This window comes from Homo sapiens, chromosome 12, assembly GCF_000001405.40.
Source record: "Homo sapiens chromosome 12, GRCh38.p14 Primary Assembly".
Taxonomy (NCBI): Eukaryota; Metazoa; Chordata; class Mammalia; order Primates; family Hominidae; genus Homo; species Homo sapiens.
In genome coordinates, this window is record NC_000012.12 from 96,446,118 (window position 1) to 97,008,094 (window position 561,977).

Sequence of the window (561,977 nt, forward strand, 5' to 3'; positions counted from 1 at the left end):
GAAAAACAAATTTCTAAGATTAGTCAGTTTCCCCTTGCAACTATGAAGTTGGTTCAGGGCCTCCGGCTGACCCTTCTCTCAGTATTTCCCTCTCAGAGCTCAGCTTTACATCATAGGCAAGATAAAGACTTGGCAAAGTGAACAACACATATTGTGTAATTCTTATAGGAAATCTTGGGTTCATTCATGGGAAAACCATCTATACAGAAGATTGTGTTTGATAAGCATTGAAGTCTCCTTTGACGTCTAGCAAATTCATTAATTCAAGAGAGTAAAAAACAAAAACAAACCAAAAAACCTACTGATAATAGTAATTGGTATACCCAAGCAGCCAGGTTATTTTGCTCCTTTCTCAGTATGACTAACAAGGAGCTGTTTCCATGGAGAACATTTATACAAAATTAACAAGGGAATCAAGTTAGTTTAGTGAAAGAGACAGGGTTGGACTACTTCGAAGAAGTAGTTATGTCTGTGGTAACCTGGATTTTGCTGGGTATTAGAGATGCTATGGCCTGCTGAAAAATATAACTAAGAGTCTGGCATCTGAGGAATCTGACTGGCTTACTTTGTAAAAGTAATTAAACTTAACAGTGGAAGTTGCCACTTAAAATATCTTCTCAGTGAACTTAGTAATGTGGAGTAACAATACTGTATTGAAATCCACATTGAATGAGAGTTACTAATTTAGCAGATGGATGATTCTTCTTTATCACCTTCTACTTCCTGTTTCTTCTAATTTACTTACTTTTAATTTTCCCTAGTAAATTTCTGTATCTTCTGTACTTCATAGCTGTTATTAAAATAATATTCCATCAATCTTCCTTTCATACATTTGTGTGATTTTTATTTTTATGTATTTTTTTTTGAGACAGTGTCTCACTGTGTTGCCCAGGCTGGAGTGCAGTGGCGTGATCTCAGCTCACTGCAACCGCTGCCTCCCGGGTTCAAGCAATTCTCCTGCCTCAGCCTCCTGAGTAGCTGGGATTAGAGGCACGTACCACTATGCCCGGCTAATTTTTGTATTTTTAGTAGAGAAGGGGTTTCACCATGTTGACCAGGCTAATCTTGAATGCCTGGCCTCAAATGATCCTCCCACCTCGGCCTCCCAAAGTGCTAGGATTACAGGTATGGGCCACCGCGTCCGGCCTATTTTTAATATTTATACTGTAGAAACTCCTCTAGCTAAGCCATACATTGTAATTGCTGAAATTAATAGTGTAATAAAAAACAAGAAAACAAGTGTATGGAGCTTTAGAATACGAAGAGTTGATAAACAGACTGTGAGAATAAATAGGCAAGAATTCAAGGTTTCACTTTAATGGCATTTGGAGCAGCCACTGTAATAGACATCTGACAAGTAACAGATGTGTGGGGGCTGTGACATTCTCCTTTTTTTTTTTTTTTTTTTTTTTTTGGTTAAGGACTAATTATCTATTACTTTACAGACTTGCTAATATACTGTGGAGCTCCTAAAACAGCTTGGTTGATCAACCAGCAGTAGCATTATTAAACTAACAAACAAAAGAACTTGTACATGGATAAAGGTCTAATAATCTTTATTAAGGGATCTGTAGCCCTTTTTGTAACATTTACAAGAAGAATTTACCTTGTATTTTCAAAGATATATCACATATCTGAGGAAGTTAAAATAGCCCCCCCCCCTTTTTTTTTTACTTAATTAGCCTGAATCAGTAAAATGGTTTCCATGATCATCACTCCTCAACACAATTATGTCCCATTTTAATAGTGGGTTCTGGGTGAATTTGCCTTGATCAAATTTGAGGACAAAAATAGGGCATAAGATTAATTATTATTTTTATTTTTGAGATGGAGTCCTGCTCTGTCACCCAGGCTGGAGTGCAATGGTGCAATCTTGGCTCACTGCAGCCTCTGCCCCCCGGGTTCAAGCGATTCTCCTGCCTCAGCCTCCTGAGTAGCTGGGACTACAGGTGCCTGCCACCACGCCCTGCTAATTTTTGTAGTTTTAGTAGAGACGGGTTTTTGCCATGTTGGCCAGGCTGGTCTCAAACTCCCGACCTCAAGTGATCTGCCCACCTTGGCCTCCCAAAGTGCTGGGATTACAGGCATGAGCCACTGCTCCTGGCCAAGATTAATTTAATGTAGGCAAAATTTCAGCTGATCTTATATATCCAGTCAATTCAAAATATTTACCTTTTCAGAGTAAGCTATGAATATTTTATAACATATACTTTAATAGGCCTATAAAAATTATGAAAATGTCTTGGGTTTGCTTTGCTCCTACCTCCCCTGCCCTGTTCCTTATGTGTTGACGCCAAGGGTGCTCCTTAATAAACATCCTGCAAGCTATAAACTCTGTCTCAGTGCCTGCTTCCCAATGAATTCAGTCTACTACAGTGACTCTGTTTAAAAGCAGCAGTGACCACCTGGACTGTGAGTCACAGGAAAAGGATGGAGAATCGCATGTCATATGAGGAGTGACTGAAACGAGAGTGAGAAATAGGAGAGAAAAGTATAATACAATGATTAAATACATAGACTCAACTCCTAGCTTGACTATCCACTTACTGGGAGATCAAGGAAAGTGTTTTTTGTTTTGTTTTGTTTTTTTTGAGTCAGAGTCTCGCTCTGTCACCCAGGCTGGAGTGCAGTGGCGCGATCTCGGCTCACTGCAAGCTCTGCCTCCCAGGTTCAAGCCATTCTCCTGCCTCAGCCTCCCGAGTAGCTGGGATTACAGGTGACCGCCACCATGCCTGGCTAATTTTTGTATTTTTAGTAGAGACGGGGTTTCCCTATATTGGTCAGGCTGGTCTCGAACTCCTGACCTCAGGTGATCTGCCCACCTTGGCCTCCCAAAGTGCTGGGATTACAGGCATGAGTCACTGTGCCCGGCCGTTTTTGTTCTTTTTAATCCTATTTTTCTGCAGAGAATCTAGGTTTTTGTTTTGTTTTTGTTTTTTAATTCTACTTCTGCTGGGAATCTAGTTTTAATAGATAGTTATTAAATTGCAGTTTAATTTGTTAATCTATGGATTAATGTATTATCTCCCATAGGGGGCAAACTTTACTAATATTATGGAAAAAATAACTCAAAAAGTGACATAACTGTTATTACTACTGCAGAATGTGGAGACAGTGTTTGGGGACAGGTAAATCCTTCAGTAGCTTCTTTTTTTCTTTTTTCTTTCTTTTTTTGAGATAGAGTCTCACTCTGTCACTGAAGTTGGAGGGCAGTGGCAGGATATTGGCTCACTGCAACCTCCACCACCCAGGTTCAAGCAATTCTCCTGCCTCAGCCTCCCAAGTAGCTGGGATTACAGGTGCCTACCACCACACCCAGATAATTTTTTGTATTTTTAGTAGAGACAGGGTTTCACCGTGTTGGCCAGGCTGGTTTCAAACTTCTGACCTCAGGTGATCCACCTGCCTTGGCTTCCCAAAGTGCTGGGATTACAGGCATAAGCCACTGCACCAGCCTTCAGTAGCTTTTAATTGCACAATGTAGTCAACCATTTCATTTACCTATGCATGGGACTAGTCCATGAAAGTTAATAATGTTAATGGTGGTAAATGGTGTAGTACAATACTAAAGAATATCGGCTTTGACATCCAGAAGATAGGTCTCAAATTAACAACCTTATAGAACACATAATAGAACTAGAAAAACAAGAACAAACTAAACCTAAAGCTAGCAAAAGGGAAAAAAAAAACTATAATTAGAGCAGAACTAAACAAACTTGGACCAAGAAAACCATACAATGGATCAATGAAACACAAAGTTTGTTACTTGAAAGGATAAACAAGATTGAGGCTGGGCACGGTGGCTCACGCCTATAATCCCAGCACTTTGGGAGGCTGAGGTGGACGATCACCTAAGGTCAGGAGGTCAAGATCAGCCTGGTCAACATGGTGAAACCCCGTCTCTACTAAAAAATACAAAAAATTACCTGTGTGTGGTAGTGGGCGCCTGTAATCCCAGCTACTCAGGAGACTGAGGCAAGGAGAATTGCTTGAATCCGGGAGGCGGAGGTTGCAATGAGCCAAGATCATGCCACTGCACTCCAGCCTGGGCGACAGTGAGACTCCGTCTCAAAAACAACAACAACAGGCCAGGTGCGGTGGCTCACGCCTGTAATCCCAGCACTTTGGGAGGCTGAGGCGGGTGGATCATGAAGTCAGGAGATCGAGACCATCCTGGCTAACACGGTGAAACCCCGTCTCTACTAACAATACAAAAAAAAATTAGCTGGGCGTGGTGGCAGGCACCTGTCGTCCCAGCTACTCAGGAGGCTGAGACAGGAGAATGGCGTGAACCCCGGAGGCAGAGCTTGCAGTGAGCCGAGATCGCGCCACTTCACTCCAGCCTGGGTGACAGAGCGAGACTCCGTCTCAAAAAAAAAAAATAAAACAACAACAACAACAACAATACAAGACGATAGACTGCTAGCTGGATTAACAAAAAAAAGAAAAAAAGGAGAGAGAGAGAGAAGATTAAAATAAGCACAATCAGAAATGACAAAAGTGACATTGCAACTGATCCCATAGATATGCAAAAGATCCTCAGAGACTACTACAAACATCTCTATGTGCACAAACTAGAAAATCTAGAGGAAATGGATAAATTCCTGGAAACATGTAATCTCCTAAGATTGAATCAAAAGAAAGTGAAAACCTGGACAGATCAATAACAAGTTATGAAATAGAATCCAACCAAAAAAGTCCTAGACCAGATGGATTCACAGCTGAATTCTACCAGATGTACAAAGAAGAGCTGGTACTAATCTTACTGAAACTATTCCAAAAAACAGAAGAGGAAGGATTTCTCCCTAACTCATTCTGCAAAACTCATTCTGATACCAAAATCTGGCAAAGAAACCACACACACAATAAAACAAAACAAAGCAAAACAAAACTACAGGCCAATATCCCTGATGAACATAGACACAAAAATTCTCAACAAAATACTAGCAAACTAAATCCAGCAGCACATCAAAAAGATAATCCACCATGATCAAGTGGGCTTTATTCCTGAGATGCAAGGATGGTTCAACATACACAAATCAATAAACATGATTCAACACATAAACAGAATTAAAAACAAAAACTATAGATGATCTCAATAGGTGCAGAGAAAGTAGCCAATAAAATCCAAAATCTCTTAGTGATAAAAACCCACAACAAACTAGGCATCAAAGGAATATACCTCAAGATAATAAGAGCCATCAATGACAAAGTCACAGCCAATATCATACTGAATGAGCAAAAGTTGGAAAGCATTCCCCCAAGAACTGGAAAAAGACAAAGATGTCCACTTTTACCACTCCTATGCAACATAGTACTGAAAGTCCTGGCCAGGGCAACCAGGCAGGAGAAAGAAATAAAAGTCATCCAAATAGGAAAAGAAGAAGTTAAATCATCTCTCTTCACTGATGATATGATTCTATACCTGGAAACCCCTAAACATTTCACCAAAAAGCTTCTAGACTTGATGAACAACTTCAGTAAAGTTTCAGGATACAAAATCAATGTGAAAAAATCAATACCATTTCTATACACCAATAATGTTTAAGCTGAGAACCAAACCAAGAACATAATCTCATTTACAATACACACACACACACACACACACACACACACACCCACACACACACACAGAGTTAGGAATATATCTAAGCAAGGAGGTGAAAGATCTCTACAAGGAGAACTACAAAACACTGCTGAAAGAAATCAGAGATGACACAAATAAATGGAAAAACATTCCATGCTCATGGGTTGGAAGAATCAATATCTCTAAAATGGCCATACTGCCCAAAGCAATTTACAGATTCAGTGCTATTTCTATCTAACAGTCAATGTAATTCTTCACAAAATTAGAAAAAAAAATGCTTCTAAGATTCATGTGGAACCAAAAAAGAGCCTGAATAGCCAAAGCAACCCTAAGCAAAAAGCCCAAAGGCAGAGGTATCACATTAACTGATTTCAAACTATACCTCAAGGCTAAAGTAACCAAAACATCATGGCACTGTTATGCAAATAGTTACATAAATTAATAGAACAGAGTAGAGAACCCAGAAATAAAGATGCATTACCTACAACCAACTAATATTTGACAAAGTCAACAAGAATAAGCAATGGGGAAAGGACTCTCTATTCAATAATGGTGCTGGGGAAATTGGGTAACCATATGCAGAAGAATGAAACTTGACCCCTACCTTACACTATATACAAAAGTTAAGTCAAGATGAATTAAAGACTTACATGTAAGACCTCAAACTATAGAAATCCTAGAAGAAAACCTTGGAAATACTCTTCTGGACATTGGCTTACGCAAAAAATTATGACTAAGTCCTCAAAAGCAAACACAAAGAAAACAAAAACTGACAAGCAGGAACTAATTAAACTAAAGAGCTTCTTGCACAGAAAAAGAAACTATCGATTGAGTAAACAGACAACCTACAGAATGAGAGAAAATATTTGTAAACTATGCATCTGACAAAGGTCTAATACTCAGAATCATAAGGACCTTAAACAAGAAAAAAACAACCCCATTAAGAAGTAGGCAAAGGACATGAACAGGCACTTCTCAAAAGAAGACATAAAAGTGGCCAAAAAACACATGAAAAATGCTCAACATTACTAAACATCAGAGAAACATAAATCAAAATTACAATGAGATACCATCTCATACTTGTCAGAAGGGCTATTACTACAAGTCAAAAAAATAACAGATGTTGGTGAGGTTACAGAAAAAAGGGAATACTTATATACACTGTTGGTGGGATTGTAAATTTGTTCAGCCACCGTGGAAAGCAGTTTGGAGAGATCTCAAAGAACTAAAAATAGAACTACCATTCGACCCAGCAATACCATTACTGGGTATCTACCCAAAGGAAAATAAATTGTTCTACCCCAAAGATACCTGAACTTGCATGGTTATCATATCACTATCCACAATACCAAAGACATGGAATCTCCTAGGTGCCCATCAGGGGTGAAATGGATAAAGCATATGTAGTACATATATACCGTGGAATACTACATAACCATAGAAAGAATGAACATGTCCTTTGCAGCAATGTGGATACAGCTGTAGGCCATTGTCCTAAGTGAATTAATGCAGAAACAGAAAACCAAATACCACATGTTCTCACTTGTAAGTGAAAGCTAAACATTGGGTACATGTGGACATAAAGATAGGAACAAGGCCGGGCACGGTGCCTCATGCCTGTAATCTCAGCGCTTTGGGAGGCCAAGGTGGGTGGATCACCTGAGGTCAGGAGTTTGAGACCAGCCTGGCCAACATGGTGAAACCCTGTCTCTACTGAAAATACAAAAATTATCTGGGTGTGGTGGCACATGCCTCTAATCCCAGCTACTCAGGAGGCTAAGGCAGGAGAATTGCTTGAACCTAGAAGGTGAAGGTTGCAGTGAGCCGAGATTGCGCCATTACACTCCAGCCTGGGCAACAAGAGTGAAATTCCATCTCAAAAAAAAAGATGAGAACAATAGACACTGGGGACTCCAAAAGGGGGAGGGAAGGGGAAATGGTTGAAAAACTACCTATTGGGTACTATGTTCACTATTTGGATGATGGGTTCAATTAAAACCATCATATTTCCTCCACATATAAAAAGTAATGTAGTACAGAAGCTACATTTTTTTTTATATGTGGAGGAAATCTGAGCTTGAGATGAAGGAGAAAATCAACCAGTTAGCCATCTTCAAGTTTCTAATAACAGCTAGAATAATGACCCCCATTTGTTGAGTTCCTACTTAATATGCTAGATATATATATATATATATATATATATATATATATATATATATATATATATATTTAGTTAAAATGATTTTTACAACAACAGTATATTACAAATTGTAAAACTGAAGTTTAGCTAGTGGTCACATAGGTAGAAAGGAGTTGAACGTGGAACATGGATGGAGCTGGAGGCCGCTATCCTTAGCAAACTACTGCAGGAACAGAAAACCAAATGCTGCATGTTCTTACTTATAAGTGGAAGCTAAATGATGAGAACTCATGAACACAAAGAGGGGAACAACAGACGCTGGGGTCTCCTTGAGGGTGGAAGGTGGGAGGAGGAAGAGAAACAGAAAAAAATAACTATTGGGTACTAGGCTTAATACCAGGGTGATGAAATAATCTATACAACAAACACTCATGACATGAGTTTACCTGTGTAACAAACCTTCACATGTACCCCTGAATTAAAAGTAAAAAAAAAAAGCAACTAGCTCTTCTTTCATAGACATTAATTTATAGGGTCAATATTTCAAACCTTAACTCAGAATACACTCAGGAAGGAGTTGATGAATGGATGAATATAAATAAATTTCAGTTATAGAGGCCACTTAGCCAAGGTTACTTCTCCTGCCTTCTCCTCTTGTTGAAGTGTGGCAGGATATTCTCCTTAGCTTGATTTTCACAGTCATGTCCCAGAAAAAGCTTGTCTCACCTTTTGTCATCAAGGAGTGACTCAGATACTGAAGAACAGGGCTTTATTTCATTGACAGTGGTTTTAAGAGGGGTTAGAGAGATGGATAGATCATCCTTGGAAGCTCTTGATGAACTAGTTTAGCTTTGACCATCCTGGCTGATGAGATAATCAGTAATGCAGCTGGTTAATCAATGTAGAATCAGAAAAGTTCTTGCTCTAAAGATACCATTATCTTGAAGTTGTTCTGAATTATATTAATATGTTTTAATATTTTTTATACATATGTATAGATCCATAAACAATAATGGGCTGTCTTGCATCTTAAATTTTAAGTGGTATAATTTTCTATGCATTATTCTGCAACATTATGTTTTGAGGTTTGTCCATGTTGATAGATCTCTCTTGTGTGTTTGTCTATTTATTGTTTTTCTGGAGTCCATATTATGAATACATTGATTTCAATGTTAAGATTAAGTTTGGCCAAAGATGACTGAAAAAAACAAAATAACAGTGTTGATAAGAAAATTTTCTCTCTCTTGTGTGTATGTCTAAAGATGGTTTTCTTTTCTTTGTTTTTTTTTTTTTTTTTTTTTTTTTTTTTTTTTGAGCTGGAGTCTAGCTCTGTCGCTCAGGCTGGAGTGCAGTGGTGCGATCTCAGATCTCGGCTCACTGCAACCTCCGCCTCCCAGGTTAAAGTGATTCTCCTGCCTCAGCCTCCCAAGTAGCTGGGATTACAGGCATTTGCCACCACACCTGGCTAATTTTTGTATTTTTAGTAGAGACGGGGTTTCTCCATGTTGGCCGGGCTGGTCCTGAACTTCTGGCCTCAAGTGATCTGTCCGCTTCAGGCTCCCGAAGTGGTGGGATTACAGGTGTGAGCCACCATGCCTGGCCTAAAGATGGTTTTCCAGGGATGGTATGGAGTGTCCTAAGTTTAGGGACCCTAGCTTCCTCAATCTTGTTACTCCACTGTGCATAGGCCTTTATGTACAAAGTCACCTCAAAATTCAAGGTGGTCATTCCACCTCTAGTGAACACATCTGCATTACTACAGTACAAGGGAGAAAGGGAAGAAGCCTCATTCCCCCATTTTGCTTACACCAATTGGTGAAAACTTAATCACATTATCAGCTATAATTATCAGCTATAAAGGAGAGTGGGAAGAGGAATTTTCATTCTAAGTGACCACATGCCTCAAATTTGATTGTTCTATTACTGATGAAGAAGGGGAAGGGGAAGTTTAAGAAACAAGTCTCTACCACAATGGATGGACATCTAGGTAATTTCCAAATTTCTGCTTTTTTTTTTTTTTTTTTCCGAGACAGAGTCATGCTCTATGTGGCCAGGCTGGAGTGCAATGATGCGATCTTGGCTCACTGCAACCTCCGCCTCCCAGGTTCACGCCATTCTCCTGCCTCAGCCTCCTGAGTAACTGGGATTACAGGCGCCTGCCACCACGCCCGGCTAATTTTTGTATTTTTAGTACAGACAGGGTTTCACCATGTTGGTCAGGCTTGTCTCAAACTTCTGACCTCGTGATCCATTTGCCTCGGCCTCCCAAAGTGCTGGGATTACAGGTGTGAGCCATTGCGTCCCACCAAATTTCTGCTATTATAAGCAATGCTGTGACAAACATTCATACATATGTCTTCTTGTGTTCACGTAGGACAGTTTCTCTAGCAGAATATGTTTCTGGTAATTCATGTTTTTAACTGTGCCAGATATTGTAGATATTGTCAATTGTCAATTGCTCTCCAAAATGGGTTGTTCCTTTTTTTTTCTTTTTTTTTTGAGACAGGGTCTCCCTCTGTCACCCAGGCTGGAGTGCAGTGGTGTGATTATGGCTCACTGCAGCCTCGACTTCCTAGTCTCAAGTGATCCTCCTGCCTCAACTTGTTGTGTTGCTGGGACCACAGGCATGTACTACCATGCCTGGCTAATGTTTTTTGTTTTTTGTTTTTTGTTTTTTTTTGTAGAGATGAGGTCTCACTTTGTTGCCCAGGCTGGTGTACCAATTTTTACTCCAGCCGTATAAAAGTTCTTGTTTTCCCATATATTCCTAACACTTGGTATTAGAGTACTTTTTTTTAAGTAAGTTAAATTTTTTTTTACAATGTGATGGGATCGTGGGGTGGTGACGTTGGCAAAGGCAGTTTTGGTAGAGTGGTGGAAACTGATGCCAGAGTGCCTGGGTTGAAAGAGAGTGGGAGAAGGGGAAATGAAACTAGTGGGGTATCAGCTACCCTTTTACTAACCTTAGCCATAGAGGGAAGTGAGAGGTAAACCATTAGATGGAATTGGTGGAGCATTTGTGTTACGATTAGAATCCTGGGCTGCTGGGAGTAAGGCAGTAGAGAATGTACCAGAGAAAGAGAGAAAAAGGAATTAATAACTGGAGCAAATGTCTGTGGGGTTTACAATTTCAGAGGTGGGGCATTTCCAGGTGATGATGAAATGGACAGAGTGTGAGAGTTGCTAGCTGTTATGGAACAATAAAGAAGCTCCTTGAGCCCAAGATGCTTTTCATTTATTTATTTATTTATTTTTTAAAACACAAGGCCTAGTTCTCTACTGGAGTGCAGTGGTGCGATCAGAGCTTACTGCAGCCTCAAACTCCTGGGTTCAAGTGATCCCCCCACTTCAGCCTCCAGACTAGCAAGGACTATAGGTGCATGCTGCCATGCCTGGCTAATGATTTTATTTTTTGTAGAAATGGAGTCTCACTTTGTTGCCCAGGCTGGTCTCAAACTCCTGGGATGAAGTCATCCTCTCCCCTTGCCCTCCCAAAGTGTTGGGATTATAGGTATGAGCCACCACACCTGGCCCCAAGATGCTTTGAAGCTTCAAGGGAGTTAAGTAGAATTACTCATTCAACAAATATTTTCAAGCACCTCCTAAGTGTCAGGCATTGTTCTAGAAACTGGAGTTACATGTTGAGTAGAAGAGATAAACACCATTCTCTGTAACAAGAACTGACAGCAAATGTGTAAACAAACAAGAGAACTTTTTTTTATATATACAGAAAATATAGCTACTAGGAAAATAAAACAGGAAAAGGTGTTGTTTTAGCTAAGATGAGCAGGAGTGCAGGCTGGATGTTAGGTTGAATGTTACTCTGGTGCCCTTGAGGAGGAGGAACTAGAGACTTCAGTAGCAACAGGCAAATGGCTGGCCAGGTAATTGGGAATGGGGTGGAATGACGGCTTTTGCGGATTACAAGGAGGTACATCTGCAGAGGGAATTAAGGACAACCTGGGTGTCCTGGAAGCCCATTTGAGTTGGAAACGGTAATGGTGGATTTTCCAGCTCTGATACTTTCTTAGCTGGAGACAATTAAGGAGAGAAGATAGAGGGACAGGCATTAATTAACACGAATTATTGCTTTAATCTTGAACTTAGAGCTATGAGCAATGGGCTTTTTAGAATTTAATTTCTTTTTTTTTTTTTGAAACAGAGTCTTGCTCTGTTGCCAGGCTGGAGTACAGTGGCGTGATCTTGGCTCACTGCAACCTCCAACTCCCGAGTGCAAGTGATTCTCCTGCCTCAGCCTCCCAAGTAGCTGGGACTACAGTCGTGCACCACCATGCCCAGCTACTTTTTGTATTTTTGGTAGAGACGGGGTTTCACCATGTTGGCCAGGATGGTCTCAATCTCTTGCCCTCGTGATCTTCCCACCTTGGCCTCCCAAAGTGCTGGGATTACAGGCATGAGCCACCGCCCTGGCCTAGAATTTAATTTCTAACATTCTTCTAAATAGAGAGTATTTAGTGTCATTAGCTATTTCTTCCTTATAACAAGTGATAAAAACTAATCAGCTTATTTTTATTTTTCCTTTTTCTTTCTACATCTCCTTTTGGTCCTGGACAAGAAGGCTATTTTTATTTCTTTAGAATGTGAAATGTGAAATATTCATTTATCTATTAACAAATTGTGAAATATCTCTTATCTCCCTTTTTCTTCATTCCTGCCCCCCCGCTTTTTTTTTTTTTTTTTTTTTTTTTTTTTTTAAATGGAGTTTCACTCTTGTTGCCCAGGCTGGAGTGCAGTGGTGCAGTCTCGGCTCACTGCAACCTCAGCCTCCTGGGTTAAAGTGATTCTCCTGCCTCAGCCTCCCAAGTAGTTGGGATTACAGGTACCCACTACCACGCCTGGCTAATTTTTGTAGTTTTAGTAGAGACAGTGTTTCACCATGTTGCCCAGGCTGGTCTGGAACTCCTGACCTCAGGTGATCCGCCCAACTGAGCCTCCCAAAGTGCTGGGATTACAGGCGTGAGTCACCGTGCCCAGCCTCCCTTCATATCCCTTTTTTTTTTTTTTTTTTTTTTTGAGACAGAGTCTCGCTCTGTCACCCAGGCTGGAGTGCAGTTGCGCGATCTTGGCTCACTGCAACCTCCGCCTCCCGGGTTCAAGCCATTCTCCTACCTCAGCCTCCCGAGTAGCTGGGACTACAGGCACCCACCACCACGCCTGGCTCATTTTTTTTGTATTTTTAGTAGAGACGGGGTTTCACCGTGTTAGCCAGGATGGTCTCGATCTCCTGACCTTGTGATCTGCCTGCCTCAGCCTCCCAAAGTGCTGGGATTACAGGCGTGAGCCACTGCGCCCGGCCCATACCCCATTTTTTAAACCTTTCAAATATTGCAATTTTTAGAATGCATCTGCAACACAGAAAGCCTATGACTATCAAAAAACAATAAAACAGAGAAAAACAATAAAAATAGAAAGAAAAGCATTCAGTTTTCTTTTTGTTTCTTTTCCTTTTTTTTTTTTTTTTGGAGACAGAGTCTCACTCTATCGCCCAGGCTGGAGTGCACTGGCATGATCTTGGCTCACTGTAACCTCTGCCTCCTGGGTACAAGCGATTCTCGTGCCTTAGCCTCCTAAGCAGCTGGGACTACAGGTGTGTGTGCAACCATGCCCGGCTAATTTCTGGTATTTTTAAATTTTTTTGAGACAGAGTCTCCCTCTATTGCCCAGGATGGAGTGCAGTGACGCAGTCTCAGCTCACTGCAACCTCTGCCTCCTGGGTACAAGCGATTCTCCTGGCTCAGCCTCCTGAGTAGCTGGGACTACAGGCTCACACCACCATGCCTGGCTAGTTTTTTTGTATTTTTAGTAGAGACAGGGTTTTGCCATGTTGGCCAGGCTGGTCTCAAACTCCTGACCTCAGGTGATCCACCCGCCTGAGCCTCCCAAAGTGCTGGGATTACAGGCGTGAGCCACCGTGCCCAGCTCCCCTTCACACCCCATTTTTTAAACCTTTCAAATATTGCAATTTTTAGAATGCATCTGTAACACAGAAAGCCTATGACTATCAAAATCAGTAAAACAAAGACAAATAGAAAAGCATTCAATTTTCTTTTTGTTTCTTTTTTTTTTCTTTTCTTTTTTTTTTTTTTAGAGACAGAGTCTCACTCTGTCGCCCAGGCTGGAGTGCACTGGCATGATCTTGGCTCACTGCAACCTCTGCCTCCCGGGTTCAAGCGATTCTTGTGCCTTAGCCTCCCAAGAAGCTGGGACTACAAGTGTGTGTGCAACCATGCCTGGCTAATTTTTTGTATTCTTATTTTATTTCATTTTATTTTTGAGACGGAGTCTCCCTCTATTGCCCAGGTTGGAGTGCAGTGGCGCAATCTCGGCTCACTGCAACCTCTGCCTCCTGGGTACAAGCCATTCTCCTGCCTCAGCCTCCTGAGTAGCTGGGACTACAGGCTTGCACTACCATGCCTGGCTAGTTTTTTTGTATTTTTAGTAGAGATGGGGTTTTACCATGTTAGCCAGGCTGGTCTCAAACTCCTGATCTCAAACTCCTGCTCACCTCGGCCTCCCAAAGTGTTGGGATTACAGGCGTGAGCCACTGCACCCAGCTAAAAAGCATTCACTTTCAAAGTTCATGAGCCTTACAGTGGAGAAATATTCTTTATTTTACCCAGCAGAGGAGTGATATGGATTATTCCAGGCAGTGGCCTAAAAGCCTGTTGCTCCTGATAAGTGAGTCAGTTGAGATGAAAATGTTAACATATTTGAATAAATAAAAGTCAGTGCTATGCTGGGGGTGAAAATAATCATGGTTTATTATACCAGCACACATATCACAGAAAACTGAAAAATAATGTGGCGAGCCTCAACAGATACAGCAACCAATTTTTAAAGGCTTCCTTTAAATTTGAGATAGTAAGTTTTACAAAAGAATGTTTTGTTGGGTCCATATATTTGGGTCCAGAATATTTAGATCAAACCTACGTAAAACAACCCTTTCTAGACATGCAATAATATGATTCTGATGATATTTCATTTTGTTCCCAAAGCAACCAAGTAGAGGCAATGAGACAGAATGAAATGGAACTCTGGGTTAGTTAGGACACTGGGTGGTAATTCTGGCCTTATCACTAATTACAGTAAATAGCTAATATGATGATGGGGAAGTCACTCGATCTCTTTGGAATTTCTTATTTGCAAAATGATGGATTGGCCTTGGTTGTTACTGCCCCTTTCTGATTTAAAATAATATGATTTTTGGATTATTAACTATAAAAGGATGCTCTATTATGACCCTGGAGTGGCCCATAATGTACCTGCAGCTGAGTGTCCAGGGTCATGTAGAAATCTCCACGGCACCTTTCCTGCTTTTATGACAGATCTTCTTCTAGCTTTCTAGATTGATAAGGCAGTGGGAAGTAGCGTGTGAATGTTTGACTAATAGGTTGAAGCTGATTGCATGACAACAAATCATTTGGACCAGAACCTTCTTTAATTCAACAAGGCACAACACCTGAGTTTGAAACAAAATTTGAAAAGCTTCTGGTTTATGATAGTTAACCGAGCTCATGTGTTAACCTTTCCTTCCTTTCCAAAACCCTGCAGAAATAACCAAATTAATATAGAAGTGCTAAACCCTAAGCACTCATACCCCTGTGTATGAGTGCATTTTGTGTTGCTATAAAATAATATCCAAGGCTGGGTAATTTATTTATTTATTTATTTAGAGATGGAGTCTCTCTTTGTCCCTCAGGCTGGAGTGCAGTGGCGTGATATTGGCTTACTGCAACCTCCACCTTCTGCCTCAGTCTCCCAAGTAGCTGGGATTACAGGCGCCCGCCACCACACCTGGCTGATTTTTGTATTTTTAATAGAGACGGGGTTTCACCATGTTGGCCAGGCTGGTCTCAAACTCCTGACCTCAGGTGATCCACCTGCCTCAGCCTCCCAAAGTGCTGGGATTACATGCATGAGCCACTGCGCCCAGCCAAGGCTGGGTAATTTATAAAGAAAAGAGGTTTATTTTGGCTCATCATTCTGCAGATTGTACAAGAAGCATGGTGTCAGCATCTGCTTCTAGTCAGGACCTCAGGAAGCTTTCACTCATGGTAGAAGGTGAAGGGGGCGCCAGCGTGTCACATAGTGAGAGAGGGAGCAAAGTCTTTTAAACAATCAGCTCTCGCTTGAACTAATAGAGTGATATGTCACTCATTACCGTGGGGAGGACACCAAGCCATTTATAAAGGCTACGTATGCCCCATGAACCAAAGGCTTCCTACCAGGCTCCATTTCCGATTCTAGGAATCACATTTCAACAAGAGATTTGGAAGGGACAAACATCCAAACTATATCAGCCTGGAAGAGGACTGTCATTACACATGAGGGATTCAGGTGGCCATTGAGAATATGAACGTGAGAGCTGGGTTCTTGGTAAGTTGCTTACTCTCTTTGCGTCTTCTGGCCCTTGAGTAAATTACCCGATCTATGCCTCAATTTTCATATTTGGAAAATAGAGATAATACAACCCACTCATAGTGTTGTTCCCGTGAGGATTAATACAAGTCATGAGCTTTGAACATGCCTGACCCAAAATGTTTTCATATCTCAGCTATAATTATTGTTACGATAGGTAACATTATAAGTGCTATGATAAATTTAATGTGGAATAGTAAAGCAGATGGGGTAGACATGGATGATAACATGCATCAGGGATACAAAAACCTGCAATCCTATTTAGGTGAAAGACAATAGTTCTGATGACCCCTGATAAGGAAACCTAAGATCCTAAGTAACAAGGGCAAAGGCAGGCAGCCAACAGGATAATTAATTACAGAGCTGTGGGGTAACCGTATCAGTCTTTTATTCTCCGAGTGCTTGCTGTAGCATTTGCCCCCAGATTAAAGCTATGAGTTCTGTTCTCTAAATTAACTGGGATATTTGCTGCCAAATACTCCCAGGGCAGGTGCTGGGGCCAGCGAGAGAAATGGGACAATATCCCAGTTAACTTCCATCTGTTGTATGAAAGATGAAAATGTAATCTATTGTCTAAAATGGGACACTTTTGAGTGAAAGAAAGCACTATTAATAATTATGCCAGAAAAAGAGGTATAACCTGTCACTGTGGCGGGCAAATCAGGACATCTTTTTCCTGGTCTTAAGGAATGGGGAGCACCTGTATTTGGAAAGCAAGCTACCTACGCCCCCTAAAGAAAAGCCTGCTTGGCCACATAGTCTCTCTCCTCTCCCCAGGAATTGCATTAATTGCCAAGAAAACAAGGAATGTCACAAGCTGAAATGCTCCAGCTACCTAAATAGGTCAATCTAAATCTAAAATTATAAGTGTGAATACATAACCAAGAAGTCACAAACATTCGAGGAAAAGCAACAGCATGAAAGCAGGATACCACACCATAGAAAGAAAAGAAATTCCCTGTGAGGCAACAAAATTAATGCAGAAAATAGAGCGATCCATATGGACTTATTACAACTGTAAAACAAAAAGAGGCTGCTATTTTTAAAAGACGCAATCTAAGTTCTGGGAAATTAAAGAAATAATTGCCCCTCCCTTAGGGTTGCCTGATCAAGCAAATACAAATATAAGACATCCGGTTAAATTTTAATTATTTCTAATTACCTATGCATATGGACATCAGACTAAAAAATATTGAATGGGACATACTTATGCTAAAAATTACTTTTTCTTTCTTTTTTTCTTTCTTTCTTTCTTTTTTTTTTTTTTTGACACAGGGTCTTGCTCTATTCAGGCTGGAGCAGAGTGGCACCATCACAGCTAACTGCAGCCTCGACCTCCTGGGTTCAATAATCCTCCCACCTCAGCCTCCTGAGTGGCATCTTTTTATTTTTGTTTTTTTTACATAGAGATGAGGTCTCGCTATGTTGCCCAGGCTGGTCTTGAACTCCTGGGCCCAAGCGATCCTCTTGCCTTGGCCTCCCAAAGTTCTGGGACTGCAGGCGTGAATTACAATGCCTGGCCTTATTTCTCATTTATCTGAAATAAATTATAAGTATCTAAATTACATACTTCTTCCTTTAATTATGTTTCCCTTGGCTCTCCTTAATAATTCTTTCCTATGCATAATTTGTTTATAAAATTTCTTGCAGTTACAGCTTATGTTCCACTTACATAACAGAACTTCTACCAATTTAGTAGTCACATCGATTTATTTCATTTATTTGTCCATTGAACTTTCTTTTTTTTTGAGACAGAATCTCACTCTGTTGCCCAGGCTGGAGTGCAGTGGCACGATCTTGGCTCACTGCAACCTCCACCTCCCGGGTTCAAGTGATTCTCCTGCCTCAGCCTCCTGAGTAGCTGGGATTACAGGCGTGCACCACCATGCCCGGCTAATTTTTGTATTTTTGATAGAGACAGGGTCTCACCATATTGTCCAAGCTGCTTTCAAACTCCTGGTCTCAAGTGACCCACCCGCCTTGGCCTCCCAAAGTGCTGGGATTACAGGTGTGAGCCACTGCGCTCGGCCCAATCCATTTCTTTTCTAGGCATTTACTCTTCTGAAACATTCAAGTTTAGACATAAAAATATTTGCAGCATTCTTTGTGAATATATTGGGGCAATCTGTATGTATAATAACAGGAGAATGTATTGCATGTATTAAAACAAATTCTTACCATGAAATACTATTCAGTCTTAAAAAAAAAAAAGAAGTGGAGAAAGAAGGTCCACAATATAATATTGAGTAAAATAACACAAACTGAAGGAGAATAGCTAACATCAGCTGAGTTTTTGCGGTATGCCAGGTTCTGCTTTCAGTGAGTGAGTGTTAATTTTCACAACAATGCTATGTACTAATATTATTCCCATTTTAAAGATTGGAATATTTTGGCACTGAGATGTGTAGTAACTTGCAAAATGTAACATAGCTAGTACTGGTGGAGCTGGGATTTGAATCAAGGTGGTGGTGCTGAAAGCCTATGCTCTCAAGCACTATGCTATACTGGCTTTGTGTATAGTACAATCCTATATATTTTTTTAAGTATTTGTATTTGTATGTGCTTATTTTTAAAAGTGTGAAAAGATACCATAAAATATGGTAGGGCCGGGCATGGTGGCTCACACCTGTAATCCCAGCACTTTGGGAGGCTGAGATGGGTGGATCACTTGAGGTCAGGAGATCAAGACCATCCTGGCTAACATGGTGAAACCCCGTCTCTACTAAAAATACAAAAAAAAAAAATTAGCCGGGCGTGGTGGCAGGCGCCTGTAGTCCCAGCTACTCGGGAGGCTGAGGCAGGAGAATGGCGTGAACCTGGGAGGCGGAGGTTGCAGAGAGCCGAGATCGTGCCACCGCACTCCAGCCTGGGCGACAGAGCGAGACTCCGTCTCAAAAAAAAAAAAAAAAAAAAAAGAAAAAACTAATGGTGGTGACCCCATCTAGGAGTGGGAGTTATGGAGAGTCTTTTACTTTTTGTTTCTGTATGGTTTGGACTTTTAAAAATAACATATATTGTTTGCAACACAAATCTTAAAGTAAAAGTTTACAAGTTTGATGACATATGTTGAAGTGATCCAGTGCTACAATGCAGCAATTAAGATTTAGTACCCAGCAAAACATCTTGATTATGGCAAATACTTGATGAAAACTTATTATATGGAAGAATGGCCAATCTCTTCTAGCAGACTCCACATTCTTCAGGTCTAGGGATTGCAGTTTATATCTATAATTGGTCCCTACTCTGTTATAGTGCTCTCACTCAATAAATGTTTGTCAAATTTATGTATATATACCCCTAAAGTGTAAATGTTCTTCCTTATTTCTTGCCATAGCTGTTTCCTCTTCTTTTTTTATCACAGCCTTAAACTACCTAATATTTCATTTATGTTATTGACTTAAAAAAACTCAAAGCCTCTGGTAACACATCCCATCAATAGAAGTTATCAGTGCATATTAAGAATAAATATTTGTAGTGGCATATTATGATTTTCATTCCTAATAAAGGGAAGCTAATAATATGAAACTAATCTATAAGTCATCTCTGAGTTCCAAGTTGTAAGATCACTCTATTGAATTTTAGAGTTTATGAGCTTTCCCTTGCTTTGGGAAACTGGTTTTAATTTGAACTGGTTGAAATCCAATAGGTACTGTTTCTTTGTTTTTAGATAATATTGTATTTGAAAGGCAAGAACTTTGCTTCCGATTAGAAGCACATCTTTCACATTTGAGAGCAATCTGGAGCCTCTGGAACATACTGTGGCAATCCAGTGCACTTAGCAACTGAAAGAGCGTGGGCTGTGAGTATGTGCAGCCTAGTGACATAAAGAAATCACTTTGCAAAGAGGTGGTTTGAAATTTGCAGACTTTCTTTGCAAGGTATTGTGAAGAGGTGTTGACATCACGAAGCAATTAGAAAATGACATGCATTTCACTGCTTGTATAATATTCTGTAGCTCAAATTTCCCTGCTCTCTACACATGTCTTCTGTTCCATTTTTCTTCTGTTCCAAGAGAATAACATCTTGTCTGTAGACATGAGTACAAGAGAAAAACCCTCTGTCTACAGTGTTTGTCTCTGATGATCGTTCCCTTCTTGAAAGCTATTCCTTCTTCAGGATTATTCACTATAAACAGATGGAGACTATAATGTACTCATAGATTTAGAAAGTTAAGGATATTTTCTCTTTTGAGGTTAAGGTAGAAAAAATACACTTTGTTGTAATATTAAATAGCTTCTAAAAGGACAGGAAGAACAAGGCCTGGAAACTTATTAAAGATATAATGAAGAACATGCCTGTAATCCCAGCACTTTGGGAGGCTGAGGCAGGCAGATCACCTAAGGTTGGGAGATCGAGACCAGCCTGACCAGCATGGAGAAACCCTGTCTCTACTAAAATTACAAAATTAGCCGGGTGTGGTAGTGCATGCCTGTAATCCCAGCTACTTGGGAGGCTGAGGCAGGAGAATCGTTTGAACCCAGGAAGCAGAGGTTGCGGTGAGCTGAGATCGCGCCATTGCACTCCAGCCTGGGCAACAAGAGTGAAACTCCATCTCAAAAAACAAACAAACAAAAGATATAATGAAGAAAAGTGTAGAACAACTATGGTCAAATATACCAATATTTCTGAAAAAGGAAAAGAAATCAGATTTAACATGTCCAAAAATGAATCAATCACCTTCCTCCATGTCTAATCAATGATTTTTGCCTAAGTGCATAAGAAAACAAATCTAATTGCTTGCCCTTCTCCCCAACAAGGTGAATTTGTTGGGAGGATATCCAGAAACAAAGGCAGGAAAGCAGCTGGACCTCTGGAGGGATTACAATCAAGACCAGAAAACTCTCACTAACATAGGCAATCCTCTCTCTCCAGCTTCTGCCTTTGCTTTTCTGAGACATCATATTTCTCTCTCTCCAGACTGGCTTTCTCTGCTTCTCCAAGCTCTTGACAGAAATTGACCACCTGTATATTCAGTTCTACTATGCCCAACAGAATCTCAGTTTCAGATTCTCCAGGAGAAAGAATCCGATTGATTCAACTGGGTCAAGTGTTTATCCCTGGTCCAATCAACCATGACTGGTGATGAGGTCATTTCATACAAGACTGCTGGGTGAGTGGGGAATGGTTTTTGGAGTAAAGGAAGTTTACATGCACTGGCTACCTGCCTGAAAGTTGTATAGCAAGTGCCTCAAGCCATCTCTTACAGTTCTTATCTTGACTGATAAAATCATTAGAATTCGTGCAGGTGGTCAGGCTTGAAACTTTGAATTTATGTTCAAATCTTCCATTTTCCTTTACCTTTCACATTGGTCATTCATTTTTCTGTGCTTATTCACTCATCCATTCATTCAACAAATATTTGTGGAGTAACTACTAAGTGTGAAGCATTGTTCTAAGCATTTGGGATACAACAATTAATACACATGCACAATCCCTGGCCTCGCTATCAAGTTTATCAATGTTTTACTGATTTTAACTTCACACACAGAGAGTTGAAAGACATTAATTTGTGATGAGGAACTGGAAAAAAAAACAAACTGGTTTTGTTGACAGTGAACCTAGTGATTTTTTTTTTTTTTTTTTTTTTTTTGAGACAGAGTCTTGCTCTGTCGCCCAGGCTGGAGTGCAGTGGTGCGATCTCAGCTCACTGCAACCTCCGCATCCTGGGTTCCAGCGATTCTCCTGCCTCAGCCTTCTGAGTAGCTGGGACTACAGGCGCGTGCCCCTGCGCCTAACTAATTTTTGTATTTCTAGTAGAGATGGGGTTTCATCATATTGGCCAGGCTGGTCTCGAACCCCTGACCTCGTGATCTGCCTATCTCAACCTCCTAAAGTGCTGGGATTACAGGCGTGAGCCACTGCACTCAGCTGAACCTGGTGATTTTAGCATTGTACTCATGACACTGTGAATAGGGTTTATTATGAAGATGAGAATTGAAAATATGATAGTAGATAAACAGAAATGTAACATTTCTTTGTGAGTTGGTAGGGTCCCCAAAACAACTCTTTTGAAAGAATAAATTTGTCACCCTAACAATTGCTCTTTTATATTTTTATTCAAAAAATTAGTGGCTCTTATAACATCTTGCTCCAATTGTTCTCACTCATATATTTTGTTAACAAATGATAAAAACTAACATTTATTGAACATTTACTTTAAGGTGCGTACTGTTTTTTTTTTTTTTTTTGAGACGGCGTGTCCGTCAGCCACCCAGACTGGAGTGCAATGGTATGATCTTGGCTCACTGCAACCACCATCGCCCGGGTTCAAGTGATTCTCCCATCTCAGCCTCCCAAGTAGCTGGGATTACAGGCACCCGCCATCATGCCCGGCTAATTTTTGTATTTTAGTAGAGCTGGGGTTTCACCATGTTAGCCAGGCTGGTCTTGAACTCCTGACCTCAGGTAATCCGCCCGCCTCGGCCTCCCAAAGTGTTAGGATTACAGGCATGAGCCACTGCGCCTGGCTGGGTGCGTACTGTTATAAACATTTTGCACTTATCAATTCATTTAATCCTCACAACAAATATGTGCACTAAGTTTAAATTTATGCCTTTGTGTTAGTCAAGTCCAATCAGTTATTTAAATTTCATTGATTTCTGCTCTAATATTTATTATTTCTTCCTCTCTGTTTGCTTTGGGTTTATTTTGCTCCTCTTTTTCTAGTTTTTTGAGAGGAGAGTTTGGATTATCAATTTGAGACTTTTCCTCCTTTAGAATGTAATCATTCAGTGCTGTAAATTTAATGTGTCAGTACTACATTGCCCAGGTCCCATAAGTTTTGATATGTTGTATTTTCACTTTCTTTTAGTTCAATGCATATTTTGATTTCATGTGAGACTTCCTCTTTGATGAATTATTTAGCAGTGTGTCGTTTAGTTTCCAAGTGTTAGGAGATTTTTCTGTTATTTTTCTGCTATTTATTTCTAGTTTGAGTCCATTTTGGTCACAGACCACGCTCCATATAATTTTATTATTTATTATTTATTATTTATTTTTGCGGGGGGAACAGTTTCGCTCTTCTCGCCCAGGCTGGAGTGCAATGGCACAATTCAGGCTCACTGCAACCTCTGCCTCCTAAATTCAAGAGATTCTCCTGCCTCAGCCTCCTGAGTAGCTGGGATTACAGGCACCCGCCACCACACCCAGCAAATTTTTGTATTTTTAGTAGAGATGGGGTTTCCCCATGTTGGCCAGGCTGGTCTCAAACTCCTGACCTCAGGTGACCCACCCAGCTCGGCCTTCCAAAGTGTTTCTCCTTCGTTTCTGAAGGATATTTTCACTGGATATAGAATTTTGGGTTGGCCATATTTTGTTTGTTTTCAGTACTTGGAAAATGCTGTGCTACTTCTTTATGGCATTCACACTTTTTGGTGTGAAATATATTGTCTTTCAAATTGTTTTTATCCTATTGATAAGGTATTGTTTCACTGTAGCTGCTTTCAGATTTTTTTCTTTGTTTTTAGTTTTTGGAAGTTTGACCGTGATGTGTCTTGGTGTGGATTTCTTTGGATTTATTTTGTTTAGATAAACCAAGTTTATTAGCTTTTTTATTACATAGGTTCATGTCTTTAGACTATTCCTTTTTTTTTTCAGTGTACTTTCTGTCTGATGTTCTAATTGGGTAATTTGTTTTATTCTTCAAGTTCATTGGTTCTTTCCTCTTTCCTCTCTATTTTACTGTTGAGCCTATCCAGCAAGTTGTTTTTATTTCATTTGTTATATTTTTCAGTTCCAAAATTTCCATTTGATTGTTCTTTATAACTTCTATTTCTTTGCTGAGACTTCCTATGTTTTCATTTGTTTCAAGTTTGCATGTTCATTGACTCATTCTTATGATGGCTGATTTATAATTCTTGTCTGAGAATTTTAACATTTGTGTCATGTTGGTGTCTGCTAATTTTTTAAAAATTCAGATTGGGATATTCTTTGTTGTTGGTATGATGAATGATTTTTAAATGAAACTTGGACATTTTTGCAATTATATTATGAGACACTGTATGTTATTTAAATCTTCTGTTTTAGCAGCTTCCTCTGATACCACTTTGGCAGGAGAAGGTTCTCCTTTATTGATGGTTGGTCATGGGAAGTCAAAGTCCCCATTGGGTCTCTGTTGATATCAGCATGGCTGAAAGGGACAAGAGTACCTTGCTACTGTTTCCACATACTGATTCCCTGAGAGAGTGGCTTTGTTACCACTGGTTGGGTATGAAAATCCTGATCCTCCACTAGCCCTCTGCTGACACAATCACAGTCAGGAAAGGGAAGGGTGCCTTATTACCACCAGATGAGGAGAAATACCCTGATTTCTTACTAGGCCTCTCTGGAGGTAGTTGAGGCACCTTGTTACATCCAGGGTGAAAAATCTAGGCTCCTCATTTGTTCATTGCTGGTGGGGCTGAAGGTGGGAGTTGCAGTTTCTTCTGCGGTATTTGGCTAGAATAGAATGGTTACTGTCTACAAGTTTATGGTCTTGCTAAGCTACCCCTTTCCAGGTCCTTTGTCTGGGAAGAGCAGGCTTTCCTTGCCTTATTTTTTTTTCTTCTTCTTGCTTCCATTGGAGTTTCTAGGTTGCCAGCTTCTCTAGCACCCCACCTGGAATATGTGAAGCAAAAAGAAAACTCACTGCCATCTTGTTGCTTGGGTCCCTCCTTTCAGAGTCTGCTTTTTGTTGTTTTTTTTTTTGTTTTTTTTTTTGAGTTGGAGTCTCACTCTATTGCCCAGGCTGGAGTGCAATGGTGAGATCTTGGCTCACTGCAACCTCCACCTCCCAGGTGCAAGTAATTCTCCTGCCTCAGCCTCCCAAGTAGCTGGGATTACGGGCACCTGCCACCAAGCTTGGCTAATTTTTGTATTTTTAGTAGAGATGGGGTTTCACCATATTGACCAGGCTGGTCTCTTGGCCAGGGTAGTCTTGAACTCATGACGTCGTGATCCTCCTGCCTTGGCCTCCCAAAATGCTGGGATTACAGGTGTGAGCCACCGTGCCTGGCCCCTTTTTTACACATACTGTCCAAGATGTTTATCTGTACTTTGTTGGAAGAATAGGGAAAAGTATATCCACTCCATCTTTCTGGAGGCAAAATTCCACAATAAATTATTTTAAATAGCAAGAATAGGAATTTAATGTGAGTAATTAGTTATATGGGAGGACTGCAAAGCCAAATAGAGGACAATGAGGCATCCTAGACATTAATAACAGCAGGAAGGCATGCCAGAGGGACAAAGGGAGGCCAGGAGTTGCTCATCCAAACCATGATCACAGAGAGCCTGGCCAGTGGGAACTGGAGTCATACAGGGATCAGGCTGTTAGAGCTGCTGCCCTAAGCTATTGAGGACATAGAGACAAACACTCTGGCTTCTCTCTTTCTTTCACTCTCAAATTTTTTACCGGTGCCTCTTATTGACCAAATCAAACTAGAACCCGATTGGGAAGGGCATGAGAGATGAAGTTCCCTGTGACACAGAGCAGAGAAGGGGTAGGGAAGGAATGGATTTGGAAGCAAACAGGCAAATGTCTAGCACTCCCCATTTCACTGATGAGTCAACTGAAGCATAGCCAGTTAAGTTACTTGGTCAGAGTTCCACAGCAAGCAATGTTGTGGTGTCAGATTTGAACTTAATCATTTGGTCCAGGGCCCATAGTCCACATCCTTGCACTTCAGGACACAGTGAGTCCCTGAGGACATAAAATTTTTGGAATTTCTGGGTTTGAAGAATTTAGTGTCAATTTTTATTTATCCTTTAGCAATGCAAGAAACATGGATTATTGGTTAAAATCCAGAAGTTTGATATGTTAGCTTGAAAATATTCTGGATCATGAGGGGAATTCTGAAGTCATTAAGAGTTGTGTCAAATATGATATTGACCCACATACTTTTAAAAAATGTTGTTATTTATTCAGTGCATATTCTGCGTCAGACACCATTTTAGGCACTTCAATAGTTTTATTAATTTAACTCTCATAACAACTCTATGAGGTAGTTACTGTCCTTATTATCCCCGGTTTACAGATGGGAAAACTGATGCACGGAGAGGTTCAATGAATTTTCCAGGTTACACAACCAAGGCCGCTAAATCAGACACTCTGGCCCTGGAGCCCACATCCCTAACCACTCTTTTATATGCCCTGTGACTGTTCCCACAGTGACCTTGGCAGTGAATTTAGTGACAGCAGAGAACAACCACAATGAGGGAACAAATAAGCAGCAGCTGTCAATCTAAACAGCACAAGGTAAACATGTCTGTTTATTTACTACGTGAATTTAACAGATCTTGGTGTCTCTTGTTTTTTGTTTTAAATCCTGAGTAATAACTATGTGAAACAGATGTTTCAGCAACACTTAAAACTAATCATGTGGGCGTGGTGGCTCATGCCTGTAGCACTTTGGGAGGCCGAAGCCAGTGGGTCACCTGAGGTCAGGAGTTCGGGACCAGCCTGGCCAACATGATGAAACCCCGTCTCCACTAAAAATACAAAACTTAGCTGGGCATGGTGGCAGGTGCCTGTAATCCCAGCTACTCAAGAGGCTGAGGCAGGAGAATCGCTTGAACCCAGGAGGCAGAGGTTGCAGTGAGCCGAGATCGTGCCACTGCACTCCAGCCTGAGTGACAAGAGCAAGACACTGTCTCAAAAAAAAGAAGAAAAAAAAATACATTGTAGGGGCTGGGCGCGGTGGCTTATGCCTGTAATACCAGTACTTTGGGAGGCTGAGGTGGGCACATCACTTAAGGTAAGGAGTTTGAGACCAGCCTGGACAATATGGTGAAACTGTGTCTCTGCTAAAAAAAATACAAAATTAGCCGCATGTGGTGGTGTGCACCTGTATTCAGCCACTCGAGAGTCTGAGGCAGGAGAATTGCTTGAACCCAGGAGATGGAGGTTGCCCTGAGCTGAGATGGTGCCACTGCATTCCAGCCTGGGTGACAGAACCAGACTCCATCTCAAAAAAAAAAAAAAAAATAATGCCAATTTGGGAAAAACAAACAGCTTTCTTTGACTGCTGAAAAAAGAGAAGTCTTGGCAAAGAGTACTCCAATGATAATGAAAGTTGAACAGATAAATAATACCTGCATCTTCCTTCAAGGTCATTTCATAAAGTGCAATAAAAGTCAAAGTTCACATAATAAGAGAAAATTCAAAGAACTCCCTGCATAGCAAAACTGAAAAGTAACCTCTTCTGATGATGCCATGAAAAAAGCAGAAACAAGAAGTGATAATGAACTGGGGAAAGAGTGAGGGAGAATGTTCTGAGGCTACCAGGCTGAGATTGGCTGATAGGCTGAGCCCCCAGAATCAAGCTGAACATAGGAAGGTGTGAGCGTTGTGGGGTGGTGGTGCTAGTGGTGGTATGGGTAGCGTGGGTGAGGTGTCATCACAGATGAACTACATAGTTGTCTTCAAACTTTTTGTTTACTTTGCCCCATAAAAATATTCCCCAAATTCTGTATTTTATTGCATATTTTAAAATAAGTGTATAGCATATTATAAATATTATATTGTCAATACATCTTACAACGTGTAAGGAGGCTGTAATGTGCCTTGCTTAAATAAATTGTTTAATTGTTCCATCAATGACTCATAGTAAGATTCCAGATGCCTTTGTTTTGTTAGGAGATTAGAGCAATGGTGGAAGGGAAGGAGAGAAGAGAACTTTGAGTGCAAGTGCCTTCGAAGGTAAATAAATATGCAGAGAATACAAAAGTCAAGGATCTGGAAATGGACTCTCCTGAAATCAGACATGCCCATACATTTGGAAAGTCTTGGTGTATTCCAGGGCTAGAAGGACCCTAGGTTGAAAACCAGTGTCTAGATCATTAGGGAGGGCTTTCTGTATGGAGATACAAAATTAAAGGCAATGGAGACCTATGAAAGGATGTCAAACTGGTTGAGTTTGCGTGATTTGATTTGCATTTTAAAAAGATCATTCTGGCCACTTTGAAGAATGGGTTGGAGAGAGGCCAGACTGGAGGCAGAAAAAGTGATTAGGAGGTTTTTGCAGAAACCTCACTGAAGGCCAGACATGGTGGCACGTGCCAGTGGTCCCAGCTACTGGGAAGGCTGAGGTGAGAGAATTGCTTTAACCCGGGAGATTGAGGCTTCAGTGATCTGTGATCATGCCACTGCACTATGCCGCGGGTGCAGAACAAGACCCTGTCTCAAAATCAAAACCAAAACCAACCAAAACAAAACCAAAAACACAAAACCCTCCCAAAAACCTTTTGAAAGAGGATGAAGGCCTAAGTTAAGGCTGGGACAGTGGAGATGAAGAGGAAAAGACAGCCTAGAGTAGCAATGTTCAATAGAAATACAATGCAAGCCGAAAATGAGAGCCATGTGTGTAATTTAAAATTGTCTAGTAGCCACCTAAAAAAGGTAAAAAGAAGTAGTCTTCATTTTAATAATTTATTTATTTAATCAAATATGCTCAAAATATTGTCATTTAAAAATATCATCAATATGGCCAGGCGCAGTGGCTCATGCCTGTAATCTTAGCACTTTGGGAGGCCGAGGCAGGTGGATCACCTGAAGGTTGGGAGTTCAAGACCAACCTGACCAACATGGAGAAACACCCCTCTCTATTAAAAATACAAAAAAATTTAGCTGGGCGTGGTGGCACATGCCTGTAATCCCAGCTAATTGGGAGGCTGAGTCAGGAGAATCGCTTGAACCCGGGAGGCAGAGGTTGCAGTGAGCCGAGATCATGCCATTGTACTCCAGCCTGGGCAACAAGAGCGAAACTCCATCTCAAAAAAAAAAAAAAAAAAAAAAATATATATATATATATATATATATATATATATATATATATATGTCATCAATATAAAATTTTATGAAGATATACATGTCGTTTTTATACAAAGTCTTTAAAATCGGTTGTGTATTTTACACTTATAGCACATCTAAATGTGGGTAAGCCACATTTCAAGTGCTCATTAGTCACAGGTAGCTAGTGACTGTTGAATTGGACAAGTACGGGTCTAGAGACTGGGACTGGAAATGGAATAAGAGGATTCAAAGATACCATTGTTCTTGCTTGGGTAACTGAATGGTGGTATCCAGTGAAGGGCCAAGGGGGTGAGTTGAGGGAACATTGGCCACTTCATAATTTCCATCAGCTCTATCAAGCCAACTTAAATGATCATACGATCTAAATGAAAACAATGTGTTTGCTTATAAGGCCAAGGCGGGCGGATCACGAGGTCAGGAGTTCAAGACCAGCCTGGCCAACATAGTGAAACCCCATCTCTACTAAAAAAAATACAAAAAATTAGTGGGGAGTGGTGGCAGGTGCCTGTAATCCCAGCTACTCAGGAGGGTGAGGCAGGAGAATCGCTTGAACCTGGGAGGCGGAGGTTGCAATGAGTGGAGATCGCGCCACTGCACTCCAGCCTGGGCAACAGTGCAAGACTTTGTCTTAAAAACAAACAAACAAAAAAACAAGATGCAGCTTCAAAACTAGTTTCCTAGCTCTTCCTTCTAACCTAATTGCCACAGCCCTCTTCTAGCAAGACATTAATTGCTTTTAACCCTCTTCTAGTATGAAAATTCTGGAGCCTCCACTAATGGCATCTGTTACTTGCTGAGAGACCGAGAAAGAAGGAGAGAGGAGTAAGTTGGGAAAAAGATATTTGTTACTTTGAATGATGTTAAATTTAAGATACTCTGGTAGATGGTATTATTGTTCAAAATAGTAGGTGCTTCTCCCTGTGGGGGATTATACTGCTCAGCCCCACTGAGAGCAGCCTTGAACATTTGAGTTGATTTAGAAAATGAAATGTGAGTGCAAGTGCTGGGTGCCACTTTGGAGACAAAGCTTTAAGATGCCCTGAATTGTTCCTCTATCATTTTCTCCCCTCTGCCCTGAGACTGGCAATGTCCCAGATATGGCTTGGTCCTTCAGCCTGGGACCCACATTATTCAGGAATGTGAGCAAGGGATAAAACTTTGTTTTTGCAAGCCATGGGGATATGGGATTGTTTGTTACTGTAGCATAATTTAGCCTAAGGAGACTGTTGTAGTGTTTCATAGTGTTTTGTACTGGAATTGGGATGTTGGGGTAATGAAAAACTTACAATGTATGGCACTGGCTACAGAGATGTTGCCGGAAAATGGGCTATTGATCCAGACTCCAAGAGAGAGTTCTTGGATGTAACACAGGAAGGAATTCAAGGTGAGTCGCAGAGTGTAATGAGAAGAGATAGTTTATTGAAAGTTACTCAGATACAGAGTATGGCACCCTCAGAAAGCAAGCGGAGGAATGCCTTGTCTTTAAGTTTTATTATACTTATACAGGGGTCTTGACTATGTAAAGACCAAACTAAGCTGTGTCTATGTTGGGTGGGCTGACAGCATGACAAAATTTATTATTCTATTCATTTAAAGAAAACTATCTTTGACATTCTAGTGTGTAAGTACATCAAAGCATAACTCTAGTTATCTTGAAAGCATATGTTGTTATGGGTATCGGGACATCTGGACATTGTGTGTTCATAGAAGTTTGTCCTTGCAGGTGTTACTAAACTGCTTCCTTAGCCTTAGACATCTTATGGCCATGGGTCGTGACTGGCAAGGAATGTGCCTTGTAAGTTTTTTTTTTTTTTTTTTTTGAGACGGAGTCTTGCTCTTTCGCCCAGGCCAGAGTGCAGTGGTGCGATCTGGGCTCATTGCAAACTCCGCCTCCCGGGTTCACGCCATTCTCCTGCCTCAGCCTCCTGAGTAGCTGGGACTACAGGCGCCCGCCACCGCGGCCGGCTAATTTTTTGTATTTTTAGTAGAGACGGGGTTTCACCGTGTTAACCAGGATGGTCTCGATCTCCTGACCTCGTGATCCGCCCGCCTCGGCCTCCCAAAGTGCTGGGATTACAGGCGTGAGCCGCCGCGCCCGGCCGTGCCTTGTAAGTTTTAAGATGGAGTTGATTTGAAAATGGTGTCACCCTGGCTCTCTCATGCTCCTGTTTCCCTGACAGAGCCAGATAGTGAGCAGCAAGGAAACTGTTCATGGGAGCCTAGAAAGATGGCAACTCATGCTATTCAGTGATGAAACATTTACTAAAACTGTTACCTGCAATACTTTGGTAGTGTTTATTAAGTATTTATTATTTATTATTATTATTAAGTATTAACATAATAAATTTGGGGGCATGGTGGCTCACACCTGGCTCAGCACTTTGGGAGGCTGAGGCGGGCAAGACCATCTGAGATCAGAAGTTCAAGATCATCTTGGGCAACATGGTGAAACCCTGTCTCTACTAAAAATACAAAAAATTAGCTGGGCACAGTAGCACATGCCTGGAATCCCAGCTACTTGGGAGGCTGAGACAGGAGAATCCCTTGAACCTGGGAAGTGGAGGTTGCAGTGAGCCAAGATCGTGCCACTGCACTGCAGCCTGGGCAACAGAGCAAGATTCCGTCTCAAAAAACAAAAACAAACAAACAAACAAACAAACAAAAAACTTGGATTTTTAGGTGAAGGGTTGGGGAATAAAAAATGTGTTGGTTGCTAGTGGTTATATTTGCCAAGGTAATAAAAAAAAGAGAGGGGCTCAGAAAATAATTATAGTATCTGATTTTCAAACAAAGAAGAATGAAACAGTCCAAAAACTCTGGGACTTTGCAGAATTGAAAGATACAACTGTTTCTCATCCCAATTTGGTAACAGACAAAATCAACGGCAATTAACAATCAGCCTTCTGGCAAGAACCAAATTAAAAGTAAAATCATTATACTCTTTGTATTTCTTACCGCTCATTATAGTAAAAAGGTTTGGAAATCATTAGACTGGGGTTTTCTCACCAACTCAGAGAGTCAGATAAAACGTTCAGTTTTTCTTTGATCAGCATGTTATATGACAGATAAGATCCCAAGAACATTCTCCTCTCAGTGCTCTTCCAATTTACACTCTGCTTAAGCTTTTCCTTAGGGAAGTTAGCATTGTGGATTGCAATCTCTATTTGCATATCCCCCCTTTACTTCCTGCCTTGTTGTAAGCACAGAGTTGTACTCTTTGTTTTTTATTATTTTTTTTTTAGAGACAAGCTCTCACTCTGTTGCCCAGGCAGGAATGCAGTGGCGTGATCACAGCTCACAGCAACCTCCAAGTCCTGGGCTCAACCAATCCTCCCACCTCAGACTCCCAAGTAGCTAGGGCTACAGATGCACGCCACCACACCTGGCTAATTTTTGTATTTTTTGTAGAGATAGAGTCTCATTATGTTGCCAAGGCTGGTCTTGAACTGCTAGCCTCAAACAATCCTGCCTTGGCCTCCCAAAGTCCTGAGATTACAGGTGCAAGCCACCATACCCTGCCTCTTCTTTAAATTCATGTTTAAAGAAGAAAGCTAGGAAAGACGATCCAAGTGAGAGGTAGGATGTACATTTAAAGCAATATGCCTATTTTGGGGGTTCATGTAGACCCTAAGTCTTGGAGTTTGGTCTTAAAACTGCGTAAATGAGTCAAAATATTTTCTGCTTTTTTTTTTGAGATTCAATAAATGAAACAAATAGTATATAGTCCAAGAATGTGCTCCTAAATGCTTTCACCAGAATAATGCAGTTAGTGGAAATTTTGTCTAATAAAGTCTATAGAAGTCTTATTTTTAGTTTATAGTACTGTTGTCATGTGTCTATATTTTTACACTTTAGGTAAAAAAGTATTTTAGCCAGGCGCAATGGCTCATGCCTGTAATCCCACCTCTTTGGGATTCCGGGGTGGGTGGATAATGAGGTCAGGAGTTCAAGACCAGCCTGACCAACATGGTGAAACCCTGTCTCTACTAAAAATACAAAAATTATCTGGGTGTTGTGGCACACACCTGTAGTCCCAGCTATTCAGGAGGCTGAGGCATGAGAATTGCTTGAACCTGGGAGGCGGAGGTTGCAGTGAGTTGAGATTGTGCCATTGCACTCCAGCCTGGGCAACATAGTGACATTCTGTCCCCCACCCCCTGCCATAAAAAAGTATTTTATTTTACAACAAAGGTAGTATATTTTCATTGTAGAAAAATTTTGAGGTACAGAAAAGAACATGGAGCAAAGATTCCTTGTAATCCCATCTTCCTGGGATAACAAACTGTTAATAGTTTTACTTTTACATTGACTTTTTTTTTTGTATTATTATTATTATTTTTTTTTTGGTAGAGATGGGGTCTCACCATGTTGGCCAGACTGGTCTTGAACTCCTGACCTCAAGTGATCTGCCCGCCTCGGCCTCCCAAAGTGCTGGGATTACAGGCATGAGCCACCACACCTGGCCCTACATTGACTTTTATATTTTAAAATTAACTTTTAATTACACAAGTAATACAGGAAGGTCTTTCTTAAACCCGCATGACACATGTTTACCTATGTAACAAACCTGCACATCCTGTACATGTACCCTTGAACTTAAAATAAAAGTTAAAAAAAGGGAAAACAATACAGACAAGTTTAAAATCTCATTTGATCCTATATTTTCAATTCCAGTTCATTCCAAAATGTAACCACTGTTAACAATGTATTGGGTTTTCTTTCAGAACTTCTCAACACATTTATTTTCACTCTCATTTTTGATCTCTCTCTCTTTTCTTCCCTCTCTCATAATACATACAAACATACATATAAACACAAATATTATAGTATCATTTTTGTGGTACATATAGATAAATGTTGGCGTACTGTTTACATTATATTGCAATTTTTTGATTTAAAAAAGTCTTAAAAATATGTTTATGTTAAGACATTAAAACCCACTACATTCCCTTTGGGTGCTGAGTAGTATTCAATACTATAGCTAAACTATAGTTTATCTATGCATTACTCTATTGATGTACATTTATATTGTGTTTTTTTGTTTTTGTTTTTGAGACAGAGTTTCACTCTTGTTGCCCAGGCTGGAGTACAATGGCGCGATCTCGGCTCATTGCAACCTCCGCCTCCTGGGTTCAAACAATTCTCCTGCCTCAGCCTCCCGAATGGCTGGGATTACGGGCATGCACCACCACACCCAGCTAATTTTGTATTTTTAGTAGAGATGGGGTTTCTCCATGTTGGTCAGGCTGGTCTCGAACTCCTGACCTCAGGTGATCTGCCTGCCTTGGCCTCCCAAAGTGCTGGGATTACAGGTGTGAGCCACCGCACCCAGTGATTGTTTTTAATGCTTTACTATTGTAAGCATTTAAGGTTAGCAATAAACATCTGCTGTATGTTCTGTATATATCTGTATATGCATCTTTATGCATATGTATGATTTCTAAAGCTGATTTCAAGAAATCAAGAAATAAAATTTCTTTTTTTTTTTTTTGGGATGGAGTTTTGCTCTTGTTGCCCCGATTGGAGTGCAGTGGTGTGATGTCGGCTCATTCCAACCTCCACCTCCCTGGTTCAAGTGATTCTCCTGTCTCAGCCTCCCAAGTAGATGGGATTACAGGTGCCCGCTGCCACGCCTGGCTAATTTTGTATTTTTAGTAGAGACGGAGTTTCACCATGTTGGCCAGGCTGGTGTCGAACTCCTGACCTCAGGTGATCCACCCGCCTTCACCTCCCAAAGTGCTGAGATTACAGGTGTGAACCACTGCACCTGGCCCAAGAAATAAAACTTCTAGGTGATAGGGTACAATAGTTGTAGTAAAGGGTTGGCACCTCCTACGAAAACCTCCAATCCCAGTACCTGAAACAAGGTGAAAGTTTATTTATTTATTTACTTATGTTTGTTTATTTTATTTTATTTTTCGAGATGGAGTCTTGCTCTGTCGTCAAGCTGGAGTGCAGTGGTGCCATCTCAGCTCACTACAACCTCTGCCTCCCGGGTTCAAGCGATTCTCCTGCCTCAGCCTCCTAAGTAGCTGGGATTACAGGCACGCATGACTACGCCCGGCTAATTTTTTGTATTTTAGTAGAGACGGGGTTTTACCATGTTGGCCAAGACGGTCTCAATCTCCTGACCTCATGATCCGCCCTCCTCAGCCTCCCAAAGTGTTGGGATTACAGGCGTGAGCCACCGCGCCTGTCCGCTGAAAGTTTATTTTCCTCTCACATAGTAAGTTGGGTGAGTGGTCTAGGACTCATACCAGGGCTTCACAGTGTGAAGGAATCCAGGCTCCTTCCATCTTGCTGCTCTCTTTTCCTTAGGGTGTTGCTGGCATTATCATCCAAGAGGACTTGTATACTAGACACACCTTATGCAAAGCCTTGGGTTTTCTGTCTTCACTGACTTTCTAGGCCCTCTACCACTTACTGCTTTCCAGCAACTGCTCTGATGACTGCCTCCAGGTTGGAGAAACCCCATCCTGGCCTGCTTGGTTCCACCACCTGAGGCCACTATGTGGCGTTTTTGGCTCCTTTCACCACTTTAAAAAAAATATTGAGATGGGGTCTCACTATGTTGCCAAGGTTGTACTTGAACTCTTGGGTTCAAATGATCCTCCCACCTTGGCCTCCTAAGTAGCTGGGACTATAGCCATGTGCCACTGTGCCCAGTTCCTTTCACTGCTTTTGTTGTTGTTGTTGTTGTTTTTGTTGTTGTTGAGATGGAGTCTTGCTCTGTCACCCAGGCTGGAGTGCAGTGGCATGATCTCAGCTCACTGCAACCTCCACCTCCTGGGTTCAAGTGATTCTCCTGCTTCAGCCTCCCGAGTAGCTGGAATTACAGGCACCTGCCACCACTCCTGGCTAATTGTTATATTTTTAGCAGAGATGGGGTTTCACATGTTGGCCAGGCTGGTTTTGAACTCCTGGTCTCGGGTGATCTTCCCGCCTTGGCCTCCCAAAGTGTTGGGATTGTAGGTGTGAGCCACCGTGCCTGGCCCTTTCACTGCTTTTGAACTGGGATGAAACACTATATCACAAGGTATGAGATTTGGCATCGTCAGTAGCTGCTGAAGGGGCAAGGTGATCCAACCTGGAAGTAGAGTGGTGAATCTTGACCAGGAGAAGGGCAGCAGGTATATTTTCTCTCTACCTTTTCCTCTTACAAACTCCTCTAAGATGTAGTATATAGAGATGTAGATAGCCTGTTGGGACACATCCCGCATGACTGAGCAACTCGTTGTGTTTCTTCATGATGTGAAGAAGGCCGGCATTGTACTTCTTTTCATCTGTCCCTGTCCCACTTTCTTTTCTCTTCATTCTTGCTTCACGGAAATTACACTACTAAGTGAAGCACTAGCACTTAAGCCTTTGCCTCAAACTCTTGTTTTTTAGGAAACTCAGGTTAACACAATAAAGTGAGGTGTAAAAAGTGGACACTCGGCTGGGCATGGTAGCTCACGCCTGTAATCCCAGCAGTTTGGGAGGCCGAGGCGGGTAGATCACCTGAGGTAGGGAGTTCGAGACCAGCCTGACCAACATGGAGAAACCCCGTGGTGGTGCATGCCTGTAATCCCAGCTACTTGGGAGGCTGAGGCAGGAGAATCCCTTGAACTGGGGAGGCAGAGGTTGTGGTGAGCCGAAATAGCACCATTGCACTCCAGCCTGGGCAACAAGAGCAAAACTCCATCTAAAAAGAAAAAAAAAAAAAAGAAAAAAAATTGGACACTCAGGATTAGATTTTAGAGTTGAATTGTCACCTATCTGAAGGCAACAGGGACCTGATTGTCTTAGAGCAGTTAATTCACAACTGAAGGCATGCTCTGAAAGACAGTGCCTCTACTGCAGCTTAGGACAGCTGCAGGGTAGATTTTGCTAAAGACCGGGTCCAGGATCTGATTATACAGCAGAAAGTCCAAGAAAAGGTGGAGGCCGAGAGACCTGAAGTGGAAACATTTAGGTAGACAAGCCCAAGAACTTTGAACCTCTAAATTTCTCTGAGCCCCCTATACTTGCAAAAATAGCCCCTAACCATTTGCCAGAGAAAAACAATCTCTGCTTGCCTGGGGGAACATATAATGACCTAATCTGAAGCAGGTGCCTTTCATGGTGAGACTTGTTTTCCTCAAGATGTGCCCCCAATACACTTCATTGCCTTCTGGCTGGAAAGGAAAGTCAGGTTTCAGCACAGCCTGAGCAGGAAATTACAAGCTCTGCTCTAAGAAGAAATTGCTTACATGGCAAAGGAATTGTGGGATCTGGCTAATAAGTAGTAGCTGAAACTGCAGAGAACATGTGTAGGAGTGAGTCTTGAATATGTTAGACCGGGGCACAGAATGCAAAAGTGACGAGGGTAGAATTCATTAATATGGGAATACTCACCCATGATTCAGAATTCCTAATAACTTAATGAGATGACTTCTTGAAGCATTGATCTGATAATGTTCCACATCAAATGAAGTGGAGATGACAGAACTTCCTTGATATCATATTGAAGAAAAGGTCGGAAGGCTCAAGGAAGTAGGGATGTTATACTGGATTCATTGCATATGTCCTGAGAACCCAGCACCTGGTTTACGGATTAAGAAAATGGGGCACAATGAGGTTAAGTAACTTGGAAGAAGTGAGGATTCAAACCATGCTCTTTGGCCTCAGAATTTGGGCGTTTATTTATTTATGACACAGAGTTTTGCTCTGTTGCCCAGGCTGGAGTGCAATGGTGCCATCTTGGCTCACTGCAAAGTCTGCCTCCTGAGTTCAAGCGATTCTCCTGCCTCAGCCTCCTGAGCAGCTGGGCTTACAGGCACCTGCCACCACGCCCAGCTAATTTTGTGTTTTTAGTAGAGACTAGGTTTCACCATGTTGGTCAGGCTGTTCTCGAATTTCTGGCCTCAAGTGATCTGCCTGCCTCCGCCTCCCAAAGTGCTGGTGATAGGGAAGGTTGGAAGGGAAGTGCTGGGAAAGGAAGGGCATGGTCCCTGGTGAAGGCTCCATCCCCGGCCTGTGCCCATGGACCTAGGTGAGGACAGGCACTTCTGCCTTCATGCCCAAATGTTGCATTTGCCAAGACAACCCTGGCCTGCCACGCCTCTATCCTGTGCCTATAAAAACCCCGAAGACCCTAGCAGGCAGACCTACAGGTGGCTGGACATGGAGAGGAACACATCGGTTGAAAAAGACACAAGAGGCTAGATGTCGAGAGGACGTCAAAGAGAGCACGCCAGCGGAAGAGCACACCGATAGACGTTGGCACGCCGCACGGCCATCCACTGGCAGAACGAGGCAGAGTTTGGCTGGGGCAGTCGGAGGAGAGCCCAGGCCGCTAAGCAGCCCCACTCCAGGGGAAAGCCATCTCCCTTCTGGCTCCCCCATCTGCTGAGAGCTACTTCCATTCAATAAAACCTTGCACTCATTCTCCAGGCCCACGTGTGATCCGGTTCTTCCCGTACACCAAGGCAAGAACCCCGGGATTCAGAAAGCCCTCTGTCCTTGCGATAAGGCAGGGGTCTAACTGAGCTAGCAAGCTGCCTATGGATGACTAAACTAAAAGAGCACCCTGTAACACATGCCCACTGGGGCTTCAGCTGTAAACATTTACCCCTAGACACTGCCTTGGGGTCAGAACCCCACAGCCTGCCTGTCTGTATACTCCCCTAGAGGTTTGAGCAGCGGGGCACTCAAGAAGCGATCCACACCCCCATCGCACGCCCTGCAAGGGGGACAAGGGAACTTTTCCGTTTCACTGGGATTACAGGTGTGAGCCACTGCGTGGGCTTTTAACATCTTTAATGTACTGTTTTTTTTTTTTTTTTTTTTTTTTTAAACAAAGCCTCTCTTGGCCGGGTGCAGTGGCTCACGGCTGTAATCCCAGCATTTTGGGAGGCTGAGGCAGGTGGATCACCTGCGGTCAGGAGTTCGAGACCAGCCTGGCCAACATGGTGAAACCCCATCTCTACTAAAAAACACAAAAATTAGCTGGGCGTGGTGGCGGGCGCCTGTAATCCCAGCTACTCGGGAGGCTGAGGCAGGAGAATCGCTTGAACCCGGGAGGCAGAGGTTGCAGTGAGTTGAGATTGTGCCATTGCACTCCAGCCTGGGCGATAAGAGTGAAAATCTGTCTCAAAAACAAAACAAAACCACAAAACCTCTCTCCTGAATACAGAACCAAGTCAAAACCAAGTCAGAATTACTCAGCATACCTTCCAACTCCCCATTGTATTTGATCACACTTCCCTTTCTGCCTCATCTTCTGCCTCCGGATCTATGGCAGCCTGTGGCTCACCACACTAGACAGCTTGTTTATTTAGACTTGCTGTATGTGTTTATGGCTTTGTACCTTACTCAGGCTTTTCTCTCAGTCAGGCATATCCTTCTAAATGCTCTTCATCTTTTTTTTTCTTTTTCTTCATTTGCTCATTCCAACAAAGATGTATTGAGCTGTACTCTGTGCCAGGTGCCAGATTTGGGTGCTAGGTTACCATGGGAAGAAGGTAAATGCTTGTTGCAAGGGTCTTTCTGTGAGTGAGAGGCATTTACGGTCTGGGGCTAAAACATCATCTCCTCTAGAATTCTCTGTTCTCTTTCCAGTTCCGAGATTCATCTTAGAACTCCCACAGTCTTCCTTCCCCCTTGCCCTCCCCTCCCCTGCCCCTCCCCTCCTCTCTCTTTTTTTTGAGAAAAGATCTTGCTCTGTAGCTCAGACTGGAATACAGTGGGGTGATTATAGCTCACTGCAGCCTCAAACTCCTGGCTCAAGTGATCTTTCTGCCTCAGCCTCTTGAGTAGCTGGGATTTCAGGTGCATGTGACCATGCCAGGCTAATTAAAAAAATTTTTTTTAAAAATCAGAGACAGGGTCTCACTGTGTTGCCCAGGCTGGTCTCAAACTCCTGGCCTCAAGCAATCCACCCACCTCGGCCTCCCAAAGTATTGAGATCACAGGCGTGAGTGACCACACCTGGCGGTCCCACATTTCTTAAAACCTTTCTCACAGCACATTCCACAGCATGCCTTTTCTTTTCTTTTTTCTTTTCTTTTCTTTTCCTTTCCTTTCCTTTCTTTTCTCTTTTCTTTTCTTTCTTTCTTTCTTTCTTTCTTTCTTTCTTTCTTTCTTTCTTTCTTTCTTTTCTCTCTTTCTTTCTTTTTCTTTTCCTTTTTTTTTTTTTTCTTTGAGATGGAGTCTCACTTTGTCACCCAGCCTGGGGTGCAGTGGCGCGATCTCGGCTCACTGCAACCTCGCCTCCTGGGATCAAGTGATTCTCCTGCCTCAGCCTCCTAAGTAGCAGGGATTACAGGCACATGCCACCATGTCCAGCTAATCCATAGCATGCCTTTTAATTATGATTATTTGAGTTTGTGTTATCTGCTTCCTGTAGGGAATGTATGGGTTCATCTATGCCTTGTATGGACACTAACAAAATGGTTGCATTTATCTGAATAAATGGATGAAGAAGTTTTAAAAAGTCTACATATTAGGTAGATCATATATATTGTATCTATTTGGGATAGTCCAAATGATTAACAACTAAATTGAGAATTGAAAGAGCACTAACCTTGCATATTCTTTAACAGTCAGTAGCTTTAGATAAAAAAGACTTTCGAATGGGCAAAAAGCTTCCCTGCAGCCTGCGAAGATGTTAATTATAAGAAATAGCAATTTACATTATTTATAAGGAAGCTATTTACAGTACTTAGGCTTGTCAGACACAGTAGTTGCACAGCTCCATTCTTTCATTACAGTGAGAAGAATAAAGCAAAGTGACAAGGAAAGAGAAAGATATTATAATGGCTGCATCTAATTACAAGGAAGATAACACCTCTAAAATGTTAAAAATGCCTCAAATTCAATTTATTTATTTTATTTTTATTATTTATTTATTTATTTATTTATTTATTTATTTATTTATTTTGAGATGGGGTCTAGCTCTGTCGCTAAGGCTGGAGTGAAGTGGCATGATCTCGGCTCACTGCAACCTCCACCTCCCGGGTTCAGGCGATTCTCCTGCTTCAGTCTCCTGAGTAGCTGGGATTACAGGTGTCCGACACCACGCCCAGCTAATATTTGTGTTTTCAGTAGAGACGGGATTTCAACATGTTGGCTAGGCTGGTCTCGAACTCCTGACGTCAAGTGATTCGCCCACCTGAGCCTCCTGAAGTGCTGGGATTACAGGCGTGAGCCACGACACCCAGCCAATTTAATTTAAACTAAATAAAATGTAAACTTCCATCTTATCATAATGATGATTCAGAATATAACACCCATTTAAATATTCAGACAAGCTTCCAAAAACTACTGCAAGTTAAGCATTGTTAGCTTTAGTGTGTGCAAGGGGGAAAGTGACTAAGATGCAATGTTTCATAATTCAGGTATTTGAATTTGCTTAGTCACATTTTCTTTTACCAGTGACTTTGAAATACAAGTGTCTGCCCTATGATAAAGTTTGTTTGTGACAGTAGCCAGATTAGAAGGAAAAACACCACTTTGTCTTTTATTTTTTTCTTTCCTTTTCTGTGACCACTTTAATTAATTTTATCCTGCTGTTTCACTTTCATCAATATAATAGATAGCACTCAGTGGCAAATTACACCAGTTTTTGATCTGCAATGGACAAGTCTGCCATGTTAGAGCAAGAAAAAGATGAGAAAAAAGAGAATTTACCAAGCCGACTTTTAAAAATGTCTATTAATATTTTTGTAAATGCCCAGTGATTATTTCTCTAGGACTACATTCTTTAAAGCCTTACAATTTTTGTTGTTCACTTAGAGAACAAGATAAAATCTTTGTTGATCAAAGGATGATATCTACATCCTGATTAGAGAATTGGACTCCTACAGTGAGGTGTCATTGCGTCTCACTGCTTGCCAGGAAGTTTCTCTGGCTATAATTAACTGTGCCGATGAGCAAAATTATTTTCCTTCAAAGAATATTAGGGTACAGTAGACATGACATATTAGGCCAGCCTCACAAATTAGCACAGGCCCACAGAGCCTGCATAAAATTAGGTCAGACTTGAAAGATATCAGGCTGTGGTCCAATAAGCTTCTTAGTCTGAAATGGAAAATTGGGTTCACAGGGTGTTAGGGTCACTGTCTTTATTTAAGTGTGATAGAACTGGTAACAATTTTCAGGGTTAAAGACTGATTTTTCTAAGCCACCAAATATTTCTGGTTCTTCTCTTAGATAATTTATTGTGTTGCATAATTTATAGAAAAGAAGGTTCTCCATTTTCTCAATACTCATACTTTAATAAATTTAACTCTGACTTTTGCCTATAATACACAGGCTAAGAATAAACTCCCCAAGTATTTCCCTGGAGGTCTGTAGTTTCCCCATCAGAAGTAAAGTCTCCTAAAAGCCCTGTTTAAAATGCAAAGTATTTTGAGAGTTAACACTTCAGGCCACTAGTATGTATTAATGTCCTATGGTTAAGGTTGAGCAAAATGCACATTAATTTAGAATACAGAGATAATTAAAGTAAGGCTGGAATGTGCATAAATAGATGTAATCATAATTATTAGAGGCATAGACATCATGTCCACAGTTACAGACCTCAAGGTACAAATAGAGGAAAGAGAATGGATCAGCTGCATATTCAGTACTCCCTGGCTATCTGTGGGGGACTAGTTCCATGACACCCGCAGATACCAAAATCTGTGGATGCTCAAGCCTCTGATATGAAATGCTGTAGTATTTGCATATAATTTGTGCACATCCTTCAGGATGTTTTAAATCATCTCTAGATAACTAGTAATACCTAATACAGTATAAATGCCATGTAAATAGTTGTATTTTGTGTTATTTTTATTGTTGTATTGTTATTTCTAATTTTGTTCTGAATATTTACAATCTGGAGTTGCTTGAATCCACAGATGAAGAACCCGAGATTTGGAGGGCCAACTGTATTTGATTCTTAAACTGCTTGTCAGATATTTCTCTAATTTCAATTTGATTAATAAGCTTTGTTTTGGGGAGTGATCAATACAGCCTATTCATTTTGAGCACAGGCTTTGGAGTCACAAGTTCCCTTTGGAGGACCTGGTCGCTGACACTACGGTTGTACGCTGACTTTTGTCAAATGACTTAACCTCCTTGAGCTTTGGTTTCCTAAACTGTGAGATGGATATACTAATAGTATCCTAAGTTGTAAAGTAGTTATGATGATTAAATGAGATAAATGAAAGTACATGTTTCAAATGCTTAATGCCTGACACACGTTAATGGTCATGGTCGTCATCATTATCGTTATTAAGTGGCCAACATGGATAAAGAGTATAGTCTGGATTTGTGACCTTAAATTTTTGGCTCTAATATTCGCCAGCGCTCTGCTCAGAACATTCTCTGTTCGCATTTCATACAGCGGTGCCAGCGCACAACCAGGCAACGCCCTCAGGAGCATCATTGTTTTCTGGACCTGGTTCTTTCTCGCTCTGCCCTCCAGGGGCCGCTGTGTTTCTCGGAATGCGCGCGGGATGCCCGGTTGCCACGAGACCGTCGCCAGGCAACCGCGTGTACACATACTCCAGGCGGGCCGGGGCGCGTCAATATGGCGGCGCAGGGCTCCCCCTCGAGCTCTCCGTCAGACGACTCTACCACCTCGGGGTCTCTGCCAGAACTGCCGCCGACCTCCACCGCGACTTCGAGGTCGCCCCCAGAGTCGAAGGGGAGCTCCCGGAGCTCGCTGCTTCAGTGGACCTGCCCCGAGGACTCATTGCCCCTAGCCGTGTTTTATGGGCCGCTGGACGCGAAAAACCCGCTCCTGGCCTCTTGTGAGAAGGAGATCCAGGAGTTGTTAGGCTTTATGAGGAAAAAGAAGGCTTTAGCCACCACGGAGGAAGAGAAGCACGAATTCCGCCGGCGTTGGTAAGCGCTGGCGGGGCACTGGGGAGGGCGCCGGCCAGAGGAGGGACCCCTGGAAAGGGCTGGAGGATGCAGGTGGTGGCCCCAGAGATGGTTCAGCGTTGCGGACGCAGGGGCTGGCTGAAGGGCCCAGGAGAGACAAAGTTTAAGAAGTGGAGACTCGTCGCTCTTAACAATCCTTAATTCCTGGGAGCTGTTATATCTTGGCTTCCTGCTCAGGTCAAAATAAAAATCTACACAGAAATGTTTCATAACTCACCATTTGTTATTTGACCAGAAAAGAAAGATGGTAACATAAGCAGGAAAGAACCTTAAAAAGAGTTCGCAGTTTGCAGTAATAACATGGTGATAGAACTCCCAAAAAGGCAAACAGTTGCGCAGAATGAATAGCAAAATTAAGAAAAAGTCACTGTAATCCTAATAGCAATATAAGAAGGAATTAAAGTGCACATGTTCACAGGATGACATACTTCATTGTATCAAGAGCTAGCTTCATGAACCTGAGCTACCTCGAAGTTATTCCTTTTTCTCCATATACAAATTTATATACTCATAACATGGAAAGTTGTGAAACCCTTGAGCGAGCCAAAAATTTATACATGAATACAAAATACGAAAATTAGCTGGGCATGGTGGCACATGCCTGTACTCCCAGCTACTCAGGAGGCTGAGGCAGGAGAATTGCTTGAACCCGGGAGGCAGAGGTTGCAGTGAGCTGGGATCGCGCCACTACACTCCAGCCTGGGCGACAGAGCAAGACTCCTTCTCAAAAAATAATAATAATAAATAAATAAAATAAAATATTTTTTATTTATGCATATAACAACTATTTATTGAGCACATACTGTATATCAAGTGCTGTTCAAGGAACTAGGAAAACATCAAGTTAACAAAACATATAAGAATCCATGTCCTTATAGAGCATATGTTTTTGTGGGTATAAACAACCACTAAACAAATATGTAAGTAAATAATCTTACAAGGAGATGACTGCTAGGGAGAAAAATAGAACAGGGAATGGTGTTGGAGGATATGAGATGAATGTTGCAATTTTATCTTTTTTTTTTGAGACAGGGTCTCACTCTTGCACAGGCTGTTGTGCAGTGGCTCAATCCTGGCTCACTGAAACCTTGAACTTGGGGGCTCAAGGGATCCTCCCACCTTGACCTCCCAAAGTATTGGATTACAGGCATGAGCTACTGCGCCTGGCCTGAGTGTTGCAATTTTAAATGGGGTGGTGAGAAGCCTGGTTAGGGAAGGTCAGGAAAAGTTGCTTTTGAGAAAGATGAGAAAGATATGGGAGCAATTGATGAGGATTTTTGTGCAAAAAGTAGGTCACACAGGGAGAATGGCAGATGGGAAAGACCTGGGGTGGAATTGTATTGTGGGAAGAGCAAGAGGGAGGGAGATCAAGAGTTTACTTTTATAAAAATTGAGATGTGATTCAGCATCCAGGTGGAGCTACTATGTAGGTAGTTGGACATTTGAATCTGGAAGTCAGATGAGATATACATTTGGGATTCATATGATATTTAAATGATGACACTTGATGAATAGCTAAGGGAGTGTGTGTGTAAATGGAGAAGGGAAGAGTCCAAGGATTGAGCCCTGGGATGCTCCAGCATGGACAGGGAGAGGCAATAAGAAGAAACCAACAGAGACTAAGGAGGAGGGGCCAGTGGAAAACCATTAAGTGCCTGGTGTACTAGAAGCAGGTAGAGAAAGTATTTCAGGAAGAAAGGAATGATCAACTGTGGCAAATTCTGCTGACTGGCCAAGTAAGATGAGAACCAAGAATTGACCAAGGAAAGCCCATTATATACCTACTCTATATGCTTTATTTATTTATTTATTGATAGGGAGTCTCACTCTGTACCCCAGGCTGGAGTGTACTGCTGCGATCTCAGCTTACTGCAACCTCTGCCTCCCAGGTTTAAGCGATTCTTGTGCCTCAGCCTTCTGAGTAGCTGGGACTACAGGTGCCTGCTACCACGCCCGGCTAATTTTTGTATTTTTAGTAGAGATGGGGTTTCGCCATGTTGGCCAGGCTGGTCTCAAACTCCTGACCTCAGGTGATCCACCCGCCTTGGCCTCCAAGATTGCTGAGGTTACAGGCATGAGCCACCTTGCCCGGCTTATACATTTATATTTAAATGGTTTTTATCTTTGAACTTCATCTCCCCATCTCCACTACCAGCGTTCCAGTCCAAACCACCACCATTTCACATTTTCCCTGCAGCCACTCTGTCTCCAATCTATCCTTCACCTAGCAGTCAGGATGATCTTTACAAATCTTATCTAAAGTCTTTCTATTGCTTCCCATTGCTTTTGGAATAAACTTAAGAATTCTGATACTCTCCAGGGGCTGAGGTGTTGACCCTGCCTGCCTTTCTGAGCTCAGCTCATCCCTCACTTCTCTCTCAGGACTTTCCAGAGAAACAGGTCCTACTGTTTCTCACCCCAGAGCCTTTATATTTGCCATCTTTGTTGTCTGAATGTTCTTCCCCAAGCTTTTCAAAAATCTGGCTCCTTTTTTCAGGCCTCAGCTCAGTTGTCACCTCCTTAGAGTGGCCTTTCCTATCGAATGCAGATTCACTCATAGGTTTATATTTTTTAATCGATTTGTTTTCTTGTGTATTGTCTGTCTCATTAGGATGTAAGCTCCCTGGTGACTTTGGATGTGTTTCTTTTTCATTGCTGTATTTCTGGCACTTAGCCTGGGGGTTGGGACATAATAAACATTCAATAAATATTTAGTATTGAAAGGATTCAAGAGTTATTATCCTTGGCCTGGTGCAGTGGCTTACGCCTGTAATCCCAGCACTCTGGGAGGCTGAGGCAGGCAGATCACCTGCAGTCAGGAGTTCAAGATCAGCCTGGCCAACATGGCAAAACTCTGTCTCTACTAAAAAATACAAAAATTAGCCGGGCGTGGTGGTGTGTGCCTGTAATCCCAGCTACTCAGGAGGCTGAGGCATGAGAATCTCTTGAACCCAGGAGGTGGAGGTTGCCAGTGTGCCGAGATCATGCCACTGCACTCCACCCTGGATGACAGAATGAGACTCTGTCTCAAAAAAAAAAAAAAAGAGTTATTATCCTTATATTCTCAGTAATTGTGACTATTACATATAGGAAAGTAGACATGGGCCAGTCTATAAGTACAGAATCTGCGCCATCTTTAACAAGACTATAAGAATCACAAGCATTGGATTGACATGTGCCTTAACAGTCCAACCTCTCACACAATTTTGGCCTTTATTTATACAATAATTTTTACTGAGTGCCTGCTATGTGTGAGGAAATGTACTTGACACTGGTTACACAGTGGTGAACAAAATAGATATGGGAGTCAGTATTCATGGAGCTTATAGTCTAGAGAGGGAGATAGATGTTCAATGAGTCATTAGTCAATTCACAAACAACAAATGCTATGAAAGTAACTGCTGAGCACTTATATGTGTCAGGCTTCCTACTAGGCACTCTGGATACAGCAGTGAACCAGACAAAAGTCTCTGCCTTCTCAGACTTTATAGTCTAGAGAGGGAACTAGACAATAAACATCAATTATGTGTATTTTATGGTAATTTAGGAATGATAAATGCAGCTGGGTGCGGTGGCTCACGCCTGCAATCCCAGCACTTTGAGAGGCTGGATCACGAGGTCAGGTATTTGAGACCAGCCTGGCCAACATAGTGAAACCCTGTCTCTACTAAAAATACAAAAAATTAGTCGGGCGTGGTGGTGGGCGCCTGTAATCCCAGCTACTCGGCAGGCCGAGGCAGGAGAATCACTTGAACCTGGGAAGTGGAGGTTGCATTGAGCCAAGATCGCGCCAGTGCACTCCAGCCCAGGCGACAGAGTGAGACTCCGTCTCAAACAAACAAACAAAAAAACAAAACAAAGAAATGATAAATGCTAGAGAGAAAAAGAAGATAATCTATTCCCATTAGAAATTAAAAAGAAAAAGAAAAAGAGAAGAGGTTATGGAGTGGAAGATAGGAAGTTGCAATTTTCAATAAGGTGGTCAGAAGTAGATGACACTTAAAGCAGAGGCTTAAAGAGAATGTAGTGGGGACTTGCTTTCGAATGATTGGTAAGGGAGGTGCCATTAAGCTGAGATTAGAAGGACACCTGGGATTTGACTAGCCAAACAGAGAGGATGAATAGGGGGACAAAAATGCAGGAAGATCCTTGGCAGAACAGATCCATTCCTACTTCGGAGGAATGGACAGAATCCCATTTAGCAGAAGCAGAGTGAAAGAGGTACAACAGTATGAGGTGAGATTTAGGGGAATAATAGGACTTTGGAAGGTTTTAGAGGCCATTTTAAAGAGTTTGCATTTATTCCATTGGGTAGTTTTGGCAAAGGATTACCCTTATGTAATTTTTTTTTTTTTGAGACAGTCTCACTCTGTCAACAAGGCTGGAATGCAGTGGTGCAATCTCAGCTCACTGCAACCTCCGCCTCCGGAGTTCAAGTGATTCTCCTGCCTCAGCCTCCTGAGTAGCTGGGATTATAGGCGCATGCCACCACGCCCGGCTAATTTTTGTGTCTTTAGTAGAGACAGGGTTTCACCATGTTGGCCAGGCTGGTCTCAAACTCCTGATCTCAAGTGATCCACCCGCCTCAGCCTCCCAAAGTGCTGGGATTACAGGTGTGAGCCACCATGCACGGCCTAATTTTTGTTTTAAGATATTATTCTGATGATCATATCCAAAGGGAACAAGAATAGCAGTGTAGAGACCAGTTAGGAGTACAGGAGGTAGGAGTTGCTTTTATAATATATTTGACAGATGGTTATTATTATTATTATTATTTTTTGAGACAGAGTCTTGCTCTGTCGCCAGGCTGGAGTGCAATGACGCAATCTCGGCTCTCTGCAGCTTCCGCCTCCCGGATTCCAGTGATTCTCCTGCCTTAGCCTCCCAAGTAGCTGGGACTACAGGCGCAACCTACCACGCCCAGCTAATTTTTGTATTTTTAGTAGAGACGGAGTTTCACCATGTTGGCCAGGATGGTCTCGATATCTTGACCTCGTGATCCGACCGCTTTGGCCTCCCAAAGTATTGGGATTACAGGCGTGAGCCACTGCGCCTAGACAACAGATGGTTATTTTTTGTATCAAAATTTGTTTTTCCTTATAACTATGGAAACTTCCATAAGCATACAATTCATAGTATTTAAAATATAAATTATTGTCATACTAGAAATATCTTTAAATAAGAGTATGATACGTTTTTAAAAATGTGCTTTTGCTATAAGCACATAAGATTGAGGTATTCTGCTTATATAGTTATGATTTTCTTTTCTTTTCTCCTTCCTTCCTTCCTTCCTTCCTTCCTTCCTTCCTTCCTTCCTTCCTTCCTTCTTTCCTTCCTTCCTTCCTTCCTTTTTCTTTTTTGAGACAGTGTCTTGTTCTGTCGCCCAGGCTGGAGTGCAGTAGCCGGATCTTGGCTCACTGCTACGTCTGCCTCCCGGGTGCAGTCAATCAGACAATTCACGTGCCTCAGCCTCGTTGGTAGCTGGACTATAGGTGCATGTCACCACGCCCGGCTAATTTTTGTTTTTTTTTTTTTAGTAGAGACGGGATTTCGTGATGTTTCCCAGGCTGGTCTTGAACTCCTGACCTCAAGCGATCTGCCCACTCTGGCCTCCCAAAGTGCTGGGATTACAGGCATGAGCCATCGTGCCTGGCTGATTTTCTGTTTTAGAACATTTTACATATCTAGCAACAGTCAGCAATCCCAAGTACATTAACATTTTCTTCTCAAATGATGTACATTCTATAGTATATATTATATATTTTTGGTTTAATCATTATGTAAGCTATTCCCAATGAGCAGCCTTAACCTGAACTTAGGGTTCAACAAAAAAAGAGATTTTTTCTTTCTTATTATATAATCTTGATTGATTTAACAAAGCTGGTATTTTTCTTTTATGAGTAACAAACCTAGTCATCATTATCTCATCTGTAAGGTTTAGAAGAATTAATTATTTCATCTACATAATTTAAGACTTCTAGTAAGACTTGGTGAATTTCTTGGATTCATTATATTTATTCAAATACCGTGGCATTTCGTGAAGCAGCAAATGAAAGTGAAAGAGGTAATAAAGCAAACAAAACACCTCTCCCCTTTTAAATGTCTGTGGTTTATATTTGCTATATTTATTTGTCATTGTTATTTATTACTTGGTATATGCATATATTTTTCTACCTAAATATATTATTAATCAGTTTGTGAAGGAGGAATGCATTGTCTCCTTCACTCAATCAGTGACTCAATCAATATTATTTAATTACCCAAATGAATTAATTGACAGGTTTCTGTTTAGATGTTCCATTATTACTCCAACACATACATCATAAGTATTAGAGCCATCTTCAGTTCTTAAGTTTATGTCCTGTATTAGCCAGCTCAGGCTGCCATAACAAAATACTACAGACCAGGTGGCTTAAACAACAGAAATTTATTTATTTTTCACAGTCTGAAGGCTGGAAGTCCCAGATCAAGGTCCAGCAGGGTTGGTTTCTCATGAGGACTCCTCTCCTGGTTTGTAGAAGGCTGCTTTGTCCTCAAGCATGGAGACTGTAAACAATTTATGACCATATCACAAAAGAGCAACCTCTCTGGAGTCTCTTCTTGTAGGGACATTAATTCCATCAGGCCAGAGTACTAATCTTATAATTTCATTTAACCTTAATTGCTTCCTTAGAGGCTCTGTTTCCAAATACAACCACACTGGAGGTTAGGATTTCAACATATGAATTGGGGGGCAGTGGGGGAGGGGTCACAAATATTCAGTCTTATCTAGAAATTTATGAGATAGGATTGGACACTTGTTAAGGGATATTCAGATTTTTCCTAGAGACATATATAATTTCTGAGGGAGAGGAAAGAAATAAATGTTAACTAAATGAATGAATAAAATAGGCAATGATCTGCTACTGTTTGAAACTCTGGTTAGAAACCATTTTGAAAATGCTGTTTGTTTTGTTTTTATTTTACTTGGTGGAGGGAAGTATAGCTCTAAGTGGATTGACTGGCCATTTGAGCCCTGAGCCCTTCATAAGAAAAAATAAAACAAGAACAAATAATGTTTTCTTCCCAATCCTTTATTCATTCATTCATCTTTCAGCAGATATTTATTGAGTACCTACATGTACTAGGTATTCACTACTGTTGGGGCTGGGCAATGAATAATATTGTTGAGGTCCTTGACCTCAGGGGAGTTTACTTTCCAGAGGACTGGCAAGCTCATTCATGTAGTCGTTAAGAGCATAGATGCACTGAGCCTCAGCTTAATCAACTGTATCTTTGGGATATTGATATTACCTTTCTTGGAGTTGTGAAAATGAAGTGAAAAAAGGTACATATATAGGCAAGAGACCCAAAATAGCTAACACAGCATTGAAGGAGAAGAAGAAAGTTGGAGGACTGACACGACTCAATTTCAAGACTTACTATAAAGCTACAGTATTCAAGATAGTGTGACATTGGTGAAAGAATAGACAAATCTATGGAACAATATACACAGCTCAGAAATAGACTCACATAAATATAGCCAACTTGTTAGGGAAACAGGAGCATAGGAGAGCCAGAGTAATGGCATTTTAAAATCAACTCCATTTTAAAATTAGCAAGGCACATTCCTTGCCAGGCGTGACCCATGGTCATCAATTTTTTACAGTTGAAGAAACAACCTAAAGATACCTGCAAAGACAAGCACCTACAACAGCAGAAAGTCCAGATGTCCCAGTACCCATAACAATATACGCCTTCAAGATAATTATAGCTATGCCTTGATGTACTGCACATGAAAACGTTGAGGATAGTTTCCTTTAAATCAACAGAGTAATAAATTTCGTTACACTGTTGGCCTACCTGCATGTAGACCTAACTTAGCTTGGCTTTTTACGTAGATAAGACCCCTATATAAGAAGAGTTTAAAACAAAGATAGTGTGTTCATCTTCCTGCTTTCTGAGGTTGCCCAACTCTGTAACTGAGTAGCTTTCAATGAATGATCTCTTCCCACTGCACTCTGTGACTTGTCTTGAATTCCTTCCTGTGCGAGATCCAAGAGCCCTCTCTTGTGGTCTAGATCAAAACCCCTTTTCTGGCAACAAACTGATCTTTGGCAAGTGAGCAAAGTCAATTCAGTGGAGAACAGTGTCTTCAATAAATGATCCTGGAACAACTGGATATCCACATGCCAAAAAATGAATCTAGGGGGTCTGGATCAAAACCCCTTTTCTGGCAACAAACTGATCTTCGGCAAGTGAGCAAAGTCAATTCAGTGGAGAACAGTGTCTTCAATAAATGGTCCTGGAACAACTGGATATCCACATGCCAAAAAATGAATCTAGACACAGACTGTACGCCCTTCACAAAAATTAACTCAAAATGGATCACCTACCTAAATGTAAAATGCAGTATTATGAAACTCCTGGCCGGGCACCGTGGCTCACGCCTGTAATCCCAGCACCTGGGGAGGCCTAGGCAGGTGGATCACAAGGTCAAGAGATTGAGACCATCCTGGTCAACATGGTGAAAACCCATCTCTATTAAAAATACAAAAATTAGCTGGGCGTGGTGGTGCGTGCCTGTAGTCCCAGCTACTCGGGAGGCTGAGGCAGGAGAATCACTTGAATCCAGGAGGCAGAGGTTGCAGTGAGCTGAGATGGCACCACTGCACTCAAGCCTGGTGACAGAGTGAGACTCCATCTCAAAACAAAAAATAAAAAATAAACTCCTAGTAGATAACATAGGAGAGAATCTAGGTGACCTTGGGTTTGGTGATGAGTTTGAATATACATTACCAAGGCATGATCCATGAAAGAAAGAATTGTTAAGTTGGACTTCATTAAAATGAAAAATTTCTGCTCTATGAAAGATACTGTCAAGGGAATGAAAGGATAAGCCACAAACTGGGAGAAAATATTTGCAGAAGACATATTTGATAAAGGACTGTTGTCCAAAATATACGAAGAACTCTGAAAACTCAGCAATAACAACAACCTGATTTTACTTTTTTAAATATTTTTATTTATTTATTTATTTACTAATTTTTTTGAGATGGAGTCTTGCTCTTTTGCCCAGGCTGGAGTGCAGTGGCCTGATCTCAGCTCACTGCAATCTCCACCTCATGAGTTCAAATGATTCTCCTCCTGAGTAGCAGGGACTACAGATGTGCGCCACCATGCCTGGCTAATTTTTGTATTTTTAGTAGAGACGGGGTTTCACCATGTTCACCATGTTGGACAGGCTGGTCTCAAACTCCTGACCTCAAGTGATCCACCTTTCTTGGCCTCCCGAAGTGCTGGGATTACAGGCATGAGCCACTGTGCCTGGCCAACAACCTGATCTTAAAAATGGGCCAAAGACCTTAACAGACACCTCACCAAAGAAGACATACAGATGGCAAATAAACATATGAAAATATGCTCCACATCATATGTAATCAGGGGAATGCAAATTAAAGCAACAATAAGATACCCTACATGCCTATTAGGAAGGCTAAAATCTAGAACACCGACAACACCAAATGCCGGTAAGGATGTGGAGCAATGAAGTCTCTCATTGATTGCTGGTGGGAATGCAAAATAGTACAGCCACTTTGGAGGACAGGTGGTTTTTTACAAAATTAAACATATTCTTACCATAACATTCACCCCTTGTGCTCCTTGGTATTTACCCAAAGGAATTGAAAACTTATGTCCATATAAAAACCTGCACATCGGGCTGGGAGCGGTGGCTCATGCCTGTAATACTAGCACTTTGGGTGGCCTAGGCGGGTGGATTACCTGAGGTCAGGAGTTTGAGACCAGCCTGGCCCACATGGTGAAACCCTGTCTCTACTAAAAATACAACAATCAGCCAGGCATGGTGGTGCACGCCTGTAATCCCAGCTACTCGGGAGGCTGAGGAAGGAGAATTGCTTGAACCCCAGAGGTGGAGGTTGCAGTGAGCCAAGATCGTGCCACTGCACTCCAGCCTGTGTGACAGGAGCAAGACTCCATCTCAAAAACAAAACAAAACAAAACAAAACAAAACAAAACAAAAAAAACCGTGCGCATCAGTATTTCTAGCAGCCTTATTCATAATTGCCAAAACTTGTAAGCAACCAAGATGTCATTCAGCATGTGCGTGGATAAATAAACTGTAATGCATCCAGACAATGGGATATTATTCAGTGCTAAAAAGAAATGAGCTATCAAGCCATGAAAAGACATGGAGGAAACTTAGATGCATATTGCTAAGTGAAAGAAGCCAATCTGAAAAGGCTTCCTACTATATGATTCCAACTATGACATTTTGGAAAAGGCATGACTATGGAGACAGTAAAAATATCAGTGGTTAACAGAGATTAAGCGGGAAAGGAGGGATGAATAAGTGGAGCACGGAGGATTTTTAGGATAGTGAATCTACTCTCTGATATTTTCACAGTGGATAGACATTATATACATTTGTCCAAACTCATGGAATGGATGACACCAACAGTGAACCCTAAACTATGGACTTTGGGTGATAATGATGTGTCAATGTAGGTTCATCACAACAAAGGTACCATTCTAGTGGAGATGTTGATAATGGGGAGGGCTGTGCATGTTTGGGGGCACAGGGTATATATGGGAAATCTCAGAATCTTCTGCTCAATTCTGTTGTGAACTTAAAATTGCTCTATGAAGTAAAGTATCTAAAAAAAATATGTAAAGGGCTGCAATCAATGCTTGGTACATAGGAAGCAATAATTTTAACTGTAATTACATTTATTATTAATAATTGGACATTAACAATAAGGCACATTGGAAAGGCTTTAGCATAAGGTAAGTTTTAAAGGATTGCTTGCAAATTAATTGGGGTTTCCTGCAGACTTTGACAATGTCGTTTTATTTTATGATTTTTACAGTGCCACTTCTTTGTTTAATATCTGGACTAAATACGCCCCCAGGCTGCCAGCAGACTATTACAACGAAAAGCTTCTGAAGGTTGGAGATAGCCTTTGTCAAATGAAAGTAAGTGCCTCTGCAGGAAAGAGCCAAAAAGAAGTTCATTTGGCTAATTATTATTACAGTATTTAGTCTGATACCCTTCCTATTTTACATGTTTTGATTTTTCTCTTAGAAAAAAATAAATGAGTACATAAAAATTTTAATAAGGCACAGTAACCAAAAAAGTGTTGCTTTTTAATTTTGTAGTTGAGATTTCCCAGAGGTGAGACATTCCTGAACAGCCAGGCAGCTGGCTGTGGATGGGCAGGAGGGTGGCCGGGTTAACAGAGGGTGTGGTAGGCACACAACAGGAAATGCTGAATCATCGTGTTCCTACCTTATACAAAGGAGCCCAGACACCACTTCCTGTTGTTTTTCATATGGCTGGCCTTGCCCAGTGGTCAACCTTCAGGGCTCTTGGCCTTGCAGCTCTGTTGCTTGCTTCAGTGCCCTGTTTATTAAACTCTTTCAACTCTTTCTTAATGTTTTGCTGTATGTAATTATAACAGTCATTCCATACATACCCTGTTTCTTGCTCAGTATTGTATTCCAGAATGAGTTTGTGTCCTTCTTTTAGTTCTACCTGAATGTCTAGGGCTTGGAATGCTGTGGACCGGTGGACTTGGTTTGCTGAGACCACAGCATGGCTGGGTTTTCCATTAATGATCATGTGAGTTTCCCCCTTAAACTCTGGCCTAGGTCCAGATTATTCTAAGTTATGTGAACGTCAGACAATGGGATCTTAGGCCAGCCGTGGGCAGTGTTCAGTGTTTTCTCAATCTTCAGTTTCTCAACTTCATTTTTCCCCTCTCTGTTTTCTGGACTTTAATCCTCTTGGTCTGGGAGACAAATTTACCAAATAGAGGATATGAGTGGTGGAACTTCATAATGAAGAACTAAGATCTATTTTCTTCTGCCAAAACTAGAGAATAACCATAGTTCCACATAAATGGACCATGGGTCTTAGAAACTTGAAAATACAGGGCTTGGTAAGCTACAGAAAAGAAACCTGGGTGAGATTCAACTTGGAAGCTTTATTCATGTAAGTGGAATAAGAGTTTTGACAAGAATTACAAGATAGCCCCCTTTCCATCCTTACACTTTTCAGTATAAGAAGCTGGTAATACAAATAAAAAGCACAGTGTAGGGTTGTTTGAGAAATGTCTGTGTGGGTGGAGTGGATATTAGTGGAGGGAGGAGAGAGGTGTATGTTAGAAGCTGATAAAGCAAGTTAAAGATGGCTGGTAGCTAAGGATTCAGAATGTTTTAGATAGAAAGGCCTAGATAGGATATTTTAATATTTAATTAAAGGAACAAAGAAAAAGTTTTATCTACTTTTCACTGAAGGGAATGTTGGCCAGGCTGGGCATGGTGGCTCACACCTGTAATCCCAGAACTTTGGTAGGCTGAGGAGGGCAGATTGCTTGCTTGAGCCCAGGAGTTTGAGACAAGCCTGGGTAACATGGCGAAACACTGTCCCTAAAAAAAAAAAAAAAAAAAAAAAGGTATTTATAATTCTGAAAATGAACTTGTTACTTTGGTTTCTAGGCTCTATTTTTATTTTAGTTGTAGTAAAGATCATCTTGTGGAAAATTTTTTTTAAACCTAGATTTGAATTTATTATATGACTCAAGTTAGAGCAGAAAAGATTCAGGATTAGTGAGCAAAAACAAATCTTTAATAGAAATTTAAACAAAACAGTGTTTGACTGAAGATGCCTCCCAAGGGGCTAGGTAACTGGACAGCCAGTTCAACCTTGGGCAGTTGCTTTTCCTGGGGATGAAGTTGTGGGGGAGGGAGCTGAGGAAGGGTTGCAAGTGACTCATTTTGAAAGCACTGCTTATGTCCCCTGCCCTGAAACCCTCCAGGTAACTGAGCCCTGTGGGTTACAGAAATGGGGCATCTGATTCTGTAATGGGAACATAAGCATGAATTTGAATGAATAAAAATCCCACTGCTCAGATGCTTTTTATTTGTCCTGATGCAGCTTTAGAGTGTTGACAGATGAAAGAGAGGCAAGTAGCTCACCTCACTCTGCAGTTTTTTCTTTTATTTTCTCTTCTTTGGTTCCCTCTTTCTTCCTCTCTTCCTTCCTCTCTCCCTCCCTCTCCCTTCCTTTCCTTCCTCTCTCCCTCCCTTCCTTTCTCTCTCTCTCTTTCTTTCTTTCTCTTTCTTTCTTTCTCTCTCTCTCCTTCCTTCCTTCTTTCTCGCTTTCTCTCTCTCCTCTTTCTTTCTTTCCCTCCCTCCCTTTATTTTTTCCTTCCTCCTTCCCTCCCTTTCTTTCTCTTTCTTCCTTTCCTTTCCTTTTTTTTCCTTCCTTTCTTTCTCTCTCTCTCTTTCACTTCCTTTCTTCCCCCTTCCTTTCCTTTCCCCTTCTCTTCCCTTTTCTTTTCCTTTCCTTTCCCTTCCCCTTCTTTCCCTTCCTTCCTTCCTGCCTTCCTCCCTCCCTCTCTCCCTTCCCTCCTTCCTTCCTTTCCCTTCCTCCCTTCCTCTCTCCCTCCCTCCCTCCCTCCCTTCCTTCTTTCCTTCCTTCCTTTGTTTCTCTCTCGCTCGCTCGCTCTTCGTTTCTTTTCTTTTTCGAGCCTATGAGGTATCAGAGAAGCAAGACTACTCATCCACCTCTCTAGGTATGTGGGTTACCATGATCTGATGATGCTGAATTTTGGAACCTGGGTTTTGAGTATTTGTAGGTATTACCATGCACAGTGCCATAGTAAATATTCTCATCCTTGTGGTCATGATGGTCCCATCTCACATAGGCTCATTGTGAGGAGAATTAGATGAAATAATGCACATACATTGTATAGTGCAGTGTCTCTCACATACTATGTTTTTGGAAAATGGAGCCAGTAGTAATGGTATAATTGTAATAATCAACCTTGATACTATTAGGAATAATATGAATATTACCTAATAATGATAAGCTAAATGATATTTTGGAACTTTAATCAAGTACTCCTTTTGTTTCAGGAATACAAACTGGCCCTTTTACAATGCTATGGAAGATATCTTCAGCAGTTCAATACCAATTTTGATGAGAATAAAGTGGATGTAACTCAATTCAAAGCTACCTTTTTCCCAAAAGGCTTTAAAGATAAAACTGCTGGACTTACAGTAAGATGAAAGAGCAGCTGAAATAGCTACAATTTATGATTAGCTATACAATGTATCTTTTAGTTGACAGCTTCTAAATGTCTTGTTGGCTTAGCATAGCATCTAGCTGTGTGCTATAAGTTGCTTAATAAATACTTTCAGTGCTGGATAAGAAAGTGAACTTATCAAGCTTTGTAAGGATGCTTTGGAGATTAAGTCACTGCAGTCACTCATTCATGTAGCAGTTGTTATTTAATAACTAATACTTGTAGAGTGCATTTAGTTTATAAAGTGCTTTGGAAAACAAATTTGATAAAGTAATTTTATGAGTTACATACTATTATCCCTATTTTACAGAAGAGAAAAATAAAGCTTATCACATAGTATAAAAAAGCGACTCAAGATTAAACATAAATCTATTGATATAAAATATTTATACTTTATTTCTAGTATACCAGTATTTTGTTAATTACTACCATTGATTCACTGGTTGAGCAGTTTTCATGTGCTGAGTACTCTTCTAAATACATTGTATGAATTATCATCTTGCAGCCTCATTAAAGTCCTAAGAGGTGCCTCTTTTACAGGTTAGGAAATGGAAGTTTATTAGCCCACTTAAAGCAATGGGCAGGGTTGGTGTTTGAACCCTGATCAGTCTGACTCTAAATCTATGTTACTTCAAACTTGAGGACTATTCAAGGGTTTGGGACCCGTATGTGGTTAATAAGCAGAAACTCTTAAGGCATGTTTGGGAGACAATTGAACAGTTCAATTTGGCTGTACCATAGGTACGTGAATGAGAATACTGGGCGATGTAGGTTGGCACCCTGTTAGGGAAAAGGTCTCTCCTACTCCCCTTTTTGTAGCCTTGACCCCCTACCTTCTGCTTTTTGCTTTTCATATTTTGCCAGAATTTATTTTTCTTTCTTCCTCTTTCTTTCTTTTTCTTTCTTTCTTTCTTTCTTTCCCTTTCTTTCTTCTTTCTTTTTCTTTCTTTCTTTCTTTCTTTTTCTTTTCTTCTCTTTCTTTCTTTTCTTCCTTTCTTCCTTTCTTTCCTTTCTTTTCTTCTTTTTTTTTTGGAGTCTTGTTCTGTTGCCCAGGCTGGAGTGCAGTGGCATGATCTCAGTTCACTGCAACCTCTGCCTCCTAGGTTCAAGCAATTCTCCTGCCTCAGCCTCCTTAGTAGCTGGGATTACAGGCGCATACCACCATGCCCGGCTAATTTTTGTATTTTTAGTAGAGATGGGGTTTCACCATGTCGGTCAGGGTGGTCTCAAACTCCTGACCTCATGATCCACTCTCCTTGGCCTCCCAAAGTGCTGGGATTACAGGTGTGAGCCACCGTGCCTGGCCAATTAATTTCTAAAGTAGAAACCTGTCATTTTGTTCCACTACCCATTGACTTTGCCTTTTGGCTAAAGTCCAAATTCCTTGGAATACATGGAATGCTCTCTCTCTTTTTCTGAGCCTGGGTCACCCCTATAATAGCCTCACTTTTTTTTTTTTTTTTTTGAGACCGAGGCTCACTCTGTTGCCCAAGCTGGAGTGCAGTGGTGCAGTCTTGGCTCACTGCAGCCTCCGCCTCCTGGGCCCAAGTGATTCACCTGCCTCAACTTCCTGAGTAGCTGGGATTACAGGTGCGCACCATCATGCCTGGCTAATTTTTGTATTTTTAGTAGAGATGGGGTTTCTCCATGTTGGCCAGGCTGGTCTCGAACTCCTGACCTCAAGTGATCTGCCTGCCTTGGCCTCACTTCTTTATTTTAAACCATCTCATCCAACCTTACAAAATACTTTCAATTCAGTGACCGCAGCAGTCCCTTCAATGCTGCATGAGCCTGGTGCATGAGCCTGTAACTGTTTTCCCTCCTCTAAGAGCAGTGTCCGTTTCTTCCTCATCCTAGAGTCTCTGTTGCCTAGCAGAGTGTGGCTAATAGAGGTGCTCAAGAAACATTTGTTGAGTGAATTGTGTAAATGGTTATAATCACATCTGAATTAATAAATAAGTTAAAATGCCACTGGGGAGCTTATAACAATTGATTCAATTCTGGCCGGGCGCGGTGGCTCACGCCTGTAATCCTAGCACTTTGGGAGGCCGAGGCAGGCGGATCACGAGGTCAGGAGATCGAGACCATCCTGGCTAACACGGTGAAACCCCGTCTCTACTAAAAATACAAAAAAGTAACCAGGCGTGGTGGCGGGCACCTGTAGTCCCAGCTACTCAGGAGGCTGAGGCAGGAGAATGGCGTGAACCCAGGAGGTGGAGCTTGCAGTGAGCCGAGGTCAGCCACTGCACTCCAACCTGGGAGACAGAGCAAGACTCCGTCTCAAAAAAAAAAAAAAAAAATTGATTCAATTCTGTATTTTTGGTAATAGGATTTGTTTTTCTTTCTGAATTTCTTGTGACTAAGGAAAGCTAGTCTTAACTAGATGGATGTTTTAAAGAAACCTATCTTTTTTTTTTTACACTAATCTATTAAATTAATTATCCATAATTGTTTCCATTTTAGTTTTTTACATTTTGAGAAATGCTTTCCTAAGTTATTTCTATTTCTTCCTTCTTTTTCTTTCTTTTCTTTTCTTTTTTTTTTTTTTGAGATGGAGTTTCTCTCTTGTCACCCAGGCTGGAATGCAGTGGCACGATCTTGGCTCACTGCAACCTCTGCCTCCCAGGTTCAAACGATTCTCCTGCCTCAGCCTCCTGAGTAGCTGGGATTACACGCATGTGCCACCACGCCCAGCTAATTTTTGTATTTTTAGTAGAGACAGGATTTCATCATGTTGGCCAGGCTGGTCTCAAACTCCTGACCTCAGGTGATTTGCCCACCTTGGCCTCCCTAAGTGCTGGGATTACAGGTGTGAGCTACTGTTCCTGGCCAGTTATTTCTATTTCTATTTCTATTTTCCCATGTGTTTCAGTTTCATGCTTTGAGTGGCAAAAATATGTGCAACTACCAGCTGGTCTGCGACAGTGATGAAAACCTGAAGAATAAAGAATCTGTGGTCCAGTGTCTGCATATCTTGTCCTCCTTAAGGCTCATCATGCAAGTGGCTCTGCCACAAGAGCATCTTTGCTGGATTATCTTCAATGGTATATGCTGATGTATTTTATTTTCCATTGTGTCTTTCAGAAAGTTACTTCAATGCTAAGTTTGACAGTAGCTTGAGTACCTTGTGATTTAAAACATACGCATTTCATAATAGGATGAATATATTTTTTTCAACATTCGTGTGACATGTTTGTCCTCGTAAATTGGGATGGATAAAGCATGTCTTTGGGTTTTCACTGGGGAAAGGGTCAGAGACTGTGGGAATAATCACTGTTGGGTGTTCAAAAAGCAGGGCCGCAGTTAACAAGTAAATATAGATGGAGAAGGGTCAAAGAACCAGTGCGGGTTAGATTGGCTCTAAGCATCACCCATTTACTGGCCCTGTCCTCAAACAACTTGGCTTTGGGTTTCTACAAAGTGACCTCCTCCTACTTTTATTTTGAGTGAGGACTGCTGAGGAACACACACACACACATACACACACACACACACACACACACATACACACACACATATGTACATTATGTGTATGTCTGAAGAAATGACTCTCAGCTAAAAAATGTAATACTTGCTTTTCTCTATTTTAAAGTTGCAACTTACTGCATTATTCTCTGGATAATATATTTTTAAAAGGAAAATATTGACAGTGTGTTCGATGTGCATAAGACAGGATCAAATAACTTCAAGGAAACATATTGGATTTTCCCTCATCCATGGCAACTGAAAGTATATTTTCTAGCCTTTTCCTTTCTCACCCACCCCCAAGTCATGTTTTGACATTTTGATTGAAATCAGACTTTACATTTGCTGCCAGAGATGAGGCCAACTTTGATGAGATTTTTTCAGTCCAGTGATTATTAAGCTTTTGTGTCTGATCATCCTCCAGAGATTCGATGTTACCTGCGCCACCACTGCCATCTCTCACACATCTTGGCAGGGACGGAGAAGGAGCAGCAGTTCCATGTTAGGCCCAGTGGTTGAGCCCTGTGGTCAGCCCTTGTTTGAGTGGTGGAAATGAGCATGATTCCCTGTCTTTACTCCTTTTAAGATCACAACCCAAACATAGTCTTTTTTTTTTTTTTTTTTTGTCTGAGACAGGGTCTCACTTTCTCACCCAGAGTGGAGTGCAGTGTGGCATGATCACTGCAGCCTTGAGCCTTGAACTCCTGGGCTTAAGCCATTCTGCATCAGCCTTCCAAAGCACTGGGATTACATTTCTCTCAATAATCTTTTTTTTTTTTTTTTGAGATGGAGTCTCGCTGTGTTGCCCAGGCTGGAGTACAGTGGCATGATCTCGGCTCACTGCAACCTCCACCTCCTGGGTTCAAACGATTCTCCTGCCTCAGCCTCCCGAGTAGCTGGGATGACAGGCACGCCCCACCACACCCGGCCAATTTTTGTATTTTTAGTACAGACGGGTTTTTACCATGGTAGCCAGGCTGGTCTTGAACTCCTGACCTCAGGCAATCCGCCCGCCTCCACCTCCCAAAGTGCTGGAATTACAGGTGTGAGCCACCATGCCCGGCCTCTCAATTTTTTTTTTTTTTTTAAAAGATTATTTCTGTATCCTTGATATCTTTTTCTTGGTATGTGCTTTTTTCCTTTTCTCTTTTTTAATACACATGGCATTGTGCTCTAGATTTTATTCTGTTTCCTTTTTTTTTTTTCCTGCTGAATATTGTGGGGTTTTAGAATCTAGCTAAGTTCCTGTATGTAAATCTAATTCATTAATTCTGCCTGCTGAATTATATTGCAGATATCCATACAGGCCTGGCGATGAGCACCTGGTTTGCCTGACCTCTCTAATTGCACAAATAATTCTGCAATGAATATCCTTACACATGTCCTTTTATAGACCTGTGCGAGAGTTTTCTGGGATCTGTGCCTAGGAGTGGAATTACTGGGTTCTGGGAGATACACATACTTAGTTTCAGTAACTACTCTTCCTGTTTTAATTTATTCTCTAACTTACTGAATGCCTACCATATGCTAGGCATTGTTCTAGGTGCTAGGGACACAGGAGTGGACAGTAGACAAAAACCACATTCTCATGCTGACTTCCATTGCAGGGAGATGCTAAACAAATCAAAACTGAATTGTGTCAGATAGTGACGAGGCTATGGAGAAAAGTCAAAGCCAGAAGGGGATAGAGAGAGGAGGGGCTGGGCTGCTGAGATGACAGAGGAACAAAGACCTGAAGGAGTTTGGATAGTGAAACTTCTGGGTATCTGGTGGAAGGGCATTCCACCTGGGGGATCAGCAAGTGCAAAGACCCTGAAGTTTTGACAGTTTGGAATTTAAGTAGTCAAAACTATATTTGACTGAAAATGTCAAATGTGCCTTGATAACTTATCAAAATACATTTGACCTTTTCAGTTAGACATTTACTCTATTTACTTTTAATTGACTGTTATACATACACACTCTTGGTTTCTTCAAATATTTAACCAATCTTGGTTTTTAAATAAAAATTTAGGCTGCACACAGTGGCTCACACCTGTAATCCTAGCACTTTGAGAGGCCAAGGCAAGCAGATCACCTGAGGTCAGGAGTTCAAGACCAGCCTGGCTAACATGGTGAAACTGGGTCTCTACTAAAAGTACAAAAATTATCCGGGTGTGGTGGTGCATGCCTGTAATCCCAGTTACTCAGGAGGCTGAGGCAGGAGAATTGCTTGAATCTGGGAGGCGGAGGTTGCAGTGAGCCAAGATCATGCCACTGCACTCCAGCTTGGGTGACAGAGCAAGTCTCCATCTCAAAAAAAAAAAAATCTAATTGGGTATATGGATATTAAGTAATACCTTACTTTTCAACTAAAGTGAACCCAACTAATTTAGACCCTCAACTAGATTATTTTGATGGTGGCCATTTTTAATGAAAAGGACTCACAAGACCAGGCAATAAACTCCTATTAGGGACTTGGTTAAAAATGAAACAGGCCCGGCATGGTGGCTCACGCCTGTAATCCTAGCACTTTGGGAGGCCCAGGTGAAAGACCAGCCTGGCCAACGTAGTGAAACCCCATCTCTACTAAGAATACAAAAATTGGCCGGGTGTGGTGGCGTGTGCCTATAATCACAGCTACTTGGGAGGCTGAGGCAGGAGAATTGCTTGAACCCGGGGAGCAGAGGTTATAGTGAGCCGAGATCATGCCACTTCCCTCCAGCCTGGGCAACAGAGCAAGACTCCATCTCAAAAAAAAAAAAAAAAAAAGAACAAAGGAAATAAACTTCCAGAAATACCCTGAGATCATAAAGATTCAGTCTGTGTTCCATCTGATACCATTTACTCTCTGAGTCTGGCTTTTGCAGCAGGAATTTGTGAGCCATGCCAAGATCTTGAACTGTCAAAGGACTTAGTTACAGTCAGAACATTTTAGTGCTGGAAAGGTGAAAGGCACCTTTTTGAAATACAGAGGGCCCTTGTCATTCTTGAGGGCAGTCTCCTGAGGCCTTCCTCAGTTCCCCAGTTCCCCGTTACTGGCATGTTTATACAGGCTCCTGGCTTACATCCTCATCACATGTTTTTTGGACAGGCATGTGTTTCCTGTGCATATTTTTACTTGGTGACTATTTTTTTTTCCTGCAAAGAAACACTTAGACAGTTTTATTTTTAAAGATGAAGAGTAGAGGCCAGGAATGGTGGCTCACGCTTCTCATCACAGCACTTTGGGAAGCCAGATTACTTGAGGTCAGGAGTTCGAGACCAGCCTGGCCAACATGGCAAGACCCCTGTCTCTACTAAAAATACAAAAATTAGCTGAGCGTGGTGGCGAGCGCCTGTAATCCCAGCTACTTGAGAGCCTGAGGCACGGGAATCACTTGAACCCGGGAGGTGGAGGTCACCGTGAGCTGAGATTGCACCACTGTACTCCAGCCTGGGTGACAGAGCGAGACTCTTATCTCAAAAAAAAAAAAAAAAAAGAAATGAAAAAGATGAAGAGTAGAGGTCAACAAAGCCTCGTTGAGATAAGTCTGCTGAGCTTGAGCTGTTATTAGTCGAGTGGTTTCTTCCCCAGTGGATCTTCAGTGGAATGAATAACTGCAGGTGCTGGGGGTAGTCACATGAATAATGCCAAGTCCCTGAATGTTAAGGACCAATTGCATTCTCTATGAAATTTAGGGTACTATACATTTAAATTTAAATTTTATTCAATTTTGGGGGTCACTGATTTGTGTAATTGATGTTTATTATGCTTATAGTTGTGTTCTAATCAAGTAATAGATGTTTTGGTGCAGTTGCCATTTTCTCACAAACTTTTTATTTATTTATTTTTTTGAGATGGAGACTCGCTCTGTCACCCAGGCTGCAGTGCAATGGCGCAATCTTGGCTCACTGCAATCTCTGTCACCTGGGCTTAGGCAATTCTCCTGCCTCAGCCTCCTGAGTAGCTGGGATTACAGGTGCATACCATCACGCCCAGCTACTTTTGTGTTTTTAGTAGAGATGGGGTTTCTCCACGTTGGCCAGGCTGATCTCGAATTCCTGACCTCAGGTGTTTTGCCCCCTTCAGCCTCCCAAAGTGCTGGGATTACAGGTGTGAGACACCACGCCCGGCTGGGATTACAGGTGCACACCATCATGCCCAACTAATTTTGTATTTTTAGTAGAGATGGGGTTTCTCCATGTTGGCCAGGCTGGTCTCGAATTCCTGACCTCAGGTGTTTTGCCTGCCTCAGCCTCCCAAAGTGCTGGGATTATAGGCGTGAGCCACGGCGCCTGGCCATCAGAAACTTAAAAGTTTAAACCTGAACATAGAATTCATAATTGTTGAGTTTTTATGGTTACGAATATTAGATACTTTATAGAAAATATTTAGACTATCTGTTACAATTACATGCCTTTTTAAAGCATGCTACCATCTTTTGGGTATGTTTATAGATAGATAAACTGCTTGTATACAGAGAGAAGTATGGTGATGTTCCCCACTCCTCTCTTCAACCCTCCCTCCAGCCTTCTATCCTCTTTTAATTAATGGTCTGACACAAAAGCATGTGTCCTTACTTAGGTGTTGGAAATGCTATTTTTTCACTAGAATGCTAGTAGGACACACCTTGATAATAGGAAAAATGTTATATGAGTCTGAGAGTGAATATAACGTGCCCTGTTATGCATTATGATTTTTAAATTATTATGAGTTTCCTTGTTGAGTATTTTGCCATGCTGATTAAATATGTATTCTGATCTTATTTGGAGATAAATCTTTAGTTTTTAAATGATAAGGAAACCATGGGAACCAATTTTATATATATATATATATATATATATATATATATATATATATATATATATGTATATATTTGAGATGGAGTCTTGCTCTGTCGCCCAGGCTAGAGTGCAGTGGCATGATCTCGGCTCACTGCAACCTCCGCCTCCCAGGTTCAAGCGATTTTTCTCCCTCAGTCTCCCAAGTAGCTGGGACTACAGGTGCATGCCACCACGCCCGGCTAATTTTTGTATTATTAGTAGAAACGGGGTTTTACCATATTGGACAGGCTGGTCTTGAGCTCCTGACCTCGTGATCCTCCCGCCTCAGGCTCCCAAAGTGCTGGGATTACAGGCGTAGCCACTGTACACAGCTGGGAACCAGTAATATTTTATATGAATTAATGAAAGCACAGGGTACATAAATTATGCCACTAGAATTATTCTTTTGTTCATTATACTTCAAAAGTTAAATGGCCTGTAAAATGAGACTAGAAGATTCCTGTGTCAACATATTTAAAATACGGCCATGTTAATTATTTTAATGATTTTGTTTACAAGTTACAAGAAAAATTATGATGAGTATAACTCTATATACCATTATCAGACTTCCTCATAAGATCACTTGTTTTGGGAACTACAGACTTGAACCACAGAAATTGGAATATAAAATTTCTATCATTTGACTGTAAAACATGTTAACAATCGTTTTCTCCATCCAGGTACCATTTATATTTACACCATTTGCAGAAAACTGATGGTCATAGGTCAGTCTTCCAAGGTATGAAATGTACTGACAAAATATTTTCCCCTCTATTTCCTGTTTTATTTTTCTTAAGGCTTTCATTACACAGTATATTGAATGTTAAACAAGGAATATTTGGAGAATTATATAATATAAAATTTAGTAAATATATATTATATAGCTTTATTATTCTTAGTTTTGCTTTAATAGGGATCATATGTAAAAATATAGATGATTTAATGAAAAGAAAGGAAATTCCTGAAAATGTTAGTATTCTCTGTCTCTCAGATAGTCATGCTTGTCACGCTTGATAGTAAACATCCATCTGGTTGCTATAGCTTTAGGTAGGGTGACCATCCGTCCTGGCTTGCCCAGGAAAGTCCCGGTTTATGCCTGTTGTCCTGTTAGTAATTATCAGTAGTGCCCACTTTTACTAGTAAAAGTGGCCTGGGCCGGGTGCAGTAGCTTACACCTGTAATCCCAGCACTTCGGGAGACCTAGACTGGCAGATCACTTGAGGCCAGGAGTTTGAGACCAGCCTGGCCAACATGGCAAAACCCCGTCTTTACAAAAAATACAAAAATTAGCCGGACCTGGTGGCACATGCCTGTAGTCCCAGCTACTTGGGAGGCTGAGGTGGGAAGATTGCTTGAGCCTGGGAGGCGGAGGTTGCAGAGAGCCAAGATCGTGCCACTTTGCACTCTAGCCTGGGTGACAGAGCAAGACTGTGTCTCAAATGAAAAAAAAATAGAAAATTAAAAAAAGGTGTCCTGGTTTGGATGATAAACTATGGTTACCCCCTTTATGTCATGATACGGAGCTTGGATTTCATTCTGCTTGAAGTGCTTCCACTTCTGGCCTGCATGCTAATCGGGTGAATGCACACTTAAACTCTAACCCAGTTGCATGACAAAGGCAAGGAGACTTTATTTTATAATAAGATTCTTACTTACCAGTAGTCACTGCTCAGTGTTAGCTTGAGGAAGTTGCTGACACTTCTATTGACTTCCCTACAATGTTGGTAGCATTTTTGTCCACGGGAGACATATTTATTCCCTGTATTAGTTTTCCAGTTATTGGAATGTAGGCCAAGAAGGGCGAATATACTCCCGTTGAGACCCTGCTTGAGTTGTTGCTGGCATCTGAAACATGACTACTTTATTCTTTATTCCATACAGAACCTTACCCTGAATATTCTAACACTCAGGAGAGATATGTTTTTTCTTATTTCCTCAAAGCATAGCCAAGTATCTTAAAAGTTGACAACATCTGAAAAATAAAAATGGAAGTAAAGAAATTTGCATGCTCAATGGATAACATTAATTATGTGTTCTCTCTCTGTTTTGCTTCTCAAATTAAAAAACTCTATGACAGACAGTGACTTGAAGAAGCTCTGTGCCAGCTTTCTGAGTGTGAATTAAATTGAGGGGGGACTCTCCCAGGCCTAATGTAAACTTGGCCCGCAGACTACTGCAATGATGCTACATTCAGTTCCAGATGATTTCCTAAAGAGAATTTGCATACTCTGGTTGCGCTTGGTGTAACAACAACAAACATGGCTTCACAGGACCATCATAGTTTGGTCTGCTGCAGTGCTTGCTGCCAAAGCTTTGAAGGGCAGAAATGTCTGTGCCGACATTTGACTGTTAGTGTTTGTGCTTGTTAACACTGAGAGAATTTTAAAGTGACAGTCATCTTAAAATAATTTCTTATTCATAACCTTTGTAAGACATTTCTTCTCTGCCTCATATACCTTGAGTTTGTCTCTGATAAAATAAGGATAGTTGAGTATTTTGCCATGCTGATTAAATAGGTATTCTAATCTTATTAGGAGATAAATCTTCAGTTTTTCAACCATAAGGAAACCATGGGAACCGATAATATTTTATATGAATTAATAAAAGCACAGGGTACATAAATTTTGCCACTAAAATTATTCTTTTGTTCATTATATTTCAAAACTTAAATCGCCTGTAAAATGACACTAAAATGAGTATAGTTCTTTTTTTTTTTTTTTTGAGACTGAGTGTTGCTCTGTTGCCCAGGCTGGGTGCAGTGGCGCCGTCTTAGCTCACTGCAAGCTCTGCCTCCTGGGTTCAAGTGATTCTCCTGCCACAGCCCCCTGAGTAGCTGGGATTACAGGCACCCACCACCATGCCAGGCTAATTTTTTGTATTTTTAGTAGAGATGGGGTTTCATCATATTGGCTAGGCTGGTCTCGAACTCCTGACCTCCAGTGATCTTCCCGCCTCAAGCCTTCCAAAATGCTGGGATTACAGGCGTGAGCCACGGTGCCTGGCCCAAAATGAGTATAGTTCTGTGGTGCCAGTCTTGTGGGATGGGGATGGGAGGTGAGGGATGCAATAATTTTGGGGGAGGGGTGGGTGGTTGTACATTTGGCACCTGAAGATCTGAATGACATTCTTTCTGTTTCAAGGAAATTAATAATTTTCACCAGTAATTCCCAAACCTCCAGTTGGTAAATTGATTCCTGAGCTGAGGCTAAAAATGGATTTGATGGGTCCATTTAATGGAGACAAGTCTTTGGAGGTCCCACCGTGTGTGAGATGTCCTGGGTCTGAGGGCTTTGAATACTGTAGTGACTTCAGAGTTCAAGTATGTTATAGCCTAAGACGGAAGGAGAAATAGACCTGGGCTCCTCATGCTGTCTAAACTCCCGTTTTTATAGGATCTAGGCATGATGGCTAGCTTTTGTTATTATTGAATCTATACCATGTGCTAGGTCCTGTGAAAGGCTTATGAGGTGGGCACTAGCATCATCATCATTAACATTGATTGAATGAATGCCTACCGTCATCAAGTATGCTTGTAAGCACTTTCATTTGTCATCTCATTTAATCTTCACACCACCACTTTGAGAAAGGTGCTGTCATTACCTCTATGTTTTTTTTTTTTTTTTTTTTTGATATGGAGTCTCGCTCTGTCGCCCAGGCTGGAGTGCAGTGGCGCGGTCTTGGCTCACTGCAAGCTCCACCTCCCGGGTTCACGCCATTCTTCTGCCTCAGCCTCCTGAGTAGCTGGGACTACAGGCACCCGCCCCAATGCCTGGCTAATTTTTTGTATTTTTAGTAGAGACAGGGTTTCACCTTGTTAGCCAGGATGGTCTTGATCTCCTGACCTCGTGATCCACCCGCCTCGGCCTCCCAAAGTGCTGGGATTACAGGTGTGAGCCACTGCGTCCGGCCATTACCTCTATCTTATATAATAGATAAGGAAGCTGAGGCTGGGAAAAGTTACTTTGCTTAGGGTCACACATCTAGTCAGAGATGTGCTGAGACCAGGGGCAGTGTCACTCTGTACCATTAGAATAATGCATGTCTGTTGACTAAATAGAATCCCGTCATGACCCATTCTATTTTGGTTTACATACTCAAATGGAGAAGCTGCAGGGAAGGGGTTGATATTTTCTGATATAACCCTATCTTCCTAAAGACATCCTGAAAACCAAAACTAACCAGGGGCTCTTCCGTAGGTGAGAAACACCTAATTTAGTGCTGCAGCAGGTCACCAGCATAAGCTTAGGGAATAGAGGGCGGTCGGACTTCTGAAACCTCTTTCCCTGAAGACATATGACCATTTTGCTTTTGTTTATGGAATAATTTAGCTTCTTTGGTGGCATTTAAAACTGTAGTATAGTACTCAGCAAACATTAAAGAATACATCTAGAATCTGTTCATTCTAAGAAACGATTGATTTCTGTTTCATTTTACTATGAAACTGAAATGGTTTGACAACGTATGTGGCTTGAACAGTTACTGTCAAATTATTTCACGTACCATTACACAAACTTTAAGTCCTAACTTTGAAATTGCTTGTCATTTTCTTTAAATGGTGTAAGCTGATATAAATGAGGCTGCAGCGCCATCCTGTGGCTGAGCTGATTTAATCGTATGTATATTTCCTGCTCAACACCTGCAACATGCTCTTACTGGGGCCATGTTTTAGATATGGATATCATTTGACTTTTTAAAGTTTTTTTTTTTTTTTCCATGAAGAGAATAGTCCTGATGTATCCTATTAAATTTTTTAATTAATAGAAACAATTATTTGTAGCTTTTAAGGGTAAGAAAAAAATGCTACAAATTGAGTCATATTTTGAAAATGGCTTTTCCTGTTTAAACTTGAAAGATGGTTTTTCATAACCCTAAGTGGTTTATGGTGAGCTTCTCCCCTTTGTCAGGGCTCCTCTGTGTAGTGGAAAGAACACTGCATTTGGGAGTTCAAAGACCTGAGTTTCAGCCCCAGCTCTTTTGATTAGAGTGAGTTTAGCCTCATGGAGTCAAGCTAGGTTACTTTTAAGATCTCTTCTGGCACAAAAAACTTTGATTTTCCATAGCAAATCAAATACAATGTGAACAATTGTTAACTGAAGCTATTTTCATTTTGAAATGTGAAATTTCTAATACCAGGAGTCCTGAAGGATTTTAGAAAGATGTGAATTTAAAGGGGAAATTTAGGCATGGCTTAATCATATACCACCCAACCCAAACCACAACAATCTAAATGCAAAAATCTGAAATAGAGATTGTTAGGGAGCAGCAAATGTGAGAAAAATTCGAGGGTTTTTGGTGATATGATTAATTTCATATCAGTTCACAAAGTTCACAACAATAGCAATGACAGCAACAACAAAAACAGCAAGGAATCAACCTTAGTCTAATTTAGAAGAGGTACAGTGTCCACAACCAGGGACTGAAAGCATTCACTGTACTGTGGTCTAGCCATACACCCTGAAAGGATGCTGGCAACCTGGGGTAAAGCCACAGAAGGCCAATCATGGTGGAGAAGGGCAGTGCAGTTCCGTGAGGGATGGAAGTGCTTGGGGATATTTACCCTGGACGAGAGAGCTGAGGGAGAGGGCAGGCTACATAAATGTTTTTAGATTTCTGGATGGCTGTAATTTAGAAGTGAGTTCTGGATTGCTTTGTGCTGTTCTGGAAGACATGAGGACCAATGCACTGGAGGTATATTAAGGTGGATTTTATTTTAGATTATGGAAGTATTTTCCTAGCATGTCATGTACGTTGTCACTTTCTCCATAACAGCACTATTGTAATGTGAAAAAATACCCATTTTACAGATGAGAAAATTGAGGCGTAAAGAGGTAAAATGATCCAGCCACTAGGTGGTAAAATTGGGACCAAAATCCAGGTTTATTTGATTCTAATCTTGGACCATTTCTACTAAGCATCACAGGCCCCAGGCTGTAAGCCTTTTTCATTTTCCTTACCTCCTATACCAGCTAATCTTCAGAATCATATACTGGTTCCAGGCCAACAAATAACAATTGTATCATTGGAGTTAATTCCTAGACTACTGTTGACATGGTAAATGTTAATAAAAATGAGCAGAGAGGCTTATAATAAGACAAGACAGGCCGGGTGCAGTGGCTCATGCCTGTAATTCCAGCAGTTTGGGAGGCCGAGGCGGGTGGATCACTTGAGGTCAGGAGTTCAAGACCAGCTTGGTCAACGTGGTAAAACCCCCTCTCTACTAAAATAGAAAAATTAGCCAGGTGTGGTGGTGCACACCTGTAGTTCCAGTTACTTAGGAGGCTGAGGCATGAGAATCAATTGAACCCAGGGGGCGGAGGTTGCAGTAAGCTGCGATTGTGCCATTGCACTCCAGCCTGGGTGACAGAGCAAGACTCTGTCTAAAAACAAATAAACAAACAAAAAAGACATTTTAGGATGTCTTCCAAAATGGCTTGAGATTTTGAGCTTTTAAATTATCTTTTACTTTTTAAATGCTTGTTTCTTCTTGACACGTTATTTATGGTATTTTTGGTTTGAGTAATCAGCAACTTGTGCTCACAACTTAGAATTTGATTATATTTAATACAATTATCATTATTAACTTCAAATGAAAACAAATCCAATGGTGCCCTTTATTTTGCAGGCCTTAGAGTATCTCCTGTGGGCCAGCATGTGTATGGAGTCCTTGGTCCCGCTCCTGTCACTCAGGTACTTGACATGGCGCGCTACTCTCTACACAGCTGTTTGCCAGTGCTGCTATGACTGCCATGCCGGGATTCACGGAGAGGTATGCTGCTTTTTAACTCTGAGGAGTCGAGTTTTTTTTTTTTTTGAGATGGAATCTGGCTTTGTTGCCCAGGCTGGAGTGCAGTGATGTGATCTCGGCTCACTGCAACGTCCACCTCCCAGGTTCAAGCGATTCTCCTGCCTCAGCCTCCTGGGTAGCTGGGATTACAGGCATGCGCCACCATGCCCGGCTAATTTTTGTATTTTTAGTAGAGACAGGGTTTTGCCATGTTGATCAGGCTGATTTCGAACTCCTGACCTCAGGTGATCTGCCTGCTTTGGCTTCTCAAAATGCTAGGATTACAGGCGTGAGCCACTGTGTCCAGGCCCAATATTTTAAAATAGAGCGTATCCAGCATTTTCTTCCTTAGATGCCTGCCAGGGGAAAAACAAAACCCAACCAAAGAATTGAAATGAAGAAAAGACAAAAGTTCAGCTTTATTTGCACAAATTGGCTTGGCTTTTCCATTGTTTTTCTCTCTCACCCTCCTTTCTGCTCTCTCCTTTATTCTCTATTCATTTTCACCTTCTTTGCTCCATTTCTGAGTAAGATTTTTGGAATTTTAAAAATTAAGATTTTTATTTTTAAATGACAAATAATAATTGTATATACTTATGAGGTACAATGTGATGTTTTGTTGAATGTATGCACTGTGGAATGATTAAGCTAATTAACATATTCATCTTCTCACATACCTTTTTCTTGTAGTGAGAACACTTAAAATCTATTTACTAGTAATTTTGAAATATGCAATACGTTATTGTTAACTATGATCACCATGCTGTGCAATAGATCTCAAAAACTTCTATCTGTTGTCTTTCCATCCTCACTTTGCTCTTGAATACAAGCCACCTTCCCTCCTCGTTTAGTTTTGTGTTCCTTATCACTTAGTATGTACACTCTTGTCTTGCTTTTCTCTGCTAACCACCATTTAGTACACTTTGTTTTTCTTTTGTTTTCTTTCTTTATTTTTTAAGACAGAATCTTGCTCTGTTGCCCAGGCTGGAGTGCAGTGGTCTGATCACGGCTCACTGCAGTCTTAGTCTCTGGAGTATCTGGGACTACAGACACACACCACTATGCCAAGCTAATTGAATACACTTTCTAATGACCATTTAATACACTCTATTTTTTGTTTTTCCTTCTTTCATTTCATTTTGATTGAGTACTTGAAATATAACTTAACTTCAGGCTGGGCATGGTGGCTCATGCCTGTAATCCCAGCACTTTGGGAGGCTAAGGCTGGTGGATCACCTGAGATCAGGAGTTCGAGACCAGCTTGACCAACATGGTGAAACCCTGTCTCTACTAAAAATACAAAAATTAGTCAGGCATGGTGGTGTGCACCTGTAGTCCCAGCTACTCGGGAGGCTGAGGTTGCAGTAAGCTGAGATCGCACCGTTGCACTCCAGCCTGGGCAACAAGAGTGAAACTCCATCTCAAAAAAATTTATATATATATAAATTTATATATGTGTCACTCCAGAGCTTCTATTGGCCTGTAGAGTGCCCCTGTATCAATTTGAAAAAGGCACCTTCTCTACATTATGTGACACCTGGCTTGGTCAGTGGATGGGACCTTGGTGAGAATGAGAAATAAGCACCCCTTCCTTTGGGCCAACACGTTCCTGCACAAGGGTGCATGGTTTGGTATGTGGGGCGTAAGCTGGATTTCTGCTCTAGTCAACCTCTTTGGCTGGAAGTCTTGTGTAGGACTGCCTTCATGGCTGTGCACATGCCTATTCATATCTTGTTAACGACCATAAATAAATCATCTGGCCAATTCACAATTCCATTTAGTTTTTCCTGCCTGAACTAATTCTGAAGGGTTTGATGCTGGTGGCACATAGGCAGAACAGCCTAATTTAACCTTCACGGGTTACTTGTGTAGCTCAAGATACATTCCAGAAAGACAACTCATCATGTATATATATAGTTAACTTCAGTGTACTAGTGGTGGCATATTTTGTTCTATAGCTATTAAGATTATTAGGGAATGGAACTTTTATAGCGTTTTGGCCATTTGATCCCTATTGGGATTTTTCTTTATTGGAAAATGTAACCCTTCATATATGTTAATATTTTGGTTGATCTAGAAGCATCTTCATTAAAAATTATAAATGATGAATGAAATATTTCAAAGAGTTGGTGAAATAAGGGACATGAACTCTTGTTATTGAGTTCTTAATAACTCCTTTGAACTCATTTGTTATCTCTAGAGGATTATAATAATGGTGATATGATTAAATAAGAAAGCCTCCCTTCTTCCTTCCTTCAGATATTTATTAAATACAGTGTGCTGCGTATTGGAGACACAAAAATGAGTAAGATCCTTTCAGGAAGTCACAATTTGATGGTCAATGTGAACAGTTAGGTAGATAATACAGCATGTCATGATAGGAAGGTTAGGATTTGAGAAGAGCAACTGAGGACGTGTGTGTGTGTGTGTGTGTGTGTGTGTGTGTGTGTGTGTGTGTGCGCGTGCGCACATGAGGACGTGCGGTGCCAAATGCTGAGAAGCGATAATCTGTATGGAGCTACTGTTTAAGTGATATTTCAGCTTTCCTTTTTAAAATTTCATAATTCCTAAAGTCACCTTATTCACAGTTTATTAGAGAGTTTAGTGGTTCTTAAATAAAATGATAGACTGGATAAAAGGAGTCAGCATTAACCTAGAGCTTAATTCACAGATTAAATCAAATGCCTGGGAGAACAAAACATTGTCTTTATACATTTTAATCACTATATTCTGATTTATGAATTAAATTTATTTTAATCACATGTAGGCATTTGCTCGGCGTGCTTTGGCTAAAATTGATGAGTTAAGGCAACTGGAATTAATGAGTTCCTCAAAATCCCAGGAAGAATCGCGAAGATATTTTCGAGAGGCCACAATGAAGGTATAAAAATTTCATGAAATAAAAGAAATTTACCACACTCTACAGCTGATTAAATACTTAGTAGTTGGGAAGTGCATCTCATTGTTATTTCATGTATAATTCTGCTTTTTGAGGCAGATGGCAGTGATGATCTTCAAAAGAGGAGTCTTTGAATCTAGAAGAAAAAACAAAGCTGTCTTTAGACCTAAGATAAGAATTAACCTAAGGGAAGTACAAACTGTAAGTCTAAACATGTCTTCTCTCTTTAAGACTCTTTTTGCAGTATATTTGTATTATGCTCCTATGTCTTTCAAGCCTAGTCACTCATTATTAAATTCTGCCCCCAGTTCTCTGCCCTAATGGGTAAATAGAGAGAAGAATGTTTTTCTAGTTTGCACGTAGCCTCGCTTCATCTCTTTCTCAAAGCTTTTGTGTCTTAGCACAATCCCAGTTTTGCAGCCTTAAAGAACAAGAGGCTGAAGAGGAGCCTGTGAAAGATTTCAATGAACTGGCTCTTGCAAATGAATAGGCCTCTGAGTGGTTCTGCACTTGCCTTTGTCTTTGACCACTTAGGGTTAGCTGAGCAGGCGAGCAGGCTTTGAGGCTGTGGAGAAGATGGAGGCACCTTTTCTCATCAGCCTTAGGTTTCACCCTTGGGAATGTTCAGGAGCTAGGTTATCCAGTAGCAACAAACAACACCCGTACCTCAGGTGGCTTAAAACAACAATTTATTGCCTACTGGAGTCATATGTTATTTTAGTTATCAGGGGCTCTGCCTTACAAAAGCTGCTCAGGGCCAGGCTGAAGAGCCGCCTTCATTTCAAACATTGCTGGTCATTTGGCCAGAGGGGATTAAAGAGAGTTCTGGGGGACCTTTCATGGGCATTGATGCTCAACATGGAAGTGACATGAGTCTGTTCTTCTCACATGTCATAACCAGTCACACAGCCCCTCCCAACCACAAGCCTATTTGGCAAACAGTAGTAAAGATGATCACAGGGCAGGGAGTAGGCAAAGTTACACCTGTGGGGCCCTCGGCCCTTTTTCTTCCCCTTGTCTTTTTCTTCTTCTTCTTCCCTTTGCCTTCCTGACTCTTAATATCCCCCAGGGCCCAGTTCTATATCGTTTTGAAGCTCTCCCTGACTGTTCTAGATGGATATACACCCTCTTCTGCGAGCTTCCATGTAGAGATTGAAAATGAATCTGGGGGGAAGGAGGTGAGCAGTTTCTTACAGAAGAGGTGTATCAAATCTCAGAACCTGGAAAGGATTTGGGAAACCATCTGGTTCAGTCCTTTTATATTACAGTTGGGAAAATAAAGCCTGCAATATTTAAATGACTGGCTCAAGGTCACAAAGGCAGCCGCTGGCAGAACCAGAACCAGCATCTCTAAGTCCAGTGCTTGGCCTCTACTCCAATCACTGCTACTCTCTTTCCTCATTTCTTCTTAACACATTTAGGAGTAATCCTTTTTCTTTCTTTTAAATGAATTACTATATTTAAATACAAATAAGTTTTTGGACATGGTACCTTTCCATTGCTACTTAGTGACAATATTGACTACTGAGCCCACAGGTACATTTTATACATCCCTTTTGAGCTATATCCCTTACTAACCAACAGTATATTAATTGGCAAGTATATTAATTAATTTATAGGCAATTCCTTGGATAAGCTTTTAAGCTGCCTGCATCTGGTATTAAGTAGTGATGCTATAGTCTTTGTAAAAGGACAGGGAACAATTTTTTTTTTCTCCCCGGCATTTTTTTTCTCTGAGCAACCAAATTTAAATATCCAAAGTTGCAAGACTGTTGTTACTTAGAATATTATTAGGACTTAACAGTTATCCTGGTAGCAAAACTAAATACATTTTCAAAGAAAAATGTTTAAAATTCCAGATAAAATTACATTAAAAACTAATTTGTATCTGATTTCCCTTAAGATAATTGTTGAATGAAAAGTTCTGGTGATTTTTTTTTTTTAAGAAAAAATTGTAATTGTTTAGTGAGTAGTTGTTTCAGAGGCTAGTCAACACATCCTTTTTATAACGTCATCCTATGTTACCTTGGCATATTTTGCAGAATGTCCTGTTTTCTGTGTATGAAATAATTTTATTATGTTTCTACTAAATAATTTCAATATGCATTGAACATATTTTCTAAAACATTTCTGGGTTTGTATGTAAGTTGTTAACTTATAGTAAATCATTTTGACTCTCAAAAGATTCTTTTAAAGGACTACTAATTCAGACTCCTAATGATTGATTAGTTAGTGATTTATTCAATAAATATTTTTTAAGTACCTGCTATGTGAACAAAATAGATGAGGATTACATTCTAGTGGAGAATTATATCATAAATAAATAAATAATTAAAGCTTGTGATAAATATTAAGAAATAAATAATGATAATGGTGAGGATGAAATGAGTTACATGTAAAGCCCTTAGAATGTTGCTGGCAGGTAGAAAGTAGGTCCTCAGTAAATATTAGCTATCATTGTTTATTTATTTTTTATTAATTCAACAACCATATATTGAGTATCTACTGTGGTTTCAAGTATAGTGGAATATAGAAATACTAAATTGCAGCCCTGGCTTTTTGAAGGGCCTTGGGATAACGGGCAGAATTTGGTTAGACAGGGAGAATAGAGAAAAACATTCCAAGTGAAGGATCAGAGCATGGTCATAGCTTAGAAGCCAGAGTAGGCAAAATTTGCTGGGGGTCAGTGATAAACAGAGCTTGACTAGGAATAGGCACTTGATGTTGGGAAATTAACATAATACATCTCCTAGAGTAGATGTCATGGAGACTGTAGTATTTAAAGATGGAACCAGACTGTACAGTTGTGCCATTCAGATTTTCATTCATCCTGACATTTTAAATAAGATAATATATCCTATGCAGTATATGTGTCATAATTTGTCTAATATTTTATCATTATTACTTTAGTTCTTTCAAATCTTTTTTTGCTATTATAAGTATTGACATCATCCACATCTTCAGACATGCTTATTTTTTTTCTTTCTTTTATTTTCTGTGGATAAAATTCCAGGTGTAGGATTATGGAATTGAAGGACATAAACACTTTATTTCTCTTGATATATGTTGCCAACTTGACTTCCAAAATGAGTATTCCTATTTTCAGGGTGACAACTTGCAAGTACGAATTTTATCACAAGCTGTTATTATTTTGATATTATTATTTGTTTAAATTTTTTTTTTGTTAATTCAGTTTTCATAAAATGGCTTGCCATTTTAACTTTATTTCTTTGAGCCAACTTTTCTTTCATTGTGTGAATTATTTTTCACAGTCTTTGACCATTTATTTACTAGGGATTTTAATTTTTAAAATATACTTGAATGAGCTCATTATTTTTATAGATATTATTATTTTGCTTTTCATACTTGACAATCCATTGTTTTCCTTATTGCTTCAGCTTTAATTCTTTTTTATAGATCTTTTAAATATTTATATTTCAAAATCTTTTAGTTAATATTTCATTTACAGCTCTGATAAATATTCCATTCTTTTTGCTGGTTTTTCTATGATGTTTTTATAAATAATTTCATTCTTTTATTCATTTGGGTTTTACCATTTCATTTTGAATACTTCTAATTATTATAAAGTTAATTATGCTGTTTCAATATGTATTTTTAAAAGCTCTGTTTTAACCTAAATAAAAATCTTAGGAAAAACTCTTACCTCTGTAAGAAAAGAGAAGGTAGGGCATGAAGTTCAAGTTTTGTTGAAGTTTTTTTGAGATGGAGTCTCACTCTGTCACCTAGGCTGTAGTGCAATGGCATGATCTTGGCTCACTGCAACCTCTGCCTCCTGGGTTCAAGCGATTATTCTGCCTCAGCCTCCCAAGTAACTGGGACTACAGGCGCGCGCCACCATGCCTGGCTAATTTGTGTATTTTTAGTAGAGATGAGGTTTCACCATATTGGCCAGGCTGGTCTCGAACTCCTGACCTTGTGATCCACCCGGCCTCCCAAAGTGCTGGGATTACAGGCGTGAGCCGCCGCACCCAGCCCCTTGTTGAAATTTTTAACATGTCAGTTGATCTATGGATTGAAAAGGTACACAAGCTTATGAGTAGGGAAGCTAGTGCTTGCGGGAAAGTAGTTCAAGGCAACTTTATCCCTGCTTTTGTTTTTCTGTCTTTCTGACTTTGCCCTAAGAAGAGAAATAAAAGCAAGGGAATTATGAGGAAATCTTCCAGCTGGATAAGGATTCTAGAAAAGCCTACTAAAACTACGGTTCTTATTTACTGGCAAACTAAATGCAGAGAACAGGTCATTTGATGGAGAGAAGAATGAAGTGTGGCAGGAAGCATGTGCAGGAAGTGCAGTCATTTTGGGCCAGTACAAAGCAGAATGACTGGGAACCCACAGCAGGTTCTAAACAGTCACTAGCCTGTTAGCATAAAGCTGATCAATTCTTTCTTAGAGTTAATTACCACAAACCTTGTTATTTATACTACTAAATACTGTTTCAAATTTTGGCTTGAAGACCTTCTGCATGAGAATATCCTGTGGTGCTTATTAAAAGTGTCCTAAACACTTATTAAAAGTGTCCAGACACACAAAATCTCTGGAAATTTGGTCTTGAATCTACAAAGCACCCCTGAGTGATTCTTAGGTAACCAAAGTTTGAATATCAGTTCCGAAGGCTATAATGAAGATACTATAAAGCATATGGAGATATATGCTTGCTTAATAAGCAAACCATAATAAACAACCTTTTAATGCTGCCTTGGAAACACAAGCATATGAAGAAACAACAAAGTCTTTGATGTAATGGCAGCATGATATCTCTAATGAAATCTGGAGTGACATCTCAAAAAACCATAAAAGCAGGTATCTAATTGTTAGACCAACTGCTCTCTGTTTTAGCATTGTAAGCATGCCTTACTTTTCTTTGCCTTATAACAGGTTTTTTTTTTTTTTTTTTTTTTTGCCTGAGACAGGGTCTCACTCTGTCACCCAGGCTGGAGTGCAGTGGCATGACCTTAGCTTGCTGCAGCCTCTACCTCCCTGGGCTCAGGTGATCCTCCCACCTCAGCCTCCCAAGTAGCTGGGACTACAAGCACATTCCAACATGCCTGGCCAATTCTGAAATTTTTTTGTTGAAATGGGGGTCTCACTGTGTTGCCCAGGTGGTCTTGAACTCCTTGGGTCAAGCAATCCTCCTGCCTTGGCCTCCCAAAGTGTTGGGATTATAGGCATGAGCCACTGCGCCCACAATATAATAGCTTTAACAAATGGACTGAACTTTTTTTTTTCTCAATTTCAGTTATCATGGCCACGAACTGTCACAGAGCGGCTACTGGATGAGATGTTTGATAGCACTGCATCCCAGTTTCTGGCTGTCTTGGAAGCTCTTTCTGATTCAAATAGGCGAATACTGCAAACTGGACCCATTGTTACAGATGAAGTGGAGATTCATGATGTTGTCTCAGAATTGTTTATGGCAGGAAAAGAACTTTTGATAAGTAAATAAGATGTTAAGATATTGTTTTATGATAGAATGATACACATGAGTAACAAAAATTTTAACATGGTAGTCCATACATAGGAAACTGATAACATTTATATTGTTTTTTTTTTTTTGTTTGGTTGTTTGTTTGTTTTTGAGATAAGGTCTCTCTTTGTCACCCAGACTGGAGTGCAGTGGCGTGATCATGGCTCACATTGCAGCATCAACTTCCTGGGCTCAAGTGATCCTCCCTTCTTAGCCTCCCAAGTAGCTGGGACTACAGGTGCATGCCACCACACCTGGCTAATTTTTGTATTTTTTGTAGAGACGGGGTCTCACCGTGTTTCCCAGTCTGGTCTCGACCTCCTGGGACAAGCAGTCCACCCATCTCAGCCTCCTAAAGTGCTGGAATTACAGGTGTGAGCCACTGTGCCAAGCTGATATAATTTATATTGATCTTGAATTCAGAAACCTTGCTAAGGTCAATTGATATTTCAAATAATGTATTAGTAGATTTTTGGGGGGACTTGTTTTGTATATACAGTCATCTATGAATGACTTATTTCTGTCCAATCCTTAATCTTTTAATTTCTCTTTTCTTGCATTTCTTGATGGTTGCACTGGCTAGGATCTCCAATAACACATGGGAAGAAGTGGTGATAGCAGACTCCTTTGTCTCATTTTTTTCCTCAGTTGGAAAGCTTTCAACATTTTGCCATTATTTGAGATATCTACAGAATAATTTTTATAGATACCCTTTTGCAGATCACAGATGTTTCTTGTATTCCTGGTTTGCTAAGTGTTTTTTTTTGTTGTTGTTTTTAATCTTGAATAGTTTAATTTTAGCAAAAGCTTTCTCTGAATTTATTGAGATTTACTGAGTCGATCAAATGGCTTTCTCATTTATTTCTATTAATGTGGTTGATTTTATGGATTGCTTATTTCTGCTTCTCTGTTGAAGGGAGAGACTTTTCTTTCTTGTAATGTTATTTTTAGGTTTCGCTCACAAGGTCATATTAGCCTCATAAAATGAGTTGAGAAGTATGCCCTCTTTCTCCATTATCTGTAAATGTTTGTGTCATATTGGTGTTATTTCTTCCTACATGTTTAGTTGAATTTTCTGGTGCAGCCATCTGTACCTGGAATTTTTTGTATGGCAATATTTTAAATGATGAATTCAATTTCCTCCATAGATATAAAATTTTTCAGATTTTCTTTTCAGTATTGGTCAGTTTGCTTTCTCTCTTATTTCATCAATTTCACCAGGGGTCCACCAGTTTCATTAGTCTTTGCAAAGAAACAATATTTGACCTTGTTGATCTTCCCTATTGTATGTCCATTTTCCATATTATTGATTTTTGCTCTTCATTACTTCCTTTATTATACTTTCTTGGGTTTGCTTTACTGATTTAAAAAACTTATTGACTTGGAAGCTTAGATCATTGATTTTTAGGATTTGTTATTATTTACATTAAATGCATATTAAGACATTTGTTCTAAATTCAGCTTTAGCTATGTATCTGAAGTTTTGATATATCATATCTTTATTACTATTGGAGTAAGAATATTTTCTAATACGCAGTGTGATTTATTCTTTGATATATGGGTTCTGAACCAAAATATGGGAGATTTTCTAATTATCTTTTGGTTACTGATTTCTATGTTAATTATACTATGGTCAGAGAGCACATTATGTATTATTTGGAACTGTGAACATTTGTTAAGATAGGCTTTATGGCCTAGCACATGACCAGCTTTGGTAAATAGTCTGTGTGTACTTGAAAGACTATGTATTTTTTGTTGTTGTTGGATGCATTGCTTTATATATATGTTGATTAAGTTAAGCTAGTAAATCATGTGGTTAGATCTTCTCTATCCCTACTGATAGTTTTTGTCTTTTTATTTTATGAATTACTCAGAGAAATATGTTAAACATCTGCTATGCATTTCTGTTGGTGTGGAATTGCAAGAGCATGGGATATTCCCATGTTGCTTCATTGGATACTGTTTTACAAAGTGGTTTTTTTTAGTTTGCACACCCATCAACATTTTATCAGGGTTCCATTACTCCAAATTTTCTCTGACACTTAGTATTATCTGTCTTTCTCATTTTGTCCATTTTGGTGTGAATTCAGTGGTGTTGCAGTATAAACTTAAATTTCTCTGATGACTAATAAAGTTAAACACTTTTTCATATACTTTTTTCACTATTGGATATCCTATTTTGTGAGGTGCCTATTTTAACCTTTTGTCCTTTTTTCTGTCGATTCATAGGAATTCTTTATCTATTCTGGATATAATTCCTTTATTGAATACATGTATTGCAAATATCATTTCTTACTTGATGGCTTGCCTTTTCATTCTCTTAATGATATCCATTGGGGAACAGAAATTCTTAATTTTAATATAGTCCAATTTATCAATATATCCTATATAGTTGATCCTTTGTGTGTTGTGGTTAAGAAGTTTCAGCTACCCCAATGTCGTAAATATATTCTCGTATGTTTTCTTCCATAAGTTTTATTGTTTCTTCCTTAAGTTTATGAGGTCTATAATTAGAAATTAGATCTTTTTTGTTTATACGAAGTAGAAATCAAGATTTATATACTTCTATATGTATATTCAGTTGACACAGCACCATTTATTGAAGATAACTTCCTTTAGTTGGCTGCAGTATCCCTTAGTCATAAATTAGGTGGCCGTATGTGTGTTGTCTGTTTTTTCACTCAGCATAATTCTCTTGAGATGTATCCAGGTTGTGTGTATTAATAGTTCACTTGGCGGGGTACCATGGCTCATGCCTGTAACCCCAGCCCTTTGGGAGGCCAAGACGAGCTGATCCCTTGAGCCCAGGAGTTCAAGACCAGCCTGGCTAACATGGCGAAACTCTGTCTCTACTAAAAATACAAGAATTAGCCAGGCGTCATGGCATGTGCCTGTAGTCCCAGCTACTTGGGAGGCTGAGGCAAAAGAATCATTTGAATCCAGGAGTCAGAGGTTGCAGTGAATGGAGATCACACCACCACCACTGCACTCCAGCCTGGGGACAGAACAAGACTCTGTCTCAAAAAAAATTTTTTTTCACTTGTTACTGCTGAGTATTATTTTATGGTATGGATACACCACAGTTTGTTTAACCACTTACCCTTTGAAGGACATTTGAATTATTTCCAGTTTTTGGCTACTAGAAATAAAGCTGCTATGAACAGTTGAGTACAAGTTTTTGTGTGAAGGTAAGTTTTCATTTCTCTGGAATAAAATGCTCAACAGTGCAATTGCTGGATTGGATATATGATAAGTTCATATTTAGTTTTGTGAGAACCTGTCATACTATTCTCCAGGGTGACTCTACTATATTTCCACCAGCAATGTGTAAATGATCCAGTTTCTGGACATCCTTGACAGAATTTGGTGTATCATTACTTTTTTATTTTAGCCATTCTGATAGGTGTGTAGTAATATCCCACTGTGACTTTAATTTGCATTTCCCTAATGGCTAAAGATGTTAAACAGTTTTTCATGTGTTTATTTCCCATCTGTATACTCTCTTTTTCTCTAGTGTCTTTTGTTCACTTTCTAATTGGATTGTTAATTATTTCTCTTGAGTTTTGAGAGCTCTTTTTATGTTCTGAATACAAGTCCTGGTCATTGCTTTTTAAGACAGAAAATACCTTTATTAAGATTTTTTTCTCCTCATCATTACTTCCCATTTTTCATTGCTTCTTTCTAAATTCATTTCTTTTTGCTGAAATACAAACTCTAAGAATTTTGAAGTAGTTTGGCTGGATATAATAGTTTACTTACAAGTTTCTTTAAGATTTTGATGCTCTTTTTTATAATCTTGTATATATAGTGTTTCTGTTGAGAAGTGTAATGTCAGTTTAAATCTTGTTGTTTTATAGATGTATCTTTTACAATTTTCTCTTTCTTATGACATTCTTACATTTTATTCTACTGGATCTAGGGGTGGGTTTAGTAATGCAGCAGATACTTTGAGGTCATATCTTTCTTTCATTTTTTCATGTTACTTTTAAATTTCTTTCCTTATATTCATTATTTAAAAAAAAAATCCTTCAAGGCATTGAAGATGCCATTAGACAGATGTTAACAGGATAGATGTTCATCCTCCATGTCTTATTTATTTTATTCTTTTCATGTCTTTATTCTGTTGCATTCTGGGAAGCTTCCTCTATCTGATTTTTCAGGTCACGAATTTCATCTTTGATTCTCTCTGTTCTACTCTTCTGTTTACCTATTTAATTATTTGTTTCAACAATGATATACTTTTTTGTTATTTTTGTTGTTTGTTTGTTTGAGACAGAGTCTTGCTCTGTTGCCTGGGCTGGAGTGCAGTGGCACGATCTCAGCTCACTGCAGCCTCTGCCTCCTGGGTTCAAACGATTCTCCTGCCTCAGCCTCCCGAGTAGTTGGGACTACAGGTGTGCACCACCACGCCGGGCCAATTTTTTGTATTTTTAGTAGAGATGGGGTTCCACCATGTTGGCCAGGCTGGTCTCAAACTCCTGACCCCAGGTGATCTGCCTGCCTTGGCCTCCCAAGGTGCTGGGATTACAGGCATAAGCCATCGCACCCGGCCATCAATGATGATGTACTTTATACATTGAATCCACTTGGTTCTTTTTTCACAGCAGTTGTTCTTGCCTTATGTTTCTAATATCCTCTTTTATTTTTCTGAGAGAACACTTTCACTTAAATTCTTGTTTGTGCTTTTCCATTTTCTTGCTTCTTGTGGTAAAGGATGCTTCATTTGTGGTTTTTCTTTCAAGATGTTTTTGCTTTTAATTTTCTTTTCCCATGAGCTTTCCTTCTTGGAACAATTAGCTGACTTGGCCTTAGTGTCCACCTGAGAGGAGGGAGAAAAGCCTAGGGTTAGCTCCTATGCCTTTAGGTGAGTTTAGTGTGTGGGTGTGGGCACATGTGGGTGCACATGTGTATGCGAATGCCCATCTGAATGCAGGGAACTTCTGGTGCCATAGTTTGGGCTCTTCTCTTCCTAAGAAAAATACAAGTTTTAGATAAGAATTTCCTTGACTTTCTTCACCCAAACCCCCAAATTTACCCTCATGCATATTGATCCTTTCCCACTATCTCTCATTTAAATGGAGGAGAGGGGATGTTTCTCTTTGTGTCTTTAAGCCTAATCCCTCCAAGTGTCCAAGTGGTCCCATTATACCGTGCCCTTTTTTTTTGAGACAGGATCTCACTCTGTCACCCAGGCTGGAGTGCAATGGTGCGATCATTCTTCACTGTAACCTGGACCTCCTGGGCTCTAGTGATCCTCCTACCTCAGCCTCCTGAGTAGCTGTGAATACAGGCATGTGCCACCATACCTGGCTAATTTTTGTATTTTTTGTAGAGGTGGGGTTACTCCATGTTGCCCAGGCTGGTCTCGAACTCCTGGGCTCAAGGGATCCACCTGCCTTGGCCTCCCAAAGTGCTGGGATTACAAACATAAGCCACTGTGACTGGGCCTCCGTGTTTTCTTTCAGCTTCCTCCCTATAGGTCTTCTTCTTGGTACAGCCAGATTTATTGACGGTATTGTCTGTTTTCATTGTTCCTAAGTATTTTCTTTCTACTTATACAGTGGGCAGACTCTAGCACTCTACTAAGAATGTCATGGACAACCTTATTGCTCAATCCAGGGGTCACTTTCAGTTACTTTCAGTTACTTTTCTTTTCTTTCTTTCTTTTTTTTTTGAGAGTCAGGTTCTTGCTATATTTCTCAGGCTGGACTCAAACTTCTGAGCTCAAGTTATCATCCTGCTTCAGCCTTCTGAGTAACAGAGACTATAGGTGCACGCCAATAAGCCTGGCTAGTCCTTTTCTTCTTTACTTTCTGTATCTATGTGTTACTGTTGAGTACTCCTTTCTTTCTAAACACTCACCTTTGCAGCCTTTATTCCCTCTGCTCTTCTCTTAAATGTTGGTGTTTCTTATTATTCTGTGCAAGGCAACATGATCCATGGCTGAATCTACTATTTACTGTGGATGTATAATGATGACTCTAAAAGCTCTATCCCCATTTTAGATCTCTTTCCCAAGTTTCCAACCTGTATCTAGGAACTCTTGCTCATTCTGTGTTTGAGATTCCATTCTCTTTCCCCTGAGTATCCTTCCCTAACTGCCCTCCTTCCCCACATCTGTGTTGGATGCCCTTCCTATTTGTCCCTAAAGCACCACCCTGTATTTGCCCACTAAGATTTCTTGTTTCCCCCACTAGAACGTAAATCTTATGAAAGCAGGGATTGTGTTTTCCTGGTGCCTGAAAGTGTCTATAGTGAATATTTAATAAATATTTATTTGCATGAGTGATATTCAAAACTCTCTTCTTCCTTTCCTAGTGTCAAATATTGGTGCAGATGGAATGCTTGATTTTCCAAAAACATCTCTTCTGGAACTTATGATAGGAAGAAAAGATGTTATTTCTGTGGATGCTGCTGTGAAATTTATAAAATTAGCTTTTACCTATGAGGAGTGGAGTTTATTTGAATCTTCTGCTGTACATCTTATTTATTTTCTCCAGGTAATATATGCAAAATTATCCTCCTGGTTTTTTTTTTGTTAAAATGACATCCAATTACTAATTAACGTGTGGGATATACTTCCCCAAGAGGCAGGATGATCCAGAGTCAAAGAAAGCAGAGAAGGATTTAACTCTTCTGATTGCAATGGAACCACTAATCAACGTGAAGAGAAACAAAGGTTTGATCTTTCCTTTGGAAAACTATAAAGAAGGACAGTCAACTCAAATTTATTTAAAAAAAATTGCTGTTCATGGTAAGTATTTATTTGTTTGTTCAAAAAATTTAGTTTGACGAAATATGCTCTTTTATAGATATGGTGAGAGAAAGGATGTTGAAGGCGGAGGGAGCAAGAGGTACAAAGGCCCTGAGACAAGAGTGTGTTTGGTGATTGCAGGAATGGCATGGGGGTATGTGTGACCAAGTGTGGTAGGTGACAAGGTTAGAGAAGTAGCTAGGCGCTAGATGATGTAGTTCCTGGGCTTTGTAAGGATGCTAGATTATATTCTGAGTGACAGTTTTGAGTAGGGGAATGAGGTTCTATTTACTTTCCGGCTTAGTTGGATAAGAGGGAGGCCCGCAAGGCAGTGAATCAGAGGACAAAGTCATCAGTTCATGTTAGGAAGGGAAGGTTTGGTAATCTCCTGTCTCTTTCCAGCTTGCAGTGTTTGCCATTCTAGGACTTTTCAAATCCTAAAAGTTATTGTGTGTATAATTGAAAACCTGCCGTGTCTGCTTTTTACACCAAAGAGAACTATTTAATTCCAGGTTTTTAATGTTTTGCCATGTTCTTAAGATATTGCATGGCTTATCAGTTGCAGTAAGTAATTTGTACCAAGTAATGATATATGTCTTCTAGTGATTTCTGAATCAATATTTTTATTATTTTTCTTTCAACTACCATATTTTATGTGCACTTTAATATTATAAGCCTCTTCAGTTTCTTTTTGGACATAGCATACAAATGTTGGAATGTTGGATTTATGATAATGGTCTATTTTAATTGGATTAGAGCCACTAAGATTAGTTTTCTTTTCTGTGTGTGTGTGTGTGTGTGTGTGTGTGTGTGTGTGTGTGTGTGTTTATTTATTTATTTATTTATTTTGAGTCACAGTCTCACTCTGTTGCCCAGGCTGAAGTGCAGTGGCATGATCTTGGCTCAGTGTAACTTCTGCCTCCTGGGTTCTCCTGCCTCAGCCTCCCGAGTAGCTAGGATTACAGTGACTTGCCACCATGCCCAGCTAATTTTTATGTTTTTAGTAGAGACAGGGTTTCACCATGTTAGCCAGGCTGGTCTCAAACTCCTGACCTCAAGTGATCCGTCTGCCTCAGCCTCCCAAAGTGCTGGGATGACAGGCATAAGCCATTGCCCCCAGCCAAGATTAGTTTTCATATAGAAGTATTTAACTTGTCTTATTGACATGATATTTGCCCGCCTATCATTTGTGTCATTTTTTTAGCATATTTGTGTTTCTGTGCCTTTTCTATTTGAAATTTTGTAAGTGATTTTTTTGTTTCATTTTCCTCTACTTTATGAACTTAGATACTTGTTTGAAGACTTGTGGATATTCAGAGGATATTTTCCATTTGGCAGCAACCTTGTATGTCTGTGTCTGCACTGCTCCCCAGGTGAAATAGCTATTTTAAATAATTTTTATTAGTGTGGAAGGAGGTTTTTGTGCCTAACTTAAGGCCGAATTTAAAATATCACAGGAATTACGCCTTGCTAAAATTTTATTTTGTTTAATCATTAGCATATAGGATTAAGTTAGATTCTGACTTGTAGTTTTAAGTTTCTTTTTATTATTGTTGTCATTTTGAGTGTCTTCCTTTTTGGGAAATTCTCAGGCTATGTTTCTAATAATGAAGGAAATGAGGCAGTGGTTTTTAGGAAGAGTTAATATGTTTAATGAAATACTGCTTTCAATCCATGAGTACAAAGCCTTGTTATTATTGGAAGTCACTTTGCACACAATGGCCAGTATTTTAAAATGACCTATAAGAGGGTACCAGTGTTCAGGTAAAACTATTATAATATAGCAATGGTTATTAAACAAATTTCAGGGATCCTCAGAAACCTAACTTTGTTTTGTTTTTTAAATTAATTTATTTGTTTTTAATTTTTATTTTAAGTTCTGGAGTACATGTGCAGGACATGCAGGTTTGTTACATAAGTAAACATGTGCCGTGGTGGTTTGCTGCACCTCCTACTTATAAGTGAGAATGTGGTGTTTGGTTTTCTGTTCCTGTGTTAGTTTGCTGAGGATAATGGAGAAGCCCAGCTTTAAGTAGTAGCTTCCTAATCTGTTTTTGTTACTTTTGTATATAACACTGGGATTCTGATGAAATTTCATTTGAAAATTTGGTTATATTGTCATTTTTAAAAAGTATGTAAACCACGGTTATAGAGCACTGTATTAACTTTTGCCCAGGTAAGTGAAGCACACTTGAGAAGTTCTGCTTTATAATATTTTTCATTTCTTCTGGGTTTGTCAGAATAAGTTATAACCTGTGACAGGTATTTAATTTTTGAAAGAAAGGTGTTTGGCAGTAAATAAATTATTACAGTGGGAGAGCTAACCAAAAAATAGCGATCAAGGCTTAAAAAGGTAGGGAACTTTCCTTTATCTGTTTTTCTTTGTCTTTTTCTTTTTCTTTTTTTTTTTTTTTTTTGAGACAGAGTCTCACTCTGTCACCCATGCTGGAGTGCAGTGGTGCGATCTCAGCTCACTCCAACCTCTGCCTCCCAGTTTCAAGTGATTCTCTTGCCTCAGCCTTCCGAGTAGCTGGGATTACAGGCATGTGCCACCATGTTTGGCTAGTTTTTGTATTTTTAGTAGAGACGGGTTTCCCCATGTTGTACAGGCTGGTCTCGAAATCCTGACCTCAGATGATCCGCCCACCTCAGCCTCCCAACGTGCTGGGATTACAGGTGTGTGAGCCACTGTGCCTGGCCCTCATTAATCTGTTTTGCTAAAATGATATATGTCTTAGTTCAATTCAATTCAATTCAATACAATTCAATTCAATTCAATTCAATTCAATAAACACTTATTGATATCTGTCGTATTCCCAAACATTGCAGGAAGGTGCTACATATGCAAATTAGGTCTTAGAGCAGCCTCAGAGAGCTCCAGGTTTGGTATATTTTAATCATAAACTCATTATTTTTCTAATTTAGCTATAATGAATAATAATTTTCTTTTGCAAAGGCAAGTAACTTGGATGAGAGAAAACATACTCATTATGGCTCATCAGTTGACACCCAGTGTGAGGTTCTGTTCAGCTTTTGCCTTTCCTTCTTGTCTCTACACTTTCCCAACTCCCCATTGCTTCTCTAGTTACTAGTTCATCTCCCCCTGCTCCAATTCCTTATTATTATTATTTTTGAGACAGAGTCTTGCTCTGTCGCCAAGCTGGAGTACAGTGGTGCAATTTTGGCTCACCACAACCTCTGCCTCCCGGGTTCAAGCGATTCTTGTGGCTTAGCCTCCCAAGTAGCTGGGACTACAGGCACACGACACCATGCCCAGCTACTTTTTATATTTTTAGTAGAGATAGGGTTTCGCCATGTTTGCCAGGCTGGTCTTGAACTCCTGACCTCAGGTGATCCACCCGCCTTGGCCTCCCAAAGTGCTGGGATTATAGGTCTGAGCCGCTGCGCCTGTCCAATTCCTTATTATTTTAATGCAAGAATTTTAAAAAGAGAAAAGTATATGTAAATTTCACAGTCAGGTGGAAGTAATTGGTTTGCAAACTTGCCTAAAAATGTTTGGGAATTTTCTTTTTAGAGAGGCGGAAGAGCATAGAGCATTCATTAAGAGTGATGGATCTAGGTGGGTCACGGTGGCTCACACTGTAATCCCAGTACTTTGGGATGGCACGGCAGGTGGATCACTTGAGGCCAGGGGTTCGAGACCAGCCTGGCCAACATGGTGAAACTCCATATCTACTAAAAATACAAAAATGAGCTGGGTGTGGTGGTGTGCACCTGTATTCCTAGCTACTTGGGAAGCTGAGGCACGAGAATCGCTTGAACCTGCTGGGATGTGGAGGTGAGATTGCGAGCCGAGATCTTGCCATTGCACTCCAGCCTGAGTGACAGAGTGAGGCCCTGTTTCAAAAAAAAAAGGAGTGAGGACTCTGGAGCTAGACTACTTAGGTTTGAATCCCTCCCATCTGCCACTCTTTAGTCATTTCATGTTGGGAAAAATCACTTAATCTCCTTGTGTTTCAGTTTGCTCCTCTGTAAAATGGGGAGGATCATACTAGGACTCCTCTCATAGGGTCATTATGAAGATTCAACATGTTAGTATTTGTAAAGCTCTTAGAGTGTTTCTCAGCACACAGTAAATGTTATATACATGTATTTTATTATTCCTACTCATTTACCTTCTCACTTTTGTTTTTAGGATGTTCAACCTGATAAAGAAATTGTTGTGGACACGATAATGTTCCTATGGCAGAAATGCAAATTAGGAATTCAGCGGCTCAATATATCCAGAAATGACTATGCAAAATTCACCCAGAAAATCAGTACTAACAAAGTATTCCTTTCGCATTCCCTTTCACGTGTTTTTTTTGCTATTGCTTATTCAAGTTGCCACACACATTTCAAATCTAAATTTTTCCTATTTTTCACCTGGTTAATGACTTTCATTTGCATATATACATATATAAAGAAGATATTCTTTCTAGCGCTGAGTGACCCTTTCTTTTAATGTGTGTTCCCTGCACTCCTGTTCTAATTTTGTTTGTTGTGAGGAGCGAAGAGGTGTTTCAGGCCTTTTTTTTTTTGGCAGAGTCTTGCTCTGTCCTGGAGGCTGCAGTAGTATGGTACCATGATCTTGGCTCACTGCAACCTCTGCCTCCTGGGCTCAAGTGATCCTCCACAGCTCAGCCTCCCTAGTAGCTGGGACTACAGGCATACACCACCATGCCCAGCAATTTTGTTTTATTTTTTGTAGAGATGGGGTTTTACCACATTGCCCAGGCTGGTCACAAACTCCCAGGTTCAAGCAATCTGCTCATCTCAGCCTCCCAAAGTGTTTGGATTATTATAGGCATGAGCCACCACGCCCGGCCTTTTCAGGTTTTTTTTTTTTTGTTTTTGTTTTTGAGATGGAGTCTTGCTCTGTCACTCAGTCTGGAGTGCATTGGCTAACTGCAACCTCTGCCTGCCGGGTTCAAGCGATTCTCCTGCCTCAGCTTCTGGAGTAGCTGCGATTACGGGCATCCACCACCACGGCCGGCTAATTTTTGTATTTTTAGTAGAGATGGGGTTTCACCATCTTGGCCAGGCTGGTCTTGAACTCCTGACCTCGTGATCTACCTGCTTTGGTCTCTCAAAGTGCTGGGATTACAAATGTGAGCCCCTGCGCCCGGCTTCAAGCTTTTAAGTGAAGAATAAATATAGTATGGGCCAGGCACAGGGGCTGACACCTGTAATCCCAGACCTTTGGGAGGCTGAGGCAGGTGGATCACCCGAGGTCAGGAGTTTGAGACCAGCCTGGTCAACATGGTGAAAACCCCGTCTCTACTAAAAATACAAAAATTAGCTGGACATGGTGGTGTGTGCCTGCAGTCCCAGCTACTCAGTAGGCTGAGGCAGGAGGATTGCTTGAACCCAGGAGGTGGAGGTTGCAGTGAGCCGAGATCACACCACTGCACTCTAGCCTGGACAACAGAGTGAAACTCTGTCTCAAAAAAAATAAATAAAAATAAAAAATAAATATAATGTATCTGAGGTCATATGAGCTTGGATCAATTCAAAAAGAAGATTAATAATAGAGAATACAGAGACGTAAGAGTGTCAGATTTTCTCCCCCTGCAATAATATATTTAGACCATTTAAAAGAGCTACTTTATAGGAGGGAGAAGGGTGAGCATTTGAATATTATAACCTGGAAACTTAGGAGAAAAAATTTAATAATAACAAATATTATAGCTTTGGTAATTTGGAAGCTGCATAAGATTAGCTACATTAGTATGCATAGGTGTGATTTTTATCATGTACTCTGTTAAGTAATAATGTGAGTACATAAATACCGTTTTATAATCTCAGGTCCCAAAATGTGATAGTTGGTTTTATGTGCTAAGCTTTGGGGATACAGGCATGAAAGACAATTTCTTTCTTTCTCTTTTTTTTTGAGACAGAGACTCGCTCTTTTGCCCAGGCTGGAGTGCAGAGGCACGATCCTGGCCCACTGCAATCCCCACCTCCCGGGTTCAAGCGATTCTCCTGCCTCAGGCTTCAGAGTAGCTGGGATTACAGGTGTGCGCCAATACGCTGGCTATTTTTTGTATTTTTAATAGAGACAGGGTTTCACCATATAGGCCAGGCTAGTCTCGAACTCCTGACCTCGTGATCCACCCGCCTCAGCCTCTCAAAGTGCTGGGATTACAGGCGTGAACCACCGTGCCCGGCCATGAAAGACAATCTAAGTCACCTGATATGGAGCCTGAAACACCTGCTTCCCCACTCATAAGGAGGATGTTGATAGTAATCATAATAGCTGCTTCAAAGGGACAGTGAGAACTTTGAGGATACAGATACTATTCACTGATATGTACAAATAACAGATCATAAATTTGCCATAATGGCTATAGATGTGCAGACTCTAGACTTAAATGAATCTACTTTATGAATTTATATAAACAGATTGATTACTAAATATCATTTTAAAAGGATTATTGAGTTTTATGTTATTTATAATTAAGGCGTTAATAAGGAGGGGTACCTGTGTAACATTTCCATATGATTAGAAGATGGTTGTTTCAAGGAAGTATAAGTTTTGAAAAATGTGACTGTTTCTACAGTTTCATATACTTTTAATTAATTTTGCTGTGTATTTTCTCTTTTTAGTGGATTTATCTTCTGTGGCAGATAAATGAAGTAATTCACTGCTATAAAATGGAAGACATTGACATTGTGGTAGTGGCAGAAGTCACATTACGGTTAAGTGAAATATTGGAATCTTTAGGAAGCCCAGGAAGAAAATTTAAACAATCTCTAGGTAAAATGTTGGCTGAAAAATTGTATACATATATAAATACAAATATATAGGTATGATATCAAATGCAGGATAACTCCTACTAATGGAAACTAGGCACTTCAATATTATGCTTCATTGAGGATTTATAATTAGAGATAGATAATAAGATAGTTTCATCAAGTGGATGTTAAGGTTTCATGCTCTCTGATTCAGTGAAGGACAAAATCCTTTTTGTCTTCTCATATTCCTTTTCTCTGTTCCTAATTACTGCCTACTCCCCTTTAGTCCCTTCTCTTTCTTTCTTTTTTCACTTTCTCTCCCTTTTTTTTTTTTTTTTGAGACGGAGTTTTGCTCTGTTGCCCAGGCTGGAGTGCAGTGGCACAATCTCAGCTCACTGCAACCTCCATCTCCCAGGTTCAAGCGATTCTCCTGCCTCAGCCTCCCGAGTAGCTGGGATTACAGGTGCTGGCCACCATGCCTGGCTAATTTTTGTATTTTTAGTAGAGACAGGGTTTCACCATATTGACCACACTGCTTTCGAACTTCTGACCTCAAGTGATCTGCCTGCCCTGGCCTCCCAAAGGGCTGGGATTACAGATGTGAGCCACTGCACCCAACCACCTCTCCTCTCTTTTATCTTCCTTTGTTTTTCCTCCCCTTCCATTTCCCATAAGAGTGAATGCTTGAAGGAAGACTATGTTTTGGACACTGACATATTCTTGGCACCCACCAAATCATCTGACACAGCGCAGGAGATCAAGTAAGTGTTGAATGGATCAGTGTCATTCTACTTTCTATCTCCTTTTCTATTTTCTTTCTTCTAATTCCTTCCTTTTAAAATTCTTTCTTCATTTATTGTTTCTCCTCCCCTTTCTCTTTTTCTTCTTATCCTTATCATCTTCCTCTTTTTGCTTTCATTTCCTAGCACCCCCTCCCCACCAGCCCCCATTCTTCCTGTCTCAACCCCTTTCTCTTCTCCATTCAGGAGATGTCTTCTCTCAAAGGATGGCCTTCTGCTCTGACCTCCTTGTTCTTTGTTCTGCCTCTGGTTGCAGCCCTGTACTATATTTCATGGGGTGGGGAATAATGTGGAGGAGTCCATGGAGGGTGTTTACTTTGCTGTTTCACCCCACTTATAGAGCATGTATGACATCTGGAGGACTTCGTAATAAAGTTACTCTTTACTTGGAGATTCACGAATCTGGCTCTGCCTGTCCTCCGCTGTTGAGTGTGGCCTTGCAGATGGAGTTTTAGAGCCATGGTTCTCAAATTTTGATTGTTATCAATATCACCTGAAAGCTTGTTAAAAATGCAAGGCCCAAGCTCTGTCCTACTTCAGCTAGCCTGGACCTTTTTAGTCTTTATTAGCTTCTCAGGTGAATTTGATATAGATCAAAGTTTGACAACCATCAGCTAAAAGTCTCTGGCCATCGAACACATTCATTGGCCTCAGGTTATATTTCTGAAATGTCCTGGATTAAAATGCTTTTTTTCCTTTTAAAAACTTTTGTTATGCAGAACTTTAAATATAAGGTGGAGAGAAAAAATAAATCACCATGTATGCATCGTCCGGCACCAATAATTATCAACATCTTTTCAATCTCATTTCATCTCTCCCTGCAACGTTTCCCCCTCTCCGAGTATTTTAAAACAGACACGTAATTTTTCCAGCAAATACCACCCCACCATGTGTATGTGTGTATCTAACTATTATCTGACAGATAAGGATTTTTCAAAACATAAAACCACAGTGCCATTATTATTATATCTTACAAAATGGGGAATAATTCCGATGTCCCTGATTGTATTAAAAAATATCTTTTAAAGTTGGTTTGTTCCAATCAGAATCCAAACAAGGCCCACACATTGTATTTTCTTGACATGTCTCTTAAATCTCTCTAATCTCTAGTGGTTTCTCTCCTTCATACTCCCCTTTCAAGACGTTTATCTTTTGAAGAAACTGAGTCATTATCCTGTGGGATTTTCCACATTCTGGATTTGGCCATTTCCCTCCATGTGATGTTGATTAACTTGCTTCTCACCTGGTAGTTAGAGCTGGATGCTTACTTAGATTCTGCTGATACTTTGTTAAGAAGAATTCTTGCCACTTGTCTTATTTTTCAGCAACAGTACTTCATAGGTAGTGCTATTTACTCCCTTGCGTTGAATCAGGAGGCACACAATGCCTAGTTATCCCACTTTTTGGGCTATAAAGATTTATCTGTGAGTTCAGGTCTAGGTTGGTTCCCCAGAAGGAGATTCTGAGACAATGATTTGAGTGAAGTAGTTTATTTGGGACCTTATCCAGGGAAGCACAGTGGAGAAGTGAGACAGCGGAGGAAAGGAAGCCCCATGTAATGCATGGTAAGTTAATGAGAAGGCTGCTGTTGTGAGTTCAGGGCCTGTTCCCATGAGGGACCTCTAGGATCCCATACAGAACAAATACAATGAAGTTGTATTTCTACGGCTTTTATCTGTCATTGGTGAAGGGCTGCTAGGAGACTGGGGGTAAGAAGCCAGGAGGGACTCCTAACTTCTTTCATTCCTTTTGCATTTATTATACTGAAGTCTTCAATGAAGAACTTAACCTCACACCTGTTTGGCTAGTCTGGTTATTTTTGAGTGTGTAATGGACATTATTGCTAAGCATTTTGTAGAAATAATTGAGGCTTTGGATGATGTTTTCGTTTTCTAGGGAAGATTTATGCTTGCTTTTACTAGATGCATGAAAGGCACTAATACTCTAGGATCCCATTATTCCAGTTTGAGGGATTAAGATATTTTGAAGCTGAAATGCTTTCTCCTTGAAGATCTATTTTCAGTTCACCCTAACTTCTAGGATGGAGTCTCTTTTGCTTCTCATCCTTGGTGGGCCCTGGATCCCAATCCCTGTTGCTTTTCTCTCAAGGCTATCAGAGGTATCACTCAGTTTCTCAGCTTCTCTCTCCAGAATTGATATAAGCCCCAGTGGGAAAAGTAGCTCTAATGTGTTCTATACTCTGGCCTCCCTTTCCAATATTCAGATGTGACTCTGTGATACTATGATATATGATATATATGCAGTTGACCCTTGAACAATATGAGGGTTAGGGGCACCCATCCTAAATCCATGTTTTGGCTTCTCCAAAACTTAACTCTAATAGCCTGCTGTTGACTGGAAACCTTCCCAATAACATAAACCATCAATGAACACATATATTTTGTATGTTTTATATATATATATAAATAATTATTGTTGTCCGCAGTTCCTGGCTCATGACTCCCTAGTTCTTATTTCCTAAGTGACTAAAACAATAAGCATACCTTTTGTTAAAGAGTGGCTTTTTGTCCTTGGTTCATGAAGTAGCTTCAGAACAGCTTTGGAGCAATAAAAGTGAAAGAGAGTCTTTTGTTATAATGTTGGGGCACTTTAGGCCTCCGAAGCAGTCCTCAGAAAACAGAATATCTCTCTCTCTCTCTCTCTCTCTCTCTCTCTCTGACTTTCTACTTTCCTCCTTTCTCCTGCTCCTTTTTCTCTCCAAGGATGGCCATAGAAACTGAAAATATACTCTAATCTTCTCCTGCCTCTCTGTCTTCGAGCTGATCATAAAGAAATTCTTTGACCTACCTTGTCTGATTGTAGGACATAAGACTCATTTCAGAAGGGGTCCTGCCCCATACCCAGGAGGAAGGAACGTGGCACAGAGAGGCCAGGAAGAATCTGAACAGACAGGCCTTGCTGGGTATCTTAGTCCATTTTCTGTTACTTAGAATACCTGAAACTGAGTAATTTATAAAGGAAAGGACCTTATTTCTTACAGTTGTGGAGGCTGAGAAGTGCAAAGTCTAGGGGCTGCATCTGGTGAGGGCTTTCTTACTCACGGAGACTTTCTGCAGTGTCTGAGGTGGCACAGAGCATCAGTGATAGGGGGCTGAGGAAGCTATCAGGTATCTCTTCCTTTTCTTTTTTTTTTTTTTCCCTTTGAGACGGAGTCTCGCTCTTTTACCCAGGCTAGAGTGCGGTGGCACGATCTTGGCTCACTGCAGCCTCCGCCTCCTGGGTTCAAGTGATTCTTTTGCCTCAGCCTCCCGAGTAGCTGGGATTACAGGCATGAGCCACCACACCCAGCAATTTTTTTGTATTTTTAGTAGAGACAGGGTTTCACCATGTTGGCCAGGCTGGTCTTGAACTCCTGACCTCAGGTGATCCACCCTCCTCGGCCTCCCAAAGTGCTGAGATTACAGGTATGAGCCACTGCACCCGACCTCTTCCTCTTCTTATAAAGTCACCAGTCCAGTCAGGGGGTGGGGAGCTAGGGGAAGGATAGCATTAGGAGAACTACCTAATACAGATAACGGGTTGATGGGTGCAGCAAACCACCATGGCACGTGTATACCTGTGGAACAAACCTGCATATTCTGCACATGTACCCCAGAACTTAAAGTATAATAAATAAAAAAGATACAAAACTCTGAACTGACATAAAACAGGGCCAGTAAGTAAAATATGAGTGAGTGTAAGATATTTTTTAAAAAACAAACAATATATTTCCAAAAAAAAATAAAGTCACCAGTCCCGCTCCCATGATAACTCATCAGTCCGTTAACCTGTTAATCCATTAGTCTATGAATGAGTTAACCTATTCATGTGAGGAGAGCCTCCGTGACCCAGTCATCTCTTATGGGATCCATCTCTCAATACCGCCACATTGAGGATTAAATTTCAACATGAGTTTGGAGGAGACAAATATTCAAATCATAGCAATGGGTTTCTAAAGGTTATTAGATCATACCCTTTTTGTCCAATCGCATTTCTGCACAGCTGTACATCCATCCAGTCATCAATTATGCATATCTAATGAAGTCTCCATAAAAGGTCCATGAGGACATGGTACAGAGAACTTCTGGATAGCTGAGCACTTGGAGGTTCCTGGAGGGTGGTGGTCCTGGGAGGGCATGGAAGCGCCATGCCCCTTCCTTTATGCCTTATGCTATGTATCTCTTTATCTGTATCCTTTGTAATAGCCTTTATGATAAAGTGATAAACATAACTGTTTCCCTGAATTCTGTGAGCCACTGTTGCAAATTAATCAGACCCAGGGAGGGGGTCACAGGAACTTTAGTTTGTAGCCAGCTGGTCAGAAGCACAGGTAAAACAAGCTGGGGCTTATGGTCAGCATTGGAAGCAGGGAGCAGAGTGGGGAAAACAGCAGTCTTATGGGACTGAGTCCTCAATCTGTGTGATCTGACTCTATCTGCAAGGTAGTGTTGGAAGTGAACAGGGTTGGAGAATGCCCAGCTGGTGTCCACCGCAGAATTGATTTCATGTTTGGTATGCAGGGACCCCCCACTCCACACTTAGTCACAGAAATCTGTGTTGATTGTTGTGGCATGAAAGCAGGGAAAAATAGTTTGTTTTTTTCTCCACACTTCCTTCCCAAGATCCTGGCCATGTATTTGTTTGTTTGTTTGTTTGTTTATTTATTTTCCACCATCTTCTTAGCTTGTAGATTTAAAATATATAGTTTCCAGCTTTCCTTCAGCCAAGAGAATTTTTCTACATTATGCATTACTGATTACTTTTTAAAAATGTCTATTTCTGGCCAGGTGCAGTGGCTCATGCCTGTAATCCCAGCATTTTGGTAGGCCAAGCCAGGTGGACCACATGAGGTCAGGAGTTCAAGACCAGTATGGCCAACATGGTGAAACCCTGCCTCTACTAAAAATACAAAAATTAGCTGAGCATGGTGGCATGTGCCTGTAGTCCCAGCTGCTCGGGAGGCTGAGGCAGGAGAATCACCTGAAGCTGGGAGGCAGAGGTTACAGTGAGCCGAGATCATGCCACTGCCCTCTAGCCTGGTCAACAGTGTGAGACTCCATCTCAAAAAAAAAAACAACTCTATTTCTTACTTAATGTTATTGTTTTATTTACTAGTTACTGTGGGGGAGATTATTGTTTTATATCATTATAAATGGGCTAAATAAAATTTAAGTTATTGATTGTTAAAATGTTTCATTTCTGAAGAGCTGATCAATATTGGAGCATAATCCATTTATAAATTTGAAAACTTCTATATTTATGTAATGAGGGGTTGTCCCTATTTAGATATATAAATTCTTATAACTTCTAAGAATGTTATTCTTAACACCTTGTTGCCACCTAAAACATAAAGTACAAGTCTTCTCTGATATTTGTCCAAATTGATAGGGTTTCTATGCTATCTTCTGAAAGCTTTTATATTTATTTATTTATTTTTTGAGATGAAGTCTCACTCTGTCGCCCAGGCTGGAGTGCAGTGGCATGATCTTCGCTCACTGCAACCTCCGCCTCCCGGGTTCAAGCAATTCTCCTGCCTCAGCACCTCCCAGTAGCTGGGATTACAGGCACGCGCCACCATGCCTGGCTAATTTTTGTATTTTTAGTAGAGGTGGGGTTTCATCATGTTGGCCAGGCTGGTCTTGAACTCCTGACCTCAGGTATCTACTTGCCTCGGCATCCCAAAGTGCTGGGATTACAGGTGTAAGCCACCGCACCTGGCCTCTGAAAGATTTTAAATGGACCTTATAGAATATAGAGAAAGATGATATTGACTTGTTGATAAATATTTGGTTTGTTACGTTACAAGATTTTTTTAAATTACCTTACAGAAGAAAATATTTAATTAGATGGAAGAAATAATTTGATGCTTAGTCAAATTCTAGTGTTGAATCATTTCTGAGATTATCGGTAATTAAAAAGTAATTAATTTAGCATAAAGTTTTTTATGATTATGATTCACTGCTATATTTCCATTTTTCTCTTTCCTCCTTTTTATTTCTCTGGTCCTTCCTTCTTCTTTCGTTTCCTCCTCACTCTTGCCCTGTCCTCTTCCTCTTCCTACTTTTCCTTTTTTTTCATCTCCTCTTCTCCCTTCCCCTCCATCCTTCATTCCCTTCCTCCTTCCTTTCTTTTCCAGATGTACCTTTAAGAGAAGGGACTAACAAATTCCCTGGAGCTCCAAAAGGGATCACAGAAATTCTTCCAATATTACAGGTATTACTACATATTTAGAAAATTTAGGTGAAACATGCAATTTTATTTTCAAATAATATTAAATTTGTAAATGCATAATGGTTAATTGTAGAAATAATTTTGAATATTTAAAATTTGAGGATTATATGGCTTTATATATTGAGAACTATAGGGACATTTTTCTACCTTTTATGAAGAATATTGTAATGAAGCCCCATTATAATTTACCATTTCCTCATATGCTAGCTTAAGAAACAAAATATTCCTAGTATAGATAAAACTCACCTCCTCTGCTACCCTCTCTTGATCACCTTGCCTTTCCCCTACCTAGGAGTAACTCCTATCCTAAATAATAATGTCTTCAAGATATTTGTATAAAAGATATTTATATAATGCATAGATATAAATGACTTTACTTGGTTTTTAATAACATGCCACCCCCCCTCACATTTATATTTGGGAGCCCCCTGAAATAGAAGAACAAGTGCTAATTTTAAAAGTGTTATTTTATCTATTCTCTTCCATACTTGGTATAATAGATAAAGTCCTAAGAAATGGTACCAGTCAAATGCCATCATGAATGTACAGGAGGACTGTGGGGTCGTTCTGAATTTACTTCCTCAAATGCACGTTCCTCTTCTAATGCTAAGTTTCAGGGGATGCCAACTGAGTACTTTATGCTGTCTTGTGTCTTCTGAAGAGAGCTAGATTTGAGAAATCTTAAATTGAGAACAGAGACTGACATGCATAAGAGATTGAGGTGGCATAATAGCTGTCTGCCAATGTTTTTCCCAGGGATCACTTACAGTGTCTGCTAAATATGCAGCTTCCTATCTCTCACTCCAGACATATGCAATCACAACTTCAGGTGTGAGATTCTTAAAAGTTCCTCCGGTAGATTTTTTTTTTTTTTTTGAGATGGAGTCTTGCTCTGTTGCCCAGGCTGGAGTGCAGTGGCGCACTCTTGGCTCACTGCAACCTCTGCCTTCCAGGTTCAAGCCAGTCTCCTGCCTCAGCCTCCTGAGTAGCTGAGACTACAGGCATGTGCCACCACACCCAGCTAATTTTTTGTATTTTTAGTGGAGGTGGGGTTTCACCATGTTAGCCAGGATGGTCTCGATCTCCTGACCTCGTGATCTGCCCACCTCGGCCTCCCAAAGTGCTGGGATTACAGGTGTGAGCTACTGTGCCTGGCCTCTCTGGTAGATTTTTAAGGACATTAGAGTTTGAGAATCACTGGCTTATGGGCTAGCACTTATTCTCTGAGGCAGAGTAGGGCAGACATAGAAATCCTACCTATAGGTACAAAGTGCTAGATTTTGCCTTGAGAGATAAATTTTCTGGCAATTAAAACCACTATATGAAATGGATTTCTTTTAAGGTGGCAATTTTCCCACAACAAAGAAACGAGACCATTTATGAACTGTTATTTATTTAAATAAGAAAAATGTACCCTCTCTTAAAGATAATTTATTACCATCTGCTGGGAAATCGTCAAAATAAATACAGAGAAGTCTGTGATGACAACAGTGTGAATTTTACCCCCTAAAGTTATGCAATACACAATCTGCTCAGCTGTACTGGGCATATGGTAGACATATTTTCTTTGGCATGGTTGAAGAGCATAGCATTTGGTGTGGAAACCTGTAGTTGAGTCTGGATTCTGATATTGACTATTTGTGTGATGCTGAATGAATTATTTTGTCTTTTTGAGTATAAGTGTCCTCATCTGGAAAATTATAATAGTACCTATTCCACTGAGTTGTTATATAGTTTAAATGAGATATTGTAATGTGGAAACTAGTACCTGGCACATGATAGCTGCTGTTTTTCTCTTATATCTTACGTAAAGCACTGAATCTCAACTTAGGGTTTTTAGACTCACTGAGGGGAATGGAGTTGAGGGGAAAAATGACGGTTTATTGTAAGGAGAATTCGCAATTCATAAGTTCACCCAGCAGAGTCTGTAGGTGGGATAAATTATATAACTTGCATATATGCATGCTACTATTTAAAAAATGTATGAGACACTATTGTGATTAAATGAAAGAAAACTTATTTCAAAGTTTTACTGAACACAGAGCATTTCTTTCTTCAACAAATGGGTTATAAAATTATAACTAATTTGTATCCACCTTATACTGGGCTATGGCAACTAAAAGATTATTAGTAAAGCATTTAGCCCTATACCTGCGACATGTTTTAGTTAAATGTCGACTGTGATGAGGATGATGAAAATCATAAAGATGATGGTGGTGGTAGTGATGGTGATGATGATGATGATAGAATGTGAGCGTGTGGGGTCTTTGAAATTTTTTGATGTTAAAAAGATACCCTGGCTGGGCGTGGTGGTTCACACCTGTAATCCCAGCACTTTGGAAGGCCGAGGTGGGCAGATCACTTAATATCAGAAGTTTGAGACCAGCCTGGCCAACATGGCAAAACCCTGTCTTTACTAAAAACACAAAAATTAGCCAGGCATTGTGGTGCCTGCCTGTAGTCCCAGCTACTTGGGAGGCTGAGGTGTGAGAATTGCTTGAACCTGGGAGGCGGAGGTTGCAGTGAGCCAAGATCGCACCACTGCACTCCAGCCTGGGCAACAAAGTGAGACTCTGTCTCAAAAAATAAAAAAATAAATAAAAGGGATATCTTTTAGAGACTTCTGTTTCTAGCAAAATGGCAAGATGAGCTGAACATCCTCCTGGGAGAAAACACTTAGAGATTTTGGACAGATTTGAACAAATATCCTCAAGCATGTTGCAGAGCTCATGAGAAAGTTGGGTAAATCCCAGGGGCCAAAATAGAAAAGGGAACTGAAAACTAGCATGGTAAGTTTATGAGTAGATGCTGCAGTAGGTTGATGGGCATAGTTTTTATACAAATATACTTAGATTTTTAACCACCATCCAGGGACAAGAGATGAGGCTTGGGCACATGAAAGATGGGGGTTGGAAAGGAGACTCATATGTAAAGTTAGAACCTACAAAAGATTATATCCTAGGAAAAGGTAGACTAGAAAAAAACTCTGGCCTGGGTATGGTGGCTCACGCCTTTTATCCTAGCCCTTTGGGGAGGCCAAGGTGGGTGGATCGCTTGAGCCCAGAAGATTGAGACCAGCCTGGGCAATATGGTGAAACCATGACTCTGCAAAAAAAATACAAAAATTAGCTGGGTGTGATGACATGTGCCTGTAGTCCTAGCTACTTGGGAGGATCGCCTGAGCCCGGGAAATCAAGGCTGCAGTGAGGCAAGATCGTGCCACTGTACTCCATTCTAGGCTGGAGTGAGACCCTGTTGCATAACAAAACAAGACAAAAAACCCTCCCCAAACCCAAAAAAACCCGCCTCTGCCTATGTATATAAGGAGATGCCTCAACTTGGGTAGTGAGAAGAGGAGTGGGTAGGAGAAAATTCCTCCTCCTAATGATTTATAACCTTGGGGCCTGCCCTCAAGTAGGTTTTTAATTTGAATTTACACTACTTGGGTTACTTAAGAACCTTCCTGAGCCTGCGATTCTTGAATGGGTATGTGTGTGTGTGTGTGTGTGTGTGTGTGTGTGTGTGTGTCTGTATGTATATATAGTATAAAATTGTTTATATTCTAGGAATGCCAGGATGATTTAACACTAGAAATACATAATGCAATACATTGCATTAGCTGATGAAAGGAAAACATGTGACTACTTCACTTAGACAAAGAGATGCAAAAAAAGCATTTGATAATATTCAACAACCATCTTCTTTAAAAGCAACCATCCTTTAAAAAAATAACTCTTAGTAGTTAGGAATATACAAGAACCTCTGTATCTAATAAGGGTGGCATCCAAAGACCTTGAGTAAATGCTATACCTATGGTAAAAGATTAAAAGCAGCCCTTTAATAGTGGTATAACCACATAAAGCTATCTGTCATTCTTCTGTTCAGCATGTCCTGGAAGTCTTAGACAGATGGGTAAAAAAAGAAAGCAGAGAAAAGGTGTAAGTACTGTAAAGAAAGTATGAACTTTGGGCTGGGCGTGGTGGCTCATGCCTGTAATCCCAGCACTTTTGGAGGCCAAGGCGGGTGGATCACCTGAGGTCAGGAGTTCGAGACAAGCCTGACCAACATGGAGAAACCCCATGTCTACTAAAAATACAAAATTAGCTGGGCATGGTGGCGCATGCCTGTTATTCCAGCTGCTTGGAAGCCTGAGGCAGGAGAATTGCTTGAACCTGGGAGGCAGAGGTTGCAGTGAGCTGAGATCACGCCATTGCGCTCCAACCTGGGCAACAAGAGCAAAACTACATCTCAAAAAAAAAAAAAAAAAAAAGAATAAAAGAAAGTATCAACTTTGTGTTTATTCACAGACAAGTACAATACATTGCAGCATATTTAGTAATAATAATCTTTTTTTTGTTGTTTTTTGAAACAGGGTCTCACTCTGTTACCCAGGCTGGAGTGCAGTGGCATGATCAGGGCTCACTGCAGCCTCTGCCTCCCGGGTTCAAGTGATTCTCATGCCTCAGTCTCCCAAGTATGTGGGACTACAGGTCTGCACCATCATGCCCGGCTAATTTTTGTATTTTTTGGTAGGGACACGGTTTCACGGTTTTGGCCAGGCTGGTCTTGAACTCCTGACCTCAGGTGACCTCCTGCCTTGGCCTCCCCAAGTGTTGGGGTTACAGGCGTGAGCCACCACGCCTGGCCTTAGTAATAGTAATCTAAATGTCCATTGGCAGAAGAGTGGATAAATTGGGACATATTCCTCCAAGTAACACCATTTCATTGTAGCTGTGAGGATAAATGAACTGGAGTAGGCTTATACTAGAGTAAACTTGGCATCATTGCAATTCCCTTCTATAGTTACCTTCGCATTATAGGGGGGAAACCTGGAACTATATTTCCAGCATCTCATTTCTGTATAGTTTTAAATTAGTCTTCCAATGAGGGGCATTTGCATGAATTTGTAATTCAGAAGAGAAGAGATACTTCTTAATCCATAGTGGCGAATAGATGATATGAGTTTACCAGGCATGCTGAGCAAACTCTTGCAATTCACCTGCTTCAGTGTAGTAGGTGCTTGAGGTTGTTGTCAGCTGCCTCCTAGATTCTTAGGTTCACAGAGGCTTCTGAGCAAACTCTTGAGAATTGCATGAAGCAAAATTGTCACTGGCAGCTTTCCTATCTTGGCTCTTTCATGCCTTGCAATGGTGATGAACACTTCTAATTCTGTGTATTAAGTCTTCTTTTGCTTGAAATATGTAGCGTAGTTTTGTGTTCATAACCAATCCCTGACTGACCCATTGAGTTACATATACCAGCAGGAATAAGTTTCAACAACATATGGTTGAGTTTTAAAAGGAGCCTACAGAGTTTTATAAAAGAGAATTAAAAATATGCAAAGTGATATTGCATATGGTTAAGGATACATACACATGTAGTAAAAGTTTAAAAACATGCACAAAATAGTAAAACCAAATTCAAGGACAGTGGCTACCTCTGGGGCAGAGAAGAGGAGTGGCACTGTGGACAGTTAACTATATATATAGTTATATATATATATAGTAATATATGTATAGTAATATATATAGTTATATATATATATAGTAATATATGTATAGTAATATATATAGTTATATATATATAACATGCATATATCTGTATGCTTTATTTCCTTAAAAAATCTGGAAAAATATGGAAAATTTGAAAGTTTGGGCAAAGCTGGTTGCTCTTTACATTATTCTCTATATTTGTCTCTCTGTGAGAATGATTACATTAAAAAGTGTTTAGTTTTTGAAAATCATGATGTAGACTAATATAGACTGTTGGGTTGATGGACTAAATTTCTAGTCTGAGATTCTGAAATTGTTTTAAAAAATCTTTTTCAAATTAGGTATATGAAAGTGACAAACTATGTGAACTCTTTTAAAAATGTACCAGTACATTTAGTACAATCAGAATTATGCAAACCATAAATGGAAGTTATATATATTAATACATGTTTGTGAAAGGTTTAATTTGTATTTGGAAAAATGGTGAAATTTATTTATTATTGTCACCCATATTGATAGCACTCCACATTTAGTCACAGATAAATACATGTAGTTAGAGACATAACATTGTTAGTGTTAGATAGACTATTTAAATTTCTGTTATGTGGTTTTGAATTATTGTCAAAAATTGGAAGTGTTGCATTTGATTTTCCCTTGTTTTATTTTTCTTTTTTGTTTATAAAATTATTTTAGAAAAATCCTGTGGAACAGTTACTTTTTGCTTATAAACTTCTTGACAGAGCAATCGGTGGAATAAATTTGAATTGCATGTTAACCTCTTTGCCAAATGGATCATCAGTAATTGACCACTGCTATGCCAAGGTAAGAATGGAAGAGTCTTAAATTAGATTGAAGTTTTACTTAACTGGGAAGAAAACTGGCCTTGAAAGTAGGTAAGTAAAGCATGACTTGTGTTGGCTTACCTCTCATAGGCCAGAAATATATTTCCCTCTTCCCAGAAGAGAGCTAGGAGAATGAGGAGTCTTTGAATTTGTTAATGAAGAGGACACTGATGAATTCTAAGGGCATATTTATTAGTGTTTAAGCAAACTGCAAAGGGCTGAGAAGTGAGCAGAATGTAATGGTTACAAATAAGATGATGATAACTTGAGTGATAATAGTATACAGCTATTTTTGTGTGTTTTGATAACTATATTTCTTTTTATTTCAACTCTGTTGGACCAAAGCGTACCCACCATATAGATGGAGATACTTACAAACCACTTGCCTCAAATAGTTTCATGATGGATTTGCATCTTGAACTAATTCAAGCTCAGCATCGAATAGCTGTTGTGCTTCTGGACAAATTGCAAGGTAGTAGTCACTAAAGCAAGTAACCATTCTGAATCAATTTTAAGCCAGACTCCAGTACAGAATCAATTTAATTTGAAAACTGTGTTCTTGTTGACTTAAGTTTTCAGATAAATTTCATTTTTTTCTACTTCCCTAATTAATATCAATAAAAACATAATTAAATCTTTCCTTATTGCTTTACACTTTGCATATTAAATCAGTTAGTAAACTTCTTAAAAAGTTAATTATGTTTATTTGTGTTATAGTAAATTATTTTTTGTTAATTCAACCAAGCAAACATTTACTGAGTACCTACTAAAATCCAGGCATCGTATTAGGCTAGGTGCCAATAAGACAGTCTACTTTTGAGCTTCTAGATGAGTAAGCCAACCATATCAGTTGAGGTTGATACATTTTGTAATAGGGGTGGGCTCAGAGTATTATGGGCACACAGAAATATCTATATCAAATAAGAAAGTCAGAGATGAGTTCCTGGCAGGGGCGTGTAAAGCATTCAAATAATATTGTATATAGAGCTAAATAGATTTATTCAAATGCTGGTTAATTTAAGAGTGAGCAGTGTAGACACACTGCTGATTGGTGCAGGAAGATGAAAAAAATATTTATACTGAGAATTCTAGCCAATGCAAGAAGATAAGAAAAATAAAGATATAAGGATTGGAAAAGAAGAAACAAAACTGTTCTTTCCAGATTATATGATTGTCTACCTAGAAAATGCAAAAGAATCTATCAGCATATACAAAAATAATAATATATAATACATAATATATAATATGTAATATATAATATGTAATTATATTTCTATACAACAGCAGTTAGCAAATATAATAAAAAGACATCATTTTTATATCAAAAAAATCTGTAAGGTACCAAGGGTTTCAATCTAACCAAAGAGCTACAAGTATGCAAAAAATTATAAGACTTTACTGAAAAATGTTAAAGAACTATATAAATGAAGGTAGATTGTGTTTATTGATAAGAAGACCAAATAATCAGAAAGATTATTCTGATTTCAGTTTTATTCAAATAGATCTATAGACTCAATGCAATTTCAATAAAAATTCCAGTAGGATTTTTTTGGGTAGACCTTTACAATCTTTTTACAAAATGTAGGTAGAAGACATAAATAGCTAAGACATTCCTGAAGGAAAAAAAAATCAGGTGAGTGTAGGGGATCTCGCTCTAACATAAGTCAAGATTTATTTCAAAGTGCTAGAATACCTCATATTCATTGGATAATTGGATATCCATATGGATAAAACCAAATTACATTTCTTACCTTCCCATACACAAAAATATCTTCCAGATGCACCAAAGAGTTAAATGTAAAAAAAAAATCTTAAAAACTTTTAGAAGAAGATATGGTAGAATATATTTCTAAGCTTGGAGTAGGGAAGATCTTCTTAAACAAGATTCAAAAAGTGCTGATCCTAAAAGAAAAAAATGAATACATTAATACATTTGGCTGCATTAATATAAATAAATTCTCATCATCAAAAAATTTTAAAGATAAGGAAAGCAAAAAAAAAATAAAAATAAAACCCCAAAACCACACCACACCTAGGAGAAATATTTGCAATTTATATTTCTTTTCTTTTTTTTTCAAATTAAATGCTTTTGCTTTTCCCTTCCAAGTCCCCCATACATTTTTCACAATTGTATTAGTTTGCCATTATTGCTGTAACAAATTACTACAAACTTGAGTGCATTGAAACAACACAAATATGTTATCTTACAGTTCTGGAGTCAGAAACCTGAACTGCAGCTCACTGAGCCAAAATCAAGGTGTCACATGCACATGTATGTTCATTGCAGCACTATTCACAATAGCAAAGACATGGAATTAACCTAAATGCCCATCAATGGTAGACTGGATAAAGAAAACATGGTAAATACACACTATAGAATACTATGCAGCCATAAAAAGGAACAAGATCATATCCTTTGCAGGAACATGGATGGAGCTGGAGGCTATTATCCTTAGCAAACTAATTCAGGGATAGAAAACCAAATACTGCATGTTGTCACTTATAAGCGAGAGCTAAATGATAAGAACACATGGACACATAGAGGGGAACAATAGACACTGGGGCCTTTCTGAGGGTGAAGGGTGGGATGAGGGAGAAGGTCTGGAAAAATAACTAATGGTACTAGGCTTCATACCTGGGTAACAAAATAATCTGTATAACAAACTCCCATGACATGAGTTTATCTATGCAACAAACCTGCACATGTACCCCCGAACTTAAAGCGAAAGTTAAATAATAAAATCAAGGTGTCAACCGAGCTGTATTCCTTTCTGGAGGCTCTGGGGGAGAACTTGTTTCCTTGTCTTTTCCAGCTTCTAGAGGCTACCTGCATTCTTTGGCTCATGACCACTTTCTATCTTCAAAGGCAACGATGACCAATTGAATCTTCCTTCTCATGCCATCTCTTTGTCTAGTGGCAATTTACTAACGATTAGCATGAACAATGTACAAAAATTCCAAAACATCAATAATAAGACAAATAACAAGACAATAAGCAAAAGAAAGAAGGAGAACTTCATAGAAAAGGAAGAAGTTATGGCCAATATAATTATTTTGTAAAGCTAAACATTAATCTAAATTATGACCCAGCAATGTCACTCATAGGTACATACCCTGTAAAATTTCTTGAACGTGTACACCAACTACAGATAGAAGGATGCTTGTAGAAGCAGTGTTCATAATAGCAAAAAACTGGAAACAACCCAAGTGTCCATTAATAGAGAATTGATAAAGAAACTGTGATATATTCATGTAAGGGAATATCACATGGCAATGAAAATGACCAACGTGGATGAATTCTAGAAACATAATTTTTGTTTTAAAACAGTAAGTTTTAAAAGACTACATTCAGTGTGATGGGAGGATGGGGTCAGAAAAAAATAAAATGAAAGACTACATTCAGTAGGATGTTTTAAATCAAGCTCAAAAATGAAAGCTTGGGATTCTTAAGGCTTATTATATATTATATATAATAAGTAACGTAATAATTGATAAAACTGTATATTAAAAAGTGACCTGCATATACATAAATTTATCATATAAGGAAAACTATAGTTATCAGGTATGCAGGTAGTCCATAAAGTCTGGAAACATAGACATATGTCCTTTGAAGACATTATGTATAACTCATCTGCATTTCCAGATTTTATTGACACTCTCTATCTATAAAATTAAAAAGAATGACCTTGAGTTTAGGACAGTGGTTCCTTTGTGGAGGTGGCAGGGAGATGGCGTAGGAAGGAAAAGCATATAGGTAGATGTAAGTTACTGCTAATGTTCCAGTTCTGGTGCTGGGTGGTGGTTTACATGTGTTCATGATATTAATGTGATTTAAAACATACATACATGATAAATATATTTTTGTATTTATAAAATAAAATATTCAAAGGTAATTTAAAAATTGAAAGTTTTCCTAGGTTGACAAAAGAATTAACATTCAACATAGTACTGGAAGTCCTAGCTAGAGCAATCAGACAAGAGAAAGAAAGAAAGGGCATCCACATTGGAAAGTCAGATTATCCTTGTTTGCAGATGATAACCATCTTATATTTGGAAAACCCCAAAGACTCCACAAAAAACTATTAGAACTGATAAACAAATTAAGTAAAGTTGCAGGATACAACTTTACTGGAGGAATCACATTACCTGACTTCAAATTATACTACAGAGCTATAGTAACCAAAGCAGCATGGTACTGGCATAAAAACAGTCACATAGACCAATAGAACAAAATAGAGAACCCAGAAACAAATTCACACACCTACAGTGAACTCATTTTGACAAACATACACTGGAGAAAAGACAGTCTTTTCAATAAATGATGGGAAAACTGGATATTCATATGCAAAAGAATGAAACTAGACCCCTCTCTCTCTCACCATATATAAAAATCAAATCAAAATAGATTAAAGACTTAAATCTAAGACCTCAAACTATAAAACTACTCCAAGATACCATTGGGGAAAATCTCCAGGACATTGGTCTGGGCAAAAATTTCTTGAGCAATACCCCTTAAGAACAGGCAACCAGAGCAAAATGGACAAATAGGATCATATCAAGTTAAAAAGCTTCTGCCCAGCAAAGGATACAATCAGCGAAGTAAGGCTGGGCACTGTGGCTCATGCTGGTAATCCCAGCACTCTGGGAGTCAGAGGTGGGTGGATCACTTGAGGTCAGGAGTTTGAGATCAGCCTGGCCAACATGGTGAAACCCAGTCTCTACTAAAAATACAAAAATCAGCTGAGCGTGGTGGTGCATGCCTGTAATCCCAGCTACTTGGGAGGCTGAGGCAGGAGAATAGCTTGAACCTGGGAGGCGGAGATTGCAGTGAGCCAGGATCACTCCACTGCACTCCAGCCTGGGTGACAGGGCGAGGCTCCATCTCAAAAAAAAATTTAATTATACATTTAAAAATAACTAGAAGAGTATACTTGAATTGTTTGTAATACAAAGGATAAATGCTTGAGGGGATGGATACCCCATTTTCCATGATGTGATTATTATGCATTGCATATCTGTATTAAAACATCTCATGTACCCCATAAATATATACACCTACTATGTACCCATAAAAGTTAAAAATTAAAAAGTTAACTGTGGTAAACTGTTCCCTCCAACTTTTTATTTAACAATTTTTGAGCCTTCAGAAAGTTGAAAGAATAGTGTAGTGACTATCCACATAACCTTCACCTAAATCCACCAATCATGACCATTTTGCCACGTTTACTGTCTTTCTCTTTACATGCACATATAAATATGTATATTTATACATCTATGTATAAACATCTGTAGATGTATATACCTATTATATCAATATCATATTATGTATGTGTAGAGATATATACATATACATGGACATATCCATAGGCTGAGAAGTTGCAGACATTATGATATATTTTACCCCTGAAAACTGTAGCATTTGTCAGCTAATAATGAGGACATTCTCTCAAATAACCATAATACCATTATCACTCTGAAGAAAGGTAACACTGATATAATAATATTATTGATTATATAGTCAATTATTTTTTAGCATCCAATTGATCATTTATTTACTTTTATGTAATGTGATTTTGGTGTCCCGTCTAAGAACTCCTTACCTAACCCCAGATCATGAAGATTTTCTTATGTTTTCTTCTAAATGTTTTATAGTTTTACATTTTTAATTGGTATATAATAATTGTACATATTTATGGGGTACATGCAATATTTTAACACGTGCATACAATGTACAAAACTCAACCCAGGGTAATTAGGATATTCATCATCTCAAACATTTATCAGTTATTTGTGTTGAGAACATCTCAAATCTTCTAGCTATTTTGAAATGTATAATAAATTATTGTTAACTATAGCCACCCTATTGTCCTGTTGAACACTGGAACTTTTTTCTTCTATCTAACAATATGTTTGTACTCATTAACCAATCTCTGGTTATCCCCCTACCCCCAATCCCTTCCCAGCCTCTGTTAACCATCATTCGACTCTCTACCTCCATGAGGTAAACTATTTTTTTTAGCTCTCACATATGTCTGAGAACATGCTCTATTATGCATCTAATTTTCAAATTGCCATAATTGTTCCCAAATATCCTTTTTGGGGAAAATGGATTTTATTTAAAATGATCTAAGAAGTAATCAAAAATCACTTACTGCATTTGGCTGTCATATTCTTCTTCAATCTAGAATAACTCCTCCAACTTCTTTTTTTCTTTCATAACATTGATATTTTTGAAGACATGTTCCACAATCTGATCTTTCCTAGTAGTTTCCTCATAATCATGCAGGTGATGCTGTTTATATTCCATTGTATCACATTAGATTGCATGCATCGGCTATTTGTTTTATTATTGGTGAGGCAAAGTGCAATCGTTTTATTAAGCTGATGTCTGCCAGATCTCTGCATTGTAAATGTCCCTCTCCCCTTTGTAGTGAAAAAGTAATTGGTGCTGTTGGTGATGTAGGAATGAATATCCTGTTCCCCAACAGACTTTCACCCAATGGTCTTACTCCCTCCATTGGTGATCCTTCCTGAATTAATTATTACAGTGGTTGTACGTGATGATTTTCTAATTGAATTATTCCTTCTAGATTTATTTGGTAACATTCTTTTGTAAACAAGAGCTGTCCCTGCTTTGCCTCTTTTAATTTTTTGAGTAACACTATGGATCAGATTCCTTTTTTACTAATCTTTTAAAGTCACTTGCCATCATTGTTCTTTGTGATGCTCAAAGTCATAAATTTTGCCAGTGGGAGGGAGGCCCTTCACACTGGATCCTGTGTTCCTTTGATATGTCCCTGATTTGGTTTGGCTGTTTCCCCACCCAAATCTCATCTTGGATTCCCACATGTTGTGGGAGCAACCCGGTTGGAGGTAATTGCATAATGGGGGCAAGTCTTTCCCATGCCGTTCTCATGATAGTGAGTAAGTCTCACAAGATCTGATGGTTTTATAAGAGGAGTTCCCCTCCACAAGTTCTCTCTCTGCCTACTGCCATCCATGTGAGATGTGACTTGTTCCTCTTTGCCTTCTGCCATGATTGTGAGGCTTCATTAGCCACATGGAACTGTAAGTCCATTAAACCCCTTTTTCTATATAAATTGCTCAGTCTCAGGTATGTCTTTATCAGCAGCATGAAAACAGACTAATACAGCCCCCATTATTCTTTGAGATTTTTTTTGCTTTCTGTGCAACAAAATATTCTTGACCTATCTTTTGCTTTCTCTACCCCCAGATCTGGAATAAGCTATTTTTCCAATGATATTTGGTACCTTTTGCTAGGAAATGGTATTTAGAAACCAAGATCTGTAAGCTAAGAGTGCTCATTGCTATTGAGATGTCAATGGCTCCTTTTAGTAGATAGAGCTAAGAAATACACACACACACACACACACACACACACACACACACACACACATGTATATATATTTAAATCACAAGTTCTTTTTTTTTTTTTTTTTTTGAGATGGAGTCTTACTCTGTCACCCAGGCTGGAGTGGTGCGATCACCCAGTGGTGCGATCTCAGCTCACTGCAACCTCGGCCTCCTGGGTTCAAGCAATTCTCCTGTCTTAGTTTCCCAAGTAGCTGGGACTACAGGCATGTGCCAACATGCCCGGCTAATTTTTGTACTCTTAGTGGAAATGGGGTTTCACCATGTTGGCCAGGCTGGTTTTGAACTCCTGACCTCAAGTGATCTGCCTGCCTCGGCCTCCCAAAGTGCTGGGATTACAGGTGTGAGCCACTGCGCCTGACCACAAGTTCTTTTTGATATCTCCAATTCTAACACTAAAAGGTTTCTCCTCACCTTCTCCATTTTTGTATTTTCCTTCTCCCATATTGAGCATTCTGGTTCGTAACAACATCAATGTAATTACTCATTTGTTTTATCCTGGCAAATTAACAAATTACTTTCAAAATTATTAAACCAATACCACTATTAAAAACCTACTAAGTAAATTAAGGATTTCTTTGCAGTTCATTTTGTCTCTAGAAAATGTCATACATCAGAGAACTGTGTCCAAATTTACTTGAATTCTATTTTTAATTTTTTTTTCAATTTGATACATACTTGTGACCCTTTTTTTGTATTTGCATTCTTTTTTTTTTTTTTTTTTAAGACAGTCTCCCTCTGTCACCTAGGCTGGAGTGCAGTGACGTTATCTCAGCTCACTGGAACCTCTGCCTCCGAGGTTCAAGTGATTCTCCTGCCTCAGCCTCTCAAGTAGCTGGGACTACAGGCATGTGCCACCACACCTGGCTAATTTTTGTATTTTTTTTAGTAGAGATGGGGTTTTGCCATGTTGGCCAGGCTGGTCTCGGAACTCCTGACCTCAAACGATCTGCCCACCTTGGCTTCCCAAAGTGCTGGGATTACAGGTGTGAGCCACTATGCCCTGCCTGTATTCTGTTTATATAAAATTTCCTTTTTTCCCCATCCTTTTATTTTTTTATACTCTTCATCTTTTTACATTTTATTTTAAACATTTACATAGTTTCAAAAACTACTTCTCCTATGACCTGCTGGGTGTAGAGGGAAGCAAGTAATAATTAAAATATCTCTGTGTCATCATGTATAAATTGAAAATTTGATAAAGTTTTTTCTAATACATAAATGAATTACTTAGCATAATAATCTTGAACATGTTTTGGGCTGAAAATATTTGGTTTAGAAATATGTTTCAAAATGTAAATAGAATTTTTGTGTCAGGTTTTAAGAAACTAGCCCATGATTCTCACATAGTAACTGTATTATTTCCTTTAGTGGAGGATTAGAGTTTTTTTTTAAACTCATGGAGTTCCTAATACCTCGTTCTCTAATTGTCATCCATAAATCTTTGAAGACCAAATGAGTTTTGATCATAGACCACTTAAAGATATTGATGCAAGACTTGAGTTCAGATGTAAATGGAATTAGTTATTATTTCCTTGCAATATCTCTGGGTTTCCTTGAATTTTTTCTTGGCTTTATTGAATTGCCATCCTAGCACAGCTGATCACTTTGTTCCCCTACCTTGTCTTTCTTTAGCATGCTGTTGCCAGACTGATGTTCCCTACATTAGCATTCTTATTCAATAATGGTTGCCTGTTGATGTCCATGACATAAATATGATGCATCTGTATTTGGCATTCAGAATTTTTTTGCAGTCTCATCCTTCTTATCTCCAACGATTATAATCAGGAAAGCTTAATTAGCATTTATAATATCCTTGGTATTGAGAGAATGATGCACTATTTTCTGCTCTGCATTGCTATCTCCATGCAGATGTTTCCTTACCCTTTGCCACTGCAGATGCCTTCTATTCTTCAATGGTGTATGTTAACATCTTTTCACGAATCAATTACTATCACATGGTGGCTCATGTGCATTAGCACAAATAATTAAAACTCAGTAAAAGGGGTTTATTGTAAGGTTACTATAGCTACCCTCGCATATCTCCAAGGACCAAAATACTACCAGGTCTCTTAAGCACCAGACCTGAAAATCAAGAATCAGTGCTACAGTTTCCATCTCCCTGGGCTAGTATAGTTGTATATAGTTGTATCCTTTTTTCCCCTCATCCACATTCCTGTCTTTACTGAACCACCATGATGGTCAGTCCCAATTGTATACCAGTATCAACAACTGGCAAGTTCATGTTTTAGTTCAAAATCTTGAGACAGGCTCTGATTTCATCAGCCACAGCTGGAAGATAGTGGAGGTCTTCGTGTGTTACCCAGAGCTCTTAAAGGGACCTTGGATGAAACAGTTTTTCTAGAAGGGGTGTTGAGGACAGAGTTTGACAGCTTATTGGTATTGGTATCAGGACTTGCCATCTGTACTTCTGTGAAAAGGTAAAGTCAACAGAAGTAGGTTGGATTCTATCAATCCTCAGGATGACTTTATTCAAGATGAGATAGAAAATCAAATATTTTTATAATTTGGAATTTCTTCTGTCCTGAGGTATACTGTGGCAAATAAAAGAGGATTTGATAAAACTGCATTATAGTAGATTTATATGAATTTTTATCTATTAATGAAAAAAATGACATGACAGAGGAAGCAGTAGCTTTATGAATAGTTACTCCTTAGTATTTAAAAAATATTTCCTCTCTTGGATACATACTTAATTGTTATGACAGTCGTCTTCTTCTTCAGTTTTGCAGACTCCAACTGTTAGCAAAGATATTTCTACCAAGGGTCCGGAAAAGTTAAAACAATCTGGAAGCACTGATTGTTTTACAGGTAATTAAAATTGGGATAACTGGTATTTCCAAAAAATTTGGAAGATAGTTTTTAATCTCACCTTTTTGGTAAAATGTTTGTTTTTATAGAATTAAATATAATGAATAAAATAAAGAAGAATACATTATCCAAAGCAATTTACTTAATGCAGAAAGCTCTTTTAATATTCGAGAAAGATGCAACTTCTACATCTTCATGGGAACTTTTGATGGTAACAGTATTTCATTTCTTCTTTTAATCCTGACATAAAATTTCTGTTAAAATGAATGATTCATTTCCTTTATTAAAAATAATGTGTTGCCCTTAACATTTAATTATGAACTTTCAGATTCACTATATATAATTCATCCTGACCAGGGGAACTAATTCGTACCTCCAGTTCTGAATTCTGAAATGAGAGATTCTCTTTTTATCAGAACTTCATGCAATCTACATGAGAAGACAAATAAAATCAGAAGGACTCAAAATGAGGGAAATTATAGAATTGGAGTGACACTTTACCAGCTTAATGTATTCTTTACAATGGAATTAAAATTCTTAAAGTCCATTGGCTGAGGTACCTTCTCTCTTAGATAGATACTGCTAATTTATGGACCAATCCCCTTGTTGATATTTTTAATCGGGTCTCACTCTGGCCTGGAAATTCTTCTGCCTTCTTGCTAATTCATTATATGTTGATTTTATGTGTTTATTTTTTGAGACAGGGTCTCACTCTGTCAACTAGGCTGGAATGCAGTGGCGCAGTCCTAGATCACTGCAGCTTTGAACTCCTGGGTTTAAATGGTCCTACCACCTCAGCCTTCCAGTGGGTGGGACTACAGACATGCCACCATGCCAGAATATTAAAAAAAATTTTTTTTGGTAGAGTCAGACCCTTAGTATGCTGGCATTGGCTGAGTGAATGATGTATGAAGATGTACAGAATAATGCTATGTCTTGGCTGATAAGAGAAGGAAAAAAGTAGGTCAAAGCTAGGAGGGGGATATGGAGCTAAAGGGGTTTAATGAGAAAATTTAGCATAATAGTATGCTAAAAATGAAGTGCCAGAACAAAGAGAAATTGAAGATAATAAGAGGGAAAGGTTAATACACAGAGCCAAGGCCTATAGAGGATGATTTTGAAAGCACAGATAAAGGGATTCATCTTCAATGATGGGTGGGCTGCAGGGCAGACACCTCATCTTTTGATACAGAAGGGAAGGAGGAACAGACAGATGTAGATAAGAAAAGTTTGTTGGTGTGAAGGCAGGGAGTTGAGTTGATGCCTTTTGATATGCTTTGACTGTGTCCCTACCCAAATCTCATCTTAAATTGTAGTTCCCATAATCCCTATGTGTTGTGGGAGGGACGAGGTGGAGATAATTGAATCACGGGGGAGGTTTCCTCCATCCTGTTCTCATGAAAGTGAGTTAGTTCTCGCAAGATCTGATAGTTTAATAAAAGGCTTGCCCCTTCACTGGGCACTCATTCTCTCTCCTGCTGACATGTGAAGAGGATGTGTTTGCTTCCTCTTCTGCCATGATTGTAACTTTCCCAAGGCCTACCCAGCCATGCAAAACTGTGAGCCTCTTTTAAATCTCTTTTCTTTATAAATTACCCAGTCTCGGGTATGTCTTTATTAGCAGTGTGAGAACAAACTAATACACCTTCTTACCTCTGTCGGATGCAGTGGGAGGCAAGGATATCTGCCATCAATGGAGCATGAGGGTGGAAAATTGAACTGGGAAAGTAAAGATAATGTGGAGAGTGGGGAGGAATGGATGAGGGAGTTGACTCCAAGTAAAGGGACTGGCCAGCATCACTAAGTTCTAGCTGAAGTTGGAGACCAAGAATTTTTAGACATCTTGATCCGTATGGTGGTATGACATTATCCTGATGTGGTGTTCTTAATGACAGCAGAATATTTGTGACAGCAGACATTTGTGGAGGATTAGATTTTTTTTAAAAAAAATGAAGGTATGAGTTAAAAGTTTATGGCTTTAAAAACGTGGATACAGATTGAGTAGGGAGGGAAGGCATGAAGGCATTTAAAGACTTGGTGTCTATGGAAATATCAAGAGACTGGACATCTTTATGAGGTCAGGTCAAGGACCAGAAAATGAGGGTCTGAGGGAGCTAGAAGGATAGGTGTTTGAGGTTAGAAAGTAGAATACTGAAATTCAAGATTCCTGGTATGTAGCACTTACTTGTTATCTGTCAATCTATTCATCCATCTAACAAATAATTTTGATCCATTTCGCAATTATGTATTGGAAGTTCACTATGTGCCTGGTAGTATGCTGAGTATAGAAGGGGGGAATCTTTTATTTATTCAACAAATATTGATTGATTTACCTTCTTTTTGTGGTTCTGCCTTTGTGGTCCCTGGATTTATTCATATAAAAATCCAGTCTGTGGAAACATAGACAAGTAAATATATGCTTTAATTGCAAGAGGGCTAGGGAAAATTAACAGGGGAGTACCTAACTCAATAGTGGGGAATGTTTAAGGAAACATCCAGGAGAAATCACGTGAAGTTGAGTGCTGAAAGACAGATGGCTTGAATTTGAATACTGAAAGAGCCAGAGAAACAGGAGCGCAAACAGTAGAAAGGACATTCCAGGCAGAGAGAACAAATGTGCCAAGGTCCCAAGGCGAGAAATGTCATAGAGTGCTTGTAGTTCTACAGGTCATTCTGTGAGACAGAAGCTTAGATGCAATAAGGGTAGGAGTCGGGTGGGGGAGAGGATAGTAGCACGGGAGACCAGAGAGGAAGTAAAGATGTGTTCATAAGAAGTATTTTTCGCCAAGCTAAGAATTTTGGATGGACAGATGCTATCAATGTTCAAGGTGAGGAAGTCTGTCCTGGGAGTATTAGGGAAGAGCCTGGTTAAATTTGAATTTCCAGAATTTGAATGAGGAAGTTGGATGGTGGTGTTGGGTGGTCTGAGATCACAAGGCCAAGTGGTGTCTGGTCTTTGCTGGAAGACTTCGGGGTTGTGTTCAGATCCATTTTCTCAGCTGATGCTTCCATGGCTGTTTGCTATTGTCTAGTGCTTGGAGGACATTGGTACTTCAGTCCTATTTTTATGGCAAATAAACCTTATCTTTATTTTAGAAATATTGGTCTTACTACTAATCTTGGGTCTTCTTAGAGCCTGAAGAGAGGTTTCCTCTTGTTTTATGATGACTGAATCTGGTCTTTGTACTGCCATAGTGTGCTGGTTCCCCTGTATGTGTCTGCCTCCCGCCACTGAGACCAGGGAACATACCGGGACTGAGATACCTGGATGTCTCAAGTTTCCAGTGTGGGCAGGAACATCTTCTTTGGCCACCTCTGCTCCTCAGTGGTAGTTTTTATCCAAGTGTTAAGGCTTAATGATCAATCCCTAGGGTACTCTCTTAAACAATGATGTTATGGCTCAAACATTTGGACCAGAACAAATGAAGAAGCTCAGGGGTACTGGAAGTTCTAAGGAATTTTGGCTTTAATATTTCCCAAACTTATGTCTTGATGTCTCCTAAATACCAGTCTATTAACTGTGTTAGCAGTAATTGGATTTAATTATTTTTCCTATTTTGTAGCATTTCAAGTCAAATCAGTTCTATTTGCTTTTTTTTTTTTTTAGGGAGGGAAGAATATACACGGACGATTTTCTTTTTTCAGAGATCTTCTCAGCTCTTTTTTTGTTTTCTTTTTTAAAAAATGTAAAATTTACAAAATTTCTTCTATTTTTTAAAAAATGAAACTATTTTAATTCCAGAAAAAATTATGAGTATAATGTCCTATTAGGATAGACTCTTGAGATGCATTAAGAGGCTCTATTTTTTATGAGGAGCCCTCTAAAGAATTTTCACCAACGAGGAACATGTCGAATATTTATTTAGAAGTCCTGAAATCTTCTATAGCCATGTCTGCTCCTCAGTGGTGGTTTTTATCTAAATGTTAAGGCTTAATGATCAGTCCTCAGGGTACTCTCCTAAACAATGATGTTATGGCTCAAATAATTGCCAAACTTTCTTTCTTTTTTAAAGAAGACAAATACATTTATTTCCCTTGGCAATCATTCTCAACTGGGGTACGTAACAGAATGTTTTACAATATCATGATCTTGTAACAAAATTATCCCCAAATCAGTAATTGATGTGTCACCTGATATCATAAAAAGGTTTGAAAAGCCTGAGTCTCTTTAGAACTCTTAAATAATTCATATCCTGTCTCTGTTTTTCAGAAATTTTCTGACTCTGTGGATCTGGATAATCTCATCAGGTGTCTGTTTTATTTCTAATCAATTAAGATGGACCAATTTATTCCCACAAATGAGGGACAAACCTTTGATAATAACTCATTAGCTTCCAAGTGAGATGACTGGCTTTTTTTTTTTTAATTATGGGGATTCATTTTTCCATTTTCTTGTCTTGGTTATTTGACCTCTGGAAGTCCATTTTGGCTGTTTATATATTATTCCATAGGATTATATTAAAGGATTGCACCTAGGATCCATACTGGATGTCCTTCATCTTCTACTTCTGGTCAAATATAGTATCATTATGTGGCTTATGTCATTGCTCTTAGTCCACTAACAGAACATTCAGTGTCTTTGTAGATGTAATTTCTCATAGAAAGAGGCAGAAATGCTCCTCCATCCAAGTGTTGGCGGTTTTGAGGATGCTGTTGTTTTCTGTACAGCATCCATTTCCCCTTCCAAACTCATCTTTTGAGAATTTCTTTTTCCGTATCAGATGTAATCAGGTGGGACTGGTCCTCAAGAGGAAAACTAATGATGCCACCTGGGCCAGTTGACTGCTCCTTCCAGTCTTGAGTAGAGGGATACAAAGACTAAAAGACCTTAGTTTTGTACACCCTAATGTAGAAAATTATTGCTTAGGAAAATAAGTTTGTCTTCTCTAAGGAAATGTTGGCAATTCATTCATCCTCATAACTGTATTCTGATTACACCATTATAACTGTGTTTCGTAGACCCTCCTTCCTCTCTGGGGCTACTTTTGTCCAAGCCAGGTTTTCCAGTTGTTTCTCTTGCAAAGAAACCCAGTTGTTTCATCTGGTTTTCTTCTAGTACTATTTGTAGGAACCTAAACAAATCTGTAGTTGAGATCATTTCAACAATTCCAAATTCCACTCTAAGCAAAGGAGCATTATGATTTAGCAGGTTATTGTTTATAATCAACACAGAATCTAATTTATGGTACCATTTTGGACCAGAACTAACGAAGAAATTCAGGGGTATTAGCAGTTCTAATAACCTCTGGCTTTAATACTTCCTGAATTTATTTCTTGATATCCCCTAAATACCAGTCTATTAACTATATTAGCAGTAGTTGGATTTAATTGTTTTTCCTATTTTGTAGCATTTCAAGTCAAATCAATTCTATCTGATTTTTTTTTAGGGGGGAAGAATATACATAGGCCTTTAAAAATTTATTTTTATTTTTATTTATTTATGAGACAGGGTCTTGCTCTGTCAGCCTGGCTGCAGTGCAGTGGTGTGTATGGCTCACTGCAGCCTCGACCTCCTGGGTTCAGCCATTCTCCTACCTCAGCCTCCTGAGTAGCTAGAACCACAGGCCCATGCTACCATGCCTGGCTGTTTGTATTTTTTTGTAAAGATGCGGTTTTGTCATGTTGCCCAGCATGGTCTCGAAATCCTGGGTTCAAGGGGTCCGCTTTCCTCAGTCTCCCAAAGTGCTGGGACTACAGGCATGAGCCACTGTGCCCAGCCTCAGCTCTTTGTAATTGTGTGCTCAAGTCTTTTTTTCTTTTCTTTTTTTTTTTTTTTAAATCAATGAGCCAACTTCTAATTCTGACCCCTCCTCTTATGAGGCCATGTTTTGACTCCCAGGCTTCAAACTGCTAACAGAATATTTAGCATATCTACATTTTGGATTTTTTTTCTCTTTTAAGTGATTTAAGGGTATTGCATAGGAAACTTAATCCAGGTTGCCTTTCCAAACTTCTTTTAACTTAGTTTATTAAGACAAGATAGCATAGTGGTTAGGAGTATAAGGATCTTGGATTAGAGTTCTGGTTCTACCAGTGATTAGCTGTATGACCTGTCAAGTTATTTATGCTCTCTTAAGATTCAATTTCTTCATCTGTGAAACAGGGATTCTTGGGAAGATTCAAGTAATGATGCATATAAAATGCTTAGTGTTCAGAACAGAGTAAGCAGTCAATAAATGTTAGCCATTATTATTATGATTACTCTGCTTTTCATTCAGTTTTGTCATATCAGAACTATTATTATTTCTCTTTCACTTTAAGCACTCTGAGACATTCTGTTTGAACTACTTTTTGGTGCTTTATATGTATTTTCCTCCATCAGACTACACATTTCTTTCTGTATTTTCTCTTAGATTTATCTTATTACTTGTATATTTTATTCTAAGCAATATTCCTTCTCAGGATTCTTGGATATGACTTAATCTACTTTTCATCTTTTTCTGCAATGTACATTATAATGTTGAGAACCCAGAATATACCTCAGGGAGGTCTACCAGATATGTAGGAAATATGGTACTTTATCATTCCAGTCCTGTGATAGTTGATTACATATGTCTTAGTCACACCCTCAAGATTCCATTGCATCTTTCCATTAGTGTTTTGCTGCACTGTGGGCATCAAGCCTGTGTCAAATGTATTTAACATCAATCTGTCCTCATAAGCATTGAGTAACTTCTGAAGAGAGGCAGGTTTCATTTTCTCTAAGGGAAACTATACGCAGAGAAATTTACATTCAGACAAAAATACTTTGGACTTCAATACTGTGGTTTTGGTGGCACATTGCAGTGGAAACCACCATTGAAAGAACACCTTAGAGCTTATTTTTATTGTGAGTTGGTGGGCAAGTCCCTTTCCATCGAGATTTCTTGGCTGAGTCCCCGTGATAGGTAAAGGCTTATTTCTTTTTTCAAAGTTACTGAACCTTTCTAATTTGCTAGGCACTGTGGTAGGTAGTATAAGATGTGAGGATATAGTTATTTTTCATTATTGATACGTCATGGAAAGTCTACTTCTTGACCTGTGATTAGAGAATGGTTTATCTAGGTTTTGCAATTGTAATAGGTTGGTGTTCTAGAGCACTGCTATTATAGACAACATTCAGGTCCATATTGATAACACTTTCTCATGACTAAGTAGTATTGGTTTCATGGGAATTTTTCCTTCTTGATTTTTTTTGGGGGATTTTCTGATGTTACTTCCCTTTTTTCTAGTTGAAGAACCCCTTTAAAAAGCCCCAGGCACTTTCTCATAAACAAAATCTTATTAGCAGCTCAATGAATTGGCTGCCTTAAATTAGGATTCTAGTTTTTAACTAGCCTTAGGGTTTGCCCTGAATTCTGTTATGGAATTTATCTGATTTACCTAAATCAAGGGCTTTGTTATAAACTTTTCTTTTGTCACCATTCACTTAAAACTTTAATACTTCTGTTAACCTATTTCAAATTGGGCCATGGGATCTGAGTTAGGGGTCTAAAGTTAAAATTGATCAAGAGCCAATCAGAACATTTTAAATATGCCATCTTAAAAGACACTGTAATAAAGATTACCCTTTTCTTTCATAATTTTGTGTGTCTTATATTCCAAACACATTGACTGAACTTAAAGAGATAAACAAAGCACTGTCCTTCCTGCCAAGACCAGTGTTTAGAGGGTGTGGACAGGCAAGTACAGAGGTAACATATTATGTAATACCTGCTAAAATAAAGATACTATGTAATGAAGGAAATGGCTTATTTAAATACATGGGCTATCTTGGAAGATGTCAGAGGAGGTGACATTTGTGTGGATCTTAAAGCAGAGAAGAGGACGTGAGATGCTCCAGAAAGAATGAAATGCGTGGGCAATTCTGAGGCGTGAAATAACAGCATTTTAGGGAATGAGTGATTTTTTTTTTTTATGGTTTCAGAGGTTAGGTTGAACAGAGAGGTAGGTATGAGAGAGAGAAAGAGTAGAAAGGGGGATAAGGCTAGAAAATGTAGTCATGATCAGAATGAAAAGGGCTTTGGAAAAGTTTGCACTTTATCTGGCAAGTATTAGAGGAGGCATTGAAGGACTAGAAGACTGGAGGTTGAAGAGACTAGAAAGAGACTGGGAGAAAGGCAGGAGGGAAAAGGAGATTTACTCACCTGAATCTGTGGTTCCCAGTTCTTGCTGTACTTTGGAATTATCCTTGGTGTTTGTAAATAATACAGATGTTCAAGCTCCACTCCTGGAGATTTCTATTTTGGGGTAGAAATGGAGCCTTCTGATTTTTAAATAAACTCCATAGATGATACTGATCAACAGCCCAGTTGAGAAATGTCTATGTTATAGCCATGGCAGAACACAGAAAGTTTTTTTTACCTCAGTTGGATTCATTGATGTGCAGAAAGAAGATGCAAGAATTAAGTCAGAAGGTGCTAGTGTTCAATTGGTTCACTGAATCAGGAACTACCAAGGCAAATTTTGAGATCAAATTTGGAGCCCAGAGAGGCTGGCTGGTCAGTGGAGATGGAGGTCAAAGGCAGTCTGCTTGACTATAAGGGCCAGTGGGCCAGTGCTGCTGGTATATTTTACAGGCTCCAGACATAATCCCGAGGAAGGATATGTCTCCAAATTTCCAAGGGAAGTGGGGGCATTGGTCTCCTTTCCTTGTTTTGCATAATTTTTCCTTAGGCTGATTTTGTCTGTTCTTATGTAACCTGAAATATCTTGGTCTCTACAGCCTGTGATGCGAATGAAGATACATTAATGTTTAATGTTCAAAATATAATAGCGTTTTATCTCCTTTTTGTTCAGGTAGGACTTTCTTCCCTCAAAGTTTTTCCACAGCTACCTGGGGAAATCCACTTATCTTTTCTGTCTCTGGCCTCTTCCTCATCAAGCCTCTCACCTTTTGTTACCCTTCAAGGGAGTCCTGTTCTGTGGTACATTCGTCCCCTCAGGGAGCCAAAGCTGCTCTGTTGTCTATGGAAGAGGGTGAAGAGGGAATGAGCCTCTGCCCAGCCCTGTGCTGATTGTGTGCTCTGGGCCTCACTGGCTCTTTTACGGCCTTTTATGACATTGCTCCCTCACCATCTAGCCCTGACCCTTTTGTCCATCCATTTGTTATAATTTTTAAAAATTAGTTTGGTTGAATGAGTGAAAAAGTGGAGGCAATGGAGGAAACAGATGTCATCTTATCTCCTTGATTCATTCATTCAGTGATTCAAACAGTTACACTGATACCTCATATGTGTATATAAATTAGCTTTTAGGTCTAAATACGGAAGGACTGGTATGCAGGCTCTAGAAACATGGTTACCATGTAACACTTCCCTTCCCATACGAAGGAATGGTTGTCTTTGCAGATGCCTAAGATTCTTGACCTGCATATGCAGAAACATTTCTCAAGGCCTCCTGGCACTGAACAAGTGGAATTAAAAAACTATTCATCATCGTGGATACATTTTAATCACGATTAATGATTTTAGACCTTAATGTCAACCATTTCCAATAAAAAAGAAAAATGAGAAGTTAATTCTGATCTCAATTTCGACCAGGCTTCATTATTTTAGAAAAAATATATGATGTTATAGTTTTATAATCTCTGCTCCTACAGGGAGCTGGTTTCCTCACTCAGCTTTAAATATGACTCCAACGCGTACTCAGATCCTATCTCCAGTTTTTTACCTTCCCTTTTGAGCTTGAGGCTCAGGTTTCCAAATGGAAACTTCAACCTCAACATGTCTTCTGTAGGAGAAACAGCACAGGTTTTTTTCTGTCAGAATGAAATACATTTGAAATTTGGTAGACAGACATATTGTCTTTTCATTTCCAGGATCTCTTCTCTTATGTTTGTTGAATTAACTAGAACTTCCAGAATAAAATGGAATAGTGGCATTCTTTCTGGCTTTTATTGATAATTCTATTAGTGCTTCACTCTTAGCACTAAGAGTCCTATTTTGTGCTAGTAATATTTTGGTTATTGGCTAAAATTAATATTTTTAAATAATGCTAAAAAGAGCTTTTCTAATTTATTGACTTAAAAAAATCTGTAATGAATGTTAAAAAATGTTTGAAATGTCTTTTTGGCCATTGAGCACTATGATCATGTTTTTTCTCATTTAATTTATGGATATATTAAATTATATTTATATACTTCCTAATGTTAAACTGTCCTTGCATTCCTGGGAAAAAGACAGTATTATTACAGTTCATTATTTTGTTAGTATATTGTTAGAGTGAATGTATTAGTATTTTATGTATTTTATTTAAGGTGTCTGCATTTGTATTTGTGAAATGACTGGTCTGTGTTTTTATGTGTAGTTGTTTTTCAGACGGTTATCAAAGTTAAAATAGTTTTATAACATTATTTGAGAGGATATCTGTTTCTCTCTGTATTTGGAAACATTTAAAATGGCATAGGAATGATCAGTTCTTTGAGATTTAAAATATTTTGTTTATGAACTCATTTGAGCCTGACACTTTTATATGAAACAATTTTTGGGTAACATTTCTAGTTTCTTTGAACATTATTATTTCTGTGTTTAGGTTCCTGCTTTTTGAGTCAGTTTGCTGATTTTGTATTTTCATCCCTAATGACTAATGACGTTGAACATCTTTTCATGTGCTTATTGGCTATTTGTGTCTTTTCTGGAGAAATGTGTATTCACATTCTTTGCCCATATTTAAAAGGAGTTATTTTCCTTTTTATTATTGAGTTATAAAAATTCTCAGTTATAACAGTGTATATAAGTGCTGAATACAAGTCTTTTATCAGATACATGATTTGAAAACATTTTCTCCCATTCTGTAGGCTGTCTTTTCACTTTCTTAATGGTATCCTTTGAAACACAAATGCTTTTGATTTTGATGAAGTCCACCTTATCTACTTTTTCCTTTGTCAGTGTGCTTTCGGTGTTCCAGAACACTTTAAGTGAAAGCGTAATAATAATAATAGTTCTGATATGGCAAAACAGAATGTTCCAGAGTGCTTAAAATGAAAGAAAGAGGAGGAGGAGTAGTAATCACAATCATAATCATAATCAATGTCTAACATTTATTGACTGCTTACTCTGTTCCAAACACTAAGCATTTTAAATGCATCATTGCATTGAATCTTCCAAACACCATTGTGTAACTCAAGGTCACAAAGATTTGGTCATATATTTTCTTCTAAGGGTTTTATAATCTTAGCTCTTACATCTGAATGCATATTTCATTTTAAGTTAATATTTGCCTATGGTGTGAAGTAGGAGTTGAACTTTATTCTTTTGCATGTAATGTCCAATTGTCCTAGCACCATTTGTAGAAAAGACTATTCTTTCTTTATCAACACTTTAATTTTAATCTTTACATGGGTTTTTACTTAGAGCTCAGTTAGAGAGTCTTTGCCTTTTAATTTAAAAGGAATTGTAACCCATTTACATGCATTATTATTATTGCTTATGTATTTAGCCCTACTTTTGAAATGTTATTTAGGTCTGATTTTTATATTTCTCTTTTGTTTTATGTGTTATCTCTCTGCATATAACCTTTTTAAAAAGTGGTTGCCTTTCCATCAGCTTCACAGAATATGGTTTTTCTATTTTATTTCTTCTTGCTGATAAAAAGAAACTCTCAATAATATTTATTTCATAAACCACATATACCAATATTCTTATTATTTGAGAGTCACACTTCAGCTGAATTAGGGTAGCTGTGTAATTCATCAGCATAAATGCAGATGATTATGGTATGAACCTTTTAGGGAAAATGAAATGTGGTAGATATTCAAAAGGTTCAATTTAAAAATGTACTACCTCATATTCATGTATGATAATAATGATAAACATATAAGATACACAAATATAATGCCATTGGTGATCATGATTAACCTTATCTAGTAGGCATCTTTTACTTTTGCAAAATCATTAAATAGTTGAAATATATATGTATATATTTGAGCCTCTGAGGCTTGAAAAACTGCATATAAAAATATAACATTGTTTAACATCACTAGAATTCTATAAACGTAAATAGAGTTCAAGCTCTTGACATATATTTTTCTATTTTCATATTTCATTATAGGAAGCATATTCCTTAATTCAGAGGATTGAAGCTGAACAAAATGCCCTATATTCCTATCAGAAATATTTGGAAAGTTCAAAAAGAAAGAAAAGCAGAGTCCCCCCTCCACCTATCCTGCTGTCTCGAACTCATTGTTCTGTGACACTCAAACCTGCTCCATTTACTTCAGAGGTTAAGGTATGGTGTCCAGTAAAATTTTTGCCTCATGCAAAGCAACATAAGTACTTTTATAACTACCATGATTCATACTTTGATTGCTTTTAGGAACTGGATAGTCTTATTCATAAGCACTGAACACTGGATTAATATTCCAATGTCTTATCTATACTTAGTTTCTCCATGACTTGTTGCCCCTTATGCTGTTATATTTATGATATGCTCTGTATTGCATTGCTATACCCAAATATATTGTTAGGAGAAACAGTAGAGAAGCACCTCCTTGTAAGTATCCTTGTCACCATGACACACCATATGCTGACATCCTCGTGTGCTCAAGATGGAAGTCTCACTTGAAGTGGAATCAGACATTTGAAGAGGGTAGAAGTTACTTCAGAGCCAGTGATGGTATGAGGCAGCAGAGTGTGTAAAATTTAGGGGTGATGAGTCTAGAGGTTCTGCCCAAAGTCCTTCCAAGTAACTGTAGATTCTTTCAACACAAGCAAAGGACAATTCCAACCATATTATAAACCATACATCTTTGTGTATTTATTGGAAGGTGAGCTTTTTCTCCCATCCCTGATGCCTCAGAACTTGGCCTATATGTGACTAAAACTTGAGATTCAGTTTCTTCACAAGAATTTGGTTCTACCTAATTTATATTTTACAAACTACACTTTCCTCTTTGGGATGATCAACAACATGCTCTTTGATGTTACATAAAAATAAAGTTTTATCTTTGTATCTTTGATTCTCTTTAGGATGTTCTGCTTGAAGTTATGTCAACTTGGTATAGTAGAGAGAACATAGGCTTTGGAGTCAGACAGATTTAGGTTTATAATTCTAGCTCCAACCTTTCCTGGAAGTCTGACCTTAAGAAAGCTAAATACATTTCCTGAGTTTTTTTTTTCATTTGGAAAGTGTGTTTATTGTGAAAATTAAATGAGATAATATATAATATTCTTGGCATATTAGCTGATATCTTTCCACTTCTTGTATTAAATGTTAAGTAGTAAAGCTTACTCAAAACAAGTAATGGGCTAAGCGCGATGGCTCAAGCCTGTAATCCCAGTACTTTGGGAGGCTGAGGCAGGCAGATTACCTGAGGTCAGGGGTTCGAGACCATCCTGGCCAACATGGTAAAACCCTGTCTTTACTAAAAATATAAAAAATTAGCTGGGCGTTGTGGCAGGTACCTGTAATCCCAGCTACTCAGGAGGCTGAGGCAGGAGAATCGCTTGAACCTGGGAGGTGGAGGTTGCAGTGAGCCGAGATCACGCCATGACATTCCAGCCTGGGAGACAGAGCGAAATACTATCTAAAAAAACAAAAAATAATGAAATGATAGACTGTGATTACATTATTTGGTAATATTTTTTGTGGATTCTGTCCAATGAGCATTTATTGAGTGCCTGTAATCTGTCAAGCTCTGTGCGAGGTAATTGAGGTATAAAGATAAATATGGATTAAATGTGCTTGCATACTTTGAGCAGCTTCAGGAATGGCAAATGGACATCAGTGAGAACTGATGACAACCTTCATAGTGCTTTATAATTGTGAGAGGAGGGGAATAGAAGTGACATTCATCTTATACCTAACTGTGCTATGACAGATGCATTACTGCTGTTGATACTGGTTTTAAAGTTAAACTTTGGATTTTTGGAATCTGTTTAAGAATAGAGCTTCACTGATTTTGGAAAATTAGTGCAGAACTAAGACCACGTGCTTTACTAAGAGTTTTTGTTTGCTTTTGTTCAAATATTTGGGTTTCTTTAACCAAAATCTTATTCTGTATGTACTTTAATTTAATGATTAGTTTATTTCATTTCATAATTCTTGGAAATAGGAAGATATAAGAGTCTCATATTTGGCCTATAGTTTTAGGACTCATCAATGAGGACGTTATAGGAAGTTTATGTGTATTACGTTCATTTAGAGAGTTCCAGGAAATTATCACCATCTGTTACCTTCTCATCAGCACTAGATGGTGCTATGGGCTTAAATAAGTTTTCTGGGTTGAGGCTTCAGCCATCTTTTGTTTTCTCAAAATCTCTTGTTGAGGCATTCATTTCATTAAAATCTACTTTTGTAGTTGAAAATGCTAATGTTATTTATATTACGTATAAACTGTTCTAAAGTTAGTACTGATTTGTTCATGATGTCTCTACCCTTATGTAGATTCTAATTACACATTGTTTCTTAGAGTTACATAAACTGATATGTCTTCATCTGTGGAACAAAATAAAAATATAAAGCCTGCTTGTAAAAATGCTTTTAGAGAGAATTTTACCCTCCAAATTCTGGTTTATATAATAGAACTTGGAGCAATAGTGATATAAATCATAGAACATAGTCTTTCTGCCTTTTTTCTTCTTTGAAAAATAGTATCTTTTTGCATGGGAAATCAAAGGAAGTTAGTTTTGCATTTTTTTTTTCTGAGATTCATCTGATTTTTTTTTTCTACCCTATTCTCCAGCTTCAGGTTCCTTCTGTGTTCTCTTTGTCCTGTTCTGCCTTTGACTAGTGCTTTTTAATCAGTTGTGCATATCACAGTCACCTGAGAAATGTTCTTTGGAAAGACAAAGATGCGGAAACTTGCATCAGAAATTCTAATTCATTGAAGCTAGACAGGCTTGGGTATCTGTAATTTACAAAAATGGTTCATTCTGTACAAATTTGTATTTTAAAGAAGTAATTCTGGAGCACAGTCAGTGTTGAGAACCACTTGTGTCAATTGGACATAGTTAGTATTTTTCTGTTGACCTGAAGGAAGGAGTAGCAGGCACAAGCTGTAAGACGTAGTTGTATTTAGAGACAATTGTATTTTTTTTAGAGGCAATTGTATTTTTCCTTCTTTCTAGCTTGCCTTGTAGTTTAGGAGTTGCCTCTGGGAAGAAGGTAATGACACAGTCATGACCCCTATAACCCTCAGCAGTATGGCTTGTTCATAATACTACCCCGTCAGGTGTCACCTAGCTCCCTTTTTCTCTGTAGGGAGAATAGTTCATTCCAATAATGAATCTTCATTATCTTGACACCTCGGCGAAAGGATCATTGTCTAACTATTTAATCAAGGTTAAATTTTGTTGTTTCTGTGGGATTTATATTTTATGTTTGATTTATGTCTAATGTTTTTATTTAAAATATAAAATTAAACTAAATATAAAAATTATCAAAGTAATATCATGTTTCAGAAAATGTATAAATTGGAGAAAAAAATTGGCCCATTATTTACCTATCATCTTACCATTTTATCATCCAAATCCTACTGCTGTTCTTATTTAGGGGTGTTTTCTTCTAGGCTTTTTCATATGTATTTTTATATTTTATTTAAAATAATATATTTTAGTATCTTGCTTCTCTTTCCACTTGCTTTTTTTGTCATACATTATCATGTAAAATATGAAAATCACTTGAGTGTTAATCTTTTTTTTTACATCAAGACAAAGTCATTTTAGGAGTCAACCCTGCCACTATCTGTCTGATCTTAGGCAAAGTTATTTAACATCTCTGCATCTCCATTTCCTGTGAAGCAAAATGACAATAGTAATCCCATCTCATAGAGTTGTGCATATTAGAAAATATCTGTAAATTTCCTAACAGTACTTAGCAGTAGGAACTGTTCAATTAATGGTGGTTAAAATAATTAATAATGAATAATATCTTAGTCTTAATTGCCTCAGTAAACTAGCTAAGGTTACTTTTACTCTTTAAAGATTAAACCTAAGTATATTTGTAAACTTGGATTTCATGTTTTAAAACCTGAATCATTACATTTTTATTTAGAAAAGTATTTTTTTTGTTACATTGATATAAAAGAATGCCTTTTAAACAGGCTCATTTTTCTCGTCGGCAGGTCTCCTGGTACTGCATTTTGGGTTGCAAAGCAGAAGGAAGTTATGGAAAAGTACGGCTAAACAATAATCATCTCCCAAATTCAGGAGAAGCGGTACGTCAAATTAAACATCAGGAAATCTTACTGAAGCCTTTAATGATAATTAAATTTTTAAATGAAGTCATTGTTTTGGTGAATCTCTCTAATTTCCACCTGAATCATAACTAAAATCCAACAATGAAAGAAAAAGGTTTTTTTTTAATAGAAGGTTTACTTAATTGTATTTTAAAAGTCATGTTATTTTAATTTTTCATGTATAACTTGAAATATATTTTTCTTAATAGATACCAGCTGACGGTAAAAGTGTTTTTGAAGTGAAAGGTTTAGAAACCAATGAAAAGTATGTATTTGCAGTTGCTGCCTATTCTAACAACGGAAAGCTTGTCGGTGGTGCTATTGGGGAGACAACTAAACCAATTCTGGTTTATCCCCCTCTTTCTACTATTACTGCTCGGATGTTCCTGACACAGGTAGAAAAGATTTCTGCTAATTTTTTCCACTGTGTTTTTTTTTCCATTAAGCAGTTATGAAGTAATTTCTGATGGAAATAAAAATCACAGCAGATATTCTAAAGCTCCTATAACACATATTATCCATTACTACAGTTTTGTCTCATAAAATATGAATCATTCCTTCTCTTATTAGTAAATTTGCTTTTTGACAATAACATTTTTTCCCCTGGATTACAAATGTAACACATATATATTAATTTTAGAAATGCTGGAAAACACTGAAATGCATAAAGAAGAAAATAAATGTTATCTGTTATCCTATCATCCAGAGTAGCAGAGTTCTTACCCTGGGGCAATTTTGTCAATGTCTAGAGAAATTTTCAGTTGTCACAAACTAGAGGGGTGCTACTGGCATCTAGTGAGTAGAGGCCAGGGAGGCTGATAAACATCCTACAATGTACCGGATAGCCCGCATAGCAAAGAATTATCCAGCATAAAATGTCAGTGGTGTCAAGATTGAGAAACCCTAATCCAGAGATATCCTTTTATTTTTGTGTATCTATCTGCCTATTTATCTATCTAATTAATATATATATATATATACATGCACACACACGTGTATATGAATTTATGTACAATATATAATTTAAATCATAGTATACATATTATTTTACATCCTGATATTTTCACTTAACATATAATTGACATTGCTGTATTCCATTAAGTATTCTTCCAAAACATAATTTTTAATGGTTCCATGGCATTGAATCTTATGGATATATAATAGTTTGTTAGTAATTCTCCATTGCTAAACATCTAGATACTTTCCAGTCTTTTGCTATTATAAACAAAGCTATGATGCCCAACTTTGTATATAAATCTTTACCTACATCCATGATTACTTTCTTAGGGTAAATTTATAAAAGTAAAACTTCTGGATCAGTAGAGGCAGAGAGACCTGAGTTCAAATTCCAGCTTCTCACACTATCACAGCCATGTGATAGTGGACAAGTAATTTTCATCTGTGAAGCAAGAGTAGCAGTAGTAGCTACTTCCCAGAGGTATTATGAGTATTAAATGGAATTATGCCTGTCAAATATTATCACACAGTAGGCATTGAATAAATAGTATTGTTTTTAGTTAGGGATATACTCATGAATTAATGTTTTTTGTCGAAATAGTTGTTGCCTGACTTAAAACATGTCATCAGTGAAGAGGATGCTAGGAAGAGTGACTCATTGACATAGGTCTCAAGTATCTAATTTTAAGCCTATTCTTGACTGTAGAGCTGATGGCTTTTCTAAATTTTGTCATATTTCTATTCTATTTTCTCTTAATAGTTGATTAGTAATATAAGATAAGATCTTAGTGGCATTTTATATAGCATATTTTTCAAAGAAAATTAAATTGAGAGAATTACTAGGATTTGTCTAGTATTGGTTTAGCGTGTCATACTGGCTCATGGTTTTCTGATGTTTTGGTATCTTTGGAATCTAATATATTCCCTAATTTGCAGTGATGGAGTTATTGTGAGGAACTGAATATTTCATCAAGGCCTAATTTTTCTCCAGGGAGTGGTTTGACTCTTGGGCTTAATTTGGTAGAACTTTCATTGAAAGTTAATAAAACTAAGTCAGAGCTATACTGCTGGGATAATGAGTAGTGTCATGAAGTAATGACCTGTGTTTCTTTACTGACACTATATTTGCAGTTCTGTAGTTTATTTATGATGGTTTATGTGCATTCTGTCTCATAATGTTAAGAGGCTAAAGCAAAGCTTTCTCACTTATTAAACCTCCTTAATTTATAACTTAAGTTTAAGCTTTTAAGTTTCAGCAAGTTAATGTACCTCTATTTTGTAAGTGCAATCTAATTTTCATGAGAGTGGTTAGTTTCTAGTTTCAGGACAGTTCTTTTCTTTAAAACATATTATTATAAATATTTGATAGTAAAGCATGGAGACGTTTCACTAAATGCCTGTGATTAACTTGGCTTTTGGGACTTTAGGTTGTACTTTTTACTCAGCATTATTCTGTAAATATTAATAAAATCAAGTGAATCTCTACTAGGCTTTCCCTAAATGTAGAAGGCTATTAGTTTAGTGTATCTGGAAATTTTTTTTTGAGGAAACTTTTTGAATTATCTATTTTCTGTGGCTATTTTCTCTTCTTTTTAGACTATTTCTTTTTATTCCTCCTCGTTAAGTAGAAAATGACTAGATAATATCATATAAATGTAGAAGAGTAGAAATCTGTGAGCAGGATTCTGATCTTGACCTTGGAGACTGATTTTAGGCAAATTGGTCTCAATTTTCCTATCTGTAAAATGGATGTAAGACAAAATGCCATATTTGAGTGAATTGTTGAACTACCAAATCAAGTAGTGAGTGGGCACAATGGCTTACTGAGATAAGAAAAGGAGGAATATCGTTTATTTAAGAACTACTGTGTACCAGGCATTTAAAATTTATTATTCCACTTATTATAATAACTCCATGAGGTAGTATGATTACTTTTCTTTTATAGTTGAAGGAACAGATTAATTTAATCCTTCCTCTGCCAAACCCACTGTATCCCTAAAAGGGTGTCTCAGGGAGGTTAAGAAATGTACCCAAGGTTGCTCAGGTAGCAGATGTCAAGCCTGACACTTGGACCAGCTCATGCCTTTGGACTGCTCTGTCCAGGTTCCAGGAAGTCATGTATTGGACACCTAACATGTGCCAAGTCTCCTAGAGCCTGCATCTCTCCAATCTATTAAGTGACCCTCTGCTCCTTAGAGAGCTCCTCTTCTCTTTAACCCTCTTCCTTCCCTTTCACTGTCTTTACCTCTTCCTCTATCAATTTTCTTTTTATTCTCTCCCTGTGTTGGTGTTAATCAGCAGGTCTTCATGATCTGTATTGGCAGTAGAGTTTGATGTTGGAACATGAATGCTTTGTCAGCAATCACGATGGTGGCAGGTGAAGGGGAAATGAAGTTCACACGACTCCCACTTTGTATGTGAATTCATTAAAACCCATTATTAATCAAAACTCCTTTTATTAATAATGGTTTGTCTTTTGTCTATTTTATTTTTCATTCAAATAAAAAAAAAATAGGCCCAGTGTAGTGGCTCACGCCTGTAATCCCAGCACTTTGGCAGGCTGAGGGAGGCAGATTGCTTGAGGTCAGGAGTTCAAGACCAGCCTGGGCAACATGGCGAAACCCTGTCTCTATTAAAAATACAAAAATTAGCCAGATGTGGTGGCACGCACCTGTAATCCCAGCTACTTAGGAGGCTGAGGTGGGAGGATTGCTTGGGCCCAGGAGGTGGAGGTTGCAGTGAGCCAAGATTATGCCACTGCATTTCAGCCTGAGTGACAGAGCGAGACCCTGTCTTAAAAACAACAACAATAACAACAAAAAGAGTTTTAACTCTTCTTTTCCCTCTCATCCTCTAACTGAAGATTACCACTCTTTCCACTCATCTATTATTTATGGATGAATCATTTAGTCAATGTTTATCTTGTGCCAAGTTATATGCTAGATGTCATCACTTCATCCTTTGAAATATGTTTTTTTTTTTTATCAATCTCATTACAATGACAGTAATACTTGTTTAGATAATTCTGACTTATAGTTTCAGTTAAAACCCTGATTGCAAGTCATGGAACCAGCTCAGCTTGGGGTAATGCAGCTAGGCCCTGGGAATGCAGCAGAGTCCAAGCAGCTCTAGGTCTCATACTTCTGGTTCACCCTGTGCGTCTGCTTTCTTGTATTTTTCTCTAAACATTAGCTTTCATTACTTCTCCATCTTTGGAGGAAAGGTGGCAGTTCCTGAGTTTTTATATATCCCTCAATTTAAGCTATAAATGGAGATCAGCTGACTAGCCTCTAACTGTGGCTCCAAATTCCTGGGAAAGAGAATGTGATTGGCCCACCCAGTATAATAAAGAGTCTGATCTCTCTCTCTCTCTTTTTTTTTTTTTCTTGAAATGATCTTACTCTGTTGCCCAGGCTGGAATGCCGCTGATCTCATTTTCGATGTTTGACAACTGACTTGTGACTTGTTTTTATTTTTTTGACTTCTTTTTATTATTTATTTATTTTTCTTTGAGTTGGAGTCTCACTCTGTTGCCCAGGCTGGAGTGCAGTGGTGCGATCTCAGCTTACTGCAACCTCCACCTCCCGTGTTCAAGCCATTCTCCTGCCTCAGCCTCCTGTGTAGCTGGGATTACAGGCGTGTGCCACCATACCTGGCTAATTTTTGTATTTTTAGAAGAGATAGGATTTCATCATGTTGTTTGAAAACGTTAGGGCTTTTACTCTAGCTGTTCCTTCTGCAAATGCTCTTCCCCCAGAGAGCCATTCCCTCATCTCCTTCAAGTCTCTGCTTAAATCTCACCTTCCTTGATCACCCTATTTAATATTGTAATCTACCTTCCATTCCCCCACTTCACAGACCTAAGACTGGTCACGAACTCCTGACCTCAGGTGATCTGCCCACATTGGCCTCCCAAGGTGCTGGGATTACAGGCATGAGCCACAGCGCCTGGCTGCAACTTGTTTTTAAACCTCACCCTTCTTTTTGCCTTTGGCCCCACATCTGGGCAGGATGATAAGAAGGCCTATGAGCTCTCCTTTTTATTTTGTGGCAGCAGGAAATTTAAACCTTACAGCCAGCATGGACTTTCCCCAGTCCTATCTCTCAACTCCTATGAAGGCCCAACCTGCTTTCTCCCTCTGCTTTGCCCAAGCCAGCCCAGACAGTCATGTGCCTGCCAAGCTTTCCCAAGAAGTCCCTTGTGTAAGCAATATACTTTCTCTCAAATTTTCCTGCTGTATGGAGTGTCATCAGTCTTAACATCAGAACCACACTTTGGATGGGGGCCCATCTTGCTTTGCAGGGGAGTCTCTAACAACCTTGTTATAGTCTAGTACAACTGCTGGGTGTCCTTCTCTGTGGGTAGAGGGATATTATCAGGAAAAGAGGATTTTTAAATTCACTCAACACATTATTTGAGTGCTTACTCTGTGCCAGGCATTGCCCCAGGTTAGTGACTCTAAAACTTGAGTGCACATAGGAATGACTTGGAGTACTGGTTAAGCAGATTGCTGGATGCCACTGCCAGAGTTTATGATTCACTAGGCCTGAGTTTGGGTCTGGGAATTTGCATTTCTAACAAGTTCCTGGGTGATGCTGAGGCCCAGGGACCATACTTTGAGAACTGCTGTTCTAAGCAACGTGAACAGAATGCCATGGTAGGAGATAGGTAATAAACAATGACCACAGTAAACAAGTAAATTATCTAGTATTTCAGAAGATAATGAATGCTATGGAAAAACCAAGTGGAGTATGTAAAACGAATTGGAAATGTGAAGTAGGGGAATGGAAGGTAGATTACAATATTAAATAGGGTGATCAAGGAAGGCGAGATTTAAGTAGAGACTTGAAGGAGATGAGGGAATGGCTCTCTGGGGGAAGAGCATTTACAGAAGGAACAGCTAGAGCAAAAGCCCTAAGGTTTTCAGAAGTGTACCTGGTATGCTTGGTAAACAGCAGGAAGCTTGTGTGACTGGAGCAGAGGGACCCATGGAGAGTAAAAGGGACAGGTCAAAGAGCTAAGGTGTGAGTGGGTAGATGGGGAGCAGATCATGAAAAGACTTCCAGGGCATTACAGGGACTTTGGCTTTTGACTTGAGTGAAGTGGACAGCGATTGGACAGTTTGGAGTAGTGGTATGATGTAACGTGACTCCTGTTTTTAAAGGTTCACCCTGGCTGCTACATTGGAAATAGAACGTAAGGGGGTAGAGTGGCAGCACCATCCACTGCTGTAACCCAGTGAGAGGTGAAGGTGGCTTGGCCAGTGTGCTGGTAGCTGATGTGGTGAGAAGTAGTCAGTGTTTGGACATGTTTTGAAGGAGGAGCTAACAAGAGTCCATAAAGAGAAAAATAAAAGATGACCCTAAGGTATTAGCTGACCAATTGAAAGGACAGAGTTGACATCAACTGAGTTGTGGAAGGCTGTGGGTGGTGGAGGTTCGGGGGAGTGGGAGATCAGTTCAGTTCCAGGCATGTTGAGGTAAGGTGTTTAGTATATATGGAGAGAATTGTTGAGTAGTCAGTTAGATGTATGAATCTGGAGTTTGGGGAAGGGGTCTGGGCAGGAGAGGGATTTGAGAGTGATAAAACTATAGGACTAGGTGGTATCAATAAGAAATGAGGGTAGACAGAAAAGAGGAGCAGTTCACAGAGTGAACCCTGGGGCATACCAATATAAAGAGGTTGAGGAAAAGAAGTAAAAGGAAAACCAAGAGTGGAATTCTGGAAGCCAAGCGAAGGTCAGGCATCAAAGAGGAGGTATCTACTGTACTTAATTATTTCATTAGTCTTTTAGTGCTTCTTTCTCATTTTCATTCAGCCCCTCTAAAATCTGTTCTGCACATCACTACCAGGACCAGGTTAACCATTTTTGAACATGCTTATATCATGGCACTCCTCTGTTAAAGAAACCTCACAAAACCTCATGATTTTATAAACCTTAATTTTAATCACGGTATCTTTTCCTGTTTTGCAATGTTAACTGATGGAACAAAGAACATTATTTTAAAAGGGATACATTTTACAAGAAAAGAACAGTTAATTATAGTTTCACCAACCCTCTTACACATCATCTATTGCTTACACACATTATTGCTTTCCATGATAAACCTTAATAATTATATATTTTAATTATATGTATTTATATTTCAGTGACCACTTAGTACAGTTGAGTCATTTGATTAATGTAGCCCAGAAAAGTGACTCATTAACCACTCGAAGACTTGGCTTCACTATTTTTACTGACTGTCAGACTCTGTACAAATTATTCTACTTTTCAATGTTCTGGTTTCCTCATTCACAAATAGGGATGGCAACAGAGCTCACTTCGTAGAACTTTGATGAAGAATAAATACAGCAATGCACATAAAGTGCTTAGTCCAGTACTTGACACCTTTAAATTCTTCCATCTGATTTTCAAGGCCTTCTGAAATCATGTCTCACTTGAACTTGTCCAATCTTATTACCCACTTGTTTCTTTTCATTTTTTTTTCATCTCAGACCTTGCAGGGATGAAATGTCTACTTTTTTTCTTTTTTCAAACTCTGACCTGCCTCTCCAGTCTCTCTTAAATGTATTTTAGAGTCATTTCCATTACTGGACCTTTTGGAGATTCTGTTTTAACTGTGCTGATCTGAATCTTATCTCTGCCTTAGGGTTCAACTCAAGCCCTGCCTTTTCCTTGAAATCTTCATGTCTCCTTTTCTAAAGCCTCTGCAATTATTATGTTATTCTTTGTAGTTTTTCTGTGATGTTATGGGTTTTATGCCTTTAACCTAATTCCAGTTTCATAGAGTTTGATACCATCTCTATCTAAACTTTGAAGAGTCTATCTCTACAGTGCCTAACACAGACTAGAAACTTCATAAAAGCTTACTGGTTGGAGATCATGAGTATTCATTGGCAGATTCGAGAGTTCTGGCCCTCTAAGTTATTCCCTGGAGTGGAGAATATTCTAGTAACTTGTCATTCACTTACTTCATTCCATGAATGCATTTATACTTCATACCTTAGCTGTTTCCATAAAGGATTTGAAGCAGTGTAGAACTCATTTGGTGAGATTTTATATTGTTATTTACATATTTAATGGAGTGCTTTTTAGGAACGTCTTTAAAGAAATATATTCTACCATAAAAAATAGGTAAGTCAGTTTTTTTCTTTTGAACTTCTAGGCTTCACCAGTGAAATTATTTATTTTGCCTAATGTTAAATTTGTTAAACTTAAAACATATAATGTCTTCTTGGAAAGCTTCTCTGTTTTATTCTATACTCTTTTCAGCTCGTGAACTTTTTGTTGCACAGAAGCTCTGAAAGTATCAGTCAGAACCAGAAAAGAATGAAGTATTTTTCACATATTGGGTTTGGGAAATCTGATTGTTTCTCTTGGAACAGATTGTTCATTATAACAGTATCTATAATAAATGGAGTGCACTGCTGAGATAGATGGAAATGAAATTAATTTGGCTCAGATGTGATCTTTGTTTTGCTTATAAGGATTTGAAACATCCTTACAGAGTTTCAAATTTCCATGCAATTTAGAAATAAAAGAGATTTCAAAAATGTATCTGTCTCCCTTGCCATTGGCCGTTACCTGACCATGGCACTATAGAACAGAACAGCAAATGTGAATGATTGTATCTGAAATGAGCGTGTGATAGCACCTTATAAAATGCTGTCATAGATTGTATATTTTAAGAATTATTGTTTAAAACATTCATTCACGAATAAAACTATTACATAAATATGTGCTTTTTGTTATAGGTTGCCTATCAAGTTGGTAACTATGAATTGGCTAAGAAAGTTTTCTCACCAGTTTGGGATTATTTTGTTGCTTCGCCACTTCAGGATGAACAATCTGTTATTTGTTTAAGCAATATAATTACTATTACACAAAGAAGGTAATTAGAAATATTCTTCTAAAATATTAATTTGCTTATTGAAAATATAGATGCTGGATGCGAAGCCTGGAATTATTTTTAATATCATGTTCAGATAGTCCATATACAATCATCATTTCTAATAACTATTGTAATAAGAGTATGCATTGCAAGGTCTCATGTGCTTGTTAGAAACTTTCTTTCTTTCTTTCTTTCTTTTTTTTAATACTCACTCACTCTGTCACCCAGGCTGGAGTGCAGTGGCATGATCCTGGCTCACTGCAACCTCTGCCTCCTGGGCTGAGGTGATTCTCATGCCTCAGCCTCCCGAGTAGCTGGGATTACAGGTGTGCACCACCACGCCCTGCTAATTTTTGTATTTTTAGTAGAGATGGGGTTTTGCCATGCTGGCCAGACTGGTCTCGAACTCCTGGCCTCAAGTGATCTGCCCACCTCAGCCTTCCAAAGTGCCGAGATTACAGGCATAAGCCACCATGCCCGGCCAAGAAACTTTCTTTCTAGAGTCAGCAAAAACACTAGAGGCATAAGGTTGAAGGTTATGAAATAAAAATACCAACTACAAACCAAAGTAATATCAGTTATATCGTAAAACACAAATATTCATTGGGAACTTTTATACCAGGGAAAGGTCAAATTGGGGTTAAGGTTATGGTCTGACAGGTTGACTGTTAGGGTAAGAAGGCTTTTCTTTTGCTAGAAGGGGCTCCCAGGATTACACCATTGGCAACTGCAAATAGGCCAGTAGAAGCCATATAAAATTACTATCCTTCGTCTTTACTGCCATTTTCCTTAAAAGAACAAAGTTTTGAAGCAGGCTCAGAAATGAGCATTACTGTAATTTCAGGCGGTCTCAACAAATTCAAAAGCAACAAGAATCTCCCTCACCTGGTTGTTAATGCCTGAAAGTTTTAAAATAAGGAGACAACCCTTCATTCCTCAATCAAAAATAATGAGCTTAAATATGCAAATATTGCTTCAGGCAAGGCGTTGATAATTCCATTCAAATAAACAAATGCAGACTTAGCATTTTCTATGTACAAGGATGCTATGTGCTATGGGGGTATGGGTTTCAGAGGCATTTTAGAGGAGGAAGAGACAGGACTTAGATATTATGCGACTTGTGGGGATAAGAGAGAAAGGAGTGAAAAGTGACTGGGATTTCTGGTGTTAACTGACTGAGAAGTCTGTGACATTTACTAAGGGGATATGAGAGGTAGAACAAGTTCTTAGAGGAAGATGATTAATTTCATTGAGAATATTTTGAGTTTGGTTTTCCAGCAGGACGCCTTTGTGAATATGAGATGCCAGTAGGTTTATTTATCTAGTGCTGACACTCAGGAGAGCATCAAGGCTAGAGATACAGATTTAGAAATTGTCCATTGAGTTCATCATCAAGATCTTGAAAATGAATGGTATCTCCCAGGAAACGACTGTTTAACAGAAAAGACAGAAGGCCGGAATTGAACCCTAGGCATTGCTTAACATTTAGGAAGCAGAATTAGGAGATGGAACCAAGGAAGGATATTGAAAAGAAGCTGTCCAGAAAATGAAAGTCCAAGAAAGTGCATTGCTAGGGAAAGTGAAAGTATCACCAAAGAGGGACTGGCCAGAGATATTAAATATCAGTGCCAGGTCAGGCAGAGCAGCTGCTCAATAAAATGCCACAGAGAGGGTTGAGTAGAACACAAATGAAGAAGAGTTGGCAATTAGCAGGCCATTGGTGAATTCAAGAGAGCCACTTTTGTAGCATGATAGGCCGGAAATCATTTTGCAATTCGCTAAGGAAAAAAAAGAAAATGAAAAATCCTAACAAGCAAAGACCACTCATGTGAAGTTTGGTGGTAAAGAGGAGGAGAGCAGGCAGAAGCTTAGTGGGGAGGCAGGCTGAAGGAAAGAATTGTGGAGTGTGGAGAAAAGGCAGCCAGTAGAGAGAGAGAGACTGAAGAAGAAAATGTAGGCGATGATAACACTATGGTGGTCGAGCCTGGAGGACATAAGAGCTTATGGGGTGGAAAGAACAAAGGATTTAGAAATATTTTTTTTTGGCCGGGCGCGGTGGCTCACGCCTGTAATCCCAGCACTTTGGGAGGCCGAGACGGGCGGATCACGAGGTCAGGAGATCGAGACCATCCTGGCTAACACGGTGAAACCCCGTCTCTACTAAAAATACAAAAAAAATTAGCCGGGCATGGTGGCGCGTGCCTGTAGTCCCAGCTACACGGGAGGCTGAGGCAGGAGAATGGCGTGAACCCGGGAGGCGGAGCTTGCAGTGAGTCGAGATCGCGCCACTGCACTCCAGCCTGGGCGACAGAGCGAAACTCCGTCTCAAAAAAAAAAAAAAGAAATATTTTTTTTTTTTTGTGGGGAATGTGAACAAGGAGACATCAGGGATAAATGGAATTGTTATTGAGATGCAGTAATGACTCAGTTGATGTAATCGAACATGAATTTGTACTGAAGCCCAGCTCCTAGTGGCTAAAGATTCCATTTGATTCATCTTTATACCTAAGGGTCTAGAACAGTGTCTTGTACATAGTAGGCATTCATCAATTGTTAGTTAGCGTGAATGAAAGAAAGAATGAGTGAGCAAAATCAGTAAGTGATCGTTGTCACAGAGATAGAAAAATTGGACAGTGACATCTAGATTCTGAAAATCTATAGTGATTTTGTTATCTTGATAAAAAATAACTTTATGTATTAGAACCCCCAAAATTGCCACTAATTAATTTTGTGTATCTGTGACATAATATTTCAGTAGTTTAATTTTCTTAGTTGTGAGCTTGTCTGTGCAAGAATAGCTGTTCTAAATACTTTTGTTGCTTTTTTGGGATCTTTGTGTAGATACTGAGAACAAATCAATGTAAAAAGACCAGTTGACCTGCTAAATCAATTTATATTTATACCTGCCATTTACTTCATATTGCAGATTACATTCAGATATTTTGGCAGAGACTTCTTCAATCCTCTTGTACCTTTTTCTTAGAAATATTTTTGTAACAAGTGACATCAAAATTAAAGAAGAAAATCTTTTCTGTGATAATATTAAAGGCAATGAGATTTTCCCATCTCAACAAGTAAGTGAATTAAAGTGACTAAAAACATGTCAGATTCACTGTATTTTTTTCTTGATGTTTTAAGATCATGTTTTTTGAGTGATTGCATAGCTTGTCTGGTGAATGGACTGAAAGGACATTGTATGATTATGCGACTTTATGTGATATTTCATATAAGTTTCACAGGCCTGAGTTCATGTTTTTTTCTCTTCTTTTCAATTTATCTCTTTTCCCCCTGTGTGTAAAAGTATTATATATTTCAGACATTTGAAAATATATAATGTATAAAGTGAAACCCGTTGTAATCTTATTACCTCTAAGAATACAACAATTTTGCTTTCATATAATTTCTCTAATTTAAGAACATATGCCTAGACAAATCTGTTATTATTATTTATGAAAATGGGATTATGATCTACTTGCTATTCTGCAACTTGCCTTTTTAACACTTTTATAATCTATCTTGCACATATTTTCATGCTGTTATATATCAATCTGTCACATTTGTTTCAATTATAATATTGTCTTCATGGAGGCAGGAATGTAACCTATCTCCTATTGATAGATTCTCAGTGTGGTTATGAACATTGCTGTATGTACATCTGCAACTCTATAATGCTCTTGTATTTAGTAATGATCCTACATTATTTTTTTTTCATTCCTGCTTGAAGTTCACTTTTCTTTCTCTCTTTCCTTCTTTAGGTATGGATGTTTTAGCTGTCTATGTTTTTTACAGTTGCTATTTCCTACCCATCCATTAACTAATTAATTAATTAACCAAGACCTTGTTACATGGGACTATGCCAGTTTCTGGGGATATAAAAGTGGAAAAAATGATTCTTTGCCCCAGACAAGTTCACTGTCCTGTAGAGCCCAAGTACTCACAACCATCTCAACCTGTTCCTACTAAATTGCCTTCAGTTTCTTCTTTCAGCGTATTCAATCTGAAAACAAAGACAATTTTCAAGTACTTCAGTGAATTCCAGAATGCTAGACTACCATTTTAGTAAAAACTGACTACATGGAAATTTCTGGTTACCACTCAGACAGTTTCTTTATACATAATCTTGAATATATATATATAGAAAAATAATGAAATCTTTCCCCAGGAAAGGAAAAAGAGGAGTAAGAAAGGCTAACTATTCTTTTTAAGTGGCATTTACTCTCAAAACCTTAACTTTACATTTTACTATCATTTAAATTTAAGTAGCAGAAGTATAATTAGCAGAAGCATAATAGGAGGTTAGCTTGGTTTACTGAAAATTTACCGTTTTCTTTCAAATCAAAAAAGGAAATGAGAACCTGTTAATCAAATGGGGGCAATATTATAGAGATGTTATATATTTTAATTGTTAATATAATTTATATTTTTGAAAACTAGATTTTTTAAACATAAAAATATAGCCAAGTTTTTAGCTTATTGATAAAAAAACTGGTTTCTGTTATGGCACTTGTATTGTTTTATAAAAAATTTTGAAGTTTAATTCTAAGATCGTGCTATCTATAGGTAGCATTATTGGAGAGTTAGAGTTGTTTCTGAATTTAGATTTTTTAAAATACAAACACTCATGTTGTTTTTAGCCAGAAGGATCACATTTTCTACCCATTCTCCGTAGAGACACATACGCTAAGCACCTATGTTCAATCTGAGTAACAATGCCTGTTTCTTTACAGATTGCCAGACTGATTGAATGTGAGAGAGTATTAGTGGCATTGGAACTTAGCAACTTCCTAAATGATTCCAGCTATGCCCTTCAAGCTGTGACTCAATGTTATGGACTTCTTGCTCCCATAATTTATCACAATATTGTTTTGGTACCTGTTGTACAGGTAAGGGTATTCCTCTCCCCAAGAGAAGGGAATCTTTATAAAGGCAACTTAACAATTCATTTTAGAAAAGAAAAGCCATGTATCTCTTATAAAGGGCAAATAGGTCAGGAATCAGTATTATGAAATTTTAGGAGTTAACTGAAAAACACTTTAATAAATTATATGTCTGGGCACATATAGATAAGGACATAAAATAGGTTTCTCTGAAAATATTCGTCCCTGTTCCTGTCCATATTTAAATATTGGCAATTTACCTTTCTAGAGTTTTAAAGTTATTTTAATTTTTATGTTCTTGTAGTGTCAGAAACAACATTTATTCAAGGCATATTGTTAAATCCATCATCTGGAGAAAAACATGGTGGGAGACCCAAGACAAAATACCTGGTGTCTTGGTGATGGAGGAGTTAGGATTTACAGAAAAAGGGTAGCTGAGACCTGGCTGAAGGGATTATATAGTTTTTCATGTTTCTTAACATATCACCATGGATTTAGTGGCTTGAAAGGACACTCATTTACATTCTCATAGTTTCTGTGGGTTAAGAGGTTGAATATGGGTTAGCTGGGTCTTCTGTTTAGGGTCTTATGAGGTTGAAATCAAAGTCTTGGCCAGGGCTGTGATTTCCTCTGAGGCTTGAGGTCCTTTTCTGAGTTCACTGTTATTGATAGAATTCATTTCCTTGAGGTTTTACATAGGAGGTCCTTAGCTCCTAAAGGCCAACTACTAATTCCTTGCCACATGGCCCTTCCACATCATGGCCCTTTGCCTTTTCAAGGCTGTTGGAGAGTCTCCTCCAGTATGCTGTGAGGAGCCTTATCTAGGGTAATGAAATCATGAGACTGATGAGCTTATCACATTCAGGAGCCCCACCCACACTCAAGGGGAAGGAATCATACAGGGCATGTACACCAGGGGGAAGAATCTTGGGGACCATCTTAGAATTCTGCTTACCACAGGAAAGTAATGAGAGATGTAAGATTTTGCTGCTGAGACTTGCAGAAAGTTATCGCCGTCATTGTCACTGTCATTGTCAGCATCATGATCATCACTGACACATTTTTTGTCATCCTAGAAGATGTGAGTGAACTCACACAAAGTCCAAACATTTTTAGTACATGATCAAGAAGACTAACTAGACAGCTTGAGTAACTTAAAAAAGATTCACCTTGGAGGGGCTCTACGGAGCATAGGTGTGTCTCCTCCTACATTCCCTACAGCTGCTGGAGATCTGCCTCCAGAGTCTAAAATCTAGACTCATAGTTGACAGCCTTCTGGGTCAGTTGTAAATAGATAGAGCATTTCTCTCAAGTGTGGAGTATGGTTCATCCAAAACCCAAAGGTGCCGACCTGGTATGGTCTTTCTTTTTAAAGGTGAGAGATGCCAGATATCAGACCTACTTTGGAGGGGGTATCCCAGCCTCCCCCAGATATTTAATGTGGCAGCCCTCTGAACCTTCATTGAGTCTATTTTTACCCATTGGAAGGTGTTTATCAAGGTCTTCAATGTACTTCACATTTCTTGATCATTAAGTCTGAGTAACATGATGTCATTGATATAGTGGCCCAATGTTTTGTTTTGAGGAATGTCCAGAAAGTTCATATCCTTTCACATAAAATTATGTCAGAAGTTATAAGAATATTCATTGTCTTGGGACAAGACTTGAAATGCATACTTTCATCTGTCCAGTGTTAATGAGAACTCGGATAGAAAAGAAAACATTAGCTATATCAATGCATACCTTTTAATATGTGTTAGCTTAGCAAAGATACCACATTGGGAACAGCAGCTGCTCAATTGGCTGAGTTTACGGTAGTCCACTGTTACTTTCTAGAATCCCACTGATTCAGGATACCTTTGGCTAGAGAATGGATTATAGCTATGGGAAGTCTTAGGAAAGAAGTCTCTAATTGAATTGTATTGTTTGGAATTGGAAAAGATCAGTAGAACAGAGGGTAGTTTCCAGAAATAGGCCTCAATATATATGAGAATGTAATATATGACAGAGTTGTCATTCCCATTCAGTGGAAAGAGAATGGACATTTTTACTAAATGATGGTAAAATGTCTAGATATTCATCTGAGAGAAAATAGAGTTTGACCCCTATTTGTACCATGTACAAAAAGTCCAGATTTATCAAAGACTTAAGTGTAAAATAAAGCAAAAACTTTAGGAAAAATTTCCCAGGAGATGACGTGTGCAGTCCGGGGTTTGGGGGGAAACATTTCTAACCAAGACTGAACTTCTAACAGCAACAAAGAACCTATGTGTAACAAAAAGGACTATAACAAAGATAGAAGAACATTTACAGATTTGGAAAAAAAATATCTCCAAATGCGACAGAGGGCAAGTATATATACATGTATAACAAAAAGTCTTACAAACTGACAATAACCTAATAGAAAAATAGGCACAGGATATGAATAAGCAGTTCACAGGAGAGCAAATCCAAGTGAGTGAGAAACATATGAAAAGATGCTCAAATTCTAAATACTCATAGAAATTCACATTAAATTAACAATGTAATATCACTGGCAGGATTGAAAAGATTTGCTGGTGAAGATGTGGGGCAATTGCATTCTCATTCATACATGGGGGAAATGTGAATTGTTACAAGCATTTGAATTTTGGTAAAGTAATTTTAATTTAAATTAAATTAAATCTAATTTTAAGCAAGATTAAAAACAAATATACCTGACACGGTAGTCCCTCTGCTAGTAATTTATCCTGTAGAATAAAATTTTAATAAAATTAAAAATACATTTATCTGACACAACAATTCTTCTGTTAGTAATTTATCTTATAGAATAAAACCTCCATTTGAAATAATGTCACTCCTAGTTCCACCTCTTGGTTCCTGGACCTGAGGAACCTACTGGGACACAGTGTTATGTACTGTCATTGGTTTAGAATGTATACTGTGTTCTGGAGGATGGTATCTCATCTTCACTGGGTATCATCTCAAAGCCGGCATCTTGATTGCTAATCATAGTTGGCAACTGAGCATGTAAAAGGGTATTTACTGTGACATTCTTGGTGTTGGCAAAAAAGCTGGTGACAAAGAGAAGTAACAGTACCCCCAGATTGTACAACCATGAAAATGTGTACCATGAAGTCCTAGAAAAGGCTGAGTAAATAATGGCTGATCCACACCAAATAATATTATGCAGCCATTAGAAACAAACAATGAATTAGAGCTATACCTGTAGACTTACAGCATTTCTCACCAGACATGGTTGTCCAAAAACCATGTCTGGTGAGAAATGTTCACAACCAAAGATATGGTTGAAGGAAAAAATACACACTTCAGAAAAGTATTTATAAATCCCATTTTGTAAAACAACAACCCTCCTAGGTACATTATGTTTTTATACACATGTATGTATTTATATTTATATGAGCTTCGGGAAAACTCCAAAACTACTAGGGTGTTCACATGATTTAGGGATATGATATGGTAGCATGGGAGAGGCTGATTAGGGTGGGGAGGAATTTAAAAAGTCTTAGAGATGAGTGTACTGTAACAATAGTAACAGTATTGTTAGAATGAGAGCTTGAAGCAATTAATGTGCCCCCAAAGAACCAACATTCATATATTAATTTGTCCTTTGGGTTAATCTAAATGGTGAATGATTGATGCAATCTCACACTACCTTTGAAAAGCTATTCGTCTAGCTCTTGATCAAATTTAAGATCATATAATACGAAGCAAGGAGAATAGGAAGTAAGTACCAATATTAGTTGATTTCCTGAGATATGAATGTTTGGTTTTAATTTTAAAGGAAACTATTATTTCAAGTACCTGGAATCACTATGTAATATTTAATATGCCATATAAGCTTCCATTTGGTTTTTCAAGTTCCTTCTATACCTGGATGTGATAGTTTTTCAAATACATGTCACATTCTGACTATACCTTTTATGATACTTATCAAAATATGCTTTGTTTTATAGTCATTTGTGTTTTATTTTATTCTTTCCACTGATTTTCAAGTTGCTGTAGGTGAAGGACTAATCTCAAAATTGAATGTATCAACTTTATCTCAGTGTACTCTCCTTTATTCCTAATAAACAATTTATCAATAATTATTGATAACAAAATTTTATGTCTTAAAGCTTGCATTATTTGAATGGAACATTTTCTAATGAAATGAGTAAGGATGACATTTTAAAACAAAAATCATTGTGATTCTAATTTTTAGATCCTGATAAAGTGTATAGTGGTTTTGCAAGGACTACCAAGTATTGTCTGCTCGAAGAAACATACTGCGAGCTTTGAAAGTATACAACACATGATAGCTTGTTGTATTTTCTACATAACAAAGGTATTTATCTCATTCTTTATCTAGTATTATAATATTTAGGAGCGATGATGATTTGGAAAGTCTACTTTTAATCACAATAAGAACACTTTTAAAAATGGCACCCTAAAAGCATTTTTAGATCAAAAGCAAATGTAGAGGCCAAACATTATAGAATAGCAATCTGTTGTTGAACTTTTTGATGAAACTGTGGTGCTTCACAAACTAAAACTTGATGTTATTGAAATAGCATTAGTATATCTATCTATATATTTATTATTATACTTTAAGTTCTAGGCTACATGTGCACAACGTGCAGGTTTGTTACATAGGTATACATATGCCATGTTGGTTTGCTGCACCCATCAACTCATCATTTACATTAGGTATTTCTCCTAATACTATCCCTCCCCCAGCCCCCCACCCCCCAATAAGCCCTGATGTGTGATGTTCCCCTTCCTGTGTCAATGTGTTCTCATTGTTCAGCTCCCACTTATGAGTGAGACCATATGGTGTTTGGTTTTCTGTCCTTGTGATATTTTGCTGAGAATGATGGTTTCCAGCTTCATCCATGTCCCTGCAAAGGACATGAACTCATCCTTTTTTATGGCTGCATAGTATTCCATGGTGTATATGTGCCACATGTTCTTTATCCAGTCTATTATTGATGGACATTTGGGTTGGTTCCAAGTGTTTGCTATCGTGAATAGTGCCACAATAAACATACATGTGCATGTGTCTTTATAGCAGAATGATTTCGAATCCTTTGGATATATACCCAATAATGGGATCACTGGGTCAAATGGTATTTCTAGTTCTAGATCCTTGAGGAATTGCCACACTGTCTTCCACAATGGTTGAACTAATTTACACTCCCATCAACAGTGTAAAAACGTTGTATTTCTCCACACCTTCTCCAGGATCTGCTGTTTCCTGACTTTTTAATGATCGCCATTCTAACTGGTGTGAGATGGTATCTCATTGTGGTTTTGATTTGCATTTCTCTGATGACCAGTGATGATGAGCATTTTTCCATGTGTCTGTTGGCTGCATAAATGTCTTCTTTTAAGAAGTGTCTGTTCATATCCTTTGCCCACTTTTTGGGGTTGTTTGTTTTTTTCTTGTAAATTTGTTTAAGTTCTTTGTAGATTCTAGATATTAGCCCTTTGTCAGATGGATAGATTGCAAAAATTTTCTCCCATTCTGTAGGTTGCCTGTTCGCTCTGATGATAGTTTCTTTTGCTGTGCAGAAGTTCTTTAATTAGATTCCATTTTTCTATTTTGGCTTTTGTTGCCATTGCTTTTGGTGTTTTAGTCATGAAGTCTTTGCCCATGCCTATGTCCTGAATGGTATTGCCAGTTTTCTTCTAGGGTTTTTATGGTTTCAGGTCTTACATTTAAGTCTTTAATCCATCTTGAGTTAATTTTTGTGTAAGGTGTAAGGAAGGAATCCAGTTTCAGCTTTCTACATATGGCTAGCCAGTTTTCCCAGCACCATTTATTAAATAGGGAATCCTTTCCCCACTGCTTATTTTTTTCAGGTTTTTCAAAGATCAGATGGTTGTAGATGTGTGGTGTTATTTCTGAGTCCATTGGCCTATGTATCTGTTTTGGTACCAGTACCATGCTGTTTTGGTTACTGTAGCCTTGTAGTATAATTTGAAGTCAGGTAGAGTGATGCCTCCAGCTTTGTTCTTTTTGCTTAGGATTGTCTTGGCTATGTGGACTCTTTTTTGGTTTCCTATAAAACTTAAAGTAGTTTTTTCCCAATTCTGTGAAGAAAGTCATTGGTAGCTTGATGGGGATGGCACTGAATCTATAAATTACCTTGGGCAATATGGCCATTTTCACGATATTGATTCTTCCTATCCATGAGCATGGAATGTTCTTCCATTTGTTTGTGTCCTCTGTTATTTCGTTGAGCAGTGGTTTGTAGTTGTCCTTTGGATTCCTAGGTATTTTATTCTCTTTGTAGCATTTGTGAATGGGAGTTCACTCATGATTTGACTCTCTGTTTGTCTGTTAATGGTGTATAGGAATGCTTGTGATTTTTGCACATTGATTTTGTATTCTGAGACTTTGCTGAAGCTGCTTATCAGCTTAAGGAGATTTTGGGCTGAGATGATGGGGTTTTCTAAATATACAATCATGTCATCTGCAAACAGAGACAATTTGACTTCCTCTTTTCCTAATTGAATACCCTTTATTTCTTTCTCTTACCCGATTGACCTGGCCAGAATTTCCAATACTATGTTGAATAGGAGTGGTGAGAGAGGGCATCCTTGTCTTGTGCTGCTTTTCAAAGGGAATGCTTCCGGTTTTGCCCATTCAGTGATATTGGCTGTGGGTTTGTCATAAATAGCTCTTATTATTTTGAGATACATTTTATCAATATCTAGTTTATTGAGAGTTTTTGACATGAAGGGCTGTTGAATTTTGTCAAAGGCCTTTTCTGCATCTATTGAGATAATCATGTGGTTTTTGTCCTTGGTTCTGTTTATGTGATAGATTACATTTACTGATTTGTGTATGTGAACCAGCCTTGCATCCCAGGGATGAAGCCCACTTGATCGTGGTGGATAAGCTTTTTGATGTGCTGCTGGATTTGGTTTGCCAGTATTTTATTGAGGATTTTCACATCGATGTTCATCAGGGATAATGGCCTGAAATTCTCTTTTTTGTTGTGTCTCTGCTAGGCTTTGGTATCAGCATGATGCTGACCTCACAAAATGAGTTAGGGAGGATTCCCTCTTTTTCTATTGATTGGAATAGTTTCAGAAAGAATGGTGCCAGCTCCTCCTTCTACCTCTGGTAGAATTCGGCCGTGAATCCATCTGGTCCTGGACTTTTTTTTGGTTGGTATGCTATTAATTATTACCTCAATTTCAGAACCTGTTATTGATGTATTCAGAGATTCAACTTCTTCCTTGTTTAGTCCTGAGAGGGTGTATGTGTCCAGGAATTTATCCATTTCTTCTAGATTTTCTAGTTTATTTGCATAGAGGTGTTTATAGTATTCTCTGCTGGTAGTTTGTATTTCTGTGGGATTGGTGGTGATATCCCCTTTATCATTTTTTATTGCATCTATTTGATTCTTCTCTCTTTTCTTCTTTATTAGTCTTGCTAGCAGTCTATCAATTCTGTTGATCTTTTCAAAAAACGAGCTCCTGGATTCATTGATTTTTTGAAGGCTTTTTTGTGTCTCTATCTCCTTCAGTTCTACTCTGATCTTAGTTATTTCTTGTCTTCTGCTAGCTTTTGAATGTGTTTGCTCTTGCTTCTCTATTTCTTTTAATTGTGATGTTAGGGTGTCAATCTTAGATCTTCCCTGCTTTCTCTTGTGGGCATTTAGTGCTATAAATTTCCCTCTACACACTGCTTTAAATGTATGCCAGAGATTCTGATATGTTTTGTCTTTGTTCCATTGCTTTCAAAGAAGATCTTTATTTCTGCCTTCATTTTGTTATTTACCCAGCAGTCATTCAGGAGCAGGTTGTTCAGTTTCCATGTAGTTGTGCAATTTTGAGTGAGTTTCTTAATCCCGAGTTCTAATTTGATTGCACTCTGGTCTGAGAGACAGTTTGTTGTGATTTCTGTTCTTTTACATTTGCTGAGGAGTGTTTTACCTCCAATTATGTGGTCAATTTTAGAATAAGTGCGATGTGGTGCCAAGAAGAATGTATATTCTGTTGATTTGGGGTGGAGAGTTCTGTGGATGTCTATTAGGTCTCCTTGTTCCAGAGATGAGTTCAAGTCCTTGATATCCTTGTTAATTTTCTCTCTCATTGATCAGTCTAATATTGACAGTGGGGTGTTAAAGTCTGCCATCATTATTGTGTGGGAGTCTAAGTCTCTTTGTAGGTCTCTAAGGACTTGCTTTATGAATCTGGGTGCTCCTGTATTGGGTGCATATATATTTAGGATAGTTACCTCATTTTGTTGAATTGATCCCTTTACCATTATTTAATGGCCTTCTTTGTCTCTTTTGATCTTTGTTGGTTTAAAGTCAGTTTTATCAGAGACCAGGATTGCAACCCCTGCTTTTTTTTGCTTTCTGTTTGCTTGGTAGATCTTCCTTTATCCCTTTATTTTGGGACTATGTGTGTCTTTGCATGTAAGATGGGTCTCCTGAATACAGCACACCAATGGGTCTTGACCCTTTATCCAATTTGCCAGTCTGTGTCTTTTAATTGGAGCACTTAGCCCATTTACATTTAAGGTTAATATTGTTATGTGTGAATTTGATCATGTCGTTACAATGCTAGCTGTTTATTTTGCCCGTTAATTGATACACTTTCTTCATAGTGTCAATGGTCTTTACAATTTGGCATGTTTTTGCAGTGGCTGGTACCAGTTGTTCCTTTCTATGTTTAGTGCTTCCTTCAGGAGCTCTTGTAAGGGAGGCCTGGTGGTGACAGAATCTCTCAGCATTTACTTGTCTGTAAGGGATTTCATTTCTCCTTACTTATGAAGCTTAGTTTGGCTGGATATGAAATTCTGGTTTGAAAATTCTTTTCTTTAAGAATGTTCAATATTGTCCCCCACTCTCTTCTGGCTTGTAGGGTTTCTGCCAAGAGATCCACTGTTAGTCTGATGGGTTTCCCTTTGTGGGTAACCCTACCTTTCTCTCTGGCTGCCCTTAACATTTTTTCCTTCATTTCAACTTTAGTGAATCTGACAATTATGTGTCTTGGAGTTGCTCTTCTTGAGGAGTATCTTTGTGGCGTTCTCTGTATTTCCTGAATTTGAATGTTGGACTGCCTTGCTAGGTTGGGGAAATTCTCCTGGATAATATCCTGCAGAGTGTTTTCCAACTTCGTTCCATTCTCCCGTCACTATCAGGTACACCAATCAGACGTAGATCTGGTCTTTTCACATAGTCCCATATTTCTTGTAGGCTTTGTTCGTTTCTTTTTACTCTTTTTTCTCTAATCTTGTCTTCTCCCTTTATTTCATTACTTTGACTTTCAATCACTGATATCCTTTCTTCCACTTGATCGAATCGGCTACTGAAGCTTTTTTATGCTTCACACAGTTCTTGTACTGTGGTTTTCAGCTACATCAGGTCATTTAAGGTCTTCTCTACACTGTTTATTCTAGTTAGCCGTTCGTCTAACCTTTTTTCAAGGTTTTTAGCTTCCTTGCGGTGGGTTAGAACGTGTTCCTTTAGCTTGGAGAAGTTTGTTATTACTGACCTTCTGAAGCCTACTTCTGTGAACTCATCAAACTCATTCTCCATCTGGTTTTGTCCCCTTGCTGGTGAGGAGTTGTGTTCCTTTGGAGAAGAGGCGTTCTGTTTTTTGGAATTTTTAGCCCTTCTGCTCTGGTTTCTCCCCATCTTTGTGGTTTTATCTAACTTTGGTCTTTGATGTTGGTGACCTACAAATGGGGTTTTGGTGTGGATGCCCTTTTTGTTGATGTTGATGCTATTCCTTTCATTTGTTAGTTTTCCTTCTAATAGGCCCCTCAGCTGCAGTTCTGTTGGAGTTTGCTGGAGGTCCACTCCAGACCCTGTTTGCCTGGGCATCACCAGTGGAGGCCACAGAACAGCAAATATTGCTGCCTGATCGTTCCTCTGGAAGCTTCGTTCCAGAGGGGCACCTGCCTGTTTGAGGTGTCTGTTGGCCCTACTGGCAGGAGGTGTCTCCCAGTCAGGTTACACAGGGGTCAGGGACCCACTTGAGGAGGCAGTCTGTCCATTATCGGAGCTCAATCGCCATGCTGGGAGAACCACTGCTCTCTTCAGAGCTGTCAGGCAGGGACATTTAAGTCTGCCAAAGCTGTCTGCTGCCTTTTATTCAGATATGCCCTGCCCCTAGAGGTGGAATCTAGAGAGGCAGTAGGCCTTGCTGAGTGTGGTGGGCTCTGCCCAGTTTGAGCTTCCCTGCCACTTTGTTTACACTGTGAGCATAGAACCACCTACTCAAGCCTCAGCAGTGGTGGATGTCCTTCTGCCTGCCAAGCTCTAGCATCCCAGGTTGATCTCAGACTGCTGTGCTAGCAGCGAGCAAGGCTCCATGGGCATGGGACCTGCCAAGCCAGGCATGGGAGGGAATCTCCTGGTCTGCTGGTTGCAAAGACCATGGGAAAAGCGCAGTATTTGGGCAGAAGTGTACCGTTCCTCCAGGTATAGTCACTCATGGCTTCCCTTTTCTAGGAAAGGTAAATCCCCCAAACCCTTGTGCTTTCTGGGTGAGGTGACGCCCTGCCCTGCTTTGGCTGGCCCTCCATGGGCTGCACCCACTGTCCAACCAGCCCCAATGAGATAAACCAGGTACCTCAGTTGGAAATGCAGCAATCACCTGTCATCTGCGTTGATCTTGCTTGGAGCTGTAGACTGGAGCTGTTCCGATTCAGCCATCTTGGAAGCGACTGCATTTGTATATTTTATAAGCATTATATATGGTCACACAGAACGTATTTGTTTAAACCCTAAAACATTAATTATATATTTATTATACTGCGTTAAACCTGCATATCATCTTATCAGGTTGTGATTTTAGTGGAACCTGCAGGCAGACTTTAAGTATCTTAACCCAGCCATTGAGACAGTGGGGCTTAGAAGGTATCAAGAAACCAAACAGCTGGATTATAAGTGAAGAGTCAATCAGTAATGGAGGGGTGTGTTAATCTCATGACATTAGAATGTAAACAATAATGTTAGGCCTGAAGGAAAGGGCTGACTAGGCAGACTCTAAGGACAATTCTGAGATTGGTGTGCAGGACCCTGAACTCAAAAAGGACAAACTGGAGAGGTGAATTCAGACTGTGCCAGTCAAGAGTGCTGTATCTGGACATCTAAACCCACGAGAAGACATAGGCAAGAGTGTGGTCAGAATAGAAACAGATTTTTCATTTTTGTTTCATTCCTTCATTCAATATGTATTTACGATTACCTATTTGTGTCAGGCACTGGTTTGGGCTCTTGACATATGCATGAAGAATTAAAGAGAAGTCCATAGTAATTGTAGGAGGAGAAGAATGAATCATGAATGACACCCAGGTTTCTAGCTTAGGTGATGAACGGATGGTGGTGACACAACAGGGATGCAGGAAGATGACCACTAAGGGATAGGATGATTGGGGAAGGCTTCACTCTGGGGATGAGACTTAGGTATGCTCTGAGCAAGAGTTACAAACTCAAATGCCTACTGAGACCAAGCAGGTAAAATAATTGGTGAATTGGTTGAATGTAAGACAAGGTTTGTTGGGTCCTGAGACAAACTAGAGATTAGGTGTACCTACCTGTAGGCATCCTTTATTTAAAAAGAAACCAACATCATCTCACAGAGCTTGTGATTTAGTGGGGGGGTGACAAAAAACAAACATACGCATAAAATACAATTTCATGAAGCTTTAAGTGTTATAAGCAAAAAGAAAAGCATTTAAAGGAGATAGATTTATGGAGCTGAGCCTATTTTAGACGGGATGACCCTGTAGCAAGAGGAAGAGTAGAGCTGAGACAGATGGAGGAGGAACAGCTTTGTTGGCAGAGGGCATGAAGGACTATGCAAGTGAATAGACTTAGAGGTTCATGACCAATTTTAGCCTACAGTTGAGTGGGCAGGTTTCAGCAGGGCAGACCATTCATGTGGAGCAATGGATTCCCAACCTGTTGACTTGAGAGTTATTGTAAGAGGTCTATATAGCCATAGTCGTGCTTAGCATTGTCTGTAAACAGAATCACTGTATTCCCACGTGTTTTGTGTTTGTTACAAAAATATGGGAAAACAATTAAAATAGTTAACTAAATTTATTTAGGCTTTAATGAGAAGAAATACTAGAAAGTATTTATTGTAGCTCAAAGGCTTGCAGGAAGGCTATTTGTTTTAAGGTAAAGAGATGAGGAATTCTGAATAGACAGCAGCTTAATCACACATCCCCGACTTTTCTCTTTTTCAATTTTTATTTTGGCAGATTATAGTAGCCTGAGCGGGCCAGTTGGTAAAGGCTGGAGGGGGTATCTTAGGCCAGAATATCTGAGAAAAAGGCTTTTTATGGAACCTCATTCACCTTGGAAACGAGAAGGAACTGAGACAAGAGGCAGAGAGGTCAGCTTGTTTGTTCTCGTTGCTTGGCTCAAAGACCAGCATTGTGTGGTTCCTCAAAGGCTTTCATTGACAGAATCCAGTGATTCCCTCAAAGAACGTCCATATCTGCCTGCCTGTTTTTATGTGGTTCTCATAGGACCTTTGCAGTTTGACCAGAGATCTGGAAGAATGCTGTGTAGGTGAGCTCATTTGAGCCATTGCTTTAGTTAGGATGTAAGCTTGCTTCTGTGGAGGTCTTGCAACAGAGAGGCTTCTACCCTCCACCTTAGCAAAGAAGCCATTATTTGCTTTCTGTTCATGGCCTGACCTCAAGAGCAGGAAATAATATTTGTTCCATTGCTCACTGACTTACCAGTGCTGGAGAGACTGCTATGACCTGGTCTGTGTAGATGCTGAGGGAACATAAGCCATTAGCAGGAAGAAAAAAGCAATTACTCGCTGAAGGAGACTCCATACTCCAAGGGAAGAAGAGCAAGCCAGACACCAAAATCATTGTGTTTTTACTCTCATCATGTTGGAAAAAGACTAGAGAAGACTTGGTTAAAAAAAAAAAGGCAGAGAGCACTTTTAAGGAGATACAATCATGTGATCTAAAAGAAAACAAACAAAAATAACCCTTCTGTAACTGAACAAATGAATTTGATTTTTTAATCAAAAATCAAATAGATGAAAATTATGGTTATGGTATTTCTTGAGTCAAATCTGAAAGCTCAAGAAATACCCCTTCCAACATAGTACAGAATTACCTAGAGGTGGTAAATGAATTCAAAAGGCAGATCCAGAAGTCATAACTTGAAAACAAAAGAAGTCTGGAGGTAGAAAAGAAAAGCAAATGCAGAAGGAATAGGCTTCCTGAGTCCCAGGCAGGATTAATATAAGAATACATATGGAAATACATGTGGGTGAAATCCCTGAAGTCAAAGGATAAGGACAAATCTTAAAGTTTTGTGACCCAAAGAACATTTATTTGCAATGGAAAGAGAATCAATTAGCTTCAGACTTTTTTTTTTTTTTAAATCAGTGATGCTAGAAGTTAAAACACTGGAGCAACATTTGTAGAATCCTGAGGGAAAAAGACCGAGGTCCAAAAATTAATATCCAGGAAAGATATCATTCGTCAGGGCAAAATAAACATTTTCAGAAGTGCGGGCATTTAAAAAGTATTCTGCCCATGTACTTATCTGAGGAAAACACTTGAGGAAATACTCTATCAAATGACAATTGATTCAGAACAGAAATCCCAAGACAGGGGAAGACGAAAAGGAGAGGAATAATGGGAGCAATGAATCTTGCAATATATGTATTATTAAAATTAATTAGATAATAATGATGTGACTAGGACTTTGTAATATAAATGCTAAGTAGGGATTCTTTAAAGAGAAGAGTCATTCTTGAAAGAAAAATTTATTAGTAACCTTGACCTAAAACTTCCATTGTGTTTGGCGTAAGGAGAGGTATGAGCAGGTAAAGATTTTTGGTGCATGGTTGTGCATTTTATATATGCATATATATATACACACACACACACACACACACACACATACGCACACACATACATATAAAATTATTTTTTGATAGAATATAAATATGTCTCTCTATATACATGTTTAAAGGTGACTCAGAGAAATATGTGACCATGAGCAGAACTTTACAGCATAGTAGGACTTTTTTTTTTTTTTTTTTTTGAGGCAGAGTCTCACTCTATCACCCAGGCTGGAGTGCAGTGGCTCAATCTCAGCTCACTGCAACCTCTGCCTCTCCAGTTCAAGTGATTCTCATGCCTCAGCCTCCTGAGTAGCTGGGATTACAGGCATGCACCACTACGCCCGCTTAGTTTTTGTATTTTTAGTAGAGACTGGGTTTCACCATGTGGTCCAGGCTGGTCTCGAACTTCAGACCTCAGGTCATTCACCCGCCACACCCTCCCAAACTGCTGGGATTACAGGCGTGAGCCACCACGCCCAGCTGCATAGTAGGACTTCTAAACTGACAGGGAGGAAAAAATGAACAGAGAGGAATAAGAGAGAGAAAACAGGAACAGGAAAAACTGACAGGCAGGGAGAAAAAATGGCTAATTTTCAGCAAAAGTAAGAAGGAAAAAGAGAAGATATAAGATGGAAGAAATATAATTAAGTATATTGATCACTTCACTGAATGTGAGGGAATTCAGAAGACAGAAATTACCAGATGGGCTAAAAAGTTAGGTTCAAATGTATACTATTTCAAGAAACAGTCCTAAAACACGATGACAAACAATGCTTGAAAAAATGAATGGGTAGACAGTGGTACTGGGAAAATGCAAACAAAGGAGGAGAGGCAATTTTCATATCAGAAAAAGCAGAGTTCAGGGCCCAAAATATTAATCAGAACAGAGAGTGTTTATGTAGTGTCCTTCAAATCTGTTCTGTCAGATCACCCTTCTCTGCTCCTGAATGGCATTTGGTCACTTTCTGGTCTTAGGACAGTGTCATTGTCAAGTATTAAAAATTGAGTCTGAATTAAAACAAAACTTGAATTTTTTGCAATAGCAAGGTAAAGGAGACAAATAAGATTATATGAAAAATGCCACAAAGGCATTTGATAACACTTAGTAACCTTTCCTAATAAAATTTCTAATAAATTAGGAAAGGAAAGAAGCTATTGAATAATGACAAAGACATTTACCAACATTTTACAGCAAATATCATACTGAATGGCAATTTTCTGGAGCCATTTCTTTAAAAATCAGCCACAGGAAATAGATGCTGACTCCTAACAGTGAGATTCAGTATTTTTAGAGGTTCTTTCTCATATTCTAGATAAGGATAGAAAATAATTTTATAATATTAGAAAAGTATAATTTATCTGTAATTGTACTGGTCTCAAAACCCCATGACGATCTGGTAAAAAAATTACTAGGATTACAAAGAGAATATGTAAAGTGATTCTATGTAATACACTTACAAAATGATAGGTTTTTAAAAATACTAGCAATAGTTAGAAATGGAGAGGGTAAGATATACCACTCATAATACACAATATTTAAAACTTAACAAAATGTTAAAGAATCTAAATAAAAGAACCATGGGATCTTACTGAGGGACACAAAATAAGATCTGAATATAGGACAGGTCACACCAAGTTCCTGAACAGGTAGACTTATTGTCACAGAAGTGCAGATCCTTCCTAAAATAATATTTAAATTTAATACAGTTCTAATTAGAATTCTAATTGGGTTTCTCTGAACCTGATTAATTTAAAAGTTCTCAATAGATATTAAAGTTTGCCATAAGGCCACTTTAATAAAAAAATGATGTCACAGAGTGATGGGCAAACAGTTCGGTGCAATAGAATAGAGAGTCCAGGAATGGCCCCTAAGTCTACAGAAGAAATTAATATATGACAAAGGTAGCAATTTGATTCATTGAGAAAATGATAGTGTGTTATAATAGTTTATTTAATGAAAGGTGCTGGTATAACTTGACTCTTCATCTGAAAGTAAACAAAGCCAGAACCTTGTCTCATGCCATAAACAAAATGAAGTCTAGGTGGATTTAAGGATATTTATATGGCCTTGGAGTCAGGGGACACTTTCTTTGATAAGCCACAAAATTCAAAAGATAAACAGGGAGTTATGGGGGGGTGGGGGCTCCCAAGATGGCTGAATAGGAACAGCTCCAGTCTACAGCTCCCAGTGTGAGCAATGCAGAAAATGGGTGATTTCTGCATTTCCAACTGAGGTACTGGGTTCATCTCACTGGGGCTTGTCGGACAGTGGGTGCAGCCCACTGAGCGTGAGCCGAAGCAGGGTGAGGCATTGCCTTACCCAGGAAGCACAAGGGGTCAGGGAATTCCGTTTCCTAGCCAAGGGAAGCTATGACAGACGGCACCTGGAAAATCGGGTCACTCCCACCCTAATACTGTGCTTTTCCAACAGTCTTAGCAAATGGCACACCAGGAGATTATATCCCGCGCATGGCTCAGAGGGTCCCACGGCCACAGAGCCTCACTCATTGCTAGCACAGCAGTCTGAGACCGAGCTGCAAGGTGGCAGCAAGGCTGGGGGAGGGGCACCTGCCATTGCTGAGGCTTGAGTAGGTAAACAAAGCAGCTGGGAAGTTCGAACTGGGTGGAGCCCACCGCAGCTCAAGGAGGCCTGCCTGCCTCTGTAGATTCCACCTGTGGGGGCAGGGCACAGTCGAACAAAAGGCAGCAGAAACCTCTGCAGACTTAAATTTCCCTGTCTGACAGCTTTGAAGAGAGTAGTGGTTCTCCCAGCATGGAGTTTGAGATCTGAGAAAGGACAGACTGCCTCCTCAAGTGGGTCCGTGACCCCTGAGTAGCCTAACTGGGAGGCACCCCCCAGTAGGGGCAGACTGACACCTCACATGGCTGGGTACCCCTCTGAGACGAAGCTTCCAGAGGAATGATCAGGCAGCAACATTCGCTGTTCAGCAATATTTGCTGTTCTGCAGCCTCCGCTGCTGATACCCAGGCAAACAGCGTCTGGAGTGGACCTCCAGCAAACTCCAACAGACCTGCAGCTGAGGGTCCTGACTGTTAGAAGAAAAACTAACAAACAGAAAGGACATCCACACCAAAACCCCATCTGTACGTCACCATCATCAAAGACCAAAGTTACATAAAACCACAAAGATGGGGAAAAAACATAGCAGAAAAGCTGAAAATTCTAAAAATCAGAGTGGCTCTCTCCCTCCAAAGGAATGCAGCTCCTCACCAGCAGTGGAACAAAGCTGGACGGAGAATGACTTTGACGAGTTGAGAGAAGAAGGCTTCAGATGATCAAACTTCTCCAAGCTAAGGGAGGAAGTTAAAACCCATCGCAAAGAAGCTAAAAACCTTGAAAAAAGATTAGACAAATGGCTAACTAGAATAACCAGTGTAGAGAAGTCCTTAAATGACCTGATGGAGCTGAAAACCATGACACGAGAACTACTGATGAATGCACAACCTTCAGTAGTCGATTTGATCAACTGGATTGAAGTTGATTCGATCAACAGTGATTGAAGATCAAATGAATGAAATGAAGTGAGAAGAGAAGTTTAGAGAAAAAAGAGTAAAAATAAATGAACAAAGCCTCCAAGAAATATGGGACTATGTGAAAAGACCAAATCTACATCTGATTGGTGTACCTGAAAGTGACGGGGAGAATGGAACCAGGTTGGAAAACACTCTGCAGGATATTATCCGGGAGAACTTCCCCAACCTAGCAAGGCAGGCCAGCATTCAAATTCAGGGTTACAGAGAACGCCACAAAGATACTCCTCAAGAAGAGCAACTCCAAGACACATAATGGTCAGATTCACCAAAGTTGAAATGAAGGAAAAAATGTTAAGCCAGAGAGAAAGGTAGGGTTACCCACAAAGGGAAGCCCATCAGACTAACAGTGGATCTCTCAGCAGAAACTCTACAAGCCAGAAGAGAGTGGGGGCCAATATTCAACATTCTTAAAGAAAAGAATTTTAAACCTAGAATTTCATATCCAGCCAAACTAAGCTTCATAAGTGAAGGAAAAATAAAATCCTTTACAGACAAGCAAATGCTGAGAGATTTTGTCACCACCAGGCCTGCCCTACAAGAGCTCCTGAAGGGAGCACTAAACATGGAAAGGAACAACCAGTACCAGCCACTGCAAAAACATGCCAAATTGTAAAGACCATCGATGCTAGGAAGAAACTGCATCAACTAATGAGCAAAATAACTAGCTATGATTATAATAACATGATCAAATTCACACATAGCAATATTAACCTTAAATGTAAATGGGCTAAATGCTCCAATTAAAAGACACAGACTGGCAAGTTGGATAAAGAGTCAAGACCCATTGGTGTGCTGTATTCAGGAGACCCATCTCACATGCGGAGACCACACATAGGCTCAAAATGAAGGGATGGAGGAAGATCTACTAAGCACATGGAAAACATAAAAAGGAAGGAGTTGCAATCCTAGTAAACCAACAGAGATCAAAAGAGACAAAGAAGACCATTACATAATGGTAAAGGGATCAATTAAACAAGAAGAGCTAACTATCCTAAATATATATGCACCCAATACAGAAGCACCCAGATTCGTAAAGCAAGTCCTTAGAGACCTACAAAGAGACTTAGACTCCCACATAATAATAATGGGAGACCTTAACACCACACTGTCAACTTTAGACAGATCAATGAGACAGAAAGTTAAAAAGGATATACAGGAACTGAACTCAGCTCTGCACCAGGCAGACCTAATAGACATCTACAGAACTCTCCACCCCAAATCAACAGAATATACATTATTCTCAGCAACACATTGCACTTATTCCAAAATTGACCACATAGTTGGAAGTAAAGCACTCCTTAGCAAATGTAAAAGAATAGAAATTATAACAGCTGTCTCTGAGACCACAGAGCAATCAAACAAGAACTCAAGATTAAAAACTCACTCAAAACTGCTTAACTACATGGAAACTGAACAACCTGCTCCTGAATGACTACTGGGTACATAATGAAATGAAGGGAGAAATAAAGATGTTCTTTGAAACCAATGAGAACATAGACACAACATACCAGAATCTCTGGGACACATTTAAGGCAGTGTGTAGAGGGAAATTTATAGCACTAAATGCGCACAAGAGAAAGCAGGAAAGATCTAAAATTGACACCCTAGCATCACAATTAAAAGAACTAGAGAAGCAAGAGCGAACACATTCAAAAGCTAGCAGAAGACAAGAAATAACTAAGATCAGAGTAGAACTGAAGGAGATAGAGACACAAAAAACCTTCAAAAAATCAATGAATCCAGGAGCTGGTTTTTTGAAAAGACCAACAAAATTGATAGACCACTACCAAGACTAATAAAGAAGAAAAGAGACAAGAAGCAAATAGACACAATAAAAAATGATAAAGGGGATATCACCACCAATCTCACAGAGATACAAACTATCAGCAGAGAATACTATAAACACCTATATGCAAATAAACTAGAAAATCTAGAAGAAATGGATAAATTCCTGGACACATAGACCCTCCCAAGACTAAACCAGGAAGAAGATGAATCCATGAATAGAACAGGCTCTGAAATTGAGGCAATAATTAATAGCCTAGCAACCAAAAAAAGTCCAGGACCAGATGGATTCACAGCCGAATTCTACCAGAGGTACAAGGAGGAGCGGGTACCATTCCTTCTGAAACTATTCCAATCAATAGAAAAAGAGGGAATCCTCCCTAACTCATTTTATGAGGCCAGTGTCATCCTGATACCAAAGCCGGGCAGAGACACAACAAAAAAAGAGAATTTTAGACCAATATCCCTGATGAACATCGATGTGAAAATCCTCAATAAAATGCTGGCAAACGGAATCCAGCAGCACATCAAAAAGCTTATCCACCATGATCAAGGGGGCTTCATCCCTGGGATGCAAGGCTGGTTCAACATATGCAAATCAATAAACATAATCCAGCATATAAATAGAACCAAAGACAAAAATCACATGATTATCTCAATAGATGCAGAAAAGGCCTTTGACAAAATTCAACAGCCCTTCATGCTAAGAACTCTCAATAAATTAGGTATTGATGGGACATATCTCAAAATAATAAGAGCTATTTATGACAAACCCACAGCCAGTATCATACTGAATGGGCAAAAACTGGAAGCATTCCCTTTGAAAACTGGCACAAGACAGGGATGCCCTCTCTCACCACACCTATTCAACATAGTGTTGGAAGTTTTGGCCAGGGCAATCAGGCAGGAGAAAGAAATAAAGGGTATTCAATTAGGAAAAGAGGAAGTCAAATTGTCCCTGTTTGCAGATGACATGATTGTATATGTAGAAAACCTCATCATCTCAGCCCAAAATCTCCTTAAGCTGATAAGCAACTTCAGCAAAGTCTCAGGATACAAAATCAATGTGCAAAAATCACAAGTATTCTTATACACCAATAACAGACAAACAGCCAAATCATGAGTGAACTCCCATTCACAATTGCTTCAAAGAGAATAAAATACCTAGAAATACAACTTACAAGGGATGTGAAGGACCTCTTCAAGGAGAACTACAAACCACTGCTCAATGAAATAAAAGAGGACACAAACAAATGGAAGAACATTCCATGCTCATGGATAGGAAGAATCAATATTGTGAAAATGGCCATACTGCCCAAGGTAATTTATAGATTCAATGCCATCCCCATCAAGCTACCAATGACTTTCTTCACAGAATTGGAAAAAAACTACTTTAAAGTTCATATGGAACCAAAAAAGAGCCTGCATTGCCAAGACAATCCTAAGCCAAAAGAACAAAGCTGGAGGCATCACTCTACCTGACTTCAAACTCTACTACAAGGCTACAGTAACCAAAACAGCATGGTAGTGGTACCAAAAGAGAGATATAGATCAATGGAACAGAACAGAGCCCTCAGAAATAATACCACACATCTACAACCATCTGATCTTTGACAAACCTGACAAAAACAAAAAGTGGGGAAAGGATTCCCTATTTAATAAATGGTGCTGGGAAAACTTGCTAGCCATATGTAGAAAGCTGAAACTGGATCCCTTCCTTATACCTTACACAAAAATTAATTCAAGATGGATTAAAGACTTAAATGTTAGACCTAAAACCATAAAAACCCTAGAAGAAAACCTAGGCAATACCATTCAGGACATAGGCATGGGCAAGGACTTCATGTCTAAAACACCAATAGCAATGGCAACAAAAGCCAAAATTGACAAATGGGATCTAATTAAACTAAAGAGCTTCTGCACAGCAAAAGAAACTACCATCAGAGTGAACAGGCAACCTACAGAATGGGAGAAAATTTTTGCAATCTATCCATCTGACAAAGGGCTAATATCCGGAATCTACAAAGAACTCAAACAAATTTACAAGAAAAAAATAAACAACCCCATCAACAAGTGGAGGAAGGACATGAACAGACACTTCTCAAAAGAAGACATCTATGCAGCCAAAAGACACATGAAAAAATGCTCATCATCACTGGCCATCAGAGAAATGCAAATCAAAACCACAATGAGATACCATCTCACACCAGTTAGAATGGTGATCATTAAAAAGTCAGGAAACAAGAGGTGCTGGAGAGGATGTGGAGAAATAGGAACACTTTTACACAGTTGGTGGGACTGTAAACTAGTTCAACCATTGTGGAAGACAGTGTGGCGATTCCTCAGGGATCTAGAACTAGAAATACCATTTGACCCAGCCATCCCATTACTGGGTATATACCCAAAGGATTATAAATCATGCTGCTATAAAGACACATGCACACATATGTTTATTGCGGCACTATTCACAATAGCAAAGACTTGGAACCAAGCCAAATGTCCAACAATGATAGATTGGATTAAGAAAATGTGGCACATATATACCATGGAATACTATGTAGCCATAAAAAGGATGAGTTCATGTCCTTTGTGGGGACATCGATGAAGCTGGAAACCATCATTCTCAGCAAACTATCCCAAAGACAAAAAACCAAACACCACATATTCTCACTCATAGGTGGGAATTGAACAATGAGAACACTTGGACACAGGAAAGGGAACATCACACACCGGGGCCTGTCGTGGGGTGGTGGGAGGGGGGAGGGATAGCATTAGGAGATATATCTAATGTAAATGACGAGTTAATGGGCGCAGCACACCAACATGGCACATGTAGACATACATAACAAAACTGCATGTTGTACACATGTACCCTAGAACTTAAAGTGTAAAAAGAAAAAGATAAACAGAAAAAGATAATTAGATTACATGATGATTAAAACATTTTTATGACAAGACACTGTAAGGAGAGCTCAAAGGCAAATATTAGGTTGGGAAAATATGTGAAGGCATAGGATTATTAACGTTAATCACTCCAGGGAGTAATCAGTTAGAAAATATGGAATAATTTTAGAGTTTGATAAAATAATCAAATTTATCTTTTATCATGGAGGATATAATGCAATATTTCAGTTGCCTTAAAAGGTTGAGCAATGGACAGGTACCAGGTGATAAATGGCCATCTTGTGGGGTCAAGGAGGTGCCATTGACGGGTTTCACACCCAGGAATGACATAAGGAGATTTGTATTTTAGAAAAAAGAAATTGTTCTTGTTGTACAACAGCTAATAATTAGAGGAGATAAGACCTGAGGCAGAGATGAGTTCAGAGAGAAGATAAACTAAACTGGTATGGAAAAAGTGGAGGTAGAGAGAATGGAAAGGATTCATGAGTTATTTATGAGATAGAATTGAGAATCTGAAACTCTAAATAGACAAGAATAAAGGAGGGAGAGGGAAGAGGCAGTGGTAATATTCAGCTACCTGGTCTGGGCAGTTGGGTGAATATAACACTACTCATTGAACCCTGCATGAGGAGTAACTTTGTGTAGTGAATGGGGAGAAGGTAATGAGTTTTAAACAGATTGAATTTTGGAGTCGATAGGATATCCAAAGAAGTGGCCTTTATATAACAGGACCTATCAGCCTGGAGCTCGGGAGATGTGAAATGTATGTAAAGACAAAGAAGTCATTAGTATCAGGACTGCAATTGAAGCAGTAGAAATAGATGCCACCACCAGGGGGATGGTGCATAGAGTGAGAAGGGGAGAGAATTATCTAACAATTTCAAGGGTGCACTTAGTCCAAGAGGTCAATCCTTCTTCCAAATACTAGACAAGAGGGATAACTGAAGAGTTTGATTAGTCTAAAGCTATTCTGTCATTCCTAATCCCTCCCAACCTCAAGAACATTCCTGCTGCTGTTAGTTCTGTCATTGTCACATGGTGACACCATTGAAAGCAGGGGTCCCATGCAATCCAAAGCACCCTTTTCTTTTTCCAGTGCTACGATCACACACACATTAATTCGTGTTGTGCTGGGCCCAAAGTCTATCTTCCAAGGTTACTTTTCTTTAGAATATATTTATCTGCGGGCGGGGCGTGGTGGCTCACGCCTGTAATCCCAGCACTTTGGAGGCCAAGCTGGGCTGATCACGAGGTCAGGAGATCAAGACCATCCTGGCTAACACGGTGAAACCCTGTCTTTACTAAAAATACAAAAAATTAGCCAGGCAAGGTGGCGGGCGCCTGTAGTCCCAGCTACTCGGGAGGCTGAGGCAGGAGAATGGCGTGAACCCGGGAGGCAGAGCTTGCAGTGAGCCGAGATTATGCCACTGTACTCCAGCCTGGGCAACAGAGCAAGACTTTGTCTCAAAAAAAAAAGGAATATATTTATCTGCTTGGCCTACTCCGACCCCCAAAAAGCTCTTCCATCAATGAGTATTTCCAGGGGAGGGGTGTCTTTTTCAAATAAGGGAAGGCCAGGTTACACTCTCTTTCCAGGGCACTGAACACAACTACTTACGTTTAAGTAACTAACAGGGGCTACTGCAATGTCTTCCAGAAGAAAGAAAGAAACTCTATTTCAAGGCAGCTTGTGGTTTGCATCTTGCCAATGGCAACTTCTGCTAAAACAATCCAAAAAAACCAATTCAGCTTATCGACATACTCCAAAACATTGAAATATTGATGAGGAGGGACCAGGAAAGGGAAAGGATGAAGACTTAAGAGAGGTGGTGTGAGGACTAGAGCAGGATCCCTGAAAGCATGAGGCAGTGAGATCCCAGCACATGTGGGAGGGGTTAGTCTGGACAGGAGATTCGCTTCTCGTCTCTCAAGGAGGGAAGGGTGGTTGTAGTTACAGACGTGTGATGATAGGTTTGTGGATGGGAGAGAAGCACTTCCCTTAACATTTCCTCTGTGGACAGGAAGCAAGGTCATTTGCTGACAGTTAGGAGGAGATGGGTAAGGGTGGGTTTCAAAGATTTGAGAATGGGTGGGTTTGGGCCGCCACTGAAGAAGATGGGAGAGAATGCTGACCTAGAATAAATTGGACTTCCAACCAGCATTTGGGACCCAGTGGAGGTTGACGTCCTTGAATTCACATGCTACCTTTCTCAGCTTTGGATGAATTTTCTCTCTTAGCACACACCAGCTTCTAGCTGACTCTGTGCATTTCCTGACTTGCTGGCCAGGACCCCCACCCCCTTCTTCTCCCATTTGGGGAATCATTGAAATCCAAGTGATGTTACTGTAGAAATGACCCTGAATGTGTGTTTGTTTGTTTGTTTCTGAGACAGAGATCAGGCATGATCTCAGCTCACTGCAATCTCCACCTCCCTAGCTCAAGCAATCCTCGCATATCAGCCTCTGAGTAGCTGGGACTACAGCCATGTGTCACCACACCTGGCTAATTTTTGTATTTTTTGTAGAGACAGGGTTTTGCCATGTTGCTCAGGCTGGTCTTGAACTCCTGAGCTCATGCAATCCACCTGCCTGCACTTCCCAAAATGCTGGGATTACAGGCATAAGCCACGGCAACCAGCCTGAATGTGTTCTGAAAACATTCAAAAACAAGTAATATATTAATGTCACGATTTTGATATTTGACTTGATTTTGTCCCTAATATGTTGAGAATTGCCATTCTAGAAGCTTCCTCCTGTCTAGCCTACAGTTCCAGGATCCTGGACTAACCCTGAATCCCAGATTTCAGGTGTTCATTTGATATAAACAATGTTGGATTTTCTCTTAGGACATGTAAAACCTGATTAGTCAAATGGCTCTGTTTCTTTTCTCTGTTCTGTTTTAAAAATTGGTAATCTTTTCAGATGGTTGAGTCTTTCTTCTTTAAGCATCAGTATTTTTTTTCTAACATGCCACTTGTGAGATTTGCCATCTTCAATGTGTCATTACTTTTGCATGATTTAAAAATTGTTATGCTAAACATCTGGCATACTCTGTTTCTGTTCATCATTTGGTATGTTAAATAGAATTGGTCCTCTGTTTTTCCTTTGGCTGGAAAAAATTCTTTATCATTTATTATTTTCTACTAGCATATTAAAAGAAGGGGAAAAGATTGCCCAGTTATCTGTAAGCTTAGGACCTAAATATGTCAGAAAGCAAAATTAAGTAGAGTGGAGAGCAGACTCGTTTCTGTTTTCTTATAGCAAAACTTAGCTCAATTCTATTTCCTTATAGGAAAACTTTCTTCTGCTCATATACATTTCATAATGAGATTTGACTGTTTTGCTGAACATTCAAGGTTTTGCATGACCTAACCCTACCTACCTATTCAAAATTTATTTTGGCCGGACATGGTGACTCATGCCTATAATCCCAGGCATGGGATTTTTAGAGACCCTGCCTCTACAAAATATAAAATAAGTAAACAAATAAAAATTTTTAAAAAAACTCACAAAATTTATTTGGCACTTTCTTTCCCACACTCTGTTCCACAGTCACTATTAGTTTAGTGCCTTTGCCCTGGTCCCAAAGATACGTGTTCCAGTTCTTAGCATTAGATAGGGCTTCTCAGGTCTAAGCAGCCACTCATTATTGTTCAGCCACTTTATATATCCCTTCCCTGCATGAGAAGTAACAGTTGTTATTTATTGATATGGTTTGACTGTCTCCCCACCCAAATCTCATCTTGAATTGTAGCTCCTATAATTCCCACATGTCGTAGGAGGGACCTGGTGTGAAGTAATTGAATCATGGGGGCGGGTCTTTCCTGTGCTGTTCTGGTGATAGTGAATAAGTCTCACGATATCCGACAGTTTTATAAAGGGGAGTTCCCCTATACAGGCCCTCTTGCTTGCCACCATGTAAGACATGACTTTGCCCCTCATTCACCTTCAGCCGTGATTGTGAGGCCTCCCCAGCCCTGTTAAATTGTGAGTCAATTAAACCTCTTTCCTTTATAAATTACCCCATCTTGGGTATGTCTTTATTATAAGTGTGAGAACAAACTAATACACTTGTCTTAAATACTAACATACTCAACAGAATATATCTACATATAACAAATTCACACAAACTTATTTATACTCCTAGTTGCCCTAAGGGGCCCACAATGAGTGTGTCCCCTTTTTTGACCCTTCTCTACAGCAGAATATATGCAAATCAGATTGCTGGCCAGGGCAGCTTTTCTGAAGTTGATGCTAGAGCCAAGGTTTTAATGGCAAGGTGAAGCTGTATAAACAAGGTGCAGACAGCTGTTCTGGGAAATGGCTCAGCTGTGGGAAGACATGAAGTCCTGTAACACAATGGTGACTGTCAGATTTTATAATTGGCTCAATATTTTGTAAGATTAAAGTACAAGGAGATGAGTGGTGGAAGATTACTTTAGAAAGGTAGGTAAGGGCCAGAATAGATAAGGCCAAAGAACTGGTATTAGGGGATGTGAGAGGCTAAATAGGCCTCTTCCCCTTACGACTACAGTGCACACTTCCCCTAGGGTTGATGGGGAATCTGCCAAAAACAGCTTCTATCTAGCCTAGTCCTCTAGCAGAATGTCTTGTAAATCACTTAGTGATATAAATGCTCCTTAAGACATCATGAGGTCGGTAGTTATGCCATTTCCTATAGAAAGCAACTCAAGATAAGAAGTGGTGGTGATGTGGCCTTTACAAATGACTTTTTAAATATGGATTTTTTGAAAGGAATTGTTTTCTTAATAGTTAACTCACTGTATCAGAAGGTATATGGCTGTGTGGCCCAGAGATATGGGAAGTTTGTTATTGATGAGATCCCGTTATTAGTCCTTTACTTAAAATAGTTGAATTATGCATCTTTAGTTGCACTCAATGTGTTAATACGATCTGGAGGTAAACTTACGGTTTTTTTTAAAATAAAAGGGGGATTCTTAGACTGAAAACTCTATGGGGCTTTTGAATTTATGGAAAATGATGCATTATACTTGAAAATAGACAAGAATGTCCAACAGAGATAATTAATAAATATTTTAAATTAGATTCTTCGTTCATGGAGGGAATATGACCTGGCAGTAATGATTATAAATTATGGGAAAAAAATGTTGGACATCACACCAGGATGCAAGTCTCTGTTTGATGGTAGTAATGAACAAGAAGAAATGCCAGAGGAGGTAATTGTTTTTGTTTCTCATTTTTAAACCTACGTTTAGTTTGCATCTTTTAGGGGTAATGTAGTATTATTAAACATATTAGAAAATTGGTAAGTTTTACATTTGTTATATTTACATATAAGTAAAGTATTATAGTAAAGAGCTTTTGGGTTTGTTTTTTTTTTTTTTTTTTTTTTTTTTTTTTTTAGTTATGGTCAAGAAAATGAAAAAGGAATCTCTGCTAGCATGCTGAATAGTCCCCATCACCAGTCCCGACCATCAGTTAATGATGATAGAGAGCTTCTTACACCCAGTTGGACACTGGACTTAAAAGCTCTCTAAAGTCTCTTCCAAATCTAAGATTTTATTGTTCTGGGTGGATCATTGAATGTGGCAAATACATGTCAGAGTTTTTTTACTTTGTGTTCAAAGTAGATTTCTGAAACTCTTTGTGACACCCGTGTTCTCTTCTTTATGAGACTGCTAATTTTTGAGATTAACTTTTAATATCTGCCTTCCAAGCATGAGTCTTACAAGAACTTATGCTTATTGCCTTTCCTTGAAACTATGTAGTTTTGTAGATCAAGTTTTGAAATGTTACTTAGTTCACTGGCCTGCCTGCCCGCCCGCCCTCCCTCCCTCTCTCTCTCTCTCTCTCTCTTTCTTTCTTGACACAGTCTCACTCTATAGTCTAAGCTGGAGTGCAGTGATGCAATCTTGCCTCACCGTAGCCTCCACCTCCTCAGTTCAAGTGATTCTTCTGCCTCAGCCTCTGAGTAGCTAGGATTATAGGTGTATGACACCACACCTGGCTAATTTTTGTATTTTTAGTAGAGATGGGGTTTCACCATGTTGGCCAGGCTGGTCCTGAACTCCTGACCTCAGGTGATCCTCCCACCTTGGCCTCCCAAAGTTCTGGGATTACAGGTGTGAGCCACAGTGCCTGGCCAGTTCATTGGGTTTCTGAGGGCACTAGAAATTACTTGAAGTCCCTTCCATGGCTTGGGTGGGAGTAGAGACTCTCATCCCTGACTCTGTCTAAGTTAGAGTAGCTCCATTTCTATCTCTGTGATATCTTGAATTTCCAAGTAAGCATTTGTTTGCCAAAAAAACTTTTAAAAATCACCACTGTTTTACTGGATGACTTTTTAAGCTATAATACTTTTTTTTTTCCTAGTTGGAAGGATGTTTTGTCTAGAGGGATTTTTGATTAAGCTGGAAGCAATATGAGGGTTTTGTTTGTTTGTTTGTTTGTTTTTGTGCCATGCAGTGTCTACTCTCAGAGTCTATCAGCCCCTTTATGTCACCCAGGCTTTGACTCAGGGCCTTCCACATCATGGTAGGACAGGCCTCATGCCTCTCTTCTTGAAGCTTTCAGTCCAGCAGAAGGTTGTGATTCTTCCATCCAAGATTGTAGAGATTGTTAATTTATAGGAGTCAGAAATTATTAGAGCTACTCAAGGTTCCTTTAAGCCTAAAGGGGCTTGGAAGTTTTTTTTTTTGAACAAGAGACATTAACAGGTCAGTTCTCAGGCTCAGACAGAGAAAACATGGTAGTGAGCCTGAGTGGGCAGACAGGCTGATTCTTAATCCACTAATTGCTGATCCCCTTAAGTTTCAATGAAAGGCAAAGTAACAAAGGCAATTAGCTTAGTTGTAAAGAAGCTCCTTCTGGGAAAAAGAAAGGGAAAAAAGAATAAAGGGATACATTTCTGAGGGCAGGCTGGGAATTGTCTTTTCAAGATTTTTAGAGACATAGCCTCAGCTGCTTTGAGAATGCAGGTTTTGGAGGGGGCTGGTTAGGTAGGTGGAAGTTACTGGGAGAAAGGGAGAGAGAAAAGAAGCAGCATTTTGGTCAATCTCCGTGAAACACAGCACTATGTCTACATTTAATTAGAGCACAATAACTGTTATTATTCATTGTTGTTAATTAATATTGTTATGTAGATCATAGTTTTATCTACCAAGTGTGAAAGTATGAAAACATAATTTAAAGAATGTTGTTTGAAAAGGACAGTTGTTGCAACACGTTAAAGTACATTTTGACGTTTAACCAATGTTTTTAGGATTCTTCTAAGAAGTCTTTAAAGACTAAGAAGCCACAGCAGATACTACTGCCTGAAAAGATAAATGAACAGCTGGCCTTGTTGGAGACACACCTACTCAAACTGACAAAGCAATGTAATCATTTGTTTTCTGTATACTTCCATTTAGCATTAAGTTTTTTAAAACGAGAAACTATTTTGTTCAAAGGATTAAGATGAGATTAGCATTTGGTAAACCCTTTAAGGTTTACACAGTGCTTTTATATCATTAATCCTAACAATACCCTGTTAATAAGGGATTGCTAACCACTTTTTACAGATGTGGCTCATAAAGATTAAGTGATTTACTTAGGATTACATAGCTGGCTTGGACTTGAGCCTGTGTCTTCTGACTCTAAAGCAAGTTTTCTCAACCTCGACACTATCAGCATTTTGGGCCAGGTAGTTCTTTGTTGTGGGGGACTGTCCTTGGCACTGTATGATATTGAGTAGCATCCCTGGCCTCTACTCACAGAAGCACAGCACACCACCCCCTAGTTGTGACAACCATCTGGGTATCCTTGGTGGGAGAGTGGGAGGGGGTTATGGGTGGCACAAAAATCACTGCTTTGAAGTCAGAAATGCAACTGAGAAATAAAGGAATAGTGTGAGTGTTGTTAATGTGTAAGTGGTTTGAACCAATGCCTTTCAGAGTAGAAAGCAGAGTGAAAGATTAGTTTAATTTTAGGTCGTTGTACTGTAGTAATTTCATAATAAACCAATGTGTTAATGCAATGATTGGTATTTTGGAGTTTGCAGCCTGGAAGGTTACTTGGGAAATTGAGTTAGTTTCTGGTGATGATTAGTATTGTCACATTTTTAAAAAGCAGGTACTTCAAATCTTCTAGAACAAGAGAGTATCCAAATTTGAGCCTTAAACCAAGTACGAGGCTCTACTTTTGCCCCATGGCCTTTGGGGATGAGGCTACACTTGTAGAATTCCATGTCCCTACCTCACCTTTCCTACTGTGTGCCTCTGTTCTATCTTGTGGGCTTCACTGACTTGGATCTCTCTCTTTTAATATGTTCCATGCCTGTTTCAAGCATGGATTTATGAATTGAACTAAGAATTTGATTATTCCCATAATTAGTTTACCTAGCTTTGGGAAAGCTGTAATCATCTTATTATATATATAAAGTATAATTCCTTAAAACATACAGTGTTCTAGAAATGTGAATTATTTATTTTCATAATATCAGTAAAAATATTTTACCAAGAAGCACAATGAGCTATAACTAGCTAAATAGTAAATTCTCCCTGGTGGTCTAATGGTTAGAAAAGGAATAGTAAATTCAAAAACAATAATAAAATGATAGTTTTGTACAGTGTTTTCTGTGTGCCAGTCACTATTTTACAAAATATACTATTTTTATAAAATATACACATTAAAACTCATGCAACCTGTATATAAGAGCCAGAAGAAGATACTATTATTATCTCCATTATAAAGATATGGAAACTGAGGCACAGAGAATCTAAATAACTTTCCAAGGTTTCATAACTAAAAAATGTCATAGTTAGAATTTGAACCCAGCCAGTCTGGCTCCAGCAGTGACTGTGTTATACTTTACTGCCTTTTAAAGATAATTTTGCTAAAATGGGGTAAATGTAATTGGTAGATTTCTGAGTCTTGGGTTTGCTGATATATGACAGCTGTTGAAAAAAAGAGAATCATGCCTTGGAAACTCTTTACCTATTTGGTGGTGGACCCCTTAGCTTTTAGGGGGAAAAGTGAAGCAAATAATTTCATCAGATTATTTTTATTTCCAAAATGTAATGCTATAATTGCTATTTTAAGGCACATAATTTAGAATAAATAGTATTTTCCTGTTTTGTCATCTCTTTTAAAGAATTGTTATTGTGAATTACTCAAAAAATTTGTATTTTGCGTTACTAAACAGAACATACAACTTTTGAATTTTTTAACCTTAGATGTTACATCTGAACTCTCAGGAGGAGAGGACCCTATATTTCTTTATCCTGTAGTTTTGAATTGGTCGGTCAAAGGTGCCGTGAAAGAAGGTAGGTGAACTGGATGTGTATATGCTGTTCACTCGATTTATCACTGAAGAGAATTAATTCTGTGGATTTTGTTTCTGTTGTCTGCTTGAAGATTTCACCTGTTTCAGGCAGAATATTTTGAATTCTTACCCACTCAGAATAATGCAGAATCCTGATTGCCAAGTAATGAAAGAGACCTAAAGAGGTACCTGATTTAAAGTCTGGAAAGACAGAATCTTGATGGTGGCTTATTTTGGTAGTGAATGGTGTTATTATGAAGCTTACAAAAACTAAGGCATTGAAAAACATATTAGTGGCTGGGCGCAGAAGCTCACGCCTGTAATCTCAGCACTTTGGGAGGCCAAGGCAGGCAGATCACCTGAGGTCAGGAGTTTGAGACCAGCCTGGGCAACATGGTGAAGCCCCGTCTCTACTAAAAATACAAAAATTATCCACGTGTTGGGTGGTGGGTGCCCGTAATCCCAGCTTCTCAGGAGGCTGAGGCAGGAGAATCACTTGAATCTGGGAGGCAGAGGTTGTAGTGAGCTGAGATCGTGCCACTACACTCCAGCCTGGGCGACAGAGTGAGACTCTGTCTCAAAAAACAAAAAAAAAAAAGAAAAAAGAAAAATGTATTAGTGAATTTCAAGTTTAGCTAATGAGAAATGGCAACATAATTGATTAATTCAGAGTGAAATATAATAAAAATTAGGATTACTAGTTATGATAATTATCAACAATTTTTCCCCCAGTTAGTCATACATTAGAAGTGACCTTAATGAAATCTTTCTCAATGCTGAGATATTTAGAAAATAAATTTAATATAGACTGTAAAGGATTCATTGATATTAGAAAAACAATAGTTCACACCACATTTATTCCTATATACTTTTTAAAATGGAGAAATCTAAAAAGCAGATTAATAAACTTGCCTGTTGGAACAAAATGACTGCTAGCACTGGCAACCCTTTGGTACTAATAATTGAGTATATTGTTAACTATATATGAACTTCCTTGTTATTACAGTTATGAAATTTAAGCAAAAACCAAGATTTCTGGAATTCTTTACACAAGTTATGCTAAAATGCATGAATGAGGAAAAATTTCATCTTATGGTAGAGGTAACAACTCCTGTCCATGACTTCTTGAAAAGGTACTTGCAATTATCAGTGTTATACATGTTAACAACTTTAAAAAATGAATATCATTGTCAGTTTTAAGAAATATAAGGTAGACGAAAAAGAGAGTGGAGTATATACAGTTAAAACCACTGCCTAAGAGATAGTGAAAATTCATGTCTGTGTAAATAAATAACTAAAAATAAAAATATATATACAATGTACTCACAAATGAGAATAGAGCATGTTCAGGTCTCTAGCTGGAAACAGATTAAGTCTTTTGCTATTGAGTCAGGATGGATAATAGTATCTCTAGGCCATCAGTTCTTTCTCACACAAGGTTTTGGCTCCAGTTTTGGTCATTTACCACGTGTTTGTAATTCTTCTATGGTAACAAATAGAGCCATTTCTTGAAGTTTCCATTTGTATATGTGAAGAGGGAGTTCCTCAAATAAAAGCAGTAAACCTTAAAGCTGCCCCTCTTATTCTCTAAGCCTGAATGATTCTCTTTGCTCCCAAATAAAATGATAGTGCTTCACACCAATTATGAGACATGCCAAATGAATCCAACTTTTCTTTTATCAACTGAGAGTGGGCTTTTCTTCACTGGGCATTGATCTGTCCATCCCATTTTAATAAAAGTAAACAGTAACATGAAACCTGTTTTTGAAATGGCAGCAAAAGAGAAGCATTCCCTTAAAAACATATAGAAAGATTTCTTCCTAAAATAGGTACTTCATTTATTAGAACAGAAGCTTAGAGTATATATATGCTTCATATTTTCAAAAGATAAAAGAAGAAATTGCTTATATTAAATGAAACAGGCCGTGATAATAACAGAATTGTTCAGAATTAGAGTTCTATTAAATTTTTTAAAAAATAGCTAAAATTAGATATTTAGGGGGGTTAAATAATGTTCTTGATTCCAAAGAAAAACAGAAGATACTTTCAGTGTACAGGCAAATGTGGAGGGCTGGCTGTGGAAGTCTAACTTAAGAATAAGAGATATTCTGGAAGAGGAGTATAAGATTATAATACTGTATTTATACTGTACTTTTTCCATGTTTGGATATGTTTAGATACATAAATACTGACTATTATGTTACAACATCGCCTACAGCGTTCAGTATAGTAACATGCTGTATGGGTTTGTAGTCTAGGAGCAATAGGCTGTACTATATCACGAAGATGTGTAGCAGGTGGTACCAGCTAGGTTTGCATAAGTACACTCTATGATGTTCACACAATGACAAAATTCCCTAACAAAGTATTTCTCAGAATGTATCCCTACCGCTAAGTGACACATGGCTGTATAAATAGTTAAAACAATGAACAACTCCTCAGTAACGCTGACTTGAATAAAAATTTTAAAATACTATTTATCAAAATGAAAAGCAGTCAGTCAGAGCTCCACAGAGCAGTGAACAGATCAAGGAGTGGAGGAGTTTAATTTATTCAATGGATGAAGGTTCTGCTGTGCGTGGAGGAGAATGCTGAGATGGTGGCAAAGACTGTAGTCTAAATGTGACCTCCTCTCCTTCCCATCTCTTTCTGGAAGAACATAACCACCAGGTCAAGCACCCTGGTAGTGAGGGAGAGAGAGAGGAGAGGCTGTAGAGAAGAGACGTAGCTGGTTGGAAATGGAAGGCAGTCTTAGGCTGCAAGTTGTGGAGGATGGCTCCCCAAGTCCCTTATGGTCATTGATCAAAGGCTTCTAATTTAGGCAGCAAAACATTTGCCCAAACGAATGTCAACTAACTGGGTGATTCTTAGGATTGTTACAGCTGAACCGGGGTTCCAGACAACCATGGGATTAGGATTATCTTCATCAAAACTGGAGCGAAGGGACCAAGATGGATTTGGGTCAAGTTCCAACCCCTGGAACTAGCTATCCAGGCTTACCCCGTCTTGTCATTAGCCTTGCATTAATAAGACCCTACATTTTATTCAAGTTTTGGGATCCCATTTATCATATTAAGCAGTTTTGCTGTACCTGGCTAGTACTTACGAAGAAATATAAATTCAAAAAAAAAAAATAGAAATTTCAGGAAAAATAGGCAAGTGTCAATAAAGGGACAGTGAGAGATGATAGTATTGGTAAAAGGTCCGCTCAGTTCCTGTTGGTATTCAGAGGGCAGCAGTGGCTGGGAGCTTGCAAAAGATGGAACCAAAGAGATTGAAATCTGTTGGAAGCAAGGAAGCTTGTCTAGGGTTACTTTTACAGTATTCTCTGAGTTATAAGGGAAGAAGTGTCCATCGTTACTTTATTTTCAATCCAGTTCTGTTCCATGTACATCATGCCTTCAACTCCTCTTTTTCCCTATAGAAAGCCCTATGGGAGCTTTTATTATACGATTATAATATACAACATATTCTCTATTATACACTGTATAATACATTTTATTATTATTTTTTTTGAGACAGAGTCTCGGTCTGTCGCCCAGGCTGGAGTGCAGTGGCGCGATCTTGGCTCACTGCAAGCTCCACCTCCCGAGTTCACACCATTTTCCTGCCTCAGCCTCCCAAGTAGCTGGACTACAGTAGGCGCCTGCCACCACGCCCAACTAATTTTTTTTTTTTTTGTATTTTTAGTAGAGACAGGGTTTCACCCTGTTAGCCAGGATGGTCTCTATCTCCTGACCTCGTGATCCACCCGCCTCAGCCTCCCAAAGTGCTGGGATTACAGACGTGAGCCACCACGCCTGGCCTATACATTGTATAATATATTTTAAAACTTATTTATTCAGTCTCCTGTAAATAGGCATTTAAATCTTCCTAATTTTTTATTATTATAAACAGTGCTGCAAAGAACATTCTTATACATGTGTCCTTATGCATGTGTGAGAGTTTCTGTAAATATACAGGGCTGTAGTTTCCAAGATATGAACATTTTAACATTAGTGGATATTGCTCAGTTGCTCTTAAACTTTTATCAATGTTGTGAAAAGTTTCTATTATTCAACATCTTCATTGATACTCACATTTTATGATATGATTTACACTTTGCTCTTTTGAGAGACCAGCTATTTCATGCTGAACAGAGATATCACAGTCAAATTGATGCATAGGACACAAGCAGTTTTAGATATTCTTGTATACTTTCAGTGAAAACTTTAAAGACATATTACTTTGGGGTAGTTCTGCAAATTTTTGCAGGTCTTTTTGACTGACTTTATCTTTTTTATTAGGAGAAATGAGTCTCTACTTGGACTAATAAAAGTGAAATATAAGGATAGTGCTTTGAATAAAAAAGCAAACAAATCTTTAAAGTTCAAAGCTGCAGTAATGGAAATTGGAAGAGTAAGTTTCCTATGAGTTTTGAATTTTAGGTAATGAAATTAAGAGATTCATGTATCTAGAGATGATTGGCTACATTTAAACTCATTATAATATGAAACAGAAGGATATACTAACAAGCATAATTTTATAATTACACAATACAACTTTTAGATTAACATGTAGATATTGTTATAATCAGATTTTTTTTGTCTACAGGGGTACTTCTGCTGCCTTTGATAGTAATTTTAATTGAGGATATAAACTACTGTATTTCAATGTCAAGAGATAAGCATTAGAGTATGAATAAATTATACTACTGTGTTCAAAGTTTAAATTTAACTTGTAACATTTTATCTCCTCTATTAAGAGTGCAGAAATGCAACAAAGAATAAGAAGTAAAAAAAAGGAAACTCTAAGAGATTTCATTTTTAAAAATCCGGCTATTTCTGAAATGGTGGCACATGAAAGGTATTCACTAATTAATTAATTCAATAAAAGTTTACTTGAGGGTAACTATGTGTTGGGCATTATTTTGGGTACTAGGGATACACTGGTGGACCAGACAGGTGAAATCACTGCCTTCAAGGAACTTACATACTAATGAAAAAAGCATAGTAAACAAGTAAACACCTAAATAAACAAGACAGTTAAAAATGGTGATAAATGTTATAAAGTAAATGAACTAATATAGAATATTTGGCTTGGCATGAAGGTGGTGGTGGCAATAGTTTAGATAGGGTGGTTAGGAGAACAAATTGGTAAATTATCAGTGAACCTAAAGTTCTTGATTATAAAATATATTATGGCAAAATGTTTAGTTTCTGTTTTTTTAAGTACACATTATAAGTACACATGTGTAAGAATTTTTTATTCTTATACATTCTTTATATATCTTACCTTCATTATCTAATGTTTTTCTATACCTGTTTAGTGATTTTGATTTTAATTTACACCGCATAGATATTAATAGAACCAATTCCACTTTGTTTTTATTTGCATTTGCCTACTATCTCTTTGATTATTCCTTCATTTTCTTTATTTAAATTATGACATATTTTTAGATAGGTATAAAAATAATATAACAACTATGCAACTTAACATGTAAAACCTTTCAAACACAGTTGAAATCCCTGTGTACCCGTGTTGGTATGCATTTCTGTTTTCCTCTATCCTGGAAATAATACTATGCCAAAATTTCGTGTTTATTATGCTGATGAGTGAATTCATATGTCAACCACATATGTATGTAGCCCCAAATAATGCATGCTGTAATTTTTTTCCAATTTGCTTTGGAAATTTGCCTTTTTTCTCTCAATATTATGTTTGTGATTTTTTGAAATGTCACTTATACGTAAGTCTACTTTATTAATTTCACTGCTGAATGGTATTTCATTATATACTAAATATCATATAATAAATTATATAATAGTGTAATGCGTTACATTATTGTATACATATTTCTGTGTGCATAATACTACACATAAATATAAATAACATAATTTAACATGCATAAACAATATATATTATGCATATATCATATAATATATATTATATATTGTATAATAAATTTTTTAAATGATTTATTCAGTCTCTCATAAATAAACATTTAAATTCTTTCTAACTTTTCACTGTTTTAAACAATGTTACAAAGGACATTCTTGTATATGTCTCCTTATGTATGTGTGAGAGTTTCTGTAGGGTAAATACACAGCGTTGCGGTTTTCAAGATACGAACATTTTAGCATTACTAGATATTGCTAAGTTGCTCTTAAATTTGTATCAATGTTGTGAAAAATTTCTGTTATTCAAGGTCTTCACCAACACTTGACATTATTATCACATTTTTGTGGAACTATGTGGTATGAAATTTTATCTCATTGTTTCAATTTTCATTTCTTTGATTCCTAAGGTTAGGCATCTTTTCATATTTTTATTTGGCCCAAGGGTTTTTCCAGTCTCAGGACTGCTTGTTTGTATCCGTTGCACATTTAAAAACTTTTGTTTTCTTATTTAATTTTATAAGTTTGGATGCTAATGCTTCTCCCAGTTTGTGGCTCATCAGTTCACATTTTAAAGTTTTTTAATAATTAATTCAAAAGTTTTAATTCTTAATGGAGTCAAATATATCAATGTTTCCCTTTATTGTTTTGGAAATTCCTAATCTGGGATAGTAAAGATATTCTCTTTGTAAATTTAAATTTTTGATTTTCACATTTAGGAATTTCATTAATTTGTTTTTGCGTATGGTGAGAAGATGAGTCCCTTTCACTCTTTTTTTAGTTTTGTTGCAGGTATTCAGTTGGCCGGCACAATTTATTGAGTAATCTATTCTATTGTCACTGTTAACTTTATCACTTAACAAGTTTTCATATATGTAGCTTTGGGATCTCTTCTCTGTTTGATTAGTCTATTAACTTATTCCTGAGTCAATATCAAACCATCATAATTACTCTAGTTTTAAATTGAGTTTTGCTGTCTGAAGAACAAGTTTCTCCAGAATATTCTTTTCCTTCGTGCAAGTCTTGGGAGTCTTGGGTATTCTTCCACAAAATGGAATGGTTTTTTGATTAATACAAAAAACTCTATTATGATTTTGATAAAGATAGAATTGAATGTATGTATTGGTATAGGAAGGTTTTTAAAAATTATTTATTTATTTATTTTTACACTGTTGTGTTTTTCTGTTAGTAGACAGATCACTTTCTTAGGTCTTTAATGCCTTTCAATAAATTTCTATGATTTTCTCCATAACCGCGTTATATATCTTTTGTTAGATACATCAAGGAACTGTTTTTTGATATTAGTGTAAATTATATTTTAAAATTACATTTTTGAATTTTTCTATTCTTTGTATAGGTGTATAGTTGATTTTTTTGCGTACTGATCTTCTAAACAACTTGATAATTTATTTGTAGATACAGTTTTTTTGTGTGTGTGTGGACAGTCATAATCTGAAGAGATAATGTTTTGCTTATTCCTTTCTAATGCTCCAGCCTCTTCTTTCCTTTTCGTGTTTAGCCTACAGGCTAGGACTTCGAGTTTAATCAGGAAAAGAGTTTGTGATTGTGGACATCCTTGTTGTAACATGCATATTTAAAACTTTCTTATTTCCAGATAATTATAGATGCATGTGCAGTTATAAGAAATAATACAGAGAGATCCCATATACCCTTCATCCAGTTTCTAATGATAGCTGTACAACTATAGTACAATATCACAACCAGGAAATTGACATTGATATAATCCACTGACCTTATTTGGATTACAGCAAGTTTGCATGCACATGTGTGTGTGTTTGTGTGTCTGTGTGTATATTCTATGCAATCTGTAGAATTTGTATGACCACCACAGTATGTAACCTTTTGAGGCTTTTTGTTTCACTTAGCATAATTCCCTTGAGAGTCACCCAAGTTGTGTGTATCCACGAGTTCACTTATTATTGCTTAGTAGTATTCCATGGCATAAATCTTCCATAGTTTATTACCATTTACCTATTGAAGAGCATTTAGATTGTTTCTAATCCAATAGCATTTGACTATTAGGAATAATGCTGTGATGAACATTCATGTGCAGTTTTTATATAAACATAAATCTTCATTTCTCTGTGATAAATACCCAAGAGTGCAATTGCTTGGTCGAATAGTAAGCATGTTTAATTTTGTAAGGCATCCTCCACTCTTTTGCAGACTGGCTGCACATTTTTACATTCCCATCAACAGTATATGAGTGATCTAGTTTCTACTCATGCTTTCCAGCATTGAGTATTATTACTGGTTTTTAAATTTTAGCTATTAAAATAGGTGTGTAGTGATATCTCATGGCCTTAATTTGCATTTCTCTAATGGCTAATGATAGCGAACATCTTTTTTTTTTTTTTTTTTTTTTTTTTTGAGATGGAGTCTCACTCTGTTGCCCAGGCTGGAGTGCAGTGGCGTGATCTTGGCTCACTGCAACCTCCGCCTCCCCGGTTCAAGTGATTCTCCTGTCTCAGCCTCCTGAGTAGATGGGATTACAGGCATGCACCACCACGCTTGACTAATTTTTGTATTTTTAGTAGAGACGGGGTTTCACTATGTTGGTCAGGCTGGTCTTGAACTCCTGACCTCACGATCTACTTGCTTCAGCCTCCCAAAGTGCTGGGATTACAAGCGTGAGCCACCGTGCCCGGCCAAACATCTTTTTATATGCTTACTTGCCATCTGTATATCCTCTTTAGTGAAATATCTGTTTATGTCTTTTGCTCATTTTCTCATTGGATTGTTTTTATTTTTCTGTTGAATTTTGAGAATTCTTTATATATTCTAGATACGAGGCCTTTGTTGCATATGTTATTGGCAAATACTTTTTCCCAGTATGTGGCTTGTCTTCTCATCCTCTTCACAGATTCTTTTGCAGAGCACAATTTTTAAATCTTGATGAGGTCCAGCTTATCAATTTTTCCTTTAATGGGTTGTGCTTTTGGTGGCAAATCTAAAAACTTTTTGCCTAATCGTAGGTCCTTTTTTTCCCCTGCTAAGTTTTATGGTTTCATGTTTTCCATTTAAGTTGTGATTCATTTTGAGTTAATTTTTTGCATAAGATGTGAGGTTTAGATTGAACTTCATGTTTTTACCTGCGGATATCTAATTGCTCCAATGTCATTTCTTGAAAAGACTATCCTTCTTCCATTGAATCACTTTTGTACCTTTGTAAAAAATCAGCTGGACATATTTGTGCAGATCTATTTCTGAGTTCTGTATTCTGTTCCATTGATCTATGTGCCTCCCTCTGCCAATACCACATTCCCTTTCTTGATTACTGTTGTTATAGAGTAAACCTTAAAATCAAGTAGAGTGATTCTTTCCACTTTATTTTTTTTACAAAGTTGTTTTAGCTACTCTAGGATCTGTACCATTTCATATACATTTTAGAATAAGCTTGTCTGTAACACGAATTTTAAAGATCTATTTCTTGTACCATTTCATATACATTTTAGAATAAACTTGTCTATAATATGAATTTTAAAAATATATTTATTGTTTCCCTTCTAAGTACCATATTTGCTTTGGGATTTGGGATGAAGCCCTTTATCACATTTAGGAAATTGTCTTCCATTTTTTATTTTCTAAGAGTTTTGTTATAAATTAAGTTTAATTTTGTTGAATATTTCTTTTTCATTGATTTTTTTCTTCTTTAATATGATCGTGCGATAAACTACATTATTACATAAATGTTAAATGATGTGTAGTATCTTTTTGCTCATACCACTCACTTCTGACACAAACCATGTGGTGTTTTCCAGCACCAACCAATTCTCCAGCACCAGCGGGGCAGCCCCATATGCACTTCATGGAATTTCTCCTTAGGATAACATCCTGTATAACTATAGTACAAAAAGACAATTAAATGCTGACACTGTCGACATACAGTTAGCAGCACATCCCACAAGTTAAAGGGCTTGGTTCCACAACACTGCCACCACTTCAGAGGCCACTCACAAATGTGATACCAGGATACCCACACTTCTGCCTAGCTGACTATAAATTCAGAGATTCCCTCCTCAGGTTCGAAAATTTGCTACAATAGCTCACAAAACTCAGAAAAACACTTTAAATGTTTACTAGCTTAATATAAAAGATACAAATGAATAGCCGCATCAGAAGGTACATACCAAGGGCAAAGTCCAGACGGCTTCTGAGCACAGGAGCTACTGTCCCTGTGGAGTTGGGAGCACCACCCTCCTAGCTTGTGGTTGTACCTACCTGGAAGCACCCTGAACCTCCGAGTTCAAGACTTTTCATAACCTGGCTTGCAGCCACCCTCCCCTCCAGGAGGTGGGAGGGGTGGGGCTGAAAGGTCTCACCCTCTAATCATGTGTTCAGTGATGATTAAGATAACCTATATCCTGAGGCTATCTAGAGGCTCTACCCTGAGTCGCCTCCTTAGCATAGACTTACATAGGTTCCACAGGGACTTTCTGTGAGTAACACATTTCTTTCACTCTGGAAATTCCAAGGGTTTGAAGACCTCTCTGTGCCAGAAACCAGGGGACAGGTACCAAATATGTATTTTTATTATACCACACCATCCCTGCACATTTTTACTAACAGATTCAATTTCTTTGAGATTACTATGTCTCTTTGAGTCTGTAATCTTTTTTGAGTTCCTTTTGATGAATTATATTTTTCTAAAAAATTGTCCATTTTATCTAAAAAATTATCCATTTTATCTAAGTTTTCATATTTATTCATAAAAAGTTATACTCTCACATTAACTTTTGACTCTCTGCTATATCTATAGTTACATCCTGTGTTTCATTCCTAAATTCATTAATCTTTGTCTTCTCTCGTATTTTTGTCATTTGTTTTGCCAGAGGTTTGTCTATTTTTTAGTCTTTGCAAAGAACCAAATTTTGTCTTTGTTGATCCTTTCTATTGTCTTGATTTTCTTTTTCATTACCTTTGCTTTTATGTTTATTACTTTCTATCTTCCTTTTAAAAAACAGCTTTATTGGCAGGCGTGGTGGCTCATGCTTGTAATCCCAGAACTTTGGGAAGGTGAGGTAGGCGGATAACAAGGTCAGGAGTTTGAGACCAGCCTGACCAACGTGGTGAAACCCCGTCTCTACTAAAAATACAAAAATTAGCTGGGTGTGGCGGCACACGCCTGTAATCCCAGCTACTCAGGAGTCCGAGGAAAAACAAACAAACAAACAAACAAAAAACAGCTTTATTGAGATAATAAGTCACATGCCAACAATTTACCCCAGTGACATACTTCAGTGGCTTTTGTTACAGTCACAGAGTTTAATCATCACCCCACTCAATTTTAGTACATTTTCATTTACCCAGAAAGAAACCCGGCACCCCTTAACTATCACTCCCTCACATCCAACTCCTTTCCCTCAGCTTGAGGCAACCATGAATCCACTTCCTGTTTCTACAGATTTGCCTATTCCGGCTGTTTCACGTATGTGTAATCATATAATATGTGGTCCTTTGCCACTGGCTTCTTTCACTTAGCATCGTGTTTTCCAGGATTATCCATGTGGCATGTCTCAGTATTACATTTCTTTATTGCTGCATAATATTTCATGGTATGGATACATCACATTTTGTCTATCCATTCATCGGTTGATAGACTTTTGGATCAGTTGATCCACTTTTTGGCTATTATAAATAATACTGCTGTGAACATTCATGTAAAGCTTTGGTTTAGACATATTTTCATTTCTCTTGGGTACCTACCTTCTTTCTTTTGGCGAATTTAGTTGTTCCTTTTCTAACTTTCAAAGTAGAATGCTTACCTCATATAATCTTGGGATTTTCTTTTGGTGGAAATTGACAAACTGATTATAAATTTTTGAGAAGTGCTACAGTTAGCTAACAACTGGAGAATGACTGTTGTTTTTAATCATGCATAGAGTATTTATACTATTGGCTCTAAAGCAAGTCTCAAGAAATTTCAAGTAATTGGAATCATATGAACCATATTTTATTACAATGCAATTAAGGTAGAAACCAATTTTTGAAAAGTTAACCAAAAAGATTCTATACATTTAAAAATCTGAAGGAGAAACTGAAAAATAATTAATGAGGAAAGATTGAAATTACATTCACGTGTTGCATAACATTTTGATCAATGATGGACTGCATGTACAACGGTGGTCCTATACAATTATAAAATCATATTATCACCATACCTTTTCCATGTTTAGATGTACAAATACCATCTTGTCATAATTGCCTACAGTATTTATTACCCTAATCTGCTGTAGAGGTTTGTAGCCTAGGTGTGTAGTAGGCTATACCATTTAGGTTTGTGTAAGAACACCCTATGATGTTCAAACAACAATAAAATAGCTTAACGAAACATTTCTCAGAATGTATCCCTGTCATGAAGTGACACACACTGTACAATGGTAATTTAAAAACAAAGAACTTGCTGGAAGTACAGTTGGGATTGCTTTGAATCCAGAAAACATAAACATTTAAGTTTTCTTCTAAATATTTTAGCTGCATCATATATATATATATATATGCATGTGTGTGTGTGTGTGTGTGTGTGTGTGTGTGTGTGTATATATATATATATTTATTTTTTTTTGGTTATCCAGGCTGGAGTGCAGTGGTACCATCATAGCTCACTGCAGCCTCAAAATCCTGGGCTTAAGCGCGATCCTCCTACTTCAGTCTCCTGAGTAGCTAGGACTGCAGGCATGTACCACCACACCTGGCTAATTTTTTTTTTTTTTAATTGTAGAGATGGCCTCGCTATGTTGCCCAGGCTGGTCTTGAACTCCTGGGCCCAAGTGATCCTCCTGCCTCAGCCTCTCAAAGTGCTGGGATTACAGGCATGAGCCACTGCACCTGGCCTGCATCCTACAATTTTTACTAAAATTGTTTTCATTCTCATTTAGTTCTATATGTTTTTAAATTATCTTTGTAATTTCTGCTTCTTGTGAATAGATCTTATATATCATTGCTTTGATTAATTTCTAGGTATGTTTTTGAAGCTACCGGAAATGATTCTTTTAGAACTCTTTGTTTATTGATGGTATGTAGAAATAGAGTTATTTTTGTATATTGACTTTCCAATCCTTTTCCCCTTTTCCTTTTTCTTCCTTATTGTTCTGGCTAGGCCCATCAATACAGTGCTAAAACAAAAATGATGTTAGTGGGCATATTTGTCTGATTCCCACTTCATAGGGAACGCTTTCACGTTTTCAACATTTTAGCATTAAGAATGGTATTTGTGTCTCTATTTCCTTCAGTTCTGCTGTGATCTTGGTTATTTCTTGCCGTCTGCTAGCTTTTGAATGTGTTTGCTCTTGCTTCTCTAGTTGTTTTAATTGTGATGTTAGGGTGTCAATTTTAGATCTTTGTTGCTTTCTCTTGTGGGCATTTAGTGCTATAAATTTCCCTCTACACACTGCTTTGAATGTGTCCCAGAGATTCTGGTATCAGTGAATCCAGGAGCTGGTTTTTTGAAAAGATCAACAAAACTGATAGACCGATAGCAAGACTAGTAAAGAAGAAAAGAGAGAAGAATCAAATGGACGCAATAAAAAATGATAAAGGGGATATCACCACCGATCCCACAGAAATACAAACTACCATCGGAGAATACTATAAACACCTCTATGCAAATGAACTAGAAAATCTAGAATAAATGGATAAATTCCTTGACACATACACTCTCCCAAGACTAAACCAGGAAGAAGTTGAATCTCTGAATAGACGAATAACAGGCTCTGAAATTGAGGCAATCATTAATAGCTTACCAACCAAAAAAAGTCCAGGACCAGATGGATTCACAGCCGAATTCTACCAGAGGTACAAGGAGGAGCTGGTACCATTCCTTCTGAAACTATTCCAATCAATAGAAAAAGAGGGAATCCTCCCTAACTCATTTTATGAGGCCAGCATCATCCTGATACCAAAGCTTAGCAGAGAGACAACAAAAAAGGAGAATTTTAGAGCAGTATCCCTGATGAACATCGATGCAAAAATCCTCAATAAAATACTGGCAAACGGAATCCAGCAGCACATCAAAAAGCTTATCCACCATGATCAAGTGGGCTTCATCCCTGGGATGCAAGGCTGGTTCAACATATGCAAATCAATAAATGTAATCCAGCATATAAACAGAACCAACGACAAAAACCACATGATTATCTCAATAGATGCAGAAAAGGCCTTTGACAAAATTGAACAACATTCTTGCTAAAAACTCTCAATAAATTAGGTATTGATGGGACGTATCTCAAAATAATAAGAGCTATCTATGACAAACCCACAGCCAATATCATACTGAATGGGCAAAAACTGGAAGCATTCCCTTTGAAAACTGGCACAAGACAAGGATGCCCTCTCTCACCACTCCTATTCAACATAGTGTTGGAAGTTCTGGCCAGGGCAATCAGGCAAGAGAAGGAAATAAAGGGTATTCAATTAGGAAAAGAGGAAGTCAAATTGTCCCTGTTTGCAGACGACATGATTATATATCTAGAAAACCCCATTGTCTCAGCCCAAAATCTCCTTAAGCTGATAGGCAACTTCAGCAAAGTCTCAGGATACGAAATCAATGTGCAAAAATCACAAGTATTTTTATACAACAATAACAGACAAACAGCCAAATCATGAGTGAACTCCCATTCACAATTGCTTCAAAGAGAATAAAATAACTAGGAATCCAACTTACAAGTGATGTGAAGGACCTCTTCAAGGAGAACTACAAACCACTGCTCAATGAAATAAAAGAGGATAAAAACCAGTGGGAGAACATTCCATGCTTATGGGTACAAAGAATCAGTATTGTGAAAATGGCCATACTGCCCAAGGTAATTTATAGATTCAATGCCATCCCCATCAACCTACCAATGACTTTCTTCACAGAATTGGAAAAACCTACTTTAAAGTTCATATAGAACCAAAAAAGAGCCTGCATTGCCAAGTCAATCCTAAGCCAAAAGAACAAAGCTGGAGGCATCACTCTACCTGACTTCAAACTATACTACAAGGCTACAGTAACCAAAACAGCATGGTACTGGTACCAAAACAGAGATATAGACTAATGGAACAGAACAGATCCCCCAGAAATAATGCCACATATCTACAGCTATCTGATCTTTGACAAACCTGAGAAAAACAAGCAATGGGGAAAGGATTCCCTATTTAATAAATGGTGCTGGGAAAACTGGCTAGCCATATGTAGAAAGCTGAAACTGGATCCCTTCCTTACACCTTATACAAAAATTAATTCAAGATGGATTAAAGACTTAAATGTTAGACCTAAAACCATAAAAACCCTAGAAGAAAACCTAGGCAATACCATTCAGGACATAGGCATGGGCAAGGACTTCATGTCTAAAACACCAAAAGCAATGGCAAGAAAAGCCAAAATTGACAAATGGGATCTAATTAAACTAAAGAGCTTCTGCACAGCAAAAAGAAACTACCATCAGAGTGAACAGGCAACCTACAGAATGGGAGAAAATTTTTGCAATCTATCCATCTGACAAAGGGCTAATATCCAGAATCTACAATGAACTCAAACAAATTTACAAGAAAAAAACAAACAACACCATCAACAAGTGGGCAAAGGATATGAACAGACACTTCTCAAAAGAAGACATCTATGCAGCCAAAAGACACATGAAAAAATGCTCATCATCACTAGCCATCAGAGAAATGCAAATCAAAACCACAATGAGATACCATCTCACACCAGTTAGAATGGCGATCATTAAAAAGTCAGGAAACAAGAGGTGCTGGAGAGGATGTGGAGAAATAGGAACACTTTTATGCTGTTGGTGGGACTGTAAACTAGTTCAACCTTTGTGGAAGTCAGTGTGGCGATTCCTCAGGGATCTAGAACTAGAAATACCATTTGACCCAGCCATCCCATTACTGGGTATATACCCAAAGGATTATAAATCATGCTGCTGTAAAGACACATGCACACGTATGTTTATTGCGGCACTATTCACAATAGCAAAGACTTGGAACCAAGCCAAATGTCCAACAATGATAGACTGGATTAAGAAAATGTGGCACATATACACCATGGAATACTATGCAGCTATAAAAAATGATGAGTTCATGTCCTTCGTAGGGACATGGATGAAGCTGGAAACTATCATTCTCAGCAAATTGTCACAAGGACAAAAAACCAAACATCGCATGTTCTCACGCATAGGTGGGAATTGAACAATGAGAACACATGGACACAGGAAGGGGAACATCACACACCGGGGCCTGTTGTGGGGTGGTGCGGGGGGGGAGGGATAGCATTAGGAGATATACCTGATGTTAAATGACGAGTTAATGGGTGCAGCCCACCAACATGGCACATGTATACATATGTAACAAACTTGCACGTTGTGCACATTTACCCTAAAACTTAAAGTATAAAAAAAAGAAAAGAATGGTATTTGTGGTAGGTTTTGTTCTGTGGATATTCTTTATCAAATTAACATTATTGTTTATTTTAATTCTCAAATTGCTCTAGATTTGGCTAGCAGGAGCTCTTCCAGGCTAGCTCTTCAGTTTTTGACATGCTTCCATCATTTTTTTGAGCTACTTCTTACCACAAGATGTTCATCTTGTACACACCTTGTACAGCCCTCGAGTCAATTGATTTCTTTTAGTGAGAAGTGGTATTTATTTAGAATCTAAGTTGTGAGGGCTACTGATGTGGCTTTGCTTCCAGGTCCTCTCAAAAGGCTGAGCTGGGAAATGTATTTGTTCAGATAAATTTATCTATCTAAATCTATCTTATTGTCTATCTAAACATATCTATCTAAATATAGCTATATAAATCTCTGTATCTCTCTATCTCTCTGTATCTAAAACCATAAATTCATTCTAATAACTGGAATTCCAGTTCAAAACCACAGGATACTTTCCGGAGTTTTCTCTTTTTCTAATTGTAACTCTTTTCCCTAATGGTGAGAATCCTGGTTCTGCTAATGTCAATACGCTAGCTTATTTCCTTAAGCCAGAATATATAGAAGGTAGTTTCAGGATTTCTAAATATTTTTTAATTCGGGTGTTTATCTGCTTCCTCTTATGGCTTCACATCACTGAGGATTTCTGCTGATTGTCCTTGTGGAGCTCTGTCTCTGTCTCTTGGGTGTCCTGAGACTTGTTGCTCATGAAGACACAAATCAGGTTATTGGAGCACCCTGAATGTTAAGAACTGTTCAGATGATAGGAGGAAAAGCATTCTGTACCCTCTGTGGGCTGGATGTGAATTCCCTTCTGAGCCACCTGGAGTCTGTCATTACCTTGCCAAGATACCTGGAGGAAGCCTGTCCTGTCGCTGATCTCCCTGAACTATCGCACTCTCCATGGCAAGGAAGATGCAACCGATTGTTGACTCATCTTGGCCTTTTGAGGAGAATTGATCTACTCACATGGGGACAAGATTGATTTTCATTTTGGAAATTATATTTTTAACTTTCAGGATACAGCTATTAAAAAGATTCACATTTATTGGGAAACCAAATAACATCACTAAAACCAACTAAACAATGACAAAAAAACCCTAAAACTCTTGGATTAAAAGCAAATCATCAATAAACTAAAACATATTTAGAACTGAGTGATAATGTAAACACTACACATCAAAAGGAAGCTGCCCTCCTTCCTTTCTTCAAATGTTTCCTCCTCTGTTTCAACATCTGCCTGCCTTCTTCCTATCCATCATTCTTTTTTTATTGTATGTGTGTATGTGTGTGTGTGTGTGTGTGTTGGTTTAGATTCTGAACAATATATAAGTGACCAACATAAATCAGGTAGATTGGTGCTGACCAATAGGGTAGCAACACTGCTAACAGAACAAAAAAAACTGAAAATATGCTTGGAACAATATGCTCTATAAACAACTATATAACTGTGCAAGTAATTGGACTACTTTAAGTTTTGATAGGGATGATTTTAAAAAATTGAATATATATAATACTTGAAATCTAAACTATTAGCTAAAATTTGAGTATATTTTTTTCTGGAGCATATTGAATATGCAGTTATGAAGTAATCTCAGCTATATTCAACTGATGTTTTATTTCCTCTAGAGTCTAACTAATGTTAGACAAAATTTTGCTGCGTTGTTTTTTCCTTAAGGACCAATATAGAGAAATGATTTTCTTGTTTAATATTGAATTTAGTTGATGAATGTGGACATCATATCCTAATTTTGTTGTCTAATCTCAGTAGCCTTTTGGTTATGAAAAATAAAAGCTCTGGTTGGTTTTAGCTAAGGACACAGACTTCAGAGAGAGTTGAAGACAATACATGGTGTCTTTGTCCCTGGTGCTTATCCCTGTGCCTTTTTTTAAACCACCCTGGTTCATATTTCTAGCACTGCAGAAATGATAAATAAGCCAGAAACATTAGCATAAGGGCAGTCAAGTGACTTATTGATGTATTATTTCCAAATTGGAATGATTCTTCTTTATTAAATATCTGAAAGTTCTTGTGTAATTTCAAAACTTCTTTCTCCCTTGGCAGAAATAGGAGAACCAGTGTTAGGAAAGCAGCACAACGATACCTGATGGATTACTTGAATCCTCTAATATTAAGTTATGTTAAAAGAAAGAGGTTCCATCGTCTATCACTTGAAGAGATGCCCTGGAGAGCTCAGATGAACCTGTATCTAGCAGGTGCACACTTTAACCTGGTTTTACAAAAGCTATGGGAGTGTACGAAGATGAAATTTGGCACATCACATATGATGGTCAGGTATAGTATATTACTGATGAAAAATACTTTTTTAGTTTCATGAACATGGATTGTATTTGTATGTTCAGAGCTCCAATGGTGCTAACAACTTAAGGAGGTTTACAGAGTGCTTCTATCTTTATACTGGCTCTATTAGTCTGTTCTCACACTGCTATAAAGAACTTCCCGAGACTGGTAATTTATAAAGGAAGAAGGTTTAATTTAACTCACAGTTCCATTGGGGAGGGCTCAAGAAACGTAATCATGGTAGAAGGGGAAGCAAACATGTCCTTCTACACATGGTGGCAGGAGAGAGAAGTGCAAGGGAAATACCATATGCTCATAAAACGATCAGATCTTGTGAGACTCATTATCATGAGAACAGCATGGGGAAAACTGCCCCCATGATTCAGTTACCTCCACCTGGTCCTGCCCTTGACACGTGGGGATTATTACAATTCAAAGTGAGCTTTGGGTGGGGACAGAGAGCCAAACCATATCACTAACCATTGGTTTATTTCTTAAGTTTTAATCTCAGAATCTTTCACAATTATGTGCTGGATATAAGTGATAATTTGATTGTAGCTTGAATATGTTTGTTGATCTAGCTTTCAGTGCAAGGGTAAAATGTAATTCCAAGAGAAGTTTAATATGAATTATAGAATAAATGTAGATATTAGTAGGCATTAGGCAAATGTCTATTTCATAGAGGCGTACTTTAAGATCATATTTACTCACCCAATGTCAATTTTCTATCATTAACTCAACAGACATTTTTAAGCACTTACTGAGTGTCTTTGGCTAAGTGCTGTGAGAGATAAAAATAGAAGATACATACATAATATGGAATACTGTGTAGCTATTAAAAAGATACAAAATCAATGAGCAAAAAGCACAAGCATTCTTATACACCAATAACAGACAAACAAAGAGCCAAATCATGAGTGAACTCCCATTCACAATTGCTTCAAAGAGAATAAAATACCCAGGAATCCAACTTACAAGGGATGTGAAGGACCTCTTCAAGGAGAACTACAAACCACTGCTCAATGAAATAAAAGAGGATACAAACCAGTGGAAGAACATTCCATGCTTAGGGATAGGAAGAATCAATATCGTGAAAATGGCCATACTGCCTAGGTAATTTATAGATTCAATGCCATCCCCATCAAGCTACCAATGACTTTCTTCACAGAATTGGAAAAAAACTACTTTAAAGTTCATATGGAACCAAAAAAGAGCCTGCATCGCCAAGTCAATCCTAAGCCAAAAGAACAAAGCTGGAGGCATCACGCTACCTGACTTCAAACTATACTACAAGGCTACAGTAACCGAAACAGCATGGTACTGGTACCAAAACAGAGATATAGACAAATGGAACAGAACAGAGCCCTCAGAAATAATGTCACATATCTACAACTATCTGATCTTTGACAAACCTGACAAAAACAAAAAATGGGGAAAGGATTCCCTATTTAATAAATGGTGCTGGGAAAACTTGCTAGCCATATTTAGAAAGTTGAAACTGGATCCCTTCCTTACACCTTATACAAAAATTAATTCAAGATGGATTAAAGACTTAAATTTTAGACCTAAAACCATAAAAACCCTAGAAGAAAACCTAGGCAATACCATTCAGGACATAGGCATGGGCAAGGACTTCATGTCTAAAACACCAAAAGCAATGGCAAGAAAAGCCAAAATTGACAAATGGGATCTAATTAAACTAAAGAGCTTCTGCACAGCAAAAAGAAACTACCATCAGAGTGAACAGGCAACCTACAGAATGGGAGAAAATTTTTGCAATCTACTCATCTGACAAAGGGCTAATATCCAGAATCTACAATGAACTCAAACAAATTTACAAGAAAAAAACAACCCCATCAACAAGTGGGTGAAGGATATGAACAGACATTTCACAAAAGAATACATTTATGCAGCCAAAAGACACATGAAAAAATGCTCATCATCACTGGCCATCAGAAAAATGCAAATCAAAACCACAATGAGATACCATCTCACACCAGTTAGAATGGCGATCATTAAAAAGTCAGGAAACAAGAGGTGCTGGAGAGGATGTGGAGAAATAGGAACACTTTTACACGGTTGGTGGGACTGTATGTAAACTAGTTCAACCTTTGTGGAAGTCAGTGTGGCGATTCCTCAGGGATCTAGAACTAGAAATACCATTTGACCCAGCCATCCCATTACTGGGTATATACCCAAAGGATTATAAATCATGCTGCTATAAAGACACATGCACAAATATGTTTATCACAGCACTATTCACAATAGCAAAGACTTGGAACCAAGCCAAGTGTCCAACAATGATAGACTGGATTAAGAAAATGTGGCACGTATACACCATGGAATACTATGCAGCCATAAAAAATGATGAGTTCATGTCCTTTGTAGGGACATGGATGAAGCTGGAAACTATCATTCTCAGCAAACTATCGCAAGGACGAAAAATCAAACACCGCATGTTCTCACTCATAGGTGGGAATTGAACAATGAGAACACATGGACACAGGAAGGGGAACATCACACACCGGGGCCTGTTATGGGGTGGTGGGAGTGGGGAGGTATAGCATTAGGAGATATACCTAATGTTAAATGACGAGTTAATGGGTGCAGCACACCAACATGGCACATGTATACGTATGTAACAAACCTGCACATTGTGCACATGTACCCTAAAACTTAAAGTATAATAATAAAAAAAGAATAATGAATATAAACTATTTATTTTTTTTGATGCAAGACTGTTCAATGCCTAGACCTTATTTTAAAAAAGAAATGAGGGCTGCGTGCAGTGGCTCACACCTGTAATCCCAGTACTTTGGGAGGCCGAGGTGGGCGGATCATGAGGTCAGGAGATCGAGACCATCCTGGCTAACACGCTGAAACACTGCCTCTACTAAAAATACAAAAACTTAGCCAGGCGTGGTGGTGGGCGCCTGTAGTCCCAGCTACTCTGGAGTCTGAGGCAGGAGAATGGCGTGAACCCAGGAGGCAGAGCTTGCAGTGAGCCGATATCGCGCCACTGCACTCCAGTCTGGGCGACAGAGCGAGACTCTGTCCCAAAAAAAAAAAAAAAAAAAAAAAAGAAATGCCATTGATTATGGACACATTACTATATATAGTAAGCATTGTCATTGAGTTCTGTTCAAATCAGGTGGTTTTAAGTTGAAATAAATTATCGTTTCAGAGCTCACAGAGCCGGCACAGATATTTTTATTCCCATTTTCAAGAGCCCTTTCAGAGAAATATATATTGATGTTAAAATTCCTAAGAGCAAAATTACATTGCATAATTTTAAAAGTTAGTGAAAAAATGTTGGGCTTTGATTAAGTGACAAAACCCTTCATGATTTAAAATTTGGGAGTACTCACAAATGTTTTAAAAATAAAAATAGATTGCATTTGACAGATTTAATTCAATTTTGCTTATATTGTTTTTTAATATGATTTTTCCCCCCTTGCAGTTTCCGATCATGTGATCCTAACATGTTTTCACTGTATAATTCAGGAACAGTATTACCAACAAGAAAATTGACTGTAGAAAATTATAAAGCAATGCTTGATTTCCTTCTTACAGCCAAAAAAAGAAAGGCCAACTTACCATCAGGTAAAATAAACATGTTAGTTTATTATTAAATTACCTCTAGATTTTTATTCACTAAACAACACAGCACACATACACATTGTGGACACACAAATGTATACACCCAGTTTTCCAAAGGACCAGCAATTTAGTTGAGTTTTGATATTTTGTAGGAGATTCTTGTTTGCTCTATTTTAAAAAATTTCTATATTCTTATGATATTATTGCATATATTTGGAAATATCTATTTTGTATTTTAACCTTAGCCAATTAGATTGTTCAGCAAATATAATGTTTTAAATTTAATATTCATAGCCTTTGGTGGTTCAAGATAGGTGAAGACTTGCTATTGGGTATTATGTTTTAGTGCAAATAAGTTCCCAAGCAAAATCCATCAAACATACTAATACAAGCAGTCACCCAAACTATCATGATAGCTGATTTTGTATTCAGGGGAATCCACCATTGCCCTAGGATTTCCAACCAGCATCTTCCAAGAAAGCTCACTCTAAGATGAATGAAGCCTTGTTATCTAGTCAGGTGACAGGGGGCTCCAAAAGGTAGAGACATGCAGGTAAACAGGGTTCTTTTTTTTTTTTTTTTTTTTTTTTTTTGGAGACGGAGTCTCACCCTATCACCTGGGCTGGAGTGCAGTGGCGATCTCGGCTGGCTGCAACCTCCGCCTCCTGAATTCAAGCGATTCTCCTGCCTCAGCCTCCCCAGTAGCTGGGATTACAGGCACGTGCCACCGCGCCTGGCTAATTTTTTGTATTTTTAGTAAAGACGGGGTTTCACTATGTTGGCCAGGCTGGTCTCCAACTCCTGACCTTGTGATCCACCTGCCTCTGCCTCCCAAAGTGTTGGAATTACAGGCGTGAGCCACTGCGCCCGGCCGAAAACAGGGTTCTTGATCAGGGTGTGCTCTGGAAACTGTAGTCTGACGAACCTGACTAATTTCCACACCCCTTTCCTGCAAAGATGATGGAACCTGGACACTTTCTAACCAATGATATGGTTCATTTCACAAATAAAAATTTATTTCTAATGCCTTTAGGCTCTTACATACTCATATAGACTTTTAGTAATGACATTTTAAGTGCTATGGGATTTATTGCCAACCAGAGTTCTTGGTATGCCAGTTAATGCCCCAGGAGTGTTGATTTATGTTTGAGGGACTTGGCATGCTTTCTGACTTCTTCTAGGATATAGATTAGATTTCACAGGTATGTGCATATCATACTGTGTATAGTGAAGTATTTGAAAGTGAATTCCATAGCCATAGAGTCTGGTTTTTGAATATAGATTTTAGTATACAGCTTCCTGAGTTTTTCTTTTTTTAAAACTGGCTCTCTACCTAAGACCTACCATGAAATTGGCAATAGAATATTTTGCTACCGAGACTTACTATCTAATGCAGGGTTCTAAGAGAAAGTTGGTGGCAGGAGAAAGCCTTCTTTTTTATGCCACACCAGGAGGGGAATGCGTGGCCGAGGTTGCTGCATTGCCTAACTCCAGAGGTGCAGCTCACTTTCTGATATATTGTCTTAGGAATGGCCTGTTTGGGAGGAAATGAAAGGACAGTAGTATTTTCTATTTTTCCTTTCAAAAAACATGTACATTCCTACTTCTGCATTGTTCCTTTTGCCATCGACTTTGTCTGAAATGACGTTCTCTGTATTTCCCCATATAGCTAAATGATGCCCATTCTTTAAGACCCAAATACCTCCTTCTCTAGAAACTTTCCCTGGTTCATTGTATCTCTGATAGTCTTGTCCTTTCTCCAAGTTTATGTAGCATTTGTTATCTGAATTACTCACTTGATCCTTATCACCTACTGTGTTTTCTGGAACTTAATTCTATGTTTTTAATCATGTCATATCTTATTTTTGTACTGTAGATGCTGAAGAATTTTCTACATTTATTAATTCCATAATGAGTGATGAAAATATGTCCAAGACACAAACAGTTTATGACTCAGACTCTCAATCAGGTTCTAGTGCTAAAGAAAAGGACCGAGGAGCAAATTTGTGTGTAATGGATCATTTTATGAAAATCTTTTTATACTGCAGGAGAGCAATGGTAATGCAATCTTTCTTGTTTGCAGTGTAGTAGACATAAATTTCAGCCCACCAACTTGGGCGTTTAAGATACATTGTGTTTATTTTCTTATTATACATAATTTTAGTTGTGACTTTGAGATCTCATCTTGCTGGGTGTATCCTAAGTCACTTTTGAGGTGTACCTGCAGTGATACTGAGGGCATGTGTTGTCCAGTTGTCAGGCAGAGGGGGGAAGCTTCTTTAGTCATTGCCAGCCATCCACCCAGAGCCCAGGTGTTCTTTGTCCCTGTTCATGCAGTTCCTATGAATATGCATGCACCTCTCTGCCGAGACATGGGGTTCTCTCATAATGCAAGGGGTTCCTCTATGGGGACTTGATCTCTCTTGGGGGTACCATAGATCTCTCTTTTCTTTCTAGGACAGGGAAAGATCTTTCTAGGCTCTAAGAGAACCCTGCCCTTGCCCCCGGTCTCCTTCTTCCCATCACTTCCATGTTCTCTCAAATGCTTTTCTTTCTTTTTCTTCTTAAATATTATATGAGACATGATTAAACCCAGAATTGGAATTGTTAGCTACAAAGAAATCAGTTTCTTTTTTTCACAGCAGGAAGGGCATAGGGCATATACTTTAAACTCCTCAAGAGGTAAAGAGAAATCTATCCTTTCTAGATAAGAAAGGAAGACAGGTTCTCATATGCCCCATGGAGTGGACAGAGTGATTTTTACATAATGTAATGTAAACCTGGATCACCTGCTTTGACCATAAGCATCGAATCCTATCCTGGCCTCCAGCTTCAGGGCCCTGGAAGAGCTGGTCCTGAGCACCTTGCAGAACTCAGCTCCTCTTACTCTTGCTGTTGTTTGGCTCACTCCCATGGGTCAGCAGTCTTGAAAGCACTTAGTTTGTTCCATCCTCAGCCCTCAGTTTCACCTTGCTGTTCCCTGAGCCTCAAATGCTCTTCTCCACCCAACACCCTCACTGCCACTTTCACATGACTTGTTCAATATTCAGATGTTTGCTCAAATGCTACCTCATCAGAGAGGACTTCTTTCCTGACCACCCTGTCTAAAGCAACCTGTCCTGTAATGCTCTGTCAGGTTCCAACTCATTTCTGCTTTATTTTTCTTTATAAAACTTCTTATTGCTTGAAATTATGTTTTTATATGTCTACTTTTCTAGTGTCCGTCTCCCGAAATGAACGTAAGCAGCATGAGGGCAGACCCAGTTTCCCTTGCTCGCTGCTGAATTCCCAGCACCTAGAACAATGGGTTAGCCACGCTGAACCCATGACTCCATTTCCTCATCTGTAAATTGGGTAAAATACTAGTACCTAGTGCACACTTACTTCATGGAAATCTTTGTTCGAAGTAAATGAGATAATGCATATAACAGTGTCTAACTCATGTAAGTGACCCTAACAAATGATGTTAGTTATTTTTACTATTGACACATAATATTTGGAAAAAGATGAAGTTGTTCAGAGATCTGTAACTTTTGGAACTTTGGGATCTTTTAAATTTTGTGTTTGTCATAGGTTCTTGCTCATCGTGGTGGCTATTGGACTCTGCTTCAGAACTGCTGTCGGGCCTTATGGAACTTTACTCAGGAACTACAAATACTTCTTAAACAGGCAGTGGATCTTGATAAAACATTTCCTATTAGCCAAGATGGTTTCCTCTGCACCTCTGTTTTACCATTCTATTTGGGAGCAGAATTACTTATTGACATGTTAATACAACTACAAAATACCAGTTCTATTAAGGTAAAGACACTTTGGTAATTATTTTTATTATATTCAGTTAAAAATATCGTACTGTGCATCTTGGTATAAGTAGAAACTGTTTTTTTTTTTATTTCTCATTTGGTTTGTCTACATTTCATTTGCTTCTCATTATAATTTTGTTTACAATATATAACTTGCATTGATGTTAACTAACAATAGCTTAGCCTGAAAATTTAGCTTGTTATAGGGAAGGGAAAGTAACATGAACTGAACTCCAGCCCCTACATAAATTTGCCTTAATACACTTAATCCTTATAACAATTTTTTGCCAGATAAAGAAATAGATTCCAAGGAAGATCACATAGCTTGAATAAAGATGTGATCAGCTGGTCTTTATTCCACTGCTTCTCTGTCCTGTTCTATTATTCTGGTCTGCTAGAATTTACAGCCATTTAAAATTTATCACACTGTGGTTTAAAGCATGGAAATAAAATTGAAGTAATATAAATAGAATATAACCTAAACGCATTGAAAATTAGTAAACACATACACATGTTGTGCCATGAGGCTTATAACATTTCTAGAGGAAAATATTTGGCAATGGCAGAAAAGACAAAGAGGGTAAATTATTAAGGTTTTTACACTTTATATAAAGTGGTACAATATTAACTCTAAGTGATAAGAATGTATTTAATGATCCCTTGAGTAACTAGTGAAAAAGAGACATAGCTGAAAAGTCAACGAAGTAAAAGGGAAGATTAAGTAATGCTCAGTTAACTCAAAAGAAGGCAGGGAAGAAGGAACAAAGGAACAAAAAACATGGGACAAAGAGAAAACAAGTAGAAAACATTCACTCTAACTCAATGATGTCAATAACTGTATTTACTATTAGTGGGTTAAAGATGCCAAATAAAGGGTAGACATTGTCTGACTGGATAAAAAAGCAAGACACATGTACCCGTCTACCAGGAGAAGCACTCTGAATATAAAGAAACAGGTAGATTGAAAATAAAAATATGGAAAGAGATATAACATGAGAACAATAACGATAAAAAAGCCGATGAGTCTATATTGTTAGACAAGATAATATAAATCAAGGAGCATTATGAGAGATAAAGAGGGACATTTCGTGTTAAGAAGAACCTCAATTAATCAGGAAGACATGTCAATCATAAATATGTATGTACCTAATAAGAAAAATTCAAAATACATTCTGGACATCCAAAGCTTGAAGAACTTCCTGGTTGATAAACACGTTGATGTGTCAGGAGGGTGACATGCCCTGATTCCACAGGGAGAGGGCATGGCAGCTCTGTGCCAGGGACCCTCTCAGACTTCACTCCATGTACCTCTTCACTAGGCTGTTCCTGAGTTTTCTTTACAATAAAACTGTAATTGTAAGTACAGTGCTTTCAGTGAGTTCTATGAGTCATTCTAGTGAATTATCAAATTGAAGGGGCTATGGAAACCCCTGAATTTATAGCTGGTCAGTCAGAAGATTAGGTGGCCTGTCACAACTGTGGTACCGTAAACCCAGGTGGAATGGAAACAGAGCGTAAGTGCACATGATGTGTTCACTGAGATGGGTCATATGCAGAGTCAAAAATAAGTCTTCAAAAATGTAAGACTGAACTCTTGAAGAGTATGTTCTTTGACCATTACAGAATTAAATTATAAACGGTTTGCCATAATATAGGAAGAAAAATCTCCAAATATCTGGAAATTAAATAATACAATTCCAAATACCCCATGAGTCAAAGAAGAAAACACAAGAGAAATTAGAGAATATTTGAAACTAATAATAACACATCAAAATGTATGGCATTCAAATGAAGCAGGGCATAGACGGAAATTTATAGCTTTCAATGCTTAATAGGAAAGAAAAAACATATAATATCAATTATCTAAATGTTTATATATAGAAAAAAAGAGCAAATTAAATCTAAACTAAAGAGAAGAAAGGAAATAATAAAAAGAAATAAAAGAAATGATAAGAGCAGAAATCAATTAGATAAATATAAAGCAAAAACAATAAAGTCAAAATTTGATCTTCTAAATTAAAAATTAAATCTAGTATACTCATAGAAATACTGATGAAGAACAAAAGTGAGAAAAGCACAAATTACTCATATTAGTAGTGGAGAAGGGCTATAACTACAAATCCTATAGATATTAAAAAAGGAAATATGATCAATTTTTGTTAATAAGTTTGATCACTTAGGTGAAATGGACATATTTATTGGAAAGCACAACTTAACAATCTGACACAAGAAGAAACAGAAAATATGAATTGCCCTAAATGTACTAACAAACTTGACTTCATAATCAGAAACCTTCACATAAAGAAAATTCCAGACCCACAATATTTCTTTGGAAAATTTGAGCAAACACACATGGAAGAAATAATACATTTTATACCAATGATTTTTATTTGGAAAATTTAGGCCGGGCGCGGTGGCTCATGCCTGTAATCCCAGCACTTTGGGAGGCCGAGGCGGGCGGATCACGATGTCAGGAGATCGAGACCATCCTGGCTAACTCGGTGAAACCCCGTCTCTACTAAAAATACAAAAAATTAGCCGGGCGTAGTGGCGGGCGCCTGTAGTCCCAGCTACTTGGGAGGCTGAGGCAGGAGAATGGCGTGAACCCGGGAGGCGGAGCTTGCAGTGAGCCGAGATCCCGCCGCTGCACTCCAGCCTGGGCGACAGAGCGAGACTCCGTCTCAAAAAAAAAAAAAAAATTTATGGGGTACATGAGAAAATTTGTTATATGCATACAATGGGTTGTGATCAAGCCAGGGTATTCAGGGTGCCCATCACCCAAGTACAGTACATTTTCGTGAAGTATTGCATTTACTCCTTTTATCTTACTGCTCCTTTAACTCACTCACTTGTCTTCATCCTCTCCTCTCACCTCTCACCTGTAACCGCTACCCTTCCCAGTCTTTGCTATCTACCTTTCCACTGTTAACCTCCATATGTTCACATTTTTTAGCTGCCACATGTAAGTGAGAGCATACAATATTTGTCTTTTTGTGTCTGGCTCATTTCACTTAATTTTTTTTTTTTTTTTAAGAAATGAGACCAGCTTAACCCTAACAAATACCAACTGGAAAAGTATGAACTAATATCCCTCGTGAACATAGATTTGTCAATTCAGTGAAATCTCAGTGAAAATACCAATAGGCATTCTTTGGGGTATGAATTGAAATTCATTTTAAAATTTATAAGCAAATGCAAAAAAATGTGAATGGCCAAAAAAATTTTTTTTTAAAAGAACAAATTGGAGGATTCACTATATATGTGATATCAAGGCTTACTAAAGCTATGGTAATTAGGAGAGTATGATACTGACCTAAAGAGAGAAATATATCAATGGAACAAATAGAATCTGAAAATAGACCCATATATATGGTTTTTTTTTTCCACCAAAGGATTCAAAGCAGTTCAGAGGTTTCAAAAAGAAATGTCAACTCTAGGACCTAGATTGTTGCATTTAAATACATTTATCACTAAAGGAAACAGGGCTTCTTTGGAAAAAAAAAAAAGCTTGACTACCTTACCTCCTATGTGAACTATATTTGAGGATGACCAAATAGTTGATGAAGAGGAATTTTTCTTTACAAAAGTATCCAGGTAATAAATGAAGAAAGGATGTTGGAATTAGAATTACTAGGTTTCTGTAATTCTTAATGAATGAATTGGAGGATCAAGAGCACCTTATGGAGTACACTTGCCAAAAAACAGAAATCTAACTGGAATCAGTTAGAATACTTACATTTATCCCACAATTTGTAGAAAATACAGTGGACAGAAGAACATTTTAAATGAAATTACAGGAATATCCTCAGTATAATTCAGATTATGGGAACTCTACAGGAAAACAATCTGATTTTTTTTAACAAAAAATTTAATAAAGGAGGAGATGAAATCTATAAATTAAAAAAGACAAGAGACATAACCAATTACAATGTTTGGACCTTATTTTAATCTAACTAACACATACAGTTAAAAAAATCTGTAAGGCAATAAGGGAAATGTAAACACTCTTCAGTATAATTATTCAATAATGATTTAAAGGAATTTCTGCTAATTTCTTTTTTTTAGGTAGGATTATAGTATTGTAGTTATGTTTTTGTATAACTAATTTTTACTTTTTAGAGATAAATACTAAAATATTCATAGATTAATTAATATAATTTTGGGGATATAATTCAAAATAATGGGGGAAGTGAGTATGTCCTAAGAGTTGATAATTATTGCAGCTGGTGGTGGGTACATGGGCTTCATTATATTATTTTCCCTACTTTTGTAAGTGTTAGAACTTTTCTTTAATAAAAAGTTTTTAAAAAATCACACATGGCCCATACAAAATCTTCAAAACTTAAAAGAGTCTGGCCTTGGCTGTGCCAGAAACCTCAATCTCCATATGCTATTTTGATCTCCAAATGTCAGTCTTGTTCATTTCTCAGTGTTGTTTATTTCTCAATGTTGCCAAATTTAGGAGATCAATAGACAATTCTCTCCCCCCCCCTCCCCTTTTGGATTGGGATCAACTGAGAGATGGGTGCTGAACAAGGCAATTGAGATAAAATATCAGCTTTGTTGGTTTTTTTTTTGAGATGGAGTTTTGCTCTTGTTGCCCAGGCTGGAGTACAATGGCACAATCTCGACTCACCACAACCTCCACCTCCTGGGTTCAAGCGATTCATTCTCCTGCCTCAGCCTCCTGAGTAGCTGAGATTACAGGCATGCGCCACCACACCCAGCTAATTTTGTATTTTTAGTAGAGACAGGGTTTCTCCATGTTGGTCAGGCTGGTCTCAAACTCCCGACCTCAGTTGATCTGCCCTCCTCGGCCTCCCGAAATGCTGGGATTACAGGCATGAGCCACCATGCCTGGCCCTCAGCTTCATTGTTGATAAACACTATATTAGATAATGTAATAACTACAGAGGACTTCCCTGTCCTTCATCCCAGAAATAAGGCATAGGCATGACTAACTGATAGCACATCTGTGCTTCTAGAAGACTTACTGTAGAATCAGTGAATTACAGTGATTGAGCTCATAACATAAATAAAATGTCAACTACTTTTTAAAAGTATGTCCCATGTGCTGGGCACTGTGCTGAGGATGCAAATTCATGTAAGTCACTGGTGCTACACCTGCTATTCTTACCTACACAGCCTGACTTCAGGTGTGCATACTGCATTTCACAGTCCGATGACTTCCAAAGTCTCTTCTAACTTCAAGGACTACAGCTCTTGTTAGAGGGGATGTTTATCCTCTACTTTTGTTGATACTTCACACCCATGTATATAGGTTACTTTTAGTGGTATTATTGGGATGGGAAGGCTGGACTTGAGTTACCCAACTGTTTTGGGCTATAATCTGGCCCTTATATGGATCTAAGAGGCTTTGTTTTGCCTTAAGAATTTCCAGAGGTATACACAAATGTGTCAGGAACTCATAGGACATGCACACTATTGGTACATAGTAACTCTTTAGGCAAAAAGAGGGTCTCCTTGATGCTTTCCTTCTCCATAGGTGTGACATTTGCATCTAGGAATGGACATATTATTGTATAAATTAACGAATGTAACCAACGTATTAGGGAACTTCATTATGTGTTTATACTAAAGTCCAGTTTCTTCCTAAAAATCTTACCATAATTTATTTCATATCCTTACTTAAATGGATAGTGACTGTATACCAAGAACGATAGACAGTAATCTGTGTTGTCCAATATGGTAAACATTAGCCATATGTGGCTATTTAAATTTAAACTTGAATGAATTAAAATTAAACGAAATTAAAAATTCAGTTGCACTAATCACATTTCAAAAGCTTGGTAGCTGCAGGTTTCTAGTGGCTATAGGGAACGATAATGAACAGCACAAATATATAGCACGTTTCCATCATCACAGCAAGCTTTACTGGATAATACTGCATCAAATTATCAAGCTTTGACTTGCATAAGAAAAATATTTTTTCTTTTCAGTTGAGTTCTTTTCCATGTTACATTTTTATTACATTCAGTTTTCAGAAAAAATATGCAGTAAAATCTGAAATTACACATTTTTTTTTTCACTGTGCTACTTGCAGCCTATTGAAGACAAAGGAGAATTCAGTGTTCCAAGCTGTTATGGGAATATTAAAAATGACAACGGTGGTTCTAGTCTTACCTTTGAGCATCCTTTGGATGATGTAAATGTGGTTGATTTGAAATGGATCCACGACTTTGTATTAAAATCTCTGGAAGTTTTATATCAAGTGGAAAAATGGGAAACACTAGTATCTCTTGCCATTCAGTTCAATACAGTTTCACAGTAAGTACTGCTGTAAGGGCAATTAAAAGTAGAAGACTTCATTGAAAAAAAAAAAAGTCTTTTAACTAATGTTTTCTTTTTAATGTATTCTTTACCCCTGTCTAGTGAGAGGTATACAGAACAAGTGACACCACTTCTGGTGTATGCACAGCGCCAGCTTCTGCTGAGAATACAGAAGTTCAAGGGCCCAGATATTACCCAACAACCTTGTGCAAGGTATGAGGCTGAATATGGAGAGAAGGTAAGTTTAAGTTAGTTCTATTATTCATGCTGTTGTGATTTCTAATTAGTCCACATATAAAATACAAAGATTTAGAAGTCAGATAAATCTTATTATTTCTGCTTTAGTATTTCCACTTACTGGCATTTATCATTCAAATCAACAAACATTATTGAGAGCCTGCAGTCAAGGCAAACAGGAACTAAGTCCCTGTCCACAAGAAGTTCATATCAGGCCAAGACTAACTTAGCCATAAAGCACAATGGGGATGGTGTCTAGAGCCCAGAGTACTTTTTTTTTTTGTTTTTGTTTTTGTTTTAGATGAAGTCTCACTCTGTCACCCAGGCTGGAGTGCAGTGGTATAATCTCAGCTCACTGCAACCTCCGCCTCTTCCTTAGTGTGTTAATTCAGTCTGTGGCTCTAAGTACATCTCTATGATGATGACTTTTAAAATTACATCTCCACTGTAGATCTTTTTCCTAAATTTTGTGTTGATATATCTAACTGCCTGTATCAGCCAGGATTCAATCAGGGGAGCAAAACTCGTAAAGACAGGGCTATTTTATCTTTGGAGGGGAAGAAATAAATTCAGTGTCTCCCACTGTGCCCTCACAACATGATTCTGACACCAGATGTGTGGGAATTTCTCCCCACCACTAAGCAGGAAATCAGTTCTGCAGTGGACACCAGCTGAGTGTCTTTCTTTTTTTGAAACAGAGTTTCACTCTTGTTGCCCAGGCTGGAGTGCAATGGCACGGTCTCGGCTCACTGCAGCCTCCGCCTCCCAGGTTCCTGCGTGTCTTTCAATTCAGTTTCTACACAATGTACCTGGAGATAGCATCAGATCCCAGAGGTGGGGGGGTTCTGCCCCAATTTCCAATGTTGATCTCAACACCTCCTGGGTTCAAGTGATTCTCCTGCCTCAGCCTTCCGAGTAGCTGGGATTACAGGTGACTGCCAACACGCCCGGCTAATTTTTGTATTTTTAGTAGAGACAGGGTTTCACCATGTTGGCCAGGCTGGTCTCAAACTGCTGACCTCAAGTGATCCTCCCACCTCAGCCTCCCAAAGTGCTGGGATTACAGGTGTGAACCACTGTAATCTAGAGCTGACAATACTTTCAGGGGCCCACTAAATGTTTTAATTTCTTTTAAAATAAGAAGAAAAAAATAACTTTCAGGGCAAATAAAATGTTTGAATTTCTACTTTCATATTCTTGTATTTATACCAACGCAATTATAAAATATCATTTTTAGTATTTTTCAATGGAGAAATAGACTCATGAAGGCAAAAGTACCCAGGGGCCCTTGAAAGTCATGGTATATCTTGAATCAGGCAGAGAAAAGAGATAAGTACATTTTTCCATTGACTAATTTAACAAAGTGCATTGACTACCCAATCAGACCCATTGCATACAGTTGTACTGTGGGTGACCTGCCCAAGGGCCCCTGGCATACGTGGGGCCTGAAATCCAGCCCCTCCTTGCCACACCAGCCTATGTGCTTGAGGTGTTGCATCCAGCCAGCAAGGACTCAATTTTCTTCTTCTCACAAAGTTTCCTTATGGCCCAGTGGTAACCTTGCCTCCTGCATATTCTGTATGGTGAGAATACAGTTCTGAGTTCCTGTTTCATAAAGTTTAATTTCAGAGGGTTGGAAATAGGGCCAGAAAATAAACATGTAAACAGATGAGTAGAAAGACTTATAATCATTATAAGGTCTCTGAAGAAAATAAGTCAACGGACTAGAGATGAACTGGGTGAGAGGTGGTAACTTTAGTAAGGGTGATCTAGAAGACTTCTTGGAGATGATGGCATTTGATGAGAGGGGCCAGCCATACAGTGATCTAGGGAAAGAACATTGTAGCCCAAGAGAAAAAGAATGGCCCATGCCCTGCAGTGGGACAGAAAGAAGGCCTGTATGGCTGAAGTGTAGCAAACAAGGGGCATGGGAGAAAGAGGAGGCTGCTCCTTCCGAGGATTTTTTGTTGCTTCTTCTTCTCCCCAGTGTCCCAATGTGAGTGTACCCCAAGACTATGTTCTTGGACCCCTTTTCTTCTCCATCCACATACTCTTCCATAGTGAGTTAATTCAATCTATGTCTCTAAGTACCATCTCTATCATGATGAATTTTGTAATTACATCTGCATTCTAGATCTTTCTCCTGAATTTTGTGTTGATATATCTAACTGCCTATATCAGCCAAAGTTCAACCAGAAGAGCAAAACTAGTAAGACAAGTCTATCTTATCTCTGGAGGGGAAAAAATAAACTCAATGTCTCCCACTATGCTCTTACATGATTCTGACACCAGATGTTTGGGGATTTCTCCCCACCACTAAGCAAGAAATCAGTTCTGCAGTGGACACCAGCTAGGTGTCTTTCAATGCAATTTCTATACAATCTACGTGGAGATAGCATCAGACCCCAGAGGTTGGGGGCTCTGTTCTGACTTCCAGTGTTGATCTCAAGCCCCAGGTTGTGACCTGTGCTTCTGACTGACAGGTGACAAATTAGGGTTCTTATGACCCACTCCTTGGGTTCGATTAATTTGCTAGAGTGGCTCACAGAACTCAGAGAAACACTTGCTTACATTCGCCAGTTTATTATAAGGAAAATCACAAAAGATACAGATGAAGAGATACATAGGGTGAGGCAGAGGGGAAGGGGCACAGAGCTTTCATGGATCCACCAGCCTCCGGGAACCTCCACATGTTCAGAAGCTCCCTAAACCCAGTCCTTTGGGGTTTTTTTGTTTAATGGAGGTTTCATTATGGAAGCATAATTGATTAAATCATTGGCCATTGACAATCAGCTTAACCTTTCACCCCTCTCTTCTTTGCAGAGGTTGGGGAATAGGGCTGAAAGTTCTTATCCTGCCGTGGTCTTTCTGGTGAGCAGCCCCTATCCTGAAGCTACCTAGGGGTTGCCAGCCGTCAATCAACTTATTAGCATACAAAAAGATACCACTTTGGAGATTCCAAGGATTTTAGGAGTTGTATGTCAAGAAACAGGGACAAGACCAAATATATATTTTACAGTATCACATCTGTCTAGCTAGCTAGCTAGCTGGCTATCCATCAGAGGATTTACTACAAGAATTTGGCTTATATGATTGTGGAGGCCAGCTAAGCAAGCTTCAAATCCATAGGGCAGGCAGTCAGGATCATGAGCAGGAAGGAACCCCAGATGGACAGAGGTTGTTACTCATAGGCAGTCAGTGAGGGAAGATCCAGCCAGTAGAGGACAGTTGTAGAAGCAGCTGCTGCTGGTGTTTGAAGTCCTGGAGACTGCGGGCATGTTAGACTCATCTGCTTAGGTCAGGTCCACTGAGAGTAATCTCCCTTGTTTAAAGTCAATTTAATTAGTATCTGCAAAATCCCTTCACAGTAGCACCTAGTTTGATTGACTAACGGGGGTGAATTGTGTGTATGCCAGAAAGTAGATGCTTCCCTCTCTTTCCTCCTCATAGTTTAGCCCTAACCAAGTTGATCCATTAAAAAATCATCACACTGCCCAATCATCATCATTTCTTAGATGAAGAATACAATTTCTAAATTTAGCACATCTCAAACAAGCCTGTTCTGCTAAGTCTTCTTCAGTCAATGACAAGCCTCCTGTCCTGGCTGCCAGACACCTTGGAGACATCCCTGCCTCCTCTCTTGCTCTCACACCCCACTTCCAACTGGTTACCAAGAGCTCTACCCTCAAAATACAATCCAAATTGGAGCACTGCTCGCTACCTCCAACACTCCCTCTTTAATTACTATAGAATGCACCTCACTATTTGTTTATTATCCAAACCCTTGTTGTATTTGCTTGGGTTAATGCAGTGACTTCCTAATCACCCTGAACCCCACTTTCAGCCTATAATATATTCTTTTTGTTGTTGTTGTTTTGAGATGGAGTCTTAGTCTGTCACCCAGGCTGGAGTGCAGTGGAGCAATCTTGCCTCGCTGCAACCTCTGCCTCCTAGGTTGAAGCGATTTTCATGCCTCAGCTTCCTGAGTACCTGGGATTACAGGTGTGAGCCACCACACCTGGCTGATTTTTGTATTTTTAGTAGAGATGGGGTTTCACCATGTTGACCAGGTTGGTCTTGAACTCCTGACCTCAGGTGATCCACCTGCCTTGGCCTCCCAGAGTGCTGGGATTACAGGTGTGAACCACCACACCCAGCCTGTAATCTATTCTTAATGCAGCAGATACAATCACCTTTTAAACCCCAAGTCAGGTTCTGTCACACCTCTGTTTAAAACCCTATGGTGGCTTCCCACCCTATTCAGAGTAAAGTGAACATCTTTATCATGACCTTAATATAACTTATCCTATATAACATATCCCCCTGATCTCTCCAGTAACTCCTGTCCTATTACTCCCAGGCAGGTTTTCACCGCACTGTTGTGTGAGCTGTTCCTGCCTCAGGGTCTTTGTATTTGCTGTTGCCCCTGCTTGGAGTGCTGCTCCCCAAACATCCACATTGGATCCCTCACCTTTTCCCAATCTTTGCTAAATTTTACATTCTCTGTGAGGCTATTCCACACTATCATATTTACAACTATGTGCCTTTTTGCTCTATGTCTCTCTAGAGCATTTGCAATTCTTTAATATATTATATAATGTACCATACTATTTGTTTATTATCTGTCTTCTCCCACTAAGATGTTTCACAAGAGTGAGAGTTTTTATTTTGTTCTCTGCTACATCATCCCTTCTTCTTGTAACAGTGTTTGGCACGTAATAGGTGTTCAGTAAAGATCCGTTTAAGGAAGCTGGAGAAATAGAAAAGACTAGATCAAGTAGGGCCTTATGAGGTTGTGGGAAGAAATTTGTATTTTATTAGGCTGCATTTACTTCTCATTATAAAAGTACTACTCACAAGGGACAATAAAGAAGAAGCATCTATATCAGACTGGGGTTCCAGGAGGACTGTATTTTGAGTGATAGGTTAGTTCAAGGGATGGGAGTGAAGAAATGAAGAGAAGAGGGTCTTGGGCCCTTTAAAATAATTTTTGTCTTTTTAAAACTTTTCTGTTTTCAGATATTTTATTATCTTAGGACTCATATCTGTTAGAAAATAAATTATCAAAATACTACAGAGGAAGTTAGTTCTGAAAAACTTCACCAGGGAAAATAAAATTGCATTAATTATAAGTAGGGTGGAAAAATCTGCATTGGGAAAGCAGATTATTTTTTAACTTATATAATGGAAGATATATTTAGACCAGTGAATTTATAGAATATTAGGAAATCATATTCTAATTGCTCTACATAATTTGCCTAACGTTCTTCCAGCTGTGCTGTACAAAAGAAATATGAAAAATTATGGAGCTGCTTTTTTTCATGAAAGTTCTCATGATTAGACACTATTCTGCCAGCTTTTTTTGTAGCATTGTTATGTATCTCTTTATTCTGATAAATAAAAAATGAGAGAAACATTTCAAGTAAGCGAAATTTTTAACTATAAATACCCGACTAATATTTGTTTTCACCTTTCTTTTTAAAGATAACTTGCCGAAATTTCATTGGGAAGCAGCTTAAGATTAATTCTTCAACCATTGAAGCAACAAGCAACTGCACAGATTTGCTAAAAATGCTTATCTCTTCAGGTCAGAACCAATCTTAGCTTGAATGTTTGTTTTCTCTAAATCGAGGTTTGCCATTGTGTTCTGCATGTCAAACCTTCCATAATTAGTATGTTTGTAAAAATGTATTTTGCAGGTTTAGTTGACTAAAAATAATGCATTTGATTTTCGCCATCTTACGTTGCTATAAATGTTACTTAAGGGGGATTAAAACACATTTTATTTATTTTTATTTTAAACTTTTAAGTGCAGGGGTCCATGTGCAGGTTTGTTACATAGGTAAACTTGTGTCATGGGGGCTTGTTTTACAGATTATTTTATCACCCAGCTGTTAAGCCTAGGACCCATTAGTGATTTTTCCTGATCCTCTCCATCCTCTTCACCCTCTGATAGGCCAGAGTGTGTGTTATTCTCTTCTATGTGTCCATGTGTTCTTATTATTTAGCTCCTACTTATAAGTGAGGACATGTGGTATTTGGTTTTCTATTCCTGCATTCATTTCCTAAGGATAATGACCTGCAGCTCCATCCATGTTCCTGCCAAGGACATGATCTAATTCTTTTTTATGACTGCATAGTATTCCATGGTGTATATGTCTCACATTTTCTTTATCCAGTCTATCATCGATGGGCATTTAGGTTCATTCCACTTCTTTGCTAATTGCTCTACATAATTTGTCTAATGTTCTTCCAGCTGTGCCTTACCAAGAACGTATGTGTGTGTGTGTGTGTGTGTGTGTGTGTGTGTGTCTTTATAATAGAACAATTTATATTCCTTTGGGTATATATCTATATATATATATATATCTATATATATCTATATATATATATCTATATATATATATATCTATATATATCTATATCTATATCTATATATATATATATATATATATATATATATATATAGATATATATATGTATATCCCATAATGGGATTGCTAGGTCAAATGGTATTTCTGTCTTTAGGTCTTTCAGGAATTGCATCACTGTTTTCCACAATGGTTGAACTAATTTACACTCCCACTAACAATGTATAAGCGTTCGTTTTTCTCCACAACCTTGCCAGCATCTGTTGTTTTTTTACTTTTTACTAGCAGACATTCTGACTGGTGTGAGATGGTATCTCATTGTTGTTTTGATTTGCATTTCTCCAATGATCAGTGATACTGAGCTTTTTTTCATATGATTGTTGGCCACATGTATGTTTTTTTTTTTGAGAACTCTCTGTTCATGTCTTTTGCCCACTGTTTAATGGGGTTGTTTTTTTCTTGTAAATTTGCTTAAGTTCCTTATAGATGCTGGATATTAGACCTTTGTTGGATGCATAGTTTGGAAAAATTGTCTCCCACCATAGGGAGATATGTCTGTTTACAATGTTGATAGTTTCTTTTGCTGTGCAAAAGCTGTTTAGTTTAATTAGATCCCATTTGTCAATTTTTGCTTTTGTTGCAATTGCTTTTGACATCTTCATCGTGAAATCTTTGCCTGTGCCTATGTCCTGAATGGTATTGCCTAGGTTGTCTTCCAGGGCTTCTATAGTTTTGGGTTTTGCAATTAAGTCTTTAATCCATCTTGAGTTAGTTTATGTATATAGTGTAAGGAAGGGGTTTAGTTTCAATCTTCTATATATGTCCAGCCAGTTATCCCAGCACCATTTATTGAATAGGGAATTTTTTTCCTATTGCTTGTTTTGTCAAGTTTGTTGAAGATTAGATAGTTTTAGATGTGCAGTCTTATTTCTCAGCTCTCTATTCTGTTCCACTGGTGTACGTGTCTCTTTTGTACCAGCACCATGCTGTTTTGGTTACTGTAGCCCTGTAGCATAGTTTTGAAGTCAGGTAGTGTGATGCCTCCAGCTTTGTCCTTTTTGCTTAGTATTATCTTGGCTATTCAGGCTCTTTTTTGGTTCCACATGAGTTTTCAAATAGGTTTTTCTTATTCTGTGAAGAATCTCAATGGTAGTTCAATAGGAATAGCAGTGAATCTCTAAATTGCTTTGGGCAATATGACTGTTTTAATGATATTGATTCTTCCTATCCATGAACATGGAATGTTTTTCCATTTGTTTGTGTCATCTCTGATTTCTTTGAGCAGTGGTTTGTGGTTCTTTTAGAGACCTTTCACTTCCATATTTAGCTGTATTCCTAAATATTTTATTCTTTTTGTAAAATGCATTTTTAAAAAGTTCAATCTGTAAGTTAGATAAGAGAAATAAAAGGAAAAGAGATATTGATAGGCAAAAACAAAGATGGAAAAAGGTTGTTTTGCACATTTTTTTCTTCTTTTTATCTTATTTATGAATGCTTTTGGTATTTGGCCTTTTGCTATTTTCCTTATTCTGTTTCAAGTCCCATAATAGCTTCCATTTCCATAATCAATATAGATTATTCTATTAGTTTTACTATGGTTAAGTTGTAGACCTTTTAACTAGAGCACAGGAGAAGATTTGGGAATGTCATGACTTCTTTGCTTTTAACTGATAAGCCCTGGATTAGTCAGTTCTCATGCTGCTCATAAAGACATACCTGGGACTGGATAATTTATAAACAAAAAGAGGTTTAATGAATTCACAGTTCCAGATGGCTGGAGAGGCCACACAATCACGGAAGAAGGCAAAGGAGGAGCAAAGGCACATCTTACATGGCGGCAAGCTGGAGAGCATGTGCAGGGGAACTGCCCTTTATAAACCATCAGATATCGTGAGACTTATTCACTATCATGAGAACAACATGGGAAAATCCACCCCGATGATTCAGTTACCTCCCACTGGGTCCCTCCCACCACATGTGGGGATTATGGAAGCTACAATTCAAGATGAGATTTGGGTGGGGATACAGCCAAACCATATCATTCTGCCCCTGACCCCTCCCAAATCTCATGTCCTCACATTTCAAAACCAATCATGCCTTCCCAACAGTCCCCCAAAGTTTTAACTTATTTCAGAATTAACTCAAAAGTCCACAGTCCAAAGTCTCATCTGAGGCAAGGCAAGTCCTTCAGCCTATGAGCCTGTAAAATCAAAAGCAAGTTAGTTACTTCCTAGATACAGTGGGGGTACAGGCATTGGACAAATACACCCATTCCAAATGGAGAAATTGGCCAAAACAAGTAAATCCAAAATCCAATAAGGCAGTCATTAAACCTTAAAGTTCCAAAATGATTACCCTTGACTCCATGTCTTACATCCAGGCCATGCTGATGCAAGAGGTGGGCTCCTACAGCCTTGTGGGTTTGCAGGGTATGGCCTCCCTCCCGGCTGCTTTCACAGGCTGGTGTTGAGTGTCTGTGGCTTTTCTGTGCACACAGTGCAAGCTGTCACCGGATCTATCATTTTGAGGTCTGGAGGATGGTGGCCGTCTTCTCACAGCTCCACTAGGCAGTACCCCAGTGGAGACTCTGTGTGGGGGCTCCAACCCCACATTTCCCTTCTGACTACCCTGACAGAGGTTCTCCATGAGGGACCCACCCCTGCAGGAAACTTCTGCCTGGACATTCAGGTGTTTCCATATATCCTCTGAAATCTAGGTGGATGTCCCAAATCTCAGTTCTTGACTTCTGTGCACCTGCAGACTCAACACCATGTGGAAACTTCCAAAGCTTGGGGCTTGCACCCTCTGAAGCCATGGCCCGAGCTGTACCTTAACCCCTTCTAGCTATGGCTGGAGCAGCTGGGATGAAGGGCACCAAATCCCTAGGCTGCACACAGCAGTGGGGCCCTTGACCTGACCCAGGAAATCCTTTTTCTCTGGTAGGCCTTTGGGTCTGTGATGGGAGGGGCTGCTGCGAAGGTCTCTAACATGATGTGGAGACATTTTCCCCATTGCCTTGGTGAGTAACATTTGGATCCTTGTTACTTATGCAAATTTCTGTAGCCTGCTTGAATTTCTCCTCAGAAAATGGGTTTTTCTTTTGTACTGCATTGTCAGGCTGTAGATTTTCCCAATGTTTATGCTCTGTCACCTCTTGAACACTTTACTCCTTAGAAATTTCTTCTGCCAGATACACTAAATCATCTCTCAAGTTCAAAGTTCCACAGATCTCTAGGGCAGGGGCAAAATGCTGCCAGTCTCTTTGCATAGCAAGAGTGACCTTTACTCCAGTTTCCAACAAGTTCCTCATCTCCATCTGAGACCACCTCAGCCTGGACTTTGTTGTCCATATCACTATCAACATTTTGGTCAAAGCCATTCAACAAGTCTCTAGGAAGTTCCAGACTTTCCCACATCTTCATTTCTTCTGAGCCCTGTAAATCTCTAGGAAGTTCCAAAGTTTCCCACAATTTCCTGTCTTCTTCCGAGCCCTCCAAACTGTTCCAACCTCTGCCTGTTACCCAGTTCCATAGTTGATTTCACATTTTCAGGTATCTTTATAGCAGCACCCCACTACCTGGTACCAGTTTACTGTATTAGGCCATTCTCATGCTGCTAATAAAGACTTACCCAAGACTGGATAATTTATAAAGAAAAAGAAGTTTAGCAGACTCAGTTCCACGAGGCCTCACAATCATGGTGGAAGGAGAAGGAGGAGCAAAGGCACATCTTATATGGTGGCAGGCAAGAGAGTGTGTGCAGGGGAACTCCCATTTATAAAACCATCAGATCTCATGAGACTTATTCATTATCATGAGAACAGCAGGGGAAAAACCAACCCCCATGATTCAATTACCTTCCACTGGGTTCTTCCCATGACACATGGGGATTATGGGAGCTACAATTCAAGATGAGATTTGGGTGGGGACATAGCCAAATTGTATTAAGCCCTTTTGGAATGTTTTTGGCCATGCAGCTTGTAGGAATGATGCAATAGAATGAGATGAAAATGGAAATAATACTTTCTCTAAATTGCATTTTTCATGTGTCTCTGTTTCTGGTATCAAAAAGCCATGTAAGTCTTCCCTTTGAAGTGTTAGGATTCTTTCACTTATTCATCTATTCATTTTATGTTTGTATATGCGTATAAATGTAAGCATTCATTCATTTATTTATGGAGCCAGTCAGCTAGTCATTCAGCAAACATTTACTGAGTATCTGCTATGTGTGAAGTGCCTGTACTAGGTACTGAGGATATAAAGATGAATAAGACTAAAGATTTGTTGCCCAGGAGTTTAGGGTCCATTAAAGGAGATGAATAAAAAACCCAGAGATTATAGTATAGAGTGATAAGATATGTAATGTTATTACTACTGCTGCTGCCATAAACAATAATAGTTAACAGCTAGCACCTGCTTTTGTGAGACTGCAAGAAATCCAGTGGGGCTAACAGCAAAGGAAAAGGCAAAAGCTGAGGTTAGAAAGGTTGGCAGAAATTAGATAATAAACTCTCTTAGAGGGAAGGATAGAGATCTAGTTTTATCTGGAGAACTGAGGGGAGCTAGTTAAAAGGATTTAAAGAAAGAAAGTGAAATGATCACATTGGCATTCTTTTCACTTGATCTTAGCCCAAAGGCCGAGAAGTGTTATATTTGCGTGTTTTTGAAAACCTTTGTCAGCTGCGTGGGAAACAGATTGAAAGGAGACCAAATGGAAGTAGGAGAGTGGCCACTGCTTTCTTGTGTCTTAAAGTAGAGATGATGAAAGCCTGGACTTGGGTGGTCAGCATAGAGGAGGGGACAGATGTGAAGGAGAGACAGAGGATGTCCACAGGACTGTGATCCACACTGGCTGGAGGTGGCGGATGGGTGAGGAAGGGAGGAGTTCAAGTCGCCTTGGTTTCTGGCTTGGGTAGCCAGATGGATGATGATGCCTTCACCCAGACAGGAAAACTGGAGAGGGGCAGGTTAGAGGAAAAGGTCGCTTTGGAATTACTTGCTTGGATTTAGTTCATCCAAACTTGGATGACAATGAGTAGAGCTATCCAGTGTATGGTTGGATATACTAATGCGGCACTCAGGAGAGAGCAGATTGGAGATTTGTATTTTAGTCATCAATGTATTGGTGGTGGTTGAAGTCAAGGGTTTGGATGAGGTCACCCAGGGAGAGTTACATGGAGCATAAACTTGAGGATGGCGTCCTGGATAGCACCAACATTTAGGAAGCTGCGTCAGTCAAAATAGGCTTCAGCTATACAGCAGTAACAAACAAGTGTCATTGCTTTAACACAATGGAAAGTCTGTTTCCTGTGCATGCTACTGTGTTCAGTGAGGTTGAATCCTGGGCTGCTCATCATGGTGGAATCTCCAGCTTGGTGCAAGCTTCCGTGGGTTGTTTCCAAGTCAGAAAACATAATTTTAATGTTATCTTCTAGGAGTGTATACAGAGAGGCATGTGGTGAACCCCTGTAGAGTCATGGGCTATGGGCACAGCCTTTGCTAGACCATATGTACATATACCGTATGCTTTATGTTAAGGGCTTTTCATGGATTATCATGTTTAATTACTATAACAACCCCAATAAAAGAATTATAATTATGCATTGCACATCAGGGACTCTTATGAATGCTTTGTGAATATTAGCTTACAGTCACCTAATGAGGTAGGTTTGTTATTGTCTCTATTTTTCAGGCAGGAAAAAGATGTTGTAAATCTTGCTCTAGCTCTTAAAGCTGTGACTTGAAAGTGACACAGGTCATGTCTGTTGACATTTCATTGACCACAGTCACATGGCCACACCTAACTTCAAAAGGGGTAGACAAGTATGTTCCTATGCTGTACTCAAGATAAAGAGGTACAGAGTGTGTGAAGGCCCTAATGACTGTCATGGGAACAAACAGAGGAAGAGCAGGACTTGAAAGAGATTGGGATGAGGCCTAAGAGCTGGGAAATGTAACAGGAGAGTAGTATAAACAAGGCCAAGGCAAGAGACAGTGCTAAGGAAAAGGAAGCAGTCAACTATCATAGAGAGAGAGAAGTCACATAAGATGAGGACGGACTGTTGTGTTTGGCAGTTTAGGTGGTCATTGTCACCGGCCTTTTTGCTGTGACACCGCCAGCATAGGGCCTTGTTCTAGCTGTTTTCTCTTCCTGAAATGCTCTTTCTCAATTCAGATGTCTGACTAATGAGCTCATCATCTTCTTTATGTTGTTATGTACCTCTCATCTTTTCAATGAGGCTTACCCTGAGCATTCAGTATTTATTTTTTTATTTATTTATTTAGATGAAGTCTTGCTCCAGGCTGGAGTGTAGTAGTGCTATCCCAGCTCACTGTAACCTCCATCTCCTGGGTTCAAGCGATTCTCCTGCCTCATCCTCCTGAGTAGCTGGGATTACAGGCACCTGCCACCACGCCTGGCTAATTTTTATATTTTAGTAGAGATGGGGTTTCACCATGTTGGCCAGGCTGGTCTCGAACACCTGACCTCAAGTGATCCACTCGCCTTGGCCTCCCAAAGTGCTGGGATTACAGGCATGAGCCACTGCTCCCAGCCTGAGCATTCAGTTTAAAACTGAACCCTGCCTGCTTCCTCCCAATTCCCTTTACTCTGCCATATGTTTTCTTTTTTTCTGAAGCACTTCTCACCATCTATTATATGGTATAATTTAGGGGTTTTTTTTGTGTGTTTATTGATAACTAATCTGTTCCTCCTGATAAAACGTAAGCTTTATGAGGGCAGGGATTATTGTTTTGTTCACAGATATAACCCAGTTGTCTTCATCAGTGTCTGATATATAGTAGGAACTTAGTATCTCTTTGCTGAATGAATGACTTTGTGACCTTAGAAATGGTGGGGAGGGAGTATTTTGAGTGGTGCATGCAGCAGTGGTGAGCTGTACCTATAGAAAGTCATTGAATAGAGGCCAGGCGTGGTGGCTTACGCCTGTAATCCCAGCACTTTGGGAGGCCAAGGCGAGTGGATTGCTTGAGGTCAGAAGTTTGAGACCAGCCTGGCCAACACGGTGAAACCCCGTCTCTACTAAAAATATAAAACTTAGCTGGGCGTGGTGGCAGGCGCCTGTAATCCCAGCTACTCGGGAGGCTGAGGAAGGAGAATCACTTGAACCCAGGAGGTGGAGGTTGCAGTGAGCCAAGATCGTGCCATTGCACTCCAGCCTGCATGACAAGAGTGAAACTCTTATCTCAAAAAAGAGAGAGAGAGAGAGAGAGAAGGAAAGAGAAAGAAAGAAAGAGAGAGAGAGAGAAAGAAAGAAAGAAAAAGAAAGAAAGAAATTGAATAGAGAATTGCTTTTCAAGTAACTTAGCACCGTCAGGAACTGGCAGGAAATGTAGAGCTGGGGGTGGTGGCTCAGGAGGGCTTTGTTTTGTTTGTATGTCTTTTTAATACAAGGAAAAAAAAGGATATTTACATATTAACTAGAAAAAGCCAGTAAAGAGGGAGAGCTTATAGATAGGAGAGAAAAGTATTGGATAGAGCAAGGACCTTGAGACAAAAGGCAGAGAGAGAGAGTGGGATACAGGGGGATTATGCTTAGACAGGAGGGTGAGACATCTTTTCTGCTAAGGCAGAAAGAAAGGAAAGAATAAACCCAAGCAGGGAAGTGTGTAGGTGGTAAAGGTAGAGATGGAAAGCATTCTCATTGGGTACTGGAAGTTTTCTCAATGAAGCAAGGGGCTGCGAGTATAGCCAATATTGATTGGGTTGGAGATTTCAGAAGGAATGAAAGAGTGGGCTGACTGATAAAGTCATAGGAGAAAGGAAGGGAGAAGGGTTGTAGAGTAATTTAGAGGGTCCAATGAGTGAGATTGGTGACCGTGAATTTGTAGGTGTTACTGCCAATGATAATCAGATTACCCCTCATAGTCAGAAACAATGGGAAGACCACCTTCTTATGGTCAATCATGTGTGATGAGTTTTTTTCAGAGTACAGTTCTTCCTGGGTGTGTTCTTTTATTGAGCTTGTCTGTGAAACCTGGGGAATTCTCCTACTTTGGGATCCATAACTCAAAATGTGATTTATGTTATCCCTTCCATCTTAAAAAGAGTTGCTACAAATGTGAGAAAATATGTGAAAAATGGTTGTTATCAAAATGATGACTAGCATCAAAGGGATAAGAAAAACATATCTAGTAAAATTCTAGACCTGTGTACCTGTAGATGTTTACTGATGATAGGTGCAATATATCAGAAAAGCACTTTGTTTGCCTCCTGTTAAAGTTACATTTGGAAAGGCAAGAGGGTGGCAGTGGGACAGAAGGGAAGGGAAGTGCAGTCAGGCTACAGTAATCCTTTGGGTTGATTCTCAATGGCGGTAGAGGCACAGACAGTTTGAGCAGTCATTAGAACAGGAATATTTGAATAGATAAAATTTTCTAAATACTGTAATGACAGTAATAATTTATTGAGCTGGAACTATATTTAGCTTCTTTAATTTTTACAGTCAAAGGAGGTAGATATTATTATGCTTATATTGCACATGAGAAAATTAAACATTACTAGTAAGTGGTGGGCCTGTGATTCAAACCCTGCTTTAATTACTCAATCCTTGAGTGCTCCACTGTGCTACCTGGCCTCTTCTCCGTTGCTCCCTTTCAGATTGGAATTGCCTCTAAATTTACAGCATTCAAGAAGAAGTTTGCTGTATTTCAGTGGTCACTGAAGACAGACACTTTATTCTGACTTACTGTGATAGTGTGGTAATTTTTAGATGATCCTGTATATTAATTATAGGTTTTACATGGAATTGTTATCATTAAAAGGTTAGCATCCAACTTGTAGCTCTCTCTAAGATTTTAGGACCTCTGTTATTGGGAATGTTTTTTGGTCTATGCTCTTGGGTTTATTTGGCAAAGTTTTAGAATGCTGAATTTTTCCAGTATACTGAACTCAGATCATCAACATATTTATAAGCATGTTGGGTCTTATGTATGTCATCACCCTGATATGTTTGCAATTCTTTTAAAAGACAGAGTACTCATGATGGTTTCCACACCAGATCGCTGCTTTAGACCATCATAGATTTTCTTTCGGCATAATGGCATTTAGTGGTGATGCGATACATTTAATTCTTCAGAATAGATATTGCAATGCTCCAGTGCCTAGGAACATTTGGTGTACTCATTATTTAACAGCATCCTATTCTCCCTTCAACTATTTAATAATGCATATGTAATTTGGTATAGTCTCTGTAGGATTTGGAGAAGTGAGAACACCTCACTTTATAGATATTCTTGTATGGGTGAGTAACTTGCCTGCTTGTTAAGCTCCATAGGGGAGATAACTCCATGGATATGCCTTTTATTGAAGCTGTTTTTGCATTCTGCCTGGGATCACTCTCTTGAGTTTTGACCTTACTGGTGTTTAAGTTCTCTGGTAGAGTTATTCAGTCCTCAGGTGTGTTGGAATTTTCAGCCCTTTGGCAGGTGTGTTTGATTAGTGCCTTTGGGCATTTGGATTGATGTGGCCTCGAGTGTAGGAAGCAGCCCAAATTTCAGATCACTTGCTGGGATCCTTCCGTGGTGGACCCCTTTCTCAGGAGTCATTGGCATTTCAGCTTTCATTTCTAGAGTGGTACAATGAAAGACACAATGTTTTTCTTTTTTTTTTTTTTTTGCTTCTTCTCCTCCTTCTTCTTTCTTACCTATTTCAAACTGTTGAGGCTACTAGTGCCTTTGGAATAGCTTCTTAAATTATCCATGGACGTTTTCAGAGAGGAAACCCCTTGAGGCAGAGCTGTCAAGATAAGGGCCCTGAAGCTAATGCCGCCTCCTCATTGCTTTGCATCATTTATCTCATGTAGACAGCCACACCACCACCAACAGAACCCTAATTAGACAACCAGGAAAAAGATCTGCAGGGCTTGAAAAAAGGGGAGAAAAAGAAAGTGAAATATAGTTTAGGAAGAACACAAAGAGGAATTATTTATCAGCCAGATAAAAAAGTAGTGGGATGATTTTATTCAGACTGTTCTTGTTATAAATAAAAATTTTCAGATTTTATTCTAGAATGTAAGCTTGGTGAGAATAGAGACTGTCTGTTTTGTTCACTTGTGTCTCCCTTTGGTGCCAGGCACAGTGCCTAGTACTTGTGAGCACTCAATTTATACCTATTTAATAAATGGTGCTGGGAAAACTGGCTAGCCATATGTAGAAAGCTGAAACTGGATCCCTTCCTTACACCTTATACAAAAATTAATTCGAGATGGATTAAAGACTTAAATTTTAGACCTAAAACCATAAAAACCCTAGAAGAAAACCTAGGCAATACCATTCAGGACATAGGCATGGGCAAGGACTTCATGTCTAAAACACCAAAAGCAATGGCAACAAAAGCCAAAATTGACAAATGGGATCTAATTAAACTAAAGAGCTTCTGCACAGCAAAAGAAACTACCATCAGAGTGAACAGGCAACCTACAGAATGGGAGAAAATTTTTGCAATCTACTCATCTGACAAAGGGCCAATATCCAGAATCTACAATGAACTCAAACAAATTTACAAGAAAAAAACAAACAACCCCATCAACAAGTTGGCAAAGGATATGAACAGACACTTCTCAAAAAAAGATATTTATGCAGCCAAAAGACACATGAAAAAATGCTCATCATCACTGGCCATCAGAGAAGTGCAAATCAAAACCACAATGAGATACCATCTCACACCAGTTAGAATGGCGATCATTAAAAAGTCAGGAAACGACAGGTGCTGGAGAGGATGTGGAGAAATAGGAACACTTTTACACTGTTGGTGGGAAAGTAAACTAGTTCAACCATTGTGGAAGTCAGTGTGGCGATTCCTTAGGGATCTAGAACTAGAAATACCATTTGACCCAGCCATCCCATTACTGGGTATATACCCAAAGGATTATAAATCATGCTGCTATAAAGACACATGCATAAGTATGTTTATCGCAGCACTATTCACAATAGCAAAGACTTGGAACCAAGCCAAATATCCAACAATGATAGACTGGATTAAGAAAATGTGGCACATATACACCATGGAATACTATGCAGCCATAAAAAATGATGAGTTCATGTCCCTTGTAGGGACATGGATGAAGCTGGAAACCATCATTCTCAGCAAACTATCGCAAGGACAAAAAACCAAACACTGCATATTCTCACTCACAGGTGGGAATTGAAGGATGAGAATACATGGACCCAGGAAGGGGAACATCACACACCGAGGCCTGTTTTGGGGTGGGGGGCAGGGGAGGGATAGCATTAGGAGATATACCTAATGCTAAATGACGAGTTAGTGGGTGCAGCACACCACCATGGCACATGTATACATATGTAACAAACCTGCATGTTGTACACGTGTACCCTAAAACTTAAAGTATAATAAAAAAAGATACATGACCAGTAGTCATGATGTGAGTCTTCATCTGCTGAATGCTTACTCCATGACAGGCTCTGTGCTAGACACTCTGCACCTCCACACACAGGTTAAAATAGTAACCCTCTGAGCCATCCTGATTTTGGTGAGAGGGATGCTCTGGAAATAAATAGGACAGGGACAAGCCTGAGAAAAGTTAATGAAGGAAGAATTATCATCCCAGTTTTAACAGATATTTAAAACTATGGCTTAGAGAAGGTAACTATCTCATATTATTATATGTGGGGGCTTCCAGCTTTCCTCCTTTCATTTGCTTGCTGTTATGGGCTGAATATTTGTGGTCCCCCCCACCTAAATGTTAAAATCCTCACCCCTAATATGATGATCTTAGGAGGTGGGTCCTTTGGAGGATAAATTAGGTCATGAGGGTGGAGCCCTTATGAATGGCATTGGTGTCTTTACTTTTATTTAGTTATTTTTTTTGAGATGGAGTTTCATTCCGTCGCTCAGGCTGGAGTGCAGCGGCACAATCTCAGCTCACTGCAACCTCCACCTCTGGGGTTCAAGCGATTCTCCTGCCTCAGCCTCCTGAGTAGCTGGGACTACAGGCGCCTGCCACAAGACCTGGCTAATTTTTGTATTTTTAGTAGAGATGGGGTTTCACCTTGTCTCCTGACCTGAGGTGATCCATCTGCCTTGGCCTCCCAAAGAGCTGAGATTATAGGCATGAACCACCACACCCAGCTTGGTGTCTTTACAAAAGAGACCCCAGGTTGCTCTGTAGCCCGCTTCTATCATGGGAGGGAGGACCAATGAGAAGGTAACCGTCTGCGAGCCAGGGAGAGGGCCCTCACCAGAATCTACCATTCTGGTCTCCTGATCTCAGACTTCTAGCCCCAAATATCTGTGCAAAATAAATTTCTTTTCTTTTCTTTTTTTTGAGACAAGGTCTCACTCTGTCACCCAGGCTGGAGTGCAATAGCATGATCATAGCTCACTGTAGCCTGGAACTCCTGGGCTCAGGTGATCCTCCCACTTCAGCCTCCCAAGTAGCTAGGACTACAGGCACATGCCCCTGCACCCAGCTAACTTATTTTATTTTATTTTTTTTGTAGAGACAGGGTCTTGCTTTATTGTCCAGGCCTGTCTTGAACTCCTGGCTTCAAGGGATCCTCCCTGCCTCATCCTCCCAAAGTGCTGGGATTACAGGCATGAGCCACAGCACCTGATGAGAAATAAATTTCTGTTGTTTATAATCCACCCAGTCTATGGTAATTTCTCATAGCAGTTTCAACTGACTGAGATATTTGCTTAACTTCTTTTCCTGATCTCATTCTCTAAGGAGAAAAAGATAAAAGCCAAGCTCATGAATTCTTCTAAGAAAAATAGAGAAACAGAGCAGAAACCTACAATCTTCGGGGTGTTGTGGATGAGGGTGGGGGCATGAGGAGTAGGAGGTCTGCCTGCCTGGGACCATGCAAGACTGGGCATGGCTTAGCAGAGAGGGACACTAAGGAGGGAGATGGTGGGGACAGGGCAGAGCAGACAGGAGACTGAAACTGGTAAGGAAGAAGAATGAGAGCTTCCAGGGAGTTCACAAGAACCACTTTGGCCTAAGTATTTGATTCTCTTAAATGTGTGATAGGGAATTGTGTCAAGACTGAATTTGCAGGGGAAACAATTACTTCTGTCAATGCGGCCATGTCCCTGGTTTGACTGAAGCCTCCAGGATTTCTGGACATTAGGGTATGTTGAAAGATGCTGTCTCTGTGGCCACAGAAAGTAACCCTGTGTTACTTATTCCATCAGGACCTCCCTGCTCCCTGGGCTCATAATGACTCCAGGTTTCTTCCCTTATTAACTTTCTTTAGGCTCATTCCCATCCTATTCTCGAGGCATCTCTGTGCCCAAATCTGGGTTACAAATCTGGGTCATTGTCTGTTACCCAAGATTTGTTGTCCTTTGGTGAATCATCTGGGGAAGGCACTGGACTTGAACACCGGTTCTTCCATTCATCTCTTCTTAAGGGCTTCAAACAAGTTCATACCCCTCAACTTCACTTTTCCTCCTTTGTAAAGCGTCAGTGATTTCTACTCCTGACCATTTTTAAGGTGCTGTGAGGATCAACTGAGATTAACCTTTAGAAGTGGTTAACTTCTATACCCCTTCGTTTTTGTATTTTTAATTAATTTTTTTCTGAGACGGAGTCACCCAGGCTGGAGTGCAGTGGCGCAATCTTGGTTCACTGCAACCTCCACCTCCCAGGTTCAAGTGATTTCCCCTGCCTCAGCCTCTTCAGTTGCTGGGATTACAGGCATGCATCATCATGCCTAGCTAATTTTTGTATTTTTAGTAGAGACGGGGTTTCACCGTGTTGGCCAGGATGGTCTCAAACTCCTAACCTCAAGTGATCCACCTGCCACGGCCTCCCAAAGTTCTGGGATTACAGGTGTGAGCTGCCTCACCCTGCCTAGCTATTCCTGTTCTTATTCTAACTATCTAGAGCCACTTGTCTCTTTTGTCCTAATCAAGTTTTCCCTATCCTCGAAGGCACAGCTGGCCTATCTTCTCTTCCACAAGGTCTTTGTTGCTCACCTTTTCCTGCCTACACTGATCTCTGTCTTCCATCTTTCCCTTATTTTGGCATGTAACCAAATATTCCCTGCAAATGTGACTTTATTACTCCAGTGTTGGAGTGTCCCATCCCTTCAGCTAGATAGTGAATTTCTTGAGGGCAAAGACCATGCCTCTTAACCTCTTCCAACTTACCATGTAAGTTGCTATACTGTTAAGACCTTAGATTTTACAGGGGGGCTTCCACTTGTTCAACTTGTTGAAGAAATACATTCTTTTGTTTTCAGTCCTGCAAACTGTGATTCCTCTCTCTTGGTCCTGCTTCATGATGTATGCAGCAATGCTGCAGCTGAAGTCCCAGGCCCTCACTCACTCTTCAGAGACCTCGAAGCAACTCTCTCCCACTATCTCCCCTTTCTGGGCACTTTTCAGGACAGTTAGTTAGTTCTATACCCACTCCTGGGTCCCCCTCTTCCTTTCCTCTGCACCTTTCAGTATTAGGAATCTGTCTTTTCCTTCCCTTCCGAGAGCAGATGCCCATCTCCAAGCAACTTTATTTCTTCCTTTGTTTCTTCTTTTTGTCTCTTTCCCAAGGCACCTTTGCTTTGAAGAGGCTGCTGAAAAGGAGTAGATTATTTCATTTTTTATGATCAGCAAAAGAAAAAGGAGGCTTCATGGGGAAAATTGGCAAGATCTAAAGTTATTTGCATTTCATAAGAATCAAAAGTTTTCCAAGCTTTTTTTTTTTTTAAAAGGACCTTCTGGTATACTAAAAGAAAAAAAAAATTGATCTGAATGTTGAAACACCTGCTGCAGATCTGGGGGCTTTGAATTTAGCGGCTTTAGGTTGGGACCAAGAAATTCTCTGAATTATAAACTTGCTGGCTCTTACCTTGGCTTGGTGCAGCATTTCATCCCCAATATTCCGCTTTTCTTTCCTTTCAGAATACAGCCGAGCCAAAGCGCTTGTCTGCGTGCCCGTGGACGTGACAGACACCTTGAGGTGTTTTAGAGAGACACTGGAAAAATCCAAATACCATAACAGATCAATCCGACACAGCAGAAAGTTGCTTTCATTATTTCTTGCACAGACACAAGGTAAAATGCATGTTCTGTATCTCTGAATCTTTCTTTATGTGGGGTGACCACCCTGCAGATGTCCCTCTTCTGCCCTCTCATTCTTCCCTCCCCGTGTACATGCAACACTCCCTGATGCCTTTCACTTTCCTCTTGTCCAGTGGATCTATTCTGTGTCTTACACTTTAACCAATGCACTTTCTCACTCACTCGCTTTTATGCTTTCTGTGAAACTATCAAACTCTCTTGAGTGTATTAGATGTGACAATATTCATTAATTTTTGATTCTGTACATTTATGTTCTTCTTACAGTTTTCTTTAGGTGTGGCACTATGGTCTTGTTTTACTTCATAAGTAGACGGATTGAATCACACTGAGTTAACTAGAACCTTTTGCCAAAACACTACTTTATCAGTGGCAAAGAAATGGGTACCTTTTAAAGCAAGCATCAACAAGATTTCTTATTAATACTATAGATTTTGCTCTTAGGGCTTTTATTTTAGCTTAAAGCAAGATATTCACTATTGTTGGTTGCATTGCATTTATTTGTTTTCTCTTGTAACATCTATCTGCTTGTGAATTCAAGCAAAGCTGGGCTTTGAGTGATTAAATGGTAACCTCAGAGAAGAGTACATTCAAATTTAGGCTGGAAAAATCCTGAACTATCTATACTTAACTTATTTAAAATTTTTAAAAATCCTGTTTTATATTTATGATTCTTGCTATTCAAATTGGTCAGAATAATAAGAATAAATTTAAATAATAGACAAATACATGTAAAATAATATAAAGTTATTAAAAACAGATTTAAACTTATACTTAATTAAAATGCTAATTTCCACTGAAATGATCTTTTAGAAATTTGACCAATTGTTTTTACAAATGCAGACAGAGTTTTATTTATTTACATATTTATTTGTTTGTTGTTGTTGCCCACCCCCCACACTTTCTATGATATGTATCCATAGTTTTTGGTTATATTGTCTGCAGACTCACATTATGTTAAATTAGTTCTCCATATCCTGTTTGGCTTCTTTTAATTGCTCCATACATTAACAATGGGTAAGGCTGACTGGGCGCCGTGGCTCACGCCTGTAATCCCAGCACTTTGGGAGGCCAAGGAGGGCAGATCATTTGAGGTTAGGAGTTAGAGACCAGCCTGGCCAACATAGTGAAACCCTGTCTCTACTAAAAATACAAAAATTAACCGGTGTGGTGGCGTGCACCTGTAATTCCAGCTACTCAGGAGGCTGAGGCATGAGAATCACTTGAACCGGCGGGGCAGAGGTTGCAGTGAGCCGAGATTGTGCCACTGCACTCCAGCCTGGTGACAAAGCGAGACTGTCTCAAAATGAAACAGAACAAAACAAAACAGAAAAGCACCCCCCCACACACACACACAAAAAGTGGGTAAGGGCATAAATAAAAAGGCAAATGCAATTCCTAGGAATGGTTTATACCAACTCGCTCTGAATCTCACCTGGTACCAAAATATTTTCAGTAGTTTATCTCTAGTCCTCAGGCTGTAGACTTCAAAATCTATACTAGCTTCTTTCTCTATTACTTTTAACTACTTCCCCTAGAATATAGATTTTTCTCTTATGTCTTCTCTGATCTTATAAAGAGACAAGGTTTTTCCTTTTTTTTTTTTTTTTGTCTCAGGCCAGAACTACCTGTGTGTTGCTTCTATCCCAGAGGTTTCTGGCCCAGAGGCACACTAACACCTTACTGTTGGAAGCTATTTAAAAAAGGCAAACTCAAACTATGCAACTTCCACCAGTCCCCACAAGAAGCAAAGCTTTATCTCAATATTTGCTTTCTGGCTGACAGTCCTCTGTAGTGCTTTTTTTTTTGGATGGAGTCTTGCTGTCTTGCCCAGGCTGGAGTGCAGTGGCGTGATCTTGGCTTACTGCAAACTCTGCCTTCTGGGTTCAAGCGATTCTCCTGCCTCAGCCTCTGCCTCCTGGTTCAAGCGATTCTCCTGCCTCAGCCTCCCGAGTAGCTGGGACTATAGACATGCGCCACCACGCCCGGCTAATTTATTTTTAGTAGAGACGAGGTTTCACCATGTTGGCCAGGCTGATCTCAAACTCCTGACCTCAGGTGATCCACCCGCCTCTGCCTCCCAAAGTGCTGGGATTATAGGTGTGAGCCATTGTGCCCGGCCCCTCTGTAGTGCTTGTGATGAGATAACGCAGACATGGAGCCTATCCACACATACCTAGGGTCTTCAGTTATGATCCTGGATACTAAGTTTAAGGAAATAGTGTCCCTCAAACTGCAAAAATGTCTCAGCTATATACAAAATATTTCCTTTCTTTTTGCTTTCCATTTTCTCTACCTTCCCTCCCAACTTCCCTTCTTTCTACATTTTAAATTGATTTATTATTATTATTTTTCATGAATTTAGGAGAGAAAGGAGAAATAAATGATTCAAAATGTACTTCTGGAAAGGTGGAATTTTGCCTGGGGACAGAGGAGATGCATATGTCAATACCCCCTGACCTTTCTCAGGAGCACTTCAGAGTTTTTAGTTCCGTGGAGAAAAGCAAACTTCCATATTCACAACTTGGACTTGTAATTTCTTCTTATCACCAAACTATTGGTAAGAGTTAGCCATTATGTACTCATTTTCTTTAAATTTTTTTTTTTTTGAGACGAGGTCTCATTTTGTCATCCAGGCTGGAGTGCAGTGGTGCCATCACAGCTCACTGTGTGATCACAGCCTCAACCTTCTGGGCTCAATCCATCCTCCCACTTCAGTCTCCCAAGCAGCTGGGACCACAGGCTCACACCACCACACCTGACTAATTTTTATATTTTTTGTAGAGATAGAGTTTTGCCATGTTGCCCAGACTGATCTTGAACTCTTGGGCTCAAGCTATAAGCCCACCTGAGCCTCCCAAAACGCTGGTACAGGAGTGAGCCACTGTACCCGGCTATGTCTCCATTTTCAATATGATCTTCTGCATTAATGCTGAGATTGCATCTGGTCCTGAAATCTTACTTTTAAAAGAAAGATAAAAGAACCTATATCCCTGCAGCAGTGACAGAACAGCCTGGAGACAGAAGAAGCTTCCAGCCTCCTCTGTTTACCCATTTTCTTAGCTTGTCCATCACTATTGTGAGATTCTAGGCCACCCTTCTCTTTATCCCTCTTTCATTGGAGCTGTGAACTCTTTGTGGGGATGGAGATGATGTTCTTTTTTTCTGGTCCCATCTAATTCCATTTTCCTTGTCTTTCCCTTGATTTGCTTTTCTACAGCTTCAGTAGTATATTCTTAACCCATACGATAGACCCAATGTTCTCTTTTTTCCTAACAGACATTTTATGATGCCCCTTTTATTTCCTGAAATAAAATTTGTATTTAATATATTCTTCTTATACACATTATTTTGAAACAAATTATTATGAAGCTCTAAATATAAAAATAGGGGAGAAATAGCATCACTTTATAATAAAAGAATCAGTTTGTTGGTATGTAAATGCTTAGGCATTAGAAGCTGTAAAGAAATAATCAGATGCTTATATCCTGGATATGGAATCACCATGAATGTGACAGTTACACATGCAGACAGAGACAGGTATGTTGTATTGGTGACTCAAATACTATCAACATGGTTAAGTTTTGTGACATGATTTTCTAAAATGGCAAATTAATCTTGGTAAAGTCCTGAGCAAAACAAAGTACTACAGTGGTTGCAATGTCTGGAAAATTCAGAAATCATGTACATTTAGAAATCATGCAGAAATACCCTTTTTATGTGGAAAACGAAGTTCGATGTGAATTCAGATAGTTATAAACAGGCTTATCATCTTTTCCTTCACTGTAGGGGAAGTTTCTGTGCCTTGCAGGCCATCTGACATCTTTGGTCTTAACCTATGAGTTACCAAGAGATGCCCCCATTGTGACATCTAGCAAAACCCTTTCTCACATTTCTAAAATAGCCTCTAGAGAACAGCATTGTCCTCATTAGAAACCACTGCCATGTTGGTTGGGGTTTTTGGCTACACATCCCAGAATGCATGCATTCATTAGAAAAAAAAAATTGTGTGATTTTGTTGTTGTTTTTTTTTGAGATGGAGTCTCACTCTGTTGCCCAGGCTGGAGTACAGTGGCACGATCTTGGCTCACTGCAACCTCCACCTCCCGGGTTCAAGCAATTCTTTTGCCTTGGCCTACCAAGTAGCTGGGATTACAGGCATGTGCCATCACACTTGGGTAATTTTTGTATTTTTAGTAGAGACGGGGTTTCACCATGTTGACCAGGCTGGTCTTGAACTTCTGACCTCAGGTGATCTGCCCGGTTTGGCCTCCCAAAGTGCTAGGATTATAGGCATGAGCTACCTTGCCTGTCCAATTATGTGATATTAAAGATATTTTCTGCCTTCAGGTAAAAGGAGAAATCTGATATGTGGTGATCTTGTCACATGTCTGCTAAAAAACAAACCCTTTGAGCCTTTCCATCTGCTATAGGATAACATCCACATTTCTCCAAGTGGCAGTCAGAGGCCCTCAGAATCTGACCACTGCCTCCCACTTCAGACTCAGTTCACCCTCTCCAGAAAACTATACTCCAGTCATGCCCATCATTCCTATACATACCCAGCCATTCTCCCTTGCATGCCGTTTCTAAGTTTCTCTTCTCCTGTCTCTACCTGTCTGAGTTTTATTCCCATGATGCCCCATTATTACTATCTGTTAGAGCCAGTCTTTCACTCTGTAATCAAACAGAACGTTTGCTCGCTCTCTTTGTATATATATCGTGTGACATTTGAAGGCGCTGTTAACTTGCAGTTTGCTTATTGCAATCTACACAGTTAAGGAATAGTGCAGTTTAAAAAATTCTTGCAAATATAAAAAAATATTTTTCTAGGAACTGACATTTGTTCTTTTACTTGATTAAAAATATAGATGTTCTCCAAGCCAGCAATCAAAGAAGTCTTAAAGTTCAGGCGTTGCATTCACTTGGAAGTCTTCTCATCTTCGCAGAAAAGAAAAGGTAGATTTTTAGAAGTCTGTAGAACAAGGGCAAAGGTTTTTTATTTGCTTGTTTGAAGAAGTTTTTAATGAAAAAACATTGTCTTTCATAAATTTTAGTTCTTCAACAATACTACATTGCTACATTTTATTCATCAAATGCTACCTGAGAGAAACCATTAAGAACAGTGAATGTATTATAGTTATACGTATGTTAATTGACGTTGCTTCGGTGTATTTGCTTTCCCTTCTGGAAGATAGATTTAATAATGGGTCTCAGAAAACTTACTGCTTGATGCTTTGTCTCTGTTTTAGGGCTGCTTTTAAGTGTTGGTGTCAAGCTCTTGATGACATATTCAGAAAACCAGACGTGCTACACACGTGGAAAGAATTTGGCCCCTCACTCACCAATGTCACCAACAGTCATTCACCTCCGGGTTTCAAAGACTACAGTGAGGAGTTTCTGTCAAGAGTTGGCATCTGGGGGTGTTTGCAAGGAGCAGTCATATCAGCAAAGATAGCACAGTGAGTGTGAGGATGGAAGGATCCCCGTACTAGCTAACAGCTTCCTTGTGGGGTGCCCTCCTGTGCCATACAAAGTGCTATGCCTCATGCACACTGGATTTCTGGGAGGTTATGTCCATATCATACAGGGCCTTACAGTTTATTTACTTATTTGTGATGTTTATTGCTTATGATTATCTCTTCTTCCTGTAACACAACTCTTGCCCCAAAATATCAGTGTCACCCGGGCCCAGGTGTTTGCTTTGCTTACTCATGGATCCCAAGTGCCAGATATGCAGCTGGCATTCAATAACTACTTGTTTTTTTTGTTGTTGTTTGGGTTTTTTTTTTTGAGACGGAGTCTCACTCTGTTGCCCTGGCTGGAGTGCAGTGGCTTGATCTCAGCTCACTGCAACCTCCGTCTCCTGGGTTCGAGATTCTCCTGCCTCAGCCTCCCGAGTAGCTGGGATTACAGGTGGCCACCACCATGCCCAGATAATTCTTTTGTATTTTTAGTAGAGACAGGATTTCACCATGTTGGCCAGGCTGGTCTGGAACTCCTGACTTCTGGTGATCTGCCCACCTCAGCTTCCCAAAGTGCTGGGATTACAGGCATGAGCCACGGCGTCTGGCTCAACAATGACTTGTTGCGTGGTCAAATGAATGAGCAGTTGGTGAGGAAGCAGGAAAACAGTGTGGAGGCAGTCAGGCATGGGCCTCATTCAAAAGTGTACTAGAAACCAGTTACTTTCAACAAGTTTCACATTCCTTCTGAGCCTCAGTGTCCTCATCTCTAAGCCAAGGTGGTAAAAATTACATGCTATACTGCATCAGTTTGCTAGGGCTATCATAACAAAGTACCACAGACTGGGTGGCTTAAACAACAACTTTGTTATCTCATGATTCTGAAGGCTAGAAGTTGGAGAACAAGGTGTTGGTTAATTGGTTTCTTCTGAAGCCTCTCTTCTTGGCTTGTAGAAAGGTCACTGTGTCCACAGTGGTCTTTCCTCAGCATGTCAATATCCTAATCTCCTCTTCTTATATGGATACCAGTCATATTGGATTAGGGCCCACCTCTGTGGCCTCATTTTCACTTAGTTACTTACCTCTTTCAATGCCCTGTCTCCAAGCATGTTCACAATCTGAGGTTACTGGGTATGTTAGGCTGTTCTTGCTTTGCTACAAAGAAATACCCAAGACTGAGTAATTTGTAAAGAAAAGAGGTTTAATTGGTTCGTGGTTCTGCAGGCTCTACAGAGAGCATGGTACCAGCATCTGCTGGGTTTCTGGGGAGGCCTCAGGAAGCTTTCAATTATGACAGAAGGCCATATTTGAATATGGGAGCCCGCATCTCACATGGCAAGAATGGGAGCGAGAAAGAGTGGGAGGTGCCACACTCTTTTAAACAACCAGATGTGATGTGAACTCACTCATCACCAAGGGGATGGCACTAAGCCATTCATGAGGGATCCACCACCATGATCCTAACACCTCCTGTCAGGCCCCACCTCCAATACTGGGGATAACAGTTTAGCATGAGATTTGGTGGGGACGTATATTCAAACTATATCACTAAGAGTTAGGACTTCAACATATGAATTTCTAGGGGATAGAATTTAGCCCATAATACATACTGTATTAGTGTCCTTTTTGCTGCTGTAACAAATTACCCTAAACCTAGCGGCTTAAAACAAAACAGGTTTATTATTTTACAGTTATAGAGTTCAGAAATCATAAAATAAGTGTGTCATCAGGGCTGTGCTTCCTCTGGAGGCTCCTGGTGAGAAGCTGCTTCCTTATCTTTTCCAGCTTCTTGAGGTCTCTTGCATTCCTTGGCGCATGGCCCCACCTTCTGTCTTCAAGACCAACAGCTGAGCATCTTTCCCCCACACCTGCCTCTCTCTGTCTGTCTCTCATATTTTCTTCCATCTTCACATCTCCTTCTCTGTCTCTGACCCTCCTGCCTTTCTCTTATAAGGGCCATCGTGACGATCCAGGATAATCTTCCTTATCTCAGTGGCCTTAATTTAATCACATCTGCGAAGACTTTGTTGCCCTGTAAGGTCACATATTCATAGGTTCTGGAGATTAGGGCATGAATATCTTTGGGGGACCATTATTTAGCCTACCACACATAACACATGTGAATGTCTTCAAGAATGGCTTACGCATAGCTAGCACTCACAAATATCTGAAGTATTTCAAATTTCTGATTAACATGAGAAATTTGAAAAGTATGGAGGGATTAGAGGTATAGGTTTCCTTCATCTCTCCAGTTACAGTTACCTCTTTAGCTTACCTGTCGGAGGTGGTGAGCAACAACCTGCATAGTGTTTTAAGCTGTAGAGCACACTTAAAACTTAACTGTTCCTAGGTAGTGATCACATTGCTTTCAGATTAGCATCTTCAGTCAGGGAAGTAAGAAAGTACTGCTTTAAAAGTATTAAACGTCAAAGATTTAGACCTCTGTCAAGTTTGATTTTTTTGTGCTCCTGGGATAGAACACACACACGCACACACACACATACAATTTTCTCTCTCTCAACAAAATCTGAGCTTGTGACTTATTGGAGCTTGGCAATTGGGAATGGAAAAGCCAAGGAAAGGAACAGCTTGGAAAGGAACAGCTACAGCCTTCCTGCCAGAGGGCACCTCCGCTTCTCTGAGCTTCTGAAGTTATTACCAAGTGATTTTCAACAAACAGAAAGTCATTTCCTGGTTTCCCAGCCAGAAGTCTGACTGCCATAGGAGATGTCATTCTACGGGGGCTTTGGCTGTTTTCCTAGACTCCCTGAGTAGAGGAAACTCTTCTCCCCGCCCTGTAAAATACCACACTTGAAGATCCACACAGTGAAGCTGAACTGAGGTAGACTACATTAACATTGTTGTTAATGTAGTGAACCTGACTGGTTTTATCTAAGAAAGACTTAGGAGAAGGTAATGTGGTTTGTAGTTGCAAATGTGAATTTTAAGACTCATATATAGAACACTCAAACTCTTCTTCTAAGGGACATAAAATGAAAGAGTTGTAAATGGAGAGACATTAATGTTTGGTGGAGATACTTAATGTTGTGAATGGCTCCATAATAAACAGCTAGAGAGAAAATACAATGCTTCAGTCTTTAGGGGGAATTATTTAACCGCACTCATCAAAAGCCTTTACTGTGCGCCCCCTTTTACCAAAAACTTCCACGTCCAGGGGTTCATTCAGTGGAACCAATAGGATAAGTGCTCAAAAGTGTAGGCATAACAATGTTTACCTCAGCATTGGAAAATGCCAAAGTGGAGATTCATATTTTTATGTTATGGCACATCTGTATGATAAAACATTAAAGTTCTTTAGAATAATGATATAGTTCGTTATGTCTGTGAATGAAAAATTTGTTTATAAAGTAGTATGTATTGCATAATTCTAGTCTTAATATGTATGTATATGTTTCTCCGTGTGTATAATTATATACAGAAAAAGTACATATAAGGAAATTGACTAAAATGTTACTAGTAATCATATTTAGGCAGTAGGATTATAGGGGATTTTTTATCTTCTTTAATATATTTTCCTTCTATTTTCTTATATATTTATATGTATGCATTTTTCTTATACTTTTTGTGTTCTAGATATATATGTAAAGACATTTATATCAAAATGTTTTTGGAAAATTTCTACTAATCAATTTTTTTTTCTTATACTTACTTAGATTTATTAAGTCATTGAATGTTGAAAAGAAAACTGACTGTTGCATTTTGTCTGCGTTACTCTTTCAGGTAACACTCTATGTATGTATGTTTTTCCATTGTAGCACAACCATTCATTGGATCAGTAAAAAAAAGTTTATCATATTCAGAAAACTCACAGGTAGCAAAATAACATGAATCTTGATTAAATATGACAAGCCCGTCTTTCTCTTGCTGGCTGAACCCCTGTGAGACTTTCACCTTTAATTTTTTTTTTTCTTTTTTTGAGACGGAGTCTCACTCTGTCAGCCAGGCTGGAGTGCAGTGGTGTGATCTCAGCTCACTGTGACCTCTGCCTCCCGGGTTCAAGCAATTCTTGTGCCTCAGCCTCATAAGTGGCTGGGACTACAGGCGCGCACCACCACACCCAGCTAATTTCTTGTATTTTTAGTAGAGCTAGGGTTTACCATGTTGGCCAGGCTGGTCTCAAACTCCTGACCTCAGGTGATCCACCCGTCTTGGCCTCCCAAAGTGCTGGGATTATAGGCGTGAGCTACCATGCCTGGCCCACCTTTAATATTTAACAGAGTCAGTTTTCTCCTTTACACTGCAGAAGAAGGAGTTTTACAGATGGGGAAACTGAGTCTCCTGTCATTAGGAAGATCATGTTACTAGTAATCAGTATGAAGCCAGTCTGACTTCAGATAGTTGCCTTAGGTTACCTCATCTCTAAATTCAGTTTTGCTTGGTTATATGATATAAAATCTATCTTATGATAAAGGTGAAAAATAACTTGAAGACTACAGGAGAGGTATGCTTACAGTTCTCAGAATTTTGGTTTGCCTTCACTGAAGAAGAAAGGAGCTTTTATTTGAAATACAAGACATTTTGAAATTCCAAAATGTAACCAGGGGCCTTTGTAATCTACTGAAGGTTCTATTTACTTTGAAGGATGGGCACTCTTGTTCTGTGTATCAGAGAAGTCTCACAGCTTATGAAATCTAAATAAGTGAGTTCTTCAGGAAGGCCTTCTCTGAATGGAAGGCCAGACTTTTCAATTTTCTTATGTTCCTTACGCCTCTTGCCTGGGCTTCAAAGGGAAGAAGTACAGGAGGCAAGGGTGTAAAGGAAATGACCCGACTCTGACTTCTTACGTCGCATTCTTTACTTTCTGATACTCCTTGTTCTTGAAGATAATGCTGTTTATGTTTTAGAAAATATGTGTTTTAACAAATATTTAACTTTCTGCTTAATGTGGACAATATGTGTATTATTTCTTAGTAATACTATACCTAAAATAAAAATTAGCTGGTGGGATTTATTTTAAAAGCCTATTAATTCTTTTTATGGTTTTAAAACAAATTTGTGATAGTAAAAATTTCAACAACTACAAAGTATTTTAGAATAGGATATCTCATGACCTTAATAAGCCATTGGATTGAAATTCTTTCTGATATATACATTAAAATAATTTCATGATGCATTTGTCATTAAGAAATTCTAATTGTTAAAATAACAAAAGAAGCACCCTTAAATGAAAAATGTGTTTTGTGTGTTCATCTTGTTTCTCCAACATCTAGTGTAATGTTGGTTACATAAATTACCAAAAACTAGTGGTCAAATTAAACAATAATCTTTTCATTTAAGCAGGTAAAAGTTTGGAATTACCTCTGCCTGATTGAGACTTCTGAAACAAGTAGTCATTTCCTCTACTTATAGCTTGGTATAGTGGAAAGAACATAGTTTTTTTTTATTTGTTTGTTTGTTTGTTTGTTTTTTAGCTAAATAGACATGACTTTGAATCTCCTTTCTGCCATCGTTAGCTGTGTGACTTCAGATAAGTTGTTTAAGCCTCAATTATATCATTTGTGACATAATAATCCTTCTAAGAGCAGGTTAAAATAACATTAAATGAGATAATGTTTATAAAGAATTTACCAGCAGTGCTTAACATATGATTGACCCTCAACAAAACATAATTTAATATAATGATAATTTCTTTGAAAATAAGAAGTATCCAACTACCATGGAATTTAAAAAGCCCATCTGGAGTGATAAAAGCATTTGGAACCTGTAATGATGATAATATAAATGATAAGTACCATTTATTACAAAGTACAGTGTGCTAGGCATATACTAAGCATTTTATAAAGCAATACATGTATTTATCTTTTTTGTTTCATTATTGAAAATGCTATCTATAGCTCTTTATATTTCACTTTTTTTCATTTTCAGGGTTTGCTTAGAACAACACTTCCACATCCCAAAGCTGAACGTTGCTATGCTCAATATGAAATCACTCAGCTTCTCCCAGGCATTGAACTCTTCTCAGATAGATACAGGGCTGACATTTGCTCTGTAATTGCAAGTCTGTATTACATTATACGTGAACTGCACTTTGTTAGGCAAAACCTAATAGTAAGTAATTTGTAAAATAAAAATTATATATCACTGGGATATTTTGCTCCACTTACCTCATACTTTTAAAATTTTGCTAATGTTCTTTTGGTCAGTTACTGTTTAACTTTTAAACTCTATATATGTGGGATTCTTACTTACACTTCAAACTAAAATGTATTAATTAATATTCTTTCTTTGCATTTTGGATACAAAAGCAGTCTATTTGACTTTTTCTCCTTTTACTGTGTTACTTTATATTTTTTTCTTAAGTTAGTTGGTGAAATTGATCAGAATGCATCACTGATCTCAAACACAGAAATCTAGTGTACTTGTAAGCCACTGCATTAAGTTGTTCAGGTTATATCAATCCCAAAACTGTGAGAGTGTTTCTTTATTGAGATAAGTTTATCTTTATGTCTCTTGTCTTTTCTCTGTCAAGGGTGCATCTAAGAGAAAAATAGGTTCTAAGTATGAGGTAAAAGACAGACATTTCTTAATGTCCTAGGAAATAAAAAATCCAAGTACAGCTCTCCTCTCCTTTGGGGAAAGAAATCACAGTGTATGTCATAAATTTGAAGCTGGTTGCATTAAAAAAATTAGTATGTTCTATTAGAATTGTTGGCCATTTTATATTTTCCTCCATTATTTCATCTTTTTTCTTTCTTTATGTTCTTTCCTTATTTTTTCGCATCTCTTTTTCTCCTTTGTTTGCTTCTTTACATCTATTCTTTCTCCTTTTCTGCTTTTTTCCCTTTCCTCCATGATTTTCATACCTTCTTACTTTTTTCCCCCACATATTTTTTTCTATTCTCTCGGTATATTTGTTCTTCTGAATTCAACTCTCTCTTTATACTGAAAATATTTATTGCCCCCTGATATGAATTGTTAACTTATAAAACCATGTATTAAAGAGATTGATAAGTGCATTTAACACTTGGCAGACTTGGTGAGATATTGTTTATTTTTTAAAAATAACAAAATGGTGCCCCTCTCACTGTTAAAGGGATTCATTTCTGGGTTGAAGAAATAGTTCTATCCCCTGGGTAACCTTTAGCTGCCTAGTCATATTCGTATATAATACATATCACTGTGCTGGAAAAGAAATGAGGTTTTTTTTTTCTCTAAAGCTGAAGAAATTGAGAATGTTTTTCTGAATAATTGAGCAATTGGCAGCAATAAAATGGTGTGTTTTTATTTCTTACTAAAGAAAAGAAACTAAATCTCAAAGGTAATCGCCAACTTTTAATGTTTTGTGCTGCATTAATTGTGGAAAAAGGTATCGTGTTATGTTTGTAGGGCATAGTTATAGAAAAATGTATTGTATTATGTTTGAAATCATTTAAGACCAGTTCTAATCCTTTTAAAAAGCTGTTGCTATTAGCAGCTGCCAGTTGACTGACAATTAGAGGTTCCCCAGGTGAAATTGCAAGAAGTAAACAGTTTCCATTTTGTATTACATTAACCTTCTCCAGAAGAAGCCCAGTGGCTAAGGGGACTTCTGTGGAATATAAAATTTGCTATGTGACCCAGAGCTGTGGAGCTATGGGAAATAGTTTGCTAACTAATGGGGATCCCAATCTCCCTTCCACTCCATCTTCCTTTGGCAGGGAAGGCTACAGTTGCAGGAGCTGAGCTTCAGGTTTGATTTGAGGTCAGGAGCTGTTCCAGTGTTAGGCAAAACTGTCCTCTCCACATCTTTCTCTGGATGGATCGTGGTTGGGCCATTTGAAATATTGATGGTCTATAAGCCTTCACATATATCCATGGGACTTCAAGAGCAATTGAACTTGGGGTGAATTCTAGGAAAATAAAAATATTATGAGAAGAGTAAGCTTGGGTTTTAACCAGTAGAATATACGCTATGTGAAGGCAGGGACTTGTTAGATTTTGTTCTCATTCAACGGTGCCTAACACATAATAGGCATGTTATAAATATTTTTTGTTGATAGACAAATTCTAATTGAAGACAAAAAGCAGCTGGCATTGAAATGAATAAGTAGGATCCAGTTAGGGAGCAGAGATTGAGTTCCTTTGCTTTAAATTTTCCATTTATTTGGTAGCTCATTTGCTAGAATTTTTCCACAGGCCACAGTGATTCATATATTTATGTTGAGTTAATCATTTTCAAGGAAGATAATTGATTAGATTTTAACCTCTTCCTGCTTAAAGAGATGTGCAACCTAGGTTTGGGGTACCAAATGGCATCTACTGGGAACTGTAAGTCTCTGATAGCATCTTAAAGTTCCGATAAACTTATGAAGCATGTGCTAGATAGATTATTTCACTTATTTTCAACAGTATAGTTTCCTAGCATGGAAAGCAAATCAGTATATAACATATCCTATATTTAATATTTGGCTAAATTTGATTATTAGGTTATTAGTTTGATAAAATATATTTTGAAACAAAGAGTGTTTTTCTCCTGATAGGTTCTGCCTCTCCTTGCATTGTATCAATATTTTGTTTCTGGAATTTGTCAAGACATAACAAGAAATCTAGAAGCAAGAATCCTCAAGGTATGTTACAAGCTTTTAAGACATTTGATATTCTTGAACTATTAAGGATATTGTCATGTATTAATTTGATTCTAGGACTTATAATAACAAGCTGATAATAACATGGCATTACACTGATGTAAGAAATAACTTACCCATTATTATAATAAAGTATGAGAAAGAGCCAGTCAGAAAGGTGTAGATTATTTTATGCTTGGGCCACAGTAAAGTGAGGAACAGCTGCACATGGAAATAAGGCTCACCCAACACCAACTGGCCTGGAAATCACCACTTCTGAGAGACTGGCTTCCTGGTGAAGACCAACTGAACCAGATTTCTGAGCTTCTGTGAATTTATTCCTAAGAGCCTTTATGGATATCATGGTACACAAGAATTTTTCAATGCACAGGTAATTGAATTAACAAGATCAGATAGATGCTAAATTACAAAAAATCTTATAATCCAGAAGTCAGTTAAGGTTCTCTGCCTTTGAGATTCATGTGTGATTGATTGGCTTGAACACCACATGGAGTGGGAAGCACCTTGTTCTCTCTGCTCTCTTTCCTAATCACCCATGTTGCCAGCTCCCACTTTTGTTGAATTTGTTTTGTACGTGGATAATCTCAATATCCAACAAATATGCTCCCAGTTCTGTACTTCCTCAACTCTAATATAGAATTCAACTCTATTTTATATCTTACGCACACACACACACGCGCACACACACACACACAACATATATTCACCCTTTTTTCTATAGTGGACTTTACTAAAAATTAGGAAGACAGAGAAATTTAAGTTGAGGCAAAACAAACAATTGAAGATAGAACATTTGGCTTTCTTGAGCTTAAAATCTTTCTTGGCCATCATCTCATGCTTTTGCCTCCAACTGAATGGAGTAATCAGCTATGGGCTGGTAAATGTCACAATTGGCTCTGAAAAAAAAAACCTCAAGGCCAGGCATGATGTCTCACGCCTGTAATCCCAGCACTTTGGGAGGCCGGGGTGGGCGGATCACCAGGTCAGGAGTTCGAGACCAGCCTGGCCAACATGGTGAAACCCCATCTCTACTAAAGATAAAAAATTGGCCAGATGTGGTGGCAGGTGCCTGAAATCCCAGCTACTCTGGAGGCTGACGCAGGAGAATCACTTGAAACTGGAAGGAGGAGGTTGCAGTGAGCTGAGATTGCACCACTGCACTCCAGCCTGGGCGACAGGGCGAGACTCCGTGTCAAAAAAAACAAAAACAAAAAAAAACAAAAAAACACCTCAAAAGTTTCATTTGTGGCATTTTCAATCTCCATCCATGGTGTGAATACTCCCACTATGTCTGACTTCAAGCTACCGACAAGACATCTCTAACGATGGAATCGGGGACAAGATGTGCACAATCAGCTCTTGCAAATTGGAGTGAGTGGGCTCCAACACACCACTGGCTTCATTCATACTTCTGCTTTTGTGGAAATACTCTCTGCGTTTTGTCCCCAAATTTATCCCATTTTCTAATAAGGGAAAATTAAACTTCCATTTGAATTTCGCTTCGTGTCTAAACCCTGCCCTGGGGCCTATATTTTCAGACCCAAATAGTTTGTTGCATGCTATTTCTAAGTAAAGAAATTAAGAATTCTAGTGCTGATTATTAATAATTTTAACCTGGGAATAAATAATTTGTTACTGATCATGAAAATTTCTGAATCACCCTCTCTGAGTTACTGAACTCTTATGAGTTCTCTTGCTTTTGAATTCCAACACTTTTAAAAGAAACTCCATGTAACTTTTCTCTCTTTTTTACAAAAGATAATGTTCTCTTCAATATTGCAAAATTCTTGAGGCTAGGATCTGTATCTTATTCATCTTTTAATTCCCTGCAGTATCTTGAGTAACACATTCACATAGTTGAAATTCAGTAATTAACTATTGAATTTAAAATCTGCAGGCATTTATCAAGTGCCTACTGTCCACTCTCTATAGTGTTTAGTGGGAACTCACCTAGAAAATACTTGGTAGATATTTATTGATGTAACTCTAAAACAACATTTATTGAGTACTTTCTATTTAAAAGCACCATGTTAGTAACTCCAGTCAAAGAAATGTAACCAATGGTCCTTGCTTATAAGGAAGTGAAAACTGAGAAGAAAGACAGAATGTATACCCAAGACAATAATGTTGGTACCTGCCACTCGGTCATTTCCAAATGAGTGTGATGAACACTCTCCAGGAGTTCGAAAGAGGAAAAAATGGCTTTGAATCTTTAGGTTTCATAAGTAGGTAAGATTTAGACTTGAAAAGAGTAGAATTCATGGAGCAGGAGAGAGGAAAAAGGGAACATTTCTTGGCAGTCAGTGTGAAAGATAGGTGAGAAAATATTGACTTGTTTAGGGGGTGGGGTGGTTCAGTTACACTAGAGTGGAGGTTTTGGGTAGGCAGGTTGTAGAAGATAACATGAGTATACCAGAGGTCGATGACATTGAGAATACCAGGGACCTAGTCTTGAATTCCCAACTCTGAAGAGATGTAATTTGGAGGTGGAGCCATGAGAGAAATGAAGAGATTGCAATATCTGAATTGTGTAACATGTACAGTCTGGTCTGTCCTTAAGAGGCAAGAAGCATGAAAGGGTTGCAATGATCATAACTCAACAAGAGGAGATCTAGAGGGGCACCAAAGGACATAATCTGGAACAAAATGGCTAGATGACTTTTTTTTTAATCATATTGTTAGCACTTGGTAGCTGTTTTTGTCCTAGAGTAGCATAAAAACCAGAGAAGAACTGTGGACTCAATTCTGGAGAACTGGGTTGGAGAATTAATTATAGAATTTATATAGAATCTTATTATTTTCTATAATTAATTAATTATAGAAATTGGATCAGGAGAATGACATGATCATATCTGGTATCTGGTAGCAGTGCCAGGAGTAGAGTAAGCAGTGGGATCTTATTGGCATAGTAGGATTGAAAAACCAGACTAGGGTTTTGACAGAAGCAGTGAAAGAGGACAAATGATGGATTATACAGAGGAAGGAATGACAGCCTGTGTGAGCAGAGTTTGCCTGACCTTTCTGAAGTAAACTGGGGTCAGGGAGTTGGAAGAGAGAAAAGTCATAGTCAGGAAATAACATGCAATGATGCTTCCTGACAAATCAAAGAGCAATAATAGATCACACTCTGAAGTTTCTATAGTGCCCTAGTGTCTTTCAGGGAAAGCTTTAAGACCTCTTCATGATCAGCTGGCCTGGCTTCACTTTAGAACTGCCAACATCTTGAAAGATTTGTCACTGTCAACACATCAAACCTAGAAAGGGTACCAATGATCCTATATTTGTGTGAGTGAATGGTTGATTTATGGGTAGTTCTTTTTGCTGTCTGGCTTGTTTGTGTTTGCAGTGTTGGTCACCTCTGAAAATATATGTCCATTATTTACCCAATTGATTTTTCAAATGGTCAGATTGGTATGATAAACTGAAGCCAGAAAGAGTCCATGTTCAGAAATCTTATAGTCAAGACTCAAGGAAACTAACCACATACAGATATGGGGAAGTGTTTCCTCCTAGGGGTAATGAGAAAAATGGTCATCTAGAAACCTGAAAGAGTTTATGTGTCTCCCCTGAACCTCCTTTGATATTATATGGCACTGGGGAGATTAGACCCCAAGGTGTCTTAGGCAAAGACCAAAGTATGCAACTCAATAGACAAGCTATTTTCTCTTTCTTATTAATAATATTTTCCTGATTTTTATATTTTATTTTCATGTTACTTATGTATCCAATTTCCCACTAGCCCACCTTTTTATTTCTTTAAAATTCACACACTCTTGAGATTCCTAAGATAATAATAAATGGGAAACAGAGAGTATGATGGGTGGACATGCTGAGGATAAATGGAGTTTTCTTTTCCTATGTTATGTATTTACATGTTAATCTAATTTCATACTTTATTCTCTGCTTCCACATTTACCCTTCTCTATTCTCTACAAAGTCACTAGATAGCTTTCACAATTTAAGTCAGGTTAGGGCCCTGTCCTGTTTAAAACTCTCCAATAACTCCTTACCACACAGAGAATAACATGCAAAATCCCTACTCTGGTCTTCAGGTTCTACTTGACCTTTCTTGGCCAGCATTCACATTCACCTCCTGACCTCCTCCCCTTGCTCCCTGAGTTCTGCCGTATGGCCTCTACACTAAGGTCCCTTAGCAGATTTTCATGTCTGTCTCCTTTAATGCCATTCCCAAATCTTCTCTTGAAGGTTTCCTTCACAGAGAATTCCTTCCTGACCACAGTCTTGAAAATAGCATTTGTGAGTACCCTGTATCCCTTTGTATGTTGTGTATATCTTCATGTGTCACTGAAACTTAGATAAACATGCATCCCAATGGAACATAACCTCCAAGAGGGCTTGGTACATATGTGGTGCTCCATAAATATGTTGAACAAATTTAAGTAAGAACTCCTTTTTCTATAATTTTCTGATTGATGATCCTGCTGGATTATATTCAAATTAAGCCATATAAAATATATCGCTATAAATTGATTAATATTTTAAAATATATGTATTTAAAATTAACAGTGGCCATTAATTATGGATAAGAAAATTGTTCATTGTAGCACTATTCACAATAGCAAAGACATGAAATAAACCTAAATGCCTATCATTGTTAGACTAGATAAAATGTGGTCTATATACACCATGGAATAATATGCAGTCATAAAAAAGAATGAGATCATGTCCTTTGCAGCAACCTGCATGGAGCTGAGCTGGAGGCCATTATCCTAAGCAGACTAACCCAGGAACAGAAAACCAAATACCACATGTTCTCACTTATAAGCAGGAACTAAATATTAAGGACACATGGACACAAAGAAGGGAACAATAGACGCCAGGGCCTGCTTGAGGGTGCAGGGTGAGAGGAGGTGAGGATCAAAAAAATAACAATTGGGTACTATACTTGTCACCAGTAGAGGGCTGTGACTGCAAGTTGTTCAGGTTCTTGGCGTTTTGAACAAAGAACTGGACAAAACGCCCAGCAAAGCCAAGAAAGAATGAAACAAGAAAAGAATGAAAGCAGAGGTTTATTGAAAATGAAAGTACACTCCACAGTGCGGGAGTGGGTGTGAGCAGCGGCTCAAGGGTCTGGATACAGAATCTTCTTGGGTCCAAATATTCCCTGGAATCTTCTTGGGTCCAAATGTCCCCTATTCCCATGGCCACTTCATGCTCACCTCATGTAAATGAAGTGGTAGCCCACAATCAGTCTGATTGGTTGCAGAAAGCAGCCAACCAGAGACTGAAGTAAGTTAAAAAGGTTACTCTCCTATGCAAACATCTGATTGGTTGCAAAAGGCAACCAATCAGAGGCTAGGGTGAAGTAACAAAGTTATACTTCTATGCAAACGAAGACTCGCCTGCAATCAGTCTGATTGGTTGCGGACAGCCAATTTCCTATCTGCCCCGCAGAAAAGGTGGGGGTTTCCAAAGGGAGTAACCTCTGGTCCTTTTGTTACTCAGGCGTGGAAAGTTAGGGTTTTCCTTTCGATTTAGTTCAAGGAAGTTCGCGTGAGACAGCCTTAGATTCCCTTCCTTCAGTCCCTATTCTCCTGCCTCATACTTATTACCTGGGTGATGAAATAATCTGTATACCAAACCCCTATGACATGCAATTTACCTATGTAACAAACCTGCACAGGTACCCTGAACTTAAAATAAAAGTTAAAAATAAAAGAAAATTAGTAGTTGTCTCTATGTTGATACATTGTGGAGTTAGTCTCCCAGTTTGACTTGCCTCGTTGGGCTGGAGAACATTAGGAGTGTTTTTGTTTTGTTTTTCTTTTGAGCTATAGTTAGTAATGGGAACAAAAAAAATCATTAAAAAAACTTTTATACAGCTATCATAAAAATATTAATGTGTTTGCCTCTGATGAAGTAAGCAGCGTCTGATAAATGTCCATTGTTTTGAACAGCCGCCTGCTGTTGTTAGCTTCTTGGTCCATTGCACATGTGTATGGGCATACACATAGACACACGCATCTCTCTCCACTGTGTCTAGTAAACATTAATTCATAATGCATTACCAACATTAAGCAGAAACTTTGGATCTCAGAAAGTTGACGATTTTCTCTATACTTTTGTTTTCTAAGTAAAACAAATTGTTTAATTAAGTACCTCATTATTTCCTTTCCTTTACAGATAGAAGTCCTTATAGATTTGAGATTCTTTTCTGAAGCCTTTTATGAGATATCCCAAATTTTCTATGGAAAAAACATGCCTTGTCCAATACCTGCAGGCTATAAAGCCACTGGAAAAATGAAGGTAACCTGACAATTTGATTCAAAGCAATTTCTTTACCTATGAGGGATACATTCCTAAAATGTAAGGAACATTCCCACGAAAGTGTATTTACAATCTCTGGTATTTTAGCCCTCTTTGTTAAGCCTGGTTACAACTAACATCAGGATTTTATGAGGTTTCATTTGTCTGGGTTGGAAGAGTGTCATGGGGGAGGGAGCATGGTTTTGGAGTAGTTTTTGCAATCGAATTCTGGCTCAGGGATGCTGCATGTTGCTTTTTGTTAGTTACCATGGGCAGTCTCACTAGGCACATTTATCAGCCACTACTGCTTAGTTTTTTGAGTCTAACATTATAATTTCTGGTTAAGATTTTAAATCAAAATAGTCTTTCCTTATGTCTTATTTGCATCTCTTTGATTTTCATACTTTATACCAAAGTTTTAAGAATGTGTTCAAATTTCTTCTGATTTCTGTGAGGAGAGAACATTCCTCCATATTGTCTAACCTTTTTTGATTTTAGGAGATAGTTTTTACCTGGCTTGTTTAATTTGTATTTATAAACTGGATAATTGAAGCATCCTTGAAAATGAATACTGGAGTTGACGTTTAAAGCATAAATTAAATCAGAGGGAGCTATTATTTTCCTCTCTTTTAGTCTTCATGGTGGTCTGGGAATCACTGGGTGATCATGCTTCAGGCAGATGCTTGGACCCTCCTAGACCAGCAATAAAGGAAATGGGAGAAGGTAGCAAGTCAGTTTGCCTGGGAGAGAGTGTGTGTGTGAGGAGTGAGACTGATAGGCACAATACCAGCTGGTTGGATTCAAATTTGGAGGACCTAAAGCAACCTGGAGAATGAGCTATAAGTCTTGAAAACCACTAGCATAAGCTGACATTATATTTGCATATAATATGATCATTACTTCAGAGTATTCCCCTAAAATGTACCTGCTTATTACTCCATATGACTGCTACAGCATTATAATTTATTGTAATAGGGGATGAGGCTATCCACAGAACATCCCAAGAGGGATGTTTGTTAGGCAATTGGATACATGTATGTGCATGAGTATGTATGTATATACATCCATATATATGCATATATCTGTGTGAGATTGATAGGTAGATGGATAGAGAGATACACATAGAGAGGGGAAAGAGAGAGAAATTGGAGTCAGTTGATTGACTGTTTTGCTCATTTTCTGTGGCATAAATTTAAGCATCATCTTACCTGGATTAAATTAGCAATATTTTCTTGCTTGCTCCTCAGTTAATTACACTTTAATTAGTTAAAAAAATATTTTTTGAGTGCTTACTGAATACAGATGCCATTCCAGGCATGGAGATAGAGCAGTAGAAAGACAGCAGGGGGGCTCCTGCTTTCCTGGAGCTTACAGTCCAGTGAGGAAGACAAACACCAAATACATTAAGCACATAAGTATATGTCAGGTATATACACAGCTGTCAAGGACAGTCAAGCAGAGTTGAGGGGATGGAGAGTGACCAGGGCAGTGGAGTGCTGTTTTATTCAAAGTGGTTTGGAGAATCTCTATAATAAGCAAGTTTTGAGGGAAGTGAGCCATGGAAAGATCTGAGGGACCAACCTTCCAAGTAGGAGGAACTGCAAGGGCAAAGGTTCTAAAAGGGATGCTTGCAAGATGTGGTTGAGGAAAACCAAGTAGGCAAAGTGAGGCTGCAATGAGGAGGAGGAGGAGGAGGAGGGACCTAGGAGTCAGATCATGTAAGACCTCATAGGGCTTGATAAGGACTGGAATTTTCTCTAAATAAGATGGGAAACTGCGCAGTTTTGAGCAGAGAAGTGACGTGATAGGAATTAAATATGAAAGGACACTGCTTACTATTGGGGAAGAGGCTGTGGGTGGGCAGGGGTGTACATTGGGACACCAGTTAGGAGGCTGTTGCAGATAATCTGGGTGGGGCATAATAGTGATTGAGATGATTGTGCCGAAGGGAGTGAACAGCAGTCCGGTTCTGGGTGTGTTGTGAAGGTACAGCCAGCTGCATTTGCTGATAATCGTTTGGATACAGGATGTAAGAGAAAGGAGGCAAGGATGACTACAGAGTGTTCAACCTGAGCAACTGGTAGGAAGATTTTTTCGTGTACTGAGATGGGGAATACTGCTCCAGATAGGAGCATGTTAAGTATGAGACATGTTAAGTATGAGAGTCCCAGTAGACATCCAGGTGGAAATGCAGCATAGTTAGGTGCAGATCATATAGGGTCTGGAATTCAGGGGAGAGTTTGGGGTTGCAGGGACACATTTGGGAATGCTGGAAGAGAGATTTAAAATCACGGAACTAGATGAATTCAGCTGGGGATGAGGCAGATAGAGAAAAGCAGAAGTCAGAGGACTAGACATTAGGGTCACTCACATTTAGAGTCCAGGAGGATGAGAAGGAAAGAGAAACCAGTTGGGTAGGATGAGAAACAAGAGAGAGTTTTCAATGGTCACTGCCTTCACTGAAATAAATAAAAACAAAAGTTCAGAAGCTAATTTTTACAAGTAGATTCCAAACTTCATTTTTATCAACTAGTTTTCATAAGATAAATGTATGGGTGAATCTATCTCCCAGTAGATTCTGATTTCAGATTTTGTATTCTCAAAGTTAATTTGCAGCTTTCGAGCTTCAGTTGGGAATTTCAAAAGTGTAATTAAAAGAGGAAGTGTGTTCAGGATTTATAATTAAAATAGGTGCCAATGTTATTAAGCTGCAGGCTAGTTATTTAAAGAAGGGATTAATGAATTAAGTTTCACTTGTAAAAGAAGTAACTGAAAAAGTCCTACAGATTACTATTGAACTTTTCACAGGCCTTTAAAAAAATTCTGTATTTTAACATTATACTCATATTGGTATTCTGCTCTTATCATCAAATCTAAAGTCCCATTATTAAACTCTCTTTAATGTATACCACCAAGAATTTCCCCTTGGATTCAGTTACTCACTTTTCAATGTATTATGGGTAATAAAGAATATCTTCAAAGAAGGGAAAAATTTTTAAAACACCAATACTTTTTCAATAAAAGCTATCTGTGATATATCGTTTTGGGAGGTTCCCTTAAAAGCAGATCCTGAGACTAGGATTTGGGAACAATAGTGTCCTTGGGAAGTGATTCTAGGAAGTAAGATGAGCTAGCAGGAAAGCTAGATAGGGGAAAACCAATCCAGAGAGTGTGAACGAGAAGGTCACCGATATGGGTAACTGGGGCTCTCAGAGAGACTGGGTAGAACACTTCTGTTCTTCTTTGGTAAGGTTTATTCTCTGCACTTCTAGCCTCTCCTGAACATTCTTATGGCCAGGCAAAGAGCTACAGGTACTTGAGTAGGACACCATCTACATGTGAGCAACCTGTCCATGGAAGCTGCTGGTGACTTCCTGGTGACCAAGGGGGATGAGGGAGGGGCAAAGGGACATCGCTGTTGGATTCTACCAATGGGAATCTTTTAAAAAGGGCCTTCTATACCAAGAGAGATGCATCCTACTAGATACATCAGTCTCCTGTGGCAAATAAACTAAATGTTTCCTAATGCAACATTATATTTAGAGCCAAATATAATGACAAGTAATACACCAAAAAGGAAAAAAAAACCAAAAATATTTATTCTGATAGCAATACAATTTTATCTCAAACTGGTAACGATTTTTTTAAGTGATAATACTGACTGTTGTTAAAAGTGCAATAATTCTGACATTTTCATACAATGTGGGTGGGAGTGTAAATTGAGCCAGACTCTTTCAATTTTCTCAGTATATTCATATCTTTTGACCCAGAAATTCTGCTTCCAGGAATCTATCCTAAGGTAATAATCAGAAATATAAACAAAATAGTCATCAGTGTTATTTAAACTAGGGCTGAATGATGGGATAATGATGGGGAAGTGGCTCCCTCAGATATCCAGCAATAGGAAAGAGGTTATTAGGCTACATTCATAGGATAAAGTATCACCTACACATTAGACTGAAGTTTACAAATAATGATATGGGAAGAAAATTATGATGTAATGTTTAGTGAACATGGAATAGAAATCTATTTTTAAAAATTTAAAATACATCGGCCAGGTGCAGTGGCTCACGCCTATAATCCCAGCACTTTGGGAGGCTGAGGCGGGCAGATCACGAGGTCAGGATATCAAGACCATCCTGGCTAACACGGTGAAACCCCGTGTCTACTAAAAATACAAAAATTTAGCTGGACGTGGTGGCGGGCACCTGTAGTCCCAGCTACTTGGGAGGCTGAGGCAGGAGAATGGTGTGAACCCGGGAGGTGGAGCTTGCAGTGAGCTGAGATGGCGCCACTGCACTCCAGCCTGGGCGACAGAGCGAGACTCGGTCTAAAAAAAAAAAAAAAAATGTATGTGTGTATATATATATATATATATATATATATATATATATATATATATATATATTTAAAATACATCAAAAAGAAGTTAGTAGGAAAAACATCAAATATTAACATTGTAATTCTTAAAAGAAGTTGACTTATGTATGATTTTTACTTTATACAATACTTATCTTTTCTGACTAGAGCATAAATTACTTTTCCAATAAAAATGATAATTAAAATAATTTTAGAACACATTAAATGTTTTATTGAAAAGAATACTCAAGTAATCTTGTTCTTGCTGTTACTATTTTGTATTTTGACAGATCTTTCAATCATTTGACTCAGGAAAACTTCTTACCAGTAAAGAAAATATACAGGTAAGGATAATAATATTTTATAAACATGGTTTTCCTAAGTGTGGATAATTTTTGAGTCATTCTAATCTATTTGGTTGATACAGTCTTTGATTCTGAAAATCTGCTGTGTAATATTCTTTTCTTTTTTTTTCCCAGTATCTTTCACAAAAAGAGGATTCTACTGCCCATCTAAATACATTTGTTCCTGTCACTAATGGAATGATTGGGACTTAAGCACTTGATGACCTAGTAATATTTGAATATCTTGAAATAATAATTTTAAAAAACTTAGGCGTATTGGCAGTCTATCTCTCCTAGAAAGTGTTAGAGCAGAAGAGTTGTGGCACAACCATTGTTAAAGGGGGCTATGAATGGGGAAGGAGTTCATAGAACCAGACGACAGTTAATGCAGATATATACACATGGTTTTTATTTTTTTAAGTGCTAGGAAACAGCATTAAGTAAGGTATTTATTTTTAATTAAATAATTTTGAGAGATATTTTCTCAAAATTGCTTTATTTTTGTCTTCCATAATTTTAATAGGACTATATCTAACTTTTATTAAATGTAATCTTATTACTTTTCTATTATTGTGCATTTTATTCCACAAAGTTCACTTTTAATTATCCTTCAGATGATTCATTGTTTTTTTTTTCCTAAAAATTTGTTTTAATTTATAAGCAATTTGCCTGAAATGAAATAACTGGTATTAGGAAGATAGAAATACATATTCTTATTTCATTTTAGTGTTCCAAGACCTTGGGGTGTCTAAGAATATTTCTGTCTTTCCTATCTTAAATGCTAGAGCATCCTAAAACACTTCCTTAGGGAGTGGTTTTTGGTATAAAAAGAATGTCTGTCTGATGATTTCTTTTTATTCAAAAAGAGACTAACAGTATAATGGAAACTCAGTTTCTATTAGCTAGTTAGTTAAAACAGTACCGTTGGTCTGCTTAAGACTCTTCAGATTATACTTTATGTTTTTTTGCATAAAGGGAAAGAAGGGAGTGTTAAATAGTATTACTAATTAATCTTCTTTTGATCCTCAAGTGTTTGTGTGTAATTGTCAAGGCTCATTAAATCACTGTTTGCTGTAGAGAGAAAAGACAAGAGAAAGCTTCTCTCAACCAATCTGAAGTTTCATGCTTCAAGCTCTTCCAAACAATGGAATTTTTTTTGTTTACGTAAGGCAAATAGTTTCTCTTTTTTTTTTCTAGAATAGATAGCCCCAACATCTGCCTTATGTATTAATTCAACAACAAAATCAAGAGCCTATTGTGTGCAAGGCAATAGGCTGCCAATCAGCATTAGTTCTGATGCTGTCAATCAACATTAGTCAATCAACAATACAGAAAAACTCCAAGCTCTCATGGAGCTTGTATTTTAATGGGCAAGACTAGTAATAAAGCATGATATATAAGTAAATATATTATAAATATGTAAATTATATAGTGCATTAGACGGAGAACCATGCTGTGGGAGAAAATAAATGCAGCTGTGCATAAAGGGAATTGGGAGCATGGGGCTAGGTTGGAGATGGTAATTTTAAATGGGGTAATCAGGTTAGTCTTCACTGAAGTGGCTTTTGTAAATAGACCTGAAACAGCTAAAGGTGCAAGTCATATGAAATCTGGAGAAGGAACAATCTAAAAAGAGGGAAAGGTAAGTGAAAAGGCCCTGAGACAAGATTGCCTAGCTTGGCGAGGGACATCCAAGCCAGTGTGGCTAGAGCTCTGTGAATGATGGGAGCAGTAGGAGATAAGGTCAGAGAGGTCAAATTGAGAAGGGGTTGTAGGGCCATTGTAACTAGGCTGTTATCTGAGCAAAATGAAGAGCCACTGGAGAGTTTTGAGCAGAAGTGTGTCCTGACTGATTTATGCCATAAAGGGATTACTTTTCCTAATCTGTTGAGCCCACCATGTGCCAGGTACTGTTCTGATGCTGTCAATCAAATACATCAGTCAACCATAATACAAATTCCCAAACCTCAAAGCACTTACATTGTGTGTGTATGTGTGTGTGTGTGTGTGTTTGTGTGCGCACGTGTGTGTGTGCTGGAGATACTGAGTTTAGAGATGTTGAGTTTGAGATATCTGTTAGACATCCAAGTGGAGGAATTGAGTCAGAAGTTGATTCTGTGAATTTGGAGTTCAGAAGAGAGGTTGGAGCTACAGCGAAAAAGTTGTGATTTCATCAGCATTCAGATGAAATTAAAACCATGAGCCTGATTAAGATCACCTAAGGGGAGGGAGTGAGGAGAAGGAAGAGCACTGAGTTCCAGGACAGTCCAATATTAAGAGGTATAGGAGAAGAAGAACCAGCAAAGAAGACAGAAAAGGAGAGGCCAGTAGGATAGGAAGGAAACTAAGGGAGTGTGGTGGCCTGAAAGCCAAGAGGAGAAAGCGTGTTTGGAAAGAGTGGGTGATCAGTAGTATCAAATTTTGATGATGAATCAAATACAATAATACACTGAGTCTTTAACTTGAATTTTTTTTTTCACATTTAATGTCTCTAAAATCAGAATGCATTTTACAGTTCATGGCATGTGACAGCTTAATTGGCATATAAAATAATGGCATCAGGTCAGAAGTTACATGGTATTCAAAGACTGATAATTGACCATTAGATTTAGCCAAGTGTAGGCCATCAGTGGATTTGACCAGAGGGTTAAGACGTAGGGATGGAGTGGGTTTAGGAGCAAATGAAAGGAGAGAAACTGGAACTCTTCAGAGTGTTGCTGTGAAGGGGAGGAAAGAATGGGGTAGTGGCTGGAGAAGGAAGTTGGGATATAGAGAGTTTTTGGGTTATTAAAATGGAGGAGATGAAGCATGGCTGTGTGCCGATAGGAATGTTTCTACAGAGATTAGCATATTTATGATATAGGAGAGAATGGCTGAGTAGCCCATTGGAGAAAGGAGTGAAGGCCTAAGTGGTAATGCCAGCCTTAGGTAGCAGAAAGGAAGGTAGAGCTGTTGGGGGCAGATGCTCAGGTGGATGAAACAGATGGAGGAGTTTGCTCTACTCTGACTGCTTCAGTTTTCCTAGTGAAGTGGAGGAAGCAAGGTCATTGGCTGGGAGGAAACCAGGGAAGGAAGGGTTAGAATTTAGAGGAGAGAAGGGCGCAAAATGGTTGTCTAAGAAAGAGAGAGAGGGTGAATGGACTGGCAAAATATTGGAATATTACCAGGCAGCATTGAGGTTTGGTTGGGTACTTAAAATGGGACAATTTGTGTGATTGTGTGATTTTCTCCAGCCGTTTTCCACCCCAGGGATGCAGACCATAAGAGGGCTCAGAGTTGGATTTCAGAGTTAGAGCTGTGATTTTGCTAAGGAAGTGTGTTTGGATAGGTGAGGACCCAGGGAGTTGAGGGTGTATATGGGAAGGGGTTCTAATGATTGACGGTGGACTCTAAGCTGGGTAGGGAGATTGCTTGTCTGCCCATCTTTTCCTGTTCCTGTCATAGTATCTCTGATTTACTTACACTAAAGCAGAGTAGCCGATGTGTGTGTCTAATGAGCTTTCAGTTTGTCTATTTTGATAAAGAATCCCATCCTTCACTCTGAGCACCAGGTTTACTCTGCCACGATGGCAGAGCTGGCCTCATGAGGCACAGGTTAGAAATTGGTGGGGAACAGCAGAAGCATTGTTGAACTGTTGAGATGGTTCCGATGTTACATGTCTCTCTCAGTAGACCTCCCATTTACAATACCCCATGCCCAGCCCTATATCCCTTCATCCAACACCAAATGTGAACTGCAAAAGAATGAATATAATAATATCTGAAAAAGTATTTTTCTAATTTGCTCTTTTTCCTTTTTTCCATTTTTTAGGCAATTGATGAATTAAGAAATAAAGGCTTGCCTGCAGTTCTGGTTACAATTGGCCAACCACATCTCTTAAATAAGTTTAATTTTGTTAAAGCATACTTTTTCCTAAGTGTGGCTGCGACAATAAATTGTGTCCCAGAAAATAAATTTAAGACAGTAATTACCAACAAGAGCAAACCAAACCTACCAAACTTGGAAGGTAATTGTTTTATTTTTTGCTTATTTCTCTTTCTCCTCCCTTTCCCTAACTGTTCTCCCAGCCCCCACTAATCTATATAAATGATACAGTATATATTCTTCCACAGTTTTCTCTATGCTTATATAATGACACACATATGTACTTATGTCTAGGTGTATGCATACACATACGTGTTTATATATATATCCATATTCATATGCTTTATATATAATACACTATCATATGTATACACATACATGATAGGATAGGATTTATCATTTATTTACAAAATGGTATATTCACACTTTTCTGCATCTGGTATTTCCCATGCAGAAAAACTTCACTGAAATCACTCCAAGTCTACTGCTTTGCTTTGGTCCATTATATTGACTGTATAGTATTCTAGGCCATGATCATCCCCCATGAATGTTCCTTGGCAACAAAGTGCATGTGCACCAATAGAGGAATGATTGAATAAGAAGAAATGTGTACCTCCACTCGTGCACATGCACTTCATTTCCAAGGAACATTGCCACAGTGCAACATACCCAGATGACATAGTATATCTTTCTATGGGGTATATAACCCATGGATGGGATTTATGGGCCACAGGGAAATTTTCAATTGTATTAGATGTTGCCTTAAAAATAGGTGATTTTTACCATTCAGTATGATGTTAACTGTGGGTTTTTCATAGATATGCTTTATCAGGTTGAGCAATTTCTCTTCTATTCTTAGTTTGTCAAGTTATTTTTATCATTGAAAGGGTGTTGAATTCTATTCAATGCTCTATCTGCATCTATTGGGATGATTATGTGGTCCTTGCTTTTTATTCTATTGATATGGTATGTTACATTAACTGATTTTTGGTCGTTTAACCAACCTTACATTCTTGGGATAAGTCCCACTTGATCATGGTTTATTATTATTATTATTATTATTATTATTATTGTTTTCGAGATGGAGTCTTACTCTGTTGCCCAGGCTGGAGCACAGTGGTGCAAGCTCAGCTCATTGCAACCTCTGCTTCTGGGTTCAAGTGATTCTCCTGCCTCAGCCTCCCAAGTAATTGGGACAATAGGCGCCTGCCACCACGCCCAGCTAATTTTTTGTGGTTTTCGTAGAGATAGGGTTTCACCATGTTGGCCAGGCTTGAACTCCTGATCTCAAGTGATCTGCCTGCCTCTGCCTCCCAAAGTGCTGGGATTACAGATGTGAGCCACTGCATGTGGCCAATAATTCTTTTTACTTGTTAGATTCTGTTTGCTAGCATTTTGTTGAAAATGATTGCATTCATACTCATAAGAGATATTGGTCTGCAGTTTTCTTGTAGTGTCTTTGTCTAGTTTTGATATCAGAGTAATTCTGGGGCCTCTATTTTAAAATGTAGGTTTTATTATTCAGGTATGGTGAGACCAACAGATCAGATGACTGCTACTGAAAAAATAGTTACAGTTTCCAAGAGGAAGGGTGCGCCACACCACTGTGGGAGAAGGGAACACAGGAGAGCTTGGCTGCGTCTCAGGAGGCAGAGGGCAGTGCAGGGGAAACATGAGCAAGAACCTTTACTGTGTTTGCTATGCAAATGGATGGGTAAAGCAGAGTGAACAGGCTTAGTATTTGAATAATTTTAGTTTGAATAATTTCAGTGAGCCCTGGGGGCATAGGGGCTGTCTCTAGATATCTGATAACTGGTCTTGGGGTGATTAGGGCAGGGGAAGGGTGGCCTGGGGTAAGAGCCTAATAAAGGAGGTGGTGGGGGCATGGGCTCTTTAGTTTGCACATGAAAGGTGTACTCACAGGTGAGTCTTTTACCATCTCTAGGAACTGGGAGGTCAGCAAGGCCCCAAATGTTATCATTTCTACATCAGACATACAGAATTTTTTTTTTTTTGAGATGGAGTTTTGCTCTTGTCACCCAGGCTGGAGTGCAATGGTGTCATCTAGGCTTACTGCAACCTCCGCCTCCCAAGTTCAAGCAATTCTCCTGCCTCAGTCTCCTGGGTAACTGGGATTACAGGTTCCTGCCACCATGCCCAGCTAAGTTTTTGTATTTTTAGTAGAGACGGGGTTTTATCATGTTGGCCAGGCTGGTCTTGAGACATACAGAAAATGTAAAGGCATAATTAATATAGCCTCATAGAATGAGTTGGGAAGTGTTCCCTCCTCTTTTATATTTTAGAAGAGTTTGTGAAGAATTGATATTAACTCTTCTTTAAATGTTTGGTAGAATTCAACAGTGAAGACATCTGAGCTTGAACTTATATTTGTGGATAGCATTTTGATGAGCAATTCAATCTCTTTACTTGTAGTTCTCTTAAAATTATCTATTTCTTGACTCAGTTTTGGTAGTTTGTGTCTTTCTAGGAATTCATCCATTTCATCTGTGTTATTTAATTTATTGGCATACAATTTTTTCATAGTATTCCTTTATAATTCTTTTTTTAAATTCTGTAAGGTTAGTAGTAATGTTTCCTCTTTCATTTCCAGTTCTATTAATTTGAGTCTTCTCCCTTTTTCTTTCTCAGTCTACCTATAGGTTTTTCAATTTTGTTGATTTCTTCTACTTTTTCTTCTGTTCTCTGTTTTATTATTATCTATTTCAATCTTTATTATTTTCTTTGTTCACTACACTTATGAGTTGGGAAAAAGACTTAGAGGGGCTCCTGTGTTCTCAGTGTTACTTTGCTTAAGCTAGAGACTCTGTCCCACAAGGTGGTGAGGCTGGGTGGAACAAGGGAACCCTGTCTGCTTAGTTGTGCCAGTTTGAAGTGAAGTTTCCATCTCACTGAACAGGCAGAGGGAAGAGAAGTAGTCATCTTTCTCCAAATACCACAGACTTGCAGTACTGTTCTCACCACATTTTAGTAAGTGTTCTTGACTAGATGTTTAATCATTTGCTGTATGACCTTAGAATCATTTCCAGAGACTTTAAGCATTAAAAAACCAATAATTTTTACTAATTTAATGGTAAAGTGGGTTCATAGAGCTCTTCACATTGGGATGCCAGAAGTTAATCTCCTGAACAATGTGTTTTTGAGATTTATCTGTATTTATGTTTGTAGCTGTGGTTCCTTTATTTTCACTTTATTTCTTCATGTACTGGTGATAGACATTTAGACTGTTTTCTGTAAACATTATTATACATGTCTCTGAGTGCTTATGAGTAAGAGCTTCTATATATCTAGGAATGAAATTGATGTGTCATATTTAACTTAAAATTTAAAGTTAATTAGTATCTCTACCCTCTTCATAGATCATTTTGTTCTGATCACCCTTTCCTACTTTTATGATTTGATAGCTTTAGGTTTTAGTTTTATTTTTTTGTTAGTTTGATATTTATACATTATACTATTTTTTTTCCATCCAATGGTTGTTTAGCTTTACCTACTTATTTGCTGTTTCCTTTGCTCACCATTACTTACTGCGTTTCAGACTTTGGATGTCTCTTTTGCCTGAGATGTTATATCCTTTGTAAGTTTAGATGAATAGCTAGTGTGTCATTATCATTTATTTAAAAAATCTATCATTTCCTCACTGAAATAAGAAATTCATTATATAATAAATTCTCATATGTACCAGGTTATGATTCTTTTTTCATTTTACAGCTTTAAATTTAATATGTAATAGTTGTACATGTATGTGGGGTATATGTTTTTTTATATACACATAAAATGTGTAATGATCAAATCAGGGTAATTGGGATATCCATTACCTCAAACACTTGTCATTTCTTTGTGTTGGGAACATTCTGAATCTTCTCTTCTGTTTTGGAATATACTATATATTCTTGTTAACAGTAATCACCCTACTGTGCTATCAAACACCAGAATTTATTTCTTCTATCTAATTTTATGTTTGTACCCATTAATGAATTTCTCTTCATCCCTTCTTCCCATCTCCCCTTCCCAGCCTCTAGTAACCACCGTTCTCTCTACCTCCATGAAAACAATTCTTTTCTTAGCTCTCACATATGAGTGAGAACAGGCAATGTTTTTCTTTCTGTGCCTGGCTTATTTCACTTAATATATAATTAACTCAAATAACCCAATAGCAAAAGAAACACAAGTAATTAAAATAAAAAGTAGGCAAAAGACCTGGATAGATATTTATCAAAAGAAGACATATAAATGGCCAAAAAGCATATGAGAAAATACTTAACATCACTAATAATCAGGAAAATGCAAATCAAAACCACAATGAGATATAATCACACCCCAGTTAAAATGGCTTTTACCAAAAAGACAGAAAACAGCAGATGCTGGTGAGGATGTGGAGAAAGGAAAATGCTCATATACTGTTGGTGGGAATGTAAATTAGTACAACAACTATTGAAAACAGTATGGTCATTCCTCAAAAAACTGAAAGTAGAGCTACTGTATTATCCAGAAATCTTTTCTGTATATCCAAAAGAAAAGAAAATCAGTTTATCAAAGGGATACCAGCACTGCCATGTTTATTGCAGCACTGCTAACAATAGCCAAGATATGGAATCAACCTAAGTGTCCAGCAGTGGATGAATGGATAAAGGAAATATGATATATATACACGATGAAATATTATTCAGCCATAAAAAAGAATGAACTCCTGTCATTTGTAGCAACATGGATAGAACTGGAGGACATTATGTTAAGTGAAATAGGGTATGATTCTTGATTCTCTATTTTGGACTACTGATTTTCCTGGCTTCCTGTGTTAATAAAATAGTTAATTTGATTTTATAACTGAAAACTATTTATTACCTCCTATGTTGTTTGAGAATTGAGAATATAACAGTGAAAATAAACACAAAAAATACTCTCTGAAAACTTGTTATGGTAGAAAAATACATAAATTAAATGAATAAAGGCATTGTGGGTTACATGGTAACAAGTGCTTTGGAAAGCAGGAAAGGGGGTTAGGGAGTGCAGGAGTGGGGTGTGATTTAAAATAGGGTTATCAGGAAGAGTCTTAATAAACAGATGATACTTGAGCACAGGTCTAAAAGAGGAGAGGGAATGAGACGTGAGTTTCTGAGGAAGAGTATTCTAGATAAAGGGAACAAATACCGAGACCCTGAGATGGGCGTGTGCCTGGCATGCTTGAGGAACAGCTGGAGCCCAGTGAACAAAGGTGAAAGTTCCAGGAGAGGCTGTCAGGGAGATAACAGAGTGATTATGAAAGGATTTGAAAGTCATAATAAAATATTTGGCTTTTATTCTGAGTGAGTTGGAATACCACTGGAGAAATTTTAAGAGGAAGAATTAAAAGTTTCTAAAGCCTAACTCTGGTTTCTGTATTGAGACTAGGTTAGGCTATGGGGTTAGGGGAACGAACAGGGTGAATATATAAGACCATAATCATATTTCTTTTTACAAGGCTATTGAATAATTCAAGTTAGAACTTACGTTGGCTTCAACAAGAGTAGTAGCAGTGGAGTTGGTGAGAAGTAGCCAGATTCTGGATATACCTTGAAGGTGGAGTCAAAAAGATTTGAAAGGAAGATCAGAAGTTCACTTTGAGGCATGTTAAGTGTGGGATGCCTATTAAGCACCTGAGAGGAACTAACGAGTAGATAGTTTGAGATATGATTCTGGAGCTCAGGAGAGAAGTCCACACTGAAGAAATGTTTCGCAATCATTAGTCTATAGATGGTATTTAAAGGCCTAAGACCACACGTCATCTCCATGGCAATGAGTTCAGATGGAGAAGAGACAGGTGAAGGAATAAATGCTTGGGTTCATCAGCAAGAGGTCAAATAAATGAGGAAGAATCCACAAAGGAGACTGAGAAAGGATGAGTGAACAAGGTGTTTTGAGGAGGAAGGAGTGATCAATTGAATCAAAAGGCCAAGGAGGATGGAGGTTGGACTTAACAAAAGGAATGTCATTGAAGAATCTAGAAGATAAACTTTGTTGAACTAACCCTTATTGGAGTGGAATCAAACAGAATGTGTGCAGGGGAATCAGAGTGAATGGAGATAAATGGGTAGGCTGCTGAAAGGGACAAAAGAGGGTTTAAAAAAAAAACTGAAAAAGTAGCAGTCTGTTTTTGTTTTGATGGGAATCATCAAATAGAAAGAGGGAAAATAATGATGGTGCAAGGTGTGGAGTGAGGAGATATCTAACATGATACCCTTAAGTAGGCAAGATGGGAATGGAACTAGTACTCAAATGGAGGGTTTGGCCCTACATGGCAACATAAAATTCACCTATAATGACAAGTTGAAGGGCAGAGTGTATAGGTTCACATGCTAATGGATGGAGAGATGTATTGTGGGTATGTTTGCAAGTTATTTGCTAATTTCTGTGGTTTCTTCATTGGAATAGGAAACAAAGACATCAACCGAGTGAGAAGCAGGGAGAAAGTGTTGGAGATTTAAGGAGAGAAGAGAAGGGATGAAGTAGTTGTCTTAGAGCATAGGAGGGCAGATGGACTAGGGAAATGGAGCAGGACTTCTGGGCAGCTTGCAGAGCCTTTTTGTATTTCTGGTATGAATTTAAAGTGAGAAGAGTTAGCATCGTTTTTTCCCAGCCACATTAAAATTCAGGGGTGCCGATGTCAACAGAGAATTGGATTTGCAGGGGCTTGGGGATTGACTAGGTGGGTGACATAAAGGAGAGATAGGCAAGGAAATTTAAGGTGTTTGCAAGAGTGATTATGTTTGATGGACTAAGGAACTAAAACTGGGTAAGGAGGGATGAGATGGCAGGGGGAAGAGAGGGAAAGGGAACAGTGAAACACTGGTACTGTCAATGGATTATGGGTTCTAGAAGGGGTGAAGTATTGCTGGATTCATGATTCCTGAAAGAACAATCTGGAAAAATATTAGTACTTTTGTCTGTTAAGGTCATCACTATTCACCCTTCACTTTTTCCTATTTTCCTCATATATTCTCAGGAATATTCTACCTGCATACTTCAAGGTAATTCAATCTGATTCTAAACAAGAAAACTATGATAACAAAAGACAAAAGGCACTTTTGGCTTTTTCATTGGAATTCGTTGAGATGCTTGTATTAATTTTAATGTAATTTATATATTTTTATTGTCTTCCCACCCAAGAACATAATATATTTTCTCATTTTTTTCATATTTTGTGCCCTTTTTATGTTCCCTTCCTGGAGTTCACAAACAGGCCCATATTCTCTACTATCACTTGTAGATAACATAGCAGCTAGTTCACTTACCAGGCTACTCCACTCAAATTAAAGACTTTGAAAAACTTTCAGTTTCCCTTTTTCTCTCGTGCTTTTCCCTTCAGCAGGTGACATCACCTCACTTCACATCCAACTCCTGATTTTAGTTGATTTTAATTCTAGATTCTTATTAGTTTTCCCTTAGCATGTCCATTCAATTTCAATAACTTTATTTAGTACTAACTTTTTACATATATAATTACTGGTTTAGAATTAAATATGTAGATTTTCTATCGTTTCCTCAGTATTTCTAGATGTTAATCCTAGTCTTCTGGCTTCCATAAATGCGGATAAGAGATCTATTTCTTTTATTTTAGAAAATTTGATTTTTTGCTTGGAGATGTTTCTCTTAATTCTTTTAGATCAGGGATTTTGCTGGAAGCACATCTGCCTGAAACCTGCCTGAACATTGAAAGGATCTGCATTTTGACAAAGCATTTAGTTCCAGAAAGCATTTTTTGGTACTCTGCTTGCACTTCCATAAGTGTTCTTATTATTTTGGGTTCAAATTGTCATGCTTGCTCCTAGCAGTTCTGTTTCCCATTTGAGTTTCCTCTTCTTGCCTACTGAGCCCCTGTAGAAGTCAGGCTAAGCTGGTCTGTCATAGCAAATCAGTCTTTAAATATCATGGCTTAACACAGCAAGGGTTTAGTTCTTGCTCAGATTGACAAGGGGCTGTGTTTTGCAGAGCCACTCAGGTACCCAAGTGCTGCTATCCTGGAGGCACACCATCTGAAACACTCTGCTCTGACCTTGCCTAGAAAGCCATAGGGTGGCACATGAGCCCTTAAATGGAACTCTGGAATTTAGTCTGGAATTCTTATGTAATTGGATAAGACCGAATTTAACTGCAAAGAGGCCAGGAAGTATAGCTTGCCAGGTGCTCAGAAAGGAGAGGAGTATGCATATAAGTGAACATGATTAGTCTGAAACACAGATCCTAGATATGGTGTTATTTTTGCTGGTCATCCCATTGGGGTTCCTGTTTTGTTGGTATCAGCTATGCAATGGAGAAGGTGAAGTCAGTGAGATGTAGAGTGGCAGGCAGGTAACTAGCCTTCCTAAGGCATCAGGACTCCTATATCTCTTCGCCTATGGATGGCCTATCTGTCTAGCTCTTCTTTTTATTCTAGAGGAGAACACTCATGTGGGACCCATGTTAATTTTATCACACATGGGTTCATGAAAATGTCTAGGTTAAACTCTTCCTAGGGTCTTTTGTATGGTAACATGCATTCCAGGCTTCTTTTGTACCACGTTCAGGCATTTGGTTTGTCTCCATCATTGTCTCTGTCATTCTTACTTTCTCCCTTAGGTGAAAAAGCCCAGTCCCAGATCCTCCTGCTGGGCCTTCCAAGAGCCCTAGCCCTCCCTCATCCTCAGCTGACCCCTAGATTCAGACCCTCATAATTTAGGAGACTAGCCAGGTAGGGAAGTGTTGCTGTTGAAAGAGGAGAGGAAGTTCGGTGTATTAAGTTCCATGTTATTTCAGAATTTTTCTTTGTACTTAACAAACTTAATTTCTTCAGGTGGATATATTTTTCTGTCATTTGTAGTCAAATGATTTGTGGTTTATCTTTCTCTCCCACAGTCTAGAAGCCCAGTTGAATGAAGCAGGCAAAGACTGTGATCTGAATTCTCTCACTTCTCCCCTGTTCAGAATAAGAGCAGGCTTTGGATCGTGGATGGAGATTTTGAAAGAGATATTTGAGTATTGTGGATTATGCTCTTCCAGCTGGTCTCACGCTCAGCTCTTAGACTGAGGGGCTTGTTCACATCAGCAGAACTGATGCTTCCATGGAGATCTTATTGAAATGTTAGAAATATCTGGAAGAGGGCTTTCAGGAGTCCTGGGATCCCAGAAGAGGAAAAACTATATCAGTAGCCAATAACTTGAATAACATCACTAAATACCTAAAAAATTCTTTCAGAATTGTCTGATTTGTTGTAAGAATCAGCTTCAGCCTTCTAATATATGACATTAGGGACTATTTGATACAGGAATATGTTTCTATATTCCCGTGTTTCTATATTATCATTGTGTTTTTTAAAAAATTATTAAACTTATGGATAGTTTTCCTGTGAATGATGAGTTTTAAAAACTATTAATAGAATTAGGGTGGGTGCAGTGGCTCATGCCTATAATCCCAGCACTTTGGGAGGCCGAGGTGGGCAGATCACTTGAGCTCAGGAGTTCAAGACTAGCCTGGGCAACATAGTGAAACCCCATCTCTACAGAAAATACAAAAATTAGCCGGGCATGGTGGTGTGCGCCCGTAGTCCCAGCTACTCGGGAGGCTGAGGTGAGAAGATGGCTTGAGCCCAGGAGGTGAAGGTTGCAGTGAGCTGAGATTGTGCCACTGTGCTCCAGCCTGGGTGACAGAGCCAGACCCTGTCTCAAAATAAAATAAAATAAACCTAGAATTAATATTTAAACTAACCATAGATATCCTTGGTCCTTCCAAAATTTTGTGTCTTTATAGAGATATATTCAAAGGATGATGGAAGTTCATTTTATAATCTTACAAAACTTAAAGATGAGATCACTCTTAGCATGCTAAAGGTAAGTTTGAAACTGTTTTCAAACCATTAAGTTAGTTACCAAAAATCCACTATTAGGCCCTGGATGGGCCTGCTTTCAGAGTTATGCTTGCTCTTGTGAGAGCAGTTACCTTTTCTTGTGTAAGAATGGGTTGGAGCCAGAGGTGGAGTTTACTCCTCATGAGAAAAGTAGATGTCCAGTGGTGTCCAGCTTTGACTTCACAACCTGATTAAGGTGCTTCAGAAAATATGATTCGGCTGGGCGCGGTGGCTCACACCTGTAATCCCAGCACTTTGGGAGGCCGAGGTGGGCGGATCACCTGAGGTCGGGAGTTCAAGACCAGCCTGACCAACATGGAGAAATCCTGTCTCTACTAAAAATACAAAATTAGCTGGGTGTGATGGCGCATGCCTGTAATTCTAGCTACTCAGGAGGCTGAGGCAGGAGAATCGCTTGAACCCAGGAGGCAGAGGTTGCAGTGAGTCAATATCACGCCACTGCATTCTATTCTGGGCAAAAAGAGCGAAACTCCATTTCAAAAAAAAAAACAACAAAGAAACATGATTCATTATTTGGTGGGATATGAGTATTCCATCCCGTTTATCATTTCCCAATAATAGTGATGACAATGGCATCAACAGCTTTTGCATGATTATTTAATTTTTATAACTTTATGATGTAGGTAGTAATCATTTTGAACTGTGCTGTGCTGAACCATGAGAAAACTGAGGCTTAGACATCTAAGAATTTGACTAATATCATACAACTAATAAAATATAGATCCAGGAGAAGGACTACATCTTTTTGATTCAAAATCCATGTTCTTAAACATTATACTGAATTGCCCTAATATTTATATAATATTCACTGCTCTGCACAAATACATTTTTAGTGGCCTGTCACTTGAAAGATTGGTTGGTCCCTTTATCTTCTGCCATGTTAGGCTGCTATTTACTATTGATTGTCTACTGTAAAAATCTCATTATCTTCACATTACCAACTAGGTGACCATACTTTAACTTGAAATACAGTTGATCCACATTATTCACAGATTCTGTGTTTGCTAATTTGCAGATCTACTGAAATTTATTTGTAGCCTGAAAATCAACACTCTTGGCACTCTGTTGGCTATTCGTGAACACACGCAGAGCACAGAAAAATTTGAGCTGCTCAATGCACGTATTCCCAGCTGAGTTGAACAAGGAGATGCTCTGACTTTTTGTTGCCACTCTCATACTGTAAACAAGTGTCCTTTTCACGGTCTATTTAGTACCATGCTTTTTGAATTTTTGTCAATATTTACAATGACCCTCCAGCATAGTGCTGAAGTGCTGTGGAGCATTTCTAAGTTAAGAGGGCTGTGGTGTCCCTTATGGAGAAGCTATGTGTGTTAGATAAGCTTCCTTCAGAAGTGAGTGCTATTGGCTGTGAGTTCAAGGTTAGCAAATTAACAGTATATATTAAATATACTGTTATATATCCTTAGCCATAAACACACATTAAACAAGGAGGCTGTGTATTGAGCAGTTAATGAAAATGTTGTGACCAGAGGCTCTCGGGTACTTTTCTCCATGTCTCCCCTAGGAGCAATGGCTCAGTATCCAGTAATCAGTGTTTGCAAGAACTTTATAGAACATAACTACTGTGAATAGTAAGCACCAGCTGTGCACACAAGAAAAGGTCACTGTCATGCATGCTGACGCTTGCTTTCACTTTCCTTTTCGTTTTCTGTTGCCTTTTTCCTTTTTGCTGAACTCTCTTCTCTGGTAATTAGATACCAAGTTCCTTTTTGGTCTTCCATTCATTGTTACTTTTCAGTACATGAAAAATATTTGCTAAAGAAGAAAGAGACAGTATTTGTATTATTTCTGAACTCACGTGATGTATGGTATCCTTTCCTTAGTCGATGTTACTGATGGAAGCTGAGGACAGGCTAAACTTCCTTCTGTCCGAGGTGGAACAGAAGACCCTGTCTCAGTGCTCCGCTGGCGAGCTGGAGATTGTGGTGGAGGCCCGGCTTCAGCTGGCTGCAGTTGCTCTGCAGAGGCACCGGGCGGCATACAGGTGCGTCTCTCCATGCACAGGGGAGGGATACCTTTGAAGAGAGTTCCTTCACCCTAGTTTATTAAATAGACTTAAATTTTATGTAAGTTTTAGAAATTCCTATATCCATAGTATGCTTGCTTTTTATTATTCAGGGAAGTTTTCATACATGATTTCACTTAAAATTATAGCTCTGGCTGGGTGTGGTGGCTCATGCCTGTAATCCCAGCACTTTGGGAGGCTGAGGTGGGCAGATCACTTGAGGCCAGGAGTTGGAGACCAGGCTGGCCAACACGAAGAAACCCTGTCTCTACTAAAATATGAAAATTAACCAGGCTTTGTGGCGGCACATGTAATCCCAGCTACTCGGGAGGCTAAGGCAGGAGAATCACTTGAGCCCGGGAGGCAGAGGTTGCAGTGAGCTGAGATTGCCCCTCTGTACTCCAGCCTGGATGACAGAGCAAGACTCTGTCTCAAAAAAAAAAAAAATTACAGTTCTCAATAAAGCAATTATTTTATGAAGGCACACAGCTGGGTTGTTTAATTTCATATATAGAATGAACAAATTAACAATGCTTTGATTTTTTTATACATTTAATTTACTTTTTAAAAAGACTAAACCTTTTTACGAATAAAAGCTATGGAGTGTTTTCTTTTTTTCTAAAACATTGACTTAAAATATTAAAAACAAACCTATTTTGAAAAAGTAAGTTTCTGCATCATATTGCACTGAACTGTTTAATAAACTGTTGTAGGTAGCTAATTATTTAAATGTGCTGCAATTGTTAGTGTCAGCTCTTTCATTTAGTTTGTTCATCGATTTATTTATTTAGTCAACCAGTATCTGTTAACTCTCTCACTGCCAGGCTCTGATCTAGGCAGTGAAGATATAAAGATGCATAGAATACAATTTCTGTATCCATATGCTCACAGATATATAAGCAGTCAGGTAGAGTAGTAAAAATAATATTACAGCGCTTTTTTCATATTTAATAATATGGACATCCACATTCAAGAGTTTCTCCATGCCATTTGTGATAAACACTTCTATCATGAGGTCCTCTGACACATTCAATAGTGATTCATCTAATAATGCATACATTTCTTATCATTCATTAATTCGTTTAAAAAATAAGTTTGTGCACTTTCAATATGCTAGGCACTGTTCTAAGCTCCTGGCAAGTATCAGTGGCCCAATACTCATATATACAGTCTAAACAAAATATATAACAATATTGTGCAAAATCTTGCCCTATATTCTAATAGATAATAAACATGCTGGCAATAAACTATAAACACAAGTAAATTACAGAGTGTGGGCAAAAATGATAAGTGCTATGGAGAATATAAGGAGTAGAGGTTGGAGGGGGACGAGTTACCATTTTAAAATCGTGTGGTTGTAATAAGTGTGACTCCATTTTGATGTTCAATGGCTGACAGCTTTCAAGCCCGACCACTGTCCTTCTCTTTCTGCCCCTGACCTGAGCAAGCAGATAAGAAAGCCCATCTGTTCCCTCCTTTGGTGTTAGTGGAAAGTTCAAACCATGTAAGTCCTGGCCCATGTGCAGGAACTCTTACCTCAGTGCCACCCACCAACCACCATAAAACTCCAAGCCAGTCTCTTTTCCTTACTTTCTCCATACATTTTCCCACCTGTTTGGGAACCTGCTCTGATCTTCTTGCAAGGTCTCTTTATGTGAGCAGTACCCCATTTCATACCCTCTTGACGTGTGTGTATCTGGGATCAGTCGTGACATCTGAACCACATTTTGGGTGGTCAGGGCAGGCTTCATTGATGAGGTGACATCTGAACAAAGTACTTAAATGAGAGAATTATCCATGCAAATATCTATAGACAAAGTGTTACAGGCCATGGAGACATGCCTGATACATGTTTGAGGGACACCTCCAGGCCTCTTGTGGCTGGGGTGGAGTGAGTGAGGGGCAGAGTTGCAAGGGAGATCGGCAAAGAGGTAACTGGTGGACAAGGAGATTACATAAGACCTTTTGGCCAGGGTAAAGACTGACTTTGAGTGAAGTGGGGAGTCATTGTGGAGTTTTGAGCAGAGGAGTGACATGATCTGATTTTCATTGTAAAGGGTTGGCTCTTGCTGCTAGTGTGAGAATTGATTATAAGAGGAAAAGGGTGTGAAAGCAAGGAGATGAATTAAGGAGGCTATTATAATAACAGAAATATGGTGGTGTTTCTTACCAGTGTGATAGCACTGGAGGTAATGAGAAGTATTTGGATTCTGAGTAAATTTTGAAGGTAGAGCCATTCTGTTTTACAGATATTGGATGTAAGTTGTGAGAAAAAGAGAGGAGTCAAAAAAGAAGTGGTCATTAACTGAAATGGGGAGGTTGTAGGGGTGCAGCTTATTTAGGGGAAACACCAGGAATTAAAATTTGGATGTATGTAGTTTGAGATGCCCTTAGATGTACAATTGAAGATGTCAAGTATTCTGAGAGTCTTTAGAATATAGACAGTGTTATTCAAATCTTCCCAGCATAAAGAAAAGATAAATGTGTAAGGTGATGGATATACCAATCACTGCTATTTAATTATTACACATTATGTAATGTATCAAAATATTTTATGTACCCTGGAAGTATATATGTCTATTAAGCATCAATAAAAATACAATGATAAGAATAATACAAATTTAAAAGTACAGTATAACAACTAAAAAAAGTAAAGACAGAATTTTAATACTGGATGAGCTCCGTTAGGGGGTATAAATAGATGGAAGAGAGAAAAGGACCAAGGATCAAGCCCTGAGTTTTGTACTCCAACTTTACGAGACTGGGGAGAAAATGAGGAACCAGAAAGGGGACTGAGAAGAAGTGACCAGTAAGATAGAAGAAAACCAAGAGATTATGGAACCCTGAAAGCCAAGTGAAGAAAGTGGTTGAGGAGAATGGAGTGACCAACTGTGCCACAAGCTTCTGATAGATTGAGTAAGGTAAGGATAGAGAGTTGACCCCTGGATTTAGCATGGAGGCCAATGGTGACCTTCACAGGAGTAACTTTAGAAGATGCTTGGGAAAGATTATGTTTAGAGTTGTTTATGAGAGAATGGGAAGAGAGAAACTGGAGCCCACAAATAAAGATGATTCTTTTTTTTTTCTTTTTTTAAATTATTATTATTATACTTTAAGTTTTAGGGTACATGTGCACAGTGTGCAGGTTAGTTACATATGTATACATGTGCCATGCTGGTGTGCTGCACCCATTAACTTGTCATTTAGCATTAGGTATATCTCCTAATGCTATCCCTCCCCCCTCCCCCCACCCCACAACAGTCCCCAGAGTGTGATGTTCCCCTTCCTGTGTCCATGTGTTCTCAGTGTTCAGTTCCCATCTATGAGTGAGAACATGCGGTGTTTGGTTTTTTGTCCTTGCAATAGTTTACTGAGAATGATGACTTCCAATTTCATCCATGTCCCTACAAAGGACATGATCTCATCATGTTTATGGCTGCATAGTATTCCATGGTGTATATGTGCCAGTTTCTTAATCCAGTCTATCATTGATGGACATTTGGGTTGGTTCCAAGTCTTTGCTATTGTGAATAGTGCCGCAATAAACATACATGTGCATGTGTCTTTATAGCAGCATGATTTATAGTCCTTTGGGTATATACCCAGTAATGGGATGGCTGGGTCAAATGGTATTTCTAGTTCTAGATCCCTGAGGAATCGCCACACTGACTTCCACAATGGTTGAACTAGTTTACAGTCCCACCAACAGTGTAAAAGTGTTCCTATTTCTCCACATCCTCTCCAGCACCTGTTGTTTCCTGACTTTTTAATGATTGCCATTCTAACTGGTGTGAGATGGTATCTCATTGTGGTTTTGATTTGCATTTTTCTGATGGCCAGTGATGATGAGCATTTTTTCAGGTGTCTTTTGGCTGCATAAATGTCTTCTTTTGAGAAGTGTCTGTTCATATCCTTTGCCCATTTTTGATGGGGTTGTTTGTTTTTTTCTTGTAAATTTGTTTGAGTTCATTGTAGATTCTGGATATTAGCCCTTTGTCAGATGAGTAGGTTGCGAAAATTTTCTTCCATTTTGTAGGTTGCCTGTTCACTCTGATGGTAGTTTCTTTTGCTGTGCAGAAGCTCTTTAGTTTAATTAGATCCCATTTGTCAATTTTGGCTTTTGTTGCCATTGCTATTGGTATTTTAGACATGAAGTCCTTGCCCATGCCTATTTCCTGAATGGTAATGCCTAGGTTTTCTTCTAGGGTTTTTATGGTTTTAGGTCTAACGTTTAAGTCTTTAATCCATCTTGAATTAATTTTTGTATAAGGTGTAAGGAAGGGATCCAGTTTCAGCTTTCTCCATATAGCTAGCCATTTTTCCCAGCACCATTTATTAAATAGGGAATCCTTTCCCCATTGCTTGTTTTTCTCAGGTTTGTCAAAGATCAGATAGTTTTAGATATGTGGCGTTATTTCTGAGGGCTCTGTTCTGTTCCATTGATCTATATCTCTGTTTTGGTACCACTACCATGCTGTTTTGGTTACTGTAGCCTTGTAGTATAGTTTGAAGTCAGGTAGCGTGATGCCTCCAGCTTTGTTCTTTTGACTTAGGATTGACTTGGCGATGCGGGCTCTTTTTTGGTTCCATATGAACTTTAAAGTAATTTTTTCCAATTCTGTGAAGAAAGTCATTGGTAGCTTGATGGGGATGGCATTGAATCTATAAATTACCTTGGGCAGTATGGCCATTTTCACGATATTGATTCTTCCTACCCATGAGCATGGAATGTTCTTCCATTTGTTTGTATCCTCTTTTATTTCATTGAGCAGTGGTTTGTAGTTCTCCTTGAAGAGGTCCTTCACGTCCCTTGTAATTTGGATTCCTAAGTATTTTATTCTCTTTGAAGCAATTGTGAATGGGAGTTCACTCATGATTTGGCTCTCTGTTTGTCTGTTATTGGTGTATAAGAATGCTTGTGATTTTTGCACATTGATTTTGTATCCTGAGACTTTGCTGAAGTTGCTTATCAGCTTAAGGAGATTTTGGGCTGAGACGATGGGTTTTCTAGATATACAATCATGTCATCTGCAAACAGGGACAATTTGACTTCTTATTTTCCTAATTGAATACCCTTTATTTCCTTCTCCTGCCTGATTGCCCTGGCCAGAACTTCCAACACTATGTTGAATAGGAGTGGTGAGAGGGGGCATCCCTGTCTTCTGCCAGTTTTCAAAGGGAATGCTTCTAGTTTTTGCCCATTCAGTATGATATTGGCTGTGGGTTTGTCATAGATAGCTCTTATTATTTTGAGATATGTCCCATCAATACCTAATTTATTGAGAGTTTTTAGCATGAAGGGTTGTTGAATTTTGTCAAAGGCCTTTTCTGCATCTATTGAGATAATCATGTGGTTTTTGTCTTTGGTTCTGTTTATATGCTGGATTACATTTATTGATTTGCGTATATTGAACCAGCCTTGCATCCCAGGGATGAAGCCCACTTGATCATGGTGGATAAGCTTTTTGATGTGCTGCTGGATTTGGTTTGCCAGTATTTTATTGAGGATTTTTGCATCAATGTTCATCAGGGATATTGGTCTAAAATTCTCTTTTTTGGTTGTGTCTCTGCCCGGCTTTGGTATCAGGATGATGCTGGCCTCATAAAATGAGTTAGGGAGGATTCCCTCTTTTTCTATTGATTGGAATAGTTTCAGAAGGAATGGTACCAGTTCCTCCTTGTACCTCTGGTAGAATTCGGCTATGAATCCATCTGGTCCTGGACTCTTTTTGGTTGGTAAGCTATTGATTATTGCCACAATTTCAGATCTGTTATTGGTCTATTCAGAGATTCAACTGCTTCCTGGTTTAGTCTTGGGAGAGAGTATGTGTGGAGGAATTTATCCATTTCTTCTAGATTTTCTAGTTTATTTGCGTAGAGGTGTTTATAGTATTCTCTGATGGTAGTTTGCATTTATGTGGGATCGGTGGTGATAACCCCTTTATCATTTTTTATTGTGTCTATCTGATTCTTCTCTCTTTTTTTCTTTATTAGTCTTGCTAGCAGTCTATCAATTTTGTTGATCCTTTCAAAAAACCAGCTCCTGGATTCATTAATTTTTTGAAGGGTTTTTTGTGTCTCTATTTCCTTCAGTTCTGCTCTGATTTTAGTTATTTCTTGCCTTCTGCTAGCTTTTGAATGTGTTCACTCTTGCTTTTCTAGTTCTTTTAATTGTGATGTTAGGGTGTCAATTTTGGATCTTTCCTGCTTTCTCTTGTGGGCATTTAGTGCTATAAATTTCCCTCTACACACTGCTTTGAATGTGTCCCAGAGATTCTGGTATGTTGTGTCTTTGTTCTCATTGGTTTCAAAGAACATCTTTATTTCTGCCTTCATTTCGTTATGTACCCAGTAGTCATTCAGGAGCACGTTGTTCAGTTTCCATGTAGTTGAGCGATTTTGAGTGAGTTTCTTAATCCTGAGTTCTAGTTTGATTGCACTGTGGTCTGAGAGACAGTTTGTTATAATTTCTGTTCTTTTACATTTGCTGGGGAGAGCTTTACTTCCAACTATGTGGTCAATTTTGGAATAGGTGTGGTGTGGTGCTGAAAAAAATGTATATTCTGTTGATTTGGGGTGGAGAGTTCTGTAGATGTCTATTAGGTCCGCTTGGTGCAGAGCTGAGTTCAATTCCTGGGTATCTTTGTTAACTTTCTGTCTCGTTGATCTGTCTAATGTTGACAGTGAGATGTTAAAGTCTCCCATTATTATTGTGTGGGAGTCTAAGTCTCTTTGTAGGTCACTCAGGACTTGCTTGATGAATCTGGGTGCTCCTGTATTGGGTGCATATATATTTAGGATAGTTAGCGCTTCTTGTTGAATTGATCCCTTTACCATTATGTAATGGCCTTCTTTGTCTCTTTTGATCTTTGTTGGTTTAAAGTCTGTTTTATCAGAGACTAGGATTGCAACCCCTGCCTTTTTTAGTTTTCCATTTGCTTGGTAGATCTTCCTCCATCCTTTTATTTTGAGCCTATGTGTGTCTCTGCACATGAGATGGGTTTCCTGAATACAGCACACTGATGGGTCTTGACTTTTTATCCAATTTGCCAGTCTGTGTCTTTTAATTGGAGCACTTAGTCCATTTACATTTAAAGTTAATATTGTTATGTGTGAATTTGGTCCTGTCATTATGATGTTAGCTGGTTATTTTGCTCGTTAGTTGATGCAGTTTCTTCCTAGTCTCGATGGTCTTTACATTTTGGCATTATTTTGCAGCGGCTGGTACCGGTTGTTCCTTTCCATGTTTAGTGCTTCCTTCAGGAGCTCTTTTAGGGCAGGCCTGGTGGTGACAAAATCTCTCAGCATTTGCTTGTCTGTAAAGGATTTTATTTCTCCTTCACTTATGAAGCTTAGTTTGGCTGGATATGAAATTCTGGGTTGAAAATTCTTTTCTTTAAGAATGTTGAATATTGGCCCCCACTCTCTTCTGGCTTGTAGAGTTTCTGCTGAGAGATCCACTGTTAGTCTGATGGGCTTCCCTTTGTGGGTAACCCAACCTTTCTCTCTGGCTGCCCTTAACATTTCTCCCTTCATTTCAACTTTGGTGAATCTGACAATTATGTGTCTTGGAGTTGCTCTTCTCGAGGAGTATCTTTGTGGCATTCTCTGTATTTCCTGAATCTGAATGTTGGCCTGCCTTGCTAGATTGGGGAAGTTCTCCTGGATAATATCCTGCAGAGTGTTTTCCAACTTGGTTCCATTCTCCCTGTCACTTTCAGGTACACCAATCAGATGCAGATTTGGTGTTTTCACATAGTCCCATATTTCTTGGAGGCTTTGTTTGTTTCTTTTTATTCTTTTTTCTCTAAACTTCCCTTCTCGCTTCATTTCATTCATTTCATCTTCCATCACTGATACCCTTTCTTCCAGTTGATCGCATCAGCTCCTGAGGCTTCTGCATTCTTCACGTAGTTCTCGACCCTTGGCTTTCAGCTCCATCAGCTCCTTTAAGCACTTCTCTGTATTGGTTATTCTAGTTATACATTCGTCTAAATTTTTTTCAAAGTTTTCAACTTCTTTGCCTTTGGTTTGAAATTCCTCCTGTAGCTCGGAGTAGTTTGATCATCTGAAGCCTTCTTCTCTCAACTCGTCAAAGTCATTCTCCGTCCAGCTTTGTTCCGTTGCTGGTGAGTAACTGTGTTCCTTTGGAGGAGGAGAGGCGCTCTGCTTTTTAGAGTTTCCAGTTTTTCTGCTCTGTTTTTTCCCCATCTTTATGGTTTTATCTGCTTTGGGTCTTTGATGATGGTGATGTACAGATGGGTTTTTGGTGTGGATGTCCTTTCTGTTTGTTAGTTTTCCTTCTAACAGACAGGACCCTCAGCTGCAGGTCTGTTGGACTTTGCTAGAGGTCCACTCCAGACCCTGTTTGCCTGGGTATCAGCAGCGGTGTCTGTAGAACCGCGGATTTTCATGAACCGCGAATGCTGCTGTCTGATCGTTCTTCTGGAAGTTTTGTCTCAGAGGAGTACCCGGCCATGTGAGGTGTCAGTCTGCCCCTACTGGGGGGTGCCTGCCAGTTAGGCTGCTCGGGGGTCAGGGGTCGGGGACCCACTTGAGGAGGCAGTCTGCCCGTTCTCAGATCTCCAGCTGCGTGCTGGGAGAACCACTGCTCCCTTCAAAGCTGTCAGACAGGGACATTTAAGTCTGCAGAGGTTACTGCTGTCTTTTTGTTTGTCTGTGCCCTGCCCCCAGAGGTGCAGCCTACAGAGGCCGGCAGGCCTCCTTGAGCTGTGGTGGGCTCCACCCTGTTCCAGCTTCCTGGCTGCTTTGTTTACCTAAGCAAGCCTGGGCAATGGCGGGCGCCCCTCCCCCAGCCTCGCTTCTGCCTTGCAGTTTGATCTCAGACTGCTGTGCTAGCAATCAGCAAGATTCCATGGGCGTGGGCGTAGGACCCTCCGAGCCAGGTGCGGGATATAATTCTCCTGGTGCGCTGTTTCCTAAGCCCATCGGAAAAGCTCAGTATTCGGGTGGGAGTGACCCGATTTTCCAGGTGCCGTCTGTCACCCCTTTCCTTAACCAGGAAAGGGAACTCCCTGACCCCTTGCGCTTCCCGAGTGAGGCAATGCCTCACCCTGCTTCAGCTCGCGCACGGCGCGCTGCACCCACTGTCCTGCGCCCACTGTCTGGCACTCCCTAGTGAGATGAACCCGGTACCTCAGATGGAAATGCAGAAATCACCCGTCTTCTGCGTCGCTCACGCTGGGAGCTGTAGACCGGAGCTGTTCCTATTTGGCCATCTTGGCTCCTCCAAGATGATTCTTTAGAAGAGTTTTACTATGAAGGGGAGTAGAGAAAGAGGGTGACTGCAGTTGGTAGAAGTAGGGTCAAGACAAATTCTCTTGAAATGAGAGATGATAATGAAAAAGACCCAGTACAGAGAGCAAATGTGATGTTCTGATATGATTGGCACACAGTCGAGTAGGAGCCCGGTCCAGTCTTCTCTTTTTCTCTAATACAGAATAAAGTTATCCTCTAGTTTGGGAATACAGAATAGTCTCTGGAGGCTAGCCAGGGGACTAGCTGCCTGCCAGGGACACAGATGGAAAAAGTCACCCAAGAGAAATCAGTTCCCCAGGCTGATGCCATTAGAAATTGTGGGGTCCAAATTGACATCATCCATGAAATGCAGAAACCCTGAGAAGTTAATTTAAAAAGGTCCTGACATCATAGAGCTGGAGCAGAGGCATACCCTGAACAGTCTCATAGAGGTTAACCCAGGAAATGCAAGACTTCTATGGAAAATAACTCCCACCAAAGATAGCACCGAGTCAAATATTATAAATCAGATGAAGAAACAGCCATAACAGAGAGTTAGCAGACACAATAAATGTCAGACTTCACAGCCCAAGAAACAAACTGTTCAAAGATAGGAAGGATAGAAGAGAATCTACAAAGAAACAGTGAGACAACATAAAAAAGGAACAGATGAATTTGGAAAACAGCAAAATAGAAATTCTATAAATGAAACAATATAGTCACTGAAAGAGAAAAGAAATGATCAAGTTAGATGAAAAATATTTTTTTCTCTCCTTATTTTTTTCATTTATAATGAAATTCCATACATTAAACCCCATTCAAATTGAAATTTGGAAGAGGAGTTGCATTTAAGACTTTTAGACTGTCATTCTCTTTAAACAGGAGAATCCCACTTATATGTTTCCCAAAGGGGAAATCAATTCAGCAGAAATCCTCATTTGCTTTGATTGGAAACATATAATCATCTCATCAGTATAAGCCTACAAGCTTTGACTGAAGGCTGTTCCATGACTAACCACATCTAAATCTAGATGACAGCAGAGGATTTGGGAGATTTATAATTTTTGTAGTTTTTAAGCAGTGATGAAAATCTGTAAAGTATGTTTGGAGCAGTGATTCTGAAAGTGTGGTCTGCACATCTCTGGGGGTGTCTCCCAGACCCCCTGGGCATGGGGGTGTACATGAGGTCAGAACCATATTAATAAAATTAAGACAGCATTTGCATTATTCACTGTGTCGTTCACACTGATGCTGCAGAAGCAACAATGATAAGACTTCTGGCGCCTCACCATGAATCAAAGCAGCAGCCCCAAACTGTACTAGTAGTTACTGCTGTCTTCATTCCTGCACACTTGTAATTTAAAAAAATGCCAGTTTCACTTAAGAATGCCCCTGGCGAGGCAGTAAAATCTTGCACTTATAAATCCCTATCCTTGGATATATATTTTTAACATCTTATGGGAATATTATATGGGAAATATGCCTAGGTATGTCTGCTGCTTATGAAAGCTATGGTTGACTTGAAGAAGAATGTGTGTGATTGAATTGAGAGTTGGACAGGCTGCTTTCTTCATGGAATACCATTTTCATTTGAAAAACAATGGACAAACTATGGTTATTCAGACTTGAGTATTTGGCAAATATTTTATTGAAAATGAGCCAAGTGAGTATGCCACCTCTAGGGTAAGAACTGATAGTATTTGTTGCCGATGATAGAATTTAAACTTTCACAGGAAAACTAGAAGTTTGGGAAACTTGTATGAGCCACCACGAGCTTGACAATTTTCTAATATTTAGATTTTTTTCCTGTCAGATTGGTAGAAATACTAAAAACATGACTTTTAAAAATATTGTATAATAAAATGCTTCAATATTTGGGGGAGCTCTATAACTCAGGGAGACAATATTTCCTAAATGACTTATGCATAATGTTACAAAATCCTAGTGAACAAGATAGAGCAGTAGATTTTAATGGAACAAAGTAGGAAAAGTTCAGCAATATGTGGTATTAAATTCTACATTGCAACAAACTTTAAAAAAAAAGATCACTTGTCACATGATAATTGTCATTTTGATACTACATTGGTGTAGTATCAAAGAAGAACTTTAAAACAGTAATTTGAAGCAGCTATTCAAATACTTCTCCCATTTCCAATGACTGTGTGACGCCTAATCTTCATACACTTCAACCAAAACAATATTTTAGGAAAGACTGAGTGTAGAAAAAGAGATGAACAATCTTCTGTTAAGTAGGGGTGTGTGTGTTTGTGTGTGTGTGTGTGTGTGTGCGGTGTGTTTTCAGACAGAGTCTTGCTGTGTCACCCAGGCTGGAGTGCAGTAGCAGGATCTCAGCTCACCGCAACCTCTGCCTCCTGGGTTCAAATGATTCTCCTGTCTCAGCTTCCCGAGTAGCTGGGACTACAGGTGCACACTGTAGTGTGTGCTACTGGCTAATTTTTGTATTTTTAGTAGAGTTGGGGTTTCACCATGTTGGCCAGGCTGGTCTCAAACTTCTGACCTCAAGAGATCCACCCGCCTTGGCCTCCCAAAGTGCTGGGATTACAAGCATGAGCCACCATGCCTGGCCACTTGGTAGCTTGTTTTTTATTAAACAAGACATTAAAGAGATTCATGGCATTCTTCTCATGAATTTTTTTGAAAATATAGTTGTTTGCATAAAATATTTTATTTATTTTAATATGTAATAGGTTTACTATTTTTATTTTAAGAGGAATTAATAAATGTTAAGGAAATTAAGACATTTTTAGCTGAATTTCTAATGTTGGCAAATGTCGACGGAGCTCTTTTGGGTTCTCAATAATTTTTAGAGGTATAAAGAGGTGCTGAGAATAAAAAGCTTGAGAACCACTGGCTTAGAATATTGTCATATGTATAGCTATCTTTAAGGACACATGGTAGTTGATGGTAGAATATGCTCAGTATAATAACATACCATTTCCTCCATTGGAGTTTGAAGGGAGAAGACATTTTTACTATATAATTCTCTATAGAACTGTTTTTTTTTTCCAAACTATGTGTCAGAGAGCAACAGCAGCCCTAGAAAATATTTATCAATACCTTCATTCTTTCCCCAGCTCTCTGTGTATCCTATACCCTTTTGGTATGAAGGATATGAGTGGTTTTTATTCTTTTTGGGGAGGAAGAATGAAATGAGAAACTAAAAATTACAAAATGGCCATAGAAAGGACTGTCATAATAGAACTTTAATTTGAAAACCAGATAGACATATGCAAATAGTGTGCAAGTATATCAGAATTGCTCCTATTTTAAATACACGAACCTGGCCCTTGGGACAAAACCTGCAAAAAACTTTGATGTTATTGCCTTTTTGGAGCAGAGTTGTCATTTAGGGGAAGCCTACTGTCAAGATGAATGAGTTTTTCTCATGTGAACTTTACCCCCTGTGAGCTTCTGTTTGGGTACTGCTGAGAGTGTTGGACAGTCCCTTTTTTAAATGATGGTTAGCTTGACATTTCATGATACTTCTAATAAAATTATGTGTCAAGGAAATTGAAAGGCACATTCCCTAGGGTGACAGGTAGAGTGAGTTGCATGGATTTTATGAGAACAAACTGACCATTTTTGTCATGAATGCTAATAAGAAATAAATGGGATCAAAGTTATTCAAATTGTATTTCTACTTCTAGGGCTGCCTCTTTCTTTCAAAATCCTGTGGGTTTTTTTTTTTTTTTTTAATAAGTGTTCCTTCCTATTCTCCTTTACATTTGATCTATTGTTTAAATGGAAAAATATTTGGGCCTTTTAATTTTGTGTCAGACTGAAACTTTCTTCTTTTGAGATTTTAGACTGTTGGCAGTAGGTAATCCTCACATACTTTCTATCTGTCTAGTGTAGTGGAGAAACTAGAAATTTTCCATTCTGCAACTAAGCAGTACCGAGTGGATTAGGACATACTGGTATGTCTTATATTTTATTCATTAAGTTTTTGGGTTAGTAAGATGCCAAACCTCATACCTTGTTTCTCTTAAAATCAGAATTTGGGTTTCAAGATGAGAAGAATGGAATGGGTACCACTTTCTTTTTCCAGGGTTTTCTATCAGCCATGCTGAGTTAGCCTTGGAAACTACTGAGTAAATGAGGTGCCTCAGAAATGTGTGTAGCTTTGAGGGAGGAAGAGTGTGGGGAGGGCACGTTTCCTGTGCACACACTGACTCCATGCTATGTTTGTTGTTGTTGTTATTTTCTTGGTTAGTTTTATTTTAAATAAAAAACAAGTTAATTACAGCACCTTAGAAAATTTTCTACAAATATCTAAACCATTTTAATGGCTCAGCAAAATCTTGAGAGTTTAAAATTCAGTAACTGCTAAGAAATTGGGATGTTATTTAACAAATTAGAAAAAAAATCAATTTAGTCTCTCCCCACCTCTCCTGGCCAATTCAATACATTAATAATGATAATAGCTAGCATGCATTATGTGCCTCTGCTTGCCAAGCACTCCTATTTGCTAAGCACACTCCATGCTTTCTAGAATGTCAGTTCCACGAGGGCAGGGATTCTTGTTTGTCTTCTTTACTGCTATATTCATAGCCCCTAGATTTCTCCCTGGCCCATAGCAGATGCTCCATATGTACTTTTGGATTATTATAAGGATTAAATAAGATCTTTATTTTTATGAAAGGATCTTATTTAACCCTTATAATAATCTCATGTCATGAAGTTTGCACTGTTATTATCATCATTACTGCTTTATAGATAATGAGATTGATAATTGGGGTTCCCAAGATCACACAGTTAATATATGGGAAAAGTGGAATTTGACCTCTCTCTCTCCAGTGTATGAATTCTTAAAAATTAGGTTATTTCACATGAACTAAAAAGTTTTTTTAAGTAGAAAAAAATACAATTAAATAACAGAATCTCTAGAAATATGTATTTCCAAAATTACAACTGACTACAAAGAAAAATGTCAACTGATTTAATCTGTGAAATATTTTAATTTTTATAAGTACAATAACAACAAAAACCATTACACCAACCATACATAGAAAAACAAGATTTTTACTTCAAGTAAATATGACAAATAGTTCCTTTCATTTTTACATAAAATTACTGATAAAATTGATAAAAAGAGACTGTTGATAAATGGTCAAATACCATAAACTTTTCATTAAAAAGAAGAAATTATAACTAGTATGTATACACCTGGAAAAATATCTGTCTGCTTACAAAGTGAAGTTAAAGCAATGAATGAGGTCCAGATTTCTACCTGAAAAATAGCATTGGGGTAATATTCCCTGATAGGTTCTCCACCAACTTCCCATTGAAAGACATGCTCCCCACGGAGATAGAAAAATAGAAAAGCTTTAATAGAATTGAAAGCTAAGCATAATAATTCAACTTTTGCAAGAAATGGGAAAACTTTTTTTCAAATGTAACCCATAGATGAAGATGGAGTCAGAACCACAAGGGATCATCTACATCCACTTTATCCCCTGAAAGGAACAGCATCGGGGGCCAGGAAAGAAGAGTGGTCGCTCTACCTTCTAAGCACATAACTCAGAAGGGGTTCACTATCCAAAAACCTCGGCAGATACCCTAACACTGTGCAGAGGCTTAAGGAACTACTCCAGCCAACAGAAGAGATCCATCTCATAGTTAAGACTGAGAAATGAGGCAGTGATTCTGTAAAAATGACTGGTGGTGGGCACTGGAGCTAGTTTGGGCTCAGTGTAAATAATGATAAGTTTGCATAACTGAATACAGATGTCAAAACTAATTCCTGAAAAAGGTGATAGAGTATAAAGATAACTAACAATGACCTGGGGATAATATATCAGATTTTAATAACCAAGTGGATGTGGGAGAGATAGGGTAATTAAAAATTATGAAATTCTTCATCCTATATGTAGGGAATAAAAATATGTTGGTTCATTTTATACATTGAGAAATAGAGAAGCAGAGTAGAGAAATTATGTTTTTAAGATGGATTAATGGAGAAGTGTGTTTTGGAAAATATTAAACATAACTGCTATTAGAATCTAAACCAGAATATATATATTTCAAATCAGTGTGGAAAGTAAAAGGGAAATAGTCTTATGGCAGAAGACACAAAACAAAGGAAAAAGGAAGAATACACTCAGAAAGCATAAAATAATAGAAGAAAACAAGGCATGTTAATTATGCCCATAAATGTAAAATAGTTGAAACATACTGGATTTGTGAGGATTTTTTGGTTGCAAGTGACAGAATCGCAACTTAAGCCAAATCAGCCAAAAGGGGAAATTTTCTGATTCATGTGAATACAAAGCTGGGGAAGGCAGAGGTAAGGATGGGCCTGAGGGTTTACTGAGAGCAAAGGCTTGAGTGCTCCTGGAATCACCTCGTTCCATCTTCTCTCTTTCAGCATTATGTGTTAGCTTTATTTGATCAGGCTGGCTTCCTCTACAGTGCTGGATACATGTCTGCCACTAGATCAAGACTTCTAATGCCCCAAATTTACCAGAGAGAGAGAGAGCACAAGACTGTCTCTTGCTTCAGGTTCAGATACCAGGGAAGTGCTCTGATTGGCCCGGCTTGGCTCATGTGCCCATCCCTGGTCCCAAGCACCATGGCCAAGGAGGCAGGGTCATGAAAGAATATGGAAGCCCTCACTAAGAACTAAGAAAAGGGGGTAGGCAGAGGATGGAAAATAATGTCCCAGAAGGATGGGATGTTTGATGCTTTTCTTAGAACAGAAGAAGAATGCTACTTGAAGTAGTAGATATAAAATTGAACTATAAATCACTGTCAAAAATGGTCCAGACATCTTTAAAACTAAAAGGATTTTCAGTTATCAAAGATACTAAGAAAAGATAAAGAAACAAAGATGGCAATATCAATATTATGCTAAGTAGGATGCAAGGCAAAAGGCATTGAACTGCACCAAGAGGCCCATTGATATTGATGAAAGGTACAGTCAACAGTGACTATATAACAGCCATAAATATGATACTAACACTATATGGATAGCAAAAATTCAACAAAACCAAACTTGGTAGAAACTGTGAAAAGACAGAGATGGTGTCATAGAGTAACAGATAAGAGTACAGGCTCTGGGGCTGATTGCCTGAGTTTTGAACCTGGCTCCTCTTTCTAGCTGTGTGACTTGGATCAAGTTATTTAACATTTCTGTGTCTTCATTTTCTAATCTGGAAAATAGGGATGATAATAGTACACGTTGAGTATCCCACATTCAAAATGCCTGAGGCAAGAAGTGTTTCAGATTTCAGATTTTTGGGGGGAGTTTGGAATTTTTGCATTATTCTAGTTGAGCATCCCAAATCTGAAAATTTGAAATCTGAAATGCCCCGACAAGCATTTCTTGAGTGTCATGTCAGCACTCAAAAAGCTTTAGATTTTGAAGAATTTTGGATTTTTGGATATGGGATACTCAACTTGTATCTATAACCTTGTAGACTTGTGGTGGGGAGTGAATGAATTTATTCACAGGAAGTGCTTAATATAGTACCTGTCAGGTGGCAAACACTTGGTAAATACCAGTTATTATCTTTTTTTAAAAAAGATTGTGGGGAAAAAAAGGAGAGAATTTCTGTGGCCAATGTTAGCACAATATTTTCAGTTTTTAATAGATATATTATATATTATATTTTATATATATATATGTTTTGTTTTTTTTTTTGAGACAGAGTCTTGCCCTGTCACCCAGGCTGGAGTACAGTGGCGCCATCTTGGCTCACTGCAACCTCTGCCTCCCGGGTTCAAACCATCCTCCTGCCTCAGCCTCCTGAGTAGCTGGGATTACAGGTGCCTGCCACTCTACCCAGCTAATTTCTGTATTTTTAGTAGAGACGGGGTTTCACCGTGTTGACCAGGCTGATCTCGAACTCCTGACCTCGTGATATGCCCGCCTCGGCCTCCCAAAGTGCTGGGATTACAGGCATGAGATATATTGACCAAAAATATAGATCAATAGACCTGTATAGAAATGTAATTTAAACACTGAGCATATGTACCCCTTCTGGGAGCCTTCTTATAGGATCCATGGACACTGATGAAGCTGAACATACACTGCATCAGAATCTCAGTAACGGATCCAAAGGAGGAGCGAGCATGGAAGGCAGGCTGGGGATGGGGGAGGGCCCTGGAACGTGTAAATCTGATTTACAGCTTGAAGAGATCACTGTGGCTGCTGTGTGGAGACCAGGACTGCAAGGGCAAGAGTCATGGCAGAAAACTGGTTAGGAAGCTACTGTGGTCATCCAGCCTGGAGATGATCGTGGCTTGAACGAACGCGTTAGCAGTGGAGGAGATGAGGAGCCCTATTTGGAAGGTGAAGCCTGTTGATGGATTGAACATGAAGTGCGACTCACAGAGGGGAAGCCATGGCAACTTCTGGGTTCTGCGTGTGGGATGGAGGACACGGATGAGGAGTGGGTTTGGGTGGAGGAGATGGAAGTGAAGGGGTCTGCTTTTAACTTGCTGTTACTGGTTTCCTAAGACTGTTGTAGCAAAGTACCAAAAACTGGGTGGCTGAAAGCAAGGAATTTTATTGTCTCACAGTCCTAGAGGCAAGACTTCTGAAATCGAGGTGTCGATGGGGCCACACTTGTTCTAATGGCTCTAGGGGAGAATCCTTCCTTGCCTCTTCCGGCTTCTGGCATTTGCTGGCGGTCCTTGGCGTTCCTCGGCTTGTAGGTGCATCAGTCCTGTTGCATGGCCCTCTTCTCCCTGTGTGTCCTCACATAACCTTCCCTCCAAGCACGTCTATGTCTAAATCTCCTTTTTTTTTTTTTTTTTTTTTGAAACGGGGTCTCACTCTGTCGCCGGGCTGGAGTTCAATGGAGTGATCTCGGCTCACTGCAACCTCCGCCTCCTGGATTCAAGCGATTCTCCTGCCTCAGCCTCCCAAGTAGCTAGGACTACAGACGCGTGCCACCACGCCTGGCTAAATTTTTGTATTTTTAGTAGAGACTGGGTTTCACCGTGTTAGCCAGGATGGCCTTGATCTTCTGACTTCGTGATCTGCCTACCTCAGCCTCCCAAAGTGCTGGGATTACAGGCGTGAGCCACTGCACCCGGCCCAAATCTCCCTTTTTACAGAAACAACAGTCATATTGGATTACGACCCAGCCTAATGTCCTCATTTTAACTTGGTTGCTTCTGTAACGAACTTATTTCCAAGTAAGGTCACATTTTGAGGTACAGGGGGTTAAGACCTCAACATACCTTTTGGGGAGACAAAATTCAACTCATAACACCTGTTAAATGTGACTGTCGATTAACTATTCAAGTGGAGCTGTTAAGTGGGGAAATTGGATGGATATATTTCGGCCTTCATCCAGTTTTTTTTTAATGTGTGTGTGATGAACATCTTCAGGCATACAGGTTGTTCTGTATTTTGAATTTTGTTTTGGAATACATTTTCAAAAGAAGACAGCTCTTAATATATATCATTAAAATATTTTGAAGAAGTGTGATGCAATGATAAGTTTACTATTCGACAGGGGAGGAGAATATAACGGCTTAAAATACAGACAAATTTATGTATGGAGCAACAGGAAGTGAAGAATTCCTAACTCCTGGCCTCCATTTTCTTGACAGAGTACATTTCCTTTCTGGCACTGCTAGACAGAGATTAAACAATAATTTAGCTTGAATTTCTAAGTGTAATAGCATTAGGTAACATAGTTCCATGACCTCAGAAAGCTGGAGAATCACATTCTGATGTACATAAAGTACATATATACTCATTTTATTAAAATGAGATTGCCAATACATTTTGTTTTGGATCTTGGAAACGTCACTCCTTTATTCTTCTATTCACTCATTTTCATTTAAAAATATTTTTTAGTTTCTATTATGTCTCAGTCACTATGGTAGATGCTCAATTTCAATAGGGAATAAGACAAATTAGCTGTGAAGCAATACTCAGGCAATGAAATATGACAAGTACTAGTGTGTGGTTAAGACCAGGGTACTATTAGGGCCTGCAGAAATGGCACCTAACAGTTTTGGGGGTTGTTGGCTGGGGTGTGAGAATGTTTTTTGGAGAAAGTGATTTAGGAAATAACATACAGATGCCACAAATATAATACTGATAACATTTAAAATATATTTTCTATTTTAGTGCTGCAATAGTATTTTCTACACTTACACTTCTCCAGGATTCAAAACTTTTTGAAAAGAAGGTAGTACAGGATGACACAGAGAATCCTGTCTCTCCAGGAACTTCTGTAAGTATGACTTAATGTCTGTTCTTACAATACTTATCATATAAGAACTATTGGCATGCTAGGATATTGTCTAATTATTTAGATGAAGCAAAGGAGTAAAGTAGAAAAAACATTGAATTTGGAGTAAAAAGATTTAGGTCCTATTAATGCTATTTATTTATTGGTATACCTTGGACAAATCTCTTAATTAAAAAAAAATTGGTTATCTCATTTGTGAACTAATGGAATTGGGATATAATAATTACTAAAGTCCAATCCAAAGTTCCAGATGTACCATTATATTAATCTAGCTTTTATCTACCTAGCAAATAAAGTTGTTTCCCAAGACTTGCTCCTCATTCCGCTTTTGAATCTATTGCCTTAGCATTGCCAGTCAGATACCTGGGCTGTTTCCTGCTTTGGATTCCTCATAGTTAGAATCTTGCATTCAAGCTCTCAAATCTGACAACTAATGTCACATATTCTCTGATTAGGCTTTGATAAGACCAAGTAATTTAACAATACAGGATTGTTTAGGACTGAATTATAAAGATTCATCATATAGAACCCTTGCTCATTATTTCAAGTATTACTAATAAAATCGCTAATATCTAGCATCATTACAAATTAGCAAAACTAATTGTCCTCAATAGAGACTCATTTCTTACTATATTGAAAGCAATAAAAATGCTAAAAAGCAATCTAACTCTAAAAATTGACTTAGAATAATGATTGTCAATTGGGGGTGATTTTGCCTCCCGGGGGAAATTTGGCAATGTCTGGAGATATTTTAGGTTGTCACAACTGGGTGGAGGCGGGTGCTACTGGCATCTACTAGGTAGAGGCCAGAGAAGTTGCTAAACTTCCTTTAATCTACAGGACAGCCCTCCACAGCAGTTATCTGGCCCTAAATAGGTCAGTAGTGCTGAGGTTGAGAAACCCTGATTGAGATTAATGTGACCTATCTTTTCATTAGTGACAGGAAATCTGAGCATTGAGTGATTAAGTTCTATTGATGGACATTTTTTTCTGTATTGCTAATCTACATACTAGACTCTTTGAGTACTTCTTGTGCCCATTTGAATCACTATCCTCCCTGTGGGCCTCTGTCGACTGCTTACTCTTGGTTTTTTGGTTTTTTTTTGAGACGGAGTCTCGCTCTATCGCCCAACCTGGAATGCAGTGGCACAGTGTCGGCTTACTGCAACCTCTGCCTCCTGGGTTCAAGCAATTCTCCTGACTCAGCCTCCTGAGTAGCTGGGACTAGAGGTGCCTGCCACCATGCCTGTCTAATTTTTGTATTTTTAGTAGAGAGTTTCACCATATTGGTCAGGCTGGTCTCGAACTCCTGACCTCAGGTTATTCACCTGCCTTGGCCTCCCAAAGTGCTGAGATTACAGGTGTGAGCCACCGCGCCGCGCATGTTGACTGCTTACCCTTGTTTCCAGGGAACACCTTGCCCTACTCTTCCTGTACTACCCACCTGCATTTGAGCCCCTTTAGGCCCCATTAGCTACTCCTGGCTAGCACATGTTGCTGATTGGTTGGACATGAGGAGCTGTCAGAGATGCATAGCAGGAAATACTTAGAACAAATGACAGTTTTTCTAAATGATTTTAAAGTTCCTAGTGTCTACGATGGACTCCACTCCCCCAGAAATAGCTTTCTTTGCACATCTCTCCTAGCTCTCAGTAGCTCTGGACATTTGTCACCTCTTTGTAAAGTGTAATATTGAGGGTGGCAAATTAATTATAATACGTGTTTGGAATATGAGCAGCATACAGCAGCATGACACAGTGGATTAAGACTGTGGACTCTGAAGGCAGGAAGACATAGGTTGGAATCCCACCTCCGTCAAAATATGACAGTGTTTAGGCAAGATAGTTAACCTTCCTAGGTCTCAGTTCTCCCAACTGTAAAATGGAAATGATTATAATACCTCTTTGGCTGTTAGGAGGATTAAATGAGATAATATATACAAAGCGTGTAGCACAGTACCTGACACATAATAACTAAATGGATATTAGTGAATATTATTTATTTTTTAGCCCTTGAAATGACATTTACAAAAACTTTTAATGACACAGAAACTGCTGATAATATAATTTGCAGTGAGAAATTCACACTGCAAAACTATTTTTCAACAATGGGTACGGAGAGAAAAGGAAAGCTGAAAAGCAGTATGCTAAAATGTTAATAGAGGATTTCTGGATTGTGGGTGATTTTGTTTTGAATATTTTTTATATTTTATAGAATGTGCAAGAATCATTTCTAAATTTAAAATTGTAATACTGTGGAATGATACCAGATGCCTTTTAAACTTACATTACATTTAGTCTTAGGCTAGAACCTTGACATTATTAAATGGAAAGATAACCATCATTTTAATATTGTTTAGGTCACTGAAAATAAAGATGACAGTGAGTTTTTAGATCCTATTTCCCTAAATGCCCGAGAATATTTCAACATTCATCTGTGGTTGAGGTGCCGCTTAGCATTGGTGACTGCATTTGTTGCACAGATTCATGGCATTGGAATTGTGAAAGGTACAAACATTTGCTTAATCAATGTTTTCATAAAAATTAATTTTACATAGGTGAAGAGGGGTTTATTGGGATATATTTTATTATGTTAATGTTTTATAACTTTCTAGCTTGATCTGCTTATAGAATTAAAAATTCAGGTTATTAATATATAGGAATATTTTTAACAGCCCTTTGTATCATTGAAAGTGGCTTATATCTTACTAATGTATGCAAAACAGATAAAGCAATTTCATAATACGAATGACCAGGTCTTCTTGTCATCTGGGAAGGCAACTAAGTGTAGGAGTGAAGAGCACAGATTACTGGAGCCAACCCACTTGGGTTCAAATATTGGATCCACTACTTCCTTGCCAAGCCTTTCTTTGCCAAGTCTCTTAAATCCCCCTTACTCAGTTTCCTACCCTGTAAAATGGAGACAATTGTACCTACTTTATAGGATTATTGTCAGAATTAAATGGGTTAAATTTATACTGTTCTTAGATCACAGCTTGGCACATGTAAATGTTAGTTCTTGCAGTGATTAATCATTATCTATTTGTATACCTATCTATTCACTCATTTCTATCCATCTTCCAAATTAAATTATCTCATGCAATATCATCATTTTTGCAGCACTGGAAAGTCCTAAAGTACTTTCCCCCAAATTACAACACATTTATTTTCCATGTTTCATGTAGAGTCTGTTTTCCATCTTAATATACTCCCCTGTTCTTTGATATTACACAATATTTCTGTGATGAAAATTGGGGCTATTACACATGTATAACTTCTGACTTTCTCAATGCATTTTAAATAACCGCATTTGTTTATTTTAGAGGATGATATGACAGATTGCCTGAGCCTCATCAATGAAGTGTGTATGGAGGCAAAAAGCGCAGGGGACACGGAACTGCAGGCTGAATTCTTGACGCAAGCTGTAATTCTTGGCCTACAAGAAAAGCATTTAAAGGCAGACATCATGACAAACCTTCAGGTAGAAAGGAAACTTTGTTCGTATTTATAGTCAGGGAGGGATTCCAGTTAGAACAAAAGGAGAGAATTTCAAATTCCACTAGGTACTGAATGCATAACAATTAACATGTCCAGCTCTTGTTTCAGTGAATTGGAAACAGTACTATCAAAATGAATAATTTTATTTTAATAGGATATAATACATTTGCTGGAAGGAAATGAATTTATTTCTCCTCAATCACGGCTAACCCTGGCAAGAAGCCTAGTTTTGCTGGATGACTTAACCAAAGCTGAGAAATTCAAGGAATCTCCCTCTTCAAAAACAGGAAAATTAAATTTGTTAACTCGGGCTCATAGCATTCTAACTGAACAGGTGAGAATGCTTTTGTGTCTGCGAGACATAGAAACTTACTTTTCTCTCTTTCCTCCTATTCCAAACCACGTCAACTAATTGCTCATTACAATATTTGTTTTTTTAATAGATGCTAGCTTTTGGAGAAACAATTGAATTTCGTTCATCAAACACTAAATATGCAAATCCATTACAGCCTTTGAAAAATATCTATCTTCCCCATGTCATGTTATTGGCCAAAATAAAAATGAGAATTGGTAAGAACATTTAAACTTATATTGCCCTAGAATAACTGATAAAACTTTTTAAGTTATTTTTAGGCAGGCTATCATATGAGTGCATTTAAAAGAGGCAATATTTATGAATACTCAGGCTCCATTTATTTAACCAATAGTTTTTGATCACTTATCATATGCCAGACTGTGTGATGTATAGATGGTCTTTATATATGAATAAAGTATGTGGTTGATTACCATAATATAACATGCATAACTGCTTGGTCTAGACTATTGCACTTTATCCAGGTCATCAGTCTTTTGGATTAAAATTATGCCCACATAATTTACTTCAAAATTACCATGCAATTCAGTAACTTTACTGAAAAAAATCCTACAAACACAAAATACATTTCTTAAATAATCTGTTGTCTAGCATATTTAAATTATAACTAACTGTTAAAGAAGATTTTGGAAAGGAATGTGTTAAATGCATTATGTATTTTATAACTGATGTTATGAAGTACTTACATCTTTAAAAATGCTAATTTAATGCCTGTGAACAAAAAAATAGTTTATTTTTTATTATTTATTTTCTTTCTTCAACATTTATTTTAAGTTTAGGGGTACATGTGCAGGATGTGCAGGTTTGCTATATAGGTAAATGTGTGCCATGATGGTTTCCTGCACAGATCATCCTATCTAAGCCCAGCATTCATTGGCCATTCTTCCTGATGCTCTCCCTTGCTCTACCCCCCAGTAGGTCATAGTGTGTGTCATTCCCCCTCGACGTGTCCATGTGTTCTCATCATTCAGCTCCCACTTATAAGTGAGAACATGTGGTGTTTGGTTTTCTGTTCTTGTGTTAGTTTGCTGAGGATAATGGCTTCCAACTCCATCCATAGGACATGATCTCGTTCCTTTTTATGGCTGCATAATATTCCATGGTGTATATGTACCACATTTTCTTTATCCAGTCTATCATTGATGGGCATTTAGGTTGATTCCATGTCTTCTCTATTGTGAATAGTGCTGCAGTGCACATATGCTTGCATATATTTTTAGAATAGAGTGATTTATATTCCTTTGGGTATTACCTAGTAATTAGATTGCTGGGTCAAATGGTATTTCTGCCCCTAGTCTTTGAGGAATCACCACACTGTCTCCACAGTGGTTGAACTAATTTACACTCCCACCAACAGTGTAAAAGCATTCCTTTTTCTCTGCAACCTTGCCAGCATCTGTTGTTTTTTGACTTTTTAATAATAGCCATTCTGACTGGTGTGAAATAGTATCTCATTGTGGTTTTGATTTGGATTTCTCTAATGATCAGTGATGTTGAGCTTTTTTTCATGTTTGCTGGCTGCATGCATGTCTTTTGAGAAATGTCTGTTTATGTCCTTTGCCCATTTTTTAATGTTTTTTTTTCTTGTAAATTTGTTTGAGTTCTTTGTATACTCTGAATATTAGACCTTTGTCAGATGGGTAGATTGCAAAGATTTTCTCCCATTCTGTAGGTTGTCTGTTCATTCTGATGATAGTTTCTTTTGCTGTGCGGAAGCTCTTTAGTTTAGTTAGATCCCATTTGTCAATAAAAATAGCTTAAATAAAAGTGTTAATGAAGGTGATATTCATTTTTTTTGGAAGCTCTGATAACTTGTTTGTAAAAGTTTAAGAAATAAACTTGTGTCTTACAAATATAGGAATTGTCAAAAGTCTTCATATTTTTATGAGTCAAGGTCCCTTGAAGGGACAGCATCTTATGTTCCTTCACAATACTCTAGTTAGTGCCTTAACTAGTGGACTGGCTGATAATAGTATTTTCAATCCCAGGTGGATGGTATAGTTTCTCTGCAGTGGGAAAACGGTGTATCAGCCTAACTCTGCTTTGCGAGCATGGTTAATGACTCCAGCCTCCTTCTGCCTCTCTCTTTTCTCAGGGGAGGAGCCTGCCCCTTTATCAATGCTGCTGAGCCTTTTGGCCTTGCTGTAGCTCCTAGTTGGCTCTGTCCTTCCTGGGGACCTTGCTTTGGCACTTTTACCCCTCTCTCACATGTTTTCTACCTTCCTTACTCAACACATCCTTTTCTCTCCTTCCCTCAGTTTGTAAATATTTTCAAATATCCACCAGTAAAAAAATAAACTAAACAAACAAAAAACAATAACAAACCTACTGTAAGCCTCTGTCATTCTCACAAAACATCCTTCCAGCCAGACTCCTTAAGGGTAGAGTCTGCTCTCTTCCTCTTCTTTCCTCCCCTCTCATTCACCCCTCACCCCACTTCATTCTGGATTTGGACCAGAGAAATCACTCTTGAGTTCATCACCAAGGACTTAATCTATAATTCCAATATGTAGTTTTCAGACCCTCCAAAGCATTTGACATTGCTGACACTAATCACAACTTCCTGAAACTCTGCTCTCTGGATTCTCAGGTGCTGCATTCTCCCAATTTTCCATCTCCCTCTCTGGTTTCCTATCCATAATTACCTTTCTATTTCCCTAGTCTATCCTTTAAGTAAATGATCTCTATTTGTTCTGGCTTAAAAGGCTTCTTATGATGTGGTCCAAGCTGACCTGTGCCCCTTCCCACCCAACCCTCTGGTCACACTGCATCACTGTGACTGCACGTGATGCATGCGGTGCTGCATGCTTTACACCTTTGCACATGCGATTTTCTCCATTAGGAATAATCTTCCCCTGAAATCCCATTCCTACCATATCATTCTCTTCCCTCTCCTCCCCACTACTCACTGGCTCCCACACATGCAAATACATTTCCTTAAACTCTGTCCATTCTTCAGATCTCAGTTAAGCATCACTGCTTCCAGGAAACTTTTCCTGAACCCCAAGACTGGGTGATGTGCTTCAACCCCCTTCTAATTGATTATTCTTATTGTAATGCTTACCATGTTGGTTGTTAAGGACAATTTACTTGCTTGTTTGAAGCCTCCATTACGACATAAGCTTCTTAAGGCAACAATTTTGTTTTGTTCATCTGATATCCCGGGCACCTAGCACAGTGCCTGAAATCAAGCAATCAATCAATAATGGTGCTTTCAGATTTCATTCATCCATTAGACTACTATGCAACCACTAATAATAATGTTGCAGAATAATTTTTATACAATGGAAAGGTGTTCGCACTACATTGGAACATATATAACACAACATTACAAAATATTCATTGTATACATCAAAATATCATTGGAAAATAGGGACTCCCCTTGGCAGAGGTGATTATGGATGATGTTTATTGTCTTCTTTTTGCTTCTCTCTCTCCTTTAATCTGCTATAATGAACTACAATGAACACATATAACTTTTGTAACAAAAAAATTGTTCAAGAAATATGTTTTGGTCAAGGTACAAACCTAATGAAAATTAAGCATTTAGCACCAAGTACCATTTCCAGCAGATAGTATGTGCTCAGTAAATGTTAGCTCCTTTTCAAATATTTGAAGAAAAACTAGTGGACAGTGCTGTGGAAAAAAAGACTAACACACAGGTTATTAGAAATAGGAAACTGCAGAGCAAGCTGGTTAGATGAAGATTTGGGATCTAGAGGATCCAGGCCTGAATCTTGGCATTACTATTTCTTAGTTGTCTGATCTTAGAAGTTATCCAAGCTCTTAGACTTCATGCCTTATCTGCAAAATGGAGGTAGGCTATTTTCCCTATATATTTGAAATAATGAAATGAAATCAAATATATATAGTATTAAACAGTGCCTGGCACACAACAGTCATGCACTAAATGGTAGTACAGTTGCTGTTATTTCTTACATCTTACTTTATCTTTACTACTTATTTTACTTTAGTTTCTTTATCTTTGTCAGTTTGATCAATTTGTTTTTATGACCTTTTTTTCTGTTATTTTAGACATTCATTGTACTTTTCCTTTCCCAGTCTGCAGACTCAGATATGTGGTTCCCTACTGTAATACCCAGATCCAACTTTCCTCTCACCAAGAGGCTCTTACCTGTTTCCCTCATAGGCCATCCCCAGTTAGATGGGACTTTAGATGAATTTATGTTTCCCTCATAGGCCATCCCCAATTAGATGAGACTGTAGATGAATTTTACCTTCCTACTTTAAAAGTTTAAGGAATAAACTCACCATCTAGAGATATCTAGAAGTTTCGCTCCTTCTCTCCTACTGTCTCTAGCTCCCAGATTTTACTGAGATAATTTAGTACTTTTTAAGCAAAGTATCCTGATGCTTTTCCTTTAAACTAGTTCTTTCCTTTTTAAAGAAACTCTATTTCTAATTTCTAATATCTAATCCTAGTCATTGTACCACTGAGAAAGTGCTGCTGTTCTTCTTCCCTCCTTCTTTTCGTTCATCTTCAAAGCCTTCAGAGTCTTTCAGTCTCTGTTCTGCTTCATAGGTTGTTGATTGAATCCTTTTCTCTTTCTTTTTAAGTGTTTTCCTCAGATTATATTCTGATTCCATGTTCTCTGCAAATACCTTTCTTGCACTCTGACAGGTGAATGATGTGCTCCCAGCTCAGTAGCAGAATCTTTGGGTGTGGCTGTTTTTTCTCAGGGTTTGTTAGAGATTATTCCATCATGTCTAGCTTTGAGTGTCTCAAATGAGAACTGCAGTGTCAGTCTAATTTTCATTTTCTTTTGGTAAGAAATTTGTTCTTTCTTTCTGAAAACTTACAGCATTTTCTCTTTTGTCTCTGTAGCTCAGGAATTTTACCAGCATATGTCTGGGTATATGCCTTTTCTTTCTCTGCCTAGAAATCAGTGAGCACTTTCAATCTGCAGATAAGTCTCTTTCCAGCTGTCAGAAAATTTCTTCTTGCTTAATTATTGCCTAGTCACTCTCTGTTCTTTCTTCTTCTTCAGTTACTAGTACATCGAGAGCCATCTGGCCTATGTTCAAATCTTAAGCATGTGATTTAACTTCTTTGTGCCTTAATTTCCTCATCTCAAAAATGGGAGTTTTTACAGTAGTCTGTTTGACTGCTGTAACAAAATACCTTAGACTGAGTAATTTATAAACAGCGGAAACCTATTGTTCACAGCTCTGGAGTTTGGGAAGTCCAAGAGAATAATGGAGTAGTAGATTTGGTGTCTGGTGAGGGATGGCTCTGCTTTGTAGATGGCACCTTCTATGTGTCCTTACATGGTGGAAGGGGCAGACAGGCTTTCTCAAGTTTGTCTTTTACGAGGACAAGTCTGTCTTCTTGTTTTTTACAAGGACAGTAATCTCATGCAGGAGGGCAGAGCCCTCACGACCTAATCACCTCCCAAAGTCTCTGCCTCTAATAACATCATGTGGGGGTTACATTTCAACATATGAATTTTAAAGGGACACAAACATTCAGGGGATAATAATGGCACTTACTTGATAAGATTGTTAAGAAGATGTTAAATGCCTAGACCAGTGCCTGGGCCATTGTAAGCACTATTGAGTGTTGACTATTATTATTTATATATCAAGTCTTGATCTGTCTTCTAAGTCTATTATGTTTTCCTTTATAATTTCCATTTATTTTTGTCATCTATAACTTGAACTACTTTTACTTCCACTTGATCTTTCTGATTATTAATTTAGGTTTCAGCATTGACTATCTTCTCAAAATTATCTGAAAACTTTATATCTCTATACATGCTCTTACTTTTTTGATTTGTCATCTGAATTTTAATCAGTTTTATTTTACTACTGCCACCTTTTCTGGGGGTTATATTTATTCTTCCTCTTGTCAGCTGCTGGATCTTTTTTGCCAGGCTATTTTACTTTGTCTGTTTATTGTGGGTCATGTCTAGCTGTTGGATTAATTTCAGTAGTGGCCATGCTGCAAGTGGTGGTTAAGAATAGCTAGTTCTGCCTATATGGGTTGGCTGTATACCAGACTTCAAAAGTTCAATTCCCTGTGAAGCACCAGGAGAAGCAGCAAAGGCCAATATTCTTTAGTTTCAGGAGTGAAGAGGACTCAGGCCACCTTCAAGCCCCTCACAGGTCCTGGAAAACCAAGAAGGCAGCCAGCCAGAGCTGTCACTCTTTGGAGCTAGAGACCTTGTTCCAAGCTCTTTTTGGATGCTGTCCCTGATTTTTGATCCAAGGCTGCCTGCCCTGGTTCCCAGGCTCTTGTCCATCCCAGAGTGCAGAAGATCCTGTACCAGCTCTGTCTGTTCTTACCCGTCACCTTCTAGGACCCACCTGTCTCCTGCAGCAGCAGCAGCAGCAGCAGCAGCAGCTCTGGAGAAGCTGATATTGGATTAGATTGGGAAAGGGAGGGCAGAAAGGCATGCCCAAGCTATCAACTGTGCAGAATCTCCCATCTCCCTTCTGTTCCTCCCTCTCGTTATTATTATTGATCATTGTTATATGTTGATGATCATCATCACATATGAATTTTATAACTTGACATAAATTACTTCCCCTTTATATTAAGTTTCCTCCTTTATAAAGTTAGGCTGACTTAATTGGCCTCTTGAATTCCTTCCAGCTTGTTGATCTCATGAGAGCTATTTTTCTCTATTTTCAGTCTACAGTTTCTTCAATTATCAGGACATTTGATTTCTACAGGAGCTTAAAATACAGATTGTGTTAAATTGTACAGATTGTGTTAAATCAAATATATTCTGTACTTTTCTGACTTACTAATCTTGAGGATGTGTCACCACTCAATGACAATACTGTTGCCGTGTTTTAGAGTCACTTAAGGCTGAACAGCTTGCTTCCTGGTGTATTATATTAAACACAGACTTAAAAAACAAAACCCAAAGCAGCTTTTCTGTCAAAACAACATCAGTTTTACAACGTCTTTTTCACAGAGTTGATATTTACTGGAAAAAGGAGCACTTAAATATTATAAAGCATAAAATCAGCTGTGACTTGATGCTTTCTTGATAATTTTCCTTTATAGTATAGATTGTGTCACACAAATGGACTACTTAAAATTTTTTTTCATGTGAAAGTCTCTGATAGAAAAAGGCATTTAGAGATTTTTTTATAAGACAAAAATAAACATCATGGTTATTTAAAATCTTTTTTTAATTAATGACTGAACCTTGAGCTTCCTTATTACATGAAAAAGTAGATTACTGATTCTATGATAGGAGTGAATGAAAGTTACTTACATTTCTTATGTTTATTCAATCAGCAAACATTCATTGAGGGCCACTTATATGCAAGAATGGTGCTGGGAAGTGGGGACATACTAGGAAGCCAGTCCTCATCTCTGCCCTCAAGAAGCTTATTATCTAGTTAGGGAGGGAGAGAAAATAGTTCATAATCCCTGTAACAATTCTAATTTTAACAAAAATCTAGAAGACAATTCAAGTATTATTTTTATATATTAGTGCCATTATCATATTGTATATCATACCATATCATGTATCATATCATATGGCACTAATATATAATATAAACTGTATAGTACTAATACATATTATATATACATATATGTGGCATGATGACATGAAGTATTTGTTATTTTTGTCTTATATTGATATTTGGTATAATATGAAACAATAAGTGAAATATACAAAAAGGGGAGATGTTGAAATATGGTTGTGCTGAACAAATTAGCATATCTTTTATTTCCCTTCTAGCCTGGGATCTAATCACAGTTGATAATTGTTGAGGTTAAGAGTGTGGGCTCTAAGAAGGAATTCTTATTCAATTCAATCCCCTTGAACAAGTCATTTAACTTCCCTTGTTTTCATTTCCTCTCCTATAAAATGTGGGTGAGTGCCAATGTCATTAGCCTCTGAGATGACGTGAGTGGCATGCATAACATATTTAGAAGGGCACCTCCTCACTTGTTTTAAGAGCTTTGTAGGTGTCAGCTGTTCTTCCTGTTCCATGCCTGGCCTCCTTACTCTTCTGGGAGCCTCCCAGAAGCAACGGCTTTTCCTCTCCATATTCTTCTTCTCCGTATTCACTTTGTCATCTCCGTATTCTCATCAGTGTGCTGCCATCCCGCCTGGTTCAGAGTAAGGACTCAGTAACTTCTTCCTGGATGAGAGAGAGAGAGAGAGAGAGAGAGAGAGAGAGAGAGAGAGAGAGAGATTGAGGCTGTCCATCATCCTGCCATTCACATAGCACATGCCTGAATTAAAAGTTTACAAAAAGTTCTAGATTTAAAAAAATATATCCTTTGTAGGGCATAGCAACTTGGAATTAGAAAATTTCAGAACCTAAAGATACCTCACGATTTTGTAGTTCTGCTGCATTTTATTTTTTAGCATTTAGTAGCCAAGAAATGTTTTAAAGACATGTAATACCCAATATTTCAATCATTTTTTCAGAGGACGCTCAAGGCTTGGAGGCATGTGGGGACTTGTTCAAAGCCTCAATGATATGGTAGCACCAATGACTGGCCAGGATCCAGCACTTCAGCTAGAATTCAGTATCTGTATCAGAGTCCTACACTGCCTTTCTGTTTATATTACTTTATTGTGTGTTCAATTATCCAATCAATTAATTATTTCTCCTACTTCCATTCTCCTCTTTATGCCAACTTTTTTGTTCTTTAAAATTACCAAAGAGAAGGTGTTCATCTGCTTTTAGCCTAGACAGCCACATTCTCTGGGATGGTTTCCCTAACTCCCCCAATCTGGGCCTGCTAGCAAAGTGCCCCGTGCTTTCTCTGCTACACAATTGGCCATGCAGTATTTTGATTGCCTGTCTGGCTATTCATATTCTCCATTAAACAAAACACTAGGCTTCATGACCTCCCTCTTAAGAGATAGTGCAATGTTGTAGTTTAGAGTGTGGGCCCTGGAGCCAGACTGCCTAGGTTCAAATTACGGCTCTTCTGTTTACCAGCCATCTAACCTTGGGTGAGTTGCTGAAACCTCACTGAGCTACTGCTTTGTCCTCTGTCAAATAAGCTTGATAATGGTGCCCACTCAGAGTTGCGGGGATCATATGAGTAATGCATTTAAGTCCTTCAGAGGGTGGCTGGAATGTAGGACACATTTAATAAATCTTAGCTCTTATTATTTTCTTTTTTCGTTTTTGTCAAGTACCTAAGCACTTAGAAAATATTTGTTGAATAAATGTCTGCCTGTCTGGCTCTGGGGTCACACAGATAAAGTCTAATGTCTCTTCCATACAATGGTTTTTTAAGTAAAAACATGTTAAATAATGATGGGGCCTAATAAAAAGCATAGCATGTAGTCCTTGTCCATCATGGGTTTGCTGTCTAGTGGAGATGACAAAACAAAACAAAACAAAACACACAAAGCAAGTAACCACTATAATGCTTAATAGAAAGAAAATTACTGCCCATTAATATTTGCAAATTTTATTGGGAACAACATAAAATTTCCAGGTGTTTCCCTATTAACAACTTCATCTTAGCAGCATGAAAGTTGTTCTGTAGAGCATTGTGAATTTTAGAAGGAAAGGGTTTTGAGAGATTATCCTTCATTTAAAAAAGAAGAAAACATGTTAGAAATGTATCAAAGAAAAAATTTCAAAGGGTTATTACTGTAGTTCATTGAAATATTGGGTATTATATGTCTTTAAAACATTTCTTGGATGCTAAAAACTGTAAAAACTACCAAAGTTCTTGATAGATTTCATTACTGTGAGAGCAGTCTGGTAACTTGGAGGCTTGTTATAAACACCGTGTATTTTTTTGTTCTTCCCCACCGAACTGTTTTTCTTTTAGGACATACAGTGGCCAAGCAAGTATATTACAAGAATAAAAGGAAGGACCCCTCGAAGTGGTTACCTGCTCTTCATCTGTTTGATGTGGCACTGAAGCTCTGTAGAACAACAGCAGTGGAGGAACATGAGGTGGAAGCTGAAATCCTTTTTCAGAAAGGTAAAATGCATCTGGGGTCAGAACTATGATAAAATTTATGGAATTCTTTTTTCTGTCAACAACAGGATTCTTGAAAATCTGGTCCCTGACTATAAAAATTACAAACATACAAAGGGCTTAGAGATGATTAACACAATGGTACCTCCACCAAATCCAGTCTTAGGTAAAAGAATGCTGTTTATTTTATGTCTAGAAAGAAAAAAGTACTACTGCTTCATTTCTTTTATAATTGTAATTGATTCTTCTTACACAAAGTTTCAGGTTTGACTGAAAAATGGCAGCATAGCCTCTTAGCTATAAATAATATTACTTAAATAATGCTTGGAAGACATTTTTTCTGCATCATTTCATTACTTAGCTAAACATTTTGGTTAATTTTTATAAGTAAGAGATACATACTCATTGAAATTAAATAGATATAGCACACCTATACTTAAAACTTATATATAACACCTATTTCCTCAAGACATTTATATAATTTTATTGTGGGCATTTTACCTCTGAGAAAAAGATAAGGATGAGTGCTATCATTTACTGAGTATCTATTAAATGCTAGGTGCTGTATTCAGTATGTTCAATATGTATCTCATAGTGCTAATTCTTAAAATAGCTCTGCAAGGTAGGCATGACAAATCCTGCTTGATGATGAGGAAAATTAGGTGCGGTCTGGTTAAGTGACTTTCCAAAAGTCAACAGCCACTAAATGATAGTGCCCAGATGTGAGCTCAACACTGGCCAGCTCTGTGCCCTTTCCACAGGCTGCATGAAAGCTGTGAATCCTTTCTATAGTGATTATAGAAGTTTCCTTTCCCATCCTTGTTGCTACCCATGTGCTCTGCTAGTGCCTACATTTTTTTTTTTTTGAGGTGTAGTCTCGCTCTGTTGCCCAGGCTGGAGTGCAGTGGCATGATCTTGGCTCACTGCAACCTTCGCCTCCTGGGTTCAAGCAATTCTCCTTCCTCAGCCTACTGAGTAACTGGGACCATAGGCGTGCACCACCACACTTGGCTAATTTTTGTATTTTTAGTAGAGATGGGGTTTCACTATGTTGGCCAGGCTGATCTCGAACTCCTGACCTCAAGCTATCCACCCGCCTTGGCCTCCCAAAGTGCTGGGATTGCAAGCATGAGCCACCAGGCCCAGCCTGCTAATGCCTATATTTGAAGGCTGCAGCTCACCATGAGGGCTGGGAGCTGTGAGGGCCAGCGCATTTGCATTATCATAGAGAGTTTTCAGCCATTTGCTGACTTTTTAGGATTTATTTTTTCTCCTTAGGTTTGTGATTTTTCTAAAATTTTAAAAGTGTTTTCAATTTATTTTTAACTGACAAAGCAATTGTATATATTTATGGGGTATAGTGTGACGTTTTTGATACATGTATATATTGTGGCATGATTAAATCAAGCTAATTAGCATATCCATCACTTCACATACTTATCATTTTTTTGTGGTGAAAGCATTTAAAATCTATAATTATTATTAATTATAGTCACCATGTTGTACAATAGGTCTCCAGAACTTATTCCTCCCATTTAACTGAAACTTTGTACCCTTTGACCAATATCTCCCTATTCCCCCACCCTCCCTGACTTTTTAAGATTCTTCAGTTAAGTGAGATCACGCAATATTTGTCTTTATGTGCCTGGCTTATTTCACTGAGAATAATGTCCTCCAGGTTCATCCATGAGGTCTTCAAATAACAGGATTTCTTTCTATTTTAAATAGTATTCCGTTGTGTATATATATCACATTTTCTTTTCTTTTTTCCTTTTTTTTTTTTTTTTTTTGAGACTAAGTCTCACTCTGTCACCCAGGCTGGAGTGCAGTGGTGTGATCTCGGCTCACTGCAACCTCCACCTCCCAGGTTCAAGTGATTCTCCTGCCTCAGCCTCCTGAGTGGCTGGGATTACAGGCGCGCACCACCATGCCAGGCTAATTTTTGTATTTTTAGTAGAGATGGCGTTTCACCATGTTGGGCAGGCTGGTCTCGAACTCCTGACCTTGTGATCCGCCCTCCTCAGCCTCCCAAAGTGCTGGGATTACAAGCGTGAGCCACCACGGCCAGCCATATCACGTTTTCTTTATCCATGCACCTGTCGAAGGGTACTTAGATTGATTCCATATCTTGGCTATTGTGAATAATGTGAATAATGCTACAATGAACATGGGAGGGCAGATGTTTTCTATGATATCTGTGAAGGAGACAGGGGAAGGAGGAGAATGCATGTCAAAAAAGGGAATGTAAGATACAGGAGGAGGGAGAAGCACAAAGTAAGGGAATGGAGAGAGAAGTTAGATGGGAAGATGGGAAGACCAGTTGTGTAGGGCAAGCCAAAGAAGGCTTGCCTCATGTTGCTTCCTGAATGCAGGGGAAGCCTGAGGGTTCTGAAGAAGGAGGCAATGGATCTTTCCTCATTGGCTTACCTTCTGGAAGAAATAGACAGACATACAAAAGGACAGCACATCAAATATTCTGAATTTCCAGCATGAAATATTTGTTCTTAAGTTCTAAGTGCTAGAAAAAGGAAAAACCATCTTTGTATCTTTTTCTTCTTTCAGGCAAAATAGAACGTCAAATACTAATGGAAGAGAAATCTCCAAGTTTTCAACTTGAGAGTTTATATGAAGCTATACAACTAAGCCTGAAAAATGATCAAAACTCAGGGTAAAAAGATATTCCATTGTTGTAGCTGTGTGTGTTTGGCTTGAGCCCCGTGTTCTTGTAGTACATTGACCACTCAAGGCTGGATTGCTTGGGATGCCTTCTGAAAGCAGGGCTAGTTCATGGGGTCCATCTCAAGCTTGTTGCTCTTTGTTCTGACCCAAAGCCTCCTTTAAAGTAATGGTAAATGATGGCTGTCCTCATAGTGGGATATTGGCCTGTACCCAGATCTCGTGTCAGTCCCAGGATTTCTGGGGCCTCCTCAGGATGACTGGCTTCTAAACTGGAAGATCCTTCCCTAAATGTGCAGTTGTGTCTAGAAGGAGTTCGTGTGGCTGTGAATTCACTCTGGTCATCAGGACCAGGACTGGCCAACTTAATTCTTAATTCTGTATGAATATCACCTCAATATTGAGTAAGCCACCTTTATTACAACTGCACTGATCCAGGTGCACTGATCCCCAGCTGACAGATTTGATAGTGAATACATAGACCTAACCCATACCAAATCACTGCTTTCTGCATTGCATAACTCTATGTATTTCTTTCTATTTTAATTAGTGTAGGAGGATAGAGAGGGGCCTCCATTTTCAAGGCAAATTCCTCCAGCCCTGACCTTCACTGATTTAGTGTCTTGTGTGCTAGAATATTCCAGAATGGTCTTGATGCCAGGCTTCCTGGCAGTTATAGCATGGAGTGTTGCCACCACAGGAAAAGGCAGAGTGCTAAGCTCTCTTCCAGAACTTCCAATTTTAGTAGGGAGGAAGATGCTAGTATCTATGGTCAAAAGTGCTATGAAAAGAGGGTGTGTGTTTGTGACAGATGCTGGTTTTGCCAGTTTTTACCTTTCATCAGCTCAGAAATTGTTGGCAAATGATACCAATGATTATGCATGGTGAAGCTATTTAATAAGTACAGTGCTATATCATTTTAGATTGATAAGAGACTCCTACCTAGAAATGGCTCTATTGTATTTTCATCTGAAGAAGCCAAAGATAAAAATTTCAGGATCACCATTAACACTTAAGGTAAGAGTCTATTTTATTAGAAATTATGAGTTAATTGCCTTTGAGCTTGCTATTTTGGTAACACTGTGCTATTGAAATAATGAGGCTGATTTTCCTGTGTGGCTTGGAGAAATTAATTCATTTCTTTGTAGTTACACTTGTAACTATGTTACAAAGAGATATCTCTTTGGACATTTTATATAGGGCTTTGGAAATTATTTTTATATACACATTTCTGCCTGTGAAAATGTTATCCATAAAATGTAACTGTACATAAATATATACTTAATATATAAATATACAGTTATGTTTCATGGATAACATAAATGCAAGGCAATGAATGAGTCATTAGTATTGATCAGGAAAATTCAAGAAATGACATATTGGTTAAACAGATGGACAAGTGAAGTTTTCAATACTGATATGGCCTATAAACAGATTACCTCTTGATAGAATCATTCATACATTCATCACGTATCTATTGAGCATCTACTATGATCCAGGTACTCTCATAGAGGAAGATGTTAAAGCAGTGTCTAAAACAAACTTGGTCCCTGTTCTCATGGAGCTTGCCTTTCAGTAGAGGAAAACAGATAATAAACCAGTAAAGGAAGGAGATCAGAGGAGGAAAGGTGGGAGGAAATGAGGGAGAAGGAGGGGAAGGGCATGTATTAGTTCATTTTCACGCTGCTAATAAAGACATACCTGAGACTGAGTAATTATAAAGGAAAGAGATTTAACGGACTCATAGTTCCATGTGGCTGGGGAGGCCTCACAATCATGGTGGAAGGCGAAAGTCACATCTTACATGGCAGCAGACAAAGAATGAGAACCAAGTGAAAGGGGTTTCCCCTTATAAAACCATCAGATCTCCTGAGATTTATTCACTACCATGAGAACAGTATGGGAGAAACTGTCCCATGATTCAGTTATCTCCCACCAGGTCCCTCCCACAATGTGTGGGAATTTGGGGAGCTACAATTCAAGATGAGATTTGGGTGAGGACACAGCCAAACCATATTAGGGGGTGACTTAGGTAGTGAAATTTGGAGCTAGGAATAACTTGTATTGGTGGAATTTTCAATGAATGACCTGAGAAGGGGTGATGTTTGAAGTAGGGTTTAATGAATGAGGAGGGACCCCAGCAAAGAGTTGCAGAGGGGTCGCATCTTGTAGCTAGAGCAGTGCTTCCAAACTAAGATGTGGAAACACCTCTGAAAATCTTGTGAAATGGCAGACTCTGATTCAGTAAATCAGGGATGGGCTCTGAGATTTGGCATTTCTAACGAGCCTCCCAGGTGATGCTGATGCCGCCGGTCTGTGGGCCACACGTGAGGACCAAGGTTCTAGACTCAGGGAGATCCCAGATGCAGGAATAATTTGGGTGGGTTTGAGGTATATGAACCCAGTAATTTTATTTTTTGTTTTTAAAATTTTAGTGGGCTTTTCTGTTTCATCCTTATTGAATAATCATTTGACCCTCCAAGAGATCTTTTCAGAAAATGTTGGCATCAAATCTTTAATTTTTGAGACAACATAAACATGATTTAAAACCTTTAGGCAAATAGAGTCTCAGTCAATTCTTACCAATTATTCATATGGCAGCTGCCATTCATATGGCAGCTGCCTTAGGTAAATGGCCCCTCTTTTTTTAATCAAAATAATTGCAAACTAGAAAAAGTTACTTTGTGTTGTTTGATAAACATGTTTATTTCCAGTAACAGAAAAAAAAAAAACCCTTGTTTTTATAGCAGGTGGCAATACAAATTAATAGGATGCTAGGATGATAATATATCAGCTTTCTGGCCCTTACTAGAGAAGTGCTTATAATTAAGAACATAAAGAAGTTAGAATCTGAATGAAAACAGTAGTGTAATTCCTTACAATATGATCATTATTTTCTGTATGTTTTGACATAGTATAAATATTTTAGCAAGTCATAGAATTATTGGAAGCACAGAAAACAGCCAAAACCAATTTAAAAAATTCATGCAGACATATTCAGACCATGGAAATATAACATTTGAAATATGTCCTAATAAAGACAACACATTATAAGCCCTTAAAAGGAAGCACTATTGTTTCACTTTTATGTAGTGTCCATACAGCAGAGTGACCATAGTACCTGTGTGGGTTTGAATCCTAGCTTCACAACTTACTAGCTATGTGACTGAGGTCTTTCTAAGCCTAGTTTCCTCGCCTGTGAAATGGAGATGAGGATCCTTACCTCTTAGAGTGGCTCTGAGAATTAAACAAGATAATGGGCTTGTATGTAATAAGTACTTATATAAATGGAACTATTATTTCTCGTTATGTAACATCAGCTAAACGTCTTTATTCTTCTTCCTATTTTGTTAGTAGGTACTCAATAATTGATGCCTGTTGACATCACTATTTCTTAAACATTCATTTATTTACTCATGAACTGAACACTTACTGAGGGCTTAATGTACATTAACCACTTTCTTTTCCTAAGGATCACAGAGACTAGCAAGAGAGATAAATAATTGTATTGCAATGTGACAAGGACTATAATCACAATTTGTCAAGGTGGAGAAGTGGGGCAAAGTAGGGACTAATGCTGTTTTGGGGAAATGCTGGAGAAGGCTTCACAGATGAAGTACATTTTGAAGGATAAGTGGAGTTCTCCAAGTAGTTATGTGGGAGAAAACAGTCCACAGAGAGATCAGCATGCATACATTTAAAAAAAAACTAGAGGTATAATTTCCATCCATGAAATTAATGCATTTTAAGACTGCAGTCCACAGATGTTTAGTAAATTTACAGAGTTGTTCAACAATCACCACTATCCAGTTTTAGAACATTTTCATCATCCCAAGAAAGATCCCTTATGCCTATTTGCAGTCAATCCTGTTCCCACCCCTAGTCCCATGAAACCACCAAACTGTTTTCTGTCTCTATAGATTTGCCTTTTCCAGACATTTCATGTAAATAGAATGATAGAGTTTATTTAAGTTTTTCTGAGACAGAGTCTTGCTCTGATGCCTAGACTGGAGTGCAGTGGCGTGATCTAGGCTCACTGCAACCTCCGCCTCCTGGGTTCAAGCAATTCTCCTGCCTCAGCTTCCCGAGTAGCTCGGACTACAGGCATGTACCGCCATGCCCAGCTAATAGAATAATAGATTTTGTCTTGTTTATGCCTGCTTCTTTCACCCAGTATAATGTTTCATAGGTTGACCCATGTTGTAGTGTGTAACGGTAGTTTTGTTGTTGTTGTTGCTTAATAGTGTCTCATTATATGGATATGCCACTTTTTTTTTCTTTATCCATTCAGTAGTTGATGGACATTTGAATTGTTTTCACTTTTTGGCTGTTTTGATAAATGATGTTTTGCACATTCATATACAAGTTTTTTTGTGGACATATGTTTTCAATTCTTTTGAGTATATACCTAAGAGTGAAATTGCTGGGTTATATGGCAACTCTATGTTTAGCCTTTTGATGATCTGTCAGATTGTTTTCAAAGGTGGCTCTACCATTTTACATCCTTACCAGCAGTATATGAAGGTTGCAATTTTTCCACATCCTTGCTAACACTTGTTATTATCTACCTTTTTGGTAGTACCCATGCTAGTAGGTATGAAGTGGTATCTCACTGTGGTTTTGATTTGCATTCCTCTGGTGGCTAATGATGCTTGGATATTTTCATGTGCTTATTGGCCATTTGTGTATCTTCTTTGGGGAAATGTCTATTCAGATCTTTTGCCCATTTTTATTGGGTCATTTGTCTTTTTTTATCATTAGCTTTGAGAGTTTTCTTTTTTAAAAATATATGTATTCTAGATACAAGCCCCCTATCAAATAAATGATTTGCAAATATTTTCTCCTGGTTAGTCGCTTGTCCTTTCATATTGTTAGTAGTGTCTTTGGAGGCACAAAGTTTTTAAATTTTAATGAAGTCCAAATTGTCATTTTTTTCTTTTATAGATTGTGGGGTTTTTTTTGCGGCATATCTAGCACCCTTTGTCTAACTGCAGATGTTGAAGATTTTCTTATATGTTTTCTTCTAGAAGTTGTATAGTTTTAACTTTTACATTTAAGTCTGTGATCCATTTTGAGTTAATACTTGGGTAGAGTGTGAGGTAAGATTCTAAATTCTAAATTCATCTTTTTGTCCATGAATATGCAGTTGTCTCAGCACCATTTGTTGCAAAGACTTATCCTTTTCTCGTTGGATTGCTTTGGCACTTTTGTTGAAAATTAATTATAAATGCAAATGTTTATTCCTGGATTTTCAATCCTGTTTCATTGACCTCTAAATCTACCTTTACTTGAGTTTCCACTGTCTTGGTTCCTGTAGCTTTTAGTAAGTTTTGAAATTGTAAAGTGCATGTTCCAACTATATTCTTCCTTTTCAAAACTGTTTTGGCTACTTTGACTCCTTTGCATTTCACTATCTATTTTAGGATCTGCTTGTCAATTTCTGCAAAAAAAACTAAGGAGATTTTTGTTGCCATCTTAACAATATTAAGTCCCCTAATTAATGAATATGGACTGTCTCTTCATTTATTCTGACCTTAATTTCTCTCAACAAAGTTTTGTCTTTTTAGTGTATGAGTCTTATACATTTTTGTTATTTCTATTGTCAAAGGGATTTTTGTTTTAATTTTTAGATTGCTTATCGCTAGTATATAAAAATACAGTTCATTTGTGTGTATTCATTGTTTTGCGTCCTGTGACCTTGCTAAACAAGTTTAATAATGTTAATTGTGTTTGTGTGTCTGTTTGTGTATTCCTTAGGATTTTCTACATATAGGATCATGTCTTCTGCAAAGAAAGACACTTTACTTCTTCACTTCCAATCTACATGCATTCCACACCCCTTGCCCGGGTTTTCTTTCCTGTTTACATAACCTAGAATCTCCTGTGCAATGTCGAACATCTCCCCCATCTGGAAAACGCCCACCATATTCTTTGTCCACTCCAAATTTTTCTATGGTGGGCTCAAGCCCAACTTCCTCAATAAAGGTTTCCTTTCCATTGGAGTTGACTTCTTTTTTCTTTGAATGGCTGGGTCACTAGTTGGTCTTACATTATAGTTATTTAATGTTGTTCTCTATTCTTCATTACATGCCTGTTAGTCTTGTTACCAGAATTTAAGTAGATAAATTGCCCATGCTTATGTAGTCAGTAAGTTAGCAATTGTTACTCCAGATTAGTCCCATTACAGCTAATGATTAGGGTTTTTTTTTTCTTTTTTTTATCTTGGAATGGGGTTATATTGCTTAGATTTCCCCATAGGTAGATCTTTCCAGGTGTCATCTTCTCCCAGGCTTAATGCTAGAGCTAAGCTAGGCCACATTTACGCCTTATACTTGTTGCTTTGACATCAGCATTGTACACGGCCTTTCTTTTTCTCTGGGAGTCTTCTAGCCAGAAGTAAAATAAAGATACTTTTGTTATTGTTTGTTTTATTCTGCAGGTTCATTGAAAATTAAAGAATTGGTCAAAATATGGGCATCAAAGAATTAGCACCCGTGGGGCTAATTGAATTGTTAGCTCCATCCAGATGATTTAAATCTTAAGAAACTACTACTACTTATTTTAGTTGTCTTTAAAAATGTACAGCAGATACTAGCTACTGGTGGAGTTTTGTTCTGTTCACTTCTGTAGCATTGACTTTCTATGTTTAAAAACTGAATATATATTTTTAAAATATATATTCATTCTTTATTAAAGAAACCCCCATGGTAAAAAAAATCCTCAATCATTGTTTGTTTGTTTTGCTATTCTATGGAACTTTATGATAATACTATCTCTTTAATATTTTTCTTAGCAGGAAATATGATAGCAAATACTGCCAAAAATCTTTAAGCAATGTTGTAATTTCTGATGCTGTTACACAATATATTCAACTTATAGGTTTTCTATTATAATGGCACTTAATTTTACTTAAGATGCCATTTTTGGATGGGCATAGTGACACATGCCTGTAATCCCAGCACTTTGGAAGGTTGAGGTGGGCCGATCACCTGAGCTCAGGAGATCAAGACCAGCCTGGGCAACATGGTGACACCTTGTTTCTACAAAAAATACAAAAACTAGCTGGGTGTGGTGGTGCATGCCTGTAGTCCCAGCTACTTGGGAGTCTGAGGTAGAAAAATTGTTTGAACCTGGGAGGCAGAGGTTGCAGTGAGCTGAGATTGTGTCATTGCACTCCAGCCTGTGTGACAGAGCAAGACTATGTCTCAAAAATGTATATATATAATTTTTGTTAACTTATTACACAAATAATTCAAATTCATTATAGAAAATTAGAAAAAAATGATAAGAATAATTTAACTACCTTAAAACTTGGGATAACTGCTGTTAATAATTTTCTCTGCTTTTATGTACAGGGAATGTATATGTGTGCATATTTTTTAAAAAGAAGGATTGTACTTTTCATACAATTTTGTAACCTACACTTTTCTTTCCTCAATGTATTTCGAATATCTTCTCATGTCAATAGATACATTATTATCCTTAGTGACTACATAGCATTTCACTAAAATGTCATCTTCAGAAGATGAGAAGAGTTATCACAAAACTTTATATCATAACACATTTGCCATATTTTTAGCCTCCTCTCAGAAGAAGTAGTTCTGTTAAAGAAACATCAGCAAATAAATTTGAAATGTACAGTTCATTAGCCTGGATTGCAATAAGAGCTGCTGCACAGGTTGGTGTGATTTTTGTTTAATCTTTCTTCTTACTGTCATATCTGTATTCTCTGCCTTTAAAGAACACAATATACCTGTAAAAGAGAAAGGAGTTGGGTGTGATACCTCATGCCTGTTATCCCAGCACTTTGGGAGGCTGAGGCAGGAGGATCACTTGAATCCAGGAGGTCGAGACCAGCCTGGACAACATAGCAAGAGCCCATCTCTACAAAAAATTTAAAAATTAGCTGGGCATGGTGGCATGCCTATAGTCTCAGCTACACAGAAGGCTGAGGCAAAAGGATTGCTTGACTCTGGGAGGTCGAGGCTGCAGTGAGCTGAGATCCCACCACTGCACTCCAGGCTGGGGAACAGAGTGAGATCCTGTCTCAAAAGAAAAAAAGAAAAAAAAATTACATTATTTGGGATTTGTGCCAATTATGTTTCTTTGGAAAGATTAGAAATACTAGTTATGTTTAGTGTTTTCAATCTCTCTATTAGCCAGACTTAGTTCTCTTTGTTTCACCTTTTCTCAGTGAAACTATTGGCAGATATACATGTGTACATATTTGACATTTTGGCAACTATCTGTCATAGCTAGGTAAGGTAGCTTATTTAAAGTGATTTATGCATTAATTAAATTGTCAACCCTAAATTATTTGTTTGACTATGATATATTCTACATATCAGGGATCACATATTATTTTTTCAGGTTGTCTTTATTTTTTCCTCCAATGTATAAGGAATATTATTTTATGAATTCACTTTTTTCACATTATTTACCTAATAGATAATCTATGAATTAGAAAGCTTATATTTATAATTCTAATTTATGCATTAATTGTAGGTCAGTGAAGCTGTGCTGGCAATTAACTTACTTATTGGAAAGAAGAATACTAGAATGCATAAAGTTAACCAAGTGGCATTACCAAATATCCCAGAATTTGCTGCTCTGGATCTTTTGTCTTCGTATACAGATTATTTGCTTGGTATGTTTGGATGTCTACATATTATGCAAAAAAACTGATATATGTAATATAGAATCAAGTTTCAAAGATTTAATTGTAATTTGTTGGCTTTTAGCTTAGATGGGATAATGTTTGGGGGCACTTCCAGGGGATCATAGGGGTCCTAGGGCCAAAATAGAGGGCTCTTAGCTCACTGCACATGTGTACCTGTTACTCAGTCAGCTGCTGCATTTCAGATGCATGTTCTTTTAAAAAAATGATATTTTACATCTGTTTCTTTTCCAGTTCACACATATCAAATGGGACCTTTTGGGACTGTTTGCCTCTCTGATCCTTTCATCCAAAATCTACATGCACTCTCCCACTCTGATATGCCTCCCTCTTCTTTTCCTTAGTGATTTTATATTTGTATATATGTTTGATTATGTGTTTAAGCTCTTTCTCTCATTAAATTATCATCAGCTACCTGAGAGCAGGGTCTTCATATATTCAATTTTCATCTACAGCAAATTGCACAGTGCTTGCACATAGCAGACATTCAATATCAACATTTGTTAAATGAATTAATGAAAGAAATTAGCAAAATTTAAACTGGACTGCAATACTGTTTATGTTTTTGCTTAGTTACTCCTTTGATAGTAAACTATAATATAAACCTCTATATCAGATAACTGGTAACAGGCATTTAACATTCATTTATGTGTTTTTCCATTATTTCACTCAAAAAATATTTATTGAGTGCTTCTTGTGTGCTAAGCACTTGGATAGGTGCTAAGAAGCAAGACACTAGTCTTACTTCCAGACTGACATTTCACTAACATCCACCTCTAATTTTGCTTGGTGCTAGGCCAGCATTGAGCCAAAGGAGAAGAGTTTTAACCTTCTCCTTTGGGAGTGATCTTCCTAATACTTCTGGAATCACATCTGTAGACAGCGTCTTACTCTGCTGCATTGTTGGGTCAGCCTTAGTTAAAGTGTTAATGTCTAACGTCCCCCTCTTTGGCTCTTTTCTGAAGCATAGGTGTCCCAAATTATTTTGCAAACTATTTTATAGATTTTTTTTTACGCTGAGGTTTTGTTTTCTTACTTTTATTTCCTTCGTGCCTGGGAGAATTTTGCTTTATTGGCTTTCTGAGCCACAGCCTGAACATCAGACTGGGTGCTTGCTCTTCTTTAAGGTTCCCATAGGTGGGTTCTCTGGGGACAAAGCCATTGACCCTACACAGGGCAGTTCGGCAGCCCAGCAGCCAGGAGGAGCTGGTCACCACTTCTTTGCTTAACACTGTTTGGCAGCTCAATTCTCCCTGGTTCAGAATGCCAGGAAAGCATCTCTCTTAGAAGCACACATTATTGTACAGTATTAATAATCAAGAGATTCAGTTGACATCCTAGCTCTCCCAGACCATTTCATTTCTCTCAGCCTCATTAGAAACTAATCTACTCTAGAATCTGAGGCTAATCGCTCAGTCTCTTGTCCGTAGACTGAGAGATTAGTCAAAATCTAAGACGATGACTGAAACTTCCAATATGGCTATTTCTTCTTCATACTGCCTCCTTATTACTTCTGAATGATGTGTTTACTTTACCCTAGTCATTTCCTTGTGTTTTCCCAGTTTTTAGGGCAGGGATGACCAATAAGTTTCATCCAAGATGGACCCTAAAACTCAGTGGCCTACAACAACAGGAACTCATTCTTCCACTCAGCTCATGTGTTCTGCTTCAGGCTGTAGGTCGGGTTCAGGTGCATTCTTATGTACATTTGTTGTGAGTGAGGCCCAAGCTAAAGAGACAGTGGTTATCTGGGGTATGATCTTCTCATGGTAGATACCAGAGCAAAAGAGCCACAAACCAAATCACACAAATGCATTTAAGGCCTTTCTTCACATCCCATCCCATTGGCCACAGCAAGTCATAGGGCCAAGTCCAATATCAGTGAGCTAGGGAAATATACACTGCTTGTACAGGAAGGGAGAGAGGCATGGATGTTTGCTAAATGAAAATCCAAACTATCGCATATGACAAATTCGATGGCCAATGGCTACCTGAGAAGAACCTCTGTATGATTCAGAGGAAAGAACCATAGAAAAGACACGAAAAAGGTGCTGTGATTAATTAATGATGTCAGCCAGGGGCACACAGTGGAAAATGGCATCCTCTAAACAAAACCATGTTTGTTGATCCAGTTGAGTAGGTAGTCTTCATCTCAGTTTAATACTAGAACCTAAGCTTTCTTGTTCCGTGTCAGTGGCTTTCATAGCATATTACATTTTTTCAGTTTCCATTTTATACCATTAGCCCTTCTTTACTATTTTAACTACGAAATTACCAAATTTTAAAATCCAATCTGTTTTGCATTTTGCCTTGCCTTAAGAATAATAATTTTGCCTTCCAGTCCTTTCCTGGCAGGCTGATAATTAATTCATGTTGATGACTTCCCTCACTTCAGTGTTGGGGTTAGAAGGAGGTTCTGAATTCCCACTTGGTTGCCACTAATACCCAGATGGCAATGAGGTTCATATTATAATGGCTTGCTAAAGGGCAAAATTCCTTAACAACAACAAATAAAACTTGTTTGATTTTCCTTGCATTAGCATAAATTAGCATCCAGCAAAAAACCTCCTCAGTAATCTTAGCTTTAAACAATACTAGCATTGATCTACACATGAGGTGATGAACAACATTTACTGTTACTGTATGTAGAGTACTGTACGAGATATTTACATTCAGAGAGAAGGAAGAGTCAGAGAACACCTCAAGGAAGCAGGTCTTACCTTCCATGAGCTTCTAGTCATGGGCAATCAGAACAGGCATATACCCTGAAATGATAGACATTCATTTTTTGGCCAGGTGCAGTGGCTCATGCCTGTAATCCCAGCACTTTGGGAGGCTAAGGTGGGTGGATTATTTGAGATCAGGAGTTTGAGACCACCCTGGGCAACATGGTGAAACCCCGTCTCTACTAAAAATACAAAAATTAGCCGGGTGTGCTGCTGCACACCTGTAGTCCCAACTACTCAGAAGGGTGAGACAGGAGAATCGCTTGAACCCAGAAGGTGGAGGTTGCAGTGAGCCGAGATCGCACCATTGCACTCCAGCCTCAGTGACAAAGTGAGACTCTGTCTCAAAAAATAAAATAGAAAAAACAAAATTCATCTTTTAAGAAGAGCATAATAGGCTGGGTGCGGTGGGTTATGGCTATAATCCTGGCACTTTGGAAGGCCAAGAAGGGTGGATCACTTGAGGCCAGGAGTTCAAGACCAGCCTGGCCAACATGGCAAAACCCGATCTCTACTAAAAATACAAAAATTAGCCGGGTATGGTGGTGGGCGCCTATAATCCCAGCTACTAGGGAGGCTGAGGCAGGATAAATGGATTGAACCTGGGAGGCAGAGGTTGCAGTGAGCCGAGATCACGCCACTCACTGCACTCCAGCCTGGGTGACAGAGTGAGACTCTATCTCAAAAAACAAAACAAAGCAAAATAAAACAAAACAAAACAAAAACAAAAACAAACAAAAAAAGAAGCAGAGCATAATAATGAAGGCAGATTAAAGTGCCACAAGCTAAATCCATCTATGCCTTCTGAGGGGAGCTGGACACAGGCAGGATGGCATATGAGTTAATTAAGAGCGTTGTTTTCTGGGAGAGGTATATTATGGGGCAGGTGTAAATTGACTCAGGGGAAGCAAATTTTATCAACAGAGCAATTGATGACAGGAGCATTATGACAGAATGGACTAGTCATGTGTGGAGAGTGGACTATAGATCATCCTGCCAGGACCAGAGAGCAATTGTATGACATCTATAGCACAGTAAGAGAGTTAAAGTGATGCACCTAGTACAATTACTGAGGTATTCTCTGTAGGAACAGACACCTTGAGATGTTGGCACTGGCAATGTGGGGCCATGTTTAAATTCAATGCAAAGAAACCTTTATTTCATGCTACCTACTTTGGGCCCAGTTATATTCAAGTATATACTCTTATCATTTTGTCTTGATTTTCTTGTGGCCTTGATAAAAATTTCAGCTGGGATTAAAATTATTAAATTCTGTATTTAAATTTTGAATTCAAAGTAACATTTAGGATTACTGGTCCCAGATGCAGCCTCTTACTACTACATAAACAATATATACAGAAAACTATAAATGCCTGTCTTGCTAAAAAGTGATGTCAGTGAATGTTAGGTCCAGGGTCAGTTTCCAGCCCATGCTGAGGTCGGAGGGGTGTGGGTGGATGGGGAGCAGGGAGCTGAAAGAACGTTCGGGGGGCTGTAGGTATGTGAAATATAGCTTTATTCAGCAGCTCTCTCATCAGCAGCTCTCTTAGACAGACTGCTCTGTCTTGGCTCCTTGCTGTGACCACTGCCACACACAGCTGCGCAGCCAGCTCTCCCTTCAGGGTGAGCAGATTAACTCTTTCTTTCTCTGGGCATGAGTGCAGCTATACAGTGTCAACATGGCAATTATACCTTTTATAGACAGTAGTGGCTCAGAGCCAAATGATGAGCCTTCCCATGGCTACATGGCTGTGATAACAAATAGAGTTATACACCTGCGCTCTAAACTCACTGAGTCCCGCAGAACGTAAACACCCTACTTTGGCCTATCCTTGACCAAAGCACATCCATTACCTTACAGTGAACCTATTGTCAGAATACAAAAAGAGATCTATGGAGCAGAGCCAAGAATCACAACTGGGCTTTAATGTATGTTTTGCCTCTTGAAACAGAGCAAACCTTCCAGCCTGAAAAGAAATCTGATTTTTCCCTCCCATACCACCTTGCACCTGGTGCAGAGATACAGGGTCGATAACAACTAATTAAAAAGTGGGATGCAATTCCTCTACTATTATCTTCTGTTTTCCTATTCCTCTAACACACAATTCCCCATAGTAGGGGAACTGGATTGGTATATTACTACTCAAATCCCAAATAATTATACTACTTATAGGTGGGAATGGAGAAAAATCATCTGTGGTAGTGAAGGTGGGATGTGTGTGTGTGTGTGTGTGTGAATTTGTGTGTGTGTGTGTTGCATCCGAGTATTAGAGATGAGACAATTGGGTCATGACAAGGACCAGCCTCAGTGAAGCAGACTTGTCTTGGTCAAATGCCTGCCAGAGTCCAGAAACTCCACTCAGAGATTCATACACTGATCACTGAAATCTGAGAAGGGACAGTACCATGGCTAAGAGGAGAGCACACACCCTGTCAATTGTCAGGTACTAGGTAGGAGGAGACCCTGTTTATTTAGACAGAGTCAACAATGTAAAATAAGAAACAACAGATGGTTCATGTGAGAGAAAACATTCTTAGAAGAGCACAGTGGAATGCTGTCCTGGAGACTGAGAGGAAGATTTACCCTTCAGTGAACTGGAGGAGACTCAACATGATTGTTTGCTACCCTTAGCAGGGCCCAGGCCATCAAGATTCACACGACAGCAGAAAGCTATGACTCAGGAAGTGCCAGATAATAAGGGGATGAGTGGCACCTGATGCTGTGTGCCACAGCTATCTTACTTGATTTCATTTATGTTTCAGGAAAATCCTGTGGGAGTGTCATTATGCACATTTATAAATGAGGCAAGGTGCTCATTCAGAGAGGTTATGTAACTTGTGTACTATTCCACTACTAATTCAAATCCTGATCTATCCAATTCTAAAGGCTCTGCTGTTAAGCTTTATGTTGGGTGTGATAAGAAAGTATTGCCAGGAACTTAAAATGCAGAATTGATGCTTCTAGTCAGCCTGCTGGACTGCTTGGATGGAGTTGACATGAGTGATGCCTCTGCCCTTCGCAATCCAAACACATTAACAGTGGTGGGTAAATAGTACAAAAATTGTTTTAATTTGTAGCTGAGCTTGAAACCAGGAAAGGAAAATTCCAAATTGCCAAAGCAAATTGGAGATTTGTAGCAGGGCCTGAACCTGAGGACTTCACTGGAGAGGAATTCAAATTAGGCCTTAACAGATGGAACTGGGACTTCAGTACCAGACTCAAGGAACAGTCTGGAAAGAGGGCCCTGCAGGTAGGGAAAGTCAGAAACCAGCTAACTATATAAATGGGGATTCAGAGTGGGCTTGTCCACAAACTGGGGACTAGAAATACACTGTCCACTGGTTTGAGTAGATTCAGGGAAACAGCACAAATGCCCACATTAAAACCCACTTTAGTCCCGGAAGCAGTGGCTCACGCCTGTAATCCCAGCACTTTGGGAGGCCAAGGCGGGCGGTTCACGAGGTCAGGAGATGGAGACCATCCTGGCTAACACGGTGAAACCCCGTCTCTACTAAAAATACAAAAAATTAGCCAGGCGCGGTGGTGGGCCCCTGTAGTCCCAGCTACTCGGGAGGCTGAGGCAGGAGAATGGCGTGAACCCGGGAGGCGGAGCTTGCAGTGAGCCGAGATAGCGCCACTGCACTCCGGCCTGGGCAAAAGAGCGAGACTCCGCCTCAAAAACAAAAAACAAACAAACAAAAAACAACAAAAAAAAACCCCACTTTAGGTTGTAAGGTTGTAATTCACACCACCTGAATGATACATGGAAATTGGCATTTTAAATACTGGCCCAGAACCAGTGAAACCCAGGGAGCTCTGGCCTGGGCTGATGGGAAGCGATTGCAAAGGGATCCTTCTCCATGCAGGACAGAAGGGACTCTTCCTCAATCTTCCCCAATTCTTCTGAAGATGGTTATAGTACAAATTGTATCTGGACAAATTCTGGTAACATCTTTGGGTTAGGAAGAGAAAATAATTGTAAGTATTCAGTCAGAAAAAGAAAGTTTTCTAAAAAGGAACAAACACTGAACTGTTCTTAGTTTTTCTCTGCAGCATTAAAGATCAGATTACATTGGTCTAATATGTATGGAGTGTTTTTTTCTTTTAGTTTAATTCATTTTTTTGAATAGGTAATTTATTCTCAAGAATCAAAACTCAAAAGATACGAAAGGGTATCTTTCCATCTTCTCTGCAAGTGTCCAGTTCTCAGTTCCCCCCAGAAACAATCAATTATTACCAGTCTATTAGTGTCCTATTCCTGCTGTAACAAATTACCACACATTTATTGTCTTTTGGTTCTGGAGGTCAGAAGTCCAAAATAGGTCTTATTGGGCTAATTCAGGTGTCACCAGGGATACATTATTCTAAAAGTTCTGAGGGAGAATCTGTTTCCTTGCATTTCCCAGCTTCTAGAGGCCACCTGAATTCCTTGGCTCATGGCCCCTCCCTTTATCTTCCAAGCCAGCAGCGTAGCATCTCCAAATCTCTCTGACCCGAAACATACTCCTCTGACTTCGTTTCTGCATATACAGACCCTGTGATTACATTAGGCCCACCTGGATAACCCAGGATAATCTCCTTATCTCAAAGTCAGTTGATAGGTGATTGGTGGGCAATTTTTTTTTTTTTTTTTTGAGATGGAGTTTTGCTCTTGTTGCCCAGGCTGGAGTGCAATGGCATACTGCCCAGGCTGGAGTGCAATGGAATAATCTCGGCTCACTGCAATCTCTGCTTCCTGAGTTCAAGCGATTCTCCTGCCTCAGCCTTCTGAGTAGCTGGGATTACAGGCACCCACAACCATGCCCGGCTAATTTTTGTATTTTTAGTAGAGACAGGGTTTCACCATGTTGGCCAGGCTGGTCTTGAACTCCTGACCCACATGCCTCAGCTTCCCAAAGTGCTGGGATTACAGGCGTGAGCCACCATGCCTGGACTGGTCTGCAATCTTAATTCTCCTTTGCCCTGTAATCTAACATATTCACAGATTCTGGGGATTAGACATGAACATCTTTAGGGGACCATCATTCTGCCTCCCAGAGTCATTTTCTTGTGTTCCCCACCAGAGATGTTACATGCTTATATCAACTGTCAGAGTTCCATTGTAGAGGTCAGAATCCACTCCAGTTCATTCAAATAGAATGAGATTTATCAAAGGACTTTCAAATTCAATGGGAGAGCTAAAGAAACCAATTCTAGGCTGTGTCCAGAAATGACTAAGCCACATGTAACTGGACCACCAAGGCACAGCTTTTGTTTGTTTCCTATAAAGGAAACTTGTAGATCAGGAATTTGTCTGAAGAATAGAGAGCTTCTGCTCAGCTGTAGGCTTAAAAACCACACTTCTTCTGCCAGAATCACACCAGCCGAAGAGATGCCTTGAATCACCTGTCTCCCTCACCGCTTAACCCAGTTCCACCTCCAAGTCTTGCATGAATGCACTGAATTTATAATACCTAAAATCCCATCCAGGACAATAGTTGCAAGGACATTTGGGAAGTGTCATTTTTATCTTCATAATTTCTTCAATATAGAAAAGCATATTTGGAGTTTAAGATGGATGTTGAGTGAACCAACCTGGTATATGCACTGATACATTGACATATTTTTCCCTTAAAAATACAAATAGTGGTATAACTGTACACATAATAATGCTCCTTGCTCTTTTTTCTTTAAATTAATATAAATGTATCTTGACAATTTTTCCAAATCATCACATAAGCAGCTTTTTTATGGCTGTATAATATTCCTTTATATAGGTCCAGCATAATTAAATTCATTAGTCTCTTTGATAGCTATTTATGTTGTTTCTACTCTTTTGCTATTACATTCATCTGTACATCTTATACATTTGTATCATTTTGTACATAGGCTAGTATATCTATTGGGTCAATTCCCATAAAGCAAATGTCTAGATCAAAGGGTGATTTCATTTGAAAATTTGATATTTTTTGCCAAGATCATTCTAAAAAGGTTATGCCACTTTGTACTCCTGTCAGCAGTTAATAAATGGTCTTTTTTCAACACCCTTGCTGACAAAGGTACATTATAAACATCTTTTAAACTTTTGTTGACATGGTGGGAGAAAAAAAGGTTCAAATTTAATTTGCACATATCTTGTGAGGACTAAGCTTGAACATCTTTTTGTGAACTCTCTGCTCATAATCTTTCCCGATTAAAAAAAAATTTGGCCTTTAAGTATTTGTAGAAGTCCTTTATTATGAAAATCAACATTTTAGTTGTGATATTTGTAAATATAGCTTTCTAATTTTTCAGTTGTTGCTTAACATTTTACATGATAGTTCTGTTCCATGAAGAAGTTATTTATTTCTATATAGTAGAAATTATTAATCTTTTTGATAGATTTTGGATTTCTGTCATAGTTAGAAAAGTCCTCCCTACTCAGATTCTTTAAATAACTTATAGAAATCTATTCGGAATATGTAAAGTGTGACAAGCGGATATAAATTTAATTTTTCCAGATGGCTACCCCATTTCTGTACTTTTCTTTCCGTTCTAATTGATCTGTCCATTCTGGTTTCAATACATTTTTTAAATTTTTGTAACCTTATAAAAATATACTTAATATAAAGATAAGTCCCCATTAATTACTCTCTCTTGTGGCTTTTTTATGTGTTAAGTCTGGAAGCAGCTTGTCTAGTTCCAAAAAGTCCTGCTGTATTTTTATTGGGATTACGTTATATTTAGACATTAACTTAGAAATAACTTACATTTTTATTCTACTGAATCATCTTAACCAAGAATATTATATGCCCTTTATATTTTCTAGTTCACATCCCTTAGGGTGTTTTAACATTTTCTTCAAATAAGTCTTGTACTTTTCTGGTTAGGTTTATTTTTAGAGATGTTATCTTCTTATTGTATTATAATTTAAAAAAATTATTTCTATTAGTTGTTTTTATGTACAGAGGCTACTGATGCCACTATATTTACTTTATTATCCTTAGATATTTTCTCCACTTGGTCATCCATGAACAAGGTTGAAGTCACCAAATATTTTCTGTAAATAGTCAGATAGTAAATATTTAAGTCTACTTATTTAAGTCTTTATGGTCTCTGCTGAACCTACTCAACTTGCTATTGTAGCATAAAAGGAACCATAGTCACAGTGTAAATGAATGAGCATGGCTGTGTTCCATTAAAACTTTACTGTGGGCCGGGCGCGGTGACTCACGCCTGTAATCCTGACGCTTTGGGAAGCCGAGGTGGGCAAATCATGAGGTCAGGAGTTCGAGATCAGCCTGGCCAACATGGCGAAACCCCGTTTCTACTAAAAATACAAAAAATTAGCTGGGCATAGTGGTGGGCACCTGTAATCCCAGCTACTCGGGAGGCTGAGGCAGGAGAATCACTTGAACCTAGGAGGCAGAGGTTGCAGTGAGCTGAGATGGCGCTACTGCACTCCAGCCCAAGCAACAGAGTGAGATTCCATCCCCGACCCAAAAAAAAACTTTACTGTGGACATTGACATTTAAGTTTCATATGATTTTCATGTAACACAAAATATTATTCTTTTAATTTTTTTCCAACCATTAAAAATGTAAAAACCATTTTTAGCTCATGAGTCCCACATAAACACGTGTGGCCAGATTTTGCCCATGGGCTAGAGTTTGACAACACCTGGACAAGGCGAACAGAGGTCCTCTGCTGCTCACATAATTGTTCCTCCTCTTATATCTGTAGTTTTTGTTTTTGTTGACAAGATGTTACTTGGACTATGAATATTCTTAAGTATTATATCTTTATTGTGAATGACACCCTTTAACATTATAAAGGTCCCGCTTTTGTTTCACTTTTTGGCCAGAATTCTACCTTGTCTAATACTGAGATCACAAATATTGCTTTCTTTTGGTTTACATTTTCCTGCTACACATTTTTGCATGTTTTTATTTTCAAACTTTTGAAATAATTTTATTTTAAATATGCTTTTACATAGGGCATAGAGTTGGGTTTTCTTTGTTATAAGACCTGATAGTATTTTTCTTGTAATAGGTGATTTAAATGTAAATGTATTGATATGTGGGGTATGTTTGATGTTATTATTTCAGATCACTTTACAATATGTATACAATAAATTAGGAAACAAAACCAATAAAATTAGAAAGTTGTAATTTTAGGGGAAAAACTATTAGCCAACTTTTTCAGGAAAATTAGTTATAGCAAAAAGAAAACTTCTCACAAATGATAAGAAGAAAGTAATCAATGATGTTAAGAAATTAAATTTTTAAAGATTTTTTTGGTTCAACTTTAAGCAAATTTGAAAACTTCTATATAACTTGTAATTTCCTGGGAAAATATAATTTATCCAGATTTACTTTAGGTAAAAAAAAAATTAGACAAATCTATTAGTATAGAAAACAATACAGTTCTATTAGAAATTAAAGCTGAAAAATTAAAGTTTATTAATTAATTTAAAAAGAATAGTAATAAACTCATTACAAGTTAACATAAATAGCATATTACAGATCTCATTAATGTCTGACCCAATAAAAGATAGTTGAATTCTCACACCTACTTCTGCAGACAATCTGCTGCAATATAATGTTTTGGTTGAAATAATTTTTTTAAAAATCCAGCCTCACACAGATATGTAGTTAGAAAATGGAGGAGTATTTCAACAGCCTTTTCAGATAATTGTGGATAGTCTTCTTTGAAACTAAACCAGAACTGCGTAAGTGGTAGTTTCTTAAAAGTTCATTCCAAAGTAGAATCTGAAATTATATCATTAAACTTTTTGAACTCTGTTATATCAAAATACATTAGTCTGTCTTGCTGTTGAATGACATCTTTTACCCATGCATGATTTTGTAACATTGTATATTAGGCATTTGGAAAATATGGACTTCAAATATGCAGGTCTTCTAAACATGTATACATTTTATTGGACAATATAAAAAATGTTAAAATATCACCACAATTCCTATCAGAAAATTCTAAGTATTGAAAAGTTCATAGTGGTAGATATAAGTTTTCCAAAATTCTAAATCGTTACTTCAAAACTTGAATTTTATCTTTGGCAGCACACCCGTCAGTTGTTTCCCTGGAAGTCAGGTATACTTCTTTCATTTTTGAACAAATGTTTGCCTCCTACCTAAGTCTGAAAACATTTTGTCTTGTCAGCTGTTCTTTCAGTAAAAATGGCAGTCCATGAAAAAAAAAGTAAAAGTGCTCATTCAGCTTGCAACTCAAAGAATCCCTGAAGTGCTTTTCCTGGAGACAGCCATTGCACTTCAGTATGCAGCAGGAGTGTTTTTTGTGTGCTTCCCATTTTATCACAGAAAAGATGAAAAAAGTGTGTGCTCAAGGGTCAGTAGTTAATAACATTAACAACTTTTACTGCTTCATCAAGGATATTCTTTTTTTTTTTTTTGAGATGGAGTTTTGCTCTTGTTGCCCAGGCTGCTGGAGTGCAATGGCGCAATCTCGCCTCCCTGCAACCTCCGCCTCCCGGGTTCAAGTGATTCTCCTGCCTCAGCCTCCTGAGTAGCTGGGATTACAGGCATGCACCACCATGCCCGGCTAATTTTGTATTTTTAGTAGAGACGGGGTTTCTCCATGTTGGTCAGGCTGGTCTCAAACTCCTGATCTCAGGAGATCCACCCACCTCGGCCTCCCAAAGTGCTGGGATTACAGGTGTGAGCCACTGCGCCTGGCCCATCAAGGATATTCTTAAGTGAAACTGACATTTGAATCAATGTGTTCATTCTACTATGAGGGCATGGCAATGAAGAATGCAAGCACTGCTAGGATGGTTTGGTGCCACTACCTTCCTACATTTCTGCTAAGGCACTGGCCATTAAACTTACCATTGCTTTTGTGCCATCAATGCCAAATGCTAACACATTTGTTCCAGGATAAACCATTAGATTCAGAAAAAGTTGCCAATCATTGACATAGGAAGAGATCTTTGAATAGTTGGTGCTGATACTGTTAGACAAATATAAGCAAAACTGCAAGTCTAGCCACATCTGTAAATTTGAGCCATTTGTAGTACAACTGTTATGTACCCGTACAAATTTTAAAAATAAAAACAAAAGGTAATCTAGGCATGCTTCTTTGAAAAGTTTTGAGCCATTTACAAGGCAAAAGTATAATTCTGCAGATGAGTTATGAACTGAGTCTTTATGTTTGCAGCTACATTTAAAATCTAACAAGTTATTTTATTATTGGAAAGTGCCATGATTTCATTGGCTAAATTTTTTTCCATGGGTGATTACTGCAAATGGAATATTTAGGTCTTAGACCTCAGGATGTGCATTCATCAGTGTCAACTGTATAAAATTTTATTAGTCTCTAGGTTTTTGTGTACATTTCTCTAACTAATGCATTTATCTAGCTTTGAGTTTGAAAGGCTGCAACAAATAATTTTTTTGGCTCATCACATATAGGTTTATAATTTTAAAATCTTTTTTCTTTAAACTATGAACAATTGGTCTCAAAATAATTCTTCAACTTGACTGGCACTATAATACTATTCAAAAGTGCACAGCTCACCATCAAGAAGTATGCTTTGCAATTTCTTCCTGAGATTTACATCTTAGTAGCATCACCTGTCTCCTTCTCTATACATTCTACTTGATGACAATTGCTTTGGGCATTATTCCACACATTTTGTGGCTTAGGATTTTTAGCTCTTCTCTGATTTACTGAAAATGGAATTTGTGTTTTTGTTACTTGTTTTCTTTCTTGTCTTGTGATAATTTTCAGGGGGTAAAAGGGATGTGCCAATCTTATATGAATGTCTTCAAATTGGAAGTCACCACAAAATTGTTTTTTAAAAAATAAGCATTTTACTCTATTATAAAATATATACAGAAAAGAACACAAATCATGGCCGGGCGTGATGGCTCATGCCTATAATCCCAGCACATTGGGAGTCTGAGGTGGGTGGATCACCTGAGATCAGGAGTTCAAGACCAACCTGGCCAACATGGTGAAACCCTGTCTCTACTAAAAATACAAAAATTAGCCAGGCGTGGGGGCAGGCACCTGTAATCCCAGTTACTGGGAGGCTGAGGCAGGAGAATCTCTTGGACCCAGAAGGTAGAGGTTGCAATGAGCTGAGATCGTGCCATCGCACTCCAGCCTGGGCAACACGAGTGAATCTCCATCTCAAAAAAAAAAAAAAAAAACCCACAAATTATGAATTTACAGCTTCATTAATTAACACAAAGGAAACACCCATGTAACCACCACTAGGTCAAGAAATAGAATAAGACCAGCGCCCCAGAAGTCTACATCATGTTCCCTTCTGGCCCCTAGCAACCTCTTTTCCTTCTGATTTGTAACAGATAGTTTGGCCAGCTTTTGAATTTTGTGTAAATGAAATCATATAGTCTTTTTGTCTGACTTCTGTTCACCCCTATGTTTGTGTGATTCATCCTTTTGGTGGGCATAATAGCACAATTTAGTGTTCATTCTACTGTTGGTAAACATTTGGGGTTATGAATAATGCTGCTATGAATATATTTGTATGTGACATTTTTGTGCACAGATGTATGCATTTTTATAATATGCCAAGGAATGGAATTGCTGGTCATAAGACATGCATGGTTTTAGCCTTAGTGGGTATTGCCAAGAAGACCACTTAATCTTAATTGCAATTAAGATTTCACTACATGAAATCTTATATGAATTATATGTTTATTATTTATATATTAATTTATATATTAACATATATATATTAATTATATATTTCACTACCTGACCAATCAAGTACAGGGCCTTATAAAGACTACAGTGGTTTACTTTTGGTGAACTTTTTAAAAAGAAAGTTACTTGAGAATGCACCCCAGCACAAAGGGTTGCAAATGAAGAAAGAAGTAGATGTAATATAGAAAAAAGAAAGGAAGAGAGGAAAGGGCCCTCAGTGTTGCCAGCTATGCAGTAGTCTAGATTGCAATTAAGATTAAGTGGTCTTAATTTAAAATTTATTTTGATGACAAAAGAGATTGAACACTATTATATATGGTATATTGGCTTTTGCATAGTTTTTGGGGGTGAACTTTTTCTAAAACGATGCCTATTTTTCCTGGGAGTTTTCTGTCTTTGGCTTAGAGATATGGAGGCATTCTTGATATACTCTGGATATGACCCTTTGGTAGATTATTTGTATTGCAAATATCTTTTCCCATTCTTTGTTTTACCTTTTTATTCAGTAGTAGTTTCTTTTGATTATCCAAAGTTTATAATTTTTATGCCCAATTAATTAGTCCTTATAATGGTTTGTATGCTTTTTGTGTTCAGTTTTAGAAATCTTTTCCTAAACAAAAATCATAAAGGTACCTTCTATGTTTTTATCATTTTTAATCTTTCACAGTTAGATCTACAGTTCACCCAGAATCTATTTTTGTGTATAGTGTGAGGCTGAAATTAAGATTAACTTTTTTTCTGTATGGATATATATTTAACCCAGAACAGTGTATCGAAAAAGACCCCTTCTTTACAACACTGCAGTGTTACATCTCTCATAAATCAAGTGTCCACTATGTGGGGTGAGAGAGAGGAGAGGGAGAGAGAAAGAGAAAAGGACTGACTCAGCAAAGAAGTTTCAACTTTCAACTAACTGATATTCAAGATAGAGATAAAGGAAAAAATAGGAGGTACACAGAAACAAATACAAGAATAGTTTGCAGGATTGAACAGCGATCAGTTCAAGTTGAAAAGGCCTATTGTGTTCCAAGCAGCATGAATGAAAAAGACTAGACCTAGGTCCAAAATGAAATTTTAAATCATCACAGATAACGAGGAGTTGATAAAAAATATCCCAGATGGGGAAGTTCAGGCCAACTAGAAAGGAATGAGAATTTGACTAGCATCAGGCTTCTCACCAGCAATAGTAGATGCTAGAAAGCCACAGAGCAAGGCCTTTGAATTTAAGGGAAAAATGAGTGTCCACTAAAATTATGTATTTCACTAAATGACCAATCAAGTACAAGGGGCTTGTAAAGACTCCAGTGGTTTACTTTTGGTGAACTTTTTTAAAACAAAGTTTTTTGAGAATGCGCCCCAGCACACAGGCTTGCAAATGAAGAAAGAAGTAGATGTAATGTAGAAAAAAGAAAGGAAAGGAGGAAGAGAGGAAAGGGCCCTCAGTATTGCCAGCTATGCAGTAGTCTAGAAATATGTCAGCACAAACTGGAGTGGCAAGTTTGTGATCTCAAGTATGTCTTCAATAGCATGAATGGAGTCTAGAATGACTAAAAAGCTAGATGATACTAGGAATACGGTAAAAAGTGCAAATATTACTTCTCTCAACAAGGAAGAAAAGACATTCAGAAATTCTAGGGAAAAATATTCTTTACGAATTCATGGTCCAAATAAGAAGCGAATTGGAATATGGCCTTATTTAGAGACTGGCGTGAGTAAAAACAATCCATTTGACCTTTGTGCTGAGAATTTTATCCTTTGTGGGTCACAAGGTTTGACAGTGACCCTTAGTGAAAGTAATTTGATCATATTGAAGCAAACAATTCCTATACAATCATAATAATGTAAGTATTGTTTATTGATTTTCAACTTATTGACAAAACAATGAAGGGTTTGTTATGGGTATAGAACAGAATGTAAATGTTACCAACTTTGGAAATAGAAAACCCAGCAAGGAGAAGGCCATAAAGGTGTGCAGGTACTATTAGAACACAAAGGAAGGCATCAAGAGATATGACCTGTATTTAGAGGAACCAGAAAGAGCTTTTAGAACATTGTTGATATATAAAAATAGGGGAACTAAAAATGGTGATATAACTATAGACATTTTGAAGTGAAGAAGAGTGGTTTTATGGCTAATATTTCATGTCACAGAAAAAGTCACTAGATATATTTTCTAAAACTGATAGTTTAAGAAAATGGTATAAGGAAATTATTTTAAGAGTTGGAACTAACTATTAGAAGAACTAAAGTACAAATGGTTAAAATGCTTGTCTCTGGGAGAGGGAATTTTATTTTTGATTATGTTAATGTTTGACTTTGATCAAAATAAGCAGCATATTAAAAGATACATCATGTCAAATTGGATTATTTCCAGGAATGCAAATGTAATTCAACATCAGAAAATCTGTTGAACTAAGTCACTACTTTAATAGATTGAAAGAGAAAAATAATAATCATCTCAAATAGGTGCAGAAAAATTCAATAAAATTCAACAACCATTTATGATTCTAAAACTGGGAATTAAAAAAATATTAATCTGAAAAAATTACAAGTGGGAAAACATGCCTACTGTATTTATAGTAAATATTCAGATGCCAAAACTATTCCCTTTAAAATCAAGAGTAAGAAAATGCTATTATTACTTTGATTCACAATTGTTCTGGAAGTCCTACCCTGCACAATAATATAAGGAAAAGAAATAAGAAGTACAAAGAATGGGAAAGTAGAAAAAAACCATCATTCACTGCAGATTATTCACATAGACACTTCCCAAGAAGTACAGGCAATAAAAATATTTAGCAAGGTTGCTGGATGTAAGATTTTATTTCTATACATTTTTAACAGAAAACGTATTTTAAAAAGATGTTATTACAGTAGCTACAAAAATATATAAGACCTCTAGGGATTAATCTAACCAAAGTTGTGAAACAAATTATAAAATTTCATTGAAAGAGATAAGAAAACATACCATGTTTATAGTTAAGAAGACTCAGTATTGACAAATGCCAAGTATTCTAAAAATGATTGATAGATTTAATGTAGTTCAGTAGTTCAGTAGTTTTATTTTGTGGAATTTGACAAAGTGATGCCAAAATTTATATGAAAGAACAAAAGGCAAGATTGGTCAAAAGATACCTAAAAAAGAACAACCTAGTGATTCCACATCCAGGTAATTTGTGCATGCGTGCACCAGACAATATGTACTTAAATATTTATAGCAGCCTTGTTCATAACAGTAAAGACCAAAATAAAACAAAATTAAAAAGAAATCACATGTCCATCAATGGTAGAATAGATATATAAATTGTGGTATATTCCTATACTGAAATACTACATAATAACAAAAAATATCAGTAAATAACAGCCACCTGCATTAGCCTGGCTGAATTTTCAAAGCACAATGTTTAAAGGAAAAAGAAAATCATAGGTAAATGCATGCAGTATGATTCTCTTCCCATAAAGTTCTAAAAAGATAAAGTTAACAATGTTTTATTTATTACATGTTATGTAATATATATGTTTAAAGAGTGAAGGACAGATATGGGATTAGTAACACTAAATTTTGGATAGTGATTATTTCTGGGACATGAGCTCAGGCAGCGAGAGTGAAATGGAATTAGAGAGCGGCTTATAAGATACTCCCAAAGTACTGGGAATTTGTAATCCAAGGTGGGTGGTGAGTACATGGAGATTCATCTTATTCAAGAAAACATGCATAGGCCACTAACCATAGAATATTTATCTTCCTTTTTTCGCTTCCCAGAGACAACCACTGTTCTAATCAAATGTTATTTATGTGCATGTATATATGTAAATGATAGAAATAATCATATTGTTTTCAAACTTACATAAATGGTATCATACTCTATATCACCTGGAACCTGTTTGTTAACTCATTGTACATTTTCAGGATATATCCATCATTACTCTTATAATGCCCATTTTAAAGAAAAGTAAGAGGTCGGGCGCAGTGGCCCATGCCTGTAATCCCAGCATTTTGGAAGGCCGAGGCAGGTGAATCACCTGAGGTCGGGAGTTCAAGACCAGCCTGACCAACATGGAGAAACGCCGTTTCTACTAAAAACACAAAATTAGCCGGGCATGGTGGCGCATGCCTGTAATCCCAGTTACTCGCGAGGCTGAGGCAGGAGAATTGCTTGAACCCGGGAGGAGAAGGTTGCGGTGAGCCAAGATTGTGCCATTGCACTCCAGCCTGGGCAACAAAAGCGAAACTCCATCTCAAAAGAAAAAAAGAAAAGAAAAGTAAGAGTCAGAAAATCAAAAGCCCAGAGAGGCCGAAGGCACAGAGAGATTCAAGGTCACACACTAGTGAGTGTATAGCTGGGATTTGAACTGAGACTCCACACTATATTTTCTCTCTTGTAGATGTAATTCATTCACTTTAAATGGCTTCAAATGATTAGACTCCTGTTTATATTTTAAAGTTTCCTTTTTTAATATTGCAAACAACACTTTGTGCAAAACTCTTGGTACACATATATGGGTATCTGCATTTTCAGTTTTCTTAGATCTTGCCAAATTGTTTTCCAAATAATTGTGAATTGCTCTCACAAATAATGTGTGAACATTCCAATTTATTCACGTTATTATCAATATTTATTATTTTCAGATTTTGGTGTCTATCAGTTCCTAAGGGATATGAAATGCTATTTCATTTTAATTTGCATTTTTCTAATTTTTAGTGATGCTAAAAATTTTGGTCACTTGGGTTTACTTTTCTATGAATTGCCTGTTGATATTCTTTGTCCACTTTTTCTATGAATTGCCTGTTGAAATTGTGTTGCTTGACATTTGTTTGTTGATTGATGCAAAGTGTTTACACATTAAAGAGAGTTCATATATATATATATTTTAAATATCTTTTCTCAGTCTGTGGTTGGTCTTTTAACTTGGTGTTTGGTGTCTGCATGATACAAAAGACTTTTAAATTGAACATAGTATCATGTGTCAGCATTTCCTTTATGAGCTGTGCTTTTTTTCTGTTCATGATTGTTTTTCAAGGAAAGCATAATATAATATTGTATTACAAAAAAAAGTTTTTCACTTTCAGACAACTACCAAGTCCTCTTCCAGACTTCCTGTACATTTTTGTACCAAAATGATGATGTGTGTGACAGCGCAGATGGTAGAAAAAAGACTCAGACCAAAGTGGATATTACATGGATCCTTCTACTGCGCTACTATATTCACCTTCAGAGGATTAATAATCTGAGCAAACTGCTAGGTAGGTTTTTTGATGTGTTAAGAGAGAACATATTTCTTTCTAATTCCCATTTAAGTCATGTTTCTTGTTGAGAATTATAAGATACTTTTGACATCTTTCTGAGTGACTGTCATCAGAAGATGAAAATTTCATGGGTTCTTAACCTGGGATACATGCATCTTTGGATAGAATAGTACTTCAATGTAATTGGTTTCTTTAGAAATTCTATATATATTATTTCATATGTTTAAAAACATCATGATAAGGAGGCATCCAGAGGCTTTCCAAGACCACTGCCAAAGTTAAGAACTAGTGATTCCAATGTGACAGTTTATGAAATGAACAAGATGACATTTTGGCTTTAGAGAAAGAGTGGTCCAGTAGCCGGTATGTCAGAGGGAAGAAATGCATGACTTCAGATGGCATATTAATTCCGTGGAGTTTTTTTTTTTTAATCATTGGTGCTATCTAAAAAATATCCAGAAAAACTGATAAAATCTGCTTCACATTAGTCCCTCTTGTGATTGTGTGACATTGTTATGTTTTATCTGTGCTCATAATGTTGGTGATCCAGTGTTGCCCATCAGTGCAAACAGTCAGAAAAGACAATTTGACCCATGCCAGGGCACAGTGATGGGGAAACCAGAAGGGCAAATAGGCTGAGTCACAGAGTTGCTAAGCACAGTTACCAGGAGCTCACAAGCCCTCTGAAAGGTGTCAGGACGAAAAGGTTCATGGTGATGGGGGCTAGAGCAAGGGAAGTTCAGAGGGAAAGGACATGGACAAGAGCCAGTGCAGCCAGCCCTGGTGATCCCTTGCCCCTCAGCCAGTCTGCTCACCTCTGAATTCACCTGCTGGCACTTCCCACAAGTGCCATGTCTTACTGCTTTTCTGCCCTGGGCTTTCTTTGAAACTACTGAGGTTTGACCAGCCTGCAGACAGGGTTTCCGCAGACACAGGAGTAACCTTCAGCTATTGAGGTAGGGAGCTCCTAGATAAACATACCAGCTTCTCAGTCTCTCGACGGGACAGTTCTACGTGGTTTGTCAGAAGGTTCCCAGTGGGACTGAGCCCTCACTGCCCAAGGCTGTAGCCCACTCATTTACTCACCCTTATTGGCTCTTTTTGTTTTCTCTGTCACACTTTGTCCATTCCCTCACTTGTGCTTCTTGAAATGACTTTTCAAATAAACTGTCTACAAATTCTTACCTTAGGATCTGTTTTAGGGGGAACCCAAAAGAAAATAGGTACATGGAATGTATGGCACCATTGTTAATACCTAAAACTAAGCATTACCCTCATGTGCCTTTGAAATTTTCTTTTTTTTAATCTTTTTTTTTTTTTTTTGTCACCCACGCTGGTGTGCAAGGCTGCGATCTTGGCTCACTGCAACCTTCGCCTCCTGGGTTCAAGTGATTCTTCTGCCTCAGGCTTCTGAGTAGCTGGGATTACAGGCGTGTGCCACCATGCCCAGCTAATTTTTATATTTTTAGTAGAGATAGGGTTTTGCTATTTTGGCTAGGCTGGTCTCAAACTCCTGACCTCAGGTGATCCTCCCACCTCAGCCTCCCAAAGTGCTGGGATTATAGGCATAAGCCACCGCGCCTGGCCTGAAATTTTGTTTCCTTCTGTGGCAAGAAACAATTCCATTAGTGTATAAGCTCTAAAAACAGAGGGACGTCATTGGCAGCCTCTAGCGGAGGTGGGAATATGTAACGATAGTGGTTAGTGAGCAAATACCAGCAATATTGAGATCATCCCGTTTTCTAATATGAACCTAAACTAAGGTATTTTTCTTTCTTAAGCATCTGCAACACCAGTATCTGGAATTTCTTTGCCAGATGATACACTTCTCACATCCCTTTACAACTCTGAGTTGATTTTGCGCCAGAAAGAAGTGCATTTTTTCCTTAAAAAATTCTTACAGCTGTATTCTTCTTCTTGTATTGATGAATTTCCAAAAGAACTTCTTTGTCAACTGGAAAATCCCCCTCTTTCAGAAAAAGACTTACGTGAATCATCTGCCAAGGTAACGTTTTTTGAAACATGATATATTTACATAAAACTTCTTGGAATCATCATTATATTTCAGAAGGAAACACATTAGCTTCCATGCTGGCACAGATTTCTACTTCTCTCAGAGTTCTAGGGAAGGCTCATTCCTGTGTTACCATGTGGATAGGCTAACCAAACATCCTGGGATTTTAGGACAGTTCACATTTCAATTGTTCAGTCTTGTTCTCATAAGTCTTTTAAAATGCCTTAGAAGTTTCTATATTCCTGCACAAAACAGCATCTCTCAAGCAACCATTTTGCCAAAAAGTTACACAGATTTCAGTATCATCACTCTATAAGAAAACTAGACTGATAGTGTCTAAATCTGTGCCCAGTTTCTGTACTTTGGTTTTAAATGTGTGATAAAAATTATTCATTGTGAGTACCTTTTGCAATTGTGAGTGTAAATAAATAATAGAGGTAACACTTTAAAATAAATTAAAAGTGTGAAGACTTTTTATTTGGAAAAGTGTTATTAAATTGGATACATTTTCCCAAGATATGTAATATGGAAACTTTTTAAGGTATTGATTGTAGAGACATAAAAAGAGGAATATAAATGGAGATTTTTCAAAATTAAAGCTACTAAAGTCTTGAATAGCAGTAGTTTGGATAAACTTCCAAAATGAATGTGTTAAAAGACACTGAAAAAGTAAAGGATTTTACTTAAAAATAAGAATATGTATTTGAAATTTGGTATTCAACCAACCTATGTTGAATACCTACTGTGTGCCAGAGACACTGTTAGTTGGTGGAGAAAGGATGGATAAAGCGTAGTCCCTGTACATATAGTCTCAGTGTGGTAGTAGAGAAACAGTGACAGGGTTAAAACAGAAGAAAGTTACTTTATTTCAGAGATACTTTCTAAGAGAAAATCGCAGGATTAATACTAGCAGAAATAATGTGAAAATTAGTATATCTTAGTTTTACTTTCAATACTCTCAATAGGGCTGATTGGCAAAGGATAGATGAAAAAGTGAGGTTTTTTTTTTTTGGTTTTTTTTTTGAGACAGAGTCTCTCTCTGTCGCCCAGCCTGAAGTGCAGTGGTGTGATCTTTCTTGGCTCACTGCCGCCTCTGCCTCCTGGGTTCAAGCGATTGTCCTGTCTCAGCCTCCCGAAAAAGTGAGTTATTTAAGAAAGAGGTGATGAAGTCATGAAGCTTATGACACAAGAATGGAAAGGAAGAGATGGCTGTAAAACATATTTGCTTAAGTAACACTGAAAACAACAACAACCGAAACAGTTTTGTGACTCTTTGGAGCTGGAAAGTGAAGAGGAAATGACTAGAGCCTCTTGTACCATTTGGAACTTCTGTCTGTGATCATTAGTGCATGGTGACATCATTAGCACATACAGGGGAGGCAGGAGCATGAGCACATTTTTCTGCTTCGTAGATACAGAATTTGAGATTCTTGTAGAAAACTCAAGTGGACATAGCATATTGTAAGCTTCCAATACATATCTGTGAAATGAATAAGTTGTACAGAATTCTTTCAAAACTAGAAAAAAATCACTGATTTATTTTGAATTATCTCTACTTTGGACTTTACCATTGAACTCTTTAATTTTTATAGCTATAGATTTTCCCATATAAGATATGTTCATGTTACTGTTGCCAACTCTCCCAGAGAAGTTCCCAGAGAACTGAAAATGTGGCTTGTTCCAGAATGGTGACCCTTGCTTATCTTATCCTACTAGAATATAGCAACCTTATGTTTTGGGTAGATTAAATTATACATTTTTTTTTTTAAAAATCACTCTTTTGAACATTCCTTCCCTACTCAAGAGAGTCAGATGACTGTTAATAAATTGTAAGTTTTTAAAAGTAGTGGAAAAACCTATTAAGATATTTTTAAGAATCCAGTTAAAGAAATGATTCTCAGTTGGTGTTATGCAGTGGCCCTCAGTGCAATGTATTGAAAGCACACTGGAAGATTTTTCAAACGACTTCCTCTCTCCTAGATACTGGGATATTGTGGCATGCCCAATGCTCAGCAACCCCATTCTGTGCCCAGATTCTAAATCATTCAGGAAATAAGAGAAAAGAGTAAAACAGATTGGGATTTAAAAATGCTCATCTTTATGAGTGATGAAGTTGATATTATAGGATGTGGTTTATATTTATTGGTGAAATGATCTTCCTAGTAATGAGTACCAAAGTAGACAGATTTTCCAATCTGGCCTCATATTATTGGGTCATTTCAGGCTCCTCATGTGGGGACAGGCTCCTTAAAATCTGTTGCGTGAGGAGCAGAGAGTGTTCACTTCCTGCAAACATTTTACTCCCAGGAAGAAAGCGCAGAAATAGGCATGCCCAAAGTTCTTTTTCCCAGATTCAGCAATCGAGTAACACTCCCCCATGGGAAGGAGTGAGTGAGGACGTGAACAGGCCAGGAAGGTAATGTTAATGTCTGGCCCTGCACACAGAAGGGCACAGTGGGAGTAGAATGAAATCATTGCCATCTAACACCAGATTCAGATTCACCCCTCCTGGGAACTGAGACTATTTTTGAGGATTACTGCCAGGTGTCACAGATACCTCAGGCATTTTGGAGTAGGGGGCAGAGGACGGGAAGACTGAGAACAATAGTTTCAACTGATCTATTCTTGTGAATATTATGTAAGAGTTTGGAAACTAATAGGTGTGATTTCTTAAATACTGTTCTACAAGGAGCTCTGCTTGAGTATTTTAGTATTAAGGGCAGCCTATCATTACCCATTTCCTAAAGATTATGCTCCAAATGTTCAAGCTTGAATACGTTGTAAATACAAGTGACATTTCTAATGGCAACAGTGTTATCAAAGAGTTGTTTCACCCTGTTTGCTCTTTTTTGATATAATTAGTGTAACACTCCCCAGGAAAATCAGCTCTGGAGATCATTGTCTCTTGCCTGACAGGTGAAGCCACCTCATCATGTGTTCGTTTCACTGGGGTAGACAGCTAATGAGCATAAAGCCTTTCGGATTTATATATACATATATAAACTCCAAGCTTGGCTGATTTTTGTAATAACATTTTTGAACCTTTAATCACTCAGGAGGCTATTTCAATCAAACTCGTTCCATAATTTGATACTTAAACCTACTTTCCCCCACAAAGAAGTAGATGCCTTTCCAGAACAATCATTGCTCCGTGTTGTGCTCATCAGTTGTGTGATTCTGCATGTTGTCAAGTCTTTCGGAGCTTTGTGATGGAAAAACAAAGGTGGCAAACAAGTTACATTAAAAATTTCCCAAAAAGAATATGATTAAAACTGTGCATAATGCTGAGTTATTCATGCTTGGACTGTATGCTTGAATACAGTCAGTTGTAAGGTTAAATATCTGACTAGTGTGAGCTGCTTTATTGTTTATAGGACTGTGGCAAACCAAGGTTCTCCTGGTAGGCCTGTTGTTTTATTTCTTTCAAAGAACAAAAAAAAAAAATAGAATAAAAGTACTCAGTGTATAATTCATCAATTAGCATATGTAATGAATCCTCTTAGCAACTACATATATAGTATTTGAAAGGTAATGGAATATTAAATACCTATTTTGATATTGACTTATGTTTATAATTTATCATTATTAGACTACTGTGCTAATAAACAATGCACATATTGAAATAAAAGGTATTTTTACTTTTCAATACTTATCTAGTTATTGAATATGAATTGTTTGCTAAAATAGTTGTCAGAACCTCTGAAAATCACTCAGATATGAAGAAATTTAAGAAATTATTTTTTGAATTAATTATTTACTTGATTTTTTTTTGATGAACTGCCTGACATAAAATTATTCTTAATTAAGCACTTACAAATGATGATTTAACCCTGCTAATCTTGCTTATTGTGTATTTTGATCATGCTTTTAGAAGCAAGGATTCTGGTTTATAATAGCCTTTTATGATTGTCTCTAGACATTTAGAAAACTTTTCACATTTAATATTACCTTTCAGTCAAAACATTTTTTCTTTTATCAGTAGACAACTTGAAAGGTCAGTGTTTTTATTTCCGTTTTTATTTTATTTTGAAGACTTAACATTCACAGTCATATTATATCTTGAATAGGCTCAGAAATAATGGGAGGGACAAAGCCTTATAGAAACACCAGGCATTTCTTTCTGGCCACTGACAAATACTGCTTGGTCCTCAAACCTTGACAGGCCTTAGATATCAAAAAGACTGAAGTAGAGGGACCAATTCCCAGCTGCCATGCTACAAGCTTGGGTATAACAAGAAGTTAATATGGAAAGTAGTTTGCACTTCATTGAAGAACGCTTTTTTTTTTTTTTTTTTGAGACGGAGTCTCACTCTGTTGCCCAGGCTGCAGTGCAGTGGCGTGATATCGGCTCACTGCAACCTCAGAAGGTCCTTTTTTTAGACTTGAAATATTGTTTTTACCATTATTATCTCTATGGCTAGCCTATTGTTTTGTTGATCATTAGCAACCATGCTTTGCTTTTTCAGCTACCTTAAACAACTAATTAAGTAATTTACCAAATTGGCAATTGCATTCTATACATTTATATTTCTGAAGATTCCTCATTCAGTGACCAAAGTTGCATAAAAGAAGCTGGGCCCACATTCATCAAGGACAAAACTTACAAATCAGCCACATTCATTTAAGGAGAGGAGGATTTTAACTTTTCAGAGCAAGTGGGTTTTACAGCAATGGATTTTAGACTTTGGAGCAAAATATGTCTTATTTTCCATATGGCATTGCAAAAAAATACTATTGGAAAAATAAATAGTAATTTATAACCACACCCTTAGTGTATTCACCAGTGAAAAAAACAGAAACCAAATAGGTGTTCCTAGAAACAGTGGTAATGTTGAGACTGAAATGTTGGCATGGGCGTTTTCCCTGCTAGATCTTCACCCTGTAAGACTTACCAGAGTGGAAGAGATTTGTTGAGTTCACTGGGTTCTGAAGCATTTTTTTTTCTTTTTTTTTTTTTTTTGAGATGGAGTCTTGCCCTCTCGCCCAATCTGGAGTGCAGTGGCACGATCTCAGCTCACTGCAACCTCTGCCTCCCAGGTTCAAGCAATTCTCCTGCCTCAGCCTCCTGAGTAGCTGGGATTACAGGCGCACGCCACCATGCCCGGCTAATTTTTGTATTTCTTTAGTAGAAGCGAGGTTTCACCATGTTGGCCAGACTGGTCTCGAACTCCTGACCGTGTGATCCACCTGCCTCTGCCTCCCAAAGTGCTGGGATTACAGGCGTCAGCCACCGCGCCTGGCCAGCATATTTTTACTGTAGGAGAATCTTCTCTGTAGTAAGCCAGGGTTAGTTTTAAGATTTACCTCCATAAAACAAGCTGAGACAATCCCAGAATTTTTCAATATAGCCAAATAATTTGTTTCATATATGTAACAAATTTATTACCAGTAATTAAACTGATGTTTTTGTTTGTTCCCTAGTTGTATCGCGATAGTTCTGTACAATCCATTTTATCTTTTAAGCCTGTTTCAGGCTCATCTTGTGTGGACATAACGCCAATAGAAATGGTAACGCAAGCTTCAAACAAAGAACTTTGCTTTCAATGGTACATTCCTCCCCTGGATAGACCTCCCAAGGAGACAGAACCTATGGTATGTAATGTACTTATAGAACTCAATATTTCATTTATATATAAAGCTTAACTAAACCATTATAACTTGGAGAGTAGAGGACATTCTCTTATCATATAGATGAGAACAGGTATCAATATATAATCTACATTGTCTAGTAGAATAAATTTGAAAATAACCAAGAAATCGGGGAAAGTCTGATTCAGGCTGATCATTTTTCTTTTTCCTGATCCCATAGGGAAAATTTTCAGTGTGTCACCATTATATATGATGCTTAACTTTTTTTTGGTAGTTATTCTTTATCATGTTAAAGAATTTTTTTACTGCTATTTTGCTAAGAATATTTACCATGAATATTTTACTGTATCTATTAAGATTATTTTTATAATTTTTCTTTTTAATATTTAATTGATTTTATAATGTTAGATCAATGTTGTGTTTCTGAGATAAACTCAAATTGGTCATGATATATTTATTTTGCTGGATTCAGTTTGCTATTATTTGTATTAAATTTTCACCTCTGTTTTCCTGAGTAATATTGGGCTATTTTTATACTATTCTTTTTTAAATTTTATTATTTTTTAATTTCAATAGGTTTTTGAGGAACAGGTGGTTTTTGGTTACATGGATAAGTTCTTTAGTAGTGATTTCTGAGATTTTGGTGCACCCATCACCCAAGCAATGTACACTGTACCCTGCCTCACCCCTGCTCCACCCTCTCCCCCGAGCCCCCAAAATCTATTGTATCATTCTTATACATTTGCATCCTCATAGCTTAGCTCCTGTCTCATGAGTGAGAACATATGATGTTTGGTTTTCCATTCCTGAGTTACTTCACTTAGAATAATAGTCTCCAATTCCATCCAGGTTGCTGTGAATGCCATTATTTCATTCCTTTTTATGGCTCATTAGTATTCCATGGTGTGTATGTGTGCATATGTATATATCACATTTTCTTTATCCACTCACTGATTGATGGGCATTTGGGCTGATTTCATATTTTTGCAATTGTGAATTGTGCTGCTATAAACGTTCGTGTGCAAGTATTTTTTTTTCTTTGTATAATGACTTTTTTCCTCTGGGTAGATAGTCAGTAGTGGGATTGCTAGATCAAATGGTAGATCTACTTTTAATTCTTTAGGGAATTTCCACACTGTTTTCCATAGTGGTTGTACTAGTTTACATTTCTACCAGCAGTGTAAAAGTGTTCCCTTTTCACCACATCCATGCCAACATCTATTATTTTTTGATTTTTTGATTATGGCCATTCTTGCAGGAACAAGATGGTATTTGCATTGTTGTTGTTTTGATTTGTATTTTCCTGATCATTAGTGATGTTGAGCATTTTTTCATGTTTGTTGGCCATTTGTATATCTTCTTTTGAGAATTGTCTATTCATGTCCTTAGCCCACTTTTTGATGGGATTTTTTTCTATTTTCTTGCTAGTTTGTTTGAGTTCCTTGTAGATTCAGCATTTGTTTGTCTGAAAAAGAGTGTATATTTCCTTCATTTATGAAGCTTAGTTTCACTGGGTGCAAAATTCTTGGCTGACAATTGTTTTGTTTAAGGAGGCTAAAGATAAGACCCAGATCTTTTCTAGCTTGGTAGGGTTTCTGCTGAGAAATCTGCTATTAATCTTGTAGATTTTCCTTTATATGTTATCTGATACTTTTGTGTCACAGCTCTTAAGATTCTTTCCTTCATCTTAACTTTAGCTAACCTGATGACTATGTGCTTAGATGGTGATACTTTTGCAATGAATTTTCATGGTGTTCTTTGAGCTTCTTGTATTTGGATGTCTAGATCTCTAGTAAGGCCAGCGACATTTTCCTTGATTGTTTCCTCAAATACATTTTCCAAACTTTTAGATTTCTCTTCTTTCTCAGCAGTATTAATTATTCTTAGGTTTAGTTGTTTAACATAATCCCAAACTTCTTGGAGATGTTGTTCTTTTTTTATTCTTTTTTTTTTTGTCTTTGTTGGATTGGGTTAATTTGAAAGCCTTGTCTTTGAGCTCTGAAATTCTTTCTTATACTTGTTCGATTCTATTGTTGAGACTTTCCATTGTATTTTGCATTTCTTTAAGTGTGTCCTTCATTTCCAGGCTTTGTCATTGTTTTTTATTTATGCTGTCTATTTCTCTGAAGATTTTTCCATCCATATCTTGTAACATTTAAAACATTTCTTTAAATTGGTATTACCTTTCTCTGGTGCCTCCTTGAGTAGCTTAATAATCAACCTTCTGAGTTCTTTTTCTGGCAATTCAGAAATTTCTTCTTGGTTTGGATCCATTGCTGGTGAGCCAGAGGGATCTTCTGGGGGTGTTAAAGAATCTTGTTTTGTCATATTACCAGAATTGTTTTTCTGGTTTCTTCTCATTTGGGTAGACTAGGTCAGAGGGAAGATCTGGGACTCAGGGGCTTCTGTTGAGATTCTTTTGTCCCATGGGGTGCTCCGTTGATGTGGTGTTCTCCCCCTTCCCCTAGGGATGGAGCTTCCTGAGAACTGAACTGCAGTGATTGTTATTTCTCTTCTGGGTCTAGGCACCCATCGAAGCTACCGGGCTCTGGGCTGGTACAGAGGAGTGTCTGCAAAAAATCCTGTAATATGATCCACCTTCAGGTCTCTCAGCCATGGATACCAGCACCTGCTCTGGTGGAGGTAGTAGGGGAGTGAAGTGGATTCTGTGAAGGTCCTTGATTGTATTTTTTTTAGTGCACTGGTTTTGTGTTGGTTGGCCTCCAGCCAGGAAGTGGTGCTTTCAAGAGAGCATCAGCTGATAGTATAGGTAAGACACAAGGTTGCCCTAGGGTTGCCTGGATAAATATTTGGGTTTCTCAGGTGGTGGATGAGGACATAGAGCTCTGAAGAGATTATGTCCTTTGTCTTTGGCTACCAGAGTGGTATAGAAAAACAATTAGGTGGGTGCAGGGTTAGGCGTGTCTAAGCCTAGACTGTCCTTGGGCAGGGCTTGCTGTGGCTGCTGTGGGAGATGATGGTGTGGTTCTCAGGTGGATAGAGTTACGTTCTCGGGGAGATTATGGCTGCCTCTGCTGCATCATACAGGTTGCCAGGGAAGTGGAGGAAAGCTGGCAGTGACAGGCCTCACCCAGCTCCCACATGGCCCAAAAGTCCAGTCTCACTCCCACCGTGCCCTCCCAATGTCAGTGAGTTTATTTCTAGGCAGCTGGTGAGCAGGGCTGAGAACATGCCCCAGACTACAAGCCTCCCCGCTAAGAAAAAAAGCAGGACTTTCAGGTTTCGAGCCCCTCTACTTCTGTGCTTGTGTCTGCACTCCCCATTTGCCCCCTCCTCCAGATTCTGTCCAGGAAACTTTATATTTGGTTGAAATTGCTACAAAGTTCAGCTGGAAGTGTTCTTATCCCTGTGATCTTTCCCCAATTCCACTGGCAGCCCTCCCCAAGGATCCCTGCGAGATCAAGTTAGAAATGTCTTCCCTGGGGACTGAGAGTGCCCACAGGGCTCTTCCTGCTGCTTCCTCCACCCTGTATTTTGCTTGGCTCTCTAAATTTGTCTCAGCTCCAAGTAAGGTCACATCCTTCTCCTGTGATATGGACCCTCAGATTCCCCAGTGAGGATGTTTGTTTGAGGGTGGACATTCCCCCTCTCACACATTGGGCACTCACAGTTTTGGCTATCTTATGGGGCCTGCAGCAGCAAGCCACTTCCTTCAGAGGGTCAGTGGATTCTCTCAGCTTTCCTGGTATGTTCCTGTGTTAGTTCTTGTGAGTCTCCACAGGCTGCTCTGTCCATTCGAGTGGGAACTGCAAGTTCGGCCTATCTCCTATATGCCATTCTTGCTCTTATTATGCTTTTATACTATTCTTGTCAGATGTTTTTCATATCACGATTTTGCTAGAATCATAAAATGAATTGATAAATATATTGTGTTTTACTATTTTCTGGAGAAGTTTGTGTAAATTTGGAGTACCTTTTTTTATTTGATTGTTTGTTAGAACTCATCAGTAAAGCCAGCTGAACCTACTGTTTTCTTTCTGAGAAATAGCGATATCATTCTTAATAGTTTTATGCAGTCTTTAAGCAATAGTACTAGTGTACTGGTTTTCGGAAGTGGTGTCAGTTCTGATTGGGCCAATATCTTCTCTGGTAGTTTGTGCCTGTGTTAAACCAAGTTTTAAATGTTCTATCATTTTTGTTTACAAGACATTTTGGGTTGTCTGTTTCTTCTGAGTCAATTTTAAGTTGCTGTTCTAGGAATTTGACCATTTTATTTAAAATTCCTCTCATATTTTAAATCTATTTAATGTGTTTGTAATGATGTACGCTTTTTCATTTCTTATATTGGTTATTTGTGTATTCTCCTCTTTTTCTTGAAGTTTTTAGTTAGTTTTGGTTAATATATCTTTTTCTACTTTTTTGTGTTATTTTCCTAGCTGCTGACTTATTGCAATAAATGTTTAGCTCAGTATTCAGCTTTTTCTTACCTAATATATGCATTTTGAAGCTATGACTTTCTCTCTAAACATTGTTTTGGCTGCATCCCACAATTTTTTTATTATAGTGTTGACATCATCATCAATCAGTTAAAAATAGTTTTGTAAAATTTTCATTACGATTTCTCCTTTGGCTCATGGACTATTTTGACAAGTGTTTCTAAAATTCCAAACTATGTGGAGCTTTTCTAGTTATCTTTTGTTATCTATTCCCAGATTGTGTTGTTTTGTGGTAATAAAAAATTTTAGTGTGATTACTATTTGTTGAAACTCGATTTTTTTTTTCACCAGGAAAGTGTTAATTGTGTAAGTAATCTATTGCTCTTTAAGAGAATATGTACTCTTCAGTTGTTGAGGAAGTATTTATGTGTAGTAGGTGAGTTTGGCCAGTCTTGTTCAAATCATCTATATGCTTGCTGATTTTTCCATTTCGTCTGCCTTTTTTAAAAAATTAATTACTAAGAGAAGTATGTTTAAATCTTTCACTATGATTGTCATTGTTTAGTTTTTTCTTACAGTTCTCTCAAATTTTGCTTTACTTAATTTGAGGCTGTGTTCTTGGGTGCAATCAGATTGATAGCTGTTATATCATCTTGGTGAATTGAACATTTTATCATTTTGATAATAGTACTTTTCTTAATTATGCTTTTTAAATTACATGACCTTTTTGTAATAATGTTCACTTTCCCATAAAGCCTGCTTTATCTGATGCTAACATAGGAAAGTGGCTTTATTTTGCTTATTATTTTCATGGTAATATTTTTCCAGCCATTTGCTTTCAACCCTTCCATGTACCTGTGTTTAAATTTTGCTTCTTATAAAAGGTATGTTCTTGGATATTTAAAAATATTGTCTAACAATATTACCTTCTGACTGAATAATCCATTAATGTAAATACTAATATATTTGGTTTAAATCTACCTTGCTTTTGCTTGTCCTGGATTTTGTTGTTTTTCCTCTCCTTTAATATCTACTTTTGGATTGATTTCTTTATCATTCATTTTTTCACTATAAGTTTTGAAATTATGCATTCTTTTTGTGCTTTTAGTGGTTACCTTCAGGACAACATACGTACTTAACTTATTAAAATCTACATTGATGTGTATTTACTCCCCTAATGACTTACATGGCATTACTGTACATTTTCCTTTTTAACCCAAAATAATAGTATTATTTTTATTTGTTTTTCTTGTTTTATACAAGAAATGTTTGTTTTTTAAATTAATCTCCTACATATTTACTATTTGGTTTGTTTTTTACTCCCTCTTGCATTTTAGACGTTTCTTCTAGGATTACTTCGTTCTGTTGAAGTACATGCTTTAGAATTTCCTTTGGTGAGGATCTTCTGGAGGCAAACACTTCCAATTTTTGATTGCCTGTACATGTCATTATTTTACATTTATTTGTAAAATAAATTTTCATGGGGTAGATAATTTAAGGTCAGAAATCATGTTGTTTCAACACATTCAAAACCTCATCTACTCATTTCCATTTTTGCTGTTGAGAGTTAAGCCGTTGCTGCTTTGGAAGTTTTAGGACTTCTTTAACCAGTTTCTTTTGAGATTTTCCTCTTTGTTTTTTGCATAGTTGTACTGAGAATGGTCTTCTTTTTATTTTAGTGGGTAAGAACACATACTCTGGAACTAAACTGCCTAGGTTTGAATCTCATCTCTGCCACTTAACAGTTTTGTGATCTTGAGTAGATTAGTTAACTTTTCTGCATCAAGGTTACCCTCATCTGTAATTAGAGATAACTATAAACTCCTAACCTCAATAAAGAGTAGTTGTCATTATTATGTGAAATTATTTTTAAATTATTATGTTTTTAAAGTTTAATAGCTTCAAATATACATGAAGTATACTTGGTAATCATTATTTAAAGGCACCTTTAATGTTTATCAACAATATCTCCTTATAGATACTTTAGCTTTCAACATTCTGCAGAAAAGAGAGTAAACTGTGCCTAACCAGCGAATTAAGTACATAGCAAATAAGAGAAAACCTTAGTTTGCCTCTAAATGCAGTTTACATATTTGTATCGTAGATATAATTTATTTTAATGTATGTTATCCTTATATTTATATCCATTATCTATACCTTTATTCATATCTATATCCATATGGATGGACATTTGCAATAGGGCTAATTGGAGGATAGAAGGAAGGAGGGGACAAGTATTTAGGAGCAGTTCAGTATCAATCCATGAATTACTGGAGATTGAACAGTAATTCAGATTTTAGGATAGCCTTGAAAATGGGTCAAGCTTTTAAAAACGCAGCAGTTGGTCAATATAGCCTTTCACAGAGGGACATTCCACCATAGAATTCCTTTGATTGCTGCTTTGTGTAAGAAGAGCCTCAGGCTTTTTCCCATAAAACATTTGCCTTATAGTTTTGCCGTGTTCAGCATTTTTATTTGCTTTTTGTGTTCTGCATTGGTCTATTCTTGCACTTCCCAGCTCTTGAGTGCTGTCCCCTCTAGCTGCGCCTCTGGTAGCTTCTGCAACTCCTTGACTCATGTGACCCATGTCAAATCATGAAACCTCCTGGGCCTGCCTCTCTTTGTTCTCCAGCACCATTTCTCACTTTGGCCCCTTCATTCTGCTACCTTAGGCTGGAAATCTGCTACTAACTCTTGGTCAATTATAATTCTCTTCCTATCCAGATACAAAAGAGAAACTTTAGCATATAACTCTCCAGATACCTTTCATGCTATTTCACATATTTTAAAAGTACTCTCCCTTCCAGTTAAATCCTTGCCAGATATTCCATATACATTTAAAAATAATGAATTTGTAGTCTCTTTTAGGGGAATGTAGTGCAGTAGTTTTCAAATTATGATTAAAAATAGTAATGGGTCAAGGAGTATAGTGAATCATAAATAGCATTTTTTAAAAAGAAATGAAACACAAAAAACACTAGAATGCTCTGCATATAAAAATGTTTCCTGAAACTTCCATTTTATGATATATATTGTTAAAAACAAAATTTCTTAGGTTGGTCTTCAGCATACGTCAAATTTTATTTACTTGCTGGCAAGGAGCTAATAAAAGATTATATCCATTCGGAGAGGGTTTGGAAATGGAAGGAATACATAGTCGGGAAACAGAATGTTTACCTAAGCAGTTAGTTTTAAAAAGAGGAAGAAAGCATAAAGTTTATTTCACAAGGTCACAGAAACACCATATCCATATCAGTTATTACAAGGGCAGTTTGCGGCAGGATAATTTGAGATGTCTGTATGCTGCTATTGGAAAAACAAAACAAAACAACATCTAAGAAGCAAATGCTAAGAATATCTTTGTGGCTGACAATTAGTGTAACAAGGTTTTATCCATCAACAGTTGTGTCTGACAATTAACATAGAAGCATGAACTAGTGTCAAGCAGAGATCAGAAGCAGAACACCAACTAAAAAATTCAGATTTAAGCAAATTGCTTGAGTGATTTTCTCTAGTCACAAGAAAAGATGCAGAACACACCATTTTTCCATTTTTTAGTTTGAGAATATTTTTCCCCTTTGACAATAAGCATGTATGTATTGGGTCATGATAAAAGATGTAGTTGCTGCCATAATGTTCAGTCAAAAAGTCAAGAAACACTGACCTAGATGCACTAGATCTCAGACTCCAGATTTTATCGTTTTGGAAGAAAAAGCTGAAATTTGTTTGATTTAAATATGGGTGTATTTAAGCATTCATCTACTCATCGTTTTAGGATTTTAGCATTGAGTTTAATGTTGAATAACTGGCTGAAGCTCGTGAAACCCACAAGATAATAATAAGAGAGAAAACTAATGTAGAACTCACTATGTTCAAAGCACTTTACTTACATCATTTCACAGCAACTCTATAAGATAAACGCTTTCATTAGCCCCCTTTTACAAAAAAGGAAGTGAGACACAGGATGGAAGAATATTAGTGGGCAAGGAGTCAGGACTGAAGCAATCTGACTCCAGAGTCTGCACATCTGAGCATGGTGCCATATTGAGTCCCCAGATGATGGTCCTGGCTATAGGCACTTCTAGCTTCTTGAAAGGATGGTAATGAAAATTAATAACTGACTTGAAGCTTTGGAGTTTTCAGGGACAAAAAGAATCATTGTGTGACGATGCAATTTAACATCCCTTGATCCACCCACTTGGTCCCTTTAGTTTATTCACCACATTGAAGCATAAATACCAATAGGAACTAGGGATGCTGGTGGCAGCAGAGTTGAAATCCCAGCATTGGGGATTTTGATATGACATTTTTCAATAATTCAGAGGGCTAATACTCCATGCCACAATACTTTGGAGTTAAGTTCACAGCTTTGAAAATCTTAGCTTCTTGAGTATACGAGGTAGAAATTATTCTATCCTGGTTGACAAAATTATCTTTAATAGAATATAATAGAACCACATTACAAGCTATTCATTGGAACTTTGTACAAACTGAGCATCTTTTGAACAATTTCAAAATCTTATACGGAGAAATACTAACTAAGCTGCCAGGGACTATCATTTTAATGAACCTCCCAGACAATGGCTTTAAAAATAGCTGCAAAGGGTGGTTTATTTAATTCAGAGAGACATACTACTACAGTTTAACTGTAAGAAGATGTAACCACGGCTAAAGGTTTGATTGACCAAATTTGTCTCCAGATCGTACCTTAGGACTTTTAGCTTTATCCTGTCTCATCTTCCTGCTCTTTTTAGGATCCAGCATTCCTAGGAGGATCCAGCCCATTTGAGGAACAGAATAAATTTGAATTATGTTTATAACTTGGGAAGGCTCAAGGAATACAAGTCACAGCTAATAGGGAGGAGGGGTAATAAGGAATCAGTAGCTGGCCCTTCCTTTGGGCACCTGACAACTAATTTGGAGGGAATCATTGCTGCTACAAACGTTGTTGTGTGGGCTGAGTTTGGGCTGACATGGCTGTAGCTGCCAGCTGGCCAAGGAGGGACAGGAAACTAGGCTCTCCTATGCATATCTAGGATAATACTCACTGCCCTCCAATGGGCTGCTGTGAAACTGAGAAGTGAGCGGACCACACTTCCTACAGCTTCTTGCTCATATTGCATGGCTGGGAAGGGTCCTGCCCTCCCTGATTGCAGGCCTAAGGTGCTGTTTTGAGAGTTTAACGCTGGGCTGTGCCCCAACTTCAGAACGAGTTTGAGTTGATGTGGCAGCAGCTGCTGCCTGACCAAGGAGGGACAAGAAAACCAGTCTCTCCTATGCATACCTAGAACAATACCCACCACCCTGCTACAGCCTGCGGTGAGATCGAGACTCAAGCAGACTGCATACCTCACAGATTCTTGCCCATGCTGCTTTCCTGAGGGGGACACCACCCCACCCACTCTGGTCACAAAGCCACAGCTGGCACCATTTTGAGAGTTTAATGTTGGGCTATACCTTACTCTTGGGCCGAGTTCAAGGCCCACCCAGCTAAGGGAGGAACAGGGGAGACCAAACTATCCTAAGCACACTTAGGACAACACCCACTGCCCTACTATGGGCAACTGTGAGACTGAGGACTAGTCCACTCAATCCATTGCAGCTACCAAGAACACCAACACAGACTCCTTGGGTCCTAGTGGGTTGCTCCATCAGTGCTATAGCCACCACCCATATGACACCAGCTGCCTAGGGGCTTGAGAACCTGCCCACACATCTGGCCGACTACTCCCACTACTAACTTCTTTATTATTATTATTATTATACTTTAAGTTCTGGTATACATTTGCAGAACATGCAGGTTTGTTACATAGGTATACATGTGCCCTGGCTGTTTGCTGCACCTATCAACCGGTTTGCTGCACCTATCAACCTGTCATCTAGGTTTTAAGACCCACATGCATTAGGTATTTGTCCTAATGCTCTCCCTCCCCCTGCTCCCTACCCACCGACAGGCCCCAGTGTGTGCTGTTCCCCTCCCTGTGTCCATGTGTTCTCATTGTTCAACTCCCACTTATGAGTGAGAACATGTGGTGTTTGGTTTTCTGTTGCTGTGTTAGTTTGCTGAGAAAATGGTTTCCAACTTCATCCATGTCCCTGCAAAGGACATGAACTCATTCTTTTTAATGGCTGCATAGCATTCCATGGTGTATATGTGCCACATTTTCTTTATCCAGTCTATCATTGATGGGCATTTGGGTTGGTTCCAAGTTTTTGCTATTGTAAATAGTGCCGCAATAAACACACGTGTGCATGTGTCTTTACAGTAGAATGATTTATAATCCTTTGGGTATATACCCAGTAATGGGATTGCTGGGTCAAATGGTATTTCTGGTTCCAGATCCTTGAGGAATTGCCACACTGTCTTCCACAATAGTTGAACTGATTTACACTGCACGAACAGTGTAAAAGTGTTTCTATTTCTCCACAGCCTCTGTTGTTTCCTGACTTTTTGATGATCACCATTCTAGCTGGAATGGGATGGAATCTCATTCCTGCTACTAACTTCTAAGCAAGCCACCTAGAAGCCCATGAATCAGCCCTCCAGGATTCACTAACACTGGAGCCTGTGAAACCTGCTCTGAGGCTTAAAAACAAGCACATTTACCCCACTGCTGCCACCAGTGGGGTCTGGAGGCGGCTTAGTTTGTGTCCAGATCTGCAGCAAAACTTCACCATAACCTCAACTAATAACTCTACCCTAAGCCACCAAGGAAACCAGGAATACCACTGACCTTGTGTATTGTCAAAGAAGTAACACAAAGTTTGAACTATCGCAGTCACCCAAAATCAAAGCCAAAATAGCCTACTCAACCAACAACATATATACACCCTCAGGAAAAAATAATTGTCCCCTACAAAAGCAATTTCATAAAATTGGAACAAGTAACTGCTACATCAGATGCACATATCAATGGAAGGACATAGTTAACATGAAAAAGCAGGACATACTATACAACCAAAGGACCACAACAGTCATCCAGCAATAAATCCTAATAAAAATAATTCCCTGAAATGCCAGCTAAAGCATTCAAAATATTGGTTTGAAAGAACCTCAATGAAATGCAGGAAAAATCTGAAAACCAATACAAAGAAATCAGAAAATCAATTCAGAATATGAATGAAAAATTTACCAAGGAGATAAATATCTTTAAAAAAAAGAATTTCTGAACTAAAAAATTCATTGAAGGAAATACAGAATACACTTGAAAGCTTTAGTGACACACTAGAGCAAGCAGAAGAAAGAATCTCAGAACTTGAATATGGGTCTTTTGAAATACTTCTGTCACACAGAAATAAGAAAAAAGAATGAACAAAGCCTCTGAAAGCTGGAACAAGGAAAGGATGCCCATTTTCACCATTCTTATTTAAGATAGTACTGGAATTTCTCACCACAGCTATCAGGCAAGAGAAAACTATTAAAGACATACAAATTGGAAAACAAGAAGTCAAATCACTTCTGTTTGCTGATCTTAAAACTAAAAAATCCTAAAGTCTTCAACAAAAAACCTCTTAGTTTGATAGATGAATTTTGTAAAGCTTCAGTACACAAAAGAAATCAGTAGCATTTCTATATACCAATAATGATCTAACCGAGGACCAAATCAAGAAGGCAATCACATTTGTAATAACTACATAAAACAATATCTAGGAATATATTTACCCAAGGACATGAAAGGTCTCTAAAAAGAGAGCTACAAAACACTGATGAAAGAAAGTGTAGATGACACAAACATGGAAAAACATTCCATCTTCATGGTTTGCGAGCATCAATATTACTAAAATGACCATACTGCCCAAAGCAATCTACAGGTTCAATATTTTTCACAGATAATTAGAAAAAAACAATCCTAAAATTCATATGGAACAAAAAAACAGCTGGAATAGCCAAAGCAATTCTAAGCCAAAAGAACAAACCTGGAGGCATCACATTACCTCACTTCAAATTATGCTACAAGGTTATAGTAACCAAAACAACAAATGGTACTGGTATAAAAAATAGACACATACATCAATGAAAAGACTAGAGAGCCCAGAAGTAAAACCGTATACCTTTAACCAACTGGTCTTTGACAAAGTTAACAAAAATATACACTAAGGAAAGGACACCCTGTTTAATAAATGGTGCTGGGAAAATTGGATAGCCATTTGCAGAAGAATGAAACTAGACCCATACATCTTACCAGATACAAAACTGAAGATGGATTAATGACCTAAACATAAGACCTGAAATTATTAAAAAAATCCAACAAGAAAACCTAAAAAATTCTCCTGGACATTGGCCTAGGCAAAACATTTATGACCAAGTCCTCAAAATCAAATGCAACAACAACAAAAAATAGACAAGTGGGACTTAATTAAACTAAAAAGCTACACAGCAAAGGAAATAGTCACGAGAGTAAACACACAACTTGCAGAATGGGAAAAAATTGCAAACTATGTATCTAACAAAGATCTAATATCTAGAATCTACAAGGAACTCAAGCAGCTCAACAAGAAAAAAAAACCATTAAAAAGTGGACTAAAAGCATGAACATATATTTTTCAAGAGAAAATATACAAGTTTTCAACAAACATGTAAAAAAGTGCTCAACATCACTAATCATCAGAGGAATGAATATTAAAATGACAATAAGATGTCATCTTAACACCAGTCAGAATGACTATTATTAAAAAGTCAAAAAAAAAAAAACCAGATATTGGCAAGAATGTGGAGAAGATGGAATACTTTTATAACACTGTTGGTGGGAATGTAAATTAGTACAATCTTTATGGAAAAAAGTAGAGAGATTTCTCAGGTAACTAAAAATTGAACCACCATTGGATTCAGCAGTTCTACAACTGGGTGTATATCCAAAGGGAAATAAATTATTATGTCAAAAAGATACCTGTACTTGTATGTTTATTGCATCACTATTTACAATAGCAAATATATGGAATTAACCTACGTGTCCATCAGTAGAGGACTGGATAAAGAACTACTCAGCCATAAAAAATAATGAATCATGTCTTTTGTAGTAACATGGATGTAACTGGAGGCCATTATCCTAACTAAAATAACTCAGCCAAATAGCACATGTTCTCACTTAGAATTGGAAGCTAAACAATGAATAAACATGGACATGCACAGTGGAATAATAGACATTGGAAACTACAAAGAGTGGGAGGGTGGGAGATGGGTAAGGGTTGAAAAATTACCTATTGGGTACAATGTTCACTATTTAGGTGATGAGTACTCTAAAAGCCAAGACTTTGTCACTAGCCAAATATATATATATATATATATATATATATATATATATATATATATATATATATATAATAACAACATAAAAAGAAAGTTGGAAAAATAAAACAAAGGCTGTTTTATTGAGTGCAGTTGGACAGTCCAAGGCAAAGTATTCAAAGGCCATAGAAGACTCAGATGGATAAGGATGATCAAGTGCAGGAAGTCTGAGCAAGCACGGCATTGAAGAGCAAGACTCCGTCAAGTGAAAACACAAACTTGAATGGAACTGAAACGGTATTTGGAGGTATGTTTATTTAGTGCAGGAATCCGGCCAGTCTACAAATAAGAGATGTGGACCTAGTACTCTTTTCTGGAAGACTTTATACCCCTAATAAAAGCTATACTCTGTTTCAGGTTCCCAAACAAACAAGCTGTGCATTTTAAGACAAGCTCAGTCCTAGCAGGATACTGAAGGAAGACTTAGGGTTCCTGGGAAAACTACTAAGTCATAATAAAAGCAGAAGCCCAATGATCAACTTAGATGTTGGAAGTGCTGTAACTCAGGGACCATGCAGAGGCCCAGGGATTCCCTTTGAGGTGCTCTGGATTTTGGGCCAGGTTGACCATGCAATTAGCTGGAGCCTGATCCTTCAGATGGGGCCCAAAATAACATCCAGCTTCAGGGAGCTTGGGAAGGCAAAAGCTGTTTAAGGGAGATAGGGACTGACATTTGAAATGGCTGTTGCGACTCAAAGTGTGGCTGAGAACCAGCAGCACTAGCATCCCCTGGAAGTTCATTAGAAATGTAGACTCTCAATTCAGACCCACTGAGTCAGAATATGCATTTTAATAGTAACTCCCAAGTATTATGCACATTCAAGTTTGTGAAGCACTGGTCTGTGCCGTTGCTACTAATGCAGCTTACAGTTCTAATGATGATTCTCCACTGCTGCATCATATAGTAGGTTCCATTGGAAACCTTCTCTGACTTCTCTTGGTACCACCCAAGGCAAAGTTCAGAACTGAAAAGAAACTAAGAGAACATCTATTCAATGCTCACATATTATAGATGAGGAAGTAAGGTCCCATGTGGGTAAAGTGACTTGACCAATGCTGCAACTCATTAGTGACATAAACAGGAATGAGAACCAAACTTTTCTCATCCCTACTATTGATTTCTTTACAAACACATATAATTTAGCTGCTTACTAATTAATAAAACATTTATTGAGTACATACCATATGCCAGGTATTTTCTTAGGTGATTAAGATACAAAGATGAGGAAGTCAGGCAATCAACTCCACCTAGTACAAGAGAGCTCGTCTTTCACTTATTCCTGGGCTATAAGGGATTCTAAACATAAGATACATTTTAAATTCAATAGTCCTCAGTGTTTTTCAAAACCATATCACTTCTTTGCCATTGAAAAACTAGTCTTTGCAGAAGTGAGTAAGGGAGCATTGAAAGTTCCATCATGAGTGTATTTCTCCTCCTGAATCCACCCTGAAGTATAAAGGTGATATAGGGTGAAACTGGCCCCTTGAAGACTGAAAACAAGCTGGGAATAGAACTAAGTATTAGTGGATTAGGCAAATACTGGCTGGGAGATCGAATGGGAAGTCATCTTGGGATTAGCAGTAGGTCTAAGAGAATATGAAGAATGAAGCACCAAAGAAGGGTAAGGAGCCAGGAGTGATCATGAGCTAAAATAATGCCTTAGAGAATTATTATTGCTCTAAGCACTTCACATGGACTCATTGAGTCCTCACACCACCGATTCATGGAATAGGGATTACACATCTCCATTTCACAAGTGAAGAAGCCAGAGGCATGAATGTTGACTTGCCCATAGTCTGTGTTTGCATTATGACTATGTAAGTATCATTCATGGCTAAGCCAAATAGGTTACTGCTTCCTTTATTTCTGCCTTCTTCTTTCCTGAAGAAAAAAGTTGCCTTATCTTTAACTTAGAGTCAGTCTTTTGCCTTTTTGAAAGTTTGGGAATAATCTCTAATTCTTCCCAAACTTTCAAAGAACTATACAGTCTTCTCCATTTGGTCAAACTCATCAGCATATCTTTCAGTTCCATTGTTTTTCTTCTTCAGAGACATGCTCTGCACTGATTGCTCTTATGGCTCAACTATCATCTTAAGAGTCCCATTCGTCACTCTATTGCAAATTCCTTCCCCTCTCTCTAAGTTGGGTTCCCTGGGTCTCCTGTTTCTGTCTTGAGTTACTCTCTTGTGTCAGATGAACACATCTTCCAGCTTCCTGAAAAAGGGTGTATTAGAGGTTCTAATTTTTCAGAGTACTCACGAGACTTCACAAAGAAAGGATAAGGCATGGAAGGCTAAAGAAAGCACAGGTGATCATTTGAGACACTCAAGATATCCAGGGGCAGCTTTCAGAGTCTCAGTCACATAGGACACAGTTCATTTATGGATTATAAACCACCAAAATATGGCATATCGTGGTCTCAAGCTGCTCTCTTATCTGAGGAGGAGCCTTTTATATCTCTGTTTATGTAGTCAAAAACACGTGTGAGCCCAGACTTAATAATAGAAGTGAAGATAATAGATCCAGCTGCCAATCATTAGTATGCACATTTTCTATAAAAAATGCAGACCAGATGTTATAGGCTGCTCCCTGGTGTGTTTCAGACCCTAGAACAGGACTGCGTCAATTACTGGTTAACACATTTTATTCAGGTTTGTCCAAGGGCCAATACCATGACTACATTCCCCTTATATGCTAACAGGGTTGCAGCAAACTAACTGAGATTACCCAGGAGGTAAAAAGACCTTGAATGTCTAACAAAAGATCTTTATTTTAATGCTTAATTCATTGTTTTCTTGGCATAAAATTCTAGGCTGACAGTTATTTTCCCTGAAAATGTGAGGGGCATTATTCCACTTGCAATCTTGCATTGCTGTTGAGAAGTCTGATCCCATTCTGATTCCTAGTTCTTTATTTGTGACTCTGCTAGCTCTCAGTCTTCCCTCTGTCCCGTATGTACTGAAATTCCATGATGCGCATTGGTGTGAGTCTTTCATCTGTTGTGCTGGATATTTAGGGTGGCCCTTTCAAAATGGAAAGTAATATTCTTCAGTTCATGGCCTTTTTTTATTTAATAATTTCCTCCCTCTGATTATCTTAGTACCTTTTGGAATTTCTATTATTCAGTTATTGAACCAATTGGATTAAGTGTTTACTTTTCTCATTTTTTTCCCTATTATCTACGTTTTTAAATTTAGGTTTCACTTTTGGGGAGATGGATTCAACTTTATATTTTCAATCTTTTCTTGATTATTTAGTTGTTTTGATCATATTTTTATTTTTAAGTAGTCTTCCTTGTTCTCTGATTGTCCCATTTTGTTAGTATCCTGTTCTTGTTTCACAGATACAATGTTGTCTTTCTTCTATCTGAGGATATTAATTATGGTTTCATTGGAGTTTTCTCCTGATCTTTGTCTTATATCTTATTCTGCAATTTCCCTTCTGTTAGTTTTAGTTTTTGCCTTTCATTTCCTGTCTAGTGACTCTTGACTGTCTACTTATGTTTGAAGTGAAACACTAAAAAGCATATTTAGTTAGATATTGACTTGTGGGCCTCATTACAGGATAACTGCAGAAGGAGGCAGTAGTTTCACTGGAGGATGATGAAATTTCAGCACCTGTAGGTCTTTTCTCTTTGACATATCAGTTTCCCCAAAGACAATTCTGTTAGACTCCTGCCTAATTTACTACATTCTGAGAAGGGGCTGTTGTGGGGTAGCAGGATGTCTCTCATTCAGAATACAGACTTTCACTTAATTCCAATGTTTTTAGTAAAGCACCTGAGCGTTGTACCTAACGTCCCTTAGCATAGATCCTCTCTGATTTAACATAAGCAGAGAGCAAAATAGAAGAAGTTCAGCCGGGAGAGAGGAGGCAAGGGAAAGGAGGAGTCTCCAGGTTGTACCCACCCAGATGAAAGGGAGGTTGTCTAATGTTACTCCCTGTTTGCAGTGCCACCTACTCCTGCCTTTAAAGGTACCTGAGCCTCCAGTTCCTGAGCTTCTCGGTGTTCTCAGTCATGCTTGTTGTTGGCAACCCCTCTGAAAACACTTAGGACACAGCCTTTCCTTTCTGCTGAGTCAGCTTTGTTCTTCCAGGTGCTTTCTGTCCTTCATAGTGTTGCTAACATCTTTTGTCTGCTTCATCTCCTCTTGTGTTCTTTCTGTCCTTGTGTACTTACGCCTTTTAAAAATACCTTTACTCTTATCTTAGTTTACTTTGTGAGGAAGCAGAGGTAAAGGCATGTGCTTTTAGGGGTGAAGAGAGTTTTTTCCTCCTCTTCTAAAGATTTGGGTCTAATAAAGTCTACCAAAATAATACTGACAATAGATAGCTTAACAGGAGAAAAAGCATACAAATTTAGTAATGTGTATAAGCACAGGAAAATAACAAGAGAATGATTACCCAATTACTCATACCGGAACTGAATGGACCCAAAGGGTAGACCATAGTTTTTGAATGATCTGTTTGAATGGGACCAAGAACAGACAATAGCTTGTGGGAAGTTATGGGAAGAAGAGCGGTAGCACAACACTGCAAACAAAGGTTGTCCGATTATGCAGATAAAGTCTCCCAGGCAATCTCTCCAAGCTGCCCTCAGAAGAATAGACAAAAACTCTGTGTGGGCCTGGTGATGACTTTTAGTCTTTTCTCCTCTCTGGTGCTTAATCTTTCTTGGTTATTTAATGAGATTCCTAGAAAGGGAGCTTCAAGACTATTGTACGTCTTTTGGAAGAAGTTTTCTCAGGCAGATACGGGAACCTCCTGAGAGAGCCCCTACCTGTGCTGGGTTAAAAGGTCTTGGTTCTGAGGTAGTTTCTAAGGCCTTCTAACGTCCTTTGTTACTTTGGGGCTCTGTTCTCTGAGCCTCAATATGCCTAATTACTCGGTTTTGATTGGCAGCTCTGGACAATAGCTTTCTTATATCTGAAATGAAGGAATTAGACCAGATTATCTCTAAGCTTCTGTGACTCTCAAACGCTACAAATCCATAACTAAGTAGGTGCTATAACTTATGCAACTGACTCTAAGAATTGTCAGAATCCAAACAACAGGGAAATTACTAGAGCATGAATCATCAAGGGACGTTTCATCTTAGCTGTGGTGGCTAGAAAGCTGTGTGTGGATTGGATAAATGGAGAGAAGAGGAAGGCAACAGCATAAGTGAACTCATAGAAATGACTATGCCCACTTATGGGAACGGTACACATTGAGAAGTAACAAGGAACAAAGTTGGCTATTTACCAGGTGTATGCTTAATACTTACTGTAGAGGGCCTTCAAAAGCTGAAATATAAACTTAATTGCAATACAAAATGTCACTCTTCAAAAATAATATCATATTGTTACCAAATAGTATTTATTTTCATCCTACAACCTTTGTACAATTCTGGTTCACATCATTTCTCTTTCAGGTGAATTGAAAACCCAATTTTTCTCTTCTAAACAAATACTTTTCAAAGTACAGTGATATTATTTTGTGAACTAATGCTGTAGTTTTTGAGCTAAACTCTAATTTTGATGTCACATTTTATACCCCTTTTATTTTTCTTATAGGTTTTATTGTTGTATGCATATAATTTGAAGCCTCTGAAGATTTCAGATGTTAGACATTCCACTTATAACAGTACATGTGTTGGCTCTTTATGGATTCCACTGAATAGGCAAGTAAAAATTCCACAACTCGAATTGTCTTTGTTGTTATCTCTCACGAGAATAGACTCTTTCAGTAATTGGCAAGGTGTAGCATAGGAGACCTGCTAAAAGGCACTTCGCGAAGAATCTTCCTTTTGTTTAGAGGAATATTATATTGCAGTGCTTAAGGGCATGAACTCTGAATCCTGCCTGCTTCATTCAAATACCAGTTGTGCCCCTTATTACCTTCACAACCTTGGGCAGTTTATGTAACCTCTGTACTTCAGTTTCCTTATAGTAAAATGGGAATAATACTAATAATAGTACTGAGGGTTGCTGAAGGAACAGTTCATACATGCTTCATAGAGATTACAGAGAGCACAAGGATGTTGTCTGTACTATATTTTGCCTGTAGTTTCAGCGTGGTTAAAAAATAATTTAATGTGGCTTTGTATGGAGTTTCAAAATTAAGCCCAAACTCCACTACCTCCCTTGGCCCACCTTTCCCTCTGTGCCCAGTCAGAAGTCTCTGCTTCATCTAGGTTGTTTTCCTCCCTCTCCATCAAACAGGTCATCTCTCTTAACTTTTTGCTCATGCCTCGTTTCTCTCTTCCTGTTTCACTTTACCAATTTCCCTGTTGTTGTTTTTTCATTTATTACTTAGTTTATTTTTGACTCCATTGTTCATTGCCCTTCTGACCTTAGCCTCCATTTCCTCCATTGTAGGATGGAAATGATCATAACTGCTCTGCCTGCCTTTCAGGGTTATTGTCAGGACTAAGATAGACAGTGTGTGAACATGCTTTGAAAAGCTTAACCACTAACGCCTGTTCCATCACTAAAGCCTGTTCCATCACTAACGCCTTTTCCATCAATGGCTTGGTAAACAGAGAATTAGTGTTTCTCTGTCCTTCCTTTGAGAGTCTTGTTTATGTTCCATGATTTTCATTTTGAATGACTTCTTGGCATCACCATGAAAGAGACAAAGGCTGTTTCAAGTGCTGGGCATATTTTCAATTGTTCAGTCAGTTTATTTGTTCCTTCTTTTCTTTCTTTTCTTCTTTTCTCCTCTTCTCTCCTGTTCTTCCCTTCCTTCCCTCCACTCCTCTCCTCTTTATTTTCATTCAGTCAATTTATTTTCTTCCTTCTTTTCCTTTCCCTTTCCTTTCTTCTTTTCCAAGTGAAATGGTCAAAAACTTAGGTACAGGCTACAGACCAGCATAGCTAAGCAACCAAATCAGGTAATTCTGCACTTGCTTTGTAAATCCAGAAATGTAGATTTTTCCAGCCCCATATGATGAAAATGATTATAATTTCTATAAAGTAGAAAGTCATCAAACTGATAAGCTTCTTTTTTTTATTCCAAAAAGTTTTGAATTTTGGTGTACTTCTGATCAATAGTAGGGTTACTAAAATTAGTGACAAGCCCCAGCCACTGAGGCCATCACAGAGGACCATGCCCAACAATCTTTTATCTCCTTGTCCTTTGGTGGCACTGTGAAAATAAACTATTTCTCTCATCCTGGGTGGCATTCCTTGTGTTCTTATGAGGCTCAAGATTAGTACATGGGAAATTGGTCCTGATCATCCTTTGGAAGGCAAAGTAGGAGTAAAACAGGTCAGAAAAAATAGGCCAGAGAAGAAGAAACTTGGATAACCTGCAAATTGGGACATCCTCCTTTTATCATTCACTTCCTCATCTCCTAGTTAAGTTCTCATAAGAAAAAGTATATTTTAATTCTTTGCATTTTTTTACAGCAACAAAGGAAACAATAGTGTTCTCAATGAACAGACATAAAACCTTCTGTGTAGTTCTATCTAAATTGTGCTGTTGTGACCAAAATCAAGTTCCTTGCCTACTGTCTCTGCCTTTAAACCTACAGTCATCCATGTTTCTACTTACAACTGGGTCCTGCCCTCCAGGCCACAGCAGACCCTGGGAGAGAGTGCCTAGGAGTCAGTAAATTAGAGCAGCGGCTGTGGGGAGCCCAGACGGGATGGTAGATGCTTGTTTGTAGTGCCAAGGTTTAAAAAGCTGGAACAGGCGTTGACCTGGAGGACAGAAATGAAGAAGTACGTGGGAGGACAGGGAAGTGAGGGGCAAATGCATGCCAGAGCACAAAGGGAGGGAGCAAGATGTAGGCAGGTGCAGTCATGGGGTCCAGGCCTCACACCAAGATTCAAGTCATCTGATGTTGCTCTTTGCATGAGGACTCAGCCTGCTTTGCCCGTTCCCAGACTGCTCTTTGTGGAGCTAGATGGGGCCATTTACTCTGCCAGCACAGGCAGTGAAGTTCTGGACACTCATGTACAATCTGAAACCCAAATGTCAAAGAACGGTTTATCCTTCCTAGAATCCCAAGTATTATAAAGGAAAGCTATGCTATTTGTGGAAGACAAATAAGACTTCTTTCTCTAGGTATTGGAATAAAAGAATGGCGTTTTAGAATACTATCTTTCCTTCATGTGGTTACTTGTGGTTAAGAACATACATACTTATGTCATTTCATCCTTACAAAAGCCTTATGAATTGGATGAAGTAGATTTTCTTATTCCAGTCTTACAGTAGAAGGAACCTCAGGGTCAGAGAGATTAAGTGAGTAGTCTAAGGTTTCATGGCTAGAGTTTGAAGGAACCAAGCATGACTCATCAAGTCTTTCACCTCCTCATCTTCTTTTCTCTCCAATGCATCAGACACCTTTTCCAGCATTATTGGAGATGACCTATTGTTTTTTAAGTTTTACTTTAAGTTCTGGGATACATGTACAGAACGTGCAGATTTGTTACATAGGTATACACGTACCATGGCAGTTTGCCGCACCTATCAACCTGACACCTAGGTTTTAAGCCCCACATGTATTAGGTATTTGTCCTAATGCTCTCCTTCCCCTTGTCCCCAACCCACCAACAGGCCCTAGTGTGTGATGTTCCCCTCCCTGTGTCCATGTGTTCTCATTGTTCAGCTCCCACTTATAAGTGAGAACATGCAGGGTTTGGTTTTCTGTTCCTGTGTTAGTTTGCTGAGGATGATGGTTTCCAGTTTCATGCATGTCCTTGCAGAGGACATGAACTCACTCTTTTTTTATGGCTGCTAGTATTCCGTGGTGTTATGTGCCATTTTTTCTTTATCCAGTCTATCATTGATGGGCATTTGGGTTGATTCCAAGTCTTTGCTATTGTAAATAGTGCTGCAGTAAACATACATGTGCATATTTCTTTATAGTAGAATGAGTTATGATCCTTTGGGTATATACCCAGTAATGGGATTGCTGGGTCAAATGGTATTTCTGGTTCTACATCCTTGAGGAATTGCCACACTGTCTTCCATAATGGTTGAACTAATTTACACTCCCACCAACAGTATAAAAGTGTTCCTGTTTTTCCGCATCCTCTCCAGCGTCTGTTGTTTCTTGACTATTTAATGATTGCCATTCTAACTGGTGTGAGATGGTATCTCACTGTGGTTTTGATTTGCATTTCTCTAATGACCAGTGATGATGAGCTTTTTTTCATATGTTTGTTGGCTGCCTAAATGTCTTTTTTTGAGAAGTGTCTTTTATATCCTTTGCCTACTCTTTGATGGGGTTGTTTGTTTTTTTCTTGTAAATTTGTTTAAGTTCTTTGTAGATTCTGGATATTAGACCTTTGTCAGATGGATAGATTGCAAAAATTTTCTCCCGCTCTGTAGGTTGCCTGTTCACTCTGTAGGTTGCCTGTGGTTTCTTTTGCTGTGCAGAAACTCTTTAGTTTAATTAGATTCCATTTATCAACTTTGGCTTTTGTTGCAATTGCTTTTGGTATTTTAGTCATGAAGTCTTTGCCCATGCCTGTGTCCTGAATGGTATTGCCTAGGTTTTCTTTTGGGGTTTTTATGGTTTTAGGTTTTACATTTAAGTCTTTAATCCATCTTGAGTTAATTTTTGTATAAGGTGTAAGGAAGGGGTCCAGTTTCAGTTTTCTGCATATAGCTAGCCAGTTTTCCCAATACCATTTATTAAACAGGGAATCCTTTCCCCATTGATTGTTTTTGTCAGGTTTGTTGAAGATCAAATGGTTGTAGATGTGTGGTGTTATTTCTGGGTTCTCTGTTCTGTTCCATTGGTCTATGTACCTGTTTTGGTACCAGTACCATGCTGTTTGGGTTACTGTAGCCTTGTAGTACAGTTTGAAGTCAGGTAGCATGATGCCTCCAGCTTTGTTCTTTTTGCTTAGTACTGTCTTGGCTGTATAGCTTCTTTTTTGGTTCCATATGAAATTTAAAGTAGTTTTTTTCTAATTCTGTGAAGAAAGTCAATGGTAGCTTGATGGGAATAGCATTGAATCTATGAATTACTTTGGGCAGTATGGCCATTTTCACGATATTGATTCTTCCTATCCATGATCATGGAATGTTTTTCCATTTGTTTGTGTCCTCTCTTATTTCCTTGAGCAGTGGTTTGTAGTTCTCCTTGAAGAGGTCCTTCACATCCCTTGAAAGTTGTGTTCCTAGGCATTTTATTCTCTTTGAAGCAATTGTGAATGGGAGTTCACTCATGATTTGGCTCTCTGTTTGTCTATTATTGGTGTATAGGATGACCCATTTTTCAATGGGTAAGTTTTTCAAGTAAACTTTAACAACAAATCTTTGCATTTAACTGTTGCCTTTTTAACAGAAAAGTTTCTAAGGCATACTATATAAATTCAAATCCTCTTATATGTAATTACATTTTTAACTTTTTATTGCTGAGAGCTATCATTAGGATAATCAAGTATTGCACAGTGGTGCAGATGAGGATGCTGTGGACAATTGGAAAATTGACATTTTTGCCTATGTTCCTGATGTCAGTTTGTTTTTGGGATCATTTGCTTCTTTTGCATAAAAATTTTCTTCCTTCCTTGAATGGAGACATGCATGTGCACACACATATGTAAACACATGTATGCACATGTGTGTTGTGCCTGTAGTGTGGAGTCACTGGGGCCATGCAGGTGGCTGTTTGCCTTCTTCAACTGTAAGCCTTTTCACCTTCTGCCTCCACTCCCCTGGTCCACTCTGCCTTCAGGGCATCACTGTTAACTGGCATGTGAACCTTGTCTTCAGCATCATTGCTAGTGCCCTCCTTTGGCTTTTACTTTTCCATTTTTCTTGATTCTTCTCCCTACCTCCCTTCCTCCACCCTCTTCACTCCCATTCCCGACACACATGCAATACACTGAATTGTTATGGGTCCGTTGACTGACCTTCTAGAGTCATTGCTCACTTGTCATAATTCTTACCTGCAGGTCAGCGGATAGTCAGAGCATGGCATTAAGACTTCCATAGGAGTAAATCTTTTGCTTTTGCCTAGATTTTGTTTCACCACATAGATAATTATTTTCTTTATTTTCATCTTCAGCAATATTTTAGATGTGTGCCTTTTTTATTGTGCTTTTGCAATTTCTAATTATATTTTTATCTGCATGTATGACAAGACCATAAACATAATGAAAGTTAAGACTGTGTCTCTTTGCTCATGTTTCTTGAATAAAGGGAATTACTGAATGAATGATGCTTGGCGATATCAGAAATCTAATCGTTAAATAACTGAGGGCTTACTTTATACAAGTTATTGATGCTGCAAATAAATACCTTTCTTTCTTTTTTTTTTTTTTCTGTCTCGCTCTGTCGCCCAGGCTGGAGTGCAGTGGCGCAATCTCCGCTCACTGCAAGCTCTGCCTCCCAGGTTCACGCCATTCTCCTGCCTCAGCCTCCTGAGTAGCTGGCACTACAGGCGCCTGCCACCACACCTGGCTAATTTTTTATATTTTTAGTAGAGACGGGGTTTCACCATGTTAGCCAGGATGGTATCAATCTCCTGACCTCGTGATCCACCCGCCTCGGCCTCCCAAAGTGCTGGGATTACAGGCGTGAGCCACCACGCCCGGCCATAAATACCTTTCTTAACTCTTCAAATAAAATACATATATATTTGTTATTTTCAGGGTTATTGCAATTCATGAGAAATTATCTAATCTTGCTCAAATAGCTGAACTATCATTGCCAGCAGCTCCTGAAATTACCTCAAATGAAAACATATATGAAGTAGAAGTGGAAGAGGAATCAGTTGATAATGAAATGGAAGTAAGTTGTTAAATAATGGAAAATGACATTGCTATAGATTATCTTTTATATCCTCAAAGCAGAACTATGTAACTGGACTTAAACTCTGTAATTCTTCTGCCTCTAGTTTATTCAGAGTACGAGACATGACTCAACTTTTTGACACATATGTAGTGTGTCTTCTGAAGGTCTGAAGGTCTTCTAAGCATACGAATTACAAGAATTTGATGGTGAATGAACACAAACGAATCCAGATAAATCGTTCAGCTATAGCTGTGAATCCTAAGAAATAATGCTTTGTGACTTTGCAATATTACTTTTATCTTTTTTCACTCTAAATCTATTATTTAAACACTTTTATTTCCCAAATAATATGTGAAGAAAAACTAGAAAATATAGATAAGCATATTTTTTCAGACTTTTTATATTACATATATTTTTTCTAACAAAAAAGGCTGTTATCCGTATAGTATGCTATTAAGTCTGGTCACACAGCTGAGTTGTTTTTCTGATGACCGATGTTTGTATTTTGGAGGAGATGGGGGTTTTCTGTCCCTTCCTGAGTTCTCAGTTCTCCTGGGGCACAGGAGACAGTTATATGGAGACCAAAATGTCAGCATCATTACTGATAAAGCTGATTAGTGAACTTGGCTTTAGATCTGTGGCCAAATGAGCACACTAATATTTTACCCCTGAATTAGCCAGACTTGCCCACCTAGTCATGCAGTCATCTGGCACACCTGTGTAACCACAGGGTTTCCCCATTTCCCTTCTGCCCCACTCAAGCTTACTGCATGGAGAGCAGAGAATTATAGTTCTGCAGGCAGGGTGCCTCCAAAAAGTATAAACAAAGATAGCCCAGAAGGGGTTGAGCCTAGCATGCTCTGTTGCTTTTCCCAAACTCACTGATGAGATAAGTCACTCCACTCTTTTGTGGGTAAATCCAAAAGAAGCTGGAAGTGTCTTGCCTTCTTTGGGAGAGATATGGAAATTCCTTACCCTTTATGGAAATGAGAAGGGTAGGGAATATATGTTCTCCCCTAATTACCTGTTCTTTAAATTACCATTTGTACCTTAATTTCTTGAGAGATGTATTCTGTACTTATTGTAGCTGTTTAAAAGATAGATGTACATGGCTTAAAACGAAAAAAGGCAATCTGCTGCCCAACCTCTGCTCACTCCACAATTCCGCTCTGCAGAGGCAACCACTTTCCACTTTTAGCTGCTACGTTTGTTATTTGCTTTCACACCTACAAATAATATTCAGTATCGGTCATGAAAGATGGGGTAATGAAAAGCCTCCAAATCTGAGTGAGTCAGCTGGGGACCTGCTTCATGTCTCCTCATGCCAGCATCCAGGTGGGTGGCACATTCATCATGGAACATCACCAGTCACTGTGGCGGGAGGGAAAGAAGGGGCACATTACACACTGGCTCATAAAACTTCCATCATAGCACTTCCACTAACAGTTTGTTCATTAGCCAAATAATTTATATGCTGTACCAACAATTGTGCCACCAGTTTGGAAGACAGAAAGCCAGACAAAATGATGAATCATGCTGAAAGCCAGAAATTATTGTTTTTTCTGGAGGTATCAATTTTAGACAATATATTGATTCCCTGTCTGATATATATGGATTTAGCTCACTTATACTTCTCCCCAACTTCTTCTTTTCCCTTCTCTTCTATGTATTGTTACCTCACAAAATTTAATTAAATCAATATTCAGTGTTATGACCCTGTAAATGATGTTCACAGCTGAGTCAAGTAGTGTACTATAGTTATTTTCCTTTCTTTTGTGTTTGGATTTTTCTTGACTTGTCTTTTATTCTTTATATTTTCTCAGTCATTACATCAGAACTTTCATATGTTCATCCATAGATTTTTTACTGAAGTATTCATATTTATCAAATAATGTCTCAAACGCATTTTCCTCTGGAGCCTCCCACCCTCCTGTTGCAGTTGAAGACTGAATGCTCTCATGCCTGCTGCATAGCCCTGCTTCTGGGCCCTCCTTGTGACACTTTTTGGGTTGAGTTCCCAGCTACTTGGGTCCCAGCCTCACTTTTCCAGAACTCTTGCCTACAAAACAAATTTTATTCATCATTTCTTCATTCAACATCTTTTGCATGCCTCCTACTTGCCATGGTGTGGGAATCGGGGATGAGCAAGACACAGAGAGAGCCCTTAGGAGCTTATGGTCTCGTGAGAGCAATGGGAGACACAGACTCTTGCCTCACTCTGCTGATATCAGAGCAGAGGAAGCACTTAATTCTACCCATCTCTCCTGCTTTTAGGATCTTCTCTTTATTTTTGGTCTAGTATATCTTTTTGACTTAAATCATGTTCTGCTAGGAATATTTAATTGGGTGTCAGTAACAAAATATTTTTAGTTCTGAAAGAATATTATTGTTTTGGCTTTGTTTTCTTGTTTACCTCATCTATACACTTTCATTATGTGAAAGTGTAAAAGTCAGCAACTTTCCTGATATTTAGAAGGTACTTGTTGGCATTTTTAGTTTGAATTCATCAGTAGAGTGAATGAATGCATTTTTCATTATTGTAAAAGCAGCAAGCCTAACCATAAGAGAATCTACTGTGCAAGTACAGTTAGCCTTTGCAAAATGCCACTTTTCAGCATTTATGACTTCTGTGCTCTGTGCCTAGGTATATCATGGGGCAGATGTCTTAGAATTTTGGTTGAACATCCTTTTCAGTGTCCTCCAATGTTGCAACATGAATTATGATGCTTAATGATGTACTGAGTGCTTATAATAAATCCCTCAATATATCAGATAACTCAAACTATCTCAAACTTGGGAGGTTTTATGGCTATAACTATAGATATAGGTTTATTTTATAAAGTGCATGATTGCCCTTTCATGTCTATTTTCAAAAATAATTCAGCTCTCTATTTTTATACTTCTTTTGTAGAATACCTACAATGACAGTTTTTAAGCCACATACCAAATTTACCATATTGCTGTTTTTGAGCCATGGTCTAGAATATTCTTTGCTGAAATTGTCCCTAAATTCACTACTATCTGGTTCATATATGGAAAATGATTATTTTCCTCTGAACCCATTTTCAGCTTAGATTGTCTGAGGCAGGAGAATGAGCATCTGTTAGAGTAAGGATTCTAGATTGTACCCTCTGCCACTCAGCTTTACTACTGAAGGTCCGTCTCTTAGCTTTTCCTGGAGCTCATTTTCCTCTGAACTCCATAATGATCTTTTCATTCAAATCCTGCTCTGAGATGGAGAGATGGGCTCTTTGGGTGGACTGAGAGTCACCAAAACATCCTTGGTGGGCAGATGTAGGTATCAAATTCATCAAAATGAACCCAGCATCTGAGTCAAGAGGTTGACTATAAATATAAACAAATAAGAAATAAATGAGGTCGAGGGTATGGTGGTGTCTGAAGATAAGTGGAGGGAGGAATTTGGAGGACCTACCTTGCCTTAAGAAAGGCTTATGGCTTGCTTTCCTGTTCCAACTGAAATGGTGGGTGTGCCTGGATCAATCCTCAAGTAGAACAAACTCTTTTCACTCTTAATGTTCTTCTTTGTGTTTTTGAATTTGTTTTATTCTCCAACCTAGAAAGTGTTTCTTCAGCTTTAACGTGGGGCATTTTAGATATTTTCTGGCTCCGTTAGTTCTATATATGGAAGAATATCACCAGACAGAAGGAACACTAATATTCGTTTAGGTGAATTGGCAAGCAAATTAGCTCACAGCGTTTGAAAGTTGAGAAATGAAATTACATATAAATTTTTCTATTTTCCACAATACTAATGAGCACTTTATTAAAAAAAAAAAAAAAAAAAGCTCGATTCTGGGTTGTATCAGATAAATTCCATTGACTAAATCTGCTAGTTTGTTGTCATGACAACCTTCACATGGAGCTAATTAGAAGTTAAGTAGGACACTTCTAAAAGAGATCAATTCTGGTCTGGAATTGGACAGGATTTCATAGCTTCCATAATCTATTTATTTCTATTAACAGTATAGATTGTTGGTGGGTTATTGAATATAAGGGTGCAGAAAATGTGTCTTTGGTTGACATGGGGGGAAGGTAGTGAATCTTGTTTTCTTCTTCACTCCCTTTTATGTATATCCCCCCAAAACCCTAGGGTCCAGAATAAGCCAAGAACTTCAGAACACATATATTAATTTAAGATGTATTGGGAGGACTACAGAACAGGTGTTCCAATCACTGTTGGCTTGAAAACCTTGTGTATCCTTTTTTCTAAAGTGAACAACACTGGCTGTGAATGGCTGAGTTATTTTAATCTGTCATTCACAGTTAACGGGAGTGTTCAGAGCCTGTCAGGTGTTCTAAAGCATATGGAAGATGCAAAACACCCTGATTTTAAGATGCATACACCTTATTTGGAATGATAGCATACTGATATGAAAAGTTTAGAATATGTTTGCCAAGTCACCTAAGGTTAGTTCAGCAAACATTTATGAAATGCCTGATTGTAAGACTATTAAAATTAATATATAGGGAGTATATCCCAACTATTAAAGTACTGTGAGAACACAGAGCAAGATACAATTGGAAATTAGCATCAATTCACAAATTCTTTTTGAGGAACTATTATGTGCAAACTATTTCCAGGCTTGAGGAGGTGAGAATATACAGAAATCAATATAACCAGGTCCCTGTCACAGAGGAGCTTAATCAATGTACGAGTATGGCCATAGGTACCCAGATGTCATTCCTAATGAGCCCAGCCACCCAGTAGCTCTGTCGTAAGAAAGTGTGGCAGTCAGTCTGATGTCCCAAACCATTGAAAATAATCTAAATCTTTCCTGTCTCTTATAGGAACATCCCAGGGGGAATCCTTTAGAATACACAGAAAAGTTTCTTGTAAATCCTCTTTTCCCCAGCTGTCTTGCTCTCATAGCTCTCTGGCATCCATAGCAGCTCTCTAACATCTGTCTCATTTGGCTCAAACTCCAACACCTTTTCCTCCAACTCAGTCTATGTAGAGATTTTTGTTTCTTTTCTCCTTCCCAGTCTGGCTCAGCAATTTATTATGTTGTTCAACTTAGTACCTCTGACTTCTTCCAGTTTTCCTATTTCCCCATTATCTACATTCTGCACTGTATAGACAGGTAGAGTTGTAGAATCCTTCCTTCTTGGCAGTGGGGTTACTGATGCAAACTCTTCTAACTGATTGTATTTAAAGTCTCATTTACATAGATCGTGTGTGTTTGTCTGTGTGTGTGTGTGTCTGTGTGTGTGTGTGTGTTTTGAGAGAGAAAGTTGAGCTAGACTTTGTGCTTGCTTAAATAGCTCACACAGCATTTTCTAGCCCTTCTAGACTGAAATTAAGGCCATGTTTCCTTGCATCCCCAAATATCCTGTATTAGTTAGGCAATTAGCTGATGACTTGTCTCTTCCTCTCTCTTGACTGTGAATTCCTTTGCTCAGAGGGCTTATTCATCATTATATCGCCAATATCTAGCCCAGTAACTGAACCTTAGTGCTTCCTTAATAGTTTGTGAAACTTCTAGTTGGAGACCTGTGGAGAAAACTCATTCCAGACTGTGGATACAGCAAGAGATGAGATATGAAGTCATGGAACTGAATCTCATATTCAGGAAACAATAAGATCTGTTGTGGCAGAAGTACAGGGTGAATGTAGTGGGAGATGGCTCAGGAAGGCTGGGTGGAATTATGTGCTTCCTCTGCTCTGATCTCACCACCAAGTGCAGTAGGAGTCTGTCTCTCCAATTGCCCTCACTAGGCCATGAACTCCTTATGGGCTCTCTGTGTTTTGTTCATCTCCTATTCCTCCTTCGTGGCCTATAGGAGGAATTTGATTGATGTTGAATGGATAAATGGTGAAAGGATTTTGTTCTGTAAGAGAGGGCTGTGGGAAAGCAGGGCTGGATCTTGGGGCCTAGGACAAGGTAGGGGCAGCACCTCGCCTGGAAGGGCAGCTCATGATCCACCCTATGATTTGCCAAGATAATCATAGTGGCATGTGAAGGAGAGACGAGGGAAGCAAGAGTTTGGAGGCTGGAAAGCAACTTAGGAAGTTTTTTCTCCCCCCACCCACATTATAGATGAAGGAAAATGATGATTTCAACCAAATCTAAGAATTGGCTTTAATATCTTGAAGTCACTCAGAGAGCCACTGCTCATAGAAATAGCAGATGTTCTTTTTAAGGGAGAAGTGGCAAAGACTGAGCAAGGGTCATTCTGTGCCCTCCCAGCCCCTCGCTAGCTGCAGCATGCGTGCATCCAACCGCTTTCTGGCTGGGACAGGCGAGCTCCCTGCCTTCCCCTTCTTCATCTCTGTGGCAGCAAGGTCACACAAGGAACTCACAGCCCCAACCTCCAGTCAGCCAATTTCAGAACATGTGTATGCGGTTTACCTCAAGTAATGCCAGATTAAAAGGATGTCATTCAAGCAAAATTTCTGTTTGAAAAATGTTGAGCTGAAGCAGGGCAAGGCGTTTTTCAGGTAGCATTGCTCTCTTCATCTGTGATGTGAATTGATTAGTGACATAGACAGTGTCATTTTGTTTCATGGCTCTTAATGAAATCCTTACAATAACCCATCATGCTGTTGTTGAAATCTTTTATTTAGACAGAAAGCATACCTTACCTAAGCACTCAATTGGAAATACAGATAAATAAGGGGTATATAGGAGTGGATGTATGTTCCCCTCTATCTGGAAAAGTGGACCAGGGACCTGGCAAGATCAGCAGAGGACACTGGTGTACCCTGACTAGTGCTGGGTAGTCTGCCTGTCCTCCATCATTTTTAGACCCATAGAAGCTGGCCCACTTCTAGCCGTGATCACTTCCTACCCAAACTGTTTGAGTGGTGTCCTAGCTGATTTCTCTGTCTCTTTCCAGTGCAGTTCACTTTTAAACTGTGGTCAAATTATCTTTTCAAAGCAATCTCTACCATTATTCCCTCAGTCCAGTCCTGCTCTATTCTCTATACAATAAAATCCAAATTCCTTACTTTTACATGACCTGTTAAAAATTTACCTCTCTGGTGAGAACTCTCACTGCCATGGTTCCTATACACACCTGCAATGAGGATCATATCACCATATCAGCAAATTCCTTGTGTTCCTTGAATGTCCCCTGTTCATTGCTTATGTGTGACTCCCCCCACCCTACGCGCCCCACAATGCCCTGGTCCCCAATCTCTACCAGTTGAAGTTGCACTATTTTTTTCAAGGCTCAATTCTTATGACCCTTCCTCCAGGAAGTCTTCCATGTTTCTACTACTAAGAATTATTCTCTCCCACATCTAGGATCCTAGATATTATATACATATTATATATATATATATTCTCTCCCACATCTAGGATCCTAGATATTATATATTATATATAATATAACATGTTATATTATATATAATATAATATATTATATATATAATATAATATATATTATATAACATGTTATATATTATGTAACATGTTATATTATATATTATGTAACATGTGTTATATATTATGTAACATGTTGTATTATATAATATGTAACATGTTATATTATATATAATATATGTTATATTATATATAATATAATATATTATATATATTATATAACATATATAACATACATAATTATATATTATATAACATATTATATATTATTTACTATATATTATATATATTATATATACTATATTTACCTATAATAATTATATATACATATATTATTTACATATTATATATGATATAATATATAATATATATCACCCTATTGTATATTATATATATCATGCTATAATATATTATATATAACATATCACGATATATATTATATATTAATTAGATTATATAATATATTATATAAATATCACATTACATAATAATATGTATCATGATATATATTACATATTATGTAACATAGTATATATTACATATTATAATATATAAATATATAAATTAGTATATAATATAATTTATAATATATAAATTAATATATAACAGAATATATCAATATATATTCATATATAACTATATAACAGAATATATTCATATATAAATATGTAACATAGTACATTAATATATAAATTAATATATAACATAATATATTAATGTATAAATTAATAAATAACAATATATTAATATAGAAATTAATAATAGATATTAATATATTATATATATTTTATATATACACACACATTTACCAGCATTTAGAATACTAAAATGATAAAATTACACTAATTTTTAAATAACTAAGCAATACTGGTTAAAACCTTGAAATAAAAAAGCAAACAACACCTGAACTCAAAGCCCCAAAACTCCATTATATCTAAGTTTAAACAAATGCAAAAACAAGGAAAAGGCCAAATTTCAGGGTTCTAAAACCATAGATAATTCAATTCAATTTAACAAATATATTCAAGACATATATATATAGAAGACAATATATATATTGAATATATATAGTCTACAATATATATACTTGAATATACATATAGTTATATATATTCAATATATTGTTATATATATATTCAATATATATAACAAACATATATAATATATAATATATATTATATACCATATATGTTATTTACTATATATTATATAATATATGTAAATAATATATAATATATATCATGATATATAAATATATAATATATTATATATTATATATATAATTTATATATAATATATAATATATAATATAGATTATATGTATTATATAAATATATTATATGATAATATATCATGATATATGTTATATATTAAATATAGTATATATTAAATATATTATATATAAATATATAATATATAATATATTACATATTATAATATATAAATTAATATACAACAGAATATATTATATAATATATAATTCTTATATAATACATATTAATATATTATATAATATATAATTATAAATAATATATAATTATATATTATACATATTAATATATTATATAATATATCATATAATATTATATAATATATTATATAATATTATGATATATTATATAATATTATATGATATATTATATATGCAATTATATATGATTATATATAATATGCAATTATGTATGATTATATATAATATGCAATTATATATGATTATATATAATATGCAATTATATATGATTAATTATAATATGCAATTATATGTGATTATATATAATATGCAATTATATGTGATTATATATAATATGCAATTATATGTGATTATATATAATGTGCAATTATATGTGATTATATATAATGTGCAATTATATGTGATTATATATAATGTGCAATTATATGTGATTATATATAATGTGCAGTTATATGTGATTATATATAATGTGCAGTTATATGTGATTATATATAATGTGCAGTTATATGTGATTATATATAGTGTGCAGTTATATGTGATTATATATAGTGTGCAGTTATATGTGATTATATATAGTGTGCAGTTATATGTGATTATATATAGTGTGCAGTTATATGTGATTATATATAGTGTGCAGTTATATGTGATTATATATAGTGTGCAGTTATATGTGATTATATATAGTGTGCAGTTATATGTGATTATATATAGTGTGCAGTTATATGTGATTATATATAGTGTGCAGTTATATGTGATTATATATAGTGTGCAGTTATATGTGATTATATATAGTGTGCAGTTATATGTGATTATATATAGTGTGCAGTTATATGTGATTATATATAGTGTGCAGTTATATGTGATTATATATAGTGTGCAATTATATGTGATTATATATAATGTGTAATATGATACATAGTAATATATTATATTATGTATAATTATATATGATACATAGTAATATATTATATTATATATAATTATATATAATTATATTTAATATAATTATATATAATACATAGTAACATATTATATTATATATAGTTATATATAATATATAATTATATATAATACATAGTAATATATTATATATAGTTATATATAATATATAATTATATATAATACATAGTAATATATTATATATAGTTATATATAATATATAATTATATATAATACATAGTAATATATTATATTATATATAGTTATATATAATATATAATTATATATAATACATAGTAATATATTATATTATATATAGTTATATATAATATATAATTATATATAATACGTATTAATATATAATATATAATTATATATTAATATATTATTAATATATAATTATATATTATATATATTATCAGAAAAGCAAATTTTTGCTTTCTTCATTACCAGACACTGGCAACATTGTGAAGTAGGCATAGTTAATCTCTGACAATTATGTAGTTATGACTTCTTCAGTTGTAAGTGAGGAAAAAACTACTTACAGTAACTCAAGTCATTTAGGTTTGGTAGGGAGGTAGTGTTTGTCAGTATGAGTTGAGTATGGTCATGCATAGACAAAGACTGGAACCTGAAACAGTGGAGTCACAGAAATTTGAACTGGCGGATCAGGAGCCAAGACTGTGCTCAGTCCTGCAGGTGGCGTGGGTTCTCACTCGTCTCTATCTTCTCCTCTGTCTTCTCCCACATTGGCCTAATGGCTGCCTTCTCCAACTCCGCATGTGGACCTTTCAGCTCATGCAGTCAATACTGATTGTATGTCTCTTCTGTTGTTCTTCCTTACATAAAATCATATGATAGGGAATCTGACAGATTCAACCTGTCTGTGGGTAGGTCCCTTGTGGATTGGGTGTCCACACATGAACATGGCTGCATCCATGCAGCAGGGCTGTGGGCAGTGTCATCATGCTATTGACTCTCTTCCTTTTCATTCGCTCTTCCCCTGTCTTCCATAATTTCCAGTCATTCTTCTCTGCTGCAAGCCCTTTCAGGGATCTGAAACTCTTCATTCCAGGGCTCTCTTCTCAGAAGAAAAGTAATTTTTCAAAATCTTATTTAGAAAAATAATTATTTTCAAAATCTTATTTTGTACAATTAGATACAATTCAAAAAAGCCTAATTACTTAAGGGGTTATGATTTCTGAGCCCTCTGTCTTATCCTGGGAACAAAGGTTAGGTAATGATCAAGAAAAGACAAATGAAATAGTTTATAATTAAATAGGTAATATTTAGGTTTCTAATAATATCAACCTCACTGTATTACTATCTTCTTATTTCTAGGACATGATTATTCAATGTTGCTCTGAAATAGCATCTCTGTTTTTGAATGATAAAGAGCCAACACCACTATCTGAGGTATGTATTTCTCCTTTAAAATTGTATCTAATTCACTCACAAGTATTATTGCTATGAAATGGAAATATAGAAAACATCTAATTGTAAGTATCAAGGGCCTAACCCTCCTTATTAATGTGAAAAAGTGATAAACATGAGTTTACAATAACACATTATTTTGGTTAAAAAAATTATGTGTTCAAAAAACATTCAACTAATACAAAGAACTATAAAGAGGGTAATTTTTAAAGTCACCTCAAATCTACAATTCACAGAATAACCCCTATTAATATTTAGAGTATATCTAGAATTTTCCCTATGTACAGATAAACTTTAGAATTTTTATACCAATGGTATCATACTTTACATGCATTCTGTCACTTGCTTTTTTCATCGAATAATAATTTTATGGATAATTTTTATGTGAAAAGTCTACTTTGTCATATTTAATGCCTGCATAATGGTTTCTTTTACGTATTTGTTGTGTCAGGTGCCATTTACATAGCTAGATCTTTATTGATGGGTTCTGCAGTTGATTGATCTTAGTACATACATATTTCATTCTTCTGTATTACCTCTTCAGAATTAATTCTTAGGGATTGGATTTGGAGTAAAAAAGTATACGTACATTTTTATTATAAAATATATATAATATAAAATTTAAAGTTTTAACCATTTTAAGTGTACAGTTCAGTGGCCTTAAGTATATTCACAATGTTGTGCAACCGTCACCGCTGTCTATCACTGTCCAGAACTTTTCATCATTCCAAATAGAAACTTTATATCCATTAAACAATAACTCCTCAATTCCTCCTCCCCCACCACCCCAGCTCCTGGTAACCTCTATTCTACTTTCTGTCTCTACGAATTTGTCTATTCTAGGTATCTCATATTAGAATCATCCAATATTTGTCTTTTAGTGTCTGGCTTATTTCACTTAGCATAATGTTTTTAAAGTTATCCGTGTTGTAACATGTCCTAGTATTTTATTCCTTCTTAAGATGGACTAATATTCCATTGTATGTATATACCACTTTTCTTCATGGATTTACTTGTTACTGGACATTTGGGTTGTTTCCACTTTTGGCTATTGTAAGTAATATTGCTATGAACGTTAGTGTACAAATCTGAAGCCTTGATTTCAAATCTTTAGCACAATTGCTGAATCATATGGTAATTCTATGTTTAACCTTTCGAAGCACTTCCAAATAGTTTTCCTGAGCAGCTGTACAATTTTATACTACCACCAACAATGCATAGAGGTTCCAATTTCTCTGCATTCTCTCCAAGACTTTTTATTTTCTGTTTGTGTGTGTGTGTTTAATAGTAGTCATCCTAGTGGGTGTGAAGTGGTATCTTATTGTGATTTTGATTTGCATTTCCTTAATGACTAATGATGTTGAGCATCTTTTCATGGGCTTATTGACCATTTGCGTATCTTCTTTAGATAAATATCTCTTCAATTATTCACCCATTTTAAAATTGGTATATACATTTTGATATATTACAGCAAATTAATCCTCCAGAAATGTGGCACCAACATTTCTCTCCTATCAATAGTAGATGAGAGGACCATTTACCCACATATTCATCTCTCCTAGTTTTCTGGGTTTGTTTTTTGTTTTTCTTGAGATGGAATCTTGCTCTGTCACCCAGGCTGGAGTGCAGTGGTGTGATCTTGGCTCACTGCAACCTCCACTTGCTGGGTTCAAGTGATTCTCCTGCCTCAGCCTCTCGAGCAGCTGGGACTACAGGCAAGCGCCCCATACCTGGCTAATTTTTTTTTTTAGTAGCGATAGGGTTTCACCATGTTGACCAGGCTGTTCTTGTACTTCTGACCTCAAGTGATCCACCTGCCTTGGTTTCCCAATGTGCTGGGATTACAGGTGTGAACCGCTGAGCCCAGCCCATCTACACTAGTTTTCCTCCTCCTCTTCTAATGGTTAAAAGCGTGACAAGTGGAAAATAGTATATCATTATTGTATTTTTATTGTTAGTAAGGCTAAGTATAGTTCTTGTGTTGGTTGGCATTCGTGTTTCTCCTTTAGCAAAATGGTATTTATTCATTTAGTCAGCTGACAGATGTTTAGAAGAACTATCTCTGTGTCAGAAACTCCTTTCTGTGCACTGAAGAGCTAGCTGTGAACCAGCAACAAAGATTCCACTCTCCTAGAGCTACTATTTTTGTGGCAGGAAATAGACAGTAAACAAATCAATAAATGAGATAATTTTAGATTTTGTTGAGTGCTATGCAGGAAGAAAACATATGTTAGAGTTGGGGTCAGCAAACTACAGCCTATGAGCTATATCTGGTGACTGCCTGTTTTATAAATAAAGTTTTATTGGACACAGCCTTGTTAATTCATTTACTTATGATCTATAGTTGCTTTCACACTACAAAAGCAGAGTTGGGTAATTTTGGCAGAGACTGTATGGCCTACAAAGCCTAACTTATTTATTACGTCACCCTTTACAGAAAAGGTTTGCTGGTCCCTGTGACAGAGAGTGACAGGGAATGGGGTCACAGCTTAGATAGGGTGGTCAGGGAAGACTGAAGACTTCTCTGAGGAAGTGACATTTGAAGTAAGACCTGAAATATTATACTGTATTTTTCCCATTAGCTCATTAGCTTCCTGGGGTCAGAGGTGATGCTATCTTCATCTGTGAGTTCTTACAGTGCCTTGTACACCACATCTCTTGGTCACTGGTTCTTGAGTTGAATTGAATTTCCTTTCATTTTGAACATCTGAAATTTAATCTTTGCTTCACTTATTCATTTGGCCATTTATGTCCTTTTCCCACTTTTTAAACAGGGAACTTAATTGTTTATTATGGAAATGTATAGACTTACTGTGGTAAACCACTGATAATAAAATCAAGCTTAAGTCTAATTTTGGATAAATTGTGGTTAAAAATAGGTCTCATCTTGAATTGTAACTCCCACAATTCCCGTGTTTCATGAGAGGAACCCAGTGGGAGGTAATTGAATCATAGGGGCAGTTCTTTCCCATGCTGTTCTCCTGATAGTGAATAAGTCTCATGAGATCTGATGGTTTTAAAAATGGGAGTTTCCCTGCATGAGCTCTCTCTCTTTGCCTGCTGTCATCCATGTAAGACATGACTTGCTCCTCCTTGCCTTCCACCATGATTGTGAGGCCTCTCAGCCACATGGAACTATAAGTGCTTTAAAGCTTTTTCTTTTGTAAAAAAAAAAAATATATATATATATAGGTTATAAAAAAGAATTTGTTATAATAAAATATACAATTTATAATGTCAATAGGCCTTGGTTTCTGACAGGTCTAGGTTGGAATCTCGGCCTTGAGTCTTGTTAGTTGTGTGAACTTGGGCAAGTTATTTAACTTCTCTAAGCCTCAGTTTTCTCATATGTAAAAAAGTACAAATTCCAACCTCTCACAGTTGTTGTGAAGATTAAAGTAGATAATATATTTTCAGTATTTGTCATAAGGCCTAGTAAAAATAATTGTTTAGGAAATATTAGCTATATAATAATAATCATCATCATTATTATCATCATCCCCACTATGGTTTTACCCTCCATGTGTGAATTATTCATCCCCTAGTCAACTAGTTTTAAGAATAATTTTAGAATCCAAGTTTGTTTTGAAATATTTATAGAAAAGGAGAGGACAAATGTTAAAGGTAGTATTTTCTTTGTCTGTAATTTGGATTATTGTTGAATCCTGTAAGAATTAGGTCTATATTGCAGGATCCCAACATGAGATCCTAGTGGTGAAAGCACTGCCCATCCAAGATGGAAGATGGCTTCCAGCTAACTTCCACTGAAAATAAGACTCACCAACAGTACTGGGATAGTAAATGGTTAGGCAAATGAAATTACATGCCTTCATGGAGCTGTTTTTGTCACTAGCAGAAGATCTTGCTGTGCAATTTGGTTCCTTACTGAACACACCTATTACAAATTACCTTTGCCTATGTTAACTCTTCCTAATTAAAATAAATATTGACATGCACAGCTTGTGACAAAAAGAAACTGAGAATAGCAGAAAGATGAAGGAAGGGAACGAGTGCCCCATGCTTTCCTTCTTAGTGATTAATCATGGAATGTCAATAACCATTACATATGATTTCTGGTGAGGCAGCAATAAAAAGAATTTTTAATTGCCTGTGTAGGTTCAAATTGTTGCAGTTTCTAAGTTGTCAGGTAGGATTCAAACATGATGCTAAAAATATTCTTGTTCTCACGGTGACTGACCATGGAATGGGCTAAGTTCTTTAATAGAATCTCACATCTGTCAGTAATTATTGACCACCAGCTACGTATAGAACATTGGTATAGATACTTTTGTTGCTGCAAAGGCAGTGTAGATTAAAGTTCCTGTAGTTAGCAAAATGAAATAGTTTCATATTGGTTCACATGATACAGATAAATTTGCCTAATCAATTACACACGCGTACGTGTGTGTGTGTGTGTGTGTGTGTGTGTGTGTGTGTGATTTGAATGAACTAGAGTCATACAGAATCAGTATGGAGAGGAGGTTCCTAGGAGCAGATCATGATTTGAAAGTGGAAAATGTTATCCTAGGTCAAGATATCAGATGTATTATATAAGGAGATTGCAAAGCAGTTTTTCTTGGCTGCTTGGGTTTGGTAGGATTTTCTTTTTTAGTTCAAGATTTTTAGCCAGACCTAGCATAGTGCCTGATAAACAATAATGATAATAGTCATGAAAATGCAAATATTTCTACTGCTAGTAGTAATATTAATAGTTAATATTAAATACTTATTGAGCACATGGCATGTGCAGACATTATTTTAAATAATTTAATATTTTAAATATTTAATATGACAAGAGCCCTATGACATTGGTTACCATTATTATCCTTGTTTTAGAGATGAGGACACTGATACATAGGAAAATTTAGCAGAATGTGCAAGGTCTCACAGCTTGATAAAAGTAGAAGGCAGGAGTCAAATATGGGTCTGCTTAACTCTACACTTCTAACTAGACTACACTCAGTAGGTGTTTTACTAGAATAGTGGGAGCAGACACTGCAGGGAGTTGAGGAGTAAATAAGGGGTGAGAAAGTAGGGGTGAGAAAGTGAAGGTTGAAAGTGTAGATTAGTCTTTAAGAAGATTCGAGAGGGTAAGAAAACAGCTAGAGAGAGACACAGTCATGGGAGGGTGTTAGGATATTAGCGGTCAAGGGAGGCTGTTAGTGTTATGGGATCTTTGGGGTATCGGTTTTCTGGCCTGAAACCTCAGGCTAGTGGTGCCTTTGCCCAAGTTTTGCTCAGGCCCACTGAGCTTGTTCTGCCCAATGGCAGGCTGCGCTTGGCTCACGCTACTGACCTGGATCCCATGCCTGCCAAGGGCAAGTCAGGTGTGGAGCAGCAAGGATTGTGTGAGCAAGCATGGGGTCTGGCCACTGGCAGTCAGACATGCTGGCTGCTGCAGTGTGGCAGGCAGCTCTAGGTGCTGGCATGGGCGCCAGCTCTCTGCAAGGCTGCAGCTGGACCAGGCGAACCAGAAGCAGCTTCCTTGGTTGGCAGTGGGGAACACAGTGGTGCCCAGAAGCCTGGAGATGCCAGGAACTGCAGGATCTCAAAGAAGAAGTAACAGCCTTGGCTTGGGGATCTTCCAGGCCTGGGGTCCCAGAAGGGCCACAGCTCTTCTCTCCTTCTTTTCTCCTGCAACATGGCGAGCAAAGGTCATGTTTCAGCCTTGTTTGTGTTACAGCTTTTTTAGCCCTGCCATTCGGCAGCCCTGAGTTCTTATCCTACGACTAGGAAGAATGAGGTACACAGACAAGTGGAGGGTGAGCAAGATGAAGAGGAGCTTTATTGAGCAATAGAACAGCTCACAGGAGACCTGCAGCAGGTAGCTCCTTTCTGCAGCCAGGGTGTCCCAATGAGTGTTTAGCTCCTAGCAGAGAGGAGACCCTGGAGTGGGAAGCTCTTCTCTGCAGGCAGGTTGTCCTGTCGTCTCTGCAACTCTCAGCAGAGAGGAGGCTGTGGAGTGGGTTGCTCCTCTCTGTAGGCAGGTTGGTCTGATGTTTGCAGCTTTCAGCAGAGAATAGGCCCTGGAGTGGGTTACTCCTCTTTGCAGCAGGTAGTCCCAACATCTCTGCAGGTCTCTGAAGCTCTCAGCAGAGAAGAGGCCCTAGAGTGGGTAGCTTCTCTCTGCTGTTGGTAATCCTGACGTCTCCTGCTATCAGCAGAGAGGGTAGCTCCTCTCTGCACCTGGTTGTCCGATCGTCTACTCTGCCCTGGCTGAACTCAGGGCTTTTATGGGCCTCAGAGGGAAGGAATGCATGCCAGTTGGTCCATAGGTGGCCAAGGGTGGGCCCGGAAAAGGCACCATAAGTCCCCACTCTGGTCAATGGTACTGGCAACCCAGCCCCCAGCCTTCAGGCCCTCCCTGGCCTGAAAGTGGGACCTTGCCAGGGACCTGCCCCCTTCTGCCCAGGAACCTGTCTGCCTCCTGCTGCCATTCATTACATGCAGGCTTGGCCCCGACTTTGCTCTGTGATTGGAGCAGGTGCCAACAGCAAGGAGAAGCCAGGCAGTGGGAGCAGGCACTTCCAAGACTTCCCGGGCCCCCAAGAATGTAGGGATACCTGAGTTTACAGCTGCAGTTTGGGCAGCTGCAGGTGTGCTAGTAGGGTGGAGGTTGGAGTGGGGATCCTGCCTGTTCCATGAAGTGGGAGGCCCAGGTCTACAGCCCTGGTTTGGGCAGCTGCAGCTATCCCTGGGAGTGTGGGGCTCCCACTAGCTCCATGGAGTGTGCAGCCCCAGCCATGCCTTCCTGCTGCAGCTGGTGTGATGGCAGTGGTAGGCGATCTGGAGTGGCTGCTGCCATCATTAGGAGAGCAGCAGTCATAAAGGAAAAGAACTAGGACAGGTAGAAATTACCTGTCTAGGGGAGAGAAGGACAAAGGATGGAGCAGAGCCCTAAGTGACATGGTAGGGAACAGAAAGATAGCCACAGCACAAGTAGGATAGTTGACTGGAAGCAGAGGAAAAACACCTCTTTTTTTAGGTCTCTGAATGGCAGATCAAGGTGGAAAAAGATGTAAGTTTGTAACAAAAGGGCAGGAGAAGCTGGGGAGTTCACCCAGTGGTTTTAAGTTATTCAGTGAACTAAAGGCAAGTTTATCTACTGTTGAAGTCAGGCAGCGGGCTGAGGGAATGGTCTTCAGAGAGATAAAGATCTTGAATTTCATAGTCATTGAGTGTGATGGGTGAGGAAGCTGATCCAGGGAAAACATAAGGATTGAGGGCCACACTGAAATGTAAAAGTCATAAATTGGTTGGGGCACTAGGCTTCCTGGCTTTTGATCTTTCTTTAACTACACTTAGCTTTCTCAGTGTAGGAATGGAGTTGAAAATGCCAATAGAACATGTTATTTTATTGGGCAGGTGCAAGAGGAGAGCAGAGGCACGTGGAGGTGAGATTACTAGCAGGACAGCTGACAGCACCAAAGAGGCTGAGGTGGAAAGGAGCAGCTAAGAATCTATGCTGTAATAAAAAATGCCTCTCCTTTACTCTGAAAAACATCACTACAGCGTAATATCTCCATTTTTTCTCAAGCTCCTGTTGAACATAAATTAGTCTATGCAATATGTTTTCTTTTTGAATTTAATCTAAAAATCCTTAATAATGGTTAAATTCTATTGATTTACACTACATTATCAAGTACATTATTAATGTGCATTCCATTTTATATGGTTGAATTTAGTACGTTTATAGTTTCTTATTTCTGATTTTTTAAATTATGTTTTTTGTTTTGTTTTTTACAGACAAGATCTCTGTCATCCAGACTATAGTGCAGTGGTGTGATTATAGCTCCCTTTAACTTTAAACTCCTAGGCTCAAGCAATTCTCCTGCCTCAGTCTTCTGATTAGCTAGGACTATAGGCACATGCCACCATGCCCAGCTATTTTATTTTATAGCAATGAGGTCCCATCGTGTTGCCCAGGCTGGTCTCCCACTCTTGGTCTCAAATGATCCTCCCATCTTGTTCCCCCAAAGCACTGGGATTACAGGTATGAGCCACTGTGCCAGCCCAAAAGTATAATTTTTGATATGTTTATGATCAGATATTGATAACCACATGCTGGTTACTGAAATAATTCTTATTCTAGTAAGTTAACATACTTTATTTAGGCATTTGCACCTTTAATTTTGTGTCTCATATATTGATTCTATCATGTGACTACCTATATCTTATCACCCCTCATAGCCCCTATGACTCCTGCCTGTCAGCTGCAGTGATTGCTCTGCAATGCTAGCATCTTATCTGGTACTGAGTTATCATGTAAAAATGAGTAATAACACATCCAGTCTATTTCAACCTAACTCAAACAGTTTTCTTTTCATCAATTTCCTCTCCAGCCCATGGTTTATAACTTTGTACTTAATAGTTTTTATCAAAATAAATGTGTTATTATGATGTGCTTGCATATTTGTCTCCTGTATAAGTGCAGGTTGGGTCTTATACAATAAGATTGAGTCTTGCTATGTTTTATTCTCAGTACTTTGCCCAGTGTTTAGTCCCCAACAAATGTTCAAAAAAAGTTTGTTAAATGCAGGAATGACTCATGATACATCTTCTAGAGATAGCCCTGGGCTGCAGTTCTAGTCCTGCCATTAACAGTGATTTCGAGGCCATTGATTTCAGTTATTTGTACAGTAAACATTTGTGAAGTGCCACCTTTGTACCAGCCATTGGGCTAGGTCCTGGGGTACAGAAGTAAAAGCCAGAGTTCCTGCTTTCAAGAGGGCCCACAGATTAGTGGGGGAGACAGACAATGACAGAAGCAATTACAGTACATGGTTGGGAAAAGAGGCCTGAGAATTAAGCAGCACTCCATGGTTCTTCTAGCATTCTCTCACCATTTCTCTGAAGGTGATACACTTCTGATATCTTTTTAGAAGGGTTCACTAGTTCCCTCTATGAAGTTAAGTTAGTGGGTGCTCTTATGGCCCATAATTACAAATTTTAATTGCTTTGGAAAATGATTGGAAAGTAATAGAATATCCTTAGAAAGATACACACATGATCAGAGCATTTATGAAAGCATTTTCCGCTGATTAGGAAGACCTTTGGAAGACGAAGCAGAAAATAAGCCTTAGCTTTGGCAGTAGGCTCAGTAGGGTATAATTTATGGTTTTGCTCAGGGGGATGAAGAGAATGAGACAAATCCTAAAAGCCCTTGATGCAAAGACAAAGTAAGAGAGAAGTTAGAAAAAAAAAAAGTCAACTCAGTTTACAAGCTGCAGCTAAGTACAAGGCACTGGGCTGGACTCACTGGAGGAATCAGAGATGGTGTATTAGTCCATTTTGATACTGCTATAAAGAACTGCCCGAGACTGGGTAATTTATAAAGAAAAAAGGTTTAATTGACTCACAGTTCCACATGGCTGGGGAGGCCTCAAGAAACAATCATGGCAGAAGGGGAAGCAGGCATGTCTTACATGTGGCAGGAGAGAGAGAGAAAAAAAAGTGAGGGGGGAAGAGCTGCTTATAAAACCGTGACATCTCATGAGAACTCACTCACTATCACAAGAAGGGCATGAGGGAAACAGCCCCTATGATCCTATCACCTCCCACTAGATTCCTCCCTCAATGCCTAGGGATTATGATTCAAGATGAGATTTGGGTGGGAACACAAAGCTAACCATATCAGATGGGAAAGACAGAGTCCTTGACCCAAAAAGGCTGACAGTCTAGAAGGAAGGGATGTGTCTTTTGCTTACATACAAAGACAATGGTTTTGTGTTTAAAATGGATGATTGTTTTGCACAAAGATGGGGAGAATGAAGTGGGCCAGGTGACAAGACTTGCCCAAAGCCACACAGCTGGTAACTGTCATAGCCGAGTCGGGCAGACTCCAGAGCCTGTTGTTAACCATTGTCAGTATGTTAAGATGGCTCTGTTGAGCCTTTTCAGTCTGAAGATTCTTGCTCATTCAAATGGAGGGGCTAGATTAATATGTCCCTGAGAGAGAGTTAGAACCCGGATTTGTGAAGCAGTATGTGTAGTGGTTAGTGGACAGACTCTGGAGAGTCTAGTTGCCTGGCTCCAAATCCCAGCTCAGCTCTATTTTCTAGTCATATAATCTTAGGCAACTTGTTTAATCTCAATGCTTTGATCTCTCTGTTTGTAAAATAAGAATGAAAATAGTACTTACTTTACAAGGTCATTGTGTGGATTAAATGAGTTAATCCATGTAAAACTCTTAGAACAGTGCCTGCCACAATGTAAGCAAAATAGTTAGTTACTATTACTCTCATTTAAGAGCTATCCGATTTCACTTGGAATGAGACCCTTACAAGTAGATTTAATTCCCTAAGGAGGGGCTGTAGCAGAAGAACAACACGAAGTGTAGAAGGAAGCCTCTGAGTATACTCATGAAAGAGGGCTGCAATAATGCAAGTGCAAGGAATGGCTGCATACATCGCTTTCAACCACGCATCTTCCCATTCCCATCTGTCCCTGTTACTTTAGTTATGTAACAAAGCACCCCAAACTTAGTGGCATAAAACAACCACCATTTTATTAGGTCAAAGATTCTGTGGGTTACTTATTGGGAAGGGCATAGTGGAGTAAGTTATTTCTGCTCCAAGATACCTGGGACATGAGGTGGTTTGGCTGAGAAAACTAGAAAGTTGGGGATGATTCAACTGCTGGGGGCTGGAATTGCTGAAGGCTCATTTAGTCTGGTGCTTGATGCTGGTTGTCAGCCATCAGCTGTTGGTTGTTGGCTGGGGGCTGAGAACAGACTTGGGCCATGGTCTGGAACATAACTTGTGACCTCTCTCTGTGGCTGGTTGGGCCTCCTCACAACATGGTAGTAGGGTTTCAAGAGTGAGCCTCACAAGAGAACGAAGTAGATGCTCTATCACCATCCATGCCCTAGCCTTAAAATCACATAATGACTCTTCCTCAGTAGTGCAGAATCCACTCTGATTCAAGGTTGGACGTAGACTCTACTCCTTCACTGGAGGGCTTGAAGTCAACTTTTAAGAAGGGAATGTGGTTTGGGAACTATTGTTGCAGCCATTTGGGGAAAATGCCATCTACCATGACATCCAATAAAACTAGGTATTTTCCTCCTCTGAGCAGAGGCTGTTCTTAGGAACCTGCTTAGGCAATTTTTTAGTGTGTTTAGACCCACACGGTAGAGGATAAACTAGGTGGATTCTCAAAGCAACCTTTGAAATAATCTATGCAGTTTTTCTGGGTACTGGATGGGACTTGCTTGCATGTACCCTATTGATGTGGAAGAGCTTCCACTTCACTTTTTTTAGCATGTAAAATCCTAGAGGATGGTGCTAGGCTATTTAATATCCATTGGCAAATTTTATTACATTACTGTATGATCCTTGATTTCTTTGAAACAAGATTTCCCAAATGGTAGTAATGACAGTACTCTCTAAACTGTCATTTACAAGATTCTACATATTCTGTAGTAGGTATTTACTAATTATTTAAAAATTAATTATACTAATATACTTCCTTTGGTTAAGTTGAGAGCTACAGACTTTCTTTCTTTTCTCTGTTTCTTTCTTTTTTTTTTTTTTTACAAACCAAGACATGTCTGAATAAATTTTATGGGCATCTATAATTACATCTTTCTTCTGTGAGACATTATCATTCTGTCCTCAAGTGAAGAGTATCCTTTGTATGTAAGTTCATGAGACATCCACTTAATATTCTTATAGTCTTTTGAAGACAATGCCAGATGACATCCATTCCACACTACTTTTAAAACACAGCACTGACTTTGATTCCATCCACTTACTGTTCACTTCTAACTGTCAAATTTGGCTAAGGGAAAAAGAAAGCCCTTAAGAAAAGGCCAGGCTATTAATGTGCTCTTCAAAATGCTAAGAAAAGGCTAAGCTGTTTATAGCATTTCCAAAACTCTCATCTCTCAGAGATTTGCCAGCAAAGGTGTCAAGGTGAAATATGCTGTCCTTCATCAAGGAACCTGAAGCCTTTGTGTTATCCGTGCTCAAAGTAGCAGTTCCACTTTTGTTAGATGTGCAATTTGGGGGTATAATACTTGGATATAATTTAAACTGAGATATCATGATGAACCTGATACTGTGTATTTACTGTGAACGTGATGAGAAGTATATGCACTCCTTGATAAACCAAGTCTGGCCTCATTCTGGATACAACTGCACTTTCCTGAAGTTTAGTCATTTTGTGTATGTTCACAGCAGGTGAGAGACAGGGGAATCATTAGCAAATCTGTTCATTGCTTTCTATTTTGCTGGAAATCAAGTTCAATGTTTAGTTTCCTTTCCTTCATTCAGTTTACCAAAAAGTTTCACCTTGGTTAGAAAACTAGACCTTTAGCAATGGAATTATATTTTCATCTTAGGAGGATGTTTAATTTTTGCCTCATAGAGCTGAGTCAATTGGCAAACCTTTGGAAAGTCTCCTGACAGATGTTTTTAAATTTAAATAAATAAAGAAGAAGCAGGTGTGAATTTACCCATTTCCCTTGTTGACTTTGGGCATTAGCCATTTGAGATTTTTGCATCTATTCCACCTATATCTTAAGCTGCTAATGCCATTATGTCCTTTTCTCAACCACTTGTGGTAGCATAATATGTTAGGAAGAGCACTTAGCACACGTTCTAGTCCCAGTTTCGCCCTTGCGAACAAGTCATTAGTCCTGAAAGACCTCAGGTCAACTAGATTCGTCGAAGGTCTCTGAAGCAATGTATCTTGGTTGACAAAAACATAGTTTGATTCTTGGTTCCGCCACCTATTGGTTGTATGACCTTGGACAAGTTATTTCCCTAGGCGTCACTTCCTTATCTATAAATTGGTGAAAGCTATTTCTCCGATAGGATTACATTAGAAGCAATATTTAACACATTTAGTATAGTGCCAGTACAATGCCAGTGGTAAGCATTCAATACATTGTGGTCATCTTTATTTTTCCAGCCTTAAAATAATGTGAAATGAATCATTTGTTCATTTGACCTTTAACAACTCCCTTCATTAGTAACTCTTACTTAGCCTATCTAAATGTTTGTAAATTTCAAAGAGTAAATGACCATTTTAATATGTATCTTTTTTTGGTAAGTATTTGTGGCAGATAATATATATATTCTTGATATTATTTCTCAACCATCCTTTTTAAATTAAACTATTTATTTTGAGATAATTGTAGAGATTCACATGCAGTCACAAGAAATAATACAGTTACTGTGTATCCTTTACTCAGTTTCTTCCAATGGTAACATCTTGCAAAACTGCTGCATATCACACCCAAATATTGACAGTGATACAATCAGGATAGAGAACATTTCCATCACAGCAAGGATCCCCTCTGTTGTCCTTTAGTAATTCCACCCCCTCCTTAACTCCTGGCAACCACCAATCTGTTCTCCATATTGGCAGTTTTGTCATTTCAAGAATGTTGCATAAAAGGAATTTTATAGTATGTAACATTTTGAGATTGGCCTTTTTCATTCAGCTAAATTCTGTGGAGAGCCATTAAACTATCCTTTTGATGAACAAAAAAAAATTAAGAATATTATCACATTTTATTTTGGCAACAGAATTATCATTAGCCCAAAGTGCTTTGTGCGGTATCTAGCACACAGTAAATAGTGAATGTTCAGTGGCACTCAGCGAAAGTGCTCCTCTTCTGCCTACTACTACCCTTCCTCCTTTTTCCTCTTCTCTCCTTCCTACTACTTTTTTCTTGCCCTTTGCTTCTCTACATCATCTTATTAATATTAACTGACAAAGGCTAATTGTTTGAGTTAGAAATACTAAAAAGAGTTAAATGAAATAATTTATGTGCAATTTCTTTGTAAGTTATAGATTTTACTAGAGTTGCTATAAGAAATTGCCAGTTACTATTGGCTGCCTTATAAGAACAGTTTGCAGCTGCTAGTGATGTATACTGATGTGAATAAAGAAGTCAGCATGAGCAGGATTTCTTTCCACTGGACCCACAAGGTCTGTCCTCTGGTTTGCTACTGCAGTGGGAGCTGCTAACAAAGCCTGTCATGCTTTGATTCTAGGCAACGAAGTCCCAGGAACAAAATGCAGACTTTAGTTCATATTCTTTATAAAGCCTTTGTTCTAAAAAAGAGCCTCCCATTCCTAGTTGCTAGAAGTTAGGCCCAGTGAGCTCCTTCATAAAAAAGCATCAAGAAATGCCAAGTATTGTTAGGAGTCTGGCTTTTTCATTTCTATATCGCAGGTCAAAAACCCACAGGCAGAGTCCACAGAGCCCTTCAGGAGGGAACCCAGTTATAAGGTTGCCAGTAATACCATTTCTTGCTATAACTTTGCTGCTGAGATTCCAATCCCTGACGTTTAAATGGAACTAAACCTTTACTGTAATGGAATTTCCCCCTTTTCAGAAATACAGTGAGGATAGAACAAGCTTGCCAGTGCATAAGTTGTAGTTGGGATAGAGTAGGTTCTGCTGTGCTAACAAATAAGCACCAAATCTCAGTGGCAATAAAGGGTTGTTTCTTTCTCATGCAAAGTCCAGTGAGAGTTGGGCGACTCTCCTTCAACTTGTAACTGCTGTCTGCACTGCATGACCTCTAAGGAAACCACTGCAGGAGAAAAGAGGGGTAGAGGATTTTACAGGATATTTTTACATAGAGTGACCATACATCCCAGTTTGCCGGGCACAATCACAATTTACATGTGTCGAGTTACAGTTGTGATTCATAAATACATAAATTCCTTTTACTCTGTAAAAAATCCTAATTTGGACAATAAATTAGGGTGAACATTTCTAAGAGGCTGCCTGGAGTAGCTGTCAGAATTTTTGCTTATACCCTATCAGTCTCAATCTAACACACAAGGATGTGATTAGAGCATTGTAAAGGTGCAAGTATATACTTTAGTGAACCTAATAATTTTTGGCACAATAGGCATTTGCAGGCATGCCATGAATTTTTAAATAGAAATAATTCAATAACTTCAACTACCAAAGCTCTTTGGAGCAAATGTGATACAAATATTATATTTTTATTGACTAAACCATTGCATTTCAGACATGTTGTGGTAGGTTGAACAATGGCGCTCCACAGTGGTCCACATCCTAACCCCCAGAATCTGTTACCTTATATGCCAAAAGGGACTTTGCAGATGTGATTAAGTTAAGGATGGGGAGAGGGGCAGATGATCCAGGTGATCTCTAAATGTCATCACAAGTATCCTTATGAGAGGGAGCTAGAGGGAGATTTGACACCAGAAGAGGAGACGGCCATGTGATGACGGAAGCAGAGACAGGAGTGATGAGCCATGAAGGTGAAGAAAGGGGTGCAAGTCAAGAAATACAGGCAGCCTCTAGAAGCTGAAAAAGGCAAATAAATAGATTCTCCCCTTAGAGCCTCCAGAAGGAACCAGCCCGGCTGACACCTTGACTTTAGCCCAGGGAAATGATTTCAGATTTCCAACCTACAGGGCTATAAGAGAATAAATTCATGTTGTAAGCCACTAAATTTGTGGTAAATTTGTTACAGCAGCAGTAAGAAATGAATACATAAGTACATTCTGAAGTTAAGCCTGTGGCTTCAAATTCCTTTTTCTAGTTAAGATAGATACTATTATCATCCTTTTTTTACATGTGAGAAACTGAGGCCTGAAGAGTTGCCCAAAGTCTCTCAGCTAGTTAGTGTCAGAGCCAGGATCCACACCTGGGCACTCCCCCAGCTCCCAACTATACTCTAAGCTCCTTCTCACCGTGTCTGTCAACCACTGGCAAGTCCAAGGTTCTGTATGAAACGCCCCTGCTCTGTGCAGCCTCTCCCTCTCCCACCTGACTCAGTTTCCTGCTCCTTCCCTTGGCTCAGTGCTCTCTGGACACCCATGCTTTTCTAGCTTCAACTTTTGGAAGTGTTATGGAAAGTTCTAGAGCTTCCATACAGAACTTCTCAAGTAAAGTTAGAATTCAGGTAGAATTATTGAATTTCTTCATATTTAAGTTTACAGGAAGATATTATTTTTGAATCTAATTTTTACTCCTCTTTAATCTCTAGTTTTTCTTACATTCTAGAGCATGGAGTATTCCTAAGGGTAATCAAGTAATAGATTAATGTAAGTGATGCTGGAAATGTATTAGGCTTATTTTACCATGACCCAGAAAAGAAACATCTGGAAATTTGGTATGAGTTCTTAGTTATTACTTTAAATCTCTCACAGCTTGTATTGGTTATATAGTAGTATGCATGTAGCCATATTGCTATTTGTTTATTGGTAGTATAACCACTAAATTAAATCTTCATGCCTGTCGTGGCTCCTGCATTGAGCCACCCAAACCTCCCCTTCAGGATTGAAAACTTCGTTTTCTCAGCTCTGGGAATGTGATGGCTGACAGCCCTCAACTCTCAACCCTCTCTAGCAACTTCTTTCAACTGAAGGACATGAACTCTTTCTGGAGGGAAGCCCACATCCAATTACTGGTTGATGTGGGAGTACAAAGACCCAACCCCACCACCACCACAATTCAGGACCACTCTGAAGGGCCACCCCAGCCTCAAAATTCCCCCATGGGGTTGGCAGAGCCCTTTACTGTGACTGCATTGCAGCCCAGCTTCTCCCTCTGCCTAACTGCTTCCTTCCCTTTCCCCATGGCTTGTGATCTCAAGGGTATTCCCTAATCCTAATAAACTTTCTGACAGCTAAGTTCCATGTCAGAGTCGGCTTCCCAACAATGAACTCAAAAAATAGAAAATGAAGATCCCTGACTGGTGATGAATACATAATCTCTATTTATTGGAATTAGAAGAGTCTAAAGGAACTAAGAAACATGCTTCCTGGCTTAAGGTTTCTCTTTAATGTAGAAGGAAGGAGAAACATACACGTGTCACCCACTTAGGATTAAAAATACATTATACAACATGACCCATAGTTCAGTCACATTCTCTTTTGACCTCCATCATAACAGTTAATTTATGAACGAAATAAAACTCCATAAGCCAGACCCTGGTCTATATCCAGTCAATAAACTCAGGCTTCGTTTCTCACAGAAACTATTTTCTCAGAGTATAAAAATGAGGTCTTAGCAAAGTTTTAAAACCATTCCCTGAAAATAAAGGTAAAGATATAATTAATCACATCTAATCACAGAGAATGAGGAATAGACATTTAGTTTTTTAACACATTGAATGTAGCCATTTCTCTTAAATACTTCGTCCAGGAAACCACTTCCTTCCACTTTTCCTTCCAGCCCCCAGTTATGAGCCCTGAACCACTGGCCCTGAACTTGCATCAGGCCTCTACACCCTGTGCAGGTTATTGTAGAGTTGTTGGTTGTGTAACTCATGCTTCCTGCTCTAATTGGAGCTTTTGATAGTTTAGAGGGAGTGTTCCCTGTTTGGGACCCTTTATTAGCTCTTTACAGGTTGAAAAATTCTTTCCTGGGGAAAGAGAGCTGCTGTTCTTTCTACACAGTAGGGTGTCAGATTTCAAAGGCTTTTTTCTCTAGGCCTTGGAGTCTTGAGCAGTCAGAGTAAGTCTGAATATGTACGGCCTAAACTTTCACTATTTTCTTAAGGGTCTCCTTTGGTCGTATAGAATGGTTTTCTTAAATAGTTCCCTATAAAGAGCATATGCCCATGGTGGAGGTGATACTGTCAACTCTATCACTTTTCATCAAGTGGTGCCTTGGCTGAGCCTGGAATAGGGTATGAAGGGCTGTGCGTGCAGACTGGGTGCCAAGGAGGGAAAGGCACCAGTGACCCCAAAGGTATTCTCTAGCTGAGCACTGTCCTGGTTTGCATAATACCAGGTATGACAGTTGTGCAGCTTTTCCTGACACCAAGCAATTCTATGATTTTCTGACACCAACTGGGTGTCCAATGATTCCATTCAATTCTGATACTAACTACCCAGAGTTTGCACAGACCCCACAGTTAAGGGCTCAGTCCTGTGAGACTTCCCTCACTTCAGATGCCAGCTGCAAATGGGGTTCCCAGAATGCCCACACTTCTGCCCAACTAGATATTTAGGAGTTGCCAGGACCCTCCCCTCAGATTCAGTAATATGATAGAACAGCTGACAGAACACAGGAAGTGCTTTATTTATGATAACCAATTTATAAAGGATACAGGAACCCCAGATAAAAGAGATGCATAGGGCAGAGCACAGGGAAGGGGCAAGAAGCAGCCATGCCCTCTCCCAGTGAGCCGCCCTCCCTCCCAGCACTCTCCTGGTGAGCTGCCCTCCCTCCCAGCACTCTCCTGGTGAGCTGCCCTCCCTCCCAGCACTCTCCTGGTGAGCTCCCCTCCCTCCCTGTGCTCTACTTGTGCACCATCCCGGAAGCTCCCCAGAACCCATCCTTATGCGTTTTTATGGAAGTTTTATTACATGGGTATGATTGATTAAATCATCAGCTATTGGTGATTGGGTTTAATCACTCCCCCTACCCCTTAGTATATAAAAGATGGTCAGTTCCAACTGTTTTAGGAGCTCTGTGCCAGGAACCCAGGACAAAGACCAAATGTTTATTTTTTATTGTACCACAACTCTAAACAATAAACATAACTTGAAATTGATTTTTAAACATATATTTCAGTGGCTGCAGTTTCCTGCAATATATCCTGTCTCATGGAGGTGCTTCTTATGCATTCCAATAAAGAGGCCACTGTTCAAAACATCCACTTAGATGTGAGAAGGGAGACAGAACCCCTCATGTTGTTGAAATGTTTTGGATTTGGCTGAAATGTTTGGTTGTCTGTGCATGTGGGATGATGTGTCTAAGCAAGAACTGTCCTTTATTAATAGGTACATTCTGCTCTAGAGCTCAAGGAAATGCCAGGCACAGCTGTGGCTCTGTCGTTGTAAAGTGACAATGACAATGGTAGTGATGGTGATGGTGATTCAAGAATAATCTATTCTTCTATTCTTAGACAATGTAACATTTGAACCAATTCTCTGCACAAATGCTTTCTCTCCTACATCTTCTAATTTCCAATTTTCTTATTCTCTGCAAAATGCCTTTTACAATAATGTTATTTTTGTTTTGTTTCGTTTTGTTTTTGAGACGGTGTCTTGCTCTGTTGCCCAGGCTGTAGTACAATGGCACAATCTTGGCTCACTGTGACCTCTACCTCCCAGGTTTGAGTGATTCTCCTGCCTTAGCCTCCCGAGTAGTTGGCATTACAGGCATGCACCACCACACCTGACTAATTTTTGTATTTTTAGTAGAGACGGTTTCACCATGTTGGCCAGACTGGTCTTGAACTCCTTACCTCAAATGATCCGCCTGCCTCAGCCTTCCAAAATGCGTTACAGGCGTGAGCCACCGTGCCCAACCAAAATAATGTTATTTATTTAATATTTAATATTAAAAGATTTCTACTGGCTGGGTGCAGTGGCTCACGCCTGTAATCCCAGCACTTTGGGAGGCCAAGGCAGGTGGATCACGAGGTCAAGAGATCGAGACCATCCTGGCCAACATGGTGAAACCCCATCTCTACTAAAAATACAAAAATTAGCTGGGTGTGGTGGCATGTGCCTGTAGTCCCAGCTGCTTGGGAGGTTGTGGCAGGAAGAATCACTTGAACCTGGGAGGTGGAGGTTGCAGTGATCTGAGATCGCACCACTGCACTCCAGCCTGGCAACAGAACGAGACTCCGTCTCAAGAAAGAAAAAAAAAGATTTCTACTGTCTCACCAATATAACCATTTGATCTCATATTATGTTTAAAAAACCCCTTTTTTGTCATATTTAAAGTTTTATTAACACAAAAGTTAGGGTGATGAAAAGATAATCTCTTTCTTCACAAAGTGTGAAATTTCTATGGTTTGGCAGAGCTGTGGAAAAGCCCTGTTACCTTCCTGAGAGTTGGATGCTATTCCTGTTAGATTGGGGAGAATATTATCTATTATTGCTGGTATTGGGATTTTCTTAATCATATAAAGTACAGTGAAAGCAAATATATCTAGGTCCCTCTCATCTGGAACCTTTATGAGATGGATCACCAGTCATTCATGATATTGATTCTTAAGTAAGCTCGTGTCATATTATCCTTTCTACTTTAGAATGCATGTTTTTCCCCAGTCTAGAAAAAAATCCAATAAATCATTAACTTCAGAGAAAAGTGATGTATTAAGAAAAAATAGAAAATATGGTGGAGAAACTCATATGTGAGAATGCTGGATGAAAATACTATTTGCTTTAAGCTATTAAAGTTTTTTTTCATGGCTCTTGCTCCCTGTGCTTTAAGGTTTTTGAAAGGAGGCAAAGTTAAATCCATCCATATCACAAGTCTCTCAATTGTTCAATATCCCACTTATCAATTAAAAGAATAGGCATGCCTAATTGATTAGTAAGCATTTGGCTCCTCCACCTCTATTCTTTTGGTCATGGAACGCTTAGAATTGATGAAAACGTAACTGACAGTGTGCAGAGAGAAGGAAGAGGCCTCAGAGTAGGTGCTCAACAAAATCTAATTGGATTGAGAAAAATCGTAGATTCTTTGAAGACTACATGATTTTCCTTTTGATTAAGGAAAATTGTTGGAACACAAAAGCACAAGTAATAAAATCTTTATTATGATAGAATGTAGTAATCATGCAGAAACTCATATAAAATAAAGCATTGGCAAATAACCTTTAACTCTGTAATGGCTTTCAAAACTTTCCCAGACAAGTTCAATTCAGGCCAGATTTTAATGAACCCCCTGCAGTATGCCCCCACTTGATTAATTTCCTTTCCCTTCTTCTTACTATTTCAGACTTTCATCCTCTCTAGGCAGACAAAATCATCACCATTTCTTTCAAATAGCTCCTTCAAGTGTAACCTAGTTGAACTAACTAATTCACAGTCTTTTATCTGCCAGTCTGTTTTATTCCCTCATCTCCACAAAGCCTTTCCTGACCTAGGGAATGGAACCTTGGTACCCTTTCCCGGGCAATTTGGACTCAAAGATATTTACAACAAGCAAGCAAACATAAAAGATCTCTAATTCCCTTTGGCAGCCCTAGAGTCGTCTGTAAAATTTCCAAAAGCTGAGCTGGAAAAACATGCCAAGAGAGCACAGCCGGGCACGGTGGCTCACGCCTGTAATCCCAGCACTTTGGGAGGCCGAGGCGGGCAGATCACTTGAGGTGAGGAGTTCAAGACTAGCCTGTCCAACATGGTGAAACCCTGTCTCTACTAAAAAAAAAAAAAAAAAAAAAAGTAGCCGGGCATGAGGCTGAGGCAGGACAATGGCCTCCCAGGAGGTGGAGGTTGCAGTGAGAGATCACACCATTGCACTCCAGAGAGTGAGACTCTGTCTTAAAAAAAAAAAATAGCACTGAGCCAAGGGCGGAGCAGGAGTCTGATTCAGGGGAGTGGGAGAGGCTGCACGAAGCAGGAGCGTTTCATGGAGAGCCTTGGACTTGCCAATGGTTGACAGACATCGCGGGAGGGAACTCAGAGCATAGTTGTCAGGTAGGGGAGTGGCAGTGCTGCAGATTGGAGAGGGACATGTTCTGAGAGCCTGTCTTCCTAGGTGTGGATCCTGGCTCTGATACTAAATAGCTGAGAGACCTTGGGCAAGTCCCTTAAAGTCTCTAGGTCTCATGGGTGTGTATATTAGTTCATTCTCACACTGCTATAAAGATACTATCTGAAACTGGGTAATTTGTAAAGAAAGGAGGTTTAATTGACTCACAGTTCTGCATGGCAGGAAACTTACAATCATGGTGCAAGGCAAAGGGGAATCAAGCAAGAGAGAGAGCATGGCAGCAGGCAAGAGAGAGAGCAAGCAGGGGAAATGCCAGACACTTATCGAGCAATCAGATCTCTTGAGAACTCCCTCGCTATCAGGAGAACAGCATGGAGGAAACCACCCCCGTGATCCAATCACCTCCCACCAGTTCCCTTCCTTGACAGGTGGTGATTACAATTTGAGATGAGATTTGGGTGGGGACACAGAGCCAAACCATATCAGTGTAAAAACCATATCACTTTGTAAAAAGTTATGTGGGCTCACTTTAATACAGGTCCTGAAAGAAATACTTTACCTTTTAATGCTATCATTTTATTTGAAATTATGTAAATTTTATTTTTTTTTTAGAATCTTGAACTCTCTGGGGAGAAGGTATAACTCTGACTTTCTAAAGCACATTCACGTTCACTTAATATTTATGACATTGATGTGCTTTGACTATGAAATAAATTTACATTTTCACCTAACTTAACATTTTAAAAACTTGTCTTCATGATTTCGAAGGTAGTGGCTTTTTAATTTTTAATATTTAGTAAAATGTTTGCTTCATAAATGTATCCTGACCATATTTAGGTGGTTTCCTAATTCTAATTCTATTCCTAATTTAAGTAGCAGTTTTTCCAAATAATAAAGCTCATTATCTCCTCTGTGAATCCAGATTATTTTGAAAGTTTTAGCTCTTGTAATAAGGCAAGAGAATAAAATCTGTAAACATAAATATTAAGAAATAACAGGCAAACTTATATTTATTTGTAAATACTATCATTTTAAAACCCAAACCCAAGCGTTTTTAGAAATGATTAGAACTAAGAGAATCTGATAAAGTGGCTGGATATAAAAATTAATAATTTCTTTCTTCTAGGAATAATAATTTAAAATGGAAATTTTTAAAATAGTGGCAAAATTATAAAATGCCTAGGAATAAATTTAACAAAAATAGTACAGGATATAAGTAAAGATAAGGATGTAGTTTTAATAACAGACAACTTTTCTATACTATTCATTTAAAAAACCTTCCTGTCTCCTGAATTGTAAAATCAACTAGTCATATGTTAATAATACCCTATCATCACTTCTAATTAACATTGTATGGGAGTTCTTAGCCTGTGAAATAAAGGAAGAATTTTTAACAGGTGTAAGTATGGGAAAGAAAGAAAGAAAGCTTTCATTATTCACAGACATAGAAAACCCAAAATAGTCTTCAGAAAAACTCTTAGAATGAATAAGTGAATTTAGCAAAGTTGCTGTCTGTACTATCACTGGAAATATAAATTTTGTTTCTATATAACAGAAGCAATAATCAGAAATTTTAAAAAATTAAACTCTCATTTATAGTAGTACCAGAAAATTCACATGGACATACAAAGGACCTAGAATAGCTAAGACCATCTAAAAGGAACAAAGTGGAGGGACTTAAACTTCTACCTATCAAATCTCATTAAAGAGCTACAATAACACTGCATGAGATTGCTGTAAGTATAGATAAATAGAGTTAGAGAGGATAGGTAGGTAGGTGGGTAGGTAGATAGTCTCTATATATTTATAGAATAGAAATGCTCTCTCTTCATCTATCTGGACTCTCCGTTGTATTTCTATATAATAAGTCCAGGAAGAGATCCATACATATACAATCCCATGATTTATGACAGAGGTAACTCATCTTTTCAATAAATGAGTTGGGTCAATTGGATATCTAAAAATAATGCACCTCAACCCTTACTTTACAGAATATACAAAGTGAATTCCAAATTGATTGTGGCAATAAATGTGGAAGATAAAACAATAAAGCTAGAGGAAATAATAAGAGATTATCTTCATGACCTTGGTGTTAGCAAAGCTTTCATAAATAGGATGCACTTTTGAAAGTACCAATCATAAAGAAAAGACTGATGGATTGGACTATATTTTAAGATACCATAAAGAGGGCAAAATGGCAAGCCACAGAGTGGGAGAAATTTTTATATATACCCCAACAAAGGACCTGTTTCTAGATTATATTAAGAATTCCTGTATATATGAATGAGAAAAAGACACCTCAATATAAATTGGACCAAAGACCTGTACTTCAACAGAGTCCTATACTTAAGTTCAGTGTTACTAGTTTTCAGGGATGTGACATTAAAAACATAGTATGGTGGTATATGACACATGCAAAACATACCGGAACAGCCACTGTTTTAAACAGAAATTGTCAGAGTTTGTGAAGATGTGGAATAACTGGAGCTGGTGGAAAATATAAATTAGAAAATTGTTGAGGTACATTATTTTTAGATATCCAATTATTTTTAGATATCAGCTTAAAGAGGAATATACATGTACCTGGTGTATATGCCTAATAGAAATGTGACATATATGCATCAAAAGATATTTTTATTCATAACACCAAAAAATTGGAAGTAACTCAACTGGCCATCAACTGGAAAAATGAATAAATTGTATTACATTCATACAATGAAAACTACGTATCAATAAGAATGAACAAACTATTGCTTCATTCAACAACATGGATGAAACTCAAAAAAGCCAGACAGGAAAGATTACATATTGCAAGATTCTATTCATATGCAGTAAAAACAAATACATATATATACACACCTGGTCAGTGACTAGGAGGGAGCACCAGGGAGACTCCTTGAGTGCTGACCATGTTCTATTTCTTGACCTGGGTGATGATTACATGAATATATTCATTTTGAAAGAAAGTGTATATGCAAGTTGCACATTTATGACTTCTCCTTTTCTGTCTACATGTTATAATTCAATCAGAAGAATTTTTACTTAAAAGAATTTTTACTTTTTACTTAAAAGAATTGTGTTTGGCAAGAGGAAAATATAGAGCACTGTATTTTAGCATGATAGAAATAACTAAAGTTTGAAGCATCTGACTTGTCTACCAACAGGCTTAAAATGCCTGGAATGTCTAGAAAGGAAGGCATAATAACACAAGGGTCGGTTCTGACATTTTAGGGTAGTTTGTGTTCTCCTGAGAACCAACAAGGATTAATAACTCCTGGGTGACAACTGCTTTATTTTATCTTTCTAATCTGTTGCTTTCACTCGTGGCCTCCATAAATAAACTAAGCAATTAATCTTCATCCTTTGACAAATGACCACTTGTCTCTGGAGGCTCAATGACAAGGTCAGAGACCAAAATGCTCTATTTGTATCTAGTATATAAATTATGTCGTGAAGATAACCCTAATGTTAAGTAAAATTAACGTAGCCACTTTATTTTTTTTAAAAAGCCATTCCTATCTTTAACATGGAAAGTATTCCACAATGAAAGCAATAGAGCACAAAAGAAAATACAAATATATTAATGCTAATTATTATTTCTTTGTTTCCTACCTTGATTATCTGCTAAAAGGATTAAGTCAGACATGAGATAATTCATTACTATAAAATAGGTGGACTATTTAGTGCAGTTAAGTAGCAAAGAGATACAACCATAATAATCATGGTAAACACATATAATTTCAACATATTAATAAACCGGTTAACATTAGCTTGCCAAAATGTTTCTTGTATTTTTCTGAATAAAAAATAGTAGCGAAATAGCAAAACAACAACAACAACAACAAAGATGTGTAACATTCTCTAATATATTACCTTGAGTGTAGGGAAACCCTCATATATTGCTGGTTGAAATGATAATTGCCCCAACATATTTGGAAAGTAATTCTGGCAATAAATGTTAAGGTGTAAAAGGTAAATGGCATATGACTAAAAAACAACTTTAGAGAATCAATAGTACAAAAATTGAAAGCACTTGTGTACAAAAATATATATAAATAAGCAAGCATGTATAAAAACTAGAAAAAAACTCTATAGGGAATGATTGTATAAATCAGGATACAGCCAGTCCATGAAGTGTTAGGTAGCCATTTAAAAGGATGTGTTCAATAATGATAATCATATGTAGCCTTTATTGAGTCATCATTGTATGCCAGGTACCATTCTATGTTTTATTTGAATAAACTCATTTAATCCTTGTAACAAGATGATATAGGAACTATTATAATGTCTTTTTTTTAACTTTTATTTTAGGTTCGGAATACATGTGAAGGTTTGTTACATAGGTAAACTCATGTCTTGGGGCTTTGTTGTACAGATTATTTTATCACTGAGGAATTAAGCCTGTATTAGTATGTTCTAAATAAAGACATATCTAAGACTGGATAATTTGTAAAGGAAAGAGGTTTAATTGAATCACAGTTCTGCAGAACCAGGGAGGCCACAGGAGATTTACAATCATGGCAGAAGGGGCAGCAAACATGTCCTTCTTCACATGGGGGCAGCAAGGAGAAGTGTGCAGTGAAGTTGGGGAAAAGGCCCTGATAAAACCATCAGATCTCACGAGAACTCACTCACTATTACGAGAACAGTATGATGGTAACTGCCCCCATGATTAGATTACCTCCCACCAGGTCCCTCTCATGACACATGGGGAATATGGGAACTATAGTTCAAGATGAGATTTGGGTGGGGACACAGCCAAACCATTTCATTCTGCCCCTGGCCCCTCCCAAATCTCATGTCCTCACAATTCAAAACACAATCAGGCCATCTAACAGTCCCCCAAAGTCTTAATTCATTCCAGCATTAACTCAAAAGTCCAACTCCAAAGTCTCATCTGAGACAAGGCAAGTCCCTTCCACCTATAAACCTGTAAAATCAAAAGAAGGTTAGTTACTTCCTAGATACAATGGGGGTACAGACACTGGATAAATACACCCATTCCAAATGGGAGAAATTGGCCAAAATAAAGGGGCTACAGGCCCCATGCAAGTCCAAAATCCAAAAGGGCAGTCATTAAACCTTAAAGTTCCAAAATGATCTCCTTTGACTCCATGTCACACACCCAGGGCTTGCTGATGCAAGAGGTGGGCCCCCACAGCCTTGGGCAGCTCTGCCCCTGTGCGTTTGCAGGGTATAGCCCCCCTCTTGGGTGCTTTCATGGGCTGGTGTTGAGTGTCTGTGGCTTTTCCAGGTGCACAGTGCAAGCCGTCAGTGGATCTACCCTTCTGGAGTCTGGAGGATGGTGGCCCTCTTCTCACAGTTCCACTAGGCAGTGCCCCAGTGGGACTCTGTATGGGAGCTCTGACCCTACATTTCTTTTCTGTACTGCCCTAGCAGAGGTTCTCCGTGAGGGCCCTGTCTGCAACATACTTCTGCCTAGACATCCAGGCATTTCCATATATCCTCTGAAATCTAGGTGGAGGTTCCCAAACCTCAATTCTTTAGTTCTGTGCACCCACAGGCTCAACACCATGTGGAAACTGCCAAGGCTTGGGGCTTTCACTCTCTGATGCCATGGCCTGAGCTGTACCGTGGCCCCTTTTAGCCATGGCTGGAGCAACTGGGAGGCAGGACCCCAAGTCCCTAGGCTGCACACAGGAGGGGCCATCCTGGACCCGGCCCCTGAAGCCATTTTTCCCTCCTAGACCCTGGGCCTGCCCCGAAGGTCTCTGACTTGCCCTGGAGCATAAATTGTGATGTTTTCTCCATTGTCTTGGTGATTAACATTTGGCTCCTTTTTACTTATGCAAATTTATGCAGGAGGCTTGAATTTCTCCCCAGAAAATGAATTTTTCTTTTCTATTGCATTGTCAGGCTGCAAATTTTCCAAACTTTTATGCTCTGCTTCCTCTTGAACACTTTGCTGCTTAGAAATTTCTTTTGCCAGATACCCTTAATTATCTCTCTGAAGTTCAGAGTTCCACAGATCTCTAGGGAGGGCAGGGGCAAAAGGCCGCCAGTCTCTTTGCTAAAGCATAACAAGAGTCACCTTTGCTCCAGTTCCCAACAAGTCCCTCATCTCCATCTGAGACCACCTCATCCTGGACTTTATTGTCCATATCACTATCAGCATTTTGGTCAAAGCCATTCAACAAGTCTCTAGGAACTTCCAAACTTTCTCACATCTTCCTGTCTCCTGAGCCCTCTAAGTCTCTAGGAAGTTCCTAACTTTTCCATATTTTCCTGTCCTCTTCTGAGCCCTCCAAACTGTCCCAACCTCTGCCTGTTACTCACTTCCAAAGTCATTTCCACATTTTCAGGTATCTTTACAACAGTACCCCACTTCTGTTACCAACTTACTGTATTAGTCTGTTCTCACACTGCTAATAAAGACATACCTGATACTGGGTAATTTGTAAAGAAAAGAGGTTTAATATACTCACAGTTCTGCAGGACTGGGGAGGCCTCAGGAAACTTACAATCATGGTGCGAGGGGAAGCAAACACATCCTTCTGCACATGGCAGCAGCAAGGAGAAGTGCAGAGTGAGGTGAGGGAAAAGCCCCTTATAAAACCATCAGATCTCATGAGAACTCACTATCACAAGAACAGCATGGAGGTAGCTGTCCCCATGATTCAATTACCTCCCACCGGGTCCCTCCCGTGACACATGGGGATTATGGGAACTACAGTTCAAGATGAGATTTGAGTGGGGACACAGCCAAACCTTATCAAACCTAGTACCCAATAGTTATCTTTTCTGTTCCTCTGCCTCCTCCCACCTTCTACCCTCAAGTAGACCCTGGTGTCTGTTGTTTCCTTCTTTGTGCCCATAAGTTCTCATAATTTAGCTTCCACTTGTAAGTGAAAATGTGGTATTTGGTTTTCTGTTCCTGCGTTAGTTTGCTGAGGATAATAGCCTCTAGCTTCATCCATGTTCCACAAAAGACATGATCACGTTCTTCTTTTATGGCTGCATAGTATTCCATGGCGTATATGTACCACATTTTCTTTATCCAATCTGTCATTGATGGGCATTTAGGTTGATTCCATGTTGATATGATTTGGCTCTGTATCTCTACCCAAATCTCATCTCAAATTGTAATTCCCATGTGTCAAGGAGGGACCTGGTGGGAGGTGATTGGATAATGGGAGTGGTTTCCCCCATGCTGTTCTTGTGATAGTGAGTTCTCATGAGATCTGATAGTTTAAAAGTGGCTCTTCCTCCTTTGTTCTCTCTTTTCTCCCACCCCGCGAAGAGGGTGCTTGCTTTCCCTTTGCTTTCTGCCATAATTACAAGTTTCCTGAGTCCTCGCCAGCCATGTGGAACTGTGAGTCAATTAAACCTCTTTTCTTATAAATCATCCAGTCTCAGGCAGGTCTTTATAGCTGTATGAAAACGGATCAATATACACGTCTTTGCTATTGTGAATAGTGTTGCAATGAACATTTGTGTGCACATGTCTGAAGTCTTAATGGTAGAATGATTTGTATTTCTCTGGGTATATAACCAGTAATGGGATTACTGGGTCTAATGATAGTTCCACTTTTAGCTCTTTGAGGAATCACCATACTGCTTTCCACAATGGTTGAACTAAGTTACACTCCCACCAACAGTGTATAATGTTCCCTTTTTCTCTGCAACCTTACTAGCATCTGTTATTTTTTGACTGTTTAATATAACAGGTGTGAGATGGTATCTCATTGTGGTTTTGATTTGCATTTCTCTAATGATCAGTGATATTGAGCTTTTACTATATTCTTCTTGGGTGCATGTATGTCTTCTTTTGAAGTGTCTGTTCATATCCTTTGCCCGTTTTTTAGTGGGATTGTTTTTCTCTTGTAAATTTGGTTTCAGTTCCTCATAGATGCTGGATATTAGAGATTCATCAGATGCATAGTTTGTAAATATTGTCTCCCATTCTCTAGGTTGTCTGTTTACTCTTATAGTTTCTTTTGCTATGCAGAAGCTCTTAAGTTTAATTAGATCCCACTTGCCAATTTTTGCTTTTGTTGTGATTGTTTTTAGTGTCTTTGTCATGAGACCTTTGCTCATTCCCATGTCCAGCTTTGTATTGCCTAGGTTATCTTTCAGGGTTTGTATAGTGTTGAAAAGGCAATACTGTTTGCAATTGCCACAAAAAGAATAAAATACCTAGGAATACAGCTAATCATGGAGGTGAAAGATCCCTGCAATGAGAATTATGGAACACTGCTCAAAGAAATCAGGGAAGACACAAACAAATGGAAAAGCATCCCATGCTCATTGAAATGAAGAATCAATATCATTAAAATGGCCATACTGTCCAGAGCAATTTACAGATTCAACACTATTCTTATCAAACTACCAACAACATTCTTCACAGAACTAGAAAAAACTGTTTTAAAATTAATGGAACTAAAATTATGGAACCAAAAGACAGCCTAAATAGCCAAGGCAATCTTAAGCAAAAAGAACAAAACTAGAGGCATTATGTTACTTGACTTCAAACTACACTACGGGACTACAGTAACCACAACAGCATGGCACTGGTACAAAAACAGGCACATAGACCAATGGAACAGAATAGAGAACCCAGAAATGTTGCCACATACCTATGACCATCTGATTTTCAACAGAGGTGACAAAAAAAAGCAATGGGGAAAAGGCTTCCTCTTCAATAAATGGTGCTGGGGTAGCTGGCTAGCCATAAGCAGAAGACTGAAGCTGGACCCCTTATTTATACCATATACAAAAATCAATTCAAAATAGATAATTTCTAGCTTATGCATGTGGAAATTAAAGTTCAAACAGATCAAACATTTTACCCAGTTTCACATAGCTGGTAAGTGGTGAGGTCTGAATTTGAAACAAGCAGTCCTACTCCAGAATGCACTTTTTGTTTGTTTGTTTGTTTGTTTTGTTTTTTGTTTTTTTTTTGAGATGGAGTTTCACCCGGGCTGGAGAGCAATGGCATGATCTTGGCTTGCTGCAGCCTCTGCCTCCTGGGCTCAAGCAATTCTCCTGCCTCAGCCTTTCGAGTAGCTGGGATTATGGGCACCCACCACCATGCCTGGTTAATTTTTTGTATTTTTAGTAGAGACGGGGTTTCACTGTGTTGGCCAGGCTGGTCTTGAACTCCTGACCTTGTGATCCTCCCACCTTGGCCTCCCAAAGTGTTGGGATTACAGGCGTGAGCCACCACACCTGACCCCAGGATGCACACTCTTAACACTGTGTAGTTATTCTGTCTCCCTGAATTGATTAAGGAGGGATTTGTCTTACATATTGCTAATTGAAAAAGCCAATAATGGCAACCTAATAATTCCATTTTTTTAAAAAAAAGAAAAAAACCATCTGGAAGGATACTCTCCAATCTGGAAACATTGATTATATTAGGATTGATCAAGGAAGGGAGAGATTATTAATTTTTTATTTATTCACCTCTCTATTGTTTGCAGTTATAGAAAACACTGGAATACTTTATCATTTTTTTAATCCAAGAAAGTGACAAAAAAGTTAACAAAAACCAGCCTCCAAATACAATATTCACATTTAGGTTCATTATGCTTTTTTAAGAATAAAATGAATGACTGGCTTATTTAACAAGTAGACAAGAAATTAATAAAAACTTGTTCTCTAATTTTTTTTTTTTTTTTTTTTTTTTTAACCAGGATTCAGACCCACAAGGCTGTAACTCATTGTGGTCATTCTACACAAGTATATACCTAGATTGGCATGAAGTGGGTCCCCAGCAAACATTTGTTTTCTTTCCGTCATTTTTGTTCTCTCTTCCCTGTCCTTCCCCCAATCAATAACCAGTTCTATGACCACAAAAGCCGTCTTTATTTTCCATTTTTCAGCCTGCCCAGGATGACTTTGGCTGTACTAGCTCTCGCTCGTGATAACACGGTGCCTCTTTTAGATACACTGATCTCCAAACATAGCTTCCTGGTGCATCCTTCTTCACTGTGTCAAGACTTATGCTCCAAATGAGAGAGGGAGATTTGCCAACTGGTCAATCTGTTATGCAGGAAAGCGTTTTATTAGGAGAAGGGCCAAAAGTCTTACATTTAGAACCATGTACAATGATTACCTAAATACAAATAGTCCATGTTTTTAGAAGTGTTTGCTGTTTAATAGGATGTAGAATGATATGTGTGCCATTTCAGCAGTTTAGAGGTATGAAACTTTGTGCCTTACCTGAGACACACAAGTTAGCTATCTTTCATATAAAATTATTAGAAATTGCTATTTGGGTATTTTGAGAACTTTGTCAACAGTTTGAAACAATGCATTTCATGAACACTTTTATGTTTTTCCTCAGGTCCCATTTGATATCTCACTGCCGTCTATATTCAATCTTGAGAGACTTTTTGATCTGGCTAATGGTTGCATTTTATCAGGAGGAAGCCTTTTCAACTGGATAGTGTCAATTATTCCCTGAATATCCTATACACGGTAACCTTATACAGGATTTAATTGTTGTTGTTTCTCTTCATTTGAGCTAAGTTTTTGGAACGGTCCTCTTATAACAACAAACATAAAATTGTTTTTTTACACAAGCTAAATTTCTTTAAAATTATTATTTTGAGGAATGTCTTAAATTGTACCTGAATTAAATGACGGTGCTGCTGCTTATTAAAACTATCTTACAGAGCTATTCATAGAAAACAAGTTTATGTGCAGTGCAACTGTTTTCACATTTGGAGTCATTTATGTTTAGGTTGTTTTTGGACAGGTCCATAAAGCAAGATTGGATTAAACCAGTGGTTCTCAATTGGGAGTGATTTTGTCCATTAGGTGACATTTGACAGTGTCTGGAGACGTATTTGGTTGTTATCACGGGTAGAGTACTAGTGGCATCCAGTGAGTAAACATCCTACAAGGCACAAGACGGCTCCCACAACAAAGAATTATCAAGCCCAAAATGTCACTAACGCTAGTCTTGAAAAACCCTCAATTAAACCCCGACATGTGGTAATTTCAACTTTGGAAATTCTCTAAATGGCTTGGGAAAAAATCTGTAGCAAATGAGACCTTCCATATTTTATACTTCTGAGAGGCAATATTGCATAGAATTTTAGAGTGCCAGCTTTAGAATTGTATAGACCTGGGTTTAAATAGTAACTTTGCCATTTGCTAGCTTTGCTACTTTGGAGAATTAACTTAAATTCTGTAAGCTTTTATTTCTTCATCTGTAAAATGGGGATGTTGGTATCTATCTCATAGGATTGCTGTGTGTATTAATTAGGTGAGTTGAATTAATAAGGTGCTTAGCACAATGCCTGATGTAATAATAGAGTGCTGGGAGCATTGTTTCCCTGCCAAATTGGAAAAGGACCGTGCATTTCTGACTCATTTTGTCTAGTGTCTAAAAATGCCACATGTGAATACTTCCCAGATGCTAGTCAGTGAATGAATACTCATGGTTTAAAAAAATAACAACACAAATGTGTTTTTCTAAAGCTAAATTGGTTTAATGTATCATCCTCTATTCTGAATTTCCTACTAGTATTAAAAAGGCCTTTTTAAAAAAAAATGAAACAACGGTAATAGTAGCTGGCAGTTGACATTTTAAAATAGTCTCCTTTGATAATATAAGAAAAAGTAGAAATTTTATGTTACTACCTAAGCTTTTAAATGTAGACATCTATGAAGTTCTAAAGTCTGGGAAAAGCGAAGGTAGAATTGTTCTAGAATATATGTAGAGGAAACAAGCCTTTAGCAAAGCATTTAAGGATAAGAAGATTTTGGTAGTTGAAAATTTGTTAAAAAATTTTGCTAGAAGGGGGCACACTGAAGGAGAACAGAGGCATAAAAACAAAAATACATATGGTTTATAGTCAAAGGACTTGACTGTGACCTACCTGGAGTGTGCACAGTCATGATGGAAAACAAACTGTAAGGAGGAACTAGAATGAAGACTTCAGGATTGAATCAGTAGATAATAGGGTGCCATTACAAGTGACTGAGGAGAGAAGTGACAAGTTCCTGACACTAGTACGCATTTAATAAATATTGGAAGAATGAAAGGAATGAGTGGAATGAATGATGGCCTGGCCTCCAGGGCAGATAAGAATGCAAGATATAATGAAAGGGAAAGAAACAAAAGACAAGAAGACTGATAGGAAACCATCTTTTAATGAAAGAGAAAAAGAACCAAATATTTACTCATGAATTCAAAGGGAAAAATTGTTGCATGATGTCTATACCCTCATATGAAATAAAGTTTGATTCAAACAGAAAAGCTATTTGGATGGTAATGGCTCTTATGTGAAGATGGCTTCTGAGTCCTTTGGTCTGAGGCTGGGGTTTACACGTTTCTTTGCTGAGTTGGAGATCACTTTGAAGGGTTTGCATTTCTCAATGGTGAGAGTTTAATTTATTATGCAAAGCTAGTTATCAAGGTCAAGAAAGGTGCAACAAAGTACCTACACATTTAATACAGGTGTGGAAACAGCATGACTCATAACCAAGACCATTTACCTCAACCTCATGTTAATTTCCCATGAATATAAATGCCCATCTTCTGGTTTTTGTCACTAGTAAGTTTTTACTAGTTAGATACTTTCTGTTTTTCTTTACTTTAGTGAATGTAAGTGCTTGTACTATTTTTATAGAACCCTAGAACAATACCTGGCACATAGGTCTATATTTGTTGGATGGATGGATGGATGGATGGATGGATGGATGGATGGATGGATATAATCCAGGAAAGATGGCACTATGGAGTTCTAAAAAAAGGAGGGAGGCAGAGGTATCACCAACACTCCACCATCATTACCGCTAACATTATTGCCTACCCTTTCTGGAGCATTTACCTGACAGGCACATATTTGTAAGTGCTTCAGTGCATTTTCTCCCTCCTGTCTTCACAAGAATTATGACCACGATGCACATAGTATTACTGACCCCATATTATAGACGAGGAAACAAAAACATAAGGCAGTTAAATAACTTGGCTAACAATCACAGTTAGTCGGAAGTAGAGCCAGGATTTAAATCCTCCCGGAAGAATCTGAGCTCTTCATCGCTAAGCTGGCCTCCTCTGCCCTTCTACCCACTCCATGGCTCTGGGAAATTGGATAGTAAAGGGAGAGGAAGACATAGTTGAGGTTCAAGCTAAAACTGGGACACCTGTCATCTGCCCTGGGGGCCGATTTTAAAAAATGACTTGCAGATCTGAATGGATGCCCCAATAATCCATGGAAGGGGGTCCCCCATGTTATCAGTTATTTGTGCTAATATACTGGTTTCCTCTGGGGAAGGCAGAGCTCTTCCAACTATTGCAGATAACATTTCAGCACTTTTTTTTTTTTACTTTTTCTTCACTTTCAGTTCTTACAGATGCTGTTATTCTTGAGTGTTGTTTTGCCTGAGAGAAATACTGTCTAAAACTGCACCAGACCATACAGTAACAGTTTCCCCGTTTTAAACCATCATTCCAAAATTCCCCATCTTTTCTAAAATAGGAGCAACACTCACTGGTTAAAGCTGTAACTTTCTGTGCAAGGCGGTAAGGAAATGATGATGAACTGGGCTGAAGTACAAACAAAAAGAAAATTCAAAATCTACAGGATGAAAGATGTGTTTATTTCCAGAAATGTCTTTCAGAGTTTTTTTAAAGACCAAATTACACAATTTGCAGCTGGTTTTTAAAAATATACAGTATCTGCAAATGCTTTATAGCAGACACCTGCAATGTTTTCTATTTGTTTTAATTATAACAGAGAATGACAGGAGGCAAACTGAAAGGGGGAGAAGAAGGGGAACAGACACAGGCGAGGGAAGTCAGGAAAGAGCGAAGAGAAGCCCATGCCAGCAGCTAAGTGATAGGTAATAAAACTGCAGCACTTCCCATATCTTTCTCCATATCAACCTCCAAGAGATTGCTTTAGAAATTGACCACTGGCCAGCTATTCAGAGGCTTAAATGCAGTGGTCTTGGTTCACTTCACGCATAGGCACTTTACACAGTCCCCAGCTCAGCCAACGTGTTCGTCACAGAACTGCAGGAGGGAAGTGGTAAATTTCTGGAGAGTAGAAATGTACTCTCCAGAAACTTGGTTTCTGCCTGCAGTCTGCATTGCCCCTTCCTGCCCCTTTTGAGCAACATCATGCAAATCCCTCCATCCAGTTCAAATGACCATGCAGAAGGGTGTCTGCCTCCGAGGACTCCTAGAGTACTTCCAGGTGCCCTGCTCATTTGGCTCTTAACAGTGTCCTTGGACACATAGTTTTGTATTGTATTTTCATATAACAGCCTTAGACAGTAGCTCAAGAGTGTCGTAAGTGTGTGAGCCTGCTCCACATTACTTTAGGTTACATTCAGTTTGAGACTGGGTACATTGTTTTTCCTAATGCATCATGGAACTTATAGGATGCCCATAAAACCTGAAAACTTAAATGAAATATACATGTCTTCCAACACATCTTCATCCATAAAAAAGATTTAAATATTATTATTTATTTAATATTATCTATGTGTGCATAGGCTTGAACAAGCCCCTAATGGGGTTAGGGGAGAAAACAGTGAACCCAGAAGTCCACTGCTTAACTACTCTTTGCCATTTTCTCTCATTTGAAATGTTATGGTATATTCTACAAAATGAGCTCCCACCCATTTGCCCAACAAGACTTGTGCAAATTTCTGATGCATTGATTATAATAGTAAAAACAAAGGAAAACCTATGAAATATCCATCAGGTGGAATGGATAAAGAAATAGTGGCATAGTCATACAAGAGAATATTTTATAGAAGTTACAAATAAGTAAATAATGAATAACTAAACAACATTCGTAAATGGATTAATAACAGAGATATATATCAATCTGGATTCATCTCAAAAGCAGGTTTAGCAAAAGAAAATCAAGTGTTGCAGGATATATGTAAGAAGATACCATTGTATACTATTTGTATAAAGCTTAAACACAGGCAAAACAACATAATACAGTATTTATGGATGAGTACATATATACTAAAAATATTTTTAACACAAGTTCATTAATGATTGACACCAAATTCAGGTTTGTGGTCACCTCTTGGATAAAGGAGGGAGGATGAAATCTAGGGAAAATGCTCAGGAGGTTTCATTTGTCTTTGTAAAATTTTCTGTCTTAAGCTGAATGTTTGTTATATTAGTCTCTACTTCTTTTGCATACATAATGTGTTTCATAAATTAAAAACACATCGATTCCCTTCCTCATCTTGTTGGTTGGCAAGCTTTGTATAGTTATTGGCTCGCCTATCAGTAAATAACTAATAAATTGAACTATGATTCTCATCTCATTATATGACTGGAACTGAGTAGTTCACATCTGGTTTCATTATTTTGGGTTTTAATGACAACTAAAAATCATTTTGAAACTAATGTTAAACTATATACATATGCCCAATTTTAGAAAACTCAATCTATGAAACTATTAAATTTCAATATAAGATAGTAGAGCCTTAATAAATGTTTAATTAAATTGAGTCAGATTCCCTGTTCAATTCCTATCCATTGTAAGTTCCTCACTATAATTTAAATTATTTGATTTTCCAAAATTAGATATATGCAGAACTTTTTACATGACTGTTATGCAAAATGAGATTTACTTGTAAAATCCATCTATCATCCATAATTTTGATGTTAAAAAATATATTAAGAAAGAAGTTTCTCTTTACTAACACTCATTTTCTATTTCTACTTTCCACTTCAGTAGAGCCTTATGAATTGCAACTTTGACTCTAAAATTTCTATAGCAACAGATATTTTTTGTCATAAGTACAGGCATGATTAAGAAGAAGGTTTCAGTGACAGCAGTTTTCTTCATAATTAAATTCATTAGTTAAAAAGCTGGGTTAAGAGGGATGGGAATTTTTTTACAACGAGTAATAATTTGTAACATAACCTGTAATATATAAACCCTGTAAAATAACCATTTTCAACTATTCAAAATTAATTGCAAATGAATTGCTTTTGTTCCTGTTTGATATTTAAGATAACTTTCATACATTTTGTATTTAACAGCTTAGAATGGAATAGGTCTAAAACCAGATTCTGCCCAAGTACAAACCACCCTGAACCATCCCTTTAAATTGTACATGATGTGAAAACTGAGTAGATTTCTAAGAAATTCAAAGATTTCTAAGTAGTTTCACAACTTGCCTAATTTAATTTTTCCCCACAAGATTCACAAGAATTTATTGGACTGATTTCTTTTCTTATCATTATAAATGCAATTCGGAACTAATGTAGAAAATCTACAAAATACTGAAAGGTGAAAATAAGTTACCCAGAAGTCAACCACTGTAAAATAACCATTGTTAATATTTAACTACATTTTCTATAGCCTATCTAATTATTTTCCCTAATAGCCAGAAATAAAACAAAACAATGTTCAGAAAAGTATTGAGATTCAAGTCAACTGTTTATATTCCCTAAGTGTAACATAGACAGGCCTTTTCAGAGCTTATTGGCTGGGAAAATGCTCAAGTTGAAAATGTTTAGGCCTGCTGGGGTTTGGATGAAATGCAGTTAGAATGATCAAGATGTAATTAGGGCCAAAGGAATTGTCCAGAGTTTGTTTTCCTAGTAATAAAGTATATGTAATGATCCATAGGAGGGAAAAAAATTAAATCTTCATTTTGTCCTTTGGAGGCTGGTCATTTAATCTCTTTTTCATAGACACATTAGTATTTCTCTGACAAACTGAGCTCATTCATTCAAGCATACATTTGTTCATTTGATAGATCTTATTCATTAGTCTGGTCCTCTGCTTCCTGGCAAAAATGTCCTTTCTCTTTATTTAAAAAAAAATTATCAAATTCTAGTACTATGCCAGGAACTGTGAACACAAGCAGTGACACTTAGGCAGTCCTTTCCTTCAAAAAGCTCACATCTGATCCAGCGATCTAACTACTGGCTATATATCCAAAGGAAATGAAATCAACATGTCTAAGAGATATCTGCCCTCCTGTGTTCATTGCAGCATTACTCTCAATAGCCAGGATATGGAATCAACGTAAGTCTCCATCAGTGAATGAATGGCTAAATAAAATGTGGGATGTGCGTGTATATGTAATGAAATATTATTCCGCCTTAAAAAGTAAGGAAATTATGTCATTTGCCACAGCGTGGATGAACCTGGAGGACATTATGCTAAGTTAAATAAGTCAGGCACAGAAAGACAAATACTGCATGATCTCACTTATATATGGAATCTAAAAAAGTTAAACTCGTAGAAGCAGAGAGTAGTTACCAGGGACTAGAGGAGGGGCTGTTGAGGAGATGTTGGTCAAAAATACAAAATTTCAAGTTAACAAGAAGAATGTATTCAAGAGTTCTATTGCACAAAATAATGACTATGGTTGGTAACAATGTGTTGTACGCTCAAAAATTGCTGAGAGAAGATCTTAACTGTTCTCACCACAAAAAATAAGTATGTGAGGAAATGCATATATTAATTGTCTCGATTTACCTATTCTATAATAATAATCAATGTATATATATTTCAGAATAACATGTTTGTACATGATAAATATATACAATTTTTATTCATCAATTTAAAAAAAAGACTCATACCTAATGGCCTCAAGTCTTCATTCCGGACTCAACCCAGACGTCTCCTCCACCATGGAACCTGTCCGTACCACTTCCTCCCTGGTGTCTCCATGTAACACATAGGTGCTCTTATCACACTCATTCTATTTTGCACGTGCTTGTTTACATAGCTGTCCTCTCCTTGAGGTCAGGGACCAAAGTAGGTAGATTTCAAGGAAACAAATAAATTTATGTTCCCACTTTGTACAAAAATTTATTCTTAGGTTTAGATTTATGTTTATTTGACTCCTACTGAGGTTGAATGTTTTTCACATTTTTTGGTCCACTGTATATTTTTCTGTTGTCATGCTTCTTCAGGATCTTTGCTCAATTTTTTACTTGTATGTTCATCTTTTTTTTTTTTTTTGAGATTTCCAAGATCCCTCAATAACAGGAATACAAACTGTTTTTATATATTTTTGTGAATTTTTTTTTACATTCTCGTTTTCCTTTCCATTTTTGTTTATGGTTCAGTGGTTCTTATTTTTTAAATTGTGGCAGTCTAATCTAGACCATTTAGTTATTCGTATTTGAACTTGCTCAAAAAAATGTAAGGTAGCTTATAAGTATGCATTCAAAATAATGGTAAGATTAATTAAAACCAGACAAGAACAATTAGGCAAGGAAGACATGGTAGAAAAGTAAGATGGAGCCAGGAGTTGAGCCCTTTTTTTTCTTTTAATTTTTTTAACGTGCCATTCATCCTTTGCATTCACTGGGAGTCAACCATAGATTGGCTGTATGCTTTCCTGCAGCACTTGTTAACAAGTAAATACAGTGCTTTACAAGATAGATCAACAGCATTTTAAGGGAAAAACGGACTACATACTTAGGAGATGCATTGCTGTTACTGATCCTGGTACTCATTCCAGCAAATAAGTTTTCCTGTGAATCCTGATAATAACATCCCATTAAAAAACTGTCTTCAATAGCAGCCCACAGGAAAATAAAACACATTTTATAGATCATTTCAAGGACTGTAGACTTTTCTTTCAAGGATTTGTCATTTATTTTATTTTTGCAAAACAATATCCATTTCTGACTAATTAGTTTAAAACAATTTGGGAGACATGTAGCAAGGGAGGGATATCAAGGAAAGGAATGTTTTTATTGACCTTAGAAACAGTTTAATTTTTGTTCGAGGAAAAATAATGTGTTTTTTTTTCTTAGAACAATGTTGCTGGTTAAAAATATTTTTCAAATATATTTTGGGTTGTATGGAAAAAACACACCAAAACGGCTATTTCTCAAGACTTCAAAGGCTGATTCTTTGAACTGCTTGAAATAAGTTGGTTGATCAATCTTGACATTGCATCCAGAATGAACACAATATACAAGTAGTGCTTCAGCAATTCAGGTAACCACAAGTACATAGTTCCGCTTGAGGTGCTGGAAGTCAAATTCAAAAGTAGAGAAAAGAGAAACAGTTCTGCAGGAGCTGAGTCGATATGGGAATACTATTTGATGTATATATTTCTGGATTGGTGATTGAGGAAAATTAATTTCTCTGACATGAAAATTAATACTTTTAGTTGAGTTGGAATTATAATTTTTGTAAGAAAATAGATTATTATGGGCCGGGTGCAGTGGCTCATACCTGTAATCCCAGCACTTTGGGAGGCTGAGGCGGGTGGATCACCTGAGGTCGGGAGTTGGAAACCAGCCTGACCAACATGGCGAAACCCTGTCTCTACTAAAAATACAAAATTTGCTGGGTGTGGTGGTGCATGCCTGTAATCCCAGCTACTTGGGAGGCTGAGGCAGGAGAATCGCTTGAACCTGGGAGGCAGAGGTTGCAGAGAGCCGAGATTGGGCCATTGTACTCCAGCCTGGGCAACAAGAGCAAAACTCCGTCAAAAAAAAAAAAAAAAAAAAAAGGAAGGAAGGAAGGTTATTACATTTAGGCCGGGCATGGTGGCTCACGCCTTTAATCCCAGCACTTTTGGATGCCGAGGTGGGCGGATCACAAGGTCAAGAGATTGAGACCATCTGGCCAACATGGTGAAACCCCATCTCTACTAAAAATACAAAAATTAGTTGGGTGTGGTGGTGCATGCCTGTAGTCGCAGCTACTCTGGAGGCTGAGACAGGAGAATCTCTTGAACCTGGGAGGTGGAAGTTGCAGTGAGCCGAGATCGCACCACCGCACTCCAGCCTGGCGACAGAGTGAGACTCCATCTCAAAGAAAAAAAAAAAAGAAAACAGATTATTACATTTAAAGGAACTATAAAAGTTACTTAGTTGAATTCTCTACTACAAGCTTAAGTCTCCTCTAAGTTGTTTCCATCAAGGAACAACTACCCTATGTTTGAATAGCAGCGTAGCATCATGGATGAGGGAGTCAGCTATGACATCGGATAGTCCTGGCTTTCCTTTTACCACCTGCATGAATTTGGCCAAGTTCCTTAACTTCTCTGTACTTCAGTTTTCTCGTCTGTAAATTTAGGATACATAAAGCACCTAGAACAATGTCCAACACATACTGGATGCTCAATAACAGGTAGCTCTTACCATTATTACATTCTTATATTATTACATACATCTTCGGGGGAAGTTCGTTTCTGTCTAGAAGGATCAGAGGTTATTTATTGTTTTGTTTTGGTTTGGTTTGGTTTTTTTATGGTAATGATAGGAGTTCATTTCTGGTGATAGCAGAGTGGCTTTTATTGAACTACCATTTGCCAATAACAATTTTGAACTCTGGATCAAAAAACAGTGCAAACAATCATAAAATCAGAATTAAAATGATGTTTGAAGTCCCTGGGGAATGACTAAAAATAGGCAGAAACCAAAGGAATGGTAATCCTTGAAATATGGAAACAAACTAGGTGAGGTCCACATTTAAACAGCCTATTCTCTGAGGACACACCTCATCTTGCAAAATACGTAAGGGACAGAGTGCAATCAGGAAGAGGCTGAATGACTGAACTGAGGATTCAGAAGTCAGGGTGTGGGTCTGCCAGAGTAGTTAGAAATTAAGGAGGGAATGTTTCAACAAGGAGGGAGACAGTGTGGGGAGCCCTAAAATCTGTGCACAAATTCTCCTAAAACTGTTGGCTGACTACCAACAACACATGGACATGATGAGACTCCAGAGAATCCAATGGAAAGTTATAGCTGAAAGGCTCAAAGAACAAAGCCTCAGAGATTTCAACAGCTGCATGGTACTGGAGAGACAAATTTTGTAATTCAAGTCCAGTCAAGGAAAAGGGACTTAATAAATTATTTGTGCTTTTCATTAAAACCCTAGGAGGGAAATACCTTAAGAATAAGGATTTTAGAACCAAGGACTACAAATGAGGCCTAACAGCAAAGCAAAAATAGGCCCACCCATCAAACCTCCATAAGATAAAAGTGGTTGTCAGTAATTTAACTGTATGCTAGAACAAAACTCAACGACGTTGCCCACAATGTACAGTAAATAATTAAAAATTACTTTATATACAAAGAAGCAGGAAAATATCATCCACAATCTAGGAAAAAAACAGTCAACACATTTCCAGAAGTTCCAGGTATTAGAATTAGCAGATGGAGACTTTAAAATAACTATAATATACATGTAAAATAATCTATTGAAAAAGATTGCTATAATGGATAAAGAGATGGGGGATATCAGGATACATATGGAAATGGAAAAAGAACCAAATGGAAATCCTTAAACTGGAAAAATAGATCTGAAATTTAAAAATTCATTGAATGGACTTAGCAAATTAGGTGCTACAGAATTTTTTTTAAAAAATAGTACACTTCTGGACAGATCAGTAGAAATTATCTAAGCACTGAGAAAAAAATGATTTTCAAAAATTTCAGAGCTATGATGGCCTATTCATGTTTCGACATGTGTGAAACTGAAGTCTAAGATAGGAAGGGAAGTTAGGAAAGAGCCCCAGATAGGAAGAAATTGAAATCCTAGATAGGAAGGAAAGAGTCCTTTGAAAAAAGGATGGCAAAATTTTTTCAGATTTGATTTAAAATATTAACCACCTTTGGATTTAGGAAGTTCAATGAACTCCAAGCATGATAAATAAAAAGAAAACCACACCCAAGCAAATCATAGTCACAGTTCTGAAAATCAAAAATAGGAAAAACATATTAAAATCAACCAGAAGAAAAAACACAAAGTCCTAAGGAAGAGGGCAATAAGAGTAAAGGCTGACTTCTCATCAGAAACATTGGAGACCAAGTGATAATGGGTTGCCTTCTTAAAAGTGCTGAAAGAAAAAAAAAGTCAACCTATTAATCTAGATGACTTACACTAGACTTACATTTAACCATATTATTAACTATATTAAGTGTAAATGGACCAAAACTTTCATTTGAAAACAGAGATTGTTCTATTTTAAATAAAAGACACCAACAGATTGAAAATAGAAGGATGGAGAAGTGGAGACCATGTAAACACTGAACATAAGAAAGCTGGTGTCGCTATATTGTCATTAAGGTATATTTCAAAAATGGATACTGCCAGAGGTGAAATAAAACATTTTATAATGATGAAAGCATCATTTCATTAAGATGACATAGTTCTAAATGTGTTTCCATTTAATGATGAGACATTTTATTTTTTAACATCTAGTACAGTAATTCCCTTTAAGGACAGAGGTGCCTTGATTAGAAAGGTATTTTGATAAGTCTGTTGGAGTAGGTGGTCTCTATGAGCCATTGATGTGGGGTAGCTTTGATGCTTCAGAGGAGCAGGTAGAATTACTTGAGACAGGAGATAGGGTCACAAATCTTCCCAGTTTTTCCAGAACTGAGATTGACTTTCAGTGCAAAATCTGGGACTATCCCCAAACTAAGACAGCTCCAGGCAAACTGGAATGGCTGCCTATCCTACAAAGAGAGGAATTTATTTACTTTGAAAATTGGAGAAATAAAAGAGAAAGAGAAGAAAAGAATAGATAGCCATCAGATGACAGAAGGTTGTACAGTGGATTAAGTGACCCATTACAGTGATCCCTCAAACATTAAGTAAAATTACTAAACTCACAAAAATGATGGTTGTAAAATGTGTTTGAATGTTTGAGAAGCTAGTGATGAGGTAGAATGGTTGAAAAGTTGCATGCATCATAAACATGGTATTTCTGGAACAAGGATCATGAGAACATAAGTTTTGGGGAATTTGTAGGAATCATGGGAATAGTTTTAGACTTTCATAGGTTATGAAATGGGAGGTTTGAGTCAAGCTTGGGGATAATAAGGGAAAAAGAGCTGAGATTATATCTGAATCTTACAACTGTATTAGTTAAGAATCATTTGGTTTTGGATAATAGAAAATCTACCTTTAACTGGGTCATACACTAAAGGAAATTTATTTGTTCATGTAACTGAAGATTCCGGAGGTAAGGTGAGCTTCTGGCTCGACTCAATCCAGAGGTTCATGATTCACATCTCAGCTGTCATTCATTTCTCAGCAGTTATCTCAGCAGTCCCCTTCCTTGTGACATTTTGTCTTCAGTCTAGTTTTCCTGTTGGCAGCAACAGTGGCCATAGCAGTTCCAAGACACATTCTCACACAATACATGGGTCTTCAAACTTTTTCTATAAAGGGCAAGATAGTAAATCTAGCTTTGTGTCTCTATTGCAAATAGTCAACTCTGCCATTACAGTGCAAAAGCAGCCATACACAAAGTATAAACAAAAGGCATAGATGTGTTCCAATAAAACTTTAAAAAATCAATTTGAATTTCTTATAATTTTCATGTGCCATGAAATATTATTATTTGTATTTTTCTCCCTACCATAAAAATATGAAATTATTCTTATTCTTAGCTCAGGAACTGCACAAAAACCAGGCAGTGGTCCAGATTTTACCTGGGGGCTATGATTTGCTGACCCAAGACTTCAAAGATTACCTGACTAGAGTGTTAATCAAAAAATTTGGTTCTCCGTAGCATATGTTCTCTTTTGTCTTCTCCATACTCTCACTCAAGATAACCCTATCCAGTACCATTTATATGCCAAAATCCTCCAGTATTTTATCTCCAACCCAGAGTGCTCTCCTATCTCCAGATTCCTGTAGCCACCTGCCTACTTAACATCTCCATTTAGAAGTTTAATCGAATTTTAAACTTAACATGATCAAAATCCTCTAGGGAACTCTGCTTCCTTAAAATGGGTCCAGCTCCAAGCAGTCAACAGGGGCACATTGACACTCCCGTGGAATTGATCTCAATTCCACAGGATGGTATTTCAATGTTTTTTACATTTCTAATATGCATATAGTGTCAAAAGACAAAATTCCAACAAAGTTAGTTATAGATCGAATTTGCTTTTATTTGCAATTCATGAATCAGGGACAGCCTGCATTCTGCAGAATAGAATGAGAGCTCCTGCTGGACAATGGCACAACAGTGAGTTTTGTAAGGTAGGAACAAGGAAACAGAAGAATAGAAAATAAAACCTGATTGGTTAATATCAGGTTGCTTTTTTGTAAGAGTTAAAACAGAGGGACTTCCTTATTACACTCACTCAGGTAAACTGGAATCTTCTGTTTTCAGGAACAATTGTTCTGTTCTGTTTTGGGATCTCTGCTTTTTTTTATTTTTATTTTATTTTTTTTTTTTTTTGAGACGGAGTCTCGCTCTGTCGCCCAGGCTGGAGTGCAGTGGCGCGATCTCGGCTCACTGCAAGCTCCGCCTCCCGGGTTCACGCCATTCTCCTGCCTCAGCCTCCCGAGTAGCTGGGACTACAGGCGCCCGCCACTACGCCCGGCTAACTTTTTGTATTTTTAGTAGAGACGGGGTTTCACCTTGGTCTCGATCTCCTGACCTCGTGATCCGCCCGCCTCGGCCTCCCAAAGTGCTGGGATTACAGGCGTGAGCCACCGCGCCCGGCCGGGATCTCTGCTTTTTTAAAGTTTTGGTTTGATGATGTGGCATTCAGCGTTAGTGACTCCATTATGGTTTGGTCAGGTCTGTTGAGGACTAGCGCAGGAGCATAATTTTTGGTTAACAGGTGAGGTGAAATGAAGTATGCACTTTCTGAAATGAGGAAAATTATATGAAATTCAAGGTATTACTCTTTTTTCCTCCTCTAGGGATGATAAAACTGAGAAATAAATCAAGAGTATGACAACAGACTGAGGAATTTTTCAGCAATATCTGTCAGCCTTTGGAAATTTGGTGAGAAGAAGTAGTCATGATTCAATGTCTTGCTTGCACAGAAGCCTCTAGTTCAAACTTGGATCTTGCCCCATCTGATTTCTTATGATATATACAAATACTCTAGATATTGCTTTGAGATTTCGCTGTTGATCAACTGGCCTGCTGCAGCTTCATAGGTGTTTCAGCTCCCAGTAGGGCAGTTTAACTCCTATCTTCTCTGTGAGTTCCAGGTCTGTATATCTCCTCAGCTCGCTCTCATTTGTCCAGCTTATCTATTTCTTTATCAAGTTGCTTTGGCTTCCCCACTCTCTCCTGCGTTTTGAAAAGAATTAATTCTCAAGTAGATTAAAACTACATTCTGGTAAAAATGAGCATGCATGTGTATTTAGTCCTTCATTTATTCAATATGCATTTTTGGAGCTTTGCTCTATATTAGACATAGTTCCAGGCTCTAAAAACACAAAGATCCATGAGCTGTGGCCCATCCCTTAAGATGCTGATAGTATATTAAAGGCAACAAAATGTAAACTTACAATTCACAATACAACAATGCAGATAGATGTTAACATGAAGCCTCCACAAAATGTTTTAGGAAGACAGGGAAATAGCAAGGATTCACAGAGGAGATGATGCAGTAACTATATTGGGGTGGTGGGGGGCGGGGGCGGCGGGAAGAGGGAAAGAAGACAAAAACAAAAATCCCTAGTCCAAAATATTGTTAGTTGAGCCACGAGATGATTACTTCCAGGAAGAAATATTGAGAAGATGTATTGGGTAGATGAAATACCTAATGAGACCATAAATGACGAGAATTGCCTCTTATAGCATTTGAGAAGATAATTTTTATCAGATAATGAAATTGTTTTCAGTCTTCAGAATGAAAATGAATCCCTTGCTAATGCAGATCATGCTAATAAAGGAAGTAAAAGAGAATCTTAGAATTATACTTGGCTCATGATAGGCAGAAACCAACCTAAATAGCCTAGGAAAAAAGAGAAAGATAATAAAGTAATCAAAATAATTGCTTACTAGGGAATGTGAAAGATCTGCAATGTTAAATTATAAATGTACATTTGCATGAAAAATGAGGTGACCTTAAGGAAAAGATTAGAAACCCACACTCATGCGAGTTAGAAGCAATGCTTTTCATTAGCGAAGCTGAGGATTAATTAAATCCAGGGAAATTCTTTGAAATCCACAAGTGTGAGTTACATTTGAATACAATACAACGGGTGTATTGGTATCATAATTAATGATTAGCATAGACTTCTTGATTAAATGTATGTGGAATAGTTCAAATGGCAAATGTGAAATAAAGAGGACAAAAACGTGTTACTTAAAACCAAAATTGTCTTAGCATGGTCTGCTTTCAAAAGTGTGGGAGTGGAAAAGTTAGTTTATCTAGTGGGTAAACAAATATATTGTTCCCCTTCCCCTTTGAGGTCTCCTAAAGACCCATTCTAAGCATAATGGGGACACCGTGTCCCCTCACCAACCTCTCCAGGAAGCTAGGGAGGATGAAGGACAGGAGCGGCTTATCCATTATTTTTCCATTATCTCTGAATGTTTTGCTTCAGCTGAGGGATTTTAGAGACTGGTAGCAGAGAAAGGAGAAAGAAGCTGAAGTTGCAAAGCTTCTAACAGTTCTTAGTGCTGCTCAAGGGTGAAGCTTCGGACAAAATGGTCATTATTGACAGAGCACCTTATGTATAGATACGTAGAAGCCCTGAGCAAGTGGGAGGTGGTTTCTAAATTGTTTTATAGGACAAGGTAAAGGGAAATTAATTTCTTGGGGAGACTCATGGAGAAGGCCAATGGAAAAAGGAAGAGCCTGGAGGGAAAATAGATGAGAAGCAACTGAGAGGCATAAAGCCCCCTTCCTCTGCTACACGCAGATGCCTTCTGTGAGAAACAGACACATGGCTGGTCCATGTTTAGGGTGAGTCAGGGAAGAGCCTGAGCGAGGAAGGATGACCCATAAACTGAACCAATTGAGAGTCATAGAGGCTCTGAGTCAAAGGTGATATAAAAATGCTAAGCCACATTTCAATCCCAGAGTGTCAGAATTACACAGGGCATGCAGTAGGCAGAAATCAACCTGCAGAGTCTGGCGGGGAGGGCAGGTGACAGTGATCCTGCTGTGTGTTGGATGGAACTGCAACCAAGTCTACTCCTTAATGATGGGTTCACTCACCTAATATTGCATACTGAAATACGGTTTTTAGTTTTGGCTTGGCTGTTACTTTAGTGTGACATATAGATTTTAAATATGAGTTTGGTTATGCTGCACAAGGACCATTTAGAGATGCTGTTCTCAGTCAAATTTAAAAGATGTCTATAAATTTTACAAAGCAAACACCAAAGTACCTTATCAAAACTCTACAACTTCAAAAGATTCTATTCTGAAAATCTTTGCAGAAGACAGGAATAGAAACATATGTAATTTTTTAAATGTGTTTTTTAAATGCAATGGGAAGTTATTTTCTGACAGCTAGAATGGAAATTTGCATAGTGATTTCATTTGTTTAAATATTTTGTTTTCCCTTATCCCTCTAACCTGTTATTTTACTCCAGCCACTACCTTTGGATGAGCTCTGTCCAATCTCCCTTCTTTACTGTGGGTATTTTCTTGCCAGGATCCCCATAATGTTTTCCAGTCACTTTCAATATATGGACAAGTCCCATTTTGGGAGTTAGGTTTACTTCCAAGTATTATGAGGTCTACTCCAGTATAAATCAAAATTTCAATCTTACATCCAATTCAAAGATTTTTTTTTTCGCATTTGTGAGGCCCAGGAGGACACAAGCCACATGAGATAAGGGTAAAAGTCTCACATGACTTATGCCCTTAGAGCTTGCTTGTGCCCTCTGAGTGGCCCCCAGATGTGGATCCCTCCCATGGCCCCTCCCTGGTCTTCATCGCAGTCCTAGGTGCCCCCCAACCAATGGTCCTGGGAGAGCCAGGGAGAATCTTTGGGTCCATCCGGAACTATGCTGGGACGTGGGCATGTCTCCTGAAAGGAACAGTGCACTTCCAGCTGACCTCCTGCAATCCCTGCTCAGCTTCTACATCCCTGCCCTGTGATACACCCACAGCCTTTTACTGTGGGGTCCCCTAGTTCCAGAAGGCTGCCCTCTTGAGTGGGATTCCTTCAAGATGCTCAGAGCTGGTGTCCCTTCTGTGGCATCCTATCCCACCAAACACCGAGTGTGCAGGTTGCCCACACCACTGCCTTCTATCCTTGCCTTGGGCAGCCTTCCACCTTCAGAATTCTGCAGGCAGGAAGCACACACTCCATGTTCACATACAGCCCCAACCTCAAGAGATAAAAAATCCTTCTTCCCAACATCTCTGCCCACACCTGATGGCCCCAGATGAAGCTGACAAGTGATTACAGTCTTTCCCTGTTGCCAGCACTCTGGTCTCTACTGTGCTACCCTCTAGAGCCCTCAGTTTTGCAAAGAGAACACTCTTCTCCATCACCCCCAACCCAAGGAGAGAGAAGAGAAGAACAAAAAGCCATAGCACTCCACTCCCAACAAATTCCCTTGTTAAATGAGCTCTCATTTGCTTGCATAGGATGTGTGGGGTGGCAGGAATGAGTGAGGTGGGAGAGCAAGTATGCCATTTTTTGGCAAGTCTTGGAAGGGGGTGATGGGAAGCTCTTTTTCTGCATTCTTTAGAGTGGGAATGGAATAGAATGTGATTAACCACTAGTCTTATCTTTGGGGCTTAGCAAAAATTCTGAGAATACAGAAATTCCATTGCACATGTTTTTGTAATCTTATACCTCATAGCCTCTAAATGTGACTCATTTTAAAGACAGTGAATGTTAGGTATAAAACAGTTTGCAGATCATTGCACAGCCTTTAAAGTGTGAGCGGCAGAGACCAGAGATTCTGCCTCTTATCTGTTCAACTCTGTTTGATGTACCCCTTCTGAGGACCAAGAACAAGATAGATATGGCCCTTGCCCCCTTAGAGCTTATACTACCGGGAATGACTGCTAATAAATACACAATTACAATAAAGTATAATAATGCTTTGATAGAAGAATCACAGCACAAACCAGGAGCCCCTAACTTAGGATGAAAGATTAGTATGCATGAGGGCAGGCTTCCTAGAGGAGTCGCCTTGACTCTTGTGTCAAATACAGATCCTGGTTTGTCACCTCAGGTTCTCTCAGTCTTTACCCTGGACTGTGCTGCCAATGCGAGGGACCCACCACTCAGTGGCCCTGAGAGTGCCAGGCCCTCCCTCTTGGCCTCTGCCACTCACCTAGAGATTGCAGCTGTTTGTGGTGACCAGGAAATGCACCACTCAGATCTCAGGCTGAGCGGAATGGAAGTGACATGACTCCAGCTTCTGCATTCTGAAACCCCACTGTGTTAGTGCTGATGCCTGCCTCCCCAGTCTGTGCCCAGCCAGGGACTAAGTGGTTCAGGGATAGCAAAGCAGGCCCATATCTGTGAGATGTGGGACCCTTCTGCGGGGTGACTTGGGCACTGTGCTTCCCCATCAGCCTAGTGCCCCAGGGAACTTCCTTCCCTGTCTCTATCATGGTTTGACATTCCCTGCTTTCTCAAGTTCCTTCCCCTTTCTCCCGTGCAGTTGTTTCACCAAGTAAATCTCTCGGATATCTAATCCAGATTTTTTTTTTTTTTTGAGATGGGGTCTTGCTTTGTTACCCAGGCTGGAGTGCAGTGGCGTGATCACGGCTCATGGCAGTCTGGAACTCCTGGGCTCAACTGATCCTCCCACCTCAGCCTCTCAAGTACCTGGGACTACAGGCATTCACCATCATGCCAGGCTAATTTTTTGTATTTTTTGTAGAGATAGAATTTTGCTATGTTGCCCAGGCTGGTCTCGAACACCTGGGCTCAAATCAGTCTGCCCTCCTCGGCTCCTAAAGTGCTGGGATTATAGGTGCAAGCCACAACACCAGGCCTCTAATCCAGTCTTGATGTCTGCTTCTCAGAGGATCCAAACCAACACATTTTACCACTCACTTTGGGAACGCTTGTAGGGAAAGGAAAAAACAGAAACATTTCTTCTATCCTCCTATGTTCTCCAAGGGCTCGGGCCCTGCAAATTAGACAGACAAAAGACAGAATAACAAGAGAAAAATAACAAAGTTTATTAATGAATGTAGAGTGAATACATACAGGAGAAACACAGTGATGAGTCACTGACAGATTGTGGAGGCCAAAACAACTCCGTCTTGGATGCTAATCTGCCATGTTCACTTCTGATTAATTCCAGTTCCTCGAAGGCCTCTAAGATTTCTAGTTTATCTATTGTTCCTTGTGTTACTTTGCCCTTAGGTCAGACAACCTTGATATTATCAGACTTCAATTGTCCCACACATCCCTTCAGAGTCACCCCTTTCCTATGCTCTATAAGCCCCAGGTTTGGGAGGTGATGGCACAGGGATCCACCATCTTGTCTTGAAGCCGGCCAAGACACAGACATGGCTTCTGTTCATAAGTCATTAATAAATGTTTCTTTCTGAGAAAACGGATAGGTCAGCCTCTTTGGGTGGCCTCTCAACTTCCTTGGACTTTGGAGGCATGATTGTATAGGTCTGCCCCCCACAGAACAGATGTGGTTAGAATGTGGGTATATATAGCATCTTAATGAAGAACAATAAATCTGTAGAGAGGTGACAAGACAAAGGAAAAGATTTTAGGCTTCCAAGGGTGGCAAACTGTGGGAAGATAAATATACGGGGAAAACTCATGGAGCAACATTTGTTTGTGTGGGGCCATCTCTCAGCACTGACTTTCCATCTTCTTCTTGGACATAAAACTTTCACGAGAGAGATTTATGGCAGCTCCTCATTTCTCAGAAATTTCTACTTTCAGTCAAATAAAGGAAGCTCTGGGAAGGCGTCTTTCTGTATCTGTTGAATATCAAATATCTTCAGCTCAAAATAATCCTTATGCCAAGGTGCTAATTTTGATTCCTTACACGCTACACTGTTGGGTGTAGGATCTGGTATCCTGAGAGGCTGCAGGAAGGATCAGATGGCATGACCTTGAGGAGTAAAGGATTTAACTCCACATGGATGAATTCTGTCCAGTGGGAAACAAGAGACCGGAAGGATCAGGGCAAATAGATTCCATTTCTCCATTCCTCCCATTCTGAGGCATGGTTTCTCTGTACAGTTACCCTGAAAAGTTCTGAGTACCCAACATCTGATGAGAAAACTTATGTATCTCTTCAAGGCTCGTCATGAAGCAGTGGCAAGTGTGGTAACACATTTCACATCCTTTCTTGCTTCTCTCAATTTTTCCTCACACTTGCTTGCCCTCGGATTACATACACCTGCCCCCTTCATAAAGCACCACACTGATTTCCTGCCTTAGGCTCTGTTGTCTAGGAAACTTGGGCTAAAACAACCAATTTTTAAACTAACACCAGATACATAAATAAGAAATAACCTGTGAAACTGGAGGAAAATATCCTAAGCCTGCAGAATAGTATATCTGGAGACCTAAAGGCAAAGTGGAGTGTGGGTTTTTATATTAGTCTGTTCAGGTTGCTATGACAAAATACCATAAACTGGGTAGCTTGTAAACAACAGATATTGATTTCTCACAGTTCTGAAGGCTGGGAAGTCCAAGATCAAAGTGCCAGCAGATTCAGTGTCTGGTAAGAGCCTGTTTCCTGGTTCATAGATGGGACCTTTTAGCAGTGTCCTCACTTGGTGGAAGGGACTACTTAGCTCTCTAGGGTCTCTTTTTTAAGGGCATTAATCCAATCATGTTGGCTCTACCCTTATGACTTAATCACTTCCCATGAGCCCCACCTCCTAGTGCCATTGCCTTGGGGGTTAGGATTTCAGCATACGAATTTTGGAAGAACATAAACACTTAGTTCATTGCACTGGAACTTCAAGAAATGGGAAGTTCACTTTGGCTAGAGAATAAACCTAGGGTGGTAGTGTAGGGGTTTGGAGAGAAGAGGGTAGAGGTACATCTGCTCACAAAGTACTGAGGAGGCCATGAGAAGGAGGCTTGGAAGCTAGAGAAGGATTTGAAGCCAAAGACTGACAAGGTCAGATTTGCGTTTAAGATCACAGTGGCTGCAATAGGGAGGTTGGACTGAAAGTGAGCAGGGAAGATGTAGTAATCTTTGCAAATGCACACTAGGGTTGTGGTATTGGTGTTAATTATTATGATAGAATGGAAGTAGACTATTATACATTAGCTATACCAATTTTAGTTAAGTAGTCCAATCGTATTATTTCTTACTACCAATTCAAGTATAATTCTCTTTAAAGTTACTATGAGACTGACTCAAAATTACAACAAAAGGCTAATCTTGGTGTTAATAAATATTTAAATGGAATTTATTGGCAGTCTTTCTAACCCAATAGCGGTGTTAAGAATTATCTGAAATGTTGAAATAGGCAAAATGGATTACTGGAAATCTTTTCAGTTTAGTACTTGGCGTTGTCTAACTTGCTGAGGGAAGGATGTACTAGTGAGTGTTGTCCACAGAAACAGAACCAATAAGATGTGAGTGTGTATACAGTCATGCAATGCTTAGTACATCCTGAGAAATGCATCATTAGCCAATTCCATCACTGAGGGTATGTAGACAAACCTAGATGGTATAGCCTACTACACACCTAGGCTATGTGGTATAGCCTATTGCTCTGAGGCTGCAAACCTGCACAGCATGTTGCTGTACTGAATACTGTAGGCAATTGTAACACAATGGTAAGTACTTGTGTATCTAAATGTATATATACATAGAAAATGTACAGTAAAAATCTGATATAAAAGATAAAAAATGGTATGCCTGTTATAGGGCACTTACCATGAACAGAACTTGCACGACTAGAGCTTGCTCTGGATGAGTCACTGAGTGAGTGGGAAGTGAATGTGAAGGCCTGGGACATTACTGTACGCTACTATAGACTTTATCAACACTGTACACTAAGGCTACACTAAGTTTATAAAAAAAAATTTTCTTTCTTCAATAATAAAGTAACCTTAGCTGACTAATTTTTGTACTTTTTAGACTTCTTTTTTTTTAACTTTTTGGCTCTTTTGTAATAACACATAGCTTAAAACAGATACATTATACAGCTGTGCAAAAAATATTTTCTTTCCTTGTATCCTTATCCTATAAGCTTTTATTTTTAAGTTTTTCTTTTACTTTTTAAACTCTTTTGTTTAAAACTAAGGCACAAACATATACATTATTCTAGGCCTACACAGGGTCAGGATCATCAATATCACTGTCTTCCAACTCCTCCTCTTGTTCTCCTGAAAGATCTTCAGGGGCAATAACATGCATTGAGCTGTTATCTCCTATGATAATAACACTTTCTTCTGGAATACCTCCTGAAGTGCCTGCCAGAGGCTGTTTTACAGTTAACTTTTCTTTTTCAGTAAAAGGAGTGCACTGTAAAATAACAATAAAAAGTACACCATAGTAAATATATAAACTAGTAACATATTCATTATCATTATCAAGTGTTATGCACGGTATAGAATTACATGTGCTTTTATACAACTGGCAGTGCAGTAGATTTGTTTACACCAGCATCACCACATCACCACAAACATGTGAGTAATGTGTTGCCCTATGATGTTACAATGGCTACAATATCACTAAGGGATAGGAATTTTTCAGCTCCCTTATAATCTTATGGAAACTTCATTGTGTATGCAGTTCATCATTGACCAAAATGTTGTTATATCGTTCATAACTGTGTGGGTGCGTGTGTGCGTGTTTATATATATATGTGTGTGTGTGTGTGTATACACACATATATGTGTGTATATATATGTGTGTGTGTATATATATATATACACACACACATATGTGTGTGTATATATATGTGTGTGTATATATATATACACACACACATATATATACATACACACACACACACACACACACACACACACACGAGAGGCTGAGAGAGAGAAAATTAGCTCATGCAATTGTGAGGACTGATGAAACTGAAATCTACAAAGCAGGTTGGAAGTCCAGAGACCCAGGGAAGAGTTCACACTGCAGCTCAAACCCAAAGGCAATCTGGAGGCAGAATTCCCTCTTCCCTGGGCAATCTCAGTCTTTTCTTTGATGGCCTTCAACCAATTAGATGAGATCCACTCATGTAGAAAAATCTGCTTCACTGAAAGACTTTTGATTTAATTGTTAATTTCATCTGAAAATACCTTCACAGCAACATCTACACTAATGTTTGACCAAATATCTTTGTACCAGAGCCTGGCCAAGTTGACACATAAAGTTAACCACTACAAGGGGGCTACCTGATTCCCAAACTTTCGTTTGACATTTTGTTTGCTATTGATTAGGAAATCTTACATCTCTTTAAGGACAGAGGTAAGCTTGTAAAAAAAACTGATGACAATTCAAGTGATTCTTTTTCAATAATGATATAAACAAATTTCTTCCCAAAGAGATGCAAGCGATGTGAATATAACCCAAAGGTTTTCATTTATTATAGGTTTTGTGTCTAACCTAGTATCATTATTCTAACACTTAAAAAATGCTGTTTCAATAAACCTTACCATTTATAAGTTCACTAATTAATGAGCCAAATAAAACTCTTAACCCATATTTATTTTATGTTTTAAAAAGTAGCATGTTTTTAACTTTTGAAAATTATACTTTGACAGGGAATAAACACACAGTAGGCAATATAGAAAAGAATGAGCATAATTATTCAATTTGTGGTTTTATTATTTAATTTAATCATGCATGTCGAGAGACTGTTACCATCTCATTTTCTTCATTGGTCTCTAATTGATATGGCTGTTGGAGTTAAGACATATACAATAAGCTCCCCAAATATCCTTTCTCCCCCATTCACTCTATTCTTTCCTCTGGGGACTCTTATTACATATATTTTGGATCTTCTCATTGTATTCTCTCTGTCTCTTAATCTTTTTTTTTGTTTTTTTAGACAGCATTTCACTCTGTCGCCCAGGCTAGTGTGCAGTGGGCGCAATCTCAGCTCACTGCAGCCTCTGACTCCCAGGGTAAAGTAATCCTCCTGCCTCAGCCTCCTGAGTAGCTGGGATTACAGGTGTGTGCCACCACGCCTGGATAGTTTTTGTATTTTTAGTGGAGTCAGGGTTTCACCATGTTGGCAGGGCTGGTCTCCAACTCCTGACCTCAGGTGATCCAGCTGCCTCAGCCTCTCAAAGTGCTGGGATTACAGGCATGAGCCACTGCACCAGCCCTCTGTTTCTTAATCTTTCTTTTATTTTCCATCCTTTTTTTCCCCTGTCAGGCTGCATTCTGGATAGTGACTTCTAACTTATCTTTCAGTTTGATGATTTTCTTTTTTATTCTATCAAATCTGCCATTTAATCTATTCATAGAATTTTTTGTTTCAAAGGCTTCACTTTTTATTTCTGGAATTTCTATTTCCTTCTCCACTAAATCTGCCCATTTTTTACTCACAGTGTCTTGTTGGGTGATTTGGATTATTTATTTTATGCTGCCAATCATTTAAAACGTACTAATTTTCTTTCCCTGTCATATTTTTCTATAATATGATACTTTTGGGATATTGATCTTGCTGTTTATTATGTCTGCTCAATCTGGTTTATGCTGAATTATTCTTCTCTTCCTCTTCTCCCTCCTCCTCCTCTTCCTTCTTCTTTTTCTTCCTTCCTTCCTCCTCCTCCTTCTCCCCTCCTTCCTTCTTTCCTTCCTCCCTCTTTCTTTCATTCATTCATTCTTTCTCTTTCTTTCTTCTTTCTTTCTCCTTTCTCTCCTTCTTTCTTCTTTATTTTTCTTCCCTTTCTTTCTTTCTTTCTTTTTTCTTTCTTTCTATGGAGGATCAAGTCTATCTATGTTAGTTTCCCATTGCTGTGGTCATAAATTAGCATGAACTATTTGGCTTCAAACACCACAAATTTGTTATCTAATGGTTCTATAGATCACAGATCCAAAATGTGTCTAATTGGGCTAAAACCAGGTATTGACAGGGCTGGTTCCTTCTGGATGCTCCAGGGGAGAATACATTTCCTTACATTTTCCAGCCTCTAGCTCTCATTCCCTAGCTGGTGACCTCATTGTCTTCAAAGCCAACAATCATGGTTTACATCAGAGTCACATCCCATGACTCTGACCTCTTTGGTCTTTCCCTGTCACTTTTGAGTACCCTTGTGATGACATTGGGACCACCAGAATAACCCAGAATAATCTCATTGTTATCTAGTCAACTGATTAGCAACCTTCATTCCATCTGTAATCTTAATTCCTTTTTGCCATGTGTGATACCATATTCACAGGTTCTAGGGATTGAGATTTGGATGTCTTTGGGGAGTCATTATTCTGCCCATCTTACAGCCTCTTGAGGATCTCAGCTTTATGCAAAGACCTCAATTCTAACTTGCAGCCTCTGTTGTACCAGGGCTCAAGGCACTAAAACCTAGGCCCTTAGGTTAACAAAACCAAAAGCTTCATCCAGTGAAGCTGCAGTACTAGCTCATAAGGTCACCACCTTGGATTTTATTTCTTCCTTTCTTTCATTGGGGATTTCTTTTTCTTTCTTACAAGCTCAGCTATAAGTTAAAGGAATATTTGTTATATTTCTCCAGTGTTTCTAGGAGTTCATAGTGTGCAAATGAGGGAATTAACTAGCCAACAATATAGCCAGAAAATACATCTCCAGTATGATCCCATTGGATCAACCAGGGTGCAAACAAGAGGCACATAAAGTGTATATTCAAATGCTTAAAAGTTACAAAGGAAGCTCTAATTATTTTTAACTAAAATGTATTCGGTCCTCCTCACTGGACAAATGCACTTCATAATGACCTGGGAGGCCAGATTATAATGTCAGATTCTCACATTCCTTGGTGTTCTGCAGAGGACTAGGCTACATGAGGAGAGACGGCCCCCAGTTGCGGCCTGTTTTCTTTCTCTTTTTACCACTGGCTCCTTCCAGCACTGTGAGGCCTACACATGCATGTGGACCTCCCACCATTCTCCCAATGTCAAACTCTGCCCAAACCCTTGGCAAACAGCCACCCTTGGCTACTCCTCAGGCCTCAGAGCTGTGTATACAAATAGCAAGTCTGGCCTCTGCAGGGAAAATCTAAGAATCCTGTGGCAGTCTGGGCAGGGAATTCCAGGAATTTAGGTACCTGAGTTTAAAAAAGGCAGAGTGTGGGCTCCAGGCAGGCCAGTCCCCTTAGACCTATGGACCTGGTTCTGTGGGGAGGAGAGCAGTGGCCAGAACACAGCCTTCTAAAGCACTGTGCCTCGGGCCAGACACTCTGTTATCTGGTTCTCAGGGTGGCCCCACAACCAACTGCCAAAATATTTCCGCTTCTGCTACCTGTACTGTAAGTTGGAACTTCCCTAAGTTATTTTTTACTTGAGCTATTGCTATAGCTTCCTAATTGATATCCTGGCCACCAGTGTCACTGCTGGTCATTAGAAACTGGTTCCAAATCCTAGCCTGACTACTTATTAGCAGTATAACTTTGAGCAAGTGACTTAACCTTTTTGGAACATTCACTTGCTCAGCAAAATTGCTCCTAAGTTTCAAACTCACAGAAACTATGAGAGATAAATGTTTATGGTTGTTTTGAGCCATTACAGTTTGGAGTAACTTGTTATACATAAATGAATAACTAATGTATTATCACCCCACCCCACTTTTGAAATCATGGTATAATACACATTATTCCAGAGGGGCTTTCTGAAACCTAATAGAATAGAAAACAATAGTAAAGGTCATTAACTAGAAATATTTTAAAGCATTCTACTTGTTCTATTGGTTCCTTAATAGTACAAGCACCAATTATTTTAAGACAATGACTGAAGAAACCTTACAGGCTAACTAAACTGGACACATGTCATGTCAGGTCCCTCTCTCATGGCATATGTGCAGATTCTACATGGAGGGGGACGCTGTGCTGTGTCCTCCACTCCAGCACTAAGCCCTTCTAACCCTACAGTAGTGTGGTTCCAACACTCCTTAAAGTCTATCACTAAGTCATAGAGACCTTACTCTTCTTGATATTTATTTGGTAACATTGAAGAATAGGCTGGTTTGGTTGGTCAAACATTATATTTAACACTTAACCAGCATTACTGGCTGGGTGCAGTGGCTCAAGCCTGTAATCCCAGAACTTTGGGAGGCTGAGGCAGGCAGATCACAAGGTCAGGAGTTCGAGACCAGCCTGTCCAACATGGTGAAACCCTGTCTCTACTAAAAATACAAAAATCAGCCGGCTACACTGGAGGCTGAGGCAGGAGAATTGCTTGAACCCGGAGGCAGAGGTTGCAGTGAGCCGAGATTGCAATGCTGCACTCCAGCCTGGGTGACAGAGCAAGACTCTGTCTCAAAAAATAATAATAAAATAAAAATAAAAATAAGTAATAAAATAAAAATATTTAACCAGGATTATGAAATTCAAACTGCCTATTGAACCTGGCTAACAACTAAGATAGACATGATCATAATTGTTGTTTACAATGTAGAGAATACTAATTTACTATATTTCTATTCTGAGTCACTAAAATCTGTTTCTAATTTCTTTAGTTTTGTCATTTATATCAGCGGGCCCCAGCGTTTTTGGCACCAGGGACCAGTTTCATGGAAGACTATTTTTCCATGGACCAGGGTGGGGATGGTCTCAGAATGAAACTGCTCCACCTCAGATCATCAGGCATTAGATCCTCATAAGGAGTGTGCAACCTGGATTCCTCGCATGCACAGTTCACAATTGGGTTCACGCTTCTCTGAGAATCTAATGCCATGGATCTGACAGGAAATGGAGCTCAGGTGGAAATGCTTGCTCCTCTTCCACTCACCTCCTACTGTGCAGCCTGGTTCCTAACAGGCCGTGGACCAATACCGGTCCACAGCCTGGGGGTTGGGAACCCTTGATTTATATGTTCTTTTGCTCACTCATTCAGAGTGTATTTATGAAGTATTTTCTATGTGCTAGTTCCAATAGACAGAACAGACTAAATAAGACATTTGCCCTAGAGTCTAATGAAAAAGAGAGAATTTATAGTCTAATAGAAGATAAGTCTAGGCACGGTGGCTCATGACTAATCCCAGCACTTTGGGAAGCTGAGGCAGGAGGATTGCTTGAGTCCAGGAGTTTGAGACAAGCCTGGGCAACATAGCGAGACCTTGTTCTATTAAAACTAAAAAATATATATTAAAACAGAAAGGTGCTTTTAGAAATATAAAACCTTTGCATGAAGGGGAAGCATGTATGTGTGCATGTGTGTATATACACACATAGGTCTATTCATCCTCCAGGTGAAGAGGGAGTGCTATAGTTTTTAAAAAGTACTGAAGTAGAACATGTGCAGAGAATTGCACAAATCCTGAGTGCATGGCTCAATGAATTTATTAGAATTGAAATCACTTAATAACCAGCACTCAGATAAAAAAACAGAATTTTACTAGCACTCAAGAATCCCTTTTCTTGTCTACACTTTGGCAGAGGGGAGGAAATATATCAAACAACTTTTTTTTTCTCTTTCAACAATCTGCTTAACGCATACCTTCCTGCATCGTGAGTCACTCAGACCATTGTTAGTCAGCCTTCAAAAATAGTTTCTCTGAGACAATTCTCTCCCTCCTCACAAGCTAAACAGTGATTAACGTCCAGGTGAACCAGAATAAAAATTTCCAGCTGTCAAATTAACAGCCAGAAAGCATTTTTTTTCTTCACAAAAGATGTGTCTAGACTCGTGAAAATTAGAAAGAAAAAATATTCATTAGTTCATCACGTAAAGGGTTATTCCCTCTAACATAATTCCTAGGTTTTCTCTAGTTTAAAATGAGTTTGACTGTTCTTATTTAAAGTCAAGTCATACACATAAAGCAAACCTAATGCGATCTTTATTACAGGAGTAGACAGGAAGCACACACCAAGCCAATTAGATACTGTAGTCCCATAATGTTGCATCAAAGCTGTGGCATGTTATTAGAGACCAAGTGATGTACAGCATCTTTTATTTTGTGTTTAGAAAGCATGGGACAGCTATCTGACCCAAGGGTGAACCAATGTGGATACCGACAGGCAAAGCATCCATTGAGGTATAGGAATCCAGAGGAATGGTGTTTAAGTCTCCTTGAGATGCTAAAGACACTTTTGCGCTAGGTTCTCCTTTAATCTTTCTGAGAATATCCTCACTACAGTTCAAACAGAATGAGTAAAAGTAAGCGTGGGGCTTCAATAGGCAAAGAACTCAGACTGGGACCCCACAGATCATCTATTTGATGCTGTTTTTCTGTAGAATTAGAAAGGGTGAAGAAAGCTTGAATCACAGCATTTGTGTTGCCAATTTCAATAAAGTTTCCATTGTTTCACAACTTTCTCCAAAGAATCTGAAACCTATTTCTACATAAGCATAACTAGGAGCTTTTTTAGTAAAAATCATGCGTTGTTTTGTTTTCTCTAACTATGGCATCTCCCACAGCACTTGGGACAGTGTAATTGATTAATAAATATTTCATAATTGAATGAATGACTTTGTGGAACTTTCTCCTAAAAATGATGAGGAGCCATTGAAGCATGTTCATGAGAGGAGTGACATGACCAGATTTCGTCTATAGGCAACTCCTTCTGGCAATAGTATGGAGCATATATTAGAGGGACAGACCAGGAGGTATTACTGGGAGGTAATAGTCCTACTCCAGACTAGAATAAGTGATAGCCTGAACTAAGGTTGAGCGGGTTAAGGTGAAAAGTAGAAACTGACTTGAAGGATACTTAAAAAGTAAAATCTATGTGATCTAGTCATTGATGGAATGTGGAGGGAGAGAGAAAATACTAGAGGAGGACTCTAAAAATGATCCTTGAGATTCTGGTATGGTCTTTTGAATGAATGATGGGACAGATGGTTGAGGTGAAAAATACAGTAGTGGGAGGAACAGATTAGGTATCAAACACAGTGAGTTTACAGTAGCTTCTTTAGGTTTGAGGTGCCTGTGGGGTGTCTGATTTAGAGTCAATAGAGTGGAAACAGTTATTAAAGCCATGGGTTTTGATGGTTTTTTTCGCAGAAAAAAAAGGCATAGCATGAAAATCCAGAGGGCTAAAGGCAGAACCACAGGGAATACAGACATTTAGAGGTTGAGCAAAGGACAAAAATACTGACACAAGGAGCAGGATTGCCCACAAATGACCCTGGGTATTTATTCTAGGATACCTGGATACCAAGCTAGCTGGGATCAGGGACCCATGTACCCCTACTCCCAGAAGGGGAACTGAACCTAAGCTTTTCTCTGCTTGACAGGGGAAGCTGCAGCATTCAGAGACCCTAAGCTCCCCAGATACTGCGCTGCTGGTGTACCGCTAAACTAACTAAACATATGTATTAAGATGTATGCATTTCCTACAAGCCACACATAAGAAAGGCAGAATTTCTTCTCCCTTATGATAATTTAACTTTGTTTTTGGCATCAGATAAGATTATCAACTGACTCATTTTTTAAAAGAATAAAAGAATTTTTTTTTTAAAAAATAAAAGAATAAATAAAAACAGGAGCCTTGTAAAGGTATTCACTTTGGGAGGCTGTACATCTATCCTAGCAGGGATGTTACTGAACAAGACATTTTGGAAGATTCTCTTTTGAATTTGCCTCAGCTTGAAAGGGTAAAAATTCATATTTTTAAGGACAAATTTAAGTTTTGGAAACAATCCAAGTTGTTGTTTGTAGTAAAGTTTTTTGGAAAAAGTAAATGACAATAACAAAACACAATCATGTCATGCTATAATGAAATGGATTCTTTTTCCTCTTTAGGACCCTAATGATCTGCTCCATTTTCCTGCCTTTCTCTCATTCCCTCCCTTTCTTTCCAGGAGCTCTTGCATAGTTCAGCCAGACTAATCTTCATGAAGCATAATTCCAATCTTGTCACTGTCTTTTTCAAAACTTGTCAGTGACTTCTGTGTACTCACATAAAAATGTCTAAACCCTTTGGTCTGGAAGTCTAGGTTCTTTCCAGTCTTACTGAAACTTGTTACTTGTTCTCCCTTTCAGCCCAATAAACTGAACTCTTTTCAGCCCAATAAACTGAACAGAATGTTTTCTGTTCATTCTCTATGCTTTTTTATGGGGTTTGGCTGTGTCCCCACACAAGTCTCAACTTGAATTATAACTCTCAGAATTCCCATGTGTTGTGGGAGGGACCCAGTGGGGAGGTAATTTAGTCATGAGGGCCGGTCTTTCCCGTGCTATTCTCATGATAGTGAACAAGTCTCACGAGATCTGATGGGTTTATCAGGGGTTTCTGCTTTTGCATCTTTCTCTTTTTCTCTTGCTACTGCCACATAAGAAGTGCCTTTCTCCTCCTGCCATGATTCTGAGGCCTCCCCAGCCATGTGGAACTGTAAGTCCAATTAAACCTCTTTTTCTTCCCAGTCTCGGGTATCTCTTTGTAAGCAGCATGAAAACACACTAATAAAATAAATTGGTACAAGTAGAGTGGGGTGTTGCTGAAAAGATACTCAAAAATGTGGAAGCGACTTTGGAACTGGGTAATAGGCAGAGGTTGGAACAGTTTGGAGGGCTCAGAAGAAGACAGAAAAATGTGGAAAGTTTGGAACTCCCTAGAGACTTGTTGAATGGCTTTGCCTAAAATGCTGATAGCAATATGGACAATAAAGTCTAGGCTCAGGTGGTCTCAGATGGAGATGAGGAACTTTTTGGGAACTGGAGTAAAGGTAACTCTTTTTATGTTTTAGCATAGAGACTGGCAGCATTTTGCCCCTGCCCTCCCTAGAGATCTGTGGAACTTTGAACTTGAGAAAGATGATTTAGGGTATCTGGTGGAAGAAATTTCTAAGCAGCAAAGCATTCAAGAAGTGACTTGGGCTCTGTTAAAGGCATTCAGTTTTATAAGGGAAGCAGAGCATAAAAGTTTGGAAAATTTGCAGCCTGACTATGCAATAGAAAGGGAAAACCCATTTTCTGGGGAGAAATTCAAGCCAGCTGCAGAAATTTGCATAAGTAGCAAGGACCCTTATGTTAATCTCCAAGATCTTTGGGAAGATGTCTTCAGGCCATGTCAGAAACCTTCACAGCAGGGCCTACCATCACAGGCCCGGAGGCCCAGGAGGAAAAAGTGGTTTCATAGGCTGGGCCCAGGGTCTCTGTGCTGTATGCAGCCTAGGGACGTGGTGCCCTGTGTCCCAGCCATTCTAGCCATGGCTCAAAGGTGCCAACATACAGCTTGGGCTGTGGCTTCAGAGGGTGAAAGCCCCAAGCCTTGGCAGCTTTCATGTGGTGTTGAGCCTGTGGGTGCACAGAAGTCAAGAATTGAGGTTTGGGAACCTCCACCTAGATTTCAAAAGATGCATGGAAACACCTCGATGCCCAGGCAAAAGTTTGCTGCAAGGGTGGGGCCCTCATGGAGAACCTCTGCTAGGGCAGTGTGTAAGGGAAATGTGGGGTTGGAGCCCCCATGCAGAGTCCCTACTTGGGCACTGCTTAGTGGAGCTGTGAGAAGAGGGCCATCATCCTCCAGACCTCAGAATGGTAGATCCACTGACAGCTTGCACTGTGCACCTGGAAAAGCCACAGACACTCAATGCCAGCCTGTGAAAGCAACTGGGAGGGAGGCTGTACCCTGCAAAGCCACAGGGGTGGAGCTGCCCAAGACACCGGGAGCCCACCTCTTGCATTAGTATGACCTGGATGTGAGACCTGGAGTCAAAGGAGATCATTTTGGAGCTATAAAATTTGACTGCCCTGCTGGATTTTGGACTTGCATGGGCCCTGTAACCCCTTTGTTTTGGCCAATTTATCCTATTTGGAATGGCTGTATTTACCTAATACCAGGACCCCTATTGTATCTAGGAAGTAACTAGCTTGCTTTTGATTTTACAGGCTCATAGGCAGAAGGTACTTGCCTTGTCTCAGATGAAACTTTGGACCATGGACTTTTGGGTTAATGCTGAATTGAGTTAAGACTTTGGGGGACTGTTGGGAAGGCATGATTGGTTTTGAAATGTGAGGACATGAGATCTGGAGGGGCCAGGATGGAATGATATGGTTTGGCTGTGTCCCCACCCAAATCTTAACTTGAATTGTATCTCCCAGAATTCCCACATGTTGTGGGAGGGAGCCAGGGGGAGGTAATTGAATCATAGGGTCTGGTCTTCCTTGAGCTATTCTCATGATACTGAATAAGTCTCACAAGATCTGATGGGTTTATCAGGGGTTTCCACTTTTGCTTCTTTCTTATTTTCTCTTGCCACTGCCATGTAAGAAGTGCCTTTCTCCTCCTGCCATGATTCTGAGGCCTCCCCAGCCATGCAAAACTGTAAGTCCAATTAAACCTCTTTTTGTTCCCAGTTTCAGGTATGTCTTTATCAGCAATGTGAAAATGGACTAACACAGTTTTTTATTTTTTTGTTTTCTCTCCATGTCCAATTTCTACCTTTCTTTTAAGACACTGAGTGAATGTCCTCAAGCCCATGTGTTAGCCTTCCCTGATTGCTGCAATCCTGTCCAATATCTTTGGCTTCTTCCACCCAAGATAAACCCATCACCCTCCTGCCATGGGAATGCCCAAACTGCTCATTTCGATTATGTAGGGTTTTGTGAGAATATGGTGTCAGTATTAATGCAATGTTTTAGTTATTAATAGCAATGATATATTTAATATAATACAAGGAATTTTTAGAAGTGGACAATAATAAGACACCTAACACCGGTTACATTGATTATAGTGTAGTCAAAAGAGCACACAATCTTTAGAATTTGACAAACTGTATTTGAATCCTAGCTCTACTGTTTATTAGCTGGTCTCTTTAGGCAGCTTGTTTAATATCTCTAAGAACCTACTCTTTCATCTGCAAAGTGAAAAATAACAACATCAGTTTCATAACTTTATTATGAGGATCAGAAGAAAGTCATGGAAAAGACTTTCTAATGATCTTAGAGAGAGGAAGCCCTCTATAAATGTGACAAGATCTGGAAGCCATAAAATATTGCTATTTTGACTGCATAAAATGTAAACATTTTTGCATGACAAAATAATGCCATAACCAAAGCCATAAGAGGGTAAAGTGGAAAAATTTTTGTAGCGTTTATGACACATAAATTATTTTCATTCTCCCATATATCAATGAAGAAAAAGACCAAATTATTGAAAAAATGGACAGAAGACATAAAATACTCCATAGAAAATGAAATACAAATAGCTTGTAAACATATAAAAAGATGCTCAACCTCGGGCCAGGTGCGGTGGCTCATGCCTGTAATCCCAGCATTTTTGGAGGCTGAGGCGGGCTGATCACGAGGTCAGGAGATCGAGACCATCCTGGCTAACATGGTGAAACCCTGTCGATACTAAAAGTACAAAAAAATTGGCTGGGCATGGTGGCGGGCGCCTGTAGTCCCAGCTAGCCGGGAGACTGAGGCTGAGGCAAGAGAATGGTGTGAACCTGGAAGGCGGAGCTTGCAGTCAGCCAAGATAATGTCACTGCACTCCGTCTCAAAAAAAAAAAAAAAAATGCTCAACCTCACTTGTAATATAACATAAATGCAAAGTAAAACTCAATAGTAGACTATTTTCACCTAACTGGTAAATGATAGGGGAAGTAAGCATATTATTAAGGGAAGTGTAAATTGGTACAACTTTTTCTGAAAAGCAATTTGGCAACAGCAATTTATTAAATAAAAATTTAACCATATACTACTCCTCTGAGAAATTTCCCATCTGGGAATGTATACGCCTATGCTCTCCAGTATAGTAGCCAGTGACCACATTTGGTTACTGATCACTTGAAATGTGGCATATCTGAAATGATACGTAATTTAAGTGTAAAATACACACCGAATTTTAAAGCCTTAGTATAAGTAAAATAATGTAAAATATTTCATTTTTTAATTGATTACATGTTGAAATGACATATTTTGGATATAATGGGTTAAATATACTGTTAAGATTAATTTTACTTATTTCTTTTACTTTAAAAAATGTGGCTGCTAGAACATTGAAACTTACATATGTTGTTCATATTATATTCCTTTTGAACCTTGTTAGCATATACAGTTCTACTTGCATGCATAAGAAATTATGTATGTATAAAGAATATCTGAAAAACATCTTTAATATTCACCGAGTCTTTGCTAAATAAAACATGATACATCCAGACAATAGAATATTATATGGACCGAAAAAAGAATCAGACCAAACTGCCCTAAGATGGGGAGCTTTCTGCTAGATATCACTAAGTAAAAAAAAAAAATAAAGCATGGAATAGATGCGTAGTGAGCTAATGTTGGTGTTCAGTGTATATTGAATGAATTTTGAATGAATTATGTAAATTGTACTTATGCATAGAATATTCCTGGAAGATGCACAAGAAATCATTTTTAGTTATTGTCCTAGAGAGAGGAAATTGTGGTTCACCATCAGGGGCTGGAGAAGATTTATTTTTAACTCTACTTTTTTGTATTGATTAAACGTTTTGCAACATGTATTCGTTACCTATTTAGAAAAAAACCTGTATTTACAAGTTTTCATTGTCTTTGAAGAAAACAATCCTTATAAAGAATTTCCCGAAGTCAGCTATGTGAAGGTGGGAGGCGGATGTAAAACCACAAGGCCCTACACAGTAGTAGGTTCCTAAGAAATACCTGTTTCTTTCCCTTCCCCACACTTTGGCTAAGAGCACAGATGTCATAATAGAATCTTTCCACATTTCAGAGATCCCTTAAGCATCCCTATCACGTTATGGCTCTAGAGATGTCAAATGTAAATGGGATGAGGCTACACTGATCCTGTGACATGCCCTGGAAGTTAGTTATTTCCCCCCAATAAATCCCAGAAACTTGCCTGCTTACTTTTATATATGTCTCATCAAAATGGAAGGTCAGCTTGTATAATGTATAACTTCCCAGTCAGTGTAATATTGTAGGCTGCCTGCAAATTTTATTACTATATTAAGGGCTGAAGCAAACTTTTCCAGTTATTACATCCTCGGCACTAAAATCTTCACTCTCCTTGTCAGTCTCTTGATTCTTTGGCAGTTAAAACACTCTCTTTTATTTCTGTATCGGAAACTCTATGTGCTTCCCTAACCTCTTTGTCTACTTCAATCACCTCTTCTCACTTTGATGAAGTTTGTTGATTGATTGCTTCTCATGGGTAGGACTGGCTTTCCGGCCCTTTGTTTAAATTTAAAACACTGGAGCCATCCTTCAGAAAATACACAGTGCTCAATCAATTGCATTTGCTCATAAAATGTCTTTTTTTTTTTTTTTAACAAAAGTCTCTTGATTCTGCTTCCTCATTTCCATTCCCATTGCCTCTGCCTGAGTCCAGGCCCTCTTCATCTTGTCTAGAATATGTCAATTATCTCTTAACTAGTCCATGTGCTTTCAGACTCCCCACTGGCAATCCATTTTCTACTTTACTGCTAAATTCTAAAAACAGATTCATGCCTCCATTCATTCATTCATCAGACATTCATTAAGTATCTCCTTTGTGTCGGGCATCATGCTAGGAACTGGGGACACAAAGACTAAATGTTCATAGGCAGACACTACGTTTCTGGAGCTTAGAGTTCAGTGCAGGAAGCCAACGAGTAGACACATGGTTTACAGTGTACAGGGGTGGGCACAGGATGCCCTGGCAGCATCCATCAGGGAAGGAAATTTCCCCAGGGCCCTTGCTATCTGGTCCAACTGTTAAGAGCCAGGAGGAGATGTTCTAAGCAGAGGGAGCAGCAAGGGCCAAGGCTAAGCAGGGTGGTACATGGTGTGTGTGGTGAGTGTGACTGGCCAGGGGGTCAGAGAAGATTTACAGGAGTCAGCACCAGGTAGTGGCAAAGGGCCTGGGGGCGGGGGGGGGGCATGCAAAGGAGTTCAGACTTTATTCTGAGGGCATACATTTTAAGAACAGCGGTCATGAGATTGGATTTGCATTTTATGGAGATCATTATGGTAGGAGTTTGGAGGAGAGCTGGAGGGATGAAAGACTGGAGACTGGAAAGAAGGTTAAGAAGTGGCTGTTTCAACTATCCGGTCATAAGGATAACCTAAATCAAGATAAGAGCAGTAGGGGTGCTGAGCAGCAGACAGATTTGAAAGATACTCAACAATAAAATGGACTTGGGTTAGTGATTGCCTCTTTAGATTTTTGTGAGAAGGAAGGAAGGGGAAAAAGTCAGAATGGACTCACAAATGTCTGGCTTGAGCCCTCGGGAGGCTATGAGAGGTTATGGAAAGGGAAATGGCTTGGCAGAGAGAAGATGGTAGCAGTTGAGTACATGGGTCTGCATTCAGGTGAGAGATTTGGATTGGAGACATTCATTCTTCATCCATTTACTCATTTAGTTAATAGGTGTTGAGTGCCTGCTACATGCTAGGCACTGTTCCAAGCACAGGGATAGTGGCAACCAAACAGGACAAAATTCCTGTTCTTGTGGCACCTTCATTCCAGTGAAGAAACTAAACAAATGATACAAGTAAATCAATGCATAATGTCCTGTAGATATGTGCTTTGAAGACAAATACATTAGGATAGGGCAAGGAAACAAAGTGTGGTGGGGTGTGAGGGATATTTTAGATAAGGGTGTCCATGGAAAAGCATCTTTCAAGAGGTGATATTTGAGCACAAACCTGAATGAAGTGCCAGAGGGAGCCATGGGAACGTTCAAGGGAAAAATATGCAAGGAAGAACCATATGGGACAGCAGGCTCCCTAAGCAATGGGTAGCAGAGGCTGTGGGAAAGAGGCGGAGGGGAAAGGGATGCAGATGTTCGCATAATAGGACCTCTAACAGTACCTGAAAACCTTGATTTCTTGAGTGTATATCATCTTGCTTCCTCTTGAAGCCAACCCTAGAACTAATTCCTTCCTCCACCATCACTCCCCAGCCTCTGATAAATATCATAGCACTGGCAACTTTGTATCACTAGTATTTGTTACCTTGGTACAATCTGAGCTTCTCCAAATTAGGGATGGGGTTCACCTTGGTCACTGCAATACTCAGCACAGTGTGTCAGGAGCCGGTCCACAAATGTGTGTTGACAGAACAATAATGACAAACAACAGGACACAGCGAAGGTAAAACGGATGTCTAGGGGAGTGGTAAGTGGTTGGTGATAAGTAGGAACAAGGGATTGCTTTTTTAAAAAACAACTTTATATTTTAAAGCCCTGTAGTTTTACGTATTTCTCTTTGACATCTTTTGGTATTCATTTCCATCTCTCTGACTAATAACTTAATTTGGGATTTTTTTTCAATTTTAGGCTTTATCTATTGACTTTCCATCATAGAAGATGAAGAATCAGTTCCCTCTGCACCCTCCTCCACCTGAACTACACACATATACACACTGCCCCTATCCCTATTATAGCTGTGTCATAATTTTGGTTAAATTAACACTGCATGTTCCCATTTTAATGACTACGTAAATAGTATTCATACCAGGTTATGTGGTATATTATGGTTGTTATTACCACTTTTCCTTTCTTGCACAACTTTTTGTTTCCCTAGTGGTGGTTTTATTTATTGATTGATTTTGTCGTTTGGTTTTCTAGTTTTCTGTGTCTAGTCATGAATTAAGCTCCAAATCTACTGTTTCCCGGTTCTGTAACCTCTTCTCAATACAATTAGACATGTGAGGGGTGTGTGTGTGTGTGTGTGTGTGTGTGTGTGTGTGTGACTCTTCTTCCTGATGATAGCACTACTGGAATCTTTCGACCTGCTGCTTGCCCTGGTTGCTCTTTGGGCCCCGTGCTCACCTGTCATCCTGGGATTTTTCTTTACCTTTCTGAGACTGGATGTCCTGTCTTCCTGTTTTGGTTTACTCCTTTGTTTCGGTGTATCAGTTCCTCAAGTAGCTTTTTTGCTTCTTTTCATTACAGATGTGGTCTCACCATGTTGCCCAGGCTGGTCTCAAATTCCTGGGCTCCAGCAATTCTCCCAGCTCAGCCTCCTGAGCGGTGGGGAGTACAGGTATGAGCCACCGCTCCTGGCCTCAAGTAGCTCCTTGATAAGGTGCACGGGAGGAAAAGTTGTTGAGACTTTATGTGTCTGAAAATGTTTTTATTCCTTCTTGACACTTGAATGATAAGACAGCTAGATAATTTTAGAGTAGTAATCATTTTTGCTCAGAAATATGGAAGTATTGTTCTATCGTCGTGTAAATTCTAGTGTTACTGTTAAGAATGGAAGTCATTCTTATTCTTTTTTTTCCTCATTAAACTTTGTTTTAATGGGTCTTAAAATTGTGACAGCTTTTTAGTCAAGTTGTTTCCATTAAAAATTACTGATTTTAAAAACTAATGTCTTAAAACTGCCACACACACAAAATAGAAGAAACAAAAAAACACACAAACCCAAACATGGTCCACAAAACAGTCTCCTTTCCTTCTGAAGGTTTTGCAATGCATTGTTATCATTAACCAGTCTTTTACTATTAAACTTAAATGGCCAATTGAAACAAACAGTTTTGACACTGTTCTTCCACCACTGATTAAGACTGGAGTGGCAGGTCTTAGGGATAATATTCTTTTATCTTTCTGAGGTTTCTGGGCAGACTTGGTAACCTTGCCAGCTCCAGCAACCTTCTGGTCCACTGTTTTTTTTTCCACTGTTTTTGTTTGTTTGTTTGTTTTGTTTTGTTTTGTTTTAGATGGTGTCTCGCTCTGTTGCCCAGGCTGGAGTGCAGTGGCACGATCTCCGCTCACTGCAAGCTCCACCTCCAGGGTTCACACCATTCTCCTGCCTCAGCCTCCTGAGTAGCTGGGACTACAGGCACCTGCCACCACACCCGGCTAATTTTTTTGTATTTTTAGTAGAGATGGGGTTTCACCGTGTTAGCCAGGATGGTCTCGATCTCCTGACCTCCTGATCCACCAGCCTCGGCCATCCAAAGTGCTGAGATTACAGGCATGAGCCACCGCGCCCGGCCTGGTCCACTGTTTTGATGACATCCACGGCAACTGTCTGTCTCATATCACAAACAGCAAAACGACCCAGAGGAGGATTGTCCAAGAACTTCTCAACACACATGGGCTTTCCAGGAGCCATATCAACAATGGCAACATCATCAGACTTCAAGAATTTAGGGCTATCTTCCAGCTTATTACCATAACAGCAATCAATCTTTTCCTTCAGCTCAGCAAACTTGCAAGCAATGTGAAATGTGTGACAATTCATTAGAGGGGCATGGTCAGCACCAATATGGCCTGGACAGCTCAGGATAATCACCTGAACAATGAAGCCAGCTGCTTCCACTGGTGGGTCATTTTTGCTGTCACTAGCAACTTTGCCACAACAAACATCTTTGACAGACACATTCTTGACATTGAAGCCCACATTGTCCCCAGGAAGAGCTTCACTCAAAGCTTTGTGGTACATTTCTTTTTTTCTTTTTTTGAGATGGAGTCTCACTCTGTTGCCCAGGCTGGAGTGCAGTGGTGCAATCTCGGCTCACTGCAACCTCTGCTTCCTGGGCTCAAGCGATCCTCCCACTTCAGCCTCCCAAGTAGCTTGGATTACAGGCATGCATCACCATGTCTGGCTAATTTTTGTATTTTTAGTAGAGTCAGGGTTTTACCATGTTGGCCAGGCTGGTCTCAAACTCCTGGCCTTATGTGATCTGCCCTCTTCGGCCTCCCAAGTGCTGGGATTACAGGTGTGAGTCACCACACCTGGCCCATGGTGCATTTCAACAGACTTTTACTTCAGTTATAATATTGACTGGAGCAAGAGTGACCACCATATTTGGTTTGAGAACACCAGTCTCCACTTGGCCTACAAGCATAGTACCACGACCATCAGTTTTGCAGACATCCTGGAGAGGTAGACACAAGGGCTTATTAGTTGGATGAGTTGGTGGTAGGATGCAGTCCAGAGTGTCAAGCAGCATGGTTCCACTGGCATTGCCATCTTTATGGGTGAATTCCATCCCTTGAACCAATGCATGTTAGCATGTGACTTGAGCGTGTTGTCACTATTTGAACCAGAAATTGGAACAAATGTTACTGTGTCCGGGTTGTAGCCAATTTGCTTAATATAAGTGCTATCGTTTTTTGCAATTTCCTCTTCTGGCCATAGGGTGGCTCAGTGGAATTCATTTTGTAAACACCAACAATTGGTTGCTTCATACCCAGTGTATAAGCAAGAGCACCATGATCATCGGTCTGCCCATTCTTGGAGATGCCTTCAAATTCACCAATGTCAGCAGCAACAATCAGGACAGGAAAGTCAGCCTGAGATGTGCCTGGATTCATGTTTATGATAAAATCTCTGTGTCCTGAGACATCAAATTTCCATGGGGAGGTATCAATAGTGATACCACGTTCAGTGTCAGCTTTCAGTTTATCCAAGACCCAGGCATGGGGAGGAGCCCTTTTCCATCTCAGCAGCTTCCTTCTCAGCAGATTTTTCGATGGTTCTTTTGTTGATGCTACCATATTTGTTGATCAGATGATCAGTGGTGGTGGACTTGACCAAATCTATGTGTCCAATGACGACAATGTTGATATGAGTCTTTTCCTTTCCCATTTTAGCCTTTAGGAGTGGTTTTCACGACACCTGTGTTCTGGCAGGAAACGCACTGTAAAAAAGCCATTCTGATATTTGAAACTTTAGTAACTTTTTTTTTTAGAATATTTAAGGCTTTTCAAGCCAGTGTTATTAAATTTGACAATTTTTGTTTTGTTATGTCTTTCTTTTTAAGACTTAACTTTGTTTTTCTCTCACAAGTGAAGAACATCACTTTATTTCTTTTTTTTTTTTTTTTTTTTTTTTTTGAGACGGAGTCTCGCTCTGTCGCCCAGGCTGGAGTGCAGTGGCGGGATCTCGGCTCACTGCAAGCTCTGCCTCCCGGGTTCACGCCATTCTCCTGCCTCAGCCTCCCAAGTAGCTGGGACTACAGGCGCCCGCCACTACGCCCGGCTAATTTTTTGTATTTTTAGTAGAGACGGGGTTTCACCGTTTTAGCCGGGATGGTCTCGATCTCCTGACCTCGTGATCCGCCCGCCTCGGCCTTCCAAAGTGCTGGGATTACAGGCGTGAGCCACCGCGCCCGGCCCACTTTATTTCTTAATAATTAGGAACTCTTTGTTCCTGAGATCTTTTTAAAAATAAAGTTATGGTGCATAATATACAAACAACAAATTGCATTATTTAAACCTGATATCTTAATAATATTGAGTCTTCTATCTCATGAACATGATACAGCTCTTCATTATTTAGGTCTTTAACTTCTCTCAGTAATGTTTTGTAGTTTTCAATGCACAATTATTGAACATATTTTAGTACATTTATGTGTAAATATGTCATACTTTTGGATGTTGTTAGAAATGAAATTGTAATTTTTACTTTTCTGATTGTTTATTGCTAGTTTATAGAATTCTATTTTTGTATATTGACCTTGCATAGGACTTGCTGAATTCACATAGCTCTAGGAGTTTTTTTCTGGATTCCTTATGATTTTACAGTACACAATCATTCTGTCTGCAATAAAGAGTTTTACTTCTTCCCTTCCACTCTGTATACTTGTTTTCTTCTTCTCCTCTCCCTTCTCCTCCTTTCTCCTCTTCCTATTTCCTCTTCTCTTTCTTTTCATCTTCTTGTCTTATTGCACTGCCTAGGGCCTCCAGAAGAATGTTGAATAGGACTACTAGTAAGACTGGGTGTTCTTGTGTTAATCTTAGGAGAAGACATTCAGTCTTTCATCATTAACTAAGGTGCTGTCTGTAGGCTTTTTGTAGACGCCCTTGAACCAGTTGAGGATGTTTCCTTCCTTTGTTTTTTTCAGTTTGTCAAGCATTTTAAATCATGGATAGATATTAAATTTAAAAAAAATGTTTTTGCTTCATCTATTGATATAATTATATGGGCTTTCTCCCTCATTTTGTTAATATGGTGAATTATGTTAATTGATTTTTGAGTGTTAAACCAATCTTGGATTTCTCGAAGAAATCTCACTTGATTATAATCCTTTTTATAAATTACTGGATTTACTTTGCATATATATGTGTATCTATATAATTTTGTCTCCATGCATAAGGGATATGAATTATGGATATTTCTTATAATGTCTTTTTCTGGTTTAGTATCAGAGTAATACTGCCTCTAAAAAATGGGTTTAGCAAATATTCTCTTCTTTTCTGTTTTCCTAAAATGTTGAATTATTTCTTCATGTGTTTGATAGAATTCAACAGTAAAGCCATCTGATCCTGGGGTTCCTTTGTGAGATGGCTTTCTTAATTTTGAATTCAATTTTTATGGTACATATAGGGCTATCATATTATCTATTGCTTCTTGTGTCAGTTTTAATACTTGTCTTTCAAGGTATTCATTTGTTTTAGTTGTGACCAAATTTATTGACATGGAGTTGTTTATCCTATTCCCTTATTTTTGTAAATATCCTTTGGATTTGTATTGATGGCTTCTCTTTCAATCTTGATATTGGTAATTTGTGTTTTCTCTTTCTTATTGGTAAGTCTAGCTAGAGATTTCTCAATTTTATTAATCATTTCAAAAATCAGCTTTTGGTTTCATTGATTTTTCTCTATTGTTCATCTTTGTTCAATTTCATTGTTCTGTACTGTAATCTTTGTGTTTAATTTGTTCTCTAAGTTTCTTAAGAGAGAGCATAGATCATTGATTTTGGACTTTTCTTTTTTTCAGAATATAAACACTGATTTCATAATATAAGCACTGATTTAGCTGTTTCCATGAATTTTTATTGTATTTTACTTATCACTCGGTTCAAATATTTTCTGTTATTATTAATATTTGTGATTTGATTTTTTCCTTCACCTATGGGTTATTAGAAGTAAGGTTGTTTTATTTCACGTTTGGGGCTTTTCTAGATGTGTTATTGTTTTTTATTTATATTTAATACTGTTGTGATCAGAGAGTATTGTCTGTAAGATTTATTCTGTTAAAAATCAATTGACTTGTTTTATAGCCCAATATATGCTCCATTTTCATGTGTATTTGAAAAGAATGTTTATCCTGCAGTAGTTGGCTATAGTGTTCTATAAATGTCAGTTAAAATAGTTGATAAGTGTACAGATCTTCCACATCTTTTCTGATTTGTTTTTCTTATCTGGATGTTCTATGAATTACTGAGAAAATTCTGTCAGTCTCCAACAATGACTATGGGTATGCTTTTTTCCTCCTTTAGCTTTGATACTTATTCTTCATATATTTCAAAATTCTCTTACGTTCACCTATACACTTAAAATTGATAATGGCTTGTGGTTATTTACCATTTTATCATTATGAAATATTTCTCTTTGTCTCTAGAAATATTCTTTGTTGTGATGGCTACTTTTGGAAATCTGTATATGTTTATATAATTCATATATTAGCAAGGCTTCTAACATTTGGCATCTATTGTTCGTTAAACTATTATACAGAACTGAGGAAACAGTGTATACATAGGCACAGAGGCACGGACAAAAATGACAGGACTGTTTCAGGGCCAGTAAGATTTGATGAGGCCGCAGCATCAGTGAGGACAGAGGAATGGAGGTTTCCATTTGGCCCTATACGCTGTGTTATGGCTCTTGACTGTATAGCATAAAGGTCTGGGACAGTCTTTGCAGTCTCATGGTCCCAGGTTTAACTTCTGAATCTACCATTTATTAAACTTGTAACCTTGGACAAGTTACTTAACCTCTATTTCCTCATATGTAAAATGGGGACAAATAATAGCACATACTTCATGTGTTTTTAGAAAGATGAAATTATATATATATTGCATACATACACATTACGTCTATATACACAAATACAGTGCTTAGTAAAGTGTTCAATAAATATCTATTTTTATATGTATAACTAGTATTATATCATATAATATGTATATATTATATTACATGTATTATTATATATATTTTCATATAGTCTAGTCTCAATTTTCCTGCTGGCTTCAATTTTCAGAGATTTAATTAATTGCCCTTTTTGTTTGAAGTTTTCTTTTCTCCATTTGCTCCCATTCTCCCTGCCCCCACTCCCTTACCGTACTTTCTTAGTTCCCAACTTTCTGGGCCTCCTCCCTGCCCAAATTGGATTTCATAGCCTCAAGAACTGCAGACTGTACAATTAAGGTAGTTGCTGCTTGCTATCTTTCTCCTTTTGCCACTCCCCCATGAACCTCAGTAACTTGGCTACGATTTCAATTTCTGCTCTGAAAAAATGCACTTATTAGAATTTTCCAATTATCTGCAATATGAATGCAGATAACTGGGGCTGATGTACCTAGTTCAGAAACACACCCCATGTAGTTGTGATGAAAGAATAACACTTTTTGCAGAAGAAATGCTCTATATTTATGATAAATATTCTTAGCAAAAATTGTCAGTAGAGCTATAAAAGGACCTTTGGAAGGGGCACTTGAAAACTCGGCTCAGCAACTTCCTTTTCCACCTTGAAGTATCCCCTTCAAAAGAATTCCCAAACAGATGATGTTTGATGTTCCGGACCTCGCAGCATGATGCGAAAGAAAGATCATGGGTTTTGAAGTAGGTTAGTGCAGACGCCTACTCTTTGGGTTATTTCTCAGCCTGAGCGCGTTTCCTGGCTTGTAAATCGCATGTAGGAATCCTTTCCTAAATCCACATCCACAATAGTTTCCCTTATTATGGGTCTTCGTGCATCTTATACCTTTCATTATCATAGTTTCACTTTCCATTTAAGCATCTAATAACGTCAGCTTCCTATAGTGCATTGTAAGCTCCACAAGGCCAAGGACCACGAGAATTCACTGTACCCCTGTATCCCCAGGCTAAACCATCACTGTACACTCAAGAGTCTAGCACAGTGCCTGGCACACAGTAAACAGCAAGTGAATGACAAGCAGTTGGCAGTGGCCGGAGCTCCGTCGCTGGGGCGTGGAGAGGGCCGCCCCGGCCCGCAGTTCCCGCCCTGACACTGGGATAACTTCCCCCGCGGCTGCCCAGCGCCGCCCTGACCAGACCCTCTGTACCCCGACTTCTGTCCGGCCAGAAGCCACAGCCGCACGCAGCGCCTCGCCCCGTGACGTCACTCGGGGCGGGACTTCCGGCCGCCGAAGTTTAACAGTCCAGGCGGGAGCCGGAAGCCCAGCGCGGAGCCGGCCGCGGCCCCCTGTTGTGTTGCTGCGGAGAGGTGAGGTTCCGGAGGCCCTGAGGTCAGCGGGCCCCCGCCCGCCGCGTCCGCGCACCCTCCCGATCCTAAGACCCGCTCCGTCCCCCTCAGAGGGCGGGGCGGCGGTCCTTGGGCTTTGCGCGCCCGGAGCGGTTGCTGGGCGGGGGCGCGGCGGCGCGCTGGGCTGGGAAGTGTCCGGGGAGGCGCGGGCCGGGGTCGCGCACCTCCCGGAGCCTTGTGGGGTGTGCTGCCTCCGAAAAGTTTGCCTCGTCTCCACAAGTCTGTCTCCTTTTTTGTCAACCTCAAGTACTTTTCTTTTGGCAGGTACTTGGATGCATTTTACAGGTTAGCCTCACTTGAGCTGTTGTCCTGCAAGTAAAGTGTATTTTTGGTGATTGAAAGTTGGAGAACTTTCATTTCAGCTGAGTGGTGTAGTTGAATTGGTTCCTGTAGCCGCTGTCCCTAAACCCAGGCCGACGTTACCGCCTTGTGTCCTGACTGCTAGCTTTCGACGGGACCGTCTTTGAGGGACTCATGTAAAGTCTCTCCCTTAATGCTCAGTTCTTAGAAGACCGAGGTAGGTGGGCAGATGGTCCTCTTCCCCGCCCCGCTTTAAGAGCCGAAAACAAACATTAAATCACCCGGCGAGTTGTGTTTCCTAAGTTGGAGCAGGTCGTTTGAACCCAGTTTTTCTGAGCCCAGGCCTCAGTGATCTACCCACTACACCCCGCAGCTCACCAGGCCTGGTTACGATGCAGTTAGACACAGCTTGCAGTTGTGGTTTACAGGGCTTAGAGCTCGCTTTTCCAGCAATTCATTAGTTGTTCCTTGACTTGGGAACCAAGGGGGCACGTGTTACACATGTTTAAGGCTCCAAATCCAAACATTGTGTTACATCTCTGCAGGTGACTTTAATGGCTTTTAGTAGCACTGTATCGGATGAATGGAGCATAAGGAAGCACATGAGTGAATTACATTAACTTTTTGTCTCGAGAATGAAACGTTTCTATAATTCTGTCTTTAACTTGTCCTCTGAAATGGCTTATACTAGACGTAGGTGTGCTGTTGTATTGGTGACTCGGGGACCTGCCTGTGACATCACTAATGCTGTGCAGTAGTCTTGCACTTTCCATACTAGGAAGGTGTGGGAGGTATAATTCTGTGCCCTCTCCCTTTCCTTTTCTCCCATGTACTTTTGAGCATCTTTTTTTCTCACTTATCGTTCATTACTACCTGTTGCTCTTTAAAGTGCCTGTCTAGAGCAGCTTCTTTGCCTTCTGTTTTCTAGACTTCCTTGGTTTGTGAAATCACCTTGTTAGAATTACGTGTTTCAGCTGTATGCTCTGAATAAATGATTGAAGGCATCGTAGTCCAAGTATTGGTATAGGGACTTAGTGGCGTCTCATTTGACCATATTGCTAATTTTAGAGTTTTGGAAAAACTGGTGTGACTGGATTCTGACCTGCAGAAATGCTAGTTTATCATACTTTTTTTAAAAATTAGGAAGTTACTTATTAGTAGTTATTTGTTGTGAAACTGCTGTGTGCCAGGAATGTTTCAAGACTCTGGTGTGGGGAGACAGACATTATAAGAACAAATAAAAATTTCAGATAGTGGCTGGGCACGGTGGCTCACGCCTGTGGTCCCAACACTTTGGGAGGCTGAGGCGGGCAGATCACCTGAGGTCAGGAGTTCGAGACCAGCCTGACCAACATGGAGAAACCCCGTCTCTACTAAAAATACAAAATTAGCCGGGTGTGGTGGTGCATGCCGGTAATCCCAGCTACTCGGGAGGCTGAGGCAGGAGAATCACTTGAACCTGGAAGGCGGAGGTTGTGGTGAGCCGAGATCACACCATTGCACTCCAGCCTGGACAACAAGAGTGAAACTCCGTCTCAAAAAAAAAAAAAAAAAATTCAGATATTAGGAAGTGCTATGAAAAAAATGAAATCAGGTATTGGGATATAGGGTAAACTGCTAAGTCCCTTACCAGGTAAGGAAGGGACTGCGTTAGCCAGGGTGGTCAGGAAAGGCCTTTCATAGGAGGAAACATTTGAGCTAAGACCTGAATGATGAGAAGGAGATGACCATGGGAATCTGGGGAGAACATCTTAGGCACAGGGAGCAGCAAATGAAAAGACACTGAGGTGAGAATGACTTTGCCTTTGCATGAGGCAGAGAGAAGGCCAGTGAAAAGAAAGAGGAGAGTTACATGGGGGCCAGGACATGTAAGGCAGGCTAAGGAGGCTGGATTTCATTATCATTACTGTGAGGAGCCATTGGAAGGGTCAGCTAAGAGAATGCGACCTGGCTTATGTTTTAGGAAAATCACTTCAACTGCTTTGGTGACTGCACTGTTTGGAACAAAAATGAATGAGTTAGAGCCACTTGTTTTAGATTAGATTTTGACCTTTTTTTGAGTATGTCTATTCTTAAATGTTTTTAAAATACATTGTTTTAAACTATTTGTAGGCGCAGTCATGCAGGAAAACCTCAGATTTGCTTCATCAGGAGATGATATTAAAATATGGGATGCTTCATCTATGACATTGGTGGATAAATTCAACCCACACACATCACCACATGGAATCAGCTCAATATGTTGGAGCAGCAATAGTATCCTTTAAAAAAAAAAAACACACACACACACACACAAACCGCTTATTAGGTTAAACAACCACTGTCAATGAAACTTTTGCATGTGCCTCATACTGAGTAATGTGTTTTGCATTGCTACCAAGGATAGATAACGTAAAATAGTAATTTACAAAACAATATATCATATGAATGCACTCTGATTTTATCTGTTGCGTTCATTTAAAAAAAATTTAGTTACAACCCACTTCATTTGAAAACACTGCTATTAAAAAAAGTATATTCTGTCTACACCATAGAATTAGTTATCAAAAATTTCTTATTGAACCAAATGGAATAAGGTTGGTAGTTGTGGAAATAATTCCAAAAGGTTTTGGAATGAGTTTTTGCATCTACATTTGGGTATTTGTGGATCTGAACTGAAAATTAAAGACAGAACTTGAAGGCAGAAGCAAGTTGGGGAGGAGATAAAAAATTGCCCAATATCTCCATCTTACTAATGTACTCTCCATATCTTCCTTCCTCTCTGTGTGTGTGATGAAAATTACATTTCCTAAACAGACATAGTAAAGTTACCTAGATTGAACTTTTCTAAGCTTTTTATGTTTCTGATTGACACCTTCCCTGTCTTGGTGAGCTCCTCAATGTGGATAAAATAAAATGAGGGAGTGAAGACTGTAAACTAGGGTTTCTGAACCCTGTGCTATTGACTTTTTGGGGCAGAAAATTTGTTGTGGACCTTTCCTGTATGTTGTACCACGTGGAGGTTTATTGGTCTTCACCCGTTAGGTACCAATAGCCTCTAGTTGTGACAACCCAAAACGTTTCCAGAATTGCCTGAATCACTCCCAGTAGAGAACCACTGCTGTGACCACAGTGCTCCTATCACCTTTTATGTGAAAATGTTTTATGTAATTGGTATGTTAGAAATTTTCTTTTGTGAAACTCATACGCTATTTCTTAACAAATTAAGATTTAACATTTATCTGATTTTTATCAACACCAAAGTATTCTACTTTCTGATAAAAAAATCAAAGCTTTAAAATGTGACTGGTTCAGGAACAAAAATATTAAAAGTTTTATATGACTTACTATTCTTGCATGTATATAACAAGAAGGACAAATTTTCTTACTGAATTAAATTTACCTCCTTATCATTCCTTGATTTTGCAGTAAAACAAATTACTTTGGTACTCTGTTAATCAAACTCATGGTGAAGTGACTACATTTTTGAAGGACTTTCCAGATGTGTAATAGGGAAAATATTTTAAAGAGAGCGACAAGTATATGAAGTTGCTGTTCTCTATTTTTAGATTTTCATTATGTTTAGAGCTTAATTTTCCCTCTTACTATATAAGAGAAAGGTAGCAATTTGTAGTAAGATTATTTTTTGGTTGACTTTTGTTTTAAGTTTTACTAGGAGTTGGCATTTACTGATGTGCTACTTAATAGTCTAACAACAAAACTGATGTAGCTATGAGATAGTGTTGTATGACTTTTGGAAATTGGTCTTACAGTTTTCTTGCATGAGCAGATGTGCACTGAAAGCCTTCATACAGTCTTATTCTTAATAAGGCTTTGATCACTTCCATGGAGGTTAATTACTGAAGAACAAGGAGTTCCCAGCCTTAGCAACTTGGGGTCCACATAGTATAGATTCCAAGAATGGGGTTAATGTGAGACACCAGAGAGATTAGTTTTTTGTTTCTTGTCCTTTAACTTACGTTCCTCACTTTCTCATGATTTCTAAAACTACAAGAGAAATAAAAAAGAACTAGATTACCCACCCACATTATGTTTCAGTCCTTTTTTTTCTATATTCTAAGGAGAAAAGTAGTGGTAAACAGGAAGAAGTCAAGGAAAGGGAAATGGTTTTTCTCGCTATGGTAATATCTAGGTAGGAATGATTTGATTTGCATCATGTATCATAATAAAATTACAGTCTATGCTCTGTTTACAAAATACCTGAAAGTTATACAGAACATTCAAAAGTTAATGCAGTTAGGGATTCTGAGTGTCTAATTAACCTTTCTCCATTGCTTTTACTCACAGATTTTAATTGCTAAAAAGCACAGATTTAAACTTCTGATATTTTAATTTGTTATGGCTCTCAAAATCAGACTCTTATTCTTAGTTATATTATTGTATTTAATCATTTTAGTTTTAAAATAGTTACTGTTTTGTGTTTACTGATTGTTCCATTTACAATTCGTGTAAAAGAAGGTAAATAAAATTACATTTTATTTAAAAATTAAAACTCATAACACAATTCCTATTTAACCATACATATTTATAAAATATTTGCAAGTTACTGTAATAGTCATTCTTAATTTAAGATTGAAACATTCTATCACAAAAATTCATGTTCTGGGAAAATATCAGGCCTTTTTTTTTTTTAAATAGAAAAATAGGAGACTAGTGTGGATGTTTGCTTCCTAGTTTAGATTGTTACCAAGCACTAGGTTAATAAATATCTTGAACAGTTTCTGTAGATGAAAAGGTTGATTGATATTTGCTGATGCTGCTTTTATCATGCTCTCATTCTTGAAGGATAAAATTAGCCCTTCTGGCCTACTCTTTGAAAACAGAGTAGTATTTCACGTGGGTTAAATAGCTTTTGAGTGATAGCAGAGCCAGAAAGAAGGCTAGTTCTTCCCTGCAGTAGTAGCAAAGAGAATTAGTCTTAGTAATTATTAATAGTAATGTGAGCCATTTTTGAAAGCTACTCTGTAAGCTATACTCATTGCTTGTCTTCTTAGTGTGTTAGCTTTTATAATCGCAATTCTTATAATAGTCTAGTGCTATAGATGTTCATGGATTGTTTGATGCTCCATAACTCCTCATTTAGATAACTTTTTAGTAACAGCATCTTCCAGTGGCGACAAAATAGTTGTCTCAAGTTGCAAATGTAAACCTGTTCCACTTTTAGAGCTTGCTGAAGGGGTAAGTGATTTTTTTTTTTTTTAAACTTTTAAAAATCTTAGTTTTGCTTGACTGGCAATTGCTTATTGTGGTGCTTGCGACTAAATATAAAGGTTTTTAAAAGCATTATTTTTAACTTAAGCTCAAAATAATATAGTAACACTTAAAAATGAGATATGTGTACTTACTAAAGTATTTTTAGGTAAAATAGTTTTGAATATAGGGGAACAATTGAAGACTTGAATTTTGTTGACTAGGCACTTCATTTCTCCATTTTCCCTCAGTGGGAGAGGATCTCTGTTGCTGCTATTTTAGGACGATATCCCACATAGGTTACTAGGTTGACCTGAGCATATAAACTCTAATGACACAGCACTGCTTTACTGATCTTGGGCTCAGGACCATCAGGAACAGACTCACAGCTGATGGTAGCTCTCTGCTTCAGATTCTGTCCACCTGTACTGAGGGGCCTGTCTGAGCCTCCCCCATACTCTCCTTAAACAGGTTGGCTTTGTCAAAATGAGCTTAGGTCCCAGGGCGTTTAAATGAAGCTCTCACTACGTACTGTTGCCTTATCCTTTTTTTTTTTTCTTTTGAGATGGAGTCTCGCTCTGTTGCCCAGGCTGGAGTGCAATGGTGCAATCTTAGCTCACTGCAACCTCCGCCTCCCCAGTTCAAGCGATTCTCCTGCCTCAGCCTCTCAAGTGGCAGGGATTACAGGTGCCCACCACCACGCCTGGCTAATTTTTGTATTTTTAGTAGAGACGGGGTTTCACCATGTTGGCCAGGCTGGTCTTGAACTCCTGACCTCATGATCCGCCCGCCTCAGCCTCCCAAAGTGCTGGGATTACAGGCATGAGCCACCACACCCAGCCTATCCTTTTGTTTTATAAGTTAATCCCTCTGATTAAGGATAATACTGGCTTCTTCATTTCTAGTCACACACTCTTTGAAAGCTATTTCTTTTTTAAATAAGATAAGATTTAAATAAAAAGATATGGTAGTTGATAGCTTTTTTTTTTAATTTCAAAGTTTTTCTAGCAGATCTTAAATTATTATGAATTGTCATAATTTTACACACTGGGATAGGTAAAGTAGCCCAATTAGAAAGAAAACAGCAGGACAACTGAATAAAAGCTCAACTAATTTAAAGAGGACTCATGATTTTTATCAATCCTCTCCTAAAGGTATCCAGTGGGATTGACCTGAACTTCAGTTCTAACCCACAGATGTTGGAGACTGGGACAGAGGGAACATGTGCTAACAGTAGAAATGGAGTTTGAGGCACTCTGTTTAACCTGACTTAAGCAGAATCAAGGCATAGAATGTCTCTGGTCGATAAAGGCAGACTGAAGTCTTCAAGAGCAGGCAAAACATCTTAACCATCTTTGGATCTTTGTATCCTAAGATGTTCAAAAAACTTGTTAATGTCAACATCAAAACAATTTCAACTTCTACTCTACCACTATATATATGTACTACTGTTATGCATTATGCCTTAGGATCAGTGAATCAGTATTTGGGAGCTTTTTTTTTAAAGTATAAAAATAACAGATGGTATTTACAAGTGTGACATAATTCTAAGAGTTTTGTGAATATTCCAAATTAGTTGCTATGATTCTTAGCCCTCTTTCCCATAGTTAACAAATTGTATCATAATGCTGTTGGATAAAAGTAAGATTAGTTGAGTTCAAATTTTCAATCTATTTTAATTTAGTTATGAAAATATTTGGAAACATTGGTTTTTTAGCTTTTACTAGTAATGTTTACAGAAACATATTAATGTGCTAATAACCTTTTTGTAACTTCCAAGTCCTCTTACTCGTGTATTATTTGAGGCATTAGACCTTTTCTACTTGAGAAAATAAATTATGATCTTACTGATTTTAAAATTTTAGAGTAGAACTTTAAGTTCATATTTATTTTCTTTGATTTTGTATTTCACCTCTTTAAAGTAGAATGTACCTTTGCCTTGCACCTTGAGCAGTTCAGGATTCCTGTAATAACCACACAATTTCCATTAATTATTTAAGTTCATTAGTTGCATTAATAATACATTATCATAAAAAAGACCTATCAACAGGGTTAGCCAGCTCTAAATATAATTTTTATTTTGAGCCCTTAAGAGTAATTGTAGTTGTTGTGATGATTGGAGTCCCAATATATTGATCTTCAATGGACACCATCTTTTTCTATTTTATTTAAAGGCTGTTTTGATAGTTCTTAGCAAACTGTCCTGATTTGCAGTGACAACCAGATTCTAAAGCTTCTTAGTCTCCCTCAACTAAAGTCAATTCCTAGAATGGTATCTGCAGGAGAATTACAGCAACTATACTGAAACATTGATGTTGTGTGCATCTTGCTATTTTTATATGTTAGTTGATACTCTTGGTCAAAATTTTAGAGCTAGAAGGAACCCTGGGGTCCACAGAAGTGAACACAAATCTATTTGATTTCCTTGAAGCATTTTTGACCCCCTTAAAAGCCGTTGGATCCATGTGGAAGAAAGACAGTAAGAGAGTGGCTCTTTAGTACAAGATTAGCATGTTTATAGTATTTGAACGTGCAATGGGGGAAGGGCTAGAGGAAGGGGATCATATGCACCCTTTAAAGAATCTCTTTTGAGCAGAGGATATTTCTGAGAAGCATGGATTCTCAAAGTAAGAACAGTAGATCTAGTCTTCACCTTTCGTTTCTCAAATGCAGAAGCATAGGCTCAGAAAGGTGAGATGATTTGCCTAAACCTACATAGCTTGCCTTTTAACTTTTCTTGAAGTCATGAAATGTCTCCTTTGAATTTGAAGAATCCAAGGATGCACTGTGGAAGTTCCAACTAATGTGACTTCGTAGTGCATCTAAAGGTTACTTAGGAAAAAAATGCAACACTGTTCTGTATAGCATAGTTACTGATGGCACCACCAAATTGGTGACACTCAAAGATACTCACTGAGAAGAACTTGACAACATCTGTATTTTAGCCATTCTATAAAGATGGAGCATGGATATGGGCCTTGTGCTAGTGAAACTGACATTCTGGCGGGGGACAGGCAGTAAACTAGTAAACAAAAAATACCCAGATATTGGTAAGTTATCATGCAGATAACTAAAATAAGATATTGTGATAGCAAGTTACATTAGGTAGCCAATGGAGGTCCCTTGAAGTGTGGTGGCACTTAAGTTGATATCTGTTGACCAGAAAGTCTTCCAAACAGGGTTCAGTGAATTTAGCTTTCTAGGCAAGGAGAATAGCTGTGTAGAAGCCTTGAGGCAAATATAGGGTTGTATATTTAAGGAATGGAAGGTCAGTATGGCTGGAGAATTAGTGGATGAGGAAGAAAATGGTAACAGATGAGGTAGGGCCCAAATAATAGGACTTTGAAAGCCAGGTAAATGTTTGGAGTTTATTCTTGGTGTGATTGGAAGCCGTTGAAGATTTATTATTATTATTATTATTATTATTATTATTTTTAAATTATACTTTAAGTTTTAGGGTACATGTGCACATTGTGCAGGTTAGTTACATACGTATACATGTGCCATGCTGGTGCGCTGCACCCACTAACTCGTCATCTAGCATTAGGTATATCTCCCAATGCTATCCCTCCCCCCTCCCCCCTCCCCACCACAGTCCCCAGAGTGTGATATTCCCCTTCCTGTGTCCATGTGATCTCATTGTTCAATTCCCACCTATGAGTGAGAATATGCGGTGTTTGGTTTTTTGTTCTTGCGATAGTTTACTGAGAATGATGGTTTCCAATTTCATCCATGTCCCTACAAAGGACATGAACTCATCATTTTTTATGGCTGCATAGTATTCCATGGTGTATATGTGCCACATTTTCTTAATCCAGTCTATCATTGTTGGACATTTGGGTTGGTTCCAAGTCTTTGCTATTGTGAGTAATGCCGCAATAAACATACGTGTGCATGTGTCTTTATAGCAGCATGATTTATAGTCATTTGGGTATGGAAGGAGACATGATCTGATTTACATTTTTAAAGTCCACCCTACTTATGAAGGATGGAATATAGGAGAGCAGGAGTGGAAACAGGGAAACCAGTTAGGAAGCTGCTGTCGTAGTTTGGTAAGGTTTGGGTTAGTGTTAGTAGTAGCTATAGATAAAGGGGAGCCCATGTGGGATTCATTCTTGGGTTGGAGTTTAGAGAGCTTACTGATAGATTGGAGGGGAGGGAGAACAAGAAATCAAGGGTTATTCTGGGTTTTTATCTTGAGAAACTGGATGGTGTCTTTACAGAGATGGGGAACAGTTGAAGTCAGGCTTTGATGACCTGATGTCTGAGACTTGGTCTCCTTAACGGAGATTTGCTGGAAGACTTAGGGCAAGTATCTTGACTTCTTTAAAAAAAAACTTATCCCATCGGTAAAATGAGGGCTGTACACTGGAAATTCTTTTAAAGTCTCTTCTATTTTTAGCATTTTTGAGCTGGGGATTGATTTTAATGTAGGATATTCTGTGGAAATACAAGAGCAGGCTTTATCAAGAGGAGATAGGATGGGCAAACAAGCCCTGATGGGAGACCAGGACTGCCAGTGTTTTCTAAGCTTCCTGTGTCGTCACCGGTCCACAGAAGTGAATGCAAATCTATTTGATTTCCTTGAAGCATTTTTGACCCCCTTAAAAGCTGTTGGATCCATGTGGAAGAAAGACGATGAGAGAGTGGCTCTTTAGTACAAGATTAGCATGTTTATAGTATTTAATTTAACCAATATTTATCATATGCTTACTAAGTGTTGGATGAGACCTGAAAGTCAGCTCTGGGCTCTGTTAAATTAAGGTAACTTTTTTTTTTTTTTTTAAATAGCAAAAGCAGACATGTGTCAATTTAAATTCTACATCTATGTATTTGGTAAGCGGAGGCCTAAATAACACTGTTAATATTTGGGATTTAAAATCAAAAAGAGTTCATCGATCTCTTAAGGTAAGCAATTTAAAAAAAATCTTCATGAAAAAATGGATATCTTAATGCATTTAGAGTACTTACCAAGCTTTTATTTTTGAGCTTTTATGATAAAAATAAGAGGCTTCAGAATTGAACTAAGATTTGTTAGGGAAAATAAAGGTGCTATTTAGCCAAAAACTTATTTTTATGTCTTTTTTCTTACATGTGTAGCATTAATGCATATGATCAACATTTACAACTTTTTTCTTGTTTTTTATTTAGTTCTACTCTTATTTGAATGAACCACTTCACTCATTTTTTCCTAAACTATGGTGTGTGGTCATCAGGGATCTTTCCTTAGGGCCAGGTGGAAAAAATGAGAGTTGTTTTGTGATGATAGTATTCAATACAGTAATCAGAGTTGGGTCAGCTTTTTAGTTATGTAGTATATTTGGCTGCTCTTGTTTGTGTTTTTTTTTTGTGTGTGTGTGTTTGTATTTTTAACTTGGTAATATTTTGTAAACTAATTTACTATTTACAATTAATGTTTCTTTAATAATTAGCTTTTTGTAGTTTCAGAAAATAAAAATATTCAGCACAAGAAAGTCTATGGTCTTTTTTTTGGAATTCTACTTTTCATTATATTGTCTTTTTAATATTTAGAAGTTGATCTTAAAATTAATTTTTGTCTTAAAAAAGTTTTAATATGAAAAATATAAACATATTTATATCTACACACATACACAGAGGAAGAACTTTCTTTAATCCATCTCCCATGTAAGCTTCACTTACCCCATCCCTGCATGGCAAAATTTGATGATTTTTTCCATTTTCAGCTTTCTCAATTACTCTGGATGGTTTTCTGTCTTTTCGGTGTGAAATTCGTAATGTTTAGCTCCCTCATTCATTCTGTTAATGAATATTTTGACTACTTGTGATAGTGGGAAATCTAATCTTTTACCTTTGGATCTCTACAGTCGTCTCCCTGGTGATTAACACAATTTCTGGCACTTAGTAGGTTCTTAGTAAATGTTTGCTGAATGACTTATTCTCCACAGTTGAAATTAGGAAGACACTTGCCTCTTTATAAAGTCATAGAAATTACATTGGACCCCATGTTCTTAATTTCCCAAATGGGAACGATACCCAGAACGTCTGCTCTTCCTTTTTTCTTTTCATCAAACATTTTTTCCTCAAGATAGCAAGTGTTCCTTGGTTTTGGGAAAGGAATAATAGGTAAAGAAATCTCTGAAAATACTTGAAGGACCACTTGAAAAAGTTGTAATATAAGTGGAATATCATAGCTATTATTCTTGCTGTTACATAAATAATTATTAGATACAGGGCTTAGTTTGTTTGTATTATTGAGATATGGCATCTTCCTGTTAAAAACTCTTCTCCCAATTTTGGTCACTTTTCTCTCCTGCTGGACATCTCTAATTTGATGTTGGAAAACATAGTCCTTGTGAACTCAGTTTGTTTAAAACCTGAAAGTTTTACTTCCTCAAAGTGTATTCCTAATTGGATTTGAGAGGCAGCCTGGTATAGTGGAAGGAAGAGAGGCTTTGGAGTTTGACATGGAATTGAGTCCTGGCCCTGTCACTTAGCAGTTACGTGAGCTTGCGCAGGTTTCTTAACCTCTCAGTGTCTCATGTACTTCATTTATAAAATGGGCAAAATGACCTTGCCCCTCAGGCTTTTCTAAGCATTAAATAATATATAAAGCTCCCAGCACTAGTAGGTTCTCAGCAAATGGAAGCAGTTTCTGTTATCTCACAGATGCCTTGCTCATTTGTTTTTCCCACTCCTCCATTTTGCAATGTCTGGTTTCTTTCCCCTTCCCATGATTTTTCTCTTTTCTCTAAGGTTGAACTCCAGCTTTATGTCTTCCATAAAGTTTCCTCTGCCAACTTCATTCACAGTAGCTCTTTCTCTTTCCTCTGACACTTTGCTTCCATCATTCATTTAGCATATTCTCTGCCATTTTCATGTTAAAGCAGAAACTCAAAATAGTCAACTTGCAATACCTGTTATTTGTCAGAGGAAGTGAATTCTTTAAGGAAGACATAATGCCATGTAGAAAATTACCTGTCCATAATCTCTCTCTCTCGTAAAGTGCCTGGACCATTTTTATCATTATTGAAAATAATTCTCTGTATATTTGAGGAAAATGTTAAAGCAAATATTAGATTGATAAATACATAATGTATGGTATTTACAGAAACATGAAAATGGGCTGTTCGAGGATTATGGGGCAGTGTACTTACTTTCATTTCTCTCTTTCAGGATCATAAAGATCAAGTAACTTGTGTAACATACAATTGGAATGATTGCTACATTGCTTCTGGATCTCTTAGTGGTGAAATTATTTTACACAGTGTAACCACTAATTTATCTAGTACTCCTTTTGGCCATGGTAGTAACCAGGTACAGTATGAGTTTATTCAGAGTAAAATTGGTAAGATAGATTTTGAATTGTATCTTACATAAGACTGTGAATTTAAGTTTTTGAAATGCTTGATTGAAAAACTTCAGCTATTTTTAAATGGTAGTGTTTTAAAATATTCAGATAGCAAGCTAATTCATACTAGATTATGGTGCTTATATAAATTTGATTATGTAATCAAATAGTCACATCCTTCTAGACTATAACTATATACAGCATAATAAAATACAAATAGTTGTTAATAGGTTAAATGTAAAAAATGGATATTAATCTTTCTACAGCATTACTGTTATAGAAATGTGTCACATAGCTCAGATTTTGTCAGCTGCAAGACAGATACACTCATAAATACTGTTTTGTGGACATGGAATGATTGAGTGTGTTTAGGCAGAGAGTAATTTAAGTTTTGCATTTTTGTTTTTGTAGATATATGATAAAGTATCGAAGCTTATATATTTCAGGTTAATATAAGAGTGTTTTGGGAAACTTTTTAAAAGGAAAATAAGTCAATTTTTTTCCTCTATAAAAAATGTTCAAAAGAATAAATTCAGTTTTTCAAGGAACCTAACTCTTGGTTGACTTTCCATAAGATTCGCCATAGAAATTTCCCATGAGGTGCAAGTTCTTTCAATTTTTACTTAATTGTAATCTCTTTGGCCATAACTATTATAAAATATGGGAGATCTTCACTTTTGGGAAGTAGTTTTTTTAAATTATTACTTGAATAGTATTTAGTGCTTAAAAAATTTAGTGGATATGAAAAGCATACAGGAAAAAGTCTTTTTTAAGTTTCATATATATTGGGGAATAATACAGATATATAAATGGTATTATGAGTAAGTGATATAAAACAGTCTTATGGTGATTCAGAACAGCTGAGAGAAGACTATCTGGGAATAAAATAGGGAAAATTGAAAGGGTTGGGGAGTTTCAGCTACGTCTAAGGCTTATTGATTTTGTTTTTACTATGACAATATAAACTGGCCTCTTTGCCAATTATTTGTTTCTAACTTGTATTGGGATTACTCTTTTTTTGCTTGTTTGTTTGGTTTTTTGAGGCGGAGTCTCGCTCAGCTGCCCAGGCTAGAGTATAGTGGCGCAATCTCAGCTCACTGCAACCACTGTCTCCCGGGTTCAAGCGATTCTCTTGTCTCAGTCTCCCAAGTAACTGGGATTACAGGCACCCACCATCATGCCCAGCTAATTTTTGTATTTTAGTAGAGATGGGGTTTCACCATGTTGGCCAGGCTGGTCTTGGACTCCTGACCTCAGGTGATCCACCTCCCTCGGCCTCCCAAAGTGTTAGGATTACAGGTATGAGCCACTGCACCCAGCCAGGGTTAGTCTTTTTCACGTGTCCACATTATTGGTGGAACCATGGCCTGTTTCTTTGTCCTCAGTCTATTTTCTAGTTTCTTGCCTTACATGGAGAAGATGTATAATAAATATTTGAATGTATGAATATTTTTAGAGATGACAAAGATTTTGTTAGGCAAATATAAAGCTTTAGAAGAGGGATTTTTTTTTTTCTTTCTTAGAGAGTCTTACTCTATTGCCTATGCTGGAGTGCAGGGGAATGATCATGGCTCACTGCAGCCCCAACTCCTGGGCTCAAGTGGGAGCCTGGCTAATTTTTTTTTTTTTTTTTAATATTAGAGACAGGGTCTCAGTATGTTGTCCAGGCAGGTCTTTAACTCCTGGCCTCAAGTGATCCTCCTGCCTCAGTCTCCCAAAGTGCTGGGATTACAGGCATGAGCCACCACACCCAGCTGGGAGAGGGATGTTTTACATGGAGGAAATCACATTAACAAAAATAAGGAGAAAGAAAATTGCATGGGCTTTATATAGGACCAATGTGAGAAAAGATTGGAAAAGGGTAAATATGAATATAGTATTGATGTAAGACTGAATGTCACACAAAAGACTTGTTTTGGGAGGTATTTAGGGAAATTAATCAGAGTTTTTAATTAGTTGAATGTCAGAATCATAGAATCCTTGAACATTAAAAATAGCCTTTAGAGGTAATCTCGCTTTCTGCATTTTATGGATGAAGATAAATGATTTGCCAAAGGGATGCTCTTTAGAATGTGCTAATATTGTCATAAAAGCAGGAACTTATTATATTTTGTTTTGGTGATTTCTTTTTTATTTATATTTTGATAAAGAGAGACATAAAGTCTAAGCCTATAAACTTTGGAACTATTGTGAAAAAAATCATTAATGTTCAAATATCTTTTTTAAGGACATAGAGTAACTTTCTTTTTTTGTGTGTGTTAGAAGCATGACAAATTTATAAATTTTGGACTGACTTTTCAATACCATAAAAATTAGACCAGATACTACTATGTATATTCTTATACTTCAATTTTTATGCTTATTGTATCTTGCTAGAGAGTTTTCTTATTAAAATCAGACATGAAGGAATATTCCTGAAAACATTAGGTTTGACTATACCTTTTGGCCTAATTTTGTGTAAAAGATTTAAATTTTTTAAAACAATTGAGGTGTAACTTACAATAAAGTGCAGTGCATATATCTTAAGTGTACAGCTTGTTGAATTTTTATGTATACGTAAATACATTGGTGTAACTACTAACAAAATCAAGATATAGAACATTGCCAGCACACCAGAGGACTTGATTTTGTCTTTTCCAGTCACTACCTCATATTTTATGAAAGGAATCATATGTGGGCCAGACGCGGTGGCTACCTGTAATCTCAGCACTTTGGGAGGCTGAGGCAGGCAGATCCCTTGAGCCCAGGAGTTCAAGACCACCTTGGGCAATGTGGCAAAACCTCATCTCTATTAAAAATATAAAGAAATTCACCAGGCATGGTGGTGCATGCCAGTAGTCCCAGCTGCTTGGGAGGCTGAGGCAGGATGATCACTTGAGCCTGGGAGGTTGAGGCTGCAGTGAGTTCTGATTGTGCCACTGCACTCCAGCCTCAGTGACAGAGTGAGACCCTGTCTCAAAAGAAAAAAAAAAGCAAGGAATCATATGTGTCTGGTTTCTTTTAGTCATCATTACATTTGCTTTGTTGCATGGAATAGTAGTTCATACTGTATTAATTCTGTGTAGTGTTTCCTTATATGAATGGGCCACCATTTATCCATTCTTTTGTTGATGAGCAGTGAATTGTCTTGTTTTAGCTGTTACAAGGTAGCTACTGTGAATATTTTTGTACAAGTCTTTTTTTAAGATACATGTTTTTATTTATTTTGAGTAAATACTTAGGAGTGGAATTGCAGGATTGTAGCATAGGCATACAGTTTTACTTTATGAAAAATTGCCAAAACATTTTCTAAAGTGAAATCCAGCTGGCTGTGAGATCCAGTTGCTCCACATTTTTGCTAATACTTGGCATTATCTGTCTTATTTTTGCCACTTTGATGGTTATGTAGTGCTGTCTCATGGTGGTTTTAATTTGCATTTGTCCATGTTGAATGATGTTAAGTATATTTTTATATGCCTCTTGTGAAGTGACTGTTCAAGTCTGTTGCCCATTTTTATGTTGGGTTATTCGTGTTTTTAAAATTTATTTATAATTTCTTATGTATTGCAGGTAGATTCATTTTGGGGATATGCATGTTGCAAATATCTTCCTTCAGCCATGGCTTGCTGTTTTACTCCTTAATACCTGTTTGTGTGTGTGTGTGTGTGTGTGTGTGTGTGTGTGTGTGTGTGAAACTGTATGCCTGTTTGCGTGTGTGTGTGTGTTTTAGTGAACAGAAGTTCTTAAATTTAATGAAGTCTCATATGTCAGTCTTTTCTTTTATGTTTGTTGCTTTTTGTGTTCTCTTGAAGAATCTTGCCTGCCCCAAGATTTTGAAGATACTATTCTGTGTTTTCTTTTAGAAGCTTTGTTGTTTTATCTTTCTTATTTATGTTTGTTATGATCCATTTCAAGTTAATTTTTGTGTATTGTGTGAAAGAGGGTCCTATAGATATCTAATTGTACCAATGTTATTTATTACAAAGACCAACCTATCCCCACTGAATTACATTAATGCCTTCTTGCAAAACTGGTAACTGTATATGTTAGTTGTAGTCGTTCTATTTTGTTCCGTTGGTCTAGTTTGACTGTTACTAGTTTTGCTTATTGTAGCTTTATGGTAGATCGTGATATTTTTAAGTTCACTTTGACTACTATGGGCCTTTTGCATTTCTAGCTGAATTTTAGAATCAGCTTGCCCATTTCTAACAAAAAATCTGCTTCATTTTGATTAAGATTATATTGGATCTATGGACCAATTTAGGAACAACTACTATCTTAACAATATTGATTCTTTCATGAACATGGTATAACTATCTATTTATCTAAGCCTTTAATTTTTCTTAGCAGTGCTTTGTTTTTACTGTAGAGGGCTTGCATATCTTTTAGTAGATTTATTACCATGCATTTGATTTTTTGATGATACATTTCTAATTGCATTTTTTGTTAAATTTTATTTTCCTATTCTTTGTGGCTTGTAGAGAGAAACACAGTTCATATTTGTCTTTTGTCATTTTATCCAAAAATTCTGCTAAATTCACTTAATAGTTTGGACAGTCTTGATTCTTTTGAAAGAATTTGTAGTATTTACAGTTTATAGACTATCATGGCTGTCATCTGTGAATGATAAGTTTTTATTTCTTATTTCCTAATCTTTATATATGTTATTACTTTTTCTTTATTGCGTTGACTAGGCTCTCCAATCCAGTGTTGAATAGAAGTGATGATAGTGGACATCTTTATTTTGTCCCCAAATTCTGGAAGAAGCATTCAATTTACTACCAAGCATGATAGTCATTGTAAGGTTTGTTTTGTAGATATCCTTTATCTTATTAGGGTGCTGTATATTGTGGGCAGATTTTACTATTTATGTTGGAAGTTTTACATCATTTAGCTCCTATAATTCATATTTATTCATCCTAGATGAAAGTAGCAATAAGCAATAAGTATACAGTTAACCAAACAGAATGTTGAGTGCTGTGAAAGCAATAAACTGCGGAGTTCCAAGGGAACCTAAAGGAGAGACACCTAAGCCATTTGGGAAGAATGGAAAAGCATTTTAAAGGAAATGATGTCTCAGTGGTAGCCTGAGGAAAAGTCCAAGTTATTCAGACCTGGGTTTTTGGGGAGGGACCAGAGAATGTGGTGAGAGGATTTGGAGAGCATTGTAAGCAGAGGTTATCACAGCATAGAATGCTTACCACCATTTATTGTGTTTCAGCACTGTGATCATTGCATTGAATTACATTGTCTCGTTTAATCTTTGCTACTAACTTGTGAGGTATATGTTCTCATTTTACAAATGAGAAAACAGATTCCAGGACTTTCAGATCATACAACTCTTAATTGACTATTTTACATATCAGCTCTTCAGAAGTGGTAGCATTTTCTTTTGCATATCTAGCTCAGGAGCAGCTGAATATATAAGGGTTTGAGGGTGAAAAGCTTCTGGAAACTTTACACTATTTTCTTGTCTCTTTGTGCAGGAGTCCAACATGTACCTATACCTCTTCCTCACACCAGTATCTTTTAAAATTCTATGTGATAGGTTGCTGTATTGTTAATTTTGAAAGGATTTTCATTGATAACTGCACAGGGAACTGAATTAAATATATCTTTTAGTTTAGGAAAACAGTAATGCTCAAAGCTTATCTCTTATCTAAGATCAGATAAACTAGAACTTGAGATCTTCATGGGCCTGCTGCCTCCTGCTTGGGCATTCTGCATCTCTGTAGGATCTTCTGATGTAGATTTACGTGGTAAGTCCCACATTTATTTGGAGAGCACTAGGAGTAAAGCACCTTAGCTAGCTCAGTGAACTTGAACAAGTTACTTAACTCTCAAGCCTCCTTTTCCTTATCTTTCAAGTGAGAATAATATACTTTCAAAGGGATTTTTTTTTTTGATGGCTAAATGAGATGGTGAGTGTGTTTATCACATTGCCTACCATTTGGTAAGAGGTCAGTGGATGTTAGCTATTACTGTGAGCTTTTAATGAATACCAATCCATTAAAATACCTTTTGTGATTTACTTCTCTAAAATGGTTTGAGCATCTTTAGATTTAATGTGTTCCCTCCAAACCCAGTTGCAACTTGACCCCAGTGATCATATTTTGTGTTTTAGACTGATTTAAAAATGAGAGCATTAAAGAGGGTGAAAAATTTGACTAGAGTCTGTTGGTTTTTTTCCCCTTTCCCTGGAACAAATGGTTATATTTGTTTTGTGTACCATTTTATTTCATTTTTCTTCAATAAGTTATACCATTAAAACAGAATACATGGGCTAGGAAATGCAAGTTGGCTTCTGCTGGTAAGGATGCAGTCCCAGTTTTCTTAGTGAGGAAAGACAGTTTTCATGATTTTACATACTTATGTTTTCCTTTTATGGGCAGCATAATTTAAACCTTTGGAATTTTTTTTTTTTTTCAAATTAGTTTTTTTTCCTGCAAGCAGTACTGCCTGTTTTATCTGATTGTGGCCCAAAGCATCGAATTGCTACTTAATGAATGTTTATTAATTAAAAAAAGTTTTGTTAAGATTTCTCAAAATTCAGTTCAGTTTAAAAATATCGTGGCCAGGCACAGTGGTTCACACCTGGAATCCCAGCACTTTGGGAGGCCAAGGCAGGCAGATCACTTGAGCCCAGGAGACCAGCCTGGGCAACATGGTGAAACGCCATCTCTACAAAAAATACAAAAATTAGCCAGGTGTGGTGGTGCGCGCCTATAGTCCTAGCTACTGAGGAGGCTGAGGTGAGAGGAGAGATTGAGCCTGGGAGGTTGAGGCTGCAGTGAGCCATGACTGTGCTGCTGCACTCCAGCCTGGGTGACAGAGCGAAAAAAAAAAAAATTGTGTGTGTGTGTGTGTGTGTATAATATATATCATGTTCATTTAAACAGTGTTCATAAAAATTTCAAATCTGTCAAAAAGTTGACATAATTGAATTCAGTCTGTTACTTAGGCCAATTTCTGTGATCAATTTTACTTATTGAGAAAAATGGTAAATAGGGCACATCCATGATTAAATTAAAAATTTTTCTACTTTTGCTTCTATGAACAATCACAAATTTCAAATCTTTAAAAATGATCAAATTAGTGTCTTAGTGAAAGTGATAGGAATGTGGAATCTCACAGAATCTGCATCATACTGAATTGTATATATTGAAATAAGATTTCCTGAGTATATTTAGAATCCAACTTTGAAATGTCTGAGCTGAATTAAAGTTATTAGCTTTATGTGGATCACAGTGTCTTTCTACAGGGGAAAAGAGCCTTGCTGCTTCTGCAGAACTCCCGGGCTGACAGACTACTTAGGTTATAATTGCATGTCACTCTTTAGCAAGTTTAGCATCTTAGGCTCACAAATAGGTTAACTTGTGTTATCTTTCTCAAGCTGCAGCCTTTTCCAAAGCAATTACAAATGTCAATCTATTGTATTGATTCCTTAGATTAAAAAATGATCTTTAAATGTAGGTTTTCTGTGACATTTCAGTATATGTTATTCAGTATATGTTAAATCCATTTGCTTTTCCTAAATGAAATGTTTTATGTATAGATTTTGTAAGCATTAATAGTCTGCTTGAGTATGGAGATCTGATAAATGTAAATATTAATTACATTTTTAGAAATAATAGTTTTCTCAAGAATGAATCTATTCTAAATTGGTTTATTTCATTGACTGGTTATATTTATACCAGAATTGCAGCACTCAAAAACTTTGACTACAAAGACTTTTTATCTAGAAGTGGTCTTTTTTATGTTATATAGGAGCATTGGTATAAAATGTTTATATGATAACATTTCTTTGATTCTCTATATATTTCTGTAGTATTGGTATACACTTGACTAGCCTATATAATATGTTCTTGAGCAATTTTATAATTGACATGTAGGCATAAAATAAATGGATAATCTGTATATTTCTTCTTAAAGACTTTTCTCCTTCTATTTTTCTCTTCTAAATTTTCTTCAGTAGAAAGCTATTTGAAAGATGTTTTCTAACAGTGTTTCTATGTATAGCTCTGTCTTCTGTCCATATAGTTATACTCATTCTGTTTGTCCAATCATGTTTTCTGCCTGTTCTCATTAGTGATCTACCCTGGGTATCCTCATATTATTAGTCTTCATAACCATAATTTTTAATGACTGGATGTATTTCATTATTCAATGCCATCATTTACCTAAAAATCCTCTATTGTTTTATTTTCCAAATTTTTATAATAAATGAGCACATGTTAATATTGTTTTCATAAGTATGTATCTTCTGATTTTTGATTCTTTTCTTTGAGAGTACAAGTTCTCTTTCAATGTAATTTAGTAGCAGGCTTACATTTCCTTTAAGGAGCTTAAGTGTTACCCTATTATCTTTGGTCTCAAATGTGTGACGTGATTTCATAGCTTTTGAAACCCTTTTAAGTCACTAGTTTTTTATTCCTAGGTTATTCAAAGGAATTTTTTTTTTCTTTAAAGCCACGTAATTTTTCTAGAATATGTCTTGATGTTGGTCATTATGTATTGCTATTGTTAGGTACATAGTGTGTTTCTTTTTTTTTTTTTTTTTTTTTTTGAGGCAGAGTTTCGCTCTGTCACCCAGGCTGGAGTGCAGTGGCACTGTCTGGGCTCACTGCAAGCTCCGCCTCCTGGGTTCACACCATTCTCCTGCCTCAGCCTCCCGAGTAGCTGCGACTACAGGCGCCTGCTACCACGCCTGGCTAATTTTTTGTAGTTTTTGTAGTAGAGATGGAGGTTTCACCACGTTGGCCAGGATGGTCTCGATCTCCTGACCTCGTGATCTGCCCGCCTCGGCCTCCCAAAGTGCTGGGATTACAGGCGTGAGCCACCACCCCCGGCCCATAGTGTGTTTCTTAATATGTAGTTTCAAGTCTTTTTTTATTTTTGGAAATTTTTCTTAAATTATAATTTTTAGTATTCTTTTTCTCTCTTTGGATTTTTTGTTGTTGCATTTTCTTTGCTTATCTTCAGTGGTTTATCATTTTTTCTCAAGTGTTTTTAAACTTTTTTGTTATTTCTTTTTGATTTTTAAAAATTTCTTTTTAACCTGTCTTTAAGGTATTGTCTGTTGTGTTTATTCATTTTTGAATTCCTTCTAAATTAGCCTTCATTTTTGAAGAGATTTAAAAAATTTCTAATTCTTTCCCAAGTTCTGACATCTCTTTTCTGAGTTTTAAATTTATGTTTTTTTTCTTAATGTCTTGTATTTTTTTTTTCCTTAATGTCTTGTATTTTTTTTTTCTTTCTGATCTTCTGTTGAGAACGTTTTTCTCCTTGTTCTCTTTGTTTTCATAAGTTTGTGTGGGATATATCTGTGAAATTAGTTTTAGCTTCCCTGAACTTCTAGACAAAAGGAGGTCAAAGTGGCTTTTCTAACTTCACAGAGCTCCCTATTGTTTTCATGTATACACACACACACACACACACACACACACACACACACACACACACATATGTGTATATATATATATATATTTTTTTTTTAATGGCTGCTTGCTTTCTGGGGTTCCCTGACTCTGCTCTACTTTTCCACCTGTCTGTGAACCTTTGTTGCCTCCATCCTGTTCAGGTTTGCTTCCACTTCTAGCAGATCTCCTCAGTGTGGGGCTCTGACCTGAGAGGGACACACTTTGGCTGGTCAGTTTTGGAATTCTCTGGCTAAACTGCTCTTGTCTTGACCTTCCTGCAAACCTGTAGCACAGACCTGTTAATGAAGTGGATATTCTGGGTTTTGACTGAGGTTGTAAAATTGGCCACCATGCTTTTCTGTGAATACCTTTTGGCTGTTATGGGCTGCTTCTGTTCTCAGATCTGTCACAGATTCCTTGTTATTCCTTCTACTTCCTTCTGCACAGACACCAGTACCATGAAGGACTTATGGCTGTTAATTGTTTGACCTCTCAGCATGTGTTTGGGGGTTCATGGGGATACCTCATCATCTAGTTTGTTGTAAATGTTGTCCGTGGGATTTTAGTTTTTGGTCATCTAGTTTATTATCTGTTGTAAAACACACACACACACACACACACACACACACACACACACACACACACACACACACACTCTCTCTCTCTCTCTCTCTCTCTCTCTCTCTCACACTCTCACATGCTGTGTTGGGGATTTCTAAGACCAGATTTGGTCATTCTCTAGGAGAACTCACAGGATTCTGTATATAGTCATACTCATGGCTATGATTTATTTTATAGTGAAAGAATACAAAGCAAAACCAGCAAAGAGAAAAGTGCATGGGGTGAAGGCCATAGGAAACCAGATGTTAACTTCCAAGGGTCTTCTCCTAGAGTAGATGTGCTTAACCCCTTCCAGGACCAAATTGTGACAACATATATGAAATGTTGTCTACCAGGGAAGCTAGTTAGAGCCTCAGTGCCCAGGGTTTTTATTGGGGGGGCTGGTTATATCTAGGAGTCCACTGCCTAACACATACCAAAATTCCAAACTCCCAGAAGGAAATTAGGTGTTCAGCTGTGGTTCAGCCTTAAACCATATCTATCACAAATAAGTTTAGGCAGAGTGAGTGAGCCACTCTTACGAGTTAAGGCAGTGGGACCCCTTCCAAAACCCAAGTTCGCAGATGCTAGCCAAGGACCAACCCTGAGTGTGGGACTTTTTAAAGATAGACAGTCTCAGGCCTGCTTTTCTACATACACATACACACACATACATGCACACACACGTACACATGCACTCACAGTATTGACGGTCATTCAGAAACTCTGCCACCACCATAACCAGTAACTTCTCAGAGACCTCCCATTGAAAGGATTTTAAGCAAAAGACAAATATGTTGAGATTTTTCAGGTTTGAAGATGTTAGTTACTGCAACAGAGTGCAGGATGGATAGTAAGCCACTGAGAATGGAAATGGGATAACTATGTAGTGGCTTAGGTGACAGATGATTTGTGCTTGATGTAAGGCCCTGGGAATCAAGAAGATAGGATGGAGTCAAAGGAACACTATATTTATGGCCATATATATGTGTGTATGTTCATATGTATGTTAAGATGTTTGTATTAATTTCTTACTGCTTTATAGTGCCTAGTAAGAAAATGATGTGAATGTATGTTCTTATCTGTGCAAAGGGAAGGCTTTTCTAAGCATAAATATAAAGAAGTATAGTTATAAGTCACTGGCAACAAGTTTGATAAATATAAATATATAAAAATTTAAAACTTCTGACAAAAAGCAAGGCAAAAATTCACAAAATTTAAATGAAATAGGGAAGGTATTTACAATGTATGAGAGCAGTTGCAATGTAAGAGCAGTTGCAAATTAGTATTTTAAAAATCTTCATAGCCCAATAGAAAATAGGCAAAGTAGAATAATGAGCAGTTTGCAAAAGAAGAAAGACAAATAGTCATTTCATATTTTCAACTGAGAACCTTTAAGGCATGAACATCAATGAATTACAATTTTTTTCATAAATTAACAGTTTTAAAAAAGGATAGTAATCAGAGTACTTGCAAATCAGAAGTAACCCAAATGTCTAACATGATATTATTTAGGTAAATTAGTATACTCATGCATTCATATCTTAAACAGCTATTAAAATCAAGTAGAAAACATTGACATGGCTGTTTATAATGAAGTATGATTCCAGGTTTTCTGTTGATACTCTACTGAATACACAGAAGCATACATACACACAGAAAAATACTTAAAGGATACCCCCTCAAAATGTCAACCACTTTTTCTCTGGGTAGTGGGATTATGGATGGTTTTTCTTCTTTGTGATAAAAAAAATTTTTTTCTATTAAATAATTATCTTAGTAGAGACTGAAAAACTATAACCTATGGTCTAGCCAACTTATTTTTGTAAAGTTTATTGGAACACAGCCATGCTTTTCATCTATATATTGTCTGTAACTACTTCTAAATAAGTTTTTGAAACCTTCCCCCCACCTTTAGTGAGTGGTATGTTTTTTATATTTAGAAACAATCTCCCTCCTCCACAAACATGCAACATTCTTACACAATAATGTGGTATAAGAAAAAATAGCATTGCTGCTTATACTGCCGGGATTTTTTCCCCCCCATAAGCTTCTTGATTTAATTCTTTTCTTATAAATAATTTAGTCTGGAACAAGATAGGGAGTTAATGACTTAAGTGCTGCTGATACTGAAATAAGTTAATATTTATTTTAAATATAATTTGGAGGCCAGGTGCGGTGGCTCACACCTGTAATCCCAGCACTTTGGGAAGCTGAGGCAGGTGGAGTGCTTGAGTCCAGGAGTTTGAGACCAGCCTGGGCAAAATGGCAAAATCCTGTCTCTTAAAAAAAAAAAAAAAAAAAAAATATATATATATATATATATATATAAAATGCACACACACAAGTAAATATATTTATATATATAAATTATATATATATAATTTAGTAAATCAGTGTTTTGTTTATCCAGGATTCTTAGCTAATATCTTAATGATATTCTAAAGAGAAGATTTAACAGATATAGAAAGTTAAGAAATGAAATTCTGTTAGTATTATCACAGAAATAATTGGAGACATTTAAAGAATTCAATGTGGTTACTTAAGGGTCTTTTAAAAAATATGTAAAAGATGGTTGAATGGTGGGTACATAAGCAATGATGAGCAAGTAAGTTATGAACTTCTGGAAATGGTGATGGCTACTGTGTACCTGATTCTGTACAGAAATGCTATTTAATCCTCAAAATAATTGTGTCAGGAAAACAAGAGTGTTTTCTATTATGTAGATGAGAACGCTGAGTTTTGGAGAGTTTAAGTAATTCACCTAAATCATACAGAGGTTTGCTGAGCGTCCACTGAACTTAGGTTTATCTGAAGGGAACATTTATCATTATCTTTAGCCTTTTTTTTTTTTTTTTTAAATAGTCTGCCATGTAGGTCCCAAGAACTTGAAGTAAGATACAGAATTTAGGTTTTGTCTTGATCAAGAATACATTTTTAACTGGTTATCAAGTTGTGTTAAAGACAGTGGTAAGCTCCTTGTTGTTTGATAGATGCAAACAGATTCTGGATAACCATGTTTTAAGGATGTTGTAGGAAAATTCCTGCTGTTGCTAAGAGGTTAAACTTTATGAACTTCGAGAATCTACCAGGTCTGTGATTTTTATGGTGTTTTTAAAAATTCTACTTGTGTATTTAGTCTAAATTTAGATCATGTGAAGGACGATAACTATATGAACTCCTAAAGTGCTGTAGAAATCTTTTTAGAAATCATGTTTTGCCTTATATTTTGATATGTTGTGTATGACTCTGTAATCATTAACATAATGCACTAAGTAGGTCTGTGTCTTTTATATAGTTAACATTCATGTAGTTTATTTTTTCTTGAATATGGACCAGAGAAAAGATTTGACTATTCAAGTGGATATACTTTTTCCCAACAAAAATAAAAATTATATAAACCAACATTTTCTCTTTGTACTTTAGCCATATGAAAATGGGCAAATTTAATGGGTTAACATATTAATTGTCTTAACTTAGGTGCCAGGTGACTAATAACTCCTTTTTGTTTTTTTTTCTTAGCATTTGGTTTCTGTATTTCCTAGACATTTTTTGTTGTTGTTGAGAGCTAATATATATTATTTGAGACATTTTAGAATTAAGTAGAATATAAATTCATAGGGAAAAATTAGCTTAAATGTAAAGTACTTAATTTTCCGCCTAGTAAATGACAACATCAATACAAGTTTGACAGTAACATTTTAGTAAAAAAGAAAAGTAGATAAAATTCAGTTAGTTTTAGTCTAAGATCAGTTTATTCAAACTAGATCTTTGTTTATTCTGGTCCATGGAAGCTAGGAAGAGAGAATATCTCCACTACCTGCAGGGATTTGTGTTTAGAGAAAGGCCAGCATTGCCCTCAGGCTAATGGTTTTGAAACAATGGATATAGTCCATCCCCAGTCTAGAGTGTTGCCAGTTTTTCCTTTGTGGTTTAATTTTTTTTTAAATTATGCTTCAGGTGTTGAATTGTCAGTGCATCAGATGCTCAGATTCAAACAAATGTATCAAAATATCTAAAATATAGAAAACAAATACAAAATATTATTGCTTTTTTTTTTTCTCCCAGTATTCCCTTATACTTGTTGATTTGACTGTGACAAGGCCTTTTATATATGGTGGATGTTCTAACCCTGATGAATTAATGTAGATAATCTCAATGTATTATATTTTTCCTCTGAAAGGAGAAGATTGAGGTAGCTATACTCCAAGATAATAAAATGACAAATATTAATAGGCTATTGATTGGTATGTTTCAGGTATTGGTATGTCATCTTATGGTCCACTGAATGACACCGTGGTTGTCATGATTGAAATTTGTTACCCTTTCTTTTCTTTTCTTTTCTTTTTTTTTTTTAAGACAGAGTTGGGTTTTTTTGTTTTGTTTTGTTTTGTTTTTAAGACAGAGTCTCACTCTGTCGCCCAGGCTGGAGTACAATAGTGTGATCTTGGCTCACTGCAGCCTCCACCTCCTAGGTTCAAGTGGTTCTCTTGCCTCAGCCTCCCAAGTAGCTGTAATTACAGGCGCCTGCCACCATGCCCAGCTAATTTTTGTATTTTTAATAAAGATGGGGTTTCACTAGGTTGGGCAGGCTGGTCTTGAACGCCTGACCTCAGATGATCCACCTGCCTCGGCCTCCCAAAGTGCTGGGATTACAGGCGTGAGCCACCACGTCTGGCTGAAACCTGTCACTCTTACACATCAGAGAAATCCTAAACCCCATGTGAATAGTGTGGTTGGCCATAATTTATATGGCTTATATCAAATGTCCTTATGAATGCTTATAATTACATAAAATTTATTCTTTCATTTTTATAGTCTGTTCGGCACTTGAAGTACTCCTTGTTTAAGAAATCACTACTGGGCAGTGTTTCGGATAATGGAATAGTAACTCTCTGGGATGTAAATAGTCAGAGTCCATACCATAACTTTGACAGTGTACACAAAGCTCCAGCGTCAGGCATCTGTTTTTCTCCTGTCAATGAATTGCTCTTTGTAACCATAGGCTTGGATAAAAGAATCATCCTCTATGACACTTCAAGTAAGAAGTAAGTGTGACATGCTTATTTCTTAATTTAGTAACAAATAGCTATTATTCCATTAACAGGCATATTTGTGATTTATATAGACCTCTGATTAGTGTCCAGGGGTCCTAAAGTTTGTACAGTTGATGGATCTAGTAAGAAAGAATTTTCTTCTTATGCAGAAAGAAATAGATGGGTTGCAGGTAGTATTTAGGGTACTTCTGAAACATGAACATAGAGAGATGACATCTTAATGATTTCACATTTTAATTTTAGCATCTTTTCCACAATATGATAAAATGCATATGTTTTTAACCCAAATGATTAATTTGCTTTAAAACTGATTAATTATCTAGAGGAAGGTTTAGAAACGATTGACATTTTGGGCTGGGTAATTCTTTGTTGTGAGGGGCTGTCCTGGGTATTGTAGGATATTCATCAGCATCCCTGGCCTCTGCTTACTAAATACCAATGGCCTAAATTGTGTCCAGACATTGTCAGATGTCCCCTGGTAGTAACCAGGGACAACCTGGGAGCACCCACTTGAGAAATACTGATTATGTACTGGTGTACATAATCCTCTAAGCATTTGGGCCCACTGTACCCTCTTCTTGTTAAATTTAGGTATGCTTAGTTAGCTAAAAAACAAAAACAAAAACAAAAGAATGCAAGAGTGATACAGTTGTATTCAAGATGCTTACCACTGTCTGTAGATCATGTGGAGTATGAATGTTACTACAAGGGAAGGTCCCACTGTCAGCCTTTATTATGATGCTAGAATTTTTACTGTTAGGACTTATTTGCTGTCTTCTTTTATGGAACAATTTACTGAGAGCCCAGTAAGCCATTCTTCTTTTCTACTATACACACCAGTAAAGAGCTCAGCTTCAGCAGATCACCATCCGTATTTCTTTATTAGCTTCCTAAGGATCAAGCATGTGAACTGTGTTCCTCTTAGCTTTTTGGCCAAGACTGTACAACTAAGAACAAAGTAACAGCTGCTCCCCTGTGAAAGGTCATAGTCCTCATGAGGCCTAAGCAGGTCAATAAATGGAAAGTGGATACTTAGGCCCTCCTCAACCATGAGGCCAGAGCCCCTGTTTGTGGCGTAATAGACAGTTCTGCTACATTCACTGTCAGAGTAATAATTAAAGAAATAGGTGCTGCTTCTATAAGATGCAGAATGTACCTATTGGAAGTGAATAGAAAAGTAAGATGGAATGTTTAGCAGTTCTCTATATGCCATTTTATTAGAAATGTCTCTAAGTCAAATTCTGAAATTATGCTTTAAACAAATATTTGGGATATGTGTGCTCTTTGACCAGTTTGAAGTGTTAATAACTCTGGTTTTGGTATATAGTTACTTATATAAGCTAATATACCTGTACACACTAACATTTCTACACATACTTTGTTCTCCTTTCCAAAGGCTAGTGAAAACTTTAGTGGCTGACACTCCTCTAACTGCGGTAGATTTCATGCCTGATGGAGCCACTTTGGCTATTGGATCTTCCCGGGGGAAAATATATCAATATGATTTAAGAATGTTGAAATCACCAGTTAAGACCATCAGTGCTCACAAGACATCTGTGCAGTGTATAGCATTTCAGTACTCCACTGTTCTTACTAAGGTGAGACATTTTCTTTTCAGCATTTTTTATTTTATTAAATAAATCTAACTCAGAATATGGAAATTATATGTGGTCAATTAAACAGTATAGTTTTGTTTCATAATTACATAATGATTTTACATGTAATGTATAATAATTTTAGTACAAAGCCATTTGATATTTAGTTTTAAAACTTTTTTTCTTTTTTTTTTCTCCTTATATATCTCTCTTTTTAAAAGTATTTTAAAAGACATTTTAATTTAGAGGGAAACTCAGGTCTGCCAGCAAGCTTAAGATTTGCAAGGAAAAAAATATATTTTTTAATCTAACAGGGAATTTATAAAATATTAATGTATAGTATGAAACATTAGTAACCTGAGCTTTTAAATATTCCATTACATTTCAGTCAAGTTTAAATAAAGGCTGTTCAAATAAGCCCACAACAGTGAACAAACGAAGTGTTAATGTGAATGCTGCTAGTGGAGGAGTTCAGAATTCCGGAATTGTCAGAGAAGCACCTGCCACGTCCATTGCCACAGTTCTACCACAACCTATGACATCAGCTATGGGGAAAGGAACAGTTGCTGTTCAAGAAAAAGCAGGTAAATGTTGCTTATATATTGTTGGAGGGTTGGTTTGTTTTTTTTTTGTTTTTTTGTTTTTGGCTTGCATATAATTAGCACATTCTTCAAGAACATAGAACTCAAATTTATTTGAGTACTTAGGTAAAATTAGTAGAAGTGAAAATCATTGAAGAAGTGAAAATAGTAACTTTGGCTATTAATTTCAAAAATGATAAAAGGCCCTTATTGTTTAGCTAAACTTCTCTTGTGAGAAATATTGTCTTAAAAATGGAAGGAGGCTAACTCAGAAATTATTCATCCTTAATACTACTAAAGACTGAATGGCTTTTCATTGTGTCTTCAGATTAACCAGTAGAAAATATGAAACTTTGACACTGTCTTATGATTTGATCTCATTAAATAAAAATAAATGAGAATGTTGCAATTTCTAATGATTTCTTCTTCTCTCATGTAATTGGCGAAACAGTTCTGAAACAGGATTCATTTAGACTTTATTGATGTGTTATATGATAAGCTTTCTCTTATTGTAGAAAATATTTCTTGCTCACAATAAAAAAATATTCTGTAAATTCCTGAAAACCTTTTCATTTTTATTTTAAGAAGTTATGCTATACTGTCAACGTGCAACAAATACTTTAGAAAGTCTACATGGTATACTAGTATGTTTCTGAAATATTGTGCTTAGTAGAAATACATATATCCATGTCTTTTAAATTTTTCAGGATAAATACTTGGGCAAAAATATTTATTGGTGTTTTTTTTTAGCATGATTTTGCTATTTCCAAGTAGAAGCAAAACTTTAATTTGTTGATCTTGATAGTGTGGAGTAGTATTTTAAAGTAAGTATATTCACTATAAATTTCCTGTGAATATCTGTATCATCCTTATATAAGAGCCATTATATATTAGGAAAATAATTAAGTTCTTATTTAGGAACTCCTGGAGACAAAGACAACTGATATCTACTTAAGGAAGAAATTATTTTTGAAATATAACTTTGAGTAATGTCTGCCAACATGTTGAATTAACTATATTATGAAAATTATCTTTTTTCAAAATTTTCAAAAATTAAACAAAATAAAGATTCTCTCATTCACTGTAAACTCTCTGAAGTCTCTCCATTATTCATTTAGTTTTATAGTAAGAAGGCTCTTGTTTAACAAAGACAGCATTAATTTGCAAATCAAAGGCTTGGATCTTTCAGGGTCATGGATTAACGATAACTCTTGGTAGATTCCCAACATTTCTGGCAAAGTGAGTGCTCTGCCCCCACAAAATTAACAATGTTTGTGTATTAATTGTATTTTGAAATGATTGTCATCTTACAGAAAAGTTTTAAGAATAGTACAGATAACTCCTGAGCATTACCCTTTGGCAGATGCACTTTATAAATTTTGCCACATTTGCTTCATCATTCTCTTTCTCTTCCTCTCTCTGTCTCTCATTCTCTCTCTCTCTCTCACACACACACACATTTTTCTTTGCCTCTGAAACATTGAGAATAGTAGACTCAGTCTCAGATCTGTCACTTCCGGCCAGGATGCTTTTAGGCAATTCTCTTAACCTTTCTGGGTCTCATTTTTTTCCTGTACACATTTAAGATGACATTTAACTGTTAGGGTTATTGTGAAAATCAGATAAAATGTATTGGAAGTACCTGGCACATGGTAGGCACTCAGTACACTATGGTGTTGATACTATCATTGTGGTCATCATGATCATCACTATTATTATTTTAAGCTTTGTATAAAATTAAAGTTCAGAAAAAAATTCTGTTGCTTCTATTGAAGTTGTCCTGATTCAGTTATTTCAAAGAACTTCTCTAAACTTGTTATTGGTACTTAGTTTTAGAAGGAAATCACCATTTAAGAAGAAAAGAATAAGACTTTAGCGCTGTTTTCAAATGATACCAAACTTCTGTTTCCTAAAGTTTCAGAGGCTGAGTTATGCATTCAAACATGTTAAGGACCTAGAAAAAAGGAGAGGAAATTTCTTCTTTGTAACAACTGAACTCTTGCTATAGACACTCTTCAACAATAGTACAAATGATTTGGTAATATTTTAACTTTATAGCAGGTGTTATTAGAAAAGTTTATTTTATTCGCCAGTCTTGGGCATTTTTGGATATGCAGGCTGTTCTTTGTTTTCATCTCAGACTTTTCAGTTTTTCATTTGGGCCTGAGATGCCAAATAAAGCACTTTTTAAAATGTAATACAGTAATGTGCTACCAATCCTGATGGCAGACTTTAATCAAAATTTTTGAACCTCTAAAACTGTCGTTACTCCAGTAATGAAACAGAAGCTTCTGAGCCTGCTGAGCTCCTCTTAAAAGGTCCCTACTCTAAAGCCATGTGTTTATACACTGCCAGAAAAAATAAACTGCTGCCGTCTCTTTATTGTTGTCTACCTTACTATTCTTTATGAGTTTGGTGTTCTGGTTTGCTTCCTCTTTGAAACTATGGAGGTTAGTGAAGTCATTTGAGATCTGTAATGCTGAGGGCAATGTTAAGCTCCCACTGTTAGTGAAAGAAAAGACAGAAAACCCCTTCACTGCAAGTCAGGGAAGAAAAGTAACATTAATTGAATCCTGCTGTATGTTAGGCATCGCTCTATATGCCTTACAGACTAAAAAAAAATCACATTTGTAGATGATCATGAGTCAGTCAATAGCAAAAGTAAGTTGTGTTCAGTGTACTTTAAGAGAGCAGCAAAGTATATAAATTATTTTAGAAAAATTCCAACAAAATGGCTAAAATAAGGTATTACTGTATGAACAAATAAGCTGTTTTCTTTTGAGGAACCTTTTGTTCCATGAAAATCCTGGTTAACTTTAGCTCTTGTCATATTCTGTTTTATTGTTCCATGAAAATCCTGATTAACTTTAGCTCTTGTCATATTCTGTTTTATTCTCCTTATGCTCATAGTTGTAATATTACCAACAATATGAGTGATACATTAATTTTTACAACCTAGCTTATGATAAAATTTATTTAGATGTAATAACATTGATTTTTATATCTAATTCCTATAAGGTTTGCCTCGAAGCATAAACACAGACACTTTATCTAAGGAAACAGACAGTGGAAAAAATCAGGATTTCTCCAGCTTTGATGATACTGGGAAAAGTAGTTTAGGTGACATGTTCTCACCTATCAGAGATGGTAAGTCTGTTCAGAGGATCCTGTTCTCTTGCTGGTAGTTAATATTTTTATTCTGGCTAAAAGATGTGAATAATAGCTTCAGTCCAACTCTATTCACGGATCAGTTTGCTAATTTTCTCCATCCCTGGGGTGGTATCTTTTTCTTTGCCCTGATATTTCAAATGTTATCATTGTAAAATATATGCTGGTAATTTTCACATGGGAATTATGCAAATAGCTCTCAAGTTAGCATTTTAATTTCCACAAAAGTTTCTTGAAGGAAGTTTTTACCTTCATAGGCAATCTGTCCCTTGTATCTACTTCTAAATTAATGTTCCTAAAATTTTAGATGTTTTGGTATGCAAAAAAGTCTTCCTAATTTAAAAAATTGTGTGTGTATAGGTGTACACCTCCCACCACCCCATAAAAAAGTTGGCATAATAAAAAGCAAATTTGCCAGCTTGATAAATAGAAGCATTATTTGTTATTCTTCATAGTGTCTGAACTAAGTACATTGTTTAGGTGTGTCTTTTTGGTACTAACATCCATAATGTTTTTCTTAGTGGAATGGAGTTACCTCATTGCTAACAGCAATATTAATAACATGGATACATTTCTAGAGGGTAATTTGACAGAGTTAATATATTCATACTTTTTGGCCTTGTATTTACATTTCTACAAATTTATCTCAGAAAATACTCAGAGAAGCCCACAAAGATTTGTGTATTTATTATTATAAGTGTACCATGTCAACAGCAGGATCTCGAAGTTGTTTCATCCACTCATTATCTTATACAATTTCATTTTTTACTTTAAAATTGTCTCTTTTCCAAATGTTCTACAATTTTATAGTCAGAAGGAATAAATACATACGTGGTGGTACAGAATTATTGAGTATCTTCTGCCTTACCCTGGCCTGCAAATTTCTATTTAAATTGCTAAGTCAAACTGAAAGAGGAAGGATTCTTTTCTTTCAGGATGAAGAGAAGTCGAACTACATCAAACTACATTGTAAAGGGTAAACAGAGGGACGGATGTAGGTGGAGAGAAAAGTGACTAGTGCTGGAGTTGAGAAAGGTTTCTGGGATTAGTGCTGAATTGCGAGTTTTGGCCAGTGAGACTCCTCTGGAGGAACTTTTGCATTGAAGAATGTACAAAGGGGCTTTTTGGAAGTGTTTGAGTTATAAATTAAATTCTCTTTAATAGTTTTTAAGACAAATGAATAAATTACTTTTTTCTTTAATTACTTTTGCTATGTTTAAAAATGTTACTAGCATTTGAGTCATACGCCCTCCAGATTCATTATGGTTCCAAAGTATTGATAAGGAAGCTAATAACTTCTAAAAGTGTGCATGTACATGCTGTGCAATTACTGGGAACATATACACACATGCACATAGATGATATTTCTCCTGATATAGTTGTGTGTTTATTGGCCATTTGAATTTCTAGTAAATTCGTTAATGACTTTGGCTCATTTTTAATTCACCTGTTAAATTTGAATTTTACAATTTTTGTTATGGACTGGCAAATGAATATTACAGGATTAAAATAATCTTATACATATTCTACCATGGAAATAAACACTAATAAAACTTTGTTCTGCTTTGCAAAATATTTTTGTATTATTTCAATTGATCCTCAAAGCAATTTTGTGAGCTTATCTGGACATTATCCCCATTTTATAGATGCAGAAACTGAAACTTAATTGCATCTGAGACTTGTCCAAGGTCACAAAGCTATTAAGTGGTATAGGCAGAACTGGATTATAGCTCTCCATAACCTACCCCCTACACCAGGGCTTGTTACACTATACCTTGCTGCCTCATTAAATGACTGTACTATAGAATTATCTGTTCATATTTGCTGCTAAAGTGTGAATGAAGCTAAAATAATGTAAAAGAGAAATTTAAATCAGTATTCTCCTACCTTTAACATCACTCATATTTAGCTTTTTAAGATTGTTAGTCTCTGAACTCTTTGGGGAATGAATAAGAAGCCTAAATTGATATGGTTTCTTTTTCACTAGTTTTAAAATTTGATTTTCTAATTTGTTATAGATGCTGTAGTTAACAAGGGAAGTGATGAGTCCATAGGCAAAGGAGATGGTAAGAACTACTTAGAAGTATTTTCGTGAAAATGAAAAGTGAATTGTATTATCTATGCTGTGTAACAAATCTCTCCAACACTTTGAGGCTTAAAAAAATAAACATTTATCGTCTCATAATTTCTGTGTATTAAGAACTGAGCATGACTTGGCTGAGTACCTTTGCCTTCAAGTCTATCTTCCTGCTTCAATCAGGATGTCAACCAGAGCTTCATTCAACTTAAGACTCAACTGGGCAGGGAACTGTTTCCAAGCTCATTCCTATGGCTGTTGGCTGGAGATATCAGTTCCATGCCAATGAGCTTCTTTATATATGGGGCAGCCAACAACATGGCAGCTGGTTTACCTCAGAGCCGGTGAACAAGAGAATTCGAGAGGGCATCCAAAATGGAAGCCCTCTCTTAAGATTATGTTAATAACCTTAATCTTGGTAGTGACATCTCACTACTTTTTCATATTACTTTTGTTAGAAGCAAGTTACTAGGTCCAAGCCACGTTCAAAGGGAGGAGATTACCCAAGGATAGCGACGCCAAAGGCAGGGGTCATTAGAAGCCATCTCAGAAATTGCCTTCCAAGATACATACCACAGATATATACCAAATTAACAATTTTCAGTTATCAAGAACTAATACTGACTAAAACATTGTGTTTTGCTGTTTTCAAAGTATTTTCACAAATAATATCTTTGAAGCCTTACCACTCTGGGAGATGGATATCATCATTTACATTTGTAGATCGGGAAATAGTCACAGAAAGTTTAAGACTTTTGCCCAAAAATACACATCAATTGCGGGGTGTATCTGAGAAACAAACCAGTCTTCAGAATGCAGATCCATATCTTCTTCCATGTTAATCTGCCTATCATGTTAAATGCTTTTCTTCAATGTCCAAAATTGGAGGACACCATATGCACATGCAGTTTTTCCCTTTTCCAGGCTTTGACTTTCTACCGCAGTTGAACTCAGTGTTTCCTCCAAGAAAAAATCCAGTAACTTCAAGTACTTCAGTATTGCATTCTAGTCCTCTTAATGTTTTTATGGGATCTCCAGGGAAAGAGGAAAATGAAAACCGTGATCTAACAGCTGAGTCTAAGAAAATATATATGGGAAAACAGGAATCTAAAGACTCCTTCAAACAGGTATTTGCCTGAAAATGATACTGAACTCACTGTATGTGTTTATCAGTAGAAAGTGGGTGGCTGCCAGTGCATGTATCCTAATTATTAGCATTGCTATGCACTTATTCATAAGTCTTGATGTCAGATTTTAATAACTACAGAATACTTTGAAATCTCGCTTTGGATATGTTGAAGGTTACAGCAGATGGAAAGTTGCAGTATTTTTCTAAGATGAGATACTTGATATATCTTGATAAAGTGTGCAAGAACAGTTTATCCCTGAATCCTTTTAAAGTGTATTTCATTGCAGTATACAACATCAAGTTGGTGGTTAAATCATTAGAGCAAACTGATGGTGCTGAGAATGGAATTTATCATTGTTACTTTCTGCTAAAATATATATATATAATACAGAATTTAATTTTTTATGTAAGGGTTCAAAATGATCAAAAATTACCAGGAAGGCCAAGCCAGTTGGGTATACAATATGTCTGTATTTTCGTATTTATTGTTTAGAATGATATTGAAAAGATACCATGTAAGAAGTACAAAAACATCTTTTGATTTATTTTGCAAATATTATTGACTGGTTACCACATGCATGGTGTTTTTGTTTTTGTTTTGCCAGTTATCTCTATTTTAAATGATACTTAACAGCAGGTGCTTAGTAAATGAGCTTTTCCTCATGTTATTGTTGAGATTGTTTTTGATTAGTAAGTGTTACTTTATTTTGCCTCCAGTTCTCTTTTTCTTTTTCTTCTTCTATATCTCTTCCTATTTTCCTTCATTTCTATTAACCTACATACTGGGACAAAAGAGAGAAGTAGGCAAAAATTATATGGGTAATATGAGTAAAAAAATTGTATATTAAAGTCATTATTTATTTTAAATATAAAGTTAGCAAAGTTGGTCACATCTGGTGCTGAAAGTGGAAATCTAAATACCTCTCCATCATCTAACCAAACAAGAAATTCTGAGAAATTTGAAAAGCCAGAGAATGAAATTGAAGCCCAGTTGATATGTGAACCCCCAATCAATGGATCCTCAACTCCAAGTAAGTACATGAAACTTCCTGATGTTTGAAAGTGTTTGATTGAAAAATCATCCCCATTATTTAACTTGTAAAGGAGAAATAGAGTAATCATAGACTAAAAATGTTCAAAGAGTTTAAAGTTTGTGGACACTTCTGTTGTGTGAGTGTTACTAAAGACAATGAAATGGATATGAATCGTTAAATTCAGGTACGTTGATTTGATCTTTTGGTGTGAATTAGATTTTCAGTGTAATATGTGTCTTTAATATGGTAGAGATAGAATTATTATGTAGGACCCTTTGAAAAGGGTTGGTTAACTACCTGAAAATGTCTTTTTCTCTTTCATATTAAAGTCTTATCCTTAGAGTTTGTGCTGCAGACCCATACAAACTTCATCACATTTAAAGGAATATTTGGTTTAACTCTAAGAGTTATCTACACAAAGCAACTCTTTGTTTACAATCAACTCTCATATAAATATCTATATTTTGCTTGAAGTTTTCTGTGGATATATATTGCATTAGCTTAAACTCTAAGGCTTTTCCTGTAGCAGTACTTTACTCCTATTTTCCTTCGGTTTGTTTTTAATAGTCTTGGTTTATCTAGTTTATGGTGCAGCTTGTCACATTCATCTTTTATAAGAGGAAATGGTTCATAGATTCTTCAAGATTAATCCCTCTGTCATGTGGTATTACATTAGACAGCTGGCAGTTTATATATATAGATAAATGACTATTAGAAATAATGTTATAGAAAGTTTCTAAGATTTGTATTCCAGACAGTGAATTTTTCTAAATGTCACAGGAACACTCTTCTTTGCCAGTTTTTCAAGTTTGCACATGCCAAATCTTATTTAGAAATGTTTGATGTCTCTCAGTCCAAGTTGACTATTAATATTTTCTTCATTCTTTATTTTAGATCCAAAGATAGCATCTTCTGTCACTGCTGGAGTTGCCAGTTCACTCTCAGAAAAAATAGCCGACAGCATTGGAAATAACCGGCAAAATGCACCATTGACTTCCATTCAAATTCGTTTTATTCAGAACATGATACAGGAAACGTTGGATGACTTTAGGTAGTAATTGAGAAACTACTCCTTCTATCTAGACCTTACTTGTTTTTTTTTTAGATGTAAAACCAGAACTATAGATAATGTTGTTGGTTACTATTGTCTAGGTTCTGGTAATCCTAAAGCCATAGAAAACATAATGAGTTTTGTTGATCTTTTCGTACTGCATTTATTGATTATGAGCCAGGAAAAGGCACATTTACCTAGGGCAATTATTAGGTAACTCAGCAGGGCAGTCTAGCAGGTAGACTGCCATTGTGAACTTTTTTTATTATTAAAATGTGGACAAGTTCTGGTAAGCTTAAATTGGGTTCTTAACCTGCAGTATGTTCATAGATCTATTAGGTATGCTGTGTGCAATAATGTAGTAGAAAAAGATACTTTAAAGCACAATTCTGAATGTTTTCCAATAGAATGCATCAGAATGTAATACTTAATCTAAAAAAAATTCTTTCTCAGACTTATCCTTGTCTGTCTCATCCTTCGAATTGTGAACATTCTAAGAATGTGTTCTACAATGCTGCTTTCTTTTATCATCTCAATATTTTTGGAAGCTATCTTCAATTATTAAAATCATTGGTGCCTTTTTTCCTTTCTAACCTATAGTTAATGTTGTAGCTCAGATTTGGATTACCGTAAGCAAGAATGTTGGAGAAAATGTGCAGTTTTTGTTGGTGCATGCTTCCTTTTAATGTTTTAAAATACTTTTAAAATATATTTTTAAATGTCGAAAAATACTTTTTAAAGAAAAATTGTAATTTTGGCATTTACCCTACCTAGTATATGTACCAGATACTAAGGATACATCAAATGATCTGCCACAAAGGCCTTGTGATGTAGTTGGGCTAGGTGCAGTGTGTTCTGCCATGTGTGTTTCTCTTAATGTGAATTAATTCATTTGGGATCAGTAGAATAGAACACTGTTGACAATATGATGAGGAAATTTTGTTTGTTCGTGTAATAGCAGCCAAAATAAAGTACACCTGAACACAGCTGAATGCAGCAAACCCCGTCAGCATCCATCTCTTTTTATTCACTTCCTCTTGGCTTGGCTGTGTGGTCTGTTAGAAGTACTTATTTTGTGATTATTTCCCATCTTTGGGCATTTTGCTCTTGCCTCTGTAACTTGATAGCCGCAATCCTTCTATCCTCTTCCATTAAGTGACCATCACTTCTTCACAGTAAGGGTATTATTCAATAATTATCTATTAGATTTTTACTATGTCTTTTTAACTATGTTAGTATTTTTATTAGGATTTAATTGTTTTTGTTGTGCTCTGGTTACAAAGTTGCATAGGTTTTTGAGTGCTTTGCCCTAATCCTTTTTCCCTAAGTTCTGTTATTTTTAATACACAGTGTTAAAGAATATACGTTTTTTTCAGGAGTGCATAAATATTTATGGCATAATAGTAGAACTGTCTGGATACAGCTGACTATAATACAGTGTGAGCAAAGTGATGTTGAAATCACAGAAAGGGAGCAGTTCTTCTGTGGGGGCAGATTTAGAAAGGTACACTGAAGAGATTTTATTTTATACTGATGTGTGTGGGAACAGCTTGAGCAGAGACATGATCATACATTCTAGGAATGTTTGCAGAGAGAAGGCACCGTGGTAAGAGACCAGGCCTGAGGGACAGTTGTGAAGGTCTTAACACACAGGTAATGGAGAGCCATCAGAGTTTTTAAGCACAGGAGTAATGGGTGCTGTCTATTTATTACCCATTTATTCAACAAGCATTTGGGTGTCAGTTCACCACTGGCTTCAGATGATTTGAGGACAGTGGGCTCAGGGCCTTTCCTTCAGCAGACCCAGGGATCTGAGTGCTGGAGCAACTCTGAAATCGCTGTGCATTTCTGCCCTGCTGCCAGCTTTCGGGGTGGCTGGAGCTTGTTTTTCACTATCTAACCTGTTCCTGGCTTTCTGTGCCTCAGGAGAAGTGTGTCTGTCCCACTTTCAGCCCTGCAGAGCTGCTGCAGCACGTTTGGTGAAGACGTACAGTCAGTGCCTCTTGGTTTTGCTGCCCTGTGCTGCATGTCTGCACCTAGGAGTGGTGGGTAGGGACTTCTCTCAGCTCTTCTGCCCTTTGACCATAGGCAGCCTCTGCCTGGGACGCAGTGAAGACCCAGAGTGGCTCAGAGGATTTCCATAAATTCACTTGTTTTGCCATTTGCCTAGGTGTTCATCAGACTAGGTGTTCATCTACACCTATCATTGGCAGGACAGAGAGGGTATTGAGGACCTCTTTCTCAGCCATCCTCCCGTGGCTGCCATCTTCTCCATGAGAGCCTGGAGTGCCTTAGAGGGGTTACTCTCAGTTCTTCTCTGCTGCCCTAAGGTTTCACCAGGCTCTGTGCATCTGTATCTTAGGGAGTCTCCCTCAGCCCTCCTGTTACACTTGTCCCTACTTTTTTTACATGAGCGCTGAATGAAGGCTTGTGGGAAAAAGTTGGTGAGTAAATTGAGACTCTCCTTGTGGCTGGGACCCCTTGGAATTCTAAACTATCAAGCAGTGTTTACTTGGCTTTTAAAAATCTTATTAAAATTTCAGCTAGTTCTTTTTACTCTGTCAAGGGCATGAAGATGGGTCTCTTTTCTCCTAGTCATGGGTCTCTTTTCTCCTAAGAGGAACTCCTCATTTTCTGGATTTTAGTTCATTTAGATTTCTTTCCATTCTCAGCTCTCGGTTGAATTTAAAATAATATGATTTTATAGGTTATCAGGTTTGTTTTCGTTATTAGAGTTGAGAAATTATACTTTTGCACCAACCTAATACATCCTAAGTGGAAATCTGTGCATCTGTTTCTGTTGTCTATTAAGAAGATTTAAGTTTCTTTTGGCAAGCAGATCCCTTTGATCCTTTGGTTACTAGGTTCAGGTTTTCTTAGCACTAGTTTGTTTCCAGTTTGCCTTTATTCCTAGTGTGTAGTCTTTTCTAGGACATCAGCTGAATGTCTGGAGTATTCACTGTCTTTTTTACCTTGGTGGGTCCCAAACTTCAGCCTCTATTTTGCCAGCATCACAAGACTTCCAGAATACTTTCTCTGCTCTTTAGTTACTTGTTTTTTGGTTGGTTTCCTGCCATCTAACCCAGGGGGAGCATTGCTTAGAAGTCAACAGATGTCTTGAGGGGAAATTCCACAGTTTCAGGCTTAGTTTTCTGCAGGCCTCCTCTCTTCAAGACCTTGGCTCTTACAGCCTTGGCTACCTTGGTAGGCCCAAACTCTTAATACTCCCCCACCCAGCGAGACTATCTCAACCTCCAGGCCACTGCTTCAGCTCGGTTTCTTCTCCACACTGTGGAATCAGCACATACTCTAGAAGGAAAAACAGAGGTAAATGAAGAGCTTACCTAGTAGTCTTTCGTTTGCAAGATCATGGCCCTTCAAGTCCTGGCTACCTCAATGGTTCCCTGATACAGTGTTTTTGTTTGTTTTCAATACAGTTTTTACTATAATTGAAAGTAGAAGAGGAAATTTTTAAAAATACCCTCATAGTTAGAACAGAAAAACAATAAGTTACTTGGGAATAAATCTACCAAAGGTAGTGAAGATTTTTGTAGAAAAACATTAAAAATTTTTTTTGTTTAAAAGCATTAACATTTAAATAAATGGAGAGATTATAAAGATATTAGTTCACCTAAATAGGTCAGTAGATTGAATGCAATTCCAATTAAAATCCCAGCTGGGATTTGGAAGAAGATGATGAAGTGATTCCAAAATATGTATGGAAGGAAAAAAATCTAAGAATAACTAAGACATTTCAGAGAAGAATAAGGTTGAAGGGGACTTATTTGTCAGATGAATACACTTAATTATTAAAGTATAATTAAGATATATAGCATGGCACAGGGATGACATACTGGCCAAAGGAATGAAATAAGCTGGAAAGAAACCTATGCATATATGGAAATAATAGAGAGGTAGCATTGCAGATTTATGTGCAAAAAATGGAATAATCAGTAAGTTGTGTTGTGACATTTGTTTTTTCCTGTAAAAAATAAGTATAGATTCCATGCAATTGAGAAAAATCAGTTCCATGTAGATTAAAAGTTGACTTTATAAAAGTTTATAACTTCATGGTAGGAAATCATTAAAAATAAAATAATGCACTGCCTATAAAAATACATTGGTAAATTTGACTGCATTATTAGTATATTTGAGCACATTAATAAGAACTATTTATCACACAATATCACAGAGTGAAGGGATAAGAAGATACCTGCAGTTCTCATATAAATAACAAAGGATCAGATTATGTAAAGAATGCTTATAAATGAATAAGAAAAAGATATGAAAAAGCATTTCAAGGAAGAGGAATGGTATATGAACACAGGAAAGATATTCAACTTCACAATTAATCAGAGAACTAAAAATGCAATGAGATACCGTGTCACACCGAGTAAATGGGAAAATATAAAAAATCTGGTAATACTAAGTCTTGATGATATAGAGCAAGAAGAACTCTGTTATACTGGTGACATCCATTGATAACTACCTTTGGAAAACAATTTGCATGATTTTGTAAAAGTATACACTTGAGTTACAGTTGGTTATATCATCAATGGACATTGGCACATGTGGGTTTGGAGATAATACATGATTGTTTATAACAACGTTGGAATAGTAAAAACTTGAAAACAGTCAAAATATTAACAGGAAAATAGATACACCAGTACAAACTAATGATATACAGATATATAAAACATGAATCTTCAAAACAATATTGAATTATTTCTTAAATATAAGCTATATGGTACCCTTTTTTGTAATGCTCAAAAACATGCACAATGAAAACATTGACTACAGATTATATGTTATACAAATGTATTAAAAAAGCAAAAGCATTTCTTTGTCCAACAAAATTCAGGAGAGTAATGACTTCTTTCTTGGGCTTTTTCCCAAGAGTTAAGTGATAGAATCAGACAGGAACACACAGGAAGCTTCTATTATTTGGTAATGTTCTAGTTCATAAGTTGTGTGGTGGGTGACTGAGTGTTTCTTTTGTTATTATACTTAATAATTTTTACATATTCTTTTGTAGGCATGAATTAATTGTATTTTATTGAGTAAGCCATGCTATATCCACCCAAATTGCCACTTTATACTGAAAGTACATTTTTTCAATAGCTAAACTGATAATAATAAAATGATCTTTCTAACCTAGTGAATTTTCTGTATTTCATTGTAAGATAAGTTTGTGTCTTAATGACAATTTCTATATAAAGGAATATAGTATCGGAGAGTTCAGGGGTTAAACAGCCTGGGTTTACATCCTAGCTCCATCATTTACTGGTTGTGTGACTTTGAACAAGTTATATCTACTCTGGTTAAGTTATTTCTTTTGTAAAATGGACCTGTAATAATTGCATCTACTTGTGAAGATATTTTAAACGAGTTCTTACATTTAAAGTAAAGGAAACAGTGCCTAGCACATAGTGAATAAATGCTCAGTGCATTGGTATTTTTATTATTATAGTAATTATTAACATTCAGTAATTTGGCAAATGAAAAAGTTTAGTGAGTTTCTTGAATGACCTAGAATTGGTTAAACTATTGTAATTCTAAAAAGTATTTTACATTCTTCCTAGAGAAGCATGCCATAGGGACATTGTGAATTTGCAAGTGGAGATGATTAAACAGTTTCATATGCAACTGGTATGTATGGCAAATTTTATTTTAATATTTTAAATGAAAGTAGAGTTGTGTGAATTTTTAAAAATCCATGAAAGGTAATATATTTTAGTTGTTTTGTTTAGTTTCTAAGATAAATAGGGAGTTTTATAGACTAAATAAGTAAAATAGATTTTAACTGGTCACCTCCTTTTTAACCTCTGAGATACTTAAGCCTTCTTTTTTCCATGGCTTTCTTCCTGATAAGTAAGCAAAAAGCATTTTAAATGTGCAAATATAAATTTTCCAAATATACTAATTTCACCAACGATCTTCCATTTATATTAACAAACTAGTAAGTTGTTAAGTACAAGAAATATCATTCACCTAGTTAATTGAACATGAGAGAAATGATAGCTGAAAGTATATTAAACATAGCCTGCCAAATAAATGTGAAATATCAATAATTTAAAAAGCATTTTCCTGTTTTTCTAGAATGAAATGCATTCTTTGCTGGAAAGATACTCAGTGAATGAAGGTTTAGTGGCTGAAATTGAAAGACTACGAGAAGAAAACAAAAGATTACGGGCCCACTTTTGAAATTTCAGTGAATACCTTAATGTTCTGTAATTTGGGAAGTTTCTGGCAACACAGAACTACATAGAATCAGTATTGTTTTCATGGCCTCCAGGGAAAAAATGTTTTTCAAGTAAGAGTAAAAGGATGATGGGATTTTATACCAACAACTGTTTCATCTTAAAAATATGTATATTTTTATATTAAAAATTGTACAGTATGTCATCTACCCAATAGGAAAGTCAACAGGATCTTTATTTTTTGAAAGCTTTAGCCATCCACTAAGTGCCCTTTTTCATAAGAGAAGAAAATTGTGCATAAAAATTGGTTATGTTTGTTTTTTAGTCATCTTTTTTAACATATATTTTTGATTGACAAATTGCCTTTCAAATTTTTGGGGCTAGTTGAGATTTAAAGAGTTTGATATGCCTTCTATTTTTATGGAGAAAGTAATTTTAAAATGGCAATTGGTGTTTCTAAGCCATTGACTAATAAAACATAGGGTTGGCTAGTAATTATTTTGTTAACTTGATGAAGTCAAGTATGACTATTATTTATTGTACATTTGATAAGACAATTTTTGGAATTTTGAATTGCACAAATTACATGATATCTTTTGCATTTATGTTACTATATTGTACTTCTGACAAATCTTTATTCCTGGGTGGTATTTTTAAGATATCTTTACCTATAAAAAATGTTTAAGGTTCATAGGACTCGACAAGAGCTATCTGGTGATTTTCTCATTAGTAACATGCAACGTTGTACTGCAAAATTTCAATCAACATGACAACTTATAATGAGTGGAGATTTCATATTAGGTACTAAATATTATAGTATTATTTCTATTTTCTTTTTCCAAATAAGAAGCTTGGATTATTTTATTTTGTGGTCTTTATCATTAACTTTAATTCTTTCTGTACTGTGTATAATATTTTTATATTATTGGCCTTACCATAAAATTATTTAGAAAGGTTGTCAAAATAAGTTATACCTCTTTGGCAATAGATAGATGTATACATCTACCTACTATGATCTACAATTTTAGGTTAAGTGAAGCTTGGGGGGGCTACTGACTTGGTTACCTTCTTGTCTCTTGTCCCAAAGATTTAAACTGTGTACCTTTGTATAGCTCTTCTGCCCCATTTTGACTTCTGAGATGAAAGTATTTACTAAAATTAAAAAAAAAAAAACAAAAAACAAACCTTTAGCTCACTAACTTTATGGGTTTCTGAAGTGATGGAAATTTTTAAGGATATATTTAATAAGCATAAACTTACTAATAATTACTTCCAAAAATAAAAACAGGAATATTACTTTTACCCAGTGTGGTTTATAGCATACATTTGTACTGAAGCATATAGGGATGTTAATGTGATCTTTTCCTGACAGATTATGAAAGCATTATGACTTGTAACAAGTTTCCTTGTATATCACTAACAGGTTTAGAAGACATAAATATTAGTGTGTTTTGCCTACATGGTGTATTTAAATCTATTAATATTTTCCTGTTGCTTTTTTAAAAAAATAAATACACATAATGTATATTAAAAGAGGTGGGATGAAATAATTTTAGTAATTATGTGTACAGATGAAACATTTTTGTCATGGAATTTAAAAGCTAAGTAAGTATAAAAAATAAAATGTTATATGCAAAAAATAGGAAACATGAAATTGAAATTTCATTGTTGGCCAAAATGATATGAGAGATTTACCTTCCCACCTGAAATTAAAAAAGAAAATATGTGAAACAGTTGTCAGATATTGATCCTTGAGAGAAACAAATGAGACCTAAGAAACTCAATGAACCTCAAACACAAGAAATAAAAAGAAAACTATGCCAAGGCACATCATTATCAAATTCCTTAAAGCCAGCAACAAGGGAGAATTTGTTTTAAGTAGCTAGAGAAAAAACACATAGAAGGACAGAGAGAAGAATGTCAGACACTGGAGCAACATCTTTAAAGTACTGAAAGAAAAGTTCAATTTAGAATTCTATACCTAGCGAAAATATTTTTCAAAAGCAAAAATGAAATAACTTTTTCAGACTTAGAAAAGCTAAAAGAGTTTATCACAAGCAGGCTCGCACCACAGGAAATGATTTAAAAAAATGCCTTTAGAAGGAAATTATACCAAATAGAAATCTGCAGCTATACAAAGGAATGAAGAACACCAAAAGTGGTAAATATGTGAGTAAATATAAAAATTATTTTTCTATTTTAAATTTATTTAAAAGACAATAGATTAAAGCAAAATAGTAATAATAATAGGGTGTTGTGCGGTTAACATATGTAAAGTGAAATATATGACAATATCAAGATTGGGATGATGGAAATGAAAGTATACTGCTCTAAAGTTCTTATACTGACCATGAAGCAGTATAACATTCCCTGAGAGTAAACTGATAAGAATGTGTATTATAAGACCTAAAGCAACCACAAAAAGAAAATCAGTGAATAAACAGCTAGTAAGCCAGTAAAGGTGATAAAATGAAGTCATAAAAAAAAATCTGAAAGAAGAACAAAGAGTCAATGGGACAGATAGAAAATAAACACTAAGATAGTAGATTTAAATAGCTGTATCAATTAAATGTAAATTGTCGGTTATCCTTTTTTAAAATCAGTTGAGTCTTGCTTTTTTTAATCCACCTGTTTTGAATACAAGAAACCCACTTTATACTGAACAGAATGCAAATGAAAACAAAATATCAAAATTTGTAGGAATCAGCTAGAGCAGTACTTACAGGGGAATTTATAGCATTAAATGTATATATTAAAAAAGGAAAGATCTCAAGTCAGAGTTGTCAGCTTCCACCTTTTTTTTTTTCTGTTAAGGAGACAGGAATTTCACTCTGTTGCCTAGGTTGAAGTGATTATATAATAGCTAACTTTAGCCTTGAACTCCTGGGTTCAAGTGATCCTCCCACCTCAGCCTCCCAAGAAGCTGGGACTATAGGCATGTGACACTACGCCCAGCGTAGCATCCACCTTAAGAAGTTAGAAAAATAATAGCAGATGAACTTCAAAATAAAAAGAGAATAAAGAGATAAAAAATCAGTTGAGGAAATCGGTGCAATTAAAAACTTTTTTTTTTTTTATTTTTGTAGAGGCAGCGTTTCACTATGTTGCCCAGGCTGGTCTTGAACCTGGCCTCAAGTGATGCTCCCACCTCAACCTCCCAAAGTGCTGGTATTGTATGTATGAGCCACCCTGCTTCGCCTCTGTTTCCTTAAGATCAAGAAAAATGATAAACCTTTAGCTAGACTAATGAGAAAAAGAGACAAAATTACCAACATCGGGGATGAGAGAATTGACAACACCACAATTTCTGTAGACATTTCTGATAAGATGCCAAACCTAAATGGCTACACTGATGAATTCTTTCAAAGATTAAAAGAAGACAATATCCCAATATTTTACAAAAGCTTCCAGGAAATAGGAGGGGATAATTTCCAGCTCAATGTTTGAGACCAACATTACCCTCATGCCAAAATAAGGCAGCATCATGACAAGAAAACTAGACAATATTTGCCATGAAGACAGATGTAAACGTTCTAAACGAGATTTTTTTAGCAGTTTGAATCCAGTGATGGGTAAAAGAGAACACATATGACCAAGTGAGGTTTATCTCAAGAATGCAAATTTGGGCTAACATTAAAAATCAATTGTAATTCGCCATATTAAACGGACTAACAGGAAAATTATGTGATCACCTCAATAGATGCAGAAAGAGCATTTGATAAAACCCAACATTCATTCTTGATAAAAACTCAGCAAAGTAGGAATAAAAGAGAACGAAAAGGACATCAAAAACCCCCAGCAGCTAACATTAAACTTAATACTGAAAAACTGAATGTTTTTTTCCCTAAGATCAGAGGCAAAGCAAGTGTATATGATGTTCTCTTCTATTAAACATTCTATTAGAATTTCTAGCCGAGGCAATTCGCAAGAAAAAGAAACAACATCCAGATTACAAAGGAATAAGTTTTTAAACAGCCTCCACTCTGACTATAGAAAATCCAATGGAATACATGAAAATATCTAATAAGTTTAATAACGTTACAGGATACGTCTATCTACAGAACTCAATTGCATTTCTATATACTTGCAACAATCAGAAAATGGAACTAAAAATATAGTAGCATAAAAATATGAGATCATTAAGTGTAAATTTGATAAAATATATGCAAGACCTGTACACTGAATTCTACGAAACAGTGCTGAGAAAGTAAACTTGAGAGATACCATGTTCACGGATTAGAAGGCTCAATATTGTTCAGCATCAGTTTCCCCCACATTGATCTGTAGATTCGGCAAAATCCCAATAAGAATTTTAGTAGGTTTTTTTGGTAGAACTTGTTAAGCTGCTACTAAAATTTGGAAATATATAAAGGACCTAGAATAACCAAAGCAACTTTGGGAAAATAAAACAGCATAGTAGAGGTCTAGAAATTACAGCACTGTAATTTCTAGACTTGTTACAAAGCTATTAAGATAATGCAAAAGTGCATAAACGTCACATAGATCAGTGTAGCACAATAAAGTTCAGAAATACACCCACACATTTATAGTCAACTGATTTTGACAAACGTGTAAAGCTAATTCAAAACCTAAAACGTGAAAGGTAATCCTTTCCAGAAAAAGGATGAACTTTCCAAAACACTGTGCTGGAACACACATGCAAAAACAAAAACCCTGATGCATACTTCACACCATCTACAAAAATAAACTCAAAGTGGATCATAGATAGACCTAAATGTAAAACTTAAAACTAAAAAAAAAAAAAAATTCTGGAAGATAAGACAAAGATCTTTGTATGTTTGGGGTAGATTTTGTGTATGCGACACCAAATGAATAATCTCCAAAAGTAAAAATTGATATAAATTGGATTTTCAAAGACCAATTAAAGTATAGTATTGGAAAGGTACCAGTAAGATAATTAAAAGACAAATCACAGACTGTGAGAAAATATTTGCCAATCATACATCTAATAAAGATCTTGTATTCAGAATATATAAACGCATTTCAAGACAGAAGAAAATAACCCGATGTTTTACATAGACAATGACTGAGATAGGCACTTCACCAAAGAAGTTATGAAGCTGGGTGTGGTGGTGTGGTTTCAATTACTCAGGAGGCTGAGGCAGGAGGATTGCTTGAGCCCAGGGGTTTAAGGCTGCAGCGAGCTATAATCATGCCACTGCATTCTAGCCTGGGTGGCAGAGTGAGAGTATCTCTAAAAACTAAAAAAAAAAAAAGACATGAAGATGGTAAATGCAAATGAAAAGGTGCTTGTAATCATCGTCACTTAGGGAAATGCAGGCTAAACCACATGGAGATACTCCTGAATATTTATTAAAATAGCTAAAATTTAAAAGCCTGACCATACCAACTGTTGGCTATGATGTGGAGCAACTGGAATTTTCATACTCTGGGAATATAAAATGGTCAAACATTTTGGGAAATGTTTTGACAGTTTCTTCAACCATTGAGCATATACCTACCATTCACACTAGGCATTCTACTCCTTAAATATGTATCTACAAGAAATAAAAGCACATATCCACACAAAGACTTGTACATGAATGGTCATAGCAGATATATTTGTAATAGCCCAAATGTGGAAATAATCCAGTATCTGTCAGCAGATGAATGGATAAACAAATTGTGGTATATACAGTGTAATGCCACCCAGCTATATGAAAGGAATAAACTATAGTATGTAAACAACATGAATGAATCTCAAAATTATCATATTGATTAATAGAAGCCAGACAATAAAGAGTATATACCATATGATTCTAGTTTTCTAGCAAATGTAAACTTAACTACAGAGACAGCCATTAGTTTGCCTGGGAACAGTTGAGGAAGGGCAGGAAGAAAGTTGTACAAAGTCACAGGGAAACTTGTGGGTGATTACTATGTTTATTATCTTGATTGTGATGATGGTTTCATTAGGCATGCCAATTTTCCAAATTGTGTGCCTTAAATATGTGTCGTTTATTTTGTGTCAGTCTGTTTTTCTATAAAAGAGGGACCACTTCTGATATTATATGTTTGTTGGAACCATTTTTCCCCCTATGTCTCATATACTTCATATTTTTCAAAATATGAAATAGATAATTTGGGCTTCAATGTAGCGCTCTACATGTTTCATTTATAGCTGCTAAGGTGTAAGAGGGCCATCAATATTGAACTTGTAAGGATTACATTCAGATAATGTCTACTCTTACTCATTTTTCATTAATACTCATACAAATACAGAGTATGTAAACAACTTCAACATTCCTAAATCTTTGATTTTAAAGAAATGTGAAACGCAATGGGATCATCTGGAAATATGAAACTGAACTATGATGAAAACCTTTTTTCTCATTTCTAAAAATTTGAATAGCACTTTATATTAGAGTCCTCTATTTACTTAAAATTTTATTTTGGAACATTTTATCTAGTTTAATAATTTCTATAGTTAATCAATTTTTAGTTTCCTTAAGTTCTTTTTGGAGCTAACCTGGTATATATTTATAAGTAAACACTTAATAGGTGAATATTTTGAATAGAGAAAATTACAAAGTTCTATATGAAGTTGATATATTTTCCTATGAAACTCAGATGCTTGATATTTATAAATAAGCAAATTTCTTTGATCACATAATTATTAAAGAGAAAAAGCTATCAAATGTAGTTTTACATTTCTAAAGGCAATATTTTCTCAAAAGGTAAAATCTAGGTGTGGTCTAAAGACACTGTCGGAGAAATAAAGGCAAGAAACTATGGTAGTGCCCTTACTAAAGCTTATTTTTCATATTTATTGAATGCCTGGCACTGTAGATAATGACATTTGTTAGGAAGATAAGAGTATTATTTAGTGGAGATCATCTTATTATTAAGTTTTGTTATCCAGTAAATTGTGGATTTTTAACATTCAAAATATATTTCAAGAAAAAAAAATCACTTTGGACCAGACCTGACTTTGAAGAACGGTTTCAACAACTTAAAAATGACTAAAAAGCTTAAGCACCTATGATATTATTGATTATATTTTGATCAGTTATTTAAATAAATTGTTTACATGTTAGTAAATATTATTTCCATTTCTAACATATGCTGAGGAAGGTATCTGAAATTATCGAGACCAATGAAACATGAAATTTTGAACATGAAAATTCACATATTTGTTATTCATAAATTTACAAGATCCAATTTCAGAAATAAAAAACTGGATTTTTTAGAAGGAAAGATCCTTTGCAAATAATAGGGCTGTAGCACTCTCACTAACAACTACCTAATTTACTTTACATTTCATAGTGCAAAAACTTTCCAAGCATTTATAAATTGGGCGTTTGGTGGTGGAGTAGGGGAAGAGTGGTAACATTAGGGAAGCATGGATTTATCTATTAGTTACTGTGCATCACTATCATTACAGACTTCAGTGATGCATGAAATGAGAATACTTCATAAAGTTACACAAAATGCAAGCATTATTGTCTATTTTATCTCCTGATGTCATCTGAATGATACCTGCATATATTTCTCCCAGTAGTCTATCAAACTATATTTTATTCTGTTTTATGAAGTTACCAAATTCAGATGTAATTTTTTTTAAAATTGAAAGTACTGATCAATACATTAGGCAGACTATTTTTAATTTGACCTTGGAATGATAAAAAAGTCATAAAGTGTCTGATTCTTGAAACAAAGTTTGATAAAAAGGTAAAGATAGGTCAAAATTGATTGCTTGTGTAACTGTGTTGATAAATTTAATGGTGTATTTACCCTGCTGCTTTTCCATAAGTTTTACATTTATGTGAAGAATTAATGTAAATTGATACCTATGCCTCCCTATGATCTAAAAACAAGTACAAATATACAGCCAAGTTAACAAGAATAATTCACCATTCTCTTTCTGGAGACATTCTGCAGTAGTAATTCACATGTAATTTAGTATTTAATGAGGGTTATGCAACATATTGATTAAAGTTTTGAAGGTAGAAATGCGCTATCTTAATATTAAGGTGCCAGAATAATGTCCTCTAGGCTAGAGAAAGTAATTAATAGCATTTCAATTCAGGAAACAAGTCTCTTCCTTTTCACAAATGTATTATCTGGGTTTAGGACCTATTGTATCTCTTATTTGAACTTTTGCCTCAGTCTCCTATTTGTTTTCTCTGTTTTAATGTTGCCAGAATAATGTGATTTGCCAGATATGCTGGAATTATCTGATATTATTCTCTACTTAATGTCTTATTTTTTGCTCTTGTCTTTCTTCATGAGGAGTGCCTCAACTCCCTCCTCCCAAGTTACTGATTTCTTAACATGTTCTCTTTCTTACTTTTAAAAATCAGAAATTGCAGTATCTTATAGAATCAGATTGCTTGAATATCCTTCAAGCTAGTGGCCTTAAAAACTTTATATCTAGCTTTTTAATAAAGTGTAAAAGCCAAAGACCACCGGAAACATGCCTGTAGTCAAAATTATGGAGAACACACACCAAGAGTAACCGTGGGGCATCTCAGTGAGACGAGCTTTGGAGAGGCTTGTTATAAGATTTTGGCTTGTGTTTGGTGATTTTTGGAGGGTTTAAGAAAGCAAGAGTTGGAGTGATGTTAGCCAGATGGCAGAATAGGAAGCACCAAATTCTCCTTTCCACACACATATGGATTTAACAATAGTAAAGAGGCCAAATGCCTCTGTGAGAAATCCAAGAACCATTTAAAATGTTCCTGCAACCCAGGAGAGCATGAAGCCAAGCACATCAAAGCCCAGTAGAAAAATAAATTGGTGACACTCTCACCAGAACCCCTTCTTCCAGCATGGTACTGTGTGATGGAGAGGAAACCCTCAACTCCCATCTTATCTCTGGGAGGGAAATGAGTAGAATGTATGTCCAGTATTCTGACCTTTAGGGTGGCTGCCCAAGGACCGGTTTCTGTCTTGCCCAAATCCAAGTACTGACAAGAACCAGGCCTCATATTGAAGCTCTGAAAACAGACTATCAAAATGCTCAGGAGTATGCATTACCAAAGAGATACTCTAGATAAAGCTCCAGTGTCATGGCTCACTATGGTATTCAAGAAGCTGCAGTAGACAGATCCAGAGTGAACTTTGAAGAAGAAACAAGCAATTCTCTTCAACTAGGAGATAACATACACAAACCAAGAGAGGATCCATACCCAGAAAGGCTGGGGAGATCTTCAGAATCCCTATATGGAATGAGTGGAGAAAGCCTATCCTGTGTGAAAGCAGTCTGGGAAAGTTGACTGATTCTTCAGATGCCAGAAATCCCAACAAAAAATAATGACACAAAGAAATGGAAACATGGCACATTTAAAAGACCAAATTAAATCTTCAGACATTGACTCCTTAAAACAGTGGTATTAATTGCGAGAAAAAGAATGCAAAATTATCATCATAAGGACACTCAATGAATTAGAACATGGATAAACAACTAAACAGAATTAGGAAAACAATGCATAAAGAAAATGGGAATAGCAATACAGAAAAATGATGAAGAAAAAACAACCACATTGTGTAAATGGAGAATACAATAACCAAATTGAAAAATTCACTGCAGGGATTCAACAGCAGACTTAACCAGGCAGAAGAAAGGATCAGTAAACTTGAAGGCAAACTTTTGAAATTACTGAGGCAGAGGAGCAGAAAAAAAAAGAATGAAGAAAAATGAAGAGAGCCTAAGGGACACATGGGATACCATAAAGTGAAAAAACATATGCATTATGGAAGTCCCAGGAGAGAGCTAAAGTGGCAGAGAACCTATTTGAAGAAATAATGGTTGAAAATTTCCCAAATCTGAGGAGAGAAATGAACATACAAATTCAAGAAGCTCAAAGAACTCCAACTAAGATAAATCTAAAGAGACTTAGACCAAGGCACATTATAATCAGATTTTCAAAAGTCACAAAGAATCTTGAAAGCAGAAGGAGAAAAATAACTCATTACATGTAAATGAGTTCCTATTAGATTATCAGCAGATTTCTCAGCAGAAACCTTGCAGGCTAAAAGGGAGTGGGATGATATATTAAAAGTACTGGAGGGGGAAAAAAAAAAAAACCTGCCATGCAAGACTACTACATCTGGCAAAACTGTCCCTCAAAAACAAAGGAGAAACTAAGACTTTCCCAGACAAAAAGTTCATCAATACTGAGGGAGTTCATTATCACTAGACCTTCCCAACAAGAAGTGCTGAAGAGAGTCTGACAAGTTGAAGCAAAGGACAACAAACAGCAACACAAAACCATATGAGAATTAAAACTTCCTGGTATAGGTAAATACATAGGCATATATAGAATTCTGTAGTGTAGTAATGTAGGTACGTAAATCACTTAAATCTGGCATAACATCTTTTTAAAAAAGCACAAAAATTGTTATAAAGTTAAGCAGGATGATAAGCTCTAGAGATCTGCTGCACAACATTGTACCTATAGTAAACAATAATGTATTATATACTTAAAAATTTGTTAATAGGGTAGATCACATGTTAACTGTTTTACCACAATAAAATTTAAAAAGAAAAGTAATCATAAATTAATATTATTGAATTTGCAATATAAAACAGGAAATTGTCATCAATAACATAAAAAGGGATGCAGAGATATAAAGAAGTAAGAGTTTTTATATATGATTGAAGTTATCAGGTTAAAATACATTTTTATAACTTTAAGATGTTTTATGTAACCAGTGTAATAATAATTAACAAAATAGCAATTGTAAGTCTTCTTCTGTTAATAATTACTTTAAATGTAAATGGATCAAATGTATCAGTTAAAAGAAATAGTTTGCAACTACTTGGGAGGCTGAGGCAGGAGGATCACTTGAGCCCAAGAGTTCAAGGCTACAGTGTGCCATGGTCTTGCCTATGAATAACCACTACACTCCAGCCTGGGTGACATAGTGAGACTCCCCTCTCTCAAGAAAAAGCACCCCAAAACAACCCCCAAAACAATAGTTTGGTTGAATGCATGAACAAGATCTTTATACTGTCTACAAGGGGCTCCTTTTAGATCTAAGGACATGCAGACCAAAAGTAAAAGAGTGAAAAGATATTCCATGCAAATGGAAATCTAAAGGAGAGCAGGGACAGCCATACTTATATCAGACAAAACAGACTTTGAGACAAAAACTGTAACGAGATAAAAAAGGATATTATATAATAATAAAAGGTTAAAGTCACCCAAATGATATAACAATTATACATGCACCTAACAGAACAACCAGATATATGAAGCAAACATTGATAGAACTGAAGGGGAAATTAACAACAACAACAACAACAACAACAACAACAACAAAAACAAGACCAAGGAACTTTAATACTTCACTTTCAGTTATGAATAGAACAATTAGACAAAAGATCAATAAAGGAGCAGGACTTGAACAACACTATAGACCAATTGGACGTGACAGATATATATACAGAACGCTCCACCTAACAACAGAAGAATACATACTTTTTTCTAGTGCACATGAAACACTCTCCAAGATAGATCACATAGTAAGTCTTAATACACTTAAGAAGACTGAAATCATACAAAGTATCTTCTCTGACCACAGTGAAATAAAACTAGAAATCCATAGCAGAAGGAAAAAAAATGCACATATGGATACAAAAATTGAACAACGTATTTTTAAACAATCAATGGGTCAAAGAAAAAATGACAAGGGAATGTAAAAAGAAATATTTTGGAGACAAATAAAAATGAAAACACAACATACCAAAACTTATGGGATGCAGCAAAGCAGTTCTAAGACGGAAATTTATAGTGGTAGACGCTTACATTAAAAAAAAAATCTCAAATCAATAATCTAACCTTATAACCAAAGGAACTAGAAAAACAAGAGCACACCAAACCGAGATTTAGCTGAAGAAAAGAAATAAAGATTAGGTCAGAGATAAATGTGATATCAAATAGAAAAAAAATCAATGACGCCAAGAGTTGGGTTTTATTCACCAATAAATTGAATAACCTAGAAAAAATGAATTCCTAGAAACATAAAATCTACCAAGACTGACTCATAAAGAAACAGAAAATTTGAATAGATCTGTAAAACTAGTGAGAAGATTAAAGCAGTCATCAAAAACCTTTCCACAAAGGAAAATCCAAGACCAGATGGATTCATTGGATAATTCTTCCAAACGTTTAAAGAAGAATTAGTATCACTTCTACTCAAACTCTTTTAAAAGAATAAAAAGAGGGAGTACTTCTAAACTCATTCAGTGAAGCTAGAATTAAACTGATATCCCAATCAAAGACAAGAAAACTAGAGACCAACAAAACTGATTAATGTTGATGCAAAAATACTAAACAAAATAATAGCAAACCAAATTTTAAAAAATAGCAAGCCAAATTCAGCAATGCATTAAAAGTATCATATATCATGATCAAATGAATTTATACGTGACACAAGGATAGTCCAACATACAAAAATCAATGTGTAATATGCCACATAAAATGAAGAACAAAATTGTGTTCACCTCAATTGATACAGAAAAAACTCTAGACAAAATCCAACATCCTTTCATAATAGAAATACCCTACAAACTAAGAATAGAAGGAAACTACCTCAACATAATGAAAGTCATCCTTGAAAAGTCCATAACTAACATTATACTCATTGATGAAAGACTGAAAGATTTTTCTTTAAATCAGAAACAAGGCAAGAACGCCCACTCTCACCATTGCTGTTCAACATAGTATTGAAAGTTCTAGCCAGGGCAATTAGAGAAGAAAAAGAAATAAAAGGCATCCAAATGGAAAAAGAAGTAAAATTATCTCTGTTCAGAGATGACATGGTCTTATATGTAGAAAACCTTAAGGATCTCACAAAAAAAATCATTACTAATAAACAATTCCAGCAAAATTGCAGGATACAAAGTCTCCGTGCATATATCAGTTGCTTTTCTACACACCACCACCAAGAAATCCACAAAGGAAATTAAGAAAACAATTGCGTTTATGTAGCATCAATAGGGATAAAGTACTTAGGAATAAATTAACCAAGGAGGCAAAAGACTTGTATACTGAAAGCTACAAAACATTGCTAAAAGAAATCAAAGAGTATAGAAATAAATGGAAAGACATACAGTGCTCACAGATTTAAGACTTAATAAATGCTAAAATGTCCATACTACCCAAAGCAATGTACAGATTTGATACAATTCCTATGAAAATCCCAATGGAACTTTTTGCAGAAATAGAAAAAGTTACCCTAAAATTCATATGGAATCTCAAGGGTTTGAATAGAAAAAAAAAAAATCTTAAAAAAGGAACAAAGTTGGAGCTATTACACTTCCTGATTTCAGACATACTACAATGCAACAGTATTTAGTGTTTCTGGCATAAAAATATATAAACCAGTGGAACAGAGCAGAGAGCCAAGAAATAAACTCTTGCATATATGGCCAAATATAGGGCCAAGACTACAAAATGAGAAGACGACAGTTTCTTCAACAAATGGTGTTGGAAAAACTGAATATTCACATGCAAAACAATGAAGCTGGACCTTTACCTTCCACCATATACAAAAATTAAAATGGATTAAAGTCCAAACTGTAAGACAGAAAATTATTAAATTCCCAGAATAAAATATTGAGGATAAACCTTGGGCCACTGGATTTGACAACGATTCCTTAGATATGACATCAAAAGCACAGGCAATAAAATTAAAAATATTTTAATAATAAAAAAAGATATAGGGGCCAGGCATGTGGCTCACACCTGTAATCCCAGCACTTTGGAAGGCTGAGGCAGGCAGATCGTGGGGTAAGGAGATCGAGACCATCCTGGCCAACATGGTGAAACCCTGTTTCTACTAAAAATACAAAAAAAATTAGCCAGGTGTGGTGGCGCTTGCCTGTAATCCCAGCTACTAGGGAGGCTGAAGTAGGAGAATCGCTTGAACTTGGGAGGCAGAGATTGCAGTGAGCCGAGATCGCGCCACTGCACTCCAGCTTGGGCAACAAGAGCAAAACTCCGTCTCAAAAAACAAAACAAAACAAAATAGGTTGCATAAATAGGAAAAAATGGTAAGGTACTCTACTTAAATCTAATACATTGGTAATCACATTACATGTAAATAAAATGCCCTCCAATTAAAAGAGAAAGGTCAAGGCCGGGCGCAGTGGCTCACGCCTGTAATCTCAGCACTTTGGGAGGCCGAGGAGGGCGGATCACCTGAGGTCAGGAGTTTGAGACCAGCCTGGCTAACATGGGGAAACCCCATCTCTACTAAAAATACAAAAATAAGCCAGGCGTGGTGATGCGTGCCTGTAATCCCAGCTACTAAGGAGGCTGAGGCAGGAGAATCACTTGAACCCAGGAGCTGGAGGTTGTCGTGAGCCCATATATCATGCCACTGCACTCCAGGATGGGCAACAGAGTGAGACTCCGTCTCAAAAAATAAATGAAAAATAAATAAAATAAAAGAGAAAGGTCATCAGACTAGATAAAAAACAAAACCAAGCTAAGTGCTAACTATGAGACATATTTTGAAATATTAGGCTACAGAAAGAAGTAATTAAAATAATGGAAAAAGGTATACCATGCAAAAACTAGCAAAAAGCTGGCACTTATAGAAAACTAAATTTTAAGGCAAGCAGTATTACTGGAGATAAAGAAGATATTTCATAATGCTATAAGGTTAAATTCACCTGGAAGACACAAAAATTCTAATGTTTCATGCGGTTAGTAACATAGCCTTGAAATAAATAAAGTAGATTTTATAGCCATGAAAAAAGGACAAATTTCACAACAATTTTTGTGGAAAATTTTAATACATCTAAGTAATTGATAGAAGAAAGACACAGAATATTCAATTTTCTTGTATTTTTAGTTCACTAAGAGGTTTTTGGTGTTTTTTTTAAAATCATGAGTGGGTGCTGAGTTTTATCAAATGCTTTTACAACATCTACTGAGATATATTAAATTTATTAATGTGACATATTGATTTTTGAATGTTATATCATCCTTGCACTCTTTGAATAATCCTCATTATCTTGGATTTGCTTTGCTATTATTTCAGATTATGTCATCTATGTATATGAAAGAGATTAATCTTTTTTTTAGAATATCCTTATCAAGTATGGGTATCAAGGCTATGCTATTAGAAACAAAGATGCAATATTCATAATAAACTTAGCGGCTCAAGATGATTTATCCTTCTCAAGAGTGGATTTACCCTTAGTTCTAGGTGAGCCAAGGCTGAATTTTGGTTTTGGTGGGGCTCCTTCTACCTCTAGTTCACCCTGTTTCCATACAGCCCTCTAAGGATGTCAACTAAAAACTCAATTTTTTCTCTGAGATCCCTCTACTGGTGGGTCTTAAACTCTAATCTTTGTCTTCTCAGCATCATTAACGGCAGAACATTTTATTACTTTGAAAAATATTATTCCATCCAGGCTTTAGCTTCAAAATTCAGAAACTGTCTTGAGGAAAAACCAGCCATGTGTATGAGGTTCCTCAAGTCTTCAATTTTTGTCTCTGTTCCTGAGAAATGCTAAAAGCTTTGCTGGTTTCTCTGTTATTTAGGCAAAACTAGGATTCTCAGCTTCTTGTCCATGCTTAGAATTAGAAAATTTCCCAGGGAAAAATTAACTGTAGATCGTTATTAGTTCTTCATGATTTTCTCAAGAATCATATCTCCTTTAATCCTTGTTGGTTATGGATCAATCTAATGCCTTTAAACAGATTATTTTTTGAAAAATCAACTTCTCTAGTTTTCCTCAGCATTGGTCTGCTGCAAGCAACTTCATTCTTTTAGTAGCAGAAATTCTTATGCTGCCTATTCTTGTTCTCTTTACTTTTTTAAAAAATTATTTTATTTCATGTTCCCTACTATTAAGAGAATATATATATATTCTATATGTATGTTTGTATAAGAAGTTTATAGTTTTTTGTATATATATAGTATATACTGTATATATTATTTATAAATACAAATTTTTTAAGGTTTAGATATAAACTTCTCTATTAATTGGTGGCTCTGGAGAGTAGAGTATGTGTATCTAACTTTTAAAGTCTAATATAAATGGTATATTTCTTTTCTTGGGCAATTCAAGGACTTTAAAAAACTTTAACATTAATTATATGTCTCTGACTTAGATATTACCGTTGTCAAGTACTTTAATTCTATATATCATACCCTGCTACCCATTATTTTTGTTGTATACAGTCAATATTCATTTAGACTTGAACACATATTTACCCTTTGTGGAGGCTGTTATTTCTTCATAGATGCCTGAGCCTCCATCAGGACATTTTTCTTTCGCCTTTAATATAGATTTATTGATGGTAAATGCACTGCTTTTATCTGAAAATGTCTTTATTTTAAATTAATTTTTAAATAATGATTTCACTGGATATAGATTTGTAGATCATTTATTTTAATTACTTTGAAAAATATTATTCCATTGTTTTGTGGCTTGTATGAGTCCATTCTCATGCTGCTATAAAGAACTGCCAGCAGTCATTCTCATTAAGATGAGAGACCACTGGACCTAACGTAGATTATAGATCAGAAGATCCTAAACTTTGAACCTAATGCTGTGATTAGGTGTGACTTTTGAGAAGTGATGGATGGGAGTGGGCATATATTGCATTTAGGAGGAACATGGATAGTCATTGCCTGTGGGGCAGACTGTGTTATGTTGCATTTTTATCTCCAATCCTTCATCCATACTGTATTCCTGTCCTTTGCCATTTGACTTTATTGTTTCTACTACTAAAGAGGTGGAATATATTTTCTCCACTCTGTGATTTTGAGTTTGGTCATGTGGCTTTCTTTGGCCAATAAAGGAAAAATGACGGTGTGCCAGTTCCAAGCCTAGAACTGATGAGGTCTTGTATGTATCACCTGCTCTTTTGTACGTCTGACATGGACATTAAAAGATCACACACATACACACAAAGCTCACTTGGCTAGCTGCTGGTCTCACAAAGAAGATGAGAAACAAGTGAAGCAGAGATGTCTCGGCCAAGGTCTAAGCCAAACCCAGCCAGAGCAGTCCAGCTAAGAATAAACACACCATTATATGCCACTAAGATTTTTTGTAGCCTTTTTATTATGCAGAAATAGGTAAACTTCTTGACTAATCTCTATCCCAGCTGTTGTGGTTTAGAGCTTCATCATACCTTACTGAGATTTTTCCAAGAGCCTGCTAACTAGATATTCTATTTTCCCCTTTAGCTTCTTGTCTGTTGTGTACACCTTACTAGAGTTGTCTTCTTCAAATGCAAACGTAATTGTCCACAAGAAACATCCATGGTCCTTGGTATATGGCCTCCTGATCCTTCCTTGAAAATGTATCTCTTACTATTCCACATACCCTGCACTCTCATATTCCAGTCTCAGGTTCCACAGAAGGTCATCCTTGTTCGTGTCTCTGAGCCATCACCTTCCCTATTTTCTCTGTCTGGAAAACTCTACAAATCCTTCAGGACACTTCCTACATGTCACCTCTTTTGTGATATTTTTCCTTGACCTAAAGGCAATGTTGAACACATGTAAAGATTGTTGTAAATTATTGATTTCTGTGCGGTGTATATGGTATTCTTGATAAACCTGAAATTTGATTAATCATAATCCTTCCTTGTTTACGCATCAAATAATAGCATTTATAGTAGTAGAATAAATTATGAACATAGAAAAATGACAACAATATTTGAAGATAGTTGACATGCCCTTGATGTGTAGATATTGCGATGTGTAGATACATTGAAGTGAAATCTGACAACCAGCACACTTAAAATTAAAATGTCAAAAATCAATTATGCTTCACTTTGCATTCAGACAAATTGAACTTTTCAAAATTTACTTGAAGCACATCTTATGTCAAAAGACACCTACTCTATTTTTTGAATACTAGTAAAAAGAGAAAACATTTTATTTCTCATTTGAAAAATGATCATCATACTAAATCTTTATCTGCCAAAATGAGACTGAAGAATATCAGAATGTCTAAATATTGCTGTAGTGATTGAACTCTCTTTTACAAAGTTGACAAAGAACAAAGTTGTCTAAATTTAATAGTAGAAAATTGCTGGAACATCTGCCACACAAAGGACCCTGTGAAGAAGAAGCCTGGGAATATAGGTGCGAGCAGATCAGAACGAGTTTTGTATGACATGGGTAAGTTTAGACTTTATCTACTAAGCAGAGGCACATTTGCTTGTACATTACACCATGAGGAGAGCAGCTATCTCTGTCCTCACTCTTCTTGTTAGAAGATAAGCAGATTCTTAAATAGGGCCACCATCTTCAACTTTGTTAGGTAAATGTAGCTGACACTCATTTTGTATTTCAGGCTTGGCTTTTTAAGTTTGAAAGGAGAATAGCATATCCTCTGAGTACGGGTATAAAATGATTTTGGTAGGTGAGTAGTATATCTGAGATTTGTAAGGTTGGCTTTGTTGGAATTTCTTTCAAGATTAATGGTAGGTAATATTCAAAAGCATTTTCCCCTAGTTTGGGCAATGCCTGCAGGAGATTCTATTTCAACCTATGCATCAGTAGACATGTTTCAACGGACAGGGCCCTCTTTTGTTCCCTCACCTTCATCTTTCATCATTCGTTCATTCATTTAGTGGACAGTAGTCACCGCCTATGTGCTAAACACTGAGGATCGTACGGAAAAGCATGCCCATTGAGTACAGAAGACAGATATATCAATAAAATAAAAACGTGCTAGGAGCAGGGAATGAATATACACACAGGGTGTCATGGAGGCAGCAGAGAGGGATATTACATGCAACCCGAAAAGGCAGAGTGATATCTGAGAAGGCTTTATAGAGGCAGTAGGAGGTAGAATAGAAGGTAAAAGATGTGAGCCGAGGATTAGAGATGAGTAGAAATAGTCCTGGTGAAGAGGGAGAGGAAGGAGGTTGCTATTTCAGAGAGGAGGCTGGAGATGTCACGCACAGGATCTGCAAGAGCCAGGAGGGCAAGATATAGGTTGCAGAGATGAACCAGGTCAGCTCACCAGCAGCCTTTGGTGCAGGCCAAGGCACTAGGATTCCTTTCTGAGGACAAACAGGAACCAATCTAAGGTTTTAAGCAGGTTGTAACATGATCAAATTTAGAAAGATAATTCTGACCACAGTGAGGAGAATGGATTTGAAAGGAATTAAACCAAGGGCAGGGAGGAGATTGTTCAATAGACCAGGTAAGAAATGGGCCTGAACCAGCAAAACAATGGAGCAAATGTTTAGAAGATAAAATAAGCAGACCCTGATTAAATATAGTGGATAAATATAGTGAATAAACTGAAATGCATCTAGAAGCTACCTGTTAAACATCAGGTGGTCTATTGGTTTGAGAAGTCACTTTTATGCTTAATAATTTTCCCACTAGCTCTAGTTTTCAGAGTTTTAAGCATTAAAGATATGTACAGGAATAACAGCTTCAAAAATCTATTGAGCTCTCCTCTCCTTTATGAAGCTATAGATGTGAGTTGTTATGACTTATTTTTGACTACTGACTCATCTTTTAGTGTGGGGGTTAAACTATAACACGGTTGGAGAGGATTAGCCTTCTTTTCTACTGTTGCATCTTTTTCTCTGGTACTTTATTTCAGAGTTCCAATGCCATTTTTCATAAGCAATCTAGGTTTCAAATTACCCTTGCCAGGTTTTTGTACAGGGAATATTAGCTTCTTAACAAAATTATCTTAAACAATAAATGTTTATCAAGTCTAGAGTATTAGTTGAGAAGAATGTTATAATGTTATGAAAGATGAAAAGAATGTCATAAAGTTATAAGGAATGCTACAAACTTATAATGTTATAAAATAAATGTATGTAAACATATGTGTTTATTATCTACTTGTGAATTCATTTTGTAATCAAGATGAGCAATATAACCTGAAACATAATATTTTCATTTAAAATTATCATAGAGGTTCTGAATCCCCTCTTGCTCTTATTATATGTAAATTGATCATATCAGTCATAGCAATGATTTATTTGATACTGGGTCATCAACTCCCTATTATAAATTATTCATATGGGAAGATACTGACTCAGATTGCAAAGGCAAGGACCACACTGCGATAAAAACAGGCTGTTGACTACTTTATGTGCCATCGTGTGTTGTGCAGTAAATGTGCTCTCCTATTTGTTTCGTTATGGCTGTGTTTTGATCCCTAAAGCTGCTACATTTCTGATTTGTTTTTTTCTTTATCTGAGAGCAACTGGTTCATTAAAATCCAACAACAACAAAAAGAAAAAACCTGCTAAGAATGTGTCTGAACAACAATAACCAAAAGTTACACATCCTACTGTAAAGTAAAGCACATCAAGGTGAAGTATTATATTGTTGCTTTACATTATCTGGGAGTTGGCTAGAAACACATTTAAATTTTGTTCTAACTAGTGTATTCTGTCAGTTAAATATCTAAAGGGTTAGTTATTTAAGCCATTTTGACAAAATGTAAAAAACACATGACAACACAACAGTAAAAACATCTGATCTAACTTAAAGTCTGTATTCATGTTTTATTTTTGTATAATAAATCACACAAAACTTAGAATCTTCAAACAACTCACATAGATTATCACAGTTTCTCTAGATCAAGAGTCTGGAATGGCTCAACGATCTACTCAGGGTCTCACAGGGCCACAATTAAGGTGTTGGCCAGGGCTGCATTCTCATCTGGCTGCTCGACTGGGGAGAAATTAATTTCTGAGGTCATTCAGGTTGTTGGCAGAATTCATTTCCTTATGGCTGCATGACTGCGGGTCCTGGATTTTTGCTGGCTGTCAGCTGGAGGCCAGCTGAAGTTTTTGACATTTGAGCTTCTCCAACATGGCTGGCTACATTATCAACCTAGTAAGGAGAGTTTCTTGCTTTTGGGAGGGTCCAGTTTCTCTTTTGAAGACTCATACCTGAATAAATCAATCACTACATCCAGGATAATCTCCCTTTCAATAAGTCAAAAGCAACTGATTTATGACAGCGATTACATCAGGAAAATTCCTTCACCTTTGTCATATTGTTTTGGCTAAGAGTAAGTCACAGGTTCCACCCCAAATCAAGGGAGGGCATGAACACAGGGAGCAGGATTCAGAGGGGCTGTCCTAGGATCTATCCAGCCAGAGTTACTTTACAAGACACTCCTCTTGTTTTATCTTACAATACGGTAACATTTGATTACGAAGTTACATGTTTCCTTTTAGTATGAAGGAAGAGAATAGTCAGTTGGGGCTGAACCTATCAATTGTGTCCAGGGATAATGCCATGGACATTTTGTTTGGACCCCCTGCCTCTGCCCAGGCTCTTTGTGCCAGACACGTTGGACCATTTGCTCTTCCCCAAACACATCAGGTTTGGGGACATGTTTCATCACGACTTACCATTGCATGAATGCTTATGCATGAACATCTTCCCTTTCCCATTCTTACTCATTTTTTCAAGACCTAGCGAAAATGACACACTCTATATTGGAACTTTGCTGACTTTCTCAGGCAGAGATAGCTATTACCTTCTTTGTTCTCATAATCATTTGCAGAAGTCATTTTCATACCAGCTTTTCTCTGAGGCTGAAGCTGTTTTTTTGTAGGCCTGATTCCCTGCTTCCTTTGTATCAGGAATCGAGGTTTACTCTGTTCCGTATCTCCAGTCCTGTATCGCCAGCACAGGACTTAGTACAGAGTAGATACTCCATAAATTAAATTTAAATGAATGAATAAAGAATGAGAATGGGCTAGAGTGATAACAAAATAATTACAGGAAAAATGAGAGTTAGAGGAAACAGGTAAACAACAGCGTGAATAGAATACAATGACAGAATTTTACAGGGTTTTATCAGAATTTGAGGATGAGAATGCGAAAGAGAATAGTTGTGAATAAGACGAGAAAGGTTAGATCATGAAGCCTCTTGAATTTGTCAGGCTAGAAAATGTGAACTTCATGAAGATTTGAATCCAGAGGGGAACAGATATAAACCAAAGAATCCCATAGATATATAATTTCAAATTTTGAAAAGCTCTGTAAAGAAAATGTCCCATATGCTGTGATAATAATTAGCAAAGGGTCCTGATCTAGCAGGGGTCACCTGAGTAAGTGACATTTGAGGTGAGACTTGAAGGTTGAGTAGGAGTTACCAAGTGGAAGTGTAAAGAGTTGTATATGATCTGGCTAGAGAGGAAGGTCAGAATCAGGTCTTGTGGAGCCTTTCACACTGTTATTGACATTTTGGTCTTTATCCTAGAGTAATGGAAGGACATTGAAGAAGTTTAAGCCAGGTAGACTTGGGGAAAGGATAAGAGAAAGAGGGAGATAGAGAGAGAGCCACACAGAGAGACAGAGAGAGGAGACAGAAATAATTTATCTTTTAAAAAAAAAGTGTCTGGAGAATAGATTAAAAGAGCACCAGAATAGACCCAGGGAGATGACTCTACTTAGGAGATTATGTTAATGGTGCAAGGGGGTAGACTACAGTAACTTGATCTATGGATGGCAGAGGAGCTTGAGATAACTGGACAGATTCAAGATAATTTATGGAGATGAGGTTGACTGGAATTGGCTATGGAGTGTAGAGGAGAGTGGAATGTTTCTAGCTTCCACAACTAGATGAATGGTGTTGCTCAGAAAGAACAATGAAGTATGGGCATGTTTGGAAAGTTTGGAGATGAGGGGAAGGTTTAAGTGGGGAAGGTTGAATGGCTTGCTATATACATGTGGGTCTTAAGCTCAGAGGAGAAGTCTGTGTGAGTGAAAATGACATTTCCCACACATCAATGGTAAAATGATTTGTGATAAGGGTGCCAAGACCATCAAGTGGGGGAAACAGCAGTCTCTTTAACACATGGTGTTGGGACAGGTGGATATTAACATGCAAATAGATGTAGCTGGACCCTTACCTCACATCATATACAAAAATGAACTCAAAATGAGAATTCAAAAGACCTAAATTTAGAACCTGTAACTTTAAAACTTGTGGAAGAAAACAGAGGGGCAAATCTTCATGACCTTGGATTTGGCAATGGTTTCTTATATATGACACAAAATACACAAGTAACAACAACAACAACAAAAATGATAATTTGAACTTTGTCAAAGTTAAAATCATGTATATCAAAAGACACTATCAAGAGAGTGAAAAGGTAGTCCATAGAAAGGGAGAAAATATTTGCAAATAATACATCTAATAAGGGTCTAGTATCTAGAATTTATAAAGAACTCTTACAGCTCAGCAACAAAAAGTCAACCTAATTTAAAAATGGGCAAAAGATTGAAAAAGACATTTTTTCCAAAGAAGATATACAAATGGCTAACAAACATATGAAAAGATGCTCAACATTATTAGTCATTAAGGCAGGGCAGATCAAAACCACAAGACACCAGTTCACATCACTGAAATGGCCACAATTTAAAAAGCAGAAAATAACAAGTGTTGGCAAGGATGTGAAGAATTGGAACCCTCATATATTGCCTGTAGGAATGTACAATGGTGCAGCCACTGTAGAGAACAATTTGGCAGTTCCTCAGTATGTTAAACACAGAAATGCTATTGTAACTGAGAAATTCTACTGCTAGGCATATACCCTGAATAATTCAAAACAGGTATTCAAGCAAAAACTTGTACACTAATATTCATAGCAGCATTATTCACAATAGTTTAAAGGTAAAAGCAACCCAAATGTCCATCAACAGATGAATGAATGAACAAAATGATATATCTATACGATGGAATATTGTCCAGTCATACAAAGGATGAAGTGATGATACCTGCTGCAACATGATGAACCTTGAAAACATTCTACTAAGTGAAGAAGTAAGACACAAAAGGCTATATATTGTATTATTCCATTTACATTGCATTTAGAATACCCAGAATAGGCAATTCTACAGAGACAGAAAGCAGATTAGTGGTTAGCAAGGTGGGGGAATAGGGAGTGACTGCTGAAATGAATACAGGATTTCTATTTAGGATGATGACAAAATTTTGGAACTAGATATTGGTGATGGTCCCGCAACACTGTGAATGTACTCAATGCTGGTGAATAGTTCACTTTCAAATGGTAAATTTTGTGTGTATTTTACTGTAATTTAAAAAATACATAATGAGATTCAGTGGCATCTAGATGTTGATGAAGGCCTTGTAATGAGGTCACCTAGGGCGACAGAATAGAATAAGAAGAGGAGCTATGACCAGGGTTTAAGGGATTCTAACAACTTAAGGACAGGTAGAGGAGAGTGCTTCAGTACTGGACATTGGAAAGGGGCAGCTGGAGAGGTAAGACAGAAAACAGGAAAATGTGGAGGTCATGGACAGCTACTGGACGTTTTGAAACAAAGTGGTGGGATCAAGACTTTTTCTTAGAAAAATCAATGTAGCAATTATGTGCAAGGAAGATTGGAGGAAAAACTTTTCCTTAGGAAAATCAATTTAGCAATCATGTGCAAGGAATATTGGAGGAAAAAATTATATGCAAGAAAGATTGGAAGATTGGAAAACTGGAGTATGGTGTGGCCCTTAAGGACTATTCCATGGAAATAGAGAGGTTGGATTGGAACAATGTCATGGAGGTAGAAAAATTGGCAGGGTGCTGAGGATGGTTAGAGAGAGAGGAGGTCTTAAAGCTGGATGGGCTCTTATAGCTTGGTGGTTTGGTCACTGGAAATTTCATGAACAGGAAGATAAGGATTCAATGTTTCTCAGACCAGTGTGTGGGCCATTTTGAGCTGGACAAATTATCAGGTTTGTAGCATTTCTTAGCTGTAGTAAGATACTAAATGCAAGAAATTTTTTCTTATATATAAATATATATGGATAGATAAGATAGATATCTATCATATGTGTGTGTGTGTCTGTATGTCTGTGTGTGTGTGTGTGTGTGTGCGTGTGTGCATTTCTCTTTCAAATTTCAAGAGTCTTTTCCAAATTTGGGGATTATGCCATACTTTATTAGTCAATGTTTTAAGTAAGTTACATAGACTTCTATCTGTACCTTTTTAGATTTTAATGCAAAAAATTATGTGATTATAGGGTTAGAAGGCAACTTACGGATCGTTGATCTAAACTTTTTTTTTTCTGCAACGATGGCAGACCCAGAAGGATCTTTTGTGCTAGTGGAGTCACCAACCCTGAGAGTCTTTTTCCTTCTTTAGTTTTTTTCCTCCCTGTGTCGGTTGTCCCATTGACAATTTATCCATGTTGTCAGACGGCAAAGGTATCAGAATGTAGCATTTATTTCATTTATTAATAAAGGACATACGAAATACACACTATGTACTAGCTACTGTTTTAGGTGCTGAATAACACATGAGTTATGACCCTAATGTTTAATTAATTTCCAGTACTCTTTTTGATATTACTTAGTGTGATAGTTTTCTTGGCTGCAGATACAAATAAAAAGTAAATAACATTTTTTATACTTATAGTATGAGAACTCAGGAGGACTTAGAATAAATCCCACATGGACATGGAATATGGATTTCAAGGTTTAGTTAATGTCATAAGCACATGCACTCAGCATCATCATTTTTTTTTTTTTTTTGAGACGGAGTCTTGCTCTGTCGCCCAGGATGGAGTGCAATGGCGCAATCTCAGCTCACTTCAACCTTCGCCTCCCCGGGTTCAAGCAATTCCCCTGTCTCAGCCTCCTGAGTATCTGGGACTACAGGCGCCCGCCATCATGCCCAGCTAATTTTTTTGTATTTTTAGTAGAGACGGGTTTTCACCATGTTGGCCAGGCTGGTCTCAAACTCCTGACCTCAGGTGATCCACCCGCCTTGGCCTCCCAAAGTGCTGGGATTACAAGTGTGAACCACCATGCTGGGCCCATAATTCTTTTCCATTTTAGATTTAGTGTTAGCAGAGCGTGGTATAACTTGGTGTGGAGTCAGGCAATGGGCTCTCTTCTTTTTCCAGATTATCTGTTCTCAAAGCTCTTCCTTGATACTATTCTTTGAGACATTTGATTCCTTTTGCTTTTGTCCTGAACTTAAGAATTTTCACTTTGTTCTGGTATTTATCAAGCTGATGTTTGGCTTGATGTATGTCAGTTGGTATGCAAGCACAATTTGACTTTCAATATGATTTTGGTATAAAGGGTGCCTTCATCTTTGTGGTTCACAATGATGTCATTAGCTAACTCAGGTTTCATCCTATTTAGAAATTAGAAGCTTATTTATTAGATCAATTCATTCAATTTATAATGTGGCTAGAAGTTCACAGTCTTATCTGAAGTCTGTGCAGCTTCAGATTTATAATTTTTGGGAATTTATTAAAGATAAGAGTTTATATATCTTGTACAGCATGACAATTTTTAAACATTTTTTTTTTTTGAAACAGGATCTCTCTGTGTGGCCCAGGCTGGAGTCCCGAGGTCTGAACACAGCTCACAGCAGCCTCGACCTTTTGGGTTGAAGTAATGCTCCCACCTCAGCCTCCCAAGTAGCTGGGTTCAAAGACATGTGCTGCTATGCCCGGCTAATTTCTTTTTTTTTTTTTTTTTTTTTTTTTTTTGAGACGGAGTCTCGCTCTGTCGCCCAGGCTGGAGTGCAGTGGCGGGATCTCGGCTCACTGCAAGCTCCGCCTCCCAGGTTCACGCCATTCTCCTGCCTCAGCCTCCCAAGTAGCTGGGACTACAGGCGCCCGCCACTACGCCCGGCTAATTTTTTGTATTTTTAGTAGAGACGGGGTTTCACCGTTTTAGCGGGGTTGGTCTCGATCTCCTGACCTCGTGATCCGCCCGCCTCGGCCTCCCAAAGTGCTGGGATTACAGGCGTGAGCCACCGCGCCCGGCCTAATTTCTTAATTTTTTGCAGAAACAGGTTCTCACCATTTTGCTAAGGCTGGTCTCGAACTCCTGGGCTCAGGCAATCCTCCTGCCTCAGCCTCCCAAAGTGCACAGCCTCCAGATGTGAACCACCATTCTCAGCCAGCACCATGACACTTTTGATAGGATCCGTGCAGCAGCCTGTAATCAGAAACATTAACTGTTCAGCAACAAAACATAGGAATAGTGACATTAAGTGGGATAAAGATTCCTCATATTTATACTTGTCATGTCTATTTTGTCATCAAATGAGTTGCAAGAAAATTTTTGGTTTTCAGAAGAGTATGGATTTTGGAATCTCAGATAAGGACGGGTTTACTGGCTTGTGAACAAGGTGAACAAGACGTAGTGTCTGCTCTAAAAGTTCACCTATTGATTCATATTGTGTCAATTTGGCCTTTTTTAATTTGTTGTAAACTAGCTCAAATGTGTTGTAAACTAGCTCAGATTTAAATTTTTAAAAAGTGGATGTGACTAACTGTCTCAATAATTTAAAAGTCTAGTAGACAGATTTTGGACACGGTTGTATTTAGGGCTCTAATGATGCCTTTGGCTGGGGTTTTCTTAGTCTTTCACATACCTTTTGTTCCCAGAGTTTCAGTCTGTTTGTCGAATGGCCTCTGTATGCTTTAGATCACCCCTTGTGATGGCAAAGATGGCTAAAGCGGCTCATTTTGCATTTCAATTTTTTTTCTTTTTTTTTTAGGCTAGTCAAGTGAAGCAGTGGGAGAGGAGAAGAAACAAGGCAATCTGTAACTGGTTGTGATTAATTAGTTGTAAACACCTCTGCACTGGGACCTGCCTCAATTTAATTCTTGTTTGAACATTCCCAGCAAAAATCTTGTGGCATTTTATTGGCTGTGTTTGGGTCACATGCCCACCTTTGAACCAGTCACTGAGGTCAGGGGTATGTGATGTCCTGATTGGGTTAGGCTTGGGCCACCTGATTCATCCTGGGACCAGGCAGGCCAAGCAGGTGAACTGAGCAGGTGGAGCTTTCTCAGACAAACCAGAAGCTGCCGCGAGAGGAAATGGGAAACACTGGGTGGCAAAAAACGGAAATTTTTTGATCCAGATTGACCCTGGATTTTCTTTGTAATTAAAATTCTTCTGGTGGAATACAATGGGGTTACGTGCAATATATTTTAAGCTATTTCTAGCTTTCCAGCTTATTGTAGCAAACTATTTTTACTCTTTTATATAACAAAATATGTAAGAGCCTGCGAGTCTAAAACCAAATTGAACCTAAACTGTACTCATCATCAAACCGTCATTCGTTAGGAACCCATCGTATCTTCAGCTACCACGTGGCACGCCTTAAGGTTTTGGGCAATAGCTTCAAAGATGCAATACTTAAAGCCCATGCCAGATTGTCTTTTTAGTGCAGAACTGATAACGCAAAGCCCTCTCTCTGGATGTGTTAGTATTATTTTACTTTTTTCATAGAGAAGCAATTGTGCACGATGGTGAAACACACAGACTCTGGAGCTGGGCTGCCTTGGTGTGACTCTTGTTTCCACTGCTTATTTCGATGAGTTACTTACCCTCTCTATGCCTCAGCTTCCTCATGGGTAAAAATAATATAACAATAGCACATACCTCCTCAGTTTATTATGAAGAGAACATGAATTAATACACGTCAATTACCTAGGAGCCTGACACAGTAAATGTGCTGTAATTGTCAGCTATAATTATTATTCTTTACGATAACACTAACCCTAAAATTCCCCTTAGTAAAGTGAGAATTTCTACAGCATGAACATTAACATTTCTGTGTGTGGCTGCCCTGTGTATATTACTACGGATAATACCATTTGTTTTATTGCCAAGTTAAAGTTTTAAAAAATAAACTAACCATATTTTTTTGAAAAGGCCTTTATTTAGGCACAAGAGATTCCTGTCAGCCTTACAAACTTAGAAAGTGGAAATCCTTCTCAAACTGATGGAAAATTAGTCCAATTTCAAATCGCAAACCAGACTCCTGTTTTTGTTGCTATTCTTTTCCTAAAAGACAAAACCTAATGTTTTCTTAGTGTATATAAAACAAATTTTTAAATCCACATATAGTACAGTGTTTCCCACCCACCCCTGTCCGTGGTATGAATATCACAAATTCTCTAAATTTCCTGAACATGAGATAAATGTCAGACCATTCTATAAATTGACTTTATGAAGCATTTCTGAGCCGAGCCTTCTGACATTCACACCAATGTTTCCATAGTAACTAATGTGTTCAGAAGGGGAAGAGCAGGAGGAGACGAAAAACAAAGGAGACAATCCAAATAACAGAAATGCATAAGTAAGGGAGAGTAGAAGGTTCGAGAAACTTTGAACCATTGCTTCTTGTGGGAGAAAAGCATTCTTGTTCACGTGGGAGGCTTCCCCTGCAGACTGACTGACTCAGGGGGTGCTTACTGAAACAGCTCCCAAAGCGTGGCCAGCTGGAATACACTTGGACAATGACTCATGAATGCCAATTTGGACTGTCCTTTCCTCCTTTTATTGTAATCTTATTTTTTTCCCTCTGTTTTGAGGTGCCTTCGTTACTATGGTAACAGTGAACTAATTTGTGCCTGTTGCTGAACTGTCAAAAAAAAAAAAAAAGCAGTATCAAGTCAATTTAGAGAATAGTTAGAAAGCAGGGTAGGGAAACATAGGTGCTAGCAATGATCACACTTGTTTGCAAACATTGGAGTGAAGAAAGCTAGAGTGCTGTTAAAATATGGTTCTGTTTTCAAATCTTATTAAATGGTGCCCTACCAGGTGCGTTGAGAATGAGGTTTCAGTGATCAGTTATTCCTTTGTGACGTCTGCAGCACAGCATCTTTTTCTCTTGAAAACTTCAACAAACCTACTTCTTTGAAAATGTGTTGAATCCCCCACTTGCTTGTTTGTAGGGGGTAGATCAGGTAAATGGCTACAGGTGAGTTGTTTCTTTTTTTTTTTTTTGGAATCAATTGGCGGTGAGTGTGGGAAGGCATCTGACTCAAAGAAGGAAATTGGCACTTGTGCTAAGCAAAACAATGAGTCCCCGCAATGTCCATATCCCAGTCCCTGAAACCTGTGACTGTTACCTTACAGCAAAAGGGACTTGGCCAACGTGATTAAGTTAAGGATCTGGAGATAGAATATCCTAGATTATCTTTGTGAGCCCAATGTAATCACAAGGGTCCTTGCAAGAAGGAGGCAGGAATGTCAAAGTCAGAGAAGGGGATGTGATGAAGGAAGCAGAGGTCCCAGCGATGTGGGGCCGAGAGCCAAGTAGTGCAAACAGCCTTTAAATGCTGAAAGAGGCAAGGAAACAGATCCTTCCATGGAGCTTACAGAAAGAATGCAGCCCGGCTGATGCCTTGATGTTAGCCCAGTGAAACTGGCTTCTGACTTTGCTCTTCAGAACTGTAAGATAACAAATCTATGTTGTTTCAAGACACTGAATTTGGGGCAATTTATTACAGTGGTAGTAGGAAAAGAATATAGTATCCTTAGCCAGCTCTGGTCCCACCAGGTTTTCAAAGGCCGCCTGATTTGATGCCTTCTTACACAGCAGAGGTAAACGGAGCCATCCCCCGACTGCTGGCTGAGCACTTCTGGCCGGCTGTGTGTCTCTGAGAGTCTCCTGGGTAGGTCTTTCTTTGTGTGATACTTCAAGGACTTTAGGTCTGATCACCATACAGGTTCTGGCCATGGCAAGGCAAGCTGCTGAGGCAGAGGAGGCCTCCACAGTCCTGGCTTGAACACCTGGTGAGGCCTAGCACATCCAGGTCCTGGGTGAAAAGTCCTTCCTGAGAAAGAAAACTCTTGGCACTCACAATCCATCTCTCTGTGAAAGTTAAGCTGTTCACCGGGTAAACTGCCGTGTCTTTCCAACTAGATCATACATGTCTTAAGGTCCTAATTCATGCTTTCCAGCACTGTGTTGAGCACCCAGTAGATGCAATGAGAAACAGCAGCTCCTCCTTCTCTAAGCTGCTTCCTTAGTGGATTTTAATTTTTCCCAATGATTTCACTCTTACCATACAGGTGCTGTGTTAAGCATGGTGTATTGCATCACCCAAAGCTGACAACAACCTTGGGGGAAATCTTTTTCTCATTTTGCAGATGCAGAAATGAAGATTCAGAAATTACGCCTCAAAGGTTACATGGTGAATAAGTGGCAGAGCTGGGCTCTGAGCCCAGGCATGGCTTCCTGAGCCCTCCACTTTTCGTTGTTGCTGTGCTTTGGAGTCAGAGGCACCGTGGGGTGGAGATCAGTGGCCTTTTTTCCCTCTGGTCCCCAGTAAATGCCTTTTTCCTCTGAGCTCCAGCGTTGGCTCTTACTCCCAGTCAAGCACAGGCCTGGAGGAGGGGAACGAGAGGCTAGAGGGTGCCAAGGGGGCTCGAGACCAGGTAGAAAGCAGGGGTACTTTAGGTCCTGTGGGCAGCCTGGCTTTCAGACATTTGTTATTTTAGGTAGAAATCTGACATCTGTAAATTAGCACATCCCTAGAACTTTCTATTTTCTTGGTTTATTTTTCTCTATTTTCTTCTGTGGTAGGGAGAATTCCAAGAGGACTTGCAAGATTCCCAGCCCCTGGCGTGCCTGTCCTGTTGCTATGGACTGAATATTTGTGACCCCCAAATTCATATATTGAAGCCCCAATATGCAATATGATGGTGTTAGAAGGCAGAGTCATTGGGAGGCAATTAGTTCACGAGGGTGAAGCCCTCATGATGGGACTAGGGCCCTTATAAGAAGAGAACGGAGAGAGAGAATCTCTCCCTCTGTCATGTGAGGATACAGTGACAAGAGGTCCCTCTGCAAAGCGGGAAGAAGGCCCTCAATAAAAACCCAACTGGATGGCCCTTAGGGAACCTCGATCCTGGACCTCCCATCCTCCAGAACTGTGAGAAAGAAATGTTTCTTTTGCCCCCGATGAATGACACTTGTTATAGCAGTCTGAAATGACTAAGCCACCTATGTAATCCCCTCCCATATGAATATGATGGGATACCACTCCCATGCTTAGGTTCCTCATCAGTGGATTTTGGATTGAACTAATCAAAAAGGAGATGATCAAATAAGGTGAGTTTTAAAAGAGAGATTGGGAGAGCATGAGGGAAAAGAGCTCATGCATGCTGGGCTTTATATCTAGGTGACGGGTTGATAGGTGCAGCAAACCACCATGGCACAAGTTTAACCATGTAAAAAACCTGCACATCCTGCACATGTACCCTGGAACATAAAAAATAAAATAAAATAAAACATTAAAAGCAAAAAAAAAAAAAAAAGAGAGAGAGAGATTGGGAGTGTGAGAGGGTCTATAGAAGGGACCATATGGCAAGGACCAGAGTGGCCTCTTGGAGCGGAGAGTAATCCTTGGCCAACAGCTAGCAAGACAGTGAGACCTCAGCCATACAACCTCAAGGAGATAACTTCTGCTAATAACCTGAGGGACCATAGAAGTGCCCATTTACCTAGTGTAGCCTCCTGATGACTATGCAGCTAGCCAACACCTTTAGTGCAGCTTCGTGACACCTTGCAAGAAGAACCTGGTGCCCAGATACCTGATCCACAAACACTGTGTGATAGTTAATATGTGGTATTTTAAACTGAATTTGTGGTAATTTGCTACATAGCAATGGAAGACGAATACGTCTTTATAAAATTTATTTTAAAGAAGAAATCAGTCTCAGCTGGGCTAGATAGAAAAAGGAGACAGACTCTGTCTTTCTTCAGACGCGGTTTGAGAAGTTAATACCTTAAAACACTTAATAGTGAGTTGAAAGGAACATTCCCATTTGTCCAGGGTCTGTTTTTACAAAGATACGACTCCCTTCAGTAGTTTAAGTTGTCATCTCTGATCAGTTCCTTTGAGGGAGAATTCCAAGGGAAAGCTTTTTGGTTTCCTGAAACCATTGGAAACCCGTAAACATACCTAAAAAGTGGGAAGGGGGAAGCTAACACCGAGAATGTCATTGAAAGCTTTTAATGAGGAAGATCTGTGCTGGAGATTGGCCCCTGAGCAGGTCCGCATCTCTCTTAGCTGAAAGACGTTTCATTTTTCTTGGGAAAGTGGCCAGTCTTTCAAAGATGCAAGGCCCCTTCCAGAAGGAAAGTTACCTTGAAGGTTCCACTCCAGCCCCAGTGCTATTTGCTTTATAGGTGGCAAGGTTTTGTCCCTTCCATTACTTCCACCCTCCTCTAGGGATTCAAGGTACGCGCTTATTCAACCACATCATTCATTCATCAAACTCTCATTGAGCTATTAACGTAAAGCAGGCTGTGCTCAGCTCTAGGGGACCAGGAATGAACTAAACCCCTGTATTGCAGAAGGAGGAAGCACTTGATGTCGACACTAGCACGTCATAATAATTAATAAGCACCAACATTTTCCGAGGGCTGAGCGTGTCCTAGGAGGTGGGCTAAGAGGACCCACATGCCAAGCCCTGTTTATGCTACCCCAGGTGAATCCCATTCAAATGTACTTTCCAAAAGGGCAGAAGCTGGGTCTAATTTGATTGCTAAGGGACCCCTTGTGTCTCCACTATGCTTGGGACACGGTGAAGACCTCAAAGTGTATTTCTTGCCAATGAATGAATGAATGAATATACGATCATAACTGATAACTGTGGCTTAGATATTAGTGTTATGACCATTTCCTTTGATGAGGAACCTGAGGCTTCAGACCAGTTAAATAATTCATCCTCGATAGCCAAAACCCAGATTCTCTCCCCCATCAGACCACACTGCCATCTCCCTGGCTCTACCGGGCACCCCACCTGGAACCTAAGCCCACAGCAGCGCGGGCTGCGGGCGGCGAGGCTCGCCGCGGGCGCCCTCTGTCGGCGCTCGGTTGGAGGCGCAGCGGCCCCGCGAGCAGACGCGCAGGTGAGCGGACCCGCGCTGGGGTGCGGGGCAGGTGCGCGGCCCTGGGGGACAAGGAGGGGGAGAGGGGCGAGGGCTAACCACGTCGGCCCCAAACTAGCTGCCTGTCTTTAAATGTTTGCTTTCATATTTGGAAGTGCTGAGCGGGCACTTCAGTGCGACCTGGATATCACCTGTGGGTTTCAGGGCAGTCATCCTTGAGACCTCTTGTTCCTCGGGAGACCTCTTGGCCTCTTTAAGGAGCCAGGGGTCGGCGGCGCACTTAGGGGAGAAGGAGCAGGAGAACTTGAGTTAAGAATTGCCCCCCGGATTGGAACCAGAGGTAGCGGGAAGCCAGCAAGGGCGAGGCTCTTTCTAGGAACTCTAGGTCCACCGCTTGCCTTTGGGGAAGAGGGAGGAAGGGGCCTTGGGGCGTGAAGTTGCCTTTGGGACATCAGCCAGAGCCTGCGACGCAAGCGCGGCCCAAATGACTGGGAAGCCGGAACCTTCGCTCCTTCGTTCCGAACCTTCTTTGTTCCAGTCCCGCCTGGCAGCGCAGGCCGTGCACTCCCCGCGCTTCCGGGAACCTGTTTGCTTAAGATAATCGCATCCCACTGATATTTGGGTTATTCTCCTTCATGCCGAAGTAATTAGACTCTCCACCGGTGTGGCACCCTTACTTAATTCTTCTAATTTCTTTAAAAACACAACATTCGCCCACATCCAAGGCAAAATTTACAATCAAGAAGATCCCTTCTTTCTTTAAAAGTGGCGGCTTTGTTCTGCTTTTAACATCAAGTAAAATCTACTTTGGGGAAGGTTTTTCGCTCCCCCCACCCGCATAATTATTTCTATTATTTATCTTTTATTTGGCCTATTGAAATTCTGAGCACACAAAGCCAACTTTATTAATTTCTCTCTCTAAAATTCCATCAAGAAATATTTATCTTTTACTCTTCCCATTGGAATAATATATTCCCTAGATGGTGAAATATAGCTCCATTTATTAGGAATCAGGTATAAAAAAACAGATAGAAAAAGCAGAGGTGGTGAATTATTCTAAAAAGATAGGACAAAAAAAATCAGTTGCCTCTGAGAGTTGGGGGAAGTGGGATGGGAAGAGGCTAGGCCATAGCTCCACGCATTTCACCGAAAGCAGTTTTGAGGATATTTGATTTGGAACCACTGTTCTTTCTTTTCATAATATTCAGCATGTTCCTAATCATTGTATTCCAGATATTGAACACAAGCTTTTAATCCCGTCTACCAAAATGTTTTGTGCCCATTTGAACACTTTTAAATTGAAATTCTAAATTAGTATTCATTGAAAACTGGTTTGACACAAAGAAAGGATCATGAATGAAACCTTCTAAGCCTTCTTTGCATTTCCAAGTGCGTGTTCAATTCTTTAGGAAAGTCATTGTTGTTGGTTTAGGGAGATTTACTCAATTCCCAAGTGCCACCTCCAGAGGGCACAGCTGTCTCAAAAAAAATTTGTTGGTTTTTTTTTTTCTTTTTTTTTTTTTTTTTTGAGTTTCTACAGTTTTACCCAAGCTGTTGAGTAAGGGGTCTCTATAGTCTATAATTGTGATTCCTGGTTTCCAAACTGGAAATACTTTTATTTAATATATTTAATATTTATTTAGATGTTATGGAAATCTATTATTTGCAAACAACTATGTAACATTTATAATATTTTATTTAAAAAAATGAAAAATTAAACCAAATGTTGTTTATTTGCCCCTGACTTAAAAATCTCTAATTCTCCTCAGTTTTAACTCCAGAGTCCAGCAAACAGCACCCATTATTTTTTTAATGTATTTAAAAGTTTATTTGCCTGACTTTATATTCCCAAGAGGTTGCACTCAAGGCCTTAGGTCTCCTTAAAAAGTGTGAAATGTGCTGTATCTTCTGTATAATAATATTTTGTGTTTGGTGCTCAGTGTATTCTTGTAGAGTACAATATTATGTTCAGAGTAAATGCCTTGGCAGCTTTTTACTCTTGAAGCTACACAAAACATCTGGGGGATTTATTTTTGCAACATTTAAATTTATGGTGACTATTTATTCAAAAATGATTTTGTTCATTTATAGAGGTGGGAAAGTTGATATGAATTTGCTCAGAAAAGAATGGCATTATTTTCTTCCAGAATGTACGTTAAACAACTCACTGTCTCCCTCCTTTGTCTCAGCCATCTCTGCTGTGTTTAGTGTGAAATTGAATTGTGTAAAGCTAAAATCTAAGAAGAGAAAGCACGAAGGGTTCAGGCAAAGATTTACATACATTTCTTTCCTATGTTTTCTTCCTAGCTTTCACTTGCTGCCCACTTTGGGCTATTTTTCTTTTCCTGTTATTTATTTATTTTTCCCTCTGTTAACATATACACAAAGAAGCTGGCAACAGGGTGTGAAAGGGGCTATTTGTAAGTATTTAAAACTGTTTAACATCTATTTATAAGAAAAAGCTTTTTAGGTTTTGGAAGCTAATTTCCATATTGGCATGGAAAATTGTGGAAACTAATACAGGGTAGGTGTTGAAAGTGTTTAACTTTCATGTTTGTATCTTCTAAAATGGGAAGGAGAGACAGCAGCCACCAGGACAGAGTGTGTTCTGTAAGAAACCATGCTTTGGGAATGGTGTTCACTATATGTGTAGAAGAATCAAGAGAGGGCTTGAAGAAATATCCCTGAAGTCAAGTTAAGCCATAGATGAACCTTTCAGAGCTAATCTATATGGAGCAGAAGTGTAATTAGCAAATCCATGCATGTATCCCTCTTCCATTTCAACTCAAAAAACTAAATGTTAGCTAAATGATTTATTACATGGCCTCGTGTATTGGTCTAGTTTCCTCGTGTATTAGACTAGTCAGTTAGACTGTGGAAGATCTTTCATAACAAGAAAACACATCTGATGTATTTTTTTCCTCTAGTCCACCAGTAAGTAGCCTTGTGTTCAACCAAAAATATCTTCCATAAATAGGTATCAATGCATTGGTCACCTATGGAATTGTTGATCAGGACCATTCCCAGTTAGAGAATGCCAGACTTGAAATTTTAAGGCATATATGAAATCCAAAGTGCTTTTCTCCATTCTGTCTCTATGAGGCTGATGGCATGCATTTCTTTAGTTGAATAGATACGGAACTGAAATCTGATAGGCAATTTGCAAAGAATTATCATAAGCATTTGGGATTTTTGGTGCTATTGTTCTTTTGATTTAGAGAATAAATTTAAAGGTAGTATAGTAGAAAGAATTCACAGGAAGATGAAGTTACATAGAATATTTGAAATGGAAGCGTCAGGAAACCAAATGCTTCAGCACAGCAGAGATAACTAAAATAAACGTATACTCTCCCTCTTACTCTTAGAACTTTACTTATTTATCTGTAAATGTTGCCTGTTCCATATGAGATCCTACAACACTGAAGTTGAGTGACTCAGGAGAGCCTTGATAAGAGGACATCTGTCAGTGGATGTGGTTAAGCAGAGGTTATCAGCAATGTGTCTGGGGTGCTTCCCAACTGTGGAGGAAGGTTTTATTAAGTGACATCTAAAGTCACCTCTCAATCAATATGTTTTGTGATTGTTCATTGAACTTGCATTACATTCATTTTATTAGAATCGAAGATAGCTTTACAAATGCTGAAGCATCATAAGGAAATTTGAGATGAAGACCAACAAGCTAAAAGCGTGGTGTCATTAGATTAAGGGTGGGTTATCCCGATTCAGGGTCTTATTTCTTGGTCAGTACTGCCTGTGAGCCTAAGGATGTATGTTAATTACATGAGTAGTACAAATTTTCTGTCTCTGGCAGTTGAGTCTAGTTTGCAGTGTTTATAATTCTAATTCAATTAGAAATGGATTCAAAGAGCTAATGTTATTTGCAAGAATTTAGAAGTAAATTCCTTAGTAAAATAAATGGAACTTTGGTAGAGTGAATCATAACCTAATTATAAAAAGCCTGGATGTTCTTCTATTAACTTTGCTTAAAGTCTGGCAGAACTTTTGGGAATTCTGGTGTGGATACAGAACTCATGTTCTCACTGTCTGACTTAGTTCAGGATCTGTCTGAAAGTTTTTCTTCTCCCAGCTACAACCACAGTTTCTAAAGACGATTCATTTATTTAAAAAGTCGATAATCTAAACAGTTCCTATTTTTGCCTTCTTGTTGTCAAGGCATCCCCTAGTTGCCTGTATATCCAGGTAGATTAATGAATTCCTAGTCAGGGGCAGCATCTAATTCTGTGTTGCAGATGGAGTGTAATGCATTATTGATGTTCAATAAACATCCAAACAATAGTACTATCACCTTCCCTTCCTTACATTCAGTGATTTTAGCCCAATGTACTCATGGGCTGACTTCATGCAATCAGAACCTGAAAGCCAGGACGGTACCTGCGTGTTTAATGTGAGTGGCCTCCTGGTGGCACTAGCAGGACACCTTCTTTGCACAGAAAGGCCACATGTTTGGCAGGCAGAAAAGATCCAGGATCTAGGATCCTCAAGTCACATCGTGCCTTTTCAAAGTCTATTTGATTACATTTGCTGTGATGTGGACAGGTTCCTACAATTTACCTTATGTCTCAGAAAGTGGTTTGGGGCTGGGCACACGTTTTCGTGTTTGTTAATTCCTGAGGTGACACTTTTAAGCCCCCATGTTTCATGTTCCACAGTTCCAGAAAGAATGATTTTTGGCTCTTTGATCCTGTAAGAAAAATCCAATTGTTTTTCTCTCTTGCAGTTCATGCCGATGGCTTTTGTTCTCTCATCGTTTTAGCAGGTATTTTCTTTCTCAAGCAAGCCGGAGTCATGGAAGGGGGAGGTCCATCAGGACACTGTAATAATATATATATAAATAACAAGCTGGTGGAATTACAAAGATAGCAGAGTGATTCTTAGAGCAAAAATTGGTTATGGTTATCAAGCTGGAGGACTGTTTTGCATGGTCCAGAGCTCTCTTTTAATGTCATGTCTGTTTCATTCCTCACTTTTAAAACCCTCTTCTGCTTGCTAAGAAGAGAAAACACAGGCTAAGGAATAAAATGAGCTGGATGTGTTTCATTTAGTTAGGTACCTCCCTCACCCTTTGGTCCTTGTGGTTGTTTTCGACCCCTCTACTTCTCTAATAATGTTACTTGGATAATTCAAGACAACCTGAAAAAGCAAAACAATGCAAGGAAGAAGGGCAGCGACAATGACAATGAGCTGAGCTCTCTAGGCTGTTCACAGAATGGCAGCAAAGACAAAGAACTTTTTTTCTGCTTTAGAAAAGCTGCCATTACCTTTCCTCTCTTTCAGACCCTTTTCTTCCTGTTCTTGGCTTCCTTGCAGCTTTTAGCATCTTTTCATGAATGGCTATTTTAACTTCTCTTTTTATCAATAAATAAGATGATGGAACTGTTACTAATTTACTATTTGAAAATAGAGGTTTTAAAGTGGCACTCTTGAAGATTTTAGAATAATTGCAAACTTCAAATCTCTTCTTTTTCTTTTTTCACCCATCGAAACTGATTTTTTTCTAAGCCAGAGTGTTTTGCCTATTTTTTGTTTTTACTGAAGGTGCTTTTTTTTTTAAAGAAAAGGATAATTGAAAGTTGTTCTACATATACAGCTTTTTTAAAAAATCATGTTTCTCAGTGAAAAACAACAACCCTGAAATGAAAGCCAGCTTCAGTCAGACCAAAATGGACTCACAAAGTGGAGCTGACATCCTGAAGGGAGGGGGGAGAAATGCTAATGTCCCAAGTCATCAGTTTGGGCCATTTCAGTGCTAAATGACAGGATCAAGAAGAAAAATTTTGAAATTGATTTTTAAGACTGTCTGAAAAAGAAGACTGAAATGAATATTAAGTGATTTCTTTGGGGCTGTCAGAAATGATAATGGAAGAAGAGACAAGCCCAGTCTTGCTACTGATGGTAGGATCAGGCAATTTAGAGTCAAGGCAGATTGGAGATGAAGTTCTGTGCTCCAGTTTTAAAGAAATGCTAATGAATGGAAGAAAAAGGAAGCAGCAAAGGCATCTGATATGAGTAGTTATGAGCTGGAGAGGGAAGAGGAAAAGATGTGGTATCATACGTGTTAGGGAAGAGGTACCATGATGAACATGTGCCAGGCTCTGTATTTTATATGGATAAAAGAACAGCCCCTTCCCTGGGAGGGTGAGCTGCATGAGATGTGGATATGGGGATGGATTTGTCTGGACACATCCGTGCTCTCTCCCACCTCGTCCCCACCAATAGCCATGCACATTGATCCGTTGGCTGGTTAGAGTGGGGCTGCAGGCTGGCTGCCGAACAAGCCCATATGGCATGAGGGTTGCATTTATGTTTTTGGTCTCATTAGCACCATGTTGGAACCAACAGAGTTAGCTGACTAATTAATATAGAGATGGATTGGGTGTTCTCTGGGATTTGGAATCAGTTTCCCTTAAATTAGCCATGTCAATTACCACAAGTCCATAGATACCAAGAGTTGGAAAAATATCTGGCAGGATTTAAAAGCAGATAGGGAAATGCAGATAATTTGGATAAAAATAGAAAAGAACACCAATTTTACCAGGATTGTGCTTTTTCAGCACACAAATTCTAACCATAAAAGCTTTGTGAAGGACTGATACAGCATTTTGATGCATTACTTTTTCTATGATTTGTTTTCAAATATTTTTTAATTCCATTTTTTTTTTCTGTTCTCTGAATACACAGGCTAAAAAACCATAATCTTTTTCAGCTTTCTACTTACCAATATTGAAATGCACAGCAAGCGCTAATTCCTCTATCTTTTGGAAACAATATCCCAGTTTCTGTTTTGGAAACTAATCCATCTTTTCTTTGTGTTATAGGGTTGTATATCAAGGTACCTGGCCTTTTGTAAGCCATGAGGTGGGCAGTTGTTGATTAAATCTAAGCCAGTGGTTCTCACCTGGGGGTAATTTTGCCTACTAGTGGACACTGGGCAAAGTCTAGAGACATTCTGTCTCAGCTAGTGGGGGTGCTATTGGCATCTAGTGTGTAGAGGCCAGGGGTGCCACTCAATACCCTACAATGCACAGGACAGCCACCCCCACCCCCCGCCACCCACCACAAGGAATTTTCTAGTCCAAAATGTCAGTAGTGCCAACAGGACCTTCTCCTCTGGAATTCAGAAATTTCAATGATATGATATAAGCGACAAACTCAAAAAATGACTTGACTTATTTATTTGAGTAGCAATGCCTAGTTAAGACTGTCAAGTTGGGCCTGATAGCTAGACCTCCTCAGACCTTTCTTCATTCCTACTTTTGTGTGTGCTGGGGTCTTCAGTCTTTCAATCTATTCTCCACTTTACTCGCTTTTGATACAGTCTTTTTTCCCTTTGATTATCCAGGGATATTTTCTGTTGCTTGCAATCAAAGAACTCTAAAGTGATGTGGAATAACCGGCAGTTGGTTAACATACATGTGTCAACTGGCACCTTCTAAGTAGACAGTACCTTACAAATCCTAAATATGGTTCTTATGTAGCTTTCTGGTGGTTGAGGGTCAAATTAGAGCAAGCAGAAGCAGTAGAAAAGAAATCCACATACATATTTGGTTTCTTGCCTTGACCTCCAGGGACCTAAGGCAAGCAACCACTGCAATAATGAGCAGAATCAATAAAGCAAATGATTGCCTGATAATTCACTCCAAAGCAAGGAAATAAAACATTTTCCAAGCTGGTAGGGCATCAGTGGCTGCAGATCAAGTGAAAATCCTGAAGAGCAAGATTAAAAAAAAAAATAAAGTGACTTACCATCTTTTTAACAATGTCTGCCTTTGACCTCCTTGGGCTGTTTTGCACAATATCTAAGCTACGGGCTGCAGATAAATAATTTCTTTTCTTTTAAAAAAGTAATTATTCTCATTTTAAGCTTCATTTTAAAATAATGAAAGCATAGATGATAGTACCTTACTCACAGGCATAGAAGTTTTCTTTAAAGATTTTTAAACTCAGGGCTGACACTGAGCTTGGCGCTGTATTTTATTAAACAGGAGAACCTTTTTTCAAATTAAGATGATCCAGTGAACATATCATTTGATTGCCACAGCTAGAATAGGGACTGTACGCAGCTACTTGCGTCTGTTTAGCTGTTGGAGACCTTGGGGGCTGCCTTGTAAAAAGACCTGTTTTGTTGGAAGCTTTTCTTTCACTAAGTGCATGGATTGGAATATGTTAAACTGTTCTTCAGTGAACAAAATCATAAAAATATGTGAGCATACAAATAGAGGATTCGTGTTTGAGATCTCATGAGGTTCATTGTACTTCCAAGACAGGCTTTCTTTTTTTTAAGGTGCCAGCAAAATGCCACGGTATTTTATTTTTGTCTCCGGTAAATTGCTCTGGAAACTTAAACAAATTAAACATCCTGTTTTGTGTTTCCGAGACTCACTGGGGAAACTCAGTCTCTTTAGTCTGAAGTTTCAGGAGGGAAGGAACATCAGAATATAAGATATTGTTTATAATCACCTTTTTGAAATGGTTATGCCTATGCTGGCGTGAAGGGAGGTACATGGGCCATTCAGTATCATCTCAAAGAAGCAGTTCTGTTTATTATCTAAAGAAAAAGAAAACAAATGTGAAGTTTTTAGAGGTGTAAGAGTGTGTGTGTGTGCGTGTGTGTGTTCTGTTACGCTGTACAATGCAAAATCTGTTCTGTTACTGTTCATATTTTAGAAATTGATTTTTAATATAATAGTTATACTCAGTTAAAATCCATTGTTCAAGCCATTTTGAGACAAATTTAAAAGTAAATCTTCATAAAGGAATAATTAATGATCATCATTCCAACCAAGGCAACATGACAGAAATTAACAACTAAAACTTAGCAGTTGCCTTTGGAATTTAATGGGGTTCTGTCTTTCTTGAGTTCCCAATTACTGAAAAATATTTTCCTCCATTGCCCATGTTGGTTAAATGGAAACAACTACCCTTCCCTCCCCAACATTCAATGGATTTTTCTGGATCACAGTATTGCTTCCCTTTGATTCCTTCCTGCTTAGAAGAATGAAACAGTCTGGAAGGCCGGACAGCTGGGCTTGTGCCCCTCGACCTGAGGGGTAAAATTAGCTTAAGTGGCTAATTTTAGTGCTTCCTGCTTTCAATGGGGTCTTCTTGACAATAGGAACTGTCTGGCTTGGTTGCTTTTCATGAAAACATCTTAACCTTCCAGCTTGCCCCCACCTGCTTGAACTCTCAGTTGAAATATTACATTTAAAGGCCAAACAGAACCCAAATGAATGGATGATAGCAGCACCTTTCAAATGTCACTTAAAAAAAATCTATGAACTGAAAGCTCAAGTCCTTTGGGAAGGAACAGAAATGAACTAACTGTCACCTTTCTCCTCCCTCCTCCCTCTGCAGAGATATTGGCTTTCACTTTCTCTGCTCTCTCTCCCCATTTTCTCCTTCCCTTCTGTCCTCCCCCCCGAACTGCCTCCCACACACACCTGAGAAATATGAAATTCTGGTTTGGGTGTATGCCTCGGAGGCTGAACTGTGCAAGAAGTGTCATCCGTGGAGGTGTTTCCTTTCGGAATGTCATTGTTTAACTTCAGGGTCCTGTTATTTTTGTGTGAACGAAATGTCAGAAAAGAATTTCACCATGTAATTTCCTAGGCATTGACAGGCCTTTGCCATCTGTCATTGAATCGTGGTTTTACCTTTGGTTCCCTGCCATGTTTAGGGTTTTGACCTATTCCTTTGAGTCCTGGTAATTTTACCTCTCAATATAGCCTCTGATGGAAGCCTCTGCTGCCAAGTGTGACTTTTGTAACTTTAGGGAAGGAAGTGATTTCTTTGATAGACTGCTTATTATTATTTTTAAAACCTCAAGTGTCAAGAATCCTGTCACTTGTAGAGTGTTGGCTTGTGATGAATCTCGTGTGTGTTATCTATTTTCGTCCTCAGTGTTTGCCCATGAAAAAGGGCTGCATTGCACAAAAGTCTCAGCTTTGCTTTTGAAATGTAGGGCTGAGCTCTGTTTGCTGAAAGAGGTAGTTTAGAGGAGAAGAACTGGTGTAGGAAGAGAAAAAAATCGTAATGGTTTTTATAAGAACCCAAGTTTAATTGGAAAGAAGGAAAACCGAAGTTTTTCATTCCCTACATAGTGAAGATTCTGAGAAATCCTATTGCTCTGAAGTCAGAAGATGGATTTTATAAAGTACAAGCAGATTGTCTTTGAACTGAATTTTAAAGCTCTGCTGTCAGAGTTGACAAGTTCCCGAATTCAATTTTCAAACTAAAACTTAGAAAACTGGGGAAGACACTGTGTCTCCTCAGTAGCTTATCAAAAGAAATGAGGTGGCAGCTCCCACTGCTGTCTCCGGCTGGCCAGGCAGAAGGAGGCAGATGCAGCCCCGTCAAGTTATCTCCGCTCCCTCTCATGGATCATGCGTGTTTGAGAGGGGCTTCGGTATGAGCTCAAGCTGGCTGAGATTGCAGGATCATGACAGGCAGACAGGCTTCTCCCCAAGAACAGGGAGAGTTTTACCATTTTCAGAGGAGCTTTAAGCACCAGTGATCCTTGCCCAAGACCTATTGGTCTTCACCTTTGGCAGATAAAGGATAAAGATGCATAGACATTAGCACACTAGTTGCTTTACTAGGACAGTGGTAAACTATAGAATTCCAGGCACTGCCACCACCAGGGCTCTCATCTTTCTTTTGGGAAAAATATTAGCTAGTTTTGGCTCCTTAGTTCTCAAGATCTTCCTTATGTATGGAGGCAATAACTAGTTTTCCTAAAAAAGAAAACATGTGCAACTAACTACCATATTAATATTAATACAAGCAAATGTTAAATATTTATAATGTGCCTTAGAGCCCATTTAAACCTAATATCAATCCAGTGAAGTAGTTAGTATCATCGACATTGTGCCGGGAGTGAGTTTACTCATGATTTCCTAACCAGTAAGCAGAAGTGCTGGGATTTTGACCCAGCTCCCCCTGACTCCTGACCTTGTCCTCTTAACAAGGGTTTTACACACTCATTCAGGTACTTGGACTATTTCTGTCCCTTGGCTCCAATATTCCTCTAGGATCTCACTGTTCTCTCCTGAGTCAAAGGAACCTGAATAGCAAACAAAGGAAGGCAGCCAGTTTGGAAGATTCTCTGGGAAGTTATTTGGGGCCAGGGTTGAAAGTGGTACCTTACATTAATACATAATTCTGCATTATACTGTAAAACCACCACCTAAATAAGGACAATGACGAGCTCAGTGGTAGAATTTCTTCCTACAGATTTTTTTCAAAAGTAAGTGAATACCACGACCTTTTGAATACTCCAGGTTATGTGATTCTATTAATTCTTAGATTTCCACAGGCTTTCATTTTGTATCCATTTGGTATCTGAAAATTCAGATTTATTAGTTACTTTATTTCATTTTTGTTCCTGTAACTGTTACAAAAACTTACTAGATTAAAATCTAATTACCTGAAACTCTCAATTAACCAGACTTCCCCCAACCTTTTCCATACTTCACTTTTAAAACAAAACGGAAAACCACAGAAAAAATAAGCTCATATCAGCGTTTCTTTTAAAGGTTAAATATGGCCTATGGTCTTATGCCTTTTTGTTAGTTGTTAAAATATGAGCATATTTCTTTATGATTTTGAAATGCTTGGTCTATTGCAAAGTCTGCTAAAAACATAAATGTGATTGTTTTAGTAAGGGTAAACTAATGTCTGTGACAGAATCCCTGCACTTCAGTAGCTCAACTGTAAAAGTTGATGTCTCATCTACCCACAATCCAATGGTAGTTGGTGTTGGTGGTTGCTCTGTTCCACATACTCATTCGAGTACCTGGGCTATTTCTGTCCTGTGGCTCTAATATTCCCGTAGGATCTCACCGTTTTCCCCTGAGACTAAGGAACCTGACTGGCAAACAAAGGAAGGCAGCCAGTTGGAAGATTCTCTGGGAAGTTATTTGGGGCCAAGTTTGGAAGTGGTACACAGCTTTTCCATCTAGATTTCAATGGCCAGGGCCCAGTCACATGACCCTGCCTAACTGCAAGGGCGGCTGGGAAATGTAGCTTAGCTCTGTACCCAGGAAGAAAAAAAGATAGGGTTTGGTATCCACCTAGCCCTGTCTCTGTCATAGCAGTAATGTTATAGTTTTTCTGGAGTTCTTATGGCCGTTCCAATATTGTGAACCATCTTAGAAAAATCCAGTTATCATCAAGATTAATGGTTTCCAAAATCTGGATAATTAAAAAATATCTCTGAAACTTCACTTAGACCCACACAGAATCAGGATGGGCGTGGGGCAGGCCAGGATAGATGCAGGCCAGGAATTTGCATTTCTCAGAAGCTCTGATCGTGATTCAGATATAGACAGTCCAGTGTCGTTTGTTGTTTGGGAATCACTGATCTAGATGATGTGCTGGATAAGGCAGCAATACAAGTTAAGTCATTTCAAGAAGATGTTAGCACAAAGGACTAGGAGAACAGAAGAGTGATCTTTAGTTGCTTAGTAAAGTAAGTTAACCCAAACCCTTGTTTACACCAATTATTTGAATTAATCAAGACTTTGAATACATGTTCTGCGATCAGCTGTTTTGAAAGTCCATAGAGTGTTTCCTAGATAAAAGTGCTTCATTTCCCAGTGAAACACTCCTTGCAAGAAGAGATCCACCCTAGATATTAAGAACAGACTGCCTATGTTTTATTATAATTTTGAAAGAAACGCCCATGTCTTATTTCAATCTTTTTCACCCTCCTATGAAGCACAATTATAAATTCCTAGTCACTTAAACTACCCCGGTAGAGGTGAGGCAATTGTGGTAGTGAAACTGTTTTCTGAAGCAAATGTCATTGGGTTTTAAAAATCGAATAGTATATTTCCTATTTTTGGTCTTTAAGTATATGGAGTTGCCAGTTTGTTCTATGCGTGAAAAATAGGTTGAAATGTGTTTTGAAATGCTTGGGACCAGAAGTGTTTTGGATATTGGAGATTTTCAGATTTTGGAATATTTGCATATATATCATGAGAGATCTTGGGGATGAGACCCAAGTCTAAACATGAAGATCATTTATGTTTCATGTATACTTTATACACATAGCCTGAAGTTAATTTTATACACTATTTTAAATAATTTTATGAATAAAACAAAGTTTTGACTGTGAGCTGTCACATGAGATCAGGTGTGGCATTTTCCACTGGTGGTGTCATATTATTGCTCAAAAATTTTCAAATTTTGGTGCATTTTGGATTTCAGATTCTCAGATTAGGGACGCTCAACCTGTAATTCTGTTCCATGTAGACTTTTAGAATAGTGTGTGGCTTTTGAGGACTAAAGGTAACTTCTTATAACCAATAAAAGTTACAGTGGTGAAATTGATCTCATCAGTTTTGCAGGACACTCCATGGTTACCTCCCCAAGTGAGACTGGGAGTTGCAGAAGGTGATATACTCATTTGTGGTGCCATCATATTGGATTTATGAAAGGCAGCAGAAATTTATCATCCTTCTCTGATATTCCTTAACTATAATTTTCTAGTCTCTTGGTTGCTTCTGAGTATATCTAATAAAATGTGCACTCTTTGAACCTTTGTAACACAAATTTGTTTAAGATCTCAAATTATATATTGCTGTGATCCAAGTGGAGGCTGAGAACCCTCTGGTGGCTGCACTTCCATACCGAGAGCAGCATTACAAACTATTCTTCAAAGGACTTTAATCGTATTGCCCTCAAAATTCTTCTGTGTTCTACATTGTCTACCTAATAATGTCCACCCTCAGCCTTTCATTCAAGCATCCTCAGGATCTGACCTCTCTTTGAAACTGCTGGTGAGCTTTCCAGCATTTCGTCTATTAGTCCTTTACCCCAAATCTCTACTCTAGCCAATTAGTCAATTCATTATTTCCCAGAACATCTTGAGTTTTCTGTCCCTTCATCTTTGTGCCTCGTATTTCCAAACCTCAATCTCTTCCCAAATGAAATCCAATTAGTTCTTGAAGATTCAGCTCGAAATGCCACCAACTCTGAAACCTTCCCTGTTCAACTTAAGTATGGCAATTGTTGCTTGCATTTACCATGATACATTTTAGTTTGGTGTTTCCATGTTGGTTTTTTCACTTGAGTATAAGCTTCTGGAGATTAATGATCTGACTTTTTTCACCTCTCGTTCCCTGTGATGCTTTAACTATGGCAAGCATTTGGTAAATAACCTTCATAATAAATAGCATGCAGTTGGGGATTATGATGCAAAGTGAAAATCCAACTTTAGACTCTTAATTTAGAGCATACTTTCTCAAAGCGGAATAGTGATACAAGTTATTTTGGGGGAAAATATCTGGTTATCTTTACATAGATTGCTTCACTGCAGGGCTTTTCAGAGCCTTTAATATGCTTATACAATGCCATGTGCTAATGTGACCTATCTTTAAAAGGAGATAGTAAGCATCATATTTCATATTCTTTTGACCACAGAACATTTTTTTTTTGTGAAGCATATTGATGAACCAGGGTTTTTAGTAATGCATTTTGGGAAATACTAATTTAGAGTAATATTTTCCCTTTTTATATAGTACCCTTTGTTACCAAAAGTGCTTTCACTTTGTTACCAAAGTACCCTTTGTTGCCAAAAGTGTTTTCAGGTCATTCTCATTTTTCTCGAAAATCATTTGCTGCTCATGAGAAAACAAAACAAAATCCTGTTTTCTAATTTGCACTCCTAGACATAATTATTTTGGGTATTATGTGTATGTATGTTTGTAAACTGCCAAAAATCACTAGATATTGTTGGCTTTAGCTAAGAGACATAATTCAGGAGAATTCCTGGTGATCTAAATGAAACCTATAATAAATGAAGACATGCAGCAGAAAGCCATTCTCTTGTCAAACATCTTTGAAGAGATATGCAAAGACCTTTGTCTTATAGCAATTTTCCTGAAGGTCACCCACCATTCAGACTATTTATATAAATCTCCATTAATGCAAGCTTTATTTAATGATTTGCTGAATGTTAAGTCAATGATTAAGGTTTTTTATTATTATTGATTTATCTGTTCCACATCTTCTTTCTGAGGACACACAGATTTTTTTAAAAAATCAGGTTATTGCGTGTTTAGATTTCTCTCCCTTAAATCAGGTCTATTATCATCAGCAATCGTTTGTCAGGGATGTAATTACATTTACAGTGGATGAGATTGAATTACAGAGCAAGAGGAGTTAAAGGATATTTTAAGTTGAAGTTAAACCTATGATTTTTTATGAACCTTGGGGCAACTAATTAAGTGACTAGTAACAAGCAGGAGTTTCCAAATGTCAAGTGTATAATTATGAAATAAACAAGAGGAGGTCTTTCCAATAAACTTCTATGCTGTGCCCTATTACCTCTCAATGGGCCCCAAACAAAGTCTGCTGATGAGCAGTATAAAATTAAGATGGATTTTCACAGTCGATAGAAGCAAATCTTGTCTTCTGGAACATAACCACTAAATACATAGAGTCAGAGTAGATTTGAATCTGGCAGATCTATAGATGAGTCTTAATTTTATCTCTCAAACCATACGTTATAAAACAGTGCCATGTTATTCCGTCTCATGTCTTTGTTTCCCTCAGCCTCTCTTACAATTGAGCTTCACCACCAACATTTTAGAATTCAAAACACTTATTTATTTTAAACTGGAAACTGAATTAAATTTGCTGGAGAGTAGAGGACTGGGAGACAAGTGAAACATTTTAATATTCAATTGAGCATAATATCGTCTATGTGAGAGCTGATAACAGAAAGTGAACGATCTTTCAGATTATAAAATTATTAAGGATGAGGGAATCTCATTTTTTTTGGATGAACAAGTCTACAGATTTAATATACAATATGAGGGCTGTAATTTATAAAATTGTGTTATATTTGGGACTTTTGTTAAATAAGCAGATTTAAAAAAAATTATTATACTTCAAGTTCTGGGATACATGTGCAGAACGTGCAGGTTTGTTACATAGGTATACACGTGCCATGGTGGTTTGCTGCACCCATCAACCCGTCATCTACATTAGGTATTTCTCCTAATGCTATCCCTCCCCTAGCTCCCTACCCTCCTGACAGGCCCTGGTGTGTGATGTTGCCCTCCCTGTGTCCTTGTGTTCTCATTGTTCAACTCCCACTTACGAGTGAGAACATGCGGTGTTTGGTTTTCTGTTCCTGTGCTGGTCTGCTGAGAATGATGGCCCCATTTTCATCCCCCATTTACTGCTGGTGTTTCTGTAAACATAGTCATGTTTGACAAATTTCCAAAGGTTTTCACCAGTCAAATATTAGGATCTATTATGTGCTAGGGAGAATAACAGGCACACAAAAAATAATAGTTCTTTTCTCTGCCCCTGGGAAGTTCGAAAGATTGTTGAGTGGGCAAGGTATGTACAGAGTAGAAATAGTTAGCAATTTTTATAAGGAAAGTTTTTGTCATTTGCTATTACACAAGTAATATATGAATCTATTCTTTTTTTTTTTTTGAGACAAAGTCTCACTCTGTCACCCAGGCTAAAGTACAGTGGCGCAATTTTGGCTCACCACAACCTCCGCCTCCTGGGTTCAAGCAATTCTTGTGCCTCGGCCTCCTGAGTAGCTGGGACTACAGGCGCCTGCCACCACACCCAGCTAATTTTTTTAAAATATATTTTTAGTAGAGACAGGGTTTTGCCATGTTCTCCAGGGTGGTCTTGAACTCCTGACCTCAGGTGATCTGCCCACCTCAGCCTCCCAAAGTGCTGGGATTACAGATGTGAGCCACCACACCTGGCCGAATCTATTCTTTTATTTAAGAATATTGTAATGCGCATATGGCCTATTTTTCTCTCAAATAGGTAAATAGAGAGGTAAGTGGATAGATAGATCTAGTTCTTTTCTTTTAACTACCTTCATATCAGCCTACGTAATCTTATTTTTTCATTTCTCTACTAATGGGCATTTGCAGTGTGTGCCAGCTTGGCAGCATGAAATAGAGAAACCCAGATAACAGTGATGCAAACAATATAGAGATTTATTTCCGTCTCCTAAAAAGAAGTGCCGAGGCAGGTGGCACAGGGATGCTGTAACAACTCGAGAGGCTGGCAGATACCCAAGCTCTTTTCAGCTCACTGTCCTTTCATGTCCTTGTCCTCATGGTCCAATGTGGTTTCTAGAGTTCCAGGGTCACACCTGAATTCCAGGCAATGGGACTGAGTATAGGAAAGAGAAAGCTGTGTCCCTAACGACACTTCCCAGATGTGGTACATACATGTTTACTTACATCTCATTGACCAAAATTTAGTCCCTGTGGCCATAAGTAGCTGTAATGAAAGATGGGACAAGTGGATTTTGTTTGTTTTGTTTAGCTGGGCAGCAATGGGCTCAGCTAAAGATCAGTGTTTTTATAATAAGGAAGAAGGATAGAGATTTGGGGAGGCAGCTGACAGTCTCTGCCACAGATCACTGTCAATTTTTTGCTATTACAAACAATGTAAAAATGACCATTCTTGGACATGGGTAACCATGCTGGTTCATATCAGTAAGTGACACATGTTGAGTGAGTTACTAGGATAGAAAGTCCTTGAGGAGGGGCTTGGAGGAGGGGGAGATCATGGTGGGCTGGGGTGGCTGGAGAGGCCATTACTGTTGAGGTGGATCTGAGCTTGGTCCTGCTGCCTGGCAAGTTGCAGATGGGAGGAGTGATTGGTGCTATAGGCAAGCAAGCCAGAGGAATGGCATGCACCAATTCATTCACTTACTCACTCAACAGCTATTGATTGAGCACTTACTATGCGCCAGAGTCTAGTCACGCAGAGATTTGACTGACAAGGCCACTGCCCTCATTGCAACTCACAGACAAATAATTCGCGGCACTTGGAAGTACAACAGTGAACCTTTGGGATAGGCTGTGAGGGGAGTCTGGCTGGATAAGAAGGCTTGGGCTAGACGAAAGGGAACTTGCACGCCAAAAGAGATTAAACGTGATCTTGTAGCCAGCGGGGAGCCACCTAAAGCTTTGATCAGAGGAATGTTGTGACTTGAGTGGTGTTTGAAGAAAGCAAATGTGACATGCACAGGTTAACTGGAGGAGGCAAGGAAGACTTGAAGCAAGGTGGGCAACAAGAAGCTATTCCTGAGCCTTCCCTGTGAGGTGGTGCGGGCCTGTGCTAGACAGCAGTCCAGGGAGCTGTGCAGTTTGCTGGCTCCAGGCGCACTCTCTAGAGAGAGGTGGTCTTGGGTTTGGATCCTGGCTCTTTTCCTTAGTAGTGGGTCAGGCATAGTCCCTGTTTTAGTCTGCTTGTGCTGCCATAACAAAATACGATAGCCTGGGTGGCCTATAGAACAGAAATTTATTTCCTCGCAATTCTGGAGGTTGGGAAGTGCAAGATCCAGATGCTGGCTGACTTGGTTCTTGGTGAGGATGCTCTTCCTGTTTTGCAGATGGTCACCTGCCTTCCACCTCCTCCTATGGTAAAGAGAGTGAACTCTGGTGTCTCTTCCTCTTCTTATAAGGACACCATCCCTATTGAATTAGAATCCCACCCTCATGACCTCATTTGACCTTTATCACCTCCTCACAGACCCTATCTCCAAACATAGTCACACGGGAGGCTATGGTTTCAATATACAAATTTTGGAGGGATGCAAACCTTCAGTCCATAACTGTTTTCATAACCGTCTGAAGCACAATTCTCCCTTCTGCAGAATGGCAGTGGGGGGTGGGGTGGGGGGGAATTCCATCAACCTCTTCAATGGGTCGTCATCACAATTAAGTGAGGTGAGGTGTGTAAAGTACCAAGCATGGTGTCTGACACATGGGACGTACACAAAAACTGGAAGCTGGAAGGGACAGATGGGTTGAGCATTTCAATGGAAAAATTTTAGAACTTGGGGTATGGATACAGAAGACAAGGGAGGGTGAGGGCACAGAGATGATGCTGAGGATCTGAGCCAGGGTGATGAGGAGAATGATGTCAATTGACAAAAATAGGAGCATCTGAGAAGGAGCAAGGTTTGGGGGAGAGATTGATGGATTTGATTTTAGGTGTGTTGCATTTGGTGAGGTGGCTGGATAGGCGAGTGGAAATTTCCAGCAGACAGTTGGGTTTTATTTACAAGAGAGGATGTATGGCTGCTAACGACAGCTCCTGGGGGATACAAAATTGGTAGAGGCTGAAATTCAAGAGGAAAGAAACAGAGAATGCAAATGAACCTGTCCAGACCCAATAAACCGGAGGCTCTATCCTATGCAGGAGGAATTTCGTTTTATAAAGTTTTCTGGTTGAACAAATGAACAGGCTGAGGCAAACGTTGAACTGGGAGCTGAATTCTCTGGATCATTTCCTCAGTTCTCCACACTTTACTTTTGTAGACACATACTGTAGACACAGGGAGATAGTTTAGGGTCCAAGGCCAAATAAACCCACAAAAAGAAATGTACATCTTGAACATTTGGGTTATTTCATATGAAAAAAGAAGTGGTTTTCTCAGTAATAGAACAAAGCAGCTGGAAAATTTGTGTGCTAGGATATTGTCTCTAAACAGTGCAGTCTTGGGCAGTCTGAAAGTCCTTTAGCACTTTAGGATCCAATTAAAAGGGAATTATTTTCTGTTCTACAGCTAAGGAAACAGATCAACAAAGAGGCTGAATGACTGTTTTAAAATCTGACAGATGTAACACGGCAGACAAGGAAATGGGATTTAGAAGGCTTCCCCTTTCTGAGATGTTATTTTCTTCTTAGTGTGGTCTGTCAGTTCTCCCAGCAATGAGTCAGTTGAAATTAACCTTTGATAGACTCATACCAGTAAATAAAAAAATAGCTCACCTTTATCCAGTTGCAGGCAACAGAAAAGAGCAAGTATGTAGAATTTATTCTCTCTCCATCTTTTGGACTCTATCCACACAATCCTGCATCCTCCTCCAAATAAAAGTAAAATATGATTTTCTTCACTTTAGTTTGTACCCACTTACTCTATTCTGCTGAAATACTAGCAGCCCTCATGTCTTTGAATCATCAAATCCACTGGACTTTAAAAAAATCCCCTTTCTGGCTTTTTCTGCTGTTTGTCACTAGTTTATCGAGATCTCTGTCCTCTTGGATTCCTTGATGCCTCACTCTCCTGGTTGTCATGACACCTCAAAGACTCTTCCTTCTTGGTTTTCTTCAGGGGACCCCCTACTGCTTACTAGTTAATTTCTGGCATTCTTTTCATCCTAAGCAAACTACTTTTCCCATTCTCTATACTTTCTCGCCTGGCTGCCCTAATCCATTCTCATTATATCGATTAGCATCAATATACCAAGGACTCCTGAATCTTATCTCTGGCCCAGATTTTTCTTCCAAGCTTTAGACTTACATATCAAACTGGACAGCTTCATTCAGGTATCTCATAAGCACCTCAAGATCAAAATATCTGAAACTAAGGGGGCTCTTTCCTCTTCAAGTTCTTTATCTTCTTTTTTTTTTTTTTTAACCATTCTCTTATCTACAAAAGTTGAAATCTGGAAACCAGTATTAATCTCTTTCTCCATCAGCACTTTCAGCCCCTACTCAGGTGTTAATAATAATAATAATAATAATAATAATAATAATAATGTTGGCCACTGCCAACATTAACTTATATTTCTCAAATCTAGCATTTGTGGAAGATAAATGCAGGATGCTTTATAAGAAGAGAAAAGAAATAGAAGTTAAGATTTGGGGATGTCAGATATATTGATAGTGTGGTTAAACTATGATCAGTCTCACTTTCGTCTTCAAGGTAGACTTATTTGCCCAAAAATGATTCATGCATTTTGATGAGATGCAACTTTTTATTTAAAAAATATTCGTTTGGTGAAGAAATAGTAAATACTGGAAATTAAAACAATGGCAACAACAAAATTGGATTTTGTAACAGAAAGTGCATGTACATCCCCTTCTCCCATTTTCAGAGGATCATGTGGAAATCCAGGGGGTAAAATGTCTTCCTTAAGGTTGTAAAGGCATTTTGCAGTAGATGTGCAGATTTTTAAAATTTTTCTCCTCTGTAGTCTTTCTCCTTCACCACAAGGCTTCCCTTTGCAATGTATGGTGCCCTATGTCTAATAATGAGTCAGGAAGCACTCATAGATTAGGTTCACTGGCACTCTCTGAGTTTTATTCAATCCTTTAGAATATTTATGCTGATTACGGAGGTGGGGTTTGGACAGGACCAGACAAGCCTGACTGCATACATATCTTTACCACCTCTTCCTTCCCTATGCTAGGTATCACCCATCAGTTGCAGCACCGTATTCTTACTGATCCCAGGAACAGCCTCCAAGTCCCTAACACAGGGATCTAGGCAGTCAGTGTCAATCAACTGGGGTCGGTAAGAGAATTGAAACCTATTTTTCATCCCTTCAGGTGTTTGCACCCCTATTTCTTTTGTTTTTGGGGTCACTGCAGTGGGCATGAATGCTCTGAGGAACTTCATCAGCCATTTAACTGGAGTCTTATCATCCATCATGTATCTGTAGATTATTACTGAGTAGGCAGTGCTTTGTTTTAACAGCTCCTGTCTTTCCTGTGCTGAATTTATAATCATCTATGAGATGGGGTGCTGGATATTTATTTCATACCACCCTGGACTTTTCCCATTAATCCAACACTGTGCTGAAGCCTGTGCTGGGTTTTGGACTTATTCTTTGTAGAGTCTGTCAGACAGGAGTGTAGTCCACTTATAGATGGAACAATTTAGGCACCAAGAAGATAAATGTATAGGCAAAAGGCAGAAAGCCAAGAGTGAGTCCCCACTTCCCAAGCTTCAGCACCAACCTAATATACCTTTCTAACACCTATCACACAGTGTTTTCTCAAATTCTCAGCTTTCACATGCAGTTCTTTCTTTATGTTAATTTTCTCAAAGTTTAAAAAAAATGATTTTATGAGTTGATAAATTGTCTGAGGCTCAGCATGCCAGATGGCAGGAGCAGTAGGAGGCCTATCTCATCAGGAGTAGAGAGAGAATGGTGAAGGAATAGAGAAAAGGTAGGAGACACTGTAAAATGATAATGGCGGAATGGAGACTAGGTTATTGTAACAGTTTTAAAAAGAAATTCCTATTGGATTTAAAGATATTTAGCAAATTGATGATAGATATTCATTGTATGATTTCTTTATTTTTAATACTGCCTTGGGGACCTTGAATGAGATTAATAATATCGCTCCTTTTTTTGAGAAGATTAAAATCTCATCAGAGCGATAAATACTTATAAAGGGTTTAGAGAAAAATGTGTGTTGTGTCTCCATCAGTTTGCATGTCTGGAATTGGTATCTCACCCTTCTGATCTTAGGTCTGGGATGGCGCCACTAATGCCATCCCAGTCTGATGCCTGAGACCACCTTGGCAGATCTCTCTCAACTTTGTTTTTGTCTTATTAGTGATTGGTCACTAAGGATTATGTTTTCCTTGTTCTTTTATCCTCATCCCC

General features: G+C 38.2%; 2 protein-coding genes and 1 pseudogene across 12 annotated transcripts, besides 19 other annotated features; 2 read left to right on the forward strand and 1 right to left on the reverse strand.

The window, feature by feature from the left end:
- Window positions 38,259-38,456: a silencer, noted in NCBI's record as "fragment chr12:96878154-96878351 (GRCh37/hg19 assembly coordinates)". NCBI's record gives its function as "represses an EF-1alpha promoter that drives an FKBP-Casp9 reporter gene in an ReSE screen in K562 erythroleukemia cells {active_cell/tissue: K562}" and the evidence as "EXISTENCE:reporter gene assay evidence [ECO:0000049][PMID:32094911]".
- Window positions 39,225-39,274: an enhancer, noted in NCBI's record as "active region_6831". NCBI's record gives its function as "activates an Ori minimal core promoter by ATAC-STARR-seq in GM12878 lymphoblastoid cells {active_cell/tissue: GM12878}" and the evidence as "EXISTENCE:reporter gene assay evidence [ECO:0000049][PMID:35858748]".
- Window positions 39,285-39,424: an enhancer, noted in NCBI's record as "active region_6832". NCBI's record gives its function as "activates an Ori minimal core promoter by ATAC-STARR-seq in GM12878 lymphoblastoid cells {active_cell/tissue: GM12878}" and the evidence as "EXISTENCE:reporter gene assay evidence [ECO:0000049][PMID:35858748]".
- Window positions 43,314-43,608: a silencer, noted in NCBI's record as "tiled region #2123; HepG2 Repressive DNase matched - State 4:PromP". NCBI's record gives its function as "represses a minimal TATA promoter and a strong SV40 promoter by Sharpr-MPRA in HepG2 cells {active_cell/tissue: HepG2}" and the evidence as "EXISTENCE:reporter gene assay evidence [ECO:0000049][PMID:27701403]".
- Window positions 43,314-43,708: a biological region, named in NCBI's record as "Sharpr-MPRA regulatory region 2123".
- On the forward strand, window positions 43,460-429,438 carry CFAP54 (cilia and flagella associated protein 54). Of its 2 annotated transcripts, NM_001367885.1 has the most exons (69): window positions 43,460-43,809; window positions 54,717-54,822; window positions 57,769-57,912; window positions 60,811-60,982; window positions 66,869-66,927; window positions 72,811-72,954; window positions 75,740-75,853; window positions 75,971-76,072; window positions 81,129-81,327; window positions 87,675-87,856; window positions 87,945-88,110; window positions 89,398-89,483; window positions 92,267-92,401; window positions 94,720-94,870; window positions 101,785-101,861; window positions 108,065-108,193; window positions 108,559-108,685; window positions 118,351-118,437; window positions 118,527-118,648; window positions 130,468-130,644; window positions 134,480-134,572; window positions 134,803-134,988; window positions 143,310-143,446; window positions 146,373-146,520; window positions 148,174-148,329; window positions 152,528-152,650; window positions 175,473-175,604; window positions 177,650-177,764; window positions 179,601-179,690; window positions 180,696-180,822; window positions 183,976-184,087; window positions 184,434-184,534; window positions 198,061-198,291; window positions 201,758-201,900; window positions 203,774-203,955; window positions 205,471-205,698; window positions 211,765-211,988; window positions 212,094-212,229; window positions 217,713-217,815; window positions 233,483-233,635; window positions 236,025-236,219; window positions 238,531-238,618; window positions 238,912-239,121; window positions 242,799-242,865; window positions 245,011-245,193; window positions 247,605-247,691; window positions 253,854-253,976; window positions 258,626-258,679; window positions 262,491-262,686; window positions 272,326-272,405; window positions 274,288-274,448; window positions 293,839-293,944; window positions 296,322-296,469; window positions 297,285-297,442; window positions 297,614-297,793; window positions 297,903-298,029; window positions 307,626-307,781; window positions 310,341-310,446; window positions 311,378-311,471; window positions 318,034-318,132; window positions 318,960-319,101; window positions 338,600-338,773; window positions 340,558-340,781; window positions 346,212-346,382; window positions 365,619-365,725; window positions 371,658-371,796; window positions 382,897-382,971; window positions 414,702-414,835; window positions 429,001-429,438. In NM_001367885.1, the coding sequence occupies exons 1-68, from the start codon at window positions 43,493-43,495 to the stop codon at window positions 414,819-414,821; spliced, it is 9,486 nt and encodes a 3,161-aa protein (NP_001354814.1). In that variant the 5' UTR covers window positions 43,460-43,492; the 3' UTR covers window positions 414,822-414,835; window positions 429,001-429,438. The 2 variants fall into 2 exon arrangements, with proteins under 2 accessions (NP_001354814.1, NP_001293013.1); NM_001306084.2 differs by lacking the exon at window positions 236,025-236,219.
- Window positions 43,499-43,708: an enhancer, noted in NCBI's record as "active region_6833". NCBI's record gives its function as "activates an Ori minimal core promoter by ATAC-STARR-seq in GM12878 lymphoblastoid cells {active_cell/tissue: GM12878}" and the evidence as "EXISTENCE:reporter gene assay evidence [ECO:0000049][PMID:35858748]".
- Window positions 54,532-55,731: an enhancer, noted in NCBI's record as "MED14-independent group 3 enhancer chr12:96894427-96895626 (GRCh37/hg19 assembly coordinates)". NCBI's record gives its function as "activates an origin of replication core promoter dependent on BRD2, BRD4, P300/CBP and CDK7 cofactors, and independent of MED14, by STARR-seq in HCT116 cells {active_cell/tissue: HCT116}" and the evidence as "EXISTENCE:reporter gene assay evidence [ECO:0000049][PMID:35650434]".
- Window positions 70,605-70,714: a silencer, noted in NCBI's record as "silent region_4746". NCBI's record gives its function as "represses an Ori minimal core promoter by ATAC-STARR-seq in GM12878 lymphoblastoid cells {active_cell/tissue: GM12878}" and the evidence as "EXISTENCE:reporter gene assay evidence [ECO:0000049][PMID:35858748]".
- Window positions 76,015-76,515: an enhancer, noted in NCBI's record as "OCT4-NANOG-H3K27ac hESC enhancer chr12:96915910-96916410 (GRCh37/hg19 assembly coordinates)". NCBI's record gives its function as "activates a minimal SCP1, AML or CMV promoter by ChIP-STARR-seq in naive H9 embryonic stem cells {active_cell/tissue: H9 hESC(naive)}" and the evidence as "EXISTENCE:reporter gene assay evidence [ECO:0000049][PMID:30033119]".
- Window positions 76,174-76,468: a silencer, noted in NCBI's record as "tiled region #8563; HepG2 Repressive non-DNase unmatched - State 24:Quies". NCBI's record gives its function as "represses a minimal TATA promoter and a strong SV40 promoter by Sharpr-MPRA in HepG2 cells {active_cell/tissue: HepG2}" and the evidence as "EXISTENCE:reporter gene assay evidence [ECO:0000049][PMID:27701403]".
- Window positions 76,516-77,016: an enhancer, noted in NCBI's record as "OCT4-NANOG-H3K27ac hESC enhancer chr12:96916411-96916911 (GRCh37/hg19 assembly coordinates)". NCBI's record gives its function as "activates a minimal SCP1, AML or CMV promoter by ChIP-STARR-seq in naive H9 embryonic stem cells {active_cell/tissue: H9 hESC(naive)}" and the evidence as "EXISTENCE:reporter gene assay evidence [ECO:0000049][PMID:30033119]".
- Window positions 224,361-224,561: a silencer, noted in NCBI's record as "peak1903 fragment used in MPRA reporter construct". NCBI's record gives its function as "represses an SCP1 promoter by STARR-seq MPRAs in K562 erythroleukemia cells {active_cell/tissue: K562}" and the evidence as "EXISTENCE:reporter gene assay evidence [ECO:0000049][PMID:32103011]".
- Window positions 274,019-274,198: an enhancer, noted in NCBI's record as "active region_6834". NCBI's record gives its function as "activates an Ori minimal core promoter by ATAC-STARR-seq in GM12878 lymphoblastoid cells {active_cell/tissue: GM12878}" and the evidence as "EXISTENCE:reporter gene assay evidence [ECO:0000049][PMID:35858748]".
- Window positions 274,219-274,328: an enhancer, noted in NCBI's record as "active region_6835". NCBI's record gives its function as "activates an Ori minimal core promoter by ATAC-STARR-seq in GM12878 lymphoblastoid cells {active_cell/tissue: GM12878}" and the evidence as "EXISTENCE:reporter gene assay evidence [ECO:0000049][PMID:35858748]".
- Window positions 282,813-283,407: an enhancer, noted in NCBI's record as "H3K27ac-H3K4me1 hESC enhancer chr12:97122708-97123302 (GRCh37/hg19 assembly coordinates)". NCBI's record gives its function as "activates a minimal SCP1, AML or CMV promoter by ChIP-STARR-seq in naive H9 embryonic stem cells {active_cell/tissue: H9 hESC(naive)}" and the evidence as "EXISTENCE:reporter gene assay evidence [ECO:0000049][PMID:30033119]".
- Window positions 454,983-456,644, reverse strand: EEF1A1P33 (eukaryotic translation elongation factor 1 alpha 1 pseudogene 33; annotated as a pseudogene).
- On the forward strand, window positions 461,140-507,663 carry NEDD1 (NEDD1 gamma-tubulin ring complex targeting factor). 10 transcript variants are annotated; one of them, NM_152905.4, is made up of 16 exons: window positions 461,140-461,183; window positions 461,487-461,739; window positions 463,635-463,778; window positions 466,606-466,700; window positions 471,504-471,620; window positions 473,868-474,008; window positions 488,859-489,088; window positions 490,494-490,695; window positions 491,081-491,276; window positions 494,292-494,420; window positions 496,460-496,507; window positions 497,443-497,645; window positions 498,522-498,678; window positions 499,576-499,732; window positions 505,315-505,381; window positions 505,832-507,663. In NM_152905.4, the coding sequence occupies exons 3-16, from the start codon at window positions 463,643-463,645 to the stop codon at window positions 505,934-505,936; spliced, it is 1,983 nt and encodes a 660-aa protein (NP_690869.1). In that variant the 5' UTR covers window positions 461,140-461,183; window positions 461,487-461,739; window positions 463,635-463,642; the 3' UTR covers window positions 505,937-507,663. The 10 variants fall into 10 exon arrangements, with proteins under 10 accessions (NP_690869.1, XP_005268701.1, NP_001128648.1 ...); XM_005268644.3 differs by having other exon boundaries at window positions 461,487-461,507; NM_001135176.2 differs by lacking the exon at window positions 461,487-461,739.
- Window positions 461,173-461,452: a silencer, noted in NCBI's record as "silent region_4747". NCBI's record gives its function as "represses an Ori minimal core promoter by ATAC-STARR-seq in GM12878 lymphoblastoid cells {active_cell/tissue: GM12878}" and the evidence as "EXISTENCE:reporter gene assay evidence [ECO:0000049][PMID:35858748]".
- Window positions 461,693-461,782: an enhancer, noted in NCBI's record as "active region_6836". NCBI's record gives its function as "activates an Ori minimal core promoter by ATAC-STARR-seq in GM12878 lymphoblastoid cells {active_cell/tissue: GM12878}" and the evidence as "EXISTENCE:reporter gene assay evidence [ECO:0000049][PMID:35858748]".
- Window positions 461,823-461,962: an enhancer, noted in NCBI's record as "active region_6837". NCBI's record gives its function as "activates an Ori minimal core promoter by ATAC-STARR-seq in GM12878 lymphoblastoid cells {active_cell/tissue: GM12878}" and the evidence as "EXISTENCE:reporter gene assay evidence [ECO:0000049][PMID:35858748]".
- Window positions 539,433-539,652: a silencer, noted in NCBI's record as "silent region_4748". NCBI's record gives its function as "represses an Ori minimal core promoter by ATAC-STARR-seq in GM12878 lymphoblastoid cells {active_cell/tissue: GM12878}" and the evidence as "EXISTENCE:reporter gene assay evidence [ECO:0000049][PMID:35858748]".

Excerpts from the sequence above, each read along its gene's own strand:
- CFAP54 (NM_001367885.1), top strand. The coding sequence starts at position 43,493 with ATGGCGGCGCAGGGCTCCCCCTCGAGCTCTCCGTCAGACGACTCTACC. Across the intron at positions 118,438-118,526 it reads AAGCACTGATTGTTTTACAG|AATTAAATATAATGAATAAA; the intron begins GTAATTAAAATT and ends TTGTTTTTATAG. Across the intron at positions 118,649-130,467 it reads CTTCATGGGAACTTTTGATG|GAAGCATATTCCTTAATTCA; the intron begins GTAACAGTATTT and ends ATTTCATTATAG.
- NEDD1 (XM_005268644.3), top strand. Across the intron at positions 491,277-494,291 it reads TGCTGTTCAAGAAAAAGCAG|GTTTGCCTCGAAGCATAAAC; the intron begins GTAAATGTTGCT and ends AATTCCTATAAG. Across the intron at positions 494,421-496,459 it reads GTTCTCACCTATCAGAGATG|ATGCTGTAGTTAACAAGGGA; the intron begins GTAAGTCTGTTC and ends AATTTGTTATAG.